Source organism: Myotis nattereri (assembly GCF_964212035.1).
Source record: "Myotis nattereri genome assembly, chromosome: 16".
Lineage (NCBI taxonomy): Eukaryota > Metazoa > Chordata > Mammalia > Chiroptera > Vespertilionidae > Myotis > Myotis nattereri.
The window spans coordinates 49481527-50058242 of NC_138091.1; the positions used below are offsets into that span (position 1 = coordinate 49481527).

General features: G+C 40.7%; 5 protein-coding genes across 7 annotated transcripts; 1 reads left to right on the forward strand and 4 right to left on the reverse strand.

Annotated features, from left to right (window-relative positions):
• Positions 1-267: 267 nt before the first annotated feature.
• Positions 268-54551, reverse strand: LOC308532426 (ABC-type organic anion transporter ABCA8-like). The gene is made up of 39 exons (XM_081109874.1): positions 54104-54551; positions 50598-50699; positions 48276-48483; positions 44290-44454; positions 40247-40353; positions 39169-39395; positions 38502-38643; positions 38024-38209; positions 36647-36794; positions 32473-32641; positions 30425-30483; positions 29302-29412; positions 28093-28268; positions 27496-27615; positions 27115-27253; positions 26417-26507; positions 25422-25561; positions 25084-25203; positions 23132-23330; positions 21350-21516; positions 18756-18889; positions 18096-18233; positions 17579-17680; positions 16353-16526; positions 16039-16152; positions 13521-13640; positions 12666-12716; positions 12133-12224; positions 11133-11253; positions 10386-10503; positions 9608-9699; positions 7890-8050; positions 7317-7392; positions 7143-7237; positions 4929-5048; positions 4590-4730; positions 2915-2994; positions 1527-1582; positions 268-1394 (listed from the first exon to the last, which is right to left on the reverse strand). The coding sequence occupies exons 2-39, from the start codon at positions 50691-50693 to the stop codon at positions 1296-1298; spliced, it is 4854 nt and encodes a 1617-aa protein (XP_080966000.1). The 5' UTR covers positions 50694-50699; positions 54104-54551; the 3' UTR covers positions 268-1295.
• A 6630-nt stretch (positions 54552-61181) lies between these two features.
• ABCA9 (ATP binding cassette subfamily A member 9) lies at positions 61182-112966 on the reverse strand. The gene is made up of 40 exons (XM_081109873.1): positions 112232-112966; positions 108060-108111; positions 106526-106627; positions 104365-104572; positions 102023-102187; positions 100321-100424; positions 99151-99377; positions 95781-95922; positions 95313-95498; positions 93906-94053; positions 93070-93238; positions 92480-92541; positions 91847-91957; positions 91255-91430; positions 90939-91058; positions 90593-90731; positions 89703-89793; positions 86748-86887; positions 86132-86251; positions 84670-84868; positions 83025-83191; positions 81885-82018; positions 81363-81500; positions 79146-79253; positions 76949-77122; positions 76650-76763; positions 73947-74066; positions 72970-73038; positions 72446-72537; positions 71143-71263; positions 70404-70524; positions 69640-69731; positions 68675-68835; positions 67194-67269; positions 67020-67114; positions 66219-66338; positions 65875-66015; positions 64594-64673; positions 62273-62328; positions 61182-62143 (listed from the first exon to the last, which is right to left on the reverse strand). The coding sequence occupies exons 3-40, from the start codon at positions 106619-106621 to the stop codon at positions 62045-62047; spliced, it is 4881 nt and encodes a 1626-aa protein (XP_080965999.1). The 5' UTR covers positions 106622-106627; positions 108060-108111; positions 112232-112966; the 3' UTR covers positions 61182-62044.
• Positions 112967-123388: 10422 nt separating this feature from the next.
• On the reverse strand, positions 123389-175925 carry LOC308532424 (ATP-binding cassette sub-family A member 6-like). Its single transcript, XM_081109872.1, has 39 exons — positions 175249-175925; positions 173971-174071; positions 172427-172631; positions 171315-171476; positions 169521-169624; positions 168904-169130; positions 162766-162907; positions 161335-161520; positions 160299-160446; positions 158067-158232; positions 157032-157090; positions 155941-156051; positions 155366-155541; positions 155036-155155; positions 154635-154773; positions 153732-153822; positions 152768-152907; positions 151975-152091; positions 150750-150900; positions 150194-150360; positions 148872-149005; positions 147666-147803; positions 145119-145226; positions 144157-144330; positions 143814-143927; positions 139567-139686; positions 137965-138042; positions 136342-136433; positions 135480-135603; positions 134509-134626; positions 132830-132921; positions 132344-132513; positions 131580-131655; positions 131408-131502; positions 127716-127835; positions 127389-127529; positions 125711-125790; positions 123857-123912; positions 123389-123728 (listed from the first exon to the last, which is right to left on the reverse strand). Exons 2-39 carry the CDS (start codon positions 174064-174066, stop codon positions 123627-123629), a joined length of 4839 nt encoding a protein of 1612 aa, XP_080965998.1. The 5' UTR covers positions 174067-174071; positions 175249-175925; the 3' UTR covers positions 123389-123626.
• A 2932-nt stretch (positions 175926-178857) lies between these two features.
• Positions 178858-241473, reverse strand: ABCA5 (ATP binding cassette subfamily A member 5). The gene is made up of 42 exons (XM_081109871.1): positions 241350-241473; positions 235657-235773; positions 234518-234722; positions 232358-232519; positions 231366-231454; positions 229675-229904; positions 227952-228093; positions 226846-227034; positions 225289-225436; positions 222668-222836; positions 221241-221299; positions 218836-218946; positions 217542-217717; positions 216937-217056; positions 215768-215906; positions 214419-214509; positions 214084-214223; positions 213049-213168; positions 211583-211784; positions 210343-210512; positions 207717-207844; positions 207154-207291; positions 205096-205209; positions 201608-201778; positions 199685-199798; positions 199142-199276; positions 197624-197698; positions 196678-196769; positions 194252-194378; positions 192514-192628; positions 192328-192419; positions 191372-191547; positions 190948-191023; positions 190743-190837; positions 189984-190103; positions 188727-188876; positions 188264-188343; positions 187152-187207; positions 186332-186427; positions 182671-182737; positions 180793-180937; positions 178858-178981 (listed from the first exon to the last, which is right to left on the reverse strand). The coding sequence occupies exons 2-40, from the start codon at positions 235756-235758 to the stop codon at positions 182729-182731; spliced, it is 4923 nt and encodes a 1640-aa protein (XP_080965997.1). The 5' UTR covers positions 235759-235773; positions 241350-241473; the 3' UTR covers positions 178858-178981; positions 180793-180937; positions 182671-182728.
• Positions 241474-241544: 71 nt separating this feature from the next.
• Positions 241545-371801, forward strand: MAP2K6 (mitogen-activated protein kinase kinase 6). Of its 3 annotated transcripts, XM_081109877.1 has the most exons (15): positions 241545-241783; positions 244924-245067; positions 251446-251544; positions 266649-266749; positions 341071-341137; positions 348179-348227; positions 349022-349135; positions 350461-350580; positions 351597-351713; positions 352372-352423; positions 354743-354870; positions 356096-356173; positions 357272-357411; positions 362597-362642; positions 369843-371801. In XM_081109877.1, the coding sequence occupies exons 7-15, from the start codon at positions 349097-349099 to the stop codon at positions 369918-369920; spliced, it is 798 nt and encodes a 265-aa protein (XP_080966003.1). In that variant the 5' UTR covers positions 241545-241783; positions 244924-245067; positions 251446-251544; positions 266649-266749; positions 341071-341137; positions 348179-348227; positions 349022-349096; the 3' UTR covers positions 369921-371801. The 3 variants fall into 3 exon arrangements, with proteins under 3 accessions (XP_080966003.1, XP_080966002.1, XP_080966001.1); XM_081109876.1 differs by lacking the exons at positions 241545-241783; positions 244924-245067; positions 251446-251544; positions 266649-266749 and adding an exon at positions 273102-273404; XM_081109875.1 differs by lacking the exons at positions 241545-241783; positions 244924-245067; positions 251446-251544; positions 266649-266749 and adding an exon at positions 337776-338048.
• The last annotated feature ends 204915 nt before the right edge of the window (positions 371802-576716 follow it).

Here is a 576716-nt window from a genome sequence, read left to right on the forward strand (position 1 = left end):
GCAGAGAGAGTAGATGTTTGATCCAAGACTAAATTTAGGGCACGCTCTAAGTCACTGTGCCACACGGCAGCATTCACTGACAGTAAGAACTGAGTTCCATTCATCTTTTTCTTCCTAGCACAGGATGAATAAACAGACCTCACACAAGAGCCCGGGAAGGCAGTTGGGGACAGGAGCTCTCCAGAGAAGAATTTTCTGAAAGGGAAGAAAAGACATGAAAGCCCTGGTAGAAAGCTCAGAGGATCATCTCCACTCAGAAAATCTTACATTTTATACATGGTCATCACATCCAGTAGTTTAGAAAACGTCTCTGCTTGCCACCACTTTTTACTTCCTTAATCACGGTGTGGTGTCTTCTTCGTTTAGATTTTGGTAGCGCATTGATTGAAGCAGCAAACTTACTCTTGTATTAGAAATCATTTTCCATTGGATTGCAATGAACTTGTAAATTGGAGGCCCAAGAGTTGAGAAAAAGACACATGAAAGAGAAGACATTTCAAAACTATATATAACAGATTTATTTTATATTTTCGTCCAACTTGATCCTTGGACCTATTACATTTATCAACTTTCTGAGATGAAGTGGCAGATGTCCATAAAAGATCAGTTATAATACAAGCATCTTTAGCAAAGATTTAAAAATACAATGAAAATAGGACTCTGTTGGTTTATAAAAATAAAAAAAAGTATAATACATTCCTAATAGCAAGTTTTCAGTTTTCCAGACTATGTTTGTATGACTGATAGCGTTACCGGTGGAAATGTTATCAAATATATTGATATCAAATTTTATGACCAATGAATGAGGTTTTCATATTTTTAGCCATAAAATATATATTGAAATATTTTTCAGTAAGTATAATACTTTTTGACATGCTCACTTAAATTATTATTAAAATATCAGCTTTATAAAGTATCACACTTTCTGAAGACTAAATATATGGATTTCTCAGTTTGGGTTAGCAAAAAAAGGATTTTAAGTTTTTGATAAAAAAATTAATAAAATTCGTATATCATATTCAGAAATATAAATTTATTTATTCAGTATTAGACCGAAAAATAGGATCAGGGTGACCTGCAGACACATGTAGGCTGGGACTGGGAGGTGGGCTCAGTTGGGTACCTCTGTCCCTGTTGTCACTGCATTTGCCCAGCACTCACTCCTCGTCTCCACCACACCAAAAACCATGTCAGTGTTCACAATATAGGTTCTAAATACAAACATTGATGCTATCAAAATAAATGTCTTAAAGAACAACCACAGACTTGAATGGAAACATAGAGTATTTGGGGCTTCAAAGCTCTTCTTGTGGGAGGAGCTTCCGTTTCATGGAGGGTTGAAGTTCATCAACAAAATTCTCCAGCTCCTGCTCCTTGGAGAGCTCCAGGAAGACCTGAAAGGGGATAAGAGATAGAGAGACAGGGATGTCATACTGTTTCCTGTAGTCCCAAGAGAGTGAAAAGCGTATGTACTTATTGTACAGTTCTATTCCATGGATGATGTAAGATCACTAAAACTGACCCACCTGCTCCAGGGTGGACTGTGACAGGCTGTACTCCTCCAGGTCAAAGCTCTGTTTAACTGCACAAGGATGGATGTAAGTTAGTGGTTTATATGTTTTTATATCCAGATGGCCTTAGAAGTCAGCACAGAATACAAATAACCATTTTTTAAAAAATATTAAATGAAAAGGTGAATACAAGAACCGTTAGGATGGTTTAAGTACAGCATTCAGCTAAAAGAACAGCAATGCATTTGCATAGGGTTGGAAAAAAGGTGTTATGTCACACAGTTTCTGAGATGTCTACTTAAGGGAGGAAATGGTGCTGAGAAGGCTTCCTTTCCTGCAGGTGAGCTGGGGTTTCTGCACATCCAGCACAGGAAGAGGTGGAAGGCAGACACATTTGGAAAAGGGTTGCATCAGAAGATTATAGAGAAAGGTGCCTGTGGTTTTCTCAGAAGCAGGTAATCCTCATGGACCTCTTTCCATCCATGCAGTTTGCTTGACCCAAACCAAGTAGAAAGCCCTTCTTCTTGACCAAAATGGACTGGGAAGGGTAGTTAGAGCCCCAATAAGAGCCCAGAAGGTTGGTAATATGCCACCAACAGTACCAGATTGGAAATATACCACCAAAGATACCAGGCTGGTATTGGCCACAGTGCCAGTCTGGGGAGGCTCAGAACGTTGGGGTGCTCAGCTCAGAGAATGGAAAGAAGAAGCATCACTGTGACCATGGATGCTATTAGCAGGAGGAAGAAGAGTCTCCTAGAACCAGAAGACTCGAATCTCTTCCTCAGGGAAGGTGACAAGCAAGCAAAGTTATCACTGGGCAGTGACAATGAAAGAATATGGATGGAGCGGGAGGTCAAGATAGCACAGTACAGAGTCTCAGAGTTAATGGGCTCAGATGGCAAGGACCACATGAGCCTGGCGATGACAGATGCAGTGTAGTTAGTTTTATAGCACAACAGACACAAGAAGATCATCTTAGTGACCAAACAAGAGGTAAGTTTCTTAGTATAGAATCCAAGGCAAAAAAATAATATGCAAATCCACATAAAATTTAGTTTTAAACATGTAAGCACCAATATGCCAAAAGACAATATTCTTCTTTTTTTTGACAGTATTTTTCTTAAATGCATGTATGATTGAGTTTTCACTTAACTTATACCAATATATATATATATACACAAAAAGATACAGAAAAAGCCCAGAAGAGTAAAAATCACTCCCATTTCCCCCCCAATCACAAAGGCACACAGAATGTCTGTACTTCCTTGATATTGTGCTCCTAAAATTCAATTTGAATTTAACACATTATATCACATTTCATGTTTGTCATGGAAATGGATTATTTTGTGATTTGAAATTATCTGCTTTCAGGCTCTTATTTAAAAGCCTATCACTCTTACCCCTCTCTAATTTGAAGAAAGCTTGGGCTAAAGGTCGCACATCTTCCATTGGCAACTTGTAGACCATGAGAGATGAGTACCTGGGAGGCAAGGAGAGGAGAGACACGCTGATCCAACTGCAATGAACGTGAACTGACTCAGACTTCTCTCTGGACTTCATTTCTGTAAGTGTGGTTTGGGGTAGGCAAAATGCTAAAGGTGAAGCCATACTAATAAGAAAGAGGCAGTTCACAAGGAAAACTGGGGATCGGAATCCTATAGGTAGGTTAGTGCCCTTGGCCCCTCAGATGGGGGTGAGTAGGTACAACGAAAATCACATTCCCAGACTTCCCAAAGTCATCTTCCACCTCGCCTTTTTTTTGTTAATCCTCACCAGAGGATATTTTTCCATTGATTTTTAGAGAGAGTGGATGGGAAGGGGAGAGACACACAGAGTGAAACACTGATGTGAGAGAGACGCATCGATTGGTTGCCTCCCCCAGGTCCGGGTATCGAGCCTGCAACCTGCAACTGAACTATGTGCTCTTGACTAGAATCCAACTGGGCTGATGCTCTATCCACTGAGTCAAACTAGCTAGGGCCAACCTCACTTTCTAGGCTCAACACTTACTTCTTAGCTTCATCCTCCAACCAGGTCCTGACACCATGCAGTTTCTTCACGTTTCCAACTCAGGCGGAAATCTAAGTCTATTCTCCAGAGCATTTCTAGCTACCCTACCTTCCCCTTCCTACTCAAACTGCTTTTTTAACACAGGAGAGCATAACTGAGTCTCTGATTAGGAAACTAGAAATCTCTAGGAATTCAAGCTCCAAATAATGTCCAGAAACCATTTTAAAAATAATTTGTTTCTCAAGTAAATTTGTCTTTCCATCATTTGAAAACCAGGAAGATTCAGATTTCTTTTCTTAAAGATGCTATTTCACATATTTATGGAGCAACCTTTCTCATCCATTTTGCTCATTCCCTGCACCCCTATGACATATTTCTATTTAGTTGTGGGCTGCACGATGAGTTATATCATTGACTTTATATTTATACTCCACTGTAGAAATATATTTTCTGGACTTGTCTTTATGACTTATTTCTCTTTACTACTTTCCCCTAACTCCTAAATTACCTGTCTTCTGCATTTAAATTGAAGTTGTTAAAAAAATGACCCTAATGTTAATGTTTGTATTTTTTTAGTATATTACTTTTATGAGGATTATTCCATGACCAGACTCTGGAAATATTAATAGATTTGAAATGAAACTGGAAATATTAATAGATTTGAAATGAAAGAGTTTTACATCCCTGCTTTGCCACTTATTAGCTGTCATGTGACCTAACCAATCTACCAATTTTCATGGAATAAGGTCCTTGCAAAGGTCAGACTCTTACAATGCGTTTTTGCAATCATCTCCTTTTTCACTGGAACACCAGAGTCTACTTTAAAAGTCTCCATGAGAATTAAATGAGATAACCCAAAAACAGGACAATACCTGTCACACAGTAGGACCATAACACACAACATCACCTCTTCTCTCATTTACTTTCAGCAGTGTCCAACAAATCATTTATTTCTTTTAGGGTTTCCTTTTGGGCTACATGTGGACTTGCCTGACCACAGCTCTATGAACCTGACAGGGAAAAACTGACATCTGATAGCCGATGAAAGCCAGCCACCATCCTTACCTTTCCTGCCGAGCTGCCTGGGGGAAAAGCCTCAGGATTTCGCTGTGCAGGGGCTCCGCCTGGGCGAGGGTCTTCACCTTCATCTCCAGCAGGTAATCCTTGCCAAATCTGCTCTTCAGGTGCTGGATGGAACCGATACATCTGGAGGGAAGAGGGGGAGGGGGAGGAGAGGAAGGTGCAATGTTTGAGGCTTGGGATTTGCTGCCTGCGCTGTCTCAGGACTTGGCCATCAGACCCTGGTCAGGTGGTTCCAGTTTTTCACAGTGACCTCTCTGCCCACCGACAAACTCCGCCAGCCATGCACCTGGTGGTCAAGGGCGGGCTTGGGCGGACACCCACCTCAGCCTCCCGGACACCATGATGGCCACGCGGTCACACACGGCCTCCGCCTCGGCCATGTAGTGGGTGGTCAGGAGGGCGCCCCTCTCGGTGTTGTGAAAGCTGGCCCTGATCGCCTGCCTGAATGGAAAGAAAAGATACGCATGGGAGCATACACAGTGACATCCAGAACCCCGCCCTCTCCCCCACCCGTGAGTCCTAACGTGAATTAGCATTCTCACGAGAAGTGTGGGACACGGGGAGATTGTGTCTATTGTGTCACACAGATGCACCATAGCTACTGAAAAGATCAATTGAGCAATTACAATACTCAGAGTGAGTTTGGTTGGGCCCCAACCATGATTATTTTTCCTTTAATGAGAAATAGTAAGATGTTTTTGCAAAGTATTTGCTCCAGTGATGGCGAAGCTTTTGAGCTCGGCGTGTCAGCATTTTGAAAAACCCTAACTTAACTCTGGTGCCGTGTCACATATAGACATTTTTTGATATTTGCAACCATAGTAAAACAAAGACTTATATTTTTTATATTTATTTTATATATTTAATGCCATTTAACAAGGAAAAATCAACCAAAAATATGAGTTCGCGTGTCACCTCTGACACATGTGTCATAGGTTCGCCATGACTGGGCTATACAAATGATATTCAGGGTTGTTTTTATTTTGTATTAAGAGACTGTGTACGGGAGGGGTGGCCGCCTTGCTTTCTGTAGATGCGTGGAGTTGGTGGCCGCAGCCTCTGGGCTGGGATGAACTAAGCTCTCGGGGAGGCGGGGGAAACTGGGGAGCCGAGCTGGAGTTACAGCCGCTACAGGAGTGGCAGTTGGACCATTGCTGCTGCAGGATTTGCAGTCTGTTGTGTTTTGTTTTTGTTTTGTTTTTTAAAAATATATATTTCTTGATTTCAGAGAGGAAGGGAGAGGGAGAGAGAGATAGAAACATCAATGATGAGAGAGAATCATGGTTTGGCTGCCTCCTGCATGCCCCACCCCAGGGATCGAGCCCGCTACCCAGGCATGTGCCCCCACAGGGAATCTAACCGTAACCTCCTAGTTCACAGGTCGATGCTCAACCACCGAGCTATGGCGGCTGGGCCAAGCCATTGTGTTTTGCAAGCCACGAAGTATGTGGAGCCTCAAGTCAAACAACACTTTCAAAGTCTACCAACATCTGCCTTCAGTGGTGGCTATTCCACGTGAACCCAACATAACAAAATCGGTAACGGAATTCACATAGGGGTAAGCCCTACTGCCAATAAAGGAAAAAGAAGAGATGCGCATCAGTGAATTATGCTTTTAACCGCCCCCCGCCCCAAGAAGATCCCTTCAATGAAGCTGAAGGTTCACTAGAAGGCCAAGCTAAAAAAAGTGAACATATATGATGAAAAAAGTTCTTATCATGTTATGTATACGAGTACCAGCTTTTTATAATAAATGGTCCGAAGATTCACATTTTAAAAATGATTTCGCACAAACTAAGTCAAAGCCTTGGATAAGTTTCCTTTTAAATTTGAGGATTTAAAATCAGATTATAGAATATTTAGAGATGAACGCTTAGTGATTATGGATAAATACACACTATTTGAATAGAACTATTGTTCATGACTCATTTAGCAAAGAATTGGGTGTTTATTTCAAGGCAAAGAGAGCATGAACATCTCTGCTCTCACGGAACCCCAATCTAATGGAGACTGAAAAACTAGTAACAGCACATGATAACTATTATGATGGAATTAGTGATGATGAACTTATCTCATTGGGTGCAGAGAGCTGGCGCAGCTGCTTGGAACTGTGAATTTAAAAGTGAGTAGCCAAACCGACTGGCATGGCTCAGTGGTTGAGGGTTGACCTATGAACCAGGACATATGCTTGGTTTGGGGGCTCCATCTTCAGTGTGGGGTGTGCAGGAGGCAGCCGATCAATGATTCTCACTCATCATTTTTGTTTGTATTTCTCTCTCCCTCTCCCTTCCTCTCTGAAATCAATACAAATATATTGATTTAAAAAATAAAAGTGAGTAGCCACAACTTTGACCTCAGAAACTGATATAAGTAGGTATATGTCCCCGACAGAATTCAGATTTCACATGTTAAAAACTTGATGAAAAGTAAAGAACAAATCAAAACAGCTTAAGGGACAATGTTCACAGGAGGTAAACACTTCACAGATTCCCTGCCAGGCGTCCACGCTGGCCCTGACTGGGCGGCGCCCCTCACCACATCTGCTGCTGCCCCGCGGGGTCCATGCCCGTGGACGGCTCATCCAGCAGCACCACCGATGGGTTTCCCAGGATGCTCAGCGCGAAGCACAGCTGGAAGGAGAGGAACGGCACATCTGGCACGGATCTGGGATCAGTGGGCCTCGCGGAGTAACCCCAGCCCCAACCCTACCTTTCTCTTGATTCCCTCTGACAAGGCCTTCACGGGGCGCTTCTGCTCCTCCTGCAGCTTGAGCGCCTCCACCAACCTGAAGCAAACACAGTGGGGGCTACAGGCTCCGGAGAACCAGGACACTTGGTGGGAGAGCGAGCCACGCAGGACCAGGTGGGGAACAGAGCTCCGAAATGCGGTTCTGACAAAGACGCTGGGCCACGCTGCATTGGACTGGTTTGACACATCTCCCCCCAAATGAGTTTTTCCTTTTATAAGATTTGAAGCCATTTTATGACATGCAACTAGCTGTCCTATGATAGTTTACACTTAAATTTTAGTATTTTTGATATATTTACCAATACATACTTTGTTCTTTGTTCTTTCCATATTTAAGATGAGAAAAGAAAATAACATGTTAACATCGGGGAAATCAGTTTCTGATCACAACTCTCCCCATTGGGTTTGGGTCAGCGTTGAGTCTCCTGGGAAGTCTTGAGTTTCCTGTGAAGGCTGTCACTCCAGCTGTCTTCCTGGACCTCTCAGGTGTGTCCTCCCCAACCCCCCCCCCCCCCGCCCCTTTCCCCCTTGTACCGTGTGATGGTGACCGTGGCATCTGCTTTCCTCAGCCCTCTCACGGCAGCGAACACGTTCAGGTGCTCTCTCACTGTCAGGTTGGGCCACAGCCCCTTCTCCTGAGGACAGTACCCCAGGAACCCCAGAGAGTCCCCTTCGCTGCTGCCTCTCAGTAGCACCTGCAGAGAAAACTTCCCTCTCAGACCCTATGGCCTGCATTGCTCCTCTGTGTTTCCATGACATCTTTCTCCTTACAAACCTAGAAAAACCAGAGACATTCTCTGATCTCATTGACTCGAATCACCTGCAACCATTTTGCATTGGAAGAAGGTTGTCAGAGTGTAAATACCTGGCAACAAACAGATATTCAGGGAAAGTGACTTTAGGTAGGGCGATCCGAGAAAGCCTGCCTGCTGAGGGACCATTGCAGCAGAAGGGTGACAGGGCGCCTGCCCTGGAAAAGGCCAGGAGTTTGGGGTAGAGCAAAGCCCTGTGGAGGGATGGTGTTCAATGTGCTCTCAGACCCCAGGCTACAGCCGAGTGGTCCAGGGGAGAAGAGAGAGATGTGATAGGAGGGTCGTGGGAATCAGATCCTGGCCAACGAGGAGCGGTGTCCTTCCAGCCACAGCGCAGGGAGAGTCACTGAACGTATTTCAGCAGGACAATGACTTTCTATAAGGATCTCACTGACTGATCTGATTCAAGCTGGTTTCATGACACCCAAATGGTGGTTGGGTTTATAATTCAGATCTCAGGTAACCTTTAGAAATATTTCATTCCAAGATCTCAATGAAAGCTTACCTCTTTTTTTGTCCATGCTTATGGAGAAATAAAATATTGATTTTGTTTCAAGGTGGTGCTCTCCACTGAACTAAGCACTCCCGATAGGCTTGGCTGAGCCACCAATGTCACCCAGAGGCACCTTTCATGAACACCTGCTCTCACCTCAGCTTCAGAGCGACTGTGAATATGTTTCCTCCTTCCTCTTTCCTGGTACACCTGCCAATCACGTTCTTGGTGGTCTTCCCCTTGGTGGGCGTGACCACCAGCCCCTTTCACATGGTGGAGGTGCACAGACCTCTGTCTTAGGACTCTGTTCTCCACTCCTCCCAACCCTGATATACCTTTCAGAGGAGCTCTTAAGGTTACCTATCTCCTGACATAGAATTTTAGTTTTCTCTGTAACTCATGTTGTTTCTTTGATAAATTCACCTCTTTTTCTGTTTGCCTGGCCTTCTATGCAGTTGAATCGCATGGATAATTCTGTCAACTTCATATCCCTATTGCTCAACTTAGAGCCGTTCCTTGAAAACACTCACCCAAGATAATGTATTTCTACCAAAATATGTTTTATTATAACTAAGCACTTTTAAAGGACAATGATCACTAAATAAAGTTTTTTGTTTTTTTTTTAAAAAAGCACATTTTTATTCATATTGGGAGGACAGTGCTCATTGAAAGTGCAAATCTAAATGTTTTATGATAGTATAAATAGAATTTGTATGAATTCTGAATTTGGACATTCCCACTAATTGTCTTTACAAGCATGAATAATTATTCCCTTTCAGTTATTAATTTCGTTGTGTGCTAATGTAATTTGTAATGGGTATTCAGCCACATTAATCACTTCATTCATCTAATGAATCAGTGAGATTTGCTGGGTATACCATTTTGACATCTTATAAAATTTATCTTGAGCACCACTAGGTAATGTATTTTCCACGTGATTCACCTACCTGTCCAGCAGTTGGTTTGGTGTCTCCAGTTATCACTTTAACGGACGTACTTTTACCAGCTCCATTGTGTCCTAGTAATCCTAAAACCTCACCTGGAAAAAGAAAAAGGTCACATTTAGTACAAATTGATTTTAATAATAAAATTAAGAATAAAACATAGTCTGAAGTCTCACTGTGACAAGTGTTCTATGTGATTTGTACGTAGTATCTCTTTTAATTGTCCTACCCTCCCCCTCCCCCAGAGGCTGTCATAACCCTTTCTTACATATTTGGGAACAAAAGCTCTTAGGGATGAGGTTAGTTGCCCAAAGTCACACTGATGGGAAGTGACAAAGTCACTCTTGGAAGCTAGGTGTATGAGACCACACATCTCCTGTGGTCCTAAGAACTGTGCAATAATTTCACAAAATGAAGTCAAGTACTATCTGCCGGTCAAGCCTTCAGAACATTCTGGCACATTCTTTTTGTTTTCTCGTGAAAAATAATAACGTTAGGAAATTAATCGTGTTCATTACAGAGAAATGCAAATTTTGGGGGTTTCAATGGTTTATTTCAATAGAGTGCTTATGGTTCCCATGTCCATCTGACTAAGTACTTATCCATGGGCCTGACTTAGTTAATTTCTCTAGGAATGAGCCATGTAAAAGGAGCTGTCAAGGTCACCCCGCTGATGGGTCTGTGTGCAAACCAAGAGGTGGTCACAGAATGATTCTCATCAGGAACCACAAAGCACGCAGGAAGGCTCCGAGCCAGCAGTGGGAGGGCCTCCGTGTCCAACCTTTTCTGACACAGAAAGAGACATTCCTTGTGGCGATTTTCTTCTTCTTCTTGGAAAAGCAGTGTTTCCTCCTCACTGTGTACTCCTTGCGTAGACAGCTGGCAATGATGGCTGGTTTCTGTAAATGACAAGTACATCATGTCAGACCTTAAGACTCTTTATTGACCTCGAACAAGCTTTATCCTCCCAGGGGGCTGGCCCCTGACTGCACAAGCCATGCCTCCAAGAAGACTTCCTACTAGATGACAGGTTTATGGGCCATTCTCCTATCTTAGCACTTATGTTTCCCTCTCCTACAAGGGCACTCACGCAGGAACACATTATTTTATGCAGCCAGCCCATCTCTCAGAACAGAAGCAAAGAGACTTGGAGAAGCACCAAATCACCCTCCAAGGACAAACAACACACTGTGGACTCGACTTTGCCCTGCATTTTTACAGTGTCCTTTCTCCAAGAAGCAGTGATTGGGGTCACTCTGCTCAGTTTCTAAAATTCACAAATTCTTCTTGGCTTCAGAAATTTCAATTTCTCTCCATTTTTAAAATTTATTTTCTATGAAAGACAAAGTGAATTAAAATGACTTTTTAATCTGTGCTCATTTAGATGTAAAAATGACTACCTGCTAAAATAAAGTTATGATCCTCATTTGTATGAATTAAAGAAATGTAAAATCATTTGAGAATTAGATGCTTTCTGATTTTATTCATTTGTGGTACTTGTTGAAAAAACTACTTTGTATGTTTTTACCTCATCAAAGTTTGTGGAATTCAAGGCATTTGCTGTTCTCACTCTTTCCATCTCAACATCTTCATCCTCCCCCTCGGGCTCCTCTGGATTTTGGTGTACATCACTGCTTCTTGGAGAAATTCTGCAGTCAAACCATCCATTAATAATTGATTTCGGTTTCTTATCCTCGTATCAAAAACACTGCATTCTTTAAATCTTATACTTGAGTAGACTGGGTGATTAATAACCCATCATAATCTCTCTTCAATCCAGTGAAATCTCCACCCCCTGTCCAAATGCAAATAGGATGCTTGATCTCCTATTAAGGTTAGGCATTTCTTTGCAATATGTGTCAGATTCACTAATTTTCCCCCATTCTAACTCCGTCCCTCATACTCTCTTCCTTCTAGTCTCTCTTCCTTCAACTTAAATCTCCCATACTGATCTTAGAAGACTGCTCAAAAGTCTTCTTGTATCTTGGAAGTCTCCCATGCAACTATCTGTAAGAGTTATCAATGAAACTGATGGGGAATAAGATGCTTATGGTTGCATCATTGAATGATGGGAACAGTCTCAGCTTTGAAGTGCCATGAATAACTGAACCAGTCTATGGTCCACCAGTCGGACTTCTCACAACCACAGGAAAAGAGCAGTTATTGCTGTCTTTGACCTATTGATCATTCTGTTCTTCCATTCTGGACCAACAGCATTCCGTCGTCACTGTCAATCAATTTACATTAAGTGCTATTTAAACTGAATGAACCAGATGTAACTTTCCCTAGTGTTCCACTGCACAGTGTCAGACAGGGTCTTTAATATTCAATGTTTTAGGTCTGTTTGCTCCACTATTCATAATCTTTGATTTAGGTCCCTATATCTCTATTATTTATATTGACACATGGTTCCTACCCCAGCCCATTCTAGTTCTTAGCACTTCTTTGTTAATAGATTCATTTATGCATAAAATTATTTTAAAACAGTGATCACTGAAATAAAAGAATCAAATTTCATTTCTCCAGACCGAAAGAAGGGATCCTTTCTCATCGAAATCTTTCCAAACTTCCATTCCAGACATCGAAGAATAAAAATCAAGACGATAAGTTGAAGGAAAGTCTAGGAATAAAGAGATGCATAACTAGAAACACTAAAAAAAATCATTTCACATGAAAAGTGAGTTAGGAATAATTGGATTTCTATAAAGATGCATTTGGCAAAAACATTATCAATTTCCAATAATCTATTTGTCAAACTGTGAAACTAGTAAATTTATTCTTAATCTTGTTTACAGAAACATAGGTAACAAATATAACTGTGTGATACCATTACTTTAAATAATTTCCTCTAATACTTATACAGTGTCCTTAAAAATTGGGAAGCATATTATCTGGTTCGTTGATTTTTATAAAAAATATTCTATTCTTACAAATATTTTATCTCTATGGGCTACAAATACCTATATATCCACACTAATAAAAAGTTCTGCTATGTTTACAGGATTAAAATAGTTTAGTTAGTAAAATACATGATAAATTTTAAAGAAGAATATGTTCTTACAATTAGGAATATCACAAAGGACTCTCCATCATATTCAGAATACAGGAAAAACTGCAAAAACAAAGACAATTGTTAAACATGAAAATTTTCGTTTGGTGAGTTTTTGCCATATAAAGTGAATTGGCCCATGTGAATAACCCTACTGGCATACCCCCTGAAGAGTATTGGCTAAGGGTCCATTCCACAATGTGTAGTGAGGAGCTGTCTTCCTTCCTCCCAAGGTTTATGAGCCAGTGTGCTTTTATTTGAAGCAATAGGATTTGGCAATTATTCATCACCTGGTGACAGAATCTTGGGGTCTGTTGTGCTAGCCTCCCCAAACATTGAGAGAGAGGCAAGATTTAACCTTTATCACACAGACCTTCACACACCTGCTGGTGCTCACTGCCCCTTTCATAAGTCCCCTTTCTTTCCTTTCTCTCCCCCACGGATATCTCTTAACTCATATACTGTACCTTCCTTCCATAGGTAGAAATATAGGTATCAGTCAGCTAGAAAAAAGGATTGAGAGCTTCTCTAGAATCCTGAAATCCCTAAGATTAGAGACATTTCATTTGCCCCCTTCTAGAGCTGAGCATGCCCAAGAGTGTATAGAACCCAGATTGAGTATAAAGGCTGCTTTTTTTCTCCCCACCCATTATTCTTCCTCCCCACCCATCAACTAGGGTCAACTATTCTATTACAGTTCAATTAGAGCATATTGTCCTATCTGGAGAGAGATTCAGTTGGAAGCATGAAGTAGAAATCTTCAAATGTCACACATACTGAACATGTTGCAGAGTCCCAGCCCTAAGCAAAGCTTTCACCATTGGTTGTGTGTTCTAGGACACTGGAGCAGATGATGGCATTACTTACATAAAAAGATAAGAGCATACAGCCAACTACTGTGGTCTGTGGTACTAAAAAGTTGATGAAAAACAGTAACCTATATCCACGGGATGCCACTACAATTATGGCCACACAGAAAAGGGCGATCTAAAAAGAAAAACAAAGCATATTAACCACTCTGAACATCAATAGATGCTCCAAATTAAGAAGGCTCATCTTGGAGATATTCCTAACTTCCACTCCAACCCCGAAAACCAAGCTGAAATCAGCGGATCTGCATTGATATTTTCTCTTGACGACTTAGCCACATTCCTTTGGCCCGGAGGATCATGAATGAGACCTTACTGGGTAAATCTAGGATCTAATATGGAGAGCATTTTAAATATAGAAAAGGAAAAAAGGTAGTGTATATCATTTTGGGAGATAAAATTCAGAATGATATATAAGCAATAATCATAGGTAAAAATTGAAATTGATATCTAATAGGAATCCCCAGCCAGTGTCGCTCAGTGGTTGATCATCTGACCTATGAACCAGGAGGTTCAATTCCCATTCTTGGCATATGTCTAGGTTGCTGGCATGATCCCCAGTATGGGATGTGCAGGAGGCACTCTTGGGCACTCAATGGTTCTCTCTCATCATTGATGTTTCTATATCTCTCTCTCCTCTCCCTTCCTCTCTGAAAGCAATAAAAATAAATATTTTTAAAAAGATAGCTAATAGGTATAAAGCAACGATGAAAGGAGACTTGTTAACTATACCAATGGGTTAATACAAGCATTTAAAAACCTGGAGTGGCTTAGTACAAGTACTAAAATACAACATTCAGGAGAAGAGAAAGTTATAAGTACATCTGATCCTCTTAGACTTTTTCTTCTAAACTACTGTAATGCCTTCCTAAAAGTTTCTGTACTGCCCTGACCGGTTTGGCTCAGTGGATAGAGCATCAGCCTGAGGACTCAAGGGTCCCAGGTTCGATTCCAGTCAAGGGCATGTACCTTGGTTGCAGGCACATACCCAATAGGGAGTGTGCAGGAGGCGGCTGATCGATGTTTCTCTCTCATTGATGTTTCAAACTCCCTATCTCTCTCCCTTCCACTCTGTAAAAAAATCAATAAAATATACTTTAAAAAAAGTTTCTGTACTTCTAATTTCTCTCTGTTACAAACCATCACTTCTACGGGTTCCAGAATATTCTTCCCAAAAGTGTGTCTGTGATCATATTTTTTTTTCTGAATTATTAGCTTCCATGGTGTCTCATGAGAGTGAGCGAGAGAGAGAAACATCAATTTGTTTTTCCACCCATTCATTGGTTGATTCTTGCATGTGCCCTGACTGGGTATCAATCCCGCAACCTTGGCATATTGGATAATGCTCTAACCAACACAGCTACCTGGCTAGGGCTGTAGAATAAATTCTTGAGCCCATCATTTAAGGCCAGTCATGGTTCCAACCATTATGTTCACCACAACTAGGACCGACTCAGGCTGCAGCCTGTTTTCTACCCATATTCATTTCAGATTATTACCAGTAGTTAGGACTTATTCTAGTATAGACACTCTGCCCTTTGGGTTTCTGTTCCTCCACTCTTTTCGATTTGTATCATCATTCTTCTCCAAAAGTTGAAATCTTACTCTTCCTCAGGTTTCACTTCCTGAAGGAAATCTCTGTTCTCATTTTTATGAATGACTGTCTCCCTTTTCTGGTTTTCATAGACCTCTTTATTACTTAGTTGTGTTAGAATATATATATATATATATATATATATATATATATATATATATATATATATATTTCAGAGATAAAGGGACAGGGAGAGAGAGATAGAAACATCAACGATGAGAGAGAATCACTGATTGGCTGCTTCCTGCACACCCCCATAACCTGGGCATGTGCCCTTGACCAGAATGGAACCTAGGACCCTTCAGTCTGCAGGCCAACGCTCTATTCACTGAGCCAAACCAGATAGGGCAGTTGTGTTAGACTTTTAAAGATGGATGGTATCTCGGTAACTTTGCCTTATTACTGTTTTAGGAATTGGCTGTTTACTCATCTGTTTACCCTTTGAGCACTCTTTCAGTGTTAAAACTGTTGACGACAGGAAATTAGAATAGATGCTTATAGATTACATATATTTTCCTCCTAATTTAGATAAATAAAGTGTTGCTTTATGGAATTAATTCTTAGTAGAGAGTTGGAGAAGTTGCTTCTAGTTTTAACTAAGATGTTTACAGTATTTGCATAGCGTCACGGAGAACTTTGGGGTTATTTCCTTTTCAGTAAAAAGAAAATACAGATGGTTTCCAGGTTTCCTTCTGTTAAATATTTTATGCTGAGAAAAAATGTGGCCACTTTTCAAGAAAGACAGGGTAGAAATAGGGAGAGGAAAAGAGGCAGATTTTGAAGAGGATCCATATCTAAGGCAGAAAACTTTAAATATGTTAGACTCTCATTTTAACGTATTTTACCAAGGGAAAATTTAAACTACTGTCTCAGAATCGTACATAACATGTATAAAATACGTGTTCAAAAGAAACATACTTACAACAAAGTAGCCCAAAGACCAAATGCCACTATTTTTTCTCCCCTTGCGAAAAATGAACGAAATTACATACGTAAAGAAAATAAGGGATGTGGCAGAACCAATAACACATGGGATCTGAAATAAACAGGATGTTACATTTTACTTAAAGACAAATGCAATCTCGGAAAACATTTAAGATTCAAAACATCGGCACAACACCAGGTCTTATAGTTAATAATTTATGACCATGTGAATATCAATGAAAACAGTTTGCATCTTCAAAGTTTCTAACTATGTCATGCAATGATATTTATTCGATGAATGTTGTAACTTACATGCATAACCGGATTTACAAATGCAATTATGGAATCTCCGGGGTTTAAAATGATCTCCAGCAAATACATTAGAAGGAACAGCAGCCAGTATAGTGGGACGTCCACCAACGCCTGCCCAAGCCAATAAGCGGAAGGGAAGAGCCCGGAAATGCGAAGCTGGGACCACACTTTGTTCTGAGCAGGAGACAGCAAAAATACAGATGCTATTTCAACTTGAGGTTCAAGAAAATGTGGATTATGCAAGAGAATCCCAGTTTCTCCACACCCTCACAAACTCTGTATTGTCAGTCATTTTACCATGTATTCATTTTATTTGGTGTGTAAAGGAATCTCATTGGGGTTATTTTCTGGGTTACACATGATATTACCCATCTTTTAATGGAAGCATTTTCCATCTACATATCTTCTTTGGTAAGGTATCTGTTTTATTTTAATATTTTGCCCATCTTTGAAATTAGGCTATCTTCTATTACTGGGATGTAAGAACTCTTTATATTGCTGACACAAATATTTTGTTATGTATGTGCATTGTGAATATTTCTCTCCCAGCCTACAGCTTTTTATTTGCTTCTTGGTGATTTACAAAGAAGAAAAGATTTGAACTTTGATGAAGGTCAAGATAACATTTTTTTTTTGGTATGGTCTATGCTTCCTTTGTCCCAACTAAGAAATATTTGCCTACCAGAAGACCTATGATTCATTTCAAAATAATTTTGTGTATGGTAAGAATTGAGTGTTGAGAACATGTTTTTTTATAATAGTATCAAGTTTTTTCCATACAATTTTCTGAAAAGACTATCCTTACCCCATTTGAATTCCCTGGCAGTTTTATTGAAAGTCAATTGGTGACATATGTGTGGGTTTATATCTGAAATGGCTATTCCATTTCATATATTTATATGATTATCCTTACTTAATACAACACATTTTTATTTATTATCACTGTAGTAAGCCTTGCAGTCAGAAGCATAAATCTTCCAATTTTCTTTTTCTTTTTCAAAGTTATTTTATTTTCAGTTATTTGCATACTCATATAAATTTTAGAATCATTCTGTAGACTATCTATACATTTATGTTTCCACTTATAAAACTTCCTTTTATTGTTACAGCTTAGGATTTTTGTCTTAATTGGCGGCTCAAGTAAACGTGTATAAATCTCCTCTTGAAAAATCCTGTAATTATATTACCTTCAACATGTAAGGGAAGTTTCAGTTACTCATCGTTACCTTATAATCATTGATGCTGCTCATGGCAATGTAAGGAGCACAACTGGATAACAAAAACAGGCAGAGCAAGGAAGGCATGACTCCAAATGGATTATCCAGTACCTTTTGAAAAGGCAAAGAATATAATGAGTTGCATGAACAAATTTGAAAATAATTTAAAAAATATTAAACAGACTATGTATAACCCTGCCTTACTTCCCTTTTGTTATCAAACTCTTGACTATCTATCCAGTTTTGAAGCTTGATTTTTGGCTTGAAACCCACACGTATGGATAAGGAAAGTGCCAGTCACAGGACTGCAGGATTTGACTTTCATTTCTTCACGTTCTCTTTGAAAATATAGTTTGTTAGTTCTAAAAAATGTCGAAGTTCTGAAAAATTACATTGATTTCCCAAAGCCACAGAACTTGCATGAATCCAAACGCTAATTTGCCCTGCAGAGGTTTACTCAATAAGAATAAAATCCCAGCCACCCAGGAGATGCCTGATGGAGGAGAGTCATAGAGTACATACTTACCTGCAAAGATGTACTTCTCCCTGTTTGGATACGTGCTGATGGTCTAACCATTCTAAGCAGCCCATTACTAACAATATCCATAAGAACTGGGAAGCAATTCAGTCTCTTGGTATTGCATGCTAATGAAAATGTGTAATTCTAAAATAGAAAAAGCAAGGTTATAAATTCTCAGAGAGCTTCATTTTTTCCCTAAAGAAATAAAAATTCAATACTTTAATTAAAAATCATGTTTTAAAACAGTGTTAAATAATCTGAACAAAAACAAACATTGTGTTAAATAAACTGAAACATGTATATAGGTGGTATCTGGCTTTCAGGACACCAGGTGTCTGGCTTACGGCTAGAATCAAATATTATTATTGTTTAAGAATAAAACAGAAGTTTCCTTGAGAGGAAATAGATATTTTTTGGACTTAAATATATTCTTGACAGTGGGTATTATGTAGTATTTATTTTGCTAATGCACACAGTCTATGTTGGTAGACAATGATTGATATATGAATTATTTATCATACTAATGTCTACAATTAACTAAGTAATGAAAGCAGTATTCCTGTATTTGTTTTTCATTCTGTTTCCTAAATTGAAGGCCAGAGTATATTGATAGTTTATTAGCTTTGCACACCTTTAGGATAATTTCTTAAATGGAGACCAGCATACCTTGTCGTGACCGGACACTATAATGGCTCCATTATAAGATGGATCGTCTACGCCATTTCTATTTCCAGATGCATCCACTTCCAAAGCTATGTTCTGAAGCTCCAAAGAATGTATGAAGTCATCAATGCTTGCCCCTAAATTGTAGTTTAATGTATTAGGTATTTCAAAACTAAAAAAATCAACGTCCACTTGTGTAGTGAAATGAAAATTAATGATCTTATGTAATATTTACCGTAATATGGACTGTGAGGATATTTTCTCACATAATAACATGCCTGCTACTGTGAATTTAAAAATCTACTTACTTCTATGGATTTTACTTTATAATATATTTATTCACTATGATCACTGCTATATGGTGCATATGGAATTGATTGTTTTCCAAGAAGATTTCATTGAGTAGCTATACCAAAATGGTTTTAATGACATAGATAATCTCTACTAATAAATCACCAAATTGGCTAAATCTCACTTCACTATCACTAGATTGTTAATTGATTTTCAAAATGTTTCTTGATACAGGAAGACAACTTGTTGAATGGCTATATAAAGAGCTTCATAAACCTTCTCCCCAGAAAAACAATGATAACTTCTAAAAATTACTAAAAATCCCCAACAAGATGACATTTTTATTATCTTAAAGACATACAGAAAATGAAAAAAGATATTTATTTAAGAAAAATCTACTAAATCTGTGTAAGAACACTAAGAAACTGTGACAAAGGCCTATACCTTCACAACTCTTCCTTGATCAGCATAACAAAAGCTCCCCTCTGAATGGGTTAGAGAAGGACTCAGGGATTCCACCTCCTCAAACCCAGTCTGTAGTGTCTTCCAGGGAGGAACTGTGATGAGGATGATTGAGAACCACTTGTCCGTAAATTAGAGCTTCTCCCTTATGGGTAAGAAGAGAACTCCAGATCTCTCAGCCCCCCATTTCTGGTGGTCTCAAGCTTCTGCAGCATGAAGCTGAAGGGAATGGGAAAGTTTGGTGGCCTGACTCTCCCAGGAAGATAACTGGAAATCTATTGAAGTTGCATCCCTTCCTCACACCACACACAAAAATGAACTCAAAATGCATCACAGACCCAAATGTAAGAACTAAAAGTATAAAAGCCTCAGAAGAAAATACAGGAGTAAATGTTTATGATCTTGCATTAGGCAAAGCCTACTTAAATATATCATCAAAAGCATAGGCAAGGGAAAAAATAAGTTGAGCTTCATAAAAACTAAAACATTTTGCCTCAAAGGATACCAATAACAAAGTGAAAAGATAATCTACAGGATGAAATAAAATATTTGCAAAACATTTACAGTTGATTCTTATTATTCACAGGAGTTATGTACTTACTTCTATAAAGTCACAAGAAAGTTATCCTACATACTGAATTAGTGAATACTGGATCAGTGCTTATAGGGGAAACGCAGGTTTAGCCTCTGGTCTCTGTAAGCCTCTGGTCTTTAACCAATCAGTGCATTGTTTTATTTTATGTATGCTTCTGTATATTCATTGTTGATTCATTAACCTTAATCTCCCAGCCAACAGCACTATAATGCATGCCTGAACAAAGCTAATCTAACGCACACATTTTCTTTGTAAGGTACATCACAGCCTTCTTTACTTAGGAACATTAGATAGCACTTCAGCTCTACAATTGGGAAGCATTTTATTTTATTTTTTAATAATTTGGGTTTTTTGTGTGTAGAAATTGGAATCCTCAAAAAATGCTCGTGCAAATGTAAATTGATGCAGTCACTTTTAAAAATGGTTTGACAGTTCCTCAAAAGATTAGACATAGTCACTATATAACACAATTCTATTCCTAGGTTTATATCCCAAAGAAATGAATAAAACCACATTCACTTAAAAGCTAGTACATGGATGTTTATAACAGCATTACTCATAATTGCCAATTATTGAAAAAAACAACCAAAATATCAGTCCTCTGATGAATAACAAAAATGTGGTATATCCATTCAATAGAACATTATTCAACAATTTAAAAAATGAAGTATTGACACAACATAGATGAACCTTGAAAACATCATGTTAAGTGAAAAAGTCAGTCACAAAAGATCATACATATAGTTTATGGATCTACTCCTATTAAATGTCTAGAGTAGCAAAACCATAGAAATAGAAAATAAATTTGTGATTGATCATAGCCGGGGGCATAGTGAATGTAAATGATTACTAATGACATGAGATTTCTTTTTGAAATGACAATATTCTAAAAAGAATTGTACCAAAGATTATATAATTCTGTGAATACATTAACAACCATCAAACTGCACATTTTAAATGAATAAATATGGCATGTGAATTATATCTCAAGCTATTATAATGTGTTTTTGGGTATATACTTTTTTATTTTGCAAAATGTCATCAGATCATTTATTTTTCCTTGACAAATACTTTCTTAATTCCTGCTCTATTTTGGGCTTGTATATTCATCATCCCCAAGCCTCATAAATTGTTTTGAACACCTGCTGAAGAAGTAAAAAGCTCATTTCTTTTATCTCATGTTTATGTTGTCTATGTAATGCTCTGAATAGTGAATGCATTGGAGACGAAGTATTCACCACATTATTACCTGTATTATTGATGATTAATAATTGAGTGAGAGGATCATGTGGTGGTTGTCCAGGAGCGAGGAAGTATAAATGGGGAGAAAGTTCCCATGTGTAACTGACATCATATGTTTTCGAGATGATGAAGTCCCACAGATTAGGAATAAATCCAATTCCTATAACCAATAGCCTACACAGAAGAAAATAGCCAGTGTGAATGCACAGTCATGTCCTAACCTTTTAAAACAGTCTAGGCAGATTCTAATCAAATGAGACCAAGAAATTACAAAAACTAAACATATAGCCTTCTGACTCAGTTACTGAGGACCGTGTCTTTTCCTATCTCTAAATTAGAGATGATAAATTGTAGATTTATCCTTTTTTTCATTTCTCTCATTCCGCTCTGGCCATGAGCTACCACGTACAATTTCATGGGACATGTGTCCTTTAACTCTGTGTCCAGATTCTGCCTCTTCCTGGAATTCCAGTGTGCTGTTCAATCACCAACACTTTATACTCAATTTTCTTCATGGCCAATCCTCTTCACTTAGTCCTGTGATGGCTGCATGGTTTCTTGAATCTCCAGGCCAAATTTTCAATTATTTTTTACTCTTTATTTTCCTGTGCTCTCCATTTCAAATAAGTTGAAAATTTTTTTATTATATTTTCATGATATCTTATTTTGGAACCTTTCTCCATTCCTAATTTCTAATTTTATGATACATCTTATTGCAATTCTTGCTAAAGGACTGGCATCTCTGGAGACACTGTTATGTGGTATTGCCAGTTTAACCTTAAAGATTTTGTTAAATCATGCTCATCTCCTAGTCAAATATTCTCAACGAATTCTCATTACTTATTCATTTAGCAAGAACTTATTGAGATCCTATTTCTTGGATGCTTAATCCACATATTCATAGACAAGGTACTGATTGATACCCTTGGACACCAGGGTGCTACTGAGAGGTGACATGATTCTTAGGAGCAGGGATGGTGCCCATTATTCATGCAGTATGTATGAAGAGTGAGCTACCATCACTTAAGAGGGCTGGAGGGAAGTTAGGACATCTAGGTTAGAGCAAGTAGGACATAATGGGAGAGTCAGGACTGCTAGGGCTGTGTCAGTAGAATGCGTAGATAACAACTAAAATGAGACATTGGCATATGGACACTGGAAATAAGGTCTACATCCCAATGTTTCTGTCATCTGCCATAGAAAATCTAAAGGAGAGCAAATAGTCTAGCAGGTTTGACTTAGTTAATAGAGAGTCAGCCCGCAGACTAAAGGGCCCCGGGTTCCATTCTGGTCAAGGGCATGTACCTCGGTTGCAAGCTTGACCCCTGGTTGGGGAGAGTGCCGGAGGCAACCGATTGATGTGTCTCTCTCACATTGATGTTTCTCTCTCTCTCTCTCTCTCTCTCTCTCTCTCTCTCTCTCTCTCTCTCTCTCTGTCTCCTACTCCCTTTCATTCTCTCTAAAATCAATAGAAACATATCCTCAGGTGAAGATGAACAAAAACACACACCAAAAAACCCCCAAAATAAATAAAGGAGAGCAAATATTACACAAAAACTTACATTCATTGAACTCTTCCCCTAAAATTGGCTCTAAGATCGTATAAATTCCACTTGCTAGTCAGCCAGTAGATAAAAACTAGGCCCATGAACTAGATTGAGGTTTATACTTTATCCAGTTTTGCAGATGCAGACATTTATTTTTATTTTTGTTTGTTTTTTCTTGTTTTTAGGCCTTAGTATTTTTTAATGCATCGACTGACCAAAAGCTTTGGCACTCTGATACTCACAGTGATAAAAGAGATTTTCTTTCATGCTTTAGCTTTAATAAGCGGACCCTTGCAATTGCACAGATTTGCTGACTCCACAGAGCCATGCCACCTACTGTTTCTTTCATCTCACTAAGTGAAGAGAGAACTTGTTCCATCTCAACAAGTCTTTCTGTGTCTCCAGCTCCTTCTGCTTGTACTTCCCCAGATGTGGCAATACCTGCCAAACACAAAATAAGTAATGCATAAAAAGCCCACTTCGGATGGACTTTATTGAGCTTACTATAGGCATTTGTTTTACTGAGGACATCACAGATAACATCCCCTTATACTGTAGGGACTTGAACAAAAGGACCAGAAAGAAAATCTTAGATGGACACTGACAATATATTAAAGAGGTTAAGATAAGTATGCAAGATCATCATAGTACCTAGGTGTGACTTGGAAACTTGGTAAAGGAAACAATTATCTTAGGTGCTCACCTAGAGAAACAAGTTACAAGTTGACATGCTACAAACTAGGGGGTTAACTGTAAATTAAACCCAACTATAGCAACAACCACATTAAAAATAATGGACTAAACATGCCACTATAAGAAACGTAAAATGTCTCAATAAGCAAAATTCAACTATATGCTGTTTATAAGAAATGCATTTTAAATGAAAAGCACAAACAGGTTGAAAAAAATTTTGAAGTCATAAATTACATTAAAATGAAAGCAATCTATAATAATAAAAGCATGATATGCAAATCAACCAAATGGCTGAACAGTGAAATGATTGTCAGTCCACCTTCTGGATGACCTTCCGGACTAAGCCGGGGCTGTGAGGGCCGAGGCAGCCGGGGCTGTGAAGGCCTACTCTTGCACGAATTTTGTGCTTCGGCCCTCTAGTTGTATTAATATTAGACAAATTGGGCTTTAGGATATAGAGAAAGTGACAGAAAGCATAGTTGAAGAAATAGTGGCTAAAATCTTCCCAATTGTGATGAAAAACTCTAATCTACAAGTATAGGAAGCTCAACAAATACCACATAGGATAGGCCAGTGGTCGGCAAACTGCGGCTCGGCAAACCGCGGCTCGCGAGCCACATGTGGCTCTTTGGCCCCTTCAGTGTGGCTCTTCCGCAAAATACTGACTCTTCCACAAAATACAGACTTCTGTGTATGGGCCACAAAGTTTCAATTGCACTGTATGTGCGTGCCCACACGTGGTATTTTGTGGAAGAGCCACACTGAAGGGGCCAAAGAGCCGCCTGTGGCTCGCGAGCCACGGTTTGCCGACCATGGGGATAGATACCTAAAGACATCACAGTTGAATTGTCAAAGCCAAAGACAGAAAGCAGCAGGAGAAAAACAACTCATCATACAAAGAAATCCTGAATAAGATCTAGAGCTGACTTCTCACCAGAAACCATGGAGACCAACAGGCAGCGTGATGACACATTCAAAGTGCTTGGAGAGAGATTTAGAATAAGTGTTTCATCTGAAATTGCTCTTAGAAAATAGGATACAATGAGGGCTATGAGCCTTGGGTAGAAGAAAATGGGCTGTTTTTAATATCAAGGCAAAATTGGCAATGGAGGTAACAAAAGTGACAGGGATGCACTTCACCTTAATATATTCTTGTCCAAGAATGGCCTTAATCATGAAACCCCACATGTTGTAATCATGTTATTGAATGATATTATTGGAATGGTGTCTTCTTTTTTTTTAGTTTTTTATTTATTGATCTTTAGAGAGAAGAGGAATGAGAGAAAGAGAGAGGTGTTGTTCCACTTATTTTTATGCATTCATTGGTTGATTTTTGTATGTGCCCTGACTAGGGATCCATCCTGCAATCTTGGTGTATTGAGATGATGATCTAAGCAACTGAGATACTCAGCCAGGGCCTGGAATGGTGTCTTCTTGAACAATATACTAAACCAGGTGTTATGAATACACTTACATGATCATTTTCATGCATTTTATTTACCTGGTTCATCAACAGTTGATTTTCCTTCTAGTTTCAGGAACACCTCATTCAAGGTTGTCATTGAAACACCATAATTCTCAATTCCCAGGTCAGGACAGAGATCAAGATTCTCATAAAGTTCTAAAAAACACATACACAATAGCAAATCAAAATAAGCATAGTGCATCAATTAGAATATAATATTTCCCACTGTAGATAAAAGTCTAGTTATTGTTACCTCATGTTTTAAATACCTGAACACATTGTATGCTCTTAATGTTAGTTACAGTAATTATCATTGATATTGTTTTTATGAATAACATTTATGTACTTCATTTCTTGATATTCTTATACATTACCTGGAAATTTATTTGTTCTTTCCAAGGGCAATATATAGACAAGTTTTCCTTCACTTTTTGCTGATAATTTGGCATCAGGGATGTGCTTTGTAACAATGGATGTTATTTTTTCTTGAACACACATTTCATTCAACTGCAAACTGGTGATAAAAAATAGATCTGTGTTATCTAACATTGTCTCCAATTGTATGAAGAAAATTACTTGTCTCTAGGAGACAAAGAAAAATCACATAAAATCTAATGCAAGAAATAGGTCACCCAAACATGAAATAAAAGGTAAAAAAAAATCAGATTATATAGAGTGCCAACCTCCTAAAGTGAAAGATTTAACTACAATAATGTTAAGCATCTTATCTTTGAATCAATCAATAATAACAGAATATGTTACTATCTAAAAATAGTAATAAAAATAAAGTGAAGAGGATGGACAGGAGAGAAAGAACAAGAGGGAAGAGGAGGAGCCAGGGGAAAGAGAAGAAACAAGGAGTCTGCTTAAGAGACTGTTAGAACCCTGGGTGAGAGATGATGAGGTTGTGAAATACAATGTCAGTCAAGAAAGTTCCCTTAATACATACCTTTCTTACCAAATAATGTGTTGTGGATATATTTTCTATCACATTTATCTAAACTTTTTTGTTATCCTATATCCTTTTTAAAAAATATTTTTATTGATTAAGTTATTACATATGTGTCCTTATACCCACATTATCCCCCCTTTATCTTATATTCTCAATCTCTAAAATCTGCCAACCAATAACTCATATACTCATACTATATACTCCATATATCTGTATCTGTATAACTCTATCTCTAATCTCTCTCTATATCTGGCTATACATCTCCTTATTTTTAGTTGTGTATATGTGTATATGTGTATACATCAACATCTGTATATAATAATCAAAGGTTTCCTTGTGTGCTGTGATGTGTTGCTCCAAGCATCATGTCTTGAATTAGCCCATTTCTCATTCTCCAGCCTCCTCAAGTGGCCATACCTTAAGTGATACCCAATCCCCCATTTCTTCTTTAGAAACAGACTTGAGCCTGCACACTTCAGCTTCCCTTTGGAGAGAAACACTTTCCTGTCTGAAAGGGAAGAAGCAAAGAAGAAAGTTTGTTAGAAGGTTGACTGTTCTTTCCCCCCAAAAGATAGGTCATTGTCTGCGTGATCCAACTCTAATTCAGGAGCTTCTATATTTTCACATACAGGGCTTCATAAAAACTCATTGAAATAGACACATTTTAATCTTATTTATCTACTTTAGACTGTTGTTTTCCCTTCCAGCCAGTCAGAGAGGTTATGCGGATAAATCTTTGAATATAGAGAATCATCACGTTATACATTTTAATGGACCAAACATCAAAATTGTTTGAATATTTCAAGTTGATTTCCTTCAATTTTGAGTAAAAGGACCAACCAATGCCTTTGAATATAGCCTCTTCCTTCAAAATAAGTGAGTTTCCTGGCAGATTGTACCTCCATGTAATCAAAGGATACAAAATCCGAGGACATACATAGAAGTGGTTGGGAGTAAGACTCTTGGGCCAGTTCATATCATTACCAGCTGTTCCAATGGCTGGATAGAGCTGGGTGACCAGGTTACAAAAAACAGCTGCTGAGCATATAATCAATCCATATTTCCCAACTCTCATCAAGTCTTCATCATGACACTTAAAGGAAACCAGTACTTACCAGCCAGGATGTCAGCTTCGTCCATGAACTGGGTACTGAACACGATCACACGGTCCATTTTCCGCTCCTTCAGCAAGTTCCACACTTGATGCCTTGAAAAGGGATCCAACCCAGCAGTTGGTTCATCCAATAGGAAAATCTACAGTGGAGGGGTGTATATAAAAGGATCTTTCCATAAAGTATATAGTTCTTCCAGAAAACACGTTGAAACCATGTTATTTATATTTCAAAGATCATTGTGGTTAGGATTTTGTTTTTATATATAATGTCCCATCATAAATATTTTATCACAGGTGTCCTTTGCAAATAAAAGGTTGGAACTACTATGGAAAGTTTTAATTTTAAAAATTTTAATCCATCTCTAAATTTCATCTTATTTACCTGAGGATCTCCTAAAATGGCAATCCCAAAAGTGAGTTTTCTTTTCTGTCCACCACTTAAGTTTTGAGCAAGGACGTCTTCAATACTGTCCATTTGCAACTCCAGCACAACTCTTTGTATCTAACCAAATGACAACATTTGTGTCACGTACAAGATTCCTTTCTGTTTTTATTTTTACATTGATAAATACAAGGCAGGAAAGTGTAATGGTTAAAAGCATGCATTCTTAGCCAGATTGACTAGATTTGAATACCACTCCACATTAACTAGCTGCATAGTCCTGGTCAAGTTACTTGCTCTCTTAAACCTCAGTTTCCACATATGTAAAATGGGAGTAATAATAGCACCTATCTTATAGAGTTGTTATGGGAAATAAATGAATTAGTATATTTCAAGTTAAGGATAATGGTTGGCATATAAATTATACATAAATGTTAGATAACCATTTAACTCAGATAAATACCTAAATTAGATTTTTTTGTTCAACTTTCATACAACTTTGCTCAAAGATAATTTAATGAAAGCATAAGAACTCAGTGCAAATAGACTTAACCCTCTCGTTTTGACCAATACATTAGTTCTGATATCTTTATGTACCTCTTGTTCCACTTCCTGTGATGGAATCCCTTTTATTTTAGCAAAGAGTCTGAGATTTTCTCTTACAGTGAGGTAGTCAAATTGCACATTGGACTGTGGGCAAATTCCAGTGAGCTTGCTGATATTTTCTAGGTCAGCCATTTCTGAAAGTTTATTACTATACACAGTGACGGAACCTATAACAAAGATTAAAAGTTAACATCAGATTATACTTAAGATATTTTTCTAAATGAAAAACCACTACAGAGTTATTTATTACATTCTAGATAATATGGTTTTATCTTCAAGGTTTATACAACTCAGGTATTGTGAACTTCCATTTTAGTTGTGAGGTGTATGGGGTGGGAGAAAGGTCCCTTCTGCAGTTTTTTCCATTAAAATGTAGTCTGCTTATTCTCCCCTCATAGTTAGGTGTGGTGCTATGATAAAGGGAATTTTAGCAGATGTGATATAAGAAGGGATTGCGAAGTGTCTCCACCCTGGGGTTGCCCTCTCTTTGCTTCTGGAGTCATGGGCATCACTGGATGAAGAATCCCTAACTAGATTCCTGGGGGATGTAGAAAGAGAGGTGCTGTGGTCTTAACTAGAGCCCCACATGTGTAAATAAGGCTATGCTAAAGCGTTCAGCCCCAGCTATTTGAATCCAGACAGAAAAACCACCAGCCAACCCACAGAGTAATGAGAAATAAGCAAACATTTTTTATTTTAAGCTATTAGCTTTGGGAATGCTTGTTGTACAGCAAAAGCTAACAGATACAAGTTGGAATGCCAAAGGACCATGTAAATAATGATCATGAAATAATCAAGTTCCATATATACCCATTAAGTATTGCATACCTCTATAGAATACTATAAATAAACTTCCGTTTTTCCCTGGTAATCTGTGTTTGTGATTAATGCTCACAAGAACTTATTATTATTATTTTTAAATATATTTTATTGATTTTTTTACAGAGAGGAGGGGAAAGGCATAGAGAGTTAGAAACATTGATGAGAGAGAAACATCGATCAGCTGCCTCCTGACCCCTTCCCTCCCAATGGGGCTGTGCCTGCAACCAAGGTACATGCCCCTGACTGGAATCGAACCTGGAACCTTTCAGTCCGCAGGCCGACGCTCTATCCACTGAGCCAAACCAGCTAGGGCAATAACTTATTATTAACAGCTGATTTATTTGTCAGCCTGACTTTGGGGGAGAACAACCCTCTTACCTTTGGTGGGAACAGATAACCCACTAAGAATGTTCAATAGTGTTGATTTTCCAGCTCCACTGTGACCAAGTATTGCAGTGATTTGGCCTTCATATATGTCAAATGCCAGATCTAGGAAGAAAAAAGAAAAGGAAAGACGGCTGGGAGAAAGGAAGGAAGGAAAACAGGTAGGGAGGTAGGAAAAATACTACAAATTTATTGTGGAGCTAAAATTTGTCTTTTTATTTCCTTGAATGGCCATGTTTTCTATATATTAATATATTAGGTTGTTAAACTCAAAGTAAAAAAAAAATATGCTTTTATAAATTTATATGTGCATTCCATTTTGAAAATTTGAAATTATTTGTTTTAAAACCAAGAAACATCTTATACGCTTAAGTTCATTGATATTGCCTGCTATATGGCAGGTGAATGTTAATATTTATAGACTAAATGTTAATTTAGGCAATAAATGATAGATTAATAGTTCAGTAAATTGTTATGTGGATAAAAATCCTTTCATATATATGACATTTTTGCACAAAATAACAATAGCAATATCTACAATAGCTTTAGAATTACCGAAGAAAAATTTGAGTTTGTAGAAAACAACCCAGAATAGCTTTAGGCTACCTCAGTATGAGACTGTATATCTCTCAAAGACATATATAATTTGAAAACACAATCAATTTTTTCTTTTATATAGTAGAAGTAATTGTTAGAAAGGAAATTTTATCAAATGGCTAAATAACTAAGTTCACATCTGAAATACCACCAGTAATTGTTCACCAATAGCAAAAACAAGAGTGAAAATCAGAAAATTATTCCTATATAATAAAAGGCTAATATGCAAATAGACTGAACGGCAGAACAACTGTTTGCATTGACGCACACTGACCACCAGGGGGCAGGGGCTCAACGCAGGAGCTGCCCCTGGTGGTCAGTACACTCCCACAGGGGGAGCACTGCTCAGCCACAAGCCAGGCTCAAGGCTGGCAAGCTTAGGGCAGTGGTGGGAGCCTCTTCAGCCTCCGCTGCAGCTCTAAGGATGTCCAACTGAGGGTGCAGGATGGGCTGAAGGACCCGAGGGTGCACAAATTTTGTGCACCAGGCCTCTAGTATCAGTTTAATAACTAAATAGTACCTTTCAAAGCTTCTATTTTATCAGGCTTTCCTTTATATTCTTTTGTAACATTTCTGATTCTAAAAAGAAAAAGAAAAAGAGGTTTCAAGTTATGACAATTTTCTTCAGTTGGTAATTCTAGGTTTGGTTGACATGGTTTATGAATCTGCCCCCTTCAGTACATAGAAAAGCTGGGAATTTACTCTCTGGAAATCATGCTTGTGTGTGAGAATCAACAAAGGTATTTTCCCCCAGCCTTGGCTGCACACTAGCTTCACCTGGGAAGTTTTTTAAAAATATATTTTATTGATTTCAGAGAAGAAGGGAGAGGGAGTGAAAGATAGAAACATCAATGATGAGAGAGAATCATTGATTATCTGCCTCTTGTACCCCCCGCACTGGAGATTGAGCCCGTAACTTGGGCATGTACCCTGACTGGGAATAGAGCCATGACCTTCTGGTTCATAGATCAGCATTCAACCACAGAGCCACGCAGGCTGGGACACCTGCCAAGTTTTAAAGTTTCCCTATGCTTGGAACACATCACCAGATAATATTATTCCAACGACTGAGGTGGAACCTTACATTACTATAGAAAACCAGGATCATCTCTAAACTGCAAAGCCAAAGAAGCTAGACCAAGAGGTAACACAGGCATCCATTCCTGAAGGGCTCATTGTGAACTACTGACTCAGGCTGGAGATACTTTTGGTTAATTTGAGTCAAGGTCAGGGTGGAGTAAGGGAGAGAGGCAAAGATCATAATAGTGAGAGCAGTGGGTTTTACAGTCCTACCCACCTGGTTCACCCCAGCTAGAACATTTAGAAGCTGTTACCTTAGCCAATGTACATATTCTGGGTAAATTTTGGCTTTTGTAACCTAATAATTTGGAGTGCTTTAGGGCTGTATTGAAGGATGAGTAAAATATTTCATCTTGCATGCATAGTGCTTGGTTCTTGGTAAGTATTCAGTAAACATCAGATGATATTGGTTTATGATGATGATTATGGTAATAGAAAGGAATGGAATTAGCATGCTGGGTGCTATAATAGATCTGGAATCCTAGGCATTTTAACTATTTTATTTTATCAGGTACATATCCATAAACTGAATCAAATTTACATTTCTTATTTTGTCATCTATTCATCAAACAATCCAGGTTCCATTCATATTGAACTGTTTAGATTTTCTCATTTCTGTTTTAATCCCATTTTACCATCAATCTACATAGTTCTTATTGTTGAGTGAGCTGCTAAAGAGATAGAAAAATTAAACATATAAACACATCAACTAAAGTCATTGTTTTGCTCCCAGTTGATCTGCTGGAGGTTAAACCTAGTTTGGGTCACATGAAAAATATAAGTATGGAAGATAAATATGGGACAGATTAAAATAAAAAATAAAATAGTTCTAGAAGCTCAGTAGTCTGGAGTAATCTGAGACAGTTCATAGAAGACTGACATATATGATGGACATGGATGAATAAAATTTGAATAGTCAGGGATGTTGAGAAATTTCTTCCTAATTTTTTATTTGAAAATAAAAGTTACTAGCACGGAACAAAGCACATTCTAAAAGGCACTTCTCCCTCAATTCCCTTTGTGACTATCTCTAGGTCTTCTCTTCCTTCCTCTTCTCTACTCTTTCATCTTCTTTGAAAGGGCAATAAATAGAAAAGAGAAGTTTAAAAAATTGTGAGAGAAAAATAGGGAATATAATAAACAAGATGGGAGCAATGTGTGAATAAATGAGTCCAGGCAAAGAAAAGAGTGAGGTTGAGGCTCAGGTCGGAGAAGACAACAGATAGAAGATTAAGAATCCAGATGAGTGTTTTGTCAAATTATCTTTGTGGGTGAAATCTCAGTTTGTATTTAATGTAAATGTCAATATTATAAGACAAAAAAAGGTAAAGGAATTTTTTTCAGCTTGAAGTGGGAAGTGATGAATGTAGCATGGATGAGGCTCAATGGGAGCCATCTATAGAGCCACTAGAGAGAACCTGGCTTCTTTCAGGTGTGAACTACTAGCTCCTCATTCTTTGGCCTGTTCTCCATCTGCATCCTTGTTACCTGATGGCTTCTTTCCCATGGAATTCTGGAGACACTGGTTCAAAAGAGTCATTAGATGAAGGATCAGAACATATTTCATCTTCAAGGGCCACATGATCAGCATTATGTTGTCGTGACCAAAATGAGGACTTCAGGAAAAAGAAGGGTGAATATTGATGTCCATATTCATCTATGTGGCCAGGAGACAGATTCTGGGTCAATCACCACGTTAAGGGAGAGAGTCACCCCAATGCAGCATAGCAATGTAACCTTTCTGCCAATAAACTTGAAACATGGTCAACACAAAAAAATACATGTTTGGATATATGTAGCTTCTTAAGGAGAAAAAAAGATCACTAAGATATCTCTCTATTATAATTATTGTTCCTCTGGGAAGAACTGAAGCTGTGACTTTAAAAAATTCTGGAGGAACTTAAATAAATGTTAAGACTCTTTTTAACCTCAAGAACATCAGATATTGCAAGACAAATGCAAGATAGGTCGGGCATGCTGAACTCTATCAACACTGGCAAAGGAGGAAGAACTTGAGGACTGACTATTGCATATAAAACAACAAATATTGCAAGAGAAGATTGATTAGGATTTAACAAAAGTAATTGACGGAATGATAGAGAATGGGGCAAGAGAACTTATTGAAATTGAACACAGAGTGGAATTTCAAAAGCTAATCTGTATTTATGCCTTATCTCAACTCCAAATTATAACATTGCTCTGAAACAAATTTATGATCTGCATTAAGAATGCATTATCCATGAACCTCTTTCTGGAAATGAATCCACAGTATATTTGCATTTAATTATCTCTTCTGTTTTCTGATATGTTAATGGACATTATGAAATGGAAGAATTATTTTTCTCTAATATTCTGCAACTGGCTTCCACTGTAAGATTGATGGGTTTTCAAACTTCTGTGTACTTTTCACATGTTCAGGCATTCATCCACGCAATAAATATATACCGACCACTCCCTACATACCTGTCGTAGGTATATTATTAGTTAGTACCCATCTTTTCTCCTGGATTAGGAAGCCTAGCAAATAAAAGCATGTAGCTTAATTGAATACATTCTGCCATGAGATTTATTAATACATGATTCTATCATTTTATCTAGTTAATTTTCCTTTCTCACATTGATACTTCTTATCTTTAAAAGAATTTCTAACAAAGTCAACTTGTTTAAATTCAGGATTAAACTCAGTCTTTTCTTTCTTTTTTTTTTTTGAGAGAGAGAGAGTGGGAGGGGGGAGAGAGAGAGATAGAAACATTGATGGGAGAGAAACATCAATCAGCTGCCTCCTACTACTGGGGTTCAAGCCCACAACTCAGCCAAGTGCCATGACAGGGAATCAAACCAGTGACCTCTTGGTTCTTGGGTTGATATTCAACCACTGAGCCATACCAGGCTAAATTCAGTCTTAATGAATGGATGGTACAACTAATTCCAACTCTATAATAAATGTATGAGCCAAAAAGTGTAGATCCTGACATCTATTTTTCTGGGCTCTTCTAGAAGGCAGAGGTAGTCCTTGTTCTTGAGGGATTACCTAAAACAGCATGATCAAGTTACTGCTTCAAGACCATGTTGTGTGTTTTCAGTCTCACTCCCTTCCCTTCTTCCCTTTCTACCAGTGTTTAGTCACTGGTGACATTTTTACCCACTCAGTGTGTTTATGCCATTAGTGACTTTCATAATTTTTCCAGCTTTACTGAGGTACGATCAACAAATAAAAATTATATACACTGAGTGGCCAGATTATTGTGACCACCCCATCAGTACTTCGTTGGACCACATTTTGCCTTCAATACTGCGGCAATTCTTCTTGGCATTGACTCCAGGAGATGTTGAAAGTTGATGCGAGGAATCTGACACCATGCCTGATGAAGAGCACTGTCCAGTTCTGTGAGATTTGATGGTTGTGGAACCAGCTGCCTGATGGCTCTTTTAACTTCGTCCCACAAATGCTCAATTGGATTGAGATCTGGTGATTGTGGGGGCCACCTAAGCAAGGTAAAGTCTCCCTCATGTTCTTGAAACCACTCCTGCACAATACGAGCACCATGGCATAGCTCACTGTCTTGTTGGAAGAAGTCATCTCCATTGGGATACGCCATCAACATGATAGGATGAACTTGATCAGCAACGATACTTAGGTATGTTGTGCTATTCAGACGTTGTTCCACACAAATTAAAGGGCCCAAATCATGCCAGGGAAACATGCCCCAAACCATAACACTGCCCCCACCAGCTTGAAGGGTTGTACTCATGCATGTGGGGTGCATGCTTTCATGCTGTTTCCGCCAAATTCTCACTCTGCCATCTGCATGATGCAACTGGAAACATGATTCATCGGACCACATGACTTTTCTCCAATGCTCGACTGTCCAATCCTTGTGTTCTGTGCGAATTGGAGACTTTTTATCTTGGTAACTGCAGACAGCAAAGGTGTTCGAACAGGCCTTCGGCTTCCATATCCCATAGGATGCAGTGTACGGCTAATTTGCCTACAAACGTCAGGTGGTCATAATAATCTGGCCACTCAGTGTATATATTTAAGGTGCTCAATGTGATGTTCTGTGAAATAATGACTGGGGGTGGGTGGGTAGAGACTGGGGGGGATAAAGAGTGGGGGGACCAAAAGGGGGTGAAATGGGAGCTATCTATAATACTATCAACAATAAAAACTATATTAAAAATAAAGTGGAAAAACCTGAAAAAAATGATCATCATCAAGCTAATTAACATATCCATCACTTCACATCATTTCTATTTCTGTGTGTGTGTGTGTGTGTGTGTCTGTGTGTATTGAAAGAACACTTGAGATCTAGCTTAGCAAATGTCAAGCATAAAATACATTATTACTAACTATAGTTACCATGATGTAAATTAGATCTCCAGAACTTCATCTTATAAATAAAAACGTGTACCCCGTAACCAATATCTCTCCTTTCTCCACTCACCCCTGTCCCAAAACCCTGGTAACCAGCATTTGACTCTCTGTTACTGTTAGTTTAACATTTTTTAGATTCCATGTATAAGTGAGATGCAGTATTTGTCTTTCTGTGTCTGAATATTTCACTTAGCATAATGCCCTCTACGCTCATCCACCCATGTTGTTGTAAATGGCAACATTTCTTTCTTTCTTTTTTAAAGGCTGGATAATATTGCATGGTAGATAGATAGATAGATAGATAGATAGATAGATAGATAGATAGATAGACAGACATACAGACAGCACATTTTCTTTATCTATTCACCCACTGATGAACACTTAGGTTGTTTCCATATCCATATCTTGGCTACTCTGAATAATGTTTCAATGACCATGGGAGTACAGATATCTCTTTGAGATAGTGATTTTATTTCCTTTGGATATATACTCAAGTATATAAATGGATTAAATGTATAATAAAGGCCCTTGGTGTTCTGTTTGGAATGGGAAATGCAGAGGTGACACAGCCCCTGCCTTTCATTATAAACGGAGGAAGGAAAAATGCAGCAGTATTTCAGCTGCAAGTACTTACTAAGTCCCTGGCATGCACCAGGCACTGAGGTGGGTGCTTGGGGTTTATCTGGGAACAAAACAGAGCCCTGCTTTTGTGGCACTCATATTCTTTTGTGTTGCAGGTTGATAAAAATGAGGATTGATCACCTATTGACTTTCCAATTGTGAAACTATGCGGAGATCTTTTTGAAAGAGTGGTGCCCTGGTCCCACCACTGATAAAATGAATTATAATCTCTTGGAGTTGAGCTGGGCTTAGAAGGTTTTTCAAGATCCCCAGGTGGTTCTGATGTACAGCCAGGGCTCAGAACCACTGAGCTAAATAGTTAGACAAAGCAGCTATAAATTTCCATGACTAAGTACCTAGCCAGACCCACTTAGGAACTAGCTTCCTAAGCATCTCTTAAAAAAGAAACAAGCCACACACAGAGTAGAGTGAAGTTCAGACACAGGCTCATCGTTCTATAAGCAATATTCAGGCTTTAGTTCTGACCAGTCAAAACAGCCCGAGAGAAATAAAGAACTGATTTTGTCACTGACAATAACCTTGCTGACTTCAATGACCTTGATGCACAAGATAGTTCTTTAAATAGAAACAACACGTGTTAGGAGATTCATTATAGGAAAGGAAATTATTTAAATGATGTTTGATTTTAATCATGTTACTACTCACTTGGCAAAATTTTTTCAAAATAAATCGTCAATGCCAGGTAGAGGAAAATATCAAAAACCAACATAAAATGCGTTGCTATTATTTGACTTGAGTAGTTTGAAAAAGAAGGAAATGCATTGGAATTCACATCATAGTCCACACGTAAAAGCTGAAAATTAAAAGGAAATTAATTAAGGGAAATTAGGCTTATGATAAATGTTAAAACAGGTTTAGCATAAAAAATAAAATATGCCACTCTTTGCCCCATACCGGGAATACAAGTTGAATAAAACTGACTACTTTACTCTCAAATCTATTGGAAAGCATGCGCACGGGAACAACTACAATGCAAGTTTAAAATATGTTCCCAGTGAAATGGGAGTGTTAGGAGGAGGTAGAGGAGTATGGGAAAAGATGACATTTGAGATCTGCCTTCAATAAATCTTTTCCAAATAGAACATGGAAGGAAGGTGTGGTGTTCTTTGAAAATGTCTCCTGAGAGAAGTCATGCTCTTGGAAAGATCGCTGGTGTGTTGAAGAAGAACGAGTGTGTTGGTCTATAATGTTCAAGCTAATGAGTACTTTATAGCAAGCAGTCCTTGTGTTCAGCACTAAATAACGGGCCTGTAATGAGTGACATGACCATTAATTGGAAGAATGGCAAAGTAAGTTCAATGAGAGAATCCGATCAAGAGAACAGACATTTTATGAATAGAAATGTAATTTACTAAATGCATTTTTAAGGTCTTTTTAACTTTGACTTTTCTTTTCTTGAATGGTTTCTACAATCATGCGTGTTGTTCAATAACTAAGTCAAAATATGAACTGGAAGACTTATTTAGTATTAGATTTGTGACATCTTGTCCATATTTAATTGGCTGCCAAAAATAACACTCCAAGAATTATATATTGGCCTTCCATTTTTTCACTCACCTATAGTTTATTTTACTGGGCTAAGTGCTGCGAAAGCTTTTAAAACCTCACAAATAGTCTTTATTAGGATTTTATACCTTACAATACTGAGCATAGAGATGACTACAGACAGTTAAATTCCAGAGAGGAGACAAACATAGGGTTCATACACAGCAAAATAATAGTTTATTTTTTATTGAAATATAATTTATTTTATTTTATAGTCTCGTGTTCTGAGATTTGAGTTGCTCCTATAACTCAGTGCATAGAGCATTCTAATTGTTGTGTTTAGGTGATTATTATGCCTAATCTCACCAGGATGCAGTGTGTAGACACTTATCTATGCTTGCATAGCAAATGTAACAAAAATTTAACATGTCAATGTTTGATTTTTAATAAAGTAAATAATGTGATACCAAAACCAAAATCCCAGAGAAGAAAGACGGTTCACAAATGCCATTAATAAGTAATTAGATGGCTTCTCACCTGGGTCATTCCAAGCATGAAGGCAAAGGGGCTGAGAAAACCCAATATCCACTCCAAGGATGCAGGAAGATGCCTGTACAAGACCGTGAATCCTAGACTCCCCCAAAAGACAGTGAGAAGGAACATGACCAGGCCAGTGAGGAATGGTTTCTTTATCAAGACGCTCATTAGAAAAGCCAAAGCTATCTACAGGGAGAGAAGACTAGGTTGGTTTATGTTTCTCTATAAATTATTCCTAACAGAATAACATAAGAAATCGAATATATAAAATTAGCATTATGTTAATAGTCTATGTATAAAATACAAAAAGATGATCTGAAATTTGCACAAACTGGCACTACAGGTCACATACCAGTCTACAGACTTTCCTATGCAAACAGAGCAGGCAGGGAAGAAAAGGGTTATGTAGAACAACAACCTATTTGAAAACCAACACTTAATCTTGTCAGATGGGAAAAAGTGTAATTCACCAACTCACCAAAGACAATCCATAGAGGAAAAAGAGAGTGAAGACCACCATGAAGCCAGTCCAAATGACAAATTGGATAGATTTTATAATAAGCACCAATAAAAGGGTAGTGATGAAGATGAAACCAGCATAGAGCAAACCCCAGGAGAGCCTAATGTGGAAATAAAATGTTATTTTAGTATTTCATGTTACATTGGAAAGGAACTACGGTGGATTCAAACATGCCTGGAAGAGCTCAACTTGTGACATTTTAAATTCCAATTACCCAGCCCCTATATACCATCCTGTTCTGCCAGTTTGCTCCCTCAAGTATATCCATCATACCTGATCTCCAAAAGGGCTTCTGATCCCTGACCTCTTTTTTTCCCCTTTCAACCTCACCCTGGCTTGCATTCCCCTTCTGGCCTAGGCATTGTCATTTATCACTTCTACCACACTCTTTCCTGTAGACTCAGTGGCCATCCCCCAGGACCCCTGCTTTGCAATCACCCCAAAAACCCAAACCTGATATTCTCTCTTCTAGGTGCATAGTAACCCCTAAACTCAGCCTCACAAGCATTCCACTAAGGACAAAGTATCCCATTCATAGGAAAAAAGGTAGAAAGTCATTACATTTGCATAAGGAAGTCCACTTTCCCTAAACTCCTACCTTTATTTATTGGTACACTTGACTCACCAAAATGCTGAATGTCGAAGACCCATCATTGTCATCAAACCCTTCATCCTTTTCCTCTCTCTTGTAACATTAATAGAGGCATAATAAATGAATGGGGAAAAGGAAATAAGGACGAAGAAAAGGAAGAGATCCATGAATATCCCTTCTTGACTCACGAAGGGATGAATCTTCATATTTTTTCCAGTAACTGACATCAATTCCTCCATCACTGAGTGATTTGTTGTGATCTGAAGAAAGACAGTGATTTGTATATTCATGGATGACAGGCTCCGTTTTCTTTCAGTCATCTCTTTTACTATGAACACGTAATGGGTCTGTGTGGAGCTGATCCTATCCCAACTTTTCACTTCCCTGTTCCGCCACTGGCCCGCTTGGAGCCTCCACTCTAGGCATCCCGAGCTGCACACAGTTCCCCAAATTTGCTATGTGCTTTATCGCCTCCCTGCCTAACCTTCCTGATGTTTTGCTTGTAATGTCTTTATGACATTATCTATTCAGCAAACCTCTTCCCTCAAGCTTCAGGGTAAAATGTCCTTTCAATGAGGCATTCTGCCATGGCGTCGTAGGCCAGGAAGCTTGTGCTCATTTACCTGGAAGGACTTTATGAACACCTCCATGACAGCCTACTTCTCCTCTTCCAAGAATTTAATTCTAGGCCTGGCTTCCTGAGAAGGTGTCTTTTCCGTGGAGAAAATTTCTATTTATATATATCTTCTATGGAACGTGGTAACTTAAGTAAACTTTGTTGTAAGGAAACCGGTGATTAAATGAAAGAACAAGGCTATTGATTTATATTTTCTTTGATGAAACTTTAAAAAAATTGATTTGAGAGAGAGGAAGGCAGAAGGAGAGAGAGAGAGAAACATCGATTGGTTGCCTCCTGTACATTCCAACCAGGGATTGAACCCGCAACCTAGGTATGTGCCCCAACCAGAATTGTTCCTGTGACCTTTTTGGTGTACAGGATGACACTCCAACTGACTGAGCCACATGGGCCAGAGCTGATGAAACTTTTGATGCTTCTAATACCATTAATCTGCATTGAATAGTAGTTTGCATTGGACATTTTTGTACTCACTTCTATAATAGCAGCATTAATGGCACCTTGAAGAGCCACAAAGCCTCTCTTCCAGGGTATTGTAACTCCACAGTCAGTATCTTCCCAATATGTTTCATAACAATGCGCTTTAACGGAAAAATGTATAACTGTTTTAAGAAATTATTTTTTATCCCACAGTTATAAAGACATTGCCCAATACTGACTTCTGAAAAGTTTAGAGGCATATTTTTTCTCATTTAATTTTTCATCAGGAATTGTCATTTCACAAGAAATAATTTCATTTTGTTCTTTATGGAAAGACAATTTTCCTCGCACTGACTGACCCGCAATGTCTTCCATGGCTCTCTCTTCTGCTTCACTGATCTGTCTATTACTATGGTAGCAGCACAGTCTTAGTTACTTGTAACTTCATTCTTTTCTAAAGAGCATCTTGGCTATTCTGTGCCCCTTTTAGAAGTATATTTTAGAATAAATATATCAATTTATATTTAAACATCTGTTATGGTTTTGATTGAAATACAATAGGTTCCTGAAGAAATCTGGGCAGAATTCATATCTGCAATAAATAAATTATAAACATGTAATATATGTATACATGCATATATATCTAGACATATGTAAATATAAGTATATATATATATATACTTATAGTGTGTGTATATATATATATATGCACACTAGTGGCCCGGTGCACAAAATTCGTGCACTGGGGAGGGTGTGTTCCTCAGCCTGGCCTGCACCCTCTCCAATTTGGGACCCCTCCAAGGATGTCCTACTGCCAGTTTACAGGGATCGGGCCTAAACCAGCAGTCGGACATCCCTCTCGCAATCCGGGACTCCTGGCTCCTAACCGCTCACCTGCCTGCCTGCCTGCCTGATTGCCTCTAACCACTCTGCCTGCTGTCCTGTTTGCCCCCAACTGCCGCCCCCCCCCCACTGCCAGCCTGCTTGCCTCCAAATGCCCCCCCCCCAGCCTGATCACCCCAAACTGCCCCCCCCTTGCTGGCCTGCTTGCTCCTACCTTCCCTTCCCACTGGCCTGCTCATCCCCAACTGTCCCCCTACTGGCCTGCTCACTCCAAACTGCCCGCCCCCACTGTCCTGATCACCTCCAACTGACCCCCACTGATGGTCTGCTTGCCACCAACTGGCCCCCCTGCTGGTCTGCTTACCCCCAATGGCCCCACCTCCCACCAGCCTGATCACAACTGCCCTCCCCTCTTGGCCTCTAACCGCCTCTACCTCGGCCCCGCCAGCATGGCTTTGTCCAGAAGAACATCTGGAAGGTCTCCTGGACGGTCTCCCAGTCTAATTAGCATATTACTCTTCTATTAGTATAGATATATTTATCTGTAAATATGGTTATGATTACAGATATGAGTAGGACCAGGTAAAATTTTATAGAATGGGCCTTTTATTACAGATGGTTTGCCATGTATGCATTTTTTCTAAAGAAGTAAAAATTACTTTAAAAAATGTTTCAGGAGGACTTTGAGAAATTTACAGTATCTGCTTTTCTTTCTAGAAAGTTGTCACTTTTATGCCAGAGTGAGAATTATTTGTATGCTTTGTATGTCAGCGTTGGGCCACTGTGACTGGGGGGCACTTAGCTTGACTTGAGAGTAATTATCTTGCTCACTGGCTGGGAGGGAGGGTGTGTGGCAGAGGAGATAAATACTTGGTTCTGGATTATTCATAGATTGCTGACTTTCTGGATTGATTGTGCAAGCCCCTCCTTTTATTGATGTCCACCTTCTATTGACAGACACTACCCTGTGAGAGAAATGAGATGAAACTCTCTTTCTTCTCATTGTAAAAAGCATTTGAATTCCTAAGGTGTGATAAGGACACCCAGCCATCCACAGTCAAGGTACACATTTTCATGGAGGATGTTCCCACTCTTGAATAAATTAAAACAATTTTTTTCTTTTAATTTAAACTTTCTTCTATAGCTGTTTTCTTGTTACTTAAAAGCTAATTGTTTTTTTTTGAAACTGCTTCCAAAGCTTTTCAAGCTGTATATGTCCTTGGAATGAATTTATAAATAAGAATTGAGCCCGGCCGGTGTGACTCAGTGGTTTAGCATAGACCTATGAACTAGGAAGTCTCAGTTTGATTCCAGGTCAGGCCACATGCCTGGGTTGTAGGCTTGATCCCCAGTACAGGGCGTGTAGGAGGCAGCCGATCAATGATTCTCTCTCAACACTGATGTTTCCATCTGTCTCCCTTTCCCTTCCTCGCTGAATCAGTAAGAATATATTTGAGAGAGAGAGAGAGAAAGAGAGAGAGAGAGAAGAGTATATATGTTTGTAAATAAGAAAACATGTATTTGATGCTCTTAGAAAGTCTTATTTTCTTTCATTAAAACTTGTGCAGTATAGGGAACTCCATAGATTCTCTTAATTTGAAGAAAGTTAGAGGGAAAGGTACTAATTCAGAGTTCCTTGGGAAAATGTGTCACTTATATATTTTTTTATGTTTATTTTTTTTAAATAAAAAACTGAAATATTTTCTATTCAGGAAATATATTTGGATCTAAATATCTTCTATAATTTTAACCCCAAAATATCAATTTAAATATTTTAAAAATGGTTGGGATGGTTTTGTTTTTTTTTTTTGTTTGTTTTTTTTTTAAATAAGTTAGGTTACTGGAGTTCTACATGTTACTGGATCACCTGGGGTAATTTTCTGATTTGAAAATTAAGAATTTTAGTCAGCGGGGAGGACAGGAGAATTTTTAAAGAACATATTCAATTTACTTTAGAAGCTGAACCTCTCTTATCATGTGACTTGTTTTGTATGTTTGTTAAACTATATTATCACATAAGCATTGCTGCTATTGGGACAAACAGTGACAGTTGATTCGGGTCATTTGAATGTCCACTGTCTGTTTTATTTTTTTTAAAATATATTTTATTGATATTTTACAGAGAGGAAGGGAGAGGGATAGAGAGTCAGAAACATCGATGAGAGAGAAACATCGACCAGCTGCCTCCTGCGCACCTCCTACTGGGGATGTGCCCGCAACCAAGGTACATGCCCTTGACCAGAATCGAACCTGGGACCCTTCAGTCCACAGGCCGACACTCTATCCATTGAGCCAAACCGGTTTGGTCCACTGTCTGTTTTAATTTGTCTGATCGTTTTGACTCTGTCATATGCTCAAACTTCAGTGGAGGTCATGAGAACCTATTATTTTTGCCTGCTCCCTCCTTTACTGTGGAAATATTCTTTTTTACTCAGAGGGACCCTAACTTTGATGTAAGGGATTGTTTCCGTTGCCAACTGTTTTCTTCCTTGCCAAGTAAGACAGTTGTTGTGAACTCTTCAGTGAAGCCTTCCCCAGAATATTTGCAGATGTGGTTGGGAAAAGTCATTTCATCCCTGATCTTTGCATCTCAGGTGCTGAGGTGCCGGGGGTACCATGGCGATCATGGGGAAGCAGGCCAGCCGGGGGGCCCGGGGCTGCTGGCTGGCCTGCGCCGGGGCTCTCTCTCCCTCCGATCCACAATGCAATCACCGGCCACAGGCAGCCCACACCCCCAGCCTGGGGTTGTTGCCTCACCTGCCGCCAGGCTTTCCAATGGTGATCACCTGCTGGGAGGCGGGCAAAGGCGGCCAGCAGGGCCGCCTTTGCCCGCCCCCCAGCTCTTGACTGCCGCCTGGGTTTCCTATCATCGTTCTTCCATCCTTTCCCTTTCGCCTCCCATGATTGTGCCTATGTATGCAAATTAACCGCCATCTTTGTTGGCAGTTAACTGCCATCTTGGTTGGCAGTTAATTTGCATATCGCCCTGATTAGCCAATGGGAAGCGTATCGGAGGTACGGTTAATTACCCTATTTGTCTTTTATTAGATGAGATATATAAAAAACTACAACATAATACAGTATGTTAATGTACCTCAAAATCACTGTACATTTTTGAAATGTGTTCATTGGCCTGTTGACATCACCACAACAGATAAAGATATTAAAATTCACTGCACTAACATCTATTCCCACATATGCCTTATGACATAAATTAAATAGAAAGTAGTGGAATTGTATAACTAGAAAGTTACCTGTATGGTCTCTGTGTTCCTTTCTTTTTGAAATTGATTCTTCCCGTGAGAATTTCAAATTATATGAGAATGTATTAGTAAAGATGACTCCTACTGCTCCCATAGGAAATTTTTCCATTACTTCTTCAATACTTTCTCCATCAGACAGTCCCAAGATGTCTGTCTCTGCCATTATAAGAAAGGAATATTATAATTAACTGGAGGCCTGATGAATTAAATTCATGCAAGAGTAGGCCTTCCTTCTCCCAGCTGCCAGCACGGGCTGCCCTCTGGCACCAGAGACCTGGGCTTCCCTTGCAGCCCTGGCTTCCTCCAGAAGGTCGTCTGGAAGGATGTCTGGTCTAATTAGCATATTATTCTTTTATTATTATAGATAATTTCTTAGGAGACTAATATCAGGTTTCACATTCAATTGCTTTTATTAAAGTTCTTTATGGAAATAAAATTAAATCAAATATCGATTTGGAGTAAGTCAGGCACAAAGTTGGGTACAGGCATTTCTACTTAAAAATATTTTCTTATTGATTTCAGAGAGGAATGAAGAGGGAGAGAAGATAGAAGCATCAACGATGAGAGACAATCATTGATTGGCTGTTCCTTTACACCTTGCACTGGGGATCAAACCACAACCCTCTCATGTGCCCTGACTGGGAAGTGAACTGTGACCTCCTGCTTCATAGGTTGATGCTTAACCACTGAGCCATGCTGACTGGTGGGACAGACATTTCTATAATTTTATCCAGAGAGTGCAATAATCAGAAAAATCAGAAAACATATAAAAATTATTTTCATATGTTGGAATTATTGAACCAATTTTAATTACATATAATATACCATATCAATTAAACTACTCACAGAAGAATTAGCATTACAATAATCTATAATTAGCATTACAATAAATCTAAAATTATATATATATATCACAATTAGGTACTGGTTTATATCAGGTAGAAATAACTATGTAACTTCATTTCTCTTTAACAAACCTTACAGTATGGTTAATATGCTGGAAAAAAAGAGTGAAAACTTAAAAAATATGTGAGTGCTTATGTTGATATCACTAAAACAATCCCTATTTTTTGCTAATATTGTGTTCAATGCCATATAGGTGCTTTAGTAAGACTGAAAAAAAATGAGAAGAAATGGAAGAAAAGTTCAGAATTGGGGTGGGTATGTCAAAGATCAAAGTGGAGGGAGCAGGCAGCATGTATTTTGATAGAATTAACATTTTCCCCCGGGATAATATTTTTCTTTTCTTTTCTTTTCTTTTCTTTTTTAAATAGAATATATATATATATATATATATATATATATATATGATTTTTTACAGAGAGGAAGGGAGAGGGATAGAGAGTTAGAAACATCGATGAGAGAGAAACATCGATCAGCTGCCTTCTGCACACCTCCTGCTAGGGATGTGCCCACTACCAAGGTACATGCCCTTGACTGGATTCAAACCTGGGACCTTTCAGTCCGCAGGCCGATGCTCTATCCACTGAGCCAAACCAGTGAGGGCTGGGATAATATTTTTCATTAAATATGTTATAATCATGAGTAAGTCTCTTAACCTTTTTTACTCAATTTCTGTATTTGTAAAATAAACTTAATATCAATTATTATTAGTACAGAATAGTAAGCATAGTACAGATAAATATAATACAGAAAAATACCATTAATATTACAGAGTAATATCCTATTACTATAGAATAAAGTCTACAACTCTAGCACATAGTAGCATTTCATGACTATTTATTATCATTATTGCAAATGACCTTACTGTAAAATAAAGATAATAACACATTCATTGTGAAGACAAACTCCATGTAAAGATCTAGCACACAATAGTCATTTAATGAATATTTATTATTGCAATCACCTGTGACTTTTAATAAAGGTGTTGTTGAGAAGCACATGTTCATGTCATTGGGACCCCTAGGAGGACACTGTGAAACAGCGTAGGAACAAACCCATCTCAGGGTAGACAGGAAGAGTAGGCCTCAGTGTGTCAGGCAGAGCAAGTTAAGATCTTGAATCAAAAGCAGATTCAGTGTTTGCAAGCAAGATGCACAATGTAGATATTCAGATTCAAGTGGAACTAATGGTGTGATGTTCCATGCGGCACCATGGGAAAGCTATGGAGGTCTACACCCACCCTCCTGGCCTGTGTGCAGGGAAGCAAGGACAGGAAAGAAAAGTCCACATAATCTGGGATGTGCAGTCATGAATACAGACTGCAGAGCAGGTGGACTTCTGGATACCGAGTTCAGATACGGAGTCAGAATTCAAACACAAAATGAATGGTTACTGGGGCCAGAGTGGAATTATGCACAGAGGTTGACAAAAAGAAGAGACATTAATTCTCTAACTTCCAGTGACTGGGTGGAACAAGAGTCACAGGTTGCCTTGATAATAATACCGCTCTTGGTAGGGAATTAATGGTGCCTAAAATTAATACTGAGTCCCTCCCAAGTCATGTTTTTCTGTTCTTTAAAAAAATTCGAGATTTAGTTCCATAAAAGTCATCCTTTTAAACTGTGCAATTTCATGATTTTCAGCATAGTCACAAAGTTGTGCAAGCAGTAAGACACTGTCAAATTATAACTCAATTCACATTTATGGGGCAATCACCATAGACTCCTCTTTGAAGTGTGCATTTATATTTGTAAAAAAACCCCAAAACTGCTGATTTTAATTGACTGACATCCAGTCTGCCTTCTAGTAAACACCCTAACATTTATCTACGATACTGGTCCTCTTCCATTCACATATCCTGTGGTTTGGATGTGGTTCACAGGGGGACCTGGAAACCCAACCAATGGACAATGACAATACTTTTCTCTCCCTATCCAACAAGATTAGTTCCTGACGGACCAAGATCCAGACTTATCTAAAGAAGACCATTTGTTTCATGGGTATATTTTCCAAAATTAGAACTGTTGGGAAAGATCTGTTTATGTGGTAGGGCTAACACAGGAGATTCTGAAGACTAACTCTGCGTCTTTTGGGGGGAGCCTACCTGTGAATGAAGGCAGCACACATTGCTTTAGACCCGAGAAGTAGACACATATTTCTTCCTCTGCTATTGACACTCACCTATTCAGCTGTGCTTTGATACTCTTTTTCCTGAAGCTGCACAAAAGATGCCCCTTTTCCTTACCACAGGATGAATTGGAACTCCCTCATTCTCAACTGGAATATTCATGAAAAATATAATACTGTTAATTTTATTTTAAAAATGGTGGTGAGACTCAGAGAAGTTGATGACTTGTAAAACATTCTATAGACATAACACAGAACTACTTTCGTCAAATGCTCTCTGACTCTATGTCCAGTTATCTTGCCTCTGCTCTAGGCTGCTTCTCCTCAAATTTCAGGAAATTGTCATAGACACAATCTTGAGAGTAAGAATGCTCATCTTATTTTTCATTGCTAAGTACCTCACCACTAAAGGGTGAACAATTAAAACTCAGAATACTCTTCAACAGAATCTTCAAATATAGTTAGATAATCATTTTGGTATTGAAAAGTGAGAATAAAATTCCTATAATCAAATTTAAGAGGAGAAAAGACTGGTTGTTTTTTGGATATAATAATAAGCAAATACTAGAGCAATCGTCTCATTCCAGTAACAAAGCTTCCACAGCTACAAGTCAACAAATCGCTAAACACTCCTCCTTTTCAACATCTACCCATTTGTGTAGCCCATGCTTCCCCCAAACCTACACAACATCAGCCGATTTCTTTGTTGAAAGACTTCACACTGCAAGTGGTAATCCCTTGCTTGGCAAGAAATACATTCATAGTTTTGACTTAGATATGGCCTCTTATGCTCTGGAAAGGGAAAATACATTCACATCTCTCATTACCTAGAAATGGTGACAACTGATATAGTTATGAACAAAAATACAAATTAAATGCACACACCTGCAGTCAAATGAACCAACTATTGACATTAGAAATTCCTCTTAGATTTCTAGAAAACTCACCATTTATACTGGAGGCCAAGGCAACTTTTTTCATTATCTGTTGGGTTATATTGGTGAGAGGTGTGTATGCAATCGTAAGTGTAGTAGATGGTTTAAATGAATCTACCCGTCCCAGGTCCGTGGTAGGCAGTGAAGAGAAATCAATGACTTGATGACTAATAGGATATAGGTACAAAGAAAGCAGTAGGAGCAATGAGCTCAACCATTCCTACACAATGCAAGAGAAAAAAATATAAAGAAAATGATGATTTCAAATAAGTCACCCACAATCATTTGGTCATACAGTTTGTCTCATTCACTTTTCTCATTTCAATATAGCCCACATTCTGAACCATTTACAATAAGGACAGTACAAATTTCAGCAGTTTGGGTAATATCAATGAACTATTACTAGGAGTTTATTTGTTTTGTTTGTGTATTTTTTTTGTTAATCCTCACCCAAGGACATTTTCCCATTGATTTTTAGGGAGAGTGGAAGAGAGAGGAGGGAAAGACAGAGAGAAACATCTGTGTGAGAGAAGCACATCAATTGGTTGTCTCCTGCCCAAGCCCTAACCAGGGCCCAGGCTGGGGAGGAGCCTGTAACCAAGGACTGTGCCCTTGACCAGAATTAAACCCAGAACACTTTGTCTGCAGGCGAGCACTCTACCCACTGAGCCAAACCAGCTAGAGCAGTGGTTCTCAACCTGTGGGTCGCGACCCCTTTGGGGGTTGAACGACCCTTTCACAGGGGTCGCCTAAGACCGTCGGAAAACACATATATAATTACATATTGTTTTTGTGATTAATCACTATGCTTTAATTATGTTCAATTTGTAACAATGGAAATACATCCTGCATATCAGATATTTACATTACGATTCATAACAGTAGCAAAATTATAGTTATGAAGTAGCAACGAAAATAACTTTATGTTTGGGGGTCACCACAACATGAGGAACTGTATTAAAGGGTCGCAGCATTAGAAAGGTTGAGAACCACTGAGCTAGAGCTTACTAGGAGTTTAAGTGTTTTGAACCACAGCACCAATGTAATGCATGCACTGATCATGCAATATGAGAGGCAAAAGTGGCAAGCTATTATAAATTATCAGTTGATAGTACTGTGGTGACCTACTCATGCTGTGCAGGCAGATCTCATTTTATTGCGCTCTGCTTTACTGCACTTCACAGATGGTGCATTTTTACAAGTTGAAGGCAAGACTCTCCACCAGCAGAAAGATTACCAAGAGCTTTATTGTGATCCTCACTTTATTACGGAGGCCTGCAACTGATCCCACATACCTCCGAAGTATGCCTGTATTTGATTCTGCTGAAAGTGCATGTTGTAAGAGACAGTTTCAAGGCATTGCACAATTAATGGCAATGTATTGGTTTCATGCCAAGATTCTAGCATTGGAGACTCAACAGTATGTTGGTGACCTGAGAAACACTATCTTGTTAGTTATCAATACTAGTCACTTAAACACTACCAATAAGAAATCACTCTATTCCCTAAAGGCAGGATTGTAGAAAAAATTTCACAATAGATATACAGTAAAATCCCTCCTTAGTGAAAAGTGCTACTTAGCTAAGACTATCTGATTTTCTTTTTTTAAATATGAAAGTTTAACCGGGATTTTTTGTTATATGGTATAGTTACAAGTTCTAATAATAATTTTCTTCTTGGCCTTAATCACATTTCTAAATTACCCACTATTTTTGAAGAGGATGATTTCCTTTTTTTTTTTTTTTTTTAGAGAAAGGTTCAAAAGAGAAAAGTGCCAATTGCTATTTCTGTGGGTTGATTTGTTTACCACATCTTCAGAATACCAGTATCCTAACCCAAGGATCTATGCGTGGGAACACTGGTAAAAACTGTGAACATTGCCCAGCTGTTGTTGCTCAGTGGTTGAGCATCGGGCCATGAACTAAGAGTTCACAGGTTCGATTCCCAGTCAGCGCACATGCCTGGGTTGTGGGCTTGATCCTCAGTCGGGAGCGTGAAGGAGGCAGCCAATCAATGATTCACTCACATCATTGATGTTTCTATCTTTCTCTCCCTTTCCCTTCCACTCTGAAATTAAAAAAATATACATTTTTTTAAAAAAGTGTGACCATTGACTTTTAAAAATTGATTGGGTTCTCTGCTGCTGACCAACTTCAGTGCCTCCAGACCTCAAATGATGAGTTTGTTATCAAAATATCTTGAGAAAGATTTCTTCTATTGTATAAAGGTGTTGTTTTGTTTTGTTTTATGGAGGGGAAATAAACAGAGTTACCTCCCAAGGAATGGACATTTTTCAATCATAAAGAAAGAAGAGAAACAGATATTGAATCATACCATTAAGGACTCCCTTTTCATTCTCCATTTTTTAAGCAAATTCTTGCATAATAAGGCCCCAGTTTGTTGACACACACTTCTCTCTCTCTTATTCATGTTGCCCTGTTTCATAAGAAAAGAAAAGGGGAGAAGGTAAAGCATATATGAAGGTCTTAATGGGGAAAAAAATCCTGCAAACACACAAACGAGCAGCCTGAGAACTCCAGTGTTCTGAATCTGAGTGCCTAGTACCTGAGTGTTCCAAAGTTAGCATTTTATTACTGGACCTGCTCCCTTCTGCCCCCATCTTTCTCACGAATAAGTTCTTGTTTTGGAGGATTTTTCTTTCATTGTGTTTTATACTCATGTTAAAACTGGTTTTCCTTTGCTTCTAGTTTTGCCCACTTTCTTACCTTCTGTTATATTTTATCAAGTTTTCTTTCTCCCTTCCATGTTTTACCTCTTATTCTAAAGATATAATTAAAAAAACTACTCTTTAAAAAAAATCTTTCGAAACTTTAAAAGAATTATTTATTTAATTTCATTGTTGTTTATTTAGGATGGTTATTTTGTATTTTAGTTGTAATTCCAGTTTGGTCCTGGGAGCATGTCAGTGTAGTATCCACTTACTCTGCCTCCATTTTGGAATCTGTCTGTTGTTCATCCTCACCCAAGGATAGTTTTTCCATTGATTTTTAGAGAGAGTGGAAGGGAGAGGGAGAGACAGAGAAAGGGAAACATTGATATGAGAGAGACACATGGATTGGTTGCCTCCCATACTTGCCTTGACTGGGGCTGGGGATTCAGGGAATTCAGTCTGCAACCGAGGTACGTGTCCTTGACCAGAATTGAACCCGTGACCCTTCTGTCTGTGGGCTGACACTCTAACCACTGAGCAAAACCACCAGGGCATAATGGTTACTCTTAAATTTTGGCTTTTCCAAGGGAATGATCTCTTCTTTTTCATGAAAACCTATCCCTTCATAAAAGAAAGACTTTCTAGGTACTTAACCTCTGCTGAAATCTAACCCAAAACATTCTGGTTATTATAAAATTTGGCTCAATCTCTAATTTAAAGTATAAATAAGTTAGATTTATTTTTCCTGGGTACTTATTAGATTTGCTGATAGACTGTATAGGTTCCTATGGGGAGGCTGTCATGCATTTGAGCTTGGGCTCCAGATGAGGTAGAAATTCCACCTGACTGCTCTCAGACAGGTGTTAGCTGGGTGAAAAAGCCAGAACCCTCTGACTTGTGTGAAGGCCAGCTTATTGTGAAAACAGTCCAGGGACTCTGCCCAAAATTTTCTGCAGAGAGCAGTGTTATGCTTCTGTAGATATTGCACCAGGAATACACAGTAGACCACAGCCCTCCTCCAGGTAAAAGTAGCAAGTCACAGTTTTTGCATATGCAACCTTGAGCACAGGAGAGAGAGGAGAGAGTGTTGGAGTTGTGGTGGTGAGGATTAGGTAGGGGAATTTATACATAGTTTTTTTTTTTCCCCAGAAAGGGCCCAGAATACCGCCCAGAAGGAGGTGCCTCAATGCCTAAAACTGCGCCACATCTTCCCATTGCCTCATAACCAGTATCACACAACACGACCTGCTGAGCCTGCCCTGAACACCGTGGGACGGGAATGCTCACAAAGCTCACTGCAGTAGCAAACTGTGCATCTGAGCTGATCTCTAGGAAGTAAGGGGATTCTGGGACGATCTCTAGTTTTCTGGGAAGCATGCCCGGTGACTCGGAAGACTAGGTCAGGACTTTTGAGCACAGAGCAGCATCTCCACCCTGAATTTGGCTTTTAAGTCCTGAACCTGGAGCAAGCAGTCTGCTCCCTCTATGTGTACACAACATTGGCCAGGGATAGAAAGCAGGCCGTTGTCATGGACTCCTCCATCGTGATAACAAGTGGGTGAGTGTGCCCCTGCCTGAAGCTCTCATTCCATTCGTGGAAGAAGATGCTGCCAGGGCTTTGCTATTTCCTAGATATAAAGCTCGAGAAATGGGTCTGGAAGCTGGTTCCCACATCAGGCTTATTAGCCAAGACAGGCTCAGAGGGCATTGCCAGAGGAAGAACCTACACGTGGATGCTTAATGAGGCTGAGAGGCAAGACTAGGGAGGAGAGAACTGAGTGAAGACGCTGGAGAGGCCATGGAGAGGCAGGCGGAGGGAGGAAGAGATTCTTGGAAAAAAGCATTTGGTGAGGGTGTCCAGTGAGAGGGGCTCAGGATCCCCATAGATGGTTCTAGTGCAGAGAATTCAGAGTAACCACTTAAAAAAACCCTCACCCCCTCTGATGTGAGAGAGACACATCGACTGGTTGCCTCCCATACTCTCCCCTACCCCAACCCACCCCCCGACTGGGGCTGAGGATTAAATTTGCAACCCAGGTATGAGCCCTTGACTAGGAATTGAACCTGTGACCCTTTGGTCTCCAGGTCGATGCTCTAATCACTGAGCAAAACCATCCAGGGCCAGAATAACCACTTTTAAAGCAACTGTGCAGGGCTGTGCAGGTGGGTAAACTGGCCCAGAGGGTGATCTCCTCTCAGTGGAATCAGCCACAGCCCAATGTAGCATGAAAATGTCAGTGTGGCTCCAGCCCCTTAGCCTTTCCATTGTAAGTTAGCATCGCCTACTGCATTTTTCCTGAACTTACATATGTTCTGTAGTTTATCCAAAGACTAACAACCTTTTTATACAAGCAGTAGGTAGTTTCAAAGGGTACCAACTCTGATCCTCCCCCTGTCCTATGGCTGTTGCATTCAGAGCAAAATGTTTACACTGCAGGCGTGTGAAAGCTCTGTGTCCTGCAAAGCATATGAGTGCTGGGATGAGGAAAAGCTGCACATTTCACATTTGGACCCAATACGTGGTGTGCACAGAGCAGAAAACCCTGGAAGGCAGCTTTCATTTCTAAAGTTCTTAGAGCCCGAGCGTGAGAGGCAGGAACAATAGACATACAGGGTGCGAAAGGCAGGTTCACCGTCTATCGTATGGAAAATGAGACAATAATTAGCAAATAATTATGACACAAGAACAAATGGTGTGCTTGGTGTTCTCACAACAGTCAACCTGCTTTTGCCCACCCCTGTGTTTCTGTAAATGTTTTTCATAAACAGACTCAAAGTCAGAAAAAGAAGTTTAGCACAATGCCCCCACGTTACTGTGCAATGAAAGTAAAGACCTTCAAAGACAATCTAGGTTTACAAATGAATTCTCAGTATTCTTAGTTCTCCGCAATCTCTGAACAGATTTCCGATTATTCCTACATTCAGTTTCTGGCTTAAAACCACATAACAGTTGCAAAACTTTAAAAAAAAACGTATGTTATAACTCAATGCTTTCATCTTTACAATTTTAACTACCAGATGTCCAAACACATCCAAATAGTCCATTCATTTTCAAAATAGTTTCTCTACAGATAGTTGGCTTTCAATTCCTAAAGACTTATTCATAATTTTGTGATAGAAAAAACACACACACACCTTCAAACAAAATAGAAAAAGACAATGAACTTACCTTTGAGAAACGTGAAGCACATAGTCTAGAAACACATCATACCCAGTGGTCTCCTTTTATAGAAGGAAGCTAGTCATATTCTTTCCTGAACTCGGCCGCATCTATAGATTTTGCTTTAACTGTTTGGCTTCAGTGGAAAGTTCCTGGGGAGACTATTTTCAGAAGCTATGATCTCAGTTCTGTTGGCCTGCCAAAAATCACACTCATGTGACTGCCCTTGCACTATTTCTCTCTCTCTCTCTCTCTCTCTCTCTCTCTCTCTCTCTCTCTCTCTCTCTCTCTCTTTGTAAAATTGAATAATTATATGTTATCTTCATTTTCAGTGTTTCAGTTAACAGAAGCATGAGAGTTTCAGAATACTCTTATTTTTTACCAAGTAGCAGACCCAAGAAAAAATTAAAAACTTAAAAAAAAAGTTTTAAAAGTCTATTTCCCAACTGATTATCCTACTTAAAAATCAATACTATCTCAAGGGTAATATTCTTTTCACAAGCTCAAAAAGCAACAATTTTCTGTAACTACGTTAGAACCTGCCTCAGTCTTTGATAGCAATCTCCTTAGATAATTCTAATTGCACAATAACATGCCTTTGTTCCTCTCTCCATTAGCCACAGACTTATCGAAGACATGGGAAACGTCTCATATTTGATCTCTAATCAGGGTCTACTGAAGGCTTCTGAATAAAAACAAAAAAGCAGCAAATTACTTAGCTAAATCTGCAGTCACTTTGAGATGGAGTTGGCACCATGGAAACAATTAACTAAAAACCAGATAAACTATTTCAGACTTCCACAGAGATGGAAGGGAGTCATCTTTTCTGTAGTTAAGACTTTATATTTGTTCCTGGCCAGAATGGTTCAGTTGGTTGAGCATCATATTGAGCACCAAAATGTTACTGGTTCCATTCCTGGTCAGGCACATACCTAGGTTACAGATTTGATCCCTAGTTGGGGCCTGTATGGGAGGACATGATCGATGTTTCTCTCTTACATTGATGTCTCTTTTTCTCTCTCTCTTTTTCTCTCTCTCTCATCAATACACGTATCCTTAGGTGAGGATTAAAAAATAAAAAAGGGCAGTTGGGTCTTACAGTTGAATCAGAGGGCCAAAAGCCAATAGTCTCCTTTTTTTCTTTTTCAGTGTATTCAGGCACTACTCTTTGTAGTCCCCAGGTGATTGTCTAATTCCAAAGCATTTCCTTGTGTTTTATTTTTTTAGAATATATATTTTTATTGATTTCAGAGAGTAAGGGAGAAAGAGAGAGGGTTAGAAACATCAATGATGAGAGAGAATCAATGATCGGCTGCCTCTTGTATGTCCCATACTGGGGATCGAGCCCGCAACCCACGCATGGGCCCTGTCTGGGAATGGAATCATGACCTCCTCGTTCATAGGTTGACACTCAACCACTGAGCCACACCAGTCTGGCCATTTCCTTATGTTTTAAAGGGAGCTTGTTAGGTGGTATTGCACAGCAACTGTCCAACAACTGTAAGGCGAAAGGCTAGCAGTTTGGGAAAGAAAATGAGAGTGCACCATATTCAATGGGAAGTTGAGCCCATGCCTAACTTGCCAATTAGAAAATTCATTGAGCTCAGTGAAGATGAACTTAATCTTGCACAGTGAGGGTTGGCTCTTGGAGTTGGTGTTTTGAATGAGGGTGTGGGTGGATGAAGCCCTTTGGTTTAGTTGCAGAGGATTTCTTCCAACCTAAGCAGATTGTGGAAATAGGAAGGTCTCCACCCATGCTGCAAATTATCTGTCTATCCAGTCATTTTCTCCAGAACATTTTGTTTTAAATCTGAGTTATTTGGTCACTGACTTACAGGGTAAGATCTATCTAGATGCCCAGCTGGTGTGGTTAAGTGTCGACTCATCAACCAGGACAGTGCACATTCCTGGGTTGCAGGCTCGATTCCCTGTAGGGGTCATGCAGGTGGCAGCCAATCAATGATTCTCATCATTGATGTTTCTAGCCATCTCTCCCTCCCCCTTCCTCACTCTGAAATCAATATGCTTGGTATCAGCTTATACTGGCATGTATACTCAGTATCATATCATAAAGAGCAACCTAATAGAGGAAATCCATTATGCATAAGCTTTCCTCTATTATGGCCAAGATGATTGTGGCTCACATCAAAAATTTCAATACTGTCTTCAAACCATGAGAGAAGAAACAGTTTCATCAGAGGGAAGCTCCTCTTTACACAAAACTCTTGACTGCCCAATTGATAATCTCACCTGGGAAATCAGGATTTTCACTCCTCTATTTCACATTTTCATTCAGTTCCAAGTATCTTCTAATCTCCCTTGAGACTTACTCTTTGAGCCATGAATTATTTAGCAATGTGTTGTTTCCTTTCCAAGTCTCTGTAGATTTTCCTGTTATCTTTGGGTTATTGATTTCTAGTTCAAATCTATTACTGTATAGTCAGAAAATTTATTTTTTATGTCAAATCAATTAGGACTTGCCTTATAACCCAAGATACCATCCGGCTGGGTGAATATTGCAAATGCAAGGAGATATATTCTGCTATTGATTGAGTGGAGTGTTAGATAAATGTCAGTTAGATCTAGTTGGTTGCTGTTAAGGTTTTCTGTTTGTTTGTTTGTTTGTTTTCTGTCTACTGTTTCTATTGATTACTGGGAGAAGAGTAGTGAAGATTTCAACAAAAACTAGAGACTTTGTTTTTCCTTTCAGATCTAACAGATTTTGTCTCATGTAATTGGAAGTTGTGGTATTGGGTGCATACACGTTTAGGATGGTTGTGTCTTCTTGGCCTTTTTATCATTATGTAATGCCCATCTTTATCCTTGGTAACTTTCTATGCTCCAAAGACTACTTCGTCTGATATGAATGTCATTCCCACTATTTTTGACCAGCTGACCAGATGACTTCTCTATCATTTCAATATTCTTTACTCTAATGAATTTTTTGGGGGGCACATTAACCAGAACATGCTATGATTCATGTGCATTGAGTCTTTGTTTTCTCTTGCATAAATGATCCTATATAATAAAAGGCTGATATGCAAATCGACCAAATGACAGAGGGACTGGTCACTATGATGTGCACTGACCACCAGGGGGCAGACGCTCAATGCAGGAGCTGCCCCCTGTGGTCAGTGCGTTCCCACAAGGGGAGCGCTGCTGAGCCTGATGCTGGGCTCACGACTGGTGAGCGCAGCGGCGGTGAGGGGAGCCTCTCCCACCTCTGCAGCAGTGCTCAGGATGTTCGACTATGGCTAAGCCCACTTCCCATGGGGAGTAGGCCTAAGCTGTCAGTCGGACATCCCCCAAGGGCTCCTGGACTGTAAGAAGGTGCAGGCTGGGTTGAGGGAATCCCCCCTCCCCCAAATTTCATGCAACAGGCTTCTAGTTTACACATAATTGAGCCACTGAGTTCATAGTACTGTGCCCTTTTGCAAATATTCATAGACCTATGAACTTCAAACAGAAGTTGGCTGGGTGCTTCTGATTTGGGGTAGATGTAGCAGACTATGTCAGATCAACGTTTCTACCACAACAATTGTAAGAAAGCCAGGTATATTCTCGGTCAGGGCACATGTCTAGGTCACGGGCTCGAGGTAGGCAGGAGGCAGCTAATTGATGCTTCTTTCTCTCTTCTTCAAGAAAGTTTCTCTCTCTCTCCCTTTCCCTTCCTCTCTAAAATCAATAAAAACATATATATATATTTTAAAATATATTGTAACAGGTGTCTGCCTGAGAATAATTTGCGAAAAACTGCTTTGCCATCTGTTCACTCCAGCCCAATTTCCCATACGTAAATTGCCCTGTAATAGGTCCTGTTATAGTGTATGGAGTTGCCTACCTACCTTCAGTCTGAACTTACCTTCTCATTATGGTGGCCATTACCCCTTTGCCCCACCCTCACACATGTCGGCATTATGGTTGAACTGTTTCCCTGCTTTGAAAAGTCTTATTCAGACTGCTTTCTGGAGGGAGGTTGTGGCTGCAATTCTCTTGGCTGGAGAACACCGAATCCAAAATTAGCTTCAAACTCTGATTAGATTGCCTGAGTCTAGAAATCAATCCAAAGGTCCAGAAAATCCTAGTGGAGAAAATGCTTTTCACTGACTAAGCTCTTTACTTTCTTCCTATTTAAATAGTGAGGTTCCCCCTTCTCCTCTTCCTTCTTCTTTTTTTTGTAAAGGTAGTATTTTATATTTCGAAATCAGCCCCTTTTGTCTGAGGCACGAGAACATTTACAAATATCAGATTCCCTCTATAAGACAATTCTTTATGATACAATACAGCCAGCCAACCAAGTACAGCTAAAGGTCAATAAAAAAGCATTTGTCCAAGAGCGACCTACACTGACCTGCTGACTCAGGCAATCTAATCAGGAGTTGGACTTTTTAAAAAGCAAATTCTGGATTCTTCTCTGCTTCCCATATCACAGCTTTGCTTTTTTTTTTTTTTTTAATCCCAGAAAACAGTACCAAATTCTGCTTGCTCAACATAAAATATAGGAAGTCTCCTTGACCAGCATCCCCTCTCTCCCCAAACGGCCTCCTGACACATCATTCTAGTGCAAGGGGGATGATTTGAACAATGTCGGAGACATTTTTGGTTGTCACACTCAAGGACAGGTTGCAACTGGCATCTAAAGCAGGAATGCCACTTAAAATTCTACAGTACATAGGACGGCTTCTCTTTCTTCCTCCCGCCCCCAACAAGAAATTATCCAGGGCAATGTCAATAGTGTCACTGTTGAGAAATTCACATCTAGTATAAGAATAAAGAAGCCCACTGTTATTGAAATTAATTATTCATAATCGCTGTAATGTTTTCATTCATCTGGCCCTTTGAATAAATGACTCTTACCTTCTACTTCAAACACTGCAAGCATTCACTCAATATACGTTTTGCATATCCAAATTAAGCTATCCTTTCCTGGTTTTTTTTGTTTTGTTTTTTTTTACACTATGAGAAAGGGTAGATTCATCCAAAAGCATCTTGGGTGTTTTGGCTTGGATCGTGCCTAAAGAGCGATTTTGAAGGGACATTAAAATATTTCCAAAACTTATAATGAAAGTTCCATTTCAAGAGGGCAGTTTTAAAACAGACACAGACTCATAGACACAGAGAACCGACTGATGGTTGCCAGAGGGGAGGAGAGGTAGGGGACTGGGTGAGAAAGGTGCAGGGAGTAAGTAGCACAAACTGGTAGTTACAGAATAGTCACGGGATGTAAAGTACAGCATAGGGAATACAGTCAGTAATATTATAATAATGATATATTGTGCTAGGTGGGTACTGGAAATATCAGGGGGGACACTTTGTAAAGTATACGATGGCCTAACCACTATGCGGTATACCTGAAACTAATACAAAATAATATTGAATGTCAACAGTAATTGAAAAACTAAAATTTAAAAAAAGATAGCAGTTTTAACCCAAGATTTTAACTCTCTTGCTTTGAAATTGCCATGGATATAACTCAACAAGGACCAAAACAAGGACAACATTGATATGACCAGTGACAACAGGAGGTTACTACTGTCTATCTAAACATCTTGAGGGCAGTCTGGTGGAGATAAACTGAGATGGACGGGAATATCAACTGGTTACAGTCAGCACAGATAAGCAAGTGGGAAGGGGCACCCTTGAAGAGTCCTGATCTAGGCAAGGGTCAGGGACAGGCAGCTTGGGATAGTTCAAATGTCCTTGGAAATTGCATCAGTGCCCTGTTCAGGTTTTTTTTTTTTTTTTAAATATATTTTATTGATTTTTTACAGAGAGGAAGGGAGAGGGATAGAGAGTTAGAAACATCGATGAGAGAGAAACATCGACCAGCTGCCTCCTGCACACTTCCCACTAGGGACGTGCCCGCAACCAAAGTACATGCCCTTGACCGGAATCGAACCTGGGACCCTTCAGTCCGCAGGCCAATGCTCTATCCACTGAGCCAAACCGGTTTGGCCCTGTTCAGGTTTTAAACCCACCCCTTTCTTGGCATGATCTACTCTATTAGTCATTGTAATGTTAGCTCCCTATTGTAACAACCCCACAGTCTCAATAATGTCAGTAGTTCAACCAGTATCTTGCAGTGGTTCAGTTGTTGGTTTTGTTTTGAAGTGTGTGTGTGTGTGTGTGTGTGTGTGTGTGTGTGTGTGTGTATTTCATGTCTCTGTCCTATGCAGGCCAGCTGGCTCTTCTAGGCTGCTCACCTCCACATGGTAACTCAGGGAACTGAGTACTTTCCATTGTGGTCTCTGCATCTCAGAGTCCCTTATTTCCTGACCCATATATGAGAAAGAGAAACTTCACAAACTATCTAGCAGGAAAGTTAGGTAATGGCCCCAGAGTGGCATACATCCTTTCTGCCCATATTCTGTATTCCAGGGCTAGACAAGATGGTCCCAGAGTAGCTGTAAGGGAGCCTGGACAATGAAGTCTTCCCGTCTGTTTAGAGGGAGAATGGGATTGGTGAGCATCGGCTGGTCTCTACCTAAACAACATAGGAAATTAAGTGAGGCTGTCTTTACCCCCAGATTCTCAGTAAAGAAGCTGCACCAGAGGAGAAACAGTGCCCCAGCTGATTTCAATATGATTCAACAAAAGAGGCAACTGCATTTTATCTCCAAGTGATCTTGGTACCATTCAAACAACATAATCCATCACTGTGACTCTCCTGAAAATGAAGTGCAATAAACTTTCTTAATGGGCACAAAAAATCCTTCAGCATCAAGGTTTTACATTTCTGTTGTTCAAAACTGGGTCATTTGAATTTACCACCGTAATTGGCTATGATTAGGCTGTAAAAATGGTGTTTAGCTTCAAATCCTTATATAATTCTAGTTGATATCATAACAATTAGAAGCTGATTATATTGTGTCTACTGTGTTCTTCAGATTCTCTGCCTGAAAGGTAACCAAAACTTCAAGTTGAAGGAATGTTCTTTATACCTTCATTGCAACCTCAATCATATGTTTAATAACTGCTTGGTGATATCTTAAAGTAGGTGTCATCAGAAGACTCCTGGGTTTTAATTCTGGGTCCTGAGACCTATGACTTTGGGAAGGTCAACTTCTCTAACTATGACTTTATTTTATATATCTGAATTAATTATTTAATTGCTGCATAACAAATTACCATAAATTCAGTGACTTATGCAACAATGAAAGTAGCAAGAACAACAATAAAAACTCATCTAAGTGTGAGTGTACAAGTATATTGTGTTGATTTTAAGGTGTTTATAGAATTACCAGTTGAATAAATCACAACATGTACAGACATGGGAAATTAAGATCTTTCAAGTTCTAGTGCTTTGCATCAGGGTGGACCCTAGCATCATAAGCCAACATAAAATCAGGAATATGTTTCAAAATTTTGAAAACATTATGCATTTTTTCATCAACCTGATTACTCAGTGTCTTACTGCAATTATTTATCTTAATGGGTTTCAAATTTCCTTAATAGTTACAATAGGCAAAACACAGACTCTAAAATCTAAAATCCTAAAAATGCCAGGAAAGGAAAATCAGTGAATTAATTTAAAAAAGTAAATTCCAAAAAGCAAAGAATGTGCTGCCATGTAATCAACTGACTCCCATTCCCCTATATCAACATTGTCTTACTTTGTATTATAATAAAAAAGATTTAAAAATCCCATATTTTAAAGTTTAGAGAAAAAAATTAAGCAATCCCTGCACCATTCTCATAAACATAAACAATAATGTAATAAATGTATTCTTTGCGTTTGCTATTGCATGAAATAAGGAATTTGGCTGCTGGTCCAGAGGCTGCATGGCCTGGCTTCTTTAGTCCCACCGTAAGTGATATTATTGAGAAAAAAATCGTAACATTCATTTCAAAAGTACCTTGTCCATGTCTGAGAAAAGGTATCATTATGCTATAAAATGTTAACTTAAGAAGAGTCACAGGCCTAAAGGGCAATGCAGGGTATTTGGGGCTTTAGGGCTCTTCCTGCTGGAGGAGCTTCCACCTCACAGAGAGATCAACTTCCTCATCAAAGTCCTCCAGCTCCTGCTCCTTGGAGAGCTCCAGGAAGACCTGCCGTGGAGGAAAAGACAGAGAGAGGGTGTCACACTGCCTCCTGGAGCTCTGAGTGCATGCAAAGGGTATGCACACATTGCACCTTATATTCCATGGGGGATACAGAAATCTCTAAGGCGGACCCACCTGCTCCAGGGTGGACTGTGACAGGCTGTACTCCTCCAGGTCGAAGCTCTGTTTAACTGCACAAGATGGATGGATGGGCATTAGGAAGTCATGTATTTTGGATCCTGAAAGTTATACCAAAGTCACGTATAAAAAGTACCAAGAGGCCAAGAGGAGGAGGCATCACTCACCCCCAGAATGCTGTGGTCAGAGGCTAAAGATGGGAGGGGAGAGGGTCTCATCAAAGAACCCACAAAAGCACCCCACAAGAGAAACGGAGTCAGGCCCTGCTGTCATAGGACAGCACTAATGATCAAATCAAGTTTTGCTTCCATGTTATCTCTTCTCTCCTCCCCTTATACTTGACCTAGAGAGGCCTAAACCATCAGTCTATGAATAGAGGTGAGAAGGGTAAGAAGAGAGACAAAACTGACCATCCTACGTCCCTAGCTTCAAGTCTTCAAATCTGAAGGAAGAAGGGGGCACGGGAGGCTCTAGGGGTGGGCAAACTTTTTGACTCGAGGGCCACAATGGGTTCTTAAACTGGACCGGAGGGCCGGAACAAAAGCATGGATGGAGTGTTTGTGTGAACGAATATAAATTCAAAGTAAATATCATTACATAAAAGGGTATATGGTCTTTTTTTTCTTTAGTTTTATTCATTTCAAACGGGCCAGATCCAGCCCTTGGGCAGTAGTTTGCCCACTGCTACTAGTTTCACTGGAATTTGCATTAGCTCAAAGCTATCTAATTGTATGCAAGAATGACTCTATAGCTGAAACCGGTTTGGCTCAGTGGATGGAGCGTCTGCCTGCGGACTGAAGGGTCCCAGGTTCGATTCTGGTCAAGGGCATGTGCCTTGGTTGTGGGCACATCCCCAGTGGGAGATGTGCAGAAGGCAGCTGATCGATGTTTCTCTCTCATTGATGTTTCTAGCTCTCTATCTCTCTTCCTTCCTCTCTGTAAAAAATCAATAAAATATATATATATAAAAAAAAGAATGACTCTATGTAGCAAGGTAAAGAAATAACAATGGGGCATGCCTTTTGCTTCCAAGCTACAGTGGGGCCTTTTTACCGGGAAAAAAAAAAAAAAAAAAAGTAAATTCCAAAAAGCAAAGAATGTGCTGCCATGTAATCAACTGACTCCCATTCCCCTATAATCAACAAACAAACTTACGAGTTTAATTCGCTCCGTGATGGAGTTTGTAACTCAAATTACTTGTATGTTAAATCAATTTTCACCATTACAGTGAATTGAAATGCCATTAATCAGTGTGGCGTTCACTGTGAAGTTCGCTGCTCCAACTAGCGGTGGGGTATCTGAAGCTGGCTCCTAACCCGAATTTTAGCTCGCAACTCAAAGCAAAAAATCAGCAGAGAGAGGGCTCGGATCTCGAAATCCTCGTTAGTCAGGACACTCGTAAGTCAAGGCCCCACTGTACTTGGAATTTCAATACATGCATTGCTGCTGAGAATGTAACTATGGCTAACTTAACATTTAGAGAGAAAAACACTAGCTTAGGACATTTCGGTTATCTTGTACTTTGTGTAATCTTCACATAACAGGATAGGAAACTGATAAAAAGTTGTTTTTACCCCCTAAATCAGGACTTCCATTTCAGCAAACTAAGCTCATCAGGAGGCATCTGAGGAGGGAGGGGGCATTTTTGAAAGCAGAAACACAGGAAGGCCCTTAAGAAAAAGCTCCATTGTATTCCAGGGAGGCAGCTTTCTTGGAACATCTCTCTCCCTGCTTCTAATTAATTATAAAATCCTTCCTGTTGATCAGACCCCATTGTGGGAATCCTTCCCACCGGAATGCTGCAAAATTGGTCAAAAGGCCAAAATGGTCAGTGCGGTAAATGGGCCCATAGACCACAGAGTGAAGGGAAGGGCAGAATCAGAAGGTGGAAAGAAGCCCTGTCTGGGGCCATCCTAAGCTTAACTCCAGGGGAAGGATCTTTTCAAGAACTAGGATGCCTGAGGGAGGGTTCTAATGACTGGTGACAGGCAAAAATAAAAAAAAATAAAAAAAATAGACAGGCCTGAAGGGAAGGTGTTCAGCTTTGAATGTGTCTGTTTCCCAGAGTCTTTTTGAAAATATATATTTTTATTGATTTCAGATAGAAAGGGAGGGGGGGGAGAGAGAGGCAGAAACATCAATGAGAGAGAATCATCGCTTGCCTCTTGCATGCCCCCTACTTGCGATCAAGCCCACAACCTGGGTATGTGCTCCTGACTGGAATCAAACCCGGGACCCTTCAGTCCTACGCTCTATCCACTGAGCCAAACTGGTTAGGGCTGTTTCCCAGAGTCTTACCTCTAAATAGTTGCTCTTACCGATCTCTAATTTGAAGAAAGCCTGCGATAAAGGTCTCACATCCTCAACAGGCAACTTATAGACCATCAGGGAGGAGTACCTGGAAGGAAAAGAGTGAGGCTGAACTCTGGGCTGTAAGAGCACAACCCCTGACGACTGAATATCCAAAAAGGAGCAACAGTCTGACAGGTGTGAAGTGGTATCTCACTGTGGCTTTAATGTGCATTTAACTAAAGAACCAAGCAACCAAAGAAAATTGAAATAGACTCATAGATACAGAGAACATCTTGCCAGCTGCCAGGTTTGGGGGGGTTGGGAGGCTGGGTGGAAAAGGTGAAAGGATTAAGAACTACAAATGGGCAGTTACAAATAGTCCCGGGGATGTAAAGTACAACATAGGAAAGATAATCAAGGATATTGTAAGAACCAAGTACGGTGCCAGGTGGATACTGGAAATATCAGGGGGATCACTTAATAAAGTATATGACTGTCTAACCACTATGCTGTAGACCCGAAACCAATGCAAAAAATACTGAATGTAAATGGTAATTGAAAAAAATAAAATCATGACATAGGTAAAAAGTTAATGAAAAGGAGCAACAAAGGCACCAATAGTTTGTTTGCATGGACACATCTGTATAGCGCTGGAAACAGCCACAGTGTGAATGCTCTCCGAACAACAAGAAGTCAGTGTACTGAAGCAGAATCATTTCAAGGCTCTTAAGAAGAGGCCCCTTTTACTCTAGGCAGGAATGGGAGACAAAGGCAGGAAATGGACTGTGGGTACCCACCCCTCTGCAAGGGAAGAAGCAGATTACTTATCATTCTTCTTCTCTCCTAGTGAGAATCGTATTTAACTAAAAAGGACTAGGCTCACCTCCTGGCCCCACCACAAGTTATTTGGCATTCTCTAACCTATCAGTGCCTCCAGGGCCACTCAATACTTGATAATGTTACTGATAATAAAAACGCTAAGAGATACCATTCAGCGGCGAGGTGGACTGCTGCCTGGCACTGGATGTTATACAGCTGATCTCCTTGAATGGGAGTGGCTTCACCCTCTAAAAGGACAACTGAAATGAACTAGGTATGTGTACCCGTTAGTACCTGGCACCTTCCCTTACGGAATCAGTTTCCAAATGAGCACTTTGTTCTCTTGTTTCCCTCCTGTGGTAGCCCTTGGGTTTGGGACTGTCTCTAGTAATTTTTCACAATGACCATAAAGTAAAAAAAAAAAAAAGAATGAGAAGATAGAAAATAAAACCGAGACTAAGGTGAAACAGACCACCGCCTGGATTTACCTTTCCTGCCGAGCTGCCTGGGGGAAAAGCCTCAGGATTTCGCTGTGCAGGGGCTCCGCGTGGGCGAGGGTCTTCACCTTCATCTCCAGCAGGTAATCCTTGCCAAATCTGCTCTTCAGGTGCTGGATGGAACCGATACATCTGGAGGGAAGAGGGGGAAGAGGAGGAAGTCAATCAAGAAAAGGGAGAGAGAAATCTACTGCGGGTGATTTTTGGCTTCTGGAGGCCAGGGCAGGGCCAGGGAGAGCCGGAGCAGCCAGCTCTCCTGCTCCTCACAGTGATGCCCTGTGCAGGGAAACGTCCTGTGTGCAGGGCGTGACTGGGGACCTCGTGTGGGCACTCACCTCAGCCTCCCGGACACCATGATGGCCGCACGGTCACACACGGCCTCCGCCTCCGCCATGTAATGGGTGGTCAGGAGGGCGCCCCTCTCGGTGTTTCTAAAGGTGGCCCGGATGGCCTGCCTAAAGATAGAGCAAGGGAAATGTTCACTAGGGGGAATGCCAAGGTAATATGAAAATAAAAAATTAAAGAAGTTTCTATGGGCACATACGAAATAATCATTGACTTCAGATCAGACAAAGACAGGATTTTTTTTTTTTTCCAGGGGTAACAGGCATGGAAATAACCAAACTACTGGTTAGAGTGAATAATTAGTGCATGGCTTGGGCTGAATAATGTAGAGAATGACATTGGGTAAAAGGTTTATAAAAATGCTAAATTTCAAGAATTTTTATGCAAAGGCGGTAGGAAAAAAGATAGAGAAAGAGGGAACTTATTTAACAACATGATAATAATGACATATACCCCAAAGTGCAAAATGACAGATTTCAAAATATATCCTAAAATAATTAAATAGTTATTTTGTTCCAATAGATGTCACAGATGTATTCAGAGATATCGCAGAAAAACTTAATGTAGATTGATCTGCGTATAAAATTGGGCCATGCACACCCACACGATCTAAGATAAGAATGAAATTCTTGAGTATTAATTTGTTAGAATATCTTTTTTTCCTCCATAAAAATTGGCTGCAGTGGGCTTTCAGATTTCCCTCCATACAATTGGTTTTCCTGATAATATTAATGTCTTTCATTTGCTAAGTAAAACACTTTCACTTTGGGTTGCTCATAACATCCTCTCACCACATCTGCTGCTGCCCCGCGGGGTCCATGCCCGTGGACGGCTCGTCCAGCAGCACCACCGATGGGTTTCCCAGGATGCTCAGTGCGAAGCACAGCTGGAAGGAGAGGAATGGCACATCTGGCACGGATCTGGGATCAGTGGGCCTGGAGGAGTAACCCCAGCCCCAACCCTACCTTTCTCTTGATTCCCTCTGACAAGGCCTTCACAGGGTGCTTTTGCTCCTCCTGCAGCTTGAGCGCCTCCACCAACCTGAAGGAAACAGTGAGTCAATCCACATTACCAACGCACAACCAGAAGGCACATGGGAGACAGGGCAAATCAGACGACTACAGTGCAGAATGTTTAAAAGCACTATTCAGAGTGGTCATAACATTGAAACTATATTTGATTCTCTAACCATTAAACTGTATACTGAAACTAATCCTATATAATAAAAGGCTAATACGCAAATCAACCGAATGGCGAACAACCAGTCACTATGATGCACACTGACCACCAGGGGTCAGATGCTCAATGCCGGAGCTGCCCCTGGTGGTCAGTGCGTTCCCACAAGGGGAGCACCACTCAGCCAGAAGCTGGGCTCATGGCTGGCAAGTGTGGCGGCGGTGGTGGGAGCCACTCCTGCCTCCACAGCAGCACTAAGGATGTCCAACTGCCATCAGTCTGACATCCCCAAAGAGATCCCTTTTTTAAAAAAATATATATTTTATTGATTTTTTACAGAGAAGAAGGGAGAGGGATTGAGATTTAGAAACATCGATGAGAGAGAAACATCGATCAGCTGCCTCCTGCACACCTCCTACTGGGGATGTGCCTGTAACCAAGGTACATGCCCTTGACCGGAATCGAACCTGGGATCTTTCAGTCTGCAGGCCTATGCTCTTATTTCCTGAGCCAAACCAGTTAGGGCCCAAGGGCTCCCTTTTATTATATAGGGCTCTCAAGGCCTGGCTGAGTGACCCCCCTGAATGCACAAATTTCATGCACCAGATCTCTAGTCTATAATAATAAAAGCATATTATGCTAATTTGACTGGACGACCTTCCAGATGAAGCCGGGGCTACAAGGAAAGCCGGTGCAGATAGCCGGGGGAAGGCAGGCCTACTCTTGCACAAATTTCGTGCATTAGGCCTCGAATACAAAGTAATATTGAAGGTCAACTCTAATGGAAAAATAAAATTTAAAAAAATTCAAATTATCTTGGATACTTTATGAACCTTCCATTGTTTTTATTTCACTTTATTGATTTTAGAGAAAAAGGACGGGAGAGGGAGGGAGGGAGGGAGAGAGATAGAAACATATATAGGTTGCCTCCTGCATGCAGGGGATTGAACCCCCAACCTGGATATGTGGAGCCATAACCCTTCAGTGAATCAGACTATGCTCCAACCAATTGAGCCACACCAGCCAGGGCCCTTTCATGATTTTTAAATTCACATTTTCAATGACATATTTTTGTATTAAGAATATTCAATAGACTTTTCCTCTCCAGGCTTAAAATGAGAGAACAAAACTCTGAATTGGGGTCTAGGTGAACAAGTCTTTTCCCATACCAGTAAGTATGGAGTCATCAGTTAGAATGGTCCTTCCTCAGTTTTTTGTGAATCTATGACATCGCTCTAGTTGAGGACAGGTGTGTCTCCCCCCCAGGTACCGTGTGATGGCGACTGCGGCGTCCACTTTCCTCAGTCCTTTCACAGCTGCAAACACGTCCAGGTGCTCCCTCACTGTCAGGTTGGGCCACAGCGCATTCTCCTGAGGGCAGTACCCCAGGAACTTGAGGGTGTCCCCTCCGCTGTTCCTTTTCAAAATCACCTACACAAAAAGTTCATTCTTACCTTCTGGCCAAAATTATGGTTGTGTGTGTGTGTGTGTGTGTGTGTGTGTGTGTGTGTGTACTGCACTGATGTACTCCTCTTACACACACGGCTGCCAAGAGTACACAAGTCCGTAAGTAACCTCTTAGCTCTGGGGAAAAAATGCCAGAAACTCTATACATCAAAAGGCAGATATTCCACATTGTTCTATCCCTCCTAGAATGGTTTAGGCTTTATTACTAAGCCCATCACCACGGTTGAATTCAAGTTTGCTTATTCGTTTGTCCATTGTTTGACTTTGGAACTCTGTCCGTCATTTCACCCAACTTAGGCTGGACGTAAAGCCAAGTACCATTAATACACTATTCTAGTATTTGCTATGGAATTTAGACAGTTACTCAATTTCCCTCTAACATATGATCTCTGTTTTCTGAGTAAATATTGGATCTTGGCAATTCAATTAAACAAGTTCTCAGAATACATCAATCCACAAAACAAAGATCTCTGACCTCCAGTAAAGCAAATGTTTAGCTTTCCTTTCCAAAATCTCTCCTTTTAATGTCTCTACTTTTTCATTCAATAAAAGGCATACTATAGATAACATGCAGCTCTTTTCAACACCTAACTACTTTTTGGAATTAAAGAGAGAAATTTGTATTAATTTATCCTCTTTATTCAATGCATGAGTCACATTGATTAATAGGAAAAGATGGCCTGTGCTTTTAAAGATTGTCATCAATATGTATCTTAACTGCCTCACTGAGGCCGCGTTCATGAGCACACCTCTGTGTGTGTCACTGACCTCCCCTGCGGTTGGTGTTGAGTCTCCGGTTATCATCTTAATAGTTGTACTTTTACCGGCTCCATTGTGTCCTAACAGACCTATAACTTCACCTGAAAAAAAAGTGTGCTCAGAATTATAACCACAAACAATTATAAAAATAAAAGCACATACGATTTGAGGGCGCTCGCTGTGTGTCAAGCTTTATGTCAAATGTGCTATGTACATTATTTCACTAATTCCTCAGCCACACACAAACTCGAGTGTCCTTATGTCCCTTTATTTTATGGGCAAGGAAACTACGGTGTAAAGAGGATCAATATCTTTCCCAAGGTCATGCAGCCAATAAGAGGCTGAGATGGAAGTGAAACAAATTTTGATTCCAGTGCCTGTTGCATTTCACCGACACTTTCCTGAAACGTGCCATTTGTTAGGTATGAAGAAGGAACCACTGCAGCCCAGTGATTTCCCTTCTGTGCAGTATTCCCTGCTGCGTAATTAATGTTATTAAGAAAGCTATCCCATCCTTCTTAACATAAACACTGCCTCCTTTTTGGTGGCTGTTCTCTTTTGTTTTAGCAGAGCAGACATTAATGTCTTCTATGCAAAGAACAAATGGCTGTAACAGGCCATGAAGCAGACTGGGTCAGAGTTCTACTGCTGATGAGCTGGCTGCCTTTCATGTTTATCAGTGATCATCCCAGATTTGGATGGCATTATTCCCTTCAAAAGACCTCATCTTCAGAGGTCAAGATCACCCTGCCACCAGAACTACTGCTTCCAACCTTTTTTAACACAGAAAGAGACATTTCTTGTAGCAACTTTCTTCTTCTTCTTCTTGGCAAAGCAGTTTTTCTTTTTGCCTAAATATTCCTTCCGGAGACAACTGGCAATGATGACTGGCTTCTGCAAAGACGAGGGAATAACAAAATTATCACCTTGAGATGAGTGAGTGCCCCATACTCCCTTCTTCTGGCCAAATCTTTCCCAATGTAAAATAGTGAATCCAACCAATTCTCCTCAAAACTGCCATTTTAAAGCAAATTCTCCCAATCTGCAAAAGGACATTTGCACTGTATCATCTGACTCATGCTTGCCCTTCCTCAAAAAATAGGAACAGAGGCTTTCATCAAACCAATAACACTATTAAAAAACATACACTCATAGGCACACACACACACACACACACACACACACGTGCACACATACACACATACACCTCAGGTGAACGCTCTCCTCTGAATTGCTTTGCTCACAAATCTTTTAGGTTTTGTAATAGTCAGCCTTACCCACCAAAACTATGACTGAAAGAGTAACTTGTGTGTGTTCTTGGATCTCTGCTGGCTTTGAATATTTACTGAAATCAAGTAATGAACTCTGGGCAAGGATGAAAGAACCTCAGTGTGTGTGTGTGTGTGTGTGTGTGTGTGTGTGTATCCCCAACCCCCAAATTCAGATTAGCTAGTTGTCCACTTTATCTGACAGACAGTAGTATATGATGAAGAGTATTGCTAGTAGTTCCACCTCATCAGAGTCCGGGATCGTCACAGCATTCGCTGTTCTCATTCTTTCCATCTGAACGTCTTCATCCTCCCCTTCCGGTTCCTCTGGGTTTGGAAAAAACTTACTGCTTCTTGGTGAAATTCTAAAATCAGAGCAGGTTTCCAGTTGAACAACTTGTAGCAGAAATAATGAACGTTGTGCAAACTGCTATCAATTATTTTCATAGACTGAGTAACTGTGAGCACCCCACAATCTCCATGCTTCTGCTCTGTGCCCTCTGCCTTGCAGACAGCCTACTTTCCAGCAGTGATTCAAATGACACTGCTTTTACATCATCCTTGCTTTCGGTCTAAGTTTCTTCCTCCTTGTTGGCTGTGACTTCTTTTATAAATAATAAAACAGTACTCACACTCTGACAGGGTTGATAAAGGAATCTAGGGACTGTAACTTTGACACAGATATTTTGGAATTCTGAAGGCTTAGTGAGAAGAATGGATCAAAACATTTGCAATCAGAGATGTGTCCCTGAGATCCCAAGATATGCAATCACCAGTTTCTGAGCACTTTCATGTCTTGGGTACATGTGACAGGATCACTCTTTCCTGGCTACTACCAATCTAACCCTTTCCTTCCTCATCCCCACTGATTCCTGCTCATTCCTGTCTCTTTCCATCATGCCATCCCAAATTGCTGCTGTCAGTAGATTTCCTAAACCATGATTGTCATCTTGTCACTCTCCTGCTCTACCGCCTACTTTAGACTTGAGCTTGATTCATACTTTCTGAGTTAGGCAAGGTTTTCAAAACACACCGGTCTGTTTCTGATTGCATAATTTGTAAAAACCTTCCCTATGGTTCCCTATTCCAAGACACTCCAATATGTATCTAGCTTAATTTTAATTTCCTATTAACCTCCTGCACAAGGTTTCACGTTCATTCCAGCAGCCTTCGTGAACCTATAGGGTGGTAGCATTTATTCCAATTTTTGTTCTTTTGTTCAGACTCCTCTTCCTTCCTAGATTGGCTACATTTACCCAATTGCTTGTCTATATTTAGCCATTATTTTTAAGTGCTACCACTTGTATATGACTTTCTTCTAGAATGTTAGTAAAATTATGGTCTGCCTTATTTTTTTCAGTGTCTTATGTGTGCTCGTGTAGCATCTCCTGCTAGATTATAAGCTCATTAACATACCAAGAATTATAATGGTGTATACTACACAGTCCCTTAAAAACAATCCTGTACAGTACTTTTTACTCAATTAAGTTAAGCCTATTAAAATGTCTTTAACAAGGAATATTAAAATAAAACATGAATCTCTCAACCTGAATATAGGATCCTTTCTCATCAATTTCTTCCTAAAGTTCATTTCCAGACACCGTAGAATGAAAAGGAAAATGAAAGATTGAAGGTAAGGCTATGAGGGGGGAAAAGACAATCAAAATTAGCATCACCATGAAAACAACAATTTCAATATTAGAAGTGACTTAAGGAGTTTGATAATATATAAAGGTAGATTTGATAACATTTTCACTGTATTTGATATTCTATGAAACTCTCAGAGTTGGCTTCATTGCTCTCCAGAGAGAGCATGACATCAATAGAAGGAGTACACTGATACTGACTCTGTTCATGCCAGTGAGAGTTTGGGCTTCATACTCAGTCTCATACAATCATTATAACATTAGTCATCCAGAATTTGAAGCCTCTGGTGGGGTGTATGTGTGTGTGTGTTCAAATGTGTAAAGTGCCAAATTTTTAAGCACCAAAATTAAATTTTTAATTTAGTGCAAAGCATACAAATGCATCCCCCTCATGCAAGAACAGTTAAATGGAAATGTCTTCTTACTATCAGCAATGCCAGATATAGCAGATACTCCTCTGAAGCTCCTAAATATTCCACCAAGTCAGGAGAACCCTGTAAAGTGAGAAAAAGGTGTATTTAGATGAACCTCATCTGTTCATGAATCTCATCTCACTTAAGACAATTCAATGCCCATTACACGACCTTGCCAGCCTTCTACGTAATTCTTGCTCATGTATCGGGTAAAAGTCAATTTCTGACTGTGCAGTGTGTCCTCCCCGCTTCTCATGTCACTCAGTGGCCTATTACCCTGTGCTTGTGCTGTAGGCTCCAATGCTTTTATATTGAACACTGTGAGTTGGCAGGATTCGCCCTGCTAGGAGAAACTGATGTACATCCTTATATATGGTTCCTCTATGTCATTAAGTAGAGTTTCTGAGAATAGATCCTGGCAAACAACAGTCCCTTCTCAATCTTTAAATTTTGGAGTTCAAGGTCAAGTCCATGAGCTGTATTTTCCTTATACTTACTCTGTAGGTTATATCATCTAGTTCCATGGCCTTAAATATCACTTACATGCTGAGGAATCTCAAGTGGTTAGCTTTAAGTCCCCCAAATCCTCAAAACCCTGATACTGAATATCAGACTCATATATCTAACTGGCTACTTGGTATTTCCCATTGCATGTCTATGAGGAGCCTTAAACCTACTATGTCCAAAATAACAGAAGAAGGGCATCTCATTGGCCTCTCAGTTGGGATACTTGTTCCTAGGAGTGAGGGTTATCATGAGAACTATGAAGTTCTACTACAGTGGAGTTGCCTTTGACCTTCATAAACCAAGGCAGGCTTTCCTACTGAATGAGAACATGATTCTCGCCTATGGTAAATGAATTGGCTTTCAGAAGACAGAGACCTCAAACCTGGTACAACTGAAAAATCTACCTACATTTTTACAATATTCAAGGCTGCCTTCAATGGCCACACATGTCATGACCAAAGGAACAAGAGTGAGATTCTTACCTCCGAGAAAATTAATAGAGAGCCAATCAGTGTGAAAGGCGGGATCAATATGGTGCAGATTAACAGCCCTAGAAATCCATAATTAGTCATTTCAATAGAAACTATCGAGAAGATGGTGACCTGAAATAGAAACACAGTATAGTTTCACTGAAGTGCAACAATCTGAACGTTTTGATGTTTTGCAAGAGAGTGGAGCTTCATCTTGTAAATGTTCTTATTTTCAATTCCCATCTCACTTCCCAAGCCAGTACTGCCACCTTACTTCTTTTCTTCTGCAACACAGAGAATTCTGTATTGGATTGTCACAATTCTGTACTGGATGGAGTATGAGGTTTTTAAGACACAGCAGGGCCTCTCAAATTCAATGTGCATACAAACCAGCAGGAGGTCTTATTAAATTTAGATTCTGACAAAGGATCCATTTATTACACATTACTCCACATCCTGCATTTTTCCATTGCTCAGTAGGTCAGAGATACCCCTTTTAGTTTTTGGCATACCAGCTATCATTATATAACTGCTTAGTATTTCCTTGAATGATGTGCAAGAATGCAATAATTTTGCTTTTAGAAATGATGTTCCAATTTCTCTGTTCCTATAAATGCTGGTCAACATAAATTTTTGTATATTTACATTTTTAATCTTTAAGGAGAGATTCTGAGAAGTATGCGCACTTAAATTTTCAGTAGTTACTAACAGGTTATTTTTTGAAAAGATGATGACAGTCTATTCTCCTATACACCATGAGTTAGTGTACACATCACACCATCTCACCGAGACAGGACATTATATGAATGGTTGTAGGTGTCTTCATTTTACTGCTGATATTAGGTGAATAACTATATAATTTACCATGTAATATGATATTGGATTTTGGTAATTTGTGTTTCTTATATTTATCTTTTTATTTTGCTCAGTTTTTTTTTTTAAAAAAATGAATTGTATGGGCCCTAGCTGGTTTGGCTCAGTGGGTAGAGCATTGGGCTGCAGACTGAAGGGTCCCTGGTTCAATCCAGTCAAGGGTACATGCCCGGGTTTCAGGCTCAATCCCCAGTAGGAGGCATGCAGGAGGCAGCCAATCAATGGTTTTCTCTCATCATTTATGTTTCTCTGTCTCTTTCTCCCTTCCTCTCTGAAATCAATACAAAATATATATTTTTAAAAAGGAGTTGTACAGTATTTTCTTAACTCAGGCAGTTTTCCTCTTTTAGTTTGACAGCTGTTAATACTGAGCCATCAGCTTATTCTGAATTAAATCACACCTATTTATTATTACTATTTTTTAAATTTATTTCTGGGGTTGCTTGGCCATCTTTTTATTTAGAGAGTTATCCTTGATTTTTCTGATTAAATTTCTCAGGGATTTTCTTTCTTACTATATCTTTCACAGGATTGTTATTAAAGTTATGCTCACTTTACAAAAGGAACTATTGAATTTGAGGATTTTTCTATATAAATAAGCCCTAACCATGATTCTCAAAGGTATGTAATATTCACATATGTTTTACAGACTTCAGTGATCCCTACCCATGCTTTTATAGTAATTTTTATTTTGTTGAATTCTTTATTTTGGCTCATTTCTTGGTTGAATGAATTTCATCTTTAAGTGGCTCATCTTTTTTCCTAGCATTATGGAGATATAATTGACAAATAACATTTTGTAAGTTTAAGATGTACAATGTGATCATTTGATAGATTTGTATATTGTGAACAGATTACCAAAATCATGTTCGTTAACACATCCTTCACCACACATAATTACCATTTTGTCATTGTTGTTGTTACAGTGGGCATATTTAAAGTCTACTATCTTAGCCCCTTTCAAATATATAATATTGTGAACTATAATCATTATACTGTACATCAGATCCCCAGAACTTATTCATCTTATAACTGGAAGTTTGTATTCTTTGACAAACATTTCCCCCACCCTCAGCCCCTGGTAACCAGCATTTTACTTTGTTTCTATGAGTTTCTACATGATTCCACTTTTATTAAGTTCAGAAACCGGATAAACGAATCTATGGTGTACTTCTCCATATGTAGGTTACACTGTTCAATACATTTTATTTTAAAAGAATCACATTGGTTATTATATGGAGAATAATTTACAGGAGGCAAGAGTAGAAAGCGGGAGACCATTTACAGGTCTGTTGCAATACTCCAGTAGAGAGATGCTGAAAGCTTAGACAATGGCAGTGGCAGTGACACTGAGACACACCAAACACACTTCAGAAATGTTGAGTTTTAAGGTCATATAAATGGATTGAATATGAGGAGATACAGAGAGGAATCAAAGATAAGTCTAGATTTCTGGTATGAGCAATTATCTGGGTACTGTAGTAAAGTCAGATATTAAAAGACAAAGAAGAACAGGATTGAGGAAAGGATTATATTTTAGAAATGTGATTCTTGAGGTGTTTTTAAATATTCAAGTGAAATTGTAAGTGACTTATTGAAGGTAGAAGTGTCTAGCTCCAGGGACAGGCTACACCTAGAGACATGTTTGAGGTCCTAGTTTATAAATGGTGCGCACCCTCACATACAGTATATTTTATATGTGTCTATGATTATCTTATTTAGAATTTTCTAAAGAGCAACATTAATTTACCAATCTGTTTAGTATAAAGATTAAAATATACATTCTTAAAATTATATAAACTGGTTTAAAAACAAAACAATGTGCACTGTATGCTTACTTACAATTAAGAAGAAAAATGACCAAAGGCCACTATTTTTCCTCCCATTGCGAAAAATGAATGAAATCACATATGTCAAGAAAATAAGAGATGTGACATATCCAATACTACACAGGATCTGAAAAGAAAAGATTAAGGTTGAATACGGTAAACGCTATCTAGGAAAGTATTCCTACTTAAACCCCAACTTTCCAAACTATGCACTAGCAGAAGTAAGGTGAAGTTCTTTGGTTTAAGATAAATAATGTCACTGCATCCATTAAAAATAATCTAATGAGCCATTTCCTAATTTTTGCCACTTACCTGAATTAACAAATTCTGGATTATAACTATCATTTCATCTGGGTTAAAAATGTAATCCATTATTTGCATCACAAGGAGGATCAAGAAGTACAGTGGGACATCCACCAACGCCTGCCCAAACCAGTAAGCGGAAGGGTGGAGGCCTGAGATCCGGAGCTGGGAGTGAACTTTTTTCTGATTAAAAAAACAAAGTCATCAAAGGTACTGATAGTTCAGGCTGAGGAATTACAACTATGTAGTCACAAACATTCTATGTTCCTTCTATATGTTATGCTGACTTAGTAAATGGGTTTCACGTGCCACACTCCTGCTTCTGGGGTATTAATAATGCTGTAAAGTACACGATGACTTCATTACTTAAAAGGAAAATGCACCCACATATCTAGCTTACATTCCGTCACAGAATGACTAGGGGTTGCTTCAACAAGAAGATACCTGTTCCTTTCTTTCCAAAGCTACTCCTCCCTTTGACATCATGAAGACTTGCTAATTATACAAATAATCAAAAGATGTAGGCTTACAATTTCCTATAAGATAGATAAATTGTATGCTGGATGTCAATAGTGCATTTATAATTGGCATTTTATCTGGGGTCTAAGAAATGATCATCTCCCTAGTCGACTTCATTAAAAATGGCTTCTTTAGGTTGGCCTAAGAAGTCTTCCGTTAAAATGTTACACTCCCTGTCTTGAAGCAAACCATACTTTTCATTAATGTAAGTGAAAACCAGTAGTGGATTTTGATATCGTGGACCACACTATAAGCTGTATTTTGTTGCAATGATGGTTTTAACATAAGGTCCTAAAATATAATGTGGCCTGTTCTAACAGTAAAGCACAAAAGCATTTAAAATTTTAAATCTGAAATTGAGTCTATAAAAAAAGATGAACTAAGGGGAAAGTTTGAAAGCAGATAAGTATTCTGGAAAGGAGAGTATGGCTGGAAGGAAGCAGGAAAGAGAATGACAGCGAGGACACATTAGAGGGCTGACATGCCCTATTTATTCATTTGTTCATGTGCCTGCCTTTGCGTTGGTCAAAGAGCTCTTGTAGAGTTTAAGTTGTGTGTGTGTGTGGGGGGGGGGGGGGTAAAAAGGCAATAAGCAAATAAGTACAATAGCTACATAATTAAAAATGTTATTAAAATTAAAAATGGAAAACAAGTAAAATTAAAAGTGTTAAGGAGGTTCAGGGTCATAGGAGAGGCTTTACAAAGGCGATGAATTGTAATACAGCATTGGGGTAGGGAGGGAAGGGTCCTTTGTGAAGGGTTAGGGTCTAAGCCAGTGATGGCGAACCTTTTGAGCTCGGGGTGTCAGCATTTTGAAAAACCCTAACTTAACTCTGGTGCTGTGTCAAATATAGAAATTTTTTGATATTTGCAACCATAGTAAAACAAAGACTTATATTTTTGATATTTATTTTATATATTTAAATGCCATTTAACAAAGAAAAATCAACCAAAAAATGAGTTCGCGTGTCACCTCTGACACGCGTGTCATAGGTTCACCATCACTGGTCTCAGCAATGAGTAGGAGTATCCATGTGCCAGATCTGGAGCATTGCAAGCTAGGAGATTAGGAGGAGAGAAGGCAGGGCAGTGAGTAGAGCTAAGGTTTTGGGGACCCTGGAAAGAAGCCAGTAGAGCTGGACATGGCTATCAAGATGAGAGTGGCATCAGATCAAAGTGGAGACACCCGGGTCCACCCAGGCTTTTGAGGCTACTCAAGTATTTCATTCTTTTTCCTTGGTTTGATAAGGAACCACTGAGAAGATTTAGGCAGGTAATTAACAAGGTCAGGGTTGTGTTTTTAAGATAGTGCTCTGTTACACTGTGTGGAATAGGAGACAATAAATGAGGCCCCATCGAGAGCAGCTAGGGGGGCTGTTGTGCTCATCCAGGAAGAGGGGATGCCTGTGGGTAAGCGCCTAGGAATAAAACTAAGTGGTAGAGCAGATAAAACTCCCACTTCCTGTTAGATGATGATATCGCCTAAGCTACCCTTCCTGAGATCTCTTATTGGTTTAAGAAAAATAGCATTTTCTTTATAGTTGCCAACCTTTAATGAAAATGTGGGCTGTTCATTGTTTCAGGTACATAAATTAGGTGTACCACCTACATATAAACTTATGGTCAGAGATGGGAAAGGGTTCCCTGGGCATTAAGAACATGTAAACACTTTGTCAACCCTTCTTACTTTATAGTCACCGATGCTGCTCATGGCAATGAACGGAGTAAAACAGGCTGCCCCAGGTATCCAGAGGAAGGGATTGCTCATGGACTCATACTCCTCAGACATGGACTCCTGAAATCATGCAGAACACAAGAGTTGATGGCAATTGGGTGTAAGGGTCATTTTTACTTTTTTAACTAAATCACTCAAATAAATCAACCAATCTGACTACCAAAGACACTTCCCAAGGTTCTCTTTGCAACTTCTTTCCACATTAACTTTCAATCACAAGTTGCCACAACATGGGAGCTTTGAACATGCCTCCTGCTTTACTTAGGAGGAAGCAAATGCCACCAGGTCGCAAGAATTGGCCAAGGTCCCACAGTTAAGAACATGCAAGGTAAGCACAAAATGTCTGCTCTCTAACTTTATGAGGGTACCATTTAAGCTGATGTCTTTATGGGCAATAGAGCTGTGGACTGCCAACGCTACTCTCAGAAAGTGGTGCCAAATCAGTTCAGCCTAACACTTATGAAGAATCATTCCTCTGGCTCAACTTAATGCATAAGTAGCAAATTCAAACGCCTTTGGGGACCTGGTAGATATAAATGCATGAGTAGGGGATGTTAGGAAATAAAAGTGATGGGCCTTGGAGAAAAATGATCAGCACACATTCCACGTAAGGACATTAAGTCTTAAAAACGTCAAAATCCTGTACAGGTCAAAGAGGGCCTTGGGTTTTGCTAGAAGCTTTGATCTGATCTATGATCGGTTGCCTTGCTACACTGCAAGCCATCTGTATCATGAGGTCTGATATCATGAGTTTTGAGATCATCTTACTTCTCTCTTCTCTTAGCCCAGCGGTTCTCAACCTGTGGGTCGCGACCCCTTTGGCAGTCGAATGACCCTTTCACAGTGGTCGCCTAAGACCATCCTGCAGATCAGATATTTACATTATGATTCATAACAGTAGCAACATTACAGTTATGAAGTAGCAACGAAAATAATTTTATGGTTGGGTCACAACATGAGGAACTGTATTTAAAAGGCCAGAAGGTTGAGAACCACTGTCTTAGCCCTTCCTAAAACTTCGTGGCAAATTATATTTTAGCCCTATCCAGTTTGGCTCAGTGGATAGAGCGTTGGCCTGCAGACTGAAGGGTCCCAGGTTCGATTCCGGTTAAGGGCACATGCCTGGGTTGCGGGCTTGATCCCCAGTGGGGGGCATGCAGGAGACAGCCATTCAATGATTCTCTCTCATCATTGATGTTTCTATCTCTATCTCTCTCCCTCTTTCTTCCTCTCTGAAATCAATAAAAATATATTTAAAAAATTATATTTTAAACAAGAACTGCTTCTAGTTCTAACTAAGCCTGTTCTCCAATCTACTCAAAACTGAACACTCTTTAATGGAAACAATGCATTCCCAAGGAAAGTAATATTAACAGCAGTAACGATAACAAATGTATTTTATTGAGCACCTATGGCTCCCTGCATCATGTTTTATTACTCATGTTTATACTAACTTGGCCAACTGAACCGGGTGTTCACATTGCCTCATTTACTTCTAAAGAAACCCCAGTGACGAATTTCTTACCTGTATTTTTTGTGTGTGTGGATTGGCAAACCAAGGCTTGCAGAAGCCAAGTTGTTAAGGAGGCCCCAGTGTCTGGCCTTGATGACTCTGGCTGTTTCAACCAGGTCCCACTACTTAGGACCAGAGATGGTGGCAGATCGAAGACCAAAAGTCATTCCTTTTTCTGAATTAATTGTATTTTCTGCTGTTCCACTGACCCTAAGTCATCCAATTAAGTTTACAATGTTATACGATTATTTTAAATATCGTGTGTGTGTGTGTGTGTGTGTGTGTGTATGAATGTAAGTAAGTTGTAAGTATATAAAACATGACCCTGGCCAGTATGGCTCAGTGGTTGAGTGTAAACCTATGAACCAGGTCACGGTTCAATTCCCGATCAGAGCATATACCTGGGCTTGATCCCCAGTGGGGGGTGTGCAGGAGGCAGCCGGTCAGTGATTCTCTCTCATCATTGATGTTTCTATCTCTCTCTCTCCCTCTCCCTTCCTCTCTGAGATCAATAAAAATATATTTTAAAAGAAACAAACATGAACTTATTCAATAATAAGTTCATAAAAATCAACACGATGCTATTTCAGCATTTCAGGTATTTTTTTTAAAAAAAAACTTCTTATAGTTCAGGATAAGGGATGTAATATACTTACTTCAAGATACGTGCTTCTGTCTGTTTGGATGTGTTCTGAAGAATTAAAAACTCCAAGTAGCCCATTGCTAATGATGTCCATGAGGACAGGGAAGCAATTCAGCCTTTTGGTATTGCATGCTATTGAAAATCTCTGGTGCTGAAATAAAACAAATGTGCATTCTGAGTCCTCAGAGAGCCAATGCAAAATATAATGCAAGAATCTGATAGAAAATCAAAGTATTGACAACACAATAAGGCTAACGCACTGAATACGATGAATACCACCATCACTAATATCTGATTAAGTCCCAAAATACTGCAAGAAATACAGTATTGTGGTCTTTACTGGCCACTGTATCAGCCACAATATGTTATATGCAGGCTGTGGGCAACTAATTGTAGCCCACCTTCTCCTCTACAAATGAGAACTACCCCATCTGCTTATGTCAAATTGGTCTTTTATGTCAGTCAATATGTATTTCTCAGATTGCACGTTCATACTCCATCTTTGGTAAGATGCAGCAATCAGAGCCCAACATACTTTGTCATCACCTAACACCGTGATAGCACCGTTGTATGATGGCTCGTTGGCACCACGTCGAATTCCAAACGCATCCACTTCCAAAGCTATGTTCTGCTGCCTCAGTGAATGTATAAAGTTTTCAATGCTCGACCCTACCAAGAAGGTAAAATTCAAAAGAAGCAAAAATGCAGTAAAACAAGTCAAATAGTATATTTTTTAAAAAACCTTATTAATGTCACTCAAAGCATACCATAATGATGATTTCCTTAAAAAGGCAGAATTGATGGTGTGGTACTAAAACCCATTCTGATACCAGGGATATGACAAAGTAACTTTACCTAGAGGCTAGGTATTTTACTTATAATGTTGTTAGTGTACAAATATGCATAACTCACAGACAACAGTGAAGAAAGAGGGGCTTGGGGTGGGGCGGAGGTGGGCAAAGGAGGGGGAGATGGAGACATCTGTAATAGTGCCAACAATAAAAATCAATTGAAAAAATACTGTTTAAAATTATCATTATCATCCTTGAAGATATTAATCTTCTATTTTCTTAGAAATTTGGGATATATTTTCTTTCCAGAGCCTTAGAATGCATAGTACTTCAAAAATGTTATGGAAAGATCTAGAAGATCAGTCAATGGTCAAGTAAGCTTGCAAAATGTGTTTCTAAAACCAACTCTTCCACCCTCTATTTGCCATTTTTAAATTAATTTTCTGTTTGGCATCATGTCCAAATAGTCCATTTCTAAATAGTCCAGCTGGTGTTTCTCAGTGTTTAGAGCATCAGCCCATGCACCAAAGGGCCTCGGGTTCGATTCCCACTCAAGGGCATGTACCTCGGTTGCAGGTTTGATGCCTAGCCCCAGTCAGGGCATGTGCAGGAGGCAACCGACGGATGAGTCTCTCTCACATTGATATTTCTCTCTCTCTCACATCGATATTTCTCTCTCTCTCTCTTTCCCCCACCACCCCTCCCTTCCACTCTTTCTAAAAAAGTTATGGAAAAATATCCTTGGGTGAGGATTAAAAAATAATAATAAAATAATAAAATAAAATAAAACATACAGAGTGTGATTTTTCTTCGTGGTTTATGCTGTCTGGGGAATCTCTGAACAAGCACAACATTGAAAGGTTGAATTTGAGCTCCATGTTCACCTGTTTTATTGATGACCAGTAAGTGTGTCAGAGGAGCTTGAGGCGGTTGTCCCGGTGAGAGGAAGTACATATTGGGAGACAGTCCCCAAGAATAACTCTTCCGATATATCTCATAGAATAGATATTCCAAAAGCTGAGGGAAAAGGCTAATGCACAAAAGCAGTAATCTGCATGAAGGAAAAGGTAAGAGAAAATCATGTAGAGCAACTCTGGTAGGTTTTTACATGTGGGCAGAGAATGGATGTTTTAATAGAAACTGCAAACACTAACCACATATATGAATCATGCTTTTCTTCCCCGTTTCTTTTTTCCTAAAATAAGATGGTTCCTATGAACCTCTCCTTGGTATTTCTCTCTCTCCAAGTGCCGCCCTCTACCCCCTTCAGACATGTCAGTCAAGCCTAGGAAATATGCTGATTACCACTCTTAAATATCCCTCTCTAATCCCCACTTTTTTGCTCTGATTCAGTCGCGCACTTCTTCTTTTTGGGGGGAACCACTGCAAGCTGGCATATCGCCAACACCCTGACTTGCTACACTCTGAAACTTTCCCTTTCCTCTCCCCAATTTCTGCAAGTTCCAACATTTTCTCATCCACTCAGGTTCCGAAGTTCAATTATGATATACTCATTTCTCTCCCATACTTTCCTTTTCCAAATGTTTGAAAATTTCTCTTATCATCATTAGTACTTGCCTTGCACCTTCTTCTCTCTTCTACTTTTCAAGTTTGGACCCTAATTATCTCTCTTCTGACCTCTTTCAACATTGTCCTAAATGGCTCTTTTCCTTGTGCCCACTGTCTACTGTTTCCAAACCATTTGCACTGTTTCCCGGCTAAGTTTCTTGGCATTCTGTTCTAATGATATCACTTGCCTGTTCAAACTAAAAACTAAAACTTCAAAAATTCCTTATTAGTCACAAAGTCCAAACTCTCTAGCTCTATGTAATATAGTATCAACATTGTTTTTACTTTTTTGCACACTCTGTGTCGCAAAGAACTCAAATTAATAACAGTTCTGCAGACTTCCCATGCATCTCCACGCTCAGAACTGCTCTCTGAATTTCCGTCCTGCTTTCCCTCCTTAGCTAAATGTTCCATTTTCCTACATCAAATTCAAATTCTCCCTCATGTAAAATTCTTTTTCCAGTGCCCTATTTGGACGCTATGGTTGACAATATTGTCTGATTTTGGACTATGCTTTCTTACTGTGCTTCTAATCACCCTCGAGAGCCAATGGAATGAATGAGTGCCCTGGGTGGAGAGCAGGGCTCATGCCAGGAGGTATCACTCGGTGAGAAACCGGAAGCTGGAGAGGACTGTAGAGGCTCCAGACAGTGACGTGAAGCCTTGGCTAAGATGCAGCCCCGCACAGAGGCGAGTGCTAACATTCATGCTTCTGGTAAACTACGTCAACCTTTTGATAAGAGCAGATTCTGTGTGAAACTAAGAGAAAAGCCCCACACTTTATCTGTTTTAATTACACACCCACCTAAGCAACTAAAAATTGGCTTCGACTTCTATGTTTAAAAGACCATATACAATTGCTGAAATTTATTTTATCCATGATGGGTTGTTGTTTTTTTCCTCTCTTGAATTTATTTTGGATGTGCCGACCATGCATACCTGAAACCCTCAGGTACTCACATGGTCATCAGAGTTTTTTTTTCATTCTTTAACTTCAGGAAGCGAACTTTCGCTATTGCACAGGTCTGCTGCCTCCAGAGAGCCATGCCGCTGGCTGTTTCCTCGGTCTCATTAAAGGAAGACAAAACTTGTTCCAGCTCAACAAGGCCTCCTGTGTCTTTTGTCCTATCACTTTGTAACTGTGTCCAAATTCCAATATCTAGAAAATATAAAATCAATAATTTATAAAGTGCCATTTCAGATGTGCCTAATTTCGATTTCCCTAAGATTATCTACTCACTACATGGTGTCAGAGTAGAGAGCCTTGGACAAAGATACAATTAATCTAACTCATGGTTTTACTTGATCACCTATTACAGAAATGGGAATGAAGCAAAAAGAGAAAGAAAGAAAGAAAGAAAGAAAGAAAGAAAGAAAGAAAGAAAGAAAGAAAGGAAGGAAGGAAGGAAGACTATAAGAAGAAAAAATGTGATATAATAAAAGAAAAATTTGTATTTTCTGAAGAAAAAAATTCTGTGTCTACAGCTTTAAAGGACTTAATTTATTCTAGAGAAATCAATGAAAAGAAACTTATATTTAGCCAAGAAGAAGAATCTATTCATTGCAACAGATAAACTATCTTAGTATTTCTGACACAGCTAGAAAATTTAATATAGATAGAACCCTTTCCTTTCCCCTCTGGGAATATTAAATTGGTGGAGGCAAGATTTTTTAATATAGCCATGGTTGAAAATAAAAGTTATGTCTTTTAGAAGAAGAGTCTAGAGAAATTGATCAGCTCTAGACTTTCAGAAAGCTAGATGAACATTAAAAGGTAAGCGTAATCAACCACGACGAAAATATATCAAGTGTATAACTTAAAAAAAGGATAAAACATAAAACCCCACTTGATCAATAAGGAAAAAAACAGAAAATGAAAGTGAAAAAGTGCAATAAAGAGTTGACACAGATAGTAAACCAGAAACAAAGAACTACCTTAGAATCATTAGAGAGAAAAGGCAGAACACTTTCCAAGGATGACAATTAGACTGACAGAAAAAATTTCAACAGTAACAATGGAACCTTGAAGACACTGGAATGATGTCATCAAAATACTATAAGAAAAGCAACTGTCAATCTACAACTCTAATTTCTTATCTTGGTAGCTCTTATACAATATTATGTTATGTATATAATAATAAATATAATAATAATAAATATTGTCTGCTCCATGAGGATTTAGTCTTATGCACTGCTGTATTCCACATGCTTTAAAAAATGCATGGTACAAAAATAGGATATTCAAAGTGGGAGGCCAGCATTGAGAGAAGGGGGTAGGAAACAGAAATACATTTCTATCTGTTCTACATTTTCCCAAGACAAGACTAAATCATTAGACTCCAAAAGCATATCATTTCAACATTCAAAGTATATTTTCAAGATAAAATACTGCACAGAAATATAAAATTTAATTTTTTTTTACCTGATTCATCAATAGCTGATTTTCCTTCTAGCTTCAAGAACACCTCGTTCAAAGTTGTCATGGAAACACCGTAATTCTCAATGCCTTGATGAGACCATCTATCAAGATCCCTATAAAGGTCTAAAGGTAGACACAAAAATGCATCAAAAGAATATGATTTGTAATGAATGAGATTGATAATAACATTTTAAAAAATAGAAAATTCATGTGATAGAATGCATTAATCAGAAGCAGTTATGATATAGAATTTCCCTTATTTATAAAATAGTCTAGACAGTATATACATTTCCATGTCTTCTTGAGTATAAAATGTTAAAGTTATTTTTTTTATTCTTAGAAAACTACGTATGTGAGGGATTTTGAAATAAGTTATATTTTATTTAATGTTTTAAAATATTTAATTGTTAGATTATGAAGAGTGTTATAGATAGATTGACTGTGTCAACCCAAAATTTATATGTGGAAATCCCCATTATTTAAGAAATATTTTCTAGAAAATCGAGATTTATACTTTCATGTTAGGCTTAATTGTTAGGCAATACAATAACAAATGCAAAAGAGCTAAGGTTATTGTAACATCAATATAAACCACTCTGTGGTCTCTGCATTCTGTTACCTGGGAATTTGTTTGTCCTTTCCAAAGGCAAAATATATACAAGCTTTTCTTCACTTTGTGCTGTTAATTTGGCATCAGGGATGTGCTGTTTAACAAGCGATGTTATATTGTCTGGATCACACATTTCATTCAAATGCAAACTAACATTTAAAAAGAGTAAATTTAAATTATTTTTCTCGAACACTATCTCTACAAACAATTGTAGTATGTGCTCGTCCTTTCATTAATGAGACAAAACATGTATAACCTAATGAACGAAGTGAGACATAAAAACACCAATATAGTCCAAACTGTATAATCTGTACCACATGGCAGGGGAACCAGTGTAAGGGATGTTAGAGAAAGAGAACGTGACTCAAGGATTAGTATTTGGAGAAAAGAGATATTCTGCTAGACCGTGGCTGGGGTGAGGTGTAAGGGAACGCCTAATTTTGTTTCCACCTGCTCAATAACTCAACTTTGAATTCTCCCTTTGCAGTAAAGTATGAGTCCTTCAAAAACTAGCACTTGAACATGGGAAAAACAAACAGAGGGGTACTGTGTATAGTCATTAAGAACATGGTTTTATTGTTCTACTGATCCTTGTTCCAGAATGCAGGTTTAATGTCTCTGAGCATCAGTTTTCTCATCTGTGAGACAGAACAATACTAAGCTTTCCAAGGATCTCAAAATACAGAACAAAATAAAATATGTATGAGATAGCACAGGGCTTTGCACTAAGGAAACCCTCAATATGTTAGCTAATGTGATCTTTTTTTCTTTTTTGATCCAAAATGTATTCAGGTTGAAGCTGGTCTGTCTTGTTATGAGAACAGACAAAGTTCTTCATGAAATCATTGGATTTGAGCAAGCCCATTATTAGTCACATGCCCTGAATTACACTGAGGCTATAGAATGACAAGGGTATCACAATTGACTTTGATGACATGAACCTAAAAAAATCCATTTTAGAAAAAGCTATTTTGTGCTTACAAGGCCCTGTGCTAAGCACTAAGATATCAAATAAGAATACAGCCCTTGCTGGTTTGGCTCAGTGGATAGAGCATTGGCCTGAAGACTAAAGGGTCCCGGGTTTGATTTTGGTCAAGGGCACATGCCCGGGTTACGGGCTCAATCCCCAGTAGAGGGTGTGAAGGAAGCAGCCGATCAATGATTCTCTCTCATTGATGTTTCTATCTCTCTCTCCCTCTCCCTTCTTTTCTGAAATCAATAAAAATATATATTTTTTAGGAAGAATACAAAACCTTCTCTAAAGGATCCCGTAACAAAATATAATCCTATATAATAAAAGGGTAATATGCAAATTGACCCTAACAGCAGAACGACTGGGAATGACTGGTCCCTATGACACACACTGACCACCAGGGGGCAGATGCTCAATGCAGGAGCTGTCCCCTGGTGGTCAGTGCACTCCCACAGCCACAAGCCAGGCTGATGGCTGCCAGGACAACAGTGGTGGCAGGAGCCTCTCCCGCCTCCTCAGCAGCACTAAGGATGTCCGACTGCAGCTTAGGTCTGCTCCCTGCTGGTAAGTGGACATCCCCAGAGGTCTGCCAGGCTGACAGAGGGATGTCTGACTGCCAGCTTGGGCCTGATCCCCCAGGGAGTGGGCCTAAGCCAGCAGATGGACATCCTCTGAGGGGTCCCAGACTGCAAGAGGGCATAGGTCGGGCTGAGGGGACCCTCCCCCCCCCGAGTGCACAAATTTTTGTGCACTGGGCCTCTAGTATAAATATAAATATATAATGATATAATATAAATATAATGTAAAGCATATTATAAAATAAGTGAGGGAGAAGGAAGTTGAGTCAATTCAATTAAGTGCTTTGCACATTGTCAATTACTCATTTGTTCAATATCTTTAGTCTTAAATGCAAAGCAGGTATTATTGCTGCTGCTCCATAAATGAAGTTACTGAGAATCAAGTCAATTAATGAAGTTGCCTAAGACAACAATTCAAAGTAATGCTTTCAGGGTTCCTGAGGAGTGGGTGCTTTTCAAGGAGAAAACACTCAGAAAAGACTTTCAAGAATGGATACGATTGGAACGTGGTTTGAAGGGGTTGGAGGATGACATGTTAAACAGATGTCCTATCTCAAGCAGAGACAAAAACAACGCTATGGAACACCCCAGAGAACAGTGGGCAGTTCCTTTTAGTTGGAAGGTACGGATTCAATCAGGTAGTACCAAGCAATCATGATGGAATGGTAGGCTAGATCAGGTCAAGCACCTGAGTAAATATGGGGGGATTCATTTAACCACTGGAGATAAAGTGACTTGAATTATTTTTAAGAAATATTAATATTTTAGTGGGAGTATAGGGGTGATTCATATTACACCTGTAATCTTGGTCCAAGATTATAAATGAGTTGGGCAGATTATTAAAACTCTCTGACATGTCAAAGGAGAATAATAATACCATCTTAAAGTTATCTGGAGGTTTAAATATGATTATATGAGCATTCCAAATGTCAATATCTTAGCAAGTACCGAAGACATAGCCAATACTTATTAAGTGACAGACATTACTTAATAATGATAATAACTATGATCTGGAAGAGAAGGAAACAGGAGAGAATGAAGGAGAAAATGAATTCATGGGGAACCAAGAGGAGGCTATTGAAACTGTCACAATAAACCCAAATAAGCAATGAAATATGATAAGAGAAGGGACTGGAATATCAATACGTTTCTTCTAGCAAACAAAGTGTTGTGAAAATATTTTCCAAAAATTTTATTTAAACGTCGCCTAATCATTCTTCTAGTCTTCATGTCTGCAACCCCTCATATCCTTCACTCTAGCTAAGAAAAAGAGCCCCGGGGTGTAGTTCTAACACCTATCTCTTGAAATGAACACACCAGTTGTGCAGTCTACTTGCACATGCTCAATGTTGATATCCCCTGCCCTCAGCTTTTCCAACACGTTCTAACCTGTCTCCAACGGCGAGGTCGTACCTTAAATGGTAGCCGATGCCCCATTTCTTCTTCAGGAATAGAGACGAGCCTGCACACTTCAGCTTCCCATTAGATATAAACACCTTTCGGTCTAAGTATTAAAAGCAAAAAAATAAAGTAAAATAACTTGCATTAAGGTATTGTATTTTCACTATTAATATAAAAGAACAAATTCATTAATAAGCAACGTATTTTAGAAGCATGACCCACTAAAACAGATGCATTCGAATCCTGATCATATGCAAGCCACTTTCTTTGTCATACAGTAACTAAAATGACATGTTAGTTTATTCTCTAGTACTAGTATATTTAGAAAAAATTATGCATTGAAAGGATCTGTTTCAAGCCAACTGACATTCATATTGAATAACGTCAATATGAACGTCAGTTGTTATTAATCTTTTTTGTTGTTAATCTTCACCTGAGAATATTTTTTTCCATTGCTTTTCAGAGAGAGGAAGGGAGGGAGGGAGAGGGTATGGAGAGAGAGAGAGAATCATCGTTGTGAGAGAGACACATTGGCTGGTTGTCTCCTGCATGCACCCCAACCAAGGGGATGAGGAGAGAACCCATAACCCTGTTATGTTCCCTTAACCAGGAATCAAACCTGCAACTCTTTGGTGCACAGGCCGGCACTCTAACCACTGAGCCCACTGGCCAGGGCAAAGCATAATATATCTTTGAGAATAGCTATATATTTTACAACCAATGCAATAGGTTCAGAGTACTTCCATGGCACAATGTACTCAGGGATATAGGTGCTCAAATGGGTGAAAGATTCTCATGGCAGTCACACCCATGGCAACTAACTGTGCTAGAATGAATTTATACATATTCCACACGTGTCTCTGATTTCTCACTAAGGTACATGCAAGAAACCTAAGAGTCACCAGCCAGGATGTCAGCCTCATCCATGAACTGGGTGCTGAAGAGGATGACTCTGTTTGATTTCCTCTCTTTAAGAAGGTTCCACACACGGTGCCTTGAGAGAGGATCTGATCCAGCGGTTGGTTCGTCCAGTAGCAAAATCTGCACAGCACAAAAGCACATAAAATCATTTCCCCTCCCAGGCAAAATTTCATTAAAAAAGCAACTTGTATTTGGAGACATAGCTCAGTACTTAATTTTCCATTGTAACTGCTCTCTTGCTTTTAGCGTTTACAAATTAAGTCTGACCGAATACAATTGTTTCTCAACCCTCAATCTGATTTTGTCGGTAATTTTAGTTTGATTTACCTGAGGATCTCCTAAAATGGCAATTCCAAAAGTTAGTTTCCTTTTTTGTCCTCCGCTTAAATTTTGAGCAAGAATGTCTTGAATATTTTCCATTTCCAAGTCCTGTAACACTTGTTGTACCTAAACCAAAGAAAGGTTATTTGGTCCAAAACCCAGACTGGTTATTTAAAAAAACAGTATCATTTGTCTGTTCATTATAAGGGGCCTTTTTGCCCTTTAGAGGGTGAACTGGGTAGAAGTAACACAAGTGCAGTTAGAATTTCCTAGGTAAACAATTTCATCCTCATGGCTGCATGGCATTTAACATGGAATCTACCTCTTGTTCCACTTCCTGTGGCTGGATCCCTTTTATTTTGGCAAAGAGCCTGAGGTTTTCCCTCACTGTCAGGAAGCCGAATTGCACATTGGATTGCGGGCAGACTCCAGTGAGCATGCTGACAGTCTCCAAGTCAGCCGTTTCTGAAAGTGAGTGGTTGTAGATGGTGACCGAACCTAAAAGTTAAAGGTAGACAGTTAACATCAGGGTAATGTTGCATGCCTGCTTTATGTAAGATATTTTTAAATGAAAAAACAATGTGTGTCAATCACTAGAGTCCTTTAAAGATATTGGGCCTATCTATAGGGAATACACTATTGACTAATTAAAAATGTAATGTTCATAAGACATCTGACCCAGCTGGGTGCCAATTCATAAGCATAAAGCTACTTACCAGGAAATATTTAAACCAAAAAGATTTTCCTCAATAAAGAGAACATGAGTCTATACAAGAATAACTTGAAGAAATTTCTAAAACTTTTAAATACCTGGGTGTGACTAGTAGTTAATGAAACTACTATTGAAATTAACTAATAAAAATGCAGTTAATTCATTTGCCCATGTTCTTGTCATTAGATAATTGTCTTCTCACCTGATGTTGGGTCCGACAATCCACTGAGTATGTTTAACAGGGTCGTTTTCCCTGCTCCACTGTGACCAAGGAGCGCAGTGATCTGGCCTTCATATATGTCAAATACCAGACCTGGCAGTATATATAAAAAAAAATTATACTCAGAGCCTACATAGTAACTTTACATTCTCTGAAATTTTTGTAAGTTCTTATAATATGGGTATATTTGGCTAGCAATAGTCAGAATCATCCCAAAATTCCTTTCTTTAAAATGGTATCTGCTATGATATACATTTTATAGGTGTAATATTACCATAATATATTATTCTATGATTAACAATTTTGGGGATCAAAGCAGTTTTGTCTTTAAAGATGGGCTGATTACAATGAAGATAGCTTTCAGATTAGAGAATGCGGTGAGCTGAAAATACACTAGCATGATCCTATCATGCATCTCTCAAACCTATAGGATATCAGGGTTGCATCTGACTTTCTGAAATTGTTACGTGGTTTTTCCTTTGGAAGGAAACATACTGGGTTCGAACAAAGGAGCATCATGATAGCTGGACTATCTGTTCTTCGTCTGCCAAAACAGTATCACAGTTGAGACACAGTCTTGAAACCACCCCGCCTGTTACATATGATATTTATTACCTTTCAAAGCTTCTACTTTTTCATGCTTCCCTTTTTTATATTCCTTTTTAAGATTTTTTATTCTGGAAAAAAAAGATGAAAATGTTTTGAAGAAATGGTGGAGGTGGACAGATGGTTGAGACATCCACTCACTGGAGGGTCTCTTTCCCCTTTCTGCCTCACCTGCCTCTTCCTTCTCATCGTATTAACCAGGAAGCAAAGAGGAAAGAGGCAGAGTGAAGCGCAGAGAAAAGGGGGTGAAAACAACCAGGGAGATGGTGACCGTGTCTGTCACAAAGACAGCAGACAGAGAAAGAGAGCCAAGCAGGAACAATGGAAAGGAGATCATGAAGAAAGTGGAAATATGAATACTGTTTATTCATGGATGGCTGTTGCTAAACCACAGATATTAGTAAATGTAAATGCTGACAATATAAGAAAACAAAATGTTATCTAGAAAGAGGGTAGCCCTTCCTGAGGGCAGCAGCCTGGACATCAGTGGGTACAAGAAGGACACCGAAGAAAACCTTTGTCATATCTGGGTTTTGCCCGATAGATCTCTGGTCTCTGACGGGTGTTTCATTTGCATCTCCAGGTAGTTCTTTCATTACCTGATGGCTTCTTTCCCATGGAATTCTGGAGACACTGGTTCAAAAGAGTCATTAGATGAAGAATCTGAATCTATTTCATTCTCAAGGGCCACGTGGTCAGCTCTTTGGTGTTGAAACCAAAAAGAGGGTTTCAGGAAAAACCAGGGGGAATGTCGACGTCCATGTTCAGCTACATGAATGGGAGGCAATTAAATATTGGGTCAGGCACCACTTTAAGGACTGCAGTCACCATAGCAGTAGCATTCTTCATCTAGTTCCGACATGTGCACTAATAATATAATTATCCTTCATCGCTTACAAGTGTCTGTGTCTTAAAAAAATGTTTTTTTATTGATTTCAGGGAGGAAGGGAGAGGGAGAGATGGAAACATCAATGATGAGAGAGAATCATTGATCAGCTGTCTCCTGTACACCGCCTACTGGGGATTGAGGCTGAAACCCTGGCATGTGCCCTGACCGGGAACCAAACCTATGGCCTCCACATTCATAGGTTGACACTCAACCACTGAGCCACACTGGCCGGGCACAAATGTCTCTTTTTTTAATGAAACAATCTAAAGTGTCATGGCAGAACAAGATCTTAGGAAGTTATTCTATAAACAAAGTGCAGAATACCATTAGGCTTATTTTTAAAGTTTTGAAAAAAAACGCTTACTAATTTATAGTCAACACACCATAGATATTATTTAACCCACTATATCCTAAATATTATCATTTCAATCTGTAATCAATATTAATATTATTAATGATATACTTTTTATTCTTGTACAAAGTGTAGACCATTAAAGAAATGCAATGAATAAAATTGTGTTGAGTCACAATCATGAATCTACTTACTGGGCAAAACTTTGTCAAAATATAATGTTAATGCCAAATAGAGAAAAGTATCAAAAACCAACATGAAACAAGTAGCTATTATTAGGTTTGGGTTGCTTGAAGAGTCCAAATGGGTGTTAGCATTCACATCATAGTCCAAATGTATAAGCTAAAAAACAAAAACAAAAAACATAGACTATTGAAAGGATAAACAGAGCATCAAGAATTATTATTGTCTTACTAGAGGCCCAGTGCATGGATTTGTGCACCAGTGGGGTCCCTCGGTCTGTCCTGTGCACTCTTGCAATCCAGGACCTCTTGGGCGATGTCAGAGAGCTGGTTTTGGCCCGATCCCCACTGCCAGGCCGGCCAAGGGACCCCACTGGTGCATGAATCCATGCACCAGGCCTCTAGTATGCATATAAGATCTTTGGTTAATCTCCTCCCGCCCTCCCCTTTGCCCCTTTCCCTCTGAGATTCATCAGTCTGTTCCATGTTTCCATGCCTGTGGTTTCTGCTCTTGTGTTGAACATCTGCCCTCTGGTGGTCAGTGCGCATCATAGTACCGGCAAGTTGGCCAGTCACTTGGGCTTTTATGTATATAGATAGATTATAGACATTGGGATTGAACATAATTCCTGTCTTCGTAGAGCTCTAAACTAAGGGAAGAGATAACAATGAACCATCTAACTACAAAGCAATTTGGGACGTTAATGGAAATAGGTATAAAAAGCTCAGAGACCCACCGGCAGAGCAGGCAAGTCCTCCAGGCAGAAGTAAAAACTCAAGGAAGGTGATATTTGAGCTGGGTTGCCTATAGGATTGCATCCAGTTTAGGATGGGGAAAAGGAGAGAGCCTTCTGGACAGGGGGCAGGATTTGAAAGTGAAACCATGCAGGAGTGCAAATACTTCAGTGGTAGGACAGAAAAAAAACCCAGAATAATTACTTCGTATATAGCAAGATAGAATGAGTTTATATGTAACATCACCCTTCATTTGGCATTTATAGTTATGCTGTCATAACTAGAATTAATTTTCTGAGAGGAGGCTCAGTTTCGTTTAAATTGGCCCATCAAAAGGTAAAAATGTATTTCCATGGAATTCCTGGTTTTCAAATACTGGCCATGATATTAAGGGTCATGTTTCTTGAGCATTAAATTAGATACCTCTTCAGTGGGACAGCCCATTAAAAGTAAAAGCAGAACTGCATCAGTAATGGAGTATTAGCCGGCACTTAGGGACTTAAAAGAAAACGAACTGTGCTGAGAGAGAAAAATAAAAGCATACACCTCCTTTCTATACCTTCTGTGTGTATCTTTCCCAAGGTAGATGGGAATTTTAATGTTTAGCACCTGAAGCATGAATTATTCAGAGGAAATCTTTTTAAAATATTTTGTAGAAAATGAAGTAGTTACATCAGCTCTTACCTGGGACATCCCGACAGTGAAAGCAAAGGGGCTAAGAAGACACAAGGTCCATTCCAAAAAGGCAGGGAGATGCCTATACAACGCAGTGAAACCCAGGCTCCCCCAAACGACCGTGAGCAGAAAGACGACAAAGCTGGTAAGGAATGGTTTCTTTATCAGGACGCTCATCATGAAAGCTAAAGTTATCTGAGAGAAGAGAAACACTGTAGGTAGTATCTACTTCTCTGAGAATCATCAGTGGCATGCTAAAGGACAGGATTTCATAGTATGATATTTTGTCCATTCCCTCCCCACCCCTAGATATTGTCTCATGTAAATACTCAAATACTGCAAACAGAAAAGAACAGGTGTGATCAGAATTAGTGATAAATAATGGGTAGGTTTCCCTGAGAAAAAGAAGAAAAAGAAGAGGGAGGGAGGGAGGGAGGGAGGGAGGGAGAGAGACTTTGATTAAATTCATCAACTCACCAAAGACAAGCCATAGAGGAGAATGAGCATGAAGACCACCACAAAGCTAGTGAGGACGACAACACGGGTAGATTTTACAACAAGAGCCATCAGAATTGCCATAATAAAGATGAAGCCAGCGTACATCACACTCCAGGAGAGCCTTGCAGAGAAACGAAACGTCAGTTCAGAGTGCTGCTACTCCATCACTGGACCCATTCATGAGTTCAGCAAATAATTTGTGAAGCTCATCATATAGCAAGAGTAAAGGGAATACAACAGTTAATACATCAGAAAATTTCTCTGCCCCTAAAGTTCATATTCTACAGGGGACGGTAGGCAATAAACAAGTAAACAAATAATACAGGCAGCCAATTGCAAAATAAAGAAACTGAGTGATAAAAGGTGAGAGTAATTGGGAAAGGTTTCAGGGAAAACATTTATGAGGATTTGTCAGTTCGAGACTTCTTCTTTCAGTAAAGTAATTGTATAAATATCATGGGCCAAAAGTAGATGAAGCAGCAGCAAACTTTGTCTCTGAAGAGCCAGATAGTAAATATTTTAGACTTTTTAGACCCTGTGGTCTCTCTTGCAACTACTCAACCCTGCCTTCAGAGCACAAGAGCAGTTGTTGAAAAATGTGCAGCCCTAACCAGTTTGGTTCAGTGGATAGAGCGTCGGCCTGTGGACCAAAAGGTCCCAAGTTCAATTCCGGGCAAGGGCACATGCCTGGGTTGCGGGCTCAGACCAATGTGCAGGAGGCAGCCGATCAATGATTCCCTCTCATCACTGATGTTTGTATCTCTCTCTTCCTCTCCTTTCTTCTCTGAAATCAATAAAAATATATTTTTAAAAATGTGCAAACAATGAGTGTGGCTGGGTTCCAATAACAATTCATTTGTTAACACTGAAATTTGAATTTTATATGAGTCTTTGTGTGCTATAACATATTGTCTTTTAATTTTTCCAAACATTTAAAAATGTAAAAGTATTCCTAGTTTGCAGATTGTAAAATAAAAGGGGGGTGTCATATTTTGCCAACCCCTGATATAGATGATTAGGTAAAGATTATATATAGACACAGATATGAACACAGGTATACAAATAGATATAGGAATACAGATGGATATGAAGATATGTCATTTCTTGCTATCAATACCAAAAAGCAGGAAGTAATTTCTTTATGGGGAAAGAGAGTCAACTTTCTAATCATGCAAATCTAGGTTCCAGCTTTCTCTGTTCCACTGTAAATCTATGATCCTGAAAGGTACTCAATCTCTTTAAATTTCCTTATTCTCTGCTGAAAAATAATAAGCAAAGATGAAATATTGTATGTTGTGGGTTTAATATGACAGTGGGTCCAAAACTGGTCCACAATGAACACTTAGTTTTCTTTTGTTCAAAGTAGAAAAGTCATTGTGTTTTGGGAAGTCTTGCCTAACTGTGATGATTCCTTTGCACAACATACTTCTATTCATCTTAAATTGTTCATCTCTCTGCATTCTATAAACCTCTCCTTAATTTCATTCATATGCCAAACACACAGAATGGCACAGCCTTTTCTTATGGGAGGAACGTTCCTATTTTTGTTAACCTTTCAACATCAGATATATTTGCTCTCTCTCTCATTATCATCATCATCATCATCATCATCATCATCATCACCATCATTGGTTGCTTTTCTCTAATGCTCTGTAGGTTTCCATGACTTCTTAAAAAATATATTGACCAAAATTCCCTCCAGGATTGAGTTACACAATTTTAATACAAATAGAGACACCAGAAGAAACTCCCATTGTAGACCAAACCAAGCCAGGAATGCATTTTCTCCACTTTTTGCATTGTTTATTAAATATTTCTGGAGGAAAAATAAATTTGGTATAAATTGGCAGCATTAAAAATATGTGGTCTTCCTATTCAACAGTATCTAACGTTTATTTAAACACTACATGGTATATATCTACAACTATTCTATATATTCTACAATTCTTGTTTAACATTGAGAATAATATCACAGTATGTAAAAGGTACATTCAAACCACTGCTTTCTGATTCAGGAACTTATGCTTTTACTACTCTTTGTCTCAAAAGCGTTGTTTGGCTAAACTCATTAAAAAATTGTGGCTAATTGGTTCCTTAACTTACATCTCTCAGTATGTACTACTTCCCAATACTGAGTTCTATCTAATATTCTGTGTTTAATTTTTCTTAATTCCACTTTAAATACATTTCCTGTTTAATCTTTATGGCCAATAAGAAATAGATACCATTATCAATGTTTAACAGAAGAGAAAACCAAGATTTGAAGAGATTAAGTAACTTGGTCAAGGTGGCAATGCTCAGATGGAGATGACCCATGGCTTCCCACCTCCCAAGCCTGTGTTCTCACCACTGTGTATACCTCCACCAAAGAAGCTTTGTGCTTAAAGAACATAACTCGTGTGTGTGTATGTGTGTGTGTCTGTATGTTATTTCCTTTAGTGTCATAAAAGTAAGAATTCATTCAATGTGGAGTCAAAAGCAGTCATCCAAACATATATCTCATCAAATATTAGAAACCTCACGTACGTGTGTGTGTGTGTGTGTGTGTGTGTGTGTGTGTATACATATATATATGTATATATACAAACATACTAGTGGCCCTGCGCATGAATCTGTGTGCGAGTAGCTTGCTGCCGCTTGCCTCAGCTGGCCGCCCCTCCCACCGCCGCTTGTAGCTCTCCACCGCACATAGCTCGCTGCCCCACCCTCCTGTAGCTCACTGCTCCACCCTCCTGTCGATAGGTCATTACATGACACATCCTGACCAATTTGCATAGTACCATATTATAAGTATATACACACATACCAGTATGTGTGTATACCAGGGGTGGGCAAACTTTTTGACTCGAGGGCCACAATGGGTTCTTAAACTGGACCGGAGGGCCGGAACAAAAGCATGGATGGAGTGTTTGTGTGAACTAATATAAATTCAAAGTAAACATCATTACATAAAAGGGTACGGTCTTTTTTTTTTTTTTAGTTTTATTCATTTCAAACAGGCCGGATCCGGCCCGCGGGCCATAGTTTGCCCACGGCTGGTGTATACACACACACACACACACACACACACACACACACACACATCCACCCCATATATGGTAACTAGTGATCAAGAGTCATCGTTTGTATTGGTTAGTGATTTGGGTTTCAGCAAGTTATAGAATTAGACTTTCTTTAATTCAGTGAAGTATCATTTACCAAGCCTATAAGTCCATCTACTTCACTTATTTATCGTACACTACCTTATGGAAGCCATCAAGTTTAAATATGATACTTTATAGGCCTAGGGAGTCCAAATAACTCACTCTGCTTATGTATGCTACGTGACAGACTGTAGCCATGTAATTACCAGAATGCTAACTCTCGAAGTCCCATCATGGTCATCAATGACTTAATGTATTGTCTTTCTTTGGCAACATTGACTGATACATAGTAGATGAATGTAGAAAAAGAAATAATGCAGAAGAAAATGAAAATATCGGTCCCAACCCCTGCTTGGGCAAGAAAGGGTAATATCTTCATATTTAAACCAGTGACTGACATGAGCTCTTCCATCACCGAGTGATTTGTTGTGATCTAAAGAAAGATACCAATGAACACATTGTTATATGAAGCTGATTATAACCTCATGCATTTCCTCTCAATGATAAAGAAATTATGTGCATTCCACTTTTAAATGCATATGCTTATCACGATCTGTCCCCCGGTAGGTCTTGCCACCCTCCAGTTTTTGTCTCGATTCCTTAGAACATCTTTCTACCATCTTCACTAGACAAAATTCAACTCAATCTCAAAGTCTCAGCTGAAATGTCATTTCAATTAGTAGGTCCTCTCTGATATTTCAGAATATCTTGTTTCATTGTTTGCCCACTTCACCATTTATAATCTCATGACAGAATCTAAACTCTTATTATGAACCATATATCCATTTCTCTCCCCCTGCTATTCAGTATCCCTGGAGAAAAGTAACTGTGTTCTACTTATTGCCTGATCCTCAGTGCTTAGTGTAATGGTTTATATACAGTCTTGCACCACAAAAATACCTGTTGGTCAATGACAGACTGTATATACAACAGTGGTCCCATTGTCTAGTGCAGTGACGGCGAACCTATGACACACGTGTCAGAGGTGACACGCGAACTCATTTTTTTGGTTGATTTTTCTTTGTTAAATGGCATTTAAATATATAAAATAAATATCAAAAATATAAATTTTTGTTTTACTATGGTTGCAAATATCAAAAAATTTCTATATGTGACACAGGACCAGAGTTAAGTTAGGGTTTTTCAAAATGCTGACACGCCGAGCTCAAAAGGTTCGCCATCACTGGCCTAGTGACACAACTATCCTAACATCATAGTGCACAGTGGCCCATGACTGCACAGTACTTGTCCAGTACACTGTGCCCAATAAGTGAAGTCAATAAATCAATTAAATGATAAGATAGGATAATCCATAAGACAACCATCCAACAAAATTTAACATACAATGCCATTTATTTCTTTAACTTAATACTTACTTCTATGATAGCGGCATTAATGGCAGCTTGAAAAGCTATAAAGCCTTTTTTCCAGAAGAGTGAACCTTCACAGGCGACTTTTTCATTTGTTGTTTGACAATGAGCTTTAGGAAAAGAAGAACACAACATAAACAGTTATGATGGGATGGGGCAATCTCGGTGATAAAAAAATGAAGACTTCAAATATTTCAAAATGCACTCCAAGTTCACAATAATATAGCGTATGGTAGGGCTTTTTGCAAGTAAGGTTTGCAGGGTACACCCAGAGAATATGCTTTGTTCATGTGAACATCAGTTCTCAACAATTTTTCACTCAATCTTATAATTCTCTCCATTACCCAAGAATATTTTGTTGAGCTTTGTTGAGCCAAGGCTATTCTGTGGCTTGTGCCAAAGAAGCACTAAATTTTTTAAAAGTTTGGTAATCATTGAGCAATCGCCTTTTCTTGCAATTATATTTAGGACTAACACAGGAATGCAGTCATGTGCCATATTACTATATTGGGTAAACAATGGAACACATATAATGAAGTTGAAAAATTCTTATAATCTAGGACCTGACCACTTAGTCAGGGCACTGACCTCTTTTCCCTTAGATCAGTGGTTCTCAACCTGTGGGTCGCGACCCCTTTGGGGGTCGAACAACCCTTTCACAGGGGCCATCTAAGATCATCGGAAAACACATATATAATTACATATTGTTTTTGTGATTAATCACTATGCTTTAGTTATGTTCAATTTGTAACAATGAAATTGGGGGTCACCACAACATGAGGAACTGTATTAAAGGGTCACGGCATTAGGAAGGTTGAGAACCACTGCCTTAGATTGTCAAATGAAAAAAATGATAATGCCAACACAACAACAACTGCCCGTGTGAGTGAATCCAAATTATACCTATTTTCTGTCAGTTCAGCAAAAAAAACAACGTATTTTTTGGCGTGCTTCAGAATTTTAGTAGTTTATGTCTACCATAAGATGAAAAGGCTTAAAATCGCTGGCCTAGGGACATCGTAGCCATTATGACATTATGCTTTTCTCAAGTGTTTGTGGTGATGCTGTTGTCAATCGACCTACTGCAACTATGTTCAGCCCATAATACTTGATAATGACAATAAAGTACTATGTTACTGCTTTATGTTTTTACTAACTATATGTTTTATTATTATTTTAGAGTGTACTCTTTCTACTTAGATTAAAAAAAAGGCTGTAAAGCAGTATGCCAGGCTATGCCAACAGCAGCTCATAGAATAGCTCATGTTTACCACATCTCTGGATTGCATCATTTTCTCTTGTGCTTAGTATAATCTCATGTTGTTTTGCACAGTAACATGCTGTACAGGTTAGAAGCATAGTCTATACCATATACAAACAGCCTAGGCATGTAATAGGCTATACCAGTTAGGTGTGTGTGAGTGTACTCTGTGATGTTTACATGACAATGAAATCATCTCATGCAATTCTCAGAAAGTATCCCTCTCGTTAAGCAGCGCAAAATTGAAACAGCAAATATAATTTCTTAAGAAGACAATATACTTAAGAACACATGCTTTTTTAAAAAAAAACAGGAATGAATCTCATTATGTTCAGAAATTAAAAGTCTGGATATGTTGTAATACTTCTGCTCTCATATATGCTGCCTTTTGATTAATGACAACAGCAAAAAAAAAAAAAAAAAGTATTTTTCTAATGGGAAAGTTACCTGAATGGTCTCTGTATTCCTTTATCTTGGGGATTCTACCTCCCCAGATAAACTTTAAATGATATGAGAAGTTATCCTTAAAGATGACTTTCACTGCATCTATAGAATAGTTTAAATTCAATGCATTCATGCTTTCCTCATCAGGCCACCCCGTGATTGTCCTTCCTGCGGGTGAAAGAGGGGAAAAGGTAAGGAAGATCTCTACATGGTCCAAAGACAGAACACCACGCACAATCATGGTGAAGGTCTTACTTACATTCTCGTCATCTCCTCACTAACTGAGAGAGTCACACTCGGTATGTGTGTGTGGGGGGGGGGGTGGGGGGCGGGATTCCAACACTCTAGATAAACTCAGAAGTGCTGTGTGGCAATCGCTTCTATCACAGACTGTGCCTTTACAAATGAAATACAGCGTGTCCCCCAAAAGGTATACACAATTTATAGCTGATAGCTCCATTGATGGTTTTTCTTTTCAGATTTAACTGACTGGAATTAATAATCATTCAAAGTGTGTATACATTTTGGGGGACACCCTGTATTTGACCAATACTTTAAAGCATGATGAATTTGGAATAGCAATACCAATGTATACATTTAAACTGATGTGTGTATAGACCTGTCTAAAGTTGAAATATATATTACAATTATAAATATATTCTATAATTATACTATACGGGGCCAGGCAAAAGTAGGTTTACAGTTGTGAGTACACGAAACACAGTTTATTCTTGTATTATTGATTATTAATGGTTGTATTATTTTCCATACAAACAACTGTAAACCTATTTTCATCCCACCCTGTATACCTCCATTTGACAATGGTGTCAATATGGCTACACTTCAAAGACAGCATAAAATTGTTCAATTTGGGGAGTGTTTTCCCAAGAGACTTTGTTTATTCTAAAATATGTAATGTAAATGAGTGCCTTTTATGGACCAAAGCCAGGCCATTTAACCCACTGTCTGGAATCTGTTGAATGCAAACGCCTGTTATAATTCAACATGATCCACTGTCCTCTGTGCTTCCTGCCATCTGGCAGCTGGACCAGGTATTTAATTAGACCCAGGTCCAATCCTTTGGGCCAGGCTACAGGTGGTAGTGTATTCTTTCATTAGTGTCATAATTGCTGGGTGTCTTGCTTTTTGTGATATGAGCAGCCATTGACACTCAGTGTCCAGATCCACTAGAAATTTCAAAATGATGATGTTCTATTTCCATCATTTGTTTTTCATTTACTAGAACATGTTTATAAAACAGTACTTTCCAGCATCTGTTTGATTAGCCAATAGTACAGTTCAATAGGATAAATGCTGGCATTTCCCCTTTATTTACAAATGTTCCTAACAACTGATTTCCTATCATCTTCCAAGGGCAAACATTTTTTTTCTTTTTACATCACGATGAAAGCATGCATTTAAATATACATTGGATGAGTTTCAAATCATTGCGCTATTCTTGTTGAAGCTTAACATATGCCAGCTTTGACCCAGAAGGGGGTCTCTTGAAGTTGACTGCTGAGTTTTTCTGACATAATCTATTTGCTCTCAAAGGTTTCCTAACTTTCTGGAAGGTCAAGAGTCCTCCCCCTATAACTTTCTTGTCCCAGATCTCTGCATCTCCTTTCTTCCCGTACCAAGACTCCTATGTTTCAAGGACTCAGGGGTGAGAGACTTAGACTATTCCATAATTACTTATTTGGTATATCCCACATGACTGACCTATATAACAGCCTCAGAATAACATTCTAAAACTACAGCACCAACCTAATTACTAAAAATGGTTTTAATCATTCTCAAATTGGCCCTCTCTTTGCAGTGGTTACTGGCTCTTTCTTAAGGGGTTCTTATTCTCTTCTCAGGCCCATTAGATACCCTACAGCAAGCCTTGTGGCTATTAGGGCTTCTTCCCCCTTCACTTATATCTGGAGGCCCAAGGAAACACCTTTTCACCTATTTTGTTGTGAACACTGTCCATGCTTTCTGAGTTTTTCTGTCTAATTTCTCCCTCAATTTTTATGCATTTCAAGAGATTAAAAAACCATGCTGTCACCATTGATCAACCTTTACGGAATCTTCTCACAAACATACATTTGAATAACCCTGGACTACCTCATTTTAATATGGACTATACAAAGGAAAACCCACTTAATATAACATTTCCTAGTATAGGAGAGTAGTAAATACAGTAAGAAAATCTCTTTGATATCAGAAAGGAATATGCATTAATGTCGTGAATTAAATCTAGAAACTTAAACATTTAACACAGTTTATCAAAAGAATTTTAAAATGAATTTGTGTATTTTGCCAACAAGAAATTTACCGTGAATTTCTGGAGCACGTACCTTTCATAAATGGGGCTGATGCTACTTTGCTCATGATCTCCTGGGTAGTTTTGGATTCGGGTGCAAATGCAATAACGTAATTCGAATCATTAAAATGATCTACACGCCCCAGATATATTGCAGGCACTTGAGGAAAGTTATCAGTGTAATGTATAGTGGAAGAAAACAGGTATGCAAATAACACCAGGAGAAATGAGAAAAACCATTCCTGCACAGCAACAAGAGAAGATGGAGCTGTTCAACCACAGATAGATCATTCCCGAACAAATTTAAACACTTAAATTTTTATGTAGCTCAGATTCCATTTTTCCTCTCTCCCAGTCTTGAACTCTCCCAAATTTCTTGTCCTCTAATCTGCCCGTTTTGAAATGTGCACTTCATCTATCAAGATGGAGTTGTAGCATCCATCCTATAAAATAAAAGCTTAATGTGCTAAGTGTCCGGTCGTCCCTTCAACCAATCAAAGCGTAATATGCTAATGATATGCTAAGGCCGCTCAATCGCTCCCTTTGATGTGCACTGACCACCAGGGGACTAGTTGCTATGACGTGCACTGACCACTAGGGGGTAGACCCTCCAACTGGTAGGTTAGCTTGCTGCTAGGATCTGGCTGATCAGGACTGAGCTAGATGGGCTGGACATGCTCTGGAGCCCTCCTGCAGCCCCTCCCCGGCTGGCCAACCTGCTGGCCAACCTCCGCGTCCCTCCCTGGCCCCAATCATGCACTGGTGGGGTCCCTTGGCCTGGCCTGCATCCTTTCAGAATCTGGGACCCCCCCAGGGAATGTTGAAGAGCCAGTTTCAGCCTGACCCCAAAGGCCAGGCCGAGGGACCCCACCGGTGCATGAATTTGTACACCGGGCCTCTGGTTCCAATTATAATTGAGAATCTAAGTTTATCATACTTCAATGCAAGTTTTAAAGGCTAGATTGCTTCATGAATGGCCTAATGATTTATAGTCATGTGGAAACCCGAGTGACAATGATAAAGAAATATTAGGTGGCATGAAAAAGTGAACCAGTCATCAACAAGAGCAAGGTCATATTTTTATCTTCTGCTACCTGTATGTGCAAAAGATAGTTCCAAAATATTGCTCATAAAGACAGATCTTAAAAGTCTTTGTCATTCTGTTGCATCTGGAATTGGAGATGCAACAGAATGCACGTGAAGTCCTGTGTTAAGAACACACTTTAATATTTAGTTTTAATTCTAAACACATGTCCCTTAAAAGATAATATTCACCATATGTTCTTATTTCAGCTATGTGTGTTGGCCTATATCTACCCTAATCTATCTAGTCAGGTAGATAAATTACCAGATACAGTGCTTATATGAATAATTAAAATGATGATAGCAAAACATCTATCTAGAGTAGCATCTAATTTTTATATTCATATGATCCTTTACTCCATGCAGGAATTTTATAGACCTTATTCTTGCTAACTGAAGTATTCAATACATATTGGTTGAAAGAACACACACAATGTCTATAAGATCAAATATTAATATATCATCCCTTGATCAATGGATATTTTATGATCTTTAATGTATTTAATATATTTTTCTAAATTTACTGAATTTTCTACACAAAGTATATCTAATCATTCTTACGATTAGAAAAAAATAAATACTATCCTAATAGAAGCAAAAGTTCAAAATGCACTTTCTTTCCCTCTTAGTTGTATATATACCCATTATTTGTTTCCAATTGACATCATCCGTATCCATAATACAACTGTTTGGAAGTGCTACACTTCGTCTTTTGGATGGTTTTTTAAAACTTCATCTTGATTTCTGGATTAATTCTGGATTAAATGTTGCCTGTTTCTTTGACTTTAACCCTGAACTTGTGTACCTATGCCTTCATGAGTTTCAAATGAGTTTAGATGCTAAGAATTGTTATCTCTGCAGTGCAAAGATGTGGTGTTATTTTTCATGGAGTTTCTAAATATGAATTACTTTTCAAATGCCTTAAGACATATAATAGTTTTTAAAGGAATCTTATTTGAAATAATAGCAAAGTCCATAATTTTAAAAAAAGTCTGTTAGAAATAGAATCTATCTGAAACATTAAATAATGAAGACACAGTATTTGTGCTGCCTGATCAAATACTTTTTCCTTTTCTCCATATGAAGACAAACACATAGACTCTGAACCATACCAAGAAGGTTTCTCTCTTCATCCTCCATTTTTTAAGAAAATTCTTGCAGAGAAGGGCCCATGTTTGCTGACCCACGCTGATGTGCCTCTTGCTCATTCTGACCTGTTTATTTAAAAATTAGGAAGTAAATGTAAAGGTGTGAAATAGGGAACATTGTGCAATAAAGCTGAAAAGAAATATCATAACATCTGTTTCCAAGTGCTTGCATAGCAAAGAAGGGAGCTGAAAAGCTCTAAGACAGACAAAGGGATGTTCATGTGCAGTGTTGAAAGAAATCACAATTTTCAAAATGATTAGACATAATTTGTATTGACTCCTCATGGACTGACAAAAATTAGAGAGTTTCATAGAGTCAAGTTTTCTCCCCACAACCTTGCACTGTTCAGCTTTCTAATGGGGACACAGGAACTTTAAGTACTGCTGGTGGGAGTATAGACTCACACAGCCATTTGAGTGATTCATTCCCAATTCGTTACTACTGCCATCAGACAATTCAGCTGCGGGGTACAAGTGCCCAGGAAATTTTCACAGGAGCCCTCAAGGGGACCTCTACAAAGATGCTCTTCATAATGGGCACTATGGTGGCATGGTGTTGTGAAACAAATTTTAATCAATATAGTCCATAAAGCATGTAGGGTTCAGAAGCAATGGGTTGGTATCCGCATAGTAACATAAAGAGATCTTTAAAAAAACATAGTGCCATTTTTTTAAAAGTAAGACAATGTTGAGAGTTATATCACAACCTCATTTATATTAATTAGCACTTCATGCCATATACATTTCCCAGGAATATCCAGGAACTAAAGGATGGTTATCAAGTACAATGAAAAGGTCACCTCTGGCAGTGGGAAGTGGAAATGGAGTTTGGGTATAAAGTGGGAGCTGTAAATTTAAGGAAATAAATAACCAAAACAAGATAAGGGCTTTGTTTGAACCAATCGTGCTGTGTGCCATGAAATCAAAAGTATAATTAATTAGTTCTTTATCCACCTTTTATAAGTAAAGTTCAAAAAAGTTCCATGCCAACCATTAAATGAGAAAACAACAGCAACAAAATCCAAAAGCAAGTAGATAAAAAATTCTCGTGAAATTTCAGAGAATTTCAGATTGTTCATTATGGCTGGAACAAAGAGAGACTGGAAGTAGTTTGAACATAGGATACTGGAAAGAAAATAATATCTAACTTCTAATGATGGTTTATGTGTTCCAGGCAGTTCGAAGCATTTATAAGGATTAATTAGTGTAATCCTCACAGTAAACCTTTGGGACAGACCTTATTATTCTCCCCATTTCACAGATGAAGAAGATAAGGCACAGAGAGGCAAAGTGACTCTCCCCACTCAGCTTAAAGGTGACACAACCAGGGCTTGAACCCAGAGGGTCAAGTTCTGGAGCCCTCACTCTGAACCAACTGCCGTGCTGTGGTAGAAATTCATCTGGGGAGTGTGTGGATCGGGGGTCACTTCCATGCAAGACCAGAGATTCTACCAGCATCCCAGCTGGCGGTGAGAAGCTCTAGGAGGGATCCACTCACGCGTTTATCCACAGACTTCAGTTTGCACAGTTGTTATCGGAAGCCCCAAATGCTGGAACATAAAGAAAGGCCGATTACCCCCAAAGGCAAAGAAAATATATACTATTTACAAAGAAAACTGTGTTATAATAAACAGAAGAAAAATTTAAAATCTTCCATTTAATGACCACAATGAAATTCAAGAAGAAAGTTAAAAAGGAATTAAAGCAAATATCATAGTAAATATTTCCCCTAAAGTAATTAAGACCATAACATCTTGCATGATACAAAGAATTTGCAATCCTTCCAATTTTTCAAAAAAATTCAAACATATTTGAAAATAATGAGATTAAAAATATCTAAAATGAGGGAAAAAACAATAAAAAGTAAAGTATTAGGTGAAGTGATATCCAAAAGAAAAAAAAAAGAAAATACAATTGCAAAAAGTATGTATTATAAAAAATACATTGTAAAAAATAAAATGGAAATATTTTTTCAAGGTAGTGGGAAGACATGCATATTTTCCTAAAGGCTCTTTTAAGTACCAAATATAATGACAAGGAAATATAAAAAAATAAATGTTTGAAATTAAAGGATAAAAGAAAGAGTCTATAAAGAATCAAGTTGACAGGATAGGAATGGGGTAGTTCAGGAGGAAGTAAACAGTTTGTAATGAAATAAAAATCAGCCTAATATCTGTGAGGTGGAATTGAAAAAGCAATTTGCTCTATTTTCCTTAGAGACACCTACCAAAATAGACAAAACTAAAGAAGAATGCTGAAGAAAATCTATTTGCAATAAAACTAGATTATGATTTAACCCCATACCATGCTTCGATTCTTACAAAGTAGACGGTCTAGTAGAAAAGAGCACCCCAAATAACCATCAGGTCTGTGATGCATATAAATCTCAGCCTTGCATATTCAGCCACGCATATGAATGGAGAGGTGGGAGGCAGCAATAAGGATGGGGGTGAACTGACAGGGGATACACGGATCAGATGAATTTGTGCTGCGAGGTTCTTGAACTGGAAATGCATCCTCGGCAATATAGGCATAATTATTTGCAGGCATCTATGTTATTCTGCTGTTGTCAGTAGAAAACAATTACCCAATCCCTTCTTTTTATGGGTTCAACCTTGGCCTTGGGGCTAATCCACATAAGTGCCTAGACTTGCAGGAAGAGATAACTAGCCTTCAGGCTTACCACAGATCCACCATTGGGTCTGACTGTCCATTTCCAATACGGGGGCCAAGTCCACAGCAACTCTTTATAGAGCTGTTTGCAGAGAGCATTCTAATTCTAGTCTAGAACCTATATAACCACAAAAATTCAGGGCCTATCTGTCTAATGGCCATTCACTGATCACTTCAAACCTAATGAAGGAAGCAGAATTCAGATATGACACTCTACCTGGTCAGCAGCGGTGGAATGTCATTATTTATATGGTCATCTTAGTGCAGCCTAAGAACCAGTAGTATATTTCCCAGAATGAGCTACATAGATGCCTTGCAGAGGGCATATCTCATTATTTTCCCATAAAGCAGAATAACAAAAAGACTCTGAGATGTGTAGAGTGTGAACACCCATGAATTATATTAGTTGATAAAGAAAACATAAGACCTAATCTTAATTAACAAACCCAACATGTTAGGAGGGGGAATTGGCCCAGGAAATGTTACAAGGACTGTGCTTGGAGCACAAGGCTATTTGGCCAATGAAACATGCGTTTTCAAGGTAGTGGCAGCCTCCTTTGGTGCCGTATTTAACGAGGATGGCAAGCCCAGGGTCGCTATTTTCTCTTCCCTCATTTTACAAATGAGCTTGCTCTTGGCTATTAGGTTCAAGGACTAAAATCCTGATCTTGCCCATGCTGCCCCCTGCTGGTATTCAGGAGGCAATTCAAATGGGGGCCGGTGAATGCCAGAGATAGAGCCTAATTAGGCTATATTGCTGGGAAGAATGTTCTATTGCTGTCTAAGTCTGAAAGGCAAGGACTGATGGAAGAGAACTTTAAAGGCTACACTGCTTCACGCTGATGTGCCTCTTGCTCATTCTGACCTGTTTGTTTAAAAATTAGGAAGTAAATGTAAAGGTGTGAAATAGGGAACACTGTGCAGTCAAGCTAAAAAGAAATATAACCGCTGTTTCCAAGTGCTTGCGTAGCAAAGAAGGGAACTGAAAAGCTCAAAGACAGACAAAAGGGATGTTCATGTGCAGTGTTGAAAGAAATCACAATTTTCAAAATGATTAGACATAATTTGTATTGACTCCTCATGGACTGACAAAAATTAGAGTTTCACAAAGTCAAGTTTTGTCCCCACAAGCTTGCATGGAATAATGGTCCCGTTCTAGTCCTGGAATTTGTGCCATGGCAAAGGAGAATTAAGGTGCGGAGTCAGATGGGAGTAGGTCTGCTAAGCCACTGACTTGAAATCAGGGAACTAATCATGGATTATCAGGGCGGGCCCAATGTCATCACAAGAGTCCTTAACCGCAGACGAAGGATGCAATCCACTGCTGGCTTTGAAGATGGAGGAAAAAGGGCATGAGCCAGGCAATGGGGCAGCCGCTGAGTTTTTAGCAAGAAAACAGATCCTTCCCTATGTCTTCCAGCAAGGAACGCAGCCCTGCCAACACCTCACTGTAGTCCAGTGTGACTCACTGCACGCATCTTACCTCCCCAACTCTGAGATGATACATCTGTCTTGTTTGACTCCGTTAGGTATGTGGTCATTTGAAAAAGAAAACGGATACAGGAGCATGAAAGGAGGATGGGGCACAAGACAGGAAGAAATGCTGACAGTCTAAGGCCAGCGCCGTGGGACCTTGAGAGCATTATGCTGAGTGAAATAAGTCAGACAGAAAACGCTAAGAACCGTATGATTTCACTCATATGTTGGATATAAAACTGAAACATGCACACAAACAGCAGTGTGGTGGTTGCCAGGGGGAGAGGGGTGGGCGGAGACAGGGGTCCTAATATGAGGTGAAAGAAGATTTGCCTTTTGGTGGTGGGCACAGGGTGCTCTATGCAGATTTTGTAACTTAGAAATCCACACGTGGAACCTATATGTTCATGTTGACCAGCGTCACTCCAAGAAAACTTAATAATAATAATTTTAAAAAAGAGCATGAGGACAGAAGTAGTTGCTGGAGGTTCCTTCTACGAAGTGCTGTTTGTGGAACACAGGAGGGCATGCGTTTATGTTTAACAACTGTCTGGGAATGAACAGGATTCGGAAGCCACGGGGATGAGCTCCTGATATTACTGCACCGGAGCAGCAGCGACAGCCGAGAGGACCCACCTGACACCAACAGCAGCAGTTCAGATCGGGACATCACTGTCGTGGTAAACCACGGTATCAAAGGGTTAAATATATTGCCGATTCTTTCTTCCTGTGATTAGTGCATGTGCTGACAATTATTTATGAATAAACGAATAATGGACATGATCTAAGTGTCATCATTTGGCTCTTTGTGTCTCACTGTTAACACTATTCCCCCCCCCCCATTCCCTGATACGCCCCCCACCCCACCCCCCGCCAGCACCTCCTGATGTAAATGCCAGGAAAAAAATACAACTCTCCATATAGTAGCACAAAACATCTAACTAGCTTAAATTGCTCCAAAAATCATGTGATCTAGAAAGAATAACTTGGCTATAAAAACCCAGTCACTTCCTGCCAGAATTCCTCGTATTTAGAACATCAATGCATTGCACAATACATCAGATCAAAATTCTTATGTATTTAGCATGATCCACAAAGGTCCATAAAAACATTGCCCTGAGTTTTCTTGATGAAAATATTCTCAAGCCAGTTAACACAATTCAAAACTCTGAAAATCATGTAGTCCCCCCTGCCCCGCCTCCACCTTCACCCCCACTCCACCCTCCCCATTCTTACAAATCCTCTGGCAGTAACACTGAAAACAAACAAAAAAAGAATTAAGTCTAATAACGTAGGAAGTAACTCCTACTTGCAAAGAGGGAGCAGAAAGTTACATTTCTTTCCATTTCTCCAATAGCCTATTAGCTAATACATGTCATTTGGTCCAAATATGCTTTAGTTACGGGGTAAAAATGAGAAAAGGGGGGGGGGAAAGTCTTAGTTCTCCAACAGATTATTTAGCCTTACAATAGAAACTACTCAGATGATTTGACAAATCAAAAGGAGTCATTAATAACTTACTGCACTTAATAGTTTCCATCCAAATGTTTGGCATTTCCCGTTGGAAGTCGTAGGTGATATTTCCATAGGCAACACCACAGGGTTAGAGGTTCACTTGCTCGCAGGAAATCTGGAATGATCATCCAGGCACAGTTCGTCCACGGGGACTCGGCAGTTGCCGGAGAAGCGCTCACATTCCTTCTGAGTCACTGGTACATCATGCTTTTAATTTCATGTTTATTGTGAAGAGTTCGTTTTAGACTGATTTCCGAAAAGGATTGTGGTCTTAATTCAGCCGGGCTACTGCCAAAAGCTCTCTGCTCACATCACGGGGGCGACTCCTTCACCGTTTTCCATTGCTTTGTCCCCCGGCCAGTTCCTCAGCAGGGAGTGTGGAGTTGCAGATGGCTGGCTGGACAGAACAAAACATTAGGTACTCTCAAACCCAAAAGGTTTTAGTCTTTCTCCATTAGCTTTTTTCATACAAGGCCTTAATGGGACTTCCACTCCCCTTCCCCCCGAGCCTCCAATCTTTTAAAGAAACATTAGAGACAGTGCAGAGCAGGGCAGAAAGAAGTAGGGGCAGAGGGTGGGGGAGATTTTAAAAAATAGCTAGAAATATACCAATCCAGTCAGAAAGTAGCTCCAAACCTTCCACTGAAATTGGGTTCTTCAAACCTGGACCTAGAAATATGGCAATGAAGCAAAGTGATTTTTTTTTTCAGGGTAACAAAATGAACTCATTCATGCATGAGACTGTCAAGCATTAAAACACATTTCTGATCGTTTCTGTATGTCCGCTGTCTTCTGTAGAAAATACAAAATGACCACGTTTAATAACATCGCCCGCATTTTGTACACAGAGAATATAGTTTTGTTGCACTGCATGCCCGCTCACGGCAGCATCTTTCTCCAAGTGCAAAATCGGAGGGACTTAGAGCCATGTCATAAAACTAAGATAAGAACTGCACTCCATACGCTGGCTACTGCTGCAACAAGTCCTTAGAAAACAAACTACTTCCTCTATCAGCAACTATAGATTTTTAGTATGTCCTAGTTTCCATATTGTTTACCAAACATTTTTAACAGGTAGGAGCTGCCATTCTGCCTTTTTTCTTTCTTTCTTTTTTAGCATCTCATGTAACTTGAAGACAACGCTGTTCCAAAGCTTCTTGGAATTCATGAAGTTTGTCTTTAGCAGAAGACGAAAGGGGAAAAAGCAAGGACCGCTACCTTTCTGCTTGCAGGCAGTAAGTCTGAGTTCTGGGCTGCAATTACTTCCTAAGCACACAGTTGAAGGCGAAGCAAAGTGCTAGGCATGCAATTCTCAGGGCAACAGACTCCTCTGTGCCCCCTCGTCCACGCAAACCACAGGGAAGTCTTCTTACCTATTGCCCTTCGATATGTAGCCAATTATGTTTACCCTTCGGTTAACTCCACGAGTTCAGAAATTGCTCAGTAAGCCGAGGAGAAGCAGGTTGAACTCATTCATTCATGAGACAGTGAGACATTAAAAAAACAAAAACACTCACCATTTCTGATGGTTTCTGTATGTCTGCTGTCTTCTGTAGAAAATACAAAATGATCACGTTTAATAACATCGCCCACATTTTGTGCTCGGAGAACATACTTTAGGAAACTGTTTTCAGTAACTTTTTTCCCCCTCGAACTCTGAATGTAGGATGTGTGTTCTGGACCTGGCTGGCTTCTAGACTCTATTCTTCTCCTTCAGTGTGGTGTCCTCATTCTTCACATGCAACCTCTGCAGAACGGAGGCACAACAAGCCCACCCTCATTAACCTTCTTTGTCAGTGTTGTCTTGATCAAGTCATATGTCTTCACTCTTCTAAATAATCTTTAGTATTAGCTTGCCAACTTAAAAAGAGAGTTTTGCTCGGTCGGTGTGGCTCAGTGGTTGAGCGTTGACCTATGAACCAGGAGGTTACAGTTCAATTCCCGGTCAGGGCACCTGCGGGGTTGCAGGCTCGATCCCCAGTGGTGGGGGGCGTGTAGGAGGCAGCCCACCAATGATTCTCTCTCATCATTGATGTTTCTGTCTCTCTCTCCCTATACCTTCTTCTCCAAAATCAATAAAATTTAAAAAGTAAAAAGGAAAGAAGAATCTTACTGGGATTTCAAAAGTGGAATGGCAATTTATACCCTAATGCCGTGGTCGGCAAACTGCGGCTCACGAGCCACATGCGGCTCTTTGGCCCCTTGAGTGTGGCTCTTCCTAAGCCTCAGGAGTACCCTAGTGAAGTTAATAACAATGTACCTACCTATATAGTTTAAGTTTAAAACATTTGGCTCTCAAAAGAAATTTCAATCGTTGTACTGTTGATATTTGGCTCTGTTGACTAATGAGTTTGCGGACCACTTGCTGTATTACTTAGCAATCACACATGGCATTTTCTATGTGCAAAACACACTTAAATATTAACACATGTAATCAAGATAATCATCTCACGTGGCAGGCACTATTATAATCACCCCCACTTTACAGGTAAGAAAAGTGAGGCCTGGAGAGTTGAAATTACTTGCCTGAATTCACAAAACCGGTGAGTAACTGGTTAGAACCCAGTCTGTGAGATCAAGTAAATGCTATGCTGCCTCACTTTTTTCAATCCCCCTTGCCTTTTGCTTATGTTTTGTAGCAATATTCTCCAGTGCTGGAAGCCATATTGATTTCATGTGATGGGCTTTGCATTGGGCTAAAATATTTGGCTGGGATTGAGAGTAACTGTTAGTGTGGGACCTGGTGCAGCCCTCAACACTGTGCATGCAAATGAAGAAATACCTGATCTGCAACGAGAGAAGAATGAATTGGCCCAGCAGCCTATTTAACCAGATAGAGAGACTGGTGAGATTTATTCCTAGGTGGTTTTTAAAATGTGTTTATTATTATTATTATTATTATTATTATTATTATTTTAGAGAGGAGAGGGAGGGAGGGAAGGAGAGAGAGAGAGAGAGGGAGAGAGAGAGAAGCATCAATGATGAGAGAGAATCATTGATCGACTGCCTCCTGCACACCCATACTGGGGATCAAGCCTGCAACCTGGGCATGTGCCCTGAATGGGAATCAAATCGTGACTTCCTGGTTCAGAGGCTGAAACTCAACCACTGAGCCACAATGGCTGGGCCCTAGGTTTTTTGTTTGTTTGTTTTTTAAGCAATTGTGAATGGGATTGTTTTCTTAGTTTCCCTTTATACTAGTTCATTGATATATAAAAATGCAACTGATTTCTGGATATTTATTTTGTATCCTGATACTTTACTAAATTCATTGATCAGTTCTAGTAGTTTTTTGGTGGACCCTTTAGGGTTCTCTATATACAGTATCACATCATCTTGCAAATAATGGCAGTTTTACTTCTTCCTTTCCAGTTTGGATGTCTTTTATTTCTTCTTCTGGTCTGATTGCTGTAGCTAAATTTCCAGAACTATGTTGGGTAAGAGTGGTGCAAGCAGACATCCCTGTCTTGCTCCCCATCTTAAGGGGAAAGCTTGTAGTTTTTTCCCACTGAGTATGATGTTGGCTGTGGGTTTGTCATATATGGCCTTATTATGTTGAAGTATGCTCCTTCTATTGGAAGCAGCCTGTTTATACAAAGGAATACTACTGGGCCGTAAAAAAGAAAGAAATTGTACCCTTTGCAACAGCATGAATAGACCTGGAGAACATTGTGCTAAGTGAAATAAGCTAGTCAGAGAAAAACAAGTAACATATGATTTCACTAATATGTGGAATCTAATGAGCCAAATGAACTAACAAATAAAAGAGAAAAAGACTTATAGATACAGAGAACAGACTGACAGCTTTCAGAGGGAAAGTGGGTTGGGGGACTGGGTACAAAAGGTGAAGGGATTAAGCAACCCTCACCCCAAACTCATAGATACAGAAAACAGTGTGGTGATTACCAGAGGGAAGGGGCGAGGGTAAGGGAAGATAAACGGTGATGGAAGGAGACTTGGGATGGTGAACACATGATACAATATACAGATGATGTATTATAGAATTGTACACTTGAAACTATAAAAATTCATTAACCAATGCCACCCCAGTAAGTTCAATTAAAAAAATAAAAAGAGTTCAGTGCCCCTGACTAAATAGTCAGGCATTGCATGCTTTAAAAATCACTGCTTTAAAGGACACCTCCATGAACAGGAAACCAGAAACAAACCAAAACAAAACAACCCAAGTCATTTGAAGGAATATTTGCTGGTATGTATTTTCTATTTATATGCTTACATGAGCTGCTGGCTCCAATTAATTTTTCTTAATATAAGGATACTCCCAAGCAGTCATTATCATTAATTGTTAGTTAACACTTGAAAGTTTAATGTGGCTAACTTATTTTCCATAATACCTATGACAATATACACAAAACATAGAAAATAAAAGAAATGTCTCCAAATGTAGCCTCGGTTTTTCTGTAAGTAAAATGTGGCCCCTCCACCCCTTCCAATAAGGCATGATCACTGTAAACAGTGCCCCGCAGAAGACAAGAAAAATAGGTTTCTTAAACAACAATATAAATTATTTTTTTTTCCTCTTAAAAAATACCCGGTAAAATTATATTCTCAGTTTTGCAGTAAACTAAGCAATGGATCACATCTGTTACTTAAGTTAAAATAAACAGGCAATATGAGAGAGAGAGAGAGAGAGAGAGAGAGAGAGAGAGAGAGAGAGAGAGAGAGAGAGAGAAAGAAAGTCTCTGCTCATTTCCCAGGGCCTTTTCTGTTCTTGCCTTTCCTCCTTCCTCAGATCCATCTGCACCTCCTGGGTTTTGGCAGATACTTTCCAAAAATTTCTCTTTGTTTCTTAAAAACATAGTAAACAGATTCTACTTGGTCCTATTTGTGCTTCTTTTGGAGGGGGGAGCCTGGACAGATCCTTTGTATGATACTCATTTTTATTTGCAGTTGCACGTCTCAGATATATTTTTGGCCTGCTTCCATTATCTGTTAGTAGGAAACAGTATACTTTTCTTTTTCTTTTCACCTAGCCTGCAAATCTTTAACTTCCCATGAGGGAAGAGGGTAGGTCCCTAGGATAACCCATCCATTTCATCCAGTCATCTGATTTCATAATTTCTAAGTTAAGCTTTCCTGTGGTTTTCCAGTTCTCCATTTCTACTTGGACCATGTTTTTTCTGTTCCTTCTTTTAAGGTTCCCCTAGCCCTGTTCTTCTCCTCTCATCTGGAGAGTCAGAGTGAGGGCTTTCTGTTATTTCATTCTACCAGTGATCATCCTTGAATGTTGATAAACACACTCGGACATACATTACCTGGACAATGTAAAAAACAATCAGCCTATTTTTCAACCTATCTTCCCCCAAGACCTGCTGTACGTATATGTGCCCTCATCATACCCCTTCCAGGTTAAGCCCTTTAGCATATTTGACCTTGAAACCTTAGGTCTGCTTTCTGCTGGCTCTGCAATGTCAGGCAAGTAACCTATCTCAAAAGCCTCAGTTTCCTCAACTGTAAGATATAATCTCCAACAGGGTCATTTAGGATTTTAAATGTAGGATTTGGGGATAGGGTAGGGACTAAAGAAAAAAAAAACACATGCTAAGTATTTATCACAGTACCTAATGTTGAGTGAGCACTCAGTAAATCCTAGTGATCAGACCTCCAGAGCCTTGCCGAGCCTGGAAATTATAGGTGTTTTAATTACTAATCTGATTGATAAAAAAAATCCTACCTCCTTGATCACCTAACATGCATTTTTTAAATTTCTTGTGATGTCAAGCATATTTTAATATAACTTTTGGCCATTTGTAAATTATTTGAGAAACAGATAATTCCAGAACCTTAAAAAAGGAACAGAAAAAACATGGTCCAAGTAGAAATAAAGAACTGGAATTACCTGTCCAATTTTTCCAGTTCTGTTACTTTGTCATTCTGGATTTTTGGTTTTCGTTTTTGATTTTGACCCTGACTGAAATGTCTCAAATCATTCACCTTAAAAATAATATGTTACCACCCGGCCAGTGTTGCTCAGTGGTAGAGCATTGACCTATAAATCAGGAGGTCAGGGTTCGATTCTTGGTCAGGGCACATGCTTGGGTTGCAGGCTCAATCCCCATTAGGGGATGTACAGAAGGCAGCCCGTCAAAGATTCTCTCTCATCATTGATGTTTCTATCTTTCTCTCTCCCTTCCTTTCTGAAATCAATACAAATATATTAAAAATAATAATGTTACCGTATGATTTCACTTATATGTGGAATCTGATGAACGAAATAGGCTGATGAACAAGATAGGTCCAGAGCCATAGATACATGGAACAGATTGATAGATCTCAGAGGGGAGGGGGATGTGAGGGACTGGAAGAGATTAGTCAAAGAACATATATGCATATATGTATAGCCCATGGTTATAGACAATAATGTGGTGAAAGCTGGGGGAGTAGGTGGCTGGTGGAGGGGGTAACAGGGATGATGGGAGACATCTGTAACTGTCAACAATAAAAGAAATAATTACATGTTACTGCCTCCTCACATCTAGTTTTGCTGAGAATGCTTACATATCATTGAACCCCATTAATTTCAACTACTGTCTTTCTCCCATTAGGCTATTTCAGGATGTTCTCTTTAACCACAAATGTATGAGATGTAGTGACAATATGCTCGGGTGTAGCTTGTTTTTGTCTTTTCCCCTTTGTCCTGCATGGCACTTTGTGGTCGCTTGTAAACCAAGAACTTGTGTCTTAATTTATTTTCTAAGTTCTGGGAAATTTTCAGCTAATACTTTGGTCAAATGTTACCTTCACTTTTTTTCTTGTTTTTAGTCTTTCTATTCTTTTTCCCTGGACGTTAATTAGGTATTTACCATCTATAGTCCTTGTGTTATCTTTTGCCTATGTACCATCTTAAAACTGGAAAGCCGTCCATGTTCACACCATATGGAAACAATCTTTATAACATGTAATGTTGCTGATGTCTCTCTCATAGCTACCTCCACAGTTTTCTGGTTTCTCTGCAGAAAAATACAAGACTTTTGACCATCTGATCCCTGCTTCTCTCTCCAGACGTCCCTTGCCTGAGCCTTTCCTCCAACTCCAGCTGCACTTAGACATATATATATTTTTATTATTAAATATATTTTTATTGATTTCAGAGGGGAAGGGAGAGATAGAAACATCAATGATGAGAGAGACTCATTGATTGGCTGCCTCCTGCACACCCCACACTAGGGATTGTGCCCTGACTGGGAATTGAACCATGACTTCCTGGTTCATAGGTCACCAGCTCAATCCCTGAGCCACGCCAGCCGGGCATGATCACTCATTTTAAATGAATGCACCTCTCATTTACCTCTATTTGCTCTCCTGGAATGAACCCCTCCTCTCCACTGGCCTTCTCATGACTCTATCTGCCTAACTTGTACTTGTCCCGCAGGTCTTGGCTATGACCTCGTCTCCCCAGTGAGCCTTCCAGGCCTGCCTTCCTCGTGGGTTGGACGCCTTCCAGGGTCTCCTGTAGCACGACCAAGGTCACTGCCGTTGTAGTATGTACCTCACCCCATTTTAACTAATGATCATCTCTCCCCCACTATGGACTGGAAACTGCTGAGGGGCCGCTACAGAATCTTCATTGTTATAGCGTCACAGAGTCTGGGACATAAAAGTTGCGCAATTCCTATATTTTGATTTTTAAATGTTGAATGTGAGACAGGGAAGCAAAATAAACCAAAAACAAAACAACAGAAAAATACATAAACAAAATAAAAAACAAAAGAAAAACCCCCACTATCATTTACTGTTTTTGGAAGCCTGGTTTTGAAAGAAAGATCTTGGTTGGGTAGTAGCCAAAAGAGTTGTTCTGATCAATGGTAGATTTTTTTTTTTAAAATGTGTTTTTTAGAAGAAAAAGGAAAAGGGAAATAGCAACAACAACAACAGAAAAAAAAAACCTCAGGAGAAATTAAGTAACAGATGGAACATTACTTTTTTTTTTGGCGGTGGGTGGCGGGGGTGGCGGGAGCGGGGGTGGTGGTAAGGAAGGGAGTGGATCAGAACCAATACGAGAGGTCAGCCTGAAAAAGGAGAAGGAGAGGTTCTTCATCAGAAGAAAAAAGGGAGGTGAAAGGGAGAACTGAGAGAATTTTTAAATATGACAAAGTGAAGATTTCACCCCTGAGTATTATGCTCAGGGAAATGTCAGAGGAAGACAAATACCATATGATTTCACTTTTATGTGGAATCTAAAGAACAAAATGAGCGAACAAAACTGAAACACTTATAGACACAGAGAGCAGACTGATGGCTGCCAGAGAGGAGGGGGCTTGGGGGACTGGGTGAACGAGGTGAAGGGACTGAGAAGTACAGATTGGTATGCGAGAGTCCACAGCCAGCGTGGCTTTCGCGGGCTCAAAGACTTGGAGGGAGGGCTAACGCGCAAATGATACACACAAGATGGAATATTAATTTTTATAATTACCAGGGGAATCAGAGGACAGCCTAACCATGACGGTCAAGCTCTCTCCGTTGCTCCGTTCCCAGCTGTTTTTATTAGCTAGAATACACAATTGCCTTTAGGAATGCAAACAGACATTCAATGGTAATGTTTAGCAAACAGTAAGATTGTCAGGTCTTGGGAGAGTTTGCTTTAGGCCATTGAGTCAGCAGCAGGTAATAAAATGTAGATATTCACCTTGTGAATATCAAAAGGAGTCCTGGTCAGCCTTCTGCCAGACTCCTCACATTTATATCAATTACTGTTGATCTTGGTCTGCAGCATTGGTAGTTACAAAAAACACAGGGCTGTCAAGTACAGCACAGGCAATACAGTCAATAATATTATAATAACTGTGTGTGGTGTCAGGTGGATACTGGAAATATCAAGGGGAACACTTTGTAAAGTATAGGATTGTCTAACCACCGCGATGCACACTTGAAACCAATACAAAATAATATTGGATGTAAACCGTAATTGGAAAAAATAGCAGAGCTTTCCATAAATATAAAGATTTATAGGAAGTTAACATCTATGCTACACCAAGAGTGGCTTTCCCACTATCATAAAATAAACCAATTAATAATTATACTTTTAAAAAATGCATTTCACCCCTGAGAGTTGAGACATTTTTCTGTGAAGTAGGAAGCCAATTCCAAGAACAGACCAACAGATGTGCCTGGCAACTGAGGACAGTGTTTGGAGTCTTGAGATAGTTGTCAGGGGAAAGTCTGCCTTAGACACATGAGGACTCTCAACTCCTGCCGACAGCCCTACCTAGGAAGGCAGTTCTGCTTAAAACAAAAGGAAAAATTTGTGACATTCTCCTCTGAACGAATGGCTCACAGTAACATCAACTTTATAACAAAAATGACATCAAAGAAAACGGTGTTAATGGAGGACCATGAAAAGCAGGGGATTGGTGATGCAGCCCACAGCGGTCAGCCTTGTCTAGATGGCGATAAAGAAAAGAGAGAACAAACCCAGCACATGATCTGTCTATGGCAGAGTTAAAGGTGTATCACTCTCTTTTTTCTTTTTTTTTCTTTTGTTTTACTCTGACCTCCTCTTTTTGTATCTATTCATCTGCTCTTAGGACATAATCCTAATAAAAACCCAAGTTAATTAATAGCTTCAAAAACAACCATATTATGATAGTTTTAGCAAACTATGCCCAGTTTAATAGTTTAAAACAGTCATAATATATCTGGCATTGGTTATTTAGTACCTTGTAAACATATTTCTATAACAGTTAATAAAGTTATAACTTATAAAGCATACTAGCAAAGATTTCATTATATTGTTATGTAAAATGGTTGTTATGTGTTGTGATGTTATATATTTGAGCAAGACAGGAGCATTTATTGCTTGAATTTTAGAAATAATTTACTTAAATTCAATTCTCACTATAATTTACTTTCATTTAAGGCTCCTAAATAAACTATAGATCATTTATAATATATTTGGAAATATAAGGCTCCAATATAATTATGATATATGTAAAATATACAGATAAAGTATTTCTCTTAATAGCTTATAAAATGTATAAGAAAAACATTAAAGCACACAAAAAATGAACAAAAAATACAAATAATTAACACAAAATAAAATGCAAACATGTGAAGCTTCAACCTCACTATAAGTTAAAAAGTAAATTAAAACAGTTTCCATGTTATGTCAGCAAATATGCATATATTCCTAATTAGGAAACTATATGTACTATAATGATTTCAAGTATATATAGATTAAAGAAAAGAGCTGAGTGTTTTGTTTTGTTTTTTTTTGGTATGGAGAAATTGTAGTGATTTTCTTATTCAATTTCTATACTTTACCCCATTATACAAATTTTCTTCAGTGGACATAATTTTTAGAAAGTTATATAACATACTAGAGGCCTGATGCACGAAATTTGTGCAAGAGTAGGCCTTCCTTCCCCTGACTGTCAGCACCACTTCCCTCTGGCACCCAGAATCTAGGCTTCCCTCTGGCTGCCACAGGCACCTGGGACCCGGGCTGCCCTCATAGCCCTGGCTTCGTCTGAAAGGTCGTCCAGAAAGATGTCTGGTCTAATTAGCATATTATGCTTTTATTATTATAGCTTACCAAAAAAAGCAGCAAGAATACTGCTTGGTGTTCAAAAATTTATCTGGTAATATTCAAAATAAAATTGCTATTGCTTAAGGGTGAAAATAGAATATGTAAAGCCGACACAAATTTTTTTTTAATTGGGAATACAACAGATGTGTGTGTGTGTGTGTGTGTGTGTGTGTATGTGTGTGATGTACATACACTTGTATAGGATAAAAATCATTTTAAAATAACAGTAAATACAGAAAAAACTGCTGATGAGGTGAAGAGGGAAATCAGTACTCACAGAATCATAACACACTCAACAATTTCAAAATCTGAACAAATGCTGTGGTGCTTCCCATTGTTTTCAAAAGGTTTGTTTGAACTGCTTCCAATGCAGGTGCTTGTTCCTTTGTGAGCTAAGGGGCTCCTAACCCTGTGGATTTCAAACAATTTCTGAAAAGGTTTCAGAGGAAGGTTCTTGGGTCGTCCGTAGGTATTAAAGCAAACTCAGAACCCGGATGTATCATCACCTGGTGTGCAGCAATCACGGCGCCTCTAGCTGTGGATTACATTCCTCACATAGTTCAGCAAGATAATTTTTTAGTGAATGTCATATTTCAAAAAAGTCACGCTTCAAAAAATTCAAGTTTGTAGTTTTATTTATTCAAAGCCCAGTGCCTGGTTCTTCAGATAACTTCATTAACACCTTCTATTGTCCCTAAATTTGAGGGGAAGAATAATTTTACAATGTATTCATTTATTAACTAAATATACAAAATGTACCTAATATCGATGTTGACAATTTTTAAAAATTATATAAAATGCAAATTATTACATATAACATAAGCTTATAGGACATCGGCAAGGAATGACTGGGTTTCATGGGTCGTCTGAATGAGAGAGGAGTTTCCATCTCATGGTTGTATCAACCTCTTCGTCAAAATTTCCCACCGTCTGCTCCTTAGAAAGCTCTACCAATACCTAAATAAGAAACAAACAAGAAGAAAAAAGAATTATTGAGTCGTTGACTGTCTTACAGACAGGAACAATGTGTGTTACTGTCACGTGCAATTTACAAAGACCACGCAAAATCGTCAAAGTTGGCTCACCTTTTCCAACGTGCACTGCGAGAGGCTGTATTCCTCCAGGTTAAAATTATGTTTCACTGGGGGGGAAAAAGACTAGTAGTAGATGCTTATAATTTATTACCAATAATTTTTTTTTAAATCATATGAAATAAAAATGCAAACCATTCATATAAATGGACTACAGAGCTGAACAAACAAATGCTTGGTGAGATAAAGAAATAATGAAAAGTCAGAATATAAATACACATTGAATAAATCTTGATATTAGAATTTTCTCATATTACACATTGGTCACACACTGGTGTTTTATTACTTAGTTGATGTGTCCTGGGAGATACATAGGTCCCTGGAGGGACTTCATAACTGACTGATAGACTCTTACACGAGGGGAAGATTTCAATCCCATTCCATTCCCTTTAAGAGGACCCACTACTTCGGTGGAACTGTGTGCTTCAGCCAGTTCATATGCTGCACCAGCTCTCCGCTGGGCATCCCCACCAGGAAATCTGCGTGAGAGTGGTCACCAATTTATATATTCATGTGTTCACAGTTCGCCATTTATACATTGAGAACCTTCCATGAGTGGGAGCCACCCTTAGGTGGCAGGGAAAGAGCTGTAAAGGAAATAGGTAAAACAAAAACCCCTGCCTTTGTGTAGTATGCATTCTAGCGGGAGGAATATGGGCATTAGGTAAATAAGCAATATATAATAAACATATTAATTTACATTAGTATAATAAAGTAAATGGTAGCTACTATCGAGAAAAAATAAATCAAGTGCAAAAATAGGAAGTGGAGGGCACTCTTCTTATAGATAGCTAGGAAGGGCCACAATAACAAGATCATAACTGATCAGGAACCTGAAAGAAGTGAGGAAGCAGCTTGGAAATTTAGGAAGTAGAATTCCAGAAAGAAGGATTAGCAAGTGCACAACCCCAAGGCAGGAAGTCAGGGTGTCTAGAGTGGGAGGAGCAAACCAGAGGTTTATATTATGTCAAGCACTGTTCTAGGCACTGTTTTAGGCTCTTCATAAATGAGCTCATTTAATCCTCCCAACAGCCCTGCCATGTGGCACTGATGCTATCCCCCATTTTAGAGATGAGCCATCCAGATGCACGGGGATTAAGCACCTTTGTCCAGTGTCTCCTAGCTCGTAAGCAGCAGTGCTGGGATGGGAACCCGGAGAGCCTGGTGCTAGAGATGGAGCTCTTTGCTACTATGCTGTGCTCGGAAATTCCGCCATGATGGTTTGTTTTGGAGAACAACCCAGTGAAAAGTGGAAAAATGATGACAAAGACAGAAAAGGGACGATTTCAAGTGGCGAGAGGAGTCATGCACAATGCAGGGCACAGCCTTAGCTGGAGACACAGGCTGTTCATGCATCTTTAAGGCGGAACACACAGCACAGACACAGGGAAGTTTCCTGCTGCCTTCATTTTATGAGTGAAATATAAAGCAAGGAATCAACTGTGGGAGAAGAGCAGGAAGGAGACAGATATGCAAGGGGAGGGGGAATGAAGTAAGAATTCAGGACACTTGGTATGAATGGATTGTGTACATGTAAGCAAAGCAGACTGGACTAAAGAAAGGGCTTTCTGAGTTTAATGTTATGAATTCACATTAAAACCAACCAAGCATAATTGTGTGTTTTCTGCAGTTTCCATCTGCAATGGAAATTAACCTCTTTCCAGAGGCTTGGGTGAACCAAAACTGGGGTTAAATCCTGACCATTATGCACCATTAGGATTCTTAAGATCATACGTATCCTACAGGATCTATTTTTTAAAATGTATTACACAATTCTCTCCTATTAAATTACTATCCAAGCCTGAATTAATTCTTCAAAAGTTTTCTTGTAAAAACGGTCACTCTTACCTGCCTCTAATTTGTAAAAGGCCTGAGATAGAGGGTGAACATCTGCCACGGGCAGTTTATAGGCCAAGAAGGTGGAATACCTGGAAGTAGGAAAATGTCATATTTCACCTTGAGTTTCAAGGAGAAAAAAGACCATCAAAATAAATATTATCAGCAATTTCCTTTTTGAAATAAAAACAATGCAAATCAGACCTGGCCAGCTGGCTCAGTAAGTTAGAGTGTCATCCTGTGCACCAAAAGGTTTCAGGTTCAATTCCCAGTCAGTTCACATTATCTAGGCTGGGGGTTCAATCCCTGGTTGTGGCACTTCCAGAAGGTAACCAATGGATGTTTCTCTCTCACACTGATGTTTCTCTCTCTCCCCCTCTCCCTTTTTCTCTCTAAAAATCAATAAACATATCCTTAGGTAAAGATTAAAAAAGTAATAATGCAAATTAATGTAGTTCACATATGAAGTAAATAATCTAATTTACCAATGGACATTTCTTAAAATGACTTTGGTAGTTGGCTGTAGGAGATAATTCTCCTAGAAAGAATCCAGCATAATTATACTTACTCTCAGTTCACACAAACCTTTTTCTTTTTGAACATAGCTATTCTGAACTAATCCCTTTGGTAAATTCAAATTAGGCTGGAATTAATCTCACTCAATAGTCCATCCTTGTCACCAGAAAGCTGAGAGAGATAGGAGTTTGGGAAGGAGGGACATAATAGTGGGTGGGGTTCAAAAGGTTTTAACTAAAAAACATCCCTGACCTCTGAGGAAAGAAGAGCCAGGACTGATGTTTGGCATCTTGCTTCCACATGCTACTTCTGGCTGTGTGACCTCATGCCCCATTCTCAGCTCCTTCCTAAACAGAAGTCTGGTGCTCCCAGGTAGCTCCAAAGCTGCCCAGACTTCTAGGACTGACCCCCTTCATCCCAGACGCTGCCCTTCCAGCCTTACCCTTCGTGATCTTTCCATCTACATCAGAACTTCTTCTCAGGTTTGTAACACCAAAGGTCTAGGAACAGGACTATGACATGCCCTGCCATAGACCTCAGATAGTGCTATTATATTTATACTGTGCTAAAATGGAAAGAGCAGTTATGTTCTGCTTCTCTGGGGTGATTATCTCTCCAAAAAATTTCAAATTCAGTTCCTGCTCCATCTCCTTGCCCCCCTCCCCACCAATAACACGCACGCACACACACACACACACACCTATTCTCCATTTTGTGTCATGAAAACTTCATCAATGGACAACTCTTTGATTATCTCAGTTGCTATTTGTTCCCTATGAAGGGAACTTACCCTAAACAGTTACATCTTTTAAATTATAAATATTAACATCTTTTGAATATTTACAGGGAGGCCCAAGGAGGATGCCATGGGCCTGACTGTGGCCCTGTGTGGGTTTTAATAATCAGAAATCCCCCCAATTTTTCCAAGTCTTTTGCCAGAGCTGGGATCAGCCATGGATGGCAGCGGAGACCCATGAAGGCTGTCCCCAAGCTTCCCTGGGGGATACAGCTACCTGGGCAGCTCCCAAATCTCATAATCTGTAAGACTCAACAAGTCAATTTTTGAGGCCCCAACGTTCATTATGAAGTCACCCTGACGTTCTCTCAGAGCAGAAGAGGAACCATCGAATGGGTAAAGACAACATGTTTCTCCATAATCAGAAGCTCCATTCACCTTTCCTGCAGGGCAGCCTGTGGGAAAAGCTTCAGAATCTCAGTGTGGACCAAAGTCACTTGAGAAGCTTCCTGTACTTTTAGTTCTAGAATGTAATCCTTGCCAAGTTTGCTTTTCAGGTGTTGGATGGAGCCAATGCATCTATGGACAAGAAGGAAAACATGTTGGAATGAATATTGGCTCTGAAATTTTTTACATTATTTCAAATATAAGGGAAAGGGCATCACTGAGGGAGCTGAAAAGAAGAATTCCATCTGGTGATTGTCTCCTTTTCATAGGGAATCTCATTTTGGGGGGGTCAAGTGAAGGCTATGGAAAGACACCCACCTTAGCCTTCCAGACACCATGATGGCGATGCGGTCACAAAGAGTCTCGGCCTCCACCAGGTTTTGGGTGGTCAGGAGGGCCGCCTTCTCTGTGTTTTTAATGGTTGACTGAATCATGTGCCTGAAGTAAACCATTAAAATCAACACCATTAAAAAAAGAGCATGAGGAGAACCAAGATGGCGGCATAGGTTAACGCCGGAGTTTGCTGCTTTGAACAACTACTTCAAAAGTGAAACTAAAAGACGGAACGGACATCACCCAGAACCACTGGAACGCTGGCTGAGTGGAAGTCCTACAACTAGGAGGAAAGAGAAACGCATACGGACACTCAGAGGAGGCGCAGTGCTGAAGTCAAATTCTGAGGTGCGGAGTGCGCGGAGCGGCGGAAGGCGCGGTTGGCGTTTTCAAACGGGAGGGAGTCGCAGACTCTGAGCTCCAGATACAGGCGAGTCTTTAGGGACCCAGACTCAAACGGGAGAAGCGGGACTGCCTGGCTTAGGTCAGAGCGAGTGCAGCTTTCTCTCCGAGCTTTGCAGCGGGTGCTGGGACTCAGAGAGGCAGAGCCCCTGGGGACAGGACTGAGAGCGGCCATAACTGCTCTCTCTGGCCCACCCTGTTGATCCTGTGCGACCCGCCCCGCCCAAGCCCTGCACAGAGGCATTTGCCGGATAGCCTCAGGCAAACGCCAGATTAGCACCTCCCTAGAGGACAGAAGTTCTCTCACTGCTGACACAGCTGATTCTCATAGCCACTTGGCCTGGAGATCAAACCCTCCCTGGAATTAGCTACAACAATCAAGATTTAACTATAAGACCACGAACAAAGACCACTAGGGGGTGCATCAAGGAAGCATAACAAAATGCGGAGACAAAGAAACAGGACAAAATTGTCAATGGAAGATATAGAGTTCAGAACCACACTTTTAAGGTCTCTCAAGAACTGTTTAGAAGCCGCCGATAAACTTAATGAGATCTACAAGAAAACTAATGAGACCCTCGATGTCATATTGGGGAACCAACTAGAAATTAAGCATACACTGACTGAAATAAAGAATATTATACAAACTCCCGACAGCAGAACAGAGGAGCGCAAGAATCAAGTCAATGATTTGAAATGCGAGGAAGCAAAAAACACCCAAACGGAAAAGCAAAATGAAAAAAGAATCCAAAAATGCGAGGATAGTGTAAGGAGCCTCTGGGACAGCTTCAAGCGTACCAACATCAGAATTATAGGGGTGCCAGAAGGAGAGAGAGAGCAAGATATTGAAAACCTATTTGAAGAAATAATGACAGAAAACTTCCCCTACCTGGTGAAAGAAATAGACTTACAAGTCCAGGAAGCGCAGAGAACCCCAAACAAAAGGAATCCAAAGAGGACCACACCAAGACACATCATAATTAAAATGCCAAGAGCAAAAGATAAAGAGAGAATCTTAAAAACAGCAAGAGAAAGAAACTCAGTTACCTACAAGGGAATACCCATACAACTGTCAGCTGATTTCTCAACAGAAACTATGCAGGCCAGAAGGGAGTGGCAAGAAATATTCAAAGTGATGAATACCAGGAACCTACAACCAAGATTACTTTATCCAGCAAAGCTATCATTCAGAATTGAAGGTCAGATAAAGTGCTTCACAGATAAGGAAAAGCTAAAGGAGTTCATCACCACCAAACCAGGATTATATGAAATGCTGAAAGGTATCCTTTAAGAAGAGGAAGAGGAAGAAAAAGGTAAAGATACAAATTATGAACAACAAATATGCATCTATCAACAAGTGAATCTAAGAATCAAGTGAATAAATAATCCGATGAACAGAATGAACTGGTGATTATAATAGAATCAGGGACATAGAAAGGGAATGGACTGACTATTCTTGGGGGGGAAAGGGGTGTGGGAGATGCGGGAAGAGACTGAACAAAAATCGTGCACCTATGGATGAGGACAGTGGGTGGGGAGTGAGGGCGGAGGGTGGGGCGGGAACTGGGAGGAGGGGAGTTATGGGGGGAAAAAAGAGGAACAAATGTAATAATCTGAACAATAAAGATTTAATTTAAAAAAAAAAAAGAGCATGAGATGGGGGGGCGGGGGGGTTGGGGGCGGAATGAGATAAAGGAAATTTTATAGGCAAAATACAGTTTATGAATCATATTTAGATCCTAATTTAGAGAAATGTGACTACTGATTAGGTTTTTATAGCATAAAGAAGGTTTTAAAGTATTTTTGTTATAAAATTATTTATTACCATTTAGGAGTGATTCTGGTTAAGTTAAAGAAAAATTCCAGCCTAGCTGGCATGGCTCAGTGGTTGAGCGTTGACTTATGAACCAGGAGGTCACAGTTCAATTCCCAGTCAGGGAACATGTCTGGGTTGTGGGCTCGATCCCCAGTAGGGGGAATGCAGAAGGCAACTGATCAATGATTCTCTCTCATCACTGATGTCTCTCTCTCTCCCCCTCTCCCTTCCTCTCTATAATCAATAAAACTATATTAAGAAGAAAACCTCTGTATCTTCTGTAGAAGCTAACTGAAATATTTATCAATAAAGGACCTGCTGCCTAATATTTGCTTCAAAATAACTGGGGAGTGGGGAAATGAAGTGGGTGGAGGTATAGATGGAGAAATACTGACCTTGTGTGGATAACTGTTGAAACTGGGTGGTGGGTAAAATGTGTTCATAAATGATTCTCTTTACGTTTGTATAACATGTCCGTAATAAAGTTCTTTTTAGAGATCGGACAGTCACAAATATGAAACTGAATTGGAAAATTTTTTTAAATATATATTTTATTGATTTTTTACAGAGAGGAAGGGAGATGGATAGAGATTTAGAAACATCGATGAGAAAGAAACATCGATCAGCTGCCTCCTGCACACTCCCCACTGGGGATGTGCCTGCAACCAAGGTACATGCCCTTGACCGGAATCAAACCTGGGACCCTTGAGTCCACAGGCCGACACTCTATCCAGTGAGCCAAACCGGTTAGGGATGAATTGGAAAATTTTATTAGTCCAAATCGAAAGTCTCAGATAGGAAACTAAAAAGAATTTAAAAACTAAGAAAAGTTATATAAACAAACTTGACAGATTAGGTAAAAGGGTGGGGGGAGGAAATGGGGAAATTACGTCACTAACTTAATAGTTTCTAAGGAAATAGTTATAGACATCTCAATAAGTAAAAGACAAAATCAAAATACACTCCAAATTGCAATACCTAAAACTCCAACCAAGTCCTTAAGGGTGCTTTTGTTTTTGCTGTTCTTAAAAAATGTGAATACCACATGAATACGCTACATTAGCGAATCTAGAAGGGTTGGGCAGAGGGGTAAGAGATCAACCAAATGACTTATATGCATGCATATAAGCATAACCAATGGACACAGACACTAGGCGGGTGAGGGCATATGCTGGGAGAGGCGGTGGGGAAGGCGGGGGGGGGGGTTAATAGGGGAAAAAGGACACATATGTTCTACTATGTGTAATACTTTAAACAAAAATAAAAAATTAAAAAAAAATGTGAATACCACATGAATATGCTGCATTAGCAAATCTATTTGTTCAATATTTGTTTTCCTAATAATATGGAGTATCTTCACTGAACTGGGAACCCGTGGATTTGCTTTTCTACGACCAGTTTAAGAATGCAACGTATACATGAGGTTTCTACTGCTGGCTCTGAGGGAGACAGTTCTCACCACATCTGCTGCTGTCCTGTAGGATCCACGCCTGTAGATGGTTCATCCAGGATCAGGATGGGCGAATTTCCCAAGATGCTCAGCATGAAACACAACTGAAATGCAGAGAAACACCTCTATCTGCTGCCAGCACTACATCCGCCCTCAGGATAGCAGCACACACCACACATACCTTTCTGGTGGCCCCTGGCGTTAATTTCTGCACCGGGACATTCAGCTCTTGGTGCAGTTTGAAGGCATCCACCAATCTGATGGGAAACAGGAAGAGAATGGGGAAAAGGTCACCACACGGAAGAGGAACAGCCTTCGGGGGAAGCTGGGTGCTATTAACTCTAGTGACCAAGGGAAAGGAGAGTTTATTTCAGAATGGGAACATTTTTTCATCTCGTAAACAGGTTTTAAGAGTAGCTAGAGTTCTGTTAGGAACGGAAATGGATGATCATTCATTCACTTGTCAAAAACAGCCTTTGTTGCCTGGCTGGTATGGCTCAGTGGTTGAGCGTCGGCCTATGAACCAGGAGGTCATGGTTCCATTCCTGGTCAGGGCACATGCTGGGGGTTGTGGGCTCGATCCCCAGCGTGGGGCGTGCAGGAGGCAGCTGATGGATGATTCTCTCTCATCACTGATGTTTCTATCTCCCTCTCCCTCTCCCTCTCCCTTCCTCTCTCTCTAAATAAATAAAAACATATCTTGAAAAAAAAAAAAGAAAGTACTGTTGCTGCCAATTCAGCATCAGAGTACAGAGGAAAAGAGTACTTTAAAAAATACAAAAACAGAAAAAATAAAAACACAGCCCTTGTCTGACATCCCTGCTCTACCACCGACACCCTCTGAGAAGGGAAGATGTCTTTTCTACTCTCCACTCTTCATTAGTGGATTCATCATCAATGGACAGCCTCCCTGCCTCCTGACACAAGGGGATCGCATGACTGTACCGTGTGATGGCGACTGCGGCGTCCGCTTTCCTCAGCCCTTTCACTGCAGCGAACAGGTCCAGGTGCACCCTCACCGTCAGGTTGGGCCACAGCGCGTTCTCCTGAGGGCAGTACCCCAGGAACTTGACCGAGCCATCTCCCCAAATTGAATTCCATCCTTTCAGTTCCACCTATGAAAGTAAACTGGTTTTAGAAATACATGCAGCCTTTTCTCCAATCACATAATCACTCAAGAAACTGACATGTAGCTAATAAATGTCTACATTTTTTTGAGCATCAAAGAAATATTTCTAGAAATAACTTTCTAGATTTATGATTAAAAACATTTTTTTGAGCATCAAAGAAATATTTCTAGAAATCACTTTCTAGATTTATGATTAAAAACTTTTTTAATGACTCAAAGCATAGTCATATAAAGCTATAGTCTATATTTATTGTGAGATTTCTATTCTTGGAATGGATACTGTTTCTTCATTTTTTTACTACCTCTCCAGCCGTTGGCTTTGTGACCCCAGATATCATTCTCAGAGATGAACTTTTACCAGCACCACTGGGTCCCAGCAATCCCAGTACTTCACCTGAAAGAGAATCATTGATTATTGGAAGTGAAATAATCAGAACATAAATCAGAAATAATCAGAAAATAAACATAAAACTGTTTCTCCAATAACCTTCTTTAATAACCCTTCAGTGGCATTTTGAAATTTATAACATATATGTAATTCATGTCACCAAAACACGCTCTTCAACTCCTATGATTATGTAATGTATTCATGAAAAGCTTATGAATTTGATGTCAATACCACTGTTCTTTTTTTAAAAACTTTTTTAGCGAAAAATGTGCCCAGATTGTTTCCTAGAACAGGTGGCTGATGTGCTGAGTAGATGGGTTAGTGGTTCCTAAACTTGGGAATTCAGGGACATTTTCTCGACCCCAAATTCCACCGCCTGTGTTCAAGCCATCTTTCATTGGAACTGATACAAAAGGCTCTTAATCTGTCCACAACAAATTTATGAGCAAACAATTGTGTGGGGGTTTTTTTGTTTGTTTTTGTTTTTCAAAACACAAATAATTGTGACAAACGCTGGCTGCAAACCCTCCCGTAGTATTCCAATAACTTGATGTAAAACCCGAATTCTGTGCCAGATCTCACAAAGCTTCACCTCATCTGGCCCCACCCGCCTCTTTGATTTCACCCCTTCCATCCGCAGATGCAGCCACTGGCCTCTTTGTGTGTGTCTCCACCACGCCATGGCATCCCCACGCCTGAGCCCCTGCCCTCGCTGTTTCCTCTGCCCGGGGTGCCCTTCTCTCCTCGTGCTTACACAGCTGGCACCTTCTCATCACCCAGGTTGTGGCTTAAATGTGGCTGTTCAAGGAAGGTCCTTCCAAACCCTAAGTGAAGGCCACACATATCATTCCACATATTTGCATGTTCCACACAGAACTTGTCTATGTGACCTTTGACATTTTTCTTAATAGGTTATTTTTTCGAAATATGTTCAAAACATGTTTTGAAAAACAAAGAAAGTGCCGAAACCGGTTTGGCTCAGTGGATAGAGCGTCGGCCTGCGGACTGAAAGGTCCCAGGTTCGATTCCGGTCAAGGGCATGTACCTGGGTTGTGGGCATATCCCCAGTAGATGTGCAGGAGGCAGCTGATCGATGTTTCTCTCTCATCGATGTTTCTAACTCTCTATCTCTCTCCCTTCCTCTCTGTAAAAAATCAATAAAATATATTTTTTTTTTAAAAAAAGAAAAACAAAGAAAGTACCAGAAAAAGAGGGCTTTTAAAAAACAAAATGGGGAAGAAAAAAAAACCCAGCCCTTAGGATATATAATGCATGAGGACAGGATCTTGCCAATTTCCTTCATAATTATATTTTCAGAGCCTGAAACAGTTCCTGGAACACTCAAAAAATAGATCATGTCCCCAAAAATGTATACACACACTTTGAATAATTATGAAGGCAGTGCTTATTAAAATACATTTCATTTAAAAATTGAGCCATCCGCTGTTACAGTGTTTATACATTTTTGGGGGATGCCCTATATATGTTAAATGAAAGAATGCTTCAGCAGGTACAGTGGTGTCTACAACACAGATGTTCACAGGGTATTTCTAAAAATGATGGTGAATAAAAAAAAAGGGGGTTCTTCCAAACCTTTTTTAACACAGAAGGAGATATTTCTTGTGACTACCTTCTTCTTCCTCTTTGAAAAGCAATTTTTCTTCGGGCCGGCATATTCTTTGTGTAGACAGCTAGCAGTGATGACGGGTTGCTGGAATAGATGACCATGTGATTTTCCTCTGAACCTTCAGAGACTCTATGCTCCCATGTTCTCTCTAATGGAGCCCTTCGCGCCTTATGCCATGAACCAAATCAGATGCTGAGTTGAGGGTGGCCCTACTGCTTGTTTCAAATGCAACATGCAGCCCGACTGGCGTGGCTCAGTGGTTAAGCATCGACCTATGAACCAGGAGGTCACGCTTTGATTCCCAGTCAGGGCACATGCCCAGGTTGTGGGCTCCATCCCCACTGGGGCACATGCAGGAGGCAGCCAGTCAATGATTCTCTCTCATCACTGATGTTTCCATCTCTCCCTCCCTCTCTCTTCCTCTCTGACTGACATCAATACAAACATTATAAAAAACAAAACACAAAACCCAAACAAATGCAACATGCACTCATTAATGTTTCGTGCTTCTGAATGGGCTGAGAAAAGCAGCATCATTTCATGGAAGCTGGCTCACTGCCTTCCCAGAACAGAAGTGTCTAACCTCATGGGAATATCATGGCATCTAGGTCAAAGAAATGAATGACGCTTAAAATTTCAATCTCTCTGTAGGATTCTAAAACAAATGTCACTCAGGTAAATTCCTCAACTCGTGAAGTTTTTGGTTCTGAAACTGATCAGAGTCCATTTTTATCAAAAGAAGAATAGAGCCACTTGCTTTGTACATTTCTTGGAGCGTCCAGGACACCCCCAAGAAGTGGGAGTGCTGAGAACGGTTAAGAATCATGAAAATGCACCCAACGCTCAACTTTCAAAGTGAAAACCGGCACATCAACCTCTACTGTGGATAGTTTTTGGACCGTGCCATTAGCATGCCCTCTGTCCCGGGGCTTTCTACCTCCTCTATGCTGGCAGTGAGCGTCAGGGCCCTTGCTGTTCTCGTTCTTTCTGCCTGAACATCTTCGTCTTCATCGATAGGTTCCTCTGGATTTGGCCGGGCCTCTCTTCTTTGGGGGGAAATTCTGTGGACAAAGGGAAATGTATATGCCCTGTGATTTTTCCATTTGTCAAAGATGGATCGCGAATCAGCCCCCGGTGATATGACCACTGCCCCTTTCTTTCAATAAACTGGTGATGACCATGGCCCTGTGCATCCTGCCTCTGCTTTTGCCAAAAATCCCCATCCTGGTAACCAGAAACCCTTTGTCCGTGTGGCTCCCATTCTTTCAGTTAGCATCGTTGACCCTTTCTAATTTGTTGACAAGGACCCGTGCCTCTTTAAAAATCATATCATCTACATTTTCTCTGTTTACTCTGAGCCCATCTAATCAGCCCAACATATGCCTTAGCATCTCTTATTGTTCACCCTTGCTGGAGTTCCCTCCCTACTCCCAAACCACCCCTCCGCCCCCGCCGCCACACACACACATTTGTAAAGCACGTGGAACTATGTTGCTCAATCAGTTCCATCCCATCTCCTCTGTTCAAGGATGTGTACCCATCTTGGACAGCAGAATGGCATATTTGAGGACTCATTAAATTTTGGAGGGACTGGAAGCGCCCTCAGCTGGTTAGTGCCAGAACTCTGCCTGGGAGCCCCGTTTCCCGGCGGTAAGCCAGCAATCTGCTGATCCTGGTGAAAATCAGCATGCTGTCTACATTGCAAAGATAAACCTGTAGCAACAGGACAACAAACAGTGCAGCCACTATTTAGGAATATTAAAATACGACATCAAGCATGAAAGGAAGCTTTCCTCCACCTGAAAACAGGATCCTTTCGCATTACTGTCTGCCCATACTTCATTTCCATGCATCTTAGAGCAAAAGCGAACAGCAAAGCCTGAACGTAAGGCTAGGAGCAAAAACAAACAAACAAAAACAGTTATATTTAGGTATTTTGTTCACAAATATGGTTTAAACATTTGAATTAAGTGAGTGACCTTTGGTCTTCAGGTAAAAGAGATGTGAATCATCTTACACGCCGGGAAGAAATCCAGCTACACAATGACAAACCAGTGTAGTGGAACCTGACTCTTCTTCTCACAACCCACACCCAGTCTGCCAGCAAATGCTACCTGTTTTACCTTCAAAATTATCCAGAACCCAACTAACTACTTCTCACCCATGTCTGTGCTACCCCCACCCAGGGCCAGGTCCTTACCATTTCTCCTTCTCCTTTCTCCTTCCCCTTCCCCTTCTTCTTCTTCTTATTTTTAAAAGGAACCCTGGAGGTGTGGCTCAGTTGGATGTAGTGTCAGGCATCCCATACACCAGAAGGTGGCGGGTTTGATTCCAGGTCAGGGCATATACCCAGGTTTTGGCTTCCATCCTTGGTCAGGACATGTGCCAGAGGCATCGACTGCTGTGTCTCTTTCACATGGATGTTTCTCTCTCTCTCTCTCTCTCTCTCTCTCTCTCTCTCTCTCTCTCTCTCTCTCAAATCAATTAAAAAAAATATTACAATACCTTTCTACCTGGTCTCCCTCTTCTCCCCTTGCTCCAAACATCTATTCTCAACACAGCCACCAGAGCTACTCTTTTGAAACATGTCCTTTGCTTAAAACCTTCCAGTGACTCCTCAGTTACTCAAACAAAGTCAAAGTCCTTATGGTGACCGAGAACACAGTGTAACCTCTTCAATCCACCTGCACGTGTCGCTATGGCTTCTGTGACCTTCTCTCATACCACTCTCCTCTCAGGACACTCTGCCCCAACCACATTGGCCTCCTGCCTGAACCTCAAACAAGCCAGGTGACCCTTGCCCCTCTACTGGAATGCTCTTCCCTGAGCTATCTCTACAGCTTGCTCCCTGCTTTCCTCAGATGATTATCTGTCAGCCAGGCCTTTCCTGACCACGTATCTGACATGGTATATATTATCTATTTTGTTTATTATCTGTCTCCTTTCACCAACAAATAAACTCCATGAGGGCAGGGACTTACGTCTACATTTGCTTCTATGCCTAGAAAACTACTGTTGCATTATATTCAAAGACAGTGCCTTTCTTCGGTCTAAATACATCAACATAATCATTATTTCCCTTTCTTTTTTATTAAACTTTTGCTTTTTTATCTCTAATTCAAAGGACTTCAGTTATATTCCATCTGTATTTTTAACAAGCTCTCTCAAATTTGGAGGGGGCAGTATACAGGATAAATAAACATGAAAAATTAATTTTGTATTAAATTCGGGATGTATACTATCCATTCATGCATATAAAAAATAACTCTAGGGCTTAGAATCATGTTGGAATGTAATTACTTATTCTGAGACTATAATTGAAAACATCTTTGAAGTTGGCACACTTTAGGCAAGATTAAGTAGTTGTTATAGTAAACAATAACTATAAAAAAATAAGTGTTGAGTTGAAAAAACCTTCTTACTATTAGGCATATTAGAAAATCAGTTCCACTCAGGTCATAAACTAGGTCTTCATTTTGTCTTTGGTGCTTGTAGATTCTCTGTAAAACAAAAACAAACACACCCACACAAAATGCTAAATGAAAATTCATCAGCTTTACAGTTTCCATTTAAGTAATAAGGAATTTCACATATTGAATGTTTTTCTTAAGCTTGAGTCCCCTATATGCATGGGTGATAAGCAATTCCCTGCAGAGACATGAGGGGACCCCTACTCAACTCTGAATGTCTCTCAACGAGCAGGTATAACCTATGTTGTCTTCTCCAATTCCTCTTTTTTTCTTCAATATTTTGGCTTAATGTTTGCTGAAAGCATAACAGAGAGAGATGCCTTCATCCTGATACATTCTAGGGGTCAACAATATTTGTCCTAAAGAGCCATCACCAGCCTTTTCAGGGTCCCTTCCTGATCCAACAATGGTGATTGTTTCCACCTCCTATTTAGTCCTATTGTGTTATTCTTTCCTCATCAATCAATGCACTCAAAAAGTAATTCATGACGCCTAAATAATGTGTCACACGTCTATATCAATGTATTTCACTTTGCAGGTCTACTTCTCTTTCAGGAAAAAAATGCTTTAAACAGAGGAATACATTTTCCATGGAGAATCCCAGGCATTGCTCAGCCAATGGAAAAGTGTTCTTCCAGGCTCCCAAGAACACAAGCCTGGGGAAGCCCTCGCTACCTTGTTCAAAGCTGTTTCATTCAGGATGAGGCCGGCCGGGCCCCCGAAATTATGTTCCTGACTGAGCTCTTCTGCTCACCTCATTGTACATTTCTTTTCATTTGAATCTCATTTAATTTATTTGATGATTTCTCATCTTTTCTGCTTCGATGCCTTTGCTTCCCTCTACAGAACATGCTTATTACCTCCCACCCCACTCTCCCTCTAATTAATTCATATTCTTTAGGACCGAGTTTAAACATTGCTTCCCCTTAGAAGAATTCTCTGACTCTCCAGAGCACTTCGGCTGTGCTTACAGCTCTGCCCTTCTCCTTTGCAACCTTGAAGTCCATTGCATTGACTACCTTGAGGTTGGCCTTTGACGCCACCAAGCTCTGTCAAAGGAAGGACTGTGTTATCTTGTCCATCAGATGTCCCCAATGACTAGCACAGTGCCTGACACAGAATAGTGTTTACTATACATTTTGAATGAATGAGTGATATCGCCCATGAGTGTATTCCTCACAATGGATAATGAATACCCATTGAATGAGGCAACGTTTTTCAATCTGGAGTTTGTTTTGAATAAGTGTATGTTTTGCAAAGTGCGTATGGCAAAGCTTTTTTAACAGCTTTATTGAGGTTACATTTTCATGCCCTAAAATCCGTCCACTTTAAGTGTGCAATTTAAGGATTTTTAGTAAATGTACTGAGTTGTGAGAGCAATGCCACAATTTAAGAACATTTCCATCATATACATTTGCTGTCACTCCCCATTGCCACAACCTACCCTCTAGCCTCAGAAAACCGGTAGCCTACTTTCATCTTTATAGATTTGGGCAAAGCATTTTAATAGGTTGCATATTCAAAATTAGTGACACAGTTGATAATATAACTTACATCTATCATAAAAACAAGAAATCCATTCAAGGCGAATGAGGGAACAAACACCATGCTCCAAAGCAAGGCAGATGACAGGGAGTCACTCATTATAACCAAGTCTAACAAGCTGGATGAGGTCTACAAGGCAAGTTGAAATATATTACATGTCAGACATACTCAGTCCACTGATATTTGAGAAAACATTTAAGATGTAGATATTCTTATCCTACATATCAGAATTTTCCTATATGCAGACACAACCCTTTCAGAAGGAAGAGGGAAAGGATATGCTTTTATTAATGAGAATATATATGACCTTATGAAAAATCCATATTGCCTCTCACTTAGACTGAAATTTTCAAATTGTCATATACCTTCTCCATTAATTCACCATTCCAAGTAAATGATGTTTTGGAGATTGTGCATTATGATTGCAAAATACTCATTTTTCTTTTAGATTACTGGTAAATGTTGGGGTGGAGATTAAAAATATTTTGTTTTTGTTTTAAGGATCAGTTTATCAGCCAATAAGTATGTTTTAAACACTTTATTAAACCTTTGCTGGGTCTTATTAATGTATTAATTATAATAAAACTGGTAAGAATCATAACTACTCAATTCATTGTATATTACACAAATGACCAGGCATTAAGAACTAAGCATATACTATTTGCTTTAATCCTCACAATGACTCTACCATGTATTCTTCTTATCCTTCCCCTTTTATATATGGGAAATCTAGGGTCCAGAGACATTAGATAACATCCTTAAGATGACACATTTAGTGAGGGATGAAGCTGGAATTCAAAACTCTGGGTGGGTGTAATGATTGCTAAGTCTTTATGTCAGAAAATTATACTGACATAGGTTGCATATTCAAAATTATAACAAGACATTGTTATATAAAAGGGAATGCTATCTTTGCTACTAAGTAAATTTAAAGTTTTGGGGAAATGTGTAATCTACCTTATCAAAAACAATTGGGGAAAAAACCCAAAAACTTAAAATCAAGTATTCAGTAAGAAGGGCACAATAAGCATTTTGGATAGCCAACCCAAAAGACTTCTCTCATTTTATAACCGCCGTGATCTCCTTGCAAAGGTATTGCACAACTGTCCATGTTTACAGATTTCTTTTAGTTTCCATGACATCACACTTCTCTATTTTTTCTCCTCGCTCCTTATTTTTGATAACTATGAGTTCTGTAGTCCACTTAGCTGACTCTGCTTATTCTATGAGGACTCGAAGTTTCTGCTTTTGTGACCTGTTCTTTTCTTCCTTTCTCACCCACTGGAACAAGAGAAGATGCCAAAATGCATCAAAGGAAATGGCCCAGTGTGATAAGATGTGCGACTCCACCTCCACCATTGGGCTGAAATATGGGTGATAGGGTGCTTCCTCCTCCTTCGACAAGGGCCTAAGGCACCCATGCAGTGCCACACCCTTGGGGGTACAGGAGTGCATTGGATTCTAGAAACTAACTGTTGACTGTGGCTTCACTCAGTGATGGGGAGACATTGCCTATACCGTCCTTCCAAGTAAATCCAAGGTCACTAAAGGACAACTGTACTGCCCATCAGCATTCCTGTAATAAAAAATTATCTCAGTCTTAAGAATGGCATGGTTTAAACTTATATTCACTGTGTGATGAAAGATCAATTATCACAGTAATTAGCCTCAATACCGATTTTGAATGATATTCTAAGTTCTTTGTAGCAGCCATAAAGTTACTGTAAACTGCATGAGGTTTCTGTGAAGATGTATTTTAGCTTACTAAAATCAAGATGTTGATCAACACAAACTTGACATTAGTATTGTCCACCATGTTACTAGCTCATATTTTTTTGACTTGAAGAATGATGTAAGGTCTGAGATCTCAGGTTTCTTCATGAGTCTATCACTATTTTTTGTGTGACCTTAAACAAGTTGCTTAATTATTTTCATTCTAAAAATATGAGGGGAATTAAATTAGATAATCTTGAATTTTTTCAAACCTGACATCTCAATATTCCATGTAGCTTTTAACATGTAGCTTCTTTTAAACGGTATAAAAATAAAATAGATAAGTGCACTAAAATAGATAAATATGAAAAAGAAGAAAAAATCAGAAATGATGTAATTTTTTTACATTTTGAACAAAAATCCTTGTTTTAAAAAGTTGACTTTGCCTCTGCAATACTGCCTTATTTTAATACATAATAATTCAAAACTAGCAAAGGAAAAAATGGTATTTAATCATATATAGATATAATTCTATTTGAAAAATAGTGTTTCAGAGTCTCATGTTCAACTCTTTGCTGTGGTCCTTTATTTGCTATAGTCTGTTCCAATCACAGTGAGAACATCTTAATCCACAAACATTTGTCTACAAACCTAACGGAAAAGGTGTTCTGCATTATCATGACTTTCCCTAGAAACAACGTCAGATTTCCTCATTTGCACATTTAGGCACTTGCAGCTGGGGAATTATGCAAGAGGAACTCATTACATGAGAATGCAGAACCTATTTTGCCTTCTACCAGGTATTGAAAGTACTTTGCCTCGTTAGACTTTTGCCCCCGATTATATATATCAAATATTAGGCAAAATGGTCTCTACTCTATACGCCAAGAAATGAAAGCTATTGTTCTGGAAAATGATGGTGTTTCAAGTTCTGAAAGAATGCCTTTTCTAAGAAAATTCCATCCACATTTTTGTCCAGCCCAAAACGTCACTATGGGGCCTGCATCCGTGAGAAGAGGTCCCACTGAAGGCTGAAGGATAAGGGGTGGAGGTAAGGTTCGCCTGTTGATGCCAGTGCTCCTCTACCTGAGATAGTGTCCAATCTACACAAACCAGGATGAAGTGTGAGTATAAGGTAAACCAGGGGCTGATTTTTCACTTGACACAAAGCAAAAAATACATTCATATAGACTTGCATTGGTCCCAGTCTGGAATGGCTTCTATTTAAGGAGAACCAACACAAGGATGGGGAAGACAAAGAAAAAGGAACAATGTCTGGAGGTTGCCAATTGCTTAGGACTGAAGGACAATAAGTGTAGAGTGTCTATGCGGGAACTCACTAGGAGATTTCGAGCCTCAGTTAGGCTGGCAGTAACAGACATGTCAACAGTCATATTGGCCAATAACCCTGACATTGCTGGGACATCAGCTCTGAAAAAGACTTTCATTCAGAGTTGAAATGACTAGAAAACACAAAGTATGGACACAGATTCTTCATTAACCTTTGCTGGACATATACAAGAGTGCTGACGGAAAAGAAATCAACTATTAGACTCTCTTCTGCTAACATCTGTGCTGCCTACACAACACCTGGGTTTACATTGGACAAAGGCAGTGAATCTGTTGACTGAACAAAACGCCCCCATGCAAAGTATGAAAGCAAAGACGTTTGGTGCATCAGATCCTCATGACTGCCTCAAAGCCAGTCTTCTGAGTGAGGTATCTCTATACATCTTTCTGTAACTTCTGAGCTTCTATTGATTTGTCCTGATGGTGGTAAGAGGGGTAGTAACAGATATTATCTACTGCATACCGAGAAATACAATTAGAGAAGCCAAATCAGAAAACTGTCCTCTGAGAAGGGATAAGTCAACAGCTACCTACTGACCAGATAGTCTAAGGCTAATTTCTCACAGAAGTCAGTGGGCAATGTGAGATGTATTTTCTTAGCAGACCGCCTCTGGTTGGGTTCAGGACTTCAACTTCAAGGTTTGGGGGTGAGTATATTAGCTAAACCTAAACCTAAAGAGCTGGGATTAGACACACTGGGTGTTCAGCATCTTGGTAAACATTTCCATCCAAGTTTTCAGTAATTTTGGAATCATTCATTCCTATTTACTAATAAATGCTCTGCTGTAGGTATAAAAACATCTTTGATCTCTGAAATTTCTAGCATTGGAGGTTAAAAGACAACTTCTTAAACACTGTAGAAATGAATTGGACTGTCAAATTTTATCAAGCCAATTTTTGTTCTAGTATTGCCAGGAAGCCCTGTATTTTGAAGGATTTATAAACTCAATAGTGGCACCTGCGCTTCAGGTTTTCTGTAAGTTACTCTGTAAACTCTAGTCAAAGAGCTGTAGATGAATTCTTCAGAAATACTGTTGAATCAGCAACATGTTACATTCTCTCTCCTTTCTGTGGTATAATTTTAAGGTGTTCATTTCCCATTGCTCAGGGCAAAAGTGACTATGTTCCCTGTTACATTCAAAGTTGAAAAAGGAACTTTATCTCTCTATTGATATGTTTGTACGTATACTTACAATAAAGAAACAAAATGACCAAACGCCACTATTTTTTCTTCTCTTGCGAAAAATAAATGATATCACATATGTGAAAAAGATGACAGAAGCTGCATAACCAAATATAATCACAACCTAAAAGGTAATATAAATAATATCAAAGTCAAAAAATAAAATATGAATTGAGGGAACATTTAAATTATAAGTATTTTAAAATATTTTATTGAACATACACTTCAAATGCTTTTTGTTTCCATTAGGGGCAAAATAAAAATGGAAATGTCTTGATTATATAAAATAGCAAATGTTAAAATGTATCATGAATTTACCTTATAAGACAATCTCTATGTAATGCATCACTCACCGAAGCAAACACAAGTCGAGTTGTGAAAAAACGGTCTGCTACGTTTGTCAAGCATAAAATTAAAAACGATGAAGAAAGAAAGAAAGCAAAGAGGCTAATATCCACCAGTGCCTGCCCACACCAGTAGGCCGAAGGGCAGAGGCCTGAAGTCCATAGCTGGGACTTAGTTCTCTTCTGATGGAAAAACACAGGACATACATAGATCCAATTAAAGTCCAAACCCAAACAAATGCATTGGAAGATATGTCAAATACAATCTAACCAAATACTGTCAAATCTTCTGATAATTTTAATTATGCAATACTGTTCAATGGAATTTAGTGAATTCCATTAAGGTGACCATTTTTGACAGGGAATACTAGTATTATTTCATTATGTAGGTTTGATTCACAACACCCCCTTAACTTATGCATAATAAATAGAAAAGCAGACTTCATCATGATCCAGGAATGAATTTCCTTCAAAAGAAATATCATTTTTGTGACCTGCAGGCCAATAAATTCTCCATTATCCAAATAGACTGGCTCAGAAGGGTGAAGAATGACTCACCTAAATTTCATTGAACTGTTGGACTTAAATAATGGACATAACCAAATACAAATATAACAAAAAAAATTGTATTCCCCACAGTAGAAAAGGGGCTCAAGTCTTAAATCTGATCTTTAATGTCAATATCAATGACTTCTATAGTCAAAAGTTTTATAATATACCCCTTTGAAGGATTAGATTCACTTGAATCCCTGTAAAATGACTGTACTTTTCCTTTAATTTTAAAATAAAAAGTATTTTGTGCTTTTAGAAGTAAATTTCTGACTTGATAGAAATCATGCTTGACTACATTATCTAAAATTAAACATATGCTTAAATGTTTTCTTCACAGGACTACATTGTGAACACACAGCATTTAAAAAACAATTATTAAAGTTCCTGAAGTCTCTTTTCTTTTCCCCCCTTTTTCTTACTTTGTAATCGCTGACACTGCTCATGGCGATGTAAGGAGAAATGCTGCAAACAATGGAAAATAGGAAAAAGGAGCCTTCTGGCAGACCAGTCCAGATAAAGAACACATTCTGCAAACATAAAAGGCACTTTAAGCTAGTAAATATTTAAAAACATGAAACAAATACGAATAACCATAAAGAATACGCTGTTCAAAATATTTTGAAAAAACAAATTAAAAGTGTACATCTAGATCAGTGATGGCGAACCTATGACATGCGTGTCAGAGGTGACACGCGAACTCATTTTTTTGGTTAATTTTTCTTTGTTAAATGGCATTTAAATATATAAAATAAATATCAAAAATATAAGTCTTCGTTTTACTATGGTTGCAAATATCAAAAAATTTCTATATGTGACATGGCACCAGAGTTAAGTTAGGGTTTTTCAAAATGCTGACACGCCGAGCTCAAAAGGTTCGCCATCACTGATCTAGATCATCAACATCTATGCATGGTGGCAGGGAGATGATTTTTGATAATTTAACATAAGGTTTTAATTCCTAAATAAAAAGGCGGGGGGAATAAAAAAATAACTCAGGGCCCACCCACATCAGAGTATATATGAAAATGAATCAAAAGCAGGATCTCAAAGATATATCAGCTCACACACTCCATAGGAGCACTATGCAGAATACCCAAGAAGCAGCCCAAATGTCCATGGACAGACAAACAGGTAAACCAAATGTAGTACATACACACAATGGAATCTTATTCAGTTTTAAAAAGGAAAACAATGCTGGCACATGCTAGGATGAACTTTGGAAGTTATCCTGGCACATGGATGAACTTTGAGGAAATTATCCTGGGCGAAAGCCAGTTACAAAAAGACAAACACTATACAACTGTCCTTATATGAGGTATCAAAAGTAGTCAAATTTTGTAAAAACAGAAAGTAAAATGGTCATTGCCAGGGTCTGGGGAAGGGAGGAATGAAGAGTTCTTATTAAATGGGCATAGCATTTTAGTTCTACAAGATGACAAAGTTCTGGAGACCTGTTTCCCACAATGTGAATATACTTAACACTATTGAACTATACACTTAAAAACAGTTAAGGTGGGGTGGGTAAGAGAACAACCAAAGGACTTGTATGCATGCATATAAGCATAACCAATGGACATAAGACACTGGGGGGTAGGGGAGGCCAGGGGATTGTCAAGGGCGGGGGGAGGGGGGGGGAGGAGACATATGTAATACTCTTTGTAATACTTTAAGCAATAAAAATAAATAAATAAATAAATAAATAAATAAAAATAAATAAAAATAAAAATAAAAAATAGTTAAGGTGGTAAATTTCATGTTACGTGTTTGGTGTTTTTGTTTTTTTTAACAAAATAATAAAAAAAAAGATTCAAGAATTAGTGTCCTAGAGAAACAGGTGGTTTAGGCCTGAGCAAAAGCAGGTCTTCCTCAGTAAACCCAGCGATGGATCCGTGCAAACTACTGCAGCTGGCAATATGTTGTAAAGCACAGCCCTGAAAGGACAACTCGGTACCACCGAGCCCATCTTCAAGGAGATACACTTTAAATCCCCACGGCCCAGCCAGCGTGGCTCAGTGGTTGAGCGTCAACCTATGAACCAGGAGGTTGCGGCAGTTCGATTCCCGGTCAGGGCACATGCCCAGATTGCAGGCTCGATCCCCAGTGTGGGGTGAGCAGGAGATAACCGATGCATGATTCTCTCTCATCATTGATGTTTCTCTCCCTCTCTCCCTCTCCCTTCCTCTCTGAAATCAATAAAAATATATATTTGGAAAAAAAAAACAGAGCAAAATTAATCATGCCATGATTACACGGGTGGAAAGAGCAGAAAAGCCAAGGATGATGACGTGAGAAGCCACTGTCACACCTGGGGTGGAGGGATAAAGGGAGGGAGGGATGTGACTGAAGGCCAAGGGTAAGGACCCTTCTGCTGACCCGGCCTAAAGCACTGCTGCCAACTGGCAGTCCACAGTATAGGCAACGGACTAAGAGTCATGAGAACACAGTCTGTGTGTACCAGACCCCCTCACCCCCATGCAGAGCCACTGTGGGTGGGTGACGGAATTCATCAGAATGCATCTAGCCCAACAACTGGCAAATTTTCCTTCAAAGCAGTCAGCAACTACCTATTTAATCAATGAAAGGTTCACCAACAAATTATATTAGAAATATAAGATTCTAAAACAAGTGTTCCTGATTTCTAAGTCAGTGGCGCGCGCACACACACACACACACACACACGTCTCATTCTTCTCCAATATATTCGTGCAATCAACTACAAATCTTTTTAGAAGGCTTTCTGAGAGACTGTGACATACTATGGAACAGTATTCCACCATGAGAATTCTTTGAGCATAATGAAGGGGGAAAATCATACTCTGTTAGATACAATCTGTTTAAAATATAAGGCCAAAGTTAATTTTTCAGGGTTAAGAATCAATTATAAATATGTAAAAGCTATAGAAGGAACGCACACAAGGGACTTGCCAAACTGCTAATTATTCGGAATGAGTAAACCCAATACTTACTATAGGAAATACGCCTCTTAGAGTTCGAATCTGTTGTGTATGGTTAAACATTCCAAGCAGCGCATTGCTGATAATATTCATAAGAACAGGAAAACATTGCAACCTCTTGGTATTGCATACAACTGAGAATCTATAATCCTTCAAATAAAATAAAACAATGTTAATGCTGAATAATTAATGAATAAAGAAGGTTTTGTATAGAAAATCCTAACAGTGCCATTTTCTAGCTGTGTGACTATCTTCACATTAACTGACTTCTCTGAGCGACAGCATCCTCATCTGTGAAAGGGTAAATACAATAAATGGGCTGTCATACGGTTTAAATGGGACAATGTATATTATATTAAGCCCTCGCACAGTCAGCAATATGAATTTGTAGCAGTGTTACTAATTTTAGAACATTTTGTCCTCATTTTGTGGATAAGGACATTTCAGCTGATGGGATTTAAATGTGGCCCCAATGAGGAAACACAGACCCTTGGCAGTGAGCAAACGAAGGAGCTCTATTTTTGTGGACAGGAAATAAGCATGAGGTTCATCAAGTATTCATGGCTACACGGCCAGTGGAGCATTTTCACACTTCCTAGGACAATGTTTATGTTCTCCAGGTTGATGAAAATGTTCACACATTCATCAATGTTCTTTAAATATTACCAAGGATTCATGTAATAAATATGTTGGATGAGTAACAAATAAAGCAACTACCAGGCACTGCAGCGTCGCACACTGAGACGACATTTTGCATGGTGGACTTAGGTAGAACTGAATTCAATGCTATCTCTTCAAAGGTCTTTGTTTTCTCTCCTTGTGGCAAGAAATAAAGAGGGAGCTTCACATAATTTGGCTCCGTTTTTCATTGGAATGCAAGGAAGACTGAGTTTCCTTATGATTAGAATGCATGTTCAGTAGGATCATGGAAGGGTCTCTATGGTAGAATTTAATATATTTTCTAGACAGAACTTTTAAGTTTGAATAGTGCAATTATATTCAGCGACTTTGAAGTGTTAAAAAAATCATCTAATTCAAAAGTTAAGATAGAAAACGTTTTATGAACACTCCTTTAAACTTCACAGATTATTTAATAATGACCCAAACGTTTTTGAGTCCAGTTGCTGGGTTGACGTTCCACAGTGTTAAGACAGTTAAAAATGTAGCACTTTATTGTTTTTCATGAAAGCATAACCAAGAAGCAAGAGGCAAACACACCTTTTGTTTCCCAGCAACTATGATAGCTCCGTTGTAGGACAGATCATCAGGGCTATTTCTATTTACAAAGTCATCGATTTCCAACAGTATATTTTGAGGCTTCAGTGACTGTATAAAATCTTCAATGTTGGATTCTAGTATTACATCAACAATAGAAGGCCATATAAAGCAAGAACATATATGTCAATTTAAAAAAATAAGCCACATACACAATTTATATTATGCATAAAGGCATGTCTCTTTGGGCATCACAATAATAATACTGGCCTATAAAAGAGCGCCCATTCTACCATCTTATATTCATCAAATCTTACTCTGTGATGAGTTAGCTTTATGATCTTATTTCATGCAAGTTAACGTGTGACCATTAAGACAATGTAATTCTATTTTATGACTCTTGGTTAAAAAAAATACAATTTAACTCAACAATCTGTGGAACTGCAATAATTGTATGAGGAGTACTTCAAATTGGCTAGCCTAAAATTCCTAACAATAGCACTCCCCTTGCTCCCTTATTCTCCAAATAACAGAAAAGTAAATGCATTTAGCTGAATGTATGAATGTATTTTAAAACATGAATGTATTTTGCGTATTTACATATGTATTACATGCATATATATTACATAGATATATTTTTTGTTAGGAAGTGGGAAATGAAAAGAGTCCCACTATCAGGACACAGTTGTCAATTGGCTACTAACGAAGAAAACAGATAAGAGCTGAGAAAAACCCACAGCCTAGCGCACACAGGAGCCAACAACCGTAAAGGCTGCTGTAACAAAGAGGTCTCAAAACGGAGTGGTCCAATCAATACAGAAGTTTCTCCTTCACATAATAGCTCAGGGTCATCAGGCAGATACGCCGGTCTTCTCTACCAGGTTGTGTAGTGACCCAGGATGCTTCTTCCTTGTCCCCCCTTTCCCCAGCACCTCGAAACTCGGAACAAATGTACACAGTTCCTCAAATTTTCTTTTCTTTATTTTAATATGTTTTTATTGATTTCAGAGAGGATGGGAGAGGGAAAGAGAGAGAGAGAGAGAGAGAGAAACATCAATGATGAGAGAGAATCATTGATCGGCTGCCTCCTGCACACCCCCTACTGGGGATGGAGCCCGAAACCGAGGCATGTGCCCTGATTGGGAATCGAATCGGCTACTCCTGGTTCATGGGCTGACACTCAACCACTGAGGCACTCAGCTGGGCTAGAAATTGTTTTCTATTCATAAAGTCCAAATACACAGATTCTTCTCTTACGATGTGCTTTTCCTCCCTCTACATAAAAATAAATTATTTCTAGATTTAAATTGTGTTTTTCTGTTCACCTGTGTTATTGATGATCAATAAGCTGGTCAGAGGGTCTTGAGGAAGTTGCCCAGGAGAGAGGAAATACAATCCAGGTTTAAATTCCCAAACACTCTTTTGACTTAATACATCATAAAATATCAGTTCCACAATCAATGGGATCAGTGCAATTCCAAATACCAACAGCCTACCAATAAAGAAAAGTCACCATATGAATCTGTAGCAATTTCATTTATTCCATCAGACATTTCACAGATATTTGTAGAATATCAACTTTTATGCTAGCCATAAGGATGAGTGCTAAAATTCTGTAAGTCATACCTTACATTGCCCCCCAGTACAAAAGGCTTTTCTATATAAACACCAGGTGTTCAAAGTATGAAGACTAAACAGATCTGTGTATAAGGCTAATCAAATGCTCACATACGGCTATTCCCACCGGCAGTAAACTCAAAGGCTGCATTTATCTATCCTCTGGCAGGAATGCTGGGCATTTCATTCTAGCTTTAAATTTTATTCTGATTTAACCCTTTCTTGAAACTCACTATCCAAGAACCACAGCACTCTGATACTCACAGGGTCCAAAGCGTTTTCTTTCCACATTTTAACTTTAAGAAACGGAGACGTGCCACTGCACAGATCTGCATTCTCCAGAGTTCCAAGTCACTCACAGGGAAAGGAGGGCGAGCCGGCTGCATCTGAGGCAGGCTTTCTGCGTCTCTCATCTCTGCTTGTTCAAAATAAACACACAGGCATGCATGCTCGTCCACACACACACACACACACACACACACACACGTACTAATTATTAATGACATGCTTGGGTCATCACCGTTTTCTCTTTTTAGAGAGAAAATTTTCTAGGATATTTGTGGTTATAAAACAAACAATATAAGCACCAGGTTATGTTTATCATGGCGACATTTAATAAACCCACTGATAAAATACTCTGAATGCATATCAAAAAAAGACTTCAGTCAGGGGTGATCTCATCATACAGTCTTTAAAAGGCACAGAAAATCCTATATGTAACACTATTGTAAGACATTTCAAGAAATCTTCTCCAGAGAAGTAGCCAAGGTACACTGATGCCTAAATGTCTACTATTATGCTATCAACCATTTAGAAGCCCAGGTGAAAAACCACTAACCCTGAAACCACAAGACTGGCACCTGATTTCCAAATATATGAATTTCAAGTGGTATAATTTGGGGCAAATCACTGACCTGCTCTTAGGTCTGATTTTCTCAGGTGTAAAATGGTGCCAACGCCACTTGTTTGAATGGTTCTTGTAAGGAAAGCAATGCCATTCAGCCACACATTGATCAAAGTGTCTGGCATAAACCCTCCATAAATGACAGCCCTTACTATGATCACCCATTAAAGGACACAAGAGCTGATCCTAGGCCTTTCTTCCATTGAGACCTTAGTGGAATTTTGTCTATGAACAAGTAAGAGCAATTTTTATAGGATATATCTGCTTAGAGTTCATGACCTCGACTGAGGGCCTTTCACATCCTCAAACTATCCAAGAAGTGAGTAACAGAGGATAGAAGAAAACTGCCCAAAAAAGAGACAAATAGTAGTAGTTTCTAAAGAAAAATTTGGTGTATTCCAAGAGGAGTCTGTGTTCAGTCCTAGTAAGATGTTAGGAAACAAGGCCTGCTCTTCCCAAGCAGCAGAGTCAGATTTGGAACTACTTCCTTTCTTTAGCGTTAATCCGGTATAAGCATTATAAATACTAAATTGCTATATAATCATTGGGAAATTGATTTTATATGAATTATACAAATGAATGTACCTTGATCGACAGTTGATATTTCTTCCACTTTCTTGAAGACTTCATTCAGGGTTGACACAGCAATGTCATAACTCACCACACCCTGGACAGAACCCTTATCAAGATCACTGAAAAGGTCTAAGGCAACAGACAGGAGTACAAAGATACATTTGAAATAGCATGTGGATAACTAAATCTAGTGAATTAACATATTTAAAAGATGATGCAGAATACTGCTCATAAAGTTTACATCTTTGCAATATCCCAATAAGGAAAACCAAAATTTCACTGGAATGTTCTTCCCCTTTGAAATGAATATGTCAGACTTCTCCTTTTATCCTCACACTGTCTGCACTCTATCTTCTGTTCTCAGCCCATGAACTTCCTGCAGATATTTTTTAGGAAATATCTCCTCTACACCACAAATCAACGTGTAATTCTACCCATATTCTGGGTCTTTCTTCTGTATAGGTAGAAGACTTGTAGCTGCTCCCACCAAACGCTACCTTTCAACTTGTGCTCTTTGGATATCTCAAGGACTTCCCAAAATAAATCTGCTTTCTCTCTCTCTCTCTCTTTCTGTCCCTCCTTCTCTCCTTCCCTTCCTCCCTCCTCCTTTCTTTCTCCTCTCTTCCCTACTGGTTCTTCTAAGCATCCGTTACCAAATAAATTGCACTAAAATCCTCATCTCAAATGATGCCTCTTAGGAAACCCAACCTAAAATGAAATCCAAGTCCATTAAACAATAGAGTTGTAATAATAATGTAAGTCCTTATTCCCAAATTTCATTCTATTGAAATCATATTTAAGTTACCTGGAAATTTATCTGTCCTTTCCACAGGCAAAGTATACACAAGCTTTTCTTTGCTTTCTGTCTTTAATTTAGCATCCGGGACATGATGATTAATGAAAGATGTTATTCTTTCTGGGTCACATATTTCATTTCTGTACAAACTAATGTTTGAAAGAAAAGACAATTCATTTGTGTTTCCTCCAGTGCTATCACAAAACAAGAGCTTTCTACTGAATAGCTAACCTTTGATTACTTTACTTGGCTTTTAGGGAACAAACAAAATGAGTAAATAATAATAATAATAATAATAATAATAATAATAATGCCATTGATTAGAAAAATCTTCTGATCTGTACAGAGGTGTCTAATCTCAGAGCTAAATTTTACAAACAAATGCATGATGGATTTGAAAGCTGATGGATATCAAGTAGGAAGACAAACAGAGGGAGGTGAGGGCATTAGACAGAAGAGACTTCTTAGGAAAAATCATTATTAGACCAAACCGTGTAGCTACCAGAAATTAGTGCCTAACAGAAAAACCTGGCCAACAAGCCACAGTTTGTGTTTTCAATGCTTTCTGCCTGGAAACACTTCCTCGGGAGACATAGTCCTCTTTACTCACTGCCACCAGACTGACTCTCATTTTTGATACCAGCTTCTGATATTATTTGATTTTGTGTCCTATGAAAGAAGGAAACGATGTCACAGGATTGTATGGATCAGCTGGGGAAACTGGAAGGTGGAAAGTGGTCCATGAAGCAGCCCTGCTATTATCTATCAGCCTGGGCAGATAATTTTACAATTTTGATTATCATAATGGATGCAGGGGAAATATTTGGGAAACAATGATCAATACAGGTTGGCAGGGCTAAACTAAGCACAAGGCCAAATCTCTCTCATAATTGTCTACCTTTCTGATATACCAATATTAAAATATCTGTGTGTGTGTGTGTGTGTACACGTAATTTATCTGCAAATTCTTTACCTTAAGTGATATCCAAGACCCCATTTTCTCTTCAGAAAGCCAGAAGAGCCTGCACACTTCAATCTCCCATTGGACATGATCACTTTTCTATCTGAGTAAAAAGAAGAGAAAAAGGATGATAGGAGTCATTTCTTCTCTCCCTAGAAAACACAGATGAGGAGCCAATGCTCAGATTTCCAAAAGAGAAGTGTTCTATGGGGCATTGCTATATCAACTATCCATTTAAAATGTTGAAATACCCCTTAAAATGGATGCATTTTAAATGCGCTTATGAGTTCCAGTTCATTTTAGTATTCTCCAAAATGTAAAAAAGAAAAAACGGAAATTACATGCGTGCGTTTTCTTTTCTTTTTAATCCTTCCTGGAGGATATTTTTCCCCTGATTTTTAGAGAGATTGGAAGAGAGAGGGAAAGTCAGAGAGAAATATCGATGTGAGAGAAACACATTGATTGGATGCCTCCTGCAGGAGCCCCCATCAGGGCCCGGACTGGGGAGGAGTCTGCAACTAAGGTACATGCCCTTGACCAGAATCGAACTGGGACCGTTTGGTCTGCAGGCCGACACTCTATCCACTGAGCCAAACAGGCTAGGGCTACATGGGTAATTTTCTATGGGATGCTAAAGAAATCAGTGGATATTTTCAGCCAAATATATATATTACAGAATATTTAGATGTTCAAATTAATTGAAAGCTGATCTGGAAAAAAAAATCACAATTTTTTTATTAGAGGTCAAAATCTAGCAATCATATAGTCAGCGAGGAATTCTACAGTGGGAGTAGGCTCCTATCATCCCCCAGATGGGTAAGTAACATAGGCACACCAAGGCAATGAGAGCAGGGCTCTGGGAATAAGTATTGCCCAAATTGTTTATTGTGATACTGAGATCAAATCGACACTCACCAGCCAGGATGTCAGCCTCATCCATGAAACTGGTGCTCAAGAGGATCACGTGGTCCGCTTTGCGCTCCTTGAGGAAGCTCCACACTTGCTGCCTTGAAAACGGATCCAATCCAGCAGTTGGTTCATCCAATAGCAAAACCTACCAAGGATGATGACATATAAAATATGTCTCTCTCTCATGTCACCGATTTCCTGGTGATAGCATGAGTAACCAAAACAAACAGACAAACAAAAACCTATCCAACTGTTTATGTCCAATAGACTCATATTCACAGTTAAACCCAGCAGATTCTCTCTTGGTACATTACAATGAAAGCACTGCTACTTTCAGAGGTAAAAGAAGAACTTGGCTTTTCATTGATATTCCACCTGCATTCCTCCCCATGCATAGTGGCTCTTACTTTTGGATCTCCTAAAATGGCAATTCCAAAGGTCAGCTTTCTTTTCTGTGCTTCACTTAAATGTTGAGCAGGGTTATCCTGAATGTTTTGTATGTCCAACTCCAATAGAATTCTTTGTACCTATAGAAAAAAAATATATGAAGCTTAAAATGCAAGATGACTCATATTGTGCATTTTAACTGTTCACTATAGCAGATTTTTTAAAAATAGAACCTCAATGCCTAAACGCTATTCCCAACAGGACAGGTAAATCACTGAGGGGAATTCTGTGGTCATGATTTAACTTTATAAATGGTATGCAGTTTAATTAGTCCAAGCATGCCCATCTACCTCTTGATCCACTGCCTGTGGCTGAATCCCTTTAATTTTAGCAAACAGCCTGAGGTTTTCCTTCACAGTAAGTATGTCAAAGTGAACATTGAATTGAGGACAAACACCAGTTATCTTTCTGATTTCCTCCAAGTCTTGCATTTCAGAAAGATTTTTATTGTAGATGGTAACTGATCCTAAAAATAGAAGTGAGAAATAATTTAACATTGGCAAGATAATACATTTTACTGCTGCTTTGGAGATCTTACTCATGAAAATCTTTGCATATATGCACAAACATCTAAAACAGCGACTTCAAAATTTATTAACAACTACTAATTATTCTTAACCTAAATGTGTGCTCAGAGTAGTGTCTATTTCCCCTGGGATATAATGTATCAATGGAATAAAGATAATAATTTTTATAAAAATTGGGGAAATATATTTAAAATCATGAATTTCTGGTTAATAACTTCAGATAAACAAACATTATTTTCTCTTAAGGAGTCAAACATAAACCCTGAAATGAGAAAGGCTACCTATGACCCCACTCTATTATCAGACATCTTGCCTTTGAGGAACTTCTTTGTTCTCACCTTCTGTTGGAACAGAAAGCCCATTAAGGATGTTTAGCAATGAAGATTTGCCAGCTCCACTGTTACCCAGAATTGCTGTGATTTGACCTTCATATATGTCAAAGAGCAAACCTGTTTTTGAAATAAAATATTAACAGCTAAGAGAGCATTAGACAAGCCTGGTTCTAAAGACAGAATAAGAGACATATGCATTTACATATTCATATATACACATGCATGTACAGTGGAAGTAAGTATAGTGTTAATAGTTGGAATTACACGAGTTAATTTTCTCTTCAAACAAGAGGAAATCCTTGCAGAAGTTGAAGATGTTTAGACTTAAAAAGTTCACGGCTGTTGATGAGTGCAAAAAGTATTACATAATGTGCTCTGGGAACTGAAATAATAAATTTAAAAATACCTCAGTATATCCTTGGCCAAAATTAAGAGAAATCACAAATCTATGGTGTTTGATGAGAAAAACCTGGAGTAAGAATACACTTGCTGATACAAGTACATTAAATTCTCAAATAAAGCTCTAATCTCAAAGAAATAAGTAAGACTGAGTTAAGGGGTGCTGCATTTGCTAGAAAATAAACACAAAGGACAGAGAACTCTCATTTTTGGTAAGATCTATGGTTTACTTAAATATTTGTTACAGAAAACTATATTTGTTAGGATATTTAGTATAAGATACGTTGGCTCATTCAAAACTATAAACTATGTCATAGGATATTGGCTTGTGAAATTTCATTCATGGTCAATGGTTTTACTCATCTTGATTTAGCACATGCAAACTGATTTTCTGCTAGTATAAAAAATTGATCAATTTTAAGTCTAAATATTCCTTCCTCATAGTGCAAATAAAAGAAAATATTCCTATTGCAAATTCATCTTAAAAAACAAAGTGAACTTGTATTTTTTATTATATGATCCCATTTTTGTAGATCAATAGATCCATGAACCATCCAGAAGGATTTTACATCCAGTTCTTAATTATAGCTAATTTCCACATGGTGGAGTTACACTGTACACTTTTTTTTCTTTCTCTGTTTTATCAATCTTTTCTAATGTTTCACATCGACTTTACCCAATTAAGTGCTTTTCTTTACCTTTCAATGCTTCTACTTTTCCAGACTTTTCTTTATATTCTTTTTTAATATTTCTGATTCTGAAATGACAAAAGAGGTGCTTATTTAGATAACACAAAAATAAAAATGATACATACCATGAGCAACCCTAGATGGATGCAGTCAACCATCTAGGTGTGAAAAAAAGGATGGTATTCCCAGTCTACTTGGGAAGACAAAGACTTGTTTTTGATCATTTCCCCATGAAATAGAACAAGTTTCTTTAGAAAGCTGTGATTAAATTATTAGTGTTTTGCTTAGAAAAGTAATCATCCTCACTTTCTTCCTTTAGTCTTAGAACATTGGGTGTTTTCTCCCCCCCCCCACCCTCCCCTCCTCGTTTAGATTAGTGCATGTATCTGCATTCTGTAACCATCTTTTCCCAAACTCTGTCACCTGAATTTTCCTGAGAGCTCCTATTTGGCCATGAAATCTGCTTTAGATATGATTGAATTTCTCTCTCCCCTAATCATAAAACAATTCTCAAAATAAAAGTGTAAACTTGACATGTCCACTTCCTCACTTCTCACTTCCTCCTCAATCAATTGTACTCTGGAATCTGAACCCACTACTCTAGTGAACCACTTCACATGGAAATTATCAGTGGCCTCCTAATCACCAAATGCAACAAGTACTTTTCCATTCTTACTTGCTGGGTTATGGGTCACCATTCATGACTTCCTCTTTGTTAAAAGTGCCTACTTTCAAGGTCACATTCCATTTTATTGGTTTTCTCTATGTATATTATTGTTCATCTCAGACTCTGTTGATGTGTTATCTCATTGGTTTTCATGGTTTGAACACCAACCTTATGTTGACTCGGTCCTTGGCCCTGAGATTTAGGCTCACATAGTCAAGGTTTCCTGGGTTTCTTCATACAAATATCACATACACACACACACACACACACACACACACACCCCTCTAAATCAGTGGTTGTCAAACTCAATTGCACCTTGGAATTCCAAAGGGAACAGCCTTGTACCCATACATTAGTATACTAGTAAGTGTAACTACCTGATGGCCTCCTTTCCTTGAAATTCTGGAGCCATTGGTTCAAAATCATCATCAGAGGTATGCTCCAGATCTGTTTCCTTCTCAATGATATTATCAATCCTTTGGTGTTGGAAACAAGATGACGAGTTCAGGAAAAATAATGGAGAATAACGGCGCTCATTTCCATCTAATTAATTAAGAAGCAATAAAAATATCGGATCAGTAACATTAAAACTGAGAGAAGAATCCTTGTTCAGAATAGTGCAAAATATCTCAGACTTTTAAGCATCATAGAGAAATTCTGTTCTAGCTTCCTGTTACTGAGCATATTATAAAGAAAACTTGATAATTAAGAAATGAAAATTCAAAGGAAGTAACATTATCACAAAAGTTAAAAGACAGAACATTCAACAAAGCATAAATCATATTTGAATAAAATATGGTCTAAAACATATTCAGAACAATGAATAAAACCAAATATTTGGAGGGAAAGCCTTAATATGGCATAAAATTAATTGCAAACATATTTGTGAACTTAATGAAGCATTTGATCACAGTAATATGATTGAACATAATACTGAAATCTGCATGGTACATAAATTAAAGTACATAGAGTAATTATATTTGTTCGGGATGAATATATGGCCATTGACTAAATTAAAAGAAAAAAACCCAAACAAAGTAGTATTTGTTACTAAGGGCCTTCAAGATATAAACCAGAAGTGATAAAATGATAGGTATACATTGAAACAGCCTTAACTACAAAGTGGAAGGAGTATAAAAAATAAGAAGATATTGCCCTAACCGGTTTGGCTCAGTGGATAGAGCGTCAGCCTGCGGACTCAAGGGTCCCAGGTTTGATTCCGGTCAAAGGCATGTACCTTGGTTGCGGGCACATCCCCAATGGAGGGTGTGCAAGAGGCAGCTGATGGATGTTTCTCTCTCATCGATGTTTCTACCTCTCTATCCCTCTCCCTTCTTCTCTGTAAAAAATCAATAAAATATATTTAAAAAAATAAGAAGACTATGCAAGGAGAAAAGCATTCTGATTCTAGTATATGTGAAGGAATTCTAGGCATATGTGAAACTTTTGGTTGTTGCAAGATAAAGAAAATCTAACTGGGCAATATGCTTCTGTAAGCATGAACAATACAGGAAGACTTTTCAGAAAGACTCTGAAAATGTCGTAATGTTCATTTTGTGATTTCCTTAAGGGGCAGATATCTCCCTTCTGAAATGCTCTCCCACATATGGAGTGAGTGAGGAAGACACTGATTAGTTCACAACCAAGGTCTAGTTTTATTTAGTTTACAATCTGTCCCACATTCTTGTAAGAAAAACACATTTTTATCAGAAAGTACTTCCACTGTATTATGGCCCTATACTGTATAAGTCCAAACCATCTGAAGAACTAAGTTATTTCAGCTAGTTCTAAACAGATCCTAAATATCATTATTTGAAAACACTTTCAGGGATCCTTGAAAAAAATAATATTATTTAATACAATATAGTTATAATATGTATTAAAATGATCATCATTGTCTATTTATAATGTGTACTAATGGCCCAGTGCATGAAATTCGTGCACGGGGGGGGGGGGGGGTGGGTGTTGTCTCTCAGCCCGGCCTGCACCCTCTCCAATCTGGGACCCCTGGGGGGATGTCCAACTGCCAGTAAACCGGTAGTCGGACATCCCTCTTGCAATCCGGGACCGCTGGCTCCTAACCACTCACCTGCCTGCCTGCCTGACTGCCCCTAACCACTCTGCCTGCTGGCCTTCTCACCCCCAACTCCCCCCCCTTGACAGCCTGATTGCCCCCAACTTCCCCCCCCCGCCAGATCACCCCCTCAACTGACCCCCCTGCCGGCCTGCTTGCTCCCAACTGCCCCCTCCTGCCAGCCTATTTGCCCCCAACTGCCCTCTTGTCTTGGCCTGATTGCCCCTAACCGCCTCTGCCTCAGCCCCACCACCATGGCTTTGTCCGGAGGATGTCTGGAAGGTCTCCTGGTCTAATTAGCATATTACCCTTTTATTAGTATAGATTATATTAAAGTCAGAAGAATGATTGTTTTTACATAAATATTTTTTCAGACCATTAAAACCATAAAGTAGAAATAAAGAACTCATTCAGCCTGTGATGGGAAATAATTGTTAGTCATCATTTCTTAAAACATATTTATATGCCCTTAACAAAAAAATCTTTAATGTGATCAACATTTGTAGAGATCAGAGAAAAATCCACTATTACTTACAGGGTAAGATTTTGTCAAAGTATAATGCCAATACCAAGTACCAAAAAGCATCAAAAGCCAACATGAAAAAAGTTGCTATCATTATATATGAGTCTCCTGATGGGTCAGGAAAAGTTACACCATTCATATTATAATCCATGTGGATAATCTAAGAATCAAACAAAAATAATAATACTTAAATTAAATAAATAAAAATAATGCAGTGCAGTAGCAAGAATTATCACTTTATTGGGTAGCTCTTTGAAGAAGCCCATTAATGAAGTTATTAGGAAACTACTCCTATTTTATAACAAAGGAACATTAGAAAATACTAATTTTAAAAAATACAGTGGATATTCATGCAGAAACATTAATATTACCTCTACCTAGAGATACACAAAAGTTATTTTGAAAAATATTTTACATCTAAATATAAAAGCAGAATCATTCAAGCTTCCAGAATAAAAAGTTAAAAGAATATCTTTATAATCTGGGGGTAGGCAATGATTTTTTTAAACAGGTGTATACTCTATATAAAGAAAAACTTGACAAACTGATTTTATCAGAATTAAGACCTGCTGTTCATCAAACAAAGGCACCACTATGAGAGTAAAAATGTCAGCAACAAATAATTGCAAAATTGCACATATTCAGCATATCTAAGGAATTCCTACAGAACATCAGGAATAGAAAATGTAGCAGAAAAATGGCGAAAAAGCTTGAATCATCGATTTATAAAAATTGAGGAAAGCCCAGGTCCAGGGTGCCAGAGGGAAGCTCGTGCTGGCAGCCGGGGAAAGGAAGGACTACTCTTGCACGAATTTTGTGCATCGGCCTCTAGTATAGAAATAAGACAAGAAAAGACTTCAAAATGAAAATACATCTGAGATGTGAGCTGACCATTTTTTCCTACAATGAAATAACATTTTCAAATTTAGCTTTAGAGTAGAACTGTTTAGAACAAAAGCTCTTCATCTGAAAGTGTTGACTGTAAAGTGTCATGAAGTATCAAATTCTTCTGAAACTTTAATAATAAACCAATTAACTATCCTCTCACCTGGGCCATTCCAGCAGTGAAGGCAAAAGGGCTGAAAATACTCAAAATCCACTCCAGAGATGAAGGAAGTTGTCTATGCAATGCAGAGAGTCCCACACCGCCCCAGAAGAGAGTGAGGAGAAGCACAACAAAATTGGTGAGGGAAGTTTTCTTGACCACCACACTCATCAGGAATGTTAAAGCTATCTGAAAGAGAGAGAAGACAGGTAGCTATTATATAGAATCAGTTCATTGAGAAACATTGGTAGCACAATTTACTAAGGGTCATAACATCTTAATGAGTGAGTCAGTGATGAAAATATTAAAGTATAATTATGCTCAGTCCTTCTTCCTTAATCCTTTTATAAATAGGATCCCTTTTTGTCCTATTCAAATGTTGGGCTTTTGTTGCTGAGGATAGTGTGGGGAGAATTGGGAAGGATTGCTCAGGGAAAGGGTGGAAATGCAGACTTGGAAAGATGGGAAGAAACTAAAAGTATCAGAGTGTCAACATACCTTCTGCAGGAAACACTCTGAAAGGTGGGAGAAAATAGAGGCTGTTGTTCAAAGAAGGGAGAGGAGATTGACATGAAATATCATTGGCAAGGTGGGGGGGTATTAGAGCAGCGGTTCTCAACCTGGGGGTCGCGACCCCTTTGGCGGTCAAACGACCCTTTCACAGGGGTTGCCTAAGACCATTCTGCATATCAGATATTTACATTACGATTCATTACAGTAGCAACATTACAGTTATGAAGTAGCAATGAAAATAATTTTATGGTTGGGTCACATGAGGAACTATATTTAAAGGGCCAGAAGGTTGAGAACCACTGTATTAGAGGGAGAAGAGTTGCATAAAGCTACCATGTGATTAGGAAGTTTAGAGAAAAAAGATGGGTTCACTCCGCCAGTGCATCCTTGTTAATCGTCTACAAAAATCTTAGATAATTTAGTCAAAATTTTTTCTTTCTTTTCTTTTCTTGTTATTCCTCACCTGTGGATATTTTTTTCCTGTTGATCTATTTTTAGAGAGAGTGGAGGGAGGGGGAATGACACAGAGAAAGAAACATCAATGTGAGAGAGACACATCGATTGGTTGCCTCCCACATGCAGCCTGACCAGAGCCAGGGGTTGAGTCTGCAACCAAGGTATGTGCCCTTGATCAGAATCCAATCGAGACCCTTCCGTCTGTGGGCCTATGCTCTAACCGCTGCACCAAACCACCTAGGACTATTTTTTTCTTTTTGATGCATTTCATTAATTCAGATCTTTATATAAAAGTGAGGTCCAACTTTATTTAGGTTACATCATTTTCTCACAGTCAGAGGGACTTTCTCAAACGCATGTACACACAAAATGCACATGAAAGAAATGACTGCTGAGACAATTCTTGCTACATACAGACAGCTAAGACCTAAAGCAGAGAAAGTGGTCATCATGGCATGAACTTACCAAGGATAAGCCATATAAGAAAAACAGTATAAATATGACCATGAAGCCCGTCATGACTATAATTTTCCTGGATGTTATGATCATTGCAATGAATATGGAAATAATAAAGATGAAGCCAGCATAGATTAAACCCCAGGAGAACCTAAAGACAAAAAGTTATTGCAATTATTTTAATTGTAGTATGAAATACTGGAAACATAAAGTATCTAGAGAATAATGGCATGATTGCCCCTGTGCCTGCCACCTAGATTATTAACTAAAATATCACTAATAATACACTGGCATGGCTGTATCTACTGGGTAGGTGTTAGTTCTATATTCACGTACTGTATAAATAGTATGAACATTGCATAAATAGTATCACCTTGTATGGATTCCTCCACAACTTGCCTTTACCAATCAACATATACAATAGTATACACTGCTGTATAATCTTTCATTAATGACTATATCCCAAAGTTCTCCTGCCCATAATTATTTTGGGTGTTTCTTTTCTTTTTTTCTAATGCAATGTTTCTAGGAGCATTCTTCTACTTGATTTTTTTGGAGGGGAAATGCAAAAACATTTCTCTTAGGTAAAATTGCTGAATTAAAGGGGATAAGCATTTTGTATCTTCAGCTTAATTATATATTACCAACATGTTATAACTGCAGAATTGGAAGGAAACTTGACATTTGTCAATCAATTCAGTAACCATGGAAGGAAGCACTGGGGGCAGATGATAATTTGACCATTCTTGAGATCTTGGCCAGTAGCAAATTCCATAACCCCACTAAGCCCATTCCACTCTTGCCATGCCTATTCATAATTTATTTATATAAACTAACATAAATTATGGTATGCCTACAGCGGTTCTCAACCTGCGGGTCGCGACCCCTTTGGCAGTCGAACAACCCTTTCACAGGGGTCGCCTAAGACAATCCTGCATATCAGATATTTACATTACAATTCATAACAGTAGCAACATTACAGTTATGAAGTAGCCACGAAAATAATTTTATGGTTGGGTCACAACATGAGGAACTATATTTAAAGGGCCAGAAGGTTGAGAACCACTGCCTTAAGAGTTCACACTGTTTGCTTTAGATATGCTAATGATCACATTTTTATGAGGTGGTTATTAAGAAATAGTATTCAGCCTTTGACCTAACAAGCATATAGGGTGTTTTAGTCCAAACTTCTCTTTTTACAGCTGAGTAAACACAGTCCCTATTATTAGTTAATGGGCCTATTCAAGGTCAACAGAGTAAAACAGTTTAACAAAGCTAAGATGAAGCCAAGGGACTTTGCTCAGTCCAGAGCTCTTTCTTCTACATAAAATTGCCTAAGTAAGAAAGAATCCAAACAGCTGCAAATAACAGCAAAAATATTAAAACTGGAAACTTGCATCAATATGTTCCAGTAGACTATGTTTACTGCTTCTCTGACTTTTTTTGAGAAGTTTAAGATTTATTTACTTTTTAATTGAAATTATTGGAGTAACATTGATTAATAAAATTATATAGGTTTCAAGGTATATAATCCTATAACACATCATCTGTATATTGTACTGTGTTTTTTCACCTCTCCCACCCTCTCCCTCTGGTAATAACCATACTGTTATCTGTGTCTGAGTTACTTGTTGTTTTTATATCTTTATCCCTTCACCTTTTTCATTGAGCCCCCCTCAACCTTCCCTTCTGACAGCTGTCAGTCTGTTCTCTATGAGTCTATTTCTATTTTGTTTGTTAGTTTATTTGGTTGATTAGATTCCACATAGCAGAGCAATCATATGGTACTTGTCTTTCTTTGACTGGCTTATTTCACTTAGCATAATACTCTCCAGGTCCATCAATGCTAGCACAAAGGGTAAGAGTTCCTTCTTTTTCAGTCGAGTAGTATTCCATTGTGTAGACGTACCACAACTTTTTATCCACTCATCTACTGATGGGAACATGGGCTGCTTCCAAATCTTGGCTATTATAAATAATGAACAGAGGGGTGCATATATTCTTTTGAATCTTTGTTTCGTGTTTCTTCAGATATATTCCCAGATGTAGAACTGCTAGATCATAAGGCAGTTCCAGTTTTAATTTTTGAAGTAACTCCATACTGCTTTTCACAGTGGCTGTACCAATCTATACTCTAATCAACAGTGCATGAGGGAGGAAAACTAACGAGAAAATAAACAAATGGGACTATCAAAATAAAAAGCTTCTGCACAACAAAAGAAACCACCAACAAAATAACAAGAAAGCCCACTGCATGGGAGAACACATTTGCCAATGATATTTCTGATAAGTGTTTAATCTCCAAAATTTACAGGGAACTCATACAACTTAACAAAAGGAAGATAATCCAATCAAACAATGGGCAAAGGATCTAAATAGACATGTTTCAAAAGAGGACATTCAGAAGGCCAAGAGACATATGAAAACATGCTCAAAGTCACTAATCATCCAAGGGATGCAAATCAAAACGACAATGAGGTACCATCTCACACCTGTCAGAATGGCTATCATCAACAAATCAACAAACGACAACTGCTGGTGAGGATGCGGAGAAAAAGGAACACTTGTGCACTGCTGGTGGGAATGCAGACTGGTGCAACCACTGCAGAAAACAAAATGGAGTTTCCTCGAAAAATTAAAAATGGAAGTCCCTTTGACCTAGTAATCCCACTTCTAGGAATGTATCCCAAAAAATCAGAAACAACAATCAGAAAGAAATATGCACCCCTATATTCATAGCAGCACAATTTACAATAGCTTAAGATTTGGAAACAGCCTAAGTGCCCATCAGCAGATAAGTGAATTAAAAACGGTGGTATATCTACACATGGAATACTACGCTGCTGTAAAAAAGGCACTCTTACCATTTGCAACAGCATGGATGGACCTGGAGAGCATTATACTAAGCGAAATAAGCCAGTTGGAGAAAGAGATAAATATCACATGACCTCACTTATTTGTGGAATATAATGAACAACATAAACTGATGAACAAAAATAGAGCCAGAAAAAAAATATATTCTAGAATAGAGGTAATCCTATGATTTGCAGATTTTTAATATTTCCTACAACTTTTGTGGTATTATACTATTTTAGTACAGTTTTGGTAATATTGTAATATTTAAAATCTTTTTTTCTTGAAATATTAATGTTAATTGCATGTAACGTTATATTTAGTCTTTCTTGAAATATTAATGTTTATTGTATGTTACATATTTAAAATCATTTTTCTTGAAATATTAATGTTTATTGCATGTGAATGGCTAATTATTTTGTATCTACAATCTGGTAATAGATTTGTATATTGTATAAAATTAAATAAAAATAAAAAATAATAAAATCTCTAAAAAAGAGAGACAACAGTGCATGAGGGTTCCTGTTTCTCTACATCCTCACCAACACTTGTTGTTTGTTGATTTATTGATGACAGCCATTCTGACAGGTATGAGAAGATATCTCATTGTGGTTTTAATCTGCATTTTTCTGATGATCAGTGATGTTGAGCATATTGGCCATCTGTATATCCTATTTGGATCCTTTGCCCATTTATTAATTGGACTGTTTGTCTTATTTTTTTTGTTTGTTTTTTGGTGTTGAGTTGTATAAGTTCTTTATTTCCTTATAAATTTTGGACTTTAACCCTTTACCAGATGTATCTTTGGTGAATATGTTCTCCCATTCAGTGGGCTGTCTTTTCATTTAGTTGATGGTTTCTTTTGATGTGAAAAAGCTTTTAAGTTCCATGTAGTTGCATTTGTTTATTTTTTCTTTTGTTTCCCTTGGCCAATGAGGTATGTCAGAAAAAATGTTGCTATGAGACTTTTTAAATGTCATGCCTTTACAATGATTCAGCCTGACTGGAAACATCAGCATTTTTTAAAAAGCATAATATGTTCTGCAGAATCCACTTCCTGAGAACATAAGGAACTACAATAGGTAGGAATTGAAAAACCACAGGGTAGGGGAATTACAAGTACAGGAAACTCAAACATTATCTAGAACAAGGAACTCATTGCAGAGTTGGGGGTAGGGGGTGAGAGAGATGTTATTAAAGTCAATAAAAACTTCACCATGAAAACAAAACAACTCAGACATCACATTTAACTCATATGTGGAATCTAAAGAACAAAACAAACTGATGGACAAAATAGATCCAGAGACATAGAAACATGGAACAGATTACCCATCTCAGAGGAAAGGCAGGGGTGGGTGAGTGAGTGGAAAGAGATTAACCAAAAAATTTGTATACATATATGCATACCCCTTGGACACAGACAATAGTATGGTGAAGGCCTGGGGCGGGGGGTAGGTGTGGGATAGAAGGGGTCAATGAGGAGAATAAGGAAGCATCTGTAATACTTTAAACAATAAAGATAATTTTTTTAAAAAAAGAATAAATACTGATTGCATTTCACATTCATTACATAAGTTTTTTTAAAGCTGTCATAAAATTTATTTGCAACAGACATCCTATACTTAATGAAAAGTTTCAGAATCTATTGCCTTCTTAGTTTTAAGTTACATGCATACTGGGAATCCTTTTAAGAAACATTTATCCTGAGAATGAATCCGCATCTAAATATCCAATGCCTTTCTGATGCTCATCTAGAGCTGACTTGGTCCTACCTATTTCAGGTGACTGCAGAGGTGCGGTTCCACAAGACATGCCCTGGACTGAAAGAGTGTCTTTTCATACAGAGCTCCTGTCTTTTCCCTCCTCACAGACTCCATCTATTCCTTTGTATTTCCCAAAGTTCCACTACAAAATATTCTTCTCCTCTTTCCTTTTTATTGAAAGACCCAGTTTTCTCTTTTTCTATTTCACATGTCATATTACATATCAGAGTCAAAACTCTGTTAATAAAACACAATGCATAGGAAATGTAAAATTTCCTAGACCATACTTTTATTTCAGAGGACATGTGGCTTGCAAAAGATTGTTCAATAAATAGTTCCTCATCTATCCCATATAGTTTCACATTCCTAAGCAGTATCTTCTGGACACGAGGATTATACAGAGACATGTCTCCCAGGTTTCAATACTGAAAGACATCAGGGGTCTTTGGGGGTAAAATTAATTGACCCTTTTTCTTTTCCTAGAGGCTATGGACTTTATAACTGATTGCACTGCAGAATTCTCTGCTTGGACTCTCAGCAGTTAGAGCTTGTATGATTTGAATTTTCATCTATCAAATCTTACCTATTATTTTGATAGGTCTTTGCTTCTATTCCTCAATTATTTGTTTTTATTTTATTATTTATTATTATTATTATTTTTAATCCTCACCCAAGGAAATGTTTATTGATTTCAGAGAGAGAGGAAGGGTGAGAGAAAGGGAGAAACATCAATCAGTTGCCTCCCATATGCGCCCCGACAGGGTATCGAACTGCAACCCAGGTGTGTGTCCTGACCAGGAAATGAACCTGCCACCTACCTTTTGGTGTACAGGACAATGCTCCAACCAACCAAAGCCACCCAGCCAGGGCTGTTCTTATTTTAATACAAACACGCACACAGAGATACATACACACTTGGATTTCAAAATTTCATAATCACTTTAAACTATTCATGGCATAGGGCAAGATATAAATATATCAACATATGAAGAAAATGCTCTTATTAAGCCCTGCTATGTGCCAGCCTATGGGCTGTGTGTGTTGGGAACATTCTATAGGCTATCTCCTTTAATCCCAACATATGATATTTAGTTGCTCAAAAAAATATTCCTGATGGCCCAACCTCTGAACACAAGCTAGCCTTTATTAGGTCATACTTTCTTCAACACAAGGAACTGTAAAGAAATCAAATGACAATGGTGGGCAGACCTAGCCAGAGAGTTGCAATAAGGGAACCTGGATTGTAGTCCCAGCTCTGGCAATCATTGGCCAGTGGACACTGGGCTACTCTTACTCTCTTTGATGAGTATAACAGTGTGAGCTTAACATACTCTGGCACAGAAGAAGCGCTCAGCCAATTAGGATAACTGTTTTGCATGGCAAAATTTAACAAAGACTAAATAAAAAAGTCAGAACAGAAGGAAAATGGCCAAAGTATCCAGTTTAGATCGTGATGTCTTGAAGCAGTAACCCTTTCTCACTGCTTCTTCATGTCTCTTACTCAACTGTGCTGTTTGAATCTGTCACTCACCAGAATGCTGAATCTTGTAGACCCATCATTTTCATCAAATCCTTACTCTTTTTTCTCTCTTTGGTAACACCGAATGATGCAAAATATATAAACGAGGAGAAGTAAAGCAAGCACTGGAAAAGAAACATCTCATTCTGAAGGAGGTCTTTAGTGATAAAAGGTAATGTCTTCATATTTATAGCAGTGACTGACATCAGCTCTCCCATCACAGAGTGATCTGTCAGGATCTTGAAAAAAAAAAGAGTTTAAAGAAACAAAATCACTTTTTAAAGTCAAGAATCGAGAAATCAATAAGCTATGGGGATTGTACCAATGTCAATTTCCTGGTTTTAATACTGTCCCATGGTAATGTAAGACATTACCAGTTGGAGAAACTGAGCAAAGGACACGCAGGCCTCCCTGGACATTGTTTTTGCAACGTCCACTCGTTCCATAACTACTGGAAATTTTAAAGTAAAAAAAACAAAAGCAATGTGGTCCTTGGCCTAAATCCCATTTCACCCTACATATACCTGCTTCCTTATATAACCGTGTGGAAACCTGAGTGTGTATCACCTTTCATCAACATTTTGATGCTTCTGGCATTAATTTGCATTATTTATTAGAACTTTTCTTACTTCTATAATAGCAGCATTAATCGCAGCTTGTAAAGTCACAAATCCTGAATGCAAGTATTTGGTCAGTAAACATGATGGCTCATTTCCTGAATTCCAGCAATGAGCTGTAAAGCACAAAGAAGGGCAGAATCGTTATTACGGGATGAAGGCACTTTGAGAACAAGAAACAAGAATCTAAGAGAAAACAATCTAGAAGGGGCTCCACCAGTCAGAACCTTCAACCACATAGAAAAATAAAAATAGAAGAAGCAAATTAAAGTTCTCAATGAGGCAAGTTTATTCATGGAGACCATAGCTTGCATAAGGAGCTTAGAAAAAAAAAGATGAAAGCTTCAACCATACTGGGCCCCTTGCTGTGCCTGGAAACACCGAATGCACTCCAGGGCTAGAACTTCTTTTGTGCTCAAACACTCTCACTCTAGAAATTCATGGTGCACTCCTTCCCTCCATCCTGCCCTCTTCTCAAAAGTAAACTCATTATAGACATCTTTCCTGGCCACCATAAATAAGAATATCTAAAATAGCTCTTTCAGGCTGTATCTTCTATGCCTGCTTTATCTTACTCTATTGCTTTATCGCCACCTGACTGTAATGATCCGTGCTAGCAGGCTTATCTAAGTATGTTTTCTTCACTTCAATCTTCAAGGCCAAGAAAAATGTGAAACACACAGTAGACCATCAGTGAAGGGTTGGAAAAAAACCAATTCTATTAGTCACTTCAATTCTGCTTCTTTTTTTAAATTTTATTTTAAAATATCTTTATTGATTTTTTTTTTTTACAGAGAGGAAGGGAGAGCGATAGAGAGTTAGACACATCGATGAGAAAGAAACATCGATCAGCTGCCTCCTGCACACCCCCTATTGGAGATGTGCCCGCAACCAAGGTACATGCCCTTGACCGGAATCGAACCTGGGACCCTTCAGTCCACAGGCCGACGCTCTATCCACGGAGCCAAACCAGTCAGGGCCAATTCTGCTTCTTAAGGGGTCCTCAAATATCTTCCTCTTTCTAAGCTGCCTCCACTCTGTCTAAGCCACCATCAGCTCACTGGTACGTTTTATTGCATTCTCCCTGACTCCTCTGCAATCATCCTCAAGGCTATATCCACACTGTTACCTTAGACTCGGAAGTCTAATCACGCTTCTGCCCTGATTACTGTACCTGGATGGCTCTCCATTGCCCTGGGATTAAAGGACCCTACAGGATCTAGACTTTGAGTAATTTCAGCCTCATTCTCCCATCACATTCCTTCTTGTCTTCTTTATTCAGTTATACTGCTCTTCTTCTGTATATATTAGCTGATGTCCTTTACCTCTGGGCCTTCACACTTGCCCTTTTTCTATCTAAAAAAAACAATGCCCCTAGCACTGTATATGTGCTATTCCTTCTGATGTTTGTTAAAACATCATTTCCCCACGTATAACTTCTCTAATCGCAAGCATATTAGAAACCCTTGGTCCAAGTCCCTTCAAGGACTTTCCCTTGCACTGACTATTAATGTATCTCAGTATGTCTGTTCTGCTAGATTGGGACCAATCACTCTTGGTCACCCTCTGCATCCTTGCAGTATCCACCTGAGAGCTCACTATACACAGATGTTGGGTGACTCTATAATCTTTTGTGCATCATCCTACAGTGGGATAATATGATCGACCTTGGGAGAAGGTTAGCAATAACATGTGCTTTTGAATGTTCTCATACGCCATTGAAAGCATCTGTGTTGACCATGCCAATCTGTTCCTTATGCAAAAAACATGAAAAACATCATAATGATATTTTATAGGGAAAATCACCTGAGACATGTTCTTCCTTCAAAAATGGAATGTCATACCTATGAAAAAATTTTAACTTATAAGAGAAAGTATCACTAAAGATGATTCCCACTGCACTTGGGAAATGGTGCTCAAGTAGTTCGTCCATAGATTTTTGATTTGGTGCCCCAATGACTGTTGTTTCTGTGAATTACAAAGCAAAAACAGATAAGACTGTTAGAATTTTACTAAAACAGAATGTGATATCCAATTGTATCATCCTATATTTTCCATTAGAATTAAAATAAAATCTTTTTCCATTTACATAAAACTTATGCCAAGAGGCAAGAGGGGATTTTTTCATTTTAATGTTTTAGATTCTAGAATCAGGAGACATGCATGAGAAATAATGGTAAGTCTTAGGGCAAGTTTTAGGTACATAAAAGATTATACCAGGATAAGTATGCATAAGAAAGGATAATTGGTATGCATAAGAAATCAGAGTTACTTAAGCAAATACATCTCTCCTATGATCTTTGCTTTACTTAGGAACCAAGAGCACAAAGTGACTGTATATCAAACAGCTAGGAGTTTTACCTGTTAAAAATTAAGGGTTAAAAATCAGGTACCCAGCTCACCCATGAGTGAAATACACATTGTGCTTATCTCAGTTATATAGCAACCTCATTTAGAACGAAGGCCTTAAAAGATGCTTACCAAAAAAACACCTGATATAGATTATCTTTAGACCATCCATCCTTACTTATCATAGTTTTAAAATTATTGTTTAATAACTATGGCCTAACTTATTTTAGATGATTATTTTTCCTAAGTTACATAAATCTTAATCATTGTATTCCTGCTTAACACCCACATACTCTTCCTAGACACTATTCTGTAAATCTGGAATGACAAAAGTATTGCTTTAGTTAAATTTCATTAGAAATGAGGCCTCCCTAAACTGGACCCCCATCAAGCTGAAAAAGGGTTTAATAGGCTAATTGTTGTTAAAGAAGAAACTAACCAAATTTATATACTATTTTAATACCTAAATAATTAGCTTAATGGGTCACTGTAACTCAAATTTAACATATACACATCTTTCCCAAAATTTAAAACAATATCAGTAATTCCTTTGTCTTGAGTATACTTACCTTTCAAAAAGGGAGCAGATACTGTTTTATTCATTATCTGCTTGGTTATATTGGAGACCGGTGTATACACAGCAAACATGAAAGAGTTATTATATTTGTCTATCCTTCCCAGGTTCTGAGAAGGCTTCCCAGGAAACTGGATATTTTCTTTTGTAAGCGACAATAAGCCCATATATAGTCCTAAAAGTACTGGAAATCCCCATTCCTGTAACACAGAGGGGGAAAAAAACCAATTTATGTTATATGCCCTTAAAGAGCTCAATTGACACCAAACAACTAAAGACAAATTCCAATGTTGCCGCAGCACTGGCTTCTTTTGCTCTCCGTCAGAACAAAAGGAACCCAATGAAAGACACATACTGATCAATGTGCAGATGATGTTTTGTTGAGTTGTACACTTGAAACCTGTATGGTGTTGTGAATCAATGTCACCCCAATAAATTCAATTAAAAAGAAAGAAAGACACATACTGAGAAAGTTGCCACAGATGTCATTCTTCACGAATACAACTACACCTTTTCTCTAAATCATGAACCAATGGGGAGCATAAGATAAAAGGATGATGATCTCTGTATGTGTGGGCATCTGATTCTAAACTCTACGGGACACAGATTATCCCAGGTAAGTTTTATGGTGGCAAAGAGCAATATCCTTGTCAGTTGTCAAGGAAATCAAAGAAAATGAAAAGGAACTGAGTGGTAGACTGCCTAGTGTTTCACAGTATCAGTAATCTCTTCCCGCTTGGCACAATGCTAGACTATATTTCCAGCCTCTCAAAATCAGGTGGGACCAAGTGAGTCAGTTACAGCCCATGGAATGTGGGCAGCAGTGATACAGGCCACTTCCAGGCCTGGGTCATGGAACACAATCTAGGTCCTTCTATTCCTGATCTTCTGACTGGATGCGCCAGATCCAGGGAAGGTCTCCAAGGCCCGAGGAGAGGTCAGAGTCCCTAGATGAAGAAGCCTGGGTTCCTAAATGACTGTATGGAGAAGATCCCTTCACCCACCCAACCCACTTCACTTTCCTGCCAACCTTATTTAGGCTGTAAAAAGAGTGAAGCCGCTGCAGTTTGGGGCTGCTACCTGTAGACAGCCCACCTACCTAATTCAAACTGACAATCAATGATGTTCCTTGGTCATAATTCTTAGAAATAGTCTCTATGTAGATGATTCATGGCCTTGAAAATAAATCCCTAAAATTAAAATTCTTTCATTTCTGCCAGGCACTACTTTTATTCTTTCTTGACTCTAAATGTATTACATGCAAATTATAGTAGCTTTAATAGTTGCTGCAATTTATCATATAATTAAATTTTCACTTGACCTCATTTTTTTTAAAAAAAAAAAATGAGTAAATACTTTGTCTTTACAATTTTACATTATTTTTCTGGAGTGCTGTGAGTCTCGCAATTCAACAAATACAACGAGAGGCAACTTCAAAATCAATACATCCAGTCAGTTACTTAAAATATAAAATGAGAATCGTTAAGCAACGAAATACAATAACGTTGACTGTAGAAAAAAGAAAACTTTCATACGTACCAGTAAGCTCTCTCTTTTCATCCTCCACTTCGTAAGAAAATTTTTGCACAGAAGTGCTTGAGTTTGTTGATACACATTTTTCTTTTTCCTGTTCATTTAGCCTGTTCATTTAAATGAACAAGAAGAAAGTAAACACTGTGGAGCATAAACTAGAAAAAAGGTGTAATAAGAAAAACCTTGATCATATGGGGGTGAGGAATATTTCCTACCTTTAAGAACTGAAAAAAAAATGGATTTAAAATATTTGAATAACTCATGATTATAAAATTATACATCAAATATACACACTGTACGTTATTTGGTGGGGAAGTAAAATGACTATCGTCACAACTTTACAATAATGAAGTATTACAATGGAAAAGACATCATCAGATACCAGAACCTGTCAGATACTTCACATTTTTGACCTTTCATAATGGAAATTCAACTATATGAATAGCATATCTGAATTGTATCTTGTATGACTAATAATTGTTTATTCTTTGCATTTAAATAGAAACTCCAGTATTTACATCAAATTAACATCAAACTTCTGATTAAATTCATCTGAATAATTATGTCCATGAAATGCAACACCAATGAAATATTTTCTTGTGGCATTTACCTTCCAGACTGACTTGAACAACTTTTTATCAAAAGAGATAGGCCATAGGATAATAATCTAGACTCAAACTACTTGACACTTGATTTTAATACACAGGAAAAATGAAACAATTTATCTCAATTTTCTGAATTCTGACGTCGCTGAATAACCGAGGAAACAAACTACAAAGTATGTTTTAGAAAAAAGAAAGAAAAGAAAAAAATCACATGGGAAAGTAATTTTGCCCAAATGTTTGCAAGTAAACCAAGAGATAATTTTTTTCAGTTTTTGAAATCTCAAAATTTTAGATTTGCATATTAAAATATTCAGACAATTCTCTCTCCACTAGCATAGAAGCAAATTTTTACTATTTTCCTTTATTCTACTCTTGTGTCTATTTAATAAACTTGGTTGGGAAAAAATAGAAAAATTTCATCATAAATCACATAAGTATTTAGAAAAACATCTGAAAAATAGATTTATTTTATTTTTTTATTTTTTCTTTATTGATTAAATTACATATGTGTCCTTATCCCCCCATTGTCTCCCAACCCCCCAACTCATGCCCTCACCCCCCTGGTGTCTGTGTCCATTGGTTAGGCTTATATGCAAGCATACAAGTCCTTTGGTTGCTCTCTCCCCCCCGTGTCCACCTACATATTTGACATAACACCACAAAACAGAGCTCTACTTACTGAAAAATCAGAAGTACTCTTGAAAACACTCTCAAAGCACTGTTCTCTTTTTGTCTGAGGCAATGATTAAAAATTTTTGATCGTCACTTCTTCATTTATTCCTTAAATGGGTACCCACTCCCAACAGTTCTTAACTCGCGCTGGTTTCTGAAAAGGGGTGTAGTCAGACTAAGTTGCACATGATGAACTTGTTTTCTTTTCTTCCTTACGCCAATTATTCTGCACGGAAATGACCGTTCTGTGGTTGGTTTGAGAATAAAAAAACCCTGTTTTTGTGCACTTGGCCTTTCAACTCCAGGGCTCTGGGGTACAATGGTAAACAAATGCAGCGAGTCCTTCAGACTTGATGAATAAAGATGGGGGGCGGGGGAGAACCATGACTGAGTAAAATCAGTAACTAAGCAAAGTAAATTTGTATAAGGACTCTTTAGCTATTTTTTTTCACTCCTAATGCCTAAACACAACTGCCAATGATATATTTGACTATTTTAGATGAAATACACATAATGTGCTGGAGTCGAATTTCTCTTTTTGCCTAAGAAAGCTAAGCAATCCATAGTTTGCCATGGAGAAACACCTAAGTTAGACAAATGAGTAATAAACGAAGTCCTTTTCCCGCCTCAGTTCATACTGAATGCCGAATTTCAAAAGGCAATAGAACATAATAAAAAAGTGGATTTCTAGGGACTAAAAAACATAGAAGAATAAAAAAAAAACATTTGGGTCAATTTTTATGCATGACAACCAGGCAAAAAACTTGAAATTTGTTCAATTGTTACTGCATAGTTTATCTCTCCCTGTAAAGAGTTGCAAACTTTTCTTGACCCAGCAAAGTAAATGACAAAACAGGAAGCCAAAGTCCATGAATTGGGAAATCTCAAATATTGGACATGGCTCCTGATCCACAGATGTTAATAATCATAAAACTGAGAGATGTTCTGGAGAACAGGTGGATCATTTTAGTTCAACTTTTACAAATAATCAACAGTGAAATATTACATGTAATTTATATTTAAACTTGGAAAAAAACAAAGGTAATAAAAATGTTCTAAAGTGCTCATAGATGGGGGCAGAGGAGCAGGTCATAGATACTATTAAAACTTTATATCAGTAATAGGTCAAGGGTCCAAACAAAAATTCTAAGTTTGTTTTAAATCACCTGAAATATATTTCAAGTTTTTATTCATTTTGTTATTGTTTTAGACCCTATGTACTCTATTTTAAAAATCATTTTCCCACCCTGCCTTTCTCATAAATGTATTAAAATTCACAACTACAATGTCAATAATTATTCTGATTACTAGTAAGTATTTTGCTAGTTTCAATTTTTATCATTGATTTTTTTGTGTATTCTTTGTGTTCCTCTTTCTTGACTTAGTTACTGTAATTTATTTTTATTTGGGGGCCCTTTTCCATGACTTTCCCATAAATTTGACCTAATTTGTTAAAGAAGTGTCCAACCTCCAGCTAGAAGCACATGGAAATGGTGGGTAAAATATACCCAAAATAGATGTTCAGATATATAACCAAAACCTAAAAGAAGAAAAAGATAAAGAGAAGAAAATAAGAATCAACAAAAGAAACGAGAAATAAAAACACACACACACACATTCTCGGGTGTAAAAGGGGGAAGGGAAATTAAAGCTGGAACTGTGAGCATGTTAGAAAGCCAGCAGTCCGAAGAGGTGTTTTCATACCCTTGGGACCTGAACGTGGTGCCTGGCACGTTCTGAAGCTGGCCTCCTGTCTCCACATGAATCCAGAAGCTTCACAAGACTGTTCAGCGTTAGAAATAGAGACTAGAAAGACTTCACCTACTACTCCACAGGAAAGTACGGATGTATTATTTGCCAATCTCTAGATTAAAAAGAAAGTATCCTCCATAGAAAATGAAAACCCAAGCATATGTAGCACATGTCAGATACAGGACACAGAAGCAGGAGCTGAATTTATTCTCCCTGCATAGCAGCACGCTTAAGAACATATCATAGCAGTTAGTGCAGGGTTCAAATTCTGGCTATGCCATAGCTGTGTGTCCTTGTATCATCTATTTAACTTTTCTTCCTCAGTTTTTCATCCAAACAGCCCAGCCAACATGCCTCAGTGGTTGAACTAGACCTATGAACTAGGAGGTCACAGTTCAATTCCTAGTCAGGGCATATATGTCTGGATTGCGGGCTTGATCTCCGTGTGAAGTGTGCAGGAGGCAGCCAATTAATGATTCTCTCTCATCATTGATGTTTTTATCTCTCTCTCCTTCTCCCTTCCTCTCCTAAAATCAATAAAAATGTATTTTAAAAAATGGTGATAACTGTATATATGTATGGTTACTTGGAGGATTAAGTTCATTAATATAAGTTAATAGAACAGTGCCTGGAACATCGTAAAAGCTCAAAAAATAAAACACATCACAACCACATTACTTGTTGCCAAAATGCCTCTTCCTCCTCCTTTTCCTCTTATTACCACTATTATCCCGAAACTCCACAGAGAAGACAAAAGAAAACTATAAAGATGTGTCATGAATACAAGGCACACAGATATAGCAGCTAAGCTCATAATCAAAAGTTAACTATGAAAGATAATCAGCAGACAAAAACAATGGGGCTATTAGCAACCTCAAAAATTAAATAATAAATATTATGCCAAAGACTATAAAATATATAAAGTATTAAAGAAGAAAAACAGGAGACAATGAAAAGAAAAAGTAATAAGAAAATAACCCATTAGAATTTATAGGAATTTAACAAAGGATTAAAAAATTAAGCTTACAAATTTAGTAGATAAGTTTTATAGAAGATTAGACACAGCTGAAAAGAATATTAATAAACCATAAATATATCTGAAGAAATCATATAAAATTTAGTGCAAAGCAATAAAATGGAAAAATATTTGAGACGTTAAAGGATATGAAAGATAGAATGAGGGTGTCCAGAATATGTCTAATAGGTATTTTTAAATGAGGAAAATAAAGAATAAGTAAAAAGAATGCTCAAGGATAAAATGTATAAAAATCTTCCAGAACTGAATTTTAATTCCAAAGGGTCTGGGTATCACTGACCTTATCTTTTTTACCTTTTTCACCCATTTGCCATTTTAACAATTTTAAGTGTACAAGTCAGTGACATTAATGACATTCACAATATTACACAACCATCATCACTATCTAGTTCCAAAACTTCATTACAGGAAACTTTGTAAGCATTAAGCAATCACTTCCCCATTTATCCCTTCTTCTTTTTCTTCTTGCTCCTGGCAAGTACTCAACCACTTTCCAACTCCATGAATTTGCCAATTCTACATATTTCATCTGAGTGCTCATATTAATACAATATGCATGTCTAATTTATTTCAAGAAAACTTTAGGTTATATTTCACCAGTTTAAAAAAATCAAATGGATTGAGACATTGAAAATTCTGGGCAATGAGAACGGCCACTCATTTTACTTGCAACCATTAGTATGTTTTACCTAATTTGTCAGCTCTTTTCATGGCACGTGCTTCTGTATTCATCCCATCAGGATTTTGCCCTGTTCTGCCGCAAACACTGCATGTTGCAAAGATTTATCAGTAAGCAACTGCCTGTGCCCTCGGCCTCCACCAACCTACCGTCTCACTGCTGCTTCTGACTTGGCTTTCAGGTTGGCTTCTCTGCCAGCTGCTGTCTTCTTTATCCATTCATTTCCCGAAGGATGCTTAAGCTGTTTTCACTCCTTGGCTGTCATGAGTAATGCTGCAATGAACATGGGCATGCAGGTATCTTATCACTATCCTGCTTTCATTTTCTTTGGCGATATACCCTGTAATGGAATTGCTGGAACATATGGTAGTTCTGTTTTTAATTTTCTGAGGACTCTCCTTACTCTTTTCCACTATGTACCAATTTGCACCATCCCCTCCAACAGTACACAGGAGTTCTCTTGTCTCCACAGCCTCTACAACACTTACCATCTTTTATCTACTTGACAATATAGGCTGACTTTTTCCATCTGGATTCCCGAACCCCATGAAATTAGTATAAATTCTATCCCCAACCACTCGAGTATGGCTCTGACTTTTCGTTCTCAAGTCCAGTGTCTGGGATAGCTACTCCAGGTAGCGGGTACTGTGCATCACATCCCCAGTCAACTTCAGACACCTTCTCTGATCCCCGTCTGTCTTTGGGATTTATATCCAGGTTCGATATCCTGTTGGGCCACAACACAAGCCGGAGCTTACTGCTCTGGTGGTGTTAAAGTGGTTTTGTTCTATTTTATCCAGAATTTCACGTGTTTGGAATGGGAGGAGGATCTGTGTTCGAAGGCATGAACTATGTGGGTGAAACTCTACGTATGGGTTTTATGGAATATGACAAGCTGGGGCTAACCAGCTTCACACCTGCTCCATGGGAAAACAGCCCTCCTGAGGGACGAGAGCCCAGGCTGTTCTAACGGAAGGCTGACCATAATTTGTACCATGGAAACAAGACCATAGCACATTTCATCCTGTGTGTTGCTGACTGTAGAAAGCTCAGCTCAGTCCAGCCAGCATGGCCGGGAGGTCACGGTTCGATTACCCATCAGGGCACTTGCCTGGGTTGCAGGCTCAATCCCCAGCGTGGGGCACACAGGAGGTAGCTAATCAATGATTCTCTCTCATCACTGATGTTTCTCTCTCCCCTTCACCCTGCCTGTCTGAAATCAATTTTTTAAAAAAGCTCAGTTCATGCCTTGACCAGTTTGGCTCAGTGGCTAGAGTGTCGGCCTGTGGACTGAAGAGTCCCAGGTTCGATTCCGGCCAAGGGCATGTACCTTGATTGCGGGCACATGCCCAGTGGGGGGTGTGCAGGAGGCAGCTGATCCATGTTTCTCTCTCATGAATGTTTCTAACTCTCTATCCCTCTCCCTTCCTCTCTGTAAAAAATCAATAATAAATAAATAAATATATACACACACACACACACACACACACACACACACACACTTTTTTTTTTTAAAGCTCAGTTCAAATAGAGACAAAACCAATCAAAAGCTTTGGCTCTCTGGAAACTGAACTGGGAAATACAGTGGATTCCACAATGTGCACCAGGAGGCAATGAAGCAGGAGGGACAATGTAGGCCATGGGGGAAGTTCAAGCCAGAAGTGAACAAAAGCTCTGAGTAAGCAAAAGCAGCAAGTTGAGAAAAGCCGTACTAAGCAGTGGATGCTAGAGCCAGTTGATTGGAGGGAGAAGTAAGTATTGATAAGCACAGCAGAAAAAGAACAGGTAATTTCAGGAAACTTAAATGTCTCATTCTTTGAATTAAGGTCAAGAACATCACAATATATTATGCAATATATTTTGTTTGTTAATATCATGGTTTTATGAGAACTACTCATTCCATCATGCATACTTTAGGAACTTATCAGATACATCAAGGACAGCTGTTGAAGAAAAACAAGGACTAAATGAATAGAAATTTATACATTAACTATGCCTACATTGTACTTAATGGCACTAGGGGATATTCTATGAGTTGGGATAAGACTTTTTCTCTGATAATAAAGTCGGCTGAAGTTACTTACAAGACTGCTCTTGGGCAACTGCAAACAGATCTCTATACCCGCCAGCATCTTTATACAGAGGTCTCCACTGCGTGGTCAGGACACCATCCAGATGGTCTCACAACACATGGCTCTCTCAAGGCTGTGTCCTTGAAAATGGCTCTCACTGTGGGAACAATGGGCAGAATGTGCATTCCAAGGATAGGGACCAACTAAGGAGTCTCCAATTGTTTGTCCAGCAGGGAGTCAACCAGCAGTCACATCTTCTTGATGACCTCCTCCAACCATATCCGATTTTTGCATTTATATCTTAAGAGAATTTGCTTTTGTATCATGTTACATTTCCCCTCCCCTAATATGACAAAACTGTTTATTTGGGTCACTTTTATGACATAATCACCTGTCAGCAGATGAAAATGCTCAGAAAATTGCCAGACTGCAGCTGCCAGCTTACTCTTTAAAGGAAGATCTGGGTTTTACGCTATATTAGTACTTAGTTACATCACAGATAGCCCTTAATCCAGTGGTTCTCAACCTTGGCTGCACATTAGAATCACCTGGGAAATCTTTTTAAAATCCTGATTTCTGGGCCTCATCCTCCGGAAATTCTGTTTCTTTGTTATGGGGTGGGGCCACAACATTAGTAACAAAGAAACAGAATTTCCAGAGGATGAGGCCCAGAAATCAGGATTTTAAACAGATTCCCAGGTGATTCTAATGGGCAGTCAAGGTTGAGAACCACTGCCTTAATCAATTCCAATCATTAACTGAACAACCTAACCAGCACTCATTTCTTATCTCAAGTTATCAAAGCGTAAGCTTTTGTGACCCAAGATGGCTCTTTTACTGGTAAATGTGTAACCTTAGGAAAGGCGTATATGTAAAAATAAAAAAAATAAAAATCACTTCCAATTACTGTATTGATACTTTTTGGACATTCTGTATTAATGCAAGTGTGGTAGCAGGCCTTCTTCTAACATGTAATTTTCCGTATGTTGTCTATTTTGAAGATGCTTGAAATTATTAAAGAATTGATTTGTTTAATTTAAAAGGTTTGGCTGGTTTGGCTCAGTGGATAGAGTGTTGGCCTGTGGACTGAAGGGTCCTGAGTCTGATTCCAGGCAAGGGCACGTACCTCGGTTGCAGGCCCCTCTCTCCTCCCCGGACCAGGCCCAGGTCGAGGCTTGTACAGGAGGCAACCAATCAATGTGTTTCTCTCACATCGATATTTCCGTCTTTTCCCCTCTCTTCCACTCTCTCTAAAAATCAATGGAAAGAATCCTCGGGTGAGGATTTGAAAAAATAAATAAAATCAGAGGTGATTAATTAGATTTGCAGGAGTTGCTTAGATGCTTGGGAAGAAGCGGTTCATTAGATTTATAATCTTTTTTAAAATTTTATTTTTCAATTGCAGTTGACATACATTATATTAGTTTCAGGTGTACAACACAGTGATTAGACATCTACACACCTCACAAAGTAATCAGCCCGGTAAGTCTAGTACCCACCTGATACCAATACTATACATAGTTATGGCCTAAGTGTTTGAATCAAATTTATTCCAAAATTCTAAGAAAGTTGATAAGTATGTAAGTAGTATTAAATATTTGGAAATAATTTAATATGTTAAATATAATAAACACATTGACTCTGTACTTGAAAACAAAATTACTAACAATTATAGGTCCAGGTTTTTTCTTCATTTTTAATATGTGCCACTCATTTTCATTTCTCAATACTAAATAACAAAGAATTCATTTCATACAAAATAAAGGTTGTCTTAAATTTTCAGTTTTTAAAGCTTACTACTAATAATATAATCAATTTTTTTCTTAAAGGGCATCATTGATAATTACTTACATACAACATGTTACGAATAAAAAATAAGTAAACTTTTACCTTATAAGAATAGCTGATATAAAAATTGTCCACCCAAGAATAAATTCTTTCATTTATGTTATATGTTCTTTCAGAAAAGAAAATAAAAAAATCAATGTTAGCAATATTAAAAATACATTAAGGATAAGCATCTCTATTTTTTAAATAATTAATGCCTATTTACGCATTACATAAAAATACAGTATGGTATTTCATCAAATTCAGAGTACAATCAAAATGAAATATTGTGTGACCAACAGAACAATAAAAACAATGACCAATTACCCTAGGTAGAATTAATTGTGCTCCCATAAAAGTGTCAGTACCACTAGCAAAGTAGTTGTCATGTTATATCAAAGTTAGTTATATAAGGATCTATCTTCCACCTATTAGATTATAAAATCTTACAGGGCCAAAATTGATAGTTGTTCCTACCCAAAGAACCCATCGCTTGAAACACAGTTACTAATAAATCGTTGCATTAAATAATTCTGAAAATATTTTAATGATAAAAATCAAACTATTGGCTTAAGATAGCTTGTGTCAATGTAAAGGAAAAAATGCTGTTAAAGAAAACATACAGCCTTTTACTAAGAACAAACTGGGGGGAAAAAATTAAGATTTTTTAAAATGTGAAGTGTAAAGTACACTTACTCATGTTTTTAATTGTTACCAACTGCTTGATTCCCAAGTGCTACAGACAGAGGGTTGCCTTATTAGTAACCACAGTCACTCAGTGAAGTCCAGCCTTACTCTACTTTTAAAATTAACCATGGACAGAAAATATAAACTAGGTGATGAGTTTTTTCCCCAATTTTGCCCATATGCATTTATATGTACTTATATTGTTATAAAAAACATTTTGAGATCCGTAATTTAAGATATTTTTAAAGAAAGTAACATCTATAATAATAAAAGCGTAATATGCTAATTAGACTGGACAAAGCTACCGCGGCAGGGGCCAAGCCCCTTGCATGTATTTCGTGCATCACGCTACTAGCATTCAATAAGATGAACAGTAAGCTGTAAATAAACATAAATTCATATTTTAGTTTCTGTCTTCTTTTCTTCCCACCCTACTTACCCTTGTTTTCCTAAGGATTAGTTAAATTATACTTCTGAATAGGAAAAATTGTATTACTGTGAAAAAGGGAATAGAACATTCCTACAAATAATTTAATTCATGACCAAAATATTTGCTCTATGTAAAAACTAAAAAAATTAATTCAAGTACCTTTTTAAAAAATGCCTATAGGCACAAAATAATAGTAAAGAAACTGAACATAGTAGAAAAGAACATAATTGGCATAATCTCAACTTTCACTTTGCAGGGAAAAATCTTCCTTTCCATTGATCACACTTCACAGATGTTAAAGTGAAGGTGACCAAGTCAATATACAAAAGCAGGTGGTGTTCTGTATTAGTCATGCTCTGCTTTAAAATAACACATCTCTCTGGGTATGAAAACTACCTTTTCAGTCACTGTCCTAGTAAACCATAAATAGTTTTATTCTTTACACTGTGAGTGTAACTGTTCAAGATAATGCATAGCTACAAATACCCATCCCAGAGACAAGTCCCTGGGTATTTATATGGATATTGGACACTAAAAGATAGCTCTTTAAATTTATGACACCACTTAGCAATGGCTTGTTTAGTAAATGCAATGTACTATTTATTAATTTATCTACAAAGGTAACGATTTTCTTTCAAATGTGTCTGGAATTGTATTCATCATGCAGTACTTAAGTTTGGTACTAAAGTCCTAAAAGTAAGATTCTCAGATGAAGAATCCAAAAGCCTGGTGTCGTGAAGCAAATGACTGTCACTTAATAATAAAAGATTAAAAACAAGTGCCAAATAAATCTTACAAGGAGAAATAAGTTAGCTGTGGGTCGTAAAACCCAGGCATAAACCGTGAGACGGCTCGGATTAGTTAGAAGACCTCTGAGATAGCTGGTAAAGTGGGCACCGTTAGGAATGTAGGCAGCAGTTACCAAAGCAGTGAAGGGAAGTATCAGTCTTGTACCTAGAGTCTAAAATCACAGATGTCTCATTACACAGTAGAGCTAAAAGTTCATTAAATTTTGTCTATTTTAAATAGTTAATAATTTCATTAAAGGGTTTGGCTATTTAAAGTAATTCCAATTCTTCTGTTTTTGTCATTATCACACTTCCAATATATTAGCTTTGGCAAAGTTAATACTTCCATTCATCTGGCTGAAATATAACATCAACTCGTATTACTTGTACTATATTTTACCAATAGTCCATACATGGGTTCTACAAGGACGTATAGTTGACCCTTGAACAACACGGGTTTGAACTGCGCAGGTCCACTTATACGCAGATTTTTTTTTTTTCAATAAATACACATGGTATTGTGAATGCATTTTCTCTTCCTTATGATGACTTTCTTAACATTTTCTTCTCTCTAGCTTAATTTATGGTAAGAATACAATATATGATATACAAAATATGTATTAAATGGCTGTTAACGAGAAGACTTTCAGTTAACAGCAGGCTCTTAGTTAAGTTTCTGAGGAATTAAAAGTTATACATAAATTTTCAACTGCGTGGGGGTGGGGGATGGGAGGAGGTCGGCACTGCTAACCCCCACGTTGTTCAAGAGTCAACTATTTTCTGAGATTACATTAACCATGACCTTACTCCAACTTTGACAGACTGCAATTCTGGCTTCTTTGTATGTATGAATTTTACTATAAGCAAAAGAAATGTAACTTCAAATACCTAAGTTAGCTATGTCTACAATCACCTAACACAGTGGTTCTCAACCTTCCTAATGCTGCGACCCTTTAATACAGTTTCTCATGTTGTGGTGACCCCCAACCATAAAATTATCTTCATTGCTACTTCATAACTGTAATTTTGCTACTGTTAGGAATCGTAATGTAAATATCTGATATGCAGGATGTATTTTCATTGTTAAAAATTGAACATAATTAAAGCATAGTGATTAATCACAAAAACAATACGCAATTATATATGTGTTTTCCAATGGTCTTAGGCGACCCTTATGAAAGGGTCGTTCAACCCCCAAAGGGGTCGCGACCAACAGGTTGAGAACCGCTGACCTAACAGAACAAGGTCTCATTTAACTTACTATGATTGATGAGTGCCACCTAGTGGGTGTCACTTCTCACAAACTTCTACAGGATGCCAAATTTCACTCAATGTTTCTTTTAGAAATTAAAAAGGAGAAGCAAGAAACTTTTGATTTATGTTTCTTTTCTATGTATTTTTATGTATTAGTTCCTGATTTCGTTTGGGACATTACATATTTATGTAACAGGATTAAATAAACTGAAAAATAAAGATACTTGTTCAAAATAAAATTATCCTACCACTACTTTAAATCATACATTTAGAAGCACTCTTTTTGAAAGGTAAAAAAAAAAGTCAATATTCAATTTTACATACAGACTATAGTTCAATATACTTCAGATATAAACATGCAGTTTCAATAAATTACACATAAGTTTTATTTGAAGAAAAGAAAAACATACAACCACAACATTTCAATTAAGAAACTTAGGAAAATTCCAAGTGCTTTCATGGTTCTTCAGTTACCATTCAAATAACATACTTTCTTTTTAAACCAAAGTTAAAATAAAGCATAAATTCAGTAAGCAGATTGAGCAATACAAATTCAAAATACTACTCTGTCTTCCTGGGTTCTTTCCCACCACAGTGTGCTGTTTAAAGTTCCACAACTATTATCTTCTTCCTCTTGTTCCTTAGTGAGTTCAACAAAAACCTAGACGAAAGTAAATAAATAAATACAGTATGCTGTATCTCTATTACCTCAAAGACTTCTTAACTAAATCAGAAACAGTATAAGGCTATATCTAGTTACATTAACAACTCAAGTATCAAAAGATTTATTACTATTAATATGTTTAAACAGAATAATCTCCATTTATCACATACAAAGATAAATATTTTGGAGGATTAATGAATTAGTTATTTTTTAATTTATTTATGTAGCACTGTCATACAAATAATTTATCAATATTTAAGCCAGTGGTTCTCAACCTTCTGGCCCTTTAAATACAGTTCCTCATGTTGTGACCCAACCATAAAATTATTTTCGTTGCTACTTCATAACTGTAATGTTGCTACTGTTATGAATCGTAATGTAAATATCTGATATGCAGGATGGTCTTAGGCGACCCCTCTGAAAGGGTGGTTCGACCGCCAAAGGGGTCGCGACCCACAGGTTGAGAACCGCTGATTTAAGCAATGTAATTTGATATGCTAATGTAAAATAACCATCATCATGACCCACTTACTTTACAAAAAACTCAGCTATTCAAAATAAGCAGATGGAGCACTTAGTTATTTAAAATCATACAAAGTTCAGGAATATTGTATAACAATTTGTCTCTGGTTCATAAACTCCCTCCAATGTAACCCTAAATAATTAGATATTAGACACTTCCTTCTATAAAATAATTTTTTTAAGTTTAACTTTAAAGTACCTGTTCCAATGTTGCTTGAGAAAAGCTATATTCTTCAATGGCAAAAGTGTGTTTAGCTATTAAAATATGAAAACAATATTTTACTTATTAGTATTTTAAAGAATAAAAATGGCAGTAAGTACTAAGTGGCTATCTTTTTTAAAAAAACATAATCTCTGTAATTAATTCATTTAAATTTGAAGCTACCAGAACATGTTATTTTCCTTATCTTGCTTCATTTCTCTTCTCCAGCCAAAAAATTCCTCATGGGCTAAGCACAATATATTTAATATTACTTGCCTCTTTTTGCCTTTTCCAAGCATCTCCTTTGTACTTTATCTTCTTCCTCTTTATTCCTCTTTTCATTTATTTTTATCTCTATGCTCTATTTCCAATTCTCATTGCCTTCTTGAACTAGATTCATACATCCATATACTTTTTTAAAATACTTATTTCAGCTCTTTTTGCATCTAACACCACATTTTCAGGTTTTCTATTCATTCTTTTAATTATTCCTAAGTAGTTCAGGTGATCTCTTTAATCATAAAGAAATCACCAGGAAATACAGGCTGTTTCATAGTTATAAATACCATAAAATAACCTGCATCTGAATACTTGCCTCATCCAGGAGCTTACTACCGCCCTCTACTGCCACCAGCGTATCTCTGTCCATTTATTTTAAAAAGGTCAAGATTCAATTAAGTTTCTGTAAAGCTTTTAGGAATGCCCACCCTCCTGCACCATGAATTTTCCTCTCCTCTCTCCTGATGCAACTGAAGTCTTGCTACCATTTATACTTCTATGGCCCAATATGAAGAAGGGATTCAAGAAACTCAAAGCTCCCACTTATAGATTGACTTGTGAGGGCTAATTAAGCTGAACTTTATCATAGACGCAATGTGAAAAACTGTAGTTATACCTATCAAAATAGGAAAAGGTTCATCCTGCAATATTGGTGATCTACCAAATCCCAACAGTATTAGTATTTACCAATATCTTATATTAAATTAATAAAAAGCTACCTGCCTATTTACCTATTTATGGTTTTTATAATAAACTGAGTCCCAACTTCTAAATTTTTAAAATAAAATTCTTTTATAATTTGAAAGCTATGTTCTTCAGATATTACTTACCTTCTTCCAGCTTAGAAAAAGACTGTGAAAGGGACTGAACATCTTCCTTAGGAATTTTAAAAGCCAAAATTGAAGAAAAACTGAAAACATAGATAAGACAAAATATAGGAAAATTTTAAAATTATTATTACTGTGTTCTAAAGCTAAAGTTCAAAATATTTGAAGTTCAAAAGTAAATGCCAATAACTTATTCTGACATTTATTTAGATAAAAATTGTTTGAAATCTTAAAATTTTCCATGCAAATGAAATAACTCTCATTACTACTAAATAACAACTTTAAAAGTTTAAGTAGTATCATATATTGAAAGATCTAACACTAAATTAGATATCAAACTCCAATCATTCGGCTACATTAACCCAATATTATTCCAATACAGATGTTTTTTCCCTAATCCTTAACACAGCAACACATTTTTATGATTACTCCACAAAAAATATAATTCAATGTTTAAAATCTTTACCTTTCCTGACGGCTTGCATTTGGGAAAATATACTGGATTTCTCTTTGAAGTCGGTCTATTTCTAAGTTTTCTATCCAGTCCTTTAATTTAATTTCCAAAAAGTAACCTTTTCCAAATTTACTCTTTAGATGCTGGACTGTTCCAATACATCTGCAGTAATGAAAGGTCAGATATAAAATAGCTTGACAGCTTCAAAAAAATGGTTTCTCAGCCAAAAAATGATTTAAATAAAATTTTTATGAGGGAATACTTTTAAATTTATAGAAAAGTAGCAAATATTCAGAGCCTTCAAGCACCCCCCCCCCGAAGTTTCAGTGTCCCTAATATTATCATCTTACATCACCATGGCGCATACGCCAAAGTGAGGAAACCGGAATTGGCGTACTACTATTAACGTTACTTGACTATATTTCACTCGTTTTTCCACGAACGTCCTTTTTGGCCCCAGGATCTCCCCAGGACACCACACTGCACACGGTTCTCAGGGCTCCTTAGTCTCCACTGGCCTGTGACAGTGCCTTACTCCTCCCTTCCTTTTCGTGACTTCTGAGAGTTTTGAGAACTGGTCAGGTGTTTTAGTGGAACGTCCCTCAATTTGGAGTAGTCTGATATTTTTCTCACACTTAGACTGGGGCTACAGGTGCTTGGAGAAAATATCACAGAGCTTAAGGACTTTGCTTATCCCCTCATATCAGGCAGTCCATGACATCCACGTGACACTGTCTGGTGGAAGCGGCGGTACTTGCCAGGTTCTCCGCTGTGACGTTACCACCTCCCCCTTTCCGTACATCGGAAGAAACTGCCTAAATCTCCCACACTTGGGAGACGGGGGATTAAGCTCCCCCTCCTCGAGGGGGTAGTATCTACAGATTTATGTGAAATCTTTCTGTAAGGAAGATTTGCCTCTTCTCCCACATTTATTTATTTATTCAATCATTTATTTACATGAGTATAAATTCATGTACATTTATTTTATACTTTAGGTTATAATCCAATACACTGCCTAACAATTTCTGAAATAACAGACATTACACCTGAAAATAACATTCCAAATTGTTGCATAATTAAGCCAATTCCAAATGCAAAGCAGCTAGCCTTATTTTGGGGAAAAGTGACTATTTCCCAGTAATTCTATACAAAGCCAACTGATTCAAAAAATCAAACAAGAAAAATTTTTTTAACATTTAAGCTAATATGCATTTTTACATGATGACATTTAAAATCCACCCTGTATCCCATGGCTGTTCGGATATGTACCTTAACTGCCCAGCGATCATGATAGCCACTCGGTCACAGACAGCCTCTGCCTCCTCCATGTAATGAGTGGTCAGAATAGCAGCCCGCTTCTTGTTTTTAAATGCAGTTCGAATTGCTCGCCTACAAAACAGAAAATAAAAAAGGAGGAAAGTATCTGAATGTTAATGAAAAATTCCCTGTGTTTTAAAAAAATCCAATTATTTAATTAATTAGAGTAATTAAAATATCAAATTTCACTTCCTGGAGTTATTATATTTTGCCCAACTATGATTTTTCTATTCTAATTTATTTTTCCCTTATTTTTAAAAGCCTGTCGAATAGAAATTTCATGATTTCAAATGTTTGTATGCTTTAAAAAATGAATTATGATCTCATTCATATGTTTACTCTAATGGACAAAATGAATGAATGAACAAAATAGAGACAGACTCATAGAGTAGGCTGACAGCTGTGGCGGGGGTGCTGGTGAGGGCTGGGATTGAGGGATTGAGCAAAAAAGAAAAAAAGAGAAAGAACTCATGGACACAGACAGCACTGTGGTGACTGCTGGGAGGAGGCGAGTGGGAGTAGGAGGAAGCCAATCAATGATGTTTTTCTCTCACTGATGTATCTATCTTTCTATCCCTCTCCCTTACTCTCTCTCTAAAAATCAATAAAAACATTAAAAAAAATAAAACCATTAGTTATAATAAAATAATCTTTTATTCTAACGTAGGATACAGTACAATGTGTCTCGAGTGCCTTTACAGTTATACTCACCACATATGCTGTTTGGCCTTAGGATCCATACCTGTAGATGGTTCATCTAGCAAAGTAATTTGAGGGTTCCCCAGCATACTTAGAGCAAAACACAACTGGATGGAAAGAAAATGGGGGGGACTTCAAAGCAAGAAATTTATCATCACAATATCAGGCACTAAACTATCAATAAAACATACACATATTTGTTGTTTGAAAAAAGTACCTTTCGCTTGATTCCTGCAGGTAGTTTCTTTATAGTTTTCTGAAGATGTTCTTTCAAATCAAGGGCATTTGTTATTCTGCAAAACAGATAATGTACTGTTTGTGATCACTGACATTCTTTTTTCTAGAAAACTCAACTTCCTAAAATTAGACCTCCAATTTACATCATTTTAAACAAATTAACATTTTGATTAAAAGATTCACTTTAAATTAAGCTTCATGATAATTATAGGTAATTCATTCTGTAATTAGAAGTAGAAAAATTGCCTTTTCATTTCCATAGCTATATAATTTGGTAAAGAATACATGAAAAAGTCATGACCATTTTCTATGAAAATTATGATATATGGAAATGCCTGTTATTAAATTTTTAAAATGTGAAATGTAAACTTTTTTCCAGGTAACAAAAAGATTCTAAATTTTACCTATTTGTGACTTCCTTTATGTCACTCGGACTCATTCCTTTCACAGCTCCATAAATTTCAAAGTGTTCTTGCAGTGTAATATCTGGCCACAATGGGTTTATCTGAGGACAGTATCCCATACACTTAACGGAATCATCCTCTTCAGCTGGATCTGAAGAGTGATCTCCTAAAAACACCTACAGACATACAAACCAATTTAAATCACTATTTTTGCCTAATTTACATTATGAAAGAAGTGGCAAATGAATTAATTCAAATTCCTTCCTAGAGGTGGGGTAAGATTTTTTACTCCGTTCGATGAAGAAAGGGCATAGATAGCTAAATCAGAGTTCAGTGACATGGCCAGCCCCGATTTTAACTAGAATGATTGGGGGTCTCAATGGAAGGAGATATTTGAGTCAGGGAGGTGAAGCAATTTTGGTCACTGGGATTTCTATGGGGTAAGGAATGACTAACATAAAAATAACTAAGGCAAAAAAACACAAAGAAAAGAGTGTGTCTGGCATTTTCCAGGAAAGCAATGAGCCAGTGTGGCTGGTATGAAGTAAGCAAGGTGGAGAGAAGATAGGATCAGAGCAGTTTTGTGAAGTTTCCACAAAGTGGTGAATGATGTGCTTATAATCAAAGACTAATTGATGGCAGCATCAGAACTAGCTCCCGTATCTCCTTAAGGGAATACTATTGTTTTCCATTAAGTTGGTGGGCTAATCACCCATGCTTGTAATAATTATAAAAGCAGAAATAATATAAATGTACATGTGCCTGCATGTATGTCACAAAAATTTTACTATGTATATTATTTTCATAGGTAACCAAAAAGATCACAATTTTATACTAAAATTTTAAGATTAAAAATGTAATATTTAAGCATTAATATACTAACTTGTCATTAAAAAAATTTATTTTAATGCAATACAAATCATAGTCAACATATACCACACCCCTGTATATCATACCTGGCCTGAAGTTGGTTCAATATCACCAACCAGAATATTGATAACTGTGCTTTTGCCTGCACCATTTGGGCCCAACAGTCCCAAGATCTCTCCTAAAGGAATTGAAAGAAAAATCATCAAATCAAATTTAAAACGGAAACTACTCTTTTGAAAATGTTACTGAGGGAAAAAATAATAAATACTAGCCTTTTTTCACACAGAATGAGATGTGTTTAGTTGCCACTTTCTTGACTCTTCTTGTAAGAAAATCTTTCTTGTTATCATATTCTTTATGCAAATTGCTAACCATAATGGCTGGTTTCTAACAAAGGAAACAAGATTTTTAAAAGAGAGTTATAACTCAGAAACCTATCCTGACATAACACAGGCTGCACACACCTCATGTCCATATCATAAGAACTATATTTGAAAATAAAGAGTATTGTATAAATAAATATCCATTTGTTACTGAAATTATGACATTCAAAACTAAGTGCATGATGGCACAGTGGCAGCCAGAGCAGACGGGGGATGGCCGCGCGTCCACAGCAACGAGCGAGGAAGCCCAAGAGCCTGGAAGTTTTTTGAGCCATGAGGGATATAGTACTTAGGTCACTATTGTTTCACCATGCTTCAATACATCAGATGTGCTCAGTGCAACTGAGTCTTGGTGAACAGACACGGGGACCCGCAGAAAGCAGTATAAAGAAGGCCCAACACATGGTTATTCATAAAGCTTTGACTGAATCTATGCTTCCCAATCCAATTCAGAAACCATCCAAAAGTAATAATAATGGCCCAGGTAATAGAAATCCAACTGCAGAATTTAATTGGCCTCCTATGGAAAGGGGAGAGCTTGTCAACTATAGGCCATTAGATCCCAAGCCTTTCTCAAATTACAGAACTAGTTACAACTTTGGGGCATGCACAATCAGAGGACTTCTCAAACTCGTATGTTTATACACATTATAAATCTTCTAAAAATGTGTTTAATGTATAGCATTGCCCATACTTGTTTGGTCATAGAGCCTATGCTAATGAATCACGTGTGGACACAGAACAAAAGTTAGGAAATGCTGTCTTACATGCTTTGCTCAAGATCTTAACAACTAGTTAAAAGATGGTTACTTTACATTCAGGTTGGCCAGGAATATCAGAGACACCCAGTGAAGAGTCTTTGAGACAAATAAGCCATGGGATGATGACTGCACTTAAGAATATTTTGGAAAATAGTAAGTTGGGATTTTTAGGAGATGCATCTTTGAACTGCCAGTGGAACTGCAACTACATCTGAAGTTACTCTGATTGACTACATCAATTTAAAAAGTAGTATTTCAAATGGCACAGTAGTATTCTTATTGTTTTTAGTTGGCTCAATTAATCAAATAGTGATCTAAAAAAACACGTCTGCAATGCTGCTCTCTTAGAAGAGAATAGCTTTCATTGGAAAAAAAGGGGGGAATCTATTTTCTGTAGTCGTATAGGCTTAGAAAATGCTGAATCAAGGGAAGATTGAAAGTTTTCTTACTGTAGAATTTCTCAGAGCTTCCACTTTTCGACTTTTGTGAATATTTTACCATTTGATTTTTTGTACTACTCTTATATATTTCAAAATGTTTTAAATTGTAAACATCATGCCATCTTCGTATTTCAGCACCCAATCTGCCCTCACCAGTTTCATGTATATTTTTTCAGTATATTCTCGGCGATATATGTGTTCATTTACTTTAAGAAAGAATCATTCTGTAACAATAATCTGAATCTTTTTTTTTTTAATATACCTTAAGACCATTCAAAAAAAGTAAGTGGATAAAAATATTTTTTTCATAGACTTCTTTTTCAGATTGATTCATATAGAAAGAAAATATTTTCCAGATTATTTTCCTATGCATGGGGAACTGATCATTGCACATTTAAGATGACTTAACAATAAAGACTAAATTACCTCTTCACAACACTGGCAACTCATCAACTCTCTGACCTTTAGTCTTTCAGCTTTGACATCTTCATCTTCACCCTCATTGTTTGGTGGTTCTGGAAACTTCCTATTTTTGGGCTTTGTTGAAAGGGTCCTAAATATATCAAGGTAGTAGATTTTCAAATAATTAAAATAGTAAGAAATTCATGTACTACATAGAGAAAAGAATGAAAAAATATACCAATATGAGATCTGTGGTTATCTCTGAAAGATGGAATTAAAGAGCTGTTTTTTCATTCACTGATATTTAGGTGATGTTTTTTAAATTCATTCACTTATCAGTATTATTTATGACCAGTATGTGTTGGGCACTACTTCACACAAAGATAAAAACGACCACAAAGAAAACTTCACTCAAACGATTTACAGTCTGGGTGTAAATAAGCTTGCCCTGACATCCAAACCCACAGAAATGCCACAAAGGTAGGCAGAGGAAAGAGCGCTTCCAAAGAAAATCTGACTTTTAGTTGTTAGTACTAAGGTAAAAAGGAAAATAGGATTCAACATGTTGAAAACGATGGAAAAACAGAAAAGAATGAGAAAGAAGTCAATCACATTAAAGGCTGCAGATTAAATAACCTGAGCCTACTTGCCAAGATGAAGAGGGAGTCATTAGTTATCTTATAGAAAATAGTACCGATAGAGGGAAGAAACACATGAATCATCATGGGAATGCAAATGAAAACCATAAGGAAACACCACTTCAGAACCACTAGAATGGCTAAAATAAAAAAGATAAACAGTAAAAAATACTGGCCAGGATGTGAAGGAAACAGCCCTCAGGCATCCCTGAGGGCAATGTACAGTGGTCTCCCCTTTCAGGCAGTTTTGCTTTCTGCAGTTTCGTGCACCTATGGTCAACTACATTCCAAAAACATCAAATGGAAAATTCCAGATATAAATATGCATAAGTTTTAAATTTCATGCTGTTCTGAGTAGCGTGATGAAATCTCACACCATCCCAATCTGTCTCACTGGAGATGTGAGTCATCCCTTTGCTATCAAATCGACTATTTCAGTATCACGGTGCTTATGTTCAAGTAAATCTTATTTTACTTAATAATGTGCCCCAAAGCACAAGAGTAGCAATGCTGGCAATTCAGATAGGCCAAAGAGAAGTCCAAAAGTGCTTATACTCTTAAGTGAAAAGGTATGTATGTATAGGAAAAAAAGCACAGGACACACATTGGGCTTGGCACTATCCATGATTTCAGGCCTCCACTGGGGGGTCTTGGGAGTGGATTCCCCACAGATAAGGGGAGACTAATGTAAAATGGTGCAACCACTTTAGAAAACAACAGTTGTAAGTTCTTCAAAAGGTTAAACATACATTAACCATGTGACCCATCAATTCCTTTCCTAGGCATCCACCCAAGAGAAATGAAGATATGTCCATACAAATACCTGAGCACAAATGTTCATAGTGGCATTATCCATGATAGCCCAAAAGTGGAAACAACTCAAATGCCCATCAACTGATAAACAGAGAAAGTGTGGTCTAATCATAAAATGTATTATTACTTAGCCTAACAAAAGGCATGAAGTACTGCTACATGCTATAACATGGATGCACCTTCAAAACAGTATGCTAAGAAAAGGGAACCAGACAAAAAAAGACTATGTATTGTATAATTGCATTTATATGAATGTTCAACGTTGGCGAGTCTATTATTTGGAGACAGAAAGTAGATTAGGCCCTGGCCGGTATGGCTAAGTTGGTTGGACATCGTCCCGTTGCACCAGGAGGTTGCTCGTTAGATTCCCAGTCAAGGGCACATGCCTGGGAAAAATAAAAAGGAAACAAAAGGAAAACAGGGCCTTCATTCAAAACAATTTACAGTCTGGGTGTAAAAGAGATTTCCCTGAGTATATGTAGAGGGCTAATGTTCGAACCCACAGGGACACCACAAAAGTAGCAGGAGAAAGCTGATTGGTGTTACACTCTCACATCAATGTCTGTCTGTCTGTCTGTCTCTCTCTCTCTCTCTCTCTCTCTCCCTCTTTCCCTTTTCCTCCCCTCCCCCCTCTCTAAAAATCAGTAAGTAACTACTAATGGGTACAGGGCTTCTTTTGGAGTAATAAAAATGACCTAAAATAAGATTATGATATAGTTCAGCCGTGGGCAAACTACGGCCCGTGGGCCAGATCCGGCCCATTTGAAATGAATAAAACTAAAAAAAAAAAAAGACCGTACCCTTTTATGTAATGATGTTTACTTTGAGTTTATATTAGTTCACACAAACACTCCATCCATGCTTTTGTTCCGGCCCTCCGGTCCAGTTTAAGAACTCATTGTGGCCCTCGAGTCAAAAAGTTTGCCCACCCCTGGTATAGTTGCACAACTCTGTAAATATGCTGAAAAAACATTAAAACTTTAAAAAAATTTAACTGACCTGAAAAAGGGATCCTTTCTTATTGATCTGCCTCCATATTTTTTCTCATAGTACCGTAAGAGGAAAATCCATAGTACACACTGCAGGTAAGGCTATAAGAAGAACACAGAACAGCTCATGACTGAATCTCTTTTTTTTCTATCAACAGAATAAAGACCACATACATAGGTTTCCTTACCAACACTAAAAAAGTTAACCGCAATTTTTTGCACGTCTTATCAGCTAAAAATAGATTTGATTATAAGCCAAGGAAGATTTTTAGTAAGAAAATCCTTCACATATTTTTCTATCTCTATACATTTTATTTCTATCTCAGTAAAGTTTATTGGTTGTCAGCTTCATAAAATACAAAGAAAAAAGGAAGCTTTGTTTGTGACTGTAAGGAAGCCAGAATCATAATTAAATAGAATTAACATGAAAAGCCAAGGATGTTAAAATAGATATAGTCAGTGAATAAAAGGTAGGACCATCGAAATTCACATTAGCTAGTATTAACACACTTGACTTTTTATGCAAGAGGATATAAACTAAGAAGAGTTAAAATCATACAACCAAACTATTCATTCTTTTTTTTTTAAATCCTTAACCAAGGATATGTTTTTATTGATTTTTAGAAAGAGGAAGAGAGGAAGAGAGCAAAAGACAGGGATCAGTTTTGTTCCACTCACACCCAACCGGAGATCAAACACACAACCTAGGTATGTGCCCTGACTGGTAATAGAACCGGAAACCTTTTGGTGTATGGCACCACCCAACTGAGCTACCTGGCCTTGGCCTAACCCAATGATTATTTTCTTTTTTTATTCACAACTTAAAAAAAAAACTTTATTGTTGAAAATATTACAGATGTTCCCGTCCCCCCCAACTGACCCTTTCTAGCCCACACCCGCCCCCTCGCATTCTCAAGGTAGCATGCTAACAAAGAAACATTTTTGTCATTTCTTACCGATATAACCGCCACCAAAAGCCTATCCCATGGGTCATAGGTTTCCTCATTTTTTCGAATATTCTTCCAAGAAATCTAAGACAGAAATTATTGAAAACGTATATGCTGCTGTGATGTTGGGACATGACATTTGATCTTTGACCCTGGTTCCTAGCACACAGCTTCTAAAACCCTTAGAATTTCCTGAGTGTTAGAGGTGACAAGAGTATCTTTTGTTATTTAAAAAAAGCCCATTTCCATCTAGGCCAGGTGACTGTTGGAGGATGACCAATCAAGTGATTAGAAGGCTGGAACGTTCTGTCCCATCCATCCACCAATCCCTCGGGAGGGGAAAGGAGTCTGGAGATTAAGTCATACGCCATCGGTAATGGAACTTCCATAAAAAACGTACACAGGGGTTCGAAGAGCTTTCGGGTTGATGGGTGCATCCAAGTGCTAAGGAGTGGCACACTCCAAACTCCACAGGGACAAAAGTTCCTGCACCTTGGCATCCTTCTGGACCTCGCCCAGTGTATCTCTTGACCTGGCTGTTCATTTGTATATCTGTTACGTTGAACTGGTACTAGGAAATCGTGTTTCCCTGAGTTCTGTAAGCCATAATAGCAAATTATTGAGCCTGAGAAAGGGTCATAGGACCATGGGGTTTGTAGTCAACTCAGACAGAAGGATTAGTAACAGGGGACCCACAACTTGTAATTGGCATCTGAAGTGGGGGGAGGGAGACAGTCTTAAGTGTTGAACCCTTAAACTGTGTAGTCTGTGCTAACTCCAGGTAGTTAAGTATTGCTTTATGTGAGGAAAATTCCCACACATTTGGTTTCACAAGTGTTGTCATAGTTTTATTTTAGCTGAAATGTGTAGAAATATTTGGATTAAAGTGTGTGTGGGGGGGAGTATTTTGCTCAGCAAACATGTATTCTGTATAAATAAGTTGGCTACTATTAATAGCTATGATTTGTACTTAGATTAAATTTTCCCCATCCCAAAATGTGGGGAGATATAAAGGGGGGGGGGGTAAAGAGATTAGTGAGTAGAATGAATCAGCAGTCATCCTACATCAATAATTCATCAAATTCTTTTTAATCACATGGAATTTTTTTCCCCAACTATCCGGGCTTAATAAAACTAACCTGTGGTGTTCTTTTTCTTTGAAAAAAATCTCCACTTTATCTTCTCTTATCCCTTTATAGGACAATACATTATTAAATCCTTGAAAAACTCCCCAAATACTAACTGAAGTCAGATCATACTTATAATTTATGTACATATGCCATTTGGAGCATCACAGAACATGTATTGGACATAGCCATTCTCCTTTGAAACTTTAAGTTTAAAAACATGCTTAAAAGATTCCATAGTGATTTTTAAACTGCTTCATTAATAACATTTAAATCAAGTAGTAGCAGCTAACATGATGTGTTTTTGTTTTTGTTTTACTATTTTCAATACAAGAACTAAGACCTTAAAGATTAGGTACGAGTTATGCTTTTTAAACATTAAAACACCTAACAGACCTACCTTTATGAAACAAATTAGACAACCTAGAAGTGGATAGACTGGAATGACTATGCAAAAGGTGTAATGGAGAACAGCTGTAACTGTGTGTCCAATAAAGAAACTGATTTCGGTGATTGCAATGCAAGCCAACGCTGTCTAAAGGAAAAAAAATAAAAAAGAAAAGAAAGCAAGTGAAAAGTATTTAGAAATTTCATACCCAACATTAACTATATTTTCAATCTTGTAGTAAAACATGGAGCCACAGATGATACTTAGCCAGGAAGCGCAGGTACACTGGTACCAGCTGCTTTTAGCTGGCTTCCTTGCCATGCAGTTGTTAAATGCTTTCAGTATCACCCATCCCTTCAAGGGGTAGATGATGCAGAAGATAAGCAGATAGTCAGTAAGATGCTGCCAGCTATCTATCTAACCCTGTACTTACAATAGACACAGTAACATTTTAATCCTGAAAGAGCTCATGGCTCTCTTTTCTCTGGTATAAAACATGAGTGTCAAATAAGCTGGTATGAAAGTTGAAATGAAATACTATAAAGTGTAACTTACCACAGAATAGATAAAGGACCAAACTTCTTTTGTATTTAAAATTTTCTTAAAAGTGAAAGAAGTAACATAGGTAAACAGAATAACTGATGGAACATAACCAATAAGACAAAAAACCTGTAAAACAAAAATACAAAATTTTATATAAAAATGTGAATAACTAGAAATACATAAATATAAATTACCAGTAATACTAAAATATTATGGAATAATTATTCTTCAAATTTTCTTGCTCTACAAATCACTCCACAAACTAAGTGTGGTTACTTGAGGAGTTACCATGCACATTGCTCCTACATCAAGGAACTCAGGCTTTTAACTAATTAACACAATCCTGAATAATTAATTTAAACGGAAGTTTTCTTTGCCAAGTAAAATGCTCTTATTTAAAAAAAAAAACACAAAAAAACTCACAGGTTAGCTGGTTAAAATTTTTCCTCAATGAGCTATTTTAATATATAGCTATCATTTTAATATACAGCACTTAGTGCATTTTATACATTTTTAAGGAAAATATTTATAAGGCATAAATTGAATTACAACTTTTCTCAACTATTAGCTACCATTTTAAGATACAGAACTTAATGCATTTTGTAATTTTTAAGGAAAACATTTATTAATTTATAAGGCAGAAATTAACATGTAAGATCAGTATGATCTCTGGCAAACAGAGTTTACTTTCAGCAACTCCGACCTCACCTGGCGTTTTCCTAGTATAAATCATTCATATAAAGGGGTTTAGTAAGTCATGTACATGTGAACATGAATATGAACCATACTTTCCCTTAGGATTTTAAACCACATTTTAAATTATGAAATAAAAGAGCTTCCTTGTGAAATTATTTTCAGTCATAGAGACAAGGAAGACATTTTAAGGAAGGACTGCTGAAGTATTTCTAATTACACATAAGTAGGTAGTCTACATAAAAAACTACTTCAATGTCAAGGAATTATTTTATAATGGTAGTAAGTCATTGCTTTTAAAACTTATTTATAGCAATAGAAATCGTATTGATTACAGGTATCATCCTATATAATAAAAGCCTAATATGCAAATTGTCCCCTCAACTGGGAGTTTGCCCACTCACTATGATGTGCACTGACCACCAGGGGGCAGCACAAAACATGGCAGGCATCAACAATGCAGCGCTGGCAACAGGTGACACTGGAGGTGCTGCCAGCCCCGTTGGGCCCTCATGAGAGTGGGACTGTGGCAGGATGGCGGAGGACAGCAGGCGGCGCCAGGCCAAGGCGGGTGCGAGCAGGGGCCTGAATGCCCTAGTGATTGCCCCGCAGATAGTGACCAGTGGTGGTGGTGGTGGTGGGGGGGTTGCTGCCCAGCTCCCAGGTGCTGAGGAAGCTGGGTGGGGGCCTAACGACTCAGGTAGAGGGCGGGGTGCAGGGGCCCGGGGGCTGCCCAGGGCCCAGAGGTCAGCTGGAACCTGCCCTTCCATGCTAGATACTTGCACTTCAATCACCAGCCAGGCCTACGGACCGCACCTGTGCAATAATTTCGTGCACCGTGCCTCTAATCTATATATATATAAAAGGCTAATATGCAAAGTGCCCCCTTAGGAGTTCGGCCAGGAGATCGGGAGTTCGATTGCTCACTATGACGTGCACTGACCACCAGGAGGTGGTGTGGAATGAAGGAAGGACCCGGCTAGTAGCCGGCAGCCAGGGAAGGAAGGTCCCAGCTGGCAGCCAGAAGGCCCCGATCAGCCCTGATTGTCAGCCAGGCCTAGGGACCCTACCCATGCACGAATTTCATGCACTGGGCCTCTAGTATACAATGATTAAATAGGAACTGGTTCTATTGTCTATAAAAATATTAATACCCAGCTGATTATCATGTTTGGAAAGGCTTCATTTTTTAAAGTAGTGTTTTATGTAAAAATAGAATGAGTACAAATAATGTTAACTTACCACAGAAAGAAACTTTACAGGATAAAAATATAATCCATAATGAAATGCAAATAAACTTCCAAGCATCAAAATAAGAAGAATAAAAAAAAAGGGGATATCAACAATAGCTTGCCCAACCCAATATGCAGATGGCAAAAGACCTGAAAGTTTAAGTTGAGTATAAGCTTTGATCTAAAAAAAAGAAAGGAAGAAATTGATTATAATTTTAAACATTTTGCAAACAAACAAAAATTTCTAGCAAGTTATTGCAGAACTCTTAATTTTACATCAACAAAACAATAAAAGTTTATATTATAGGTTTGTAGGTAATAAAAGCCCTCCTTACAAATAATATAAATTCCATTAGGATATTAATTTAGATCATAATTTCTGAGATACAACAATACTTCAATAAAAACTTCAGAATCGGGTTACAGCAGTGCTTCTAGGAAACACAAAACTAAAATAAAAACAAAGGTTGTTGGGATTATAGCTGTATAATAGTGATTCTATATCACAGTAGTCAAAACATGGTTGCTTGTGAAAATACATGGAAAGGTGTGTTTTACTTTTTTTATTTTTATTTTTTTAAGTATATTTTATTGATATTTTACAGAGAGGAAGAGATAGGGATAGAGAGTTAGAAACATCGATGGGAGAGAAACATCAATCAGCTGCCTCCTACTGGGGATGTGCCTGCAACCAAGGTACATGCCCTTGACCAGAATCAAACCTGGGACCCTTCAGTCCGCAGGCTGACACTCTATCCACTAAGCCAAACCGGTTAGGGCGGAAAGGTGTGTTTTAAACAAGAAAGGGGACTCTCACTTTAAAAAACTGACCTTTCATGAAAACATTAATAAACTGCCAAGTACCCTGTGGGTTTACATAGGGCTTTCAGCTTAATCATGAAACTGCACAGATAATGCATTAAAAGCTTTTTATATACTCTTTTGTAGCACATAAATGCAAGCTATTGCTACTACAAGTAAACAGCATTTTCATGAGCACTAAGAGTAACTTAAATGATGATAGTTTTTCTAACTCTCTAATGCTCTCATTACTTAACCTGAATTTTAAAAATCTTTTACAAATCCAAATTCCTAACAATTTTATTCAGTTGATTCTGTCATCTATGTAAACATCACTCCTAATAAAAGTATTATATGAAAGAAGTAGCCAGAGAGTAAGGTAAGGGAAGCATGTAATAATAGAGTGAAGAAGAAGAGGAGCCTGGCCAGCGTGGCTCGGTGGTTGAGCATAGACCTATGAATCAAGAGATCAAGGTTGAATTCCCAGTCAGAGAACATGCCTGGGTTGTGGGCTCAGTCCCCACTAGGGGGCGTGCAGAAGGCAGCCGATCAATGATTCTATCTCATCATTGATGTTTCTATCCCTCTCTCTTCCTCTCTGAAATCAATTTAAAAAAAAAAAAGAGGAGAAATGATATTTTTAAAAAGGACAACTTTTGTGTTCAATAAATTATAACAACGATACATTCCAATATAAGTATAAAAACATAAACCAAGTCAAATATAATTATTTTCGATAATCCAACTGGATGCTTTTGTTATTCGTACATTGCTGGTGGGAATGTCAAACAGTATATCCACTCTGGAAAACAGTTTGACAATTTTTAATAAAACTAAACTTTCAATCACTATACAACATAGCACTGTACTGTTGGGCTTTTTTACTCTTGGACATTTATCACAGACATATGAAAACATACGTTCACACAAAAACCTGTACACAAATATTCACAGCAGTTTCATTCATAATAGTAAAAAACTGGAACAATCCAGATCCACATCATAAAATACTGCCAAGCAATAAAAAGAATGAAATATTAATGTGTGCAATTTGAACGAACCTCCAGGGAATTATGCTGAGTGAGAAAAACCAATGCCTAAAGAAAATATGCTGTGATTCCATTTAATCATTCTGGAAACATCAAAATTATAGAAATGGAGAACAAATTAGTGGTTGCCAGAGGTCAGAGAGGGGGTAGGGTTGGCATGTGGGCTTGAAAAAGCCACAGAAGGGATCTTTGTGATGACAGAACTGCTCTGTCTCTTGATGTCAATATCCTGGCTTTGTATTGTACTATAGTTTTGCAAGATGTTTTTTATTGGGGTTAAGTGGATAAGGGAACGTAGAGCTCATTGTATTATATTTTACAGCCAATATAAATCCATAATTACCTCAAAATAAAAATCTGAATTAAAAACCATTTAAGTGGAAACAAAAAAAGAGAAAAATGCAATTGTCTAGTAAGTTTTATCTTTGAGTGGTAGAGATTATGGATAGATTTCCTTTATACTTTCCTATATTTTCTAAATTAGTATAATGAATATGTGTAACAGAAAAATTGAGTATATTTTTTAAATGTCTCCTGAGACTCATGTATTAGTTTTAGATGAGGCTTAACCTCGTTATTAGTCACGCTGTGTAAATTACTTTAAACAACGAACTGAACTGAACTAAGAACAGACCCAAAGAGAAGGAGAATTTTGATTAGAGGAGTAAGAAAAAGACAGTCTCAGCAAAGTGGGAGAGTAGAAGGCTCTGACTGTCAAAAGCTCAAAACTGTATAAGATCACCTGCATCTATCTGCTGGGTGGAGGAGATTAAAAAGAGAAAGGAACAGAAAAGAAGGTGAGAGACAACTAAAAATCCTCTGTACACAGCAATTTTTTCTAGCCCTGGTAATGACAATAATTTTCAAGCTTTTTTTTTTCCACTTACCATCAAATTAAATGCCTTATACAACCAACACATTCCATTAAAGGTTAAAGGGGAGTGCACCAATTAAGAACATAAGGATCACAGCCAGCTCCCAGATCCACTACTGAACCCAGATGAGTCAACCTGCACACATTCTATGAACACCTCCTTCCTCCGTTTCCTGACCTATAAAGTGGGTCACATAAAACCTCACAAGGTTGTAAGAATTAAAGGATGCAACTTTGAAAGAAGATGGCAAGGATTTGAGTAATATAGCTATTACTACAAGATAGGGTAAATGTAGGTTTACAGTTGATTGTATAGAAAATACAAAATTAAGAATACAAGAATAAACTGTGTTTCATGTACTCACAACTGTAAACCTCCTTTGCCCCACCCTGTATTACTATAATTATAATAAATGTATTTATACTCCATCTTCTTACTCCTGAAATAAGTATACATAAGTCTTGTACTCATGCAAAATGTGTCTGTTTTTTTAAAAAATATATTTTTTTATTGATTTTAGAGAGGAAGGGAGAGGGAGAGAGAGAGAGAAACATCAATGATGATAGAGAATCATTGATTGGCTGCCTCCTGCATACTGGGGATCAAGCCTGCAACCTAGGTATGTGCCCTGACTGGGAATCAAACTACGACCTCCTGGTTCACAGGTCGACACTCAACCAGTGAACCATGCTGGCTGGGCCAAAAGAGGTTATTTTTTAATGTGATTTCTTATTAGCAAACTATACTTGTAATTTTTTTCACTGAGTCATTACCTTATGATTCTCTGCATTTTCCATGGCAAAGTAAGGTGGCATTGCAGTAACAATGATTCCAAGTAAAGTTGCTTGAAAATACAGCTCAATTTTAAAAACAATGTCTGTAATTTCCTGAAAAACAACCATAGAACAAGAAATGGAACTGAGAATCATTTGATACATTTTAGTATTTTCTAAAAGATTATCAAAATCTCTGAAGAAACACATTAGGATAACCATCCTAGGCATAGTCTATATCCGCGGTTGCCAACCTCTCGGACCTCACAGACCACCGGCGGTCTGCAGACCACCAGTTGGCAACCACTGGTCTATACAAAAGAACAGATGGCCAAGTTAACAGGCAGTGAGCTACCAACTTTGCCACTTATTAAAAAGCTACCAGATCCTGAGCAAATCACTGTACTTCCATTTTCTTATCTACAACACAAAATAATAATACGGCATAGAAATTAAGCGTCACCATTTAATTAAAAATAAAATTGAAAAGCAGTTAGCATACCCACCAATGGCCTTATGCAATGAACATGACCATCTCAGAATGATGTTGGAAGCCTTCATTAGGCTGCCTGGACTGTAAGCCAGCTGGGATCTTCACTCCCTACATTTCTCCAATGGGAAAAAAGTTGTACCCAAGCTCAACTTCCTAGGTAACCAGGAACTTTTGTCCCAAGCAGGGGGGACTATATTCCCACACAGAGGTCCCAAAGGACCCTCATTGCTCCAAGCAATGATGGAGTACGCCACACATTTCTTTAACATCTCCTTCCCTCTGTCATTATTATTACTGCCCCTGAGTTAACTCAGATGCTCCATCACTTGTCATCTAAGCTACTTAGTAAAAGAATCTCTTGATTTGATTTTTTTTTTTTTTTACTTTCTTCCCTCCACAATTCTCCAAACAGAAATCCCTCTCTACCCTGGTGCCAGTGAAATTTTATTTTTAATCCTCACCTGAGGATATTTTTCCATTGATTTTTAGAGAGTGGAAGAGAAGGGCAGAGTCAGAGAGAGAGAGAAACATCGATGTGAGAGAGACACAGAGATCAGTTGCCTCCCATACGAGTCCTGACCAAGGCTGGTATCAAGCCTGCAACTGAGGTATGTGCCCTTGACCGGAATCGAACCCAGGACCCTTCGGTTCATGGGCCAACTCTCTATCCACTGAGCCAGACCTGGTAGAGCACCAGTGAACTTTTTAAAATGTAAATTTAATGTTACTTTGTCCCCATACCTAGGTATAACTATAACAAGAGGAGTACTAAATTAATCTTCCATGTGATTTCCATTTAAATATGGCAAAGAATTATAGCCAACTAAAAGAAGTTTGGGGTGTAGATTATATAATCATAAAGAAAGAGAGCAGATTGGGGGCAAACTGGGGCTGGAGGTAGGGGAAAGAGGGAGTGATGAACTAACAGGCACAAGGGGTTCTTGGGGGAGTGATGAAATATAAAACTGATTTGTGGTGATAGTTACATAACCCTATGAATATAATGAAAACCATTGAGTTGTACATTTTAAATGGGTGAATTGGAAGGTATATGATGTACATCTCAATAAAGCTGTTAAAAAACAGTGAATGGAACACGCTATTACAGAAAGATATTAGTCCATTTATTTTTCCACATATAAAAAACGAAACATAAGGACTATGAGAAAATGTTGAGTATTTTTCTGGAGACAAGTTCATTTTCATATTTCTAACCAATAGTCCCACCTACAAGAATTGTCTGGGTGACTTCTCAAGGTTCTTTCAATGTACCTCAGTAACCAGGTTTTAGCTGAACAATATTCATTTTAAGATTATCTTAACTTGTCTATGATTAATATAAAAAATACTTAAACTTTACAAAAATGTCCGCACCATCATAGAACACCTTGGTCCTAAAGTAATACTAGGGACTCCTAACCCCAGATGTAAACCATCCCCAACTCAAGTTTTACGAGGACTAGGAGATGTCACAAGATGAACTTCTTCACATTTTATTATTGTACACACACACACACACACACACACACACACACTCACTCACTCACAGTTTTTAATTTGCTTACTTGAAAGAAAGGGGTATTCCAGACCTGGATGCTTTCAGTCACATTTAACTGATAAAGGTAGTAGTTACTAATGATATTCATCAATACAGGCAAAGCATAAACCATCGTACTGTTGAAAACAACTGTAAATACATAGTCCTACAAGTTGGAAAAGAGAGACTTATTACATACCATATGTAAATATGTGTAAATATAAATGGATATATTGTTGCTATATACCAAGCTTTTCTCATCCCCAAAGCTAATTCTCATTAACTGTACTAAAAGCTACTCAGCAAATCATAGAAATTATACTCAATGACAAAGACAACCTGGTTTGGAATCTACAGATATTTTGAAATTTTAAACAAAAATGTAACATAAAATTAAATTCCTTTAAACTTTATTTATTGGTTACCCATCAGGGCACAAAATAAATTCTAAATAAACACAGCTACTATTTCCAAAAGCAAATTCTAATTTCAGCCTAATGAGGCCAAATCGGCAAATGATTAATTTTAGAGGAAATATCTTAACCTTTCATAACATTCCAATGGGTATTCCTTCATATATGTTACCCTTACCTTTTCCGAATGCATCACATTTAAAGCTGCACTGTGGGGAGCAGCAGACACATAGTCACTGTCATTAAACATCGTCACCATGATGTTCTGGTTTGTGAAAAAGGTAATAAGATCACTGATATCTGAGTCTGATGTTAGGGGAAAAGCAAATAGTAAAGAATCAGTTCAAATGACAACAGATATAGGCTTTTAATAACACTGGAACGAGCCCCCCTCTTCCTTAAAAAGTATTTTATCTTCATTGGCTAAGACATGACTAAGAACACTGGCTCTGGACCAGTCAGCTTGAGCACAGAACCTGAAGGTGACTGTGCAACTTTTAGCTGCTGCTACTGCTAAGACTATTACTCACATTGAAATTCTATCGTTCCTGAAATTTGGTTAGTGACAAGAAAATCCACCTGGCAATTTTATGTATCAAGATAACCTGTGAGCTTAGAAAGATAAGAAATCATGGTGTGAATTTCAGGAACATTACTCCTTAGAGGATTCCTGTGTGCCCCAAACAGACAAGTTTTATAAATGTTGACTGCCTTAACTACCTTAAAGTAAGAAAACACATAATCAGGTCTCCAGCTACAGTCTTTAAATTGTCTGGAGCCAAGGGAAAAACTAAAACCTAAGTTTAAAATTCATACCAACATGCCTGATAATGAAAATATTCCATTATCACAATAGCCAGGACTCAAGAAGGACAAATGTGACTTGGATAACAATCGAAACCAATTAAGGAAAACACTATCCGTAACTAAGCAGTATAGCAGGGTGGATCAGGCTCAGCACCAAACCTGAGTGTCAGAGAATAGTGATCTTGGTGAGACTACATTTATTCCTATCTTGTGCGCTAACTGTTCTCTCATCCCCAGCTTGCCAGGGCGGCTCTGTACTCCTGAGGAGAGAGCTGCTAGCATATTATAACTGAAGGAACTGTATCATCTGTGATACAAAAAGCTTTGCAAGGAGGGTAAGATACCAACCAATATTTACACACAGAGAAGCCAGTGATTCCTTAAGGAAACATGGCTTTATTTAGGACCAAAAGCAAGGCCTAGGAAAATACGGAATACATGTGTAAACAACTCCAGAAATACCGAAATATTAACAGAAGGAACAAAACTTTGGAGATACTAGAATTTCTGCCAAACAGTTGAGAGTGAACTGAATGAAAGCAGAAAGATTTTGAGATACATGTACAACTCCCAAATATACAAAAAAAGTCACATCATCAGAGTATAACGCTCCATGCAGTACTATAATTTAGCAACATGAAATGTATATTAAGGCCCAAGAATCCTAATAAAAGAAAAAATTGCAAAACATAACACTTTCTATTCAAAAGTAGTTTTCTATCACTAAATGCATTTTTCTTCCAAAAGAATAAAAGTTGCATAATAAACTGAAAACCAGATTTTAATAGTGATGATTTTAAGAGTAATTTATAATCATCTCCAACTACGATTATTATTTTAAACTTGGGCAAAGTTCTTCAGTTAATAGTGAATCAAAAGGAAATATACTAGTCCTGGCCCAGGTGGCTCGGTTGGGTGTCATCCAAGACACTGAAAACTTACCATCTGATTCCTGGTCAGGACACATGCCCAGGTTTGGGGCTCAAAGGTGTGCAGGAGGCAGCTGATTGATGTTATGCTCTAGCATCAATGTTTTTCTCTCTCATTCTCTCTCTCTCTCCCCTCCTTCTCTCTCTCTCTCCCCTCCTTCCTCTCTCTGTAAAAATCAATAAACAATTCTTAAAAAAAAAAAAAAAGGAAAGGTATTAGAATATAACTGAAGTGTTGGGAGATGTTAAACCTCAAAGAGTTTATAAGTATAGAAAGGGTTGTATGAAATGAAAATTTCTAACATATTTCAGCAAGATAAGCAAATGAAGAGGCTATGGTTTGCTGTAAGTTTGCCAGTTAGTTAATCTCAACTTTCTCTTCAAGACCCTGGGGACCACAAACTATCTTTGTACATAGATGTTGTAGAAATAACTGATCATATATGAATTAATGTTTGTTGGAAAGCAGAATCCTACATCAGTATTTTTTATTCTGCCCGTTGTTCAGGCCATATGTTTTTTAAAAAATTCTTTCATATTTGACAATTATGTGATAAGAATGTTCAATAGCAAATCCAAAAATATGCATTACAAATGTAATGTATTTGATTATAAATATTTACATCTAAGGTGCTTTTTTCTTAATTCGAATGTTTCAGATAACCCTTAAAAATTTAAACATTTCTATTTGGTAGATAACTTCATAAACATTATATGCAGTAACTCTAAAGAGGGTTTTTCAAATTCTGAAGTTTATTTTGCTCATCATAAATTATGAGATGAAACATGCTGCTCTGAGAATAATGTTTCTATTATTAAAAAGAAACTTTTGTGATTATAAGCTGTATAAGTTAGAATGTTTTTAAAAACTGTCACCTATACTTTAACCAAAATTTCTTACCTGCAACATATTGCTCAGCATTAATAAGGAGTTTTAATTTGGATTTGTGCAGACAGAACATGCCTTTACCTTTCATACATTTCTAAAATCCACATCTCTGACCTATATTTACCCCTCACCCCCGTGCCCCAACCAACACACATTCACAGACCTTCACACACTCTCACCAGTAGAATTTTGAAGAAGCAGACTTGTTTTATATTTATGAGGTTTATCTCCAGGTTTTAGGAAATACAAGTCTGGAACAAGTTTGATCGGAACCACAGCACTTTTAAAAGAGCGATGCACCAAAAACATAAAAATCTGGACTGCAAAAAAGATTAAAAGCAGAAGCAACCTGAAAGGGAAAAAAATAATACAGTTCAAGGTATATTAATATGTAAAACTATTTTTTAAAATCTTCCTTCACATGATAGTTAAAAGGTACTCATTTAAAAAAAGAAAGAAAAGGAAAAACTTGAAAGGTAATAGAATTTCTAACTATTTCAGGACAATATGGACAGAAAGTCAATAGTCAATGACAAAATTAAAAGCTATAAAAATGCATTTTAGATCACACCACTTATAAAGGGTATGTAAACCTGTTGTTACTTTAAAGAACCAGAAGTTATGTCACATTTACACCTCTATTCTCTTGAAGGAACTAATACCTGTCCTACCTCTATTCTAACTACTTACTGTCCTTATATTTTAGAAAATGTACGATACAAAAATATTTTACATATAAGAAAGATGATGAAAATACAAGTGAAATTTTGAATGCCTCAGATCTTTGAAATGTCATCCTAACCACATTAATTCCCATCGTTCCTCTACAGGCAAAGCAAGATGGACTGGAGTCCGTGATCAGGATCATCACTTGCAGCTGATCTGCTACATAATATTACCCATTCAAAATGCCCTTCTACCTGGAAGGCAGACATCCTTCTATCTTATCCTGCGAAATAGCTCTAGATTATGTGTAACAGGTATCACAAGTGAGTAGAAAGAGCTTGGATTATCATGCTTTTAACATTTTTCATTGTCAGACACCCTATTATAAAAAAAAAATCTATTTACTATAAATATTAGTAATAGATGCAAAAACAATTGTGAAAAATATGAATGCAGAGTAAAATTTAAATGCAATGACAGTAATTCAAAAATTACACAACTTGAATATATTATGTCACTTCCTCACTTTATAAATGAGGCCAAAAAATGCTATTTTTTAAAAAAGGGTAATGCTCTAATGGTATTCAATAAAATTACTGTAAGCATATTTTTTCTGACATGAGAAATTAGTTTTAATCTTCCAAAACTACGGAGATTATTTAGATATGTCTATATTTTAAAAATTAAGATGGTAATAAATCCAAATTGTACTGTTCAAAACAACGCATCAGGCAGAAGAGTGATTATACTTACACTGATCTCACTGATTTACTTTCACGTTTCAAGGTTTGGAAATGGAACTTGGCTATTGTATACACCTGCTGCTTCCACAGGCTCATGGTGCTCACGAGGGAAGCCTTGGTTTCAGAAAGCATGAGTAAGCTCTGCTCCATTTCATCAAAAGATTTTGAATCCATTTCTTCCTCAAGTGACTGCTGAGTAAATACACTATAATCTATTTGCCAAAACGAAAGGATAGAAAATGATGATCTATTCCTTAAAATAACGAAAATCTTTCTGAAGCAGGTAAATGTTAAAGCAGCACACATCTGGCAGTGATGTAGGTCAAATGGAACTCTCATATTCTTTGGCAATACTATTAAAGCTGAACAGATGCATAGCTTACAGCCCCAGAAATTCTATTAGGTATAAACCCAACAGAGATATGTACATATGTTCACTGAAACACATGTAAAAGAATATTCTTAACTATCACTCTATCCAGAACAGCCATAAAGTGGGAAGAACCCAAAGGCTATCAAATGTGATAAATACGTTGTGAAATATTCCTGTAATAAAATAGGATAAAACAATGAAAGTAAACAAACTACTGTCCAAATACAGTAGTATGAATCTTACAATCCTAATATTAAGTAAAAGAAGCCAAACACAAAAGAGACATGCTATGAGTGATTTCATTAGAGCACTGATTTTCAACCAGTATGCCACAAGAATTTTCTAAAACGTGCAAAACCTGCCCGACTGCTGTCGCTCAGTGGTTGAGCACTGAGCCATGAACCAAGAAGCCCCGGGTCTGATTCCCAGTCAGGGCGCATGCCAATGTTGCAGGCTTGATCCCCAGTAGGGGGCATGCAGGAGGCAGCCGATCAAAGATTCTCTCACTGATGTTTCTATCTCGCTATCCCTTTCCCTCTCTCTCTAAAAAATCAATAAAAACATATTTTAAAAAATAAAACATGTAATACATGATGACTGTCAAATAAAAAAAATGACAACACCAATACAACAACAATAGCCATCCAGAATGAATGAATCAAAATTATACCTATTATTTTGTCAGATTGGTAAAAAATATACTTTTCGGTATGCCACAGTAATTAATTTGTGTGCCATGAGATGAAAAAGGTTGAAAATCACTGTATTAGATCAAGAATAGACAAAACTAATCAATGAATACAGAAATCAAGGTGTTATTTTTATAACTGACTTAATTTCAAACAGACAAAAAATAATAAAAAGAGATGAAAAGTGGCTTCCATATGAGAGCCACAAAGATGACTTTTTGGACTTATGCTACATTTTAAAAATAAGTAAACATTTAAAATTTGAAGAGTGGCATGGAGTAATGCATAAACTAGTATTTACATACAACCTGGTTGTCCTGGCATCCTACTAATTCAACAGTTTAGATGAATGACTTTGTAAGATGAACAAGTCTAATCCCTCTCCCTAAAATGTATTGTTACTTTTGTTTTTACCTGCTTGGTCTATTTCTGCTTCAACTTCTAGATTTAAGAATACATCTTCCAAAGTCGTCATGGAAACACCATAAGAAATAACACCCAAACTTGAATGAGTGTCTAGAGCAGAAAATAAACCTGAAAGATATAAAAGAATGTTGTATAGTTAAGCATACTGTCATGAATTATTCTGAAATATTGTTTTAAAATAGGATGTGTCTAAATTTACTCTGCTGGAACAGTGGTCCCCAATTTAACATTCTTATAAATTACTAAGAGCCCCAAGGAATGTTTATGGAAATATATGTGTTAGATATTTATCGTATTATAAATGAAAAGAAATATTTTACAGGACAGAATGACAGGCAGGGTACATTAAGTTGGCATAGGTAATTCAATCCAGTTAGTTAATGATTGTTTTATTTCTTGAAAGAACCCAATTAAACTAACAATAAATTTCTATCTGATTATGAGATAAATGCTATGAGAATTCTGCATAACATATGTATAGTAGTAATATCCTTTTGGTTCTTAAGAGGTCCCTAAACAGATATAAGAGACTGAGTTTCAGTTCCACATTACAAAGTGAAAAACTAATAAAATAACTCAATGGTTTAACATATAATAATGTATTTTTATCATGAAATCAAGGGAAAAGAACTTAAGGACATACACAATTATATATATGGTATGTATATATATATATGTAAGTGTATACATACATACACACACACACACACACACACACACACAAATCTTATTCTGAAGCCTACAAATAGAGCAATTTCTTTATTTCTTGACAACAAAGCAAACACAATTATTTACCGAAGTTAACATACTACAGTTTCTTGCATGCTGTTTGTAAAAAAGAGAAACATGTTAGCTAGTAGCATTTCTGATTTTCTAAAACAAAATAAAGTAGAAACAGATTATTAACTCTGGGCACCTGGGAGCATGTAAATATCACACAGAAAAGTAAAAGAGTATACTAACAAAACCTACTCCTAATGCAAGATCCTGGTTCACCCCCAAGGAGCTGCAAGCAGGTAATACCTGAAAATTTGTCCATGTCCTTGAAAGGCAAGCTATACACAAGCTGTTGGTCATTCTGCTGTAATAAAGTAGCTCCAGGTACATGTTGTTTAACCAGAGAAGAGAGAGATTCTGTGGCACAGTATCTGTCTATGTACATGCTAGAGAAAACAAACAAAAAAAAAACATAATTTTTTTTATGATTACTCAGTAAATAACCAAAAAGTAAACTCTGAATGCTTTAAAGTGAGTGCCAAAAAAGTAAAACTGTCCAAAGCACATTAGGGCAAGCCCTAAATATAACAATAGATCAAGAATATAATAAAGAATAGAGCCAATAAAGAATGGATAGATACCTCAGACGGTAGCCAATCCCCCATTTACTTTTGAGAAACATTGAGGAACCAACACATTTCAACATTCCTTGTGATATAACAGCTTTCCTATCTGCAAACAGAGATTTGCATTTCAATTTTTAAGTTAGTAACAGCATTAATAACTGGCATTCATATTGTATGGATTACTATGTGAGAACCAATGTATTAGTCGATTAAATTATCACAACCACCTTATGAGGAAGGCACTAGATTATCACCACCTGCTTTTTAGACGAGACCACTGAGGCAATGAGAAACTATACAATTTGCCCACATTTCACATATTCAATGACAAAGCCGGGAATTGAACCCAACCAGTCTAATTCTTGAGTCTACTTTCATAATACTGCTCCATGTATCGCAGACTCTTCCTAAGACTTACTATGCAAGCACTTTCATGATTTCCTTAATCAATAAAGAAAAATAATTTTTTAAAAAAGCAACAGAAACAAAATGTTAGTTGTTTTAGCAAAGATGCTACTGAAAAAAAGGAATGACATGCCAAATTCATTAGATTATATTATAAGCAGAAAGAGGTTGCTCTAGAATTTCAAATTCTTGGACTTGGTCAGTTATTAAAAATGTGTTGAATTTTTTCATACATGTGTTTGTGTTGAGGATTGTGCAGAAACCAGTTAATATAGCAGACCTGAGACTATTATTCTTAGAACAGCCTGCTTACAATGTTGGGGCCCTTTAAACTGGAGTCTGGAAACATGGATGTTAGGAGTGTTCCCACCATCCCCAGAATAGATAAGGATGCTCACCGTACCTAAACTTCACAAACAATGTAGATTATACTGCACATCTGCTTTTGTTCTGGGAATCTGTAACTTGGGCACATGCTAGGCAGAGGGTGCCGATGTGACCAGTGCCCAATGAATACCTTGGGCACCAAGTCTCTAACGAGCTTTCCTAGTAGACAATTCACATGTGTTGCTAATAATCCACTGCTGGATAAATTGGGCACATTTTGGGGGACGCCACGGTGCGAGGATTCTCGGAAGCTTGTGTCTGGTTTCCTCCAGACTTTGCCCCAGGTGCCTTTTCCTCTTGCTTACTTTGCTTTGTATCTGTCAGTTTCATGGAATATATGCATGAGTGTGACTATGCTGACTCCTACGAACGAGTTCTCCCGGCAAATGATTAAACCTTGAGTAGTCTGAGGGCCTCTCCAATACAAAAATACGTAACTTTTAAAAGATGTTTACGCCTTTCTTCAGAGCACCAGCTTCCTTATTTATTCCTCAAAATTTGACTCCTCTATGTCCAATCTCCCAATTGGCCCCATGACCTTATCCTTTAAAAATAAAAGTAAAAAACCTCACCAGCAAGAATGTCAGCTTCATCCATAAAATGAGTACTAAACACTGTAACTCGATTAGATTTTCTATATTTTAGAAGATTCCAAACAATATGCCGAGAGCAGGGGTCCATTCCAGCTGTTGGTTCATCTAGCAAGAGTATCTGTGTGAAATGACAAGGGGAGGGCAGGGAATCCTCATGAAAACTAAATATACAAAACTTATGTGAACATAAAGGCTTCCCCATTTCAAATTATCTCCAATCGGAACTCTATTAGTTCTGAGTTTTTCGCTCACATGTGAGCATAGATTTTAAAGTTACCGGTTTGGCACATGAATATTTTCCTTGGTTTAATTATAAAATACTAATGTCTATAATGTAAGATATAAGTGTAATAAGAATCAGATAAATTTAAAACAAAACATTAAGTAGATTGTTTTTATCTGAGCAATCAAATGCTGTAAATATAACAGTTGCTAGTTAGAGAAGCAATTTGTTTTAAGCATATTTTCAATTTCAAGAAACATGGTGGTGAGGGTTGGGAGAAAGATAAATGAACATAAAGCCAGAACCCAGAGCAGTCCCTGGCTGCAGCAGCAAGGGCAAAAGTGACAGGATGGTAGGGACCCCTGGATCTCCTAGCTGCAGGCATGTACCTAGCAGTTTTCTAGCACTTTGCAAAGGATTTTAACAGCTAGTTCTGTGTTTATAAGGACAGAGAACAGCACAAAAGAGACACATACAAAATTACGTCAGCAGGACAGTGAAAAACGAAACAATTCTTTTCATACTATTCTAAGAATTTTATTATGAGCTATCACAGATATACAGTAAATTCTAGAGAATAATAGAACAATACTGTTATAGCCACCAGTGAAATTTAACACATATTATTCCTGGCCATATTCTCCTCAGATCTTTTTTTTAAAAAAATAAATAAAAACTTCATGGCTATAACTAAAGACCGCCCACTCCATTCCTCTTCCCAGTGGTGACCACTATCGTAAAGATGTTATGTATCTTTCTGACTTCAACTTTAAAGCCTTATTACTGTAATTACATTTATAATAACATACAGTATTTTATGCATGTTTAAATTTCATAATGTGTGTGTATATACACCGTTCTACAACCTATATTTTTATTTAGCATAACTTAAATTTATGGCACCAGTGACACAATATTTGTTTACCTTTGGATTGCCAAGAACAGCAATTCCTAAAGACAGTTTTCTTTTTTGACCACCACTTAACTTTTTAGCTTGATTATCTTTGATAGCCTGCATGTCTAAATCCAGTAAAACCTTCTGCACCTGTAAAAGCAAAACGTGAACAGTTATTTTTAAAAGTACACCATTTACATAATTATCGCTATTCGTTTTTAAGTGTTCCAATTTTAATATCAACCTTTAAAATGTTATTTTAGTGCAGAATTTAATTTTGCCATATATTCATATGTACTTTTGAAATAACAGATAAAAAGGTTCCTGAAGGAAAGGTCTGTTTGACTTTCATGTGATTTCCTGGGTAGTGGGGAAGGGGATCAGGGCAAAGGCTGTGTGTGTAGGGGGAGATGATGTGAAAGGAAAGGAAGAAAAGAAATACCTATATTGGAGACTAGCATCCTCCAGATGAAACAAGGACAGTTTTACACATGCTCAAAATTCGAATTCTCTGTAATGACTTTGTTTACTGAATCAAAATAGGTTTTTTACTGAGATTTTCAAGCATATTTTTATTACAAAAGGCTGCTAATTTACAGGGAATAAAAGTAATGAATTCAATATGAATAACATACTTCTTGTATTATATTATTAGCTGGTATTCCTTTGACTGAAGCCAAAATGGATAAGTTTTCTTCTACTGTTAAAACATCAAAGTGTATATCTAACTGTGGGCAGATGCCAATCATTTTTCTTGCTTCAAACATTTCATCTATTTCTGAGACACTGTGTCCATATATAGATGCAAATCCTAAAACCAAAATATATACATTCATATTAAATATATTAAGTATTAAAAGTATATATGCTTTACTATATACACTAATAATTCAGTTAATTGTATATTAGACATATAAGGTAAGAATATGAATTTGGAAAATACAATGCACCCTCATTTCCATTCTGTTGGTGATTTACTTCAAGTTATCGTTCAATCTCCTTTTCCCTCATTTCCAGGACATATTACATAGTGGAAAGCGCAAGGAACCAGAAGCTTCATTGGTGTATTATTCACACTGATATTTCAGTAACAATCTTCCTTCATTTCCAGGCATTACACAATAGTGGAAAGAACAAAGAGATAAAAACATTCCCCTAACTAGCAGAAATCAATCTGAATTCCAGTTTCTTCTTACATAAACTGAATACAAATACTTCCCACTTATGAATTATTAAATCAATGTGATCATGTAGATTCATAACAAAAATTACACATTCTTATATAAATTTAAGATATTAATACAAAGTGACGCAATTATAAATAAGCTTAAACATTAAACTATGATTTAAAAGATTCAGATTCAATATATAGAAATTTGGCCCTTTCTTAAAGTAAAATATTATACCACCACTCTTTGCTTACTGTGGAAATATGGAACTGCCATATTGAATTCTGATCTATAGGGCAATCACATATAACAATTATATGTTTGAGGTATTGTTCTTAAAATTCTATTGTAGGAAATGGTATTGACATTTATTATTCTTTCCTTTTGAACTATTGTCACATACTTAGAAATCTGTATCTATTTTCTCAACCTGAAATATGTAATATTTACATTGTATGTCTCATTTAATATCCATGTAATTAGTTATTTATACTTCCTTGAAAATGAAAAATACACTATCTGATAAAATAGGTACAAAATTAGAACCTTTTTACTTTATGAATCGCTTTTAATTTCCTATTAAAAACAAACGTGTATAATAAAAAAAAGATAAAACACCTTTATAGACACAAAAGTTGGTTCCAAATCATTGATAAAAATCGATCGGACATATTTCAAGGATAATTATGTTGTGACATCTTAGTTAACAATACTAATAAAACAAGTAAGATTTTTTTTTTTTATGTCAGAAAATTCTCACCATCAGAAGGTGGACATAGGCCACAAAGGATATTCATCAATGTACTCTTTCCTGTTCCACTGTGTCCAAGCAATGCAGTAATCTGACCCTCATATATGTCAAATGACAAATCTAGTTCAGGGGAAAGTGGAGAAGATTCAAATATAATTTTTATTTCTGTTGAGCTATACAAGATCATTCATACTAGTTAAACAAGTCAATAAATTTAAGATTTAAAGTTACTAGCATATGTATGTGCATCATGTTTAATAGTATACCATAATAATAATTGTTATAGTCAATGATATGAACAATAAGCAATAAAAATAAACTTTTATTTTTTGTTCCCCTGATTTAGAGGGTGCATAAAATATTGGGAGAGATCTGTATACTCACTTTGGGGAATTTCCAAAGGAATTAAAATAGATTAAAAAAAAACAACAAAAGTTTTTCCCCGAGAGTATTCATAGGTATGTCAAATATATTGGCCAAAAAAAACCCCTAGAAATTGGTTAATAGCATGGGAATAGTAAACACTTGACAGGTTTAATTTAAATAAGAGAAAAATGGAACAAAGAAATGTCACTGGATGGATGTGTCAATCACTGAAGGAGGACAGGAAGCAGGGACCTGAAAACCCAGCTTCAAATAGAGGAGTGGGCAAAAGTGGGTATACAGTTGTGAGTACGTGAATCCCAGAGTTTATTCTTGTATTTTTATTTATTAAGCACTGCATTATTTATTCATATTAAACTGTAATCCTACTTTTGCCCACCACTGTAAGTATAGCCCTTCATTTAATGAAGGTGATCTGGGATTTAGTATCCCGAGAGCTGTAGGCCAGAAGTAAAAAATGAATCATCTCTCAAAGATTACATTATCCAGACTCCAAATTATCCCTGCAATTATTCATATACAGTATACAGCACTCAGCCAGTAATAATCAGGCAAGAGAAAGCAAGGTAAGACCAAAAACCAACATAAAAGATAAACAATAAAAATAGACCTAGAGGAGTACATACTGGCACCATATGAGAAGATTTAAAATCATTATGCTATCATATTCACAAAAGATTGTTGGCAAAGAACTAAAAACTACATAAAAGAACCAAGTGGAAAGATAAAAACTGTAAAAGGTAAGTGAAAAAGATTTCAATAGCTTTCAAACTATAGGGAAAATCAATGAACGACAAAAGTCAGAAGAAAATACCTAGACTAAAGCACAGAATAAAAGTGTAAAACACTTGGAAAAGAGAATAAAAGACAAATAGAATAAAGTGAATAGTCATAGCAAGTAATAGGAGAGAAAAATAGGACAAAAGATTGAAAAAGAAATGGCTGAGAATTCTCTAAAACAGAAGACATCAAGCCACAGATTCAAGATGCACTGTACGACCGACGCAGAATAATGGTAAAAACAAAAACATCGCCGACATTGAGTATAGTAAAATTGCTGAAAACCAAAAATAAACAGAAAGATCTTAAATCAATAGCACTAGTTAGTAGGTAAATGCAAATTAAACCTTGTTAACATATCAGTGTACTCTACCACAATAGCTAAACCAGTGACAATACCAAAGGTTGGTGAGGAACTGTCATACATTCTGGTCATAGCAAACAAGGGTACCAACTTTAGAAAAATGCTCCAGTTCTTACTAAAGTTAAACATATGATCTAGCAATTCTACCCATGACCTAGATATTCTACTCAAGTATCGTCGTGCACCACTTTAGGACGGCCATATGTGCTGGAAAATGCATTATTAGGCGATTCCACCCTTGTGTGAACATCACAGAGCGTACCTACACAAAGAGCTACACTCTTACACCACTGGCAGTGCAGTAGATTGTTTACACCAGCATCCCCACAACACAAGTATGGCTTTGCGCCACATGTCACAACAGCTACCATGTCACTAGGTGACAGGAATTTTTCATCTCCATTTATAATCTGATGGGACCACCTTCATATATGTGATCCCTCCTGCCCACTCCAAGCAGCTCAATTGGTCTCTGTTAGTATGTGTATCAAGTATATATATTCTGTTGGTTCTGAAGAACCCCGACTGACCCACTGCTATACAACTACAATTCTCAGGATAGCCCCTCACAAAAAAAAGAATTATATGCACAAAATATCAGTAGTGGCGAGGCTGAGAAACCTGGTGTTAACCCAAAAGAAAAAAAGAAAAAAGCAACTAATCTGTATACTCATGCACAAAAATAAAAGGATAGTTGAATATTTTTCATCTTAACAGTTATTACTTTTTTCTTTTACTACTTTGATGTTAGCTGTATTATGAATATTAATCACATAAATAAATGTAAGTATCCCTAAAGGAAAAAGAGAAAATTGTGATAAAGAAGCTTAAATTTCCCACAAATTGTTTTTCCACTTGTAGTTTAATACTAAGGAAAGCTACTTACTTCTCAAAGCCTCCACACTGTCACCTTTCTTTCTGTAGGTCTTCTGAATACCATTGATTCTGAAAAAACACCATTTTCTATTTTAAGTATTTAAAGCAATTTATAAATGTGCATTTCCATGAACGTTTTCTAACCAAATCTGTCATATTTTGTAGAGAAAATAAAGTACATCCCTACTAAAATAATTAATCAAAGAGAGCTAATCTACACTAACAAAGAGAAACATGCAAATTGGTGTCACTCTGCTATGCCCACCAGCCAATCAGAGCAACTATGCAAATTAACCCAACAAAGATGGCGGTTAATTTGCATACGCAGGCATGGAGTAAAGACTGAAGGCTCAGGCCGAGTGAAGACTGAAGACTGAAGAGGCTTGGCTTCTCCGCTGCGGCCTGGGTCCCAGGTGCTGGCAGCCAGGGCAAGGAAGGCCTATTGCACGAATCTCTTCGTGCAATGGGCCTCTAGTAATAATAATAAAAGCATTTGTAAAAAAAACTACATGACAAAATTATAGTATCCCTCTCCATTTTAGATGTCATTCATTCATTTTTCATAAGCCAACTTCTAAAACAAACATTTAACTCAAGCAATTTAGAAATTTCTTTTCATCTTTGATACTTTTCTGTTTGCAACTAATCAAATACTTGATTTTAGGCAGATTAAAAAACAAATGCTATTTATTTCACATCAGTACACATTTCAAACTGTCAATAAATGTGAAGTGATTCTCTCATTCCACTTTAAATGTTTTACATATTTTACAGAATTAATGGTTTTATTAACCAGTTTGAATTTTACCCTTGAAAAGGCAGACCACTGGCCCATTAATTATAACCTAAGTATTTCCCTTTCCCCAGATTGTATACATTTTTCTTAAACTTAAAGAACAAATTACACTTCACTTTTTCTTTCATTTTTATTTCTGCTCTTTTTCTCATTTTTTAATTTGGTTTTGACTGATCTAGCAAGAGAGAGTGATTAATTTCTTTGGTTCTTAGAAATTAAACAGATATTCTAATTATATCACAATACCTAAGGGTCTATGAAATTAACAGAGGACAATTTTATATGTTGTATAACTTAGATAACATATCCTGAATCAAATTATAAAGTTAATATTTATTGCTTTAATCCAATACCAAGAAAGTTTAAAATAGCTTAACTGTGTAAACACCCAGTTTTATTCCTTTAAAATCTTTTCCTTAAAACAAAAACGTCAAACCTAGCAGCAACCTTATTCTAAATGGTTGCAAAGAAGGTAAGAACTTAAAGGACAAGTAGCTCTTAACGCTGTTTTAAAAATCATGAAATGTGCACCAAATCTCCTACCATCAATTCCTTACACACCTTATTTAAAATACAGGATTTAAATGTGGCACGTTCCATCAGCAATTCTTGTACCTAAATTGCCAAAAATTAAATCATACCTTATGGCTTCTTTTCCTATAAATTCTGAAGAGACGGGCTCAACAATTTCACTAAAACTAATATTCCCATTAACATTGCCCTCTGATAATTCTTTATAATTTCTTTTGTTCTTTGACCAATACGATGGCTTCAGAAAATATAAAGATGATCTCCGTAAGCCAAATTCCCCTGAAAAATAAAAAAACTGAATTATCATAACAAATTCTTTCTGAAAACCAGTTGTATAATCATAAAGATAATATGTGAAATATATAACAACCTAGATCTTGTTTAGATATAAAGTACTAAGTCAATACTGAGATATAAAATATTACCTCAGTCAATAAATAGTTCAGAGTTGCTGAGAGTGCATGGGAATGTAAAGGTGAGTAAAGCACATTTTTTGCCCTAAATTTATGAGTACATATATACCAAGTGGCTAAAACACAATGCAGAATGTGAGGCATGTCATCCATAATGCTATTACGAGTCTAGAAGAGGAAACATTTATATCTGGCTAGGGGAAATATTCTGAAAGCTTGAATGTACCATCTTAGAGAGTCTTTGAAAATAGGAAGTTTTTAGAAAAGTTAATATAGTTCATAGAGAAGACTTTTTAGAATTAGGAGACTAACACATCAGCAGGACAAACACAGGAGCTTATACGGTAGACAGTGACAGCTGCCCACATAGCATGTACCCGTTTTCCCCACCAAAACCGACACTTGAAAAAGAATATCGATGGGGGTGGGGGGTGGGGGTAATGTGGGGATAAGGACACATATGTAATAACTTAATCAATAAAGAAATTTAAAAAAAAGAATATTCACTCCTAGACGGCCACATGTTTCAAAGAAATCTGACCCTAATTACACAGAAGATTCTAATCGATCTAATCAGTTCTTAACATGCTCTAGTGATTGCTACTGCCCCAGCCATAAGCATGTAACCAATCAGACAGAGCAAAGGGCTTAGATGGGAGAAAGTTTCGCCCTCCCTCTTCCATTGGCCATGAAACAAAAAAGCATAAAACCCCAAGCTCATAAGGAGAGCAATCTGCCAGACTAGAGACAAAGCTGGCAAAAGCATGAAGACAATGGGTCCCTGATGACATGGTTGAGCAAGTCAAACAACTTGAAAGCCATCCTATCTCTGGACTTCCTTTGAAGTAAAACAATTGATTTTCTTCTTGTTTAAGCCAATAAGAAATGATTTTGTAGCTAAAAACAATCCAATACACTGGATATATGTTCAGATAGGACTGTACTAATGAATATGAAGTATAATATGGACAGGGATGATGATAAGGAGAGATTAAATATATAAAAGTATTGTGGAGGACATTAACATATGAGTTTCTATTTAACTAGATATACCTATTTAATCAGGATATGCCCACTAAGGATTTTGAGTGGATGATTAACCTGATTAAAGGAAATAGTGAAGTTCTTTGACTTAAGGTAAGGAATTATATGAGAGTCTAGACTAGTACTACCCAATACAACTTTCAGCAATGATGGAAATGTCTTATATCTATGCTAGACGATATTGTCATTAACAGCCATATGTGGCTACTAAGCACTTGTAATGTGGCTTGTGCTATGAGGAAATGAATTGTTAATTTATTTAATTCTACTTAATTTAAAATTTAAAAGCCATGTGTTTAGCGGTTACCATATAAAACAGTGCAGGTCTAGAACACAGACAAAAGTAATGAAGAACTCAAGGGGAAAAGCATAAGGGATACTGGGTATTTCAATAATATTTTGAATCTATAGGAATTTGCTGTAGATCAGTGATTTTCACCTCATGGCACACATAAACTAACTACTAGAATTCTGTGGCACACCAAAAAATGTTATATCTTTAGCTGGTCAGACCAAAAAAAAAAAAGGTATAGTTTTGATTCATTCACACCAGACAGCTATTCTGTTTTGTTGTTGTTGTATTGGCTGTTGTTTTATTTGACAATCTAAGGGAAAAGAAGTCGGTGCCCTGACTAAATAGGGAACACACCTGTTCTTGAAAATCGCTCCTACAGATGCAAGATAAAAGATGAGAGGAAAGGTAGGAGATACAAGATTGCTTCACAGTTTTAGACCTTAGAGGGTAAAATAATGAAACACTTTAGCCAAAGAAGACTGAGATAGGGAAGTACCAAGTTAAGAAGTTCAGTTAGGGACTTAAGGTTTTTAAAACAAACTGCTCTTGCCCTAGCCAGTTTGGTTCAGTGGATAGAGCATTGGCCTGTGGACTCAAGGGTCCCAGGTTTGGTTCTGGTCTACAGTACATGCCCAGGTTGTGGGCTTGGTCCCCAGTGGGGGACGTGCAGGAAGAAGCCAATTAATGATTCTCTCTCATCACTGATGTTTCTCTCCCTCTCTCCCTCTTCCTTCCTTCTTTCTCTGAAATAAAAATATATAGTATATTTTAAAAAACAACTGCTCTCTTTTTACACAATCTTCTTATGTTCACTAGTGGTTAAGACACAGGTATAAGGTATACTTATTTAAATTAAATTAAAAGCTTTAACAATGAATATAAGTTAGGTGCTTTGGCTAAAAAAGAAAGAAAATTAAGTCGATCCTATGTGGACAAAACTAAAAATCTTTAAAGTTAAATCCAAAAACTATGTGCATACCTGGAATGACTTGATCAAGATAAACAGCCAAGAGGATATAGAATATACTATTAAGTATTAGCATGATAATAGTAATAATTAGAGGATATGGACCTTCAATCAAATTATAAAATAAAGCACCTTCATTAATATCTTCCAAATGCATGACCTGAAGAACAGAAACACCAACTTTATTATACAAAAATGATAAAAATAAGCAAAAGCTGCCACTACTTAGAGTTACTCCTTATATCCAGAGTGACAGTAATCAAACTGGGCTGTTTAACAGATTAAAATCTACCAAATTAGTAACATAAATTTATAAGGAAAACAGTAAGAACTTTATCTTAAGTTTATCACAGCAATCCCTTTCAATCATGTTTTAAATGTGGTGCTTCTAAAACTAGTATACATCCACTCCTGGGGTATTGAATTATAATACTATTATTATCAAATTAAATAAAAATAAAGTATGATGTTAATACTAACTAACGCAAACAAAAGACTTACGGTCCACATAGAAGGCAAACAAATTAAAATTATTTCATTAGAGAATAAAATTAATGTCAACATCTTTTCAATACTGAAAAGGGACAAGGTGTTAGAATTAATTAACCTAATTATTAATAGAATTGTAAGTTATTGATGGTAGCAATATGTGACAGAGCAGAGAGGACTGTATTAGAGGTTGAGGCCTCATTTAGCTTGTAGACCTGTCAGTAAGTGAATAAACCGTAACTATACCAACTTTCTGAATTTCAGCCTTATCTATGAAAAGAAGATGAATTAAATGACACTAAAGGTCCCTTCCACTCACCTTCCTAAGTGAAGGGGACTCGATGGATTTCCAAAATGTGTTAACAACAGCTCTTAGGTCTTAAGTTGTTAAAATTTCTTTAACTCAATATTTTTAAACTATCTTAAGTCTCTACCCAGCAAACATGAATAATGTCTTATACTAAGTAATTCATTTTTTCTCTGACATTAACCAAATGTATGTTGTTACATAAAAGTTTCTTATAAGAATTTTTCCCTTAGGACCTACTAGCTCCTGTAAAGACTAATAAAAAATCAAATTTATAAATCTAAATATTATTTAGGTGAATGATAATCCCATGAATCCTGGACCAATAATATCTACCAGGTCTACTTATTTTATTGCTACAGTCATGACATATTTGTTCTGCTCCACACACAATTCCCTCCAGACACACATCTGAGATTATTTTACAACAGGCAGCAAGGTAACCAGGCCATAAGCAATCTAAATTACCTGACACCTAAACTAATCTCTTCTAACAAACTGAGTTATTGCAATGAACTAGACTGCTGAGATATACTAACACAGAAAGTGGAGAATTTACAAACAGATAATAATATAAATGAACAAATTAAAAATGGAGAAAATATAAATGAAACCAATATAAAATGTACTTCAGTATTCAAATATTCCTTTCTCAGATTTAGATTTAATTTTTTTTTCAAACCACAGGTAGTATTCATGGTAATATAACAAGCTGCATGAAGCTGAAGAGAAAAGACAACATTTAGTGAAAGCAACATAAATATGTCACGTACCTGTGCAATACCAATCAAAAAAGTACACTGACAGAAGGGACTTAAAAGCCACACCAATGATTTGGGAAAACTTTCCATGAGGACTATCAAAAGGCCAACAAATCCAAAAGCCACAGTGACTAAAAATTCAACTATTCCCACATGTTTTGACTTTTTAAACAGAGGTGTCAGCATTAAAGCAAAAAATACCTATAAAATATAAATATTACGTTTAATGCACACTGTTCACATACATTGGTATTAAAACAAATACAATTAATTTCTAAATGCTACAGTAAGATATTTTATTTTCATACAAATAGTGATATACATTTAAAAATTTAAACTGAAAAATTTAAAAACTGCATAGTATCTATCTAGTAGGCAAACATGATCACCTCTGGTCTACAGAAGCCATAAACAGCTATGTTTCTGGAGTTAGATGTATACATATATGAACAAATCAATAAATCAATAAGCTTTTAAGTACAGATCCCATCATTAAAGTTTTGTGTATCGATATGAAACAAAACTAGTTAAAAACTGGGCAATTATATAGAAAAGTATACGAGTTATATGTAAATTATGTTAAAGAGAAGAGGTGATAGTGAAATATTTAATAACTGGCATAGCATGGGTATATAAACCAACCAAGATGGAAACTGGAACCACTTAAAACAAAGGCTGGTCATTAACAGCCAGCATTCAGCCAATATACTTAATGGATACCAACACTTCCAAAGAGCTGTATTTACAAAGACATTATCTTAAGACAACATCATCCTGTAACATAAGTTAACTTTCAAGATTTCATGAAAACAAAGGAATAAAAAGTCCAGTACTATACAATCTTAAATGCACATGTTATATGAAGAGTAAAAGATAGGTTCAGAGGGTTTGTATGTGAAATACATCATATAAAAACAAGTTAAATTGAAAATCTGAGACTATTTTGTACCTTTCCTAGAATGAGGTATAATGATGCCATATGTGTCATTTGTCAATAACCTCATAACAATATGTCTTTCTTGGGAAATTGACTATAAATAAGCCAAAGAATAAGACTTTACTGCATTAAACAAATATTTTGGCAGTTCCTTATTCCTATTTCAAGTTGAAATACTTACAGATGACAACCCATACAGGAAAAAGAGTAGAAATATCACAACGCAGCTACTTTGAGGGAATAATGCAGAAGTTGTTGCAATAACTGCCATTAGAATGGACATAAGAAAAATCAAACTTGCATACAGAAGAACCCAGGAGAGCCTAAAATGAGAATACAAATACATTATGGTTAAATGCATGGGGTTTTAAAAATTCAAAACAAATCACTTTAAACAAAATTTCATTCTTATTTCAGCCATTATATTCTTAAAATTAAATCAATCTATTAATTTCTGTATATATTCATATATTGAAAATGAATACTCTTGTATGTAATTAAAAATACAGTACTGGTTAAGTTATACTCTGATATAGATATTAAATGATGATTATCTTTGCAAGAGTAAAAAAATGAGTTATTATCAATCATGATTAATTTAAATTTAATATTTCAAAACTTCAATCATACACATTACTTCTGATTTTCTTAAAATACAAGAGTGTAATGACTAACAATTTTCTTTATTGTATGTGCTACAAATAAAACCCCTGATAACTTATGGTATTTTAAACAATAAAGACTACATCACTAATCAACAACATACGTAATAAGTACATATTTACACATCAGATCAAGAAAATCAGTAACAGATTCACTATAATTGTTCGAAATTTCTCCTCAAATCAGAGCTCAATGGAATTTCTATAGCAGTTTCATTTTATCTTTACTTTTCAAGTTAATAGATGATGATTTAATATATGCTATCATAAAATCACTGAAATAGAGCTAAAGGATACCTAAATTTCCAAAATGCAACTCATCATTTTACAGAGGTAAAACTGAAGCACTGAAAGACTATTTTGCCTAAATTCTTCCAGCTACTGCTTCCTCGCAAAATACTTGAATAACCCAATGCATCTTAAAAGCCAATCACTACGAAAATGACAGGAGGTAAAAAAGAGCAAAGAAAACAGGTTATACACAATGATCCCATCAGGTAAAGTGTTATAATTAATTGTTGCATTGAGTTAAATGGAATAAAATTTTGTAAATTGGCCTATAATACCAACTCACATGCTTACTAACTTTTTCCAAAATGTATTAACTTTTCTCCTAATATGGGGTCAAAATAAATTTTCTCACAACTCAATAGGAAAATTAAAGAAAATAGACCTAGAATTACTAATAAAAATGCATGACTCTATAAAGTTATCAGTTTTAAAATGCTCATTTGTAAAAACTTTTTCATTTGTTTCTCTATCAATTATTTAAATTTCATCTTAATTCACACAAATAACCTTTTTTCAGGAAAAAAGGTTATAAACTGCATGCACGAAGTTCAATCATTTTAACTAAATTTTTAATAGCATGTACATCTATGATATTGGGAGAGGACCATACAAAGCAATTAATTTCTAACTCTCCAAGAGCTCATATATGCTATGCACTGAAAAAATACACTAAAATACATGGAGCACACTTTATCAATTCAAACAAAATGTGAAATAAAATTTAAACAGGTAATATTAACATGCTTTCCAAATCCCACTTTTCTTACGTTAAAACAAGCCAATCAATTGCTGAAGCTTGTTGAATAGTCTCACATTTCAAGAAAAGGACAATCACTGTGAGAAAACAGGAGCAGTACCGCTCCTACCAAGTTAGGTGAATAACAAAATTGAAATTCTGAAGATTTGTATAATTAATTATTAATCACACTGAATAAACTCTTAATAACATACCAAAAGGCAGTGTCATGAAGTCCCATTATCTTTAAAAACTCTTTTAGCTTTTTCTCTTTTTCTGCCACGATATGAATTGCCAAAAAGTATCCAAAGGGTGAAAATGCTATTACTAAGTATATTAAAATTACTCCTCGGGGAAAGGTATCTATTTCTACAACAGCAGTTTCTCCCATAATAACAGCTTTAGTTGATTCCAGCTCCTTCCATACAGAAACATTGGTCTTCAACTATAATTGGAAAATGTAAATACATTCGGTTAATTTCCTTCTGAAAGTAACCCCTAAAAAACTGTGATAAGTATACCAAAAAAAAAAAAAAAATTAGTCAATAACCTAGTAAATACAATCCTCAAGAAGCTACACACCTGAAATAAGTGACTGACCCCAAAACCATGATAGAGTAGAATACTGCTTTTATATATCCTGGAAGCAGACCATAAAGTTTAAAGTCTGAAGTTGGGAAGTATACATACCTTGATAAAATAATTTGTCAAAGAAAATAAAATTTCACAGCTACCATCTTAAGCAATTATGTACGTATATTAACAAACATATTCATTTATAAAATTGAAGAATTAAGGAATGATTACTAGTACATGAATGAATGACTATCATTAAAAGTGTCCTTTTAAATAGTATTTTTTTAAAATATTATGTCCTATTGTTTTATAATATGTGTGTACAGCATGTATAGATAGAATAATGTAACTATGCCCTATGATACCTCTACCAACATTCAGCGGAATGTATAAAATGTGATCTGCTTGGCCTATTCTTCCAGTGTGGTCTGGACTGTCTGTACCTTAAACTTCTCTATGATTGATTTGTGTAATATTACATATCTGTAATACATATACCATGTGTGAGAGTTTATAAGACAAGTCTACATATATTATCTCATTTGGTTCTTTTAACAACCCTGTCAGGTAAAGCATTATTATAGTCATTTTACTATATAGCAGTCTAACAACAGAGATAGGTCTTCTGTTCAAGGCCTCCTGTTCATTTTTATAAAAATGTGAAACATGGATCAGGTCTAAGCGTGTCTTTGAAATATAATTGTTAACATTGTATATGCAATCCTAGTGGCAGTAGAGTACTAAAACTATACTGCCAAAAAGCAATAGGCTGAATTAGCTTTCCCTCTAAATTAACCGAGTTTTGGAAAATCACTTAATCTCCCTGTGCTTTAGTTTCATATATAAAATGGACATAATAACAGCAGCACCAATCACAAAGGGTGGGTAAAGATTAAAATGGTTAATATTAGCACATAACTTAGAATCATGTTTGGCAAATAAATTATAAATGTTTGTTAAATTAAAACATAAAATCTACTACTATGATTAAGATAAAGATACTTTCTTTAAAATAAATTATTTTTATTCAAGGGGAAAAGTCTGCAAATACAGATCTTTCACAAATATTACCTATGGTCAACATAGATACAATAATACAGATATATAGAACGCTAAATCATATATTTAGAAATTATCCATTAAATGTAGGTTTCAAAAATATTAAAACAGAAAATAAGACTTTTTCCTTATCTTTTTCCCTTAAAGAAGTTATAATAAGTTATGTATTTTATTCATTTGATGGCAGTCAAAACAAATACTGCTGTAAATACCTAGGGTGTAATTGTTAAAATGAGGTTTGGCGCTCTTTTTCTTTCTTTATCATATTTACCTGAATAATGGCAGCATCTATGGATGCTTGTAAAACTGTGAACCCTGAGGACCAGTACTGAGCAGCCTCACATGACTTTGAACAGCCAGCTATGGGGGGGAAAATGTGAGACATAAGATTTTGCATGACTTGCAAATGCCTTCTTTTAAAGATAACATATGGAGGTTTACCAAAGTAATATGATTACTCATTTTCTACAGGACCAAAGAAAATAAGCAATTACCCTTTGAAGACTAAAAATATCACATTCCTGATTTATTTGAAATTTTTGAATTAATAAGTTAACATGTGTTATGATACTGAATGGTAAATGAAAATAGAAATTGTAAACCTAATTATTTAAAATAAGTCACTTTTCTGTTTTAAGGTAAGTTACTCTAAAATGACTTATCAGCTTCAAAGCACTTCCAGATACAAGGACAAGCCCAGGTTAAGTCAATAGAAAAAAATATTTTCTAAGGGCTTTTTGGAATTAGTCACAAATTCAATACTTAACATAGTGACTTCAATATTGATCAACAAATGTCTCTGGTTAATAATATTTCTTCAGAAATTTAAGCATTAAAGGCTGTTTTCCATGTTTCAAACATAAACTAATGAAGTTCAATGGTGGAAAACCTTGAGGTTTTAAAGATATGTAATATACTATTTGTGAAAACAATTACATGGAGAAAAAAATACAGATTTAGAAAGTCATATAATTCAAGATACATTTTTGTGTTACTATAATCGATGTTATATAAATGTATTAAAATGAAAATGGGTGTTACATTAATTATATTTTATATTATATATGTAGATGTAGATAGATGGTTATTTAAGTATACTTACATATATTCATGCTACACTTGACAGTTTTCTTATCTGAACAAATAAGTACTGTTGAAAATGCCAATGTTGGACCCCACAAAAATTTTGCATATGAATGACGAGCAGCAAAACACATACATTTATTTAACTAGTTTTCAATTTTTTAGGGGGAAACTACTTACCTCTTGAATTCATATAAACAGAAGTTACTGGAATCATGTCAGGAAAAAAACGGAGTTCGTAGGACATGAAGTCTTTGAAAAACACGCCTACAAAGCTGTCGGTCTTAAAAAGACTGGATGCTAGCAATTCCTTTTCATTTGCATATTCTTCAGTAATTATGACTATAAAATACAACAATGTAGTTAAGTCACAATTTAAAATCGTTTACCTAATACAATAGACCAAATTTACCATTATATTTGATGAATGTACTATTTTATAAGCACTTGTTTTATGTTCTAGCTTCTTAGAAAATGAATAGAGCTCTTCTAAAAAAAATACTAAAAAATAACAAAATAGTACAATTTTACGCACACGATTTAGCTGTCATTTAATTATATAAATTATGTACAAAAGATGTTATTGGTATGATAAGAGTATACACTATACATGTGATACTTGCAGGTCACTTATCTATCTCCAAGTAAAACTATACAAATAAGTCCTTGATAAATGAGTGGGTATTTTCTTTTCAAATATCTTCTTATGAAGAAAATTCCATAATCCTTCTCAGACACTAAAGTATATATTTTAGTAACTATGATGCAACTCTTCTTTGAATAAAAATTGGCACTTAAAACCAATATAGCCTGTTCCTCTCTTAGAAGATATGTGGAGGAAATACTGTAGTCATCATTCAGATCCTTTCACATCAGATAATCCTAATTTTAAAATATTTTCTTGAGGCTTTATTTACAAGCAACTAGTTTTTAGTACAGAAGCTCCAGAACATGTGGTGAAGTGGAAAGAACACAGGATTAGTCTTTAACTTTATTACTTATTAGCTGAGTGAGCACAGGCAAACAACTCCTCAAACTTTAATATCTTCATCCACAATACCTACCTGATCACACCGGGTTATTAAGATCAAATGCAGTCACAAATATGAAAATGCTTTGTAAATTTAAAGTATTACTTTAAATGTTAATTATTGGTGATTTTCCAGACCTTTTAAGGCAGACCTGCCACTCCAGGACTGATACAAATAAAAAGGGTGTTAGGTTAACGTCCTCTTAGTCATATTACCATGTATGCAGGTATATCCCACTTTCAGAGAGCTGTTGTTAAAAAGACAGAACTTTAAAAAAATCTATATATGTTTCTACTATTTTGGCATCTAAACTAATATACATTGACTTGAATTCCTTTGGTGTATATGTTTGCTCCTGCTTAGACTTATCAATAAATTTTGTTCTTAACATTTCTGATCAGTTTTTTGAGCTGGCATGCTAAATTATTATGATTATTCATGTTACTTGTGCTTAATATAAGCCAACAAACACGCTATATACCAATATGACAGGTGTTCGATAAAAATATTAAATAGCAATAAGCCAGAAAGAAGTCAATGGGGGAAGTTACTTGACTTTGATTGTATAAACACGCATCTTCTGTTCAATGATGCACTAGCCAATAATGTCCTAACATATACTAAAAGTTAATTACAACTACCCTATTATAAAACATGTTAATGTTATTATAAGACATGCTAATCTGTTATTTTCTACAATTCAGTATTTCATTAAATCGGTCACCACAGTATGAACATTTCTGCCACTTTCTCCAAGTCCTGCTTTAGGTTCTCTCTCAGCCACTTTACTCTTAGTGCCTCATTGATTTCTATTCCATTTCTTCGTGAGAAGTACAAACTGAGGAAAACAGATTCAGGCACTCAGCCACAGTCACAGTCTCCAAAACTAAGTCCTTCTCCAGTGCACACCACACGCCTCCACAAATAACTACGGCAATCTGAAAAGATTACTGCTTTATCATCTTTATCATATATTTCCAGCCTCTTAATTATTACATGAGACAGACTCGAAATGTTCCTTCAAATCTTTTATCCCATAGAAACATACTTATTTTGTAAGGGCCTAAGAATGAAATATAAACTCTTAAAACATATAATATATGCCTCCTGTTGCCAAAAATATAAATTAAAGTTCCACAAGAAAAATAAGACAGAAGAATTAAATGATTTTAATATTTTTCTAAAACTATACTTTGGTGAAAGGGTATGTCTCTAAGTGTTAAGAATGCTATTTACTCAATAAAGCAAGCAGAAAAACACTGATGAGGCTTTCTGTAACAGATAGAATACAGATAAAAGCTCACAATACCATCAGAAAGGTGATCAGTAGAAACCTTTTGCATGATGTTTCTTGTAATATTAGTCGCTGGAGTATATCCAAGAATTAGGTTAAAGAGAATAGATTTGTCCATAGAATTAAGTTCCATATCAGGCACTTCTTCATATTTCTTATTTGGATGCATCATGCTAATTAATATTAACCAAAATAAAAAAAACAGTGGAAAAAGAATTTCCTATAATAAAGGAAAAAAATGATTATGAAGTATAACAATGGCAACAAAATTCATCAAAGTTTCTATGCAAATAATATAATTAATACCAAGAAAAAACATGAGAAATTTGGCTCTCAAGTACAAAAAGTAAAAGCAGTTCTATCCTAACCCAACAGTAGTATTAATTTTCCTTTACATTTTTGCCATATTTTAAAAAACAAGTCATGTAATAAATTAAGACATAAAAATTAATATGTATTTCAACAAATGTACTCATATATAACTTTATTTAAAATAACTTACCAGTCTATTTAATTCTACATTAAAACTCATGCTTTAATTATACCTCAATTTCTAAAACTACACTCAGTTAAATTCAACAGTCTGCTATAATAGAGATAAACTATCTATTATTTCATCTTGCTATTTAATTGTTCTGCTGATTTCAGGAGATGAACAATATATTTTCATCCTTTAAAATTATTATTAACTGGTTAGCCAGAGTTCTTATTTTCTTTTAGCCTTTAAAGCAGTGTATGCTTAAAACATTACTATAAACAAACATATGACATAATTTTGATAATGTTAGGCAATTCAACCCAGAGTCAAAAGATGGGAGGCTATGGGGAATAAACTATGAAATAATGTTCAACAAAGTTGTCTGTGGAATTTATTTTTCATTTCATGAAACTTGGGAAATGCATTCCTAAAAATTCAAAATTAAGCACTGATATCAGACATTAACTAAATTTAGGAATTATTAGAATTTTTAACATTTAGAAAATAAGTAATTTAGATACTTTCCTATGGCTTTTTTACTTCACAAGCAAATTATTAAAGGAACCTAGAAATATAAAATTATAATAAAAATGTATTCAGCAAAATAAACATCTCTTAAAGATGCAATGCAGAATAAACTGCAAGAAGGCATAAGAAAGAAAAACATTTAACTTACCTGAACACTACTTTTTTTAGTCCTGCATTTAATTAGGTAATTCTTCAGTAGCAGTGTCCTGGTCTGTCTCCAAACTCCCACCTCTCTAATTGCAGTAGCCATGTTTTCTGGATCAGTCTATTAAAGGGGGGAGATGTAAAAACAAACAAAAAAATTTTAAAAATTTTAAAAACTGGAACCACACAGTTAAGAACACGCCATTTTTAATGGCAAAACAAACGAATGTCTCAGTCTCATGTTGCATGGAGTTAAACATACTCCAAGCTCTCTCTCCTGCCTGGACAGAATGCATGGAATAGCAACTTGAAGACCCTAGGACAGCCGTGGGAAAAAACTACGGCCCGCGGGCCGGATCCGGCCCATTTGAAATGAATAAAACTATTGGGAAAAAAAAGACCGTACCCTTTTATGTAATGATGTTTACTTTGAATTTATATTAGTTCACACAAACACTCCATCCACGCTTTTGTTCCGGCCCTCCAGTCCAGTTTAAGAACCCATTGTGGCCCACAAGTCAAAAAGTTTGCTCACCCCTGGCCTAGGAAGTAATTAGTGGCGTGTGAAACAAGAGGGAGCCAGAATTATAACTACCACCCAACCCACAGTGAGCTTGCCACTTTTTCCCTGGAATGCACTGGAAGTAGGCACCAGGGCACACATCTTATTTTGTTTTCTACTTTTTCTTATGTCCCCGTCCCCCAGTAATCCCAAGATAGTGGTGGGAGGCTGCAATAACGAGAGTTTAATGCAGCCAAAACTCTGAAGCAGGGGAACCTTTCTCCCCTTGGGGTGGAGTTATGGTTCCAAAGGAGTGGGGCCAAATCCTACTGCTTTCTTCTCCACTTGCCACACGGGACCCTGGATGTCGTGAATGTGGTTGCAAAAGTGTGTAGCCCTGTGATACAGATAAACCATAGCTGTCCGGCTGGAGGATGAAAAAGAGGAAAGTCAGCAGGGAGAGCAAATCAAAAGGAGCTCAGGAAAGAAACACAGTAAAGTTGTTTATTAACTCCTGGACTAACCCTTACCAAACTGGGCATACAGGGATCTTACCCTATTCTGTGTACCAAAGACTTGAGGAACTGAACAGATAGATGTCAGACCACGGCCCAGACCCAGTGGTACACACAGGACATATCCAAACGGCATTGCAAAGGCTTTTGAAAACCAAACTGAAACTAGAACCACAGCTCAAACAGTGTGGGGAGAAACCTGCAGCCTGAACCTAACCAGGCTGACAGCAGGCTAAACGAAAATAACAACACTCTCCATAGGATTAAGACAAAACTCAAAGTCTCATACAATCCAAAATTGCTTGGCAAGTGAAGCATGTGGAAAACTCTTTTAAGAAAAGAAAATCAGCAGAAGCCAATGCCAAGATTTCGAAATTATCTGGCAAAAAATGGAAAGCCGCTATTAAATAAAGTGCTTCAGCAAGTGGTGGTGTTGAAAAGAATAAAAGGGAAAGGCAGTGAGGAATGCCTGGCCTGCCCCACATTTAACACTGGCTGTGAGAACAGAATCATGCAGACAATATCCAGGAGTTCGCTCTCTAGTAATATAGTTCACACAAGCACATGGCAGAACTGGAAATGATGGAGAGGACTATACAACGTTCAAGAGCAGCTTTCTGAGTAAACAACATATATCAGGCTTTCTCTTCTGCAACATGTATTACAAGATGATCCTTGAAAGCACAAGTTAACAACTAAAATACAATAAAACTTTTCATGGCATGTTTTTAACATATCATACTTTCTCCAAAACTTCTAAAGCTTGATATAGTTCTGACTCAAAGTCTTACCAATGCAGTATTTTTAAAACTCTTTTAACAAACCCACTTCTTAACTGCTAAAGAACAATGACAAAGATACAGAAATAAAGGTACAAAACTTTAAAAAAAATTAAGTTACTTTCTATTGACTCACAGCATACCTGGGGAATGCGTTACATTTGTTGTAGTACAGCTTAAAATAATAATTAGATAGGTTTTAAACACCTAATATTAATCAACTATTTAACTTTCCTAGATGAATACTTTCCTAGGTTAAATAATTCATACTAAATCTAATAAATTGCAAGAAAACTGAAAGCCACTAAAGCCCTTTCTCCTTTTCTAATATATTAATAATTGACTTAAAAGATTAGAAGTTTATATAATCTGAAACTCAATCTCAAAAATTCATTTATTTACTAAAGAAATATTGATTATTGCATTAGCATGCCATGAAACATATTTCACCTTTCTCAAAACAATACAAAATGTACATGACCTTTAGAAATAACTATTAGGGGAAAATCATGTGGAATGCATTAGTTTTATTTCCGAGAGAAATGAATTCAGATTATATCCTATAAAATAAAGAAACTGAATCATCCTGATGTTCGTAACCTTCTGGTAACAGATGAGGTCAATCACCTTAGCAAGCTTGAAAGATTCTCAGAAAGGCTCTCAACTGAAAATGTTCTGCTATCTCCCACAGCTGACTGTCAGAGGTTCCTTCTGGTCCACCCCAGCAAAGCTGATTATCACTCCTTTGTTCCAAGTCTGTAACCAATAAATAAACTGTAACTGCAGTTACCATACTGGGTCATCATTATTTATTTTTTTTACACGTTTTAGTCTTAACCTTGAACTTGACCATGAGATCCTTGACCAAAAAAAAAAAAGACCGCCTAATCTATCTTTGTTTCTCTACCATCAATGGTAATATTATAACCAATATCACCTTCCTGCAAATTACTTTAGGAGGCTTGCTGAGAGTCTGTAGAGATCAATGGTCTGCAAATTACAATGGAGGAGGTGGTGGCTAAATCCAGCCTGTTTTGTATAGCCCGAGTTCAGAGGGTTTTCCCCCCATTTTTAATGATTGGGCGGTTGGGGGATCAAAGAATAATACCTTGTGACATGTAAAAATTACATGACATTCAAATAAAGTGTTAGTGGAACACAGCCACGCTCATTCGATTCGGTATTGTCTATGACTGCTTTGTGCGACAACAGCAGGGTTAGGTAATGGAAACACAGGCCAGATGGTCTGCAAAACCTAAAAACCTGGTTCTTTACAGAAAAAGTCTACTGACCCCTGATATGGATGAAAGGAATAAGAAAAAGTGGCACATTCATTTCACACTAAACATAATGACGAAAAATAAGTTAGACACTATCACTGACTTTACAGATAGATAAAATGTAATATAATGTGACAAGTGCAACTGGGGGAAAGAGCTTGGAAAAGACTGGAATGGAAATTCCAGGCAGAGAAAAAAAAAAAGAATGGAAAAGCTAGACTCCCAAAAAAGCTTATCTTGCATAAAGAGCAAGGACGCCTGCAATATGGCAGAGGCACGGACAAAGTGAATTAGGGCAAAGGACTGCAGGTGCATGCTCCATACCACACTGTGCAGACGGGCGATGGAAGTACGTTGTGGAATTCCTAGCGTGCAAAATCCAATTAAGACGCTCTATTTTGTGTACCCACATCGAGCATCCCATATTTCCTCTACCGGGCTTTTCATACCTCAGCCTGACTGGTTAATTGCCTGGCAATCATCTATTTCACTAATCCATTCACTCTCCCAAAGCCCCAAACCTTCAAAAAGCTTCCACCCCCACCTCCCTCCCCATCACCCTTGGATGATGAGCTGATTTCTCCACTGAGAATACCGAAGCTACTGGAAATTTCCAAAATGCCCCACCATCCCTCCTACCCACCCATCAACAGCTAATGTGCCTAATGTAATGTTATACATTTCAACAAAGTGCTGCTAGTATTTCAGCCTAAACTGAAGACTGTGTTCATTAGAACTCTGAGCCACACAAGCGTAAATGCATGGAACCTGGCATTAACTATACAGGGTGGGGCAGAAGTCGGTTTACAGCTGTGAGTACACAAAACAGAGTTTATTCCTGTAGCATTATTTATGATTACTGCATTATTTTTCCATACAAACAACTGTAAGCCTACTTTTGCCCACTCTGTACTTTTACCATTTATGTTTTTGGAAGAAGAGGTTAAGCACATACTTGGCAGATAACTGGAAAGAAATCCTGCCCACACCGGCTTTTCAACTAATGAAATAAAAGCACTACAGAAAAAAAAAAAAAAATCAAGCCTTTTAACTTAACAGGAGATAAATTATAAATGCTCTCTTCTCTACTATTTGAACATTTGCTGAAGGCAGTGTAATAACACAGCAAGATACTGTTGAAATGATTTAACCTAAAGTTTATGACAGCATTTCTTGCTGAATGGGAAAAATAACGACGCAATCAATGGTACAGTGATAAGCTATCCAACACCTTTCCTTAATGGCTCCTAAAAGCTTGTGCTTAAAACTACTTGAACCCAATTAATTCACACACGAATGCAGATTGCCACGTTTAGAAGAGTGTTACAGCATTCTTTTATAAGATCATCTTCCCAATTAAACTCAAGGGCAGAGAGGCTACATTTTACGCATCTTGGTGCTCTTGGCACATAGTTGAGTATCTGGAAAATAAGGCATTCAAACAAACATGGAACGGACCGATACATTTGCTTTTATCCTGAGTGTAAGGTTTCCCTATACTCAACCCCTTTTAAAAAGGCAAATACACTTAAAAACAGCACGTATTCAAGGATTCATGCCTTGTTAGTTCGATTTTACCCAAATACCCCAAGGAAGGGCCCTAATTGCCCTACTATTCTCTTGTATGGCGTCTCCCCTAAACATATGGCATATCGCTCTTTGGGTCCAGACACAAAATACAAAGCGTCAGCATTTAGTGCCTGGCATCCCTGGATTGAATCGCAGCTGTACCTCTTTTATTATTATTATTATTATTATTATTATTATTATTATTATTTTCTGGTTGAGACCTTCATAAGTGACTTAACCTCTCTGACACCCATTTTCCACACCAGCACCGCTAGAATAACGCCTCCAGCCCCACAGGGTTGCCCTCAGGATTAAATGAGACGAACACTAGACCCGACCGTCTCCATCGGAGACCTATTGACACGCACAGCTAAGCCTCGGAGCTCAGGGCGATCCCTCCCCGGGCCGCGTCCTCGCCCCCAACGGGGAGCCCCATGCCTCCAGCCGGCTTAACTCGCACCCAGGCCGGAATCCCTTCACGGCCGGAGCTCTCTGCGGGTTAGGAAGCAGGGTGTCTCTTCCCCCCAAATCGTGTCACGAGCTGTGCGCATCCCCCCTACCCACCTCCCGGCCCCACGCGCGGCGAGGATGAGCGAGCGCGCCCCCAGGAATAAGGAGTCAGCTTAGCTGATGCTGCGGCTGAGCGGGGGCGCGCGGGGACGGGGGTGATGGACACCATGTCCCGTCTCCCACGACGCCCCGAGGAAGGAAACGACCCCGTCCAACCCGACGCACCCTGGCGGCCGCCCCCCAGTCCGTCCGTCCGGCCTCGGGTCCAGGATGCCGGGCGGGGCCCCCTCAGCACCCCAAGCATCCGCACACTCACGCTCCGCGAGGAGCAAACCGCGCTTCCTGCGCGCCGGGGAGCGGCCTCCCTCCAGCACCCGCCGCCTCCACCTCTGCCCCGACCCGCCCGCATCCAGCTCCGCTCCCCAGGCGGCCCCTCAACCGCCGCCTCCCGCCGCCCGGCTCGACCCTCTCCTCCCCACGCGGCGGGCGGTCTCCCCGGGTCGGGGAGCCTCCAACGCCGCCGCCCTCGGCGCCGTCCTCACTTCAGGGCCAGGGCCGGGGCCGGGGCCGCAGCGCAGTCAGGCCGGGACGCGCTCCGTGTGTGCAGACCGCGCGCCGCGAAGTGCGTGAAGGCGCGTCCCCCACCCCCGCGCGCGTCCCCGCCGCGGCGTGGCGCGCGCCCGGGCGCAGGCGGGGTGGGCGGAGCGTCCGCGAGGGGGCGCGCGCCGGGGGGCGGGGCGAGCGCGGCGCCCGGAGACCAGGATCCCGCGCGCCCGCCCGGCGGCGGAGCCCTGGGAGCCCCGCGTCGCGAGACTGTGCGGTGGGGCCCTCCCCGCGCTGCCCTGGGAGGCGCGGGCGAAACCGGCGGCGTGAAGTCAGGAGCGCGGGTGCGCGTCCCCGCCCAGGTGACCGTCGCCGCCCAGGTGACCTTGCCCGGCGGCCCTCCCCGCGCCGGCCTCCCGCGTCACAGCTAGTTGTAAGCATCCGTCCTTTTTATCTGAATTCCCGCGGCGTCGGGCGGTCCTCTCCCTGGGCTGCAGGTCCCTTCCCTGCTCCTCCGCAGTCTCCTCTTGCCGCAGCGATGGGGTGCAGTGACCTCGTGGTCCTCAATGCTTCCCCGCTCCCCCCTCCCGCCCCCCCCCCCCCGTCAGACACCGCCCCCTGGGACATCTGGACGTGGGGGACGCTAGGAGTTTCTGCAGTGTCCTCCTGAGAGTCTGGTAAAGGGCAGATTCTGAATCTTTAAACAATGGCCTGAGGCAGGTGGTATTTTTTTTTAAAATATATTTTGTATTGATGTCAGAGAGAGAGGGAGAGAGAGAGAGAAATATCAATGATGAGAGAGCATCATTGATGGGCTGCCTCCTGCACGCCCCCTCCTGGGTGGGGATCGAGTCCGCAACATGGGCATGTGCCCTCCACGTGCCCTGAATCCAATGGTGATCTCCTGGTTCATAGGTCGAGGCTCAACCGCTGAGCTGCACCAGCTGGGCACCGAGGGTTTGAGAGACAGTTTCTTTTGCTGAAAATACAAACCGGTGTTTATAAAGGGGCCTACGTGGTAGTAAAAAAAAAAAAATGACCGTAAAGAAAAGCTCACAACACTAGCATCACAAATTCTTTTCTCCAACTTTCTGTTTGGTCACGTTTCTTTCTTTCTTTTTGTATAAATATAAATGTGTAGAATATTTTAAAAATACGTTTTGATTGATTTTAGAGAGAGAGAAACATCGATGAGAGACAGACGTTGATGGGCTGCCTCATGCATGTCCCCCACTGGGGATCCAGCCACAACTGGGCATGTGCCCTGACAGGGCTGAACTCTTGGTTCATGGGTCCATGCTTAACCGCTGAGCTGTATGGTCACGTTTCTTTGCACAGTTCTTTGGGGAGTTTAACTTAATTTAAAGAAAAAAATTTAATTCTGTCAATCCTATGCATTTTTAAAAAACACGTCTTCGTTTTTCTGCTCAATTTTAAGACAGCTCTCCCCAACAGTCGCAATGCTAAGCTCTTATACAAAATTTAAAAAAAAAAAACCACAAAGGAATTGAAAGGTTCGGAATGGGCCGGGGTCGCGCACCTATGACATGAGGCCATAATGTATCAAAAGAGATTTTATTCCTGGCACCTGGATGCAGGTGGGCTGAGACCGAGAAAGGCATCAGCCAAGAGAGCAGGGAGAGATAGATTTGTATTAGTTTTTGCTGGCTGTAAGCCGCTCTGCTGACATAAGGGTCCGGTCCGTCCTTGGTTCCTCCCAGCGTCAGATGGCTAGTGGTTATCCGGGTTATGCAGTGCTCAAGGCTGCAAGCATTCTGCAAGATATTTGCTAAGCACAATAAGTTTTTCTCTGCCCTGTCTTATTCTCCTTAACCCTTTCAGGAATCAAGTTTTATTTATTCTACTGAATATGGATTAAATAGGAAATTCAAAAAGGTTTAGCAGAATCCATAACGACTAAAAATCAGGCATTGGGAGTTGGGGTAGGAAGTGGACTATCCTAGGAACTGCATCCAAATACAGAAGGAGGCAGGTAACAGAAATTATTTATGATATATTTTTCTCTTGAAATAGTTAAAACCATTTGGTTACAAATTCAGAAGAATGCTTTTTTTTTTTTACACTTTATTTATTTATATTTTTCAACCACCATTTACATTCAATACCATTCCTCACCAGTTTCAGATGCCCAGCAAAGTGGCGGGAAAGCAATGCACTCTACAGGGTGGACCCCTCGCTGCCCCAAGCACCTACCTGGCCCCATATTCCATTACCACCACACTATTGACTATCCAAAGAGAATGCACTCTTAATGGCCTTGGACTTGTGGGCAAATATGTATAGATCAAAGATAAACTCTCCCTTCACCTCTGAAATCAATAAAAATACATATTTAAAAAAACAACACATATGCAAAAATATGCAAATACTGTTGTCATTATTATCCCCACTAAATACCCATTTGCCTAACAAAATCTACCTTAAAAAAGAAAGGGAAAATACTAAATTCTTCATCTGGAATGAGCAACAAAATTATGATAATGTGGTTATGGGAATTACATAACAGAGGATACTGAGAAAGACCTTTTAATAAACAGACTGCACAGAGTAATGTATTGTCCATGACATACTTTTCTCTCTCTGCGTGGGATGTTATCAGATTGCGTGTACCCTGTAAACAATTTAGCCACATAATCTTAACCTATATTTCCATAGTTACCATCTGCAGGGAAGATGTTACTTTCTGAGCGTCTGTATCTAGGAAATAGCAAACAAACCGCTCTGCTTGGTTGTCATGGTGGCAACCTAAATCCCCAGACCTCATTAGTAGATTCTTAGACAAATAAGTCACAGGGGAATACATAGATCATAGAAGTCATACATTGAGATGTAACAAGTTGCCTAAATGGTGAACCAAAATTTTGACAGTAATCATATAAAGAAAGAGAATCAGGCTTGCTAACCAAAACACCAACCTACACCATAACCTCCTGCTGGTGAACAATAGATTCTATTCTTGCTAGCAACTAAAACCTTATTTAATGGATTTCTTACGTGAATTTTTTCTTTTTTTTAGCCATAATTAAGAACAAAATTTCTAGATTGTTAGGGCAATTTTTCCTGATGTCTTATCAGTACATTATTTTGCATCAGTATATTATCAGTACATTGAAAATTCCATATACCAATTTTAAAAATCTATTATTATTAACTGCTATTATTATTTGTTTTTAAACATTTGCCATTTCCACAGGCTAACAATAAAGTGCCAAGAGAGTGATGCAGTTTCTCAATTCAGGGTTTAAATTAGGTATAATTTCAAATTGGTACCTTTTTCTAGAACAGGGCAAGACAAAGAAGCACAGCCTTGACTGAGAAAGTAGGAAAGGAATTGCACATCTTTAACCATAGAATTCCAAACTCCCATCTCAGCTGTGGCTGAGGGTGTTATTAAATTGCCTAAGGAAATGTGTAATTAATAATTTGTGGAGGGTTGGAGAAGGGAATGACTTCTGAAGGCACTTTTAGTTTTAGCTTTTATTACTACTAATGTTGTTTTTATTACATTTAAGAGAATTTCAAGTATTATAGTCTTTGTGTTTCTCTAAACAGAAAAAGTATTCAAGAGATGAATATTTGAAGAATATCTTGCCAAATTTGATGTTTAAAAACTCAGCCAACCAACATGAGTATATTGAGTGCCTAGTATTCTTGCTCAGCAAGAACCCCAACTTTGCAGCGGAAGAAAAAAAAAAGGTAAATAAATCAACAGTTGCTCTGAGAGACCAAAAAAGAAATGATTAAGAGTATCAAATGGAAGATAATATTTGTTTCACTGTTAAACTATGTGGTGCAAACTAGAAAGGAATGTAGAGAAATCATTGAGGGCTAGAATTACCTGGTACCTTTCAGAGGAAACGATGGGGAAATTGATTTAACCATATGGAGACTATACGAGGAGGGAAATAAGCCTGCATAGGATTTTATAAACACAAAATTATCAGTTGGTCTAAGACAGTGGTTCTCAACCTTGGCTGCACATTAGAATCACCTGGGAATCTTTTTAAAATCCTGATTTCTGGGCCTCATCCTCTGGAAATTCTGTTTCTTTGTTTTGGGGTGGGGCCACAACATTAGTAACAAACAGAATTTCCGGAGGATGAGGCCCAGAAATCAGGATTTTAAAAAGATTCCCAGGTGATTCTAATGTGCAGCCAAGGTTGAGAACCACTGGTCTAAGATATAATGAAAAAGCTAAAAAGGAGGCTAGACTATTTGTGTGTTCTTTCCCTACTCAGAAAGGAAAATGGACTTTAAAGTAGTAAAGGTGAAACAGCATAGAAAGAGAATTGAAACTCGAGATAGGTGAGGCGACAGTAAGCAAACACCTATCTGTTTCAAGGAAGTTCATGAGTTCCAGGCACAAATTACATCCCACAGCTGCTTACAGGTAACCTAAGACCCATTGCTAAGTTCAGAGAAACTGTAAAATATGAAAAAGATGAAAGATCACCTGCTTTTAAAAATTGTGTAAAAGGTAGACACTAAAAACTTTAAAACGGAAAAGTAAAATTCCAGAGTACATAATTAGCTATATTTTACGAACAGTTAGTTATAAGAAAGTTTGGTGGTCTCTAAGAACCAAACTACCTAAAGATAAGTATATTATGCTTCTTTTTTAAAAATTTTATCTTTGAATGAAAATGGGAATTGTGTAGTCATGATATAAATTAATTTCAGCAAAATATGTATGCCAGTCTTTCATGATATTTGTGGATGAGAGTCTAAAAGAAGAGCTCAATATAGTTTTAATTAGGTAAACTCAAAGTTAGTTGGATAATCCCAGCCAAATTTTTGTTTATCATTTTTCATAAATTATATAGGTAAGGTCATAATTTGATCATTCTGGTCAAATCAGAGGTTGAAAAAAAAAAGCCTATATATTGCCCTGACTGGTTTGGCTCAGTGGATAGAGCGTCAGCCTGCGGACTCAAGGGTCCCAGGTTCGATTCCGGTCAAGGGCATGTACCTTGGTTGCAGGTACATCCCCAGTAGGGAGTGTGCAGGAGGCAGCTGATCAATGTTTCTCTCTCATCGATGTTTCTAACTCTATCCCTCTCCCTTCCTCTCTGTAAAAAATCAATAAAATTTTTAAAAATGCCTATATAGCAGAGAAAATATGACGGAGAACTGAATCTGGAAACAAAATTACATGAATATCTGAAACTCTAAGCTAAAATGTAAAGCAACATTTAATAGAAACATGTGAAAATCCCTCCATTTGTTCAAATTGAAAAATAAAACTGCAGGAGTACAAAATAGGAGGGATTCTGGTTTAACCAGGTAAAAAACATCCAGAGGCTTTAGTGTCTGCCAAGATCAATGTGAGTTAGTAATATATATAGGTAGCTTGTAGTGATAACTCTAACACTCGCATTTGAAAAACTGTGCCCATAAGCCCCTGCCCCTTCCTTTCATCTGGGGGATCCCTTTGCCAATATTCCCCACAGACTTCACGATTCCTCTACAATAGGCAGAATAATGACCCTGGTCTACCCAAAGATGTCCGCAACCTGGTCCCTGGACCTGTGGCTGTTACCTTACATGGAAAAAGAGGATTACGTGCCCAGCCGCAGTGGCTCAGTGGTTGAGCGCTGACCTATGAACCAGGAGCGTTGACTTATGAACCAGTATCATTCCAGGTCAGGGCACATGCCCCATGCGGGCTCCATCCCCAGTAGGCGGTGTGCAGAAGGCAGCTAGCTAATCAGTGATTCTCTCTCATCATTGATGTTTCTATCTCCCTCTCCCTCCCTCTCTGAAATCAATAACCAGTGTAATTACAAGGGTCCTTAAAAGTAGCAGAGGGAATTAGAAAAGAGAGAGTAATGTTATGTGAGAACTCAACCCACCATTGCTGGCTATGAAGGTGGAGGACGGAATTCAGGTGGCCTCTAGACGCTGGAAAAAGCGAGGAAACATTCTTCTCATATTATTATTTATTAATTATTGTATTATTTTCATACCAGAGGAATTAACATCTCTATTAAAATCTGAAGGTTAGTAGGAGTTAGGTAAAGAGGAAGAAGAGAGGATTCTGGTAGAATACTGTTACCTTCAGGATTTCAGCCTCTTCCTCACTGACACCTCTCAATGGTTTCTAAAAACATCAATAAATGTTGCTTTAAGGTTCCTTCCAAAGTACTATTTGATGTTAAGTTCCTGATGTGACATTTTCAAATGTTTCATATTTAAGAAGCCCTTTGTCTATAATCCATTTTTATCTGATCCCACATTTTCTTAAGCCAATGATCAAATAATCTTGTTTTAGACTACAACATTATTTTCCGATCCAGTTACAACTCGGCCCATTTTGATTAGCTAATCATGATAAACAGCAAGTGAAAAATAAACAAGTAAGTGTTTTCTATAAAGATGTCATTCCTGTGGTGGCCCTCTTCTACCACTAGATGGCACTTGTATGCCTAGAGACAAAAATGCGGATTTCATTTACCTTTCTGTAAACTAGTGAAACCGCCGATTAGAGCAGTGGTTCTCAACCTTCTGGCCCTTTAAATACAGTTCCTCATGTTGTGACTCAACCATAAAATTATTTTCGTTGCTACTTCCTAACTGTAATGTTGCTACTGTTATGAATCGTAATATAAATATCTGATATGCAGGATGGTCTTAGGCGACCCCTGTGAAAGGGTCGTTCGACTGCCAAAGGGGTGGGTCGCGACCCACAGGTTGAGAACCACTGGATTAGAGGCTCAGGACATTGAGAAAAAGGAACTCCCCAAGCACAGAATTTATATGATCCTGGCTCTTAAATTTAACCTTAAAAAAAATAACCCACCATCTTTCTTTCCTTTTGGACATACAAGACAGTAAGGAATTTAAAATTAAACTACCTTTACATACCTGCCCTGGTTGGGGGCTCGATCCCCAGTAGGGGGCATGCAGGAGGCAACCAATCAATGATTCTCTCTCACAATGGATGTTTCTGTCTCTCTCTCTCCCTCTCCCTTCCTCCCTGAAATCAATAAAAAGACATTTAAAATAAATAAATAAATAAAATAATAACGCCTGTAGCCTGGAGGACTTAGTGTAGGATCCAGGGCAATAAAGTGGTTTTCAAAATGTAGATTCACATCACAATTCCAACACATAATGGCTTGTTTGATCTTGGGGAAGTAAGTGAACATCTCTCAGCCTCAGTTTCCTCGTCTGTTAAATGGAAATAATGATGGTAACATTTCATGGGGTTGTTATGAGAATGTAATGACATAGTGCAAGGGACACGTGTCGCATAGAACCTGGCACGGAATAGTCCCGCAGTCTGGTATTATTTTTCGTTTAGATCAGGGCTTGATAACTTCTCATCGGTCTAAGACAGTGGTTGGCAAACTGCGGCTCGCGAGCCACAAAATACCACGTACAGGCGCGCACGTACAGTGCGATTGAAACTTCATGGCCCATGCGCAGAAGTCGGTATTTTGTGGAAGAGCCACACTCAAGGGGCCAAAGAGCCGCATGTGGCTCCCGAGCCGCAGTTTGCCCACCACTGGTAAGATACATGTTGGTTTGAGCAGTCTTAACGCTGTGAGTTACTATTTGTGGCATGTTTGTATAGTATTAGAGAAAGTTTCCTTTTTCTGTGGGGAATCCCAGTCCACTTAATGCGCTAGCTAGCTCCTCGCTGAGGGGTAGTGATGGGGAAGGAATTGCCATAGCTTTCCTTGGCTGCCCTTCTGTCAGAGGGTTACCTGTCAACAGAAAGAGGAGAAATACCACCTGATTTTCTATAGGAACCAAAACGTTCTTTGAGTAAGACACAGGTCTTTTCTAAAAGTCTCCATTGAAACGCTGTGCATATTATTTTCCAGCACGAATGCAATTGTATTAGGTCCTAATACAAGGAAACCTCATTTTTTTCTTAAGTCTATTAAAAAACTGGCATTTTCCACACTACAATGGGCACAGAAGATAAATGAAAGAGGAACCTCATTTCATGCCAAGTAAATTATGCACACCTAATTACATATTTTTCTGTCAATTGAGAGCGCATTAGACATTTGAGGAATTAGAATGGCTACACCTGCACTGTGTAGTTGAACAAAGCAAGCGGCGCTGAAATGACCTTTTTTTCTTTTTAGAACCACCAAAGTTCTGTTTTTCTGAAACAGGACTTCTTTCTATATGAAGAACTGGCATTTTTATTCCATACCCTACCCACTCATCACTCTGCTCAAATTATCATTCCAGTTTCTCAACTTAGTGGTTTGTTGGCTTTTATTTTTCTCTATTTATGGCAATCGAAAACCAACAGAGATGCTATAAAAATAACCTTACGATGCAAACTCAAACCCCATAAGAACAATTTTCTGGGGCAAAGGGCATTTCTGTCTGGGTTTTCTATCAAACACACGGTCAGAGGACCTTTTGAACTACCCATGGTTTGACCTTGGAGTGTCCTCTTCTGTCATCTGGTCAGCACAGGTGAATTCCATTCTCTCTTTTCTTTCTTTGATGATCAACTCTGCAGGCACCTCTTCCTCGGAAACCTAGGCAGCCTTAAGAGGACAGAACTGCCCTTGAAATGCCAAAATGGGGAAAACAGCTCGAGAATGTTGTGAGGCAAGACAGACTGACGTGAAAGATATTTTCATTTCCACTCGCTTGGTGCCAACTCCGGGCAAAGTTAGGAAAAGAGTGCGTGGTGTGCTGTAAAGTAATACTGAATGGAACAGGGCGAGTTAAGAACGGAATCAGAATGGAAAAGTGAGTCCGACGTAAAGCCACCCACTGTGAATTTGTCCTCAAGGTAATTGTCAGGGGCAACGATGGGCAACTTTCTGTTACTACTTAATAGTAAATTAATTTATGCTCTAAGCATTTGCATTCTCTACTGAGGACAGTATAATGTTCTTAGTATAAAAGTGGGATTTAGTTCTTAATTCCATTCTATCTCTTAAGTCACTGATTTCCCTTGCGAGCTGAAGGAGAGAAAATTCTTATACATGAACACACCAATTTAGGGTGCGCGTCTGGGAAGAGAGCGCTCTGCTATTAAGGCTTTATATTTTTGATGTATAATTTTATTGATTTCAGAAAGGAAAGGAGAGGGGGAGAGAGAGAGAAACATCAATGATGAAAGAGAATCATGGATCGGCTGCCTCCTGCACTCCCCCTGCCCACGTATGTGCCCTGACCAGGAATCAAACCATGACCTCCTGGTTCATAGGTTGACGCTCAACCACTGAGCCACGCCAATGGGGCTAGTAAGGCTTTATTTTAAAGCATGATGAAGTTATGGAGGGAGAATATACTTTCTTTCTATAGCAATTTTTCTGTATTACTGTTTTCTAACAAAATGACTTTTTCTTTTTTTTTTTTTTGCAAAATAGGTGAGGGCTTTAAGTAAAAAAAAGAACCTATATCATAAGTCTTTGAGCGTGGATCCTGTGAATAAATGGCCTTAAACCCACCTCAAGTTCTTAGTTCTTAGCTTTTCCTTTCTACAAATATAAAAATGGAGACAATAAAATGATGGAAATTTTTTAAAGTTTTTCTTATGTGTTTGTTTGTTTTGGGATTCCTGAGTAGGCATTTTTATCTCTATGACATATTACTGTCACTGGGGATTTCAAAATATAGTGGTACATCCATGAAGCAACACCCTGGAAGCTAAGTCCAATTTGATGAAATGAAACTTTAAAAGAATGAGCTTTAAAAAAACTGTAAGAGAATAAATAGGTGATAGAAAGAGATGATAGGTAGATAGATAGCTCTATCTTAAAATATAAAGGTTAAAAATTTTTGGTTGTCATTTATCATCAAAATTGGAGCCACCTAAATCCCAAACCTCAAAGCTGTCTTTGATTCTTGTGTCTATAATTTTCCAGCTCACATTTCCCTATCCAGCCTTGGACTGATAGTCAGTTGAATGAATTAATGGATAATTATTACATACTTTTGGTTTTTACTTTTATTATAGAGATGCTATAGCTTTGGGCAGTCATTTTTTGTCCTTTTAAGAATATGTAAGAGATGCATATCTTAGTCTGTTCAGACCGCTGTACAAACATCTGTAGACTCAGTGGTTTAAACAACAAACTTTCTTTCTCACAGTTCTGGAGGCGGGAAAGCCCAAGATGACGGCCCTGTCAGGTTCGGTGTGCAGGCTCCTAGGTGGCCGCTTTCTCGCTGTGTCCTCACATGGTTGAAAGGGTGAGTGACGTCGCTGGGGTCTCTTTTATGAGGGCACTAATCCCATTCATGAGAGCTCCACCCTCATGACCTAATCGCCTTCAGAAGGCCCCCCCCCTCTTGTCACCAACACTTTGGGGGGTAGGATTTCAGTGTATGAATTGGGGGAAACACAATTGTTAGTCCATAACAATATAGTTGCAGAAAGCTGTGTTATGTGTATTCATGAGTGATGCCAGGCTGCTAAAAGATACTTGTGTACGATATTGATTCCCGGTCAGGGCACATGCCTGGGTTGCAGGCTCAATCCCCAGTGTGGGGCGTGCAGGCTCAATCCCCAGTGTGGGGCGTGCAGGGGACAGCTGATCAATGATTCTCTCCCCTCATTGATGTGTCTCTCTCTCTCTCCCTCTCCCCTAGTCTCTGAAATCAATAAAAATATATATTTTAAAAAGCTTATATAAGAGGTTGAAACTATACCAAGAGTAGTAGTAATGGAGAAATACAACTCTGCTTTCATTTTTCAAGGAAAAATAGTAGTTTTGTTCTAAAGCAACACTCTTTAGGCTGTTTGGTCTCTGGGACGCTTTATACTTTTAGGATTTTTATACAAATCAACAGCTTTGAGGTTTGGGATTTAGGTGGCTCCAATTTTGATGATAAATATCAACTTCTGCGCATGGGCCACGAAGTTTCAATCGCACTGTACATGCGTGCCCGCACATGGTATTTTGTGGAAGAGCCACACTCAAGGGGCCAAAGAGCCGCATGTGGCTCGCGAGCTGCCATTTGCCGACCACTGGCTTAGACCAAGCTGATGTGAAGGTGGTGACAAAAGCTAATTTGGGGGTGAATGTTGAAGGTAGAGCCTATAGATTTATTCAGGAATTGGATATGGATTAGTAAGCAAAAAGAGTGGGCAAAGCCATCTACATGGTTGTTGGCTGAAGCAAATGGTGGAACTGAGATGCCATTGATGACATGGGGAATGCCACAGAAGCAGTTGGTGAGGGAGGGACTACAAATAATTTAATATTGGATATTAATTATTAATAAAGAGGCAATGACATTAATACAAATTTAGTCTCAATAGTACCCTCTTGTGGATATTCTGAGAACAGCACCCTAGTAATGGAGGAGTGGCCCTAGGGCCCTCCTGTGGACATTCTGAGAACGGAACCCTAGTAAGGGAGGCGTAGCAATAGTGTATTTTTCCCCTCCTAGTCGATCTCACCACCTTGCAGTGCAGAGAAGTGAAGGATATTTTGTTTGGGTATGTATTTCTATGTTACTCCACTGAACAGAGAAACCTGAGCTGGCTATGGATAAAGATATCGTTTGAATAAATAGGAAGGAATTCTCCTTATGAGCTTGTTACCCACTGGAGCAGGTTTCCTAGGAACAAGACTGACCTTCATCAAGATATATTAAGTAGATTGTACAGAAGATTAAGTGAAAAGAATTGAAGAGGCAGGAGAACTGTCCTCAAAGACTTTTTCTCCCTTGATGTCATGATAAGCAAAACAAACAACAACAAATAACATAAATCCAAACAACGTTCATTAAATACTCCCCATGTGCGAGATACTGTTTTAGCCAGAAAATAATCTCTGCCCTCAGGAAGCTCCCCTTGGGAGGGAGCAGGGAGCAGAGCAGGAGGGGCAGTCTGTGAGTAAAATGAAGAAATAAATGATCGGGTAGATTCGAAAGTGATAGATGCTATGGAGAAAAATGAAAACATCAAGAAGCCGAAGGATGCCGAAACCGGTTTGGCTCAGTGGCTAGAGCGTTGGCCTGCAGACTGAAGGGTCCCAGGTTGGATTCCGGTCAAGGGCATGTGCCTTGGTTGCGGGCACATCCCCAGTGGGGGGTGTGCAGGAGGCAGCTGATCGATATTTCTCTCTCATCGATGTTTCTAGCTCTCTATTTCTCTCCCCTCCTCTCTGTAAAAAATCAATAAAATATATATTAAAAAAAAAAAAGAAGCTGAAGGACAGAGGGCTGCAGGTCTAATGAGCATGGACAGAGAAGGTCGCTTTGAGGGGATATTTAAACAAAGACATAAAGGCAGAGGAGGAGCAAGCCCTCAGGATATGGATGGGGTGGGGAGGGGAGGATGTTCCAGGTAGAAGACCCTGAGGCGGGAGACACCTGGAGGCACGACAGACCAACTGGCCTCTGCAGCAGGAGGAGGAACAAGGTCAAGAGGTAATGGGACTGAAGATAAGGACTGATCCTCCGGGGTCCAGTGAGCCAGAGTCACGTCCGTCGTGTTCACCCTGCGAGAGATTGAGCGCCGCTGGAGAATTTTAAGTGCTATGACCTGTCTTACATGTTAAAAGGATCACCAGGAAAAACAACAACAACACACACACAGCAACATTAATCAACCGAAAGGGCCCACAAGAAATAGAAGAGTCTACGGAGGAAACCCAAGAAGTTCTTGGCTCCAAACTGCTCCTAGGTTGTCTCCCTCCCCTCCCCACCAAACGGCCCTCCCTCCAAAAAGCCATAGTGAAAAAGTCCTCTCCGAATCTGGAGAGTAACACGCCGAGTTGGCTCATTGACTTTTTTTTTTCTCTCTCTTTGAATTGATGATTAGAAAAACAGTTTATTTTGGGGTTTTCACCCAATTCCAATGTGTGTGTGTGTGTGGGGGGGGGGGGGGGCGTTTCCCCCACTCCACTAAGCAGTACTCAGGACAACAACTGCTGCTTTAGAATTCATCTCTATTCCGACACTGTCTGTCCAGAGGCAGCCTCAGATTCCACAGGCTCAGACCCACAGACCGCCCTCCCTTCAGGCGCCAATCCCAAGTCCAGGCTGTTTGGGATCTGTGCTTCTGATCAGCTGGCTGCAGATTGGAAGTTCCCAGGAACCCTGTTTGGACTTTACTCATATTCATTACTGGAAGAGAGCAAAGGAGAGGCCAGACATGATAAGCACGGTCGTCTGGGCAGCTTCCCCGGGAAGCATTCATGCTCCCCAGGGAACCATCGGTCCATTCCCTGCAAATCCCTGGGCGGAGGGATGGAACAAAGGGGGAGATGGGCACATGTGCAGGGAAGTCAGGGTGACATGGGAAGGTGCTTGCCTGTCAGTCTAGCTTGGGAAACCATGGATTGGCTACAAGGGTGGACCCCAATGTGAGCCTGGGAAATCCTGGAAAGTTAAGATCCCCAAAGAGTTCGCTTTACTCTTCTTGCTCTTGCCTTTAAAAAATATTATACACACACACACACACACACACACACGTATATTCAGAGAGGAAGAGAGAAAGATAGAAAAATCAATGATGAGAGAGAATCATTGATTGGCTGCCTCCTGCACACCGGAACCTGCAACCCAGGCAGTGCCCTTGACCAGGATCGAACTCAGGACCCTTCAGTCCGCAGGCCGATGTTCTATCCACTGAGCCAAACCAGCTATGGCCATTGCTCTTGCTTTCTTGTTCCCCCTTTCTCTCTTGCTCTGTGACATGCCCTCACCTGTCATATGGCCTTAAGCAACCGCATAGCTCAGGGCCACGAGGACCCCACACGCAATGGACTGCAGCTGGGAACCCACATTAAGTCTGTTTATTGCTGGACTGGACTGGACTTTAACATGGAGCGGAAATTCTGGGCCGTGTCCTTCATCCTCGCGCAGCTGAAGACAAGATTGGACTTCTGCCATGGCAACATGAACAGAGATTGGACCTTCGAGGGGACCCCCTTCATTATACATCAACAATAAAGCCTTCCATGAAACCCCTCCCTCCTGGGGGGGTGGGGGCGGGGGAACACGGGACATTTTACTAGGTGGCACTCCAAGAACTCCACTTCTGCTGTGAACACCTGACTTCTGACCGGAGGTTCCCACGACCCCCTCCTTGTGTTTGACTAATTTGCTAGCGCAGCTCAGGGAACTCAGGAAATCTATTTACTCACTGCATTACTGGTTTACTGCCATGGATCTTAAAGGCTGCCAGTCAACGGCCAGATGAGGCGACACAGTGGGCATGAATAAAGAAGCTCTGCCCTCCATGCACCGTGGCATGGAGAAATGCAGAATCCCAGGCCCAACGACAAGCCTGCCGACTCTGCATTTTTAACAAGTCCCCGGGAAATGTCGACGATGTTAAAGTTTGAGAATGAGCCATCCACACAGCTCTCGCTAAAAGAAAGTGTTGTCAGGAATAGCCTATTTCAGCGAGTATGTCATTTTCTTTAAAAGGACATCTTTTCAATCGCGAAATGACGTAGGGAAATAGCACCCAGGAGCGCTTCTGAAGGCTCGGTCACACAATTCAGATGTTCAGAGAATTCAGGAACAGAGAATCAAGAAGTGAAAGCACGGTGTTAACTCGGAATCTGTTTGAACAGAGAGCAAAACAACCATGAGCATTATAGTTAAAGAACCGAATGTGCTCGCCGCGACCTGGATGCGGCAATAATGATACAACTCCGGACGGGGAAAATGGGAGGAAGAGGATCCCTGTGCTTGCCAGCAGCGGTAGATAAATGCTTTCCAAGTCTGAAGCGTGTAATGTTTTCAGAAAGCATCATGACTCCAAAGGCTCTGTGTTTTTAACATTTACATCTGCGCTTTGCTTTTATTAACCGTAGAGACATATTTTAGGAAATGAGTTTTCCTGTGATAAAGAGACATGTGAAGTTCAACAGCTCCCTCAATTTCACTTCCTTTTCTTTTTCATACAGTAAATTCAAGAACACTTAGTATTTTAATTACAATAGCGTTGATAGATACCATTTTCACACCATTATTTTTCTCTTTCTAGCTACCCATCCACCATCAATATTTTATCAGTCCATATACAAAAATCAAATAAAAAGTAAATAAGTCATAGAAATCATGTTTAATTAAGGGACTCAGTCACTGATCACAATAAATTAATTGCTTTGTATTTCCACTGAAAATTAAACCCATCGTACCCAGGGGGATTTTCTGGGTCTTGTCAGCTGCTTCTTGGAATCCTCCTTCAGGACTTGCTGATACTGTTGTTGCAACTGTTCTCTTTTCACAAAGGCACATTATGCGAGTCAGCACCAAGCCTGCCGTACAACTGCCCAAGCTAATCACAAGGCCTCAAACATTATTCTCTGCCTCTTCTCTGATCTCAATGAGTTTAAGGTGTAATAATTACAAAGTGAATAAATAGCCTTTCTGACCAATCATGATTCATGATACATAGTTGACCATCAAACTCTCTAAAAATTTGATACAAATGAAGACCCTTCATTCAGACACAAATGCCCCCAAATGAAATCACCCAGAGATATTTTGCAGAGGTAGATGTGCCTAGCCGTTAAGAATGAGCTTGAGCCCAACTGGTTTGGCTCAGTGGGTAGAGTGTTGGCCTGCGGACTAAATGGCCCCAGGTTCGATTCTGGTCAAGGGCACATCCCTGGGTTGTGAGCATGATCCCCAGTAGGGGGCGTGCAGGAGGCAGCCGATCAGTAATTCTCATTGATGTTTCCATCTCTTTCTCCCTCTCCCTTCCTCTGAAATCAATAAAAATATATTTTTTAAAAAAGAAAAAAATGAGCTTCAACTTTGGAACACACTGGGTTCTGGTCTAGAGTCCTCTTCTTGCTGCCTGGGATCAGGTCAGAAAGGCTAACAAGAGGCTACCTGGACTGAGGAGGGCAGTGGTTAGGCAGACCTGCCCGGCTACTTTTAGGCCATGTGGTGACCTTGGCCTTTTCTCTGAGTGGAATGGAAGCCACTGAAGGACTGTGAGTGGAGGAATGGCATGATCCACCTTGCTAGCCAAACAGGATGACTTGGCTCAGCGGTGCTCAGAACAGCATGAGGAGGGGCACTGTCTTCGGAGAAAGAAAAGAGGTGGCTCAGACCAGTGTGGTATCTAGGAATGCGGAGAGAAAGGCTGGATCCTGCACATCATTTGAAGGTGGTTTTCTTCCCCTGGGTTTGCTGAAGGTTGACCAGGGGTACGAGAGAATGAGAGGAATTAAGAACGTCTCCACAGTTTTGGCAAGAGCAACTGGAAACACGGGGTTGCTACTTCCTGATATACGTTGAGTGATCATTTCATTCTCTGTCCAAACGATGCCACTTTTGTGAGAGGGAATGCCACAGGCCTGAGAACACGCGAGTGAACGAGGACTGCCTGGGAACCTGCTTGTCCTGGAGCCTGGTTACCAGGGGCGGTTCACCTCCGCAGGGACATGTGGCCGCGTCTGAAGACACTTGTGGTTGTCACATCTAGGTGGCTGCTACCAGCACCCACGGGGCAGAGGTGACAGATGCAAAAGACAGCGTCCTATGACAGAGAATTACCTGGTCCAAAATGTCAGCAGCACCAAGGTTGGGAAACCCTGCCCTAGAGGTAGGGAAGGGAATGAACAAGAAGGCCACGTTTGCTGACATGAATTGAGATGAAGAGCCTCTTCAGTGGTTCTCAACCTTCCTAATGCCGTGACCCTTTAATACAGTTCCTCATGTTGTGGTGACCCCCAACCATAAAATTATTTTCGTTGCTACTTCATAACTGTAATTTTGCTACTGTTATGAATCGTCATGTAAATATCTGATATGCAGGATGTATTTTCAGGGGTCGCGACCCACAGAGTCTACGGCAGTTGAAGAGATAAATGATGAGGATGCTTGTCTGTGATATCTATCCAACCTACTTCTAAAAAAAGACACAAGGCCATTTTCCCGGAAAAGGTAGATACCGTGAACGCAGCAGACTAGTAAGAAATTATACAACTGGAAGGATCTACTGAACTAGTTAGCCTTCATAGTTTGACCAGGGTTTTATTGGGACCCTCAGCTACTCCTCAGCTGTCCTTTCCTTTACCAAAGGCTCAGGTCAGCTCCAACATCATGGAGCTGTGGCCTCTCAGATTTCCAAAGAAATGAAAAGGAAGTTGAAATGCAACGTGAAGAAAATTGATCACCATGATCGCAACCCACATAAATCCAGTGAGCAGAAATGGATCCTACAAGCAAAGCTCTTCCTATTCACAACCGACAGGTAGATCTCTTGGGAAGAATAAGGTTATCAAGTGAGAGGCCCGCATTCGTGCTTCTCCCTCCTGCATCTTCTCTCCTAAGCAGAACGAATGAACAAATAAATGAAACCACCATGAGAATGAGTAGCAGAACTCAAGAGGAGAGCTGCCTGATCTCCATAGCCATCCGTGTTCCTCTTCATCTGTTGAGACCCCCTGGGCAGTTAGAACTAAAATCACATACTAGCTGACCTAAAAACAGTATTTAGTCTCAGTGTAGGTTCTTGCAGTTTTGTGCTTTCCTTCTCCCTGCCTCTCCTTCCCAAGTTTAGCCACTAAATGAGGCAACTCCAATAGTTGGAGATATCTGAATGAGCCTGTTGGTTTTTGTTTTTGTTTTTTTGGTTGTTGAAAAATTTAATATATTATTATTCATTTCAGAGAGGAAGGGAGAAGGAGGGAGATAGAGAAACATCAATGATGGCAGAGAATCATAGATTGGCTGCCTCTTGCACACCCCCGCCCTGGGGATCAAGCCCGCAACCTGGACATATGCCCTGACTGCGAATCGAACTGGGAACCTCCTGGTTCATAGGTTGACGCTGAGCCACGGAGCCATGCCGACCAGGCAAGCCTGTTGGTTTTTGAGCAGCTGGAATCTGAGAGTAACATCCCACCTATTAAGCGAATAAAGCATATGTAAACTTTCAAACCAGCCCCAATTTTCTGCATTCAGGTCTGACAAGGGTTTATAAACTCAAACCCTTGCTTGTCTCAATTCTCCTCTGGGATCTGCTACTGGAGTCCCAAGCTTTAGCAAAATGGGCAAAAGTGCCCAACTACTGGATGGTGCCCCCCAAGTTTTTTCTTGGGTGGGCATTACCCTGAAGCTTAGTTCTGCACGATCCCCCTCCTTCTCCTTGTTTATACGCAGGCACACACGAGTATTGACAGCTACTCCATAACATGAAACCGGGCAAGGGTAGAGTGTGTACACATTCCGAACTCTGCCCTCCATGCGGAATGGGACGGAAACAAGTTTCAGCAGGACTGTGCCCCCAAAGATGAGGGGATTTAGGGGGAGCGTGTGGAGAGAGAAATCTCTGTGTTCTGTGCCTTCAGGTTCGGTTTCATAAAAAGGGAGGATTGCTGTAGAGTGTCCGTGCTTCTTGCCGTCCACAGGTTCCCCGATGGGGTTATTTTTCAGGGCGCTGCGAACGCTTAAATGCGAACACTGTCGTGTATGTGGCAAGGGAAGTAGTTCTCTCCCAAGGCACCACTGGGACAATTAAAGATCAGATGAAACCATGTAAACATTCAGGACCAGGCAAGCAAAGATACAGGGCTCCTTGTGAACTCCGGGGTCTTCTACGTCGCTATTGTGTGCTCAAATGCATGCCCCGGTCTTGGGCAGTCACGGGAGAGGGTCCAGATGTGAGGCGTTTCTACTCTCAGCTCTACACATCTCCCCAGAGTAAAACAAAACAAGCCGAGGGGCTATGCGGTGCCCAAAAGAGTACTATAGTGTCCTTCCTCGATCCTCTCTTCACTTTTATTTAAAGGCAACATGTGGCCCGGCCGGCATGGCTCAGTGGTTGAGCATTGACCTATGAACCAGGAGGTCATGGGTCCCTTCCCAGTCAGGACACATGCCCAGGTTGTGGGCTCGATCCCCAGTGGGGGGATGTGAGGAGGCAGCTGATCAATGATTCTCTCTCATCATTGATGTTTCTATCTCTCTCTCCCTCTCCCTTCCTCTCTGAAATCCATAAAAATGTATTTTAAAGACAACGCGTGGTTCATGTCATTCACAAAGAGATTCATGTCCGCATCCTGAAGCCTAGAGCAAGGATCATTAACAGATCAATTGGATACCTGTTTTCCCAGGAGTTAAAGATACTTTCCATTCAGAAGCCCAAATCCTTTCCACCCTCCACCTGCTACAACACTCCTGGTTAGTGACTACTTGCTAAAAGTGTGTTAAGAAATGTCTACATCCACTTTCTTTCTTTTTTTTTAAAATATATTTTATTGATTTTTTACAGAGAGGAAGGGAGAGAGATAGATAGTTAGACACATCGATGAGAGAGAAACATCGATCAGCTGCCCCCTGCACATCTCCCACTGGGGATGTGCCCGCAACCCAGGTACATGCCCTTGACCGGAATCGAACCTGGGACCTTTCAGTCCGCAAGCCGACGCTCTATCCACTGAGCCAAACCGGTTTTGGCTACATCCACTTTCTGAATACACACAGTGGGCAGACTTCCTGAGACTCCTCATGGAGACTGTAAGTCAAGCTCACTTCATTCTCTAAATGTGACATGGAAATATGTATTTTTTTATATATTTGTTAAATTCAGGAGCACTCATAACCTTGAGGGAAATTGGTCTTTGTTCTTGGAATATTACAAGCACATTGCATAAATTGTCTGTTCCAGTGAATACAGAAATAGAACAAAGCGTGTGCACATATAGCAGCTTGAAAAATGATTTCATATTACTTGTTGTTCCGCTTCTAAAGCATTATACAGAATTGATTGAAGAGATAACTGGAGTATCATCTTCCACAGCTCGGCTCTTCATCTTCCTCATGACGTATTTTTAAAAGGCTGTTTTTAAGACACGAAGCTCAATTCATTTTTTTTTTTGGAAAGCATACTGAATAGATATTTGCTCAGCTCTTATTTCAGGAACATTTTTTTAAAGGATTCTCAGTCAGTGTGAACATGAAATCTTAAAAATACTTCATTTACCTCCACTTCCTGTCTATTCAAAATGAGCATTAATCATAAACTCCTAAAGTAATTCATTCAGATGAATTATAGTTAAAAGTTTAATGTACAGGGTGGACAAAAGTAGGTTTACATTTGTTCATATGGAACATAAGACAACAATTAATAAATAGCAACACAATAAGAACTCTGTGTTTTGCACACTCACAACTGTAAACCTACTTTTGCCCTGCCCTGTATACATTTTTAGCTAACTCAAAATATAGCTGTGGAATCCATAATAACTGAAGAAAATAGGAACATCATGGACGGAAAGCAATAGATTAACTATGCTACCTATGGGCTGACTTATGGAATACTTATTCAAGTTTCAATATAATGCTATCCGTTTGAAATTCAGAAGATTCTTACAGGATGGTTTTCAGGTCTGGACTTCTCTTAACGTTGATAAAGGACTAATTTTCTGTTTAAACTATTACATAGGCCCTCCCCCCTGCCCCCCCATTAACCTCTTCCAGCCCGTTCCTATACCCCGCCCCCCTCCTCCCCGAGGCGCTCACCACCCCATTGATTGTGTCCATGGGTTATGTATATATGCATACAAGTTCATTGGTTGATCTCTTCCCACCCACCCTCCCCTCTGAAGTTTAACAGTCTGTTCATGCCTCTATTTTTGATCATCAGCTTATTTGGTTCATTAGATTCCACATATGAGTGAGATCATGTGATACTTATCTTTCTCTGACTGGCTTATTTCACCTGGCATAATACTCTCCAGGTCCATCCATGCTGCTGGAATATTTATTTTCTATGTAAGTTCTTTAACTCACTATGATGGGAAGTAAAATATTTTAGATAAAAACTATCTAGTTTTTTTTTTTTTTTCTGGTTCTTGCGGGTCATTTTGCATAGAAATTAAGCAATTTTTAAAAAACATAGAATTAAGCAATAAATCTTGCTAAAAGTGTCTCTCTTTTTAAAATACTAATAAAATATCTCCAATACATGCTGAAAGCCCCTTACTGTTTAGTTATTAGATTAACTAAGCTGCTGGAAAACATATTTTGGTGATTTAAAAAATGTACCTAAAATAACTTTTAAAATTGAGCTACTTAATGAGTTAAATAATAAAATGGCAGCAACAACTATAATGGTTACAAGACAAAAGTTAATATAAAGTCAATGAATGTAAGAAATATATAGATAAAATGGAGGATTTAGAATATTAAGGTACTAATGCATTCCAATGACTAGAAAGAACCAAAATAATGTCCTCAATATATTTCTTTAATAAGATCATATAACAACTGATCTTTGAATTCTGACAACTCTTTTCACCTCTCATTAACTACCACTATACTCCCTGCTGTTTGCTGTGTTAATCTATGACATTATCCAGCCAAAGGCCTATATACTTCATGCCTGAGCTATTCAGCTGCCCTTTAAATCCATTCCACGCCGTGGAATGGAACTGTTTTCTCCAGATGGCCTCCACTTCCTATAAATAAGCATTCAACAGTGTTGTGACTTGCTACAAAAAGAAAATATTTCTTCTCTCTTTCCCTCCCATTAAACTAAGCATTCCTGTTCCTGTTTCCTTAAGACGATGGTAACATTCTTCTAATTTCAAAGCTTTCTTATCTCTCCCGTCTAGGTAGGTCACATGCAGTTACAGCCCAGTGTTCTTCTATTTCAAATACAGTATTTTCATTCTTAAGGAGCCAATCCCTGGACACCTTATAGAAATAATAATACCCTACGGCCTCACTAGCTAACGGCCATTGACATCGAAGGCACTCTTCTTAGAGCTTTAGGTGTATCAATTCACTTATCTTCTCAACTACCCCAGGAGGTCAGTACTATTTTCATCACCTTTACACAGATAGGAAACTGAGGCACAGGGAAGTGACCTATTTCACCCAAGTCATAGAACTAGCAATTAGAAGTGCCGGGAGTCCAAACCGGGAATCAAAAAAATCCGAATCAAGTTGACTCCTCCAGTGATGATAAACAACAAAGTAGGAATTTATAGATACAGGAATAGATAGAGGGATGTATTTCACATTTGAGGTGCCTTTTTACTCACATCTTGTGTTATAATAATTTTTTTTTATCCTAGCTTGGTAGATGGCCAGATACCATAATCGTACGCTGCTTTCATTTTTTATTCTATCCATAAAGTCACATACTTATATTGTGGATGGACTTCAGTTTCTCTAATTTAAACTGAGATGCACTTTGGCTTGGCACCTCATTAAGCTGGAATAAGAACTAATATTGTGAAGTCCGTAAATCCTTTAAAGATTTTATTTTTACATAGAATATTTTATTTTATTTTTTAAAATCTTTATTGTTGAAAGTATTATATAGGTCCTCCTTTTCCCCCCATTAACCTCTTCCAGCCGGCTCCTGTTCCACACCCACCCCCAGGCCCTCACCACCCCATTGTGTACATGGTTTTACATAGCATATTTTAAATAAATACTATTAGAAGCTTCATCTACCCCAAATTAATGAGTCATTAAAAGTTAAGAGCCAAGAATTATGTTTTCTCACAAAGCACTATCTGGGTATTAAAAAAATACATTCAAATGTCTATCAAAAATCTGTAGAATAAGCTTCCTAAATCATGGATCTCATGGAAAGAAGTTTAAGAAAATTATACACACAATTCCCTACATTTTTTCTTTGGAATTTCCACAAGCATTCCAAAATGTAGTCACAGTGCCAGATGGTGTTACCATACGCCTGTTTCTTTATATGCCTAGCACCCAATTTGGCAATGTACTCCCAAACTGTTTAATAAATGCATTTTGATATCTATTTGGATTTGTAAACACCAGAAACAAAAGGGTAAACAAGGCCCCGAGAAAGGAAATCTCTCCTTGTCTTTGAGGTTATCTTCATCTCCCATCTAAATGCCAGTCAGGTAAGGCTGCTGGAAAGGGGCTCTGAAATAGCCCAAGAATTCCAGAGGCAGCAGCATGCAGGCTAGCACACTCTGCTGTTATACTCCTTATAATATAGCAGACAGAACCATGAACAGGCCTGGAGCATGAAGGTCATGCTGCTGCACCATAAAAAGGTCAACCTTGCCCAACTGGTATGGCTCAGAGATTGAGCATCAGCCCAGGAGCCAAGAGATCCCCGGTTCGATTCCCAGTGTGGGCACATGGCCAGGTTGCAGGCTCAATCCCCCGTAGGAGGCGTGCAGGGGGCAGCTAATCAATGATCCTCTCTCATCATTAATGTTTCTTTCTCTCTCTCCCACTCCCTCTCTCTCTGTCTCTCTCTAAAAAAAAAAATAAAAAAAGAGGTCACCTTAATCTTAATCTCTTTATGGTAGGAAGCCCAATTGATAAAATGCCACCAAATGTTCATTATATTCTCAAATAGCTACTTTCTAATAGGATACAATAGCCTAATACATATAAAATACTATTTGGTTACACAATATATTAATTTAGAACATGTTAGAATCCATTGTTTTTATGAGTTTGGCCCACAAATAAAATTACTAGTCTACCCACTTCAAAAGAGAATAAATATGGAAAATCAGTAGTATTTGCTACTTATCTGCCATATGCTGTTAATTATAAAAATTCCCTTTGGACACTCATACTAATGTAACAATTAAGAAAAAGTTAATTTATCAGGTTATTTCTAGTTATTTCTATACCACGTTAGTTCAGTTTCCTAATTTTCTGTGGATTTTTGAACATTTCCTACAACCTGCATGTATCACTTATCTCAAATATTTCCCAGAATATTTTATAGTTGTTGTGTTTTTTTAAGTCTAGCAGGTCAGTATGACCTGAATTATTCAGGTCTGTGACTGAAGCCTAGAGCCATCTATTAATATCGATGTAAACAGATCAAGGAGCCTTGAAAGGCACAACACTTTGTCCTATATCATTGTTTCTAACTCATCCTCAGATAATACAACATTTACTGAATTGTCACAGTGTGTTGGCTCAAGTACAGAGTGTAATGGAGACACACAGATTTATTTTGGACTTTATAAGTCCTGAATTGAGCTTTTCCTATTCATAACTAATATAAAATGAAGCAAAATGTTACCAGGCTACTCTTTGCCTGGAAAAGGCATAATTTTAGGGCATTTATTGAGAGCCGCCTAGCTTAAGACTAGCTTGGATAGCCTAAGATTAGATTGGATAGCCTAAGACTAGGTTGGGTAGCCTAAGACTAGGTTGGGTAGTCTAAGACTAAGTTGGATAGGTTAAAATAAGGAGCTAGGACTCAGAAGACAAGTCTTTACATCTGCAGTGAAATCAGGTTTAAATCACATGTTTTTCCATCTTGTCCAAGTAAAGTAACAACATGGGCTGATGATAATAAACTGGGATGTTGGGACAACCCATTTCACAGTGTCACTGTAAGGATACAATGATACGGTGTATGAGGAAAGAGCTTGCAAACTTTAAATATTACAGAGACGTTATTAACATTGCCTACAAGACTTTCAGCTTCTCAGGCCAGGGAGTATAATCTGTCCATTTTCTTAAAACTATACCATACCTGTCACAACTATACGTCTTATGAAAAGCCTCTTACTTTTTATAATGGGTCATAATAAACTGGGGTGCTTCCCTCTTCTCTTTCCTTTTGGTCCTTGGAATAAAATGATTTGTGATATGTGTGTTTTGTAGCAGACATTGCCAGTATGGGATATTTTGATTTTTTTCTCAATCCTTCTCTAGTTCACAGACCTAGTATTTAAACATACTAGGACTTGAATATCCTGAGAGATATGTAGGAAAAATAAAATAGATGGAAAGTTAGATATACTCAAGGAAAACTGAATGTTAATTTTTTCTTATGCTTCGAGGTCCATGATTCTTACAATAAATGCTTAAGTTAATGAATCTATGAAGAAATATTTATAACAGGCTTGCTATGCACCCCCTGATGTGCTATATAGGATCTCCGTCATGTTCAACAGTATTCTGAAGGATTTTATGGTATATTTGTGGAGTGAAGAATTTTGTAATAGAAACAGTTCAAGTGCAGGGTATTTGGAAAATAACTAAATCCCTTTGGGAATGCATTCATCAGTAACTGGGATTTATAGGAACATGTAGACAAGATCCATTTGTAAATCAGGGTCCGGACACTTATCCTGTAAAGGGCAAGGCAGTAAATATTTTAGGCTTTGTGAGCTAGACAGTCTCTGACACATTATTCAATTCTGATGTAGTTCAAAAGCAGCCATAGACAACGAATAAGTGAATGGATGCAGCTGTGTTCCAATAAAACTTTATTCACAAAAAGAGCAGGCATGATGAATTTGGAGCATGAGCCATTATTTGACCACTCCCATTATGAAGAAATTCTCCCAGCTCTTTCTATAATTGAATAAATGTTCAATATGCACCTTTTATGTCTCCAGGGCATGCATCAATCACCCTTGACCTTTGTAATACGTCACCTTTGACAACGGAAATGGCAGCCACGACCAGATTCTTCATTCCTTTAAGGCTGAAAATGAAGGTACAGTACAAATGTGAGGTTCTGGAGATGTTCTCTCTGGAAGAAGTGACAAAGTGTGATAGCTGGGAATCTGGGTGCCAAGGTGCCATTCTTCTTGAATCACCCTGTATAATGCAGATCAACAATTAATTCAATGTGGAGTGAGGAATGTTACAAAGGAGTTCCAAATTGTAACTTGAACCTCACATATAGAACACAACTATTTACCTGGCTTTCTGTAGAGCTGACTTCTTCAAGACTTTCAAAGGCAAATAGGGCAGGATCAGAGAAGAAAATGAGTGAGTGTTATATGAGAGAAAGGAATATGTGTACATATATACACATGTGTGTGTATATGTGTATACATATATATGAAAAAGAGATCGATCGATTTGGTTAGGATAGAAGGAGAAGGAACAGTATACGCATATTGATTCAAAGTGCTTTACTACCTGCCAGTGCTCTAACACACCACACAGATGATATACTAACACCCTTACAGGGTTCATTCGAGGCTGGGATAATTTCTATTCTTCCTAGAATCTACATCTTTTTTCAGTCAGCTCATGCTAATAAATCTGGCCGAGACTCAATGTGGTTTTGGGGCAAGGTTGAAGCAGCCACACACTGGAGCTCTACATAGCTCCTTGACTGCTAAAAAACACCGAATTTTCATATTACACTTTTTTTTCTTTTAATTCAATGAGAATGTAACCCATTGAGGGCTCTGGATGGTTGGTTGGCATTTCCATTAGATAATCAGACACTATTAATTTGAAAGGTTGTTGGTAGTAAAAAAAAAATCTAGAATCTTGATAGGGGTCTTAATAAAATATTAGCCAAATATTTTTTTTTTAATATATTTTATTGATTTTTTACAGAGAGGAAGGGAGAGAGACAGAGAGTTAGAAACATCGATGAGAGAGAAACATCGACCAGCTGCCTCCTGCACATCCCCCACCGGGGATATGCCCGCAACCCAGGTACATGCCCTTGACCGGAATCAAACCCGGGACCCCTCAGTCCACAGGCCGACGCTCTATCCACCGAGCCAAACCGGTCTCGGCAGCCAAATATTTTTTTAGAAAGTTATATATCATAAGTAAGTAAAAATTATTCTTCCTAGCAAGTTTCTTTACGCTGCCATTTTTAAACTTTTAACAAAGAATTCTAAGATACACTAATCAAGGTGTTTTAGATTAATTTATTCAGTATGTAATAAATCCACCAGATCAAGAAGTACTGATTAAACACATATTATGTGTATGACATATGCTGGGCCTGGGGCTATGTGATAAAGATGAAACTATCTCTTCCCAAGCTTAGACTCCAGGGACAAATCCAGACAAGCAAGCAGGTCTGCCCGCAGGAGTAGGTTAGAAATATGCAAGGAACAAGAGATTGAGGGGAAGAGGTTAGATTTGTACTCAAGTAACATTACTGAAAGGTAATATTAGATATATGGCTCATAATAGCTAACAAATGCCATCAGAATTTAAAGGGGAGGATGCTGTTTTATAAAAGAGATGGATGGGATCAAGGATAAGATCATGGAAGAGGTAGAATTTAGGAAAATGAAGACTTAGATGACACTGGCCAGTATGACTCAGTTTGTTGAGCATTGTCCTGTGCACCCAAAGGTCACCAGTTCAATTCCAGGTCGGGGTACATACCCAGGTTGTAGCTTCAGTCTGTGGGGAAGTAGCCGATCAATGGTTCTCTCTCTCTCTCCCTTTCCCTTCCTCTCTCTCTCCAAAAAACCCAATAAAAACAATTAAATAAATAAAAAATGAATACTTTGGTGGGGACCAGAGAAAGGTGAAGACATAGCATAGCATCAGTTAACATAGAGAAGCGGTGACATGCAAATTCATGTCTCAAATGAGATAAGTAATCCTGTTTTGGCCAGATTTCTTAAACAAAGGAAACTCAAGAGTAGATGAGTGAGAGAGATAGGGCTAAAGAAGGTATAGTTGCGTCATATTGGGGAGGGTACTGGAGGCTAAGCTGAATCTATTTTGGGATTTTTCAAAATTCCTGACAACAATTGTAATTCATTGTGATATATTTTAATCAGCAAAATAAAATCTGTACTTAAAGATTATCGTACAACTGCAACTCATCGTCTGTTCCCTTAAACCAATCCCCCACATGTCTCTCCCCAGTATACTTCGTTGTTATAACACACCTATTTATACCATCGTTTTCCGAGAAAAGTAGATATTCAGACTTGAACTCTTAGCGTTACCGTTTGTGCTTCCTTTCCCATGGTCCTGACATATAGAAGACACTGTTGGAAAACGTAAACGTCACGTGCATATGAGTACTGCTACCTGGGAGGCAGTATTGCACACTGTAATATGAATATTTCTTGTTTCAGCTCTGTGATGGTCATTGGTTGTTTGGCCAGGGCCAGGGATCAGGAACCCTTCTAATTCCCAAACAGAAAGCTGTTTAGCCAATGTAAAAAACAGAATGTGTGATCACAGCTCTTTTCCTCTCTTGAAATCACTGGTGGCTTTAATCGGACAAGTGAGCGATGCTTTGAGCTGTGGAATGCTAGAACTGGAAGGGGCCTGCGTCTGACCCTCCTGTATTTTCGTGGAGCAAAAAGAGGCTCAGAAAGGGGAAGTGACCTGCCTTAGGAGACACAGATAACTTTTTCTACACCCAGGACTAGAACACACATCTCCTAGATTCTAGTGTTTTTCTTACATCAAAAGTTACATCTTACCCAATCTCATTAGCTTTAAATGATCTTAAAAAAAGAGCACCAGTGGCTCCCAATGGATCACTCTTCAGCAGGGCTTCTCAAGTGCAGCACTACTGACATTGGACCAGACCGTTCTTTGTTGTGGGGGCTTCCTGGGCGTTGTAGCGTGTTTGCCGGCATCGCTGAACTCTACCTACTAGATATCAGCATCCTCACCCCCTCCCCCTTGGTTATGACAACCAAACATGTCCCTAGACCAGGGGTGGGCAAACTTTTTGACTCGAGGGCCACAATGGGTTCTTAAACTGGACCGGAGGGCCAGAACAAAAGCATGGATGGAGTGTTTATGTGAACTAATGTAAATTCAAAGTAAACATCATTACATAAAAAGGTACGGTCTTTTTTTTTTTTTAGTTTTATTCATTTCAAACGGGCCGGATCCGGCTCGCGGGCCGTAGTTTGCCCACAGCTGCCCTAGACAGTGCTGAATGAACCCTGGGCCAGGAGGAGAGGGACGATGTAGGAGGGGGAAATGTTATCACTGGTTTTGACACCCTAAACCCACCACTTTCCCCACCCCACATATACCTCTAGATTAATTCTTTCATAGCCAGTCTGACTGAATCTAAGGTTCTCTTTCCAAAAATCTAATCCCTATAACCTGACAGCACAAGGCCTTCCACCGGTGTTCTAGTTTCTCTTGCAGTTGGAATCTAGTTTACTCCCATCACTGGAATCTAGTTTTTCTAGATTAGCCATGGTCATAGGTCCTGTCCTTATCTACTCCATTCATTATTTCAGCACCTACTATATGCTAGATACAGGGCACTGGGCACAGACGTCTCTCTCTGGTCTTCAGTAGCCCCATCCAATCTTCTGGGGGAGACAAATACGTACATGAACGCCTGTCAACCTTAAGATGAGTGTTATGAGAGAGGTACGTGCAGATGTGCAGGGTACTACACAATTAGGGACTATATTTCATTCACAGTGAAGGTGGTCACAGGAAGTGGCCGAAAGGAAAGTGCCAGCTAAGCCAGCCGTAGCTTCAAGGACAAATCAGAATGCACTAGGTAGAGAAAGGAAAAGGCTTGCGGCAGAGGGAGTAGTGTATTGAAAAGCAAGGAGGAAGAAAACCTGGCTTCTGGCTATAGCATCAACATCCGGTGAGGAATGAAGCTGGAGCAGAAAAGCAGGGGCCAGGTCTTGAGGAGCCAATTAAACCAGGCCGAGGAGTCTGCAGTTGATCTTGACGGTAACTAGAAGCCAGGGAGACTGCATCGACCTGGCAATTTAGAAAGACCTGAGGTGCAGAAAATGACCAATATGGGGGCTTCGAAGCAGGAGCTCAGGACCCCTCAAGATAAACATCTGATGTACTGTCTAGTAAAAGAACAATCGCGCCAGATTTCACCCTTTCGCATCTCAACGTGGGAGGGATTCTTGTCCCAGGAGCATTGCCACAAACGGGCAAGGCCCACAGAGGGACACCCCCTTCCTCCACTGGGCAGAGGGACCCTTTAATCACCAAGGCAAGAAGAAAAACCCTTTCCTCTGGCATCTAAGACTTCACAGAGAGGCTGATTTCCTGATGGAAATTCAAAACACCGTACTTTTCTCAGAAAGAAAAAAACAGACGAAGCTTCCTATTTTTAAAGATATGGTTCGGCTAATTTACGGGTCAAAGGAATTTTGCACGCCTGCGTATTTGTGCACCGGCTGTTGAACAGCTCGTCGTGTCTATGGGAATATGAATTTCAGGTTGGCTTTCAGAACACAATCCGTTTGCCAGCCGTGAACTGTGCATGCCTTCGCAGGGAATGTCTGAGCAGAAATGACGGTAATAAAATGCACCGGACAAGCTGTGATGAGAGCTCTTCCATAAAGAAGGGAGTCCGGGGCCATCAAAGAGCAATGCTGCTGACTGACCCCACATAAGATGCAAATGGAAGTGAGCTCTAGGCTGTCCAGGCCCTGCCGGGGCTAAGCGGGTCTGCATGCTCTCTAGGGCCTGCCACCTTGCAGGTGAACCCTCAGTGCTCGGAAAAGTGAGGTGGGTACACGGCAGTGGCTCTCCAGGCCCACAAACCCGCTGGTTCGATGAGGCGCAAGAAAGCAAGGACGAGACAGGCAGCATGGATTTGCCCAGGACGGTGAAGTAAGCTAGTAAGTCCCTCTCTCTTAGGAGCAGAAGCCCATAGGAACACGAGGTGACTTTACTTCATAATCAGGTCAGTAGAGGGGATCAACTTAAGTAAGTTAATGTGAGGCCCATGGCCTGCTGTGATTTAAGAGCTATTTGTAGCTGAAACATGGTGGCCTTCTTCCTTCTGACTCATCCATTACTCAGAAGGCCCTAGCTTCCTAGAATTCTTCACGAAATTCCAATCGTGAGGGCCTCATTTTGCGTTTTCACTACTGACCTGATCTATCTCTTGCCTCTCCCGGTGGCAGCAGGCAACTTTTCCTTCTTAAAGCTGTGCTGTGATGAAGCTACGGTCTCTTTTCCAAAACCTTCTCACCACCTCTCAGACACCTGCAGAATAAAGTCCAAACCTCTAGCCCGCCTTTACAGGATAGCTCTGCAGAGTCCTCACCTGTAAATTCCACCCACCCCCACCACCTTTGTAGACTGGTCATTATGGTAGCTTTAGTGTTTCCTAAATAGACGGCCTTCATTCCTCCACTGCGCTTGGCTCATACCCCAGAGGCCTGAAACTCTCAATTCTTCCCTCTCTACCTTCAAAGCACATTTCCTAGTCTGGTCCTACTAGGTGCAGTAGAAGTCTGAGCTGATTTCAGCCCCTCACCCCTCTCCACTCCTTGCATGGAATTATTCTAGGCACCCCCATCCTCCATGAGCAATAGTGACAAGTGGAGGAATGACCCAAGGCCCTAGAAAGGTGCCTGGCACATTTAGGAGCTCAACAAATGTCTGTTAATTTCGTTGAAGAAATTCAACAGATCAAATATTTGACACTGTGAATTTAAGATTATCACCCATTCTCGCTTTGACCAGGACTCCTCCACCCCCCACCCGCCAGGTGAGAAAAAGCATCTAAATATTTTAACTTTGATCACGTTAGCTTTGATACTTAACCACAGAAATATGAACTCCCACTCCACCCACCCCCTACTATTGAATTCAAGTTACTTGAAAATCACCGACCTGGATCATTTCTTACTAAAACCTTGCATCTTCCCTGCAGTTGCAAAGGTAACCTTACCTCTAGCCAGCCAAGTCACCAACAGATTCTCCATGCGAGAAAAATGTTTTTGAAAATGGAGGTGTGAGTATAAAACACCCACAGGCAGGAATAGAGCTACAGGTGCTGCCTGCAGAGGCAGGACACCCAAACGGACCTTCTGAGCGAGCCAAAAGCTTTTAGCCAACATAATGTTCTTCAACTGTTGTTTCAGGGGCTTTTCGATAACAAAAGTACCCCCTCCCCCTGGTCCTAACTTTTTTTGCCCACCCCTTACTGCCCAGTGAGTGTCTGACTTATCTGAGCGCAATCTTTGTCGCACGCAGTCATCTCGCTCAGACACCGGAGCAACCACGTTTCCTTAAATCAGAGCCCGGTGGACTCTGCCCGTGAACTACATTACCCAGCGGACCCCGCGCCCTTCGCAGGAAGGACGTCTGCGCACAAGATACTCAGTTCCAAGTTTGGAGCTTTTAGCTGCCAGCCCTGGCCCATCATGTAGCTGCAGCACAGCCTTCCCTAACGTTGCAACTGGGGGAAAAATCACTTTCCAGTCTGTTTTGCAAGGTGTGCATTTCTATCTTGATTCTCTGAAAGTCCATCTGCTGCATCGGTCAAGAGAAACTCCACTTGCATGAAGATTGCACGCCTGCAGCTTGCATCTTTGTTGCAAAACTAGCTAAGAAGAGAAGCAAGGCAAAGTCTTTTGTGCTCCCCTCCCCCATCAAAGGAAAGGGGAAAATGTCTCAGTCGAAAGGTAAGAGCCTATTTGCATCAATTGCAAAAATGCAAAGGGTTGTGCATGCATTTATGAATGCACGGATGCAATTTTCGCCTAGCGATTGCATGTTTAAGTTTGAGGTTTTCCACAGCTCAGTTGCATTTCCTGTTTAGTATGTGTCTTTTTTTTTTCTTTTTGCAGACACAGAGAGTTCCTGTAAGGCAGGGCTTGCAGTTCAGCTGTGCATTGACGTTATTTGCATTCTTCTGCTAGGATTACTGAGCTCTTTTTGCCTTTTGCACAGTCAGGAGAGATAGAGCAGGTTGGTAGCGTCTAAATGTGCAATGCTTTATATAATTACAAAATTCTTTTGGTATGCACGCATATTATAAGTAATTTTCTGTGCAACAGAAATACAAACTTTTTAAAAGTCTGTGGGTGAAGATGAAAGGTAAAACTTGAGTTAAACTAGTAGGAAATTAATGTAATCTTATATTCCTTTGGGAATGAGCCGTCGCTGTGCCAGTATTTAGCTAAATTTCCAGTGATATGCTTTGAACATTAAGCAACTTTTGATTTTTAAAGGAAGTAAAGGTGAAGTGTGCATAATAGCATATTACAAAAAAAAAAAAGCAGACAAGGAGTCTTTCTCTCGGAGATTTTGCACTTTACACTAATTGCTTATTGACTCACAATATTTAGAAGCAGTAACGAGGACATTGATGTTTTATGTCTTCCCATTTGGGAGGTACGTTGCATCTCGGTAGGGAAAATATTGGGAGAAAACTGTACTTTGAAACATTACACCAGCGTGGAGGGACTGTCCTGTTTCATTAACAACCATAATGAAATCTTTTAAGTGTAATTGCATATATTTAGGCACTTATAATAGGTCAGAAGTTCCGGGTTATGGTGTTTTGTTTTATTCAATGTTTTTTGTTTGTTTTTGTTTTACACAGTTATATTTTGGAGGCTTAATGTCATGCTGGGGAGGGGATTAAAAATATAAAATTCCTGCCATGGCATCAGAGAGCTGAGGAGGTTCTGTGAGGTGCTCTATCACCCTAAGTCACTTGTTTCAGAACAAATCCCTAACCTTAGAGAGAATGTATGCCAAAGAGAATGTATGATTGAAGAGGTGAGTTAAACAACAGGGGAGTTAGGCTACCTGAGGGCACGATGTAAGTATGCAGTGTAAGTACTAGGGTAAGAGCTGGTGAAATTAACGTGTTTCATAAGCTTTCTGCCACTTTTTTTTTTTTTTTGGTAGTAGTTGCGCCACTTTTTAATTCTGCTGGATGGGAATCGTACATGTTAGCCCAAGAAGAAAGTGATATGTGTTCTCAAAAGTTCGAGGTAGGGCTCTGTTTTCCTTTGAAATTAGGAGAGCATGAAAATCAAAAAACCTGGGAGCTAAAGTCCCTAGGAATTGGCCTTTGAGGTGCAGAGGTTCCTTAATAACAGGGGAAACCTACAATCTCCTAATTGATCAGAGAGGTAACAGCTTAGAAGGGATGTTCCATGCTTTGATGTATTAAAGAGATGGCATCTAGTTGGTTTGTATTTGGTATCGATTCACTCATTCATTCAATTCAGTTTAATAGTTTAGCATATATATATAAATATATTATGCCATATATGTGTATATATGTATGTATTAATAAACATAATAAATATAATATAATATATATCCCCACACACTGCACAGGATTTGAGTGCATACAAAAGTATTTAAAATGTAGTCGTTTGCATGAGGAAACTTACCAAGTGGTTAGTGAAAGAAAGCATGTATTGCTGAAAGACAGCAAGTCATTATAATACAAGATAATCGCATAGCTAGTGAAGAGAAATGGCCAAAGTTGGAGTTTAAAGATCTCTCTGGGAGATAGTCAGGAAGATTTCAGGAGGAAAGTGGTGTTAGTCACCATCTTATCTTTGGACCTCAGGGTCTAAACTAAATCAGGTTTCTATTTGCATTTTTTGGGGCCCACTCCTACGGTAGAGCAAGTTTTTGAGTTGGGAAGCTAAAAGAGATACTACCCTGGTATGCTTCCATTATGGGTATGCCCATAATAAATCAGGTAGCTTTCTTAATTGGGTTCCATTTGGAAGGTGCATCTGGTGTGAACTTGGGGTTCCTGTCCCAAAGGAAAGTCATTGATAAAAATAAGTAGGTGATCATTTCAGAAATGATGAAGGAGCCCCGGCCTGGATTTTAAATGTGGAATTGGCCTCATTCAGCTATGGTATTCTCAAATGGCCAAGGCATTTTTTTTTTCAATACCAAACTTCTTTGTAATACTAGAACCAAATGAAATGGGAGGAAAAGTGAAAGGTGGATACAACCTCTTAGCACATGAAGAACTTAACAACATGTTGAATTCAGGGGCCTTTCCGAACGTTCTAGGATCACTATAATTCGGTTTTACAGACCTCTAATTTAAGGCACAGCACAGGCAAAAGAATTACAGGCTCCCTGGGAGCTGGAAGGACTGGGTTGCTTCTTTCCAGCCTTCCCAACAGTGAGATTCCGAGAAAGAATTTCTTAAAAAGAAATGTTGTTTTCCACTGTTGTAACTTTAGGTGGTATGCTTTGCAGCTTGTTTATATTAGCTGTCTGGGGTTGAGTTGACATTTTTCAAATATTAGAAGTGGTAGCCTGCCTTTTGAGGAAATCTGAAGTGTAAGTTAACAGGAAGGGTACCCAGAAAGCGCAGGAACTCCTTCACTTTACAGGAAGACAGGCTACAGGAAAAATGTGTCATCTACATTACCCGGGAGAGCAAAACTATTGTTATCGGCCATAATGATCGGAGGGAGGGAGGGAAACAGCAGGGGAGCGAGGTCAGGCATTTCCTAGGTCACCTGAAAATATACAAAAAGTTTGCCCCCGTTAAAATGCACTCTTCCTCACCTCTTCCTCCATTCATCTTTTTAAAAATATTAGCTTATCTTCGTTTAATATAGTATATATTAGAGAGTCGCCTTTTAAAATCATTTTAAAATAAAAAATCACCTTTAAAAAATATAATAAGAGGTCAATCATGACATGAGAAATGCCTGCAAGGCATAATCCAGAAGCATGTGCGACAGAGATAGGCAGGGACTTAACCCCTCCATGGGCTCTTTGCTTTTGTAATTCATTCCACCCTGGGAAATGAGATGTGCTAATTTCTCATTCCCTGCAAATTCCTTTGTTGGGTTATACCAGCCGGACTCGTCATGCTTAGCCTGTAATCTGAGCCAGTATGTTTTAGACGCTCGTCTGTCTCAGGACACAGAATCAGAATAGGTACCTTGGGTTTCCGGAGCTTGTTTTGTATTGGTGTGGCCTTCAGCACTTGACAGCAAGAGGCAAGTCAGAGGCAGGGGCCTGCAGGGGGTCTCTGGTGGTAAATTTAATGCTGGAGGAAATGGTTAAGATTCTCACCCCTTTGTTTTTCTCAGATTAGTATTATTGTAACCACTTTTCAGTGTTCTAAAATCTGAAAGATCTATAAGGACTATTTTTAAAAGGTAAAAAATATGTAAATCATACTTGTTCATTATAGAAATATTCAAAAATATAGAAAAGGAAAATAAGAATCACCAGTTACCATTTTAGCATATGTCCTTCTGGATTTTTTTTTCTATATGTATATGAATGAATCCAAAATATGTATAAAATTAATTTATATTTAGTAACCTTTTGTTTTACTTCCCAATATACTCTGAAATATTTCCAAGTTAATCTGTTTCACCATTCATAATATCTAATTCTATTGTATCTATTTAAATAGAACTTTAGTGTTTATTAACTTATTAAAAATTGAGGTATAATTAACATACAAAATTATATTAGATTGAAGGTGTACAACATGATTCAATATCTATCTGTATAAAAGCCTAAGCGACTGTTCGACCGTTCGACTGGTAGCTATAACGCTCAATGACCACCAGGGGGCAAACGCTCAATGCACAGGCATGGAAACATGGAACAGACTGATGAATCTCAGAGGAAAGGGGTAAGGGGAGAGAGCGGGAAGAGATTAACCAAAGATCTTATATGCATACTAGCGGCCCGGTGCACAGATTCGTGCACTGGTGGGGTCCCTTGGCCTGGCCTGCAGGGATCAGGCTGAAACCAGCAGTGCAACATCCCCCGAGGGGTCCTGGATTGTGAGAGGGTGCAGGCTAGGCTGAGGGACCCCACCGGTGCACGAATCTGTGCACTGGGCCTCTGGTTTGTATATATTATGAAATGATCACAAGTGTAGTTAATATCCATTACCATATATTACTTGGAGATTCTGTGTGTAATGAGAACTTTTAAGATTTACTTTTTTTGCAACTTTCAGATATGCAATACAGTATTATTAACTGTAGTCACCATGCTGTACATTACATTCCCATGACTTATTTATGTTATAACTGGAAGTTTGTATCTTTTGACCACTTAACACCCATTTTGCCCACCCCCACCAATGTGTTCTGTGTATCTATGAGCTCAGCTTTTGCTTTTTGTTTTTTGGATTTCACATATAAGTGAGATCATATGGTATTTGTCTTTGTCTAATTTATTTCACTTAGCACAATACTCTCAAGTTCTATACATGTTGTTGCAAGTGGCAATATTTTATTCTCTTTTATGGCTGTCTATGTATATATGAATATATATGCACGTCAATATATATGTGTGTGTATATATATATCAGTCAGTTTTTTATCCATTCATTTGTTGAAGGACACTTTAGTTGTTTCCATATCTTGGTTATTGTAAATAATGCTGCAAAGAACACGGGAGAACTATTAACTTCCAGTATTATGAGTATTACCATGATGATGATCCCTGTCTATGTTTTTGTGCATTCTATGGCTTTAGACTAAATTGCCATGGCTATCCAATTCTTCTCCACTCTCCATTTTCATCTCCATCTTTTAAATAGCTTTTTAAGTTATTGTAAAATGATATATACTCGCTGAAAATAAATTCAAACCAAAGAGAAATTCATTATAAGGAAATAAGAATCCTCATTCACACAGCCCAGAGCTAATTAATACCAGTTAACGTTTTGTTGACTATCTCCTTGCATTTGCACATGCATACATATATACTTATGCATGCTATTTTGCACACTATATATGACATTTTGCAACTTGCTTTATACTCTACCATATATCTTGGACATCTTTTCATATTAACACACATATAGTTACCACATTCTTTTTAACAGTTGCTTATTTTAATTTGTAAAAATGTAGCCATTTAGTCAATCCTCAATTAGACTTTCACATAGTTTCAGGTTTTTTTTAACAGCTATAAACAAACTTGCAAGGAATACCTTGAATATACATCTTTGCACATTTGCCCTATTATGTCTTTAGAATGACTTCCTAGAAGTGGAAGTGCTAGGTCAAAGGGCATGCATGGATATATGGCCAAATTGCCCTCCAGAGAGCTAATAACACATTCTTATTTCCACCAATAATGCTTGGAAGTGTCCATTCTGTTCTTTTAAACATCATGGTGAATATTGCCAAATACAGTAAATTGTTCTCCAGAAAGGTTATGCCTACTTTCCTTCATCCTAGGTAGAATAATTTTAAGAAATCTCTACCACCCTGGCCGGGTGACTTAGTTGATTGGAGCATCATCCCACACACCAAAAGGTTGTGGGTTTGATCCCACGTCAGGGCACATATGGAAGGCTAGCAATGGATGTTCTCTCTCACATTGAGGTTTCTCTCTCTCTCTCTCTCTCTCTCTCTCTCTCTCTCTCTCTCTCTCTCCCCTACTCTCCCCTTCCCTTCCCTTCCCTTCCCTTCCCTTCCCTTCCCTTCCCTTCCCTTCCCTTCCCTTCCCTTCTCTCTAAAATCTATAAGCATACCTTCAGGTGAGGATTGAAAATAATAATAATAAAAAAATAAAAACATATCCTCAGGTGAGGACTCTACCAAGTCAATAAGAGGTATTAATATTTTACTCTCATTTGCATTTCTTAGTAATAAAGAAGTTGAATTTCCCCCCTTTTTTTGACATTTGTGTTTCATATATTTGACATTTTTTTCCTCAGAGAATGTATCTTTAAAATTTTAAATTGGGGATCAAATCATTTTATTTTATTTTATTTTTTTTTTTTTTTTTTTTAATTAAATCTTTATTGTTCAGATTATTACATTTGTTCCTCTTTTTTCCCCCCCATAACTCCCCTCCTCCCAGTTCCCGCCCCACCCTCCGCCCTCACTCCCCACCCACTGTCCTCATCCATAGGTGCACGATTTTTGTCCAGTCTCTTCCCGCATCTCCCACACCCCTTTCCCCCCCAAGAATAGTCAGTCCATTCCCTTTCTATGTCCCTGATTCTATTATAATCAACAGTTCATTCTGTTCATCGGATTATTTATTCACTTGATTCTTAGATTCACTTGTTGATAGATGCATATTTGTTGTTCATAATTTGTATCTTTACCTTTTTCTTCCTCTTCCTCTTCTTAAAGGATACCTTTCAGCATTTCATATAATCCTGGTTTGGTGGTGATGAACTCCTTTAGCTTTTCCTTATCTGTGAAGCTCTTTATCTGACCTTCAATTCTGAATGATAGCGTTGCTGGATAAAGTAATCTTGGTTGTAGGTTCTTGGTGTTCATCACTTTGAATATTTCTTGCCACTCCCTTCTGGCCTGCAAAGTTTCTGTTGAGAAATCAGCTGACAGTCGTATGGGTATTCCCTTGTAGGTAACTGAGTTTCTTTCTCTTGCTGTTTTTAAGATTCTCTCTTTGTCTTTTGCTCTTGGCATTTTAATTATGATGTGTCTTGGTGTGGTCCTCTTTGGATTCCTTTTGTTTGGGGTTCTCCGCGCTTCTTGGACCTGTAAGTCCATTTCTTTCACCAGGTGAGGGAAGTTTTCTGTCATTATTTCTTCAAATAGGTTTTCAATATCTTGCTCTCTCTCATCTTCTGGCACCCCTATAATTCTGATGTTGGTACGCTTGAAGCTGTCCCAGAGGCTCCTTACACTATCCTCGCATTTTTGGATTCTTTTTTCATTTTGCTTTTCCGGTTGGGTGTTTTTTGCTTCCTCGCATTTCAAATCATTGACTTGATTCTTGCGCTCCTCTGTTCTGCTGCCGGGAGTCTGTATAATATTCTTTATTTCAGTCAGTGTATGCTTAATTTCTAGTTGGTTCCCCAATATAACATCGAGGGTCTCATTAGTTTTCTTGTAGATCTCATTAAGTTTATCGGCGGCTTCTAAACAGTTCTTGAGAGACCTTAAAAGTGTGGTTCTGAACTCTAGATCTTCCATTGACAATTTTGTCCTGTTTCTTTGTCTCTGCATTTTGTTATGCTTCCTTGGTGCACCCCCTAGTGGCCTTTGTGTGCAGTCTTGTAGCTAATTCCAGGGAGGGTTTGACCTCCAGGCCAAGTGGCTATGAGAATCAGCTGTGTCAGCAGTGAGAGAACTTCTGTCCTCTAGGGAGGTGCTAATCTAGCCTTTGCCTGAGGCTATCCGGCAAATGCCTCGGTGCAGGGCTTGGGCGGGGCTGGTCGCACAGGATCAACAGGGTGGGCCGGAGAGAGCAGTTATGGCGGCTCTCAGTCCTGTCCCCAGGGGCTCTGCCTCTCTGAGTCCCAGCAATGGCTGCAAAGCTCGGAGGGAAAGCTGCACTCGCTCTGACCAAAGCCAGGCAGACCCGCTTCTCCCGTTTGAGTCTGGGTCCCTAAAGACTCGCCCGGATCTGGAGCTCAGAGTCTGCGACTCCCTCCCGATTGAAAACGCCAACCGCGCCCTCCGCCGCCAGCCCGCTCCGCGCGCGCACTCCGCACCTCAGAATTTGACTTCAGCACTGCGCCTCCTCTGAGTGTCCGTATGCGTTTCTCTTTCCTCCTAGTTGTAGGACTTCCACTCAGCCAGCGTTCCAGTGGTTCTGGGTGATGTCCCTCTGTCTTTTAGTTTCACTTTTGAAGTAGTTGTTCAAAGCAGCAAACTCCGGCGTTAACCTATGCCGCCATCTTGGTTCTCCTCAACAATCATCAAATCATTTTAAAAGTTAAGTCAGAACATTCCAAAATTGCAAAGTTTAAGCAATCATGGGTTGAAAAATGGGTTCTATGCATTTAAACAATTTGATTTCCTGGTGAGTTCTGATTTTCATTATAACCAAAATGTCTTATGTAAACATCACATACTTTATAAACTCATTTTGTTACGCTGTCTATAGCTATCGAGACCCATATGCAAATACTAAGAAAAATGTAATGATCTGATAAACATTCCAGTGTGGGAAATGACTTACTTCTGGACAGTCTGCATTTTTCAGTTATCTCCACAGGCAAAAGCAGTTTTTCCTTAGTTTCATAAATAATTCTTACCTAGCACATGGTCATGGTATGTGCATTGTTGCAGAATAATTACCCCCCCCCCCTTTTCTTTTAGCTTCATGTGGAATGTCTAATCATAAGGGGTTTACTTTAGTTTATTCGATTTGTTAGAAGAATTAAGGCTAGGCTCAACTTCGATGATCTCACCAGTTAAGTCAGTCTCACTTACCATATGCTTAGCCTGGCCTTCCGTAGTGAAGGCGCCTACTTATGCCTCCTGATGTAAGAATCTTGAGCTATGAAAGACATTTTCTAGTCCAACCATATCTTTTAAGAAATGAGAAAACTGACGCCTTGGAGGTAAATGCTCTGCCCAAGGTAGAACTTATGTCTCTTGATCCTCTGTCTCAGAATTCTTTTCTCTAAAACCACACACAAACACGAGTTATCCACATTTGCAAAACATTTTTTTCTTCTTCATAATCTTTAGTATATTTCACATTTTTTGGTTTTGTTTGCTTTTGTGGGGAGCAGCTTAGCAAGGGGGCTGATGGTAAAATCAGTGGGGGTTCTTTTTCTGCGCCCAAGAAATGGTGATATATGAATCATGGCGGTGGGGTTTCTTACCAGTTCTCTGCCAAAGGGTATTTTGCAAATGCTTTCGTTGTAATTCCCATGGCCTACACACGATAGCCGAAGGTTTAAACCACTGTAATTGTTGTTTGCTTTTTCCCAACAATCTCTGAAAACCCCTGCTGGGTAGCTAACATTTATTCTGGTACATTTTTGCCTCTTCACCCCTTTGAGTACTGTGTTTCTATATAATAGGTGCACGCCTCGCCGGCATGGCTCAGTGGTTGAGGGTCGACCTATGAACCAGAAGGTCATGGTACGATTCCCGGTCAGGGTACATGTCAAGGTTGGGGGCTCGATCCCCAGTGGGGGACGTGCAGAAGGCAGCCAGTCAGTGATTCTCTCTCATCATTGATGTTTCTATCGCTTCCTCTCCCTTCCTCTCTGAAATCAACAAAAATAAGTTTTTTGAAAATAGGTGCTCAATAAATGTCTGTCAATGAAAGTATTTTTTATGAGTAGGGAATCTCTCTTATTCCCCCCCACCTTTCATGAAAGGTTTGAGGCAACTAAATTATAATGTGCTTCCTTGTTTGCCTTCATATTCTCATTATATCTTTGCTTGATTATTTGGAGAAGGCAAGAGTAGCAGAAACCGCAACTTACGAGGGCTGAAGAAGTGTGCGCCCTTTAAACAGACTTAAAGGTTGCAGGATCCTTGGCTAACTAACTTTCCCTTTAAAAATATACAGAACTAAAATGATTTGTCCAAAGAACCTAATGGGATAGGGTCGAAGTGAATCTCTCCATCCTGTGCTGGTCTCTGGGGCTGGTTTGCAAGTTGCCTCTGAAGGGTTGTCAGAGGTCATCTGGAAGTTTCTAATAGCTGGCTGCACCATGACAAAACAAGGGACTTCCCAGGGATAACCCCCAAGGAAGACGATCCTCCACTTCCTCCTTGACCACTGCCACTGCCGCCCCCAAAGCCCTGCGTTTTGTTGGCCACTCTGTCTCCTTTGGTCTCTTTTCCTGAGCTGCTCCGTACAGCTTGGTATGCAGCCCTTGAAACCCCTTCTTTCTACAGGAGGTTCAGGTTGTAACCCACACATGGGAAGTCTATCACAGATCCTCGTAACTTAGTCAACTCTGTGCCGAGTTGAAGCATTAAATGGGCATTTGCTGAAACCCTCGACATCTGTTTTATTTTCTATCCTATGCATCCCTCCTTAAGTTGGGTTAGGATCAGCCCTTCTTTTTAAAAGACTATTATCTGTAGATCTAGATGCTGATCACAACCCACACCCCCACACATAATGCTATCATCATCATCATCATCATTATCATCATCATCATCACCATCACCATCGTCATTACTTATTTTATGAGTCACTTTCCATGTATTATGCTTTTGAACTTCACATGAATCCCATGGGGACAGATGCAGTTATCATTAAGTTACAGATGAAGAAACTGAGTCTCAGGTGAGGGAACTAACTTGCCTGTGGCCAGGTAACCGCGGCAGAGGCAGGGTACAAAGCCAGGCGAATCTGACCACGGGGCCCACGCTCATAGCCGGGGCTTGGGGTTCTGCAAACTACCACCCGTGGGCCAAATCCAGCCCCACCTGTTTTAAAAATATCAAAAGAATAATATTTCGCCCTAACTGGTTTGGCTCAGTGGATAGAGTGTCGGTCTGCGGACTCAAGGGTCCCAGGTTCGATTCCGGTCATGGGCATGTACCTTGGTTGTGGGCACATCCCCAGAAGGGAGTGTGCAGGAGGCAGCTGATCGATGTTTCTCTCTCATCGATGTTTCTGACTCTCTCTATCCCTCTCCCTTCCTCTCTGTAAAAAGTCAATAAAATATATTTTTAAAAAAATTATTTAAAAAAAGAATAATATTTCATGACACATGGAAATTCTATAAAATTCAAAGTCAGTGTCTACAAATAAAGTTTTATTGGAACACAGCTATGCCCATCCATGCATTTGTATGTTGTTCGTGGCTGCCTTTCGCCCACCCTTGTAGTGTTGAGTCGTTGTGTTGGAGACTGTTTGTCCCACAAAACCAAAATATTTATTGTCTGGCCCTTTTCAAAAATAAAGTTTGATGGCCTTGTCCTTTATGACTGTACTTAGTCAGCGTCTGGAGTCTTTTCATGATGGGGCCTCCATATTACATTCCTCTTTGGCTTTAATTGGAAGTTGTTAACCTGGATTATTACTCGCTAGCTGCTCAGCCTGCGACCTTGGGGACCCACCCATAGGAAATGTCTGAGAGATGCTTCTGCTTAGGATTTGTGCAGGCTGTTGGTCATTTTCACTGAGCTGAGTGACTGGTCTCCTGTAGCCCATCCTGGGGTCCTTTCCCCTCAGCTGCATGCTTCCTGCTTGCTTTCTATATGTTTATATATATATATATATATATATATATATATTTTTTTTCTTCTGTCTCCCTCCCATGGAGAAACTGTTCATTCATTCTTTTCTTTGTCCCTTCATTCTCCCCTTCTGGAGCCCATATTTTGTTTAAAAAGCAAATAAACTAAAAGCAACTCTCCTATGACCCCCGTTGTTTGGTTTTGTTGATGACGATCATGATCCAGATCAGAGGTTCCATCCCTTCTTTTGTGTGGTGTCAAGATGGAAACCTCCCTCCATGGTAAGACGGCCTCCAACTCACCCAGACAGGTTTCCGTCTCCTGCAAAGGTTAGAGCTATTTTCTCACATTACAGCTCCTCCCCCCTACACACACACACACACACACACACACACACACACACATACACACACACACAGAGCCTGGGTGGACCATATTTTTTGGGGGGATGAGTATCCTTTTGCTTACAGAGTCCCTTCATTGTGGGTATTGTGTGCATTTTGGAAGGAAGGTTCTGGTAAAGGTTGTGGAGATGAAGGGAGGAAGGGTGTGTGTGGGAGCTACGTGAAGACAGGGGAGCTTCAGTGGGATGAGCCTGGATGTGTTCACTGTATCCAGAATGAGCTCAGTTGGAATCACATACAAGGAAGTGCTCATTGGAACCATCCCCAATAGCAACACCATTCCGGATTCTTTTTGTATTCCCGACACTGTGCTTAGAGATGCACGGGAATGACCTCCTTCTTCCCTCTCTAGGGCTTGGCGAGAGCTAGAGGTCATGTCGCATTTTGTAGATGAGCAACCTGAGGCCAGAGAGGTTAAGGAACTTGCTTTGATGTCCAGGCTGATAGTGGCAGAGCGGAGGCTTTAATCAAGGTCTGTCTGACCCAGAACCCGAACTCCTGCTGCTCCACCTGATAGACTGATCATTCCACAATAGACTGATGAGCCTGTTCCCCCAAAGGCACGGTTGAAGATACAACACATGAATGGATCCCATGGGAATCTGGGCATCCCAGGGACAGGGATGCTAATTGAGAGGGGCTGACCTGTGTCCCTGTTCCCTTTGACATGTTCCTTTAAGTCTCTGTTGATCATAGAAAACTGAGTCTGACTCCCTCTGACTGTTAAGGTTGAATTTCAAGCATAAATTGCCCACTGGATGAAGGAAACTGGTTACAATTGGTTTATAGATAGGTACTGCTCTGTACACACTGGACCACAGGACATTCATGTTAAATATCAGCAATGAATATTGATTCCACTCGCTGTCTTACAGGCTGTAACTAAGGAGCATATAAAAAACTTAGTGTTTCCCTACGCATCCAAGTTTAATGGTTTTTTAAAAAATCTTTATTGTTGAAATTATTACAGATGTGCCTCTTTTTTCCCCCAATTGCCCCGCCTGATTCCTGCCCCGCCCCAGGCCTTTGCCACCCTATTGTCTGTGCCCATAGGTAATGCTTATATGCATATAAATCTTTGTTTAATCTCTTCCCACCCCCACCCCCCTTCTCTCTGAGAATTGTAAGTCTGTTCCATTTCCGTGCTTCTGATTCTATTTTATTCACCAGTTTATCCTGTTCATTATATTTCTTATTCATTTATTTTGATTTTTAGATTCAATTGTTGAAAGGCATGTATTTGTTGCCATTTTGTTCTTCATATTTTTTATCCTTTTTCTTTTTCTTCTTCTTCCTCTTCTTAAAGAATACCTTTCAACATATCATATAATACTGGTTAGGTGGTGATGAACTCCTTTAGCTTTTTTTTTTTTATCTGTGAACCTCTTTATCAGACCTTCAATTCTAAATGATAGCTTTGCTGGGTAGAGTAATCTTGGTTGTTGGTCCTTGCTGTTCATCACTTTGAATATTTCTTGTCACTCCCTTCTGGCCTGCATAGTTTCTGTTGAGAAATCAGCTGACAGTCGTACGGGCATTCCCTGGTAGGTAACTAACTGCTTTTCTCTTGCTGCTTTTAAGATTCTCTCTTTGTCTTTAGCCCTTGGAATTTTAATTATGATGTGTCTTGGTGTGGGCCTCTTTGGGTTCCTCTTGTTTGGGGCTCCCTGTGCTTCCTGGATTTGTAAGTCTATTTCTTTCACCAGGTAGGGAAGTTTTCTGTCATTATTTCTTCAAATAGGTTTTCAATATCTTACTCTCTCTCTTCTTCTGGCACCCCCATACTGTGAATGTTGGTACTCTTGAACTTGTCCTAGGGACTCCTGACACTATCTTCATAATTTTGGATTCTTTTTTCTTTTTGCTCTTCTGGTTGGGTATTTTATGATTCCTGAAATTTCAAATCGTTGATTTGATTCTCAGAATCCTCTACTGTTGAATCCCTGTATATTATTCTTTATTTCAGTCAGTGTATGCTTAGTTTCTGACTCGTCCTTTTCCATTTTTTTGGAAGTTTCTAGAAGTTTCTTGAGTAACCTTATAATTGTGGTTTTGAACTCTATATCCAGTAGTTTTCTTTCTTTCATTTCTTTCACTTGTGACATGTTTATTTGTCTCCGCATTTTGGCTGCTTCCCTGTGTTTGTTTCTGTGTATTGGGTAGAGCTGCTATGTCTCCTTGAGTTGGTAGAGTGGCCTTGTGTAGTATGTGTTCCATAGGGCTCAATGGCTCAGCCTCCCCAGTCACCTGAAACTGGGAGCTCTAAGTGTACCCCTTTATGGGCTGTGAGCACAGTCTTGTTGTAGTTGAGACTTGATTGCTGTTGGTGTCACTGGGAGGAATTGACCTCCAGGCCAATTGGCTGTAAGGACCAGTTGTGACTGCAGTGGGAGAGCTGCTGTGCAGGAGACACCCCTGTGGAGCAGGACTTGCTTCAGTGGGGCTTTGGTGCTCACTGAGTCTGCCCCTTGAGTGTGTTGCTTATGTATGCATAAGTGTTGTAATCTGGTATGGTCTGACATTGACCACTGGGTACCCTGGCTCTTGAGTCTCCAGGGAGGTGCAAAGTCAGCCACTGCCTGGGGCCACCCAGCAGGAGCTACAGAGAGATCTGCAGATTTCTCTCTCAGGTATGGAAGTGCCCAGGTGAGGCCTAGCTATGAAGCAAAGCAGGCTGGTGCTGGTGCTGGGCCTTGGGTCTTTTATTGATAGGTTTGGAGCTCCCTGACCCAGCTGAAATTTGTTTGAGATATTTTAGTCTGAGCAAGGACAGGCCATTCATATGCAAAAGCTGCTGCAAGCAGCTTGGGTGGAGTTGTAAATTGGATGAGGTGGGGTCTTAGAGGATCACCAGGGTGGAGCAAACAGAAATGGCTGCCAGTCAGCCCTGCCACCAGGTAGGTCCCAGAATAGGAACAGTGATTCCTGTGAGCACCTCTGTCTGGGAGAAATCCGCCCCAAGTTCCTGCCCTGATGCCAGACAATCCAGTTCCTCCTCATATGTGTCCGTGTTCCCCAGGGCATCGCCCTGGTGCTGGAGCTCAGAGGAAGCAGGACCTTGTAAGTTCAGTTCATGGTGCCGGCCTGTTAAGAGGAACAGCTGGGTCTCCAGTAGCCTCTGTGTCACTGAGCCCCAGTCTGCACTGGTTTTTACAGCCCGTAGTTCTTACTGCCTATAGGGATTTCTTTTCCCAGCTCTGGGACTCTGGCCTGGGGGTCTGGTGTGGGGCTGGGACCCCTTGCTCCTCCGGGCAGCCTCCGCAGAGACGACCTCCATCCCCTTTTTGTGCCAGACCAGCCCATTCCGTGCCTCTGCACCTCCTACCAGTCTCAGTGTGCTTTCTTCTTTACTTGTCTAGTTGTAGGACCTCCATTCAGCCAGCTTTTCAGTGGTTGTGGATGATGATTGTTCTGTATTTTAGTTATCATTTTGATGTGGTTGTGGGAGGTGGCAAGTATAGGCGTTTACTATGCCACTATCTTCAAATCTCTCTAAATTTAATTGTTTTAAAGCAATAGTAAGAACGTGGTCAATGTGGCACCACACCTAACCAGAGGAACACTGACTTCAGCCCTTTTTGGCCTAGAGATTTCTCTTCTTCCTGGTTATTTCTCTGTAATTGTAACAAGTGCAGTTTCCTTGAAATTGTGAATGAACCTATGTCTCCTCTGTTTTGCTCGTGTGCTGGATGGAATAGAAGGAACAAGAATTACCTTTGTTGTGGTAGAGGAGGGTTTGGGGGTGGATTTTCTTTTAAAGGAATGGATTCTCTCGCGGCTGTCTCACCAACCAAAGCAGAACAGCCATACTTGTCATTGAGTTGTTTCCCATGATCCAGATGGAAGCCATGGGAACGAATGGTGGGGATGTTGAGTGACTACGTACTGATTCCCTTTCTCTCTTCTCCCTCCTCCAATCCCACATGGGAAGGATGGGTTAGAAAGAAGGGCAAGGCTAGAATCGGAAGAACTAGTGGGAATAGAAGGGTAAGGAGTGTAGGAATCATTTTGCATTGAATGGTCAGAAACAGCCTATATTTGAAAACTATAAGGATATTCTTCCCACTTACTCCTTCCTGCACCCTAAAATCCTTGGCCATTTGAAAAAAAATAATCCCAGAGACTCTGAATATACCTAAAGTGAGAGCTGAGATAAGGGATTTGTTCAGATCTATTCAACAGATTAATTTCCAATCTATATTTAAGACATTGTGAAAAGGGGAACTAGACAGATAAATGCATTCCACTCTCCTCTACTATGTAACTAGTTATGAGCCTTGAAAAATCTACATTACCCCTAACTTTATTTTATTTTTATTTTTTTAAAATATATTTTATTGATTCTTCACAGAGAGGAAAGGAGAGGGATAGAGAGTTAGAAACATCGATGAGAGAGAAACATCAATCAGCTGCCTCCTGCACACTCCCTACTGGGTATGTGCCCGCAACGAAGGTACATGTTCTTGACCGGAATCGAACCTGGGACCCTTGAGTCTGCAGGCCGACATGCTATCCACTGAGCCAAACGGGCTAGGGCACCACTAACTTTGGCTTCCTCACCTGCTAATGGAGAGACTGTCCCTTATTTACTAAATTGTTATGAAACCTGAGTAGGTCACATATGTAATATGCTTTAGCCAGTGCTTGGCATTCATTTATTCAATAATTATTTATTGATTGCACCTTGTTTGAAGCATTGTGCTATAGTAAGCTCACTATAAACATAGATTTGCTTCATTCTTCTTTTTCTATAGTCCTTGAGGAGCTTATAGTTTAGTAGGAGGTAAAAAAAAAAGCATAGAAATGTGCAGAATACAAGCTAGAATTCCTGGCTATGCCTAGAGGAGGTGCTATGAGTTGGGAAGTCCTATGAATGAGGGGGAGATCAGGAAAGTTTTTACAATGAGCATGGAAAGTATCAACATGACATTTAGAATTGATGAGGAAATTGTGTCCCAGATCCAACGTATGGTGTCTAAGGGCACCGATAGAATATTAATATAGGCAGAGTAATTCTTTAGAAGATAACAGAGGGAAGATGCCCTAGCAAATTATCTGGAGCTTAAACCACCTTCCTTGTGTTTTTTAAGAACTTCCTTTTTCATACCAAGCTCTATACCGTTGTTATTGCTTCTAATCAAAATAGGTCAATGCATGGAATATATCATGTCATGTACTTTTAGGTGTTTTTGGATTGTGGAAACTCCAGGAAATCTAGTGGTTAATAGTTAAACAAGAATATCATCATATCAACTGGGTTTATAGGCACGCTGTAATTATGTAAGCAAGCTGTTGGTTCAGTAATCAATGCCCAGCTAAGTCGGGGAACATTTCCCAGAGCTTGGCCGCAGCTGTAATTTTCATGTCTCCTAACCTGCCAACCTGCCTTTTCCATTTCTTCATGCTTTTCCCCCTTTTCTAGAATTATCTGAAGTCAGTTAAGAAGGAAGAGAACTGTTTAATGGACTTCTGAGTTCTCATTGTACTGTAGAGCTCCAGATGGCTCTTTGTTTTAGCAAACTTACTTTCTCAGGCGTGATATTGGATACTGGCAAAGGAGTTTATACGTGTGTGTGTGTGTGTGTGTGTGTGTGTGTGTGTATTTTTTCAGAAAAAATTCATCGAAGAGATAAATATATTTAATCCAATGGATAGATTGAACTAATTTTTCTTTCATTGTCTTAGTTTCTAATGTACAGTGATCTCAGCTCTGGAGCTAACAGTAGGTTGTTTCTCGGGGAAGCTTTTACTTAGTCACGTCTCTGCTTGGCGACTTTATTGACTCAGGGTCAGCAGAGTGGGTAAGGCAGGTGGGCTGAATCACCCAGGCAGAGTCTGGCAAGTCACAGGGCAGCTTTTGCCTCACCTTGCTGTCCAGGTCAAGAGAGCACATGACCCAGCCAGGTGGAGAGGGCCTGCCAGCTATACCATTTCATTCGAGTGGCTGGCCAAGTCTTCTCGCTTGAGACTTTGTTCCTGAATGAGCTTCTATTTTTATAGGCTAAGTAGGGGAGGGGGAGGGGGAGATACAGATTTAATACTGGAATTGATTTAAAAATGAGATTGAGAAATTTTGATTCATTAGGGTTAGAAAGACTTTTTCCAAATTTCTTTTTTTTTTTTTTTTCGGGTGTGACCTATCTAAGAACAAGAGAGTCAGTGGATGGAGTGGATGGGTGGGTGGGTGGGTGGGGGTTGCAGAGGACCATGTATTTCTTGGTTGAATTGAACAAACATTGTTAACAAAATTAAACACATAATCTGCACCTAACACTGTGCTAGGTGGATGCAAAGATGAATAGACTTCTGTCTCTGCCCTCAAGAAGCGCACAGTCTGGTAGGAGGTGTTGGTTTGCTAGGGCTGCCGTGACAAACCACCACAGAGCGGGTGGCTTACACCACAGAAGCGTATTGTCTCACAGTTCCGGAGACTAGATGTCTGAGATCCATATGGTATGGCGGTTTGGTTCCTTCTGAGGGCTGTGAGGGAAAATCTGCTCCATGATTTTGGTGGTTGGCTGACAATCTTCAGCATGCCTTACCTTGAGGACATACCGTCGATTTCTCTGCCTTCATGTTCCTGTGACATTCTCCCAGCATGTGTTCCTGTGTCCAATTCCCCCTCTCTAGGGGACACCAGGTGTGGTGCCTTAAGGGCTGACCCTCTTCTAGTATGACCTCATCTGAGCTAATGATATATGCAGCAGCCCTATTTCCAAGTAAGGTCACATTCGAAGGTACTGGGAGCTAAGACTTCAACGTAGGATCTGGGGGCACACTTTGTAAATATATGATTGCCTAAAGACTATACTATACATTTAAGACTAATGCAAAATAATATTCAATATAAATTTTAATTGGAAAAAAAAAAGACTTCAACATAGGAATTTGGGATGGGAGGAGGGCACATACTAGGGAAAGACAAACATGTCAGCAAACTAATGAAACTGATGCTGTTCTATGTGATGTGCATGTAGGTTTTGGTACTAAGGAAGGTGAAGGGTATAACTTAACAGGGAAGACCAGGAAAGCCTGTCGGTAGACGGGGGATATTAACTTGATATAATGGAACTTCAGTGTGATTCTCATAATAAGAATAAGCAAGTAAACCCAGAGACTTGCCATCTGGTCCTTGAACAGACTACCTGTTCTTTCTTCTGATTTTCTATCACAATGACAGACTGGATGCTTCTAAATGGGGGGTGTGAAATTAGCACATGAATACACACACACACACACACACACAGTCACTGTATTGATTCCCAAAACTTAATAGTGTTTAGTGGTAACGACACATGCCAATCACTCAATTGGCACAAGCAGTTTCCATGTATACAGAGGTGGCACCTGGAGTTTGGGGGAAGGAGACACCCTTCTCTTTGTAACAGATGGTGTGAGTCCTCATGGAACAAAGCTTAAAGAGGGAATGAGAGCAAGAACCAAGGATCTGTAGCCAGGAGAAGCTTATTTTTAGAAGAGGCCTGTAAGCCTTAAAAAAATACTCCCCGAGTGTTACCAAGTTCTCACAATATTGATTATTAACCAAAGGTCTTTTCAACTGTGTGTATACTTAGAGTTAGAAGGCAGCTGTATTTTTTCCTCATGTGGTCTGAGTAGGTTTACTTTAAAATGATGTATAAAAATACCAGGATCAGCTTCCGTGAGAGGGGATAGGAAGGGATGAAATTGTCAGGACCTGTTGTGTGAGGTGGTTGGGGGGTCAGGTCAGTGGGAAGGAACTTTCCCAACTTAGAACAGACATCCATCATTTGTGAGATTGTCCTGCTAGGGTATTGCCAGTGGCATGTTTCACATGTAGGGGCCAGGTAGGCACCCCAGAACATGCTGTGGGAGAGTAAGGGATTCTTCGGGGCTCAGCAGCTGGTCCTGGCGATCCAAACAGCAAGAAGAGAACAGGTGCACAGCAGACGTGAGGCAGAAAGTCAACTCTAGATGAGTCAGCATGCAGGGGAAAGAAAGAAAGTATAATCGGGGCAGTCAGTGGGAAAGCAAGGATCAGAGAGCGATCGGGTCCCGGATCCCAGCGTGCAGAATCCAGGCGTGAATATGTGTGTGTGTGTTTTATTCCACCTGAGCCCCACATAGAAGAAACTAGTATCCACCTCACCTATTTCTTTCAGCTGCAGGAGCAATCTTTGTTCCTCTGGCTGTCGTGTGGTGATGCATCATAGAAAGCCTGGGGAGGTTGGGTGTAGAAGGATTCGCAGAAAAGCAGCAACAGAAACTAGTTTGGGGCTTGTTTACAACAAGCCCAGACTTATCTCCACACTGAGAACCTGCCCACAGCTCTCTGAGTGGGACCAACAGAGTTGGAGGAAAACAGGAAACAGTGATCCAGCTGGGGTGTCAGCCGCTGCGTTTAAGGCTGAAACCAGCCACTGGTTTTTCTGTCTCTCAGGTTAGTAGGTGAAGAAGCAGCCCGGGCCCCTCCACATCCAATTCCAAGGCCAAGCTGGGAAGAAGAAATTGTTCTGAAAGCATCTGGGGGATTTAGACTCAGTCTTTGCGAAGGCAGTTGGGCAGCATCGAGACCCTGTAACAATTTTCGTCCCCTTCTATTTATTTATTTAATTTATTTTTTAAAATATATTTTTATTGATTTCAGAGAGGAAGGGAGAGGGAAAGAGAGATAGAAACATCAATGATGAGAGAGAATCATTGATCGGCTGCCTCCTGCACGCCCCACACTGGGGATGAGCCCGCAACCCAGGCATGGGCCCTGACCCGGAATCAAAGTGCAACCTCCTGGGTCATAGGTCGATGCTCAACCACTGAGCAACATGGGCGGGGCGTCGTTCCCTCCAATTTAGCATTTCCACGTATGAGATGCTATGCTAAGCAAGTGATCTTTTTTGAGTGCCAACTATGTGCAGGGCTTTGTGATAAGCACTTTACTTATTAGCTCTAACCGTCACAAAAACCTGCAAGGTAGGTAAAATCATCCCCATTTTACAAGGGAGGAAATTGGGACTCAGGATAGTAACTTGCCCAGGATCATACAGGTGGTGGTTTGCAGAGCTGGGATTGGAATCTAGTTCATTTAAATTCCAGAATTCATGTTTTTCACTATGTAACTGCCATGTCAAAATAGTGAAAAAATAAAAACACCCTATTGCATAATAATAAGGGAATTGCTTCAATGACAGATACCTACCTGATGCAATGGGATATGAAGAGAGGGCCATCTCTACTATAAAAACCCCTTGGCTGTGACGCCATGATGCCGTCACGACCAAAGACTGGTCACCAGGCGGCTGCGTGCGCGCCGAGGCATGCTCGGGTGGGCGGGGCTGCGTGTGCAGCGAGGCGCGTGCAGGTGGGTGGGGACTTGACTCTGGGTCCCGTGTCCCACCCTGCGCATGGGAGTCAGTCTGGGACCCGCCAGCGTGGGGAGTCTGGGTCTCGTGCGATATCACGCGCTGGGCCTCTAGTAACATTAACGAAAAAGATGCTTATGGCCCAGGAAGAAAGAAGGCATATACTGTATAGCTATATAAAAAATATATGCATACGTCTTTGTGTGTATTTTGTTTTACCTCATTTCACAGTCATTTTAAAAAATATTTTATTGATTTCAGAGAGGGAGAGAGAGATAGAAACACCAATGATGAGAGAGAATCTTTGACCGCTGCCTCCACACCCCCTACTGGGATCTAGCCCGCAACCCGGACATGTGCCCTGACTGGGAATTGATCTGTGACTTCCTGGTTCATACGTAGGTCAATGCTTAACCACTGAGCAACCCTGTCCAGGCCACAGTCTTTATTAGGGAGAATTTCATTGAATCCAATTGCAGCTGAGCTTTCATTTTCTGACTCCCTCTTTTACCCCCTGTCCCTTCACATGGGCCCCTTATTCTGCTTTTCTGAATCTTTTCTGTTTCCCCCTGCAATCGGGCTTTTGCTAGCTCATCAATATGCACATGGTTTGAAAGAGCTACTAGCCCTGCATCATCCATATGACTTTGTAGGTTTAGTACCCACCACTCTTTCTCTGGTCTGAGATCCAATTCTCTGTCTCACAAATTCTCTGATCCTGAGTGGCTGCTGGATTGACTCGTCTGGTGTGTCCATGATGGGTAATAAGCCTGTGGCTCACTGCCCACTTAGAGCTGCTGTAGAAACAGGCTATCCGAGTCAGGGGGCACAATTGCAACAGAGAGGTAGGTTGACATAATAAAGCAGGCAGGAAGGAACTACATGAGAAATGAAAACAAATATGGTTGCTTAGACTTAAACGTGAATGAACCTTTCCCAGTGTTGTGGGGTTTTGTATCATTTTAAATTTGCATACTGTTAATAATACAGAGCTTGGTTATTATAGAAGGCAAATCATCTCCTCAGATTCTCTCATTTTCTCTGTGAGTGGAAGAGACCCAGACCGTATATACATTATCGTGTTCTGTTACTCATTGCCTTTATAAGGAGGCCAGTTGAGCAGTAAAAGAAGCAATAAGAGAAGAACACAGAAAAGGAACACTGGTGCTCCCTAATGGCTAAGGGATAAATACTAGAATAGTTTTTTGATGCTGGGACAGTTGCCCAAGTGTACAACGAGTCTGGGCCATAGATAGCTGGCAAGAGGTAAAAAGTTTAGAACCCTGAAATGTTACAGCTAGCAGGGACCCTGAAAATCATCTAGGTTGAACACCTCATGGTATAGATGAAGCAATTACCATCAAGCGATTACGTAACAAAGCCAAGGTGATAGTGAACTAGGTCTGGAAGGCAAGTCTCTTGACACCCACATCTGGGCTGCCATTAGCATCCCAGGGGCATCTTGATGTTAAGCTAACCTTTGACTCTCTGGGGAGCCCTCATATTCCTCCTATCAAGACAGAAACTAACTCCTGAGGCATAAAGATAAAAAATAAACCAGGGCACCAGGCACAGTGGGAATCAGGACCTCTGTTTACTCCATCTGCCATCAGATGATTGAATGGGTCTTCTGCATCCTGCAGGCAGCCACTCATCATTTACTCATTCCCTGTACATTGATTAGAATCTTCTCAGTGTGGTTCACAGGGAGGCACTAGGGAGTGTGCGGAGAGAGCATTTCTACTTGCCAGAAGCTCACATCTCATGGGGACAGATGTGTGTATCAATATTTATGATTTAGTGACAGCTCAAAGGAAAAATGATAAATTGCTTGGATCTTGGAAAACAAATAGGAGAGTCAGAGGTTGGAGGTGGAATATCAAAAGCAGACCCAAGCGCTGGCCTGTGGAGCGCTGTGAAATGGCATGAGCGTCCAGAAAATCCCAGAAGTGCTTGGAATGTCGGGGTCATCGAATAGAGCAGTGAGAGATAAGGTAGGAAAAACAGGCCAAGGAGTGGAAGGCCTAACTAACTCTTCCAGGAGCATTTGTTGCCTGACTCAAATCCACAGTGTGAAATACTACCGAGAGAGGGTTTCTTCCAGCAGCTATATTTAATACGATTTTGCATTTTGGATTCAACCATGCATCCATGTCCCTTAGCAACAGGTTTTGTTAATAGTCTGAGCTCGGTATGGCATGGAGAGCCAAGTTGGCATTGAAGAGCTTTCCTTTGGCAAGTCTACGACGAGCTTTCTTGATCAGGTAGGGGGAAAAAAGAGCTATCAACCATTATAGAGAAGAGAGTTTGCATGGGTTGATTAGTAGTGGACGTAGTTTTCTTTAACTTACAATTTGATGACTCAACTCATAATGTCATTTCGTTGGCCTTGCACCAATGTGCACTTGCCTCTGTTCTACAGGGCGCACTCTGAGGTCTGATGATACAGTTTTCACTCCTATGGGGCTATCTCCTACCCCGCTTTTCTTGTTGTTTTTTTTTTGTTTTTTTTTGTTTTTTTGTTTTTTTGTTTTTTTTTAGCTAACTTGACATTCCTGCCTGCCAAGACCCAGGGAGCTTGTCTGCTCACCCCGTTTGCTTCCTTCATGAGGTCACGTTTGAGTGCCTGCCATTCTGGAGGTTCAACAGAACAGAAACCTCAGCCTGTGTATGGGAGCGCCAGAGAGTGTCCCTGTCTGGCCCTCGGGAAGTCCATCGTGATCTGCGCAAGAGGAGACTGCTCCGTGGTTCTAGACTCAGTCTTGCAGAAATGCAGGAGGGAGCACCTGGGTGATGATGAAGTGCAAAACCAAACCGAAGGTGTTTTCTTCCAAATGATAAAGCAGTTAATATTATTTTTCAACTTTCTTTATTAAAAAAATATTTTTTAATGATTTCAGAGAAGAAGGGAAATGGAGAGAGATATAGAGTCTTCAATGATGAGAGAGAGTCATTGATCGGCTGCCTCCTGTCTACCCCGCACTCGGAATCGAGCCCACAACCCGAGCATGTGCCCTGACAGGGAATGGAACATCGACTTCCTGGTTCATAAGTCTGTCTATGCTGAACCACTGAGCTACGCCAGCTGGGCTGTTTTAAATTTTATTTTTATGACGAATAATATCCCAAGTTTGTATAGTCACAACCTTGCATTAGGCATAGTTCCTACTAGCAAACTTAGCAACAAATCGAGAAGAAAGATTAACATGTTCTCTGTCTTTTAAAATAGATTTGTGACTTCATCTACTTCATCTGACCTCCTTGGGCCTCAATTTCTTCTTCTTGTAACTGGATGATCACTGCATTCTCTGGTTTTAAAGACATGCCTATTTTGATAGGGAATATATGTTAAGGCTAAAACATGTGGAGAAACAGAGGTATCTGTGGTGCAAATAAAGAAGCATAACATTAAGAAGCTTGGATGCCTGCAGATGAAGTATTTCTAGCATTTCACCTTTCCTCAACCCCAGTTGGGCTCAAGAAAATCATCCATGCTTTCATTGTTCTTGGTAGATGTTTGGAAGACATCAACTACTTCAACTGTACTTGCATAGTATCCTGAATTTACATTTAACTGGACTCTTGTTTATTTTCCAGAATGCATTTACCCATTTTCACTCTGCTGAGAATAAAAGGTCAATAACGGAGTTTGAGGGAGAACTTTTTTTTTTTTTTTTTTTTAAATATATTTATTGATTTTTTTTACAGAGAGGAAGGGAGAGAGATAGAGAGTTAGAAACATCGATGAGAGAGAAACATCGATCAGCTGCCTCCTGCACATCTCCCACTGGGGATGTGCCCGCAACCCAGGTACATGCCCTTGACCGGAATTGAACCTGGGACCCTTCAGTCCGCAGGCCAATGCTCTATCCACTGAGCCAAACCGGCTTTGGCCCAGAACTTTGTTCTTTGTAGAAGAGTTGTAAAATGCAAGGATATATGCAAGAAGGTCCTGAAGTCTACAAGGAAAGGACAGGAGTCAGTTTTATGCATTGGTTAGATTTGATGGTCCTAAAAGTTAAAAAACACAACAACAAACCCTAAAATGTATTCTAGTCAGCCCTGGCTGATGTAGCTGAGTTGGTTGGGCATCGTCCCATGCACCAAAAGGTTGCAGGTTTGATACCCAGTCATGGCTTGATCCCCCGTGGAGGGCATGCAGGAGGCAGCCCTACGATGTTTCTCTCTCTCCCTCCCCCTTCCTCTTTTCCTAAAAATCAATACATAATCTTTTGAAAAAACAATAAAAACATAAAATATATCCCGATTACTTGTAATTGATTTAAAAGGAGAAATGAAATGCCCTACCAGCTGTATTAGATGGTTAGACTTCAAACCATGGTTTCAGAAGTGAGCAGCTGTCACGCTTCTCCATCCTCGGGAGAGATTGAGCTTTGGAAAGATAACAGGTTTGCTGGTTAACGATCTCCTCTAAATTCCATCCTTTCCCCCTGGAGCTTTTGCCACCCTGGCTTCACAGCCCTTTGGTTCTCTCCGTCCAGACAGCATTTGCCTCCTTTTTCTCATTGTTGGATATGCTAGTTATCAGGCGTTCTCAGCATGAGAGTTAATGAAGAAATACTGTCTTTTTTCTTTCTTTAGTTTTATAAAAATGATTCTACAGTAAATATTCTGCATGTGTTTTTATAAAAATGACTAGATAGGGGCTTTTGCTCTGGTTAATTATACTCTTCTATCTTGTTTACTCTTGTGTCCTCAGAGCCAGGTTCAGTGCCTGGCACATAATAGGTGCTCAACAAGTACTGTTTGAAGGAATTATTTATTAACAGTATACAAGGTAGCCTCATGCCAAATTGTAAAGTGGACCAAGTTAGCCTTTGGTCCATTCAGCCCCCCTTTTTAAGCTTTTTCTCTCACTTCTCAAATGAGGATATATATATATATATATATATATATATATATATATATATATATATATCTAGAGGCCCAGAGCACGAAATTTGTGCATGGGTGGGGGGGTGTCCCTTAACCCAGCCTGCACCTTCTCCAATCTGGGACCCCTCGAGGGATGTCCAGCTGCCCATTTAGGCCTGATCCCAATGGGCAGTCGACATCCCTCTCATAATCCAGGACTGCTGGCTCCCAACTGCTCACCTGCCTGAATGCCCTAATCACTTCTGCCTGCCAGCCTGATCACCCCTAACCACTCCCCTGCCAGCCTGATCGATGCCTAGCTGCTCCCCTGCCAGCCCAATTGCCCCTAACTGCCCTCCCCTGCCGGCCTGGTCACCTCCTACTGTCTTCCCCTGCTGGCCTGGTCACTCCTAACTTCCCTCTCTTGCCAGCCTGGTCACCCCTAACTGCCCTTCCCTGCCAGCCTGGTCACCCCTAACTGCCCTTCCCTGCCGACCTGGTTGCCCCTAACTGTCCTCCCCTTCAGGCCTGGTTGTTCCCAACTGCCCTCCCCTGCTGGCCTGGTCACCCCTAACTATCCTCCCCTTCAGGCCTGGTCGCCCCTAACTGTCCTCCCCTGCTGGCCCAGTCACCCCTAATTTCCCTCCCTTGCCAGCCTAGTCACCCCTAACTGCCCTTCCCTGCAGGCCTGGTCACTCCCAGCTGCCCTCCCCTGCTGGCCTGGTCATCCCCAACTGCCCTCCTCTGTCGGCCTGGTCACCCCTAACTGCCCTCCCCTACAGGCCTGATCACTCACAACTGCTCTCCCCTGCAGGCCATCTTGTGTCCACATGGGGCAGCCATCTTTGACCACATGGGGGCAGCCATCTTGTGTGTTGGAATGACGGTCAATTTGCATATTACCTGTTTATTATATAGGAGATAGATAGATAGATTGATTGATTGATTGATTTCAGAGAGGAAGGGAGAGAGAGAGAGAGAGATAGAAACATCAATGATGAGAATCATTGATTGGCTACCTCTTGCACACCCCCACTGGGGATCAAGCCTGCAACTTGGGCATGTGCCCTATTCAGGAATCAAACCATGACCTCCTGGTTCATAGGTTGATACTCAACCACTGAGTCACGCCAGTCGGGCTCAAATGAGAACTTCTTATCACACCTGCAGAATCCTCCTGTATTTTTTTATTGGGGTGAAATACACACAATATAGAGTTTATGATTTAAATCATTTTCAAGCGTCCACTTCTGTGGTTTTCAGTACATTCATGAGGTTGTGCAACCATCACCACTCTAGTTTCAGAGCATTTTTATCACTCCAGATGGAAAGCAGTCACTCCCCATCCCCCACCCTCCCAGCCCCTGGCAACCACAAATCTGCTTTCTGTCTCTGGATTTGCCTGCCCTAGACATTTCCTCTGAGGGGAAGCCTGCAGTGTGTGGCCATTTGTGTCCGGCCCGGCTTCTTTCACTGAGCATCCGTGTTGTAGCAGGTGTCAGTACTTCCTTCCTATGTTATGGCTGAATAGCATTCCACTCTGTGGATAGATCCCACTTCCCCCCTCTTTGTAGTTTCTGTCAAAATCTAGCACCTAAACAACAGATTAAAAAGTCGTTAAGAAATTACATATAAATGTAGCGATAGAACTTAAATTAAAAATTCATCCAGGGGAATTTGCGCTGTTACGTAGGAAACAGCCTAAAAGTAAAGTAACACATTTCTAATGATGAACGCTCGGGGATGGAGAAACGTTTCCAAGGGGGTAGAGGACTTTTTTTAGTGCCACTGAATTAACATATTCATGAATATCTGACTTCTTGTAAAGCCAGGTCTACCAATGGCTGTGGGACTGGGAAAGGCACCAAATGAGTATATGGGCACAAGGGCTAGTCTTCAGTTCATTACATGCTGCCTGCATTTGCCTGGGCCTAGTGTTTTGTTTGTTGTTTTGGTTTGATTTTGGAACCACACCCTCCGCTACACTCACATGTTATTCCTAATAGATAGCCTGGCACCAGATAGACACTACGGAATTGTAGCTCTTGGTTTTCTAACTATTATTACAAAACAGTATTTTTCTATCCTGTTGCTCAGTCCCAAGCTCCAGAATTACACTGCTTGGTTTTCTAGGGTGTTTTGTTCTCTTTCCACCCAACCCGTCCAATTTCTACTCAGCATATTTTTACCCCTAACATGCATTCTCTTCTCTAGTCACCCTCTCATCTTTCTCCCCTTCACAAGTCTTACCCCTCCCATACTTGGTGCCTATTCTTAGATTGACCATTCATCCCTTCTTCCTTTCCAGTCCTGCCTGTGTGTCAGGGACCAGCTCAAGGGCTAGCATCTCCTGGGACCGATCCCTCCTGTCCTGATCTCTTCCTTTATCAACTTCCTTTGAACTTGGGAGTCACAGAGCCCTAGACTGGCAAAGAAAGGCACCGTGTCCTTCTTCCCCCTTGGCTAGGCTAAGTGTCTTTAGTAAGGTTATTCATCTTGTTTGTCCAACACTGCCTTCTCTATATCATGCAAACATTCTCCAAATCCTATACGCTTTTCTTGTGCTATTCACCATTCAGTGGACAAGGGTCTGAGTGCTTCGTATTCTACGATAGGCTCTGAATTAAGAAAGATAGTAAGTACCGGCTTTATGCACTTGCACTTGAGAGTGAGTGCTGCTTTAACCTAATCCCCGCCCTGGTCAGGACCTTCACTTGTCCTGTGTGCTCACTACTGGGGAGGAGGAGGGAGGGATGACTAACACTCTAAAAAGAGGGTGCTCTAATGGCTACAGTCGAGGTTCCAATGACGCAGAGGCAGTAGTGATTCATTTAGGGGGCATTAGGAAGGCTTCACAATGGAAATGACATTGGAGCTGGGTTTTGAAGGATGAATAAAAGTTCACCATCCAAGGGAACACATTTCAGTCAGAGTGAAGAATATAGGAAAAGCAAAGGAGGCGTGGACATGCATGTCCTGTGTGGTATGTAAGCTTTTGGTACAACTGGGATGTGTATGGGATGCATTGTTCATAGGGCATTGGAGGGGAGGAGGGGATGGTGTAACCCAAATTCAAATGTTCTTTTTGACTAAAACGTCCTTGCTCCACTCTTAGTACCTATTCTATTTCTATGAAAAGTCTGAATAGACTTGGCCCGAAAACATTGTTCAGTAATCTAGCCTTAAACTAGATCACTAAAGTCTCACTTGTCCCTCTGTGCCATGGAAGTACAATTTGGTTACTTTCCGGTGTGTTTTCCTTTTCTGTCCCCGTCCGCGCTTGCTGTGCGATGTGCATTGTGAATGGAAAGGTTGAATAGGGTCATGAGGTTTAGTGGCTCCTCATTTGGAAGTTTCTGGATGGAGCAGGGCGCCACGCTGATCTTGGTTGTCTTCCTAGCCTTGAGAATGATTTCTAAATCAACGAGAATTTGTTGTCCAAAGGTATAGAGATTGATTCATGCTCATCTTGGGATTGAAGGAATCCATGGAAAGGATTTGGGGTCACTCCTAAGAGCTGCCAGAGGGCCCGAGAACTAGAATCAGAGAAAACAGAGCTGGAACAAAGCCTCAAAATACACGCCAAAAGGGGGCGCGTGCAGAGGCCACTGCTACCACCAGTGGGCACAGGTAGGCAGCCTGCAGCTTGTACCACCATTGCGAGGCATGAGGTGTGGTCGCCATGGGAACTGCTGCCAGTAAAGCTCCCCCTAAGTGGATGGAGCTGCCCCTACCATTGTCAGGTGCCAAAATGGCTCCTGCACTGTCCCTGCCTGTGTACATCCCGGGGGACTGATCTCGGGTCTGCAGTGCTTGCCCTGGGCCTGTTCCTCCAGTGCAAAGGGTGCTGGGAACGTGAGTCTTCAGGACTTTGCTTCTATAATGGGTGGCTGACGCTGCCTCACGAGGTGAGGGACTCTCCAAACATAGGGAAGGGACAGAGGCCAAATGTGTTACAGATGTCCGCTGCCACCTGTAAGCTGGCCATCAGGTGCATGCCACCAGCTTTCTTTAGCTGGAGACTTATGGGAAATCCGAGGTGCATTTGCCCTGAGAAAAGATTTTCCCAACTCTCCGAGATAGAGGAAGGAAACTCGACTCGGGGAAGTTAAGCAGCAGAGAGAAAACTCTCGAGTCTTAGATTACTTACTGACCTCAAAAGCAAAAGGGCTGGCTCAGCCTTAGCTAGGTCTGTCAGGAGCGAATTCTAGTCCACGTAACAAATCTGAAATTTTAAGTGGGGATGGAGTGCCTGGATCTGTGAACACTTTTCAGTAACCGTAGATCAAATCATAGGTCAAAGTTTGTTTTATCCTCACCAGGGACTCAAGGCAGTAGAACAGTTATTCTTGTTTTGCAGAAGGGAAGATTATTGCACATGTAAATGAAGTAGCTTGTTGGGGGCAGGAGGGGGGCGCGGTTCTAGAACTACTGAGGCCAGGACTTGGGTCTCCCATTTCCCTTTCAGTATTTTCACTTATTCCACGGGCATTTCCCTATAAGAATTCCCTTTTCTTTGGGTAGCAAATGAATTGTCTGTAAATGCCTGAGTACCCTAAGGAGTATTAAAACAACGCTCGATTTGATGCATAACGATTGGGTTGGTAGGACATACACAGTTGCTTTATTATTCATGGGTGGTCATTTGGATGAGGGATATGTTGCATTTCTATACTCTGGCTTGAAAAAAGTCAACCCCGTGAAGGTATCTCTTCCTTATTTTGAGATATTTATACTACTATGAAGTTCAGTTTCAGATGGATCAGTCTCCACTTTAGTTCAAGTGTATTTCAAGTCATTAGAATACATATGTCACATTGCACAAGAAAGCAAATAGGTGGACACACACCTAAAGAGTTAAGAGTTTAAGCAAGAAAAAGAAATGTTTATTTTTTACCCTGCAACAAAGGTATTTTGGGTATACAGCATGTTGCCTTACCAGCTGCTGCCTCCTTTAGTGCTATGTTAGCTTTCATTGCTTTAGTCACTAAAGTTTAGTGTCTTGTGATGATTAATGGAAACTGGGCTGTTTCCATTAATATCAAGTTTATATAATCGAGCCAGTAATTGACAGTTGACTGTTAAGCTACAGGACTCTGCATTTTCCGGGGGAGTAAGAACAGAATAAAGGGTGCAATCTAGATTTACATTAGCCAACAAGTGTTTTGAGTGCCGCACGGGGAGCCTAAACTATACTAAGTGCTTGGAGATTGAATTGCTGGATGCAGGATCGTGTTCCATGGGCTAAACCAGTAGTCGCAGGACAGGCTGAGCCAAACGACTCTCTGTGCCTCAGTTTCTCCACCAGTGTTTAATCTGCTAGGTGCCAGCTCTCCCGTGTGTGTGAGTGAGCTCATTGCTTCACCACTCACCTACCAGGTAGGTGTTGTTTTTTGCCTTCTGCAGGTGAGGAAACCCAAGCTCAGGGAGGTTGAGTCATTTTATTTGAGGTCATGGAACTTGTTAATAGCAGGGTGGGGGATGCAAACTCAGATCAGGGGCTCTCCAGAGCCACTCACCCTGATTGCCTCCCACCCTCTGCCTTCAGGGCACTTTCACTTCTCCCCTCCAACACCAGCCAGCCTCCACCTCCTCCAGCACCATTTGTACAAGGGCTGTGTTTTGAGTTTATTGGGGAATGGGTGCTTGAAAGCACAATGGCTAGACTTTGCAATGATTTTGTAAAAGGATGCTGAATTATGTAATTCTGTGAAAAAGTTCATTGAATTGGATACTTTCAGCAGGTTTGAGGACATGCGCAATTTATATAACTATATATTTTATTGTAATCTTTGTTTCCTACCTACAAAGTAGCCGTAGGTAAAGGTGGGTTTGGGAAATGGAATTTGATTGCTGGGCGGCAGTTTAGCAAACTGGGATAAGAAGACGTAAGAGATGAGGAGAGGAGGAATTAGAGCAGTGATTTCATGTGGGGCCATGGGGGCATTCGGAAGGGTGAGCATTGGTGGACCAGAGAGGATTCAGTTAAGAAAGTCATCAGGGGGGTGAGCAGCAGGCAAGGGACAGGGATCCCTAGCGGGAAGTCGGGCTGGGGAGACTTGCTGAGGAAGAGATGGGGCTGTGTGCAGGGAAGTGCAGACCTGCCAGACTATTGAGGGCAGTTGGCAGACAGGGTCCTTTCAATCTGAAATTGAGAGATTGCATCTGGAATACTGCAGAAAGAGGATAATGCCATGCTTGGGGTGAGGATGAAGGGAGACCGGTCAGTTGGCCTAGGATTGAAACAGGGAGACAAAGCCACCTAAATATCATTGCAGCAGGTCTCTCATTTGTCTTGCTCCTTCTAAGGTATCTGCCCGGGACTGAAATCAAGCAATGGCTCAGTTATTTAGCTCTGCAGGGAAATATTCTCAGGCCTTTTTTTTTTTTTAAACTAAAGCTTAATCCTCTAAGCACTGAGGCCTAATTGAACCCTGTCTTTCTCAAGATTCTCAAAGGTGCTTTCTCGTCACTTCATGGGAATCTTAACTTTTTATTTAAGAAACACGACCATGTTGGTCTGCATGCACGGAGAGCTCACCAGAGGTTGCTAAGGTGCTGGGCCTCACTGTCCCAGCTGTGCTGGGCACCTCTCGGGCCTCTCAGGGCTGTCCCTCTATTTCATAGGCTCAATGTCACCGTTCTGGCCACACTCCCAGTTGCAGCCACCACCAGCCAAGGCCCTTTCCGTTCTCCATTGCGTTTTCCTTTGGCTTGTCCCCCGGGCACATCTCCCCTCTTGACCCCAGTGGCTTCCTTCTTCAGCCATCCCCGGGTAACCAGAGGCTCCTACATTCTGGTCAGCGAGCGGACTGTCTGCAGGGCCCGGATGTCCTGTTGGTTCCCTGCCTCACCTTGGCTCTTTGCAGCATTGCTCAGAGCATTTGTTTGCATGGCTGGCTGCAGAGGTGCTTTTTCTCCTTTCTTCCGTCCTGGGGTTCAGGGCTTTTCCACATGGCGACTTTGCTAGAAGAAAGGCTCCCCTGACAGCCGAGGTGCTGGTAGCTGTCGCAGGTGATCAGTCATGCGTGCTGTGCTAAGGCCCAGGGCAAAGGTCGCCACTCCCAGCTCGCAGGCTTTGAAAGGGACATCGCCAGTCTTTTGATGACAGTGGCGAAAGTTACAAAGGAGCCGGTTTTTCTCCTCCTCTTGGTTTGATTAAGAGCATGGATTGTGGAGCCAGGCTGCCTGGGTTCAAATCCTGGCTCTTCCCCTAATTAGCCTTGGGCGAGTTACTTAACATCTTGGTTTCTTAATCTGTAAAAGAGGGATAATACTAGTACCCAGGTCATAGGCGCTAATGTGAAGATTCTGTTATATAATATAGTTTATTTATATATATAAAACATTATGTCAAATATAAAAGGACGTTACATGATATATTGCATTTATATCATATTGCATTATATTTATATTATATTATTATAATACATGACATATATGCTATTATATATAATAACATTACATATAAGATATAGTATATAAAGTATACATATATAGTTAATATATGTAAGCCCTTTAGCAGAGAGTGGTATAAAGCAAGCAGGTGGTATATAAGAGTTTAGTATTATTTTTAGTTTGTGGAGTTTTTTTTTTGAGGGCGGAGTACATTTTTATTTTTGACTTATAATCAAGTCTGATTATTATTATTCCTCAGACTCTCCTGGGTGGTTGGTTGTCATTTCTGTCCTTATTTTAAAGATACAGCAGCTTGCAGGGAGTAGGCACTGAGTGAGTATGTGTGGCTTGATTTAAATCTGAAGCACAGTAAGCACTTGGTCCACTGAGAGTCTGAGGCAGTGGAAACATCTGGAAGGTTGATCTCCAGGTTGCTGGCCAGGAGGTAAGCAGTCAGTCCACCTGCCCATCTCCTTGGGACCGCAGAAGGCGCTCTTGTTTCCAGTGCTCCTCTGCTTTGGCTCTGTTTCAAGGCTCGGGTTTGGGAGAAAGATTCAGAGGCCAGGCCCTGGCCCAGCCTTTGCCCATGCCTTGCCTCTCTGCAACATTCTGCAGTTGGGAAGCAGGGGATCAGACTGCTATCATATTTGAGGTAATAAGAGTATTTTTCCTTGAAGTATTTTTCTTTTTAAGAGCTGTATTTCATGATAAAGTTGAGCTATGTAGTGAGGCCAGTTTGTTTGTTTTTTTAATTCAAAAAACACATTTTGTGACCATATTACATGTCAGAAAAATCTAAATAGAATCCTACCCTCAATGTAGTTCTAGTCTAGAAGCACAGTTTTGTAGACACACACACACACACACACACACACACACAAATGTAATAGCAGCACTATGCTAGGAAAGTATTTTGGGTACTTGTAGACACAAAAGCAAGAGGGTTCCATTGAACCTGTGTGTGAAATGGGATGGGCAGGGGTGCATCTTGAAAATGTTGAGGGAAGAGATTTTATTGGAGCTGAATCCAAAGTGGTGAGTAGGTTTGCATGAGTCAGACAGGGAAAGGAAGCGTATTCGAGACAGAAAACAACATGAATAAGAGCACAGAACCTCCAGGCATCCTGGTGGTCGGAGAATTACAAGAATCTGCCACGGCTGAGAAGTATGCATGAGGGAGAACAATGAGCATTAACAGTAGCGGGTGGTCAGGGGTTATCAGCGGTCTGCTGGAGCTGGCTCGTGTCTGGCTCATGAGAGAGAGCCATTTATTAACTAGCCAGTAGTTTTGCAAGCGGGTTGTTTAACTGTTGGTCGCTTGAAATTGACAGTGGTGGAAATATTTACACCATGGGATCAGCAAATGCTACATATCAGGCTCCCCTCCCCTCCCAGAGTTGCTTTTCCAGCACTCAACTGATTGTCATGCCGTTGTATGCCCCTCGGTCATTACTCTTTAGGGTCCTTCTGTGTAGGCTGGATGGAACCAGTGCAGGCTGGCTGGCAGGGGAACAGTATGATGAGATTTGTAACTTAGGAAGGCAACTCTGTGTCTTTGCTCTTGTCCCTGAGGAAACAGGCCAAGCAAGGCAGATATTGGGGAGTGTTTTGAGGGATAGCATTTGAGGGAAAGCAAAGGAAACAGGATTAGACAGAAGGAAGAGTTGAATGACAAAGGCTGGTCCCACAGGGATGCTTTGGAGCTGGAACGGTTCCGCCCAGAGGCACAGGGGCCAGCCAGGCCCTGATACACCTGCAGTCACTGGATGAAGGCGGCCCCTGTGGTGGGTACATAACCACAGTGAAGTGGCTCTCTTCCACTGGAGAAGGCTCAGCAAATAGGGGAGGGAGTGCCTCAGGACTGAGGCCATTCTGGGTGCTGCACCCCATCATCCACATCACTCTGCTGCAGTTCAGAGGACATATGAGCTCCGAGGGCAGTGGGAGGTGGGAGGCTGGGAGAATGGCTGGGAGAGGATTCTAGAAGTCCACGTTAAAGATGATGAAGGCCTACAGTAAAGCATCAGCCTTGGGGATGGAGGAGGTAGGGATGGGGAAGTGGAAGGTAGGGTCCATGGCACAGGTTCTTCTAAGGCAGCGGTTCTTAACTCGGGGCAGGGGCTGCTCCCAGTGTCAGGAAACATTTTTGGTTGTCATAACTGGGGTATGTGGGGGTGTCTGTGTATGTGCTCCTGGCCTCTCATTGGTAGATGTCAGAGGTGCTGCCAAGCATCCTATAATGCACAGGACACGCCCCCCCAATAAAATAATATCAAGCCCCAAATGTCAGTAGTGCCAGAGTTGATATGATATTAGGAGTAAAGGAAGTGTAAGAAGCCTTCTTTCTCTGTCCCTGCCCTGGGAATCTTGGAATTGAGTCCATGATCGATCGAGTACCAGCTGGTTAAAGTGGAGACAGTACTTTACTGATGGACAGAGAAGAGAAGAACTTTTTTTTTTTTTTTTAAATATATTTTATTGATTTTTTACAGAGAGGAAGGGAGAGAGATAGAGAGCTAGAAACATCGATGAGGGAGAAACATTGATCAGCCGCCTCCTGCACATCTCCCACTGGGGATATGCCCGCAACCCAGGTACATGCCCTTGACCGGAATCGAACCTGGGACCTTTCAGTCCGCAGGCCGACGCTCCATCCACTGAGCCAAACCGGTTTCGGCGAGAAGAACTTTTATAAGCAAATAAATATCACAGTTATTGATTGGTTTACAATAATTGATTTCCTGTTATTTTTAGAAGTGTTAAATACGTAGTGGGAGGAACCTTTCTTAGTCCTTTCTCTTAGATCTCTGTAAATCCAAATTGGTGGCTTTCCTCTTGGGTGTAGCTCTTTAATTACATTTTCTTCTATTTGCCATTGACCTTGGGCCAGTGGTTCTCAGCCTGAATGTAAATTAGAATTACCTGGGGGAACTTTTAGACATCCCGATGCGCCTGCTGCATTTGGAGCTATTAATCAGGACTCTAGGGATAGGACCACACATCATTATATTTTAAAGGTCCCTGGGGACTCCAGGGTGCAGCCAAGGTTAGGAACCACTACCTTGGATTTAAAGGACCAAAAAAAAAAAATGTCCTCAACACTAGCTTTGGATGCTAAAATAAAGAGGGAAATTTACTAACCTGTGCAGGTAACTACTTAGGGCCCGAAGGTTATAACTATTGTATTTGTATTATTATATTATAATAACATAATATAAAATGCTTCAGATTTTAAGGGCTGTATTCAGACAAGTTTATTTCCCAGCAACACTATAGAAATTGTTTGCTGTGGTTTGGTAGAAGCAATAAAAGAAATATCAGGAAGCTATTGTGACTGGGCTGATGTCTGTATTTCTGGCCAGAAGGGCTTTTTTCATCAATGAGTCCAGTGACAGCCTTTGAGCATGGTGACAACTTCCATGTTCCAGTGATTAAGTCATTACCCACAGAAGCCAGCCTTAACAGAGTAAATGATCAGGACAGATGTTCTGCCTCATTCTAGAACAGCGGTTCTCAACCTGTGGGTCACGACCCCTTTGGGGGTCGAACGACCCTTTCACAGGGGTCGCCTAAGACCATCGGAAAACACATATATAATTACATATTGTTTTTGTGATTAACCACTATGCTTTAATTATGTTCAATTTGTAACAATGAAAATACATCCTGCAGATCAGATATTTACATTACAATTCATAACAGTAGCAAAATTACAGTTATGAAGTAGCAACGAAAATAATTTTATGGTTGGGGGTCACCACAACATGAGGAATTGTATTAAAGGGTCGCGGCATTAGGAAGGTTGAGAACCACTGGACTAGAGGGAGTAACCTTCGAACATCGTCAGGGGCATCTACATATTTGATGACATTACTTGAAGAGAACCTAATTAGCAAAACTAAAGGTGATATTTTTTTGTTTGTTTCATGTAGGGAGATAGAGGGCCATGCAAAAGATAAATTCAAGGAACTTTTAAAAATATATATTTTTATTTATTACAGAGAGGAAGGGAAGGGGAGAGAGATAGAAACATCAATGATGAGAGAGAATCATTGATCATCTGCCTCCTGCTGCCCCACACTGGGTATCGAGCCTGCTACCTGGGCATATGCCCTGACCAGGAACCGAACAGTGACTTCCTGGTTCATAGGTCGATGCCCAACCACTGAGCAACTCTGGCTAGGCTCAAGGCACTTTTATAAAGATATGTTGAACTATTTTGAAACTGTAGATATAGGGATACTAGTGTTTTGTGGGTAGGGACATTTTTTAAGGGATCCAATTAGCATTTGGTTCACCAACAGTGTTTTTGTCATCTTACAAATGAAAGATTCTAACCTTGTGGTGCTGGGGTTGCTCAAGCATTTCATGTCCAAGGCTGAATTTGGAAGATTTAGTGCTTTCTTTCCGAAGCAAGAGTTAAGAGAATCATGACTTCCTAGGGCCATGTGGGAGGTGGCCTACAGTGTTGTGAAGAGTTTCCAGTCAGGAGCAAAGGCACAGCTTCTCAGCTTCCATCGTGCTAGGCATGCGAGAGTTGCTTTGTTTATTGCACGGTAATGGAAAGTCAATAGGATTTTGTCCACTCTAAGTAACTGAAGACCCAACAAAAGTAGTTGCAACAACAGGGGTATTTTTACCTTCTCTGCGAAGATACCTGGAGATGCATCACTGTTCCAGGGCTGGTTAATTCAATAATTCAGCCATGCCCTGGCTTCACCTGGTATCTGATTTGCTTTCTGGTTCCCTTGACTGTTTCTTCCTGGTCACATGACAACAGCAAGAGGCAGACAAAGAAGGGGGCATTTCTCCCCCTGGGTCTTATTATTTTAATCAGGAAGGAAAAGCTTCCAGGACCTCCCCCCCTCAGGTTTCAAGCCTGGAGCCCAAAGCTACATAACTTGTTCACCCTTAAACTCTTAAAGGGGTTACTGTGGTTGGCATACACTATGGGTTAGCAAACTTCTTTAAAAATCTGATGGTGAATGTAGGGCGCAGCTATAGACTGACCTGTTGGCAAAGCCACTTGCCTCTGGATCTCTCTCTGTGGCCTCAGCCAGTCACAGGAAGATGCACCTAGACCCAGCTTATTCTCTTTGTCATTTCTTCATCCATTCACCGCCCTCACTCAGGCTTGTGAACCCTTGGCTGAGCTGGCTTGGCACAGGTGAATATTTTGGGCTTTGTGGGCCACATGTGTTCTCTGGGCCATGTCCTTCTTTTTCTTTTCTAAACCCTGTGAAAATGTAGAAACCACTATTAGACCTAGTGGGGTGTGCCAGGCATTAGCTGATCAACAACGTTTCATTTCCTAAGGTTGGTGTAGGGGTCCACCATTGCCACCCATTTTCCGAACATCACTGCGATTTTGTTAGCATATTGAGTGGGCAGCCAACTGTGTTTGCCTTAATATCTAATTTGTAACATTGTTGTAATGATTATTAAATGTGATAACTAAATTAAGCATTAGACTTCTGATTAGATTGCAATAAAACACTAATTTTCATGAGATTTTAGTTGGTTCAGCATTCCTCTGTTGTGGGGAAGTGTGGCCTCAAAGTTCCTTCTCTTGTCCATTTATACAAATCTAAAGTAATTTTGGCAATGGATAATTTGATGAAGAAAAATTGGGTTATAAATTCCGAGGACTTTAGTTGTTCTTTCATTTAAGTGGGGTTACTATTCTCACTGTTAGGTTAGACTGGGTTAACACCCCTAACCCCCAAATCTCATTTGATGTCCCAAATGAATCAGCAGGGAAACCTACCCCACTCAGTGACTCAGTGACCCAACCTGATAGAGCAGCGGTTCTCAACCTGTGGGTCGCAACCCCTTTGGGGGGGTCGAACGACCCTTTCACAGGGGTCGCCTAAGACCATCGGGAAACATATATAATTACATATTGTTTTTGTGATTAATCACTATGCTTTAATTATGTTCAATTTGTAACAATGAAATTGGGGGTTACCACAACATGAGGCGCTGTATTAAAGGGTCGCGGCGTCAGGAAGGTTGAGAACCGCTGTGATAGAGGCTCTGCCATTGTGTGGTTGCACCATTAGGCGCACATGGCCTGCTCAGTCTGTGTGACAAAGACAGATTGGGAACAGCACTGAACTTCTCACTGCCTCAGGCTGCAGGTGACATATTTCACTGGCCAAGGGGATCACATGGGTTACTCTAAGAGCAAGGAGGGCTGGGAAATATGGGAGAACAAATGGAACATTTAGTATTACTATCCCTTCCACAATCCCAGTGCTCTGTTCATATTCTTCAGAAGGAGAGAATTGATGACATTACACCCATTATAACACCAGTAGCTCCCAGTCCTTTGCCTTCTATCTTAGCTTAACTCTTGTGGGTATTTTTTTTTTACATTATTAGATTACATTCTTCTCCTTTCCCATGCCTTTTCCTTTTCTTATACAGAATTGTGTCAATAGAAGTCAGAATGAATGAAGTAGAAAATGATAGAAGTGAAAGGTATGTCATCATTGGATTTCTAAAGTATGAAAATTCAATAGGATTGATCATTGCAAAGTCAAAAGCACCTTCTTTTGCCCTTGGGATACTCCTCTAACTCAGTGAGTTTCAACGGGGAGAGCTGCTACTCCCTAGAGTATATCAGGCAATGTCTAAGGACATATTTTGGTTGACACAAGGGGGTGGGGTTGCTACCAGCATCTAGTGGGGAGAGGTCAATATATTACTAAATATCAGATATGTTACTAAATATTGTGCAATGCACATGACAGCCACCAACCACAGGAAATTACCAAGTCCCAGAGGAATCGTATGCACATTATAAAGTTTGAGAATTACTGCTCTTGGCTGGTCTCATGTTGTGGTCCCGTTACTACCTATAACACTTTTACACTGGAATACCAGGGCTCCTTCTAAAAAAGTTATAATTAACTGCCTTCCTTCCTTTTTCCCTCCCTCTCTTCCTCCCTACTTTTTCCCCCGCTTCTTTTTCAACATGCACATGCATAGGACCTGCTCTAGACCTATTACTGAAGCAGAATCCCAGGGGGTAGGACCACAGTCTATTAAACAAATACCCCAGGACATTTATATGACCCTGAAGTTTGAGAACCACATCCCAGGACAAATCTTAACTCTACAGTTATCTCTATTTTCCTCCAAAACTTTGGACTTAGGTGGCCCAACCTCACAAGTAGTGTCAACTCTGTTGAGTTTTTGTGTTAATAGCGCTGTCATTCTGCTGCTGCCCCCAGATTCCCACCTGGCTTTCACCCCATTATTGGAATACTTGCATTTAAAAAATGCGCAGTATCACCCAGATTCAGAAAAAAAAAGAGGTTTTGTTTACATCTGTTGCCTTTCTAGAATGTTCCCACTTCTGTGCGTGTGTTGCTCCCTTCAAGTTCCAAGTGTGTTGCCGCTGAGTCTGTCCTGCGTTTTCCCGGTGCCCACTCATCTCTGGTGTCTGCAGTCTGGCTTCTCTCCCCACTTTGCTACTCGATCTCTTCTTGCTAAAGTCACCAGGGCCTTTTGTATTTTTGTTTTCAGCGACCTTTTTGAGTATGTTAAAGCAAACCTCTTAGAGGTTGGCAACCTTATAAAAAATCATGGATCACGGATCTGACTTTTTTGCTGGTGCGCGCAGTTGAGCATGACTCTCAGCCTCCAAGCCAGGGAGAAATTGGATCTTACCCTCCCTTTGCTTGCCAACCCCCAGGGTAGGAAAGTAGTCAGTCACTGAAGACTTTTATGCTTAAAAACATGTTTTACAAATTCAGGTTTACTGCAATTTTTTTAAAAGCATGAAGCTAGTTTTAGTTTCTAATTCACTTAATTACCAAATTTCTTCAGATAAATAATTGCCCCTATGATTCTTGTGATGTGTATTGCGCTGTGGTTGATTCTGACTAGGCTCTTGCCTTGTTTCATAGAATGCACCCCTATTCAGTGTAGCTAAGCCAGGCATTATCTTCCCTTTGAGGACCCACAAACGAAATCTTTAAAATCCAGTGGAAGGGAAAGTACTCTAATGGAAAGGAAATAGAGTAAGAGTAAGAGTGCACCAAATGCAGGGCATTCTTCCCCCCTAAAGCCTCCCTCTCTCCCTTCCTTCCTTCCTTCCTTCCTTCCTTCCATCCATCCATCTCCCATTCCTTCTACCTTTCTTTCCCTTCCTTCTTTCTTTCTCTTTTTCACACGCTCAGCAAACACATTCCAGACGGTACAGTAGGCTCTGGGGAGAGAACAATGAAACAGACTCAGCCACTTGCCTTTGAGATGCTAAGGTTTCGCATTGGACAGTGTCGTCATCAACTAAAACAATTTGCTAAACATGCAGGGAAGGTGAGGGTCCAGTGGGCCGGGAGGGAGCGATGAAGACGGGGTGAGTGGAAAGCAGGTTGAGACTCAACCTCGAAGGGTGAGCAGGTGTCCTGCTGCAGCAGTGTTTCAGCCACAGCTGTCCCCTGGGTCCGGGGAGGGAGGTGTGAGATTTCCTGGGGCATCTGCGGGGTCCTGAGGGGGTGGGGACAGAGGAGGCTGGGGAAGGAGGGGGCACAAGTCTGGATGTTAATGTAGAAAGGAGCAGGGCTGTGCATCGGTGACAGCTCAGAGGCCCGCGGCTTGGAGAAATATGGAGCCCTGAAAGATGTGGGGGTCAGTAGGAAGACCAGTGCAAAGTCTAGCTGAGACTTGACAGATGGGGGTTTGGTGTTGAAAAGTTGTCTGGGGTCATAGAAACCTTGACAGTCACACAGGTGAGAGGTGCAGGGAGAGAAGAGGCCAAAGACAGATTCTTAGGTCTGGGCAACTTTTTTTTTTTTAATTAACATATTTTTATTGATTTCAGGGACAAAAGAAGAGGGAGAGAGAGAGAGAGAGAGAAACAACGATGAGAGGGAATCATTGATCGGCAGCCTCCTACATGCCCTACACTGGGGATTGAACCCACAATACCGACATGCACCCTGGCCGGGAATTGAACTGTGACCTCCTGGTCCACAGGTTGATGCTCAACCACTGAACCATGCCAGCCGGGGCAAGGTCTGGGCGACTTTTGATGGGGGAGGGTAAAGGAAGAGTTGCCTTGAAAACCTGTGTGGTGCAGATTTAAAATGCTCACTGCTCTTTCCAGTTGGCTGTGAGAAAGTGCTTTTTATGGTGAAAAAACTCATGTCCCCTTATTCCTTCACCTCCAGGAGTAACTCAGAGCAAATTGCTTCCCTTTCCATGCGACAGCTCTGGAAATGATTGGGAGACAGCTCTCTGATATCCCTTGATTATTTCCTCTCTGGGTCACACTCTCCCTGCAGTCATGTGTGTCCCTTCCCCCCTCCCAGGGACTGTATGGGACATGGCTTCTAACCCTCTTACCTGTACTGCTGGCATGGCCAGCAGCAGGTGTTTGCCATGAAATGGGAAGCATAAGGAGAATGCCTTGCTCCTTCCGCAGACATTTTTTTCTTCTGATTTTTATAGCCGCCTCTGCATGAGCTGTTGGGCCAGTGCACCCGAGGGGTGGAAGAGGCAGCTTGGGGACCGCTGAATAGCCTGGCTTTGTCTAGAGGCATGTTTTTCTGACTGTTGACAGTACCCGACAGGGTGGTTTTTGTTCTGGGGAGAGCTGGTTGTAGAAAGCAGGCCGCTGAGAAAGCTGTGGGGCTCCACTTCCCTCTGGGGCTGCCTCCCAGGCCCGCCCAGGGAGCTGCCATTTAGCATCCCCCGGGCACCCTTTGCCCAGCGGAGGTCATCTGAGGCCTCTGCATCCTCTGCCCAAGTCTCACACTGATAGCGAGAGGAAGAGAAACTGTCACCGGCTTCTCCAGCTTCGTAGTAGCCAGGAAGGAGCCCCGCTCAGCGTGATTTCGTTTTCATCATCAGTGCCATTACAAAAACAGAAAATCCAACAACAGCTGTGTACCACTTTTCATAACTTTCCCTCCATGGTTGGCAGTCAGGTTGCTTTCTTTTGCAGAAAACACGATGTCAGTTCTCGTCAGAATTTATGTGTAAAAACTTGAAAGGAGACAGTTTGGAAAGGAAGGCGAAATTAGTGAGGTTTTCAGTTTGCATTTGGAATGAATCACACATTTGGGATTATAACGTGCAAACAGAACGCTGGATTTTCCTCCTCGGGCCTTCCTGCTTTCTGTCCCACCCCTGGGCACGTAGGAGCCTTTCCCTGCAGGCTCTGACTGGAGCAAGGGGAACCCAGGCAAGAGAGAAGTGGAGAGCCTCCTCCCCAGCAGGGAGCAGGTTAGCATCTCCTGTAACCCCGGGTCTGGACTCTGGTCAGCTGATTGGTGTGGCAAGTACATTCCAGCAGGGGGAAAAATGCTTGGCTGGTCTCTGTGGCTTCCAGAACATGCCGTCCTTCCATAAAATGACCCGAGAACACAGAGTGCTATTGAGGGCAGCTGGGTTTCTATGGAGCCCTCTACTTCTCTCCCCCGAGGGTCAAGACCAAGGTGGCCCCTGACAGTGACTTCTAGACCAGTGGTCTAAAAAGAAGTTTAGGTTCCAGGCCCAGTCCTGCCCATTATTACTCTGATGGCCTTGGGTAAAGTTCTTGCCTGTGTAAAGTTTGTAACCACCCTGAGCTACAGCTTCGCCTTCCTTCCGTCTGTATGCCATGGGTGTCCCCCCGCCCCACGCCTTTGCTCATAGAAACAGGTTATACTTGGTGCATGGATTTAAAGGTTTATTCACAGGACTCGTGGGACCCGCAGCAGTCTCGGTTTCCTCCTCTGTAAAGGATAACATGACTTCCACATACTGAAGGCCTTATTCCAGCTTTGAAGATGTATGATTCGCTTATGTTATCACTTAAATGGGCGTTTGGTGGGCAGGTATAGGAAACTCCCTGTTGCAATATTGTGTATTTATAAAAATATATTCAGAATTTTAAATAATTAGAATAACAAGGGAACTTTTGATACAGAATTTGTCTGTTGAGGTCTATTCTGCCATAGAATCTGTTAATGGTAATACTAACAAAGCAGAAAAGTGCATCCCAATATTTACACGGATCACGGTTAGAGTCAGTGATGACTCATTCCCTGGCCAGCTGGCTGGATCCCATTCTGTCCTTCTGGTCAGTGTTATACTTGAAGCTGGGTATTCCTCAGCCGGTTATATCTTTCTGAACACCAGGCAGGGATAAGGAGGTCTCCATAAGGCAAAGAAGATGGGAGTAAGGAAAGGAAGAGTTACCATATATGTTGATTTCTTGGAGAAATTCTGAGCTGGTGGTGTGTCTAATGCTTAAGAATATCTGATTGGTCTGCTCTGCAGGCACCACAGCCATTTGGTGCTCAGAGGCTGACGTGGGTTAGGAAGTGGGCCATCTGCAGCCAGGAAGGTTTGAGATGATCAAGGGGGAAGAGGTGGGAGGAAATGCCATTGTGGTGAGTTTCCTTTCATTGTGTATTGATCAATTCTTCTAGAGGAAGGCTCTGGACCGAGTCCCTTTCCATTTTCGCTGCTGCTAGGTTGGACTATTAAACAGTGGTTTTAGTCTTGGGTGGTTTTTGATGAGACAACTGGGAACATGCTGGAGATACTCTACTATAAAAATGCTAATATGGGCAAATCTGTAAATCATGATTGCCTGTCTAACCCTATTTCTTTCTACCTGGACAATCCCTCGACTCCACTCCACCCAACACAAATGCATCCCTTCCTGTCCCCCCTGTCTGCTTCTCTCTTGTTCTAGTTCTCAGTTGGAACCTGCCATTCCTCCTAGGGCATAGTTCAGTTTTCCTCTTCTCCATCTTTTCTATTACTGATCAAGCCCAGGCTCCTCTCTTCTTTCATTTGGACCTCTGCAGTCATCTCTCAGTCCGTGTTCCTGCCTCCAGTCTTGTTCCCCCATCTCGATCCACTCTTCCTGCCATCAGAACGATTAAAGAAGTAAGTAATTCAGCAACCATTTCTGGGTCAGGCACGCTCTTCGCAGGGCTGAGTGTAAGACAGCAAACTAATCACTGTTTCTGCCCTCACTTATGTTCTAGTGCTGAAGACCAACAAAGCCAGGTACACAGGCAAGTATCTAAGGTGTTTATAAATGGTATCAAGAAGAAAGAAATAAAGATTCAGGATGGAGGATAAAAGGGTGAGAAGGAACTAGAATGGAAAGAGGTGGAGACCCAAATGTTCCAGGCAGAAAAGACAGTCTGTGCAGACTCTGAGATGTGTAAAAGCTGGGTGGGCTCCAAGAACTGAAAACTAGGAGAGAATGACGAGTGCACAGAGCCATCAAAGAGAGAGATTCATGGTGGGATCAAAGAAGCGGGCAGCATCCCATCACACAGGGCCTTGTAGGCTACAGTAAGGAGTGCATTTTACTCCAGGCTCAGTGGGAAGCCCCTAAGGAATTTTAAACACAAGAGCAGTTTTCTTGAATTTACATTTCACCATGACTCTTACTTTGTGGTGTATGGATCAGAGGAAGATGAAAGGGAAGGTGTGGAGAGCAAGTAGGAGGTTGTTGTGGAAGTCCAGGAAAGAGATGGTGATAGTGTAGAGTCTGTGCTGTAGACTAAGGCGTCAGCAAGAGAGATGGAGAAAGTTGGGCCGATTTAAAATAATCTGGGAGATCTATTGGGTCAGACATGGGGAAAAAAACGACAGGAGGAAGTTAAGAATGGCTGTTTTGAACAACTGGATGGAGGGGTTCATCTCTTGAGATTTTGACCCTCAATCCTCCTCTTCCACTTGTAAGGACTCATATGATTAGATTGGGCTCACCCAAACAATCCAAGCAATCTCCTCATCTCAGCAGGCTCAAGCATCCCACGCGTCAGTGTTGCATCTGTGTCACCCTGTTGGCTGTGACATCCTTCAGAGAAAAGATTATGGCTTAGTCATCTTTGTGCCACCCGTACTTAACACAGTGCAAAGCCTGTAGAAAGCATAAAAATGTTTAAATTGTCTCGTATGAGTTTTCAATTGTTTCTCTAGATGCTGCAGTACCTAGCAAATCTCCCCCCTTCCCCTCCAGAGCATGTCCTTCTGTTCTCTGATCAGCCGTTAGTCTGAGACAACCCTGCTTTGATCTCTTGATGCATTTCAGAGGTCTCGGGCTGTTCTACGTGGATTGATTCCAAGTTCTGTAAAGCTGAGTGACTTAGCATATTGTCCTTCGACTTGTCCTTTTTAAGGAGGCAGACATATTTCACACATGCCACTAAAAAGCATGCTAGCTATGCAAGTGGTCACTTAACAATTATGAATAAATATACATTTTCACAACCAGTACTTGTAGTGCTTTGAATGGGACATTTTACACCTGAAAAAGAAGTTGACAAAAATATGGTTGATGCCTGCAGAATATATTCACCATAAAGTGCTAAGGGTTGAAAGCATTTTAAAAATTGTACATACAGGCCCTGACCAGTGTGGCTCAGTTGATTGGGTGTCATCCAGGGCACCCATAGCTTGCTAGTTCAATTCCCGGTCAGGGCATATGCCCGGGGTTGCTGGTTCGATCACCAGTAGGGGGTGTATAGGAGGCAGTGATTGATGTTGCGCTCTCACATAGGTCTTTCTCTCTATTCCTTTCCCTTCCTCTCTCTTTAAAAATCAATAGAAGTACTTTTTAAAATTCTAAAAAAATGTACATTTAGTGTGGTCCTAATTTTATGAGACTTTTCTGTATCTATGTAAATGTGTACAAAAATGATGGCAAAGTAGTGCACCAAAATATTAACAAATGGATTTGCCTGGTGGTGGGAATTTGGCTAACTTCAATTTTCTTTTTTATACTTTTTCTGTTTTCTAAATTTTATAATAAACATTTTCTACTTTTGAATTCAGGAAATCTGTAATATTTGTTTTTGAAAGTAATTTATTATTACTGGCAAAAATTATTATTAATATTGGAAAAAATGTAAGAGCCACACCCAAAGGCACATGCTTTTTCTTGCCCCTTCTCCTCCCCACCCAGCATAATGGCTGCAGTAGAAGCCTTTGCATTCCTAAAGCATCAGGAGTAAAAAAGTTTTTAAATTTAATTTTAATTTTGGCCAGTGATGAAGACAGTAAGAAACCAGAAGTTCTTTCTTTTTTTCCCCTTCTTTTTTAAATATGTTTTTTAGGTTTCAGAGAAAAAGGAGGGAGAGGGAGAGAGAGATAGAAACATCAATGATGAGAGAGAGTCTTTGATTGGTTGCCTCCTGCATGCCCCACACTGGGGATCAAGCCCAAAACCCAGGCATTGTGCCCTGACCAGGAATCAAACTGTGACCTCCTGGCTTATGGGTCAACGCTCAACCATTGAACGATACTGGCCAGGCTGAATTGGGGTCCTTGATTTGAAATGGTTTTTTTTAGCCAAGAGAATGGAGGTTAATGCACATAAATGATTATTGACCTGGGAGAGGATTTGGAGGTGACTTAAAATGAGAAAATGTCATCAGAGTTCAAGAGATTTTTTTTAAGGGGTGCCCGATCGAATCGGTTGACGCCCCAAACTCAGGCAGATGTTCCAGAGGTTTCCAAGGAAGGCTTCTGTCTACCCTGGAACGTGAGATGGCAGCAGGACTTTCTGAATGCAGCTTAATTCCCAAGACCAAAATAGTCCAGTGAGTCACTTGGATATATTCTGAATCAAAGACTTAAAAACCCATCCATGCAGAACCTCCTAATGCCTGAGCTCAGAGTAAACGTCAGCTCATTTGGATTTCAAGGCTGCCGAGAGAGCTGCTGCTCAAGGCAGCCGGGGTCCTGTTAGAGCAAAGAGAGATGATTCTACAGGCAAGGACTACATGCTATGGTGTGCGATGGTACGCTACAGCCTTTTAATGATTTTTTCATACTCCTGTGCTGCTTAGCCCAGTGTAAGGCACATACAACGTGTGGGGTGAATGACAGAGACCAGGGCAGAGTCTTATGAAGCGCTGGCCGAGGAGGGTGCCAGCCATCTGGTTTGCTGGGACTGCCCCTCTTCACAGCTCTCGTCTTGGTTTAATCATGAAGTGTCCTCTTTCAAAAGCGGCCCATTTGGGATGATCGCTTTATAGAGTCACCCTGTGACCGAGGTGGCTAAGAGCAATCTAGATTCCCGTGATGTCATCTCTGTCTGCACAGCAGTTGTCTGCCTGGCAAAAATGTAAGAGCCACACTCAAGGGCACATGCCTTTAAATGCCCCCCTCCCCCTTCCTACCTGGCATAATGCCTGCAGTACAGCGCCTTTGTACTCAGCCTTTGCAGATAGATAAATGGCACTGCGGGCGGAGCCCCAGCAGATTAAAGCCCTGGACGCGTTTGTTGATCTCTTTCTATGGCCACAGCTGTCCCACATGGTGGCAAGATTTCTGGGACTCTGCACTCTGCGTTTGGGGCCAATGGGATACGATCCTGGGAACACATTGAAACTGACAAGCTGCCTTGACATTTGCTCTCTGGCTCCTAAGCCATGGATTTTCTTCTTCTTTATGACAGTTTGCACGTCTGTTCCCTTTATTCCTCCGGGGACTCCCGTGCCGTCCCCTTGTCCTTTAGAAGAATGAGTTGAAAGGCAGCATGTCTAATTCGCAGAGGATTTAGTGCCCTTAATTGCCCCAGAAGCCCCAACGGTCAGTCTCTAGGAACAGGCTGAAGAGGGACTCAAATTGAGACAAACGTTTGTGTCTCGACAAAGGCCAGGCGGTTTGGTTTTCTGACTCCTGCCCTGGGAGCACAAGTGTAATAAATGAGATTGGAGAAATGCTCACATTTTCTGAAATGGGGTTTAAGTTCCTAGAAACCTCCCATGCTCTGTAAATTAAGATCAGGGACTGAGCTAGTTCAGAATGAAGAGACTGGTTCTGAACTTTTCCTGGGTCCCTGAGCCCTCTGAGAAATGATGAGGGCAGTGGATCCTGTTCCCAGGAGAGTGTGCATGTGCACACACAAAGAAACCTTTGCGTGTAATATCAGAGGAGTTGTGTTGCCCAGTCGACTCTGTGGATTGTAGATTCATGTAGGAGACATAGCTGGTTGACTCCATGATGTGCGTGCTCCATGCTCCCCTACCTTCCCTCTATTATAAACCATATTCTCTGCCCTGGGCAGGTACCGCAGTTGGTTAGAGCGTTGTCCTGATACACCAAGGCTATGGGTTCGATCCCTGGTCAGAGCACATAGAAGAATCAACCAATGAATGCATAAATAAGTGGAGGAAATCGATGTTTCTCTCCCTTTCTCTCTCTCTCTTTCTCTCTCTCTCTTTCTCTCCCTATTCCTCTTTCTATCTCAAATCAATAAATAAAAATTTTAAAAATAGACATTATTTAAGGAAAAAAAGAGAAGCCCTATTCTCCTTGTGTATCTCACCCTTCTCCATGTTATTGTGCACTTGAGCGGAGGCCCTGACCCCAGCCCTGGGGATGGAGGTGGTGGCAGAGTGACTGGGCGAAGCCAATGGCGATGGTCCTGTGCCAGAGGTAGGTTCTGGCATAAGTATGTGATCCTTTGTTGGCCAATAAGACAGGAGGGTCATTCTGCATGGGGAGCTTTGGGTAAAATTTAATCCCTCTTAAAATGAGAGACAGACAGTAGTATGGAGTAAACAATCTTGTATTATAGGACCTAGCAAACGAGAGAAGGCAAAAAGAACCCTGTGGGATGACTTGGTATTGGCCATATGTGGATGTGTATATGTACGTTCGTGTGCGGATGCATACACATGTGTATTTTTATGTATGAGTGCTTACATATTTATATGTGTATATATATATATATCTGTGCACATTCATGTGTTTCCTACCTCTCATTGGCGAAAGGGCCAAGAAAAAGTGATACCCCAGTACCAATGAACACACCTTGTACCCAGATCTTGACACCTTTGACCACTGAGAGGAAACACGTTTCCTGCAGAAATGTCAGGGTTGGGGCATGAATCAGGGTGATACTGGAAGAGAAGGAACGCTAGTGCCCTAACTGATCCTTTCTTTCACGGTCGAACTGGTGGTTTTTTAACAATTAAGTTTGTGATCAAATTAGTGGCTTCCTTGGTCGTACACTCATGGTTGCACTTCCTTTGAATTAACCAGCCCCTTGGTTTGCAGTAGTGTTCTGTGAGATACCATGTGGATAGGTTAGGCATTCTCCTCTCCTTGCATACATAGTATGCTTGCAAAAGCCTCCCAGGCAGAGAAGGCAAACCCATGCTTGGAGTAGGGAAGCGTGAATTGCAGGCTCCTCCTCCCCTCTGGTGGATGTGATGTGCTATAATCACCTTCCACCACAGGGCTGGCAGACGCCCTTGCAGGTGCTATAGGACTTGGCATCTATCCTGCTACTGATGGGTTGGACATTCAGCAGTGGCAATGGCTAGGTCGTTGGTAAGAGTGGTACGAGGGAGCCCATCCTGCTGGACCCAGGCACAGCCTCCATTCCTGCCACCTGAGCTATTCCGTGCACTGGAGTGGCTGAGAAGAGGAGGCTGGCTGCCATCCACGGGTGGGTGATGCATTCCTCTAAGGATGCCTCAAGCACCGTTGCATCTGCTGCTTCACTGGCTTGGGGGCAGAGCACATTGTACCACAGCCTGCACTGTCCTCATCTGTTTGGCCCACATTTCTGCTGCCTACTGAATGAAAATAGAGGATTCTGTGCCAAAGTCTTGTTTGTCACTGTGATCTCAGTAAGGAGGGGGACAAGGTGGATGATATGGGCAAGGTAGGACAGCCTTATCCTCTTAAGCCCCGAGGGTTTTGCACTGAGACACACGTTGAATATGTGGGTCTCCCTTTTTCTCCCTACGTTAGTGCTTCTGCTTGCGCTTGCACACATGTTCAGTTCACTGAAACATAACGTGATCGGGCAAATAAATACTCAGAAGGAAGCATGGTGTCGCCAGGGATCACAGCCTCTGCCAGGAAATCTAGAACAGGTTGCATTCTGCAAAAGGAAGAGGCGCTACAATAGCCACAGCCATTGATTTGATATAAAAAAAAAGTCTTAGCCCTAGTCCATGGCCTACTTACTCAAGGCCGTGTTAAATATGACAGAATTTCACTACCACCATTGAATTTAGACTATTTCTCGGAGGCTTATGTAACATATCTTTTGACTTATTGTGAGACTATTTGGGGAGCTGAGCCTGGGAGATGTGCTTTTATTTCCTATAATGTCTCTTTACTGCATGATTAGTTTGGCTATTTGCTTTTCTCCAGTACAGAAAGATTTGGAGAGTTAGCCTGATATTCCTGGGTGGAATGTCTTCTTATTTGTATATACAATTTAAGAAAAAGTATAGCTTTTTAAAAATAGTTAAAAAAAAAAATACTTTGCAGCCTGGTCAGTGTTGCTCAGTGGTTGAGCGTCAACCCATGAACCAGGAGATCACGGTTTGATTTCAGGTCAGGGCGTCCCCTGTAGGGGGCATGCAGGAGGCAGCCGATTAGTGATTCTCTCATCATTGATGTTTCTCTCTCTCTCTCTCCCTCTCCTTCCTCTCTGAAATCAATAAAAAAATCTATTTAAAAAAATAGTTTGCAGCCACGTACGGGGCCTCTGTTCTTGAGAGGAAAGCGTTCTGCAGAACTTAGCCTCGTTTCCTAGAACTTCGCATCTCTCCCCTCAGCCCCATCGTGTCCTTTCACCCTGGCTCCATAGCACGTGCCACACCATGGCAGCTCCTCTGGTTGCTTGTGGCTACTCTGGGCCCCTCCTCTTTGCCAGAGGACATTCTGTTCTTCCCAACAGCCCCAACCTGTTTGCAGCTTGGCACACAGGACCCTGCACAGCCTCACCCCCGGGGACAGTACTAGTTTCAGACTTTCAAAGACCGAAGCTTCTGGCCCAACAGCTTTCAAACACTGAGACAATTGGGAGAGGGAGTAATGCACTGAAGTTAAGAGAACATAGTCTTGGCATAAAAGGAGGAGGATATCTTGGCATCTATCACTTATAAGCCCTGCATATTTTAGAGAAATTCCATTTCATTTTTTCTTTCTTTGGGGGGGGGGGGAGGGCCGGGGGGGGGGGGGAGGGAGGGATGGACCTGAAATAAGAGGCCATAGTGCAAGTCAGGAATATGGAGATCGGGAGCGAGATTAGGTAAGGGAACAACTTTTCTGAAGAAAATATACCTTTCCAAAGCAGCTCAACAGACGAAATGCTTGCTGGGAAAGTAAAATCATCTGAAAATAGCTCGAGTTATGTAGTAATCGGAAAAAACAAAACAAAACTAGCGTGTCTTCTTGATTTAAAAGAAAAATAAATGTAGTGTTAGGATGGAAAGTTGTATATCTAGCGTGGGCTTTGGGATGCAGACCCAGATGGAAAATACAGACTGTTGGAACTTGAGAAAACATGTTAGTTTCTGCATTCATATAGTGAGAATAATATTTCATTTTTCACTTAATCGCTTTTCTTTTTAATTGTGGTAAAATATATATAACACAGACTTTACCACCTTAACCATTTTTATGTGTACCATTCAGTGGCATTAACCACATTCACATCATTGTGCTACCATCACCACCATCCATCTTCAGGACATCTTACAAAACTGAATCTCTGGGCCCATTAGATGACGACTTCCATTTCTCTCCCTTTCTCTCCACCCCCAGTTACTGTTCTCCTTCCTGTCTCTATGAATTCAACTATTCTAGGGACCTCATCTAAGTGGAAAACAGTATTTGTTTTTTTTTTGTGACTGGATTATTTCACTTAGCATAACGTCTTCAAGGTTCATTCATATTGTAGCATGTGTCAGCATTTCCTTCCCTTTTAAGGCTAAATAATAGTCCATTGTGTGTATATGTCACATTTTATTTATCCATTTATCTGTCAATGGACATTTGGTTTGCTTCTACCTTTTGGCCATTGTGAATAAAGCTACTGTGAACATGGATGTGCAAATATCTCTTTGAGATCTGGGTATTAGTTCGTTAGGGCTGCCATAACAAAGTACTCTAGGCTAAGTGGTTGAAACAACAGCACATTATTTTCTCACAATTCTGGATACTAGAAGTCTGAAATTAAGGTCTTGGTTTCTTCTGAAGACACTCTCCTTAGTGTGTAGATGACTGTCTTCTTATATCTCCATGTGGTCTTTCCTTGAATAGGTAATGTACTGACATGGCTCAAATTGAAGATTTCCAAATTTTCTCTTCTTATAAGGACAATGGTCATGTTGGATTTGAACTGACCATAATGACTATATTTTAATTTAATTACCTTTTTCAAGACCTATCTCCAAAAACATTTTGGGGTACTAGGGGCTTAGGACTTCAACATATGAAACCTGTGGGGATACCATTCAGCCCATAATACCCTGCTTTCAGTTTTTTTGGGTACATACCCAGAAGTAGAATGGCTGGATCACATGGTAATTGTATTTCTAAATCTTTGAGGAAATAGTTTATTTTTATAGAGTGGTTATGAGATTCAAATGCATGTGAAGAACTTAGCGAATGGTTGGTTAGCCCCAGAAAATGTTGACTCTAATTAGTTGCATAGACTATAAACTGTCTGATCCCCAAATTTTCAGGCAAAGAAATTAAGTCCAGAAAAGTTAAGCAACTTATGCCTTCAAGTTTCTAGTGAGCAGCAGACTCGGAAAAAGAAGCTAGGTTCTGACAACACCAGGGCTCTTTTATTACCACGAACCACTTCTTCATATGAACTGTTCTGTTATTTGCTATTAACTATTCGCTGGCTTTTATGGCATTTGATTCTGTTCTTCTGTTTTTAAACTTAGTTTTCTGAATAGGTAACATATTTGTGTGTCTGTACAATGAAATATTGTTTGGCGTTAGAAAGGAAGACGTACTGATGCATGCTACAACATGGGCAGACCTTGAAACCATTGTGCTAAGTGAAAGGAGCCAGCCATGAAAGCCCACATATTATCTGATTCCATTTATATGAAATGTCAAAAAATAGGCAGATCTATACAGACAGAATGTAGGACCAGAGAGAAGGATAGTATTGGTGGAAAATGGAGACTAAATGCTAAGGGGTATGATTTTTTGTGTGTGGGTAGTAAAAATGTTATAAAATTGCTTGTGGTGATGGTTGCACAACTCTGCGAATGCACGAGAAACCATCGGATTGTATGGTTCAAATTGGATGAATTGTATGTTATGTGAATTATATCTCAATAAAGCTGTTACAATAAAAATTAGAAGGCAAAGGTAATGTCATGGATCTATTGTAGACCTTGGGGTTTACAGCCCTGGAGATTAAGAATTCAAACTCTTCAGTAGCCAACTTTCTACTATTTCTCAAAGAGTGGAATGTATCACATACTCACATGTGATCTTTGGGACTCATGGGTAGTTTTTGAGCTGGTCACCACTTCTGACTCATTTGTTTCCACGTTTGACGATGAGCAGCTTTGGAATGGAGGAGGTTCTTAAAAGGAATAAGGACGTTTTAGATCCCACCTACCTTCCAGCCTTCCATAGTAGGGTGTCTATTAGAATTTCTCTCTCACGTTCTTTATAGACCATCAGCCAGTTCCTCAGGAGCTTAGGCACGGCAGGAGTACTGAGTAGAATTGCATTTGACGCTGCAGGCGCTCCTTTGCTGACCTATCCTGCCTGTTTCTAATGTGTCTTGGCTTCATGTTTCCTCGGGTCCCAGGGGAAATCTTGGCAGAACACCCTGTTATATGTCAATACGAGTGCCTCTCTCAGCTTTTCTTCACATTGAATTTTCTCCGTGTTGTCACCCTTGAAGCTCTTCTTCTTTCTTCTTGTCTTAGAGAGAGACCCTTCTCTCCTTGCTGTGAGTCTCACTTCTCTCCACTGAGCAGTAAATCTCACGAGGCCCACTGGGACCTTGCCCTGTCACTTCTGTTCACGCCTTTCATCTCTTTGCCCCTATCTCCCACTTGCTTCTTTTCTCTTCTAGACTGTTGCTCAAATTCCCCATTGTTTTTTAGAAAGCAGTAACAAACGTGCAAAAAACAAACAAACACAAAAAACAACCAAACACCAAAAATTTCCATGGATCTTTATTGCCTCTTCAATTATACTATGTGCTCTATGTTTTTTTCACAGTTACCTTTTGGGAAAAGTCTGTGCATTTTCCTAATTTCATCAATGTGTATTTTTTGAGGAAGAGGCCCAGGTAAGGAAGTTAAGAGCCCTGCGCTAAAATTAAGTCTAGAACATATCCTATCTAGACAAATTCTGGATGTGACAGTGAGATGAAGTTGCAACAAGAGGCGAGCAAAGTATGGAAAAACGTTTTCCCAGGCATCGTGCTAGAGGCCCACGATGTGGTCACAAGCGGACTCGCGTGCCGGTGGGTGACGCGGCTAGATGCAGTGAGAGTGCTATTTGGTGTAAAGCCTCGTTTTATTTATTGTTTAGGCGTTGGAGGATGGAGCCGTTTCCTGGAGAGAAAATAGTGTCCTTAGTAAGAGATACGGGTTCTTCCTTCACAGAAGAAGCCCCCAAGATGGCTGTTGAGATGCATTTGGTTTTGTGCATTTATTTTACTTGGAGTGTTACGGTTTCTGGTGGCTAGCCCACTTTAAGAGTCTGGGTGACCTTGAGTGTTTAGTCTAGTCTGGGGCTGGTTAATCCTCTGGTCGGAAGGGAGAGGCATCAGGTAGAGATTACCATCAGCATGAGGTGAGCAAGGAATCCATTAGTGGCCTGAGAGCCCCTTTCTTCGATATGGAGGGGGCCGCCCTCACCACACATAGCACAGGTGTCGCTGAGACACAGTGTTTTGCAAACAGGAGCCACAGTCACAACTTTCAGTCGCTTGACCATTAACCTCCTGCTAGAGTAATTTCTGTCAGGTAGGGCCTAGGCTTATCAATTTCATCAGCACCCGCACCCCCCCGTAGAGCAGGGGTATTAGTTTATAAACACACCCCAGCCCCAGAGCCCTCTCCTCTCACAGTAGAACGCTTTGTGATGTTGTCAGTAACGCTGGGGCCAGAGCACCATTTAATGAGGAAAGTAGCTGGTTTACTGACTACTGACGGAATGTTTCCATCTTAGCATCCGGGGGACTCAAGTCCAGAAATGTTAAAACATCTCGGGCAACATTTGTGGCAGTATAGCTTTACGATGGAGTCTGGCTCTCCCACAAGACCCAGCTCATGTCACCATAGTAGTTCCCGGGAAACCGCTTTCTAACCTGCATCTGTTATCTACGGAAGCCTGGACATCGGTGTAGAAAGCCTGTTCAGGGGATTTAATCCAGGACTTTTTTTTGTTGGCTCCCAGCTATACTATTGCCGACACAGTTCAGCAATCATCCTTCTACAAGCCAGTGCAAATAGCCTTGTGATGAAGAGTAATTGCAACTGTAGGGCTAAATATAATTATCCTATATGGGAAGGCCGCCTGCTCACCTCGGGACCAGCTCTGGACAAGGTCCTTGACGTGGAGGAAGAAATAAATATTCACCCCATGCAGTTGTAGTGACCATTACATTAAGGATTTATGTCACAAGCTGAGCACTGCGCCCTGCATATAATAAATTCTCAATAAACATTGGTTGCTTTTATTATTCTCATGAGCAGCTACTTGTTAATAACAAAGCAGCTGCCAAAAATAGCAGTGTAGCTGACTTGGCAACTTTCCTTTACCTAGCACACATTTACCCAGTGGCGCTGCATATGCTGCTGGGTTCCTTTAATTCTGCTAGGCCCTTAGCAGTATTCCCACTTTAAGGAGGAGGCTTAGATCAATAGCTTCCCAAGGTTTTACAGCGAACGAGTGCTATGGTTTGGTTCCCTTCCCACTGGGCCTCTTTTTTGTTCTCTGGCTTAACCGTCTGTGACGCTGATGGAGACTTTTATTTATTTTATTTTATTTTATTTTATTTTTTAATATATATATTTTATTGATTTTTTACAGAGAGGAAGGGAGAGAGATAGAGAGTTAGAAACATCGATGAGAGAGAAACATCGATCAGCTGCCTCCTGCACATCTCCTACTGGGGATATGCCCGCAACCCAGGTACATGCCCTTGACCGGAATCAAACCTGGGACCTTTCAGTCCGCAGGCCGACGCTCTATCCACTGAGCCAAACCGGTTTTGGCGCTGATGGAGACTTTTAAATCATCCAGTTGAATATACACATGCGTGAGCACCTCCCTCAGCTCTTTGTGCTACGTTCCAATAAGAAAGACTTGTGAGAATTGCCATCAATAATATGCAATTAAAATCCATCTAATAAAAATCTGCAACTTAAAATCTTATAACATCAATATATCCAGGGGTCATTATATATATGAACTCACTGCATTTTTGGTTAGCCCTTAAAACCAGTTTGGGGAAATTGTAGGTCACTGTGAATGAGACATCATGGAACATATTGAAATTCATTCCTTTCCCTCACATTTCTGATCACAGTAGGTGGGACCTTCTCCTGGTGCAGTGGGGAGTTTATGTACTTTTTGTGTCCTCAGTCTTGGAGAGTAACCAATTGACATGTTTCAAGGTGACTGCCTGGAACAAATTCTAGACTCATTACCTAAGACCGGAGAATTCCACTTCCTTCGAGGCCCTGCTGTTACGGCGCCACCTGAAGCAATGCTTTGTAATCAAGGGGACGGTGGCTGATTTAGGAGTAAAAATGAAGGGCCTACATCTCTCAATTCCCCCTTCAGGGTTCCATGAGGACCTGAAATCATTTTGAAATATGAGTCAACTTACATAAAGAAAACTGTTTGGAACATCAGTTGTTTGCTTTTGTAAATGAGGGTTTTTTTCTCTTCGGAAAATCTAACACTTAAATGGAGTGGTTTTCTCAAAGTGATTCCTCCGTCTTGGTTTCTTAATGGCCCATCATGAACCTCAAACTGGCAGTGCCACGCTTGGGAATTGCGCTAAGCCAGGGGGGTGTATGTGGCAGAACAAAAGACAGAGGCCCCTCCAGCTTTTGCCAGGCTGCGGTTTGCAAAACACACTCTCAGACATGCCCAGCCTCCGTGGAGGGGAAGGGGATGCGATACCGCAGAAACAACCGTGATGCAGAGGATTAGCCTCCGTTTCTTTGGCCGAGGGTGTGGGCTTCAAGGGGAAGAATCCTGCCGATTTAGTTGTTGTTGTTCATCCTCACCCAAGGATATTTTTCCATTGATTTTTAGAGAGTGGAAGAGAGAGGGAGAGACAGAGAGAAACATTGATGTGAGAGAAACACATCGATTGTTTGCCTTCTGCACAACCCCTGACCAGGGGCCAGGCCTGGGCGGAGCCTGCAACCAAGGTACATGCTTGGTTAAACCCAGGACCCTTTGGTCCCTAAGGCTGATGCTCTATCCACTGAGCCAAACCAGCTAGGGCCCAACTTTTTTAATATTGCTTTGGCCCTGGTTCCTTTACCTTCTTGACATAAAGAATATTAGAATGTGCTGCAGGCCTGGAGAAAGAACTACATTTCTTCCTTATGATTTTTCCTCTGAGGTGGCATCAAGTTAGAAAGAATTGGAAGGAGCTCGGCCGGTGTGGTTCAGTGGTTGAATGTCGACCTATGAACCAGGAAGTCATGATTCGATTCCCAGTCAGGACACATGCCCGGGTTGTGGGCTCAATCCCCAGTAGGGGGCGTGCAGGAGGCAGCTGATCAATGATTCTCTCTCATCATTGATGTTTCGATCTCTCTCTCCCTCTTTCTCTCTGAAATCAGTATCATATATATATATATATATATATATATATATATTTTTTTTTTTTTTAAAGAAAGAAAGAAAGAATAGGAAGGAGGCCAGCACCTTCCCCTCCTTTGTTCCAGCGAAGGGCATCCACTGAGGACCATCTACCAATATGCAATATGCATTCCTCTTAGTTTGCAGTTAATTTCTCAACTATCCCTCTTTTGTAACTTTTAAAAGAAAGTTTTCTGTGATTCAGTCTCTATTTAAGAAAATCTTTATATTTTAGAAAATTTCAAACATGCTCAACGGTAGATAATTTAATGAACTGCCACGAGTCCATTGACTAGCGCTGTCAATGAGCACCTCATGGTCAGTCTGATTTTATCATATCTCCCTATGCCCACCATATTATTTTGAAACAAATTCTAGAATTATGTTATTTCACTTGGAGGCACTTCAGTATTTATCTCTAAAATACGAATGCTGTTTTTTTAAACCTAACCAAAACTCCGTGTGCATTTGCAACGACCAAACGCATCGCTACATTTTGTGTGTGTGTAGCCCGTTGCCATGTTTTGTTTTGTTTTTAAGTGGGACTTTTTAACACTCTCATGACTCCATTTCCTTTTGATAAAAACTCATGAATGAAGCAGCATATAAATGAGGAAGGAGATGCGCACAGACAGCGGGGATTTCCCATCTAACCGCTGCCTGCCTCCTACCTTCGCTCTGGGCTCAGACCACAACTCAAGGCCATTGGCTGTGATTTGCTTTTAGGTTCTTCAAGAGCACATAGCCCCAAATTGTTAACATGACAGGACAAACTTTAGCTCTACCGGGTCTGAAAAAAGCGCTTCAGTCACAGGGAGCTTAGGAAACCCCTGGAGTGCTTTCAGTCTTTGCAAGGTCCCGGAGGAGGGAGCTGTGAGTGCTGCTCTCCACAGGCTGGCTCATGCTTCTCTGACCCACCCAGAGCTTCTTCCTGTCCCTCACGATTCTTCTTCCTTCGCATCTCATTGTCCCCAAATGTCCTGACCTTGGCTGCCCTTGCTCCCATGCTCTTCTTGCTTCCCTGCCTGTCTCATGAATTTTCTACTTCTCTGTTTGTTACTCCCACGTCTACACATTCCACTCCCCCATCTCTCTGAGGCTGCTTGAAATCCGCCATGCCCCTCTAGCATCTTACACTCAACACGCTTGAATTGCAGGCGTTTATCTGCCTTCTCCCACCACCACCCTAACTGGTCTGACTTTCCTTTTTCATTTAATTCTCCCTAGGTGGGGAAAAGCCAGGTTATTACTACTATTAACTACTACTAACTACTGCCTCACCACCACCTACTAGTATTACTACTACTAACTACTATGACTATTATTAACTACTACTACTGCCACTAGGTATCTGATCTTCTAGACCTTATCCAGTAAATTACCAGAGCCCATAGATTTTGCCTCTGAAAAGTTTAAGCAGCTTTTTTATGAGCCTAATTGCTGTGGTCACTGCCTCTTAATTCTTGGGTCTAATGCTAACTGTGTGTTTGGGCCAAGCATGGCGTAGGGCTTTGAAGAGCCTGTATTCTGGTGGAAGAGATGGGGGAACAGATAGGTGCAGACCTTGTAGGGAGAAGACAGTCAAGATATGCCAAGTGAAATGTGGCCACACAGACGAGGGGTGTTTAGTGTGTGTGTGTATGTGTGTGTGTGAGTGTGTATGTGTGTGTGTATGTGTGTGTGAGTGTGTGTGAGTGTGTGTGTGTGTGTGTGTGTGTGTGTAAGACTTCCTGAGGAGAACAGGCTTGAGCTGAGTGTTGAAGTTGACCAGTGGAGACAGGTGATAAGAATATTCCAGGGATATGTCTTAAGAATCCCGAAACACTAATCAAGAAGAATGTATGCACCCCTAAGTTCGTAGCAGCATTATTTACAATAGCTAAGATCTGGAAACAACCCAAGTGCCCATCAGTAGATGAGTGGATAAAAAAAGCTGTGGTACATTTACACCATAGAATACTATGCAGCAGTAAAAACGAAGGAAATCTTACCCTTTGAGACAGCATGGAGGGACCTGGAGAGTATCATGCTAAGCGGAATAAGCCGGTCAAGGAAAGACAAATATTACATGATCTCACTTATATGTGGACTCTAATGGACAAAATAAACTGAGGGAAAGAATAGGTCCAGAGACATGGATGCATAGGAAAGACTGACAGATCTCAGAGAGGGGGAATGGGAAGAAATTAACCAAAGAACATATATGCATATATACATAGCCCATGGACATAGACAATAGTGTGAGGAAGCCTGGGGTGGGGCAGAGGCTGGGTGGAGGGAGGCGACAGAAGGGAATATGGGGGATATATACTGTCAACTGCTGGGGTCCAACCCCAGCAGGTCCAGGGCTCCCCAAAGGTGTGGACAGAGTCGGCGAAGAAGGAATGACACGGAGACAACGTTCAGTTGATCAGCAGCCTAGCCAGGATCTCTAGACAAGTTCTGATCAGGATCTCCAGCGAAGTTCTGGTTCAGGATCTCCAGCCAGGTTCTGTGTCCAGTTGTCTTGCTAGGTTCTCCAGCCAGGTTCTCCAGGTTATCCAGCCAGGTTCTGTAGCCATGTTCCCTCGCTAGGTTCTCCAGCCAGGTTCTGTCCAGGATCTTCAGCCAGGTTCAGTCACCAGGTTCTAGTCAGGTTCTCTTGCCATGTTCTATCCAGGTTCTGTAGCTAGGTTCTGTCTCTAGGTTCTTCAGCCAGGTTCTCTCGCTAGGTTCTGTCTCTGGGTTCTGTGGCCAGTTTCTGTCTAGGATCTTTTGCCATGTTCTCTCCAGCGAAGTTCTTCTGTCTCTAGGTTCTGTGTGGGTTCTGTCTTCTAAGTTCTGTGTTCTAAGTTCTGTGTCTTGCTGTCTTGTTACATCTGTATTTATACCAGTTGATTCAATCCTATCAATCTCTATTACAAAGGTTAGGGCGTTTCTTACCTCCATTCCAGGGAGTAAAGATTATGTAGCTTAAGCATGATTGTTCATAGTTAAAGTGATTAATTACCCACCTGGCACTTAGTTGAGGGGTTTTATTCCCTCCCTAACTTCAGGGGAAAATCCCTACCTGGGGAAACAACCTTTCTCAGAGAGGAGACCTTGGTTAAAACACATAGTGCCAAGAAGGTGAGCAAACATATTAAGAACAGTATGCCATATATGCCAGGTCCTTTGAAACAGCAAGGATGGACCAGCTCCCGGCAGTCAACAATAAAAAAAAGAACATTCCAGGGAAGATGTGAACAAAGACCTGGAAACTTAAAACACCAAGGTGTGTATGTGTGTGTGTGTGTGTGTGTGTGTGTAAAACATAGTTTCAAAACATCCTGCAGATATAAGATGAATCTCATTACCATATTTTTTGGAAACATGGAGGACATGGCATGACACTCCTCTACTGAAAAACATAGTTGACGTCTCTTCTTCAGTCTGAAACTGAAAAATTATTAGGTACAACCTTTCAGTTCCTGGGCAAAATGGCTATCACAATGGAATTTATATGGGGAAGTTAGACAGTAAACCAATAAGTAATAAATAAATGCAAAAATAAATACATACATGCAAAAATAAGTTGAGACTGCGAGAAAAGGTTATGCGGCATGTAAATGGAAGATGGTCTTGGAGATCTCTTGTAGACACAGTGGACATTTTATTTTATTTCTTAAATATATTTTTATCGATTCCAGAGAGGAAGGGAGAGGGAGAGAGAGAGATAGAACCATCAATGATGAGAGAATCATTGATCGGCTGTCTCCTACTGGGGACGTTCCCTGACCAGGAATCGAACCATAACCTCCTGGTTCATAGGTCCATGCTCAACCACTGAGCCATGTCGGCTGGGCGACACAGTGGACATTTTAAACTAAAATGCTGGAGATCTGGGAAAGTGGCACCCAGTTCACACTGTGCTAGGTGTTGGTCAGCGAGGACAGTGATTTTCGGAAGGTCTGGGAAGGTCCCGTGGGGTGTGCGGTGGGTGAGGTGAGTTCAGAAGGTTGAGTTCCTGTCTACCAGGGGACTGCAGCCCTGTAGGCGCTGGGAACACCAAGCTAAAGTCTAGACTCAGCTGCCCCCTTGAAATCAAAATGACTGCACATTGTAGCTTTGCACATTGTAGCTTTGCACTTCGCTTCTCGAACTTTTATGTAATCCCCAGGACACCTGGCAGACTGGTTGGAGTCTCTCCGGGGTGGATGAGATCCAGCATTTGGGGGACGGGAGCAAGGGTGCCCACTTTCATGTCACCTTCGCAGAGCCAGCGTTCCCCCTGCACCCCCTCCATCTGCCCTGCTTCCTCCGTTGCTTTGCATCCGATCATGGCAATTTAACAACACAGAATGACACTTCTCTGCCGGTTTCCCTGCCAGCTCCCCTTGGGACGTAAGCCTAGATGCAAGGATTAAGGAGAGGGCAGCCAAGGCCTCCAGGTTGCCAGTTACTTGGCCGGCAACCCCATTCACATGGGGAAACAGGTTTTTTTTTAAAAAAATGACTTTGGCCCTGGGAGCAATGCCATCCTTTTGTAAAGCTGTGTCAGTAATCATAAACCCTCATCATTATGCCCACCTTCCCCACCCCCCCACCGTCAGCCAAGATGATAAATATTTGGGTGTCAGCATTTCCTCACGATGCCACCTTTTGTTGACCCTGTGGGATTCTGTCCCTGTTTGGGTTGGCACGGGAGCTCGATCCCCTGTTTTATGTAATAAGGCACATGAGAGAAGCCCTTTATGCTCTGCCTCTCCGAGTGGGCACTGACAAGAGGTCTTGTGTACCCCATCATTTTCGGGACGGGCAAAGCGAGCTAACATTTCTGTGGCCTGGTAAATGTTTTCTAACCATGGGCAAGGTTTGGTGTATTTTTTTCCCCCAATGCCATTTTGTTCCAGGCCAAGATCACAGTGACCCAGCTTTGGTCTAAGATGAATTTTGCAAATATATGGGTGTGTGTGTGTATGTGTGTGTGTGTGTATGGGGGGGGGGGAAGGGAGCGGCACGACTACAATGTTTTTAGAGAAAACAGGCATGGGTGTGACACGGGCTGATGTCACGCCGTCCTGCCTATGCTAGGTCAGGCCCGGGAGGCTCGCCCTTTGCAGATTGCACCAATAAAAGGGCAAAGCTTGTTGAGACCTCCAGAAATTCACGGAACTCTCTCTTTCTGAGAAGGCTTGCTGCTAGCCTGTAACATAAATAGGGCCTATGTTCATCTGCCTATATTCAGATGTACTTTTTTTTTGGTCATTTTTGCTTTAGCATATCAAGGGAAAAGGCTGTTTAACATCCTCGGCCACTTTGCTTTATTATTCATATTACTCCCTCGTTAACTTTTTGTCCCGCCGTATCCAACGTGAGCGTCTGGGGTTGGCAGCCTGGCCAGCGGGAACAGACTGCTTTGAAATCAACACAGCTCGACATGGACCCCATACTATTTTTCTCCCTTTTAAGAAAGGAGAGGGGCATTTATATAGAAAGGCCACAGAAGGCTGTCCTGTGCAGAACTACTTTTATAGTTTGGTTCCTCCGGGTCTGGGTCATGATTAACGTCACGCCTTGCTGTCCAGATGGGCCCACTTCCCTTCCCTCTTTCTGAAGTTGCAGTTTCCCGGGAACAATAAACTCCCGGAGGTTTGCTGCGATCAGATCTGCACTCAAGGAGGGTGGAGCCTGCTCACTGCTGCTTCCTTCTGCTGCCCTGTGGTCTCGGGAGCTACGCAAAGCATGGCTTCTGTGGGGTCTCCGCCGCCAGCCCTCCATGCAGCCTTCAAAGCCTCACCGGAGTCACTCGTGCTGGCTTCTCACGGGGCTGTGTGTGCAGTGGCAAGCACGTAAGTGAAGTATGGAATGTCGGGGGGTGTGTGTGTGCGTGTGCGTGTGCGTGTGCGTGTGTGTGTGTGTGTGTGTGTGTGTGTGTGTGGATTTTGTGCCATTTGGTCCACTTTTTAAAAGGAAGGCAGGGAATTTTCCAGCCTTGTAATCCAGCTAGGTTTTGTGTCTCCTGGAACTACTTTCTTTTTCTGCCGTCAGAAGAGAACCAGGGCCTTTCTCACCCCCCCAAGACTTTCTTGTTGTCTCGGTCCTTTATTCTATTAGTCTCCGAGCCACAAGGTATCTCTCTCTTTCTCTCGTTGACAATTTTGTTGTATAGATGTGTTGAGTGTGTGGAGTTAGAGTGTAACGATGGATTGCTACTAACGAATGGCTAATAATTCATTGCTATGGTGTAGTAATTCATTTGCTCTGTTAAAGTTTGGCAAAAGAGGTTTTCTCCGTAAAGAGCTATTTCTTGTGTTGTGTATCTTGTAAGAGCTGAGTTAGAAGAAGGAGAGAGAAATGTAGGAATTGAGGAATAACATCTGCTTTGGGTTTGCTGAAATGATACCTGGAGGGTTTTTATCACAGGTCAAATAGTTTTTATGCTTGTTTAGGTTTATCTTCAGAATGTCAAGGGAAGTATGAGTGTAGCTATTGGGATTGCCTGTATCACCTGTCACCTATACTGGCATATGTACCTAGCTATCTGAATTTGTTATTCATTGGGTACTGGACTGTCTCATTTAACATAGTGTTCCCCTCCTGTTTGATGGAGGCCCATAGATGGGAATTAGGCCACTTATCTAGTATTTGAATTCTCACAATCAGGCCCCACCCTTAGTATTCTTGGTGGGTACAGCGGTGGGGTATTGTCAGCAACTGGCTAACTTAATAACGTGCTAAATGGCCCTGAGCTCCAGGTGTAAGAAAGTCAGTGGTGAGTGTTGAATCTGATAAAACATAGATAAGCCGACATGAGGAGGGAACCTGTTATAATGAAGGTGGTCCTAAAAGGCTTTTCCCCCTGGCTTTGTACAACCTAGCAGAATTGAACTAGATTTTGGATTTTGAATGCACGGGAAGTAAAAAAAAAAAAAAAAAAAGGCTCAATTACAAAGTGCATTGGGCTTTGATAATATGGTCAGTTTTGTTCATCACTGTCTTACATGACTTACTCGTTAATATGACTGTACAGATTCTTTCTCTGAATGATTACAGTGAATAGCTACTTAAGGTATCTCAGTGCCCTTTCATAGGTATCCCATTTGATTCTCATATTAGTCTAATAAGTAGGTCTTGATGCTACTTCCTCATTTTACAATTGAGAAGACGGAAAGGCAGAGGAAAAGTGACTCTGAGGTCACCGACTGAGTAGAAAGGTGTTTGTTTTTTTAACTCAAAATTTCATACTTGAGCCCAGCCAGTGTGTCTCAGTGGTTGAGCGTCGACCTACAAACCAGGAGGTCATTGGTTCAATTCCTGGTCAGGGCACATGCTCGGGTTGCAGCTTAGTTCCCAGTGTGGGGTGTTCAGAAGGCAGCCAATCAATGATTCTCTCTCATCTTTGATGTTTCTGTCTCTCTCTCCCTCTTCCTTCCTCTCGGAAATCAATAAAAATATATATATTTTTAAAATCCCATACTTTCAGCACCCCCTCTCTCTGGTCATCTCTAAACTTCTTCCATTGTGAAACAGCGGAAAGAGCTCTGACCTGGGGGCCCAGAAACCTGGATTCCGATTCTGACTGGGTCATAGCTGGCTCTGTGATGGTGAGAAGTCCCTGGAGTCTTTGGAAGTCATTGTCCAGCCAGCAGGTACAGGGCTTGATTTCTAAGGTTCTGCATCTGCAGAATCCCTCCCAGGACCTTGTCCAGGGCCCGAGTCAGCTCCGCGTGCTCACCTGCAGGAGATGGTGAGAAGGAGAGTGGCAGCCTGGGTGTTCTATCCAGCTCTGCTTTGGCGCCAGGAGACACCTAGGATCTCTGTGATGAGGAAAATCCCCGACCCTTCCACAGCGATTTTCTCTGATCTGCTTCCTGAGCTGGCGCTTCTCAATCTGTTCTTTTTACTCATCTACAAAATAATTTCAGCTCGGCCTTCTTATGGTTTCAGCCCAGCGATGAACACATCGGTTACGCACCCATCTGGCTCCCGGAGAAGTGATAACCTCCTTGCATGAGCCCATCTGTTATCTTAATCCTTTTTGGAACAGGGCAAATGTAAATAAATATTATTCTATTTCTCTCTCAGGTGTTTCAGCTTCTGGCAGGCGGTTGAGAATGGGCAGGGCAGATGGTGGGAAAGTCTTTTTTTTATTTTACCTCCATGGTTTTCTATCCGTTCTTCACAGGGGATTTAGAAAATTGTGGGATACTGTGATAAGGGTGACTACGTTTCACTGACATAACACACACACACACACACACACACACACACACACACCTATAACCAACACTGTCTACCATTACCATTATTCTGTATAAGAGAGAAGTTGGAATGACAAATTCCCATCAGGGAGAAAGGCGAGGTTGTCCTAGATAAACAGAGTTGGCGTTCCTTCTTTTTTTTTAAAAAAAAAATATATATATATATTTCTATTGATTTCAGAGAAAAGGGGAGAGGAAAAGATAGAAACATCAATGATGAGAGAGAAGAATAGATCAGCTGCCTCCTGCACACCCCACACTGTGGACTGAGCCCGAAACCCAGGCATATCCCGTGACCAGGATTCAAACTGTGACCTCCTGGTTCATAGGTCGACCCTCAACCACTGAGCATGCCGACCAGGCCAAGAGTTGGCATTCTTCAAATGACATCTTCACCTGGGACTGGGGAAAACCTCATCCATGACTGCAACTCTGCTCAGCCTGTGTGTGGGCACTTGTCACTCACAGACTTCTGGGCAGGGAGTAGAGCCCTGAATGGGGAGATGAGAGATACGGTCCCCGGTCAGCCCTCGCCTGCTGCTGCCGTCCCTGTCCCTGTGCTAGTGCTGTGATACGGACCCTAACGTTCTCCTCATGTCTTTCCCTGCAGGCAAGAAGCGAAACCCTGGCCTCAAAATTCCCAAAGAAGCATTTGAACAGCCCCAGACCAGTTCCACGTAAGTTGGCAAGATCATAGTCTTCATCCAAACACTCACACTTTTCAGATTTCTAGGCTGGGGGTGGGTTCACGTTTGCACTGGCAGACAATAACTTGACCTTAGGAATAGCGGTGAAAAGGAAGAGTCCTTCAGAGGGAAAGCTGGGTGCTCGCCCTTCTGAGACTTGAACTAATCACACTAGGCCGGTCAGTCTGTGGTGAACGGGTAGCTTTGAACTCAGTGTCTCACATGACTGGTTGGCTGGACATTGAATGCCACAGATGCACTTGGCAGACGGGGTCCTATGTTAGTCCAGCAAGGACTCTGGGTGTGGACTGTTTGGCCTTTTCCATATAGATTTGAGCAAACAAGTAAATCCTTGTGAGAGCCACGACTATAAAACTCGGGGTGAGACGGAAAATGGTCTTTGACGAGAACTCAGATTCCTGACACCTAGATCCTATCCCACATAAACAGAAGGCAAAATGAGGTAAAGGAACACTTTTTAAAAATTTTTTTTATTAGTTGAGGCTTTGGCCCAAGTCCTCAAGTGAGCTCAAGTCCTGGGGAAGCAGGACACCTGCTCCCTGAGGTTTAGGTTGAGCTTTATTATTTTTTTGGCCAGTGCATTTTCAAACGCTCTAGCACCATTTGTTGAAAAGGCTACCCTCCTCCATTTATTTGCTTTTGCTTCTTTGTCAAATACTACTTGAGCATACCTAATGGATCTATTTCTGGATTCCTTATTCTGTTGCATTGATCTGTGTGTCTGTCCCTCTGGGAATATCATACTGACTTGGTGACTGCGGCTATATAGTACGATTTAGCGTTAGGGAGAGCGGTTCCTTCCATGTGATTCTTTTTCAAAATTATTTTGGCTATTCAAGGCCTTTCTTGTTTCATATAAGTTTTAGAATAAGCTTATTGATGTCTTCAAATAAACTTGCTGAGGTTTTGATTGGAATTGTGTTTAACCTATAGATTACAATTTAGGGAGAATTGTCATCTTTTACTAACATTGAGTCTTCCGATCCATGAACAAGGTAGATTTCTCCAAGTAGTTAGATTAACTTTGATTTTCTTCATCAGTATTTTAGAGTTTTCATCATAACATTAGGTTTTAGCCTAAGTATTTTTTTTGCGCGCGGGGGGGGGGGGGCAATTATAAATGGCTTTCTATTTTTTAGTTTGGTTTCTACTTCATTATCAGTGTCTGAAAGTGCAATTGACTTTTGTGTTGATCTTGTCCTGTGACCTTACTAAACTCACTTATTAGTTTTAAGAGATTTTGGTAGATTTCTTTCGTTTTATGTGTAGCTAGCATGCCTTCGGCAAAAAAAAAAAAAAAAAAAAAAAAAAAAAAAAAAAAAAAAAAAAAAGGATACTTTTATTTCTTCCTTTGTAAATTGTATTTTTAAACCTTTCTTTTCTTACCTTATTTCAGTGGCTAGAATGTCCTGTACTATGCTAAGTAAGACTAGTGAGAGCAGGCCATCTTGCTTTGTTCCTCGTCTTAGAGGAAAAGCATTTCATCTTTTACCATTAAGCACATTAGGTTTTTATAGATGCTTTTCATGAGGTTGAAGTGTTCTGGGAGTTGTTGTTTTTTTATCATGAGTATATGTTGAGTTTTGTTGAAATTTTTTTTGCTCAAATCAGTTGCTACAACCACAGATTCTTCTTTGTCCTGTTGATACGGATTAAATTGATAGATTTTAAAAATTTTGCACTAGCCTTGAATACCCAAAATAATTCCCACTCAGTTGTGGTATATTATTTTTCTGTTTTGTTTTGTTTTGTTAATTCTCACCTGGGATATTTTTCCACTGATTTTTAGAGAGAGTGGAAGGGAGAGGGAGAGACAGAGAGAAACATCGATGGGAGAGAGACACATCAATTGGTTGCTTCCTGTATGCACCCCAACCAGGGCCAGGGAACCTGCAACCAAGGTAAATGTCCTTGACCGGAATTGAACCCTTTAGTCAAGGGCCGACGCTCTATCCACTGAGCCAAACCCATTAGGGTGTTACTTTTTTATATATTGTTGAATTTGATGTGCTAAAATTTTGTTGAGGATTTTTGTCTAAGTTCATGAGAGATGTTGGTCTGTAGTGGAGTTGTTGTTTTGAATGTGTGCTATTATTTTCTGGTCTTGATATTAAAGTAATACTGGCCTCATAAAATGAGTTGGTGAGAGTTCCTTTTTATGGTAGGCACTATATGAAATAGGTGTTAAATTCCTTTAAAATATTTTGTAGATAAAGTTGACATATAATATTATCTTAGTTCCAGGTATACAACATAATATTTCAATATATGCAATTCTTTTTTTAAAAATGTTTTCTAAAATTCTTCAGTGAATCAAAATGGGCTTGTGTATTTTTTTCTCTAGAGCTTTTTAACTACAAATTCACTTTCTTTAGTAGTTACAGGACTAGTCAGTTGATGATTTTCAGCACCCATAAGTTTTGGTTATTTGTGGTTTTCAAGGAATTGGTCCATTTCTTCTAAGTTGTTGAATTTATGAGAGTAAAGTTATTCATAGTATTTCCTGAATATCTTTTAATGTTTTTTCCCCTGATAGTAGTAATTTATATCTGTCTTGTCTCTTTTCTGTATCAGTCTTGCTGGAGTTTTATTAATTTTATTGATTTTTTTTTTTAAAAACCAACTTTATTTATTTTCCTGTTTTCATTTTTATTGATTTCTGCTCTTTATTTTTCCTTTGGGGTATATTCTTTCATCAATCTCTCAACTGTCTTATATTACTTCCCTTTAAAATTTTTAAACTTCACCTTCTAATTTGCATTAATTTTCTATAGTTCATAAAAATTTGAAAACCACCATAAATCCTTCCTTCATACAAACAAATGAATAAAAACCCATGCAAAGATAAAAATAGTTTCTGTGTTGTGTTTCCCCCAAGGGGTAGAATAAACCTTGAAAATACTTTCCTATTTCACTGTGTAAAGCATTATTGTAGAATATACCACTTTTGCTCATGGAAAGCCTTATTATTATAATTGTTATTTTAATACCAAGGCTTAAAGTTTTACTCCTAAAGAAGTGGCTTCCACACTTCGAATTTTCCTTGGCAATTATCTGAGGTTGGCTTGGTGACTCTTAGCATTTATACCCTGCCTCTTTCTGCTGTGCTACACAGAAATAAATAGCGCGGGACACAGCTCCATTCTCTTCAGTTCCATGTGTGTGGTCCCTCTGCTTGAGCCTTTTCTTTCAGTAACTGATGCCAATGTGTCTTTGACTTAGGTTTCCGAGCTGTCCCCTCACTTGATTGGCAGCAACTAATTCTACGTCGGTTCGGTGCCAGTCAGCGCCCTTTCACTTAGCCCTCACAAGAAACTCTCCCTTTATAAGTCAGAAAACAGACCTGTAAAAGGGTCAGGTGTCTTGCTCAAAAGCAGTTGAGCATAGCTTTGTGGGTAAGACTTCAGGCTCTGGGGCTAGAATGCCAAGGTTTGTAGTTGGGATCTAAACTGCACGAGTTGAATACCTTAGACAAGTTACTTAACCCTTCTAAGACTTAGTTTCCCCTTCTGGAAAAAACAGGAATAAACAACGATGTGGTTGCTATGAAGATGAGATATCATAATCCATATTATGTATCCTAGAGCCTGTCCCCATTGTCATTTCTCAGTGAAGGTAGCGCCACAAGTTGCTGTGATTATTATCACAACACTATTATCACATGGGAGAACTGGATGCAAATTCAGGGCTTTCTGGCTCTCAGGTATGTGCTGTTAGCCACAGATTAGACGGGTAGAGACTGTGGCCAGACAGTCTCCAGCTATGAATGAGGGAAGTTGAGAAGATTTCATGGTACAGCTCTGGGTTCTAATCTCGCCATCTCTTAGAAAGGCCTTAAATTACTTCCTCTGTTTCAATGTCAGTTCTCTAATGTTGGATAGAAGAAGAAGACTTGTAACAATAACCAGTGAGCTGATTGCTCATGCAGTTTTTATAAATAAATAATCCTCATACACCAAAGCTGGTTATTCCTTTAAAACACTAACACTGGGTGCCCTTTGGAATACCTTCCAGGGAAGGAATGGTGTCACAGGCTTGGTTCTTTCCCCAGCGGACGAAAATATTGAAAAAGTGACAGAAAACATCCACCCACAGTATAAACCTCCTACCCAGAGACTCCGCGCCCCAGGCAAACTTACGTGCCCAGCCTTGGACAGGACACAGTGTCAGCTAACCCAATCCCATCTGTCAGTCTTGGCCCCGTCCTTTGATGCTTTTGGCGGACCTGCTGAGCCCTGCGGCCTGGGGCATGGGCGGATTGATCATTTTCATTAGGGGAAGCCAGAGTGTTGAGAGCAGGCTCCGTGGGCTCAGTCAGACTTGGATTAGAATTCTGGGTTCACCACATGGGAGCAGGTTAGCTAAACTCATTTGGAACATGGGAATAATGGTACTCATAGGAAAGGGTGTATGTGTGAGAGTGTGTGGGGGGGAGGGAGGGGAGAGGGGAGAGAGAGGGGGGGTTAAATAATTCATGAGTTGCAGGTAAAGCACCTAACCCAGTATTCAGCATATATCCTTTCCTCCTCAGGTCGAGACTCAGAGTCAGGTGATGCTAGTTTTATTTGCAGCTCTGTTGAGGACTGTGGCTTCAGCAGTTTCTCTGCACTTCATTTTCCTCAGCCTGAAAAATGGCACAAAAGCCTCCTCATCCGTAGAGCTATGGTGCAGTTAGTATAAAGCTGCAGTCAGCAACATTTTTTGCAAAAGGCCAGAGAGCAAATATTTTAGGCTCTCTGGGCCACAGTGACCTCTGTCGGATATTCTTCGTTGTTTGTATTTTTATAACCTTTAACTTGTAAAAGTCGCTCTTATCAGGGCCACAGGCTGTGCTTTGCAGAGCCCTGGTGTGAATCCCGGACAAGCAGACCTGGAAAAGGGCTCACCCAGTACCCTCACTGGATAACAAGAAAGCGGAGGCAGCCCTTTCTGTTGCTTTTAAAAGGAAGAATACTGAACAATTGCAAAGGTTTTCTTTATTATTTATACTAGTCACACGTTTCAAGTAATATTTGTCTTTATATCAAAGTTCCACTTCTTGCCAAAACCGGTTTGGCTTAGTGGATAGAGCGTCGGCCTGCAGACTGAAAGGTCCCAGGTTCGATTCCGGTCAAGGGCATGTACCTGGGTTGCGGGCACATCCCCAGTAGGAGATGTGCAGGAGGCAGCTGATCGATGTTTCTCTCTCATCGATGTTTCTAACTCTCTATCTCTCTCCCTTCCTTTCTGTAAAAAATCAATAAAATATATTTAAAAAAAAAAAAGTTCCACTTCTTTTAGGATGCACAAATAGTGACAGCTGAAGAAAAATAGCTTTGGAAAGCTTAAGAATGAGAACTCAGATTTTTACTAATTTAATTCTCCTGGACACGTGTTTCTCAAGAAACATTCCCTGTTCAGACACACAACATATATAAAAACGTCACTGTCACTGGGCGTGTCCGCATGTGCATGTGTGTGTGAGTGTGTGCATGTGTGTTTTCCGTGCTCTCCCTCCCTCCCTCCCTCCCAGGCCCTGGTTTTCAGTTTGTCTAGGAAAACTTATTTTAGGTATTCTGTGCATTTCAAAGGGATTTTGAGGTGAGAGAAGGCTTACAAGAAAACCCAAGACTCATGTTTATATCTGTGTTTATATTCCTACGTTTCCCTCATTGTTTTCTTTCCTTAGTTGCAGCAGCAGGAGTAGAATTATAATCCATTAGGGTTGGCAAAAGTTATCATTGGCAAAGGGTTCTCTTCTCTCTTCCTTTCCTCTGCCCTGCCTTCCATCCCGCCTGGTGTTTTTCTAGAGACAGCACTGGCATGGACGGCCCCTCAGTTGCTCTATTATTTGGCCATATTAACAGTATGTTTCCTGGCACATACGATTTGTGTCGTGATGTTTTCGGTGCATTTATTTCAGGAAAATGCTTTTCTAAGCTCCTCGTTAGGAGCAGAGCCAAAGCCAAACATCTTTCTCTTAAGTGGCTTGATATCAATCCAGGCAGCAGTGAAGTAGTAGAAATAAACACACGGCCGTGCTCTGTCTTACGGAGACACGACTTCAGCAGGCCTCAGGCTGCCGGGCTGAGCCTTGGATGGTATGTGCACTCTGTAGAGAAGAACTGTCACGACTGAATTAGGCAGCCTGATAGAAGAGAAGGTCTCCTGACCTGGAAATCAGGGGACCTGGGTTTGTTGTGACCTTGGACAAGTCATTTCACCTCTCCAGACCTTTTCTCTCCCATTTATAAAGGCAGGGACCAGATAGATTTTGAATTCTTATGGTCTGTGAATTTTGTGAGTTAACCATTTTGCCATTATTGTTGTTGGTTTGTTTTTTTTTAAACAGTTGTGGAAAAAGTAGGGGGGTCACTGGGCACTTGGTGTTCTAGGATGAAAGTCTATGAGTAACATAAAGCAGCATACACGTGTTCACAGTGTGGGATTTGGAATAAAATACATCTGGGTTTAAATCATTTAATCTCTTGGAGCTTCCATTTCTTCTTTAAGGTGAGGATATTGGTATACCTACCTCATAGAGTAGGAGTATCAAATACTTACCTCAAAGAGAGTAAGAGTACCCAGTAAAGTGCTTAGCAGAATGCCTAACATACAGTAAATATAGGATGAAAACAAAGTTTGAGGCGACCTGGAATAATGTAATTATATAACTATACTCATGTGGCTCCTATTTGTTGGATATTTACTGTATGTTAGGCATTCTGCTAAGCACTTTACTGGGTACTATTACTCTCTTTGAGGTAAGTATTTGATACTCCTACTCTATGAGGTAGGTATACCAATATCCTCACCTTAAAGAAGAAATGGAAGCTCCAAGAGATTAAATGATTTAAACCCAGATGTATTTTATTCCAAATCCCACACTGTGAACACGTGTATGCTGCTTTATGTTACTCAGAGACTTCCTCCTGATTTCTAAGGAAAAATCTTTCCAATCGCATTTGATTTGGGAAGGACATTTTTGATTAAACGCTCACGTTTTCCCCCTTCCCCCCTTGTTTTTCTTAGGCCGCCTCGAGATTTAGACTCCAAAGCTTGCATTTCTATCGGAAACCAGGTGAGAAAAGTTGTGTCTCATTGAAAAATATTTTCTGTAATATTTTGTCATGGGATAGATCAGAAAGTTTGAATTTTAAAAAAAGTAGTATGTGGAACTCTTGATAAAAAAAACTTCAAGATAAGGTAAATATATAGTTATTTAAATAAATGTATATTTAAATATATTTTTATTGATTTCAGAGAGGAAGGGAGAGGGAAAGATAGAAACATCAATGACGAGAGAGAATCATTGATTGGCTGCCTTCTGCACACCCCACACTGGGGATTGAGCCTACAACCCAGGCATGTGCCCTAACTGGAATCGTACCGCGACCTCCTGGTTCATAGGTCACCGCTCAACCACTGAGCCATGCTGGCTGGGCTTGATACTTTTGAATGTCGAGTTGAAATCAGGCTGTTGTGGTCCTGATGGAAGGCAGTTGAAGAGAGTAGATGATTCTCTGTGGGGAGGGAGTTTTTCTCAAAGTCCAAGCACAGACCTAGTTGCCATCAGTCAGCACATACACATGTATTTAAGGAGGCATGACTGTCTAAACCCCAGTGTAGACAGCTTAAATGGAGCAATTTGGAAGCTAAATTAGAGTTGGATCTCTATATCACCTGTGACAGGCAAGTGACATGCTTTGGGAGTCTGAACATCTCCCAGTGCTTCTTACTTTCAGTGGCTGCTTGAAAAAGCCTCTGGACCAGCAATAACCCTTAGAATGCTGGGAGAAACCAGAGAGAGGACAGGGTAGTCTACTGTTAATTTTATTTTTCTCTGTCTTATTGCATGCTTTTTCTCTCCTGCAGAACTTTGAGGTGAAGGCAGATGACCTGGAGCCTATCACGGAGCTGGGCCGAGGTGCGTACGGAGTGGTGGAGAAGATGAAACATGTGCCCAGCGGGCAGATCATGGCAGTGAAGGTAGAGTTGGCGTTCCCCAAACATGTTCTGTCTGCGGTGTGCACATTTGTCCATCCCCAGTGCAAATCAGCTTTCTTCATAGAAGCAAAACAGTCTTGAAAGGGTGGAGCAGAAAATATTACTCGCAGGGAACAGATTGCCCTCCAAATGTGTAGAAAATACTTCCTTAATATCATCTTTTACCAGCTCTAAATTAAGATTACCTTGATTGTCTTGAAGGTGTCTTTTTGTTTTGTTGTGTTTTTTTTGTCGTCCCACTGTTGGTTCTTCTAAATAGAATCCAAACAAATGTTCACATATTGCATTTGGTTGTTATGTCTCAAAAGTCTCTTTTACTCTACATGCTATTTCTTTTAAAGAAGTGTCCCTAAAAAACCAGGAAACCAGAACTGAGGGAGAGGAAAATTGTCTCCACTTGTGGAAGAAAGGGAGGGTAAAATACATCTTGAGTGAATTTGCATAGTTTCTGCCCTATAAAAAGAAATGTATAATCATTGCATATTTCTTGAGTGGATGCTGGGAGGACCTTGGCAAATCACCATCTCTAGATGAGCTAATAGATTTGGGCCATCGTGAGGAGTGTGGGTGGTCAGATGACTTGGATCCCTTTGTTTTTGGAGAATGGAGATACCTTTTCCTTACCTTGTAGATTTTTCAGTTTGTTCTCCTTCAGACTCCTTGCTAAGTAGGCAGAAAATGTGAATGCCTCGTGAAGTATTGTTCCTGCGATTTAGTGAAGTAATCGTATTTCTGTAAGGCCCTGTTTGCTGATGTGCAAGGTTCCTCTTCTCCCACAAGCACTGGGATGTAAACGAAGGATTTCTCCGTTTCTGTTTGGTGCCTTCTATTTCCCACAGCTGCATCAGTTCTCTTACAGCTGCTGCTGAGCCCAACGATTCTTACTTGTTTCCAAAGTGGGGCTTTTGGCCTTTATTGAAGGACTCGGATTCAGCCAGAGTAATTCCTACTGTGGCCTCTTTGCACTGAACAGACATAATACAATAAACCAGACTGTTTTTGTAATTTGGAAATACATTTCCAAACATCTGCACATTTTCCAAAATATATTATCAGTTGTTTGGGGGTGGGGTTTTTTTTGGTGTTTTTTTTTTGAACCAGGGGTTATTTAGGAAATCAAATGAATAACAACCTTCCTTATTTTTCTTTTGTTACAAATAGCCAGTCACTTAGGGTGGCTGTTCAAAGGGTTGTTGCTAGAAGTTGTGCTGTGGCTTTGTGTACTGTTTTCAGGAAGGGACTCTTTTAAGGTCCCTGCTTCATCCTCCGAGCAGTAACCCTGCATTTTACCATGCATTCCCACTCAGCGGATCCGGGCCACCGTGAACAGCCAGGAGCAGAAAAGGCTACTGATGGACCTGGATGTCTCCATGAGGACAGTGGACTGTCCCTTTACGGTCACCTTTTACGGCGCGCTCTTCCGGGAGGTAAGTGACCTTTCAGTTCAAAGTTGAGGGGGACAGTCACTCATGAAGAAGTGCCTCTGACCACATAGATGCCGTGTACCATCGTGGTCCTCTCTCTGGGTGGACAGGTCTCCTAGAGTCTTGGGCTTTGCATCCATAGCACAATGCCCCGGTGCAGAGATGGCGGAGATGGTGGTATTTTCAGATGTGTGGAGCCCTGTTCAAGGCGCTGTGGCTCTTTCTCCTCTCTGTTTTGCTTTGTCTTTTGGCAGAACTGTCTATTTCAATTGTCCATCGATTTGGATAGAGCCCTTAAAATATGAAATATTCTGCTCTGGCCGGGTGGCTCAGTTGATTAGAGTGTCATCCGATATGTCAAGGTTGCGGGTTTGATCCCTGGTCAGGACACATATAAGAATCAACCAATGAATACATAAATAAATGGAACAACAAATCAATCTCTCTCTCTCTCTCTCTCTCTCTCTCTCTCTCTCTCTCTCAAATAAATCAATAAATTAAATAAATGTTAAAAAATGTCTGAAATGTTCTGGTCCTTTGGCTCCTTGCTACGTTTTATGTAGCCTGCTTTTGTACCATATAGACTTATATTTCTCTCTTTGCTCTACCTCTGTGTTTACAATGCTTCAACCTCACTGTTCAAACCAGCCCTTTGATTGGCTATGGCCAATGCTCCACACGGGAGGTCAGCCATGGAACAGGCTTCTAGACCTAACTCCTAGGGGCAGTCCCAGTAAAGGCTTGGCTTTGGGGCATTCTGCTGCTTGTCTCTCTGAGTATTTTGATGCTAGTTTTCACTAAGGCGTAGGTGATCACATGCCAGTTCTGCTTGGCTGTCTGCTAGTTTGCTCTTTGGAGATCATCTTGCTTGTTCAATGAATTCCTGAGATTTTGAAGAGAAACTGTCCATTTCCTTTGAAAACTCAGGCAAGAAGTAGTTCTTCCTGACAGGTGTGCACTGTTCTCTCTTTTTCCGATTTCCATCCTCTCTAACCATCTCTGAACCCATTGTTCTCTAGGGTGATGTTTGGATCTGCATGGAGCTCATGGATACATCACTAGATAAATTCTACAAACAAGTGATTGATAAAGGCCAAACCATTCCAGAGGACATCTTAGGGAAAATAGCAGTTTCTGTGAGTACACAATGGATCCTACAAAGAGAGCGTGAGACGTCTAGGTCTCCTGTGTCATTGTGTCCCCAGTATGAGGACATGGTACCGTAGAGCCATCCAGTACATGTTGAATGCAAGAGTGTACCTGAGGATGGAGAGATGAATGCCTTTCTCTCTGAGCACTGCAGCAAATCTGACCTCTGGCTCAGTGTGGTAAACTCTCAGTTCAAGTGCCTCTCAGTTGTGCCTTCATCTGCTATGACCGCATTCCTAGTGTCTATATTCTGACATCATTTAATTTTTATTTGTAGATTATTACACATTTTCATAGGACTCATAAGCATAGAAGGAAGCAGAAAAAAAATGAAATGGAAGGAAGGTGTTTTCCCTTAAAAGCTATTGAGGTTAAGGAGGGTGGAGAGAAAAAAAAATGCTGGAGACCAAATGAAAACCAAGATACAGGAGTGAGACATACACTCTGCTATAGGATAGAGTCCTCTCTCGTGGGTAGAGTCTAGTTCGTGTAACTTCCTGTGCATTTTTCTGGAAAGGACCACCACTCTCTGGTAAATACTTCACCTCGTGACCTTAAGGCAGGGATAATCAACCTGGATATGCTTATCATTAGATTTCTTTCCAGGGATGAGGGACATCAATCTATCCTGTGTTTCTCTTGCAGATTGTTAAAGCTTTAGAGCATTTGCACAGTAAGCTCTCTGTCATCCATCGAGGTAAGCATCCTGGGGCTGCCCTGGCTGTTCCTCTCCTAGAGTTTGGGTCTTTGACTTGAGTTCTCCGCCACAATGGATGGGAGTGGGATTGAGTCAGGCAAGAGCATTGCAGGGTTTTCCCTTGGGACTGGATCGCAAACCCTACAAGTGGCTGTTCTTTATCTTATCCAAGGGCATCAGAAGGCATGGGCTGTACATTACACCTTAGTCAAATATAAAATACCTGTTACCAAGCAGAGCTGTGGGATCACCCGATGGACAGTTCCAGAGAATAGGGTAAACATTCATTCAGCCTGGCCGTCACCTGGGAGCTTGTTAGAAAGTAGAACCGTGGGTCACAAGACCAACTGACTACGTTTTAACCAGATGGTAATTTCTGTGCACATTCAAGAGTGAAAAGGTGTGGTCTGAAGCATAGCCTTTTCTGACTCCAGGAGGCAGGGTAAAATGAGAACAGTGGTAGATGTGTCTCTTCTTTCCCCTTCCCCTTTTCCTTCCTGTTATCTCTTTATCCATCCACCCACCCATATATCCATTCTTCCATCTTTCCTCAATCCACATATCTACCCACTTCTCTCTAATACTCATTTCACCAGCAGTATGCAGCACTATATTTTTACAGCCCTGTAATAGATGCCCTGAGAGGTATCTGAGAAGAAAAGCTATTCTTATTAATGTTCTACATAGGAATTCTTGATAGGGAAATAAGCAGATATACAACAAACCCATGAAAGGACATGAGAAATATGCAAGCACCAAGTAGGGAATTAGTATAGGTAGAATATAAAACAAGGACATGATTTGTTCAACCAGGTTTTTGGAAAAATTAATGGAAAGTATTGATAGCTAATAAAGTATTGAATTTGGTAATTTTTATGTTCTCTGAGCCAGAAAATAATGTGAAATGCCTCCAAAGGATGCCTATTGCCATTGTTATTCTTAAAAACTGGAAAAATCGGAAGGAGGAAGAGGAGGAGGAGGAGAAGTGGGACAGAGTCCAGATAGGAAGAAAAATGTTGATTACCAACAAATGTGAACCCAATTGATAACGGTTTATTTTAAAATGATGAAATATTTCATCATATGAGAGAATGTATATACAATCAAACAATAAGGAAATGAAATGCCTGCCTGCCATTCCATTGAAGGGGGAATTATAAAGCATAATTGTAAAAGTTTTTAGAATAACGTTTTTTTTTCTGATTACATGGACTTTGTGAATAGTGTCCCAGGGGAACAATGCACTATAATTTTTAATTCCATTATCCAGAGATAACAGCGGTTCATCTACTTGGGCAGGTGCCATGTCTTTCCCAACTTAAGGATTCAGCAATACCCCTCCATCCACATGTATATTCTGTGACCTGCCTCGTGGACTCAGGAATATCTGAGTTCATGATGAGTTCCACTCCATGACCTCTGACACACTTCTTAACGGTGCTTCAACCAACACTGGTTGGGTTTATTGTATTTGGTATATTATTACGTCACAGTGTGCCCTTCATTCCATGGGCTATTATTCCTGCACTAACTGTGCAGTAGATCATTCGAAACTGGGCTTTTAAAAATTTTGCCATTGTCATAAGAACACTTCACGTGAGATCTCCCATCATAAGAGAGTTTTAAGTGGACTGTATAGTGTTGTTCATTACAACGGTGTCCAGCTGGTCTCTAGGATTTATTCAGATCGAATAATTCAGACTATGTCCATGGAATTGGGCGCTTGATTCAGTAATAATTTGTCAAATTCTTACTATATGATGGGTGTTGGAAAGAATAAAGATGATAAAATAGAAGAAACAATTCCTTTTAAAAATACATATATTTTTATTGATTTCAGAGAGGAAGGGAGAGAAAGAGAGATAGAAACATCAGTGATGAGAGAGAATCATTGATTGGCTGCCTCCTGCATGTGCCCTGACTGGGAATCGAACTGTGACCTCCTGGTTTATAGGTCAATGCTCAACCATTGAGCCATGCTGTCTAGGCTTCCCTTCCCTTCCCTTCCCTTCCCTTCCCTTCCCTTCCCTTCCCTTCCCTTCCCTTCCTTTCCTTCTTTTTTTTTTTTTTTTTGATGAAACAGTTCTTATCCATTGGTGGCTTCACACAGTCCTACAAGAAAGACAACCCATGAAATAGAAATCAAGTTGAAAGTAATAAGAAGTATGTCAGTGAGTCAGGGGTGGCATTTACTCTTGTGTTGGCCACGGGGAAAGGAAGCTGAGGAGAAATGGAGATTTCAGGCCCTCTGGTGGTAGGTAGGGGCGATGCATCCTCAGAGCAGGCTGGGATGACGCCTCTCCTTGTTCTTGCTTTCAGACGTCAAGCCTTCCAACGTGCTCATCAATGCTCTGGGCCAAGTGAAGATGTGCGACTTTGGCATCAGTGGCTACCTTGTGGACTCGGTGGCTAAAACTATCGATGCTGGATGCAAACCGTACATGGCTGTAAGTCCAGGGCTGGGGGTGGCGTCAGAATGCGAACCGCGCCAGGAAATAGGAATTGGATGGCTATAGGAGGGGAAATGGAAATGTAACTAAGACCCAAGAAATACTCTGAATCTTCTTTTTTTTCTTGAACATTTCCTGTCTGAAATCCTCAGTCACTTGCTATATATATATATATATATATATGTATATATATATATATATATATATATATTTAAATCATGCAAAAGGTATATTGTTTGAAACAAAAACAAACAAATAAAAAGATATATTGTTTGAAAAACGTAAATAATGCATGCAGCCCACACATTTTCCCACCCTGAGTCGCAAGGTCGTGTCTCCTTGTTTGTTAAAAACAAAACAGTAAAAAGAATTTAAATGACCTGAGTGAATCATTCAGGTTAGTCTGGGAGAAACTCATAGCTGTGAGGATTCACTGCCCTCAGCAGAGACCTGGGGGTCCCCTTTAACTTACAGGACTCCTACTGTGTTCAATGTTGAAATGGACTTTGTGTTTGGAATTTAAAAACCTCTTGTCCCTGTTTAACTACAAGTGGGTCAGTTTAACGCCAGACAGTAGCCCAGGGACTCTTACTAATTTTTTTTTCACTGAGTTCTGGACTGTTAGACTGTTGGTGTTTTCTGTGAGGTTTTTTTTTTTTTTTTAGGTTTTTCCTTTCTTTTTTTAAAACAATATATATTTTATTTATTTCAGAGAGGAAGGGAGAGGGAGAGAGAGAGAGAGAAACATCAGTGATGAGAGAGAATCAGTGATGGGCTGCTTCCTGCACGCCCCCCACTGGGGATCGAGCCCGCAACCCAGGCAAGTGCCCTGATCGGGAATCGAACTATGACCTTCTGGTTCCTAGCTTCATGCTCAGTCACTGTGCCACACCGGCTGGGCTGGACTGTTGGCGTTTTTAACAAGGAACAGTCTAGACTGGCAAAGCAGCTTGATATCCCGTTTCTTCTGAAGGAAAATGAAAACCAGTTTTGAATGGTGAGGGGACTGTAATTTATTCTTGTCTCCAAGAAGAAGACTAATGTAGAATGAGGGCAGGAGCTGCGGCGGCATGGATATTTATTGTCGCTGGTGAGCCTGCTTGGCCTGGGAGGCAGCGTTGACAGCTTCAGACAACTCACTTGGCAACGGGTGCTGCCCTCACCCCCAGAGACTTGACTGAGCTAAGAATGCCACCTCTGTCTTTTTCTGTCTCCTCTCCAGCCGGAAAGGATAAACCCGGAGCTCAACCAGAAGGGCTACAGTGTGAAGTCTGACATTTGGAGCCTGGGCATCACCATGGTAGCGCATGATAACCGTCGTGGGCGATGAGGTTCTGGGCAGACGTCCTCTGTGCTGGTCTCGGGCATCCTTTGTGCCTGAGATGGCAGGGGGTTCTGAGTGGCAGTGGCTTGCAGTAGGTGCAGGAGGAATGCAGAGCTGGGATTGGGCCAACCCTGTTGTGCTCTCTGTTCCACCTCTCAGGAGCCGTCTGCCCTTGCGTAGGTGATGGACTGTCTAACTGTTCTCATCTGTAAAACGAGAGGGTCCGACGACAGCTCCCGGTAGTTTTCTTAAAATTAAATTATTCTCACCAAGGGTCAGGGAAGCTTAAGCCACTCAAAAAAGTGACAGTGCGTGTGGACCCTGTAAGAGCTGTGTCATCCAGGACGTGCGCATCTCCGAATCTGGCTACGATAGACGTCTTGGCTGCCGAGGTCAGGTGCAGGGAAAAGACATGATAAAATAGTGTGATTTCGGAGGCTCGGCCCTAAAGTTCTCCGATCAGTGCCTGGTGACTGACTTTAGTGATGCTCACTGTACGGCGAGGGCCTGAGTTCTCCACGGCGCTCCTGGCTCCTTCCCAGGCGCAGCAGCTGTTTAATCGGCGAGTGACTTCACATCCCTGCCCAGCAAACATGTGATCTATGACAGCAAAGCGGCCTTTATTCAAGTCCAAAAAAAGATCAGTCCTTGGGTCCTCCGTTGTTTTTGTTTCGTTCCCGGGAGGGACCTGCAGGTGGCAGCAGATGTACACAGCTCTTAAAGTCTTGGGGCTGAGAATCCCTTTTTGGACTGAAAGGTGGAAAACCCGGTTGCTTTAAATCTCGAAGTGTAAGACTGCGGCCTGTCACTTTAAAGGGCCACCGTGGGTTAGGGGGAGGACCCGGTTTTAAACAGGCTTAGGAAGATTATATTTGACCATCCCTAGCACTAGGAAATCGGCGGGGGTGGGGGTGGGGGAATTTGCTAGAGAACTTATGATTAGTTTCTTTTCTCCTAAAATTGTACTTGAACTTCCCCATGGTTTCTCCCCCCTGGTTCTCCTGGGGGAAGACACAGCGGATTCCGTAGGGGACCCCGATTTCAGCGTCATCTCCTTTTCTCCTCTCCCCCCAGATTGAGTTGGCCATCCTTCGGTTTCCCTACGATTCATGGGGAACTCCTTTCCAGCAGCTCAAACAGGTGGTGGAAGAGCCGTCACCACAGCTGCCCGCAGACAAGTTCTCCGAAGAGTTTGTCGACTTTACCTCGCAGTGGTAAGAAAACCCGTCTCCCAGGTGCCCGGGCGCAGGAAGAGCAGGCGTTCTGAGAAGTTCCTCCATCGGGTCTAGTCCATCACGCATGCATTCATTCCAGCGCATTTGTGGAGTGAGCCCTCGGAGCTGGAGCAACAGAGATGCCTCCATCCAGCCCCTGTCCTCACTGAGCTCAGGCTGTGGCAGGCCCAGGGGTGGAGATATTTCTAGAGTATTTGGGGAGCTCAGAGAAAAGGCATTGGGGTGGCGTTTCTGGAGGAGGTAAATCCTGAGCTGACACCACATGACGGGATGTCCAAGTGAAAGGCAAGGAGGGGAGGGAAGGGTATTCCAAGCAGGAGAAACCTCGTGCCTCATGTCATAAAAGGGAAAAACTCTGTTATGAGAGGGCTAAGCAATTGGATGTTGATTAGGACATAAAGAGAAAGATGGTGGGACCCATTGGAGGTTCAGGCAGGGGTGGGCAGGAGGTCAGACGCCAAGGATCGCCTTGGATGAGAAGGCAGTGGCTAGTTTCAGGGTGTTACTCAGGTACCTGGAAGTCTTGAAAGCACTTCCAGCGTTTGGTAGGCTGTCTCCTACAGGGTACTTGCTGGCTGGCTCCACATGCCCCGGTGGTATGACAGACAGCATTGGGGGTCTGAGAAGGGAATGCAAAGATGGTTGGAGTGGAACGATGAAAGGAGCCATACGGATGCTGTAAACTTTGCATCAACATTGCCAGCGGAATGGAGGAAAGTAGGAGAGGGAGCGGTTTTCTCCAGAAAAATCTCATGGTTTCTGTTTGCATAGGGACCATGGTGCCTAATGTGCTTGGATGCTAATGATCTTTGTGAGGGATGCTGGGAAGGGATGCGAAAGGAAAGCACAGAATGGAGCCAAGTGAGCTTATCTGGGCATCCTGCAGAGGCAGGGAAGAATTGGGGGGCGGGGGACATCAGAGAAGGGGCCTTGGAGAGGATCAGTGCTGGCCACTTGCTGCTGAGGAAGGGGCTGGGGAGGGTACAGCGTCTTCATACCCCCCTGGCCTCCAGGTTCTTTGGAGGAAGCGTTGTGAATACAGCTTCTATTGGGAAACATCCCGAGACAAAGCAACTGCCTGTCGCTGGTGAAACTGAGGCCTCTTGGACTTTTGGTTAGCTCCAGCCCCATGCCACCCTTGAGGTCTGAGGGTAGCCTGCCATTGTCTGTGTTTTGGCGGAATGATTTTACGAATGGCTCAGATCTTTGTGGAAGCATTTTAATTTTTTTGTATGTATTAGCACACAAATGCCTACCTCCCCTCATGGCAGTCTAATTGTTTCACTTGTGTTAGCACTGAGGGTTCTAAGTTTGATCTGGAGCCGGGTGGAAAGAGTGAGAAAATTATCATAACCTAAGAGCACCTCTTCTTTTCCGCGATGGAGAGAAGGACACAACCTCTGAGGGCAGCTCCCTTTTATGGTGGGTTCTCCATTTTCCTACATAGAAAACTGTGTTGTTGAGACACATCTTCATGAAAGGACACTTTTTGGAGTGATCGCCATGGATTTTTAAATATTTTTTATGACCTAGGCCTTGATTCTTCAACACATCTCAAAAAGCCCCAACTCTTTATTGTAAGTGAGGACGGGGACTCCAGATTTGGAAAGTGAAGGATTTAATATCCAGTTTCGAGATGGATATATCTATGCTTTTGGCGCCAACATCTGTCTCTGGACTAACCGTGGACCTAGAAGAAAAGGGGTATATTGCTCACAGCTAGTTCTCCATCAGAGGATTCGTGAGCTCTCGTGAGAGGCGTCCTCCCTAAGCATCCGATGACATCATAGTGGTGCTCCGTTCCATACAGCTTCATCCAGGGGATCCACTTGGAAGCCACTGTCCTCGGATTGAATATGTGGGTGTCAGTTCGTGTGGGGTGTGGGGCGGAGTAGGAAGCACTCGCAGGCCAGGCGAGTTAGCTCTAGAGCCCAGAGATCCAGCTGCTTGATTTCTTTTGCAATAACATCAGAGAAACATAATCTTGAGGGAAGGTGTGGAGGAAAGAAAATGTTACGGCATTTATCCCTCGTGAACTTGAAGGGAAAAACCACAATAAACGCCCAACCCTTCCTTGGTGCACTTACTTTGGAATAGGGGCTACTGAATGGGGTTGTCTTCTCCTTCCCCGCCCCCCTCCCCGCCCCCCACATGGGGCTTTTCCTGGTGTGAGTCATGCCGACCGTGGATGCCTCGTTGGGGGTTTCATCCCAGAGAAGTCTGATTGAGAAGCCATGCGGTCTAGCCCAGCAGAAGGCTAAACAAATGGGTCTCTCCAGGCAACGGGGTCCTCGCAGGCTCACACTGTTCACCGCAGCCCCTTCCTATAGTCTCCAGCTCGGGGACTGATGGAGGTCACCGGAGACACCCCCCGCCCCCCTCCAGAACGCCAGAGCAGCTTGCCTTCGGTTCTGCTCTCCCTTCAGGCCGGTGGAAGAGGCTCCGGCCAGCTGACCTGCCTAGGGGCACGTTGGCGTGTGTTGGAGGCCCACCCGGACATTGACACTGTCTGACTCAGAGGAACTAGTATAAAACAGAGACAAGCAAATATAGTTCCCAACTTGTTCAGGAAGGACAGTAAAAGAGGCACTGGCTATGTATTTAGCTGATGACATATGTATGGCTTGGAAGGCAGTGTGTGTGTTTATTTTGTGGATGTACTGCTTAGCCTTCTTGGAAATGATGGGGGGGCGGGGGGGCAGGCCAGATTCAAGCAGACAGAAATCCTCCGGTCAGCACAAACTTGAGCCTAGCGATCCTCAAGAGAGCATGAAGCTGCCTTTCAGTGTTGGCCACGGTCAGGAGCGTGTGCTGTGGCATTTGGACGAGGAATTAGGGCTGTGAGCTAATTGCACGCTTGAAAATGATAAGCCACTTGAAAATTCAAATGTCTTGACTCAGATCCAAAAGAAATCAGTGTCGCTTTGAGCTCCGCTGTTGTTATTTTATACCGAATTCCAAGCACTTCCTATTGAACACGGAAGCGCCTTTCCCCCTAACCTGACGCTGAGGATTGTGCGATTCCGAGGACAGGTTTTGACGTGTTCTCAATTTGGAAGGTAGAGTGGGTTCTGTCGGCTACATTAATGCAATAAACAGCCCTGCTTTGCTGTGTACATACTTTCTGTCAACGCTGCCGTGGTGCTCACGGTAGATTTTGAGCCTCCTGATTAGTGGCTGTAAGTTGAGACCTAGCCTGCTGACGGGCAATCTCTGAGATTTCAGGAGTCCTTAACCCATTTTGACGGATCCACTTGGGAGAGTTGCCCACATTTTCTTTATACAGATTTAAAAAAAAAATACTGGAGAAATTTTCTTACACTCTTCCTGACTTAAAATTACCTCTCCTTAAAAAACGGAAGTTTCAAGTTCTTCTACCTGAAAAGAAAAGAGATGGCAAGTTCATTACCAAATGGATCTCTGCCGTTGTGGAATCTCAGGAGACAGGGACACGCAGAGGCGTGAGTGGGGGTGACGAGGCCTCATTCATCCCATCCAGGCACAACTTCCCATGTCAGCCCACCTCCGCCGTTGATCATTCCTCTTTCTAATCCCCTCTTACCTGTATCCTCCGTTGAGATGAAACTTTCTCTCATAGGTGATCTGGTCACTGGGGTCGCTAGGTCCTAGATCAGCCCTCAGTTCCAGACTGAAACTTCTCTCCTCACATCTACCTGTACCCTGTCCCAGGTTCCCTGGCTTCTTCTACCCACAGCATGGCCCGGAATAAACTGGTAGGCTGCTTTAAGTTGTCTCGGTTCAAAAGCTTCCTCTTTTCCTTCATTTCGTTTTGTTTTAAGCCACAGTTTCTCAAAGCGTCTCAACTACTCCGCTCTCCTATGGCTCTGCACCTGCTCCCATCCCCTCCTCGTTGTTGGGCTCCGCGTCTGGAGCAGCGCTCACCCTGGGTCTCATGTGCTCAGAGTGACCCATGAACGCAGGTCACAGCCGCCTCCAGCACCGGGCCACGTTCCTCTCCATCCGTGGACGATTTTGTGGCCACATGGGCAAGGGCAGTGTGTAGGTTGCCTGGCAAATCAGTTTTCGAAATCATCCTTTTCTCCATTCTGTAACCTGGGATTCCAACTCCAAATAAACCACTTCTTTTTTTTATTTTTTTCTTCCCATTGTAAGGCTGGGGATGGATTCAGGGGTAGGTCTCTTCGGATGGCAGTTTTATCCAATGCTATTAAAATGCCTGTGTCTGTATCAGCTAAGTGATAGGAGCGCATGACCACAAAGTATTGTAAGGAGAGAAATTGCTAAGTCACTAGCCGTGACTTTCTCTTTCAGGGCATGCAAAGAGGTTGGAAACAAGCACCGTTACCTTAGACCAGCGGTTCTCAACCTGTGGGTCGCGACCCCTTTGGGGGTCGAATGACCCTTTCACAGGGGTCGCCTAAGACCATTGGAAAACACATATATAATTACATATTGTTTTTGTGATGAATCACTGTGTTTTAATTATGTTCAATTTGTAACAATGAAAATACATCCTGCAGATCAGATATTTACATTACGATTCATAACAGTAGCAACATTACAGTTACGAAGTAGCAACGAAAATAATTTTATGGTTGGGGGTCACCACAACATGAGGACCTGTATTAAAGGGTCACGGCATTAGGAAAGTTGAGAACCACTGCCTTAGACATTTTATTGGGAGTATTGCTTCTGTCTTGGGCAGGTTTGGCTAAGAATGTATAAAAGCAAATTATATGTTCAGGGGATTGGGAGCAAGGAGAACAAGGTATTGAAGACAGGGAAGAGATAACAGATGTAATATAAGGAACACCTGCCAAGTTCTTTGCCAGTGGGGGTGGAGTACAAATTGTTTTGAAAGAAAGTAGATGTGTATGTTGAAATAGAATGGCTTTAGATCAGAAAAGCTAGTTTATACATCATTGGTAAAGTACCAAAGGAAAGTAAACACACAGACGCACATGCACTCACACACCTTTTCTTTCCCGTAAGGTACACACGGAGTGATTTAAGATATAACTTGTAAATATAATAGAAGTGGAAAGTCAAGATAGGAGATCTTTGGTTTCAGTATGTTTTTAAAGTGGGTTGTGTTTAGTGTTCTACAAGTTCTGAAATCCTAGGCTAGTGAAAATGCAGATGATTTCTAGATTTTAATGTGATTAATTTTTTTTCCTTTAAGCTTGAAGAAGAATTCCAAAGAACGGCCAACATATCCAGAGCTTATGGTGAGTACTGTTAGCGTCATAAACATGTCCAAACTAACAGTGAGTAGCAATAAAGTACCTGATACCTAAATCACAATCGAACAACCATAGTGGAAGAGCTGACTGACTCATTGAGGTATTGATAACTGGAATAAAACTGAAGGGGAAAAAAAACCATTGAGCCCTTCATTTGTCCTAAATCCTCTTGTAGTATAACATGGGCCATGTTAACAGCTTTAGCAAACTTTCCATGCTGATAAACAATAGCATCTAGGCCAAATATGTCTATAAAATTTATATTTTCAAATATTAAAGACAGGAAGAGTCATATATCCTATATAATAAAAGAGTAATATGCAAATTGACCCAAATGGTGGAATGACCGGTCACTATGACGTGCACTCACCACCAGGAGGCAGACGCTTAATGCAGGAGCTGTCCCCTGGTGGTCAGTGTGCTCCCACAGGGGAGCACCACTCAGCCAGAAGCGGAGCTCACGGGTGATGAGCACAGTGGCAGTGGTGGGAGCCTCTCCTGCCTCCTCTGCAGTAAGTACTAAGGATGTCTGACTATGGCTTAGGGCAGTGGGCCTAAGCCACAATTGGATATCCCCCAAGGGGTCCAGGGCTGCTAGAGGGATGTCTGACTGCCAGCTTAGGCCCAATCCCCCAGGGAGTGAGCCTAAGCCAGCAGGTGGACATCCCCCAAGGGGTCCCAGACTGTGAGAGGGAACAGGCCAGGCTGAGGGACTCCTCTCCCCGAGTGCACAAATTTTCATGCACCAGGCCTCTAGTTACTATATAAAATGAAGGAAAGCATGATTTAAAGGATTTTAATATTGAAAGACATGTCAATGCTATGTGACTGATTGATTTTTGATAAAATATTTAGGACTATTTGGAGGAATTTCTTTTTGATGGCTGTTTAGGGAGGAAAGAATCCCTTCATTTTTTTCCTTCTGCTTTTTACTGTGTGGAGAAAAGACAGAGACATAATCATCTGAATTATACGACTTCAGCATTCATAGTTTACCATCTGCATGACCTGTGGAAATAAGACTTCCAAGTTGTTGTTTTAAAATAGCTTCTCTTAAGTTGTGGTACCTTCTTTTATAAGCTAATTACAAAGGATTCTTTAACATAGATGGCAGGCAACTAGACAGACTTGGCAGTCCATATCTCAGTGTATGTTGAGTGTGGGAGGAACACTTTTTTTTTGAAAAATTATAAAATTTAGATTATTTACTAATGTCTCTTAAACACTCCCCCCCCCCCCAGATTTGTTACAATTATAAAGGTTTTAATTGTAGCAAGGGATGGAAGAGTTCTGTTCATGCAATCTGCAGAAGAGAGGAGAGAAAACATTGACACCTTTCTTACTAGACCACAGGTACCCAGCAGGCATACAATGCTTGCTTGCTCCGATCCCATCCCACTCGCAAGCAGTGCTCAGCATCAAGACCGATCAGGGCAGGTGTAGAGGGGCAGGTTACTGATTCCTCTGAGCAAGAGGTATGGTGAGGTGGCTCCAACTTGGAAAAAGGAGCTTGTTGGCCATTTGTATATCTTCTTTGGAAAAATGTCTATTTAGGTCCTTTGCCTATTTTTAAGTCAAACTTTTTTTTTCTATTTAGTTTTACATGTTCTTTATCTATTGTGGATAGGATAGTAATCCCTTATCAGACACATGGTTTGCAAATATTTTCTCCCATTCTGTAGATTGCCCTTTCATTTTGTTGATGGTTTCTTTGGCTATGCAGAAGCATTTTAGTTTGATGTGATCCCACTTGTGGATTTTTGCCAACAAGTACATGAAAAGGTTCTCACTATTACTAATCATGAGAGAACTACAAACGAAAACCAACATGAGATATCATCTCACACTGTTAGAATGGCTTTTATAAAAAAGACAAGAGATAAGTGTTAGCGGGGATGTGGAGAAAAGAGAACCCTTCTGCACTGTTGGTGAGAATGTAAATTGGTACAGCCACTATGGGAAGCAGTGTGGAGGTTCCTCAAAAAAATTAAAATTAGAACTATCATATCATTTAGCAATTCTACTTCTGGGTGTATATTTGAAGGGAATAGAATCACTGTCTCAGTGAGGTATCTGCACCCCCATATTTAATGCAGCATTATTTATAACAAGAGGCCTGGTGCACAGATTTGTGCACCAGTGGGGTCCCTTGGCCTGGCCTGTGGGGATAGGGCCAAAACCGGCAGTCTGACATCCCTCAATGGGTCCCAGAGTGCGAAAGGGTATTCTGCAAAGTTGCTGTCACTCAGCAGCTCCTGCATTGAGCGTCTGCCCCCTGGTAGTCAATGCGCGTCATAGCTACCAGTTGGATGGTCGAACTGTTGGCCAGTTGGCCAGTTGCTTAGGCTTTTGTATATAGACTAGAGGCCCAGTGCACAGATTTTTGCACCAGGGGGGTCCCTTGGCCAGGCCTGCACCCTCTCGCAATCTGGGACCCATCAGGGGATATCAGAGAGCCAGTTTCAGTCCGATCCCCACAGGCCAGGCCGAGGGACCCCACTGGTGCATAAATCCGTACACTGGGCTTCTAGTATGCACATAAGATCTTTGGATAATCTCTTCTTACCCTCTCCTCTCCCCCCTTCCCTCTGAGATTCATCAGTCTGTTCCATGTTTCCATGCCTGTGCATTGAGCGTCTGCCCCCTGGTGGTCATTGTGCATACTGGCCAGTCGGCCGGTCAGACGGTTGCTTAGGCTTTTATATAGATAGATAGATAGTTGAGGCATGGAAATAGTCTAAGTGTCTGTTCATGGATAAATAAAGAAATTGTGATTCCCCCCCCCCCACACACACACACACTAGAATATTAATTCAGTCAAAAAAAAAAAAGTAAATTGTGGCATAGCGGTATGGCTCAGTGGTTGAGTATCAACCTGTGACTCAGGAGGTCACAGTACGATTCCTGGACAGGGCACATGCCTGGGTTCCAGGTCCAATCCCCATTTGGGAGCAGGTAGCTGATCAATGATTCTCGTCATTGATGCCTCTATCGCTCTCTCCCTCTCCCTTTCTGAAGTTGGTAAAAACATATTTTTTTAAAAGAAGGAAATTCTGCTCTTTGCAACACCATGGATGAAGCTTGAGGATATTATGCAAAGTGAAATAAGTCAGACAGAAAAATAAATACTGTATGACCTCACTTATTTGAGGATCCTGAGAAAGAAAGAAAGAAAGAAAGAAAGGGGAAGGAATAAATTCTAACTCCTGAGTAGATGGAGCTTGTAGAAAACGCAGCCCCTGCGACTCAGCATTCTCCCAGCTTTATTCAACTAAGACCCCCAATCGAGGGGGAAAAGATGAGTAATCCTTGAGAAAATCTTAGCATACTACATGTTCAGGTTGACTGTTCACCCTGATCAGGTTTTTAATAGCCAGCCGGCAGCCATTTCTGCCCTGGGTTCCCCTTTTTGGTTTGCTTAGGCCACCCCCAGGGCAATAGAAATGAATTTCACACAAAGTGCAGCAGACGTGAGTGGTCCCTGTGGGGTCCTATGGAGCCAGGACCCCTATTGGAAGCTTGCCTTGTTTGTCAGTATTTTCATGTAAAAGGAGAACATTTCCTATATGTTTCTGGCCATTTAAAATGCAAAACTTTTTTCTTCTTCTTCTTCTAAGAGACCTCTTATCAGAGGTTTCAGTGGAAAATACTAAAGAAAAAAAATGCTGATTTCTAACTTAACATACATCGGCCGCCCGGTGTTGAATTCTACCTTCCCTGTGTATTCTAACGCTGTAGTCGTCTGTGGTCTGCATATTAATGTTGTCAGGTTGTGTGGGCAGCCCTTTGCTTGTATGGCGCGAGCCTCTGTGGACTGGAACTGGACTTGCCTTTTAAGGCCATAAGGGCTCTTTGCTTTTCTGTGGAATTGAGGTTTTTAAGTGGAAAATCTGAGTCCAAGCTCTTTGACTTCAGTGGTGGGAAAGCACTTGCCGAGGGGCCATTGTTTAGGTGGTAGGAGTTGGTGAAGAGGTAGAAAAGACAGAAATCCCTTTTTCAGGTGAAGGACACTATAATTACGGCCCCAACCCAGACATGTACCTCTTATAGAAATCTCAAGTGTTTTTCTTTCTAACTTGGATTGAGTGGGTGTATTTGCTTTCCTATCATCTTGTTTGCTTGTTCTCTCAGACTCCCATTGGAGGACATGACTCAGTAGAATTTGTTCTTCTACACCAGGGGCCAGCCAGCTTTTTCTGTAAAGGGTTAGATAGTAAGTGTTTTTGGCTTTGTGGGACTGCTCACTTCTGTTGTTTGAGTGTGAGAGTAGCCATATTCAGTATGTAAACAAATGGGCCTGGCCGTGTGCCAATAAAACTTTATTTGGAAACAGGCAGTGGGCTAGATTTGGACCCTGGACCACCGGTGGTCGACCCCTGTCTCAGATGATAACCACCAGAAATGATAACCAGGCAACGTAAGTGATTGCCTAGTGAGGTGATTATGTTCTCCACATCCCTTGGGATGTTCTAGATTGAATGGCAGCGTTAAGGATGACTGACCCCATAGAAAACCATCATCCTGAGGGGTGAGGTGTTGTTCGTAGGCTATGGAGACCATTGGTGGTTGTATTGCCCTAATGCTCCTGGCATCACGTTCCTGGAACTCCATGTTTTCTCCAGGTGCAGCCACTGGTGAATTCTTTCCTTCCTGTACCTGGCTCCTTTTTTGGGAAACCCAGCCTGGCAATGACTTCATGGGGCCTAATTTGCTCATCCCCTGGTCACTGTCCTTGCTATTTTTAGTGCACTGCTTATAGAAGGACCCGGGTTCCCCCCATAACCTTTTATAGCCTCCAAACCCACACACACAGGCGAGTCACACTTTCCATCCTGCCAAGCCTGCCTGCCTCCCCTCGCTCTGCCCTCTGGCTGTCATTGCATTTCCCCAGCCCGAGAATAAACTGGAAGATGTCTGAGAATTTTTTTTTTTTTATAAAGCGATGTCAGGTCAGGTTATTGAATTCATTCACAGACTTGGGCTCCATCCACTGAACTAAAAGCCACCAACAGAACCAGAGGCAAGACGGGCTGGCTGGCCTGGGAAGCAGTCACTGAGATGATCTGAGGTTTCGCATGTCCTGTTTTGATAGTAAAAGACTTTGAAGTATATGAAAAGATCGCCAAATGTCAAGGGGATGTGGGGAAGCTAATGAGCATGGTGGTGAAGCGCGTGGTAAGTGTGCTGTGTGAGTGGTTAGGAATCAGAAGTAACGCTGTATTTACTTACTTAGAGAGCTCAGCACCAAGGATCCGACATCAAGAGCTTCAGTTCATCTCGTGGGTTTGAGGCTCCGAGCCAACACCCAACCTCTCTCTTCAGATGGGCCAAAGCAGAACGCCTTTCCCATTTTCTGGGTCCTGATACTGAGCAGTGACCACCTACCTTCTTCGGGGCTTTATATATATATATATATTTTTGTTCCTCTCCCCTTTGCATTGTTTCCTCAAACTTCCATGGGTGGGCATTCAGTTCCCCACAGGGCTGACTCATCCAGCCCCCTCCTGTCCGGTTTACAACAAATATAATTAGAAACCCTACAGCTGGGCAACATGAAGGTTGTAAACTAAAATCCCAAGTCAGGGGAAACAGAGTGAGTCACATATATACTCATCTGCATGCAAAAGCGCTCATAGTTAGCCGCTCCTCCAGTCGCTGGAAAGAATACCAGCAGACAACCAGGAAGGTGGCCATGTTGTGTGGTGGGGCAGTGGGGAGCAGGACCCGGCTCAGGTCCTACCTGAAGGGACTGCCCTTTTTGATTTGGTTGGTTGGCTGTATTTCCCCTGTGAGAACTGTGGATGGATCATGAGCTGATGTATCTCCTTCTAATTAGAGGTGGAAGCGACCAGTGTACAGCCAGGCAGTTGCTGTCACAACATGGAGTTATTTAGGGAAGACGGTTCTGGTGCAGAGACAATGGCTTTGTTTCCTCCAAACTTGTTTTGAAATGCATGGCCTCTCGTGTCAGACCATGTCTATTCCCCGAGCAAAGTGCTGGGCTTGATGTTCTTATAAAGTTGATTTCATGTGACCTGCGTGAATAGAGACCATTTCTTTGGCTTTTCCACCTTGGATCTCCGAGTTGCGTTTTCCCCACCCATAGCTAGAGTTTGGCAGTCCACATGATTTTCCAGAAGGATCAACTCTTCCTCAAGAGAGACAGACGTAAGTCTAACTCAAGGCTGTAGATGTGGCTTAGAAAGTGGCTTTGTTAGCCCTTCCAGTCCAAACCAGCTCTCCAGGGTCAAGGGCAGGCAGTGTCTTGCCCGTTTACTGTCCTGCAAAATTGGTTTTTCATTCTACCACCTATTTCCCGAGAAGTGACTGTGCATAAACCTGTGAAACTTGTAATTATTTTACTGCTATATCAGTATAACAGTTCTTTGTAGAGCTGGGTTATGTATAAATCAGAGTTTGAAATGTCTTTGCTGATCCTTGGATTTTACCATAAATAGGATCTATGTAGCCTAATTACGTAATATGTTTAAGCAATAGGTCCTCTGTAGTGGGAACATATCAAAATGGGAGAGTGGCAGCTAAGAGGAAATATCTTTAAAAATGCTTGCATCGCCCTAACCGGTTTGGCTCAGTGGATAGAGCAGCCGTGGGCAAACTACGGCCCGCGGGCCGGATCCGGCCCGTTTGAAATGAATAAAACTAAAAAAAAAAAGACCGTACCCTTTTATGTAATGATGTTTACTTTGAATTTATATTAGTTCACACAAACACTCCATCCATGCTTTTGTTCCGGCCCTCCGGTCCAGTTCAAGAACCCATTGTGGCCCTCGAGTCAAAAAGTTTGCCCACCCCTGGGATAGAGTGTCGGCCTGCCGACTGAAGGGTCCCAGGTTCGATTCTGGTCAAGGGCATATACCTTGGTTGCCGGCACATCCCCAGTAGGGAGTGTGGAGGAGGCAGCTGATTGATGTTTCTCTCCCATCGATGTTTCTAACTCTCTATCCCTCTCCCTTCCTCTCTGTAAAAAATCAATAAAATATATTTTAAAAAATAAAAATGTTTGCATCACTAGATGTGAACTTGATTTGTGATGAAGTAGGAAGAGTCCAGTTTAGCCCTGATAGGGGTATTAATTTGTTTACCAAACAGATCTGTTAATTAACTCATCGCATACCTTGTCAGTGACAAATTTTAATATCATGTATTTTTTCTTTTCTTTCCCAGCAACATCCGTTTTTCACTCTACATGAATCCAAAGCAACAGATGTGGCATCTTTTGTAAAATTGATTATTGGAGACTAAAACGATGGACTCAATCGGTTGACCCTCCTGTGGATTGGTGGGTTTACGGGGTGAAGCAAGGTCACTAAAGCGCCAACAGAAACTCATCCTTGAGATAATTTAACCCTGCCTCTCAGAAGGCTTTTTTCTCCCAGTTTTCTTTTTCTCCCCCCTCCAAAAGGGGCCTTGGAATCTATAGTATAGATTGAACTGTCTAGATGGATGAAATATGATAAAAGCTTAGGACTTAAAAAGGTGATTAAATATTTAATGATGTGTCATATGAGTCCGTAAGCTTCGCAGACTTTTCTTGTTCTTTACAAAATGAGTGCATTGGCCCTGGTCAAAAAGGTGCTACAGTAGTGATGAAATTGTAAGTAGACCTGTAGTCTGTCCCACTTATTATTTTAATATTTATGTTTAAGCGCTTGGTTGGAAAGATTCCATTTTATGCAAGGAGGAAGACACAGAAGACAAGGCTGGGTCGTCAATATTTATAGGGCTTTTATGTTTTAAGTTCAACTGTGTCTGTGGTCCAGAAGAAATTATTTAATATGCATCTTTAAGAGTATTATAAAAGTATCAACAAGCAGCTCTTCTTGTGAAATATCTGTGTTTTCAGCTGTTGTGGCTCCCGCATGTTCTCAGATTTCTGCTCAGTCCTGGGTCCTAACCACATATTCCAGGTGGAGTGGCAAGGTATGCTGGTCAGACTCTTTTCCCGACTTTGGAAAACATCAAGTCACTTTTCTCACAGCTCAAAGAGTCACAAACTGGGTTCTTTTGACATTTGTGGTGTAGTCTTAATGGATTGTGATTCGTGATGTGATTTTTCTACCACCCCTGTGTGTGTGTGTGTGTGTGCGTGTGTATTTGATAAGTCCCCCTACAGCCAAGTGGCTTCTGTGAATATCTGTACCTAGTAAGGAGGACATTCGTCAGCCACGAGGGCAAATACACTTCAAACCACACAGAGAATTGGTTCCTTCTGCGTTGCTCCTCCTACAATGGACAGACCCCCAGGATTGCCTTGTAGCTCACGTATTCACCTTTTTTGATTTTGTTTTATTCAGTGAAGAAGCCTTACTATCCATGGAAGGGCTGCAGTAGAAGAAAATGAAAGGCAGTTAGGTGTCCTTTGATCAGATGCAGAGATAACGGGGAGGGGCGGAGTAATTCCTAGGAATGGACTGGCAGGTTTCCACGACTTGACTTGAGGCGCATCTTTCTTCAGGAGCATGCAGGCGCTTGCTCCACGGGATGAGGCTAGCTCCACCGTGCACTCCTAGCAGCGGACAAGAACTCTTCCTCGCAGCCAAGCACACCAATGCGTTCTCTGATTTGGGGCTTAGGTTCCTCGAAGATCAAGGAGTGAAGTGATCCCCAGGGAAAAGGCAACCGGGAGACATTGCTTTGGGACTTTGGGCTCAGACAAGTCTGCTCTTGCAATACGAGGCAGAAGGTTTTGATGAAAAGAGGAAGAGGAGGACACACTCTTGTTTCTTTCTTTGCCTGAAGTTCACAAATATGGAGAGAAGACTGCTCCCTCAAATCTTTCCCTTCTTCCCTTTTCAGACTTGGAAGTGCAATCGTGTATTTTTCTCTGTTTGCGTTTTCTCTTTGCTCTTGACCTCTGACTGCTAGCAGTTGCCCAGAGTGGGTGTGGCTTGCAATCACACATGTCTTTGCTTTCAGTTTCAAGAGATACCTGTTTGAGTCGGCATCCGTTTCATCTGCTCTGAAGCTACCCTTGTCTGCATCTTTTTCTACCGGAAAAGGCATATGATCCTAGTGATCATGGCTGTTCCCTTCCGGACCCACTGTCCTCAATCTGCAGGTTCCTCTCTGAGTCAGAGAGAAAGAAACAATCACAACTGTATTTTTTGCTTTGATTCATCCATCTTATACAAAAAGAAAGTAGTAGATACAAATCTGAGGTCCTTCCGTACAGCTTTGTGAAATATGTAAAGAAAACATCTGTCTGGTCTGGGTCAGGTCACTCCTACCTGTTGTTCAGTGTAGTTTCTACTTGGAAATATTCTTAACTGAGAGTGTTTCTCATGTGCACACCTCTCTAGCCAGTGAGCCCTGGGCCTGGACTTGCACAACAGTCATATTGGCGTAGAGAAGGAGTTAGTTACCATACTGGGGTACAGATGGAGTTTGTCATTGATCCTCAACCCCAGTTCACATTGGAATTGCTGGGGGCTTGGAAATACCGTCTTTGTCAGGGTCCCAGGGATTTGGGTTTCATCTGTCCAGGGTGGGGCCTGGGAATTGGTGTTTTTTTTTCAAGCCACTCATGTGATTCTGGTGTGCGCCAGGGTTGAGAACACTGGTCTAGTACCTTCTAAAGAGTTAATATTTCTCTTGGACATTTGCAAAGAGTAAAGAGGGACTGTGGAGAGGAACGGGAGCCCCCACTTCTTTCCCTGTCCTCATCAGTGGGGACACCTTTGCCACTGTAAGAGAAGGCATGTTCCTGGAAGACTGATGGAAAAATTGGGATGTCTTTTCTCCAGAGAAATGATGTACTACATGGTGATTAAGTATCTTATGTACCAAAGTAGAATGGCTTCCTAGCCTTACAAGTCCAAATTATAGAATGTGCTTTTTTTTTAGAACTGTGTTATAAGTTATAAACAACTAATTTTAAAATATAAAGATGCATAAACTATATTTAAGCTGATGTAAGTTGGGAGTCTCTGGATATATATATATATATATATATATATATATATATACACACACACACACATACATACATACATACAGGTATATGTATATCATGCCTAAAATCACATACACACTTTAACAGCTTATAGCTCAATTGATGTTTCTTTCTTTTCAGATTTAACCCATTGGGATTAATAATTATTCAAAAGTGTGTATACTGTATGTGTGTCCCAAACACTATATATATATATATATATATATATATATATATATATATATAGAGAGAGAGAGAGAGAGAGAGAGAGAGAGAGAGAGAGACATGCACCATCTGAATATTAGCTTTGTCTATATCAGTGTAGTAGAAAGTCAGTGTATCTCTATAAAAGAATCATGCTGTTTTTTTCTGGGTATCCTATAATTGTCCATATTATAAATTGGCTTTATGTTTATAAAAATATACTGTTGATTTCCATGTTTGCCAAAAAAGTGATGGGCATGACTTTAAGAGAGTGCCTTCTGTGTGTATGCATCAATGGGTACTGCCCTTCGGAGTAGCCACTATGAAAGACTGTATATTTATATAAATACTGCTGCTAAAATACATTTGCCATTTCTCTTTCAGAAAAGTCTTCAGAATTCATTTCCTCTCCCATCCGGGTAACATGCGGAATCATATTATAATTGCTCCTTAGTAGTTTGTTTGACAAAAATCCTTATGAGGTATTTTCTTGTTTGCTTTATCTGCCTTTCAGTATCAGACTTAGCTCCCAGCTTTGTGCTTTGCAATTTCTAGAATTCAAATCTTCCCTCAGAGCTGAAGTTTTACTATGACTTGAGTTTTTTTAAATGACCATGCATGGGCTCTGAAGATAATTTCAAATGTGTATTTCCCCCCAAAAAGTGTGCATTTGTTTTTAAGTAATTTCAACCTTCCTGGAATAAGTGTAGAGTCTTCCAAATTGATGACTTTGAAGGAAAAAGAACTCACCTAATGCATATGTTTGATGATAAAGTATCAGTCGGATTGTCCCTGATTTCAGACATGGCCCTCATCTCTCGGCCATGATTGACAGCCCTGATATGGAGGAACAGTCCATTGTTCTAATGACCATTGGGTCCCACTGATAAAGTCAGAAAGAGTTGATTAAATAGCAGCTTCTAACTTCCTGAAATGGAAAATGGGCATGTGGATTTAGCTCAAAATTGTGTGTATCTGACTGTGCTTATCTATCCTCCAAGCCTCACACACATACACAAAAAGTGTATGCTGGGGATTCCCAAACTTTCTCTTCATGGTGTCATTGGTTGTCTCAGTAAATGTTTTCATGGTGCCCTAGGCCAAAAGAAATACTTAATAATCCCACTTCTTAGGTCACTAGGTCCGAACAACGTAATAGTGGTGGTTTGTACCATGTCCTGCAGATGTTGCTCTGTTTCTTTCATACATTTACAGTACCTGATGGTGCCCTCGTGAGTTCGCTGCCCTGCCTCATTGTGTCTCAGCACACAGTGTGGGGATCATCAGTATACGTTATCCTGAGGTTTGCATTGTCCAAGGTGGTGGCCTTCAAAATGGAATTCTTGGCCACTCGATCTTATGTGTCACTTCGTTCTGTGTATTTTGCTATCATTCTTATTGTTTTTGCTTGCATCTGGCTGACTAGCTTTTTAATTGAGGTCCTCCCCTCCTTTGCTGTTCATCGCTCCTGCCACACCATAGGTCATAGTATAGAAATAGTTATTACCCAGCATTAGAGGAGCTGGCACTGAGACTGGGGGGGGGGGGGGGGGCTGGCTTCCCCAAATGCAGTGGACTTCGTATCTTTGGAATATAATCACAAAGCAGGCAAGGAGGGGCTGACCTTTTCATAGTTGAACACCAAAAACGCTTTTGGTGACCAACGGGCTTCATCAGCTCTGCTCAGAAATGACTCTGCTTCTTCCAGACATGTCTCACAAAACACGTTCTCTCTTGCGTGACAGTGCCATGGATGCCCGTTTTCGCTCTCCTACCCAAATGCATTGTGGGTGATATAGCTCCCTCTGACCTTGAAGGTGGAGTTCATGTAGTCATAAAATTCCTTCGAACTGGTGGTCAGATCTAGTAACATGAATTAAACCTCTGTTGTGCTGGGGATTTTGCCCTTAGTGTCCAGCTATGTAATTAAAGGGAGATTGCTGGCTTCAAGGAGTCTTCCATTTTTGTTGAATTAGAATGCACAGTTTTTAGTTGGACCCCTGAACATTTATAGACTAAGATGAAAAAATGCCAGAGTTAATCTAGAAAGAGGAAACCTGATAGAAGAAAAGATACTTTATTCTGGCAGATCCGCATTCCTCTCATTTAGGTGTGTGTGTGTGTGTGTGTGTGTGTGTGTGTGTGTGTGTGTGTTAGAACTGGTAAACGTGCTGGTAGCTAGAGGCACTTTTAAATTGGGGTACTCTGGATTCCTCTGGGAATCTGTTAATTGCTAGTACCTTTTCCCCAGGAAAATGCACATTGTACATGGAACACGTAGTTTTGTGAACATTTTTTTGTTGAGGGGAGGGAAGGGGGTACAGTGTAAAGACCCCATAAGGTCAATAACCTCTGCTCTGCAGAACATGGACTTGACATTCTAGACCAGGAATTAGCAAATGTTTTCTGGAAAGGGCAGTCAATAAATATTTTTAGCTTTGTATTTCATACAGTCTCTGTTGAAGCTGGTAGGAAGGACATATTCACAGTATGTCCATGACTGACCTCAGGGTTGTGTTCCAATAAAACTTTGTTTAGAGAGTCAGATGATGGGCTAGGTTTGGCCCCTAGGTCAGATACACCTGTCCTAGGCCATCAAATGCAAAACTCTAATTAATTAACTCTGTGTATAGAGTTCTTCCATTTAGTGAAGATTTAGCTCAGTTGCTGTTGAGGCAGATTAGGAAGACAGATTAGATGTATGACGATGAATTCAGAAAGATGGACTGTTCAGTCCCATGAAAATTGCCGCTTGATTTCCTCGGGTAAGTATTCCTTGCTGTGGAAGCCAAGGGAACAATTTCCTTCAGACTGAATCGAGTCCTACTGTTGTTTTTTTACCTTCTTTTTCTTTTCTTTTTCTTTTTTTTTTTTCTCCAATAACCAACATAAGCTACTTCAACTTGGAAATGAAAGGCACACTTCTTGTAAACATTAACTGCACTCTTTCTCTTAGCTTCTCTTTTTGCTTCTGTTGTGATTGATGTGCAAGGAGAATCATGAACCTGGATGCTAATCCTTCGGTTTTCCTTTTTACTGAGAGGTATTAGGATTTGAGACTTTGAGAGGCCACACTTACCTCAGAAGCAGAAGGCAGATAAAATTCTTTAAATCTGCCAAGTCATCCACCTCATCTATTTGGCCCTCTTTTAAGGAAGTCAGAAAGAATGGTTTGCGGTCAAAATACTTGTTGTCAGTGGACTTGGAGCTCCAAGCTCTCACTGTGACAGGGGACCTTGGCCTACCCCTTGAGTACCATCACTGGACTTGACATGATGGGGCTATTTTGCCTTAATCCTCTTTTAAATAATCAGTAACTTTCTATTTTAAGGAGTCTAAGCAAAATGCCCTTTCCCGGTGTGATTATGTTGGGTTGCCAGGCCTGGCTGAATTTCTGAGCCCTACAGCCTCTAGTGAAAGCTCTGTCTTCCCTATGGGACAACTGTCTAATTGGCTCTGATTTCTGTGTGTACAATCCTGTCAGGGCACCTTCCTGTCTGTACAGAATGCCTGCCAGTCATCCACGCTGTCTCTGTTTTTTTCCAGACCAGTACAACACTTCTTACTTAGAGCTTTCATCTCTTTATTCTTCAGAAACATTTGTTTTCCCCTGCCGCATCTTCAGGCAAACATACATCACGCTTAGCATGACACTCGGAAACTCCTTCAGAAGGCACATGTAAGCATTCAATCCAGCAGTTTACCTAAAAGAAAGAATGTTCTCTCTTCACCTGGGGAAACAAAACTGAATTCCAGAGCCTTCAAAATGAAATTCTTCTCTGGGGAAGCACCTTGCCACCAGGTACATCACCCGCCCCCCCCCCCCCCCCCCCCCCCCCCGCTCCTGGTGTCTACAGAGAGGGTGGGCCAGTTTTCTGGGGTTTAGAGAGTCACTGTGTACAGCTCTGCAAATATCATTGACCTTTGCAGGTTTTCTGATGGAATCATTTGGAATCAAGACTTAAATTGGGGTTTAGTTTTTCAGTTCCTGACCCAAACTCCTTTTACAAGCAAAATTTCTCTAAAGCCTCTTTTCTGTCTGCCGTGAACAAGGGCCTGCGTAGAGACACGAAGCAAGGTGAGGGACTTTGAGGTAGGGATGTGTTTTTGAAAAGAAACCAATATCTCCTTGTAACACAAGCATATGTTATTTTCAAAACATCCAGGCTACTTCCTTGGGGCTGTCAGATCCATATTACTTGTCTTGTCACTTGAACTAGGACATCGAAACTCTTTATTCTTGGGCAGTGGCAGTTAGATTTGCATTGTATTGCTTTATTATAGCTGTCAGTGTGGACAGGTATGAACAGTAGGCAGTTAATCTTGCCATGGCTGGGTTTTCCCCAGGTTATGCTTTTGCATTTCTGGGATTCAGGGCCTGTTTTCAAGGAATGAGGCTGATGCTCTTACGACTTGGAGACTGAGTTCAGGGAAAGCAGGGGAAAGCTCAGGCACTTCCTTGTGTCCTGCTGCACGAAACAGAGCTTCCTGAGTAGCCCCTCGTGTCTGTGGCTTCTGTTTTCCTGGATTGCATGTCCTTGTTATTATTCCTCTGCCCATCACATGTGACCTGGGCTGACTTAACACATGGGGAAAGGAACTATGTTCATCTATCAAAACTCAGAACCAACACTTCTGAATGGACTGCCCACATGGATTCTGCTGTCCCCAAATCTTGAAAGTTGTAAAAAAAATATCTAAGGGAACTTTTAGCCAAATCCGCATTCAAAATATTAGACCTTATAATAAAACTTGCCTTGGGCCTTTGAAGGAAGAGCAGCTGGGTTGGGTAATTTTCCTCTTAAGTCATATTCTATTGTGGCCAGAAATGAGTGGTTAACATCATTTTGGGCACTACAAGTGTTTGTATTGGAGTCTGCAAGCAATTTCAACAAACAAGTGAGGCCACTGCCTTTGGGATCGTCATTGGACTTTGGGGTTTGAAGCTGAACTGTGAAGTGAAATCATGGTTTGGGGCTGGAAGAAAAGATAAATGCAGAGAACAGTGCTAAGCTAGGGAACCCATGAACGAGCAAGCTGATGAAAGAAGTTGGAAGACAGGTCTATGTCCCTTACCTTAGTTTCCATATTACTATAGAGATTTTCTCCTTTGGGAAGAACCCATCAGGAAGCCAAACCTTTATTATTTCCTCTAAAAATAACGAACTTTAAGGAGATTCAGAGAGTGGCATTGATTTGGATATCAGAAAACATTCTCATTGTTTCCCTGATGTTGTTGATTCTACAGAGTCACCGTTTTAAAATACGGCACTCAGAGAAAAACTAACGGATTAGAGGGGTGAGGCCACCTGTGGAGAGTATACAGCCCGTCCATCAGCTACCTTCCGCCTAAAGAAAAACAGAACTGAGCCGCTCACTCTTTACTTCTGGCGACTTTAAGAAGAATGGCGGACACCAAACGTGATCTGATGGGCATGCTTTTCCTACAGTGCAGAGAGCTGTGACTGTGCATAGAGGCACACTACCCGTGTTCACTAGAAGAGCTAGAAGGCCAAATCTAAAGCAACACTCAGAGCTAGTTTGAATTTTCAAAGCAGTGAGTTGTGTGGAAAAGCCATCGTTTTATTTTCTTTTGATCTCAAACTTGTGTGTCCGCATGCATGTTCAATACTCGGGGAGTTAAGACTCAAGAGCACAGAACTGGTTTCCAGGCTCTATCAGTGGTGCCCTGAGGAGAAGGGTGTCTTGTCGTGAAGGGAAGGGGAAGAGAGTGTGATGAAGGTCACCTTTGCCCATCTGAGCTCTCCATCAACCTCCATTCAGATTGTTTATTCGGCTACCAATATTTCCCCCTTTAACTGGAAGTCTCTGTGGCTACTCAAGGCTTGGGAACTTTGGATGAAGTGACAACTTGAAGACCCTAAAGAGCCGAAGAATCTGGGAAATGTTGTAGCTAACGATGCCTATGAGTCCTTGGGTTTTGCTAAGAGAGTTTGGAGGCAGGAGGAAGGGCGAGAAGAGAGGGTCATTTATTTTAAGTTTTAAGCCTGCATCATTTGAAAGAAAATGCAAAGATCGATATGTGATGGCCATGCATATTGATCCTTAAATTGGTTTTTTTTCTAAAGTGATTGAGAACAACCTGATTTCAGGGACAAGGTTGCATGGCATCTGGGCTCTCCATGGACGGTGGAATTTCTAAATGTCTGTGTTTTCAGAGCAGGAGTTGTGATTTTTGTTCGTTGATGTGTAGGAAAATGTAAAAGCTCATTGGACAATCTTGGCGCACAGAAGGGGACGATCTGAGACTCAAGCTAACAGATTACTGTTGCTGGGTTGTACAAAGGTTACAGGCAATGGGAATCCAGTACAGCCTTTGGAAGCTGAAAACCATGATCATGTTTATCTGTCGTGAACTGAACATGAGGGAATGCTTAGATGTCAATGGAATCATATAGGGTGCCTTCTACACACACACGAAGAGTCTATGGTGAATTCTGATCCTGGTACGTTTGTTACTAAACCAACTTTAACAGCTAGAATTAACAGCCATCTCAGGACACTGTATATGTCAAAAAGACATTTGGCGTCCTAGCCAGATTGGCTCACTAGATAGAGCATTGGCCTGCGGACCAGAGGGTCCCAGGTTCGATTCCAGTCAAGGGCACGTACCTTGGTTGCAATCTCCTCCCTGGCCTGGGCCTGGGCCCTGGACAGGGCATGTGCAGGAGGCAACCAACCGATGTTTCTCTCACATCGATGTTTCTCTCTGTCTTTCCCTCTCTCTTCCACTCTTTCTAAAATCCATGAAAAAATATCCTCAGGTGCGGATTTAAAAAAAGACATTTGGCAAAAATTTGTAGCGTTCTCAGCTAATCTCTGTGTAAAAGTCACCCAAGGAGGTTTGATTAAAAAATTTCAGACAATTTACCTGTCATATTACTCCTGTGTTTGTCTTCAATTTATTTTTTGAGTGATTTTCTATATGAACTGAAATGATGAAATGACGCTTTACAAAAATAACAGGTATTTTTAGAAGAGAAATGTTTTCTTTATGTAATTAACTTCCAAATTGGAACATATTCCCCAATCATCTCATTGGGTCATTTAAAAGCTGAAAGGGGTATTAGGGATGTAGTTCAAAATTTTAATTTAAATACAGGGACGTTTTTCTACATATTTTGTGAAAATCTCAATGAGATAGATCTAATTTCTATATGAAATTGAACTTTACAAGAATTTTAGGAAAATAGGTGGGTTTCCCTAGCGTCCTTTGTGTTTTGATTTTTATCTCTGATAATGTTGCTTCCACTTATTAATCTGATCTTTGTAAGGGGAAAAAGCCACTTTTTCTCCTTGCATTGTGTGGATTTTGTGATGGACCTTTCTTGTATTTGTATACATGACTGATTGTTTTCTTCTGTTGCACTGCAAATCTGTTTTGACGTCATGCTCATTGTAAAGACAGCTGTTGGACAAGGGAAAACATGCCTGGTGTTTAAATCCCCTGATGCTAGAATGAAGTAATTCCATATGCTAGTTAGGAGGCTCTGCTATCTTTTCCTGGTACCTTGAAATATTCTGGAAGGAGACTGGAGGGCTGTGCACCCCTGCCCTTTGAAACCCAGTTCTGACACTGTGTCTCAGGAGAGTTTGAAATAGAAGAATGGCTACCATGTTGTGGATTCCGTCATCAACGGGCATCCTTTGTCTTTCCTGCCATGTATAGCATGCTGCTAGCTGTCCCTGGTGGAAACCATCTCTTGTTCATGGATTGTGATGTCTTTCTTTTATGAATGAGGTGGGCTGAACTGTAGAGGATGGAATTCATTCAAAGTTCATCAAATAAAGATGTCTGAAGGATGTGGGTGGGATGTGTCCATGCCTTTGAGGTGAACATTCAATTTCTGTTGTAGCCCCAGGAACTTTTACTCGTGAGCTGTAGAAGCAAAGAAGGAATCAGGGGAATATACTTAAGCCTGTTTTTCCCATGTGGAAATGTGTGTGTGGGGGTGGGGTAGGGGGGAGCTCTCTTAAGGTGAAAATGTTCCTAGTCATTGTATGGGAAAAGGAAAATTATGATTATCAGTTGATAACTTCAGTCAAGCTGCAGGGTTATATTTAAATATATATATTTGTGGGCAAGCATGCCTTTGTGGTCTCTGCTTTATTGGCTCTGGCAGCTCCCATGCATTTTCCTTTTAGCCTAGCTTTCCCATTGTCCAGGTTGTGTGCATTTTCATCATTTTTTCCTTTTGAACTACTGCGTATTATCATTGTTGATGTTATCTCAAAATCCCCAAACCAACGAAATCGCTGATGCGTGAGACTTAGGGTAGATGCAAGTATTTGTAGTGATGTAGGTTAAGTTTTTATGGGGTTACCTGAAATGTATTGAATTGAGGGATAATGTGGCTTTAAAGAAATCATGTTTGTTTTTAACATTTCGAGGGGCCATCTGTCCTGGGTCCTTATTCATGAAAAAGTCATCTGTTCATAAGCAAGGAATTAACAGTAAATAAATGAGGAATGGTTATCACTGCCAAAGGTGGGGATCATTTTGCCTTTTACAGGTCATTCCAGAGTAAAATTTCCAATCAGAGTATCTTGTAAAAATCATCACTTTATAATCTCCCTCCTCTTTCCTGATCTAAGAGCATAGTAAAGGAAGAGAAGGGTTCCGAAGTGCCACAAAATAGTTCTTCGAATCCGTATTTTTGACCAAGGAAATGGCTGGGGTGTGGAACTAAGTGGTCGTTCCACGGTTCCCGTGGCGACCACTCTGACTCCCTCTTACCGCCTCAGACAGAAAATGAAATTGAGCAGTTAAGTCAAACCTAAACTCCTCTGTTCCCGAGGAGCTTGCACTTAGATTTCCCGTCTCAGGATATTCTTCTATTTCATGCCGCTGCTGAGGAGGAAGGGACAAGCTTCAGATACGGTAACTGGCCTCCGGCTGTGTGCACGTGTATCTGTACAGCTTCATACCACATGTGTCGTGTTCAATGTTGTGTCAACCTATGAACCAACTCAAACAACAATTTGAAGATTGAGAAGACAGTGACAATGGCAAAAGACACCCAACCACCTCTCTCTGTCAAAATGCTGGCTCTCCCTCTCAGCAGGATAAAGAACAGGTGTTCAGGAGAAAGGTGTCCTTGATAGAAATGGTGTGTTGATCTCATGAGAAAATGTACAACCAATAAAAGACATCTTTAAAAAAGCACAATGAGTCTGTATATTGATTGAATTGTTCATGGGAATCTTTTGTTCCAGAAATACTGCTCTTAGATATGAAAGTCCCATAGGTCAAAGCTTGGCTTGAACTGTTCTTTTTCTTTCCCCATCTCTATTACTGCCCTTCCAAAACATAATGGAACAAAACAATGGAATTGCAGTCATGAAGACTCATGAGAAAGCCATTTCATTGGCAGTGAACTATAGAGTAATATTCTTATGGTCAGTATCCCTAGTTTAGAAGTGAAGGCCAATATTTCTTTATCAAAATCAGATGGCTTGTGGTGGGGACAGTCCACATGGCTTAACAAAAAGATTAAGACCAAGACCTTTTGGCCTTCATGTGTTCCTGAGACTGAACTATTAGGCCAACTGGTCACTCAGTGTTTTTCTTGATCCTATGCATAATATGTGCAATATTAGGAAATTTGCTTTATGTAATCAAGCAGTGGTATGAAGCTGATGTTCTGGGAAAGAAAGAAACTCTTAGTACAAGATAATATGGTTGGGTCTTCCAAGTTCTTTGATTTCTCCTATAAATGGAGTGACTAGACCTATTTGACTTGTGTCTACATTGATCAGAAGAATTGCTAGACTTATTGCTGATGGTTTCAGTGGATCACTAGTTATACCCAGAGGCACACGTTCAACTCTCTCTTGCTTATTGCTTAAACCAGTTGATGTTGCTAAATCAGAAATTGACCCCTATAAAAGCCCCTAGTATTTCACTCCAGATAGATGTCATTTCAGGGGTTGGAATGTAGAGTGGAGGGCACCCCCTGCTTCTGCATATATCACTCAAGTGACTTCCCAATGACAATGGTCTTTGTAGTATTGACTTTGAAGTCCTCTCCTGCACTGTAATAAGATGCTGCAACCCTTCATTTTTCTTAAGTGCGGGGCCTCTCTTACCATTAGGCAATTTGTTTTGTCTCTATTAGGGGATGAAGTATGTAAACAAGATTCTCAGACATCATATGTGAAGGTTATTTTATCCACTTTTCCTCAGCCATTTCTTATTTTCCACAGGAAGGGAATCCAAAGCCATTCCTTACTTTCATATTTAATGCATCAAATATTTTAAATGCTTTGTTTTGATGGGTATAATGCCTTCTTTCTTTGTACACCCTCCAAACGATTCCCGCTTACTCAAGATTATTGTAAGAAGCTAAAGAGAGACCATTGGACTAATAAAAGCTATCTGTGGTTGTTTCTTGGTGTTCTGGTCATTTCCCATAGCATAGCAACCCCCCAATCCTAATAGCTTAAAACAACAAGTTTACGACTATCTCCCAGTGCTGGGAGTTGACTGGGCTCGGCTGGGGGATCCGTGCTTGTCGTCGGTCATGCCGTCGTGGTCAGCTCATCGGAACAAGACTCACCGAGAGCTTCTTCACTCCCATGTCTGGGGTCTGGGCTGCGGTGGCTGGACTGGGGTGAATGTGGAGACTAATAAGGCATTTCTCTCTTCATGTGGCCTCTCCCTGTGGTCAGCTTGGGCTCCTCACAGCCTGACCAGCTCAGAGTAGTCGGAATTCTTCCATGGCTGTTGGATTTTCCCAGAATTAGTGATACAAATGTCCCAGGCAGAAGCTGTAAGGAAATGACACAGTGTAATTTCCACTGTGAATGCTGGGGCATGTGTTTCATGGTGGGGAGGGGGCATCTTTGAAGACTAGCTACCATGCTTGGTCAGTGCTGTGTGGTTAAAAACACTTGTCATTTTAAAAATGGATCTTGTTCCTTCTTCCCTAAATCAGTAGACAAGAGACACTAGACAAAATGTATTAAGATGAATGATGAAATTAGTTTCCATTTATTTCTCATGCACAGTGTTGTCAAGGAAAGCGCTTTGGTCAAAATGATGTAGAGGTTGCCTTGGCCATCTCTGCCGAAAGTCTTAAGCCGGAGCTGGAATTAAAATGACATGGGAGAGAATTAAGAATTGGCTCTAATGACACAGAATTCCTGTTATAACTTCTCCACAATCCCAGATGGCCATGGTTCAGAAGTGCTTGCCTACTAGGCCTTTTCTCCTTAAGTGGAAATAGCATTATTATTATTATTATTATTATTATTATTATTATTTAAATACTACATTTTGAGAAAACACAGAATACATTCAGGCAAATAGACATTATCCACAATTCTGAGTTAATTTTTCATGTGTTCTTTAAAATATATTGTTCTTTACTTTTTACACACCACACACACACCACAACCTTAATGGGATCATGTTGTTGTTACCTGCCTTGCTTTCCAAATTATATCATGGACTTCTTACATCAATTAATGTAGATGACATCATTTTTAATGGCTGCCTAATATTCCTATGTGTGCATTTATGTATATTGAACTGCTCCCATCAGTGGAAAATTTGATTATTTGCTTTTGATTGCTCTGATAAGCAGCCTTATGCCTACATTTTTATGCATTAATCTTATTGTCTCAGAGAAGTTTTAAAGAGCTGACCATCCTCACACATTTTCCCCAGGCCTGAACATCAACAACAGTTTCAACAGTTGACCCCAGCTCTCTCCTTTCATTGTTGTGGTGCCCACCACTCTCCAGGCCAGAGAGATCTCTTAACCTAAGAGATCAGGCTTGTCTGGCAATAAACCCAAATTAGGAATTTGCAGTGCTAGGACCTGCCCACACAATGGTGTCCCAATGATCATAAATATATATTTCTTGCGTAAATAAGAGATGTCTTTCAGGAATAGCCACAGAGGAAGATACTGTCAGGAGCAAGCACATGAAGGAAAAGTGCAGGGCATAGGAACAGGGAAACAGAATCTGCCTCTGAGAAGCAAAAGGTCACTTTTAGTCCTTTTAACTTCTTGCAGTTGGTGTGATGATTATGTGATGCCAATTGTAGGCAAGACCAGAATTTCCAGTTGGTCTGGGACCAGCAGATCATCCACAAAAATCTGCTCTACCCTCCCCATAAGTCAAATACTCATATTGGGTAGAAGGACAAAGATTACATGGAAAAGTAAGAATTACAGGCCTGGGAAAGCAGGCAAGGTATAATGGTTACAGGTTACAGGCAATGTGGGCTGGGGTTTGGTCATAGAGGGTGGGTGCCTCCTGGTACCTCTGGACGCCTCTGGAATCAGATTGTTTCGGCAACAAGGTTGTTAATCTAGGCAGTTCTCAGAAAAGGAGGATGGACTGCATTCGATGTTAGCTCCCATGTCCCAAGATGTACAACTCTCAGCCAGGTTAGAATGTGCTTTCTCTAAAAAGAACAGAACAATCATGGTTAATAGAGCATGATTCATATTTCTTATAATTATAGCTAGTCCCCAATATTCTATTTATGCTCCCACTCATAAATATGCCTTTCCCCAATCACTCCCAATGACATATCAACTATCTTATCTAAAGTCAATCGCTTCATTTAGAACACCGGATCCCACCTTTCTTGCCAGTTTAGATACGTTAATACAACTACTGCCTTCTCTTTATTGTATCATCATTTCCCACCTTTTACCCGATCTTTCCCAACATCATATCGATATAATATCTCTAACCTGTGCCTTTCTTGCTGCTGTCCCATTTCCCAACCCCCTTTGCAGCAAGACATTTTTTAAAAAAATGTCTTTGTTTGCTATCTCTATGCCTCTCTTCTAATCTTTCCCTGAACCTGTGCCAATCAGGTTTTTAATTCACTGAAACAGCTTTTGTCAAGGTCTCCAGTGACCAGTTCATTGCCAAGTATAATGGAATGGTCAATTCTCTGTTCTCATCAAATATTGAAAAGAGTTGAACATTTCCTCATTCTTTCTTACTTGGCTTCTTTCTTTCTCTCCACACCCTCTCAGTACTCTCCTTCCTTATTAGCTATTTTCTCACAATCTCCTTTGCTGGCTCCTTTTTCTCTTTTCTAACTCTAAATTGGAAGGCTCCATGACGCAGTACTCAGACATCTCTCATCACTCCCTAGGTGATCTCAGCCAGACTCCTGGCTTTCAACGTGTTGTAAGTTTCAGACTTATACCTCTAACCCAGTTGTCTCTGCTGAACTCCAGACTCATTTACTAAACTGTCTACTTGACAAGTCCACTTGAATGCCTAATAGACATCTCAAGTGTAATAGGTCCAATCCAAATAGTAATTTCCTATATTCCTGCCCCAACCTGCTCCTCTTGCAGGCCACCCCATCTCAGTAAATGACAATTTAATTATTCCATTGCTCAGGGAAAAAAAAAATACCATTCCCTTTCTCTTCCACTAGGTTCAATGTATTAACTAATCCCATTTGATCTATGTCCAAAGTATATCTGGAATCCCCCTACTTCTCATCAACTCTACCATGATCACTACTATCCAAGCCATTATAACCTTGTTCGCACGAAACTATTAGCTAGCCTTTCTACTTTTGTGCTTGTTTCAGTAGTCAGTCTGTTTACTACACAGCAGCTAGACTGACCTTTGGAAAAAATGTAAGCTCAGGTCCTATTGCGCTTCTGACCAATACCATCCAATGAGTTCCCAACACACTCAGTTAACAACCAATGTCCTTGTTGTGGCTACAAAGCCTCCTTCCTCTTCCCAGCCTTTTAAGCTTGTCTCTTTTCACTTTCCCCTCATTGTTTATTCTGCTTCAAGCGCATCATGTTTGTTGCTGTTCAGAGAAAGAGCAGCTTCGGGAGTTTTGCACATAAAGTTCCTTTCATATGGAATGCTCTTCCCCTGAGAGTCTATGGGTCCCTTTGTCCCTTTTTCAGGTTGCTACACTCATGTGTCTTCCATCAGAAAAGCCTCACTGACCCTGTTTTAAGAAGCATCACACCTCACAAGTATCCCTATCACTCCCCTATTCATTATGTCATGCTATTTTTGCATTTTTTCGTTTGTTTTATTATTAGCTACCTCCTCTCCCTAGACTCTAAACTCCATGAGGGCAAGAAGCTTGCCCTGCTCTTTGATATGTCTCTGGTGTCTAGAAGCCTGTCCGGATGAACATGGGAGAACTCGTCCATGTCATATGCAGCCTGACATTCAGTGAATGAATGTCTCTTGTGGTCAGAGGAAGTTATGGAAAATGCAAAGTTAATATCTTTTGCACGTGAACAGAGAGCTCCTTCGGAGCTAAATGATACCACACGTTGACTAGGTGTGTGTCGGGTGGCAGGCAGGGAGAGGTTGGGAAACACTCCATTGAAACTCTCCATTTCCCTTCCTGCTCATCTGTAAGAGACTTTTTGGCATTGTCTAATGGAAACTTCAGAGCAGATGGAAATATTTTGAGATGTATCATACACATGGGCCTGTAACATGAATTTCCATTTTCCACACAGGGGTGAACACAGGGAAGTTCTGCATTAGCCTTTGGATCGTAGCAACATTTCATAAAAATGATATTTTATGCTGCAGCTTCAAGGTGGCTTAGAAACGAGTCTGACTTGCAAACAATGAACAGCACAGTAGCAGGGTCTCAGCTCCCCCCACTTTATTATGAAGGTCAACGGTCAGCTTTCTGTCAGGTAGTGACAGTCCTAATCTTTGATAACAGTTCAGCACATTTAAAAAGTTTATTTTTTTTCTCCCAAGAATTAGGTCTTCTGATTGCATAGTGCATGCTTTAGAAAAATGGGTTTGTATTGGTATGCCAGCAGCATTGCCAACAATAATCTCTATGTAGTAAAATCTAGACACAGTACTTTCATAGACCTATGAATAGGGAAATAAGACCTAATGGAATTTAAATATACTGACGAATCGCATTTCCCAGCTTTGTAGGTACATGGCTCAAACTCCTTAACAGTAACTGAAACTTGTTCTTCCTCAGCCTGGGTGGGCTTGTGTTTTTTCCATCAGTGTGAGGGGTCTCGTTGGTGCTGAACGGACAGCTCTGGATATGGTCAGATCAAGCTGTCATGGGACCCACGGGTGGTTTCAAAGGGGCTGTAAACTTCGCAAAATTGCATGTGTATGAATATGTGCACTTTTCTGAGAGGAGCCATAGCAGTGAAACTTTGCAACCAAAAAAAAAGAAAGACACAATGTGTTTCTTAATTCCTATCAAAAGAAATGCAATTTTCATAGAAAGTACAATATTTATCATAAATTTTACTAATGTGACCAGTCTCATATCCAGACCATGTAATTAAATGACTTTAACAAATTAACACCCAAATATACACATCAACTTTTCCACAGAGGAAAACAAGGTCTCCTTGTGCACTATATAGACGGTTTATATTAAATATTAGAGGTCTGGTGCATGGGATTCATACACTGGTGGGGGGTGTGGCCTGTGGGGATTGGCCCACTGTGGTAGCACACTGAACACCAGGGGACAGCTCCTGCATTGAGCATCTGCCCCCTGATGATCAGTATGCATCACAGCAACTGGTCGACCAGTTGTTCTGGTTGTTCCCCAGTTGGTCGCTGGGCTTTTATTATATAGGATACCTTATCATATTTTTGCAGGTCCAAAGGCAATTTATCCCAAAACTTTAATGTAATTGGAATTAGAAGAGAGTGAACTCTGACAAAAGAGAGATCAACCAAACAGCAAAAATAATTTTTTTTTCCAGTGTTTGATTATTGACATTTCACAGGGCAGCACGTCCTTGGATAACTTACTTTCATTGCCATGTTGATGAGATGCTATCAGAACTTAACTTCTGTTTATGTCAATTAGCCTGTGGTAACATTGGTTTCATTACACATGGTTTCCATGGAAGTTGCAGGACCTAATTGTCAACATTAAGTGGGTGTTTGATGTGCACAACTTTAGTTCTTAAAATATTTGCTTTTATTGTGTTTGGTGTTTCTGAAAAAAACAAACACCTATTAATGTTAGGGTATGTTTTGGTCATGGTATGACTATGAATAAGCATTAAGAAGTTGTGAAGAGGTTGGTAAATGTTTAAATTATTTTAAATTAGTAAAGACAGAATTTCTCTTACAATTTCCAGGAATATTTTGATCAGTTCACATACTTAGTAGTATTTTATAGTTCCATTTTTTTCTTTCTCTATCAATCTCTCATCAATGGTTTAAGAAATTATATTTTTATTGATTTCAGAGAGGAAAGGAGAAGAAGAGAGAGACAGAATCATTGATTGGCTGCCTTCTGCACGTCCCCACACTGGGAATGGACCCCACAGCCTGGGCATGTGCTCTGACTGAGAATCGAGCTGTGACCTCCTGGCTCATAGGTTGATGCTCAACTACTAGCCATGCTGGCCAGGTTCTGCAAAGCTTGAGCATTCTAGAGTTCCACAGCACTGATGGACAAACTATATTAAAATCACTCATAGTTTCTTTCTGGTGCTGCCTTCTGTCTGTCGACTTAAAATATTGAAATTGTTTAACATTTTTATAAAAAAGCAGATAACACTGCATGATGTGCATGATAAATCTGCATTTCTCCTCCTGTCTCTTTAAATATGAGTTCCTATTTCTGTCCATAATATGGTGAATGATCATGCTCCAATACTAAATTCTGGACAAAAAGAAATAACTTTACTTTATGAAAGTCTCAATCTAAACATCCCCTTTAAATGCAGTTGAGAATTTGATCATCACTGTATCAGTCATAGTTCAATTCAAATTCAGTGTGCTAGTGTATATACTTTTTTTTTTTTTTTTACATAGAACATAATGGTACAAAGAATACATACTTAGTCCTCTGAAGGGAGGAGTTTTATTTGGACAATCTTAATCCAGGTCAGTTATCACTCAAAAGCTAGAAATTTAAGATGGCCACGAGGGGGCAGCAAAATACACTGAATTTCCTTAATTGGTGAAGCTGGGGCTCCCGTGCTATGGTGAAGGCAAATTGAAGTACCTGGAATTTGAGCCATCCAAAAACCTGCTCCCCTCAGGCATAGGCATTTCTGGTAAGGTAAGTGACACAATACTTCCTCGGCTCACTGAACAGATGAGACACCAGCGTTCTAAGTATTTCTTATGAAGGGCGCACAGAGGGCTGACCCCTGGCAGGTCTCTTACTTCCCAGGGGAGCAGGGTGGGAATTCCTTTCCCCTCTTTCCCTCTTAAGATTCCCCTGGACTTAAGGGAAGACTAACAATGGGGGAAAGAGTCAATAAGGCTCCATTTTTAAAAACAGGGAAACAGGCTCTCGTATGAATCACTAATCACCAGGCACCTTTCAGCAGGGAGCCGTACAAAATGCAGGCGAGTTCAGGGTACCAGGAAAGCCTGGATTCTGCTGTCAGAATTCCCGAGCGTTGTTAACCCTGGGCAGATTTCTTAACCTCTAGGTGTCTTAGTTTATTCGCTTGTAAAATGAGGATAATGCCAGAATGTGTTTCAAAGATCCAGTTAAAAAAGCAAAAAAAAAAAAAAAAAAAAGCATGCCATCCCCTTAGGCATATGGTAAGAATTCAATTAAGTTCGCAGTTATAAAATTATTATAATGGATGCGTGGCATGTGGGAGTGCTCGGCCATTATTTCTTGATAGCTAACAAGAATATACATGATCTCATTTAATTCTCACACTAGTGTGAGAGCTAGGTTTTATTTCCCTTCGTTTTTATAGATGAGAAAGTTCAGGCTCAAGCATACAGGAAATGGAAGAGCGGGAACTTGAACCCGCGACTCTCTGGTCCCAAGGCCCTGTACTTTCCGCCACACTTGGGTAGGCAGACTACCCTCATTTCCCCCTGCACTTGGTAACTCCTACAGTCGCCTGGGGTCACTTGACAGTTCTTGAAAATGACTCCGCAGTTCGGCTAGGCCAGCACAGGACAATCCTAGGGCATCGTCCAGGCACCGATTGGCCCCCGAGAGAGGGTGTGGGGAGGGGGCGAGGGGAGGGCTTTCTTGCAATCATGGAGGAAGGAATTGCTGTGCAGGTGCCTGAAACCCAGAGCAGCCTCATCGAGGAAGTCGGTGGAAGGCAACAGTCCTTAAACTGTGACCACGTGCGTTCGTGCATCTACCTCCCACCGTATCCAGGGAAACCCCTGTCCGTGGGAACAAGCTGCAATGGGTTGACTCACCCACGGTGGAAAGATACATAGTAGCGGGTGCCCGGGATCAGAATATGTTCCTGGGGGCTTTAGGCCTTTGTACGAAGCAACAGCGGCAGTCATAGAATCTGCTCCATCCGCTCCCTCTCTCTTCTCGGGAAAGGAGGCAGGACGCCTCTACCAAGGTTTTCACTGGAGATGCCACACGGAGGGTGCATTTTAAATTTAAAACACACACACACACGCACACACGCACACGCATCCTCAGGTTCAAGCCCCTCCGTAACCCACCAGTTCTTCATTGTAGACCGGAAGTTGCTTCCCGTACGAGAGGCGTACAGCACAAAGCTACGAACAAAAAGGCCCCTAACCTATACACATTGTAATCTTTTAGAGAAAAGTATGGACACGATACGACGTATTTCCTTTAGTAACTATTTATGTTGAAAAACAAAAATGATGTGATGAAAACTCGGGGGTTTCCCAAAGGACTACAAGCGGCCCTGAGAGCCGGACTTCACGGGATTACGTACACGTGCACCTGCTGGAGGAAGTCTCGCGAGGCCTGAGCGCTGGGAGTGATCTCGCGCTAAATCCGGGCAACTGGAGGCTCCGCCCCCTCGCGCTCCTGGAAGTATATCTTCCGGCTGCATAACCCGCCTCCCGTCCTTCCCATCCCCCTACTGTCCCCTCCCTGCCCCCGCCTCCGTTGTCCCCCCAAGCGGGAGCCATGCAGCCTTGAGGGCGCAGGGTGGTGTGGAGGCCCGTGGTTTCGACAAACTTTTCAGAGTCGGGCGGGCAGGTGCGGATGTCTACTCGGCTGTGGTGCCCAAGAGAAGCCTCGTAAGTTCCCTCGCTGCTGCTGCTGCTGCTTTTTGGCGGGGGTGGGGGAGGGGGGTGTTAATCTTCACCAGTGGATATTTTTTTCTTGGTTTTTAGAGTGGGAGGGAGGGAGGAGAGAGAGAGAGAGACAGACATGGATGGGAGAGACGCATGCTTGGTGCCTCCTGCAGGGCCTGGAGCGAACCCCCAACCCAGGTGCATGCCCTTGACCCGCATGGCAGCCTGGGCCTTGCGGTGGACCAGCCGGTGCTCTGAACGCTGAGAAACACCAGCCAGGGCCGTTCCCTCGCATCCGAGAACCCGCCACCCACCAGTTGCGGGCCCTCATTTCCCCGGGGAGCCCCCCTCCCTCCCAGGATTGGAACCGACCGAGTCACCAGTGTAAGAGCGCCCAGGGTGCACTTGGCCACCGTGGCCTGATATCGGGCAGAACAGTTTAGGGCCAAATGGAGAACGCCTTTCACCTAGTGTCCCCTTGTGATCGTTCCGTCTTGGTGCATAAAAGTGCAGCTGATTTCTGGGCATTCATTTTGTCTCCTGCTACTTGACCGAGTTCATTGACCAGTTCTAGAAGTTCTTTGGTGGAATCTTTTAGGGTTATCTCTCTATACCAGGGGTGGGCAACCTTTTTGTGAGTGCGAGCCAAAACCAGCAAAATCTCTGACTGGTAATTCTTCGTGCCAAAACCAGCAAAATCTCTGACTGGTAATTCTTCTGCGTGCCAACCCTAATTTTTTGAGAACATGTTACGCCTGCTTGATATCTCTTAAGGTGTACGTATGTGAAGAACCTTGAAGAAATAATAAAATTCATTTGAGCAACAAAACAGTATGTGATGATGAAAAGTACATTTAGTTTTTAATGTCTACATGCACACTGATAGTCCGACAGAAAACTTCATGACTCCGTTTGATATTATCAGTGGGACTTTTGCTGCTGCGTCACTGATGACAGAGATTTTACATCAGGTTTCTATTTCGTGACCTTCAGAGATATGCACGAGCTACTACTTACATCCGTCAGGCTACTCCTATTATGAGACTTGACAAAATTCGTCACTGAGAACAAAGATTCACAAGCGTATGTGGATGAAACCAAAACACTGGTCGGATCTAGGAAGGCAGGGAGAGTTAAGGCAGAGGCATAGAAATTGCTCTTCCCCTCTCTCGTCAATCCATGTGTATGGTCTTTAAGATAACTTGTTATGTAAAATTATTTATATATCTAAGATGCACCTACACTGAATTTATCTGAAAGATAAAAATGTCGATATTAAGAAAAAAAATAGTAAATGGAAGATTTTAAGAGAGGGTTTCGCGTGCCAGCAAAAGTTACTGGCGTGCCATGTTTGGCACGCGTGCCAGGGGTTGCCCACCCCTGCTCTATACAGTCTCACGCCATCTGCAAATGATGACACTTTTACTCTTTGCCATCAATTTTGGGCACCCTGTAGAATGCCACGTCCCTTCTCACGTTGGGCCTTGACTTTTAAGCATGCAGGGATACACTTTCTAAATTTGTATGAAGGAGATTTTTAGGTCCGTCTTCGACATGGGAACATGTTCTTGCTGAAGGAGTAAGTCAGAATGGACAGCGTGAATGTACTGAAGCCCGCGTGTGTCCGCACAGCTCTTCCCCCAAACTTCCAGAGTTGCTTCCCGTGGTCTGTCCCCACCACGGACGGGCCTTCGCAGGTGGAACTTCTGTAGAAAGGGAACCAGAAAGGTCATTCCTGAGATTCTTTGTCTTTTTCTTTCCTTTCCTTTCCTCCTCCTCCTCCTCCTCCTCCTCCTTTAAGAAGTGACATAATTTAAGATGCTGCCACAGGTGATTTGAAACATATATTTACCTTCCTATTTTGGAAAATGACCTAAAAGGAAAAAATGATGTAAAGGAAGAAAAGGACAGGTTATAATAGTTCATTCTTGTCTTTGTGAGAATGACTTTTTTTGAGTAGAAAGATTGGTCTCCGGTAGTGTAATATGGTGGTTGCTGGGGGCCCCCTGATTGTGGTCAGGGTGGCGTTTGGAAAATGGAATGATGATTTAATTGTGCCTGTGTGATAGGGTGTGTGGTGTGAACAGAATTCCCCCCATGGCCCCAGGGGAGCAGCAGGGTGAGGATCCCCTCCTAATGGTATGAGGAAGTACAAGGGTGGATCCGAGAGATGTGGGGTGACCCCCAGTTGGCCTGGAGCGTCAGTTGTGTTCACAGTGGCCCATTCCACACCCTGCACCTTTGCCCAAGCTGTAGATCTCAGCTGTGTTATTCTGACTCTCCAACCTGACATTTTCCTCTCCAGATGCAGGTGAGAACTGCCTCATCAGGTCAGCAAGGAAACAGGCAACATAGAATAATCTGGAAATCTGTATGGAAGAAATCCCTTTTGTCTATGACGTTACACGTATCTTAATAGCCTGGCCTGTAAATTAGCCAGCAAACAAAAAATAAACAAGAACCAGAAACAAAGGAAAAAATTAGTAGTATCAATAACCAAACTAGACCAAAACTGTTCTCTGCTTCTCTGGGTTGCTAACTTTTAACATAATTTTTTAAATGTCTTATAAAAATGAGACATTTCCCTGTAGAAAATGCAGATAAGCCAGAAGAAGAAAATGAAAATCACATACAATCCCAGCATTCAGGGACAACATACATTGTTAACATTTTGGGGTACAGACTTTCAACTTGCGTGTGTGTGTGAGTCTTTTCTCCTATACCGGGGGTGGGCAAACTTTTTGACTCGAGGGCCACAATGGGTTCTTAAACTGGACCGGAGGGCCGAACAAAAGCATGGATGGAGTGTTTGTGTGAACTAATATAAATTCAAAGTAAACATCATTACATAAAAGGGTACGGTCTTTTTTTTCAATAGTTTTACTCATTTCAAACGGGCTGGATCCGGCCCGCGGGCCGTAGTTTGCCCACGGCTGTCCTATACTCATTCAGTACACCCAACATACACATTTTCATAGCATATAAAATTTATAAAATATATAAATTTATAAAATTCAAAGCATTTTTGCTTTTCTTCTTCTTAATAAGCATACCCATCCTTTAATAACTGCAAATTTTAAGATTGTATGAATATTCTGTAGTTAATGTAACTGGCCATTATTGGGTCTGTAAGATGTTTTCCAATTTTTCCTTCTTATTTTATAAAAGTTGTCCTTGTAGCCAGTTCTTTGTGACATTGTAAGAGCTTTCTTGGGATAAATTCCTGGAAGTAGGATTTCTATGTTAAAGGGTGAGAACATGTTAAATAGCGTTTAAGTATTTAGCATTTGTTAATGAACGAACGCCAAGTGATGTTTTAAAAAGGTTTTACCAATATATTTCCTCCTCAGCAGTGTATGAGACTGCCCAGGTTCTCACAATTCCTGAGTGTAATCATTAAAAAATATTTAAAAGTGAAAATTTTAAAGGAGAATAACTGGACAGTTTAATGTCATTGCTTTGAATATTCAGCCTTTATTGTAGAACCCAGGGCTTTTTCTGGGATCCTCAGGTTACCAAAGGACTCAGAGTCATAGTCAAGGCAAAAGCCTCCAGGGGTCCTACCGATGGTATTGTATGTTCATTTTTAAGAAAGGTCACGTCTTTCTTGCTTTATTCAAAGGAGCGGAAGCTGGCTGGCTTCCAGGTGGGATATCCTGATTGGAAGTCAACCTCTGACACTGCGCTTTGCTCCTTCCTTGCCATGTTTTTGGTGCAGGTTCCTTAAAGAAGAGCGTGATGTCTACACATGCCGCTTTGCACACACACATGGTGTGACGGACACATGACCCACTTAGTCATCCTGTTTCGCTTTGAGGCCCAAGGGGCAGGGCGGGGAGGGGGAGAGGAAACAGGCTGAGAAAATCGAAGGCTCTTCCTGGGGAGTCCAAACAGTAGTGTTTGGCCCACGAACAGCTGTTACACAGATTATTTGTATGAATAACAATGAGTAATAATTTAAAAAATTTTGTGCATGCTTGCCAACACTCCATTAGTGCTATACAGTGTGCTTAGGTCAAAGTCCTTGTTAGACCTTCCGTAATAGCCTTGAAAATAATGCCTGACGTTTGATAAGCTCCTATATGGCGAGTTGTCAGATCTGACAGTAATTCATGCTATTGGCTGTCTTTGAATAGTACGTCTTCGATTTCAGACCTTCTGTAGAATCCTTCCTATAGATTCCTTTTATAATTTAAATGCTTACTTATAAAACAACAACAGTGATGAGCTCAACTCTTTTAGCCTATTTCTTCACTGCGTGCAGTCAAATAGGAAATGTGGTCAACGGTCATGACACATTCAAACAAATGAAAAGATGTAAAAGTCAAACTGTGGCAAGGAAGGCTTTCACTCGGTGCCTGGTCCTCTGGGAATCACCATGAAAACGTCCTGTGGGTCTCGGGTTAGAAAAATCCCCAACCATCGCTCATGCCTGGCTGGCAGTGTAAAGCTTGGTGTCCTGGCTTGGCTCCAGTGCAAAGGGGAATTTCAAGAGCTGGTTCACATATTTGTAATTTTCCAGTTGGAGACACACACTTCCTCTCCTGGCCGCTTGTGCTCTCTGGGAGCAGCCAGCAAATTGGTTGTGAGGAAGGCAAAGGCTCCTTGCTTGCCTTGAAACCGTAAAGTGCTGTGGGATGTTTTTGGATGAAGCGTTCAGGGAGATCATTAATTTTGTAACCCTGCTGTGGTCATTAATGCACTTCTAGACTTACAGTGTTTTATTAGTGTGGTTTACATTATTAGTTTATTTGGAGAATCATTATGAATTATTGATGGTGCCTTTCCACTAGGGGGAAGCCCGGTAAACTGGAGGAAATGAAAAGCCGTCGATGTTGTTCTTTTTAATCCTGGTTTATGAGCAGCTCTGCTCCAAGTGCTTGGACAATCTACAGAAATAGTTGTCAATCCCAGAAAAGAGGAGCTGGTGCAGAGGGCTAGCAGAGCAAGCTTCAGGGAGCAGAAAGGGCAGGAGGGTCTTTGAGCAGCAAAATAGGAGCATGAACAACAGAATGACTAAAATGGAGGATTTTCAGAAGAGTTGGGAGACATAGTGGGTTAAAAAGAGCCATTTGACTTTGCAGGTTACTAGTAGCTTTTATTTTTTAAATGTATCTTTATTGTTGAAAGTATTACAGATGTCCCCATTTTTCCCCCCATTAACCTCTCCACCAGGCTCCTGCCCCCTCCCTAGGCCTTCACACTGTTGTCTGTCCATGGGTTATGCATATATGCATATAAATTCTTTGGTTAATCCCTCCCCTCCCCTCCCCTCCCCCCCTCCCCTCCCCTCCCCTCTCTCCTGAAATTTGTCAGTCTGTTGCAAGGGTGGGCAAACTTTTTGACTCGAGGGCCACAATGGGTTCTTAAACTGGACCCAAGGGCCAGAACAGAAGCATGGATGGAGTGTTTGTGTGAACTAATATAAATTCAAAGTAAACATCATTACATAAAAGGGTACGGTCTTTTTTTTTTTTTTAGTTTTACTCATTTCAAACGGGCCGGATCCGGCCTGCGGGCCGTAGTTTGCCCACGGCTGGTCTGTTGCATGCTTCAATGTCTCTGGTAGTAGCTATTAAAAAGCCAGAGCTAAGTGCAAGGAGAAATATCCCAAGAAGATGGACACACATGCTATGTCCCACGTGGGCTGCATGGCCCATCACAGGTGCTTGGCTGGTGTCATCCTGAGGGGTTACTCTGTTACCAATGAAGGGTGGCTGTTGGGGTAAGGGGCAGGGAGCACAAGGCATTTCCATAAACATCAGGACTTTCTCATCCCAAATAAACCAAAGGCCTTGCTCATGGGCTGCCCTCAATCCCAGCGTTCTTGCCTGGTCAGCTCATCTTCCCACAGGGGCTTCGTGCTCTTGCGATCTTGGCCCTCCGTCAATGTGACCTACTGCACAGATGAACTAAGACTTGCTTGCACCTTGTCAAGTGTCTTTCGAAGCTCTTTCCATGTCAGTGTATATAGAACCACTTTCTGTTTTAAACTGCCCACTTGCATTTCTTGATATATTCACTCCACACAGCAGGTCCTTGAATAACGTCATTTCTTTTAAAGTCGTTTCGTTATCATGTTGATGAGAAAAAAGCATCGATTCTTAGTCACTGCCTGGAGTTTTCTCCAGGGACTCGGTTTCCTCCCACGCCCCAAAGACATGCACATTAGGGGAACTGGCCTGTCTGCACCATCCCAGGCTGAGTGGGTGTGGGTGTGAGTGGGACCTTTGATGGGAGTGACGGGGCTCGGGTGGCCCCAGTCGCCTGCCACCCTGAACTGGAATGAGTGGGTTGGAAAATAATGATATTATTTGTTTTTATTAATCTTTCTTAAATGTACATATATCTCCCATTTTATTTCAGTGTTTGCCATTAGAAGCGTTTGGGGTCTTTATTTAGAAGTTGGGTGATGTTTCTGTGGCCAGAAATATGCCATAGAAAGTAAACCCTTGTTTATATCAATTAGCCTATGGAAAATTGGTTTTGTCTATGCCATTTCGCTTAAATTCACAGTTTCCAACAACCTCCTGATGATGTTAAGTGAGGACTAATTGTCTATACAAGCCTCCTACAAACAGGTACTGCTTTCTGAGGCTGCCTGTCTGATCAGGACAGGGTTGTAGATTTCAGGTGTCTTACCAGTGATTTTTTTGCCCAGGAGGGGAGAGGAGATATTCCAGGGATGTCTGAGATTGGTTGGCTGGCCAGCAGAGTTAGGACTGTCAGACACATGTGCATTTGGATGTGCATTGCGCAAATAGACGCCCCGTATTCCTTTGTCCTGAGAGGCCAGCGTCTCCATTAGAGCACTGAAGGACACATGTGACCAGTCGGGGCGGTATATTTATACCAATAGGACAGTTAGATGACATGACCATTTTTCCTGTTTTATCTATGCGAGTGGGTTAAATAAAATTTTAACCTATATTTTAGAACTTAGTGAGAACCTCTTAAACCAGCCGTGGGCAAACTACGGCCCGCAGGCCGGATCCGGCCCGTTCGGCTGTTCTATCCGGCCCGTGGAGCCGAAAGAGCGGAGGGTTCTCTTGCTCTCCCCTCCGCTCCTTCACCAGCAGCAGTGTTAACATGGCAACGTCGGGAAACCCGGCCGCAGCTCCTTCTTCTGAGTCTAGTTTAAGAACCCATTGTGGCCCTCGAGTCAAAAAGTTTGCCCACCCCTGTCTTAAACCCACCCTTTCATTATTTTAAGTTGTTAATAAATTAATAGAAACAGCTATGCAAACTTAATATTTCAGCATTAATATATGGCAAAGCTTAGAACACATTCTTTTTTTAAAAAAATATTTTTTTTATTGATTTCAGAGAGGAAAGGAGAGGGAGAGAGAGATAGAAACATCAATGATGAGAGAGAATCACTGATCGGCTGCCTCCTGCATGCCCCCACACTGGGGATCAAGCCCACAATCCAGGCATGTGCCCTGACTAGAAATCAAACCATGACCTCCTGGTTCATAGGTCAACACTCAACCGCTGAGCCATGACAGCTGGGCAGAACACATTCTTTATGGCCAAAGGTATTTGTATTAATTTCTGATTTTAATCACTATGTTGCTTTCTTATCCTGTGGCTGAGACTTGGCTAACAATCTAGTTATAATCCATGTGTATTGTTCAAGTGGCCATAAAAGGGGTTTATTTTACTCCTAAAAATCATTAAAAGAACAAATCCTGTTATGGAGAATAACAATTTGACCACAACATCTGTGACAAATAGAGAACCGACTAATTAAAATTGACCTAGTTGAAAAATATGTATTTTGTTCATGAGTTTTTACTGTGCATATTTTGTTTAGCAGAAAGGGAATATTATCTAACACTGACCAGAAAATATTACAGGTAGTGTTACTATAGAGCAGTGGTTCTCAACCTTCTGGCCCTTTCAATACAGTTCCTCCTGTTGTGACCCAACCATAAAATTATTTCCGTTGCTACTTCATAGCTGTCATGTTGCCACTGTTATGAATCGTCATGTAAATATCTGATATGCAGGATGGTCTTAGGCGACCCCTGTGAAAAGGTCATTTGACCGCCAAAGGGGTCGCGACCCACAGGTTGAGAACCGCTACTATAGCGTGACCCAGGCAGGGGGTATATTGCATTTAAGGTTCTAGCCTTTTATATTATAAAAGAAATGTTAGGTGTTTTCAAAAATAATGAACACTAAGCTTTGCCCTGACGACTCTGGTTGCTGGCCGCCATTTGAAACGTGTGTGAGTTCAGTGGGGGGCAGCCAAGAGCACAGGTACAGAGAAGGCCCGCCCCTCCGAGACCTCTGGGGCACAGTGTGTCCTGTCTGACCTGCTGCGCTTGGGGATTTCAGCTTCGGTCTGGAAGGGTCCTGACTGCAGTGAATAGTTGGCTTTGAATTTTGACATAACAGGGATAACTTGGAGTTTTTTGGGGGTTTTGATGATGATACACGATGACTTTTTCTTATCTGGCAAAGAAGGTGTGGTTTTTTTTTTTTAAATATATTGTATTGATTTTTCACAGAGAGGAAGGGAGAGGGATAGAGAGCTAGAAACATCGATCAGTCGCCTCCTGCAACGCCCCCAACTGGGGATGTGCCCGCAACCAAGGTACATGCCCCTGACCAGAATCGAACCTGGGACCCTTTAGTCAGCAGGCCAACGCTCTATCCACTGAGCCAAACCGGCCAGGGCAGAAGGTGTGTTTTTAAAGTGCTGTTATGTAGTGGGGTGAATCTTTCTGGAAGTATCTCATTTTGATCGTACTCCTGTTTTGACTGTTGCTTGAAATCAGAACGTCTTAGGGAATTCTTGTGCTGCTCTGAAAATAGGCAGGACCTTGGCTTCTCCCTGGCAAAGAGGTATGGCATTTCCAGTTACCCAGCTTAGGAAGCAGCGTGCTCTTCCTCCCCTGGGAGCCGCTCTGCCCTGGGCAAAGGAACCGGCCCCTTCCAAGGACTTCATGATTCCTTGTGTCAGTTTGAGCCCGGGGCACCTGAACAGGCTCAATTTATTTCTGTTCAACAGGAGAAAAAACAAACAACTCTCTCTCATCTGTCAAGTAGTCTAAACAAAGGCGTGTGGAGTATTTACCGTGCGCTCCCAATCGTGCCACGTGCTTTTCGGGAATAGGAAAATAGATTAACGGAACTTTCTGAATCACCTCCCCTCTCAGCATCCTCCGCTCCAGGCAGGATCTCCCTCTTATCTCCACCTGAAAGTCCCAAGTCAGACAACACTGGGAATCGCATCCTGCTTCGCTGAAACATCTGACACATCAAGAAGCAGAACAAAGGCTGGCACAGCTGGAGCAGCTGGGGCTCTGGCCTTGGGGCTGCTTGGACTAGCTTCCTTGCCCTCCTCCTTGCCTGTGCCCTGGACCTCTTGCTGGCCAGCATTGTGTTTTGTTCCTGAGTTTACTACTGGTTTCTCCAGACTGTGCGCCGTCTGTGCATCTGCTTCTGCGTATTCCAGAACCGACCCCCAGCTCCACTGTCTGTTAGATTCAACTCCCGAGCCTGCGCTGTGTTGACCTGACTTTTCTGAGCAGGGTACATATAAATCATCATTTCAGCAGCAAAAGCATGAGGGTGGATTGAAGGTGGGAGGCAAGGATGATGGAGCAATTGGAAACTCATTCGTCTCTGGGAGTCTGGGAAAATGGCGATATTGCTAACATAGAGCGGGAAGGAAGGAGGAGAAGTGGGTATGGGGGAAGTGGGTATGATCAGTGCCATTTTGTAGGTGGAGGCATGCTGTGTGGTTTCATTGGGCCATCCAGGAGGTATCAGCTCACAGCTGGAACAGTCTGGTGAAATAGTGATGCTCAGACCACTCCCTGTGGAATCCAGTTGGTCACGAAATCCATGGAGGCTAGATTTTTTTCTCCTATTTGTATTCAGTATTACCTTTTGCATTATGCTCCTAACACTTCCTACCAGTTTTCCCATTTGGAGGGCTGTCAATGAATGGTGCGGCTAGAGAAGTCATGATCCTGGCCTGTGTGTGTGATTATTATAACTCAATCTACCAGGACACATACAATCCTTTAACTTCTCTGACCTCCTAACTTGTAAAATATGGTTAATAATATCCAGCATATCCATCTCCCAGGATGGTTGTGTGCCCGAATGAGAATGTTGCTAAAATCACAGAGTGCTACATGAATAAAGCAAATCCATCCTCATCCTTATCAGTCCCAAACGGATGTCTTCAGTGTGATTTTTAAACCGGTTCCCCCACTGCTTCCTATAAAATAGGAAATCACCAAATGGGAGCTCCTTTCTTTGCTATTAGTCCGTGGGCCCTAGATTTGTCTCTTCTGAAGTGACAATTAGAAAACAAAGAGAAAGAAAGCCCAACTGCATAAACACATCTATTTCTATTTTAAGCTCAAAGTGCATCACCCAAACCGCAAAACCCCAAATCAAATTTAGCTCCTTCCGATCCTGGGCCCAACCCTTGGGCTCTCCCAGAGGTGAATGCTGGGAAAGTGTCTGCTCCCAGCCCAGGCCTGTGCAAACGGCTTTTTCCTCTTCCCTCCCGCCGCCCCTCCAGCGCACCTGTTTGCCAAGCCCCTTCCTTTCTGGTCCAGGCATTTCGATTCTGTCAGGACCACCTGTTAAGGATGACGCAGATTTGGCCCTACGCACATCCTCGCCTTGTTGCTGTCTTTAGGGTCCCAAAGTGTGTTGATTCACCCCACAGGACGTTATTTTTAGTCTTTATCTCTCGGTGGGTTTGTTTTCTTTCCGCCACCTTCTGACCTGAGAGCTGGAAATAAAGTCTGTCTTCCTTAAGGACGAGAAAGTTGTCAGCCATTTCCTTCCTGCTCACATGAAAGGCCTGCCCACAGAGCCCTCCCCCCACAGGACACGGAAAATGTCAATGCCCTGGGGCCTGAAAACACCCCCACTTGGGGAGCGCATCACATCTCCTCCTTGTACACTGGCAGAGCGGTGTGTGCTCTAGGCAGCTGGCCTTTGAAAGGGCCCTGAAGATGCTCAAGGGGAATAAAAGCAAACTGCATTTTCCTCTCCTTTTGATCCTGGTTACTGAACTCGGACCGCTGGGTGAATTTGAGTAGCCTGTCTACTTCTGTTTTATGAAGTAATGAGAAGAAAGTCCCAGGGCAAAGAGAAATGACTGCTTTTGGAATGAAACCAGGCGCAACATTGCTTGCTTGGACTGGAGACTAGGTTTATGGAATAAATATGGGAAGGTGCCTTATAAGTTGTAAAGTACGAGGTGTATTAAAGGGCTTGAAAATTAGAGCTTTTTATCCTGATTTTAAAGTGAATGTATGTGTATAGATAATTCAAATAGAATAGAAAGATACAAATGAAAGCAAAAATGTCGGAGCGTCCAGCATTGTTTTTGATATTAGGATCCATTATAGCGCTACTATGATCTGAACAATTGCCTTTTTCTGTTTTTTTAAAAATATATTTTATTGATTTCAGAGAGGAAGGGGGAGGGAGAGAGAGAGAGATAGAAGCATCAATGATGAGAGGGAATCACAACCAAGGTACATGCCCTTGACCGGAATTGAACCTGGGACCCTTCAGTCCGCAGGCCAAGCTCTATCCACTGATCCAAACCGGTTAAGGCTGAACAATTGCTTTTTGATGAACTTTATTTGGGGGGACTGTGATTAATATTACTGCAATTAATTTCCTTGTACCTTTAGTGAACTTTTCTATTATTATCCTTTAGATTACATTCTAAATGTGAAATTATAGACTCACAGGTACACACATTTAAAGTTTTGATACACATTTTCAGGCCATCTCCCCAGAAGACTGTACCCACTTACAGTTTCTCAGAAACTATACAAAAATTCCCATTTCCTCAACTCACATGAACAGAGTTTTATTTGTCTTTTTAATCTTTGTTACTCCGACCATCTTTGCTATTGGGTAGCTTGAATATCTTTACATGTATTTATTAGTTACTGATATGTTGTCTTTAAGGAATTGATTTTTAAATCTTGTATCTTTTCCCCCACGAGGTTATCTTTTACTAATTGATTCATAAGACTTATTTTTATCGGGTATTAATTTTTCTCTTACATATGCGAATATCCTAGTTTGTTATTTGCATTTCAACCTTATGATTTTTTTTTGTCACCATACACATTTTTTCTTCTTTTTCAAATTAGTTTTAGGTATCAGTCTTTTATGATTTCAGCTTGTTTGTTTTCCATCGGATGGCTTTTTCTAGCACTGAATGGAAAGCTTGCTTCCAGGCAGGTTTTGGAGCTGCACTGAAGAAGTTTAATCCTCCTGTCTGTCTCCTATTAGCTGAGGCACAGAGAGGTTAAGTCACTTGCCCAAATTTGTGAATGGGAATGGTAATACCTATTTCACGGTGTCGTTCAGTGAGACAATATGGGCTTAGGAGCCCAAGGCTCAGCAGTGGGCCTGCCAAGAAGGAGGGAAAGGCTGTTTCCTTTCTCGCTTTCATCTCCGAAATGAGCTGGACACTGAGTTGGTTTGGTTCCTCTAAAGAGTAGAATGATAGGGCAGAGGTCTCTTCCACAGGTCTTGCTTCCAACGAATAAATGCCCCACGTGAGACGTGGCTATCAGGATGTCATATGGGTGCCAAGGAATTGCCAGTTTGTTTTCTGCTTTATCATCATTTTTTTTCCTAAAAAATAAATAGGTCATTCCATCCTGTGTCTTCATCCTATATTATAAAAGGCTGTTGCAAATCAACTGAATGGCTGAATGACCGGTCACTATGAGCTGTCTCCTGGTGGTCAGTGCGCTCCCACAGGGGGAGCACTGCTCAGCCAGAAGCCGGGCTCATGGCAGTCGGACATCCCCTGAGGGCTCCTGGACTACGAGAGGGCGCAGGCCGGGCTGAGGGAACACCCCCCCCCCCCCAGTGCACGAATTTCGTGCACCGGGCCTCTAGTGAAATTATAAACTTTGAAATAATAATCTTATGACAAAATAAAACTCTCCTCATCAATTTAAAACTAAAATAATTGAGTATATTATGTGAAAGTTTCAGGCTAAACACAGGGAAAGGAAGAATTGCTAGAATCTAAGAAGATTCTAGGGAAAAGGGGTTTCCTTGGAATTCCCTGTAGAAGAAACCTCTGAGAATTTTCTATTGGGTTACCACTTCCAGGGTTACGTTATGCTAATGAAAACTAGGCTCAGTCATCCTTACAACAAATAGACAAGCCGATGTCTCTGCCACAGCAGCCATATTCATTAGCAGCCCAGAGGTTTGGTTGCATATTATACAGATGGAATAAAACATCAAAAGTTAGCCCAGTAACAGGTTTATTTCATTTCACCACCTAGTATCTGTCTACCTTTATGTTTTCAGTCTCCCTGAAAATAATAAAGTTAGAACTTTTCATTTCTTTACAAAGAGAGTGAGTTTCTAAAGAGGTTCATTTTCTCTGCCAAGTATACATTTTGAACACTCTTCAGTTATGTCTGCGAGCACAACTTGAAGAAAGGGATGAAGCTGATTAACAAGGTGGCCCACCTTTGCTTTGCTTATCTGACTATCTAAATTGACATGGTAACTTCTGCTTGAATTATACAGGGTTGCGGAGTCATTTCTAAGTCATTGTGTGCGTGTAGGGATAGTCTATTTTAGGGCTCTATTCATATCCACAATTAAACAAGCTAAGGTATAAAATACTAATTTTTGCAATATAACTTTTGTTCCCAATTTTTAAATAACCTCTCTTCTCCTCATATAATAGAATTTAAATTTCACAAGCTATTTTGAAACTATCATGTAGGTAGGATTAAAGATAAATTCAGGCCCTAGCCTGTTCGGCTCAGTGGATAGAGCATTGGCCTGTGGACTGAACGGTACTGAGTTCAGTTCTGGTCAGGGGCACATGCCTAGGTTTTAGGCTTGGTCCCCAGTACAGGGTGTGTAGGAGGCAGCCAGTCAATGATTCTCTCTTATCATTGGTATTTCTATCTCCCTTCCTCTCTGAAATCAATAAAAAAATATATTTAAAAAAGATAAATTCAGTATCTACTGTTAATAGGTAATCCAGAGACAGTATGGACATGGTTTTAAAAGACTAGAGAACAAGTGGTCATCATAATAAAACAAATTAATTATTAATAAAATAATCAGATATTACTTGAGTGCCTAGCATTGGTTGGTTGATTCATTCAACCATTGCTCAATATTTATTTAGTACCTACTATGTATTAGACATGATTCTAGATACTGAGAACAGAGAGCTAAGCAGACAAGGTCCCTGCATACATGGAGCCCAGAGCTGAGAGGGAAGACAGCTGACACAACGGAGACTGCAGAGACAAAGTGATTTTAGATGGTGACAGGTGTATAAATAAAACAAAGGGGGTGAGGTCAGAGATTGTGACTGGGGTAAGGAAAGTAGTGGAGGAACTGCACTACAGGTTGGACAAGGAAGATCTCTGAAGACGTGACACTTGTGGCGGGATCTTCGTGATGAAGGATGTGAAGAGGCGGGAAGAGTTTTCTAAGCAGAGGGAATAACTAGTGCAAATGCCCTAAGACAGGAATAAGCCTTGGTGGTTCTACGTGTAATCGTTAATTTTATGTGTCAATTTGGCTAGGTCAGGGTACCCAGATATTTGGTCCACCGTCATCTCCCCCAGAGATGTAATTTTTATACCACAGTGCATTTGAATTTCAAGGCAAAGCTTGTTGCATTTCTTTGGCTTCAGAGTGACATTAACCCTAGTAAGGGTTTTCCTTTCAGTTAATCTGTTTTTTTTTGGGGGGGAGTTTGACTTTTGAGTAATGCTTTTCAGTAATTTTTGCATCTTTGAGTAAGCAGTCTCAGGATTTTTCTCTTACGGTTTCCATTATCTGTCGTGGGCAATGTTTGTTTGGAAATCACTCTATAATTCTAGTGTTTACCTGCATTCAACAGTCACCGCAGCACCATGGAGTGGTACCGAGCAAGGGCTTTCAAACAAAGGGCAGAAAATGGTCACGTCTTCGTGTCCTCGGTGGTGGCTTTCCGATGCCGTGTCCCCTTTAAAATAGACTTTTCATTTCATTTAGTTTTGAGTTCCGATACTTTTCTGGGTGACCTCGGCGTGTCTGAGCAGCATGGGCCAAGAAACTGTTTTTTTCCGGCTTGCAGACGTCAGATTGCTTCCTTTCACACCTTGGAATGTCAGAAATTTACGGACTTCTTTCTCTCGGAGATGTTTTTCTCTTGCAGTGTTATTGTGGTGACAGTGGTATTCTGTTTACTTGTTGCTGAGTAGTTTTCCAAACTCAGTTACAATAGAAATAAAAAGCCACCCCCATTCCTTCCACCACCCATTGCATCAACAAGACCAACAAAATCAACTCTTGCAATTATTTCTGTCACAAAGAAATTTTACATGGGCCTTCTCAAAGCTAGAGATTTAACACCAAAGTGTGTTGTGACATTTGTAAGGTTTGCCTTAGGATAAGAACAAGGAAGTAAATTCTCTAAAAATTTGGTATAGTCAGTGTATCATGGAGTAAACTTGCTGTGTTCCATGATTTATTATCTATTTCATTCCACTTTCCATTAAATTCCATTATCTATTAAATAGCAACCTGTTTTTAAAAAATATGTTGTCAATTTCAGAGAGAGGAAGGGAGAGGAAGAAAGAGATAGAAACATCGGTGATGAGGATCAATGATTGGCTGCCTCCTGCACTCCCCCTACTGGGGATCAACCCCACAAACTGGGCATGTGTCCAGACCAGGAATAGAACTGTGACCTCCTGGTTTATGGGTCAATGCTCAACCACTGAGCCGGGCTAAATAGCAATCTTGATAGAAGGTTCTGGGTTTTTACTAAACAAAAGCCGCAGAGTTTTGGTGGCAGAGGTATCGAGTGCTCTGGGTATACCAGTGTTCCCTGCCTCCGTTTCCCAGCCTCACTTGCATTTAGGATGGAGCAAATGGGATGTGTGCTGTGAGCAGAAGTGAGCTATGCTACTTCCATGCCTGGTCATAAATGTTCTTTCACGACTGTTCAATTCTCTCCTCCTGTGCTATAGAAGCCCTGGGAGCTGAGACAGTGCCACCATCCGATGGAAGTTATGTAGCGAGGGATTTCCTGGAGAGAGTTCTGCATTGCACTTCTGAGCAAGAATGAACCTTGGCCGTGCTTTGGCTTTCCTCGCTACCTCACCCTGGCGTAAGTTAACCTATTAGACATTTTTCAGATGTGTTCAATATCAGAACGATTATTCAGATTTTTATCCTGGTTCCAAACATCGTCTTGGAAACTATCCTATATGTAAAGATTTTATTTCCACAATCTTGTAATTCTTATCCCAGTAATTTAGACATATATGTATCTGGAAAAGCTTTGACTGCAGTGTTTGGTTGCTCTTTGCCAAGAATTCCCATGAGTTTGAAATGATCAGACAACCCCAACAATGACAGGAGAAGGAGAAAATGTAGAAGCAATTTCCCATCAGAGTTACGCATTTGTGCACCATACAGGGTAGGAGGAATGTTTATGAATATTATGCTGGGGAAGCTCTAAAAGTGTGGTCTGTTGAGAGAGCGATAATGACTTTAGTTCCACTGGTCTTTGGAAGTGAGTCCTGGAGGAAGTGTTATCCCAAGTGTTATTCTGTGTCTCACTCCTTACCTCCAGCCACATGCCTTCCCTCCGTAGGTACCTGGCATTCACAATCCATTTCTTTTCTCAACTTCTGAAAAATTCCTCCAGTGAACACTCCATCAATCAACTAGTGAATTACTCATTCATTTGCTTATCAGACATTAACTGAACACCTTTGGTGTGCCTGGTCGTAGTGCCAGTGGTGGGTTACATTGCAAGCAATTATTCTGTTCCACGGATAAACTGTTTAGTTGGAAATTATTTCAGACTTAGAGAAAATTTGCTAAAATAGTGCCAAGCATTCCCATATATCCTTCTTGACGTTCCCCAAATATTAAAAATTTACCACATTTATCACTCTTCTTTTTCTGAAATTTTTTTGAATAAGTTGCAAGCAAACATGTCTGTCTTCTGAAATGCTTCAATATATGTTTCCTAAAAGTAAGGATTCTTTTTCATACTTCAGTGAAATCATCAAAATTTGGGGTTTATTACTATTATGTAGTCCTGTAGTTGGCAAGTGTGACACACCATTTATGCTTGTAAATAAAGTTTTATTGGAACATAGCCACACTCATTTGTTTATGGATTGTCTAAGGTTGCTGTCTCCCTATGATGATCGAATTAAACAATTGTGTCAGAGACCATATGGCCTGTAGAGCCAGAGATACTATCTGACCTTCTTGGGCAGAGGAGGAAGTATTTTGTTGGGAGATACTTTGAGTCATTTAAGTATCCGACCCTTGGGCTATATAAGGCCTGGGATATCATTTGGTCTGGCCCTGTCAAGGCATTAGGAGTGAGTTAATTTAATGTTTGACCAAATATAGCAGGCTAATTTTTAAGTTGATAATTTTGTATGGCCCACGAATAAAGAACCCCTGTTCTAGGGAAAAACATTTTGACCCTTGACCTAAGTGAGAAATTTTACCAAATTTATCCACAATGTCTTTTATTGTAAAACAACAATAAAACCCAGTTTTTCTAGTATAGTAGCCCATCCATGGTCACATGGTATATTAAGTTATGTCTCTATTCTCCTTCATTATGAAATAGCTATTCAGTCTTCCTTTATTGTTCCTGACTTTCACATTTTTGATGAATACAGGTCATTTATTTTATAGACCATACCTTAGGTTTGCCTAAAGTTTCCTGATTAGATTCATGGTGTGTCTTCTTGGCACAAATTCTCCTGATGTGATGTCAAGTCTTAGTGCAATGTAACAGGGGACCCTTGTCCATTTTTCCCATTACTGGTGATGTTAATTTTGATCCTTTGGTTAAGGTGGTATCTTTCAGGTCTTCTCCGTTATAAAATTACTGTTCCCTTTGTTTAATAAGTATTTTGTGAGAAGCTACTTTGCGTCATTTAAGTCTCCTTTTTTTTTCTTAGCAAACTTTTACCCAGTGGTTTTAGCATCAACTGATAATTCATCTCTGTAACAATTATTATTATGGTGGTTGCCAAGGTGAATTTTAAAATTCTATTATTCGTCTACATTAGTTTGTTTGAATTTTATTGTATCTATATGTATTTATCTATCTGTCTATTCATCCATCCATCCACTCATCTGTCTGTGAGTATGGACTCTTGAATTTTAAATTTTATTTTGTGGCCTATAATCTGTTACTAGCATTATTTATTTTGATGCTCAAAATGTTTCAGGACTTTTATTTTAAACAATGATTCATTAGGGAATAACTTGAAATACAAGTGGGCAAGCATAGAGCCTGGAAATATTTGGTACTCAGTGCATATTTGTTGAATGCAGTTCCTAATTCACAGGAATAAATCCCTAAGTGTGCAGTGTTTGACATTGCATTAGGCTTGGGGAAGACTTAGTTTGGAGTAGTACTTCAATACCCTTCAAATTTTACAGTCAACTTGAATAGAAAGCATGATAATTCTTTTCTTTTTTAAGAATAGTGAGGCTCAGTTATTTTTTTAAATTTAATTTTATCACTTTTGAGATTCTAAAAAATCCTTATAGGAAACATTTTTTTCCCTAGACACATTCTAGTTTTAACTCAGTGGGAAAAGTTCTGAATTCCCTCATGGTCTGGAAACTACTTAGTTTATCTTAGTCCTGGAAAGTGATCATCCCCAGGGATTCCGGAAAGGTCTTTACGTGAATCTAGAAAAACACATTACAAGTAAAAACAGTTCTGTGTATTTTCAGATCTCTATTTTCTGAAATCTATAAAAACTAGCCACAAGAATCATTCTAGGAAGCCATATCCCCGGATACACTACCACGCCTCTTCTGCCTCATTTTCTTACCTAATTTGCCAACAAGGGAAAAATTACTGAACACATTCTGAATTTTGCTATTATGGTTACCATTGGTGATTTGCCCTTAAAGTTAGTGAGTGGGTTGGGGTGCCATGGGCCTGTGTGGAAATGATAGGACTGTCGCTGAGGCTGTCTGTGCCTGGAAGGAAGCCATGAGTAGTGAGGAGGAAATGGCTGAGACCAGCTTGGAGGAAGTGTAATGGGTGATATTTTCCCTCTTCCCAAGTCAGGTCTTTGCTTTTACCGTCATTAACTGGATAACTCAGAGGATGCATCCTGACTAATTCCTTTCCTTAAACAAGTGGCTTATACCGGCGTGATGCTTATTTCTTGGCAGTCCTTGAAGTGTCTGACTGGGCTTTGGTGGGACTCCCAGATGGTCAGTTTGTGCACCTCTGTGAGCCTCTGTCTAGCTGCTACCCTCCCCTGTCTGGGAGGTAGTTCGGGCAGAGGTTGATCTTCCCTCTGGTTCTAAGGCACCGAAGAGCAGAACCAGTAAGCTTAGGTGCCTAATTAAATTACCTTGTTTCCGATGCACTCATGTATTGCCATTGGGAATAAAAGTGGTCCATTGTGTCTCAGTTTTGGAGATGAACGATCTGAGGAGGTAATAGTACTTCTTTCCTGGAAGGAGGGTCCTGCAAGTGACTTACTCTGTTTGGATAGCTAAATCCAAGTTATTATTGGGAGTGACATGACAGTTAAATGGGCAGAGCAACCTAGAAGACATTATATGGAATGTCAGGCACCCATTGTGTTTCCCAGGAGGGTTAGGCATTGTACTTTACCTGGTGTCTGTCTCAACTGCCCACCCCCTGCCATCCTTTTGTTTTAGTTTTTCTCCTTCTGAACTCTCCTTCAGCAAGCACTCCATCGCCGGCATGTGTCTGGTGGCACATCATCTAAATGGCCAGTCCACATTGTGAGGAGCCTTGGAGACCGCAGCCCCGGTGGGAGATAACCTTTGACAGGCTCTCTGCTATTCTTCAGCTGCCGGAGTCACGCAGGGGCGGCAGGAAGCTGCTGCAGCAGCCGGGCTCTGCAGAGAAGACGATAACAGCAGGAGAAGCACCTGGTCGCAGCAGCACTTCGTCCAGGAAGAAAACAGGATCTCAAATATAAACAACATCCTCACCACACAAGTGAGCGCACAGCTCACACCCGACTTGGACTCCATTCTTTCAAGGATCTCCTGAGAACCTTAATTGAAACAGGAAGGTGGTCATGAGATGAAGCAAAGTTTCACGATTTCCGGTGGACATCATAAAGAGGTTTATTGTTGCTCTTTGACTTCTGCGCACAGGAGTGTGAGCCGCTATGCCATAGCTGCAATGTTGAGCTTGTTTTTAGCTGAATAAAAGTTTCAGTACCTCAAGACTGACACTGTTTTAAGGAAATGATACTAATTGGAACAAAACTAAAAGAAGAAAGAGTCTTGATTGTCTTATCTTTCCTGACGTAGCAGCTGTTATCTCTCCTAAACACTATATTGGCAGCACACGAGGGCATTTATGAAGTGTTCACCATTTAAGCAGGTGCAGGGGCCTTCAAATGTATCATCTCCCTGAGTCCCCAGAGAAGCTTATGCACAGAGGGGTGAGGTAGCTCTCCCCACGTCTCACAGCTAGTGAGTGGTGGACCAGGACCGGAACCCAGGCCAGCTGGCTCAGAGTTAGCTCACCTGTGCTTCCACTCTTCCCCTCTCTGTACTGTCCTTATTTTTCAATAGGCATTGTATTACGTTCATACTCTTGTAAAGACCCTGCAATTGGTCTATGAAAATCCATGATCACTATGTTAATTTTGTTTATTAACGCCATCAATCTCTCTTTAGTTGTACATTCAAAATGCCCATGAAATTTCATTCCCAAAGCTATTTTCTTATGGCAGAGCCACAGTCCTGATGGCATTCAGCCAGCACTCTTACATGTTGTGTCGCGCCCGAGATCTTTTTTATGTAAATGGTCAGGAAAAATAATGCCTCTACCTTTGAACTTCTCTATACATTCCTTGTTTACTGCAAGGGCAAGAAACCAGGAAAAAGAGGAGTTGAGAAGGTCAATGTCAATATAAAATGCACCTGTCCTGGCTCTGAATAGGCATGACTATCATTGTTTTATAAGAACCTCCACAGTGGACATTCCTCTTGGCTCCTCTTCTTCAGAGCAGAGCCCTCCTGACAGCTTCAGAGGTTGCCTCACCTGCATTGCTACCAGCGTGTCTGAGAAGATGTGAAGTAGCAAGAGGTTAGGGCTTTCAGAAGTAGGTCTATCCTGGGAATGCATCCACCTGCCTGGGCTAATTAGGAAAGCTTCAGTTTCAGCAAACAGCTCATTTCACTAAAAATAAATTGGAGTAAATAGCTCAAGGTTGTTCGGACCCACGGTAAGCCCCATGTTGTCGTAGTTATCTTTACATTATTAATTTATTCATTCAGGCAGCAAATATTTATTGAGCACAGAGCATGTACTAGAATTGTTCCATGGCTGGATGCAATAGTGAGCAAGCACTGTGATTAATAGGTCTCTGTGTTATAAATACTCAGTGGTAGATTAAAATAGCAAATGATGCAAAATGACAATAATAAAAATATAATTGCTTTGTTAAATTTCAACAGGCATTAGCAGTGGGCCAGGTACTTTCCATCTATTAACTTCTTCATCCTTCTCAGAAAACCTTGTGTAGGCTTTAATGTACAAAAATGATTAATTCTGTGATTCAACCAATTGTAATTATTATTCCCATTTTAAAGATGAAGAAAAAATCGAAGCATAAGGAAATCAACAGGTTTCCTGGACATTACCCAGATAAAAATGGAGCTGGGATTCAAACCCAGGGCCCCCTGACTCCAAGGACATACTGTCAATTACAGTGTTGTACTGAAAAGCAGAACTTAAAACCAAACGTGACCAGGAGATTGTTTTAAAAGACGATTGTCAGCTGTTGGTGTAATCACTGTGGATGTTAATACAATATGGTTAGCTCCCATTGGCTTAATTTTATTTTCATCATCTTTAGATGACAGTAGCATTTGGTTCTTATAATTATTTCCAGGTGCCAAGATCAGGCCTGGAAGAAGAGCTTCCTTTCATGGGGTTAACCCCAGTGAATCATGTATCCTTCTTCCCATGATCAGGAGTTATTTTAAGAACCCACCTTCCAGGGAATGCCATGGGAATTGACACAGACAGCCAGTCATATTTTGCAAGGTTTCATCAACTCACCAACTCTGACCTTCCCTAGGGCACATCACTAAATCAAGTCCATTTACCCAAGGGTCCTTGTGATGTTTTTACGTGGGTGGGATGTGACCGATTCTCGCAAAGAGTTAAGAAGCCTCAGCTTCCTGCAGGAAATCTGTGACTGAATCCAGGACCTAGAGCGGAAACATTAAGTGTATCGTGGGAGAAAAGGAAAGCAAAGTGCTAAAGTTGTTACTCTGAACAGAGGATATAGGCGCATCCTGCAGAAAACTTCCTGTTTAGCCAGGAGTCTAGAAAACAAGATGAAAAACACTCAATTCAATGACCATTGTGTGCATAGTATATTTCTAAACTTTCATTACCTTGGGCATGACTTACTCAAGGTGGAAAGTTAGTAATTGAACCACACCCATCCCCCGCATCTTCCTTGTTTTGGTGGCCTCACCAAACCCGTGTGTCATTTGTGTAGGCTACTCAGGAGCCTACAGTACATTCTTGGCTGGTCTTTCCCCTGAAATGAACTTCCGTTAGCTTGTATTAAACACTCTGCAGATGGATTCAGAGAATGCATTTAATGTATTTTTGTTTCCAACTATCCCGCCTCCTCCAGGGGCAGACTATGGGGTCCGCTGGTTGAGCAAAGAGCAAGCGACACTGATGGTCAAATGAAGTGAAATGGCTCTTTATGCTCTTCATTTCCAAACACTTTCAGATGGAAGAATAAGACCAAATTCAAGAAGAAAAATTGGGGGTTCTAAATTCCTCTAAAGTTTAAGCGTTTAAAAAAATGTTACAAACACATCCCAAATGGTGTTATGTAATGTATTGTATTATATTATGTGTTATATGTTATGTCATATAGGAAGTTATTATGAATAAAGACCTTAGTTGCTTTTCTAATTTATCTGATTAGATTCTCTGTGTGAAATGAACTAGAAATGGTTCAAGTGGGAAAGAATGGGGAGCTAATGTCTTTGAACTTATGTTAGCTATCTAGCTTTGCAAATGCTTCTATGTGATTAATGACTGTGTATGGGCTATTTAGTTATTCTCCCTCTAAGATGTTCTTCATCTTCCCTTCTATTTCCTCTCCACCCTCCAAATTAGGATGGCCTCATAATCATCCTCATTCTCTTTCTTTCTCATTGTATTTCTTTTCTGAAATTTTCCGATTATAAAACACTAGCAACACATAAGTATTTAAGGATAGGGAAGCATTTGCCATATAAATCGGTAAAGATGAAAAATGCATTCAATTAGTGGTATGTCTAACATCCTGCTTTCTATTCTTTCAAACAGCATAGATTAGAACATACATCAGTTTTTGGAGATAGCACTCTGTACCATTTTTGTAAGTTAATATTTAGCTGCTTCCTGAGATCCTTTTCTATATAGTTTTATATATTTTGTTAGCTTTTAAGAATGCTGTGGTGATCCTATATAATAAAGTGCAGTATGCAAATTGTCCCCTCGACCAGGAGGTCGTCCAGGAGTTTGATGAGGGCGCAGGGCCAGCCGGGGGAAGGAAGGGAGGTCCCGGCCGGCAGCGGACAGCCGCTAGGGACCCTACCAGGGCATGAATTTCTTGCACTGGGCCTCTAGTTTGTAATAATAGTAGTAATAACAATAACATCCCCCATTGTTGAGTTCTTACATATACCATGCACAGGGTTAAGTATTTGAAATAAGTGTGCTGTTATCCTGGTCAAGTTCAGTGTCACTTTCATGTAGCTAACCACTCCATTGCTGGTTGTTAATTTTGATGACCTCATCACCATGACCTCTGTGCCACTTCCTGTAGCTATACTTTGGGCCATGTTATCATTGAATGTTGTTTCATCTTAGAAAATCAGAGTCCCCTCTCTCTGACGCTAATCACTTAACCTCTGGTGCTGACCCCTACATGAATGCTTGCAATGCTTGTTTTTTGGTTTCATTGTGACCTCTAGTCCTCTGAAGGTCTCTAATTTCTCTCTGTGAGCTCTCTCTGCTCTTTATTTTCCTTCCTATCTAGCATAGATTCCACACTCCATTCCTCAGTACCCTAGATATGTTTCCTCTGGTTGTTTAGGACCCAACCATATACTTTTTTTTCCAATGTGTTTTTTATTTATTTCAGCAAGAGGAAGGAGAGAGAGAGAGAGAGGTATCAATGATGAGGGAGAATCATTGATTGGCTGCCTGCTGCATGCCCCACACTAGGGATCCAGCCCACAACCCCGGGCATGTGCCCTGACCAGGATTCCAATCTGTGACCTCCTGGTTCATAGGTCAACGCTCAACCACTGGACCATGCTGGCTGGGCTGGAGTTTCTTTATTAGTGGTCTTTTATAAAAGATACCTTGGGCATTCTTGCTGACTGCTATTTGAACTATTTATCTCAATAGTTGTGCTAGGAAAAAGAAATTTGAAAATATAATTCAAAACCTAAAAATGTTTATAGCATTATGGATTAGATGGTTATTTTCTTCCTCCTACTTTTCTATATTACTTAAAATGTTCTCAATCATTACTAGTCAGACATAAAAATCATTTTAAAAAGTTACAAATTTCATAAATCCTGCAAAGCTACAGGATATACCCCCGAAGCTTAACTGTGAGGTTTCCTATACATGAGTACACTTACCCGTTCAACATCCAAGATATTTCTTTTGAGGGTTTTAGTTATTTCAGCTATAGTGCCTAATAGTAATAAGGTTAACCTTATTGAATTGACTGAAGTTGGTAGACGTTGTCATAATCATGCTTTGCCTTTCTTTTTTCCATCTGAAAGTCTCCCTCTGCATTTCCTCCTTTTCGCCGCTAGTGACTTCCTGTTTTCTCATGGATAACCTCCATATCAGGAGAGGAAAACTGTTTATCATTTGTTACAAGGTGACTGTGTGCAAAGAGCCACACTAAGTAAATGACAGTATCCCCTTTGTTCTTTTTAACAGGCTTATCAAGTAGACATTATTATCCGAGTTTTATGGAAAAGGATGTTGAATCATAGAGGTTATGTTCTGTGGCCAAGCTCCTAATACTAGTGGAGAGAGCAGGATCAGATTTCAGGTGGAGTAAGTCTCCAAGTACAGCCACGAACAGTTCCTCCCATCTGTGTCTCTGCTTGTATTCCTTAGATCAAGAGGTGGGTTCTATTTCTCTACACCTTCAATGGGGGATGGACCTTGATTGTTGCTAGACCCCAGTTGTATTTTCTTTGTAATTCAGGTTTCTATTCTTAATCAAAGACTGTGGGAGGGAGTACTCACAAGACTTAGAATGATAGATTACCTGCCAAGGCAGCATACAAGAATTTGGACAGGTTTTAGTTGCTTTCTCATTGGAAGGGAAAGAGCTTTTGGGCTTGCAGGAACTCTTTTGTCTTCTTGAGTTGTGACACCTGGGAACTGTAGTACATTCAGGTGTTTCCTTAAAAGAATCTAAGTCTACAGGAGGCAGCAGGGAGTCTGTTCCATTAAAGTCTTCCTGTGAGTATTAAACGTTCCAGTTTCTTCATCATCATTGTCATTATTATCACCTTCATCTTCATCATAATCAACATCAATACCATCTGGAAAATCCCTAATTGAACGAATGATTGACAATCATTATCCTGGCCTCCAAAACAAAACAAAAAGAAATACCTTCCAATAAAGAATTATATTTAAAAAAAAGAAAGAAATGTCTTCCACAAAATCCAAGTGGGCTATTTGCCTGCTAGTTCTGTTTCTCTCTCTGTCGATTTCATTAATATTTTCAAAACACCAACGGACTCTGAAGTGTTTCAGATCATGAACCCAAACAGTTGGTCTCAACAGTGCAGACCCAGACTAGTCCTGAATTGTGACCCTCTGTTTCTCACGTAATAGTTCGCTACTACTCAGGCGGAAGAGTAGAATGCCTCGGATGAGATCTTTGTTAACTTTTAAGAAGGTAAGAATCAAGCTCCATGCAAAGTTGACATCAGAGAGAGTTCACTTGGAGATGGGGCAGATTACCTCATGCTGTTTTCTCTAGACTTTCTAACTTTCCTCATATTTAATGACCAATTGTTCACTGATTCTAAGGAAGCCAGTCCCTAGATGTGAGCGGAGCAAAGACTCTCTCCTTAGAAATGCTCCCTAGTTCAGAACACAGAAGCTGAAATTCAGAAGCCAGTCTCTGTGCACATTACCTAAGTACTGGGCACACAAAGATTGGTCAAGGAAAGCAGACAGTGCATTGAGACTGACCAAGCAATGCATTGAGAAGCTGCGTAAGTCCTACTTACAGTTCCACAGACTCAGAGAACGTTTTCCCACCTGACAATATTCAGAGCAGTTTGGCTGCTCCGACTGCCTTCTCCACCTCCATCATTCAGAACCTGTGAGATGGATACCAGGTCCTCCTTTAGCTCATTCTCAGAGACTCTCATTTAACAATCTGGGATGCTGTTGCTGAGGAAATGTAGAAGCTAGGTGGCGCTGGCCGCCACAGGCTGCCCAGGATCACTTGTACATGTCAGAACATGCCCTGTGTCCGGGAACCTTTCTTCAGGAGTCTGCTACCAGAGGCCCTGAGCCGACTGGAAACAGAGAAATGTAGGAATTTTCTTGCTCTGCAGTCAGACTGTGTCATATGACTCTCTCCCGCACAGTACTTAACAAGGAAAACACAGAAAGCACCATTCGTGTTTATTTTCTAAGTGGACTCCTCCTGGCCATTTGCGCTTCTAATATTCTGTTTGGTCTTTTCGGTTTTGCAATCACCACTGACTGGGAGGGAGTTCCACAGGAAAACCAGAGCTTCCAAAATAGCAACCGGAAGAGGACTTGGTTCAGTCCCTTTTCCATTAATGCCTATTTTCCACCAACCACATAACCTGTGAATTTGGAATATTTTCCCAATAGCACTGGCTTTTATCAGTTACAGTGCCTGTCAGGAAATAAAATTGCTCTGGTGGAGAGACCGAAATTATAGCTGAGAACACAGGAATGTCGAAGCGGCCTTCGGAGTCCAGCAGCACGGAAGGGAATAGAAGTGGGGTGGGTTAGGGAGGCAGGCCCAACAATACTAGAACTGTGTGAATTTCTAGTCACACCTTCCGGCCAAATCATCTTCTATAGTCACTCAGCCTAAGCACATTAATCCTACAGAGATTTAATACAGAGATATTCAACCTGCAGCTCTGATAAAATTTTCTGCCTTGTGAATGCGGATGGAAAGTGTTTTATAGATAGAAGTATCAAATCCTGTTTAGATATACATTTAATAATTTCTATTTATTGAAAATAATCCAACTTTTATTTATTGAAAATAAAGTGAAAAAGTCCTCAGGAATATGCTTTTACCCTGGCCGGTTTGCTCAGTGATTAGAGTGTTTGCCTGCAAACCAAAGAGTTGTGTGTTTGATTCCCAGTCAAAGGCATGTACCTGGGTTGCAGGTTTGATCCCTGACCCAGTTGGGGCTTGTGCAGGACGCAACCTCATCGATGCTTCTCTCTCTCTCTCTCTCTCTCTCTCTCTCCCTCCCTCCCTCCCTCCCTCCCTCCTTCCCTCTCCCTTTCTCCCTCTCTCCCTCTCTCCCTCTCTTCCTCCCTTTCACTCTCTCTAGATATCAATGGGAAAAAATATCCCTGGGTGAGGATTAACAAAAGAAAAAAAAAGAATATGCTTTTTGTCAGTATTCCCAACTATTCTGAAAGATACAGCACATAGTGTATATACCAGCCGTGGGCAAACTATGGTCCGTGGGCCAGATCCGGCCCGTTTGAAATGAATAAAACTATTGAAAAAAAAGACCGTACCCTTTTATGTAATGATGTTTACTTTGAATTTATATTAGTTCACACAAACACTCCATCCATGCTTTTGTTCTGGCCCTCCGGTCCAGTTTAAGAACCCATTGTGGCCCTCGAGTCAAAAAGTTTGCCCACCCCTGGCATATACATTCATAATCACAAGATAAAGCAGAGCATGCTGTTGGTTTTTTTGCATATTGGTAAGTGTGTTTATGTTACATGGCTGGGAGATGTCGCTCCTAAGTAACCGGTGGAAACAGGCTTCCAGGCTGGCAGAGGGGGTCACAGACCTCTTCCCATTGGTCTCAGAGCTGCTGGAATCTTGGTTGCAGCGCAAGTAGCTCTGGCCCAGATTAATATTTCTACTCCCAACAAAGAGCCTGTTGAAGAGAATTTCTTTTCCCCTTTACGCCTCTTCCACCTTTCCCCTCCCCACCTCGCCCAAATGGTGCTCCAACCTAGTAGGCATGGTAGTGATGGGAGACTTCATGGAAGAAAAAGGGGTTGAGAATTCCAACCTTACTCTTGCCACAGAAATACATTTCAGCCTCATCTCAATAGAAATGGCCACGTTACACTCACAGAGGAGAAAACGGGTTAAACAATGGTGGACGACCCATTCGTCTTGTTCATCCATGTGTTTCTGGCACCTGGCGCAGTACTTGGCATAGAGTACATGCTCCTCAGCTACAGTTACTTTTCTCTGTCTGTTTCCACATTCCAAAGACAGGAGGATCTCCGTCACCTTGGACTGAGTATGAGATAGTTCTGAGCACCAAGTATATGCAGAATTGTGTTAGAAACTACGGGGGTTGCAAAGATCCGTGTTCCCTCAGAGGTTACCTATAAGTACATAACTACATAGTCGGGAGGAGATGTTATAACACATTGCCGGCCAACCATCTGCCTCTGAATCTAGCCGTGCTTCCATTTCTAATCTGGGTAAGCTAGCCAAATGCCACAAGAGAAACCACAAAGCCAATCTGGATTCTTGGCTAACTGTACACCAACACCCATTTGCCAGTGCTCAAAGGAAGTTAGGGATCGAATAAACCTAGTTCTGTGTTCCTAGGATAGTGTCCATGAACCCTTGAAGTCTGTCACAACGGCACACTTGGCAAGTTTGGGGCACTGTTATGCTGTCTATAGAATTACTTTTAGTGATTTGGTTAAAATGCATCAGATATTTAAGCAAGTTCTTGTATTGTGTTTCAAGGGCATTTTTCCCTCCCCATTCCAATGTTATAAATTTTGCTCTATGACAGAGCTCATGTCTACTTTAGCTTCCTTTTAGATCTTCCTTGTTTCCTGCTGGGCATAAATGCATTCATAATTAAATTATGGAGTGACAAGAATTTGTCAGCCTCAGTAGTATGGACATTTTGGGCAAGTTTGTTCTTTATTTGTGGAGGCTATCCTATATCTTGTGGGATGTTTAGTGGCATCCCTGGCCTTTGCCACTAGGTGCCACTAGAACACCCCCTCCCTGCAAAAAATGTCTCCTGATCTTGCCAAATATCTTATACTAACATTATTTTTCTGCCTAAAACCATAATACCATTATTTCAGAGCCACAGCTTGGCAAATGGATTTTTCTGCCACATTTAACCGAAAACCCATGTGAGAAAAATGCTCATGGGGAGGGAAAAAACCAAACCAAACCAATGCTGATCCTCACAAAGTATTCCTTGACCAAGAAAATGCCTTGGGCGACCTACCACCGCCCCTGCTCACTCTGTCCCCCTCTCATGCATAGTTATTTTTAACAATTTGAGGTGTGCAACAGAGACCAGCTGCAGAACTTCTGGAGAGTTCTCTGGGCGGAGGGTCATCTGAGTGAGCATGCCACAGGTGGATGTGGGTGACCAAACGTGCAGGGGCGTCTTCCTGATGGGAATTCCATTCTGTTGAATCTACTTGGTCCTGAGGTTGCTTGTTATTGGATTGCTAGGTGGAGAGAAACTACTGTAAATGATTTTTAAATCTGTTGTTTATTGCTATGAGTAGGGAGTGGTGTAGACAGGAAGAAAGCAGCATTATAGAGTGAAAAGAGGAAGGCGAAGGCAATGTTTATAGTTAGATAGGGAAGTGCAGTTGGAAAAGCAGGAGTAAAGCCATGTCAACTGTTCTCTGAGTAGTTTAAAACTTTCAGGAATAAACATTTAGGAATTTTATAGGTGGTTTCCCAGGATTCTTTTCTGCCTTCCCAAAAGGAGATCCTGGGACTGTTTTTTAGAGTACCATAGTATGTCCTTCTCTCTCTTTAAAATAAAACTTCAGTTACGAAAGTAGAGAGGAGCCCTGACCAGTTTGGCTCAGTGGATAGAGCGTCAGCCTGCGGACTCAAGGGTCCTAGGTTCGATTCAGGTCAAGGGCATGTACCTTGGTTGCGGGCACGTCCCCAGTGGGGAGTGTGCAGGAGGCAGCTGATCGATGTTTCTCTCTCATCGATGTTTCTGACTCTCTATCCCTCTCCCTTCCTCTCTGTAAAAAATCAATAAAATATATTTAAAAAAAAAAGAAAGTAGAGAGGAGCCCGGCTGACATGGCTCATTGGTTGAGCGTTGACCTATAAACCAGGAGGTCATGGTTCGATTCCTGGTCAGGGCACATGCCTGGGTTGTGGGCTCAATCCCTAGTGTGGGGTGTGAAGGAGGCAGCCGATCCGTGATTCTCTCTCATCATTGATGTTTCCTTCTCTCTCTCCCTCTCCCTTCCTCTCTGAAATCCATAAAAATATATTCAAAAAATAGATCAGTTTTTGTTGTTGATGTTATTATTTTGTTTTTGTTTTGTACTGGCTTTTCTGACCAAAGTGAATGGAAATGACTTTGAAAGATTAGGGGTTGGTATGTGTCTTTTAGTCTGTGCTGGTCTATTTCCTCATAGTCATCATTGTGAGCCTGGGACACTGAGGGACTCAGAGATGGATAAGGGAAGGAAACTCAAGGAAGAAAGGTGAGGGTTGGAGCAGAGTCTTTGTTGACCAGTTGTCAGTTGGTATGATCTCATCTGTCACACATAAGCAACCTGTGTTTATTTCCTACTTACAGATGAGTAAACCAAGTGAGAGGAGTTAAATGTGTTGAGGGGGAGAAAACTAGGAAGTGGCAGAGTGGACATTCAGATCTATTGTGGGATTCTAAAGCCCACTGTTTTCTTGTGACATCCTGAGGGCCCTGGACAGGGTGAAGTGTCTGTCATACCCGCCTCTTGTGATGAGAGTGGGGAGGTGGGCATCCTCTTTGCTGTGATAGGAGATGTCAAGTCCATGCATTATGATTACACGCTGGGGAGCAGCAGAGAAGTTTGTGTGTATTGATTACAATCTGGCAGCAGAGCAAAATATTTGACTGCCAAAGACTCATTAAAGTATGTGTCTGTTTTTGCTACTTAAACACATAATGACTAGCAAAGAAAAGGCTGATTAAAGTACATAGTTCCATAAAATCTTTCCAGATATGTTATTTTCTATTTAAAGAGACCATTTAAAAGTTTATTTGTGGTTTTCCAGAATTTTCTTCCAGAAACATATCTGAACCTCACACTGGCTCTAGAATATGCTATGGAGACTTTACTGAAGTGAATTGAAGTGAGGAATTCCGTAGGAGCCGGTAAAACAGAGCATTTTTCTCCTTGTTTCTTATTTAGAGATGAAATCACCTTCACTGAAGCCCTGTTGTTGAAACTATGATCTTATCCTCTGTCTTGCCGAGGAAATTGCTAACATCGTTATCTGTGCAGCCTTATCCTCCCCACAGACATACAAAGCCTGGCCCTGGCCCACCCTCCTCTTATCCTTCTGGCCTTCAAGGACCACCTCTGAACTTCTTGGTGATTCTGGTCCCCCTCAGGACCCGTGCATTCCTGATGGCCATGGGGCAGGTGTCTCTGCGCTGCCATGGAGCATGCTCCTCTGATGAGTCTTCTGGACTCATGTAATTGACCCATCCAAGCACATCCATGCTCCTCAGCCTCTTTATCCCTCTCCCACCTGCCAGGGCCACTCAGGTATCTCTACAATGCTGAGAATTAACTGTTGCTTTTCCTCCTCAGGCTTCTAAGCGTTATATTGACAACACATTTGTCCAATTTCCTCGGTTCTTCACTAGGATGTTAAATACCATCAAGTAAAATATCCAGAATTCAATGAAATCTTGCTTACTCAGGCTTACTTTCCAGCCCCTTGATCAAGCACCCTCAGCATCACATCACAGAGGAGCGCTCCTGATTCCTGCTGGGTCTTTGGCAAGTAGGTCTTTAGGGACACAGTCTCTTTCTACCCTCATCAGACCCAGCATGTGCCCAGCCAGATTATGGTGAGAATTAACTGTAGTTACCAGCCTGGACCCTGGAGGTGTGGGGCAGCTCCTGAGGGGGGCATTCTATTAGTTTCCTATGACTGTGGAACAAATGACCACCCACTCAATGACATAAAACAATACAAATTTATTATGTGACAGTTCTGAAAGTCAGAAGTTCTAAACTCAAGATGTCAGCAGAGAGAGCTTATTTCCTTGCCTACTCGAGCTTGTAGATGTCACCTGCATTTCTTGGCTCAGGGCACCTCCCTCCATCTTCAAAGCCTACACTACAAGTAGAGCATCTTTAAATCACTCTCTCTCCTTCTCTCATGCTGTCCCTGTGGCCCCTGTTTCTACTGTTATACCTCTTTCTCTGACCCTCTTGCCTCCCCATCTTATAAGGACCCTTGTGGTTACACTGAGTCCCAGATAATCCAGGATAATCTTCACATTTCAAGACTCTAATCACATCTGCAAATCCCTTATCATGTGAAGAAATATTTTGACAGGTTCTAGGGATTAGGATATGGATATCCTGGGGCCTATTATTCTGTCTCTGTAGGTACCTGTTGTTTTATGGAAGAAGGTTATTGTAGTGCAATATGCTAACTTCTAAGAGGAATGACCAGCTACCTTGTGCCAGGGACTTCCCATGCCCCTCTTAACTAACCAGGGTTCATCCTCTTCTCCTGCTGGGTGGTGAGTTGACCGGTTCAAATCTTTATCTCATTCCCTGTTTCTTCAGATTGTTCCTGACACCATTTTTTTTTTTTTATTCCAGGTAATGGGGGAAGTTGATGGCAAGATGGGATTAAACATGCAGGCAAATTCCAAATAAGAGAAACTTGGGAGAGAAATGAGATGATATCGGAGAGCTTTTAGCTTGAGTGGTGAGCAGAAGCCCGAGAGTGCCCTGCATTTTAAGGGACATCAGTAATGCTTGCTGTTGGAAGCCCTCAAGCCAAAGTTGGCTTTCAAAAGAGGCTCTGTCTCCAATGGGTGTACCTGAACATCCCTGCCACATTCAGTCTCTGGTCAGAGCAGTAGCCTGTGGGAGGAACAGCCTTGGCACAGACACATCATTGGATTCCAGAGCTCAGCAGATGGGTTCCCGGTTCAGTTATTCTCCTTGTTTGAAGATCTTTGATTAGCAGTCTCATGCTGCTGTGTTTGACCCCATGTTGACTTTCAAACACTGTGAGATAAATCTTAGATAATAAACATGTAATCATAACATTACCACATGAGGTTTAAGAATGTAGTTTAAGTACTACCGAGACGTATAACTTCCTTGGAAGTTAAAAGGAAGGAAATAGACAATGTTATGTGCATTGGCTGTGGGCCTTGAAGGATGATTGCTATTCTACTGGGCTGATATTGGCTGAGGGGAGAGAGCCTTCCTCATGGAGCAAACCGCTGAGCACAGTTTCAGAAGGAGGATAACGTGGTGTGTCTGGGACATTGAGGCGTCCTGTGTAACTGCAGCCTCCAGTGTCTGGAGGGAAGCAGTGATTGTTCAGGTGATTAACTAGGGTCATGGAGTGGAGGGCAAAGGTGGGTAGAATATGGAGGAGTTAACCAAGCAACAGGGATGGAAAGTGTTCTGGGGCAGGAAATAGCAAGTGAAGAGGAAGAGGCACTTTTGAATGAAGATGAGCTATGTTAGTGGATAACAAAGGTGGGCTTGTCATTAGATTTGAAAAGTGTCTAGGAATTGTGAGACCAAGGTATTAAAGTGATTATGAATATAGTTGCTGATTGTATTGAGGAGTGATGGTCAGAGAAGAGAAGGAAAAACTCTGACCAAAAGTTGGAGGGTGAGGGGCGGAGGGTGTCTTAGAATTCTGTGGACTACAGCAAAGAGGAGAGAAACAGGCATACGTAAGTGCATGCATTACTGCAGGTGAGATGTCAGGAGAATGGAGTACCCCTTTTCCTACCCTAGAGTACAAGTATTTATCATGGACCAACCAACAATTGCAATAAGTGTGTGATAAATGCTATCTCCCCAGGCAGATGTGAGTATCTTGAGGACTCATTTGTCTTTGTAGCCCCAGGACGTGGTTCAAAAAACAGGACCATCTAAATATTCATTAAGAAACTATTGAATAAACGAATAAGGAATGGCTATCAGGAAATGAAGAGAAGTATCAATTGGGTACATGCTGAGTGATAAGCACTATCAGTAACTTTTGCTTACATAGTTTTACTAATTTTCCAGCAACTGTATGAAGTAGGTATTATTCTCATTTAGAAATGAAGAGATTTGAGACTTTGATAGTTTACATAACTTGCCCAATTTCCCATCACTGGTAAATGGCAGAAACAGAGCAGGATGCTGGAGTGGGGCGGGGGATGGGAGCAGAAGTTTCTTTCACTGAGGAGGGCTTTGATGTGGTTTTTGAAAAAGCCTGGTTTTGGTCAACACTAGGACATTGAAGGGGTTTGTGAATAAAAAGGTACAATTTAGTGGTAAGACAGTGGACTCTCAGATGATTTAGTGAAAATGAGACTATGGAGTAGTGAGTAGGGCTGGAATGGCCAGTAAGTGAATAAGGATGAGAGACTGGAAAGATACAGCTACATGAATGGGTTTGGAAACATGGGATTTAGGAGCCATTTCTTTGACATTATTTTTAATTTGTTGAGGAACTACATCCCAGAATATAAAACAATAGAAAACCAAGTTAGGCCCTAGCTGGTTTGGCTCAGTGGATAGAGCATTGGCTTGCAGACTTAAGGGTCCCACGTTCGATTCCAGTCAAGGGCACATGCCTGAGTTGCAGGCTCAATCCCCAGTGTGGGGTGTGCAGGAGGCAGCCGATTCCCTCTCCCCTTCTCTCTGAAATCAATAAAAAAAAAAAAAAGAAAAGAAAACCAAGTTTGGCTATGTATTAGTGATCTATTGCTGCATAACAAATTACCCCAACACTCAGTGGCCTTTATATGGAGTCTGGGAATGGCTTAGCTGGGTCCTCCAGTCCACAGATTCTCACAAGGCTTCAGTTAAGGTCTCGGCCCAGCTGTAGTCATCCCCAAGCCTTAACTGGGGCAGGATAAGCTGCCCAGCTCCTTCACAATCCAGTCGGCATAATTCAGTTTCTGGCTGGCTGTAGGACTAAGGGCCTCAGTTCCTTACCACTTAGCAGCCCTGGGCAAACTACGGCCCGCGGGCCGGATCCGGCCCGTTTGAAATGAATAAAACTAAAAAAAAAAAAAGACCGTACCCTTTTATGTAATGATGTTTACTTTGAATTTATATTAGTTCACACAAACACTCCATCCATGCTTTTGTTCCGGCCCTCCGGTCCAGTTTAAGAGCCCATTGTGGCCCTCGAGTCAAAAAGTTTGCCCACCCCTGATTAGCCTCTCTAAGGCTCCCACCATGCTAGCTGCCTTTATAAAAACGAGCAAGTGGAAAGAGAAAGGAATCCAGCAGAATGGAAATCACAGACTCTTATAGCCTAATCTCAGAAATAAAATCCCATTAGTTTAGTTATTTAGATTAAGACATTAGGACCAGCCCACCACAATGTGGAGGCAGAGATTTGCTGGTATCTGTTTTACAATCAGCCTACTACAAAATGATTTGCTAGCAATAAGACGCTCTCTTCTCCAGGAGGAATTAGAGGTGAAGTTGTTGGTGTAGAGGGTAACATGAGGTAAAAGAGAAATAGGGTATGAATAACTGGGATATGTAAGGAAATAGAAGGATTTATTCAGACTCTGATTTGTCTTTCTGACCCACTTTCTGCAGTCGGCTTTCTGGAAGGGGGTTACCACTTTATCTGACCCCTTTTCCATTGAAATGTTGGCTACGGTAGAACCTTTTAGTGTATCATCTGCTGAACATTTGATCACAGATTTGGAATCTTCTGTTTTTAAATGACAGCTCCGCTTTCTCCAAGTCATGTCAAATGATTCACTAATCAAGGCATGTTTTATGTTTCCGGAGCCTCAACATTCTATGACTAGACAAGTTATGTTATTTTGCCCAGAGTCAAAGAATAGAGCAACTGAGATAAGGTCCTGCATACATTGATGGTCTGTTACAGGAATTCAACAAAGAAGGACTGTTCTTGTTAATTGAAAAAGACACTGTTTTTATCCTCTGAAACCCAGGACCTTTTTACTGTGTATTGAAAGGGAATTTTAAAGGTCTCCTGCATCTTTATGTGACACCAATTTAGCCATGACAGTTTTAATAGTAAAGGAGCAGTCTCTTCAACAAATGGTGCTGGGACAACTGGACATCCACATGCAGAGAAGAAATTTGGATCCCTAGCTTATACCATATAGAAAAATTAACTCAAAATGGATCAATACTAAGTATAAGAGCTAAAGCTATAAAACTCTTAGAAGAAAAGAAGGGGAGTAAAATCTTTGTGACCTTGGATTAGATTGAGCATGGTCTCTTAGATATGACACCCAAAGCTCAAGTAACAAGATAACTTTGACTTCATCCAAATGAAAAACTTTAGTGCTACAAAGGAACCATCAGTGAAAAGACAGCCCACAGATGGGGGACATGTCTGAAGGTCCTGTAACTGATTAGGGACTTGTGTAAAAATATATAAAGAACTCTGAAAACAACTCAGTACAAAAGTTGAGTAACCCAGTTTAAATGTGGGCAAAGGATTTGAATAGATAATAAAGAAGATTTAGGAAAGATCAATAAACATGAAGTGATCCTTAATATGCAAATCAGAATCACAATGAGATGTCATTTTACACCTACTAGGGTATCTATACTGGAAAAGACTGACAATAAAGTGGAGAAATTGGATGCTTATGCCGTGATGGTTGAAATTTGAAAGGGAACATCTGCTTTGGTGAAGAGTTTGACAGTTTTAAAAAATTGAACATAGAGTTAACATATGATTTGGCAATTGCGCTCCTAGGTATATACCCAAGAAAATTGAAAACATATATTTACACAAAATAATGTAGAGCATTATTCATAATGGCCAAAATGTGAAAACAATCCAAATATCTATGAACTGATGAATGGAGAAACAACATGTTTATAATGTATCTAAACACTGGAATATTATTTGACTATAAAAAGGGATGAAACATTGATACATGCCACAGCATCAGTGAACCATGACAATATTATGCTAAGTGAAAGGATTCAAACACAAAACACCACACATTATATATACTTCCATTTATATGAATTATCCAGACTAGGCAAATCCACAAATAGAGAAAGCAGATTAGTGGTGGCTGGGGCTGAGGGGAAGAAAGAATGAGGAATGACACTAATGGCTCTGGAGTTTCTTTTTTTTTCCTTTTTTGTTTTGTTAATCCTCACCAGAGGATATTTTTCCATTGATTTTTAGGGAGAGTGGAAGACATAGAGAAACATCTATGGGAGAGAAACACATTGATTGGTTGCCTCCTGCATGCGCCCTGACCAAGGCCCCGGGCTGGGGAGGAGCCTGCAACCAAAGTACATGTCCTTGATCAGAATTGAACCCGGGACCCTTTGGTCCGCAGACCAATGCTCTATTCACTGAGCCAAACTTGCTAGGGCTCGAGTTTCTTTTTGAGGCAAGGAAAGTGCTCTATAAGTAGATGGTAGAGACCAATGCACAACTTTGTGAATATACAAAACACACACACTGAATTACATACATTAAAAGAATGAACTTTGTAGTATGTGAATTACATTACAAAAAAGCTGTTAAGAAAATTTCTCTCCCCCTATTTCACCTCTTCTGAGTCTTGGAATTTAATAAAATAAACAATAGTCTGGACTGTGTTGGTGCCTCCGAACCAACTTTGAGCAATATAAACTTTCAGCTATTGGCATCCCATTATATATTTTCAGGTTGTATTATATCCAATTGACTATTTAACTCTGCTACAAAAACCTATCACAACAGCCTAATTGCCCACCATTCAAAGAATTGTAGAGTTCCACTCACTATTAATATAAAGGCCAGGAAAAAAAATCCAGCCTTTGTTATTTCAGTGTTTTGAGTTTTCATTAACATTTTCTTACTAAAGATGAGAAATCTAGCCAATGTAATTAGAAGAGATGCTAACAGTTGTCACATAAAATCTCCTAAGAAATAGTTCAAGTTCTCACTTCCCACCCCCTGAATTTCTCAATTCTGTTTTGAAAAGTAGAAAAAATTGTTTCTGAAACATAGGATCAGATGTGTTTAACATATTTTTAAAAATATCTTTCTAAGCACAAGATATATAATAGCAAAAATAAAAAAAATTCACAAAGATGATAATACCATACATGACAGCTTATTTTTTAATTTGGTAATTTTCTGCTAAGTTCAAAGCATCTGAGGAGAGTAGCAAGTAACAAGACAGATTTATGGAGCCTACACATGGCAATACTTTATGTAAAATTAGTCAAAATCATTATACTTGTAAATGAAGAAATGGATTCCAACCAGTTTGCATTTTCTGAAGAGCAATCATATCTGGTCTCTGAACTGAAGAACTGAGCAGTTGATTGGATTCCTTGATCACCAGCATTGTAACTCAAAGTAAAATCTGAGGAAGTCTGCCAAGCATTGGCTCTCAGAAGATTAGGATAATAACACATTGATTTTCAATAAGTAGAATTCAACCCGTGTTGCAGTCTATATATTCATATCCAAGCAACTGAGAGGAAATAAGCCATTAGAAGAATTTCTACGGAAACTTCTTTGTTTTGCTGTTATGTATTCCTAAAATTTTCTGATAACACCGGACTTGAAAACATCAGTATGCAGCCTGCAGATTGGATCAGGCAAGAATAATCCACGGATTCTAAAAACAGGGAGAAATTTAATGAGGAACAGGATATTTGAATGGATTTAAAGTGTCTGTCCACAGAGTCCTTCACTGTTGTGGGCGAGACTGAAACTTTAGTAATTATGCAGTGAAAACTCAGGCCTCACTTTGTACCTTGACTGGTCATCAGAGTTACCGTCACTCATGAAGAACTGATGGACATCTCCAGGTGTGACATTCCCAGGAGGACTTCACATCACCTATGCAATATTCCAGCTGAGAAGGTATAACTTCAATAAAATCACGAGGAGACAAGGGACACACCCCAAAGGAGAACGTTTAAACAAAGAAGGGACTGTATTTTTCCAAAATGTTAATATCCTGGAAGATAAAGAAAGGCTGTGGAAATGTTTCAGATCAAAAGAGGTCAGAGACATGACAAGGAATCCAACACTGGAATGCAGGTGGGGCAAGGCTGTATATGACACTAAGTCAAATGACAATTGGAATATAAATTATAGATTAGGTAAAAACATTTGCTGATACTAAATATTTGCCCAAGTTGACAACTGCACTTTGGTTATGGAATAGGATATTATCATTCTTAGGACATATACATTGAATTATTTATGGGCTGAGGCCATTATGTCTTTAGTTTATCATCGAATGGTTCAGGAAAAAAAATAGATACAGCTAGATACTTAAATAGTAGCAATAATAGAGAAAATGAGGTAAAATATTAAAAATAGGTTAATCTGAGTAAAGGGTATATGGGTATTTTTCATATTTTCATTTCTACAATTTATAAATTTGACATTTCAAAATAAAAAGTTTGAAGTATATTGTTGATCTGGGAAATGTTTATTTCTCTTGGCAAGGGATTGCTTGCTTGTGAAGAATTCAGCAAATGAATCCCTTGACTTGGGAAATCTAGTGCTTTTCAAATATGATGACTTTGCAAATTAAAATTTGGATGCAACTTTGGGATTATGTCGAGAAGGCAAGGCAAAAGGCTAATTTTATTTCTGTTTAGGGGCTATTTGGTTACAAGAAAAACAAACCCATGTTAACCAAAAAGGACATTTATTATAAGGAACCAAGAGAAATTCATGAAACCCAACTGTGGGAAGTACTGCTGGCCTCATGGGAACTATAAAGATCTTTCTTTCTCTCTCTCTCTCTCTCTCTCTCTCTCTCTCTCTCTCTCTCTCTCTCCCTCCCTCCCCCCTCTCTCTCCCTCTCCCTCCCCCTCTCTCCCTCCCTCTCCTCCCTCCCTTTCTCTTCTTCCCTCCCTCCCTCTCTTTTCTCCCCTTCCTCCCTTTCTTTCTCTCCCTCTCTCCTTCCCTCCTTCCCTCCCTTCCTCCCTCCCTCCCTCCTTCCCTCTCTCCTTCATTCCCTTTCTCTCTCCCCTGGTCAGCTCTGGCTTTCCAGATAGAAAAGTGAAGCCACTTCTTTAGCAAAGGTTATAGGAGGCTCTGCCAAATAACGATATGGATTGCTCAGACACCCTAGATATGTATTTTTATATTGAAACTAGAGGCTTGATGCATGAAATTTGTGCATGGATAAGGACCCTAGGCCTGGCCGGTGATTAGGGCTGATCTGTGGGGCGACTGGTGGGGCGATCAGGGGGCTCCCTGCTGGCACCTGTCTTGGCTGGCCTGGGGCCTGAGGGCTGGGGGCAGCTCCTCTGTTGCGCGTCTGCCCCCTGGTGGTCAGTGCGTGTCATAGCAACTGGTCATTCCACAGTTCCGTCAATTTGCATATTAGGCTTTTATTATATAGGATTAAAGAAGAGTCACTGACTATTGCTCTTTAATTAGTATCTTAGTACAATGGTTTATCTTATAGTTAGTATAAGATAAAAATATTAATTTCAGCAGTGATGTACTTAGATTTACCTTTTATAAAGAACACACTGACATAACATGGAGAATAGATTTTAGAGAAGCAAAAGAGAATTGGGGATATTGTTAGATGCTATTACTGTAGTCTAAGAAAACAGCGGTGACTTGGACTGGGATCATAGCAGTGGAGACGGAGAGAAGGGAATGGATGAGAAAAATTTTTAATAAGTACAGCGGACAAGCATTGGTGTTGGATTGAATGCAAATGATTGGGGGAGAGGAAGTTTTCAGTATCTCCCAGGTTTCCAGTAGGAGTGAATGTAGAGCCATTTATGAGATTGAAACATTAGCGGGGGAGTACTTTGAGAAAACAAAAAGGCACAAATGGAGCTCTCAGTTAGCTAGTCATAAGGGCTTGGGACACTGAAGAGAGAGCTGATATAGAGATAGCATCGTGGTAAGGTGGTAAGTGTATCACACTTAAGCCATGAAAATTTATGCAGTAACTTCATAAGAAGAAAAAGAGGGAGATGGTAGAAGGCATTTGATCCAAACCCTGAAGAACTCCCAACATTTAAGGAATAAATGGAGGAGAAGATCTTTAACAAGAGACTGAGAAGAAACGGCTTGAGATGTAGGAGAGAAATCGGGAATGGAGTGTTGTCGGATGCACTGATGGGTTTCAGAAAGATGCAAGTGGTGATAGTCCAGTTAGGTAGGGCCGGTATCATTCTTATCCCCTTTATGCAAGTGAGATACCTGCTAAAGCTTAGAGAGCTTGAATGACTCAGTCACGCTCTTGAGACTGTTAGCTGATGAAGATAGAGTTTGGGCTCACTTCTCTCAAATGCTAAAGCCTCTGCTTCAAGCTTGTCTCATTCGTTTAGTCGATAAATATTTATATTTACTATACATAACGAATATCGGAGATAACACGATGAACAAAATCTACACATTCTAGGCCCAGACTCATGAAATTGTGATTTGGTGCATGTTGAAAGGTGTGATTTGTAGAGAATGGGTAAGCCGGTTGTATTTCCTGTTGCTTCAAAAACACGTGACTACAGCTCGGCCAGTGTGGCTCAATAGTTGAGTGTCGACCTATGAACCAGGAGGTCACAGTTTAGTTCCTGGTCAGGGCACATGCTCAGGTTGTGGGCTCTACCCCCAGTGGGGGGCTTGCAGGAGGCATCCAATCAGTGATTCTCTCTCATCATTGATGTTTCTATCTCTTCCTCTCTGAAATCAATAAATTACATTAAAAAAAAGAAAAAAAAAACCAGAAACATGACTTCAGCTTCATGGTGTGAAACAACACCCATTTGTCATCTCCCAGTTCTGTAGGTCAGAAGTTTGGGGGCTGGGCCTGCCTGGCTTCTATGCTTACAGTCACAGAAGATCGAATGCAAGGGGGGGCTCTCACCTAGAGACCCGAGGGGAAGAACGTTTTCAGGCTCACTCAGGTCATTGGCAGAATCTACTTCTTCCTGCTGCAGGACTGGGCTCTCCATTTCCTTGCTGACTATCAGCTGGGGGCCTTTCTTAGCTCCTGGAAGTCTCTTGCAGCTCTTTCCAGGGCTTCTCAGAGACCTCTTCACAACGTCCCAGCTAATCCCTTCAAAGCTGGTAACCACGAGCCCTCATGTAGAATCCCCCTTTAGAGATTTAGATATTTATCTGATTTCTCCTCTGCTGTCTGCAAGACAAACCTCTCTGGTATTTTTGGTTGTTGTTGTTGTTAATCTTCACCTGAGGATATTTTTTCCTTTGATTTTAGATAGAGTAGAAAGGAGGGGGATACAGAGAGAGAGACATCAATGTGAGATAGACTCATCAACTGCTTGCCTTCCCGTATGCACCCCAACGTGAGCCTAGGGATTGAGCCTACAACGAGGTATGTGCTCTTGACTGGAATTGAACTCATGACCCTTCAGTCCAAGGGGTGACTCTCTTAACTACTGAGCCAAACGGGCTAGGGCCGTGGTTGGCAAACTGCGACTTGTGAGCCACATGTGGCTCTTTGGCCCCTTGAGTGTGGCTCTTCCTAAGCCTTAGGAGTACCCTAATTAAGTTAATAACAGTGTACCTACCTGTATAGTTTAAGTTTAAAAAATTTGGCTCTCAAAAGAAATTTCAATCGTTGTACTGTTGATATTTGGCCCTGTTGACTAATGAGTTTGCCGACCACTGGGCTAGGGCAAACCTCTCTGCTTTTTAACAGCACATGCGATTAGGCCCACCTGGATAACTTCCCTCTGGCAGTATAACCTAACATAATCGTAATATCTCATTATACTTATAGGTTCCAACTATACTCAAAGGGGAGGAGATTGTGTAAGGGTGAGAGTCACTGAGGGTCAGTCTCAGAACTCTGCCCACCACACAGGCATACAGCCCTTGTTGCTTCCTTCTGCTTGAGCTCTCTGAGTCTCTCTTTAACAAGTTTCATTTTTTTGAGGGAGAAGGATGCATGTGGGGAACAGTCCATAGACTTGACAGCATCAGCAGAAAAGCTCGGTCTCTTTCCCTGGGCCCAGTTTCCAAAGTGGAAAACTGGAAGATGATGCTGCACCAAAGTGGATGCGCTTCACTTTCCAGGACGGCACAGGTGGGAAGCCGAGCTGCCTTCCTGGGGAGAGGGCCTGCTCTGGTCTCCGTGGACAGCCACCCAGAAGGGAGCAGGTCGTGTGAGAAGTTGAAAGAGTGCAGTGCCATGCATGAAATTCTACCAAATTCTACCACAGCTGCTTGTCGCCTTTCCCAGGAGATCCAGACAGACCGCTGCCCAGAGAACAAGAATCCAGGATGCTGGTGATTAAGGGGGAAGTAATGCTGTGGGGATGAGCAACACCGGGGGCTTACTGCCCAGCCTCCCAGCAAGCCTGCTGCTTGCTGCTTTTCCAGGTGAGGCAAGATGTCCTTTGGAGAAAGCAAAAGGAGAGACAGGGATATGACAAAGCAATTAAGAGGGCTGTCAGCTTCTGAGAATCTGGGTCCTGAACTCTTGGCTTTCAGACTTGCAAAGCTTTCAAAAGACCAGAGAAGCATCCATGGAACGGAAGGGCAAGCCTCTGACAAGCATTCTGTGTATGAGCTGCAAAATTGCAAACAAACCTGGCATGCTCACTCAGAAGCCCAGTAGAATCTGAGCACTGCTTACAGTTGTAAGTTATGGGACAGCAGGCCCTCACTCCACTGAAACTGGCTTTGAAACAAACAAAGATCATCTGCCTTTTTTTTGGGTAGTTCAGATCCCCCTCCCCCCACCTGCAACCCCCTCCCCCTGGCAGGGACTTTGCTGTGGTGTCTGTCTTGTGCCTCTTCTGTAGTACAGAGGAATCACATAGCAGAATCAGTGGCTGGCTGCTTGCACGGAAGAACGGAGGTACTAGAAATCTTAACACATTGTGTACTGCATAGAAATCTCTTAAGACATATGCCAGGGACCGCACGTTTTTGGGTAAACTGCACGTTATTTAAATCATCATAATGCACTTTAGGTGTTGTTTTTCAATAATTATAACATTTTTATTTACAAAAACAATTAAACAATTAAAGTTCCTAGTACTTTTTAAACGTATGGTACTGCGTAAAACATTTTCCTCTATGAAGAGGGACCAAACAAAATTTACATAAGTATCTAGATTCGCTCCTTTTTCCGTGGGTGTGAAAAACGAGAACACTCGTGAGCAGTCCTTAACAGACGGCGCATGAAACCCGAGAAACTCCTGAGCGGTACGAAATGTGTTAACATCAAGAGTGTTTGGATGAAAGGACGCAGATACAGACAGGCAGTCGTGGTGGGGTTAAAACCTTTATTCGTCACCTTGCACTTGAATCCTTGTCTCATGATATGCTTCTGGGGAATCCCAGCGAAGACAGAGCACAGGCTATGCAGAGCACAAACAAGTTGGTAGTATGTGCTTGGGTAGAGTAGGGAAGTTTTAGAGCCTTCCTTCAGTTACTGTCATTCCCTAAGAGAAGATCCTGAGCTATGGGCGGATGTGGGCTCCTAACATAACTCATTTTCTTGATGGGTAGAATGGGTGGGGGACACATTAACAGTGACTTACTTCAGAGGACCACTAGACAATTAAGTAGCAGCTTCAACTCACCATGACATATTAAAATCTTTTGCTCTTATTTTCTATGGACAAAACAGCTTTGGGCACATTCATTTTAATTTCTGTATACTTTTCCCTTGGTTAGATCAGAGAGAGGCTTAAAGGCAAAGGGTGGGCATGGTCCTAAAATAAGATACTCTTGCAAAATTTTGAGCAGTAAATAAATATGACCTCTAAGAATTTCACAGGCAATTTGTCACTTACTCATTGTTACTATTATGATTTCCATCTTACAGTTGCAAAAGCTGAGAGCTGAGACTTAGAATAATATCTAAAACATAGTAAGCACACAATAAATCTTAGCCATTATTTTTACTAAAAATGTTGATTTTGTGATTTAAATATCATTTCAATCAAATAATGGGACAGAGACAAAAGGCTTGCATTTGTAGCAGAAGTGGAAGGAATAACTAATATGCTAGTTAAAAGACTCAGGTTTCAAATATCTCAACATTTTTAATTTAGGCAAAAAATTACAGCGCAAGTATAGGATGTGGGAGCCCTGGCTAGACAGTAGTTGACCACAAATTTTATATGAGCCAGCAGTGTGATGTGGTTACTCTAATGCAATGTTCAGCATCATTCTAAGAAGGCATCTGATCAGAAGATGGGTGTAATCCTCCTCGGTCAGATCAAATGTGTTCACTGGAAGGACCCACATTTAATAAGTGCTCTTGCTGAAGTGGGAAGCTACCCGAGGACTTTCAGAATGGTCAAGTGTTCTGGAAGCCCTGCTGTGTGAGGAACACTTGAGGGCACTAGTGTTTACACATACGGGTCTGGGAGGTAGAGTGTAATCATGAACTGTGGAATCAGACCTGAAATGAAACAGCTCCTCTATTCTGTACTTTGTGACCTTGGGCATGATACTCTCTGCATCCAATTCCCCCCCCCCCCTTTTTTTTAAATTGGGACACTTACGTTTCTGTTTACATATTCAAACAGAGTATTTGGCATATACCAGATGTGCAGTAAATAGTGGTTTTCAGTCTTTCAGATATTTGGAGGGTTGTCATATAAGTAATGAGCACCCCCCGCCCAAGATAGAACTAGGGCCAATCAGTAGTAGTTACAGGGGAGTAAATTTCAGTTTGATATTGGGAGTAGCTTAGTAATAATTCAGTTGTCTTACAAAATTCAGATGCCTCAAAAACCTGGCCTCTGTCTAGAACACCATACTTATTTAGCCAGCTCTCTATATGGTGGACATCTCAAACATTATGTGCTTAAAGCAAAATTGTTGGTTTACCTACATTGCCTGCAAGCCTGCTCAACCCTTAGTTTTGCACATATCAGTAAATTGTTCCACCACCTGCTCGGTTCAGATCAGATATATTGGATTTCTTCTTTCTCTTACCCCCCTATCCCTATCTCAAATCACAGTCAATCTAACTAGCTTTGTTAACTGTATCCCCTAATCCATTTACTTCTTTCTATCTCCAGGATTATGACCACAAACCAAGCTATCAAATCAAAATCTCTTCTCTGATTTACCACAATAGTTTCATATTTTATTCCCTTCTTCTACTTCTCCTGTTTTGAATTCTATTCTTTACATATGAGCAGTATTTTAAACTCTCCTGTTCAGTAGCTTCCCTCTGCACTTAGAATAGAACCCACAATCCTTATCACAGGACCAACATAGGATGGTCTTTGCCTATCCTTCCAGCTTTGTCTACCAGCACCCTGAATCTAGCCCACCAATTTCCTGTCACATTACTTATTTTTCCTCTTTCCTTTGCTAGGACAACTGATTTCTACCTTAGGCCCTTCATCTCAGCTATTTCTTCTTCTTTGAACACTTTTCCCCCTCAACTCCAGTATTATCTCCTACCAGAGGCCATCCTTGGCCACCCTCCCTGTAGTAGTTTTCCAGTCACTCTCACATGATTCTATTTTAGCATGTTGAGTTGCACTTGTCACTGTCTGATGATCTTCCTCTTCATTACTTTATTCCCCATACATATGGGTGTGTTAAATATGTATTTAATATACAGATGCTTTTTTTGGTGATTGTATAGGAACAGATATTACAGAAAAGATTCTTGCCCTGAGTCAACAATCCAACTAGATGACCATTGAAATCTCTGCTAGTTCCACAGATTCTATGCTCTTATCGGCAATTTTCATCTTCAGGAACTCAAAAGTTGTTTTAATGGTCAAGAAATCCTGCTTTGTTTGCATATTTAAAGGAAGAATAAAAAAAGAGAAAGAATGGAAGGAGAGAAGAAAAGTGCCTCTAGGACAAGTGTAAATTTGGAAATGAGTGCACCAACACAAGATCAGTTAAATATAAAATGTGTTTAGTAGATAGACCTGAAATAAATATCACATAGGCTCCTCAGCACTAATAGCTATGGATATCCGTCCACACATAACCTTCTACCATGTGCAGTTTTATCACTGTGTCTGTCGCAGATGTTGGAATTTGTACTTTTATATGAAAATCAAAATGCAGATTCATTCTCTTCCGTGGACTTCATCTATTCCTTGTTTCAACTGTATAAATATTATTTGCATGTCATGGGTTTCTGACCTTTACTGGTGGAGACCAAATCGATTACCCATGAGCTGCTCAATTTGCAATCATTTAAAATTCCAGACTTTCTCTGGCTCAGAAAAAGAACAATGGAAACTTGTCACAGAGCTTTCTCTTGTTCTGTTTTTATCCCTTCATTTTTTTCCACTTTCCCTTTTTATCCCCAGCAGTTTTCTCCTTTTCCTTTCTGCATGTCCCATGAGCCTCTTAGGGAAACTCAAGTTCTTCCATGAACCCATTAAATCCACTGGGTTGGTAGACCTTGACTCTGCTGATACAGGTGTTCTGGATTTGAAGGTGGGACCCAGGCGACCCAGGGACACTTCTGCCATGTGAGCTGCATGTGGTTTATCTACCAAGTAGCAGCATCTCTCACTCTCACTATCCCAGCACCGCTCTGAGGACAACCTGATCTGTCTTTAATCTACGCCGACCACAGAGCAAATGTTTTAAATAAAATCTCTGCATGAGTGAGTCACTATGCTTCTGGCTTCTATATGACATACCGAAGAGTGATGGTTTACTTTGCCTGAATAACAAAATTAATATAAGAGAAACATTTTTGTTATGTGGTATCTTAAAAAAATACAAGAAGAAGAAAGAAGAGACATATGGGCCTGAGCAGTAAAAGTTGGATGAAAAAGTTCCACTTGACACAAGGAAAATAAGGGAAAAAATGTAGTAAATTTTCTTGGCAGAGAAGGGTAAAAAAAAAAAAATCAACAGGAAGATGTAGAAAAAATACTTTGACTAAACAGCTGCAGTGACGCCAATACTGCCACTTATGTAAGGTCACAGTCTCTAAGAAGATCCATTTATATTAGCATTTTAAAACGATGTTTTATATTTAATTCATTTCAGTTCATAGGGTGCTTGTAAGTAGGTGGAGTCTTCATGACAGTAGAGGACCATGTTGATGTTTTTGTCTCTCCTTGGGGAGCTGGTTTATAGATAAATGCAGGAAAAGTGGTTTCCTCCTCTGGCGTGGATGGAGGAGATGCGTATGGCGCTTGGAAGTTTCTATGCTGTTGCATCTGACCCAAAATGTCAGATTCCTGTAATATCAACTCAGTTTTCATGGTTCTAAAGCCCCAACTCAGTGTTTTACAGCCAATGAAAGAGATATGGCCTGAAGACAGGCAACATGCTCTGGGTGCCTCTAAGACCACTTAAGAGTGTGGATTAGCTTGTATAACAGATTTTTCCATGAATTGATTCTGATTCCAGAATGAAAGGGACTTTCTTTTGGTCCAAATCATTCTTTCACCAATAAAGACAACCGATAAAAATGGAAATACTCCTGCCTAGCTCAGCAAATGTTGTGAGGAAAGAGAATTCCATGATGAAATGGCAGACCGATGGAAGGTCAAAGAAAGCTATAAAGCTTCATATTTGAGAGAGGACAGGCTTAGTGTGGGCCCGTCTCTGTAGCCATAGATTGGGTTATTCTGCCAGTTATTATCTTTGTTGCAGACAGGTTATTTTTCCTCTTTGAGACTCATTTTCCATCTCAACGTGAGGCTACTCACACCTATCCTATTCTGTACAGTGGGAATTATTGACATCATGTATGCAGCGTGCTACCATGTTTCTGGTATGTGCAATTAATGATTCAGTAAATCTCAACCTATATAATAAAGAGCTAATATGCAAACGTTCATCATGCCGTCATGCCATAAGGGCTCAGACACTCAACACTGGGGAGAGAGGAATGGGGGCCAGCCAGGCACAAATGAGCTCATGAGAGGAATGGGGGCCAGCCAGGCACAAATGAGCTCACAAGAGAGGAATGGGGACCAGCCAGGCTGCAGCCCAGGAAAGGGACATGCCAACTGCTCTGCCGTCCTGGGCGTCAGCAGCTGCACCTGGGCCTGCAGCCTAGGAGAGGGACAAGCCGCATATCCCACGGTGCTGGGTGCCAGTGGCTCCACCTGTGCCTGTGGTCCAGGAGAGGGACAAGCCACCGACTCTGCGGTCCTGGGTGCCAGCACCTGTGCCTGTGACACAGGAGAGGGACAAGCCACCTGCCCCGTGATCCTTGGTGCCAGTGCCTGCCGCTGTGGCCCAGGCGAAGCTGCCCACCCTTGGACCCCTGCAGCTGCAGCCAGCCCAGATGAAGCCAGCCCAGGTCCCAGGTGCCTGTGACCAGTTGGAGGAGGGAATCCTGGGTCCTGGGTGAAGGGCGGGGCAGAGCCAGTTAAGGGTGATCAGGCCAGCAGGGGAGCAGTTAGGGGCAATCAAGCAGGCAGGCAGAGGGGTTAGGGGCGATCAGGCAGACAGGCAGGTAAGCGGTTAGGAACCAGAGGTCCCGGATTGAGAGAGGGTGCAGGGTGGGCTGAGGGGACCGCCCCCCCCCCCCGCATGAATTTCGTGCACTGGGCCTCTAGTATTTATTATAGAATACTTGCTGAGAACATCTTTTAAAGGCCCCTTCTCTTCTGCCTGGCATGATTTCCACAGGCAGCTTTTCCTTCTTCAACTCAGAAGCCAAGAGTGGATGCTCCATAAGTAGCAGCTGTATGCTTTGTTCCTGAAGTAGATGCAATTATTCTATAAACACAGTGGAAAAATTAAATTATTTTTACAAAATTTGATGAAATTTTACTCTGTTTCTAACTCACTGGCTTAGCAGAAAATTGAATGTCAATAAAAATTGGGGCTCCTGTGGTTTGAATGATCTTCACTGGCATTAGGTAGTATAGGTCATTCAGGGGCTAACCCTGGCATGGGCTTGTGGTTGAGGGTGGGGGGTGGGAGGTCTGAAGCTTTTTGTCCCTTTGGGCATTGGTATCATTGCTAAGATCAGGACCTGTTTTTTGTGTGTGGGATTTTTGGAGTCCAGCCTCCCTAGGTTGATCCATTTTGCCCACTGAGGTCTGGCCACTTTTCAGGAAACGGAACAGAAACAGGTTTAGGGTCTCTGTTATTCATAGGACTCTCAAGTTCTCTGTGTCAGACCTGAATTTGGGGAACCACACTTCTCCCTTTTTCTCTTCTATATCTCACCTTCTCTAGTACTTCCTTATTTCTCTCACTCCACATGAGGATCACCTACTATAATCTACTCAAAGAATTCAGGATTTTGAAAATGTAAGCCAGAAAGCAAAGCCATCTCAGGCAACTTCAGATTTTGCCCTGTGATACAAACTCCATCACACAAGGGAACACTTCAATTTCATTATTTTCTCATAGGGAGAAATAATGTTTTCATCACCATAGATTAGCTTCCATGTGCCCATTTTGAGCATGATCAAAAGGGGTGTTTGACAGCATTGTTTTCAATTGGCATTTTACAAATTTAAAGTGGTTAGAAACATTCCTTACTTAGGAGGAGGAGTGGGTGGTTGGAAAAGAGAACTCAGCCTTGAATTAGTTTTTGAAAGACACTATTTGTTTTAGAATAGGTTTGGATTTAGAGAAGAATTGTGAAGGTGGTCCAGAGGATTCCCACATACCCCACACCCAGCTTCCCCTATTATTAACATGGCGCATTTGCTCCATTCTATCCCTAATTTTTGAATTAAACAATTGACGTGTGATTACTAACTGAAGTCCACATATTATTTAGATATTTTGACCTGTTGTCGTTTTCAGGATCCCATGCAGGACACCACCTTACATTTAGTTGTCCTGTCTCCTTGGGTTCCTCTTGGCTATGATAGTTTTTTAGGATTTTCTTGTTTTTGATGATGATATTGGCAGTTTTGAGTACTGGTCAGATATATTGTATCATCTGCTATATTGCATTTTTTTTCTGATATTTTTTTCAATGTTAGATTGAGATTATAGACATGGAGAGGAAGACCATAGAAGTAGAGGGCCATTCTCATCGCATCACATTGAAGGCACATGCTGTCAGCATGACTAACCTTGATTACCTGGCCGAGATGGTACTTGTCACGTTTCTACACCATTTCTTTACCCTCACTTTCCAATCTGTACTGAATGGAAGGAAGTCACTATGTGCGGTTCAATCTTATGGGGTAGAGAGATTTGCTCCATCTCCTTGAGGAAATACGTACATAAAATATTTAGAATTCTTTTCTATGGGAGATCTGTTATCCCATATTTAAGTAATGTATATTTAAGTAATATATATTCATTCAATATTTATTTAATAACTTCTTTATAACAGTACTAGAGGCCTGGTGCATGAAATTCATGCACTTGGGAGGGGTCCCACAGCCCAGATTGTGAGAGGGTGCAGGCCAGGCTGAGGGACCCTACTGGTGCACAATCAGAGCTGGAGCGGTACGTGGGAGGTTAGTCAGCCGGGGAGGGACTGTGGGAGGGCTCCAGGGCACGTCTGGCCCATCTTGCTCAGTCCCGATTAGCCAGACCCCAGCAGCAAGCTAACCTACCTGTTGGAGTGTCTGCCCCCTGGTGGTTAGTGCACATCATAGCGACTGGCTGGCCAATTGACTGCCCCCTGGTGGTCAGTACACATCATAGCGAGCGGTTGAGTAGCCTTAGCATATCATTAGCATATTATACTTTGATTGGTTGAATGGATGACTAGATGACCAGACACTTAGCATATTAGGCTTTTATTATATAGGATGGACTCCGGGTTATTTTACATGTTGGGTTATAACCCAAATACTATGTTATTTATTTTGCCCAAATAGTCTAGCTTTTACATTTAGCAAATTTCCTGTGCTTTTTACTCAGTGCCACCCCATCCCTTTCTCTTATGAAAACTGATATGAAAAATTAAGATTGAATAATTCTCCTTTCTGTAAACACACATAATGTCAGGTGATTTTTAGGACTGGAGAGAGCAAGTAAACAAGTGTCACCAAGTTTAGCATGCACCCATGAACTTCTGAATCTGAAGTTGTGAACTCAACACTACCCTCCCAAGTTTCTCAAGTTAGTTTACATTTGGCAGAGGGCCACTTTCTGCTTTTACAGGAGAGAAAACTTGGCTCTAAAAAGCAAAAGTTGGTTCATAGAAGTTAAAAGATTAGATATAGATGAATTTGATTTCCTTCAAAATACATGCAAATTGTGAAATCTATAATAATAAAAAAAGCATAATATGCTAATTAGACTGGACATCATTCTGGACGTCCTTCCGGACGACCTTTCGAATGAAGCCTGGGCTGCGAGGGAAGTCTGGGTCCCGGGTGCCAGAGGGAAGCTGGTGCCAGCAGCCGGGGGAAGGAAGGCCTACTTTTGCACAAATTTCGTGCATCGGTCCTCCAGTTAAGGTATAAGAAGACTCAAGGCATAGCCTCAGTTTAGGTTGTTCCCCCTTTTCCTGTCTTAAAACTTTTGAAAAATAGTTCGAGATATTTAAGCATTACCAAAATCATTCTGGGAGTATCTTCTAGTAAGTTCAATATTGTCCTCTGAAACTTAAATTTGATACCCGTAATGTTCAAAATATTTAATAAAATTATGGAGTAGGGTCATCATATTTTAGCTCTAGAGATAGGTTGATTAAGTCAAATAATTACCTTATGTACTTTATGTGTGACCCTATATATCAAGTTCTGTATACAGGTTCTTCTGGCTTTTGGTTCTGTTCAAGATGGAACAATGCATCCTTTTCTCTTACGGCCCTGATTTGCACAACAGGGGAATGGAAGGTAAAAACTCCAGTAGTGACCCCACTTATTTACCCACAGAAACTAAAAAATGGTACCCCAGTGGTCTTATTAGTGGGGGACCCTGGCGTTGTTCTTTCTTCCTTTTCTATCTTGTCTGGCCTGAGGGTGGGCTCTGTCACAGAGGAGCAGGGTTCTCTCAGTGCTGGCAGCTAGCATACAGGCAGAAGCCCCTGTTTCCATGAGTGTGTGAGAGTGTGGGGCCCAGAGAGAAGATGGCTGTAGAAGAGGAACCCCAATTTTGTGTCTGAACTTACACTCATTCCAGCTTCACCTCTTGAAGGCACATTTGTGAGACCCAAAGAAACATAGCACAGGCTTTGAGACCTGGACTAGGATTTAAATGATACTCAAAAATCAATGACACACACTATGTCAGTGGTTGGCAAACTCATTAGTCAACAGAGCCAAATAACAGTACAATGATTGAAATTTCTTTTGAGAGCCAAATTTTTTAAACTTAAACTATATAGGTAGGTACGTTGTTATTAACTTAATTAGGGTACTCCTAAAGCTTAGGAAGAGCCACACTCAAGGGGCCAAAGAGCCACATGTGGCTTGCGAGCCGCAGTTTGCTGACCACTGCATTATGTCAACAGAACGAAGAAGAAGAAAAATGTGTGATCTTTTTTATAACATTCAAAACCTGTTCATGATAAAAACCCTCATGAATTAGGGATAGAATGATGCTTCCTTAACCTGGTAGTGAGCATCTACAAAAGGCCTGTAGCTTCCATTATGCTTAATGGTGATAGATTGCTTTCCCTGCAAGATTAAGAACTAGGCAAGGATGTCCACCCTCAGAACTTCTATTCCACAGCACACTGGGCGTCCTAGCCATGCAAATATACAGGCACAAGGAATGACAGGCATGGAGATGGAAAGGAAGAAATGCAGGTGTAAATAACCTAACGACCTATGTAGAAAACTTCAAAAAGATACTGAAAGTGATAAATGATTTTAGCAAGTTTACAGAATATGAAGCAAATATACAAAAATCCATTGTATTTCAGTATGGTAGCATTGAAAAATTATACATTTCAAAACAGTATCATTTACAATGGTACAAAACATGAAATAGGTATTTCAGTTGCACATGATAATTTCTCACTTTAATTTGTTAATTTATTTTTTCAGAGACTATCGGCATGTAACCACCAAGCTTATTAATGCATGGTTGAATGGGGCTGACGGAAATGTTTGGACAGGAATTTTAGCCAAACCTGTAGATTAAGTTAGAGCTGAAAATGTGAACATGGGAGTGAATTTCGTTATTTTTTAAAGAGGCAATCCTGTCCTTTCGAAGGTGGAACTGAAAGTAGCCCGCTACTATTGCTCCAATATTGAATCCATGACCTTAGGTGGAGATTTTCAGACTGTCTTCCATGGAGCCACAGGTTTTGTAGAACTGCCTCAGGGTCAGGGTCAAGAGTAGGTCTGTTTTTGTGTGTACCTATATGCATGCAAATGTGAGTGAATGGAGGTGTGTGCATGTGAGTGAAGTGTATTAACGGGGGTATTAATTTGAATGTATACAAATGTGAGTGAATGGAGGTGTGTGCATGAGTGTGTTATGTAAATGTGAGTGAGCATGATTGTGTTGTATAAAGGTGAGTGAATGGTTTCTGAGCATTCAAATGAGTGTGTGTGTGTGTGTGTGTGGTGAGGAATGGGAAGGCTGTCGAGGGAGGTTCTGTCTGCATTTCTGTATTCCCCACCATCTCAGTCATAGCAGCTTTGTTTTATTTGTGTATTATTAGAATTCTATATAAATTTTTTTCTTTAAAACACAAAGAGTTTCATGGTTAAAATAATTGTGAAATCCACTGATCAATTGGAGAAAAGACTAACGATATATGTAGGGATCCTGGGGACAGGCAGCAGGTAGACAGCGCAGCTCTGCTCCCGGAGTTGGCATTGGCTCAGGCAAGAAGAATTTTTCCATTACCTAGCGAGGGTAATTTGGGCTTTGAGGACAGGAACCTTAAGTACTGAGGAATTAAAGGACTGGTAGGGAGTTCAGTTGTTGATAGGAAAATTACAGGGAACTAGTTGGTAACGTCATTGAGGCAAGAACACATTTTGTGTTAAATTGGGCTGTAAAGGTCTGAACCATAACCATCAGAAATATGATCTGGTAAACCATGGCTTGGGAAGAGCTTTGGGCCCAAGGTCTGGGCTGGGGCCAAATCTGGCAGTGGCCTAATGTCCCCACGCAATGCCCTTCAGGGAGTGGGTCTTGCATCGTTTTATTAGCATCACCTGGGAAGTCTGTTGAGCAAGCAGGTCCTGTGCTCCTCCACCAATTCACTGAATCAAGACCTTGGGCTGGGATTCAGAACCTGCTGTTTCTAACAAAAGCTCATCCTGGGGAATCTGATACCCTCTGAAGTGTCAGAACAACTCAACAAGTTCCCTAAGTTAACTGTTGCTAAGAATCCCATTGGTGCTGGTTAAGCTTTCAGCTCTTCAGGCTCAGCCCCTGAAGATAGCTGCTGGGGAGGAAGCTGGGCTGTTTCTTTGCTGGGCTCTTCTTATCATAGATAATAGCCCTGGGGACAGTGAAGGAAGAATCATGTTTGCAGAATTCCTAGTTTTTATTGAAGAACCATTGTAACATTACAGATAACTTGAAAAGAATATTTTAAAAACTATTTTTCAGATAATTTCTCCCTCACTAGGAACAGTATCATGAGATTGAGAGAGAAATACTGTATGACATAAAGTGTTGGTTTTGGTGTAAAAATCAAGGGGCCTGTTTGTCATTATTTTCATAAATATGACATGTGCTTTGCAAAGTAAATCAGTTGACATCAAATGCCATTACTTTTCATGCCTGTTCAGAGAACCATTTATTCACCTCAAGGGATGCTTCATTTAGATGAAACTCCTAGGGGTTAACATTTTTGTGTGCATTTCTCTTGGAAACTTACTGTATAAAAGTACAAATAAATTATTTCTCAAAGGAGAGGGTCTGTGCTCCTCCATCTCACAGGTGAGTCAGTGGGACAAAAAAAAAAAAGCTTCACCTGCTGAAGCACCTCCACCAGGACTTAGCCACGTGGAGACTCGAACCACATGGAGACTCTGCTTTGGTCAGCCTGGGCTTGAGAATAAGATTCTGCATAGTGGCCGGGGCAGGATGCTGGTGGCCAGTGTCCCCGCCCTGGCTGTGCGGTGGGAGGGGGGGGGGCCTCAGGCCACAGGCCGGGGCGAGGGACACTGGCGTCGTTGCAGGGTGGGCTGAGGGAACACCCCCCCCCCCCGTGCATGAATTTCGTGCACTGGACCTCTAATATATATATAATCATAATAATTACCACAATAAGGTTAGTGAGTACATCCATCACTTCATACTATTACCATTTTTTAAAAGCAGTGAGAACTTTTAATACCTACACTCTTAGCAACTTTCAAGTGTGCAATAAAGTGTTGTTAACTGTAGTCACCATGCTGTACATTACATCCAAGAGCTTATTCATCTTACACCTGGAAGTTTGTGCCCTTTGACTAATGCCATGCATTTCCCTTACCCCCCATCCCTGGCAACCAGTAATCTACTCTCTGGTTCTATGAGTTTAGATTTTTAGATTCCACATGTAAGTGAGAGAAAACAGTATTTGACTTTCTCTGTTTGACTTATTTTACTTAGCATAATACCCTTGAACTTCATCCATGTTACTGCAAATAGCAGGATTTTCTTATTTTTCATGGCTGAATAATACTGCATTCTGGGGTGTGTGTGTGCGTGTGTGTGTGTGTGTGTGTGTGTGTTTGTGTGTGTGTGATTTTCTTTATTCATCCATTGATGGCAACGGTGGTTGTTTCCAGATAATGCTGCAAGGAACATGTTTTGATTACTGTAGCTGTGTAATCCAATTTGAAATCAGGGATGAAGAGGACCATACTTTTCTAATACAATCAACAAAATTCAATAATTCCCTTAAAACGCCTAGGATTTCTTTCAAAATAATAAGGAGAGACAAATCAGTTGGTGGATTTGACTTGAGCTTGTTTCCTCATGATCCCTACTTTGTCACACTGCTGTTGTCCGTAAGCTTTCTAAAGTAGGTGTAATCCTGCAACTGGCGTTTCACCGTGTTTCTTCCAGTGACAGTGGGAAAAGTTTTATTTCTCTTCTGCAGAATGTAAGTGCTCACCTTTGTGTCCGTGGCTGCAAAAATTAGATGAGTTTTTAATCTCAGCAGAACATTAGCTTTCCCATAGAAATTATAAATTTAAGTTATGCACCGTGAAAGGGAGTACAGAAGCTGAGAAAAGTTTATGAGAACAAAGCCTATATTCAAGTTTCCTATTATTTAATATTTTAAAGTGCACATTAATTGAAGACTCTTGGTCTTTTCTAATGAAATTTGGAATAAAGGGATTGGAGAGTAGAAGCAGACTGAAATGGGATGTCCCACTGCAGTTTCTTTAGTAAATAGAAAAACTGTTATAACTTCATTCACAATTTTCATTTGAGTATTGTTCGGAGGAAAAGCTCCCCCATACCCTCCTGCCCATTCTGTTACTTCATCTCCTTAGTCCTTTGGCAGAAAGGAAAACTGGGAAGTCTGGACATAGAAATCCCAGGTTAGTAATGGAGAGCCACGCCTCTGACTGTGACTGGAGGCTTTCATAGGTTTACACGGAGTTCCTGCAAAGTGTTTCTGTGGCCATTACCGATCTCACTGCCTCAAGGCTCAAATGGGCCTGTTTTCCAATACTGAAAGTGGGGAAATTTCCATGGAAGTAACTCTGAGAGGTCTACAATTACTGACCGTGCCAGTGGCCTAGCAGTGCCCGGCAGGAAGAGGTGTTCCTGATGAGTAAGGCATGGGGCTGCTCAAGGCATCCAGGTTGGCCTGGATAGATAGTAACAGATAAGATATGGTCAGAAGTGCTGATACTACTGCCTTGGAAGTTTTGGAAACAAATTTTGCATCCAGAGGAAAAACAAACAGGCCAATAAACAAAGAGTAAAACAAAAAAACAAGAAGCAAGCAGCTCCTTCGTACACAAAATTAAAGGAAAATGAGTCACAGATGAACATTTGCATCGCTTATTTTACTCTCACTTTGCAGACATGGCCCTGATCACAGGCTAGGCCTAGGGACCCAACTCGTGCGTGATTTTGGCCGCTGGGTCTCTAGTTCTGTAATAAATGAGCTCACAAAGATGGCATAGCAGCGAAGCAAATGCTGGCAATTTGGGTAGAATTTGAGGTTTCGAGTAAAATTTCAAATTAGTAAATAAAAAATAGAATAAAGTTAAACGTTGTTGCCTAGGACACATGACCTGGGTCCCAGTTCTCACACTTGAGATTTCAAGGTGACCTTCTGTGACTGGGGCAAGGCTCCGAAGGCACGGTTTGTTTATAAAACACTATCAAAGTCCAAGCAGAGGCTCATCCTAAGAGATGGGTTCTTTTAGAAGAGCGAGCTTTTTTCTTTGTTTTGTAGTTTCCGAGTCTATGAAACCAAGGTGGGGAATCTGGGCCCCTGTCCGCCCACCGCCTTCACCCCATCTCAATTCACTGTTTCTCTAGGACTGTTTCCACAGGGAGGTAAACGCTAGGGCAGAGGGGCTGCTTCAAAGCAAATGAGGCCCTTAATTTATCATAAAAAAGAAGACTGGTTGTTAAGGTTTTATTGGATTACAATAAAGGCCCCTAGTGCTGGGAGTCTGTGGTTTAATTCCCGGCATCGCTGGGGGAGCTTGAAATCATAACCACAGATTATAGCAATGAGCTTCCAAATTTCCATCTCCCAAGCAAAGATGCTGCTTTCCTGCAGCTAATGTGGAATTACATGCTCTGCGATTTCAGGATGTGTATTGGAAAAATCTTCTGTTTGGATATCACTTCAGGAGGGCCGCCATTCTCTCATCACCTCTGCGGTTACAGCTTCAATGTTCTTTAAAAAGGGAAGAAAAAAGGACAAAGCAAAACAAAAGATGATTGTTGTGACTCCCTCTGTCCAGTGCTCTTAGGCACTTTGAAGGTTTTCATTAATTTTTTGCTTCTCCTGAGTTCAGTGAAAGTTCTTATAAGGTCACCCCAGGTTGTAGCAGAGGCTTATGCTATTCTCCTAGGTCCCCCTGTCCTGCAGGCCTCCTCTTATGAAGTTGTATTGTATCAGCTAAACAGACTCTAAAATCCACTATCTTGGATGCAAATTGGACATACATATATGTAAATATACATTTAGTATTATTTGCATATTGTTTACGTTTTTAGTTTGGGGGGGCACCAACAGACCATGTTGGACCATGTTGGAATGAAAGAATAAGTCGAAGATATAAGCAGGTACATTTTACCTTTCTTCTTGTGTATGGGACTGGTAAAGAAAAAGGATGTCCACTTGACTTCCTTTCTTTCTCAGATTTTTGGTGCACATGCATGTGTTTAATGAAATGAAAACAAAATCTATAACATGTATGTATCATTAATCATACTGCTTGAAACCCCGGATCATACTTGTCTCCCATGTCAAGGCTCAGAGCTATCCCCAAATTATAGGAAGCTGTGGTCTACTTTCTTCCTTTTTAAAAATCATTTTTATTCTTCAGTTACAGTGGACATCCTCTAATATGTCCATTTCAGGTGTACACAGTTGGGAGGACAAGCTGTGATCTGCAGAGTCGGTGTCTGGAGGGAGAGGGTTGCCTTTCATCTGGTCTATCAACAGTGAGGTCTTCTTCCTCCACCTCCTGATAGGAGCAGATCATCAGGGCTTTTCTCTGTACTGGCTGGGATGTTCTTCCCTAGAATGTGTAATTCGTAGAGGACTAGACTTAAGCCATGAAGAAGCATGTTACCTCATAGAAGTGGGAATCCAGACATGGGATCCTGGGAGTCCTTTTAGGGGTGGCTCAATAACGTTATCCAGGACTTCGGCTGATTTGGTTTTTTGTTCCCAAATATACATTCTTTCTCTGTAAATGGGATTAAGCATCCCTGCTCATGTTCACATGACGTTCCAGTCCCCTATGGGAAGAGTAGGCTCCACTCCCTCCACCTCTTCCTTGCCCCTCCCCCCCTCTACTGATTTTGGGCCTGGCCCACAAAAAGCTCTGGCCAGTGGCGAGAGAGAAACAGGACACGTCTCCAGTCTCCACAGAAACTTGAATGGAGTGGGTTGGCTCCTCTTTCTCTGCCTTCAGCTGGGAGAACAGCAGGTTTCAACAGCAGCCGCTCCTTAGCTGGGTCTGGAACCAGAAGACATTTGGGGTTGACCAGGGTCCAGGATCCCACAGCCCTCATATGACAAAGGGAAATAAATTTGTGTGGCCGGAAGGCACTAACACATTAGAGTTGTTTATTGGCACAGGAAAAAATTACTAGAAGGGGTCATTGGGAAGTAAAAGGGGACATCTGTAATACTTTCAACAATAAATATTTTTTAAAAAAGAAGCCTACCCATTCTTAGACAGGATAGCTGAGTTTAGAGGGATAAGAGATTGAAGTAATTTGGACGAAAGCATCTTCAAGAAAGGCACTAAGCTTTAGACTGGAAACCCTTCGAAGGAACGAATCACAGAGCTACGCTATAACAGTATGAAGACGTTCTTATCATTGACAGGTGAGCTGTGTGACTTCTTTTAGGTACAAGTTTCCCGGGAATAACAGCATAGTCTGCCCTCTGTTCCTGCAGAGCAGGGTGTTAATCTTCACATGGCTCCTTACTCGAGCGTGCGTGCGCAATGAATGGCACCACCAGTGACATCTACTGGTGTGCTTTCTGCTAGTTGCAGTTTCCTTTGACCACAGCCTCTCTTTGCTCTCATTGACTGTTAGTGATGTCAAAGCAAAAAGCCTGTGCTAAGGGACAATTGGACAATAACTCAGAGAGCGTACTGGTTCTTTTTACTTGCAGCGAACTCAGTCATTGTAACGGGAGTATCAGGATTCCCCAAGGAAAAAAACTCAAATCACTTTATGAGCACTCATGTTTTCATGGAGTACTTGGGAAGTAATACTGAAGACAGCAGCGTGATTCCACAAGGACAAGCCCTGACTGCAGTTTTTTATAAAATGAAGGTCAAGCCTTTTTTCCCCTCAAAAATTTTAAGTACTAGCTCCCAATGGCACTGTTACTTGCCATAGCCTTGGACTTTGAATTTTATGATAATTTTTATGGGAGGAAGGACTGCATTTAATAAAACTTGACTAAAACAACATTTTCCTTCAGCATCCAAATAACAATGAATCTCAGGACATTTGCAGAAAAGATATGTGCTGGGTTTCTGGTTAACTTGGCATAAGGAAAGTGAGAAAGACCCAGGAATTTTTTTTAAAGAGAGAGAGAGTGGAAGGGAGAGAGAGTGAGAGAGAAACATCTATGTGAGAGAGACACATTGGTTGCCTCCTGTAGGAGCCCCAGGGGGAATGAACCTGCAATGCAGGTCCATGCCCTTGACTGGGGGGGTGGGGTTGGGAATCAAACCCAAGACCCTTCAGGGAGAGGCCCATGCTATACCACTGAGCTGCACGGGCCAGGGTGCAGGGCCCTTGTATCTTTTCTCCCTTAATTTGGACTTTGCCTTGCTCTTTGAGAATGGGAACTGGATGCCAACTGATTTGGGTCTGGTTTTCCAAGTGACACTGGAGGATGAGATTGCTGTGGTTATTTATTTTTCACAGTTGGAAAGAGAGCTCCCTAAGTTTCCCATTGCACGTGGAGTCATGGACTTCTCATAAATGGAGTCTTGAATTCCTGACTGTCTTGTGTGAGGAGGATGGGGGAAACCATGGGTGGAGACCTTTCTCTTCTAGTACAATTACCCTAAAAAGATCAAGTCTGTTAGTCATTGAGTATTTACAGTTAATTAATCGGATCATAAAATTGCTTTTATCTTTACAAATGGCAGGGATCAGGACACTTATTAATCCTTAATTCAACAAAGATTGTGTTGAATTATGTGGCCTGAAGCATTTTACTAGGATTTAGACATTTGCTGGGGGTGGGGAAGGGACATGAATAAGTTAGGAAAAATCTGGGAGAATGGAGGACTTAGGGTGGGTACTTTGGACAGCTACAAGACAGCAGAAAGACTGGGATATTTAGAGTTTGGCATGGTGTGGTCTGAGGGTGTGTGTGCGTGCAGAGGTGCTGGAAGGAGGGCACTTCCCTGTCATTTGGTATCTAGAGCAACAGATGCTAACCATCCTACAGTTACAGGGCACAGGCCCCTACAAAGAACTGCTGTGCCCTAAACACAAACGTGCTTTTGTGGAGAAACTGGTTGAAGAAACGCTGAACCAGGAAACCCAGACTCCCCATTCTTGGCAGTTTTGCTCTGAGTCCTGGTGGCAGCAGCAGAGAGTCATGGTCTAATTTATATAGTGCTCCGGACTGTGGTATTTTCTTAGCTCGTTGTTGTTGCCTGCACTTGAGTCCAGAAATCAGTGAGTCAATGGAGAGGTGAGTCAAAGCAAAAGTCTACAGCAAGAGCAGGCGGGTAATTTGTCTAAAGCATCATAAATTACACCCAGCGCAGCAGATCTTCATATTGTAAAACTAAAAAATAAAAATCCCTCGTGTGTTTGCAAGCAAGACATCAAGAGCCTAGTAATCTTCTATCCTATTTTCTATTCTCTGCTGACTAGTTGCATACTGATTCCTTTTAGGCATCATTGGAAAAGGGTGCTTTAACTTTTGTCAGAATGGTAGCAATGCTTTAAGTATCTAAGTAGACTGATAAGTCATTGGTACGCTATGGATTAGGAACTTTCCCAGTGGAATCAAGACAGTAAAATGTACCTAAGTGATAATGTGCCTATGAAAAGCATCTCTAGTACCTATAGTTAATGAGGTGGTTTGAATTACTCATTTCAAAAACAGGAACAGGTTGGGACCAGAGCAGCCAACATATGTTTTCAATTCTGGGCAGACACACCTCTGCTGAGCCCCACTGTTGCATGGCTGGCCTTTGCTCGGCTTTGTTAGCCTCAACACTCCTGAGTGATTTGTGTTGGGCTATTAAGCATGAAAGGAAAGCACTGTGATCTTTTTTTCAGGGAAAGAATAGATAGACTGTCCCTGTGTAAATACTAGAAGGGCATTATGACTTTTAAAAGTTGGCTCAGGCTACTTCCATGTAACAACGCCTGGGAGGCCCCTTTGAGTGGTATCAATCATGGGTAATGATGTACTAATTTCTTGAAAATACAGTGTGGAAAACCAGTGTCTGTTTGCAGATGTCAAGTCTGATATACAGGAAACCAGCATTGCTACTCTTTGAGAAGGATCTGTGTATGCAAACGGAAAAGAATTTCTTATAGCCCTCCATGAAGACAAACAGATAATCTGACAGACAACCCGGGAAACAAACAAGACCAGGGAATAAGACAGTCTTGGCAAGTGATATTAAGAATCAGTCCTGGTAGAAGAAGCTGATGCCCAAAATACTCCATGCAGTCTCTTCATTTTTGGTTCAGATTGCTGAAGAAATAGATTACAATGGGGTTGGTAAAGGAATAAAAACAACATAGCTCCCTCCAGTACACCCCCAAAGATCAATCAAACAAATATGCATTGTTAAACAGGAGGGACCCTTTTGATGGCTTGAACCTATGTTTAGTTCTTATCCTTAATCTGCTAGGAAGGTCAAAGGCAAATGAAGAACTGTCTTTCAATGACACAGAAGGTAATGGTTTTCCATCAACCTGCACTGCATATCTATGTATTGGCCTCGATTTCTCTTTCTAACAGCAGAGTCTCAACTGGCAAGTATTATCTTTCTCACATAAACACCGCCTTTTATGCATTGTAAATGAGTAAATAGGTGGTGTTTCTTGTGTGAAAAAGACAAAGCTGTGGTACATGTGTCCAATAGACTATTACTCGGCCATAAAAAGAAGGAAGTCTTACCATTTGCACAGCATGTGTGGACCTAGAGAGGGTATTATGCTAAGTGAAATCAATCAGACAGAGGAAGATAAATACCACATGATTTCATTGATATGTGGTATTTAAAGAACAAAATAAATAAATAAAATTGAAACAGACTCACAAACACACAGAATTGGTTGGTGGTTGTCAGGTGGGATGGGGTGAGGGGACTGGGTGAAAGATGGACGGAGACTGGGGATGGGTGAGACAAGTGAAGGGATTAACAAGTACAAATTGGTATCTACAGAATAGTGATGGGGATGTAAAGTATGGCACAGGGAATATAGTCAATAATATTGTATTACTATGTAAGGCATCTGATGGGTACTCAACTTACCGGGATGATCACTTAGTTATATATTGTCCAATCACTGAGTTATCCACCTGAAACTAATAAAATATTGTATGTCAACTATAATTGAAAAATAAAAAAAAACCATATTTATACCAACACCTATTCTTTCACAACATTCAAGTTACCAAATAGGTGGGTATTATTTGAAGGTGAATTCGTCTATCTCTTAGAGCAGGGAAGTGAATGTAGGGTCTGTGTCTACACTGACTTAGAGTCTTCCCAGCCACAAGTCAATGGAATAGGCTATAAAGGTGTGAAAGGCCCCTCCCATGGTTGCCTTGGGCCTGAAGAGCTCTCACACCCGCCAGCAGCTCAGGCCTTTCCAAGACCATGAGGAAGCTGATCCACCTGAGCTTTCTGTTTCTGGGGAATTAATCAAATGGCTAGGTTATAATGCTCTTTCAAGAGAATTACAATACGAACGCCTTTGATAGATGTCCAATGATTCTGGACTGCATGAAGTTTATGAGTTTCTCAGGAAATTAAGTGTGACCCTTATTTTGCCAAGGTTAATTGCCCTTGCAATTCTGGCACTGCAAAGCCTACGTCCCGCAGGAATTTGATTGAACTTTGTAGATGCAGAGCTCTTGCACCAATTGTGAGTTTGTGTTAAGTGATTAGAGTGACAGAAAGATTAGGGAGAAAAAGAATTGGAAACGTGATATGTGACTTAACAGATTTAAGTTTAGATTTGGAAGAGAGATGCCAACCACAGGCTCTGGCTCATATTCAATTTAAAGGGGATTATATCCCATTCCTTCTAACCACTAAGGGTTTACTTTCTATGGCAATAATGGTGAAGATGAAAGTAAAAGACAGCGGCAGAAGGAAGGTCAAGTTGGTGTGACTGGCCTGGGTTGATGAGTGGAGTGGCCAGGGTGGGTTTGCACAGACCAAACCTTGCCTTCTCAATACCTCTCTCAGTTCATCAGCCTCACTGTTTGTGATGACAAGAATTCCCAAGAGGAGGCTCTGTGCTCCACAGAAGTTAGTATCTGGGGGCTGGAGTTAAGGCCCACAAAAACAGTTGGAGGTGGAGGAGATGATACCATTAACTGGCAAATACTTTTTTTCTGGAGCTCAAATCGAGAAGATCAACGGACTCCCCTTGATTCCAGCAACTATCCTGGAAGGTCACAGTATTTATTTACACTGGTGTCCCTCTCTTAAGGAAACACAGCACAGTAGGTCAACTAAGTAAATATTATTAGGTCATTGTTCACTTTTGTTGACTCTTAGCACTGAGGTGTCGTGACCTTTGCCACAAAGTTCAGGATCTGAAGGAGGGGCTGATGCACACATGAAAATGCTACACAAGAAATACGAATTTAGAAGGCATTGGGGGCCAGGTGGAGCCTCTTTCTTGAAGAGACACATGGACTTCTGGCCTGGTCTGCTATTTTATTTACTTGAATACACATTTTCCCTTTAGCAATGCATACAGGCAGATAAAAGGTAAAGTTTGGTAAACAGTAAAAGGATGATCAGGAATTGCCTTGAGCCACCACTCTCTCAACAATTGGGTGCTTAGTGTCAGCCCTGCTAACGCCCAAGGTCCACCAGCCTTCTGAGTTCCTTGGTGAATTGACAGTATTGGCAAGCGGTGGCTTCCCACACTGAGGTGAATCAGGTGATTCAGCTCCAGGTTGGGTGAAAAAGGGAAACTAATGAAAAATCATCAGAAGGCCATTACCATGAAGGTATTCACTGATTCCTGCCGTAACTCTGTCAGTTTCATTAGTTCTCCGTGAAAGGCAGTCGCAGCTTGGAACGGGTTTGGTAAGAGAGCTCTTGTTGATGCTGTGTCTTAAGTGCAATCATTCAAAGATGTATTTTCAGGATCGGAATCAAAGGAACATTCCTCTGCAATCTGCACAAACCTGCTTGGCACGTGCTCTTGTTTATGGAAAATCCGAATGTATATTTGTGTTCTTTTGAAAGGGGTAGGAGTTGGAAGGGAGGTCACTCAGGAGATTAAGACTAGCTTTCCACTCAGCAAGCTGAATTCTTGAAGCCTGATCTGATTTCATAAAGTAAGCAGAAGTTTGTGCTTGGTCTGGACTCCGGCTGCCATGTAGACAAAAGAAGGGAATCCACTCCATTCAGGGCCATAGCAGATTCTACCTGGAGGATGCCCTGGGATGGAGGAAGGAATGAGGCCACAATGAAGAAAATCTTTTCTGCTTTAGATGTATTATCTCATTTATTTCTCACAAATAGCTCCAAGAGGTAGCAATCACTGTGAAAACTACAAAGGTGAAATAAGCTCAGAGAGCAATTTGCCTAACGCCACACAGCTAAGAAATGGTAGAGTCAAAATGAATATATGCTATGCAAAATACATTTTGGAAAATGTCATACATATATTACAATTTACTTTCCTGAACCCATCACCCAAGTTGCACAAATTATCATAGCCAACTTGTTCACCCTTACTCTGGCCCCACTCCCCAATTGGGTTATTTTGGAACAAATCCCAGATACCGTATTTCAGTATGTATTTCCAAAAGCTAAACATGTACTAAAGATACAATCACAACACTACTTTATACCTAAGTTAAAATAATTCCTTAGCACCATCAAATGTCTAGTAAGTATCTGGATTTTTCTGATTGTGGGGCTAGGACTTTAACACACAAAGTGTGAGGTGTAGGTGTGTGATAAGGTCCGTGGAGATAGTTGGTCCACTTTGAAAAACTTGAGCTGCAACATCCTTGTGTCATAATTTCTTCAGATGGAAATCTTTTCAAGACCAGCTATGGCTCCCTAGGACCTTTCACAAGCAAGCAGTCATTCTGCATTTAACTTAATTTATATATAGATATAAAAAGTAAGGAGAGCCTGGCCGGCATAGCTCAGGGATCAAGTGTCGACCTGTGAACCAGGAGGTCATGGTTTGATTCCCAGTCAGGGCACTCCTGAGTTGTGGGTTTGATCCCCAGTGTGGGGCCACAGAAGACAGCTGATCAATGATTCTCTCTCATCATTGATGTTTCTATCTCTCTCCCTCTCCCTTCCTCTCTGAAATCAATAAAAAATATTTTTTAAAGTAAGGGGAATGAGGGGGAGGTCTAGTTCACCTCAGTCCCCCCAGCATATCGTTGGTATTTTGGGAAGGGGAGGATAGTAATATAGACAGGAAAGCAGCGAAGGGCTGGCCCATCTTCTCCCCTCAGAAATAAAGCAGCTATTTTCATTCTGAGCCAGGAAGTAATATTTTTCATGATCACTTTGTTCTCATCAACATGAAGCTAAGTAATAATTATATAAAGGAATAAAATGAGGTTTTGTTGTCATTTCTAGAAAAGGATTTTAGCGGAAGCATTAGGTCAGTAGCCTCTGATTTCTGAACTTAGGTAGAAATCCTGTTTTGCTCTTTGGTCCTCCTTTCGTGCATTCCTGGAATTCGTCCGCTGTGCCCCGGTGTTTCTGGGAGCAAGGGCTGAGGTCGGGACACGACTTTTCAATTAATGCAGATCATGGTCTCCAGTTCTCTGGGATGTTAGTATGTGACCTGGCTGGAGGCCTTCAAATTACTGAGGGCAGTGATCAAGGAAATGCATGTATGCTCTCGAATATTTGAAACATGTGACAAGCACGTGCAACTGGAGCTGCGGCTGGCCATGCTTAGCTTTCTCACCTACATGCTTTCTCCACTGACAACGTGTGTTTTGCTCCGTTAGACTGAGTTTGCCCGGTCAGGTCAGGAATGCAGCTGTGCTTTTAGCTTTCAGGTGGGGGAGAAAAAGTCACGAGTGGGCCAGCTTTACAATCTACAGGGCCCGGTGCAAAATAAAAATGCACGGTTCCATGATTAAACATTATTAAAGCTTTCAGGGCAGTAATAGCAGAGCCCCTTTAAGCAAGGGAGCTGAGCATCCTCTGGAGCAAGGAGAGTGAAGTTGGAAATAAGCAGGTTAATCTTTCTGGTGCTTTTAAGAAGGAGAAAAGTGAGCTGAGATCTGACTGGGTGAGGCAACAGTAGTGAGAAAATGCCTCAAGTCTCCTGACACAATTTCAGCAAAATTGGTCTGCATGCTCCCTAACCTATGGAAGTGAGAGAGAGAAAGATCAGGGGTTACCTTGCAGCAAATTAAAGCCTAGGTAAAGGGTGAGTTCAAATGCAGAAGCAAAGTGGGAAGCCTTGCGGGAGAGGACCTGTCCCACGGGAATGAAAAGTCCTTTCTTTTCGCCCACTTCTCTCTCCTGCTGCGATCCCCTTTACAAGGTCCTCTTAGAGAGAAAAATGTTCACAGTCCAACAACAAAAGACCCAAAGCAGGTTCTCACAGTCTGCGAGCTGATCTTGGCCTTTGCAGGGACTTGTACTTCATAGGAAAACATGTCGGCCCTTCCTCCCGATTTTGCATCTGGAAAGGGAGGCCCCCCCCCCCCCCCCCCCCGTCCAAGTGTTGAGTGACATCTTCGAGCTCATTTCGTTCCAGTGAAAGTGGAAAATATCAACTAAGGTTTCAAAGGAAAGGAAATGTATTTTCTCATCAAATTTGGCATTATCTATTTAGCAGGCGGGTCTTTAATCTTTGGTGCGGTATTTTTCCATTGTATAATTCTGAGTTTGCCTTAAATCTGTCTCGCTCTTTTAACTTCGGCCTTCGAAAACACGAATGTGGTTTGCACAACTTATCTCCCTTTCTCATTTGTTTCCTTGATACTTTTGATTATCACTCACCAGGGTTTTTTAGAGAAGCTTACGATTTTGCCTCTGCAAATGTTGAAGGTAACACAGATAAAGAGCCTTTTTAGTGTGAATTCATTAATGACTTAGATAAAAAGAACTTTCCACTCCAGCATCCCCAGAGGACTAAATGATTCGGGGCCTGTTGATATGAACACATAAATGAGGAAGTGCAATAATAGACTTTTAAAAAATCACATTAAATTTTTAAATGAGAAGGAAAGCCAGTCACTTCTGTTGCAGTATTTGAGGACTTGAGTGAATTTTCTGGAAACCCTCCTTCCCCTGAGAACAGGAAAATAGAAATATGAGGTTGATCTCTAGGAGTTGAGCTTTAAATTATGTACATTATTATGCAGGTCACTGCAGAGCCTTGTAAAGACCAGTTAAGGGGAAGGAAAGACTCCTTGGCTTAGAAGTCTAAACTGTAACCTGGTGAAATGTATTAAAAGCACATGTCAGTGGGATATGCGAGCAATGCAAACAGAAAACTCACCAGAGGTGCATGTTGGCAGTGTCCCTTTAAATGCTACCCAGTGTGGGTGGGGTGGGGGATGAAGCCTTAGTAGGTGGACTTCAAGCACCCTTGACACACTGGTAAGTCTAATCCTGTGATTGAGGTGGCTTTGTTGTATTTTATGAGACTGATTTCACAAACCAATGGGACTGCTTATTAACTGTCCTGGTCAGTATTCTCTGCTCAGCCTGATGAGTGTGCTTGGCTAACTTTGTTGGTCATCTTTGATTCACAAGTAGATCATTCCGTTTCTGAGATGATTTCTGTTTTCAGTGTAAATTCAACTGAAATTTTGGCCTTATACATAAGATGGGTGGTTAGGTGTAGTGAGTCAGCCCTCAGAGGACCATGCCGGGGTGCTGGCGTCAGGCATTCATGGGTGACCTGCATCTCTGAGTGTCCGTGACCTGTCTTGGGGCCCTGAGCATTCTGGGAACAGTTTGATGTTTAGCAATGCCCTCTTCTCCCCCTTAGTCCTTGCTTCTATGTATTTTGTTTACTCCTGAGCCCCAGTTTAGATCTCATCATACAGCAGGGCTCCAAGGCTGCAATCAAGAATGACACAATCAGGCCCCAGGCTTTTCCTGTTGGATGCAATTTAATCACGGTTCATGGAGATTTGTCTAGAAAAGGCCATCCACCCACCATGACTTTGACCTCATTCTCTTAATAAATGTTACCTTTCTCTATACCTCCTCGATGCTGCCTTTGCTTATCTTGGGTGGGTACCTCCTGGTCGGTCACATTCTCAGATATGCTTTAGCTTCACCAATCGGGTTTTCATGCATATCTCTTGCTCATATCTTCTGACAGCTTATCTCAATTCCATATCTATATTTTCAGCTTTCTTGCACCTCTCAACAGTGACTCCTTCTGATGGTCATGTACACTCCTTCCTTGGTTCCTCTTCCTTGGTCCACCTCCCCCCACCACTCGTCCAGTCTCTCCAAGGTTTAAAAATCGCCTTTCAGAGCTGGATGAAACTTCCTCAGTCATATCATCCCTTATTCTGTGGAGTCTAACCAAAGAACAGCAAGGAGAATTTGGAGAAACCAATGAAACATGATAAAACAACCTGATAAAGCCGGACAAGGGAATATTCAGTGTCGAATGGCTGTTGGGCAGATCTGGGCAAGGCCATGAGGGCTTGCAGATGGCAGAGACTTTTGGAAGGAATGGAAGGAGCACGAAGGTGTCATGGCTCCAGGGAGGGAAAGTGTTCAGTGGGAATCCCCCTGTGGCAAATTCCTGGGCACCGAGGTGGGCTGACCTGCATCTGGAGCAGGTGGAGATGAGCCACCAGGGGATTGAGCGTGAGCCGCTCTAGGCAGGAAGCCTCACCCACACACCTGTTTTCCATCCTCAGCAGGTGGTGACTCTGTGGTCACATTACCTCTGCTTTGGAAAATATAGGTTGATTTGCAGCATATTTTCTTGGCATTAGGTAGGGGGCCTGGGAGTTCATTTTAATTCATAGGAATTCTCTGGGGTTACAAGGATAACAGTGAGTATTTCTAGTCTTATGAAATTTCATATTTTCTAAAAACTTGAAAACAGAATGTCAGACTTTGATTTTAAAAAAAAAATCTTTAAAAAATTCATCCACATTCTATACTACCCCCACCTCTGCTGCCATTTACACATTTTCCCATGGCTGTAGTTGAATTAAATCTTGCCGTGATTAGCTTTCTGTCAATCAGAATCCCATGGCAATAATATCTATGCATTTTGTTAAAACAGCAAACATTTTTATAAATGACACACATTTAAAGGAAAAAGTCACCTTTAAGGTAAAGCACATTGACAAATGTTTCTTTAAGTGAAGCTAATTGCATGGAATATTTTATGACCTTTCCATGGAAAATGTTACAGAACATCTCTAGAGGATTTCAGGGGAACTTTTATGGCGGTTTCCTGCTCCATCAGCATTTTACAGAATCCTGTGGAAAGCAGGGGTGCTTGCTGCTGCATCTGGTAATTCTTGGGCATCATTTCCTGTTGGGTAACGGAGGAGCCTGGAGCGCACACACATTTGTGCAGAGTGTCTTAACATGGTGTTGAGAGCTATTGTGACCACAAGTAATCAGGGGTTCTAGGATCGGCTTGAATGAGGTGCTGTTGGGTTAGGTGCTTCTAGAAGGGATAACCTGTCCAAGTGTCCACTGAATGTAGCCCACTGAAGTGCTGTTCACTTTGTCCCCACAGCCCTCAAATGAAAGACCTTTAAAAAAAAAAATCTCACATCTAGTAGAAACTAGATATTTTAACCCTGGTATTTTATTGAGAGACTAGAGGCCCGGTGCACAACATTTGTGCACTGGAGGTGGGGGGGGGGGCGTGCCTCAGCCCAGCCTGCACCCTCTCACAGTCCGGGACCCCTTGGGGATGTCCGACTGCTGGCTTAGGCCTGCTCCCCACAGAGTGGGCCTATGCCAGCAGTCGGACATCCCCCAAGGGATCCTTAGCGCTGCTGTGGAGACAGGAGAGGCTCCCGCCACCACCACTGCGCTCACCAGCTGTGAGCCCGGTTTCTGGCTGAGTAGCACTCCCCCTATGAGAGTGCACTGACCACCAGGGGGCAGCTCCTGCATTGAGTGTCTGCCCCCTGGTGGTCAGTGCACATCATAGTGACCGGTCTTCTGCCGTTTGGTCAATTTGCATATTAGCCTTTTATTTTATAGGATTTTAAATGTCACTATGTGACCAAAAAATTGATACCTATTATATTGAAGGCTTACTACATGTAAGGAATGCAAACCAAGTATGTGTGCAAAATGTACTGCCCATAAACTAATAATCTGTAGTCAGTCATGGCTTTGTTCACATTTGCTCACTGTGGTCACCACTCAGTGTGACAGGCACACTGTGAAGCCACTGTGCTTCACATCACTCCCATTTCTCTGCGAAACAAATGTTAAGACAGTTATCAAGGCTCCCGCATTATCATCTCAGGATGATTGAAAACAACCCTATGAAGTATTAAATTGATTGCACATGATTATATCTTAACTAGACAGTGATTCTGTGTTACCTTATTCACACATGATGTAAACTCTTTAATCTGACTTTGTAATAGAGAGTAATTGGCAGCATCAAGGGAGGACACCTGACATGAAATCAATACTAGGGTATCTGTGTTGTTGGCAGAGAATCTGTGCAGTGGAGTTAGGAGATTTGAGTTAGAGGTCCTCTTGGCTATTGGGTGTTGGATGAAGCTCTGACATTAATTGCACCGTGACATCACTAAAGCTCAGGTTTTTCTGATTCTTGACCTACTGTCTGCACACTTTACCACTCTGTCTTCTCTTGAAGGGGTCTTATAATTGGAGACATTGATAATCCCACTTGTCACTAAATCAGAAAATGTGATTTTCTCAACACTTCCCTACCTACAATGATACTGAACATGAGTGGAATGGAGATTATTATCTCAATTTTTACAGAAGAGAAAGCACGTTTGAATGACCTGCTGTAGTGCACAGGTCTCCTTGTTGAAAAAGGGTGGGTAACAGAACCCAGGGCTGCAAAGTCCCCAGTTTCAGATATTGTCCAGTGACTGGAACATGTTGACCCTGTGGAGGAAATTTTAAATGTTGTTAATTTCTTAGGATAAGGAAACACCAGTGAGCTCAGATCTTAGCCTCCTGAAGTTTTTTAACATCGTTCCACATGGCCCCTGCCTTCCCCAGTTGCTCCTGTGTTGTTTTCCTTGTTCACATGGTGGTGTGTCTCCATGATGCCAAAATAACTAATCAGTTCAAGATATTATTTGAAAAAGTAAAACCAGTAGTGTTTAGTGTCATGGAGACAAAACAACCAGTTGATTTGACTTTTATCCATTTTCAATCAGCGGTTTTAGAACCATGAAGAAATAGCCTGTCTTTTCTCATTTTATGAGGTGTTTTTCCTCCTCCCCTCCCTCCCTCATATCCTCCCTCCCTCCCTCCCTCTCTCCCTCCCTCCACTTTTTAAAAAACACAATTTACTTATTTTCCATCCCAGGTAACAAATGGTTATTATGGAAATTTGAAATATAAAACATAGAGAGAATACAAAAGTTAATATAACTATAGTCATATGGAATACTCAAGCATTTTTTCCAACATGTTTAAAACAAGCACTATGGCTTTCTCTTCCTACGATTAGCTTGCTGAATTTCCACTACATGTTGGGAGTTTCCTCTTTGTTTCTAGTTTATTTATTATATACCGCCCGATATCTGACCTCAGAGACGTCTGATGAATTTTCTGCAAGGTCTTTATAAAATTCTCTTTGATCTAGCACTAGTTAGCAGTGAATAGTGGTGTTATCCTATTTTTACTCAGACATTTTACTAATTTTTATTAATTTTACTATTTTTACTCACTAAATATAGTCTGAATTGGGAAAACTGAGTCTTAGATTTTGAGACCCAGCCGTGTGTGGGAGTAATTGAGTAATTTTGCTATGTGATGTCATATCATGTCATTGATTCATCCAGAAAGTATTTGTTAACTACCTCCTGTGTTCCAGACACTGTTCTAGGTAATGGAGGTGTGGTTATTGATAGGGAGCCCACCAGTCACTGAGGAAGATATGCATCAAGTACCTCATTACCTGGGAGGACAGGTAGGAGGGAGGAAGGAGGAGAAGTGTGCATACTGGGCTGAAAGCCAGATGTAAAGGCTGACATTCTTAGGCAGGGATTTGTGCCTGAATCCCATGGATCTGAACATCTTACATGCTCAACTACACACACTTCTCCAGCTATCTGGGTGTCCTTACACTGTGAATTCAGAGATCCTCCTCCTGCTGGTGTGGTTAGGAAAGAAGCAGAGAGAAGATTAACTTTAAGAGTTCCCTGACACAGAAAGAGGAAGTATTCAGTTTGATGTATACACATGTATAAACACATATATACACTCCCTACCTCCATCGCTTCCTCCCTGTCTCTCTCCCTTACTCATTTTTTTCCTTGGGGTTTGACAGATACAGGTACAGGTATCGCTCTGCAGGCTTCCAGTGTCATTGACCTCAGTTCACATAAAGTGAGCATGGAATTTCTCTCCAGCTAAAGGTTTATATGACTAATTTCTTGATAGTTTTGGAGGCCAAGCATTGGTGGGGAGCAGCTGTGTGGCAAGATCCTTGACGGGAGGAACAGAATTTGTAGCAGTTCTAGGTCATTACAGCTGGAATGGACACCTGGAGGTAGAATCACACAGCTTCACACTAAGGAATTCAGGAGCGGATGCTGTAGGAGGTCCTCAGCTGGTTTCATGCTGGGCCTAGGCCTAGGGGAACAACCTGGGGTAGGAGTTAACATGGATACATACTCACTTTTGACATATTTAAGAAATTACTGATAATTTTTTGGAAAACACTGTCACAACAGAAAAATACTGAAGTCCATGTTGGAAGAGCTGGGTTCTAGTCCTGGCTCTGTCAGTAACCACGTGACTGTAGGCACAGCATTTAGGCTGTCTCGGCCTCTGCTTCTCCATGAAACATGAGGTTATGAATAGATGACCCATGGCATGCCTTCACACTCTGATTCTGTGACTCGAGAAGAATCCAAAACAAATTCACAAAGGAGAGGATTTCATCAAGATGACTCCCCTGAACTCTCCTTTAGGACTTGATGGTGGTCACGAGGCAGAACCCTTGAGACATGTAAGGGACAATGCCATGTCATAAAAAGAGCTCTGTAATTGGAGTCAGTGGACTCCGCTTAGCAAGCCTGGGCCCCTGTGAGGATTATTCTCAAATTCTTTGAGTCTCAGTCTACTCATCTGTAAAATAGGGCAGAAACACTTACCCTCACAGGTCCCTCGTGAAGATCACATGTGATGATACATGTGCAAATCCACGGCACAGCACCCGACACACAGCACAGGATCAGTCGGCCAGTCTCCTCCCCTCGCATCCTCCTGAACATAACTGGCTTTGCTTACTAGTATGATGAAATCAGAGGTGCCCCTTATAGTCCAGTAGTCCACAGCCCTCTACAGATGGTGGGCTGCCCCCAATCATTATCTGCTCTGGAATGCTGCTTTTGATGGAAACTGGACATTTTGTTAGATTGAATTTTTGTCCTGGGCAGCTCTGCTGTTGGGAAATTCTGCTGGGACCACTGGTAGTATCATCCTCTGGGTTAGCAATTACGATAACTTCCCAACTTTCTACTAAGTCCAGCCATTGGAATATGCCACAGCAGCATCCCCATCCATCCCAGGGCCTTGTAGTAGCTTCCCGGGGCTGTGAGTCTCTGTGCTCCTGAAAATGCACTCTCTTATGGGAAGGATGTCAGTAGCAGTCAGCTGACTTTTTGCCTGGCTAACCATATATATGTATATTATTTTTAAAAAAATAATTTTTAAAAAAGTATGAGAAAAGGAGCAGAAGAAAGGAGAGGGAATGTAAAGTAAAAGAAATGCAAGCAGGGAGGAAGGAGAGATGTCAACATCCTTTTCCAGGGGACTATAGAATCCCTTTCTCTGACTTACTAGAATCAGGATATAATTAACAGGGGCCTCTCCCAAGCCACAGACTTTCGGAAGCAGAGAATATTATATTTCTGTACTAACCCAATAGTTTGGGAGTGGTTCTAAGTGCTGATTCTCTAACACAAGTCCATAGATTCTGTACTGGGATCACCTGCGAGCATTCTGTTACATACCGATTTCTGGGCTTCAGACCCAGATGGACTGACTCAGAAGCCTGAGATGGGGCCAGGGAGTCTGCATGTTAAAAGGAGCACCCCAAATGATTCTGACTTGATGCTAAAGTCACTGTTTCAGGAATCTAACAAGATGGTATATCATCTTTTCTCAGAGCCAAAGGCTAATAAAAACATCCTTTTTATGTTATTTCAGTTCTTCGGCAGGGGGTGCAGAGATGGGTAGGTGACCCTGGCACCTGGATGAACATTGTAGATATATGGATATACATCTATGAGACGCTCAAGATCATGGGAATGGCTATATCGTATCACTGTGCTGTATGTGACTTAGCAATAGTGGGATCATAGGTGGCAACCTTCAGATTTGAGATTCCCTCTCTTCTCAGACTCCTCATTGTGGGAAGGAAAAAGCAAACACAGCTGTCTTTCTTCCCCTCCCTGCCATCCCTTGTATGAGAGATTCCCTAGCAGCACCTCCTGCAGACCAAGCGAGGATGCTGGTGTAGCCAGGGAAGTTAGGGTGCCAAGCCCCTGGAACACCAGAGGTGGGAACGGTGGGGACTACCGCACACTTTCTGGTATGGATGTTTTTTTCCTGAATCTCATACACCAACTGACTTCACCCTTGCCATCTCTCTAGGCCTGCCTTGATGTACCACCGTCGCTTAAAAAGTTCAAATCCAACACAATGTGTTTATAGAGAAGTTTTAAACTGTAGCTTCACAAAGCTGTTCACCTGTTTTCCTGCATCTGTGAGCCTGAGTGACCTCTAGCAACTCCCTTTGCATATATTTGACACCCAATGCAAATGCCCTTTGGATTAATGGCACACTCCACCGTGACTGTTATTTTCCATTGGCTGCATTGCACTCGATGTGCACAAAAGACAGAACCACAGCCAACCCACAGCTGCTTATAGGGCGTGTACTGTCATTTTGGTCAAATTCCTGGACTGTCATCCACCATCTATCACAAGTGTCTTTCTTCAAAGGGAGAATAGGAAAATAAACTTTGACTTTTGCAGGCAAAAAGAGCAAAGAATTGGTTCAGTGATATGAATTTTATTAATTATGCAACTTTTTTGGAGAAGAGGTAGAAGTCTGCTCTGTGTTTGGAAACACCAAAGAATTTAACAATTTACCTCCTGATTTAAGCAAAACACTGCCATAGGCTAATATATACCCCTTAGTCCGCCTCCTGTACACCCCCTACTGGGGATTGAGCTGGCAACCCAGGCCAGGGCTCTCTCACAAATATAGCCTTGTTTCAAACAAGTATTTTGTGCAGCTAGATAAAGTACATACAAAAAAAAATAGTGATAAAGGGGGCATTAGTGACTGCTTTTTTAGGGTTTACGCCTAGGAAAATAAGGTTTTGGGTAAACATTACAAACAGTTATTCTAATTGAAGTTGAACTCGCCATACTGGGAACATTTTACCACTTGGCAATTTTTTTTTTTAAATAAAAAACATTCTTTGAGTGCTAATTTAATTTTTGGTACCTGGGAAGAATAAATGTCAGAAATGTTGGGTTTATATGTATAGTGTATTTACTATTTTTATTTTAGTTGCAAAGCTTAGATAATATGAATATTATTATTTATACTATTTCTTCCATCCATATAGAAGAATTCTGATCTTTAATAGTAATTCAGCTTCAACTTTATTTCAAAAGAAAAGAAAGAGAAACAGGGAGAAGGCAGGTATGATGTGTTCAATATACTGGTCATAGGTTCCTGGCTACACCCCCTTAAAAAAGAAAAAGTCTACCTTCTGCTACAATCCTGATGACTGCTGGGAATGCAGACCTGTTAGCAGCAGGTGCTCATCTGCCACAGGGATTGTTTGATTCCAGCTGGGCTAGTCTGATGCCCCTGAGAACTAGGAATTGACACCCAAATATCAGTTAGGTTGCTTATGAGGAACAATATTGGAGCTAGAGTCAGTGCCACGGCCAGGTGCCAATCACACTACAGGAGTATGTGAAAGCTAAAATCGTTGTAGAGGAGGCTGTCTGTAGCAGAGAACCAAGCATGCACTTGTTATATATTGCCTCATAACAGACTAGCAGAAACTTAGAGCCTTAAAATAATGCACATTTAGTAGCTCACATTTTCTATGGGTCAGGAATCTGGGCATGGCTTACCTGGGTCCTTTGACTCAGGGCCTCTTACAAGGCTGCATTCAAAGTATCAGTTGGCAGTGAGGTCTCATCGAAGATGCTTCTGGGAAGGATCCACTCCCAAGCTTACTTACATAGTTATTGGCAAGATTCATTTGCTAGCTTGCTATTGCCTCTGGGCCTCAGTTTCTTGCCAAGTGAGGTTATTTCTTTTTAATTTTTATTCATTGATTTTTGGAGAGAGAGAAAGAGGAGAGAGAGAGAGAGAGAGAGAGAGAGAGAGAGAGAGAGAGAGAGAGAGATTTGTTGTTCCACTTATTAATGCATACATTGATTGATTCTTGTATGTGCCCTGACCGGGGATTGAACCCACAACCTTGGAGTATCGGGATGAAGCTCTGGCCAGCTGAGCTACGTGGCCAGGGCCGAGAGTATTTTCTCTTTTCACAGACATGATTAACAGTAACTGCTAAATTAGGTTGCATCTACAACGTATGTATAATTTAAAATTATGGAGCAGACAAAACCTTTATTCTTAAATCACCGAGGCTCAATGTTGACGGACCCATGAAGCAGGTTGCTTGCTGGAATAGCCAATATATATAGTAGGTGAATTTCAAATCCATGTGCAGAAAAATTTCCTTAAAAGCTAGTGGGTATATCGGGAGGCAGAAGGAATTATTTTAACTCTGCCTCCTCTCACACCCCCATGCTCCTTCCCAGGCAGTACAAAGCCCCTGATTGAGTGCAATCTGTACTTTGAAAAGAAAGAGACTCAGATGGCCTTTCTTTTTTCCTTCTCCTTCTCCCTCTTTTCTTCACCATTCTAATGAAACTTGCAGACATGGCCAGGAAACCGAGTTATTTATAGGAGGGGGAGGAATGTGCGCGCTAATTGTGCTTAGTCTATTCCTAAGTGCGTAATCTGTTTGCTATTAAATTTTACAATCTTTCAGCAATATACAGATTTTTTTTTAAAGGGGAGAACTTCATAAATCTGACAAAGAAAAACCAAAGTAAATTATTCTAAAGGTTCAAACCTTCTAATCAAAGTCAGGTTTAAAATAAAAATTTATTTGTAGGATTAACCTCTCTCATGGCCCTGATCTCTCCCTCCCCCAAGTTTATTTTTTTTCTTCTAGATTTGGAAGGTTTGATATGACTGCTCACGGCTGATACAGGTTTTCGGTGGTGAGTTATCAGGCATGCGTGTGCCCGTCTGCACAAGGAAAACTGGGTCAAATGGGAAATTACTACATTCAGTGTCTGAAGAAGGCACTAGGCCCTTAAACTGTAAACCAGTCTTTTGACAATTTAATAATGAGGGTAACTGAAATTTTTTGGTCCATCATAAAGTCATTTGGGTAGAAAATTGTCATGGGAAATATTCCCAGGCTTCCCCCCCCCCCCCTTCCTTATAGCCTCCACTGAATCCCCGGGAACCTGCTTATTGGAAATTAAATACTTATTAAAGGAACTAGAAAAATCATAATCATTCTTAGGTGAATTTTCCATAATGGGAATTATTTCCTGTTTGAAATTTGTTTGAGTATGACTGTCAAGACCTCAGGGAGTAGAAAATTACTCAAATCACTTTAAGAAAAAATCAGTTTATTAAAAGACTGTAGCCTCTTAAACCCATAACTGGCAAACCACCAGGAAACCTGGAGGCTGGAGGGGGCCATGTGGAGTCTCCAACACACAGCACTTTCCCTCTTTCTGTTTCTGCCTCCTCTGCCCCCTCCTGCTTCTGGATGTGATTGACCGGAACTCTTCATTATTTTCTTCTACCTTATAGCTTCTGCTTGCTCATGCTATTTTACTTCAGGCTTTTCTGTAGCGTTAGTGTGTTATGATCTGTCTTACCCCTTACCATGCTGTCATGTGACAAGTTCCTTCTCCTTAGTTCCTTCTGCTCAGTTGGCTTAGTCATCCAGTATTTTTAGTTAAAATTCTTGAGAGGGAATCTGATGAGTTTACTTTGATTTTTTAAAAATGTCATTCCATTCCATGCTGTAGGTTGCAGGTCAGGTGGTGATGTGGCTGTTTTTGAGTCGGTTGCCAACTGCTTTCAACCATCTATGGCTTTGGGTTGGAGGGAGCAGCCAGGTGGTCCACACAAGGCCCCCGCTGCAGTTGGAGCTGTAGACATGTTTTGAAGGTTCACTTGCTCTTCTCCAAGGAAGGTAGTAAGTACAAGTCAGAATTACAACCATGATGTGAGTCTCTGATCACTTGCTATTTCTGAGTCTCAGGGTGGTTTTTTTTTTTTGCAGATGAGATAATATTTACTTTTCAGGGCATTTTTGGTTATCTGTTGCTGAGTAATAAACAACCCCAAAATTTAGTGGATGAAAACAATAACAAATTCAGTAAATTATTTTTTTCCCCCCTCATGATTTATGGATTGACTGGAAAATTCTGTCTCATGGGGTGTCACTGTGGGATGTCTGGAAGTTCAAAATGTCTTCACTTACATTCTTGGCAATTTGTGCTGGCTGCTCCCTGGTAGCTCGGCTGGGACCAGGGTCCTAGATTTTCCTTCACATGGGCCTCTCTGTCTGACTGCTCCAATGTGCAAATCTGTGTCACGTCTCCACTGCATTATTCCTGCTAATGTCCTGTTGGTCAAAGCTGGGCACATGGCCAGGCTCAGCCTCAGTGTGCGTGGAGGCTCACAAAGATGTGAATACTGAGTGGCTTGGTTCACCGGGATCCCTGAAATCACATTCTGTAATGCAGGCTTTGTTAAACCAAAGGAGACAACAGATGGATAATGGTTTTTAATGCACATAATTGACACTCAGTAACCACCTTAATATTTTCATTGAAGTGTTGACAGTTTTCGACATAGAGCATAGCCATATTGTATTGTATGTTTCTGTGTTTAAAACATGAATGTGTTCAAAATAAGCATCAATATTATATCACACATTTGGTAAATTTGGAATTTTGGTAACATCAGGAATTTCTTCCTTCTTACAAGACATTTCAAGTTTCTCAAAAATTTCATCTAGACTTCTCTCATTCTTAAGAGACATTGCTTCTTATCTCCAGAGACCTCATAGTAACTAAGGAAACTACTGCAAAATACTGTGTGAGCACAGGTTTTCAGCGTTCCCAGAATGAGGTAAGCTAGTTAGGGAAAGCATCTCAAAGAGGGAGCCTTGAGCACTTCTTAGGTGAACAGGAATAATCATTATATCAGCCCTGGACTCTGAAGTCTTCTGATTTCGCAATAGAGGAAACGGAAGCTTAGAAAGGAGAAGCAATCTGCCCCAGATCACTGTCAGTGAACAAACCAGAATTTGAGTCATTATCTTCTGATATATTTACCCATTGACAAACATTTATTATATATTAGGTTCTGTATATATGAGAAAGAGCAAAAGAAACATGTCCCTGACTTTGTGGAGATTACAGTTTAACCTGGGATAAAGGCAGCAAATAAGGAAATGAGTTAACTAACAAGTAATCCAAAATTGTGATAAACTCTATAAACAATCCCAACAGAGTAGAGTGATTGAGAATATTATTGGAAAGAGAGAGGTTGGTCAAGAAAAGCTTCTCTGATGGGGTAAAATTTAAGTTGCATCCCAATGGGGGAATGAGAATGAGGCAGCTGTGTGAAGAACAAGAGAGAACATTCCAGACAGAGGGATTGTACTTGTCAAGGTCCTGAGCCTGGACATCAAAGAGGAAATCAAAACTAAAACCCTTGAGGCTGAGCATTACGAATGAAGAGATGATTGACACATGATGAACTTGGAGAGGTTGGAAGGCCCAGATTCTGCAGGGCCTTTTAGGTCATGAAAAGGAATTTGGATTTTATTTTAGGGACAGTGAAAACCAACTGAAGTATTTAAGCAAGGGAGTGATACAATCCAATTTATATTTTAAAAGGCTTACTCAACAAACATTGATTGAAAGTCTATTTTCCAGGGACTCTGCCAAGTGATAATTGGCAGAAAATTAACACATGGACCTGGAGGGACACAGATAGCATAATGGATGGGAGTGTGTCTGGGAAGACAGACACATCCATTATTGGTCACAAGAGGGTGGTGAATTACATAACAGACTATTTTGTTGTGTTGCTCACAAAATCTTCCATGAACCTATCCATGGCTGTACTGAAGTGATAGACCTAGGGAGCTAATACTATAGAACCCATTTCCTAGCCACAGCTGAATCCTCCAGGTAGGACACCTGACCCGAGGAGAGCTGGCCCACCCGAGACCAGGAATACACTAGGTCCCCACTTAAGTATATAAGCCGCACAGAGAGGGTAATCACTGATAGTGAGCACTGGCCTTGAAGGTGATGCAGCCACAAGGCTACCATTTATGTTGGACACTGCAATCAGAAGAACCAGAAAGGCAGAGAGGAGCAGAGGGTGAGGGATAGCTAACTAACGATGCTTGAAAGACACACTGAAGAGTATAGGTTCCTAGGGGCTTCCCAGTTCCAGCCTTAGTAACTCCAGGATCATTTGTTCTTTTGCCTGTGAAGCTGTCTACTGGATTCTTATGGATATTTGTGCCTCTCCTTGCCTTCCATACTTGGGTTGGATCTTCAAAGATTTGTATGCTTTTCATAATCTGGAAGCAGAAGAAAGAGGTTATAGGCAGAAATAATAGTTTCTTCAAAGGCATTAAATCATAATCATTCTGACTGAGCTATTGTAGAAGGTGCTCTTGGTAAACACTGTATGCAACCTGTGTATAACCTCCAGTCTTGATGATGGAAGCAAAAGAGAACTTGAGAGGATGTTTGGAACTAAATTTCCATTTACAGGTCGAATAGTTGGTGGTGATGGAAAAAGTGTATTTTACCCTATTTCTGTGAATTCCCCTAACCATATAAAAATCCCATGCACAGTTGTCATTATCTACCATACCACCTGGAATTTATTCCTGTACCACCAGTCCACAGCCACTAGTAAACATGGGCTTATTGCAAATTGAGGTCCAAGTTGTGTACTTAAAAGGTAAGAACCTAAGCATGCAGTGGCATTTACAATAAGAAGCGTAAGTTCTATTACACCATGAACAATAAACCGACTTCTAGTTGGCCAGTTGCCACGCCTTTCCAGTAGCCAACTGGCAACCAGCTCACCCCCATCCCTCTTGGAATTTACAGATGTGTGCTGGACAGTGTGGGAAAGGGTGTTTTACAGCAACAATTAGTTTATTCCTGGGGTAAACAGTAGAACTCAAGGATAATTGCAGCAAGAAATTTGTTTCCTACTGCAGTGTGAATAACCTGTGGGCAGCCAATTGGCTTGTTGCCCTACAAATCCCAAAAAAGACGATTGGCAACTGTTTTGCATTTGTGCCTTGTAGGGATTTACAGATGCACAGTGGGGAGGGCAGAAAGATGGGGGGCTGCCTTTTTCCATATGTTTGCAAAGCCAAGGATGGTTTTCTAGGAGGGGTTAAACCAGAAGGAGCAATTCTGGTCAGTGGAAGGGGAGAGCTTGTTTCTCTTTAAGATTCAGCTTGTGTGCCAGTTGGCACCTCCTAGATTCTGCTATAGGGCCAACCCAACACGCAGGCAGCAGAGTCACTTAATCCTACTGACTTTGTTGTTTGCTGCCTGTGACTGTACTGAGCTTGCTGGAGCCTGAAGCAACATGCGACTCAGACTGCGAGCAGCCAGGGGCCCCTCTGCCCTGGCCTTGGGTGAACTGACTGTACCACCCTCTCTACTTTGCTTGCCAGCCAAGTTGGCTATTGCCCCACATTTCTTTTTCAGGTGTGGCATCGCAGAAGCTATCATTATTGCTGTTGTGTTTGCATTTTATGAGAACACAGACGCAAGAGTTTCCAGCCCTGTATTACTCCCTCCAGTGCCGGCTATCATTTGATTGTCAACTCAGGCAGCAGCAGTATCACATATTTGGATGGCCTTTCCTTTTATCATTGTGTCACTAGAGGCCTGTTGCAGGAAGATTCCTGCAAGAATAGGGCTTCCTGCTGCCGGAGTGAAGCAGAGAAGGGAGCGAAACCCACCAAGGCGGGCTTTGCTCCCACCTCTGCCTCCATGCTTGCTTCCCTCCCACCTCCGCAGCCCCGCCTGCTTCTCTGCAGCTTTGCTCCCTTCTGCAGTGCTTGACTTCCTTCTATGTTGTCTTCAGTCTTTGTCCGCGACCATGTATGCAAATTAACCGCCATCTCTGTTGGGCTAATTTGCATACTCATCTGATTGGCTGGTGGGCATAGTGGAGTGACGCCAATTTGCATGTTTCTCTTTTATTAGTGTAGATTATGTTTTAATATTTACATATGATTCTGAAGGAAGGAGTTGTTTCTGCTGTAGAGATGGGCAAAATTACTAGGAAAATCCACAAGAGAGCTAAAGTTAGAGATCTTGGTCCTTGTTGGTAGGGATCATTTAATCTTTCCATGTGATGGGGAGATGTGCAAACTCTTCCTTGAATAATTGGGAATAATTTCTCCCACTAACTCTGAGCCCCACAAAAGTAGCCATTGTGCCTTTTGCATCTCTTGCCTCCTAACTGATTTCTGTGTCTCTTCTTCTAGCCCACAATCTGTTCTGCATACATGGCAACTCTGACATCAAGATTAAAGTAATTTAATAATAGCCTACTCTTTTGGAGATAAAGCTCAACATTCTCGCATGGTCTTGATTTGGCTTCAGTCTCATCTCTTAGGCCCCTCAAATCAGTTCTTTGTGATCCAGTCATGCTGGGCTTTTCCTGTGATCCTCAAATGCATCCTGATTCCTCTTCTCACAGGACCATTGCACACTCTACATACACTTCCTAGAATACTCTTCCCGCTGGACTCTGTAGTAGTTAACTGCTTCTCATCTTTCAGATCCCAGCTCACACATCCTCTCTTCCCTGAATCTCCAGACACTGGCACGCTACCCTGTTATTCCCTCACAGAGCATCTGTAAATCTCCATCACCCTCATCACAATCTGTATTTCCACATGAGTTTATGATTGCTTGGCTGATGTCTACCTTGCCCCCTCAATGAGAACAAGGACTGCTAGTGTCAGGCACCTTTTTGCCCCTGGTGGATGATTAAATGGAAGTGGTGAACTCTATGGGTAGAGATAGCATGAATACTGTCAAGAGGGAGGTGCCAAATTTAAAGTTAAGAAGAAGTAAGAGGAAAGGGAACTGAGGCATACAGTCTAGAAGGGCCTTTGAAGGACACCAGCCAAGGTCAGCAACAATTTTAGTGTGCATGAACTAATGGACAAGAGGTGAATTTCAAGCCAGCAAACCTCTGGACTTCATTTTCAAGTCACGCATTGATTGTTGGTTTTGAAGAGGCAGCATTATAGAGGTAGGATCACTGATCTCCAAACAAAGGCATTTTCTCTTTGTCAGGGCTTGCCCTGTCCTAAGTGTGGGCAGACCAGGATTGGTAGCTCAGGTGGCCAACGCCGGTGCCAGAGCTGTGGATGGTTGGGCATAGAAGTTCCTCTGGGGCAGCCCTAAGGGTCTTGCAGCGGAATGTGATTGTGTATGTGCACAGAAAAAAACAAGAGAAGAAGATTAACTCATAGGGCAACAACCACAGCACAAAAATGTCAGAGAAAAAGGAAGGAGTGAAGAGGAAATTGTTGGCAGAGATGTGGCAAATTCAAGAGAACAGAGCTCACAATTTGCCAGGGAAGATGGAGAGATGTAAGAGCAAGGGTGTGGTGAAGGAGGCCAAGAAGATAGAAATTGCCTGGAGATTTATTCAGGATGAGGTTGTTGATCATATTGGAAAGAGCAGTGCTATTCGAGTGTTGGGGGATGGAAACCAGAGATCAGGCTATTGAGGAGGGGGTTCCGAGAAAGTAGGAAGTCATGGAGGTACACTCGGGTTGAAAAATATTTAAATCTTTCAACTAAAAAAGTTGCCAAAGGCAAAGACCCTTGCCTGCCATGGAGCTGTTGGACAAATTGTTCCATTTTTCTCATCGCTGTTCTCAGAAAGCCCAGGGCAATCGCATTCCCGCCAGATGTGTGGAGGGTCAGGCCTGAGATGGACATCTTGGGAGGTGATGTTGAGGGATTAGGGTGTTGTGTGCTAACACTCTTGGCAGCGCCAGTGGGCAGGAGTCCATCCTCAGGGATGGTCCTCCTTGGCCTGACCCGTTCTTCTTCTTGTTAGGTCCTTATTTCCAGGAGGACTAAATCTACCACAGAGTATTAAAACTGGTGTTTGGAATATGATCTAATTAATTCATGTTGCTTTATCTGAATTCAATAGCAGCAGAAGTCTTGGCTTTTAACTTTTGTTATCGCAGGCTGTGCAGCAGTACCGGGGCAGCATACTGAGATTTAGGAGGGATGAGTTTGCTTCTGGACACAGCCAAAGGCCTGGTGGGGATGGTAGGAATCAGCATGAGTTAGGTTGACTAGCAGAAGCTGGGCCATTGATGCATTCAGTCCGGGTATGGTTACAGGTGGAACAGGTACATACAGCACATCTGAAAAGCAGGTTCACTTTGTGGAGGAGAGAAAACTCTGCTTAAGATGCAGATAGGATTGAAACCTGGCTATTGGTAAAGTTGTAGGGCTAGAGGGAATTTCAAGTGTGATATGATTTTATGCCATCGGAGTAAGGACTTGCATATCATCCTGCAGATGGTCTACTGTCTCCAGCAACTGGTAAAGGGCGGCATTTTTGTTCCAGGCTGCAAATGGCCTGGGCACAATCTTCAGATTCCCAGGCAACCTGTCCCTGATGATTCCCAACCTTTACATGCAATTTCAGAAAATTTCAAGCTTCTTAAAGTAACACAGCACAAGAATTCAAGGCACAACTTCTTGGCAGTAGGATAAGAATGCTGGGCTACATGTTAAGTAAAGACCTTTCCCAACCTCATGTCCTATGAGTCTGCAAATCTGAGCAAGTGTCAGACTCTGAGGAGGAGTCTGCAGTTAAGATCAGAACAGCAGGAGTCTACATGATGTCTCCCCAGAGTGTAAGGATTTCTGATTTAAATATTTTATCGGCTCTTTTACAAAGTCCTTCCACTGAGTGGCCCAAACAATGAGACAATGTTGATCCAAGGATGTGTGGCTGAAACTTTTATGAAAAGTGTCTAGGTCTGCATATGGACCACAAGCACCTAATTAACCTCTATACCTCTCCTGTCCAAGACAAGTAGCTATTTAAATGTAAATTAATTAAAATTAAATTAAAACTCTGATTTAGTTGCCCCAGTCACATTTCAAGTGCTCAGTAACCACATGTGGTTAGTGGCTATCATTAGATAGGGCAGATATAGGACATTTTCATCATCACAGAAAATTCAACTGGACAACACTGCTCTAGTCTTTTCAGATGTTCATGTTTTAGAGGTGGACTTGTAATTCAACCCGGACCTGTTAGATAAAGCTTCACAGAGGAAATGACAACTGAGATGACTCTTGATGGGTCATTCACAACGAGCCAGTAGATGACATGGGTGAACTGGGCAGAAGGAAGAAGCTGGGAAAGTCATTCCAGACTGAGGAAACAAAATAGCTTCATGAAATCTTAGTAAAGGTTTTTTAGCTTGGAGGGGTAAGTTGTGCGAGGGAGCCTGATGGAGGGCGTGATTGAGTAGGTGAACTGGTGAGATATAAAGGGCTCTTGCTTATTATTACAGGGACTTTGGATTTCTATCCTGGGCATGAAGGGGGACTATGGACAGATTCTCTGTAGGGATCCATTGGGAATGACTTTGTCAAATTTGGATTTTACAAAGATTCCTCTTGCTAATGTGTGAGGATGAGAATGAAAGAAGATATTTTGGGAGAGAATAGAGGAGGTAGACTATAAAAGCGATTGCATTTTAAGGGAAACATTGAGCTCCTGAACCTAAAGCATTGGCACTGAGCCTAGACAGGAGGGGACTGATAATAACAGTGTTTAGGAAGTGCTGGCTGTTAGTTAAGGAGGATAAGGAGGAATGAGAAATCTATGCTGACTCCTAAAATTCTGTTTTATATGACTATGTGGAAGATGAGTCTGCTGCTGGATCAATAGCCAAGATCCTAAAATAGAAAGATGGGTTTGGGAAAGAATAATGAATGATGCATTCTTTCTTAGACAAGTTGAACTTAGATATGTTGGGACTACTAGTTGGAGATGTCCAGTAGACAGAAACACAGGACCTAGAGTTTGAGTGAGAGGACCAGTTCAGTGTTGTAAATTTAGAGTCATACATGTTGATGTTGGTTGAAAGATGCTCTCCCCGAGAGAGTATGTAGATTGAGAAGATTGTCAGGTATGGAACCTTGAGGCACACCAACATGGGGAATAAGCAGAGAATGGTGACCCAGCTATTGGGAAGAGACCTCCAGCAAAGTGGTAGTGAAACATGTATGAATGGTGTTACATAATCCATAGAAATAGAGAATTTGTGGAGGAAGGAAGTGGTCAGCAGTGATAGATGCCAAGGGTAAATTTAGTAAGGAGGATTTCATTTGATATACTTAAAAGTTCATTGTTTCAGAGACTGAGGTCAAATGCAGGTGGAGGGACTTTGGCTCAGGTCTTTAAGTAGATCCTTTAACCAGGAATATTGAAAGTGTCCCTAAACCCACTGTAAATAGAACACCAATTTTCTTATTCCGTTTTTCCTCAAGCATCAATATACCATGTCCATACTATAAATCTTTAGGCTTTGGTCTTTTAATATACAGTATATATTCCTAAGTATTCTCCACTTCTATGGATTCTATCTTCTTAAATAGATTTGATATTTCTCAAGGGTTGTAGCTATGCATTTTATCTTTAAAAAATATTTAGTAAAAGGATTTCACCTAGTAGGAGCTCTAGTAAGAAGATTTGAGACTTTGTTGTTTTAAAAATATCTAAGAAATTCCTGAAAAGATCTCATTGACAATTTTTGGGTCATACCATGGGTAATCAATGTAGGAACATTTGTTCCAAACATCTACATCCTCAGTGACATAGAAAGAGGGATTGTAGAGAGTTTGAAAGCATATATTTCTCAAGCCACGCATCTGACAAATAAGAAGGTTTGAACCTTTGGCTATTTCAGATTGGAATGATGATAAGATGAGTAATCTGAGTTTGTCATCCAGATGATAACCAAATACTGTCAGAACATGCTTGTATAATATTATGATCATTAGAGATAACAAAAACATTACAATTTACTGAGTAGCTGTTATATTATATTAACTATTGTTTGTTTAAGATGTATGGGAGGCCAGGCACTGTGCTAAACTCTACAATGCTTTGTAGCATTAAATTTTTAGGTGCTATTAGCTCCATCATATATGAAGGAAGCAAGGACATAAAGGGTAAAAGCATCCTGGCTGTATTCACATGTTCAGTTGAGGGAAAACCCAAGCTGCCTGACCCTAAAGCACCTGTGCGTGTGACCCCTAACCTCTAAATGATGTCATTTATTCTTCAAGACCTCCTGGAAGTTGAGCATCATCAACACCACTTTGCAGATGGTGAGCCAAGACTCTGTTGAGTTAAATAAATTGTCCAGGATTACAGAGCCCATAAATAGTTGAGTTGGCTTTTCAATTTAGGTTGTTGATTCAAAGCCCTTTCTCTTTCCACTGTGTTTTCCTTGTTTCTAGTGTTTCATCTTCACCAACTGTCATGGACATTACTGATAGCGAGGAAAATGAGAGAATCCAAGGCTGGCCAGGCCCCAGGGGATGAGCTCATCCCTCTCCCTAGTGCCTGGCAAGACTGGAGCACTCCCTGCTTGGTATCAGCTGAAGAATATTTTTTTAAAAGAAAAAACATTGATGTCACTGCAACAGTATTCCATGTTCATTGAAGAAAAGCTGGAAAATAGAGAAAAGATGAAAAATAGCCAAAATTTTCATTGCTAATACTCTTTGTAAAAAGGAAATATATACTTATTTATTTGTAACTTTTCTTATGTAAAATTACATTTCCCATTTCTTTAAATATTTTTTGATGATATGATTTTGTCTATATTTTAAATAGTACTCTAATAACATTGAGTACCAGTAGATGACAATACCATAGTTTACTGAAATAAATTTGGTTGTTGTCATTGAGGTTAACATTTTTGGTTAATGTCTGTGGTGATTTCTTTATGACCAACTCCAATAAACTGAATTTCTAGTCATAAGGAATAATATTTTAAGTCCTTTGCTATCTAGTGATATATATTGACATATAGTGATATGTGCATATATATTGCCTTTCAGAAAATTGGTGCCAATTGGTGCTCCTACCAATATAATATGGGTGTATCTATTTTCTGTACTCTTGCCAATTTAATGGATGAAAAATTCTATCTCTTCATTACTGTAAATGAAATTTTTGCTTACAATTATGGAAGCTGAGCCATGCTCTCCTCCCCTAAATTTTCCATGTCCTAATACCTGTGTTCTAATCACCCCTCAACCTGTGACTATGGTGCCTTATACGGTAAAAGAGACTTTGCAGATGTGATTCCATTAAGGGTTTGGGACTCACATTGATGTCTCTCCCTCTGTCCCTCCCTCCGTCCCTCCGTCCCTCCGTCCCTCCATCCCTCCCTCCTCCTTCCTCTCTTAAAGCATGTCCTCGGGTAAGGATATTACAACAGGATTATTGTAATGATTAAATGAGATAAAGCATGTGAAGAATTATCATTATATCTCATACCCAGTAAGTAAGCAATACATATTAGATATTTATCATCATCATCTTCCCTTTTATGGTTTCTTCTTTTGCTAAATACTTGAGGGTAGGAAATTGTGCATTTTATGTTTGATTCATTCAGTGTCTTCCAATTTTATTAGTTAATACTTGCTGTTTTTCAGTCTCTATCCATTTATTCCCACCACTCATTAGAGCCATTTTCCCCTGGCTCAGGCATTGAAGGAGAGCAGCAGGTCACTGTCATCTTTACTGTGATCTGTGGTGAATGTGACAGCTTGTCATGATGGCCATCTGGGAAGACTGGCTACTGATGGATGCCTTGCTCTTTTCTTGGTGAAGTGCATGATGGAGGATGAAGGAGTTAGAACTTGGACTTTCCCCATCACCCTCTCAGCTGAGTCTGCAGAAGATCAGCTGCATTTTGATCTGAGTAATGGCAGGTGATGAAACCACCAATACATTCCAGGCTTATCTAACAGCTGGCTCAAAGGTGATATGTAGATAAAAATGAGCTGTAAGCCAAGCCTTTTGCAAAATAAAACTTTCTAGAAGTTGAACATCTGTTAAAAGAAAGCAGAATTCTAGGCAGTATGTATTTAGGAGCAATTTGTTTAACCTGCCAGTGCTTTTTGTTATCATGATTTTTCAGATAAAATTTGCTTTTGGAGGTGGTGGGGGTAGGTAGACATCAGCAGTAATGTCTTTTAAAAACACTCCAAGTACATTGGGTTTTCTTCTTCGCTTTGATTTTGGATCAACATCTTTGGCAGGATTTGGAACCTGCATTTTTTTTTGAAGGAGAGAACTTTAGTGCAAAGTGTTTTTACTCTCTTTATTAGCAGAATTCTGAGGTCATCATTACAGAAAATGGTGACTTGGTTGATAATGTGGCAGAGAATTTTGTTCAGAAATCTATGTCTCATTTGCCCTGTGATCTTAAGGATGTTGCTTATCTTCTGTCAGTCTTTTTTTAAAATATATTTTTATTGATTTCAGAGAGGAAGAGAGAGAAATATCAGTGATGAGAGAGAATCATTGATCTGCTGTCTCCTGCATGCCCCCCATTGGGGATCGAGCTGAAGACTGGGCATGTGCCTTGACTGGGAATCAAACCATGACTTCCTGGTTCATAGGTTGACGCTCAACCACTTGAGCCACGGGCTGTCAGTGTTTTCATAAACAAACCAACCAACCAGCCAACCAGAGTATGATAAGTGGGTTCTGTATACCTGCTGTGCCTTTAGTTTGAAGCGACAACAGCTATTGTGACAATACTTACACTTCACCTCAAGTTGTCTGTTTAGGAATATCTGTTGAATATCCCAAGTTGTGAATAAAGGAGAGAAAATAAGGCAGGATGACTGTTCATCACAACAGCAGTAGGCATGCTCTTTGTGTAACACATGAGAGCAGCTCTGGGCATTTATATGCTCTGATTCATCTGCACCATCTTCTCTCTTCACATGCTTTAGGATGCACTTGCTAATCCATCTACTGGAATCCTGTAGCATTCCATCTGAATGACTTCCATTGGCCCAGAACCCCAGTTGCCACCTTTCTCCTTCCCCCTGTCCTCTGATAGACATACCAAGCCTCCAGCACCTCCCAAGGCATCTCCCTTTCTCTCAGAAGTGCTGCCCTCTCAGCAGAGCCATGTCTGTCCCCACATGCTTTCAATTCCTCTTCCTTTTAAAGCTCCAGTTCAGAATGCTGGTTCCTCACCTGTCATAGCTGTTCTCTGTACTTTCCTGCTCAGAGTGGGTCCCGCCCTGTCTGTGGGTAATGCTACCTGGTTGCTTCTCCCACTTTCCTGCTTGTCACAGATTCTTTAACTGATCTTGGCTCTGGTGCAGGCTTTGGATTTTCTACGTCTGGTTGCAATGGATGTTTACCTTCTCACGTGAAAATCGGAGTCCATCATATTTCTGTCTTCTAGTTTTGCAATAGGCACGGGCTGTGGCATATTGTATTTCTTCTGCTTGTTGATCTGCATGGTGTTGGGTGGATGTATGGACAGATTTAGATCAACGTGTCCGCTGTTACTCTGGGGCATGGTTTTCCTGATGAAAAGAAAAGAAAACAAAATCTTTCTATTGTTATCATTAAAGGAGAATTCCCCGCCATGCCCTTTTTGCAAAGCTTAACAAAAAATCTTACAGATATCCTTATTTGAACTATATTCAAATGTTTAGCCCCACAGTCTGGCTGATAGATCTGATAGGCCTTGTTCATACAGTTACTTAGAAATAGAAAAACAAGTAAGTTCTCAAGATACGGGGATTTTCATTTCCCCCAACCCCTAAACATCTTTTGTTGAATCACTTCTGGTTCTTTAAAAAATGTTCTGAAAGTTGTGGTTCCAAGATCCTATAATTAATAACACTCTTAGACCCAGGCAAAACGGCTCTTCTGGGCTCTATACCTTAGAGGCCATGCATCCATCTCTCTCTCTCTCTCTCTCTCTCTCTCTCTCTCTCTCTCTCTCTCTCTCTCTCTGATCTAACACTTGATGCTAGCACACTGTTAGCAATAGCCCTAAACATTTACTCTTATGACCAATATTGTTTAAGCCCCAGAGAAAAACTCCTCCATATTTCTTACCAAATGTCCTCAAAATAAAAGAAACTGCATCCAGATGCTATGAAGGTTTGTGGCTTGACCCTTGCTGACCACAGAGAAAGCCACTGCTTTGGAGTATAGGGAATATGGGGGCCAAGCAGGGCTTAGTTCAGAGGAAAGACAAATTAACGTGTGATGAAGTACATATACTGTTTTGTCAGAACACAGTAGATTCTTGCATAAACAAAGGGCCCGGTGCTCATTTTCTTGCTTCATGTTCTCATTTGCAATTCCAGAGGGACTTATAAATTCTTGCAGGATCCACAGGCTGAGAAGTGTTTCCCAATATTAAGTAATCCGTATTACTCTTAAATATGTATACATGTCAATAGCATGCATGATGTGTGATGCTGATTCTTTACAATGCCAACTGGTTAGATACTAAATACTAGAATTGCAAATAATTTTATTTTTACTAAAAATTTAATAAATTTTAATCTTTTTTATATTTTAATAGGTAATCTTGAATCCTTAGAGGAAAAATAACTCTTTTGAGAACAATTCATTTTTTGTTTTACTTATAATTTTTTTAAATGAAGATGCACCAGAATTTGTATATTTTGAATGCAATTAAAAGTTGTGTTGTAATCCTTTAGAGACTACTCTCAGTATATCATAAATTATGTGAAAATCAGTATTGTTACAATATAATAAATTTGCTGAAATAAAAAGCTAGAAAAATAATAGGATAACTTTATATAATGTTATTAATTATATATTTTTTCTATTTGGTACTCTTCCAAATATTGCCAAACTTACCCAGGAATAATGAGAATTAAACTCAGTCCTCCCTCTTACATACTTGGTCAGTTCTTGGTTTTATGGTAACTGTTACTTTGTGTATTTCTTATTTTGTCATTATGAAGGTTTATTTTTCAAAGTTGGGGTTAGGATATTAAAATCAAGCTTTTATTTATAGTATTGCTCCAGGCCCTGCAAATATTTGGGGACAGGTCTGCCTATAACCTTTCATGGTAACTTATTGTAAAGATTTTTCATTCTGTTATCCAAAAAAATTTTCTTGTGTCAAACAGAAGTCTTTCCTATCTTAACTTAAGCCATTTCTTATATTTAGGGTCTCTCTCTCTCCCTCTCTCTCTCTCTCTCTCTCTCTCTCTCTCTCTCTCTCTCTCATATACATGTGGTGAAAATTACATTTTATAAAATGTATCTTACTAACAATGTACCCCGAAAAGGCAAATTTGAGAATTATGTTGGTGTTCTTACATTTTTGTGATTAATTTCTCAGGTCTTAGCTCCCTGCCACATACATAGGTGTTTCTCTGTTTTTGAGAGGTCAATGTGGACTCCTTCCTGTTATGAGAATATCACTGAAAACTGTATAGTATGTGGGGAGGGCACTTTAAAGAAATACATTGGAAATACATTTTACAGGGTAAGAGCTCATTTCTTTGTAGCTTATCTAAATTCAAATTTTATTTGGCTCATGTACTGCTAAGCGACTGTTCGGGGTGCGTGTCAGCTTAGCTGGCTTGCAGGTTACTGGCTCTGTCCCCTGAGGACTCCATCCTGCTGGCTGGAGACTTAGCTGCCCATCCATAAAATATAGAGCTACTGATTCCAATCCACTACCTGTCTCACAGACATGCTGAATGTTTTAATGAAAAGTACTTTCTCTTGGGGAAGAAAAATTAAAGGATTCGCTCTATAAACAGATAATTGTTACCAAAATGCTCTTTTCATTAGTTCCTTGGATGCCCTTATGAAGGTCCCAGTCCATCTAAGGATGGGGATTTATAGATAGCATTTGTAAGAGCACATCAAGCACACTCAAACATTAAACAAACACAGATGCGCAAATGAGATTATGAAGTTGCCCAACAATGGTACAGCCTGTACCTGGGAATTGATGGGAGGGACTGATTTTTCATTCCTCGATAATTATTCTCACTCCCTACCATACGTTTGAGACCTAAACTGCATGAGCTGGCCAGCACTGAAATGGCAATCCTTTTATAAAACCCTTGACAGTCCTCCAAGGTCAGAGCAAAATTCGGAACAGATTGTCTAAAACGGGGTGTACACTGTCCCTTAGAGTTTTTAGAGATTATTAATTTTTGACATTCAATACTATTTTATATTGGTTTCAGGTTTGCAGCACAGTGGTCAGTTATATAATTTATGAAGTGATGTTTCTAGTACTCATCTAGCACCATGCATAGTTATTGCAATGTTATTGACTGTGCTGTACTCTACATTCCTGTGACTATTTGTACCTACCAGTTTGTCCTTCTTAATCCCTTCACCTCAGCCCCTCTTGGAATTGACAATCCTCAGTTGGTTCTCTGTATCTATGAGTCTGTTTTGTTTGTTTGTTTTGTTCTTTAGATGCCACATATAGGTGAAATATTATGGTATTTGTCTTTCTCTGTCTGACTTATTTCATTTCACTTAACATGATACCTTCAAGGTCCATCCTAATGGTAAAATTTCATTATTTTCGTGGCAGAGTAATATTCCATTGTATATGTATACCACAACTTTTCTATTTACTTGTCCGTTGATGGGAACTTGGGTTGCTTCCATATTTTGGTTACTGTAAATAACACTTCAATGAACAGAGGGGTGTATATATCTTTTCAGATTAGTGTGAATATATATCTAGAAGTGGAATTGCTATGTCATAAGGTAGCTCTATTTTTAATTTTTTGAAGAAAGCCCATACTGTTTTCCACAATGGCTGCATTAATTTGCAATCCACCAATAGTGCACGAGGGTTCCCTTTTATCTTCATCCTCCAACACTTGTTGCTTGTTGCTTTATTGGTGGTAGCCATTCTGACAGCTGTGAGGTGATTTCCATTGCTCTGGTGATTAGTGATGCTGAGCATCTTTTTGTATCTATTGGCCATTTGTATGTCCTCTTTGGAGAAATGTCTATTGAAGTCCTCTGTCCATTTTTAAATTGGATTGTATGTGGGGATTTTTGGTGTTGAGTTGTATGAATTTTTTATAAAAGTTTGGATATTTGAACAACAAAAAGCAACCCAAGGTAAGAAAGGAAATAATAAAGATAAGCGCAGAAGTAAATGAAATAGTCTAAAAATATATAAAAGATCAATAAAGCCAAGAACTGCTTCTTTGAAAAGATAAATAAGATTGACCAATCTTTTACCAGTCTCAGCAAGCAAAAAAAGAGAGAGGACCCAAATAAATAAAATCAGAAATGAAAGGAAATATAACTGACATTAAAGAAATACAAAGGATTATAAGAAAGTATTATGAACAATTACCTGCTAACAAATTGAACAATCTGGAAGAAGTGGATAAATTCCTAGAAATATATAGTCTTTCAAAACTGAATCAGAAAGAGTCAGAAAAATTGAATACACAGATTATAACTAATGAAATTGAAGCAGAAAAAAAACCCAAAAAAACCCGGCAAACAAAAGTCCTGAAGCAGATGGTTTCACAGGTGAATTTTACCAAACATTCAAAGAACTAACACATATTTTTCTCAAACTATTCCAAAAAATTCTATGTATAAGGTAGCTCTGCTGTGTCTCCCATTTTTGTTATGGCTTATATAGTAAGTGTCCTGTGGGGACCAGTGGCGCAGTCTCCTTGATCACCTGAGCCAGATGCTCCAGGAGTGCCCTTTGGGTAGGTTGTGCTCTCCTGTTGTAGTTGAACCTTGATTGCTAGTGGCCTATCAGCTGGGGTGGGTGGTGGGGTGAACCCTCAGGCTGACTGCTGTGAGGATTGGCCAGGACCACAAGCTGCTGTCTGGATGCTGACCCCATGGAGTGGGATTTGCCCCAAAGGGATCTGGTGCCCCTTTTTAGGTGTGCTGCTTGTGGAGCTAATCGGATGGTGCTCTGTCCTCTGAAGCCAGCCACCAGGTGTGTTGGGTCTAGTGCCTCTTGGGTGGGGCTCTGCTGTAGGCCTCTATCAGGTACTGCCTGTCAGCAGCCTGGGGCTACCTGTTAGGAGCTACAAAGCGACGCATAGTTAGTTGGCAGCTCCCTTTACTGGTCCTGTATGCATGTGGGAGAGGCCACACTGCCACCTGAGGCTGGCTGCCACCAGTACTGGGCCTGCTGCCACCTGCTAGCTGCTCGGCTGCCCGTAAGGCTCAGCCACTGAAAGAGCCTCAGACAGTAGGCAAGGTTGGTGAGGCAGGGTCTCAGGGAGGCACCAGGGTGGGGCAAGTGGTGTTTACCAGGTTAATGCAGATTCACATTTGGTGCCAGTGATGAGCCTGAGGCCACTCAGCAAAGGTTTCAGGGTGCACCGAGGCCAGCTGCCACCAGCTGGGGCCTGCCGACATTGCCCTGGGTGGGTCTCAGGGAGTTCTCCTGGTGGAGCTAGTTGGCTGTGTGAGGGTAGAGCTCAACACAGGCACAATGGGGGCAGTTTCTGTAGCCCTCACCCTGAAGCCACACAACTCAGTTTCTCCCGATATGTCTCTGGCACCCACTGAACGCGACCAAATCTGGAGAGTGTTTTTTTTTTAAAATATATTTTATTGATTTTTTTACCGAGAGGAAGGGAGAGGGATAGAGAGTTAGAAACATCAATGAGAGAGAAACATCGATCAGCTGCCTCCTGCACACCCCCTACTGGAGATGTGCCCGCAACCAAGGTACATGCCCTTGATGGAATCGAACCTGGGACCCTTCAGTCCGCAGGCTGACACTCTGTCCACTGAGCCAAACCGGTTAGGGCAAATCTGGAGAGTTTTTAAAGAAAGACGTCAATGCAAGCCCAGGCTGGCTGCTGGAAGAGCCTTGGGTGAGGCATGAGTTGGGTGGGGCTTGGTGTCAGGACGTTGTCAGGGAGGAGCAAGTGAAGTTCACTGGACTAAGGCAGATTCAGATTTGGCTGCATTGGCAGTGGGGGGATGAGGGGGGAAGGGGAAGGACTCAGCATGGGGAAGATGGCTCCCATCACTATTCAGGAGGTAGGCTCAACACAGGGACAATAGCAGCTGTTTCTACAGTTCCCGCCCTAAAGCCACCCAACTCAGTTTCTCCCTGCATGTCTCTGGTGCCCCTTGACCCACTCACTGTCCTCTGCTGGAGCCCAGGATGAGAGCCTGTGAACAAGAGTTTGTGTGTGGGCTCTTTTAAAATACATATTTTCAATTTATTTCAGAGAGGAAGGGAAAGGGAGAGAGAAATAGAAACATCAATGATGAGAGAGAATTGTGGATCAGGTCAGCTGCCTCCTGCATGCCTGTATGTGGGCTCTTTAAGGGGATGCCTAGGTTTCCAGGAGCCTTCTGTCTCACCAGGATGGACAGAATCCCTGCTGATTTTCACAGTCAGATGTCATGTGGGCTTTTCTTCCTGTCACTGGTGTTCTGGGCTAAGGAGCTCAGCTTGGGACAGAGACCCCTGTCTCCTCGAGGGAGACATCCACAGCTAAGATATCTCTCCAACTCTCAACCACCACACATGGGCGTGGGCCAGCCTGGTGCCTGTTTCGAGCCTTTGCCTCTCTTACCAGTCTCACCGTGGCTTCTTTATATTGTTAGATATAGGACTTCTGGTCACCTAGTCTGCAGATGGCTATCAGGTTGATCTGTAATTAGTAGTAATTTTGTTATGCTCATGGAAGGAGGTGAGTACAGCATCCACTTACTCTTCTGGCTTGTCTGGAACTGAGTTTCGAGCGATTGAAGAGCTCATTTAGATTGGTGCAGATGCCAAGCCTTAATCCTGAAGGATACAGAACTGGTTACCTGTGAGCCAAATGTGTAGGCTTTGCAATTCCTGTAGATTTCAGGCATTGCTATCGCAACAGTTGAGCTTTTGGAGCACCTGAGAGCTGCCTAGGCTTTTGTTCAGCACTCCCTGTACTGCAGGCCTGCAATGCAGACCCGAGGGCATGGACCAGAGGTCTTGACTTGGGGGATTTTATTACTTCCTCCCTCATTGAGACCATGAATGACACAAATGAGAGGAGATTCTGATGAAGATAATAAAACATTGATTTGGATATCCACACCGGTGGCCTCCTCTACCCCAATTTACTAAACTGTTGCTCAATCCTCCACTTGACTCTCACTCACACTGGCCATCTTCTGTTACCATTTGGCAGGTTTCTGCCCTAAATGTTCCTGTCTTGCACAATGAAAATGGTACCCATAAGGTCTCAATCAAATTGTCATGTGAATTAGTTTACATTTCATGAGGAAGATAAAAATAAACTCGATTGGGATTGGAAAAACCATTTCATATCATCAACCTCAAGCAGTCTTCATCTGCAGTTATTCCAGTGTGGTTTCATCTACTTTCTAACCTATCGCCGAATGCTGTCCTTGACGGTGACTCAGGCCATGCTTGTATTGCCCAATTCTTGTTACGACTTGGGAGGTTGTTGTGGTCGGTTTGTTTTTAATATGTTGCCCAATCTTTCCATTTTTAGTTCCAGACTATTGCTTTTAACCACTTTCAACTATTTCATTCTTCACAGAATGACACAGTACTGTATACAATCTAGCTCCAGTACTTTTTCAGTCTAATTCCAGGGTGGTGGCCACATACCATGGACTCTACAAGAATGGCAAGTGGGAGATTATTATACCATTTCTTTTCATCCTCTTAAGGGTCCAAATGGAGGGAGCCCACAATTATCATTGCACTGATTTCCCATAATCATCCTATGATGTAGGTGACATTAAACTCCCATTTAATGTAGTTGTGGAAGCAGAGGGCAGGAAGGTTTAGTCAACTACCCAAGGTCACCCAACTAGTAATTGATAATGTTAGTGACCTGAATACAAGTCTAAGTGACTCCAAAACCCATCTTTGTTGGCTGTTTGTTCACCTGCCTCCCCATTCATCTTTTCATTTTTATTTTTGGGCGTAGAGAAGAGCTTCACTGTATTATACCAACTGCAGCACAAAGCATAATATTTACATTTGGAAGGAGTACCCCACCTAGGACCTGGCCCAGATGCCCTTCAGTAGGAATGTGAGGAATGAGGGATCCCTATGAGGAGGCAGGGACTAACCTTTAAAGCAGTGGTTCTCAACCTTCTGGCCCTTTAAATACAGTTCCTCATGTTGTGACCCAACCATAAAATTACTTTTGTTGCTACTTCATAACTGTAATGTTGCTACTGTTATGAAGCGTAATGTAAATATCTGATATGCAGGATGGTCTTAGGCGACCCCTGTGAAAGGGTCGTTCGACCACCAAAGGGGTCGCGACCCACAGGTTGAGAACCTCTGCTTTAAAGTGAGGCACCTGAAAACACCCATCCACTGTTCCTGAAGGATGTGCCTAAAAGAAAAAACAAATATCCTTCAGGAGTCAAAAAGACCTGACTCCTAATTGAACTTCTGGGCTGATCAAACACAAAAACGTGTAGAGTTCCTAAGCAAAGTCGTATTGCCAAAATCCATTCCTATTTTCCATTCAAAACACAATTTTATTCTGTTTTCATCGGAGTTCTTCCTACTGTCATGATCCATTTGGCTTAAGAGAAGGAAGCCCCACACACCACATCTGCCCCCATCCTGCTCCTGCATTGGAGCACCTGTCCTTAGAAGCCACACAACTAAACTATCACTGAAAAAATGCAACGGCCATAGAAATCTTAGGAAAGGCATTAAAATAACAAACGTGCTGGATTCTGAGTTCCAAGAAAACGGTTTGATCTTTTAGTTCAATTAAAGAATGTTAATGGAGTCAGAGCATTTCCCATGGAGTTCTATTGTACCTAGCTTGGCGGTCCTTTATCAAATATTCATTTTAGCATTGGACTTGGTGGTGAGCCATTGCTCATTGGTGGGAACTACTCTGTTGCAGCTATGTTTGTTCTTCAAATGCAACTGCAGTTGTTTGATAACCTGCTGTCTCTGTATGTAATAATAGAAACAAATACAGCAGTGATGCTAATTTTTTTCCCATTGAAATTTCACTGTCAGTTTCATTCATGCACAGTGACTGAGAGTGAGGTTACTTTCTTATAACTATTTGTATTCTGCAATGTGTTTTACTTTAATAAAAATCAGGACATCATTTTGCATATTTCATTGGTCTCCATGAGCCTGGTTTTCATCCGGTAGCTTCACATGTTACCCCCTTACTTAACTTTGAGTAAGCTGGTACTGTAATTAATCCAAATGCAACAACAAAAAGTTGAAAAATTGAACAGGATCTCAAAAATAATGCTCCTATCATCGCCTCCAGATTTCTTTTTTCCTTAATTCATAACATTTACTCTCGTAAATGTATTTGTCTTATTCAGTGAGCAGCTGCATAAATCATTAGGAAATGGCCAGGAATGCAGAAATGCCCAAAATACCTTTCTCTGTCTTGTTAATATATTTTTTTTAATGTAGCAGAAGTAGCACAGGTGCGGCCAGTGTTTTTACACAAAATTCGAACGAATTTTCTTTCAATTCATCAAGCATCCTCTAAACCGAGGACATGGAGCTGTAGGTCCTCAACCTCTGTATTTTGATGGACAAATCTTTCTCTACTGCAATAGGTGACTTTTCTGATATTCCTGATTTTATATTGTTTTGTGGAAGATACCTAAACTTCAGTTAAGTCTTGGAGGAGAGAGAGAGGGAATAGTGAGTGAGCAAATCATTATTAACAATTAAATTCTATAGATCAAATAGATTATATTAGAGCAGAGGTAAGTGATACTCAAAAAACTTATCACTTACTAATAATTTTACTATAATCTGTGCTCTTTTTAAAAAATATACTTTTATTAATTTCAGAGAAGAAGGGAGAAGGAGAGAGAGCCAGAAACATAAATGATGAGAGAGAAATCTTTGATTGGCTGCTTCCTGGGCATCGAGCCTGCAACCTGGGCATATGCTCTTGACCCTCCAGTCTGCAGACTGATGCTCTATCCACTAAGCCAAACTGGCCAGGGCTTATCTGTGCTCTTGAGGTGACTTTTTTTGATCGTGTCTGTTTGGTGGAAATACTGTATAGTGGTGTGCTACTGTGCCTCCTTCCAGCTCTGCGTTCAGAGATGTCACATTGGTAGCTAGACATTGGTTGTGATGGGAGTATTTACACCATGGAAATTGGAACACACTTTAAAATGTGTTTTTTAATGAAATAGCGGAAGATTATTTCACCTTAAAAATGAAGGAAATCCTGCCATATGTGACAACATGGATGAACATGGAGGAGATTAGTCACAGAAAGATAAATACTGCATGATTCCCCTTATGTGATGTATTTAATATAATCAAATTCATAGACACAGAGAATGAAATGGTAGTGCTAGAAATTGGAGGGGGGAGAGAAATGGGGAGTAGCCATTCAATAAGCATGCAGTTTCAGTTAACACAAGATGAATGAATTCTAGATCTGCTGTACAACAATGTGCCTAGAGTTAACCAAATGGCAGGGGCACTTACAGTTTTGCAATGAGGGTAGATCTCATGTTAAGTACTCTTACAACACAACAAGAGCAATCACAGTGACAATAACAGTGAGCTCTCCAGGGGATTCTCATGCCCAGAGAAGGTTGAGAACCACTGGAACCCACCTACGGAGTTGTCATGAGGAGAGACTTCCTGGAAGGGGTAGCGGCTGCATGGAGACTTGGAAAGGACACATGAATGATCCACGGGAAGAAGGAGGTCCCTTCTGGGCATTCCACTTTGCTTCTTCCATAATGCCCACACAACATATTGTAGTTACTCCACAAACTCTGGTTAAGAAATAACAATAAAATTGTCATCCTACTTGTGAGTGTTCACCAGCACACCCCAGGGCAGGACCACATACGTCAAAGAATAGATAAGAGAAAGAACAACACCTAGGTGTTAGTGTAATAGGAACTTCTGGAACTTCTTGGAAGTGTCTTTGGGGATATAATTTTTGAAGGTGGAGAGTGTGTGGGGAAGAGGGTAGGTAGGTAGGACCTCTCTCTCCCTAATTTATCCCTAATTTAAAAGAACAGCTCCACTGTTTTAATATTAGATTTCTGAGTAGCATTACTTGAAAAAAGTTCCTGTTAAAATAATGTAGTTTTTCAAAGGACTGGACTGGAAACAGGATTATCTTGGAAATCAGGCAGTCCTGCAGCCAGCTGAGCAGTGTGACCTTGGACATGCTCGTTCACCTCTGTGCCTTGAAAAATATAACAATACTAGATACCAGGGCATTCCTGAGGATTGAAAGTAGAGGCGAGGCTCTTAGCACTGTGCCTGGCACGTGAGAAACATTTGTATTAGGGTGACTATGGCTCTTCCCTGAACGTCACAGAAGTTAAACTTAATCTCCAAATATTAGCTTTATAAGCCAGTGCGTCAATTTGATCATCCTTTCAGTTTTAAAAGACAATATTTAGTAGTGTGATAACTTCTAGACTGAGCTAATGGAAACTTTCAATCTCAAGGAATGTAATAGCAACAATAATGATTTATCTTGTGGCTTTTGGTGGCTCTTCACATCCTTCTCATTTGAGCTTCCACACCATCCAACTGGGCCAAAGGGCAAACACAGACAGCGTTCTCATTGTTAAGGAGTAAAATACAGAAGCACAAGGAGTAAAACAACCCCACTCATCAAAGTTACTGTGGGTCTTACTTTTATATATGTACTAGTATACGGCAAAAGTAGGTGTACAATTATAATACGAATAAATAACATAATAATGGATAAATAATATTACAAGAATGAACAGTTTCATGTATTTGAAACTAGTTTTGTAAATCTACTTTTGCCCATCTATGCATATATGTTTTTACATAGAGAGCCAGTCTCACTCTATTTCCCTGATTCATTCTGACCCAAGAAATATTGAAATAAAGGTCACTTCCAATTCTACCCACTGCCACATAATCTACGAGGCTTCCTTATTCCATTTTCTGTTTTGGACAGAAATTTCCAAATTCCAAATGTGACCTGGAATTTCCCCCAAACACTTCCTCCTCCTGCCGCTCCTGTGCCTGAGCCCCGGCACTGCACCAGGAATTCCTAGTTGTGAGAACAGCCTCCTTCCTCTGCTTGCAATTCAGGTACAGCTCTGGCCAAAAGTGAGATTGAATGTTGTGATCATCATGGAGTTAGTCATTTTCCCGCAAGTGGCTTTCTTCCTGTCCTCCTGCTTCTCTGTCCCCTCCCTCCTCTCTTCTATCTGTCCAATGTGGTCTCCTTTCCTGTCCTCCTCAGGGTCCTGCACAGCTGTGCCTCACCTGCATAGAGCAGGTGTTCACCATGCATTGAACTCAGCATCAGGACCAAACCAGACACACACAGCTCTCGCCATCCTGACCCTGCACAGGGATGATTGTTAATACGATTGTCAGCAACAAGGACCCACAGGATTTATTCCTACAGTAAATCTAGAATCATGGGAAGACTATATGTAACAGGAAGCATATTATGCACTAGGCAAATCATGATAAACAGCGTGCAAAAATATAATAATTGTTATGGTGTCTGGTGAGTACAAGGTGTATTGGGGGAGTCACTTGGTAAGTGATATAACTGTCTAATCACCCTTGTGTACACCTGAAACTAATATAATAGTGTACAGTAACTGTAAGTGAAGACTAAAATTTTCAAAAAAGATAATAGTTGAGGGCAAAGGCATTCCTTTAAGACTGATTCTAGGTGAAATTCCGAGTAATAATTTATAGACCTACAGAGAAAAAATACTGCGGGGGAGGGGAATGAGGTATTAGAAACATTATTTTCCCCGGGAAGGAGTACAAAAAGGACCTGCAGAGAAAGTTAACTGAGGCAGTGATATGCAGAGAATTACAGAGGACGTGATGTGAGGAGAGAACAAGGCAGGGCTAGGGAGAACTTTGAAAGGGTGGAAACTTGGACTTCCCAACATGGGGAGGGATTGGTGGAGAGATGTGGTTAGAAGCGAAGCTTGGCATTAACACTGGCAAAGAATCGACTCAGGCATGTTGGGAAGATGGATGAAAGAACGCGTGAGATGAAAGGAAGGGAGATTGAGTAATAGTCCTTCATTCCAAATAGTCACTGCTGAGGGGAACTGAGCAAACAGCAGAGCTTAAAAGGACTCATGACTGGATATGCTCAGGGAGAGTTGAAACCCCTTCCTTCCATTCCTGTTTGAAAATATAAACAACATGCAAATTCAAATTAAAAAAAAATTCTTCCGGCGTCACATTGAGAAACTCATTTTTCTTTGTTGTTGTGACTCACTCTGGGACTATTCTTACAAGAATGCAATTTGTAGGAATGAGCAGACCTGTCTGGGGGGAAAACTGGAACCTCTGTGGAATGTTTACCCATTCCTGGGACCAGAGATTTTTTTTCCCCCCTACAGAGGTCTCTGCTCCTTTTAAAAGACTCTCCATTGGTTCAGGCTTGAGGAAGAAAGTTTCAGATATCACGTCATGACTGGGGACATCTTGAAATAGCCCTAAAAAAAAGCAATGGATGATGCTCAATGACTTATGTCAGTTTCCTTAACTTAAACTTTGCCCAGAAGGGTGTAGAGAGACCGCCAGACTTGGAGAAGGGGTGGGATGGTCGATGGTCTCTAGTGGGGCATGCTAGCACAGGAATGAAGAATGATGGGACAGAAAGTTCAGGGCTTGTTTCATCAGGATGGTGGACAAGAAGGATATGGGGAGAGCAAGTGGTAATTATTGCTCAAATCAAATCATTAAATCAAATTTTGTGTTTCAAGTAAAATCTTTTCATGGTACAAAGCATTTGCTTCAGGGGCTTAAATGTGTAAGTTTAGGCTATTGCCTCAAAAATTGAGCTTTGTTTTGATACTCTTCAAAATACCAAATGCCTTGCCTCCACCCCCTTGGTTTAGAGGCCCCCACACAGCCAGCCCCCAATGCCCGATGTTCCAGTGTACTTCCTAGAACTACCTAGAACCTCCTAAAACTCTCTTGACTCCTGTCACACCTCTTAGTCTTTCCTGAATGCTTCCTATCTCTTAACAACTAAAATTAAGATGTAAAATTGTGTTCGCCATTGCTTTATGTGAGGAGGGATGTGAAGTGTTTTTACTATATTTGCCAAGTATAGTTGTGAAAGTCTAACTCCAAGTACTATTATGGGGCATATAAATAATTTACTTTGAAGACTCCATGGGAAACATGTCAGAGAGATATTGAGTCATCCTTTGTAAGAGATGTGACCAGATAAAGAGAGGTCCTACTGACTGTTCAGAGCAGACATGAAATCTAAACTGAGGACCATGGACAGAGAACACAGCGGGCCCACACATGAGCCCCAAATTCAGTCTCAAGAATCAAGTCTGAAGTGCTAGAGTTTCCGTGGTGGCTGTTTCTCACATCAGCAGCTAACTCCATGATGCAGGGTAACAGCAGAGAGGCACATATTTAACCACACTGAAGCATAAGCCTCAGCCTTGCAGGGAAGGCCAGGTAGTATCCAGGTAGAACCCTGGAGAAATTCCTGGGACATTCATTGGCTTAGAAGATTGAAATTTGCATGTCTGATTCTCTTCTTCCACTTATAGGTGAGTTATATTCCTGGGAGAAAGCAGATCTCTCTTATATTATCATTGAATGAGCCTGTGTTCATAAGTTTTATTTTTCCCACTAGACTTCAAGCTCATGCTCAATGTCATGTAATACTTTTATATACCGAGCACCTCAGGAAGGAGTAGGCACAGAGGAGTTGTTAATTAAATTTTTTGGTTAAATGATTTAAATGGAAAAGTGAGGTAATTGAATCAGACTCAACACAATTCAAGAAGGTTAAATTTGTAAATTTGAAAAAAAATTTCAAATTGTTTTGATCATGCAATGAAAGAGAATTGCATATTTTTTTTCAGCAGGGTTTGTTTTGCAATCTGAATTTTTTGGACTTTGCTTTGAAAAAGGTTGAAACGAAAGGCATGGCAGTGAATCAGCAAGTTAAGAAGGTTAACGATTAGTCATAACTTTAATAGATGAGACAATTACACCATCTCTACCTTTTAAAAATAACCATATTTTAATTATATTTTAATCATAAAGGTCAGAGGTAGTGTAAGTTTAGAGAATCAGAAACACAGACTGTGTTGGCAAAACTGCTATATCTCATATGTGTTAAGTTGGTCAAATTAACTAAAGCAGATGATGAGACGCTTTTGTTTCATAAATGTCACTTGCTGATTGGGTGATTTTAATGATCTTTAATGTTTCACACTGAATTGGCTCCAGGGAAACCTTTGAGTCAGTCAAACTTGGTCTTTGACCATTTAGATACATGGCCACTCACTAGATCAATGATCATTGATAAAGATTGGTTTAAATTGGTTTCATCCTGGGAATTCTGGGAATATTGTTCTTTCCCTTACAAGTAATATAAAACTCAACTCAAATTAGTTTAAACCAAGAGGAAGCATTTGTACAGGGCTATGACTAGCCTATTGCATCAGTTGAATTAGGCTTAAAGGAAGTCAGTAGGACCCATTTCTGGCCTCTAGTTTCTCTAAATACCTCCATTGTCAAACCCTTGTGGTAGCCACTTTCTTAATGTGATATTCAGAGAAATATTGAAAGGAAAGACTTTTCACCAAGTAGCTCAAATGGAACCCTCCAAATCCACAGCTCAGGTTGGTCTAATTTGGGGTAGATGCTCACAGCTGGACTTGTGGCCTGGGACATGGAAAATCACTGTTGTCTGAGCCTGTTTCACTTTTGGAGCTGAGGGCTGGAACTTGCTCCACCAGAAACACAAGGGCTGAAAGTAGCAGCATGTATTCCCCTCAAAACAAACACAGAGGGGGGTAGATGGTGGGCAGCAGCACCAACACTTCTCACAAAATAAACATGTCTTTTCTTCCTTGGTTTTAACTTGCCTCTCAACACCACCAACCCTATTCCTTCTGCATCCCCTCAGCACCTAGGTTTGCCTGAGTTGTCAAGTAAAAGTAAAGTTATACAGCAGTGGTTGGTCTCTCCTCCAAATTGCCATCTCTCACATTTTCACATGGGTCTAATGGAACGTATTATGTGCCTCCAGCTCAAAAAATACTCTTTCTAAAAATAGCCCCCTTTTCTTCTGTGCCATCTGCACTTCTCCTTCTTAGTGTAGCCAAAGGGCAAAAAAGCTCTCAAACACGTCCATTTACACAAATAGACCCTGAGAGTATTCAAATTATTATACACTAGTTTCTATTTATACTCCTTGGCCTGAAAAGTAGGATTATGGGAAGGGAAGAGGGGGAGGAAGGAAATAGACACAATGATGTATATTGTAGAGAATGGAAAGGCATCACTTCTGTGGGTGATGGTTACATATCCCCATTCATGGGAATCATACTTGGTCATGCCTACCTACTCTATAGGCTCAAAGTCCAAAAAAAATCAGATATTTGGATCAACGTCCTACTTCAATATGTTTATAATGCTATATAATAAAAGCCTAATGTGCTAAGTGTGCAGTCATCCGGTTGTCTGTTCAAGCAATCAAAGTGTAATATGCTAATGATATGCTAAGGCCGCTCAACCACTCACTATGACGTGCACTGACCACCAGGGGGCAGATGCTACTACTGGTAGGTTACCTCGCTGCTGGGGTCTGGCCAATCGGGACTGAGCGAGACTGGCCCAACATGCCCTGGAGCCCCCTGCGGTCCCTCCGTGGTTGGCCAACCTCCCGCATCCCTCCCTGGCCTCGATGGTGCACCAGCGGGGTCCCTCGGCCTGGCCTGCGCCCTCTTGCAATCCAGGAGGACCTCTCAGGGGATGTCAGAGAGCCGGTTTTGACTCGATCCTGCAGGCCAGGCCGAGGGACCCCACTGGTGCATGAATTTGTGCACCAGGCCTCTAGTGACAAATAAACTTTGGAAGGGACCAAGCTAAACACATTTTTGGAAAAAGAGTATGAGGTGATGTGCTGCCTTAATTAGTTTCTTTAAAGTAATTTGATGTCATATTAGCTCTCATTTCTGAGGTTTGTACTTTTAATTGGAAAGAAGACTCATAGTGAGGGTTGGTATATAGTATTCCATCTTTTTAATGTGAAATATATCTATTTTGATACCTAATATAGACAACCCTTATGTACACAGAAGTATAATGTAATCATAATTGTTGATTATCTGGGGGCTGTGTGGGGGGGCAGTAATCACATTTTTTTCTTGTTTGAATCAACATCTGAAAAATCAGTATTTCCTGGGAAATATATTCCCAGACAAATTAATAATCGTAATTTTCTTGTATTCTTAATTTGGTATAGTAGCAACTTTGCTTTATGGCATGCATTGCTTTCTGAACATTTGGTATACACTTTGGGAATATGAGAGGTATAGGGTATGGTAAAGAAAGGAGTAAAACAGAAGGGTATTTCCATTTATTGAACGTCTAGAATGTTCTAGGTACTGTGTTCTAAGTACTGATTCTTTGCCTAGTTTGTGACCAATTTCCTCCTTGCTCTCTCCACTGTCCACACTGGCCTTCTTTCTCTTCCTTAAGTTCATGAGGCTCATTTGTACCCTGTGGCCTTTTATATTTGCTGTTCCTTCCACCTGGGAGACTTTTTCCAATGTCATCTCCTCAAAAAAGTGATATCTGGCCATCCTGAATAAAGCTGTTTCCTCCAGCCCCCTGTAGCTACTCTCTTCCCTCTTCTCCTGTTGTATTTATTTCTGCTTAAACTTTTTATTTTTAACTAGTTTTAGGCTTAAGAGAGAAGTGCAAAAACAGTACAAAGAGTTCCCCTATATCCCTTCCCCCCTTCCCCTAATGTTATCATCTTGCATAGCCATACTCATAGATCATGAACAGGCAAATTAACATGGTTACAGTATTATTAACTAAACTGCAGGTCTTAATTCAAATTTCACCGATTTTTCATTAATGTCTGATTGTTGTTTCAGGATCCTGTTTTATTTTTATTGTAGCCCTTACATCATTAGAAATGATACTATTTGGTCATTTTAATTTTTTTCTTTTTCCACCAGTATGTTAAGTTTTGCAAAGGTAATGAATTTGCTCCTTATTTATCACCAGGTCCTCAATGTTTAGGAAATTGCCTAGTGTGTAGACGGTACTAAATATTTTTGGAACAAAGGAATGGATAAATGCTCCTGGCAGGCAGAGCTAGCATGGCCTGAATGTAGTTTTATTACTTCGTGCATCTTGATAAGAAACAAATGCCCATGGAATAGTTGGAAAGGGAGTGATGCTAGTAAGGCTAATTCTCTGCCTTTTTTGGACGCTCCTTACTTCTCCACTATTTTTAAAATATATTTTTATTGATTTCAGAGAGAGAGGGAGAGAGATAGAAACATCAATGATGAGAGAGAATCATCGGTTGGCTGCCTCCTGTACAACCCCTACTGGGGATCGAGCCCACAACTCATTCATGTGCCCTGACCGGGAATTGATCTGTAACTTCCTGGTTCATAGGTTGACGCTCAACCACTGAGCCACACAGGACAGGCTCTCCACTATTTTTTAATGCTTTTGTGTCCCTGAAATAGTGAGCAAGTGGTGATGAAGGTGAGACTGTTCTAGTAAAGTTTGGATTCCAATCAGTGGTAGGATCAAATGCTAACTGTGACACCAATCACAACTTACTGAATTTGCTAAGACATCCTGAAGAGATTACCAACATGGTGGAGGAAAAACTGCTTCTGGGGAATGAAGTGTTGGAGACCTATGTCTTTAGCTGCTCCTAGATCAGTGTAAACTTGGATGTCTGCATATAGCAGTGCAAAACTGTGATTCCCTTATAATCCAATAGCACTGAGCATCTTCAGAAGATTCTTGCACCTCAGTTTGGCATTTGCTTCATCTGAAATCTGATCATCGCTTCTGGCCAATGATGGAGTGGTTTGTTGTTGTTTTTTTAGTTAAGGAAAATGGAAAACATTCCATGTATAAGATTCCATGACCTGTGTCTTACATACAAAAAGTCAGTCTTACCTACAGAAAGTCAGCACTTGATGGTAACAAAAAGCATGCATTAGCTTTTGTACAGAAAGACATACAAGAACAAAACAAGAAACGCCTCTCTGTGAAGAAGACATACCGATGTTATAGTGCAGAAGTTTACTTGTCTTCACTAGAAAAACAGGAATCATTTCACAAAAATCTGTTTCGATCATATCAGATTTAAGGATTTTTTTCTTTTGGGTTACAAGAAGAATTTAAGACATTTCCTATGAAAAAAAAAAGAATCATTTGTTTAACCACTCTGTTAGTGTGTGCAGTGAGACTTCTGTTACATAAAGGAGGTTACCCAAAGGTAAACTGTGAAGCAGCATGTACTAATTATTGTTTAAATATGAACTGATGATTCACAAAAGAACCTGGTAAAAAAGTTAATGAACATCTCTTAATTTGATAACTTTTGCTGTGCCTAAAGATTGTGTGTTAGTTATATATTATTGAGTTTGTGATTTTCATCCCCTTCTACAAGCTCCTCCCCGCTCTGGCAGTGGGGAAGAAAAAAGCTCTGGAAACTGAATCCCCCACTCCCCCCAGATTCATGGCCAGCTTCCTCTTGTGTTTCACTAACAGAGAATGCAGAAGGACTCCCCAGGAAGTTGGAATACTACCTTGTTAGTCCACAACAGCAAAGGGCTCCTGACCTAAAAGCAGCCTATTTTTAGGATTTTGTCCTTGGAAGCCAACCTGTTATTGAACAGTTGGAGCAGGAGAAGCTAGTGCAGGTTCAAGGAATTCATTATAATCTGTCTCGCCCTGTTAAGGGATTAATTAAAGGTGGTGTTTTGTTCTCTTTCATAAAAAATGTATGCATTTTAGCCTCTTGTTGAATCTGACACAGGCAGTGGAATAGAAGTGGCTATCCTATTTGGTAGTGTATCAGCTTAAAAAGAAATAAAGAAAAGAAAATCCCTGAATGGAATTTAGGCATATCTTCTCTTTGGAGCTGCCTTTTCAATAGTACTGTCATTGTTATGGTAATCATTATTATTCAGAGATTTAGTCATTTAAATAAATAATTCTCAATGCAGAGTTTAAATGTTTCCATAGGAAAATCATCTTGATATTTTGTGCTCAATGAAAAAAAAAATGAAATGGGAAAGAGATCTAGGGCAAATTTTTAATAATATGGATTTTTCCCCCTTTCACATAGTGCGAAAGTCGCAGTGATTGCCAGCAGCTCTAAAGCAGTTAGACCACTTTCAGAAATTCAGTCACCTCTTAAACACTTAGAGGCCGAATTGAGTGAAAACCCGTTTTCAGAAGAGTTTCCAAGGAAGTAGAAAGTTTCCACACCCTACATCTTGTATGGAAAGAAATGGAAACTGGGCCCCATCTGCCAAAAAGTCTGCATTGTTGTGTCACAGGCTGTTGAACATTATAATCAGTAATAAAAACATGAACATGCGTGATGCTGTGTTAAAATGCACTTTGAAGAGCTTCGCCTAATCACAGTTTTTGGATTTATTTTATTTCATTTATTTGCAATGCTAACAGTGTTTTCCACATTCCCAATAACAGTAAGAAAAGCAAGAGAGGGGAAAATAAATGAAATTGAAATAGAGAGCTTCAGAATCGAAATACTAAAAACTTTTTTTTCTTTCCCTAAAATCACTTGGAAAAATCCTAGGATCGTCTATCTAATGAGCCAAAGACCAGGAGTAGAAATTTTAGTCTATTTTTTAAAATTAGGAACATAGTATATACTCATATAAAAATTTAAATGGTTCAAAAAAGTAAAAATGACTCCCAGATTTTTCAGATAACTACTGTTAATATTTCTAGATATAATTCTAGACATCTGACCACACACATGTATAAATACATAGTTTATATATAATATTTGTATATGTATTATTTTACATAAATGACTACACGCTTCAGGTGTTTGTTTGTTTGTTTAGTTTACCCAACTTTTTCTTCCTCAACAGTATCTAATTGAAATTTTTCCAAATCAGTAAATGTGGATATACTACTTGATTCTTGCTTTTATTCTTTTACATATTATTCTGTTATATGGATATTACACAACTTACTAGTAGTCAGTCAGTTGGTCATTTAGATAGTTTTTAGTTTTTTGCAATTTGAATAGTATTAGGATAGATATCCTTGTAGTTTGATTATCTTATTACATACATTTCTAGAAGCCGAATTCTTTCATTTGTTTGTCCATCTTTCAACGAGGATTTTATAGAGTGCCTATGCTATGGTGGGTGGTGAGGTTACTGATAATGACAAAACCCAGGGTGGGTCTCTGGGAATGCTGAAGTGGGCTGAGGGAAGGGTCATTGGAAGAAAGGAGAGAAGACTGAGAGGACAGGGTATGTGGTGAGAGATTCATGTGGATGTTGAAATCATTCACAAGTGTGATAGGCATAGGAATAGGAAGGAAAGAGTGAATCAATAAAATATCCAACATATGAGAGAGAAATAGAGCAATCAGAATAGCATAGAGGACAATAATGACAAACATAGGGGACAGGTATGGTCTGGTGGCATTTAATTCAAAGGGGACATTCAGAAGAAGCAGGTAAGTTTGGAAATGACAATGCAGAGGAAAGAAAGCATAATCACTTCACCTCTAGAATCTGAAGACCTTGGGTTTGAGCAAAAATCAGCCTTGAGTGAGGAGACTACCAAGGAGGCAGTGTCTTCAGGGAACCTCAGCTTTACTTTGGAGCAGATGTGAGGGAACACTCCAGAATTGGAGTTGAGGATATGGAAGAGGTTGCTTATTCTGGGCCTTGAGTTCCATGGGGCAGACAGAGTGCTATGAAAATGGATTAGGAGAGAGACTTAATGTAGGAACTATGCCTTTGGTTTGAATGCAGAGAGGAAAATCACGTTGGGTTGACACAGTACCCACAGCTCCCTGTGGAGCAGTCAAAGGTGGCTCTATGTGATCCAGACACTGGAGGCTATCCCAAGGGACAGCCAGCATGATGGACTGGATGAAAGCCACTGTGAGGTCTGTTTACCCAGGGAACAGGAGCTGTCTGTCTCCCCCTAAAGATGCCAAGTGGAAAACCTCAGGTGAAGCGGCTAATGTGCTTTGAAGGCAAGCTGACCACCCTGTCTCAGGACCACGGAACATACTTTCTAGCCCATGATGTCCAACCATGGGGAAAGAGAAACTCTGAGTAATAGTTTCATGGAGAATTGGAATGGACAGTTGTAACATTGGTTTGTCTAAAATGGGAGTGATAAAGGCAAGAAGGGCTGGTTTCCAAGCCTTCTGCAGTCTGTGCTCATGCTCAACACAATAACCTGTACTTGCAGTGGTGTCTGAAGTATGTGTGTGTGGGGAGGCAGGGGCAGTCTTGTAGGACTGAGCCCTTAAACTGCATATTCTGACACTATCTCCAGGTGGAGAGCGTCAAAATTGAGTTAAACTGTAGGATACCCTGTTGATGTTGGAGAGTTGCTTGTTGGATAACCACCCCCTTCCCCCTGCCCCTGCACACACACCTGCACACATTGGAATTGGTAACCAGAACCTTCTAGGCAGGAAAGAATTTGGGGGAAAGAAGTGGGATCAGAAAGGGAGATAATGGATGGAATGAAGCACGAAATGTTAAAGATCTAGGGGTCTCAACACATCTGAAGGCCATGTGTGCTCCAGGAATAAGGAAGTAAAAAGGCTGGAGAATCTGAAGAGGCAGGAGGTTATAGTCAGAGAGGGCATGAAACACTGGACATTAAAATTCAGAAGTAAAGAAATGGGGTAATGCCATGTAGACCATGGTCTTAGAGAGCAGGGATCAACATCATATAAGGGGAAGCGATCAAACCAATTTGCAAGTAGAGTGTTGCAGCTTGGGCTATTGGTCACTTGTTGCTGTGGTAGCAAATAAGCTCAGTGCCTGACAGATTTATACAAACGAGAAACCCTTTGCTCATGTCAGGAAGAGGTTGGTTGTGACCAGGCTCTGCTGGGCTTGGCTGCATGTCCAAGCTGACCACTCAGCTCCTGTTCGGTATGTGCTGTTCTGACGGTGGAGGACAAAAGGGAAGAGATAGAACCAAATTATAGAAGCACACTTAAAGGTTCAGCCTATGTACGGTGTAGCTCCTGTTCACTTAATTCCATGGGCCAAAGCAAGGGGTATAGTCCATCCCCAAATCAATGGTATAGACATTTATTTTGCCTACAGGGAAATATGGTGAACAAATAATACCATTTACCCTGGTTGATAACATGGACACTAAGGTAGTTCCAAATGTTTCAGGTTCTTACTAGGAAGAGGAAGATTGTAAGCCAGTTGCCAATCATTGCAATAGCTAGAAATGTATAGTTAATATAATCATAAAACTGTCTTAAACATTATGTTAGTATTGAGATAGTAGCCAAACTGAAATTTGTATACGTATATCCTCTTATAAAACTATATTCTTCAACTAAAAGCCAACTAAGTGCTTCAGCAAAGCAAAATAAATATAGTGAAGTAGACACAGATCTGTAAAAGCTCCTTACATTCGCTGTTTTCTTCTCTCAGCAATTTCTTATTTAAAAAATCTTCATAATCCTTTTCCTGTTGATAAAAGTAGATGAGTGAAATGGCAGTCCATTGTGTGAGTTGGAAACTCTTCATGTCTACAATCAAAAGCTTGGCTAACTTCTTGCATTTCTTTTTGTACTTAATTAGACACTAAAGATATAGAGCCATTCTTTTCTTGGAAAGTCCAACTAGTTGCATGACTAAGCTTTAATTAAAACAAGAATCTGGTTCTGCTCCTGCTGTGTCCTGGGGGGGAAGTACCCATGGGGATCCCTTGATGAGACTCTCATCGGGACTTTATAATTCAACTTGTTGCAAAGGAGTGAGAAGTGACTTGTACCCATTCCTACCCACCATCTTCCCTAGGAATATTTGATACTTTCCAGATCTTTTGAAGTCATAGAAAGGGAATACTATATGATGTATCATGCTATAATAATGAAAATACCTAACATTTATGGAGCTATGTACCAGGCACTTGGTTTGTGCATGGACTACCTTACTACCTTAATTGAACCCTCAGAATGACAATTCTATAAAATGTTGTTATCAGATCCATTTTGTAATTGAGGAAAGTAACACATAAAAAGTTTAAGTTACACAAATTACACACACGCACACACACACACAATATATATATATGTAATAAGTAGTGGAATTGGGTTTCAAATCTAGGTAATGTGGCTCAAAAGCCTAAATTAAGCAATACAAAATAGGAGTGGTTCCCAAATGATGTGCTGAAATATTCAGGGATACTAACTCATGAGCTTGACAATCTCTTTGCTTGTCACCTATCAATCACGGATTCCCTGTTCCTCAGCCACATGGCTTGACTTTTCTAAAGCCATTAAACGTGAATCTTTACCTTGTTCCCCACTGAGTAGTAGTAGCTGGAATCTTCCTGCCCAGTAACCTGCCTGGAATTGGGTGACCTTGTGGATAAACAGAAATGTTATGGGCTGAACGTTTGTGTCTCCTCAAAATTGGTATGTTGAAGCTTTAATCTCCAATGTGATTGACGTTTGGAGATGAAGCCTTTGGGAGATAGTTAGGGTTACATCGGGTCATAAAGGTGGGGCCTCATGATGGAGTTGGGGCCCGTATAAGAAGAGACACCAGGGTGACCGCCATAGCTACGTGAGGACAGAGAAAGAAGGTGGCCATGTGCAAGCCAGGAAGAGAACTCTCCCCAGAGCCTGACCGCGCTGGCACCCTGACTTCAGGCTTCCAGCTTCCAGAACTGTGAGAAAATAAATTTTAGGCTGAACAGTCTGTGGTGCTTTATTATGGCACCCCTAACCAAATAATAAAATCAGGTACTGAAAATTTTTATTGTCATTTGATTGATGCTTAGCATACTAATGTTTTGCTAACTGATTTCTTTTAACTCAGCCTAATCACCTATGGGCACTATGAACTGGATAAAGTAAGGCCATAAAAAACTTGAATAAAGCATCAGCCTCTTTTTTGCCTGAAATATACGGGCAGATCTTCCCATCCTCTTCCCAGTGGGCTGCAGCACCCTAGTCACCAGCTGATGTCTTCGGAGTGAGTTCGCAAAGGAAGCGTAGACAAGCCCCGTAGACACTGCTGCTCAGCAAATGGACCACATTTGCTGCCATAACACATAGCTCAGCCCCGAGGGAGACTGCAGCTTGTCTGTGGCTACCTAGGAGAGATTCCGACTTTGCTTCAAATGTTAGAACACGCCGGAATGGCGCTCATGGTTGTAATAACAAGAAAGCAAACAAGCACAATCACATTAAGCCTAAAAAGCAGAATGTGCTGGCCGGACAGATGACTCATTGCATTTTGTGCTGCAACGAATATAATTTTAGTAATTTGGGGGAATGACTCCCTATAAGAGTGAGTTTCCTTTTTTGTTATTTTTTTGTTGAAAACTTTTCTGGAAGATGAGCTTGTTCATAGTTGCTTTAGTGACTATTAATTGAGAATTGAAGGCAAACCTTAGCATGCTAAGAATCCTGCATTTCTGTGCAAAGCTCTGTGGGTTATTTCATGCTCCATTGCGCTTGTGAGTTCAGATAAATGTAGTGTTTAAATATTCATACAAATTTCTGCATGCTTTAGTATTGTATCCTATTGCAGATGTACTCGAGAGTTCTCTTACTGCATTTATATAAACAAGATCTTAATTAAAATATAAAAGTAAGACAAAATACAAAAGCTTATTTTTAGCCTTGTAAAAGATGTTGATTTATTAATTTCATCGTTTTCCTTCATGGTAACTATTTTGGTAGGTCTTTCTGATTTTGACCCTCATCCATATTGTATTTTTCACATTTCATACTTAATATTTTTTACCTTATTTTTATTGTTGACACTATTACATATGTCCCCATTTTCCCCTCCTTTGCCCACCTTCATCCTCCCACCCCCCTTCCTTCTGGTCATCACCACACTGATGTCTGTGTCCATGGGCTCTGCAGGATGAAAGGGCTAAATAAGATAAACCACCAATCTATAATAATAATCTATGATAATAAAAGTGTAATATGCTAATTAGACCGGACATCCTTTCGGACAAAGCCGGGCGGGAGGGAAGCCCGGGTCCCAGGTGCCAGAGGGAAGCCAGTGCCAGCAGCTGGGGGAAGGAAGGCCAACTCTTGCACAAATTTCATGCACTGGGCCTGTAGTGTTACATAAGATCTTAAATGTCAGCTCATCATAAATGTTCATGAATATCCTATATAATAAAGAGCTAATATGCTAATTAGACCAAACAGCTGAACGACCGTCTGGACAACATTTTGGACGAAGCTGAGGCTGCGAGGGGCTTCAAGGGCTGAGCCCCTTACACGAACTTCGTGTATCAGGCGTCTAGTCATATGTAACATTAAATGTCACTTTAATAAGACATTGTACTCTCAGAAACACGCGTCACTCAAACATAGCATTCTCTCTGCTCTTTTCCCCTAAGGCTTGCTTACCTCTCCCCATTCTTTAATTCCATCAGATCCTTTGGAGACCATATATCACATGAGACATTTGTAAGCAAGAAGGCAATTCCTAATACAAACCAACTGACATGACAATGCAGGACCATTCACGATGATGTGGAGGGGCCAAAAAATTTTAAAATCCCAATGGTCTTGCTTGATTGCTCTGGAAAATTAGAACCAAACTCTAGATATTTGGGAATGGAGACAGGTGGAAGCGCTTGGTTGTTCTAGAATACTCTGTGGCTTTAAGGTTGAGTCTCTGGTAGCCCGTGCATGTTCAGACAGAGCCTATTTCAAGATGTGCAAGGGCCAAGTCTGTGCCTCCTCTAGGCAGAAACATGGCTTCAACTTTGGGAATGAAGAAGTCTAAGGTCTTACAATGTGCTCTCCAAGTGCAAAGATGCTCTTTGATGATGAATTCCTGACAATTCATGGGTTTACTTCATTTAGCTCAGTACAAGACAGAGATAGTTAAAAAGGACCAGTCTTTGATTATGTTTGGGTCATCTGTCTCTTCCTTTTCGTGTCTTTAAAGGGAGTGATCTTCATTAGATACTCAGCTGACTTTCATTCCATACCATTTTCCTAAGTTTGTATAAGTTTCAAACACTAGGCAGCACATTTTAAAGTTGTGTTTGGTTGCATGGATTTTTGGATACAAGCTACCTACTGTGCAATATCTCATTTTTATCAAAATAAAATGACGTTTGAAGTCCGTAGAAAGCAAATGAATTTTGTTGCTATGGATATGGTCTGGAGGAAGCTGGGGGTCTTCAATGTAAGACAGGCAGAGTGGGGAATGGAGTTTGCAGGTGTGTGCACCAGTGTCTCAGAACTTCCTTGAAGTTTCCTGCAAAGGGTTGGGTCATTCCTCTTCTTGGATGGTCCTGATTCTTTCATAATCATCCACATGTTTCTTTCGTTAGCTGCATGAAAATAACAATATGTGATTCCTTCCACTTAAGCAAAATCATCCTCTTGATACTCAAGGAACTCGAAGGTCCCCAACTAATTTCAGTTCTAACAACCAGTTTTCTTTGGAATGAAATAATTTAGTCACTGGTGGAGCGATGATACTCATTTTAACACTTTGCAGAAGAAATCAGTTAAGACGTTTTCAGAAAGGAAAATCGTGGAAATGTAGTGTTGACATACGGGTTTTCTGTCACCGAATTGATCAGTCTGTAACCTGAGATTGTTTTGGGGATTTCGGCCATCTCCAGGCTTTTACCTTTGATGCTCTGATGATCCACTGATTTTCAAGTCAGTTGACATTCAGAGAGTACATGAACCCACTGAAGGAAACATTCCACAGCCTTGTTTTTCATTCCTCACTCGCTCTCCTTGATTTGTTTACACTCTTGCGATTACTGTCTTTTGATTGTCCAACTACTTCCCACTGATAACTGTTCATGTTGCAACGATTTGAAGACAACAGGAAAGTGAACACAGTGTACTCAGTTCTGTCTACAGTCAGACTATAATCTTGCGGCTGCCTTTGGAGACTATCACAGAATAAGATGCACTTTCTTCTAAGTTTGGCAGAGGGCTAATGTTTGGATGGGAAAATATGTTCGAATTTAACTGAGATCCACATTTCACATGTTTTTGCTAATATAAAGTAAGGTGGAGATTGGGTAATTGATGAATTCAGAAAAAAAATAACTTCACATTCAAGGCAATTTACCTTGTTAATCAAACCCAAACACTATAATACTTTTTAAGCATATGTAGGAATCATCCATTGCTGTGTTGGAAATATATATACATTTTTGATCTTTACCTAAGGATATTTTTCCATTGATTTTTAGAGAGTGGAAGAGAGAGAGAAAGACTGAGAGAAACACATTGATTGGTTGCCTCCTGCACACGCCCTGACTAGGGCCCGGGCAGGGGAGAAGCCAGCCACCAAGGTACATGCCCTTGACCAGAATCGAACCCAGGACCCTTTGGTCCACAGGCCAACGCTCTATCTACTGAGCCAAACTGGCGAAGGCTTAGAAATATTCTTGATGAATCAGTAGAGGGAACTAAGGTATTTTGAGTGTTTAATCAAAATGTTCATACTGGCCCCGCCGGTTGCTCAGTGGTTAGAGCGTCAGCCCACAGTCTGAAGAATTACAGGTCCCATCTGGTCAAGGGCATATACCTCAGTTTGCAGGCTTGATTCTTGGCCCCACTCAGGGCGCTTGCAGGATGCAACCAATTAATGTGTCTCTCTCACACCGATGTTTCTATCTCTCTTTCTCTCCCCTCCCTTCCACTCTCTAAAAAAATTAATGGAAAAATGTCCTTGGGTGAGGATTAACAAAAATATTCATAATGCCCTCTCAGTTGGATGACTAAATGAAATAAGATGAAGGAGGATGCTCACTTTCAGTTTAGGTAAGATTGGTTTCATAGCTAAGAGAGCTGTCTCTGGTTTTGATGTGATATTTCTAGGACACAGCCAATAATATCAGATGTGGATATCCTTTCTCACTTTCCCTTCTGAATCTCAGTTAATTTACTGTTTTTAAGGAGCTAGGTTGACAGGGAGCAATAACGGATGGAGGCCATATGACCGGGTGGGAAAATTGACGTTGGCTATATTCTGTTCTCTTTCCATGCCTTGAACTGACATAAAAGTCTTTATTTCAGGGACCTTTTACAATGTTTAAAACATGTCTATTGCTCATGATAACATGTGCTCATTCATAGAAACATCTGAAGTGTTGGAGAGTCTTGATTCAATTAATGTTGATTGACATGAGGCTTCTGAAGTGAAAAATTGGTTGTCCTGCTTATGACTTTTCCTCCACACACTCTTTATGAAGTCAGTATTTTCAGGAAATAGCTCCTCAGTTTGCCTTCTCATCTGGTTCCCATAGATGAATATTACATAATATACATGGACAGTGACGATCTTATTTACTCACAGTGTCCAACTCATCTCTTAAGCATTTGTTCGAAGGAGTTTAGACATCTGGGTCAGAAACAAGTTCATGGTATGTTTTCAATGATTTCCAAATGTACCCATTCAGAGTGGGGTAAATGAGCAGAGAGAGACCTGCATGAGAGTTTCTTCCCTCTTTGGAAGAATAGTGCTTAATGGACATTCCTCTGGGGATTTGTGGAGTAAGTTGCACTTTCTGCACTTTTCTTTTTTTAATATTTTTATTGATTTCAGGGAGGAAGGGAGAGGGAGATAGAAACATCAATGATGAGAGAGAATCATTGATTGGCTGCCTCCTGTAAGCCCCCCATTGGTGATCGAGCCTGCAAACCGGGCATGTGTCCTGACCGAGAATCAAACCATGACCTCCTGGTTCATAGGTCGACACTTAACCACTGAGCTACCGTGGCTGGACTTTCTGTACTTTTCTTCAAATGAGAAGAGAGAACAGTAGTCCGCCTGCAGACACCTTGGAACTGAGCTCAATCAACCAGAACCGGAAGATCCTGTAGGCCTGCAGGTGGGGGCATTGGGTGGACCTCCTCAAGGCTCTTCTGCAACTCTATCAAAAGACCTTCATAAGAAGGTATCTTAGTGCACTCAGCACTTTCCCTTTCTAGTACATTTGAAAAAAAAATTTCATTCTTTACCTCATGTACACAAAATGGTTTCAATCTAGCATTTTGATAGTAGCTATCTTCTAAAAGGAAGCCTATCCAGGTTTTGTCACGTGAATGTAAATCCTGGATAAATCCACTTGTTTAACTGCTTAGAGATTGCAAGAGTTAGGCAGCAAGATCATTTGAATGTCTGTATCAGCACTCTTCAAATCTCCGTAAACTCAATTTAATTTCATATTTCCCGGGGCGGGGGGAGAGGGGCGGAGACAAGTCAATTTCTTCTTAATATGGCGATTTTCTTGAATTTAGTGAAAGGATAGCCTTTGTAAGTCTTTGGATCTCACAGGCAATCATGGTTCTTGGATACTTTAACAAAAAATAAATAATACTGTTAAAAGCACCATATTAAGCTATTACAAGACTTTTTCTGTTTTGTTTTGTTTTTACATGGGAACACCTAAGGAATTCTGAAACCATGTCAACAGCTCTGGATGAATTGGTACAGGCACTTTCTATTATTTAGTTTATTTTCAAATGGTTCAAGAACTGGACTGCTTTCTGGTCCTGAAGTGTCCCTTAGCTGCAGGCAGTGAAACGGCCACACAGGTCCTTTTTCCCTGCTGCTACTTAAAACCAAGCGCTGAATCATTTGTGGGAGTCTGAACTTTTTCTGGGGGTCCACCAACATCTAATTTCTGTATGTGGATACATTTAAAAGGATAATTAGATTTAGTTAGTCTCATTTCCTTATTTTCCTAAACTATTTCCTAAATTTCAACAATCAAAATACCATACTTCTGAATGTGTTTGTTTTGTTTTCCATCTTCTTTAGTGGTCGGGTATGTATTTTCCCCTTACAAGGCTTTCACAACACTTTTCCATGCCCAAGAATTGATGACTTTAAAAAAATCCTCACCCAAGGATGTGAACAGATCACTCTAAAAGATAAGAAGTGTTAGAAATAGAGTATGGAGTGGTGGAGGAGGAGGAGAGATCTTTCAGAAAAAGGGAACAAGATGTACAAAGATGTAAAAATGAACAAGGATTAAAATGGTACATGGCAGGTGGAGGAGATGACGCTGGGCAGGTGGAAAGAGGGCCGAGGTGACCTACAGAACATCTCTCCCAAGTGCAATAACCTCTGCTAGAGATGAACAGGGCAGGCTTTCTGCCATCACAATGTATTCAATCTATATGAATAGACATGGAATTTTTTAACCATTGTGCAAATAAATTGGTGTGGGAGCCTGGGGAAGCAAGTATTTGTTTGGTTTGGGGAATCATATAAAGACTCCTGGGGGAAGTTGCCCTCAGTTGGGCATTGCACGTGACAGTCCTAGAACCTCTAGTTTCTCTTGTGGCTCCATCAACCCTATGGTGTTATTATGATCCATGGAAAACAAAATGCTTGCATTTATCATATTTGGTTTGAGGGGATCTGGCTTTTTGCCCTTGTTGCGAGTTGTTCAAAGCTGGACGTGGTATGTTTCCTAAACTATTTTAAAAGTGGTTGGTGTTATGTAAGTTGAGATTTTTGAATCATTTCATGCAACTTGGAAATTCTGCATGTTTGTAAAAAAATGAGCCCGTTCCTAGACATCATGTTTATTTCTCAAGTGGTGGCACTGTTTTTAAAAATAAAGGACTTCAAAACCTTCAGCTACATTTTTCAGCCCTGACCCAGTGTTCCTGAAACACATGCAAAACAATGACACAGGGAAATTATTGAGCGTAGGGAGGGTGGAGAGGGTACTGAGGTGTGGGTGTGTGGGGGGCGGGGGGAGGCGGGGAAGCAGTTCAATTTAAAAGTTTGTTCACAAATATTGTGATTTGTTACTTAACAGTTGGCTGCACTTGTCATTTGGAGCTTTTCTCACATGCAGGAGCATGTAATGTATTAAGGTTTATTTGTGTATTAAGCAAACATCTTCGGTTGAAATGTGGCCGGCATATTTAACTGAATCAAAATTGAGGAGACAACAAATCCTGGAGACTGATAATATTTTGAGCAATATTTAAAAACATACAAAACATTTAGTTAATGCCCCAGGATTTTCTGGGCCTACTCCTGTCTATAATTTTTTTTTTAAATGAGGAACATTCAAAATAATTATCTGGGTATCTTGTTTTTCTTATGATTCGGCATGGACCATACTTGTAATATTTCAGTACACTGTCTAATCCTGTTGAGGCTGAAGCCCCCCTGGGCTAGTGTTGACCTCTCTCTCTTCTCACCATATTTTGACTAGTTAATTTGCCTGTGAGCTTATTTTTTTCACAGGCATCCTTTGTTCCCTTCTCCTGTGAGGTGTAGAGATGTCCAGATGTTTGTCTCTTAGAAGGATGAGTTGCTGAATGCATGGTTCATAATGGAATGAATGAAGGATGGGTTTGTGAGATGAACTCCACACCTTCTGTTGCAAGATACAGTGTTAAGTATCTGCATAATTTAAGATTAGTCGCGTTTCTGAAACTAATGAAGCCACTCAGACACACTGAGGACTGTTGGATTTTCATCACCTTATAATCATTTACATATATTGGATTTGCATACCCTTGTTAGAGATTTCTCCAGTTCTCTAATATTATTCAAGAACAGAAAAGAGAACTTGAAAAGGGACTGGAGGAGTGGGTCCCCAAAGCCCTTTAGGAAAGCAACTAATTTTTAATGGTAGAACTACTGGTTGAGTGAGTAGGGGGCTATTTCTGTAGACTCCTCCTCATTCTTACTCACTTAGGTAGCTTGACCTTCATTAGATTTCCTGAGGAGACTTCTTCACTAACAAGAGAATGTGTTGAACAGCCAACTTGAATATCAGTCTGCTTGGCATTCAGAGCCTCATAAATTATTTGGTTCTTTGACACAAATCAGTCTCATGTGAGTTTGAATTGCCGGATTACCACTGGCAGTGCTGATCATTAACTATCAAATCTGTGTATCTGTAACCAGAAAGACAAAACTCTGGAGTAAAGGAGGATAATTGAAAACATTTTTAAGTACCCCGCATCCATGTCACCCCAACTATTAAACATGGGCTCATTGTGTAAACAATTGTAGCTCATTATATAAATCATTGTAGACAATCCCTATAGCCATTGCAGAATATTATGGACAGGCGTAGATGCCTTTTTTTCTAAGCATAAGGTTCTCAGCTAATATTAGACAAATACAGCATACACTTATTGAACACTTATGATAGACTCGGCACTGTTTAAGTGTTTTACTAATTTAAATCCCTAAAACAACATCATGAAGTGCGTATCATTTTCCCATTTTCTAGGTGAGAATATTGAGGCCTTGAGATTTTTAATAACCTGTTCAATATCACAGAGCCAGTGGAGCTGTGATTTAAATTGAGATGGTATGACTTTCTTACAAATTCTTAATCATCATTAGGCTTCCATATTTATAATCTGTGCCCTGATATTTCCAAATCACATAAGTTAATGTGCTCTCTAAATAATTGGCAAGCTTCGAAAGCCTTCTTGACCATCAACCAATTGCTCATGACTACATAATCCTTAATCTGGTTTTGCCCTGAGAAGATTCAAAGTTAACTTTGCTCCTCTAAGTAATGAAATACTTTCTTCCAAATAAGAGTAGCTCATGAAAGCATTTTCAGTGATGCCTCTGTTGCCATCCCAATGATGTCATCTTTCTTCTCAGGTGGCTCAGGACAGTATTGGGCACATATACAATGGTGCAGAATAATAAAAATTACCTCCATAGGGTCATTGTTTGTAAATGTAATGAATTATTCAGGATATGGGAAAAATACTCTGAAGTAACAAATATATATATATTTGGGCTTATCTTCCAATTCTACTAAATTAAACTTGTTTCTATATAAAACCCAAAGCTTTCAGGGACACTGACATGGTTTTAGGTAGTCCAATTCAGGCTGAAGATGGTTCTTTTTCTGTACTTTTGAGAGAATGATTTCTCATAGGACAGAGTTTTCATGTTTGTTTTTGAAGATAAACTTTGGGTAAAGCATAAGCTTATACTGTGCTTCTATTGCATATACTTTACATTATGGAATGTGGTGTGTACATCAAATCAGCCCGCGTCTCCGAGCTTCCTATGTCTAGTCTGAAAATGAGAGGGTTGGCGATGTGATTGCTGAAAATTATTTCAACTGCAGTGTCTATATGAAATCTGCAAGTTAGCTTGGTGGGAATCCTCTAAGAACAAAGGCCAATTTTTTGATAAGTTCAACAATTTTCTAGATAAGTTAAGTGACTTTTCAAACAGTTTGCTAGATTAAGTAAATCAGATAATTTTCTAGATAGGTTAAGTGAACCACTTTTCTCATTTTTCTGAGTCTCCCCCTTCTTTTCATATACCACCAATGCAGCCGAACTAAAGGACAGTTTATGTCAAAGGTAAATAATGAGTGTTTATAATGTTCACAGCCCTGCATTTAAGAATCTTGATCCTAATTGATCATATTGATCTGGCCTCTGAAGTCCTTGTCACCAGATTGAAAAGAGATAGGTGGGATGAGAAGATTAGATCAGCTCTACTCTAGCCCTTGAAGGAAAACTTCTGTCCCCATCTTTTTCATGATCTGAAGTTTCGAGTTTAGTTTTCTGCATCATTAGAGTGAATAAAATTAGTTTGTGGGAAAAATAGCAGAGAAAGTCATTTGACCAGTTTTGAAAAAGACTGCTTTTGTCAGACCAATAGAACTTTTCATCCCATGTTCCCAAGAGTCTCCTGAACCTAGGGGACAGGGATGTGTGTAAAATATAAGACTGACAAAGTAGCAGGTGAAGATTAGAGACTACAGGAGCTTGGAGAATGTAGAACCAAATGTACTATCGGCCAAAATACAGAGACAAAGAAGCATCGAACAGTCTGTCAAACTTCAGCAGGAAGGCAGGGCGGGGAGTGGGGTGGGGGGTGGGGGGGGGCGGCGGGCGGTTAAGAGATCAACCAAATGACTTGTATGCATACATATAAGCATAGCCAATGGAGACAGACATGGGGGGAGGGGAGAGGACATGTGCGAGGAGGGGGAAGGCCGGCGGGGAGGTCAGTAGGGGAAAAAAGGAGACATATGTTCTACTATTTGTAATACTTCAAACAATAAAAACAAAGTAAAAAAAGAGAAAAGTAAAAAGTTTTACCACTGTTGATCATGCCCACCTGTCAGGACACTTTTCTAACTCTTAATGAATATTGTAAGATAAACCAGTAATAGAAATGAATTCATAATAAACACATTAATGTACTCTTTAGTAGCATGCAGTGCACGTGAAAGCCAGGTGTTTAGCATCGCAGGACCTGAGTGTGCTGCCTGATTTGCCATTATTCTGTTTCTGTAGTGTTCCCATCTGTATAGTGATTCTGATTTTTTCTGCCTCCCTAAAACCCACCTCTGATGTGGTATCTGTAAAAGCTGTTCATCTCACTGGGATCAGGACTGCACACCAGTTACATAGAACAGAGGGAAAGTTTCTCCTCCCCTTCTGATAAATGTGGGTTAGATTTGGCACCAAGTCTGGGTTCTGGAATGTAATGAGCAACTCAGTTATTTCTTTTGAGTTTTGATAAATAGAAGATTATGCTCCTTACCTTTGAAATCTGGCTATAGAATCATACTACACTCCAGAACATTCATATGCCTCCACATTTTCCTGGGACTCTCTCTGCCTAGAGCCTGTTCTTTACTTTCCTGGACCATTTCTGTGACTTTGATCCTTTTGTATTGGTTTGTCCTTCTCGGCGAGAGCACTGGTGCTAATGTGAGTGTGAAAGTAGGACCGGCACCATCCAGGTGGAGCTGGAATAGGATGATACATTACAAGAGAGAGGAAGCCAGTTTAGGAAGACAAACTTTCTGAGCTTATAACTCACTCCATCCTTATGAGATAATCAATGTGGGGTTGTTCTTCAGCCAGCCTGTTCATTTGTGTAAGCTGATGATAATCTGCAGTTTGGCCATTTCAAAGGAAAAGGACCACAGAGCATCTTCGGCCACCAAAGAGCTCATCTCTTAGAAAATATTTTGATGAGCTAAGTGTAATGAATCAGATGACATACGGATTGAATTTCCATCATGATACTCATGGGATGCCTTTTTATTTTATTTTTTAAAATGAGAAGAATGCAGTTGACAAACAAGGTTTAGCTTTTTCTGAATTGAATATTTAGAAACCAGTTCAAGAGATTTTCCTGACTCTGAATGAATAGCAATTTGTTTGCCCATTCCTCATTGTATCATTTATTTGGACTCTTTTGGCCTTTATTTGTCCATGAGGCCAAAAGAGAAAATAGCTGAACTTGAGAAAGCTGATTGTAAAGCTAAGCATCCATTTAAGAAAATTCCTTAATAAGATTTAGCTGTTTCAGAGTTTGCTGTATATTTATCTCAGGAGGAAATTTTTTTAGGATGTCAGGGAGACTTCCATCTTAACGATGTTGGATAGTCAGATAAATTGCATTTAGGATTGTCTTTGGCCCAAATTTAGATGTAGTGGGCATTATTGCCTATTCAGTTCTCATGTTTGGCATTTCTTCATCCTCCTTTGATGTCCTAGCCCCGTGGTTGGCAAACCCCGGCTCTTTGGCCCATTGAGTGTGGCCACGAAGTTTCAATCGCATTGTACGTGCGCTCCCGCACGTGGTATTTTATGGAAGAGCCACACTCAAGGGGCTGCAGTTTGCCGATCGCTGTCCTAGCCTACCTGATGACCAGTCCCCTAGGCTTTTACACTGGGGTGTCCCCACTGGCATGACAAGAATCCCATTATCAATGCTTTATACTTCTCCAGTATCAATTCCACAGTGTCCAAGCAGTATGTTAACTTAATGATATAAATTGCTCTGAATTATGTCCAAATCTTTTTTAGCTGGGTACTCTTTGCTAACTTGAAGTATCATCAATATGTGTAAGCTAACAAGGTATCTAAGTGGTTACTGTAGAGGTGAGGGTTCCCAGAGGTCTGGCCAGTCACCGTGTTCTCTCACTGTGATAAATTGCATGAATGACCTCAGTTCTTCTCTTTTCTTGGAATCCCTGTCCTTGGCCATGTGACTCTGAAGCTTCTCCCACTTGAGGTGGAGTGTATTTTTTTACAACTTGACTTTGAGTTTATCCATGTGACTGCTTTGCCCAGTAATATATTAGTAGACATAAAATGACCAAAGGTTCCAGAAACTCTTAAACAACTGGATCTGGATCACTTATGTGTCTGTCTTCTGTCATCACGAGAAGAACATGCTCAGGCTAGTCCAATAGAAATATGAGGCATACATGGAGCACTGTAGTTTCAACTAAACTGTCCCAGACAAGCCCAGCTGAGGACATCTGACCCCAGAAGCATGAGTGACCCCATTCAAGATCAGTAGAGTCAACTGACTGAGCTAATTGAGATCAGTCAACCTCTAGTTGATCACAGATGCATGAGCTAAGTAAATGCTTATTGTTGGATGCGACTAAGTTTGTTTGTTATGTGGCATTACTCTGAAGGCATTTAACTGATACAACCCACCATATCCTCTTCCTAAAAATCTCCTGATGTTAAATTACCATATAACTCATAAAAGTCATAATAATTTTCCAATTAACTATTAACCAAAGTACTGTTTAATTAAGGAAGCAAAATATTTTACTAGTTATTTGCATGGCTTTTACCTATATTATTTTTAAACTAGGGGCCCAGTGCACAAATTTGTGTACCTTGAAAGGACCTGTGGGCTGTGAGGCTGTGGTGGGCACAGGGGCAGCCATTGGACTCCAGACTATGATGTTTGGAGAAATTAGGAAAAAATAATTACCCTTGTTAATGAATGAATGAACACATGGAACTGGATATGTCTGAAGTAGAATCTGGATGATAGTCAATATGGAATATCATGACTGACTCCTTTATTTTAATAGATTTTTTTTTGAGACAGAGAGAGACATTTGTTATTCCACTTATTTATGCATTGCTTGGTTGATTCTTATATGTGCCCTAACTGGGGATCGAACCCAGGACCTTGCATACTGGATGATGCTCTAACCAACTGAGCTACCAGGCCATGGCCAGAGCTGACTCTTAATTAAGGAGCCTGACCTTTAGTCTTTATTTTATTTTATCGTTATTATGTTTTTAAAAATATTTCTATTGATTTCAGAGAGGAAGAAAGAGGAAGAGAGAGATAGAAACATCAGTGAGGAGAGAGAATCATTGATTGGCTGCCTCTTGCATGCCTCACACTGGGGATCGAGCCCGCAACCCGGTCATATGCCCTGACTGGGAATTGAACTGTGACCTCCTGGTCAATGCTCAACCACTGAGCCACGCCAGCTGGGCTAGCCTTGATTTTAGAAATGAGATAGAAGAAAGAAGTGCAGAGACCCTCAAGCTTAATCTTTGCAAGTTATTTTCTAAGGCAAACCCAATTAAGAGGAAGGCATTTCTCAGAGAATTAAGGAGTCTAGGATGTGTGTACAGAGTGAGTTGCCCAGGAGGATGGAATCAAGATTGGACCTAATAGTGGGTTAAAGTAGCAGAGGAGCAAAGATTCATGAATTGGGCCAAGTCTTGAATCCTTTTTCTGTTTCCTATTGCTTTTGTGACCTGGACAAATTATTACTTTTTGAGCTTCAGTTTCATGACCTAAAAGGTACAATAATACCTACCTCTGAGTTAAGACGGTCATGGGAACCCAATGAAATATTGTATATAAAATGGCCAGCAGTGAGTATGATTCCATATTAACTTCATTTCCTGTTCACTTTTTCTTGCTATTGGAGACTGTGTCTTAATTAAATTTATATTCCCTTTTTGTATCTAGCTCTGTTCCTGGTCCTTAATAAAGGGTTCAGTAAATGCTTGCTCTCAAATGAATGAGTCAGTGGAGCGCAATAAAATGACTTTGATGGTGCTCTCTGAAGTGTGACACAGGTATTGGTGAAACTGGCTGGGTAAACAGGTGCCACTTAGAAAGCCTGATTCCCTTTTTAAAACGTATTTTATTTTTAATTGCGGTAAACTATACATAACATAACACTTACCATTTTAACCATTTTTAAGGGTACACTTCAGTGGCCTTAAGTACATTCACAGCGTTGAGCAATCATTACCACCGCTATCTCCAGAACTTTTTCATCTTTCGAAAGTGAAACTCTGCACTCATGAAACACTGCCTCCTTCTCCCCAGCCCACGCCCTGGAAACCTCCATTCTATGTTCTGTCTCTGGGAATCTGATCAGTCTAAGGACCTTATATGCATGGAATCTTACAGTAATACTCAGTCTTGTGACTGGCTTATTTCATTAGCATAATAGCAACTAGGTTCATCCATGTCATGGCATATGTCAAAATTTCTTTCCATTTCAAGGCTGGATAATATTCCATTGTGTGTGTGTGTGTGTGTGTGTGTGTGTGTGTGTATACTACATTTTGATTATCCTTTCATCCTCCATCCATCCACCGATGGACACTTGGGTGGTGGCCACTTTTTGGCTGTTGTGAATAATGCTTCTGTGAATATGGTCCACAAATACCAATTCAAGACCCTGTTTTCATTTTTTTATATGTACCCAGAAGTGGAATTGCTGGATCAAATGATAGTTCTATTTTTAGTGTTTGGAGGAACTGCCATACTATTCTCCATAGTGGCTGCATCATTTTACATTCCCACCAGCAGTGCGCAAGGGTTCTAAGTTCCCCTTATTATCACTGACCCTTATTTATTTTTAATGATAGCCGTGCTAATGGATATGAAGTAGTATCTCATTGAAATTTTTTTAAAAGCCTCATCCAAGGATATGTTTTTATTGATTTTAGAGAGAGAGAGAGGAAGGTGAAGAGGGAGAGAGAAACATTGATGTGAGAGAAACATTGATCTGTTGCCTCCCTTTCGTGCCCCAACCAAGGATTGAACCCCCGACCTAGATATGTGTACTGACCGTGAATAGAACCTGCAGCCTTTTTGGCTTACCAGACAATGTTGCAACCAACTGAGCCTCCTAGCTAGGGCTCATTGTAATTTTTATTTGCATTTTATTAATGACTAATGATGTTGAGCATCTTTTCATGTGTTTGTTGGCCATTTGTATTTTTTCCGGTTCATTTACCAAAGTTCAGCAATTCACATAGTACTGCTTTATCTCTTTCCCCATCGATCCCATTTTCTCCAGAGAAAGCAGAAACCACCTGTCTTCAAAGTTCTGAGTCTGTGGCACGCAGCAGCCAGAACTACCAGACAGCCTCTGTTTTTGTTACATTGTGCCAGCATACGGAAGGTCTCACAGTTGGTGGCCAGATGTTGGTACAGATACTCAGTCAACTACCTCTCCACATCTGCCTGGCTCCACCGGTGCTCAGCTTCTTCAGAGGGTCCTGATCCACAATCCCCCCAAATATGAACTTCTGCCCATCCCTAAACCTTCATGCTCCTTTCTGCCTGTAATGAAAACTCAGTATTTTGGCCTAAGAGCTCTTTTCCATGAAGTCCAAAAAGACCATCTCAGTGGAGGAGGATGACTCCTTGGGTATGCGAATTGCTTTATTGATAGACAATTTTAAAAAGTCTACACTGAAGAAAATGGGTTCAAAATGTAGCAGAAGAAATGTGAGCTTGATATGAGAAAGGTCTTTCCTCCAGCAAATGCTAACTACTGAAACAGGTGTTGGAGAAACGCTAGTGTTTTCCTTGGAGAAAAATATATCTCTTTAAAGTCTGTCAAAATGTAGAGTTTCTATCACCCTCTAAACAGTTGTCTCTATGATTTTTTTTTCTTTTTTTTTTCTTTTGTCTCTATGATTTTTGTTGCACACCCATGTTTGAGTAACATGCCTCGATGGTAGGAAGCATAACGCTAGCCATTGGCCATCTCAGGAAAGTGCAGATAATTGTAAATTATACACACACACACACACACACACACACACACACACACACATATAAAACACATGTAATATATATAATAACAGAAAGACATAAATAATGAAAGAAAAAATCTCATGCCTTAAATTTGGCAATTATTTTAAATATGGCAACTACTATTAGAAAGATTCCCAGCCATGCGCTCTTTTAGAGTATTATATTTTATGAGTATTATTTCTGTAAAAATAAGCACATTGATGCCATCTGGTAGCACTTTGTACACTTTGACTCCAATTTCTTTGCTGTGAATCTGTTTGAGGTGTTATGCTGTCTTCGTACATTTACTCTGGGATCCTTCCTTCCATTCAGAGCATCCTCTTTCTCAGTGCTTCCGTATGTAGCATTTTCATAAACTTAAAAAAAAATCAAGTAGTCCTTCATTGTTGAGAATATACTTTCTCAGTTACATCTTGCCTTTATTGGTTCAAAAGTATATTTAATTATTTGAAATACAGTTTATCAAGTACAGGTTTAACTAAAATCTGTTAGAAATGATTTTTTCCCCCCATTCAACCTAATCTCTTTAATAGTAATACTCATAATAACTTTATTCAAATCTTTCCAAAGTTTCTCTGCATGTAGCAAAAGAATTTTCTGATGAAAAAAATACTTTCCGTGTATCATCTTTGCTGTTTTTATGCTGTTAGGAAAAATGCTTGCATTCCCATAGACTGATGTGTTATCATTTGCCACCAAGTGGAAAGCCCCAAATTCAGCCTGTGAACATTTATCATCAAGTTTAGGGAGATTTTGCAGAATTTGGATTTTGCATAGCAAGACTTTAGAAACACTGAGGAAATTGCAGTTTCACCTTCTTATCCCAATTGCTGAATTGATCTCCCCCCCCCCACCCCCCCGCATATCTATATGGTCTGTGTAATTCTTATTATTACCAACTAGTCTTGATCATTTTGGCTTCTCAAATCTCATTAGATCATCAGTGCTTTTTGCCCTTGTGAGAAGGATAATATTCAAAGCTGTTTGTTTAAAGCTCTAAGTATGCATTTCAGGCTTTTCTCATTTAATTTGCCTGACAAGCCACTGCTGTAGGGATGAGAGTTCCACGTTGCATCCTATGTGACAGGGAGAGACCGATGCACCAGGAGATTAAGTAACTTCCCCAAAGTCACTGATTTAGGATGTGTTCCTGTCGGGAATCTGAGCCCAGAGAGTCTGGCTTTGGAAAGACACCCTTAGCCCAGGCTCTTCTGTTTCAGCCCTGCCACTCAGTCCTTGTTCTTGTCTTGTGTTTGCACTAGCAACAGGGTTTCAAACCCTGGCTTCTTTGTGTGGGTCCTGGAAGCCACTTGTCCGCTCTGTGAAAGTTAGTTTAGTTTGAATTAGGTAATAGAATCCATAATTCCAGTGAGCTGGATTTGAGTAAACTGATAAGTTGCAAGGGGATGAGAGAACGACATGAGGGTACTGGTGCCATGCCCTCCTGTGCTGTAAGGCGACACCCCCTCCTGTGATGTAGGATACCTCCCCTTTCTCTGGGAGGCCTCATGTGTCCTAGCTAAGTACCACACTTAAAAAAAAAATCTTTTTATTGATTTCAGGGAGAGGGAGAGAGAGAGAGAGAGAGAGAAATGTCAGTGATGAGAGAGAATCACTGGTCCGCTGCCTTCTGCACGCCTCTCACTGGGGATCAAGCCCACAACCTGGGCATTGTGCACTGACTGGAATCGAACCGTGACCTCCTGGTTCATAGTTCAACGCTCAACCGCTGAGCCACGCCGTTCGGGAAACGCCACTCTTTTTGATACAAGGCAGCACAGAGAGAACCCATGTCCTCTCTGTACTCTGAGTAATAAATACTAAAACTTAGTTCCCTGCCTATTTTCAGATTAAAGGTCAGTATAATAGCAGTTCTAATAGTTTCTTTCCATGCCCACAATAAATTGTCCTGGGCACCTTCTGGAGGAGAAGTAGCCTGCTTGGGAGACCACTGCACTATTGCAAGCTGAAAATTTAATTGAGATTGGAGAACACATAAGCATTTAACTCTGGACTTAATTTTTAGGGAAGAGTCAAAATTAAACAAAAAGAAAAGAATGGAAGAGGTCAGTTAAGATGAATAGCTTTAAAATCTCCCCTGATCTCCATAGAAACAGCACATTCAGGCAAGCAGCTCAGCTCTCCAAGAGTTTTGAAGGATAAAATGTCTCCAAATGTCAAAAACGATTATCAGGCTTCACTGGAATTGGTTTGGAGCCTCAGCCTGTGGTTATACAACACTCATCCTTCACATACCCTTTCCGCCAGTGGTGGCCGACACTCAACCTGTGAGAAGTGCAGCCGGTGTCGCGGCTGCCAGCAGGCTGTGCTGCCAGTGCAGGATCGTGGCCTTGGAGGGGTCAGGGTTTGCCGGCAGTGGAAGGCTTGTGCATGCAAGGACACGAGGCCAAATGGTTTATTAAAAAAAGTTCATGGTTAACCTCTACGTTTTTCCACTGGTGAACCTTTTCTGCTTCTTGGATATGAAAATAGCCGATAATTTTATTGACCTGAACATTTACTCTCATCTTATATTAAACAGCTGAGAGATTTAAGGGGTGTTCAGAGAATTACTGCGTCTCAGCGTAATGAATGTCTTATGTTACTGGGTCTGAGCCAATATACCCACTGTCTTATAATTTTCCCCCTGATTACTTTGCTTCAGAACTTTTGTGTGTTGCTAACAAAAAAACTGGATTTCACTGCTCACTCCAGTGTGATGTTTTGAAAATTCCTGGAGGCAATTCTGGCTTACTCTTTCAAGTAACTCTCTCCTTTCCTCATTTATCACTGTCTGTACAACTTCTGGTCTTACTGATGACCCACTGATCTGCCCTTACCAGGGAAGTGGGGCTCAGGACCATCTAGAGATGAACTGGAAAGAAGTTCGATGATGTCTGGACCCCCTTCTTAGGGTATCCCTTGGCAAGTCCAGTTGACTTTTCCATTCCTTTCATTGCAACCCTCATTGCTAATGAACTCCTTAATCTCCCTCCCATTCTTGGTCATTCACAGCATAATCAGCCAGTAGAACTGAACTTCACCAGGTGTTGTTTTAAATTTTTAAATTATTATTTTTATAGATAACTGTTAATGTCACTAGATTATTAGTGCAATGAGTCACGGGGAAGTAATAGTGACAAGAGATACCATTTTGAGCTCGTCTAAAGCCACAAGTAAGGAGATTCATTTTCCATGATTTACACAAAACATCAGCTTTGATTCTAAGAATCCTCCATGAAACACAGGGAAAATGAATGACATGATACAGTTTAAAGAGAGTTTTGTTTACTAGTATATACACACATTTTACGGGTCATATCTGATATTTAAGTAGATAAATGTGCCTCAAGTTCATACATTTCTAGTGTCATCAATGAAGAACCTCAAAGATTTCCCAATGCATACTTTAACTGGAAGAAGGCTCACGTGTCTGGGGTAAGCCCAACAACATGCTAAGAGAAACAAATTCTCTGCTATGAAGATTAAACAATAATAATGTGCATTTGAATTGTTAAAATGCATTTTACCAGGTGATTCAAAGCATTTCTATGTTGGGACCCATATAAAAATAATAACAGTACTGTGCCTGATACTTACTGAGTACTTAAAGTTATAAATAAAGGCCACTAATTCCCAAACCCCAGCTCTTTACTATCTGCTCTACCACCTCTTCTCTTATCAGGTGCGTAACCAGAAATCAGCAAACCAGGGTTGCCTTCTATCAATGGGAAAACAAGGGATTTTTTTCTAAATTACTGCAATTTATAGAAAGCCCAGGCTAAAATGCAGTTAACAAAGAACAATGTCATTTATAGGCAAGACTTTCCTGTATACTTCTTATAGATGAAATATAGTAATATCTTTATGGCAGTAATTATATACCAGACACTATAGATTAAGTACCTTACCTTTTAACTCTAATCCTCTCAACAACTTAATGAAGTAGATACTATTATTAAACCCATTTTATAGACAGGAAAATTGAGGGCCAAGGAGAGGAAGTAATTTGCCCAAGATAACACTGCTAGGAAGTGAGGGGCCTTTACATCCAGGTCATCTTGTTCCACAGTCTTACCTTTCCCCTGACTCCTTAGTAACTGAGTACCAAGCCTCCCGGTGAAACTCCAAGGCTTTCATTGAAGTCCATTATCTTGTGAGTTGATACAGACCAAACAAATAATGCGTGAGATCAGCTAATAAGAGATCATGGAAATACTGAGTAGCAGACAACATTGAAGACAAAATTAGTAATTTTATCATGAGAATATGACCTAATCTGGAGCCCCATATGGTTCAGATTGAATCCAAACTCACGGAATTTCAACAAATTTCTCCCCTTTTTATTTTGCTTTCACTGTGAAGTCTATGTTGGCGAGACAGATATTACTCACTTTGTGTGTATCTGTTTGATGCCATTGCCTCCCCTTTGTTCTTTCCCGCCAGATTCATAACAGAATCATGCAGGTACTCAGGCAGATCCTTGGCTAATTCTGAGTAGAATTCTGTGGCTGCTTTGCTTCTATGTGGTCAAATTTGGAATTCGAGATTAAGAGTAAGGAAAAGGCCACAATATGTTCATCTCGATATTAAAAAGAAAGAAAGAAAAAAAGACTTTTAACAACCTTGAATCATCTAAGCTAGAGACACCGAGTGGCTGAGACCATGCAATAAACTTGGCTGGTGTAGGCAAGGCAGGTCACAGCAGCCCGAGCTTTCCAGCTCCTGGGGTGACTCATTTTGTCCATGTGGCTCTCCAGCTGACTGAGCCCCATTTAGTAAGAGGGTTGCCTCCACACTGCAGGGTGGCCTTTGTTGTGTGTCAGGAAGCACATAGTCTGTGCTTTGTAGTCATTTTGTCTATTTTTGTGCCAGTATTACCTTGTATTAAATACTATCTATAATAATATAAGCATAATATGCTAATTAGACTGGACGTCCTTCCAGACAACCTTCCAGACGAAGCCAGGGCTGCAAGGGAAGCCCGGATCCCGGGTGCCAGAGGGAAGCCAGTGCCGGCAGCCGGGGGAAGGAAGGCCTACTCTTGCATGGATTGTGTACATCGGGCCTCTAGCAGTTTTATAAAAGGTCCTGAAAACCTTTATTGTTTTTTCTTTTATAGTTCTATTGAAATGACCGAGGGTGCCATTTCACTCTTGCTATCAATAGTGTAGCTATTGATTCTTTTTGCTGTTGGGGAAAATAACATTAAATATGAGGTTTTGAGGTTGTTGTTTTGTTGTTGTTGTTTTGGTAGTTACTTTTATCAGTGTAAAAAGCTTTCTGCTATTCCTAGTTTTCTAAGAGTTAAATTTTTTTTAATTTTGTCACATATCTTCTTCTGCACCTGTTGACATGGTTACATCATATTTTACTCTTTGTGTGTGTTGAATTACATTGAGTTTTGAATATTAACACACACTTGCCTATCAAGAATAAACCTCACTTGAACTTGGTATATTATTTATTTTCTCTGTTACTGGATTCAGTTTGCTAGTAGTCTTCATTGTTTCCACAATTTTCTGATGCCTCTAAATATATAATTTTGTAATTCTTTTTTCCTCAGTTGCCACTACATACAACATCCTCTCTGAAGGCAACTTTTATTATTATTAATAATTATTATTGATTATTTAGAAAAATTGTCTGATTATTGGTAATGCACATATATTTTCAGACTTGTTCTGTTGAGAAAAACTAAGTTATATGGTGTGGAAGGAATTTGTATAGCCTGTCTTCTGGCTTGATTCCCCTTAAACGTCTGCCTTAAGTCTTTGTGTGATAACATTGTGTAGTCAGCAGAGTGAGCTGCAGGAATTTTTCTGGAACCCATTCCTATACTGAGACGCCTAGCAATAATTTAACTGTACACGAACAGCCTGTGAATCATCTACATATATCCCACTAGCTCACATGAACTGTACGTATTTTGCTTCAACTTGTCACTTGGATTACCAAAACGCCTACCACCACTCCAGTGGCAACTGACAGCAGTCAGAGTGGAAAGGCAGCCATGGTGGTCTCAGCTGTTTACAGTGAAAGCATCTTACTTTTACAGATTTTATAAAAATATATGACCATGTGACCATAGTTCGAGGGATTTTCCCAGGCTATAGAATAGGCCCAAATAAGCAAGGGGCCCTGAAATGTAAACTCTCTTAGCTTCACAAAATCCATCTTTATCAGTAACATATGTACATACAGTTACCAGCACCACAATAAATACATAAACACAACCAAACCAAAACCAGTGACAGAAACAAGGTTAGCTGATATCCCAGTGGGTTTCTGCTAGTCCGATTTGCCTCTATGTTTGATAAAACATCTGAGGAGCATACAACTTAAGAGGTTTTATATTTGCTTAAATATTCCAGGAAAATGGACACTCCTAGAAGAAAAAAGGTATCATGTCATAGTGGCTATAAAGCCAGGGATTAAATCCCAGCACTGCCGTGTACTAACCGTTGGATTGGGCATGTTTGTTAGTCTTTTTTTATTTAATGCCTTAGTATCTTCATCTATAAAATGTAGCTACCTGTATATAAAGATACATACTGGTAATACATATTTATGTGTGTATCCATTTATATATTGATATGCATTATGTCTTTTTATTATATTTCAATCTCTATATATCAATCTCTATATAGATCTGTCTATATGTATCAAAAGAGCATTTAGCATATCATAAGTGTTATGTAATGTTTACAATTATTGTTATTTGGATTTATTCTTAAGTGAAATGAAAAGGTAATTCTCTTTCAACTAGATTATTATTGCTTACCATATTTAATAGGGATTTCATACAATTAAAACTGTGAAGCTGAAAGGCATTTTACAGTATTTTGCATACGACTCATGGAAGTGTGTGCAGGTCGGAATGTGTTGAGTCAGAGAGCCTGCCTTGGTAGACCCTGAACTGCACAGCTTGGCAAAGCGCCTGTTACAGCTGTCCCCTTCCAGGCTGCCTTTGGCTGGGCCTTCCCTTCTGGTAGTCACAGCATGTGTGACCCTGAAAGTTAACCTCTGATTTTCACTTTGCTAAGAGTGAGTAAAATTAGGAAACCCTTTAAGGAAAAAATTATCTCTAAGAATAAAAAATGGCAGAACCAGAAAATCCACCCTTGAGGTCTTGCTTAGAGCTATGATAACACTGGAGAGGTATTTCATCAGCAGCATGAAATACTAGTGCTTAAGTTTTTAAATATTTTCTCCATTTCATTCACTTGGCTTCTCCAGCAAAATTTTTTTTTTTACAAATTATTTTGTCAGGATTATAACTGTGAAGAACTCAATGCTCTTCTCAGCTCACACTGCATGACTCAGCTACAATTGGACACATAGTATGTCAGAATTCTGATAAGTTCGCACATCTAGAAAACAGAGTAATTAATTCGTTTGATAGTCAGCTAGCTTCCCAATCTGTCTCAATATCTGGTTCTGATTGCAAAGTAGAAAGACAAAATATTGACAAAAATTCTAAGTTTTGAAAAGTGTGCTGTTTAATTTAGGGGTATATATGGGGACCTTTTAGGCATATGTAAAATACATTTGTTTTGGTAATGCAATAGGCTATAAGTAGAACATTTTAGAGATAGGACTAACTTCTTATTTGGAATTGTTGTGTGAGAAACTGTATGTAAACCTGTCTTGTAAATTGAGTGATTAAAATGTGCAATAAGATTGGTTTACCTGCATAATTACCCCTTAATTTAGGTAGATAAGAAGCTATCCTGTTACCATACTGGATGTACTGCCGTTGGATGTGTCTGTTTTGTCTCTTCCACTACACTATGAATTTGTTGAGGACAGTGACCTTGTTTTCTTCATCTTTGTATCCGGATTGCTTCACATAGTGCCTGCCACTTAGAAAATGTTGGTTGTAATGAGCTGTGTATAAAGTGACAGGGGTATTTTTGAACTATCAAGGTGGCCCGAGGTTGTTGGCAGGATGCAAGGAGATGGGTCCTTAATAAAATGGTGTGCTGAGGAACCATCATCAGGAAGATAGGCGGGGTTAGTGAGGGGCATCTGCAGAGGACACTGAATATGTGGCACCCAGTGGCGTCTGTGGTTATTGGCTACTGGACTGTGGGCCTTGGGAGTTGTGATCCCCAGATAGCATGTGACCTGGGAGTTGGACGCCAACATTTCAACCCCATCTCTGGCTGTGACTCAGGTTCATGGCTGCCTGGATCAGACTCCCAGTGGTTCAGAGCATTGCTTCCTGCTGGAATATTCTAGGATCCTAAGGTTGCATTTTGCTCCCATGCCTGTGCTGTTCCCACTGTCATTGCTTCTTGTGGCTTCCTGATTCCCAACATGTGTTGCGTGTCCCATGTGTGGAGGCTCTGCTCTTAGGCTAGGCTCGGTTCTTCAGGGCAAGGCTCGGCCCTTGGGGCTTGGCTCCGCCCTTTGCGCCTTACTTCTACCTGGGAGTCCAAGTCTAAGAAGCAGTGACCTGGCACTTAAGGAGCAGCATGACCCATAGGGCATCCGGGTCCCAATACTGCAGTAAGAGTGTGGACACTGTATTGCGATATGTGGTAGCTGCCCACACAAGTGGGCCTGAGGAGCCCGAGGGAGGGGGTAAGTGGGCAAGATCGCTTCCTGCAGCAGTGAGAGGGCCTGACTCATGGATTTCTGATCTCCTCTGACTAATGTTGGGCTACCGACCTCTGCTCAGAGCCTGGGCTCCAGCTTGCTCTCTAGCAGGTCATTCAGGGCAGGAATTATAATTTCCTAGGACGCATTACTAAGGTGAAAGGGTTCATTGTACCAACAAGAATGACACAGTAATTTAAGCCTGGAATTCCATTTATTCAGCCTCCTCATTTCCTAAATGAATTCAAACTATAACAGCTCTTTAAAGGACAGAGCCATAGAAATGTTGGTTCTTTCTTTCATTTTAGGGAGCGGGTAGGTGGGGCACGGGGCATGATAGTGGTGGCCATGGGAAGGAAGGGGAGGAGGAGTCTCCCCATAGCTAGGACTTGAAATGACTAAATCAGGCATTAGGTCCAAGAAACATCAAGTTCTGACAGTAGCAAAGGGTTCTATGCTGCTCAGACAAGTCCAGGCCTGTTGAATCTTTGGGCTGTCCCCTCCCCTCCTCTCCCCTTCCCTCCTCTCTTCCCACCCTCCCCTCCCTTCCCCTCCCTTTCCCTGCCCATCCCACTCCTTCCCTTTCCTTCCCTTCCCTTCTCTTCTTACTCCTCTCTACCTCTGCCCTCTCCTCCCTTCCCCTCTTCTCCCCTTCCCTTCTCTTCCTTCTCCCTACGAGGCACTGTTTGTGAAATCCAGCACAGTTACCAGGCTCACTTTGGGGTTTATTAACCATCTTGAACTGTTTTCCAAATGTTTTAGGTTTGAAAAAACCTAAACCACACTGGGCCAGCCACTTTTTTCTTCTTCCCTGTTAAACCTATGTGTATTTTAAGGGAAATGTAATCCATATGTTTCCGATTTCTTTACACTTAACTCATCAAGCGGGATTTGTTAAAGCCATTTGATGTTTTGGATGCTTTTTTGAGCCATTTCCTTGTGACTTTCAAAGCCTTTTATGCTCCAGAAATGGGAAGTTGCATTTTATGTAATGTAAATGAGCTCGAACCCTCAAAGGTCTGATTTGGGTCAGAAATCTAAATGATTGGAATTAGTTAATAACACGGTCTGCTCTATTCCACTCTTTCAAAGGAATTCAGGCTCAGGGAATAGCTCCACATTTTTCATACGATTGCATAAAATTGGCTAACCCTTAATTAGAACATTCTTGGAAGAAAGAAAGGGAAAAAAATATATTTCATAGCAAGAACATATATTACTAATGAAAATGGGTAAATATTTCTGATAAAATAAGAACTACCCAGCTAAATTAACCTTAAAATGAAGTAAAATAAAACTCAACCAAATGAATCTCCAACAACCATTAAGTTCGATCCTATTGGTAAATTGCTGTTTTTATTTTCTGGCCCCAAAGAGAATCTCAAGTAAATACATTTTCCCCCCAGTACCTCCCACCAGGACAGTGCAGAGAATTCTCCAGAAGCAAAGCTGTTTTCATATCTTGGAGAAACACCCTGTTCTCCTTGAGCGTCTTTTCCAGCAGCAGAAAATCAAAACTAAAATAATTAAATGTGTAATCTAAGTGTCATCTCCTCTCCTCTGTTGCGGGGAAGAAAACTCCAGTTGAGTGCCAGTTGAGTGGAATGGACTCACACAGGGTCACTTCTGAGTCTCTGCCTTTGTTTCTCCGCCTAGAGCAGTCTTGCCCAGAATGATCAGGAGTCTGGCTCCTCTGCCCTCTCCTCACGGGGCTGGCTCCGACTCGCCCTTCTGTGGCTCCCTAATCCATTTCTCTGTTTTATGTTTTCCACAAAAATTAGCACTATCCTCAAATTACTTATGTCAATGTTACACTTAATGTTTCCTCTCAGCACTGGGAATCTAAATCTAGAATGTGGGCTGGCCAATGGCCAATCTAAATCAATCCATGTGCACTGATTTTAATTGCAGTCGTTTGTTCATTCAGCATCTAGTGACAAACAACACCTATTGACATGTATTTTATCCCAGGAGGGACCAATTTGTTTCTAGTGGCTTTGATGAATGTGGTCTCAAGCAAACAATTTTACCATACACATCTCATATGAATTTTAAGATTTCCTTGTAAATTTCTGCAAAAATGGCAGCTGAGGTTTTCATAGGAATTGTGTTTTATCTGTAGATCAATTTTATAATTATTTCCTTCTTAAAAATATTAAGTCTTCCAGTCTGTGAGCACATGGTATCTTTTCATTTATTTAGGCTTTATTTAATTTCTTTCAAAGTGTGTTGTAATTTCTACATGAAATGGAAGGGACCCAGTATAGCCAAAGAATCTTGAAAAATAAGGACAAAAGTTTTAGGACTTGAACTTCCCAATTTTACAACATTACAAACTACAATCAAGCCTGTATAATACTACCACGAGGACAGGCATATAGACCAATAGAATAGAACTCAGAATTCGGAAATAACCTTATATTTATGGTCAACTGATTTTTGACAGGAGTGCCAAGACAATTCAATGAAGGGGGGGTGGTGTTATATAAATGGTGCTGGAATAACTGGCTGTGTGCATGAGAAAGAATGACGTTGGACTCCTGCCCCATGCCATGTGCAAAAGGTTACTCAGGATGAATCAAAGGCCTACCTGTAAGAACAAAAACTGTAAGAAAAGACAAATCACTTTGACTTGGAGTAGGCAATTGGTCCTTAGCACCAAAAGCATAGGCAACTAAAGGAAAATAGATAAATTAAATTGCATTAAATGAAGATTGTTATATTTCAGAGGATACCATTAAAAAAGTAAAAGGGCAACTCACAGAGCAAGAGAAAATATTTGCAAATCATACTAGTATATCTAGTAAGGGATAAGTCTCCAGAATACACAAAGAATTCTTACAACTCAACAATGCAAAGATAATAAGACTAAATTTAAAAATGAAGAAAGGATTTTAATAGAAATGTCTGCAAGAATTCGTATGAATCCCTAATAAGTACATGAAAAAATGCTCAACACTTAATTATTAGGGAAGTGCAAATCAAAATCACAATGAGATGCAACTTCAAATGCACTAGGATGAGTACAATAATAATTGTTAAAAAAAAAAAAACACAGAAAAAGAACCATTATTGGTAAGGATGTGGAAAAATTGGAACACACATGTAAATTGCTGTTTGGAATGTAAAATGATACAGCTGATGTGGAAGCACTTTGGTGTTTCCTCAGAAGTTAAACTTGGAGTTACCATATGACCTAGCGATGTCACTCCTAGATAGATATCCATAAGACTTGAGAACATGTCTATACAAACACTTGTACATAAATGTTTACAGCAACATGATTCATAGTGATCAAAAAGTGGAAACCACCCAAATGTCCATCAGTGGATAATGGAAAAACAAAATGAAGTGTGCCCATACAATGGAATATTATTCAGTCATGAAAAGAATGAAGTTCTGATAAATACTATGACACGGATAGATCTTGGAAAGAATATTGTAAGTGAAAGAAGCCAGATATAAAAGGCTTCATAGTGTATGACCCTACTATATAGATATAGAATGAAATGTCCAGAATAGGCAGATCCATTTAGACAGAAAGTAGAGTAGTATTTGAAAAGTACTGGGGCTCAGGGGAATGAGGAGTTACTGCTCATGGGTACATACAATGTTTCTTTTGGGAAGGGTGACAATGTTCTGGAATTAGATATGGGTGATGTTTGAAAAATTTTTGCAAATATGAATTGTATACTATAAAAGGTGATTTTTATGGTTTGGGAATTATGTCTAAAAATATAACTCATTTCACAATTACTCAATTCTTTTGTTACTGTGTCAGTTCCCATGGGAGAAATCTAAAGGGAAAAGGAAAAATGATGTGTTTGATTTGAGAACTAATCCTGCTCATTGTTCATTGTCTTCTTTCTGGGCTTTCTCGGTTGAATATGAAAGATGGAACGATAGTAGAGAAATGTGCTACAAAGATCTGTGTGTTGCGTTCTTCCCAGACCTACCCTGGAAGAACCACAAAAGGGCTGGCAGATGTCTTGGGAAGAAAATGTATAGATAGCTTCTTTGTTTTGTTTTTATAACCTTCCCAGAAGACTTAATTTTTGGAATCAGAAATTTATAGGTTGGCATGTAACACTCTCTTAGTTCAGGATCATGACAAATGGTTAGCTACTGGGAATAGAAGGGTTTGATATTAGCTCATTGGCAGAGTAAGGAGGTCTCAGCCAGTAACAGTGGAGTTAAAACAAAAATAATAGGCTAAGTATGATCTAATTCAAGCCAGAACAGAGACTACTGCCTATTTTAAAAAAAAATCTGTTTTCAAAGGACACCTAAGTGAAAATTGTCCGTAATGATAGAACATTGGTGGGTGGGGCATTGCCCATGGCACATACAGTGTAATCTGGAATAGCAGTTCTAATACTACTATGCCATTTTAAAATGCTATTTAATTTTTAATGAAAATAAAAATAAAAATTCTTATTTGGCCTTAAAATGCATTGGTCTGTCTACCAAGCAGCAGATTTGATTAATTGTGTTTTCTCACGGTTATATGGAAGAGGCCCATGCCTGCTGATGTGGGCAGACTGCTTGGTGGGATATCTGGGGTGGATGTTAGTTACACTGAGATAACTAAAAGGTGATGGCATTTAACTTCTATCTACCGGTGACATCATACTCATGACGATGTGTACAAAGGGGAAATTAAATAGTGGCAACCTTCGTTTTCACTTCAGGATGGGGCTTGATTGCATGTGCGTTTTTCCTGTGGTTCGCGTCTGCTCTCCACCACCTGCAATCCCACTTTGACACAGAGGAGTCTGATTGTGGGCGCTGTTGTTCCTCTCTTCACTGTCAGTTCATATTTGCACATAAGTATGAGTTTTCCTCTGAATACAGTTTTTGAGTAACTGCTACATACTGTGTATTGGGATGCACTGTGTACCGCACGTTGATAAGCAGCTGGACAACCCCCTGCATTTAGAGTTTAAACTCTATGGGGTAAACAACCCCCACATTACAGTGCAGTGATGTGAGATGGACCACAGGGGGAATACAAGATCCTAGAAAGGAAGGCATCTGGAAGACGTACCCCGTACAGAGCTGGCAAGAAGGCAGACCCAGATTATTCAGGGTTTTTAAAACCAGGTCAAGTTGTTGCGACTTTATTCCAAGGACTGGCAGAAATGATTAAAGGGTTTTAGTCAGGAAATGGCATAATTAGATTTGCAGTTTGGAAAGGAAATTTGCTTATATGTGTAGTAATCCTATAATTTATTATCCAAACCAGGAAACTTTATAGAATAAAAAGAGGTACAACAACCAATTGTGCTGGCACTATGGATATAAATCCTGACTGTCTTGGACAACGGGATGCATGGTTAATCTGTTTATAGGGGCTGCAGTGGAAGAAGATGGGTATGGGAAGATAAGTTAGGAGAGAAGGTAGTAGTTCAGACTACGATGAGACAGTCAATAGAGCAAGTTTGGTAAGTATCAGAATTATTTTGGAAAAGGAACATGAAAAGTCTGCGATTGAATGAGAAAAGGGAGAGAGAGAGAGAGAGAGAGAGAGAGAAGTTGAGTCTACCAGGCATCTGGTTTGAATGGACAGTGGAGACATTTACTGAGATGAGGAACGCTGGGCAAGTTTTAGAGGGAAGGTGATAGTTTTAGATATGTACACCCTGAGTCAAAGGTAGCCTTTAGGCACCCATAAGCAGCTGGTATCAAGATTTATGAGAGCCAGTCCTGGCCAGGTATCTCAGTTGGTTAGAGCATCATCCCGATATACCAAGGTTGTGGGTTTGATCCCTGGTCAGAGCACATATAAGAATCAACCAATGAATGCACATATAAGTAGGGCAACACATTGATGTCTCTCTCCCTTTCTCTTTCACCCTTCCTCTCTCTCTATAAAATCAATATCTTTAAAAATTTTTAAAAAGATTTATGTGAGCCAGCACTTTGCATGCAGAGCTGTCATCTTAGGCGGTTAGCTGGCCTGGAGCGACATTGTGGACTACTGAGCACTGGCCTTGGCCCAAGTCTCTCTAGCACACGGATGGTTCTAGAAATAGCAGATACTCAACCTGTTCCTACTTTGTTAATTTATCCTGATTGATTGGCTCACAGGTGAAAAATAGACTCTAATTCTGTATTTTCATATGATTCATGTGGAGAAGCGCCTTAGGAGGATGTTCGAAGATGTCTGATATGATGGAGGTTCAAAAAAACCTTTATATGCTATGCTTCTGGGATCTGACAGTCTTGATAGATTAGGGAGCAGGGTGCTTGGTGATACAAAATGATGGGTTTAATGTCCACGGAAGGTACATTTGCCTTGATTAGACTCAGGTCTGCAGTAAAACCAGTAAAGATTTCTGTTTTTTAGAAAAGAAGTGATTAAAGGCTCACGGTAGGAGACAGCATAAAATTTGAATGTATGGGCTGAAAATGGATGCCTTTGTGTGTGTACCTGTGGTGGTGGCAGTGGGAATTCACTTTTTGTTAACAGAGGTTGGCCCCTGTAGAAGCCACATGACTCTTATTTTTCTCACTTATTCCAGGTAAACTTGGCTCTCGAATCTTTAAAAGTCCATCTTGCATTTTTAAATGAAAGATGGATGCAACTCAGTAGGTTAGAGACTTGGATGATTGTGTGAAAGACATCAGGAATAGCATACGTGCTTTCCTGTGCCAGCTTCTCCATTTGTTTTGTGTTTCATTCCACTGTTTTAGTTTGGTTGACCTGCTGCCTTTGCCCTGACCAGTGCACTGACGGATCATCAGGACCTTGAAGGAAACTATACAAATATTATGAGAGCTCATGCCCATTATGAGCCTTTGAATTACAGACACTTGGCATGTAGAGCAAATGTGATTGGTCTTCTTGTTTAAAGAAATGAATAAGTGAGGTGTGGAAGACTGCACATGGAGGGTCCAAAATTAACTGGGCCAAGGACACTCAGAAGGGGCCGTTGTCCGAGATCTTAGGTCTGAGACATGGCTTTAATGCTAGAGTGTTTCCAAAGCCCAAGTGTGGATCTTGTTAACATGTGGCTAACCCACCTGAATGGCTGAGCTTGGAGCTGCCAGAGCTTGTCCCGGGCCCTGTGAAGCACCGAATATGGTGCCGCCAACCTCATAATTGATACTGGGATGGAGCCGATCCACTGGAGAAAAATTCCCCAGCATTCCAAATTAGGTTTGGCTCCTCTTCCTTTGCTTGAGGTGGGCAGCTGGTGGGGGACTTTGCTTCCTTTCATATTAATAGCAGAAGGACAAAATTTTATTATATTTAATTACAATGTCACCCTGCTCTTAGAGTACATACTAGGGATCTTTGCCATCCCTTTTTCATGAAAAAAAAAATTGTATAGGATGATTTACTTTCTAGGCTTCTCAAGCAAAAATTTTTCTTGATTTGTTTAACTGTGGATTCAGTTTGATCTGAAAAATCTTTAAGGGTATCTGACTCAGTGCAGTTGTAAAACATCCATCTCTTCAACAACGTATAAAGTTGGGCATCCGTTGTATAATCTCTAACGTGAAGATAAGTTCCCAGGTTTCTCAGCTCCAGAAAAATTCTAATTCCTTTGGTAAACCTTATCTAAGGTTTCACCTTAGAAGATTACCTGTAGCTTCTTAAGAAGTAAACTTGCCTTTCTCTTTTTTAAAAATTATTTTATTGCTAGTATAGTATGCTATGAATAAAATATTTTTGTTCCATTCGTCTTGCAAAGCGGAAAGTTTTAAAATAATGATGTTGATGCCTCAAAGAGGGACTCTAAATGCTCTAGTCTTGGAAATTATCATTGGTAGTTTAAAATCGGAAGGTGCTGCGGTTGGTCACTTGTCCTTGTACAGTCACAGCCTGCAAAGCAAACAATAAAAAAACAACAACCAAAAAACCCAACTTGCTGGCTTCATACTAATGGCATTTCATTCATAAAAAGAAATTGTGCCCTGAGATTTAATTGAGTGGTTCCAGGGCCATGCCAGCAGAAAAGCAGCTGGTTGGGCTCCTATATAAACATGATGACATGTCGAGGGCGGTGTTTACTTTCTTATAATTAAAGCAAATTAGAAATTCCATCATATTTCTGCAGTGCATCCTGGCAGTGACATGCCCTGGGAATTGCTCATGCTGCTTCTGGAGTGAGGCTTCTCTTCATTCAGCATTCATTTTCCTTCATTTAAATTCACTCCTGGTGCCATCTGCTCATGCCGGCTCTGAGGCCTGGGCTTCTCAGGGGCCTTTAGAAATGAGACCGGAGGACATGGCAGAATTCACACCAACCACTTGTGATGACATGGGGTGTTTCCAGCCTGTAGGCTGATTCTTTGTGGGCCTAGTCTGTTCTTCCCCCTTCCCTCCTATCAGTTTTCATAACACTGAGGCAAATCTCCAATTGACTACCTTGTTCGGCCCCAGAAGATCATTTGTAGGGACCCACACTATTTTTGTTATTGTTGTCGTTAATCCTCATCTGAGGATATTTTTCCATTGAGTTTTTAGAGAGAGTGGAAGAGAGAAGGAAAGACAGAGAGAAACATTCATATGAGAGAAACATATGAATTGGTTGCCTCCTGCATGCGCCCTAACCAGAGCCTGGGCTGAGGAGGAGCCTGCAACCAAGGTACCTGCCTTTGACAGGAATCAAACCCCGGACCCTTTGGTCCACAGGCTGATGCTCTATCCACTGTGCCAAATGGGCTAGGGTGGGGCCCACAAGATTTCCAGAAACAACTGGGACGCCACTGAAAATGTATCAGCAGCACAGCAAACATGGGCACTTTCTTACCTAGCGAAAGGCTCTCTTGAGCTCTAATTGTACACAGGGCTGTATAACCTAAGCAGACATTGTTTTTCATTCATGATACCCTCATCTTAGATTTTTAAACCAGAAACCAGGTACGCCTGAGTTTTGACGTTTTAAAAAGCGTAATGACCATTCTACAGTTATATAACACTGGTAAGACACTTTCAGAATTCAGTGCCACTTCATTAAAATCCTGATTAAGAGCAGCACATTTAATTAAAAATGAAATGCATGGAGCTCATTAAAACACGGTTCAATTCTAAAATCATAGTCACATTTTATTGTCTCGATTTGTGTTAACTTACAGTTTCAGGGCTAAATTGTAAGTGCCAGAAACCTTGCAAGGAGGGTTGTTCTCCGGGATCTTCACTCCAGTGTTGCTGACAAAAGAGGTTCGGCTAATGTCACGCAAGGTGTGGAAAAGCATTGGAATTTTTCCATATTCCACTAGTTCAGGATTGAACTCTGGAGCTCATTTATAAAAGGGAATGAAGGACTTTTACAGGCTGAATGTGAAGAAAACCATGATCCATTCTGAGGCTTTCTACACTGAGAGAAAGGAGCAGGTGCGCGACTGTAGCGAGAACTGCTTGTTGTGGTAACTGGTATATCATTATGGAAGCAGAAGTCAGATGTTTTGCTAATATTTATGATTGTCAGTATTACCTAGAAAATTTACAGCCAAATATATCGGAAATAAAACTCGGATATCAACTCTAGATTAATATGAGTAGGAGTGTTTCTAAAACACTTTTTTTCTCTCGGACTATTCTGATGTATCTCAACTTGTGCATCGGAGAGGGGAACAGGAATAACGAAAGGAGAAGAAATTTCACTCTTACGCATGTTACACATGTAAATGTTGTGACCTTTGAGTAGTTCTTGTGAGGCTAATAGCAGGGAGGCAGACTGGATAGAATTTTGGGGACTTTAGTATTTTTGTTGTGTTCAGTTTTGTCTTGCATGCCAAAAATAATCAAGAATTGGCTGTATGGTAAATCCAGTCTCAGGGAAAGATAGCTCCCCCTCCCTTTGGTCCCCAGCCCACCTGTTCATGCAGTCATGGAATTTCTCCTTCGCCTAAAATGAGCTATATATAATCAAATATCTCATAAAATGGGGGAAGGGGCATTGTGAAATAACAAGAGAGAGCATTTAAAGGATCTGACTTCAAGAAATGTGCCCAGATGAGTTTGGCCAGTTGGGGTCAGTTAAGCCTCCCCTGACACCAACCATTAGTAATATTTTCCATGCACTAAGTAAAACAATGGAAACTTCATCACATCTGGTTGCGCCTCCACTACCTATGCAGCTCGTAATGGTTTTGAAATCTTGATGTGAAACAGCACCGTGGCACTCGGCGATGGCTTGTTAGCAAGCAAGGAAGGTGCACTTGTTTGAAAACAGTGAAGAGTGGCTTATTACCGCTCCCCTCAGGTGCTTCCCTCTGGCTCCTATTGTTAGGTCATTTCATCTTGATCCAAAGGGAGTTTGGGTTATTTTCCTCCCCTTTTTCTTTTGCTGTCGTTAGAATGATCGGCAGCAAGCCTCTAAAAAAAAACCAACTTATGTCCCTTCAGGGAGTCACCTTTTCCCATCGAAATGTTGTGGTTGGCTGGATGAGCCCCTTTGAAGGTGGAGAAAAGAGTTTTGGAAGATTGATAACTACAAAAAAATATTTGCTACTTTAAAGGTCTTGAATAAGACCAGCTAATAAACATCCTATAGGCTCTAGGAGCGATGGACCACTGAGGGCAGGATCCACGCCTCACTTGCTCACGTTTCCATCCCCAACATTCAGCGAGACATGGTAAAAACTCAGTGCATGTTTCTTGAATGTCTGGCTGGTACCCAAGTTTTCTTATTCTGAAAACAACTCCATTTGCAGGTTGTAGTGTTAATTGAGATAATGGATATCATATTGCAAATAAGAAATCACAAGTCCCAGTGTGAGTCCCACTTAGTGATAATAATGGCAATAAGAATGAGAATAATAACAACAAACATTTACTATGGAGTTACTCTGTGTCCGGCTCTCTGCTGATCATTTTACATACTTTAACTCGTTCTGTACTCATAACAGTGTTGTAAAGTGCTCACACTGCCATGTCCAGTTTTCAGAAGAGGAGCCGGAGGCCTGGACAAGTTAACCATCTTGCCCTAGGTCACATAGGCAATAAGTGGTGAAGCCAAGGTTTGAACCCAGAACCCTTTGTCTTAAATATTGTTTTTCTTTTTAATTACTTATTGATTTGAGAGAGAGAGAGAGAGAGAGAGAGAGAGAGAGAGAAAAGGAAAGACACACACACTCACTCACACACACACACACACATCAGTTTATCATTGCACTTGTTAATGCATTCATTGGTTGATTCTTTGTGTGCCCTGACTGGGGATCTTTGATCAACTGAGCCAGTTGGCTGGGGCCTTAAATATCATGTTTTACAACTAAAATAGTTGTGTGTTTTTTGGGATGAATCTCCTTGTAGACTTGCTGCCACCCTTATAAGATTAGTGTAATGATACCTACCTCAGAGGAGTTCAGATGGGAACATTCAGATGGATATTTATGGGGAATCTTTTCGATGTGAATATTCATGAGGCACTTGACTGTTCTTAAGACACTAACATTGTCATCAAATGCCACAGGATTTAGCAGTCAAGACAGAAGTGATTGAAATCTCCCTTTTTACCACAGTTCAAACTCACACCAAGCCCGGGACAAACAGTGTTCTTCAGGAAACTTTGTGGCAAACACTCATGGGAGGTGATCTACCTCCAAACTCGCTCCTGTGGTTGTTGGCACACCCAGGTCCTCACTAGCAATTAACCAGAGACATCGGGTCCTTTCCATGCACGCAGGCCTCTGCAAGGACATCTGTGAACATGGCTTCTAGCTTCCAGACCAGTGGTTGGTCCAACCGAAAGAGAAAGAGAGAGAGAGAGACAGCGAGACCAAAGCTTCATTTGTTTTGTTACCTGACCTCCGAGGAGACATGCCACCCCTTTTGCCATATTTGCATTGTTAGAAGTGAGTTAGTAGGTCCAGCCCACTGTCAAGGGGAGGGATTAATAAGGGCCTGAGTACCTGGAGCAGGGACCACGGGGAGCCCTTTTAGAGACTGCCAAGCACAGATGGGATGGAGTTGCCAAGGCAGAAACCCTCTGCACTCTTGCTGCCTCCATGGTGGTTCATGGACTGGCGACATCCCGTCACTGGAGCCCTTGGTGGAAATGGAGAGTCTCAGGCCCCTCCCAGCCAGCCCCACTAGGTCAGGTCTGCATTAACAAGGTCCAGCAGCCCTTCACGTGCACGTCAACGTCGGAGGAGCTCTTGTGTACAGGACCTTCACACGTCGACTCTTAAAGGAAACCGACTTTACATTGGTAATCACGTATCAGCGTCCCTCTCTCGGAGAAGAAGCTGATGAATTAACGAGATTCTGCTTTCTATGCTCTTCAGAGAAAGGCTCGGCCGGCTAATCCATGGTCTTGAAATGCACACAGAGTCGCCGTTTAATGGCTTAAAGATGAAGTCTGAACTTTTGTTGGCTCTCAGACATAACAATGACCACATGGACGTCTCCTATTCCTGTGCAGCATTTACAGGGAAAACCAGATCCTTTGAACTCATGAAAAACCCCAAACCCATCATCCAAGCATCTTTCATTCCTGGAGATTATCAGCGTTTTCATTACAGGTTAAATTCTTTGTAACTTTTTCATGTGGAAACTATCCTGTTACCTCCTGTTCGCTCTCCTTCGGCTGAGCGCAAACGGACTGGATATTCTGCTTCCTACAGCTGCTTTGGATTTGGTTACATTTTCCAGGTTTTGAAAAGAAAAAAAGTGCTGACAGAAAGTGGCTTCATCTACAACTCTCAACTGATTTCTAGAGTATAAACAGAAATATGTTTCCTGATTGTATGCACCAGCGAAATAAAAATATTATCTTTATATCCAAAAACCCACCAGCCACTTTATTTTTAGAAACTGGGCACTAAAAACAAACGGAAAAATATGTTGGGGAAAGGTCACAATGAGATAAAGAGCAACTATGACTGGAAAGAAAGAAAGAAAGAAAGAAAGAAAGAAAGAAAGAAAGAAAGAAAGAAGGCACACTTTTTGGTCTGCGTTATTTTCAACAAAAGATATTTGCTTTATAAATGGAAAAAGTAATTTTCCATTTGCATCTGGGCAGAAAGTCAGAATCAAATAGATCTAATTGGAAAAGCTTACTAAGTGATGGACTTAGCTTATATCTTCCCCCCCTCCCCCCTCCTCAATCGATCTTCTTTGTTTTATTTCACATAATGGAGCAAAATCCTCTTAAATATATTTGAAAGCAAAATGTTCAAAAGTCACATTCTATTGTAACAAGAGGAAACAAGTAAAGCTTAAATGGGAGCCACCAGGAGGTGAGCATTGTGCTTGGCCCACACGATGCCCCTCAGTAAGGAGAACATCTCTCCCCTCTGGGTTTTCAGCTATGAGGTTGTGAGTAATAAAATCAAGAACACTTTTGGGCTCTCCCAATTGGTAAAAATCATCAGGGTCTATTTTTTCAGTGCCAGGAGACCGAGTGAGTACCTAGGGGACCAGGATATACGTTGGGATTTCAGAGGCAAGGCTCTGGGGCAGAGGGCAGGAAGCGAGGACCAGGTAAGGACCTGTTGACTAAGAGAGGGCAGGTGAGCCAGGACTGAAGGGTTGTTGGATAGATTGAACTTGGCAATGGCATCTCTAAAACCCAAGGTCCAGGCTTCATAAGACAAAGTAACTGAATTATGATCCAGCAAGTCTCACACCTCTGAGATAGATGACAGAGCCTAAGCCGTGGGCTGTTTAGGTATGTGGCAGGTGGTACTGTGGGGAATCTGACCTTGAAAGGGGATTGACAAATCCAGGTCTTAAACTAGGGCCCCAGCTATAAGATTCAGGGGTCGGAATGGGACCTTCAGTTCCAAAGGGCCCATGGGAGTGCTGATTTGCTTAATACAGACCCATGACCTGACATAGGAACGGGGTAGGAATTCTGCGAGAGGGAAGAACTTCCAGAGAGACCCATTTCATCCCTTTGGCACCAGGAGACACATGAGGTTGATAAAGATGACTCAGGGTGGGCCCTGGGGAGCTGGAACAAAACATAGGAGTGTCGCTGAACCGCCAGATTCGGTCTGAGAATGTTGATTTGTTTGGAATGCCCTCACCCACCTCCCTAGAGAAGAGTGGTGTTTTGGGCTGATCTGTGAGCCCAGCCTCTCTCTCCAGACCTGGGAGGTACAACACAAACGCAAATGAAGGTGGCGCTGACATCATCTCAAGTTTCTCTGGTTGCTGTCCTTCCTTCAGAAACTTGCTTCCAGCCGTGTGTATGTCGCTGGGCCAGGGCGATTAGCTGGGGACCTCCTTCCAGGTTTCTGTTTGTTTCCTTTTATGTGGTTTCTTGGGAGCAAGAGAGAAAATGCTGATCCCCGGAGCTCTCTAATCAAGAAGATGCCCTTATTAGCTCCCATTCCCGTAAGTAGGAGCAGTATCTAGTTTCCCTTGGAAGCGAGGCGGTAGAGGGGAAAGGGTATACCACCATGAAAGGCAATCTCGCCTGGAACCAATGTGCTGGAGCATTGAACTTTGGGTCACACCGAGTGTTTCCCAGCAGTGATATTCGAATACGTAATTACGCTGCTCTTCATGTGGTCTTGGTAGTGCAAAGAGCAAGTGTGTGCTCTGTATTTGTTTCCCAGGTCTCCATTTCTCGTTCCCCGAGCCACATGACAGGCAAGGCTTACTCTCCCGCATTGAAAGATAGCTGCTCTTGGCTTCAGGAAGCTCTTTCATTCCTTTCCTTTTAGTCCGTCCTCATCCTTTCTGCCTTTGATTGGTGCCTAGGTGCCCCCTTGTATGCTTTTTTTTTTTTTTCAATAGCACACTTGCCACCAGGGGGTCATATCCCAACCCCATAATTGAATGGCTTGTATAGCTCAGGTACCTACCAACTGGAATGGGCTCTGGCCATAGTTCTTGAGCAGAAAACTAGCCCTGCTCCCCCTCCTCTGCCAGAGTTAATAGCTGACTGTGGGGTCATGGTGAGATAAAGAGGCCCGGATCAGAGAACAGCAGGGGGCATTCAGAGCAGCAGCTAACTTACCAACTGGTGTACATGCATTTGCATATTTCAGTGCACAGTGCACTCAAATCAGTGCATAATGGCTGACTCCTAGGACTGATATGTATTATGGGGACACTCTTACACCAACGTCACAGTTTTAGCCACGAAGAAACTGATGACTGCTCCTTGGTGGGGATTCCGCTCACGCAGGCCATGGTAAGAGTTGGGATTTTAGCGTGAACATGCTAGGAAGCCACAGGACGTGATTTGAATTATGTTTTCAGAATATCACACGCTGGCTGATGTGTTGGGAGGTATTCTGGTAGGTGTTAGTAGAAATCTAGGTGGGTTTTTTGTTTGTTTTTCTTTTTGAGATCAGGCGAGAGGTAGCTGGGCAGGGATACTGGGGCCCAGAAAGTTTGCCTGGCTGGTTCCACGTCACCCTGTAAAGTTTGGTCCATCTCCAGGGATCTCAATACCACGGCCAATGTTGGCTGTGTGTACGTTTTCGGAATATGGCACACTCAGAGGACCTGTTACGTGCCCAAACCTCACCACTTCTGTCCCTCACAGATGTCCCTTCCAACTGGGACAATTCTGACATTGGTTGATTGATAGCCTATTGACAGAGCATATAAATAGCAGGGCACTTCAAGTGATAAGCTCGGTTCTCTTGTCACTTAGGCTCCCAGACAACACCACTATTTTTAAGAAAACTGAGAATCATTGCTGAGAAGATGATAAAGCAAAGTGTGGCTGGAGACACCCAGAAGAAACAAAGAATAGAAATGAGGCAGTTTTTCTTCCAAAAGACACGCAGAGCAAATGTTACAATGGCAGCTCCTGACCTCACAAGGGTTGCAATTAGGTTCTACTGTCTGCTTCTCTAGGAGGTCCCATCCTTCTGCAGCCCGGGGTCCCGCAGTGACCGCTGTGATAGTCATCTCTTTCCAGGCACCGTGCCTTTTATCTCTGAATGCCTGGTACCTAAGGTGGCACCATCATATATCACACACTGGCTGTCCATGGCCAACTCACGGCTGTTTGGCCCGCAGCGTGTTTTTGAAACAGAATAAGCCATTTTCTACTGCTGGCTCATAAATCACCATATACTTAAGACCCTCAGAACGATGCACATGTATGATGTCTCCTTTTCCACGGGTCAGGAGGTCAGGCGTGGCAGAGCAGAGCTCTTTGCTCAGGATCTCATCAGGCTGCAACCAAGGAGTCTGCCTGGCTGCATTCACATCTGGAGGCTTCACTGGTGAAGAGGCCACTTGCAGACTCATTCAGGTTTCTGTCGGAATCCATTTTCCGTGGCCGTGGCATTTTGCTAGCTAGAGGCTGAAGGCTGCTCTCAGGTGCTGGAGGCACCGTTCCTTGCTCCAGGGGCTTCTGCAACATGGCTGCTTTCTCTATCAAGCCCAGGAGAGTCTTTCCCTTCAGGGAGGGAAGGGTTCCTCTCACAAGGGCTTCCACCTCATTAAGCCAGGCCGACCCATCATCCTCTGCTCTTTGATTAATCCAAAATCAACCGATTTAGGACCTGAGGCATATCTTCATCTGTATCATATTCTAGTGGCTAGAAGCAAGTCACCACGTCTGCCCACAACTAGGGGTAGAGGACCACAGAAGACCAAGGGCACGAAACAGCAGCAGTCATGGAAGCTGCCCCAGGGTCTGCCCACTTGTCCACTTATGCAAATTAGCAGAGTGCACCTAAGAATGTCGCTTTTCCCTTTCTTTGGGAAAAATAATGGTGGCACTGGGCCCACATTCCTATCTGGCAAGAGCCCGCACAAGTGGACTGTTCACAGCCCCCTCTGGTGAGCACCTGCCTACCTGCGTGCCTGTTATTCTGCATCCCCTGCCTCTGTCTGTGCTCTTTACCTGTAGGACCTGCTTCACTCACATGGCCGTTTATAGTTACAAGTCCCGCAGCAGACTTTTACTTCAGTGTAACTCTTCAATATTTTTGTTGCCTCTGCCCATGTTTTTCAGAGGGTATAGTTGTATTCCAGATGGAAGGAATAGTGGAGATCACTTAATGTACCTCTTTTACAGAAAAAAACAGGCTCTGAAAAATGATGTGACCAGGTTCACACAAATGGTTAGAATCCCAAACTCATGAGTCTTTCTATTCAAGTCCCTCTACGTTTTTGAGAATCCGAGAGGAAGTGAGCAGTTCCTGTTCCAGGAGAGAATACCTTCTCTAGGAAAACCTACCATTTTCCAGCTAGGAGGAACCACCACAACGGTTGTGCATCAGCCCATGGGAGGTTTGGCTTCTCTTGCAGAGGGTCTGGTCCAGTTGAAGGTTGCTGGCCCATGCGCATGAGCTGTCACATTGTTTCATTAACAGGGCCTTATTATCAGCTGTCGTATTGTCATAAACAGGACCCCCCTGTCTACCAACAGTGACCTGTAAAAACACGCACCACTCGAGCGTAGTGTCCATCAGGTGTGTGGGCTCCCTGATTGAACCTGCACCTCTGGGTCTGGGTTCAGGAGCCACAAGGACCATATTCACATCCCAGCCCTGCCATCTACTAACTGTGTGACTGGCCTTGAGCAAGTGATTGAAATTCTGTCCCTCAGTTTCCTGTAACATGAGAATGGAATGGACTACTTTTGGATATTTCAGGAGTTAATACATGCAGAGCACTCAGACGCTTCCTGGCTCAAGGGCCACTGCTTCTGTTACTGTCACTACCTTTGCCCATGCTCCTGGGTGGGTGTTTGGAGTTGAGGTGTGGTTTTCTAGATCAGGAACTGATATTTCCAATGGGGTCAATACCACCCCTGGGGCAAAAATTTGTTTTTTGGAGGGCAAAAAGCCATCAGCTTTTAACATGCAAAGCACAGACATACATAATCGACGTACACAGAAATACAGTTGACCTTGAACCACACGGGTTTGAGATGAGCACTTACACATGGCTTTTTTTCATCTTGTAAAGAGATGGTGTTAATTTATAGTATCCATAAATATCTATAGTACTGTTGTAAACATATTTTCTCTTCTTTACAATTCTCTCAGTAATACTTTATTTTCTCTAGCTCACTTCATTGTAAGGATATAGCACACAATACATATAACATAAAATGTGTGTGTGTTCTTGCTTCTGGTCCACAATAGGCAGTTAGCAGTTACGTTGCGGGGGTGGGGGGTGGGGGGGGGGAAGAGTAACAAATTATACACAGATTTTTGACTGCATGGGCTTGGTACTCATAACCCCCTTGTTGCTCAAGGGTCAATTGTATCGTATATCTGTATTATAATTTTATGGGGGCTTTGTTGTCTTTGGGACAGTAAGTATGGGGACAAAAGGTTGAGAAACACCGTTTTAGAGAAAGAGCAGAGTGGCTACTTCATTTGTGGGGCCCAGTGTGAAATGAAAATGTGAGGGCCCGGTGCAAAAAGTATTCCGAATTTCAAGACAGTGAAAGCAGTGCATTAAACCAAGCATGGGGCCCTGGGAGAATGGGCACCTGCCCAGCTCTCGCAGCAGGAAGCCACCTGCAGATAGATCATTCAGGGGTCACCCCCGTGACTATTCTGAGAAACGTCCTCATGTGTCTCCTGCTTATAAATCTCCCTTGCCCAATGCCACATAACCAGGATGCCAGTGGTTTGCTGAGTTCAGCCTATTCTCTATGATTAGAAGCAAACTCTGCTAATATCTGATTCATAAACAAATAAATAGATTAGTAATGGGGTAGTGATGCTCAGTGGATATTGCCGTAGTTTTAATTCCCTCATTTGCATCTTTTTGTCCATTCATTTGGCCTCCATTTTATCTTCCCCCAAAATATGCAAGTTCTTTTGAAACTCATCTGAGATGAATTTCAGCTCATCTGAGATGCGAGTGAGGGAAGAGAAAACAAAAACCATTGCTCATAAAGGACGCTATCAGCCTGGCCCGCATCTGCCCCCTCCCAGGTCCCTGGTGCTCCTGGCTCTGAGGTTTGTAAGAGGAAGTGACCTCATGTGCTGTAGCTGACGCCCAGGCCCTGCCCCACTGCCTGTGCTTCCGGCTGCAAACGCGCCATCTCCCCCTTTCCTGCCAGCTCCCAAAAATAACTCAGTGGGAACAGCCCAGCAGCCTCTCCCTCAAGGCCTGCAAATCAAAGCCCTGATTAGGTCGAAGGGTGGGAAACGTGGCCGCAGGGCTGCTCAGGGGCGTGCCAATGCCAAGGGTGTAGGAGCCTTCCGGTGCCCAGCGGTTGGGATGGGGGCATGAGTCAGGCTCCATTCAGGGGAACTCAACCCATCTCTCTGGGTCTTTGAAACCGCTGGGGAAAGGCAGCTGCCTCCTGGACTTCCAGAAGCCGGGCGATGACCATCGTCCAATCCCCACCTGCCAGGCATCTGGGGAAGGAAAAGCTGACCTTGCTGGGGGTGCCTCATTTCCCGGGAAAACCATTCGCACCAGCCCTGCCTCGTCTATCTTAAATGAGGCCACCAAAGGTTGCCCTTCCTTTCTGATGGGGACAATGACAGCTGCAGCCAGGATCACCAGGATGTCACCTTACGGCTCAGATTAAAAGAATATGAAATAGTCTTTGCCCCATAACTAAAGACATTTTGGTAGACACTGAGGGGGAGTGATAGAGCAGAATGAGGGGGCGGTGTTGGGAATAACAGTAAGTGCTCTATAGCAGAGGTCAGCAAATTGCCAAGCTGCAGCTCAGGGGCCATACCTCGCTTCTCACCTGCGTTTGCGAATGCAGCTTTACTTACCATGCTTATTCATTCACGCATTCTCCGGGGCTGCTTCATGCCCCCACCGCGGAGCCGAGTCGTCAGGACAGAGAGTGTATGGCCGGCAAAGCCTAAACTATGAAACGATCTGGCCCTTTCCATAGCAAGTGTGCCAGTCCTGCCCTAGAATAATGACTACTTGTTTAGTGCTTGCTACCCCTTACTAGGCAGGACAATAAAGAAAGAGGGGGAGGGAGGGAGGGAGGCATGCCATTTGATCCCATGGTTAGGGAAGGCCTCCCTGAGAAGGTGCAGTAAGACCTGAGGAAGTCATCCTGTGGATACGCAGGCAGAGTATTCCAGGCAGAAGCAACAGGTGCAAAGGTCCTGAGGCAGGAACTCCTCTAATGTGCTGGAGGAAGAGGCAGGAGGCCACTGTGGCTGAAGGAGAGGCAGCAGGTCAGAGTTCAGAGGTGAAGGCTCAACAGTATGGAACAAGGGGGTGCGGTACTGGCACCTTGAAAGTTGTTGTCATAACTTTGGCTTTTCCTCTATGAGGAGAAACCACAGAAAGTATCACGGTCTGACTGAAGTATTAACAGGGTCCCTCTAGTTCAGGGGTGGGCAAACTTTTTGACTCGAGGGCCACAATGGGTTCTTAAACTGGACCGGAGGGCCGGAACAAAAGCATGGATGGAGTGTTTGTGTGAACTAATATAAATTCAAAGTAAACATCATTACATAAAAGGGTACGGTTTTTTTTTTTTTTTTTTTTTTTTTTAGTTTTATTCATTTCAAATGGGCCGAATCCGGCCCATGGGCCGTAGTTTGCCCACGACTGCTCTAGTTGCTGGGTTGAGAATAGACTCCAAAGCCTTGGAGAGACAAGTGAGGACGGGGCAGGGATCTCCGCATCACAGCTCGCTGGACATGATCAGTTCCTGGATGCATATCGACTGTGGAGCCAGCAGGTTATGCTGATGGATTGGCCATGGGGTATAAGATAGAGGGGTGTCAGGGTCCACACAGCATGCCTGTCCTGAGCAGGTGGGGATATGGAGTGAGCAGTCAGTGTAAGGGAGTGTGCCCTATTTGTGTTTTCTTATCCAGGTCTCAGCAGTAGTTCAAGGTGGATATTGTTCTCCCCACTTTACAGGTGGGGACAGAGAGGTGAGCTGGCCCAGCTCGCACAGGTGATCAGTGATGGGCTGGGGTACGAATGGGTATCTGTCAGAATCCATGTACTTTGTCCTGGCACCCTGCATCGTAGTCAAATTCCCACCCACATGTTGGTTTGAATCACTGGTTGAAAATCAAATCTCTTCCAGGCCAGGCAGGTAAGATCTGAGGGGCGCTGCTCTGAGTAAGAGGGTGTGTGTGTGGCTGTACTGGAAAGGACGAGCCCAGCCTGATGGCGGTCAAACGTGAATTGCTTTTACAGATGTGCCAGCCAAACTAAACAGGGCCACGAGCCTCATTAGGCCACCAGGTCCTGGTCCGTGGCCCCTGCTCAGAGCCTGCGTCGGGTTGGGCAAGAGGACGCATGATACGCTCAGAACGGAAATCAGAGCCCGTTTGTCCGTCCCTCCCGCCCGGGCCCACTTCTTTGGGAATATCACAGATGGCTGTGGAGGGAAAGCATGGGCCTTCGGGCCAGACAAGCCTGGCTTTTAGTACCAGCCCTGCCACCCGTCACAGTGTGACTTCGAGTAGGTAATTACCTTCTATGAGTTGGGTGGTCCCTGATGCCCCCTTTCTTATACCCCATGGCTAGTCCGTCAGCACAACCTGCTAGCTCTACAGTCGATATACATCCAGGAACTGGTCACTTCTCACTATTGCGACACTGGGGTCCACCCCCATCACCGCTCACCCAATTACTACAATAGCCGCCTCGCCCGTCTCTCTGTGGCCTTCAAGTCTGTTCTCAACCCAGCACTAGAGGGACCCTGCTAACACTCAGTCAGACCAGGCCATTCCCTGTGGTTTCTCTTTGTCGAGGGAAAGCCAAAGTTCTGACCACAACTTTCAAGGTGCCAGTGGCCTCCCCACCCCCTGTTCCATACCCTTGTGCCTTCACCCCTGAACTCTGACCTTTTGTCTCTCCTTCAGCCCCCGTGGCCTCCCGCCTCTTCCTCCAGCACGTTAGGGGAGTTCCTGCCTCAGGACCTTTGCACCTGTTGCTTCTGCCTGGAATACTCTTCACCAGTCTCCACAGGATGACTTCCTCATCCCTTCAGGTCTCACTGCATGTCCCTAGGGAGGCCTTCCCTAACCATGCAATCGAACTGCATGCCTCCCTCCCAGATCCTCTTGCTTTCTCTATCTTCCTGCTTAGCACTTATCATCACCACATATTATATGATTTATTTTTTATACTATTAACTGTGTCTTTTCCATAACAAAGTCCAAAGAAAGGTTTTGTTTACAGCAATGTCTACAGCATCTTGTGAAGTTGCCAACCCACAGTACATATGTTAGCTCCTGTTCTTCCTTCATCTCTTTCTCATCAGAAATAAACTTCTGCCACTCCCACAATTTCATTCTGTCGGATCTAACTGAATGAGAATTATTCAAATTTCAAAATCTGTGACCACTGATAGGAAGTTAGCTCCTAAGTTGACACCAATCATTGAGGCAGTTGGGTCCCCAGACTGGCATCACAGGATCATGGGGTACCTCTCAGAAATGCAAATCCTTGGACCCCAACCCCAACATCAGTGGAACCAGGAATGCTTGGGAAGGGCCCAGCAATGTCCAGACAAGCCCACCAGCTAATTCTGGTGCAGGTGCAAGTTTGAGAACCACGCCTTGCTTGGGTGGGTTTATAAAACAAAGTCCCAGAAGCAAGTGGACAGAATGAAGTAATGAAAACAACCCTGGGTGGGATTCTGGGCCCCTCTGTCCGCAGGGCTCGCTCTGCCATTGGGTGATCCTGGAGGCATCATTTCTCTGACCGGAAGTTGGGTTCTGTAGCTTCAGGAGCACAGGACTGGGGGATCTCTAAGACCTTTCCCGGTTTGGGCATCCAGTGTGTCTGTTTTGTCCTGGCTTCTTTCCTAGGGTTCTAGAAGCATCTCCCAATACTTGTCTCTCCATCACACTGTCTTCTGCTTTATGTTCTTAGCTACCTGTGGCTACTCCTGGGATGTTGCTAAGCATTTTGCTCCCATCAGAAAAAGCAGTGCACCCAATATTTGGTGGCTTTTCTTCTTTAAATGTTACACACTTGGGGTGCTAAGCAAACATATTTAATAGCGATTATAAAACCTACAGATAATGGAAACCCACGCTGTGTTAAATAATAAAGCAAAGGCCCTGACCTCCCCCCGACCAATACTCTTTCTCCCATCAACTCGCCCGCCACACAGGTGGAGTTGCCACCTGCAAACTACTGGTCCAGAGAACCCCAGGCGTCCCTCTCCCCAGCTCTCTCCTGACCGCTTCCCTGCGAAACACTCATTTCCTTTGTGGGTTGAGTTACTAACAACAACTGCCTCAGACCATCCTTGGCCCTTCCTCTGTGGCAGCCGCGGCGTCCAATGCGTTTCACATCCCTCGGTCTTGTGTACTGTTCCCAGGAGCCCTGCGAAGTGGGCACAGTGAGTGATGCTCCCGTTGAGGAAACTGAGGCACCGGTAGGTTCAGGAACCTGCTCCAGTTTCCTCGGCAGGAAAGTCGTGGCACTGAGACTGGCTGATAAGAAATTGCTGCTACTTTATCCTGAAGGCATTCTTAAGGCTGTGTGGCCTTACAGAGTAGTTATTTAGGAAAACTGGAATTGGACTCATTTCTGATTATGGATTTCCACTGAGATTTTGGTGAGGAGCTCTTTCCGGGTGCCTTTCAGTGTAGAAACCTGAACTGTTTCTGTTCTACAGGGAAATAGGGCTGACATGGAGGTCAGGGGTGTGATTTCCTTTTCTTTTTTAAAAAAATATATTGTAATTGATTTCAGAGAGGAAGGGAGAGAGAGGGAAAGATAGAAACCAGTGGTGAGAGAGAATCATTGATTGGCTGCCTCCTGCGCACCCCTCACTGGAGAACAAGCCGACAACCTGGGCATGTGCCCTGACCTCCTGGTTCATTCATTGACACTCAACCCCTGAGCAACGCCGGTCTGGCAGGGGTCCGATTTTCTCGGTGGCTCTGGCCGGGCCCGCTGCCTGCCCTGGTTCCTTGGGTTCTGGGATGGAAAAAGCAGAGGATTTTCAATGCAGAGCCGGGCACTGTGATTCAGACTCTACAAAGTTCATTAGAAGCACGATGGTAGCTGGAAAGAGAGAGACATCTGGAAACAGCCTCCCCTTGCTGACGTCGCCTTTGAGACGGTCATTACCGTCCCCTGTGGACGAGCTCTCGGGGCGGGCACCACGCTTGCCTTTTTTCATGACTGGTTTTCTCCACAGCGAACGTGCCCCCAGCTTGCCTGCGCTGTGCCAGACGCACACTCGGTTGACACAGGGTATGGAAACTCTCTCCTTCGGGTTTGTTTATTTGATGCACCAACTGACAGAATGTGGTTCCTTTTGGAGTCTCCGAGGAGCTGAAAACAATCTCAGAAATCCGACTTTATGAAGTTAGGGTTTCCGCCACTGAGAAATAGCTTCGTGTTGAAGGTTTGTTTACAAGGAACTGCTGTTTCCACTTGCCGGAGCGGCTCTTAAACATATTTTTTTTAAAGTTGTTTTTTCCAACCGCTAAGGGGATCTAAACATGAAGTGTTCCTGAAGTTGGTTTTCTAGCTCCTGGGCTATTAACTTGCTGCCGGGATGAAACAGAAGGGCGTCCCTCCACTCAGCCACCCGTACGGCAAGCGCGGAGAAGTTTGAAGAATTTTTTCAAGTGGCTCATTATGCAATATTTGCATTTCGCTCACGTCAGCACTGACGCTGTCATTTCACTCACATCAGCACTGACACTGTCGACACAGAGTTCGGCTGCGGTTGCCAGTGGGTCCCTCCCTGCTTCCATCCCACCAAGCCCCGCTCCCAGCGGTGATTCTGCACCAAGGAGGAGGCTGACCAGCCTGATAAACCATCTGGGACAGAGCTGAGCTCACAGACCTCCCCTTCTTCTTAGGAGAGATTGGGGGATATTCCTACAGGACTGTTTGAAAAGAGGAGAGAGCGAAAACGCCCTCACAGCCCTAGAATCAGGGCCCCTAGAGAGGGAGATAGATCGCTCCCACTCCCCTGAAGGAAGGAAACGTGAAGTGTGCTGTGGTTTGGTATAAAAATCGGTATTTCACACCTCCTCACGCCGGCCCTAATTCGATAGTCTCAGTGTCTCACACCGTTTCCGCACACCAGCTGCAGCGTGTGGCTCTGTGCTGCCTCCGCCTCAGGAGCATGAGCCTGTGGATAAAGGGATGTTGGCAGACTGGCTCCTTCTCCAGCAGGCCCTCCCCCAACACCCCCCAACCCCCTGCCCCCAGCTAAATGTCTTCTGTTCTACTCTGGGATTTAAAGGAGGCTAGATCCCCAGTGCACAAGAAAAATTTTATGTCACTTTCTCCCTGTCCCCTCCCCACACCCTCCCCACCCACACACTCACCCACAGGCATAAACACTTCTCTGCTGTCAGCCTCTCAGCCACACTCTTTCCCAAGTTCACAGCCAGCTCCTGTTGGCAAAGGTTGCCGCGTTGTTCACAGCATGAGAACTATTCCCATATCATTATCAACGAAAAAGAATTTTCCACAAAACACGATTGCCGCTTTATCTGGAGTTTTAAATGCTGCTGAGCTCAGTGGGGGGGGGGGGGGGTGGACAGAAAGACAGACAGTGAGGAAGAGGATAAATGAATGTATGATTTTATGAATACTTATTGTAGGTCACTGAAACCAAGGTTAAGCCTTCAAGTAGCAAGGACGGAATAAAGCGGGGGGGGGGGGGGGGAAAGCCATGTGTACTAGCTGCCCTGAGACTAACCTGGATTTTCATGATTTCTTTTTTCCTCTGATCTTTTTTTTTTTCCAGCTGGCAATAATGCAACAAAAATAACCCACATGTAGGGCTGATAGCAGGTTGTTTTGATTGTAGGACTATAACCTTGCCAGTAAGATCCCAACCCCACTCCACGTAGGCATGCTGTTGTTTTTGGCTCAGCTGAATGATCCCAATTTAGAGATGAAGAAACGGAGGTCCGAGGATTTCTGCGTCACTGGCTGACCCACCTTCCTCCCGCTGCTCCTGCCGCAGCCGGCCTTTTCCTTGTTCAGCCTCTGTCCCACGAGGGGTGTAAATTTAGGAGAGAAACCTGCAGGTAATTAACAGTCCAGCGTGTCTGTCATTCCGTTGATAAAATGTGTTGGGTGTGGTTTCTGGACGTGCAGTTGATAAAATGCATTGGTGGTGTTCCATTTCATTTGACTTTCCATTAGCTTTCTTTCTTTCTTTCTTTTTTTTTCCAATGAGAATGTCTTAATGGCCTGCTTCTGTTTTCAATCATAGGGGACATTTCTATGGATTTATTTATTTTTTTACATTTTCCAATAAGAAACATATTCTGATCCTTTAAAGATTACAAGGAAAGTATGGAAGGGTGGGTGATAGTCAGAAGAAAAGCTTGCCTGCTGGCTTAAATTAGCAAGTATGTGTGCATGTGCATGAATGTGTGTGTGTGTACATGTGTGCATGAATGTGCATATACTAGTGCATGCATGTGCATGAGTGTGGGCGTATGTGCATGTGCTTGTGCGTGTGTGCATGTATGTGTGAACGTGCCTCTGTGTGAGTGTGGATGTACATGTATGTGTGCATGTACTTGTGCATGTATTTATGTGAGTGACTCTTGAAGTCTTCATTGAGTGCCTGACTTGGGGACAGAGATCCCACCATATTACTTCGTTTTTAAAGTTACTCTCTGGCTTTAATAACCTGTGACTGAAGAAAGGCACCTCGCTTCGTTCAGCTGTTTAGCTCTAAGTCCATATTAGTTAAAGGTGAAGAAAATTCCTTGGGAGCTTTGAACATCGAATTGGGACTTGCCTAACAGAATACACTAGTGTGAGTAGATCTATGTAAGACTGGGCCGGCAAAGGTGCAAATGACAAGAGTGATTTCCAGCTCACAGCATCGAAAAAGCTGAGTCATCTGAATAAGTCACCCAGCTTTTTAACCCGGGGGAGCCTTGGCAAGTAGACATGTACAAAGGCCGGTGCGTATGAACCACGAAGCTTCACCAGAGAGGAGCCCCTCCTCAGAGCCTGACTTGCTCTGCAAAGGGGCCCACTATGGCCAGCCCATACTGGTTATTAGCGCTGGTTTCCTGTTCTTGAACTTGAGATGCTGCCTCTGCTCTGAATTCTCTTCCCCTTCTATCCTCCTGTGCGATAAGGATCTGCAGTCTTGATCTGTGCTTTCTACATTCAAATGCCCACTCAGTTTAGATTTCTGAACCTCAGACATGTCTCTCCCTCTTCCTGTGAACCAAGTTTGGGCTTTTGACGAACATCCTTGCGCTGTCTGCATAGATAACTGATTCTCAGCCTCGTGTCCCCCTGTGGATGCGGGTTGAGTGCCCCAGTTACGATACTTGTACCATGTGTGACTGCAGCCTCTCTGGGTTCTGGGCTGAGTCACCTCTTGGCCTGCCCTTTCCCAGGCTGCCCACACACAGCGACAGCCCCGTTCCCTCGCTCAGGGACGTCTGCATGCAGAGAGTGGAACATTTTGGTGTTTACAAAATAAATAAAAAAAAGAGCTAAGCAGCACGTCCTTTTGGTACTAAAGGTCCTGCAAACTTTGTTCCTCTGTCCGTGGCCAAGCTGGAAAACCTGATGTGTGCCAGATATTTGAGTTAATAAAGATTCTGTGAGAATCTCCTCCCTCCCCCACCTGCAGCCCCACACGTTAGTGGGATATTTATGCCTTCTGCCAAGAATCTTCCCAAATCATTCTGTATGGCTGATAGTTTGTCAGATTAATAGATCCCGAGTGATGTTCATATGTTGGTTTTATGGCAGACCTCCAGAGAAGGCTTTTACAGATAACAGTGGATATGATGAATTATGTTGCTTGAGATCCTGATGTTTCCATTTAAGGGCGTCTGTAGGTACTCAGCCCTTTATGAAAGGCACCTGAGGATTACTCTCTATGAACCTTGGCCCCTATCATTTTTTCCATCGGCCAAGGTTATCCTGGGGCTAGGTCCTTTCATCCCTGTCTGGTGGCTGGTGAATTCCTTGGCCCACCTGCGAATGTAAAGCCTTCTCTTCTAATCCAGGTTCATCTGTCAGTCCAGGAAAATGCTTTTCCCTTTCGGAGGACCTGGACTGATTGGTTGGAAATATCATTTGGTTCCCGTGTTTGTCCTGGATCGGACATCAGACAGCAGTTGCAGACTGCACTGGCTGGCGGACTTGGTTTTCGTGGTGAGGTTCAGAGTGCAGCAAGAGACAGGAAAATCAGAGCTGTTTATACAGTCTCTCTCTTTCTTTCCTTGAGTGTCTTAAAGAGGAAGAACCGTCTTCCAAACCTGTAAGGCCGGCAGCCATGTTGTGTGCTGTTCACTCTTGTTTCCTCCCCGAGTCTTCTGTCAGCTAGTGAGAGTGAGATGAGTGGGGCGGATACTGCCTGGGATGTCCCTTCCGTAGAAGACACAGTTCTATATCTTGGACATTTATTATCTCACTCAGTCCTCTCATTTTTCAGGGGAAAAATTGATGCTGTGAGACATGTGTCCGGAGTGGGTTCAAATGACTAGTGTGCTTTCTTTAAACCAGGGGTGTTTGTACAGTGCCATGTATCAGAAGGAACCTGTGGTTTAGGTATGGGAGCCAGGTAAATCACTTGGTGTCTCCAACCCCATCATCTTCTCTGTAGATCAAGGGTGACAATGATGATAATTAGGAAGACGGATGCATGATCACAAGGCCTGATGGAAGTGAATTCTAGTGAATACACATGATTTCTAGGGTGCTCCCCATCGTGCTCCTCCCCATTGGCTATAGTTGCCCTAGGAAGGAACAGCATTTTAGCTTCTCTGGAAAAATACCCAAACGTTCGAATTGACATGCAGAGATGTTCTTCTTGTCTCATACCAATGCATGTTACGATCTGTGTATCCCAGAATGCAAAGCACAAATAAAATTGTAAGTCTGCATCTTCATTCATAAACTCCTCCTTGAACCTGGTGACTATTGAAACACGTTGTTATATCTGTGCCATGGAGCCTATGATTTGTTTCTTATCTAAAACTTTGAGATCCTTCTGAGTCTCTCTTAGAGAATAGGTTCAGGGTAGGGAGAGTGATGGGCAGGAGGTAGGTTTGGACAGGGAGGGAGGAGGTACAACTGACCAAGGACTCACTCCTGAGTTACTTCTCCACGTGCTTTACTGCACATGGAGACTGGAGTGGGCAGTAGGTGTGCAAGGAAAGGATGGAGAGAAGTCAGCTCTCACTTAGTGCATGTTGCCATGTGCCAGGCATGGTACATGCTTCCATTTGCTTTATTTCATTTATTTTTTTTACCATCACCTGTGAGTTAGATATTTCCTCTGTAGATTCAGACAAAAATGATTTGCCTAAATTGCAATTGTATCAAAGGCAGAGCCCAGATTAGAATCTTTGTCTCTCAGTGCAAAGCTCAGGTTAAAATAAGTGACAACAAACAGAGTCAGTCCTAAAAGGTAGCTCGTTCAAGGGCTCCAGACACAGTGATCCCAAAGGCACCCACAAGAGGCAACTTCAAACACAGCCAGGCAAGCAGGTGAATTCCTAGAACTCTTGCCAATTGACCATAATAGGGGGAATAGCTTGTGGGCTGTTTAATTTTTGTAAGTTCTTTCAACTATAGAAGGTAACTTGAACTAATATTTGAGTGCTACCAAGTTTTGGGGGCTGTCTTTGATCACTTCATAGGAGCTATTTGGAAACTAATAATTTATATGCAAGTTGTAACTGCTAGGTTCTTGAGAATTGCTATATTTTCTTAGGTAGATTAAACTTCAGGAAATAATTTTAATAGTATTTACCTCCTTCAAAAAAATCTTTCTTCACAGAGAACAGAACAGTTTGTGCAAGCCCGTATCCAGTGTCAGCCACATTGTCACAGATTCCAAAGGACTCGGGTCTGAATTAATAAGATTCCGGTGCAATGCAGAGTGGGTGGATTTACACAGAGTGGAGACAGAAGGAAGGAACAATCAGAATCAGATGCATGTAAGGCGGGAAATACCCTAAGTTAAAAAGTCCTTTGATTTGTCATGGATAAAGTGGAAATTCTATCTTGTGACAGTTGATACTTTGCCCTAATATAAACAGGCTGTTAGTCTCTGCAAAGAGTAAGGGTATACCAAGGTGATTTGAATTTCTGCATTGAATTTGTTTCAGCATGGGTTTTAGAAACAGGCAGACTGAGGGGCCAGTCTGAGCCTTGATATGTGCCGGGTTGCACCAGTTGCTTAAATTCTCTAAGATTCTGTTTAATCCTCTTTCAACCGGGGGGAGTACTGACTCAGTTTCTGGAATAAAGTAGGAAGCAAAAAAGTTGTTATTTTTATATTGTTATTTTAGTGTTATCCAAGTACTGTTTTCTTCCAAAGTTTTTTTCATTGTGGTAAGAACTCAGCATAAAATCTACATACTTGACAAAATTTTCAGTGTACAATCTAATATTATCCTATATAATAAAAGGGTAATATGCAAATTGACCAAACTGCAGAACGACCGAACATCTTTGCATGTCAATTCGAACGATGTTAGTGCCTGGGCCTCTAGTTAACTATAGAAACAGTGTTGTACAGAATTTATTTACTTTGCAACAATGAAACTTTATGCCTGTTGACTAGCACCTCCCCACTTTCCCCTCTTCCCTACATGTTTATCAAGTAATTTTAAATGCAGTGTAATAGATAGTTCAATGGAAGAATTTTGAATAACTGATAAATTCTCATCCATTATATGTTTTTTAAAATAGTCCATTGATTTTTAGAGAGAGAGGAAGGGAGAGGGAGAGATAGAAACATTGATGCGAGAGTGAAACATTGATTGGCTGCCTCCTCCACACCCACTACTGGGAACTGAGCCTACAACTGGGGCATGTGCCTTGATGGGGAATCAAACTGGAAACCTTTGGGTCCACAGATGACACCAAATTCCATTATTTCCTTCTTAAAAAAAAAAAACAAACCCTGGTAGAGGAAGGTGTGAGAAGATGGGGGGAGATGGTTTGTTGGTCAGTGGAGGGGCAGGCACATGCTGAGGCTGTAAGGGAAAGCTAACTTAGTGCTCTGGTTCTCAGTGAAGCCACCATCAGATTTGACCAAGAGAAATCCTTGAAAGAGCTTCATGGCTAGTTAAATCTGCTCAAGTACTAGAAAGAAAGGCCTGCTAACATAAAAAGACACATCTGCAGTACATTTTGGTTGCAGTAACAAAATCTGGACAAGTCCCTGGCCCATTCAATCACTAAAATTTGCTTTCCCCTTGTGAAAGTTGGCCATCGTCCATTGGTTCTTGTTTGGTGCCTGAATGGGACAGTAAGTAACTGAAGCCTCCTGGCTGCAACTTTCTCAGCAGCGTAGGGTGCAATTTCCATTTCCCCACAAGCACTTTAGACATTTCTCCTGATGACCATTTAACTTAGTAATGCTACGTTCATAGAATATCAGTTTCTTTCATCTCCTCCTGCCCTGTTTGGAGAGAAGTAATTTTGTATAGAAACAAAACAGAAAAACCACCCAACCCCATGTAACTTTCCAGGTTCAACCCCAAATCAGAGTACAGTAAGTGGATATACAAAACACATTTCCCATTGGTCCAGTCAGAAATACCGTAAAACTTTTTTTTTCTGTTGGGCTGTGCCCTTCTGTAACTTTCAAAGGAAACTGGGCAGAATAGCAAGGAAAAGCCATACCCAAAACACATAAAGGGCACAAGCTACCTGTAGTTTATAGTATTCCTTCCCGGTTGAATTGCATGCCTCGGGCGGCTCCCTCTATCACAGAGTGTTCCATTTCTGAAAGCAGAAAGCAAAGGAGGAAATATCTAAGCTATAAAATGTCAAATTGCTTTCCAAACTTGTTCCAATTTCCAACCACATCAAGAAGGGTGTCTGAGAGGACAATCAGCTTTTGCACTAACCCAATACATATACAATTATTTATTTTTAAAACATTTTCCTCGGGAAGGCATCATCACCAAAGGAACATTTGGGGTTATTCTGAGGCTATTTGCCTCCAGTCCTTTAAAATCTAGTTTTGTAGCTACAGTCTATTTGCCTTTCCGTTAAAATTTTTGTAAATCAAATAAGCCACAGTTCAATTTATTTAGGAAAAAAAGACTGAGCACTGGATATATTTTATCCATTTTCTGGGAATAAGATACTGGTGCCCTCCCCCAGAGCAACTTAGGGAAAAACAATCAAAACTTTACTTTCCCCCCGAATGCTAATGGGTAAAGGTGAAACCTCCTGGAAGAGACTAGACGTGTTTGGGGGGGCACAGTCACTTCCATTTCCCGAGACCTGAGGTAGAAAGTCAGAGCTCCCCCTGCACCTTTCAGAACTTGGATTTCGTGAACAGATATTGACATGTGACCTTTCATGCTATTTCCAGTGCCCAGTTTTCTGCAGGTATCATCTCCCTTGGGCCCAAAGAAACTTATTTTGTGTTTTTTGTTTGTTTTGTTTTTTGTTTTTTACTGGTTAACTGGTGACAAGTCTGCTCAGGTTTTGTTGATGTGAAATGTCCTAATCTTGTCTTTCTTTATGAAGGTTTCTTTGCTGGATATGGAAGTCTAGGATGACACAGTTTTTGTTGGTCTGTTTTGCCCACAGCACTTTACACTTGCTCTTTCATTGCCTAGCCGGCTTTGTTTCTGATGAGAAGCAATGACATCATTTTGTCACTATTCCCCTGTATGTTTTACATAGATTTTTTAAAAAACAATCTTTGCCTTGTCTTTCTTTTTTAAAAATTAATGTATTTTAAAAAGACTACCTCTTAAAATTTGTATGAAGTCCAACCCTTTGTGCATCATGCCCATGGTGTTATATCTAAGAAATCTTTGCATATTTGTGTTATAAAACTCTTCTTTCCTCCCGTGTGTCTCCTCTACTGCTCATGCAGAATGCATCACTTCAGACACCAGGATGTGGGGGACTTTTCCTCCACCAACTGGCTGTCTCCAATTTAACTCAATTCCAACACTGTCTGTCTGAAGATAGTAAGGGCTCAGTCCCATGACATTACCCCCTACTTCACATGCCAAGCACAACTAGTAGGTCCCAAGTTTACCTGACAGTTCTGTCCAACTTGGCTACAAATCAAGAGTCCCCAAGGCCTTTTCCTCTTGAATGTCATTATTTGCTAGTGTGGCTCACAGAACTCAGGAGAAAACTACTTACATGTATCAGCTTATTAAAGGATGTGATAAAAGACAGAGATGAACAGGCAGTTGAGGAGGGTGGGTAGGATAAAGCATTCTAAACCACAGGAAGAGAGTGAACAAAGTATATAGGGAGGGGCATCCAAAGAGTGTATGGGAAACATTGAATTATACAAATTGAGTTTTATTTAAGATTAAGGAGAAAGAAGATGACAAAAACAACATCAACTCTGAAAATGTCCATATATTTTATTTATACGTTCGGACGGCCTAATGGAATAGGTAAATACCTGTTCTAAATACCTAGAAATATTTTTTGATGGTTTGAATGGCTTCATAAATATGTGCCCTGACCTGGGATTGAACCCACAATGTTGGCATATCGGGGCGATGCTCTAACCAGTGGTCGGCAAACTCATTAGTCAACAGAGCCAAATATCAACAGTACAACGATTGAAAATTCTTTTGAGAGCTTAATTTTTAAACTTAAACTATATAGGTAGGTACATCGTTATTAACTTAATTAGGGTACTCCTAAGGCTTAGGAAGAGCCACACTCAAGGGGCCAAAGAGCCGCATGTGGCTCGCGAGCCGCAGTTTGCCGACCACGGCTCTAACCAATTGAGCTCCCAGGGAAGGGCGGTGAGGATGGTTTTGGATGAGATTAAGCTTTCATCGGGTGGGTTGAGTGAAGAAGATTGCCCTAGCTGTGTGCGGGAGGGCCTCATCCCACCAGCTCAAAGCCTGAATAGAGCAAAAGGCTTACCTTCTTCTGAGGAAGAGCGAATTCTCTGGCCTGAAGGCCTCCACACATTGGCCCTTTCTGCCTGATGGCCTTAAGAGGGGCACCAGCACCGCCTGGTTCTGTGGCGGCTGAACCGTTCCATGGCCTCTGCAGGTCTTTGTGTGAGCCAATTCCTCATAATTTCTCCTAATGAAGAAACGTATGCACATAGGACACACACATACGTCCTGTCATATATTGTTAATGGGGCTCAGAGCCCTAGAGCATGTGTATAGGATGTGTATTGATGCCTTATAAAGCACACATATACATATAGGACATGTATAGAGGACTGTTTCTCTGAAGGATTCCTGGTTAACATACAAGCAAAAATAGAGTGAAAGTGTGAAAAATAGTGTGTAAGGCTCCCTGCCACCTGTGCAGTCCAGGTGAGAGTGGAGCGCCCTCCTTCCTGCCAGCAAAGGACCATTTCTTAGAATCTGACACGACGACCTGGCAAAAGGGCAGTGATGGCTTTTGCAGGGCTGGGGAGAGAGCCTCGTCCCACTTGTTCACCCTGACCCTTTCCGTCCTGAGCCCATCTGGTTGGCTGTTAAAATGCTCACTGCACTTGCCTTGGCAAACATTTTGTTTCCCTGAGTCGGACCTAGAGTCATAAATACCTGTATGTAGCTCAGCTCTTAAAAATAGCCAAGTAGCATCCCGCAAACAGTACACACTTCCTGTTGAACCAGACAGAGAAGTAGGCAACTCACCAAGCCAACGTGGAGAGAGCAGCGGCAGACCATGGAACCTGGCCACTTGTGCCAGAGGAGCTGGCTGAGAGCGGAGCATAAAATGCAGTCTAGACCTGGCCCAGCCTTGAGCTCCTCCAGTGAGGAATTTGGGCTCTTATTTTCCCTGGTGGGAAAATACTTAGAGATCATTCATATGATACTGGATGATTATGTGTAAAACTCATGCTTTTATTTTTCTTCTTTGAACTCCTAGCATTGCTTTTCTCCTTGGAGTCCCCAGCCCAGCTCTGTTTTTCTAAGCGTATTCCTTCAACAGCATGCGCATCCTCTGCGTGCCTCTGCCATAGAGAGTCTTCTTTCCGAATCTCCGAGTTCATATTGATCTATATCTCTGCCATTTTCTCCATTGGATCCTCCAAAATATATCTTTCTGGTCACTCAACTCTATCTTACTCATCTCCTTTGCTTTTCTCTGGCTTGATGATTTGTCCCTTTTCCCCTCTCTGGTCCCAAGGAGCTTGACCTAATGTGGCAACTATTTCCTTTACATAATGATGGGTTGGGAAGGAAGAGGTGGGTTAACTTTCCTAATAGTCAGCAATTGGAAGGAGTTACCTCCACCCGTGTCAGTTGGCTCTTCCCCTCAATCTTGATATTTTTTTAAATATATGGCAACAGGGAAGGCCTGTGCCTTTCCTTTTTTTTTCAAGTCAATAAGGGAAGGGGGATTCTTAATGGATTCCTTCGATTTTTCTCCATTTTCCTTGCAACTCTGATGGGGAATGCCTCCTTTTCTGGGTCATATATTACAGAAAATTCTGGTGCTTTTGCCTTTGAATTTGAGGCTAACCAGAAGGTAGAAAAATGAGATAATGAAGTTTATTGAAGTACTTAGCTGACCAGCATGTCTTAAGACATAATGAACGACTTGTTTTTCATGAATAAAATACGTTTTTCACACACTCATTGAATCCTAGAAACTGAGCAATTCCGATTATGTCAGATATAGAAAAGTATTTCTATATTAATTAGTGACTCACATTTTTGCCAAAATCTAGCAGTAGAGTCATTTCAGGACAGGGGTTAGAAAACTTGTTCTGTGAAGGGCCAGGTAGGAAATATTTTCTGCCTCCATCTCTGTTGTAAATACGCAACGCTGCAATGGTGAAAGTAGGCCCACAGGATACATCAACACATCAGGTGGCTGAATTTTAAGAAAATTTATTTGCAAAATCAGGTGGCCACCTGTTTTGGCCCAAGGACTCCTTGTTTTAGGACAATAAGTTTCAAGTAATAAAGTCAGAGCCATATACTAGTATATTGTTCAGAAACACTTCTTACAGGAAACACCATAGAAACAGCGAGTGTGGGAGAAACCTGGAATGAAAGCTAAACACGCAGATTGAGAGCCCCCCTCTCAGACTCACAGGTGCGGAATCACTGGCAGATAGCACTGGGACTCTACCTATCACCCAGCATCCCAGAGTGCTGTGCACAGACTTGACATTTGCTGCCACTCTAGAGCTAAAGACGTGTGGGTTAGCTCACCCACAACATAGCAAATGTAGGAGGCAAGAGGTTGTCTTGGGCACCTTCATCTCCCTGTGTTATGAGTTCCAGGAAGTTGAATTGGTTATGGGAATGGGGTTTCGAGTCACATAAGTATGATTTCAGGTGCAGGGAATGCCATTTTACTCATTGGGAGACCCTTGACACACCATTTAATTTCAATTTCCAATTTGGTGAAGTCAAGATCATACCTATGATAGGCAGCCACCATGAAGAATAAGGAAATAACAGTTGTAAAGTGCTCAGCATCCTTCCTAGATGCTAGTCAGCCGTCACTTTGAATGAGAGGTTTTGATCCAGTTGCTACACACTTCTGGTTCTGTGGTCCATGGAAGCCTGTTCTGTTCAGGATCCCAGCGGAAGTTAGCACATGTGATGGGGAGGGAAGGCTCAAGGTGCAGCCTGTGGCTCAGGAAGCACATGGAGCGGTCCTAGCCAGCACCTCCTCCTCTGTGCTTCAGTGGCAGGTCACTAGGTCTCAATTCTGGTGAGGGCAGGGCAGGTGCCCTGACGGCTCACCCAGTTAGAGAAAGGAAAAAAAGAGACAAGTGGGTTCATGGGTTTGGCCTCCGAAGACTGGTCCATTCACCATTTCAGAACTCAAAGCCTTTACTTTTAAAAGACTATTAATAGAATGCTTCCATCTTAAAGTAATGATGGTACTGACCCCATGAAAGTGACAGATGCCTTAGTCCTCATGACACCATGGAGGGGTAGGTGCCTGTCCTGCTGGCTCATTGGTAAGAGACACGAAGATGGGAACACTGGTGGGTTTTGTCAGTCTGCGCAGTTGGTAACCTCAGAACTGAGGTTGCAGAGCTACTTGTCTCAGATCCTCTCCTCTGCCATCATTTTCAGCACTTGCTATCCATTGTAATCTACCCCTGAGGTTTGAAAACAATAAAACTACTCCCATTATGCCCTGGGGATTTTGACTCTGTTGGCCTTATGGGGCGGGGCGCATAGACATTTGCATTTTATAAAGCACCCTTCCCCCTTACTGTCTGAGAGGTTTCCACTGTGTGTAAGAGTTGAGGACTACTGTTCTCCATACTAGTTTGTTATTTAAAATCGCACGTTTTCCTTCTGTAAGTGACCTCCGTTTGCTTGTATGTGTCAATATTATTAACTACAATGTCTATAAACATCTCAAATGCTAAATTGAGAGCTAGCCAAATACTAGGATATTTAAAAACCTTGTCTTGACGTCAAGCATGGAAGATCAAATACACTAACTTTGTGGTTGCTAGTAAGCGTTCCCAGTGTTTGTCTAGCTCCAAAAAAATCACTGTATTTGTTTTTTTGGCATCGGAAGCAAGTCAGTTCCACAAACCGCGTTCGTTTCTGATCAAAGGCAATTCTAGGTCACTGGCTGGGTAGAATTGGTCCAGCCAGTTGTGCCCAATCCGATGGTGTCATGCACTCTGAAGAAGGTGGACAACACTAAACTAAGCCGTGTCAGGTGAGTTAATATGACTTACCTTAATTAGGGACTTGACCCTGGTAAGCCTTTATTTTTCTATTCTACTTTAGCCTGCAGACTCCTAGCAGGCCTGGTATATGTCAGAGCAACCTGAAGAATTGGAAAAGTGAGCAGACTGGAATGCTTCTGGAAAATACTGATGGCAGCAGATGAGACTGCCCGCAGGTGAAGTTTCTGGAGGAAGGGCAATGGAAGGAGTGGGGAGTAGAAGTAGGTCTAGCTGGGTTTGGTTTGCCTTTGTATAACCTTGGCCATAGTAGTTCATTTGTTTAAGCCTGAAATGAAAAAACAAACAAACAAACAAACAGAACAACAACAAAAAACACCTTTAACCTGGAGAAAACAATACCTGCCTCTCAAGGTTGCGTCTTCGTTTTGAAGACCATGAAATAGCACATAGAGGGAATTTGATAAGGAGTGGTTACTTATGATGATGCATACCAGACTTTTTATTGTGTGAGCTAAGTGTGTGACTTTATTTACTGCCTTAGCAGTTGTTTTAAAAGAATAACTCTGTTTTTGGCAAATAGGGAATAAAAGTTTTGAGTAGTGAAAGAGCTGAACTGGTGATATTTAGAGCAAATAACTTAGTCTGTCACATCTTTTTGGATTGATTTAGTGCAGAATTTGGGTTCTATTCCAAAATGAGGTTGCTGTATTTTTGCAGAGGGAATTTACCATTTTGTCATTTTTAGTTTCTTACGGAATTCTTTTCCAGGTTTATGGGTGAAATTATCTTTCTTATATTTTGTTAGGTATTTGAACTCATAATTTATATATCAGGAAGTATAATAGAAAATATAGCTAATGCTCCATGTGTTTTTGAGGATCACCAATAAAGTTAAATGGCATATAAACCCTATGTTGATGAATCGGGTTCTTTATTTTATGAGCATACATGTGAGTGGAATGGCAGAATGCAGTTCCTTATGCAGGATGAAGTGGGAATAACCAAGGTGATTAGGGATCCTCTCACGGACTTGGGTTTGGTTTTATTTAAAGCAGCTCATCCTGCATGGACCTGAGGGAACAGTGCTTCATGGTCTGAGATGCTTGGGGTAAGGCTACTGGAGCTCTAGCCCAGAGTTTCACACCTTGGGTGCAGTTGACATTGGGGCCACACCATCCTCTGCTGCTGGCGAGGGGGCTGCCCTGTGTATTGCAGGGTAGTCAGCAGCGTCCCTGGTCTCCCCTCATTACATGCCAGGAGCACCCCTCTCCGGTGGTGCCAACCCCAGATGTGTCCAGACATGACGCAAAGTCTTGTTGGAGGCACAATTGTCCCCCACTCTAAAAGCACCTGCACCCCGGGGGGAGATGCTCTTATCTGCTCTGCATGATTATTTGGGTCTGGGTAAGGTGGTCCGTGTCCTGAATAAGTTCCTAATCAGGAGTGAGGGTTCAGGGAATGTTGGGTTGTTTGATATGCTCTCCAGAGGCTACATTAAAAGGGGACCAATGTATGTCAACAAGATGCAACCGTTCTGGGTTTGGATCCTTGTCTGTGCTCTAAGTCCTAAGACTTCATCCACCTCTTTGTGCTCCTCTGTGCTTCCATTGTGCTTGACTGGAGGAACTAACATTGTGCATTGAGCTGAGTGAACGGGGATGCACATGCCTTAAGGGCCCGGCCTTCAACTGTCTTGTTCTTCATTTCATACCAGTGGCTGAAAGGGTGCCCATCACGAAGTAGAGCTCAATAAATATTTGTTTAAAAAAATGAATGGACACACAAATAAATTGCATGGAGGTAAGTAGGTCAGGAGATCTGGGAAAAAATACTTGTTCTGCTATCAGTTTGGTGAGCAAGTCACTTCACCTTCCTAAACACCCAGATCCTCCTCCAGCTGTGAAATCTTATGGCTCTGGCAAGGGACCAGACAGTGTTGTGTAATTAATGCGTGCTATTCCTCTCTCAAATAAGGATGAAATCTTGAATGGCTAGTACAAAACTAATCAGCACCTAGGTTGTGTGGAATCAGGAGAGAATAATCAACTGAAGAAACAGTCCTATTCCCATGCAGTTGAAACATTGGTTATTTCTTTGCAGGTATTTCTGAAATAGGTAATAAATAAATTTTCAGTACATCTCTTAAGATATATGTTGCAGTAGAAATGAGTCAGTCCTAAAGGTGTTATTTGACTAGCTCATGGGCTGTTTGATAATCATAATCTTAGCGAGTCACGACATCATAAGAATGCCAAGATGAATAATCGATGTGGAAAATTCATTTCCCAGACTGAGGGCTGGAGAGCTACTTCCACAGGAAGCCTGATTACCACCCACATAGACTAGTCAGTAACAGTGACCACAGTTTGACACTGCTCAAACTTGGAAAGGGAGAGTACAAGCAGATTGCATATGCAAGCAAAGCTGCCCATAATCCCAGAGCAAATCCAAATGTGAAACCAACATGGTTCAAGTTGCCTACCCATGCCAATTTAGCCACGGTTATGTAGATAATGCTAATTGTAATTTATGGCTGAGGCAGATTTATCTGGCAATGCTCAGGATTTTCTGTGGAAAGTTAGAAAAGGCAGAGGCTCCTGAATGTTATAACAAATCTTAAGTTAGGAAAAGTTTGGTTGATGGCAGGTACAGTGGATGTGGTTATTCACATTGGCTGCTGAGGGTGGTTGAACAAGCAGTATGGCCAGGATTGGCTCTTTGTGTTGTCATGTGGTGCCAGCCATGTGGCAGTCTGGGCGGAGCAGAGAACCCAGTCATGGGGAAGGGAGAGTGTGCTGAACAGGAAAGTCCCAAGATCACAGGAAAATGGCTGTAGATTTATGATGGTATTGGGGATGGGGGAGCCGAAGAGGCCAAAGCTTAGCATGGGTCATGAACCTACTACCAGGGTGAATGTTGAGAACAAAGGGGATTCTCACCATGGTCATGGCGCAAAAGTGACTAAGGGCATGATGGGATTTCTGTCAAAATGAACACAGAGCTTGAGAAACATCCAGGTACTGAGAAGATGGAGAAGAAAGGAGATCCTAGGATAGGGTATAGGCAGCACCTCCTCTGCCAAGCTCTAGCACTGTCAGGCTGGAGTTGCGGGTGGATTAAGAAACTCTGGGAACTTCAGAGGCCAGGTTGGATAGAATTGAGTCCTATACACAGGACAGCTGCACCAGAAATATTGGCAGAGTTGCAGAAGTTATTTTGTTCAACAAGAAAAAGATTCACTCCATTTCTACCCTAAGTACCATGGTAGGTTTTGAGAAGATAAGGTTAAATTATAAATGTTCCTATTCTCGAGAAGTATGTTTAATCTAGAAAGGAGGTAGAGGCAGAAATATCAACTATAGAGATGCAATGGAACTCTGAGATGTTACTGAGCAACGAGCTACCCCAAGATCTAAGAACAGATGAGCAGCTGCAAAGAAAGAAGAAATTTGAGGACTTGTTTACCTGGGGCAAACACAGCCAGAAGCACAGGTAGGAAGAATTCATCAGAATTCTTCATGCACTGGGGGAGGCCAGCATGGGCTGGAGAGAGTGCGGAGACCCTGGAGGCTCCCGTGTAGGAACAGTTTATACCCATGGTGGTCTGCTCTCCATGGACTCCAATAGATGCTCCTAAAAGGATCGGAGAGAGCCCTGGGAAACTCCCCCTAGTTGTGCAGACCTGGAGGGAGGACAGCGGAGCCACTGTGGGAGGGGCGGAGGGTCCCCACTGCACCTGCACGAGAGCCTAGGAGGCAGGTGGGCAAGGAGCACGCTATAGTTCACTGGGAGCTTTTAAAAATTAATGGCAGAGCAGAGCAACTGATTTGGAATTTCTGGAAATGGACTAATCCTTTCACAAACTCTTCCAAGTTATTCTAACATGTAGCCAGTATGAGAAGCATTGTCCCACATTTAGCTTTTGCATACCAGCATTCTCTTCCCTCTGGCAGACTTTTTCCTGATCCATTACTTGGTCGTGTGTGTGTGTATGTGTGTATGTTATGTGTGTGTAAGTGTGGGTGAGGGATTCTGTTAAGATTTACAGCCTCTGACCCATATCCAGTCATTTTGCAAATGCATGAAATTCAGATGGGGTGCTCCTCTGGCCTGTAGGCACACTCACAGCGAAGGAATTTGTATGATTTCTCTTAGGGTCACACTCTATGACCCTTTTACAGTTATTATGAAGTTCCAGCGCAATTAAATACTGGAAACAATGCAAAAGTTGAGCCCAGATCCAGGGAATGCAGAATTATAGTGGAAGCAAGAAAGCTGTAATGAAATGTGTGGCAGCATAATGGAGAATTGCAATTAGTTTGAATTGGCAACTCTTAAAATAAGTATTTTATGATCAGGATAAGAATGGTAGATTTAAATAAGTATACATTTATAGATTTATAGTTTGCAAATGTATTCATAACTGTCATCTCATATTGGAAAAGCTGGGAGTTAAGGTTGTTAATTCACATGCCCAAATCACGTATTTTTTAGATTTGTCAGGAAAAACAAAAGAGGTGTTGAAATGGACACTTGCTTATTTGGGTGTCCTTTCTGTGGAATGTTGGGTGTTGTTTATATAGGAACCTGAGCCTTTTATTGACTGAGACAGTTTAAAATTCTAAATTATAGGAGACTGAGAGGAATACAAATGATTGTCATGTGTACAGATGCACATCCATTGACTCTGGTGGATTTGTAGTTGATTTCTACCCTGTAGAATAGTTGATGCAAATATTACATTTTATTCCTGGTGGACATTGACTCGTTTCGCATCTATTAGCAAGTTTATTTTAGCATTCTTGATTGCCTGTATTTGTATCTGTTTTCAGGTTTTTCTTTGAACTGGTTTAACATCTTCTATAGGTCTCCTCATTAATTAATATGTTAAATAAAAATTTACATGTTTATTGTATATTTTTATGAAAGTCAGAATTTTGCTCTTTTAGAGATTTTCTTATAACAGACTTGAATTCAGAGCTTCTGCTTCCAACCCCAGGGCTTATTAACTATGGAAATTCAAATGAGCTAAATAAATATTGCTTCTGCAATCTGTCACTTCCACAAAAGAGCACCCAAAACACATTGACCAGAGATATTGCAGTAAGAGAAAATATCACTTGCCAGAAAAAAGTATTTACACACATACACAGATTTAAAAATATATAAAGTGATTTTTACTCACAGATGTCATGATTGCATAAGTAGACAATGCATAAGACTGCATAGATAATGAATTTTCCTTAATAAGCAATTTTGGCAAGATCTCTGGATACAATAAACAAATAGAAACTAGAATTAAAAAGATACCATTTGTAGTTGAATTGAAACAAACAAAATACTTAGGAGTAAATCTAATGATAGATGTACAGACTGTCTACACAGAAAACTGGAAAGCATTAGTGAGAGAAATAAAGAAGACATACATGTGTATGTTCTTAGAAGATCGAATTGTTTACAGATTATAATTCATCCCATATCGATCAATAGATCAAGTGCAATGCCTGAAGATACCTTCTGGAAATTGGCAAGCTTATTTCAGAAGATACTTGGAAATGCAAAGGACATAAATTAGCCAAGAAAGTCCCAAAGAACAACCAAGTTGGGGGAGTCAGAATCT

Coding starts and splice junctions, on each gene's coding strand:
- LOC308532426 (XM_081109874.1), bottom strand. CDS start 50,693: ATGAATAAGAGAGAGAGAAGTGTGTGTCAACAAACTGGGGCCTTATTA. Junction 38,644..39,168: donor CTTCGACATTCAGCATTTTG/GTGAGTCAAGTG, acceptor TTTCCACATTAG/GCTCTCCTGGGGTTTGCTCT. Junction 29,413..30,424: donor TAAAATAGAAGCTTTGAAAG/GTACTATTTAGT, acceptor TTTTCTTCCTAG/ATCTGGCATTTGACATATAT.
- ABCA9 (XM_081109873.1), bottom strand. CDS start 106,621: ATGAGCAAGAGGCACATCAGCGTGGGTCAGCAAACATGGGCCCTTCTC. Junction 93,239..93,905: donor TTTTGACAAAGTTTTGCCCA/GTAAGTAGATTC, acceptor CCATTCATGTAG/CTGAACATGGACGTCGACAT. Junction 74,067..76,649: donor GGTCATTTTTCTTCTTAATT/GTAAGTAAGCAT, acceptor TTTCTATTTCAG/GTCACCATCTTCTCGATAGT.
- LOC308532424 (XM_081109872.1), bottom strand. CDS start 174,066: ATGAACAGGAAAAAGAAAAATGTGTATCAACAAACTCAAGCACTTCTG. Junction 138,043..139,566: donor TTCTTGTTTTTATGATAGAT/GTAAGTTATATT, acceptor TTTGTTTTACAG/AGAATCTACAAGCACCAAAG. Junction 131,503..131,579: donor CGCCAGGGGCCACCAGAAAG/GTATGTGTGGTG, acceptor TCTGCATTTCAG/TTGTGTTTCATGCTGAGCAT.
- ABCA5 (XM_081109871.1), bottom strand. CDS start 235,758: ATGGCTACTGCAATTAGAGAGGTGGGAGTTTGGAGACAGACCAGGACA. Junction 197,699..199,141: donor GTCTAATTTGTTTCATAAAG/GTAGGTCTGTTA, acceptor TTTCTGTCTTAG/ATTTCTTGGAAGAATATTCG. Junction 196,770..197,623: donor TTTTGGTGGCGGTTATATCG/GTAAGAAATGAC, acceptor TTCTTCTTATAG/CCTTACCTGCAGTGTGTACT.
- MAP2K6 (XM_081109875.1), top strand. CDS start 337,976: ATGCAGCCTTCAAAGCCTCACCGGAGTCACTCGTGCTGGCTTCTCACG. Junction 350,581..351,596: donor ACGGCGCGCTCTTCCGGGAG/GTAAGTGACCTT, acceptor ATTGTTCTCTAG/GGTGATGTTTGGATCTGCAT. Junction 362,643..369,842: donor CAACATATCCAGAGCTTATG/GTGAGTACTGTT, acceptor TTTCTTTCCCAG/CAACATCCGTTTTTCACTCT.